A 576,716-nucleotide genomic window follows, 5' to 3' on the forward strand; every position below is an offset into this window, starting at 1 on the left:
TCATCTTTCTCCTCCCGAAGCTGCAGCAGTTTTTTAGTAAAACACGCAGCTCCCAATTGTGTGAATGGGCGACTTCACCACTAATTAAGCTTCAAACTTTATGGTGGGAAATCATCCATTCACACAATTTTTATGTTGCGCTAGCTGTTTGTTTTTGGTGCAGCTAGCTTCTGTGTGATTTTGTAGCCCGTGTGCATGAGCCCGTACACACATGCAGCTGACCAAGCATTTCTATGCCGACATCAAGCGGATTAGTTGAACGAGCACTTGCTCATGTGTCTGCTGATCTTTTGCACAATCTGACGGGGTAATTCTATTGGAGAGGCGGCTGGCTGTGCCTTATTGGACCATTTAGATCCACCTTAAACCAATACTACTGGATGGAGTGCAAAGCAGAGGGCAGCCAGCAATAAAAGGGAATAGTAAAAGGAAAACCAAAAATGAGCTTTGTTAAGAGTGCAAAACTAAACACTTAGTGACCCTCTGTGCCCGGACAAACAAGGATGGCTGCATCCCTTCCGTGATCTGCACTGTATGTTCGTATGCATCGGTAGTCTAATACACTACACAGTGCTCTGAGTGGCCAACACTGGCTAACCAAATCAGGTGTGGTGTCTTGTATATTAGGTAGTGAAGCTGGTGTGGCCATCATTATCCAGGACTGGAGGGTCGCGATAAATATTCTTTAGGCTTCATTCACACAAGCGTTTCTAAGCGGTTGGTTTAGCCACGATAAAAAATCGCAACCATCTGAAGCGTTGGATTCCAATGCATTCATTCAGATGACAGATTTTTAGCAGTGCAAAAACGTCTCGCCAGAAAAGAGAATATTGGTAACCGAATACGCTGGTCGAACAAAAAAAAAAAATCTTGCCATATCTTTCGGCCCATAGACTCCTATGGGAGCTGCCCAAAAAGGGAGGGCGTTTAGCAGCATCCAATGCTGCAAAAACATGACAAGTGTCTCTATTTAACTATTACAAGTAATTCCCAGGGTTTTCGGGGCTGCGGCATATATACACTCCCCAGTGGCTTGTGTAAATGGATGAGAAAGTGTGAATTTCGGACACGACTTGATCGCAGCTATTCTTCATTCATGTGTGAATGAGGCCTAGTGGTGTGTTTATAAAAATAGGAGACCCCCTCATTGTTGCTGATCAATGCATCAGATACATGACTAACGTCCTCTATACAACCAATGTAATATAGTGCATTTGTGCCAATGAAGTCACTGGGGGAAAAATGTATATTACAGGGAGGCCAATTAATATAAACCACATGCAGCTAGAATGCCTCACATATGGGGACAATAGAGGACAGGCATGACTTGTAGAGTGCATATCCTCAGGAAGCCACTTGTTCACATGGGAATGCCCAGCATATTAATATGGATACAGCGCTGGTGTATATTAGGATCCAATCACATCTCATTTTTGGCTCCCATTGGTGGCCATTTATAATTCTGAAAGTGACTTCCCGCGACGGAACAGATTGTGGCCATGTTTTATAACTGCTGAAATGGAGACCAATTAGTTCTCTGTTTTGGCAGGTTTTTTTTTTCTTCGTTTCTAGCATTTTGTGCCAGAAAGAATAGCACAGTGGAAGCCCAAAATGCTGGAAACCTGCCAAAATCTATTGGTATCAGTTCCAGCAGTTCTCAATAATGGCTAAGCTGTGTTCTGTTTTGGGGATTTTAAACAGACACCATAACAGGAGCTGCAAATGAGATGTGAACGCTGTATGCACATGTGACCATGTAGAGTGAACCAAGGCATCACACTATGTCATAAGTGCCAAGCACTGATCCACTGACTTACAAAGTGAGAAATATACATAGCATGCACAACAGTAGGAATACATGTGATGCAGAACACTATCCCAATTAAATGAGTGATCCCATCTCATAACAATACAGTATCAGAGCCGGAGAATCACTTACACAAAGGAAGATCACAAACATACCAACGAGAAATGTCTATCAACAGTGCAATACCACAATATACCACCAGAGGGAGATATACGGTACAGAACACCAGAGCCATAACTTTATCAATGGAAAGCACACATACTTAGTGTCCACTAGGTGGCAGTCATACAGTAAATGTGATGTATGTATATTTTCAAAATGCCTAATGATGAAATAACTCATTAACTAAACAAGATGTTAGATATATAGCAGATATAAAATGATATAACAATGGTCCCTAGACTGAAATATCACTCATAAAAATAATAGATGTATATGCTAGACCTTGATGGCTAAACCCAGAGAAGCAAAATAGAATTATGAGCCCTTAAGGTATTAACCTTTTATGCTAATATATATTTTATGTCTTTAGGCTCCAGGTCCCAGGAAGTCCATTATATCAATGGAAAAAATACATTTAAGGAGTTGGGGGGAAAAGTGACTAATAGCATCATGTTCTTGCCTGCATGAGGAGTCACACATCAGTACTCAGAATCCCACATAGGATCCTATGAAAACTGGAGGCAAGGTGTAAGGTAAATGTGAGACTCTTCATCCTAAGCGTGCTGCAAGCAGTCGGATGGGAGGAATAACACAATGTGAGAAGTTTATAGAATTCAGATTTAAAAACAATGGGGAAGAGTCAGTAAATCTGCACGGCAACTTATATCAAGAGGGCAATCCTGTAGTACTCAGAACAGCCACTACAAATAATACGGCGTCCTGAGTACGGACACCATTGTGCTCAGATGTAAACACAGAAGAGGCTGCGGCACTCCCAGGAGTATTGAAGCCCCTGCAATCAGTTGATCGGTGAGGATCCCGAGTGGCGCATCCCCAATGATCAAGTATTGATGGCTTATCCTAAGGATAGGGCATCAATTTTTAAAGGCTGGATAACCCCCTTAAAGAGACACTGCCACCTACTTTTAGCCCTATAAACTAAATTACTCACCCTGTCATGTTGCCTCAACGAAGCTGCATTCATCGTTCACAACCACTGCAACTACAGTGGCTCTGGGAAGTCTTCAGACCCTTTCACTTTTTTTTACATTTTGTTATTTTGTGGCCTTGTGAAAATTAATTTAAAAAACTATTTTTACCCCAAAGTGAAGACAGAATGTTAGCAATCCTTGTACATTTTTAAAAAATAAAAAAACTAACATTTTGCATTGACATAAGTATTCACACCCTGTAACCAGTGCTTAGTATTCACCTGGCAGCGATCACAGCTTCCAGTCTTCTTGGGTATGATGCTACAAGGCTTGTGCACCTGGATTTAGGGATTTTCTGCCATTCTTCTCTCCAGCTCTGTCAAGTTGGATGGGGACTGTCTGTGAATGTCATTTTCAGGTCTCTCCAGAGATGTTCAACAGGGTTCTACTCAGGGCTCTGGCTGGCTTGAGGACATTCACAGAGTTGTCCCTAAACCACTCCTGTATTGTCTTGGTTGCGTGCTTAAAGGGGTTGTCCCGCGGTAGCAAGTGGGGTTAAGCCCTGTGCGGCGCGAGCTCGCCGGAGCGGCCCCTTCAGCGCAAGCGCGTCTAATCCAGGGAGAAGGTGGCTTTGGTCGGCGCCATGGAGACGGGGACGCCAGCACCGGAGCAGGTAAGTGTATAACTTCTGTATGGCCAATATTTAATGCACGATGTATATTACAAAGTGCATTAATATGGCCATACAGAAGTGCTGAACCCCACTTGCTACTGCGGGACAACCCCTTTAAGGTCACTGTCTTCTGTCCAGTGTGAGGTCCCTTGTACTCTGGATCAGGTTCTTATTAAGAAAATCTCTGCTTTGCTCCACTCAGCTTTCCATCAACCCTGACCAGTCACCCTGTCCCAGCTGCTGAAAAACACCCCCACAGCATGATGCTGCCACCTCCATGCTTCACTGTAGGGATGGTATTGGGCAGGTGATGAGAAGTGCCTCCAGGTTAGGTTTCCAACAGGCACAACACTTAGAATTGGGGCAAAAATTCAATCTTGGTTTCACCAGATCAGATAATCTTGTTTCTTACAGTCCTTTAGGTGCTTTTTGGCAAAGTCCCAGAGGGTTTTCATGTATGGTCTGGGCAGCACCCCTGTTAATTGTAGTCAGATGAACCTGTAGCAGTTTACAGCGTAAACAACAGGAGTGTGTGGAGCAATAAGGGTGTTCTAGGGGAGGAAAACCCTGTCCCAAGAAAGGGACATCAGAAGAGAGCATGCATGGGGCAAGGCTGGGGTGCAGGCAGCCCCCAGAAGTAAAGTACAATATGTAAAGAAAAATAAAACTCCTGCGCTCAGGGATACCTCTGATGACACCAAACGATAGATGAGGCCACAAAGGTCAAAACTAGAGATGAGCGAACGTACTCGGTAAGGGCGATTTCGCAATCGAGCACCGCGATTTTCGAGTACTTCACTACTCGGGTGAAAAGTACTCGGTTGCGCTGTGGGGCGGGGGGTTGCAGAGGGGAGTGGGGGGTAGCAGCGGGGAACAGGGGGAGCCCTCTCTCTCTCCCCCCCACTCCCCGCTGCAACCCCCCGCTCACCCACAGCGCCCCCGAGTACTTTTCACCCGAGTAGTGAAGTACTCGAAAATCGCGGTGCTCGATTGCGAAATCGCCCTTACCGAGTATGTTCACTCATCTCTAGTCAAAACTCTTGTGGTCAATGTATCACAGTTTAGGTAAACAACACCTAAAAAGAAGAATTTTTATTTATTGATCTGTTGATCTGTTGGAAGTTTCTCCCATCTGCACACAGGATCTTTGGAGTGCAGTCAAAGTGACCACTGGATGACCAAGTGACCACTTTGTTCCTCTCCTACCGAGATCCTTCTCCCCTAAATACTTAGTTTGCAGCTCTAGGAAGAGTCCAAACTTCTGCCATTTAAAAATTATGGAGGCTGCTGTCCTCTTGGGAACTGTCAGTGCAGCAGAAATGTCTTTGCATCCTTTTCCAGATCTGTGCCTTCACATAATCCTATCTCTGAGTTCTACCAGTGGTTCTTTCCTCCTCATGGCTTGGTTTTGGCTCTGATATGCATTGTAAGCTGTAAGCCCTTATAAAGACAGAGTGTATGTTTTATAATTATGTCCAATCAACTGAATTTACCCCAGGTGGACTCTGAGGTGTAGAAACATCTCAAAGATGATCAAGAAAAGGAGGCTCCAGAGCTACATTTCATGTCTCATACCGAAGGGTCTGAATACTTATGCCAATGCAAAATGTATGTACATTTTTAAAAAATAAAAAATTAGCATTTCTAATGTTCGGCTTTCTTTTCGCCGTTATATGGTACTGAGTGCAGAATAATGGGAAAAACTTGATTATTTTTAATTTGCCACAACATAACAAAATGTAAGAGAGTGAAAGGGTCTGAAGACTTTCCGAAACCACTATAATCACTATTATCTTCAGTGGTCGTGTGCGCATGAATGCACATGATTGCTACAGTTGTCATTGCTTCCTGAATCAACGGGGGCACGTTGGTGGCATTGGACCGAGAGACAGTGTAAGAGGGTAATGGTGCTTTTATTTTCCTGGGGTACATTAGTGGTCAGAAAACCACTTTAATATCAGCAGTGTGAATACTGTCCAGGTTACTAAAGGTGTAAAATATCCAGAAACAACTGGTAAGCTAAAGATCAGAAACCACTGGTGTAACTATAGGGGATGCACTTGCACCCGGGTCCAGGACCCTTAGGGGACCCATAAGGCCTCTCTTCTCCATATAGGGAGCCCAGTACTATGAATAAAGCAATAGAGTTGGGGCCCTGTTACAGGTTTTGTATTGGGGCCCAAGAGCTTCAAGTTACGCCTCTGGTCAGAAACCATTCAGTTTGACTAATGTGTGATAAGAGACGACATCAGATATCACTGTAGTGTGTTCCTTAAACATATATAAAATTTTATTATTAATCATATAGCTTCCAATCTCAGTAAATGTCTAAAGAAGGTAACACCACACGGTAGTAGATCTTTACTCGTTCTAACAATATCGGGTTAGAAAAGCAGAAGCATTTACAAGGAACAATAGAATGTCTACAAATAACCTAGAAAGTAAAAAAAGGATATACAGTATGCATTCAAATGAACATGCATTCCAGTCCAATGTAATGGAAAAGAAATGTGGACGTTGTTGCTTCTATGGATCCATAGAAAATGAATTTCTTCAGTATTGAAAAATGTTTCAAATGTCAGGACAATACATTTCTGTGGTTTGTATTATTTCCCAAGGTGAAAATATGTTATATTGTTCTTCTCCATAACAAAGATTGTTCTTGGCGTTACATAACGTTCTCAAACAGTTGCAACGACCTCATAATATTATCATCCTGAAACAAAGACAACACAAGCCGAGTTAAGATGCAAAGCGTGTTATATATTCTATAACCTGCTTTATGTGATACATCATCCTAAACAATATTCTAATTCCGCACTCTAACAAAGCAGTTCTACCATTTTTACCTGTTTTGTTTCTTTCTGGAGCTCCAATGCCTGCATATTAGCCCTGAGACATGAAAGATGCAGCATATTTCGCTTATTCACGTTTAGTATTTTTTATCAGTATTTTCCACAACCAGGAGTGGAGCGTACCCAGGAAGTATAATGGAAAGATTTGCTTTTCTTCTGTATTTTGATCCCACTCCTGGCTTTGGCTTACTGATGAAAAATACTGACGTGCGAATAAGCCCTAAAGGCAGCTTCACATGAGCATATGCGCAAAAAAAGCTTGCCCCAGTGCAACGAAAATACTAGATATTAGGAAGGCCAAGTTGGATCAGCTTAGTGATGCCCTTAACTTTATTGACTGGCATAATGTTCTCAAAAATAGGAGTACAAACAATAAATGGGAAACGTTTAAAAACATCCTAATTACTTACTGCGAGCAGTTCATACCGTACCCGAATAAAAGACTTAGCAATAGGAGAAAACCAGTGTGGCTTAATAAAGATCAAAAGGGGGTAGTAAAGAGCAAAAAGAAAGCGTTTACTATTAAGGCCCTTTTTCAGACGAGCATGGTTTACAATCTGCTACAGCAGTGTGTAAGCCACACTTCTATAGCAACCAATAGGATGCTATGGAAGCGCCGACACTGAGCTTTTTTACTAGCGCAGAATCTGCGCTGGTAAAAAAAAGCTAAGACAGCGAGTGCCAACTTGCCTGTCAGCTCTGTACTGAGGCGCTGTCCATGGTGCTGACCACAGGCTTCTATGGGAGCAGTGGCAGCACTCTGCTTGCAGCCCAGACATGTGAACAGGCTGCTCCATGGAGCAGCTTGTTCACAGCAGAATTCCTGCATGTCAGCAGCGTGGTTTACATGCTACTGTAGCAGCGTGTAAACCACGCTCATGTGAACGAGGCCTCAGACAAGAAGGCAGCGAGGAAGCACTAAAAACCTATAGGAAAAAATTAAATTATGAAAAAATGTGAAAAAAGCAGCAACGATGGAGACAGAAACTTATTGCCAAAGAGAGTAAAACTAACCCTAAACTGTTCTTAAACTATATTAAAAGTAAAAAGATTAAGTGTTGTCCCTTTAATAAATAATGTAGAAAAATCTATTAAACAGTTTTTTCCACAGTGTATTCACAGAGGAAAATAAAATGAAGTGACTACTATGTGTGGGAAAGATCGAGCAGCCCCTGTCTTCCCGTATTTTTTTCAAACTCCTGCGCTATGGTGTGGAGTTTGAACATATGGAGGAGGGAAAGAAATCCCTCTCATTCATGTGCAACTGGCAAGCGTAGTTGGGCATATAGCTGTCTGTTTTCACCCTTAAACAGATGACTGTGATGCAAGCAAACTTTAACAAAGCGAAGCCGTTGATTTCAATGGTTTCATTTTCACAGGCGTGTTTATCATGTGATATTCCTATCCCTGCCCTAACTTTAAGATTTTTTGGTTTTTGCGTGCAACAGCGCGATGTTTGAATGGTAAAAAAAAAAAGACATTTGACTGGTTTATGCGCAAATACGCTCTGTAGCAGCGAGCGTTTTTGTCCATACGCACATCTGTCAAAGCCCTAAGGAAGCATTCACACAGCGTTATTGTACACACTATATGACTATGCCTGGGGGTTCTGTGACAGCTGCTGAAAACAGAAACATGTGTCCATTCTTTTTTATTGTGAAACGAACACCTCTTTTGCGTCTGTTTTACAAGGTTTCCATTTGTTTCTGTTATATTTGCAGTACAGCATAACATAGACGACTGAGGTGTCCATTTCACAATAGAAGTCAATGGCCCCATCTGCTTTCATCTCGGAATTCCATCACAGCTATTTTTTCAGTAGCTTTCACGGTACCCCTGAGCATAGATGTACAGCGTGTGTCTATGCTCAGGGGTACCGGCCTGCTTTACCTCCATGCTGGCAGCACTGTGGGTGATGCCAACGATACTTCTATAAAACAGCGCAGGAGTGAGCATCACTGGGATGAGCTGCCAGGTATTGTTTGCCCAACAGTTCGTCTTGCCTAAATGGGGCTTAAGTCTCATGGGACCACTGCTATGACTGAAGTAAGCAAAGTGCACTCAAAGTGGCCGGCTTCTGCTATGATAGGGTCAGGTCACCGTCTGTCATCAACAGGAGATGCAGATACCAATCTGTGTTGATAGTCCCTGGAATGAACACCAGTCCAACGATGGTTCCCTGCATGTATCGTAGCAGATGGAGCCCACTTGAGGATGCTTTGCTTGTGGTATTTCGAGTTAACCTGTTCCTTCCCATGACATCCAAGTACATCATAGGGTGGGAAGGGATTACTCCTCTGCTCTGTGGTCCACTGGGCGGTCCTTCAGTGACTGACACCTACCTCTGTCCCCGCAGTCATTCACAGAGAGCTGTGATAGGACCGCCCACTGGACCTCTAAGTGCAGAAGGAGCAGAGATGTAAATGAATACAACAAGTTCTACTGACTCTCTCCCCATAAAACTATATATCATTCTGCTCGGCTCCACCTGCTCTATAACATGATGCCTGCAGTTTACACAGCATGCTCAGGCCGACATGTTCTACTGTACATCTTTATAGTGGTCACAGCTCTATTCTTCAGATACCCAAACTCCAAATTCCCTGCATGGGTGTAACTTCAAAGCATAACCTGCTGGCTAACTGCAGCTACCACCAGGGGGCAGTTTAATAGCTGATTACATACTCTTACAGTGTATTGTTGTACAGTGATGAGTCAGTATGCTATAAACTTCTATGCTCCTTAAGGCTGGCTGTCCAAGAGCGGGGTGTCATAGCGAGATCCGCGGCGATAAATCGCACGTGGAGCTCACATGACACTCTTTCCATAGGACAACTATGGAAAGCGCAGCCTACTGCACACGATTTTCCGCTCGCAGGATTAAAATCTCCACGGTGAGCCTATCATTAATATAGGCTCATTGCGGAGACCTTTCAGTGCTCCCCAGCAGCAGAATATCGCTAGCGATATTTCGACACGGCTGTGTACTGGCAGCCTTATGGTGACCGTAATCAATCAACACATTATCTTTGTTTTTTGCTATTTTTCAAGCCAACAACCATTATTCACTTGTTACAGCAGGTGGCGCCGTTTGAACCTTGTTTATTTTTCTGGATTGATGACGTGCCATATACACACATAATGGGTGCAGCCACTCATACCTCAGCGGCCATGTGCTATACCGTAGCTGAAGCCAGGCGTTGTATGCAGGGGTCACATGGATGTATAGCACGTCATCGCTCCAGAAATACATGCAAAAGCAGTCAGGAACCACCACACCATCAGTGCCGCAGCAGCAAGAAATGTAAAAAATGACACTTTTTCTCTTTTTTTTGTAACCCTTTTCCTGAAGCATATTCAATTTCCCAAACTCTCGGACATCCCACTTAAAAATTCTGAAACCTTTAGTTTGGCAAAATTATTCCTTCATTTAATGCAATTATGGACATATAAGGGAATTCTAAGGTGTGTAAAAGTCACATTTGTTTTAGCAAATAAACATAAATATCACTTCACATGATTGAAGTTGTGGAAAACATTTTCAGACTAAAGGGAACTTATCATCACCTATGAGCACCGTATGGTGCTCGTAGGAAGGTCCTGAGGCGTTTAGGGATGTGCGGTGCATGCTTATATGGCCCCCCATTCCATACAAGTCGGTACGTTGACAGCGCAGCAGAGTTATCCCTGCCTGCTGTGACTGCACCCATAGAGAACAATGTATTTGCACGTACATAGTCTGCAGAGATGAGTCCGCTGCATTGTCTGCAAGCCACAGTGTGAGAACAAGGAACTGTTCAAGTAGACAAAGCACATCCCTGGACTCCTCGGGACCCGTCCTATGAGCACCGTAACTTAAAATGACAGGTTCCCTTAAAGTGAAATATTACAGGACACATAGATAGGTTGAGAAAGTTATACTGGTGGATGACAAGCGACAGAATGTCAACGGCTGACATCTTTAAAACTCTGCGGAAATGAAGACACATGTTCATTTCTGTCGACATTTCCTAGACCTAGAGTATATGGATTGTGACTTACAGCTAGTGAGAGTATTTGTTAAGAAATGTAATTTTTTTGATCCTGTTTCTTGTACAAAAGCATCAGAAAAGAAATCCTTTCATGAAGTTGCTATGTTCATAGATAAAATGGAGACAGGAAAAGAAGAACATTCCTGAAGTCCAAATGGCTAGCTTGGAAAAGAAAAGGAGTTAATTTGCTCAAGAACAAAAAAAAGGAATTTCTTCCTTTAAATATTTTTTTTTTTTTACAAAAGATATACTGCATAACAGCAGCAGCAGAAGAATGAGTAGATGACACATAACACGCATTACATATCTCTAAAGCCACGTCAGCATACAAATCAAGTATGAATCAAAATGTACCCTGTAGAGGCTCATAGAAATAAATAGAGCGGTCTCACTGGACTCAGATGGGTAAGAATACTAAAAATAATGGAGCCTGATAATTAACCCTATAACTCCCTACACCCAGCCATCTACTATAGCCCTAGCACAAGGCCCAAGAGCAACCACCCTGAGAAGGGCGATTCTTTCAGGATCCTGTCACCTCAAGATAACTAAATGCATCCTGTCCAATTTTAAACTTATCCTCATTAATTAATTTAACTCATCCCTATGTTCCACCCACAGTTTCATTAATAAATCCTAGTTCTCTATCTACACCGTCTTGCCTACTACTGTATTTGTGTTGTTGCCCTCCTCCAATCCCCAGTTCAAACACTCTTCAAGCCACCTTGCCATCTTCTCTCCAAGTACAGCTGCCCAATTAATGTGCCGTCCATCCATACTATAGAGCTTGTAGGCAACAGAGAAGTCCAAGGACCCAAATCTCTCCTTCCTTCCTACACCAGTTCTTGGGCACTTGTTAACTTCTCTTCTCTCCCAATACATCTTTAGTGTGGCCCATGGTACAAGTAGTGTTTAAGAAAATACTACATTAGAGGTTTTTGCCCAAAACCTATGACCTAAATCCCTGAAATCATTGTTAAGGTACTTTCTTCTGTCTCTAACTTTGTTTTTGGACGGATGTGCGCCATGGCTGCTGGATCCTTGCCAGCCTCTCCCTGTCTATTGGCAATCTGTAAATGTTAAAATTAAGCAACCTGTAGGCAATACAGTGACAATCCCTGACTTTTTTCTCCTATCTGTTCCTCTAATAACGGAATCCCCCATTACCAGAACTGGTCTAGCCTGCCCTGTACTCCTCTTCCTCTCCTTCCTGAAGTGGACAATCTCATGGATATCAGAAATGGGTTCTTTTTAGCAGCACACCCACCCCTGAACAGACATCCCCCTCATCTGCCAACTTGGGAAACTTGCTGAAATGTGCTACTTCAGGACTAGCTTCCCTGATACTCTTGGCTCTACTCCACCTTTTAACTGTCACTCAACTAGCTGGTTTATTTTTTTTTGGCATTTCCATGTTTTCATTCATGCTACCTCCACATCCACATACCCCCTGATAAGTGCCCGATGAGTGAGCAGCAAAACCCCTTTCCATGAAGTGGATGTATTGCAATGTTGAAATTTACTGGTTCAGACCCAGGGGTTGTACAACACTATGCACCCTAAAACGGTGCACAAGATGCACATTGGATGGCATTGCTAATCATGGACCACATTGTTAATAGTGGGGACGGCATCATTTATGCAAGTGACTTCACAAGAGTGTAGAAAAGACGTAGCCCCCTTCTTAACCCACTGAATCTAAAGTCACCAAGTGTTATCACATACTTAAGACAGAACACATTTAGACCAAGACACACTAGCAAGACCCACATTTACTTTCTCACTATGCTTTTTAAACTGTTCTTTCCACATTACTCTGATTTCCAGATACCCCCACTATATAGCTTAGATCCTGACATCCCCCATACTCTCTGTGGTGGTCTGCATCCAGGGTGTCAGCACTATGCCAGTCCTGTCCTGTTAAATATTCCATGAATGGGCGTTTTTCCACAATAAAATTTTCCTGAGAATAATTGAAGGTGGATTCATTTAGACTCCCGTCCTGCTGTTAAGGGCTGTGTTAGCACTGTGTTTGAATCAACTACTGCTCCCTGTGTGTCTGTACCTAAGGAAATATGTTCTTTCTGAAGTTCCAACCCACTCTTCAGTATTTCACTTCACTCAATTCTCTTAAAACCAAAGGCATTTCATAGAGATTCCAAAAGTTTGCAGACTAGCATTGTTCATCATAAACTTACTTATCTGAGCTCCAGAGACGCGACCCCCCCCCCCCCCCCTCCCTCCCAACCTCACTAGACTGAATCTCACAGCAGGCAGAGCAGAACCATTTTTTAAAATGATGAATAACCATAGACATCATTATACACCAACCAGAAGCAGTGAAGAACTGCTGCCAACAGCCATTTATCACTTAAAAAAAGTTCCTGTGTATATATTATTATGGCACTCTCGTGGGACTTTTTGATTCTTTTTCAGAAGGTCCACCTAATGTGTCCTGCGCTGGTCACACATGTTCATCAGTCCCACGGTTTGGATCCTCTTATACATGATCAGTGATGCCTACTATTGTGCAGGCCAAAAAATGAAGAATCAGTGCAGGATTAGCTGCTTGTTCTCCCCAGCACTGGACAGCACTGGTGGATGTTCCGAGAGGGAATCAGAAGAACTCCGGGGGTGATATAGCAATATGCAACTGTGATATCTACATAAGATATTTATTTATGATTTTAATCAAATAGTTATGTATTGTGTGATCTAATAGAAAAAAACATAATAATTAATAGTTGAACTGTAACACTGTAAGGCTTAATATAACCACAAACAAAATAAAGCAATTGCTATAATTTCCTACCTCTTGACATGACTCAATGAATTCATCCAAGGTTACAACTCCATCTTTATTTTTGTCCATTTTCTAAAAAAAAAACAAAAACAAAAAACAACAATAAAGAAGTAGTTGTTGTAAAAGTAATGCTTAATCCATTAAAAGAAAGAATCATACACTCACTGTCAAAAAACCAAGCACTTAGAAGGAGTTGATGGAATCAAATGAAAGTTTCTCTGAGTGATTGTAACGTTTATATAAGTGATTATAATATCAGGCAAAAGGATAATTTATTGCGGAAAACTGAACCCTTGAAGGGAGGCTCTAGTATCCTGTTGGGCTGCCTCTAGTGTTGCAGCATCCCATAGGGCAGTGATGGCGAACCTTTTAGAGACCGAGTGCCCAAACTGCAACCTAAAACCCACTTATTTATCGCAAAGTGCCAACACGTCGGGGGCGGGGCTTATCACGACGTATGATTTTACCCCCGTCGTTCTAAAAAGGACAGGGCCGCTTCAAAATAGACAGGGAGCACATTTTGACTGCTTTTAGGATGCGGAAATACTGCAGAATGTCCTCAGCGGAAATTTCTGTGGAAAATTCTGCAGCATTTCCGCATCCAAAAAGTAGTCAAAATCTGCGCACTGTCTATTTTGAAACAGCCCCGCCCATTTCTGCCACCTGTAAACATACCCCAGCGGTAATAGTGACACCCCCCAGCAGCCCCAGCGGTAATAGTGACCCCCACATCACAGCGGCCCAAGCGGTAATAGTGACCCCCACCCCACAGCGGCCCCAGCGGTAATAGTGACCCCCACCCCACAGCGGCCCCAGCGGTAATAGTGACCCCCCACCCCACAGCGGCCCCAGATGTAATAGCACCCCCCACCCCACAGCGGCCCCAAAGATAATAGTGACCCCCCCACCCCACAGCGGCCCCCAGTGCATTAGGGACATTCCACAGCTGCCCCAGCGGTAATAGTGACCCCCACCCCACTGCGGCCCCAGCGATAATAGTGACCCCCCCACCCCCCCTCAGTGCATTAGGGACACCCCCAGCGGCCCCCAGTGCAGTAGTGACACCCCCCCAGCGCAGTAGTGACACCCCCCAGCGGCCCCCAGTGCAGTAGTGACACCCTCCAGCGGCCCCCAGTGCAGTAGTGACACCCCCACTGCGGCCCCCAGTGCAGTAGTGACACCCCACAGTGCCCCTCCCGAGACCCACATACTTACCTCCTCCTCCTCCTGTAAGCTCTGCTCCTCTTCTGGTCAGCGATGGTCCCGGCATGCATATTAACTTTTTCTTACCCACTTCTGCCTCAATAGGTAATTCCTAGCAACCTGATTGGTTGTTTGGTGAATCAGCCAACGCAAACAACCAACCAGGTCGCTGGGAATTGCTGATTGCGGCAGACGTGGGGAAGAAAGAGTTAATATGCTTCCGGCACACACTCTGACTTCAGTGTGCTGCCGGACGCCTCCCCCCTCCCGGCGGAACCAAGTAGTAGGAGACGTCAGGGTAGGGGGGAGGAGGATTCCAGCTGCACACTGAAGTCATTGTGTGCCGGGATCAGCGCGGCTAGCAGTGCCGTTTGTGAATGCCGGCAGGGGAGCCGCCGCCCCTGCTGGTATTCACAATTGGTGAGCGGCCGATTGGGCGCGTGCCAGTAGGGAGGGCTCTGCGTGCCGCCTCTGGCACGCATGCCATAGGTTCGCCACCACTGCCATAGGGTGACCCTGGACGGCACACGTGGAGGAGCTGGGAAGGTAGAGTCGCGGTGGCACTTACCAGGCTTCCTCCAGGAGGTACACACGCTGCCTCAGCCAGAGAGGGATGGCAAATAAACATGGAAACAGGATTTAAGGTTGTCACGAGTGACGCCACCGTTTCGTTACCCACCGGAATGACCCTCGGCGGTAAATAAATAAATGAGCCACAGACAGTATTAAAGTACCTCATGTCTCTGGGAATGGTCAGGGCCTGGCAAAACTTTATTTGTAGAAAACTTGGTACAAGGGGAAGGGGAAGTCTCCAGAGGAGGATAGGGGTAGGTCAGTACCTCTGCATGGTGGTCTCGGCCTTTTCTGGACACGCTCACTCTAAAACTGTCTCTCTCTCTTTCTTTTCTTGCACTCTCTCTTCCACGGTTCCTGGTATAGGACCCTCAGGATACCTTTCCTCTTCCTCTATCACCTCACCACATGAGGGTTGAATGTACCCCCATGTGACTCTGAACACTCTGTGATGGACTCCTAACTCCAGACTGATTACCACACCAAAAACACTTATACTTATAATCTCACACATACAATGTGACAGGACATAAATTGATACTTTGCAAGCATCTCCCAGTCTCATGCAAACATTAACCACTAGCTTGCCGCGGCTGTGCAATACACGTAACAAAATGACAACTTTGCACAGCACATCTACAAAAGACATGACACGTATGGAGCAACATAGACTTCTGGCCACTACAGTGTAGATGGAAGATGTGATATAGGCAGGCATGGAGGCTCTAGTAGCCTGTTGGGCCGCCTCTAGCTTGGATCCAAGATGTGATACAGATGGGCATGAAGGCTCTACTACCTTGTTGTACCACCTCTAGCATGGATACAAGATGGTGGTCTCATACATGCTCTATTGGCGATAAATCTGGCAACTGGGCAGGCCATGGAAGTGTGGCAAAAATTTGGAGGCATTATTGTGTACAGCCAAGCATTATCCTGCTGGAAAAATGCCTCTTGGAAGCCATGAGAGGATCACATGTGGCTGCAGGATGTCCTGAACATATCGCTGAGCTGTCATTATCCCTCGTACCAGTACTAGGGGTGACCGACTGTCATATCCGATGGCCCCTCCAGACCATCATACCAACAGTGAGGGCAATGTGCCCCTCCACAGCAAAAGCAGGAAACCTGGATTTGTTGCTGAAGACAACCCGGTTCCACTCCATAGTGGTCCAGTTTTGTCACTCACGACACCACTGCAAATAGATGTGATAATAGGTGGGTGTCAAATGCAGTACATGTAATGGATGCCGTGAGACCAAATATATTTTAGCCAAGCGCCTTCAAATGGTTCTGATAGACACATGGGCCTGTAAAATTGTGCAATTTGTCTTTGGATGTCGGGCAACGAAACAGTTGGAGCTGCTCATGCTTGTCGGACAATCAGACGATCCTCTCTACTGGTGGTCTGTCGAGGGCATCCTGAGCCTGATCGCCTTGCGTGTGTGCTCTCATGCATCCACTGGTCCCAACACTTCTCAGAACGGCAAAGGGGGCAGGCTATTTGTCAATATGACTATCCAACTTCTCGCATTCCAATAATGCGCCCCCTCTCAAACTCTGGAATCATAGAGACGTCTAGTGGTCAACAAACTCTACAGAAGTAAAAAAAAGTGGTTCACTACACAAAAGTAGCCTCTGAGAACCTTTATATAGGCCAGGGCTAGAATCACCTTTATGGTCTCAGGTGGCAAGACCATTCATCTAATGATGCCAAAACTCTAATCACGTGCCTGACAACTGTATGACGAGTTTTGCAGAAAAATGACAACTCCTTCTAGATGCTTGATTTTTTTTTTGCAAACAGTGTACACTTAATTTGAGACTAATCACATTGTTAACTATAATTCCTAATAGAGGCGATGGTGAGTATCAAAGGTAGTACACGTAATGGGCGCTGTGAGACCAAATGTCCTTCAGCCAAGCTGGCCCACATGGAAGACAATTCATCGATTCAGCCATCCAGTTTCTTGAATTCCAATAATGCGCTCCCTCTCAAACTGTTAACTGAGCAAAATCTCTTTGATTGTGTTGTAGAAAAAGAGGTCCACTACACAAACGGAGCCTTTTTTATAGGCCAAGCGTGGAACCACTTTTAGGGCCTCAGGTATCAAGACTGTTCATCTAATCATGCCACAACTCTAATCTTTTACATATCTGCCTGAGATGCAACTGCTTGCCGAGTTTTGCAGCAAAACTATAACTTCTTTTAGGTGCTTGATTTTTTCTAAACAAAGTGTATACTTAAAGCTGTTTGAAGAATGGAACAAACGTTTGACTCATTGGCAAGTCTAGACCTCCTTCAGCAGTCCGCATCCTTCAAGAACCTGATTGGAGAGGGTATTTCTCTGCCCTTTGCAATAGACTTTCGATGAGTGTCTGCATCTCTCCTATATGCTCAACTCTTTTTCTTTCTTCCATTCTATCTTCCTTCTTTTTCCATTCTTCTTTCTTGCTCTTTGCACTATCTCTACTGTATTTCTTCTTCCAGTGGTATCTGTGGGTTTGTTATGTCGGGGCTTAAGACCCCTTTTTGTTCTGGATCATATGCTTAACACCGGCCGGCTTCTTCATCCTTTGGAATTTAGTCATGTTTTTTCTGGTGATTGGAACCACTTCATGTGAAGTGAAGTACAATTACTGTGTAAAGAAGAAATAAATACTAACCTGAAAAAATAAATCCACATGTTGCTTGGGGGCATCTTCTTTGAGTATAGGGTAGGTATATTTTCCCATCATGTCATATATGGCTTTAACTATATCCATCATTTCCTGTTAAGAACAAATGAGTATGTGAATGGAATTTAGACAGGTAGCTAGATTATATATTTCAGAAGACAATGTAAATTACAGCGTGCGATCTATAATATGGTTACTATTTTGACTAAATACATAGAAAGTAGTCAATGAAGAAGTTACAGTATTTATATGGAGGCAGAATGTTTTATATGAACAATATGTGACATTTTATTTATTTAGTATGTGTGCTAGAATTATGCACATCTTTCCTGGTACTACTGTGTATTAGTTTTCCTCACTCTCCTTCATTTGAATGTATTTGCGCTGCGCATTGTGCGTGCGGAATTAGCGCTCGCTATACGCAGAGAATAGAACACACTGATGTCAATGGGTTTGTTTCACATTAACCCTTTCCAATCCAATTTGTATCCTGGTTTTCCTAGGGGGCTTACTCTTTTCCTGCCGTTATACAACAGCGCTATCTGCTGGCTAAAGCCAGTACTGCGTCAGGTGACATGTTGGACAGGCTCTGACAGCAGAGAGGCTGGCAATATACAGTAAGAAAACCCTGACGGATGTCTTCCAACATCGAAGCTGTACAGCTTTAAATCATAATGTCTTCAGAGGTTAGTGAATTGGTTAATGACTTTTTTGCGCACATAAAAAATAGGACCTGCTCTATTTTCCTGCGCAATAGCGAACCTAGCTAAACTCCCAACCAGCCCCCTTCCCTTGCCAGCAGCCTGCAAGGGGCGGAGAGGGGGAGGGAGTTTAGCAGAGTTGCACTCTCTTTCCCTGGCGGACAGTATTCCGGGCTGCGGCGCACCTGACCGTCTAAATGCGCGAGAAAAAGGGTAATGCAGTCACAACTTGGTTGCGGCTACCTCTCGTTCATGTGAAAATCGTAGTGCCTGTGTGAAAGACCCCTTACAGGTACATGTGGGGAGATTCTCAGACAAATCTCCTGCATGGCGGCTGAGAAGATATGCATATCAGATCTAGCTCTACGGGCATAGACTTTGATCAGCTGCTATTCAAACCAAGATGGTCCAAATTTTTTACAGAAATACATACACTAATCACCAGGAAATGGAAAGGCTCAACAAGGTGAAAAGCACCGTAAACACTTTTTTATATTAATTTTGATTCCTGGCATGGTTTTAGTCATTTTGACAAGAAGGACAGTGGTTCATGCAGTACTATTCTGCTTTTTGAATCCACCAAGTCCATGGAGGAGCCACATCAGAAATTACAGAACGTGAAGGATCTCCTGATAGAGGACACCTACTGGGGTCTTATGGAGCCTCTCGTAGAATATATATGGATTGTTTAGCAATTGCAATTAAGTGAAAATATCTTGACAGGTCTATTGTAAATTCCTGACAACCCCATCAATAATATTTAGTGTACTATGTACCTCTTTGTTGATGTACCCATCTTTGTTTAGGTCATAGAGATTGAAAGTCCACCTCAGCTTTTCATGAATTGATCCTCTTAACAAAATTGACAAGGCTGCTACAAAATCCTACAAGAAAAGTAGAGTACATTAGTGAAGCCATAATCATCATGAAGGCTACCAATTCTAAAGCATGTGCTGATATAATAATAGATTTCTTTTTTTCACGTTTTGACTGCTGTATTTGGAGTATAGAATAATGCAGTTGACTTCAGTATTCTATACTACACATATAACGGGAATGAACAGAAATCCTCTCAAATGGATGCCAAAGTGGTGTCTGTTTCATTAATGGCAGCAAATTATTCAGTTCATATCAGTTTGGTGGTTCGGTCACAGCACTGCTTTTGGTGCCTGCGATGGAGACCACAGACAGAATCCCACAGTGCAGTGAAAAACAAACATGCAGTTTTTGATGTGGGTTTTTTGACCCAAGACCACAAGTGCAGATAAGAGATGAAGGTTCTGTCAGTTCAGCACTCTGGATGATCTCCTATTAAGCCTTGGGAGCGGTTCACATTAGGACTTTACCATCTGTCAAGTTTATACGTTTCAATACAAAAAAGTTCTAGAACATATTGCTTGACGGACTCTTTGACTATATTCGTTGAAACATGGTTGAAAAGTGCATACTTCTGACTATGTTGACCAACCTTCAATTTCTATATATTGTGGGATCGAAAAGTGTAGCATACAATGGTTTTCTGTCCCACAAAAAAAGTATGGAAACATTTATGGGTTTTTTTTTTTAAGATTATCATCAATGGAAAACGGATGAAAATGTATGGCCGTATGTTTCCACTTGTATATTATCAAATACCTTAAAGATTAAAAAAAAAAAAGTGTTTGACTTCAAAACTTTATTAAGAAAATACGAATTTACATTGAAAGACGTTCTTTTTTAATGTAAAAACAGGCACAAACGTAAGGCTGACGTACATGAAAGTCCCAATGTGTGCAGCCCCTTAGACTGCAGTGTCTACATACATTGATAAGTAGAAGCTTCAGAAATACAAACAGTGCAAAATTAAACCCTATTGCAAAAATTCTTGTTAGCCCAAAATACATGCATTTAAATGAAAAAAAAAAAAAATTTCCCCCATAAGGTGTTCATAGCCATAGTTTTCCAAGTATAGCATGTAATTCGCAATCCGTAGTCTATCAGCCAGTGCTAGACCGGGGTTCCTTGGGCCAACCAGTGAAGTTCATCCTGAGCGATCCTCAATCAACAAAGAGCATCTACACATCCACTTTCAATGACAAGTAATTTTTGTTCTTATCATTCTGTAGACAGGACAGATCATAAATAAAGCTTAATAGATTACCTATTTATGAATGAGACTGTAAGAAATACACCTTAGAGACAACTGCTTGATTCCAAAAAAAAAGCTTCAAGTGAGGTTATCTTCTGCTGGATCACTGGGGACATTATCGTTGCAGAGACCGTTCCCTCATGGGAGATCCACTGTTGCCCTAGTGGGGCAGTCGGACCGTGACGTCAGCACTGATTTTACACATTTGCATGTTATTTAATTAAAAAACAAGCAAACAGTGATTTACCTCAAATTTTACTGATCCAGACTGAGCAGCATCAAACGCGTTGAACAGATAATGTGCATACATGCTTGCATCTGTTGAGTGGAAATAAAAAAAATATATAGGTTATTAGAAAAATGTGAAAAAAAATATTTATGACAAATTATACACAATACATATAGGAAAACAATTAATAATTACAACAATTCTGGCCTTATAGAGTTATACATTATACACATAGGGTGATTTCCTAAAAGGGGTTTTCTGAGAACTCCAAACATTGGTAGCAGTGAGGGGATGGAGTATGTAATAAAATAAAAAAGGTACATACTCCTCTCCCACCGTGCCCTGCTCTACCGCCGTCGCTGCTCTGATCTTCCACTTACATCAGCTGCAGTGATGTGGGCTGTTGAACCACGTGACCATTGTAACCAATGGGAGATTTTCAGTGACGTCATCAGTGACATCAGGCATCTACATTAGAAACCCATGTGACAGATTGACGGGACATCACCTGTAAGTTGTTGTGGCGGCGGTCCAGCGCCACTGTGAGTATGTTACTTTTTTATAGGTTTGGGTAGAAACTATATAAAAGTAATGACTCGGTAACACCTTTAGGGTGACTACACACTAGCGTTTGCGAATTTGCTGTTTTTTTTCTCCCCAGGTGTCTATGGGACTTTCTAATGTTAAAAACGCATCACGGCAAAATCGCAAATTGCGCGATGCGATTTTAACATTACCAAGTCCCATAGACCCCTGGAGAAAAAAAAATGCTGCGAATTTCACAGTGAAAAAGAACTGTAGTGGTTAGTCACCCATAAAAAGTGTAAATGTACTTCGAAAAAACTTGACGTGTCATAAGGCCAACTAAAGGTACATTTCTGTATCATTTTTCCATTTTTTTACAAGCGATCAGGCAATCTAGTATATGACTATGTGCTAATACTGCAGGTAATTATGTCGCCTGGTTCCATCATACAATGATTTGTATCATATAAAGTACTCACCTCCATGAGGAAAGAATTGTGAATAGATTTGCTTAAATGTATCTTCATTAACAACTCCACTAGGACATTCCTACAGGCATGTAAAACATATGTTAGTAGATGTAATAGCCTAACAGTCAAATAATGAGTTAATACACAATGAGACCCTGCAACCGTCATCACAGATCATCTTATAAAGTACCTTGCTCCCTCGGACTAGTATTACTACTCTTGGTTGTCTCACAGATCAGAGGGGATATCCATGTAGCACCAGCGTCATAAAGGAAAAGCCCTATACAGTAAGACAAAGTTCACACGATTTGGACGTGTATCTCACGCACGCCGTCTCGCACGGGCTTCCTGGTTTCATTTTTTTGTTTAATTTCCTGACAAACGTAGTGTACCGTGTTTTTTACGCAGTTATAGAGAACAACAGGGCTGTATTACGCATAATACGCGGTAAAATAGAACATGCTGTGTTCCTTTACACTCACATATTATATGCAATGAATAAAATGCTAGTGTCAGTGTAACTGCGAAAATCGATGTATTTGAATTGCTGCGATGTACCGCGCATTATATGTGTGTACACCGCGCGCCTAATACGCAATTCTAATACGCTTGTGTGAAGCTGGCTTTAGGACGCTTTCACATGGACAAGAAAATCACGTGAGATGTACAAATCTCGCACGAATATGAACCCCATTCTTATGAATGTGGTCATATACATGAGCGATTTTTTTTCCCCACATCACATCGCAGTGCGAGGAGAAAAAAACGCAGCATGTCCTATCTTTGGGCGTTCCCTCTGTTTTCAATGGGGCTGGAAAACACATGGCGTGCAATGCAACGTTTCAGCCCCGCCAGAGGGTCGCTACCTTAGACACATGCGATAATACGTATTAGCGCATGAACTGTGTTTTGTTTATTTTTTCAGACAATTTAAACTCCACACTTGTGCGTGGGAGTTTGAAAAAAATAGCAGGAAGTTAAGTCCTACCCTATCTTTCTCGCATGTAGTATTATCTACAGTCGAAAAAGATAGAGCAAGTCCTATCTTTTCTCGTGTAGTAATAATGTGCGGGAATCCAGATTGAAATGAATGGTTTGAAATTCAAGGACTTGAAATATAAGCCCTACCCCGAAAATAAGCCGTATCTGAAGAAACAAAAAATATATACATCACCTAGAAGCGCTGTCCGTGGCTCCCTTGCAGCTTCTCCCTGGGTCCCCGACACTGGTAGTCTTCTTCTCTTCTGGCAGGGGATTGAAAAAAATCCACCCTTCTGGAAGCGCTTAGCCAATCAGAGCCAGCATTCGATGAATGGCTGTGATCGCTAAGCGTCAGCCAATCACAGCCAGAGCTTTCAGGAGGTGGGAATTTTTCAATCCCCGGCCAGAAGAGATAAAGACAAACAATGGCGGGACCCAGGGAGAAACTGCTGCAGGGTCGGAGAGCGCTTCTAAGGTGACGTATACTGTTTTCTTTCATTTTTTCCCGCAGTTAGGGCTTACATTAGGGCTTTGATAGTAGGATAGATAGAACGCCAACAGCACTCCCAAAAAAAAACACTTTAGTGGGCAAGACTTCAATCACGGTGCAAGCTCCTGTAAAAAGGCTTTGACCCTTAGGCCTCCAATCGCATATCCCCAAGTAGAAAAGATACGGGCAGCACTCAGGAACTCGGTAGCAGATCCATACGTATAAAAAGTATCAATTTTTTTTCCTCTGTTTAAAAAGCACAGACGACGTTTCGACCATATACTGGTCTTTGTCGAGCAAAGTATATGGTTGAAACATCATCTCTACTTTTTAAACAGAAGAAATAAAATTGATACTTTTTACACGTATGGATCAACTACAGAGCTCCTGAGTACGGCATCCATCTTTTCAACTTGTGGAAGTAGGATTTCCTACTGTCAAAGTTGAATCCCACCGCAGGAAAATCGCGTTTTTGTCCGATGCGATGCAACAGAGAAGAAGACTCCATAGGAAAACATGGGTTACAAAACCTTGCGAGTCGCGGGCATATCGCCGGACCCGGAAGGTTTTTGTGTTGGGATGTCGCATTCTACAAAACATCGCATGTGTGAAGGAACCCATAGGAAAGCATGGGCTTCACATACATGCGATTTGTAGCATTGCAGCAACGCAACAAAATCGTGCGACTTTGTCACCCGTGTGAACAAGGCCTTAAACAGATAGATGATGTCAGCCCTCAACTAAGAGCAGAAAGGAGCAGCACCTCAGCCAGCTATATAAAGGCGGTGCACAGAACCTACACCACAGCCACAACATGGTAGGAAATCTCTAATGAGGACTATTTAGAATATTGATTTATATTCCATTTAGAAAGTAAATGAACAATAAAAATTAGTGCCAAAGTGTAATGTCAATAAGAATGCACATCCCTGCCAGTAACCATAAAGCATTATTCATGCTGTGTTTGCAGTGTACCTGCATACTGTTGCATATCTTGCACATTAATCCCAAGAACTGCATATCGGAAAGTCTATTATGCTTTTTATCACTGATAAATAGTCACTGCACTTGTATTAATATGATAGTCAACGTGACAACAAGCAAAAGTGCAAATCACTTTTTACTACCTAAAATGATGCTTTTGTGCTGAAAAAGCCCTCTAAGGTGACAGTCACTAGGGGTCTCCCTTCTAATTTACTGTTCAATGCCTGTTGTCAGTTGAAGTCCATCTCTAGTAACAGAGATAACAGCATGGATCACAAAATTAAAGTGGGTGATGACTCATGCTACCTACAGAAGACTATGGAGGTCAAATGGAAGGAGAGAAACAGAACTCACACACATGCTACAGCAGATAACTGGTCTTTTACAGCTAGTGAAATTACATCTACACTGCTCGGTATTTCTCTAGTATCCTCCACTTCTCTGTACGTACAGAATCTTCTGTTTTCTCCATGTGCAGTGTATAGAAAAGTTTATAACAGCAGTATCCTACCAACTGAAAATTAAAGGTGCAGCCTGCTTCAGAGTGCTTCAGAGTGTCGGGCATTTCTTCTACCTGCCACCTGAGTTACTGTAGTGAATGCACTGATTAGCTATCTAGTAGCGCCTATCTACAGAGCAGTAGGGTACAGTACTACATGTTCTGTTCTACTCTTTACCAGAATGAGCTGTTCCTCCAGACACCAAGCAGTATTTCATATATCTGGTACATTGTATGCACAATGATACAGAGTCCATCAACTATTTCTCATTTTATATGTAACTTGTGTTATCTGCATCACTTTCTTGTTTATTCGTTTTTAATCTTTTTATAAATTTTGGGTCGACATTTTAGTGGCTTTGGAGCCAATTACTACGGTAGTTTACCATAGACCTAGGGGCTCACGCTATATACGATAATGTAATGTTACATTATGTAATGAAAGAGCATACTCCCAAATAATAAAACAGCAAGAACCCCCAAATAATAAAAAGGTACTTCCAACCCAACAAAGTTAGAGTACTAAGCCTAACATGTTTCTCCATAAATCAGTAGTACCAGCAAAGGCAAAAAACTTTGCATTCTATTACAGACAAATGCCTCTTTCTCCTTGGCCGATCACTCTCCGAAATTACTGTTAAAATCCATATGCAAAATCCATACTGTGAAAGATGCTGTAGGCTGAGGAACGATTAATAAGAAAGGCTATGATCAGTCTGGCTGGTGTCAATGCATGTACTGAATGGATGAGGGACAGTTATGTGGTTTCATCACAGCCAGTGGTATGTCTTCATTCCAGATATTCATGCATCACTAGTGGGGGGGAGATGCTCCAAGAAAAGCAAAGACTACAAAATGGACGATTGGTAGCGTTTGAGCTAAGGATGGATTCAGTATAGTGAGCCACGTTCTGAAACCTAGAACTTTTTCCTTTTTTATAACATAGCTGACACCCGCAAAGGGATGCGTGTACATAGCTCCTGAATCCCTGCACGATAATGTTAATCTGATCTGCGGGAGCGACCTACTCACCACAATGTGCAGTACCATTATGGCTCAGGGCCGGAAAGGGGGTAATAAAATAAATGGGAAGAAAAAATTTAGTACTAGATCTGCAGATTGGGGAATCTCCTCCATGGTTCACCTTCTCCATGGTTCATCTTCTTGTTGGCTCACCTTCTTCATGGCACACCTTCTCTATGGCACACCTTCTCTATGGCTCACCATCTCCATGGCTCACCATCTCCATGGCTCACCTTCTTCAGGGCTTACCTTCTCCATGGCTCACCTTCTCTATGGCTCACCTTCTCTATGGCTCACTACCAACTAGAACCTTTTTTATTTACAAAACTGGAGCCATCCAGAACGTGTAACATGGATGTAACCTGTATGCATGTCTCTGAGGTCGACATAAATGGGGTTAGTATGTGTTTCTCAAAGAATGCAGCTAGAAAAGGGATATGACAACTCCTCATATGTCTTGGCTTGCTATGCAGTAGAGTAATTCCCAGGATCACAGAGTATTTTCCTACAGTATGTAAAAAGTACTGAAACAAAGTAAAATCAGAGTACCAGTCATAAATCTTAAAGAACATCCATGAGGTGCTACAGTCCTTTGAGAAGGTCCAATCCCACAACACTAAGGCTCATCTCATTATGTGAACACCTTTGATGTATACACCAAATATTTTGAGCACATCCAAAGTCCCCATTCAGTCGAAAGAGACCAAGAGTGCTCTTTTGGCCTCCATTGGGCTGTTATGTGTCGGCATCCCTTTTTTAGCTCTATATGAAAGCACAACAGACTTACACTTTCCTATGCGGTGAGCCAAAGCAAAGAAACATATACTGTGCAGCATACATGTTTTTTTAAATTGCTGCCAATGGGAGACATACCACTGTATGGCTATGTGGAATCTTTTGTCATAGGTATATATTAGGGTACACTCCCAATTATGTCTCCAAAATAAGGCTCTGACAAGCTGTGAATGAACAAAGCTTATAAAATCCCACACTCAGATTGTGTTTACTGAAGAAGTAGAAGCTTCATAGGGTTTTCAGAAAAGATTCTCTGTAAGACACTATTGCACTCCCACGTTGTTATGAGTAACAGACAACTTTACTACTCATGTACAGTACATTTAATTTCTTAAGCTTGCACGTCACTCCTTCTTCCACTTTACTCTACTCTTTACTGTAGAAATTTCCACATTTGTTTTGCAAACAAAACCATTTAAAGGTTTTTATCAAGTATGGTCTACTGGGAGATGACGCACGTGAGCTGGAATTGGCCTAACTTTGCTCCCTTGTTGTGCACAATACAGCCATGCTCTCTGGGGGAAAAGGGGGAATGTAACTATGGAAGGGCTAGGCTTTGTGGCTGTACCCCAAACAAATAGACTCTCCGTCACCTTCGAAAACAACCTGAAAAGCTACCTCTTCAGAAAAGCCTACAATAATCCCTATTGCCATCATACTAACTATACAGACTCTACCCTCACCTATTGTCTTATTCCCTCTTCTCTAATAGATTGCCAGTCCTCGCGGGCAGGGTCCTTTCTCCCTCTGCATCAGTTTGTAACTCAATTAATTCATGTTTATTGTTCTTGTTTTGATCTTATATAGTATACTGGCTTTCTGCATGCTACTAGGGGGTATGGTGATTGAGCTTTCTTGCACTTCTTCAGGTCATGCATATTTGGCTTCTTTTTTGTGAGTTATGTCTTTGTACATTTTTTCTCTCACCTCTGTGATTTTATTTAGCTATTACTGAGATAGCATAGGTTCTGACGTATGCGTGGTAGCCTTGCTGTGGCCCGTCAGCTTACGTGTTTTGTCCAAAATGCAAACTAACACCCACATGTATCAGTGGGGGGTTTTCTGCATGCAGTATGCTATAGATGCTGGGGGAGTCCAGAATGCACTGCTAGTGTGGTGCACGGTGGTGATACAGGGCAATCCACATCTTGCCCGTAGGGGTTGTATTCCTGTATAGTGTCTTGCATTTATCTATGGCTGGCATCCTTAATATCAGTTCACATGTGCAGACTATATTGTCTGCAGTCACCCCTCCCCTGATCTGCCCTGAACATTTAGCTCCCTCATATTGCAATCTAGCTTTCTGCATGGGAAATGGTGATTGAGCCTGCCCTGCAGTATCAGGTGATGCATATTTGGCTTCTTTTTTTTGTGAGTTATGTCTTTGTACATTTTCTCTCTCACCTCTGCGTTTTGTTTTTTTGTAGTTGAAATGAAAACCATACTCAGGAAGTTGTGGAAGAGTTATGTATGGGTGAAAAAATCAGTTGAAAGAGTATGCTCTGGATTAATGTGGTTTTGAGAATGGGAAGGGAAGGAATCAGGGAGAAGTTTATTCTTTTCCTCTTTGTAAATGTTTACTACAGTATTGTCCTGAAATGTCAGAGGATTGCAGATAAATTAAAATATCTTGCTACTAAATTTTGACTCATTTATTTATTCCGAAGCTGAGCCATTGATTAAATAAGGAAAACACTTTGAATATTTACATTCCTCCCTCTGATAATCAGGAAGTTTTGATTAAATTCCATTAATTCTATTTGGACATGTGTAATTGCCCCATTTTCGCATTAAGAAATTTGAATCTGGTGTTGGAGCCAACAATGGAGTAAGCTGGTAATCCTTCCTTTGCTAAATTGTTATCAGAATTCAGATGGACTGATTATGGAGGGCTTTAAATGTTATTCTAAAACACATAATACCTTCTCCCATGTACTTATGATCTTGGTAGATCAAACTTGCATTTGCGTAGTTAAAAGGATTGATTAAGCTACAAAAGGTATTTCTGATCATATTCCCTTAATTGTGGAGTTGAGAACTTCTACAAGCTCTTTATTCAAGTGATAGAACATTATCAAGGCCTGGTTGAGTATTCTTGATTATAGAGATGCTATGGGATTCAACTTAGTTTCTTTTTCCAGACTAATATTAGATCACTAAAGGTACTAATTGTGTGGGATACTGCTGGCGCCTTAAGGTGCTTTTACACGGAATGAATATCAGTCAGATTCCCGTCATCCAGTAAGAATCTGAACGATTACCGTTCAGTGTAAATGCATGCACTGACTGAACGATGAATGAGAAGTCTTTCACTTCTTGTTCGGCATTCTGTTTCTGCATGCAGAGAACTGAACGACGTATCGTACTGCTTAAACAGGTAGTCATTGTGTTATGAATGACTGCATGCTTACTTGTGGATGGAGACGGATGGGCCGGAACGATCACCGAACCCACTCCGCCACTATTCACTAGTGATGCTTTTTCAACGATTATCACTGGAAGGAGCTGACCGACTCTGTTGCCCAACAGATCTTCCCACGTAAAAGCATCCTAACCATGGGATGATGGTTGAGGCCAGGAATAAATAGAAAGATTCTAAATTTGAATAAAAAATAAACTTCAATCTCCTACCAAGATCTCGAGGAACAGGCTTCAGGCAGCATAAGTAACTTGGTCTGGGAAAATGTTTAGAATGTAAGTAAAATATAAGGGTGTACCACATGTATAAAGGAGGGACATTCAGGTAAATGGCTGTATAATGTGGTAAAGAATTAGACTAAATCATCCTTCATGTCCAGTATTCGGACTCCTGATGGGAAGGTATTAAGAGATAATGCAGCTATTCTGGATGATTTTGTTATGTATTATAAATCCCTGTACACCTCCAGGGCATCTTATACTGACTTGGAGGTTGATAACGTATTTGAATATGATTCACTTTCCTTCTCTACAGTTTGAGCAAAGGGAATTATTAGTGCAGCCAATTTCATTACAAGAACTGAATATGACGCTTAAGGCTTTGCCTATAAATAAAACACCAGGTCTGGACAGGATCCCTCTGGCGATGTACAGGGAATATCAGGATGTCTTCTTCTTCGTATTTCTTACTGCTGTGTAATACTTGAGAGGGGACTTTGTCAGACTAAGAAGTAGGACTTAATTGTTTTTATTTTGAAGTCTGATAAAAATGCTCAATTTGTAGATTCTTTCAGACCTATTTCGTTATTGAACCTGCTGGCAAAGACTGACATCCGCCTTGGTCCATAATGACCAATGTGGTTTTATGCTGAGTAAATCAGCCAACGAAATCTGATTCTGAACCTGCGAGTCAACCCCTGCAATAAAGGCGGCCATTTAATTATCTCACTTGATGTGTTAAAAGCATCGATTTCGTTGAGTGGATGTATTTGTGGGCTGAATTTAAAACATTTGACTTTGATCACAATTTCATCTCCTGATACAGTTACTATAGACTGATTAATGCAGAAATCTCCGATCCCTTTTATTTAATGAGACAGACCCATCAGGACTGCCTCTTGTGTCTTTGTTATTTTCTTTAGCCATTGAACCAGGGGAAATTATCCCTTTGTGCTGATCATCTTTCATTATAAGTTGGAAATACCACTACAACTATTTCTATGATAATTAGTTGTTTTTTTAAATATGGCTTTTTTCTGGCTTATAAATTAATTTTGTAGAAATTATTACCATCAAATGCATTTTTCAAACATGTGGAGGCAATGAAGGGTTCAGGAATGTACTAACTTAAATTTAATTTCCCTTATGAATAGATTAGGACGCTAGTTAAAACTTGGAAAAAGCTTCCTCCAGTATATCAATGGCCTCAAAGGCTGCTTTTATGAAAATTGCAATCTCTATTGTCCTGGATCCCACTCGAGTTTTTAAATCCTTGATGCCCTGATTACTGAATTAATTTGGAAGAAATTGGGTCACCCTTTCCTCTTCAGCATTCTAAGAAAAATTGGGTGTCTTTTGGTCCCCGACATGTTTACTATTATTTGACTTAAAAAATTACATATTTTGTACAATGGGATTTAAACATGGTTAACTAGTTTGTATTACAATTGAAGAAGAACTCTGCTTTTCTTTCGTGGGGAAAATCTATCACAATATAATAATAATCTTTATTTATATAGCACCAACATATTCCGCAGCGCTTACATAGACAGGGGGAATACAGAAAAACAAAAGTACAAAAATTACAGAACCAGGGTTACATAGTAATCAGTTGATGGAAACAATAGGGGTGAGGGTCCTGCTCCAACGAGCTTACATACTACAAGTAATGGGGTGATACAGAGGGTAAAGAGGCTGGAGATGTGCACAGTATAGCAAGGTGGAGTGTGAGGGATGCTATACACATAGACAATGGTCAGACATTTAGTCGTGTGACGGCAGAATCGGTATGAATGCAGGAGCGGTTTATGATGGCTAGCAGGGACTGACGTCAGTAGGTCAGGGAGCATGTTATCATGCAGCATACAGAGGGTTTTGGTTTAGGAGATATGGTATGTCTCCCTGAAGAGGTATGTTTTTAGAGCACGCCTGAAGTTTTGTGAGTCCTGGATTGCCTGTATATCACTTTTTTGTAAATCTGAAAAGGATGGTAACCTAAATACATTGGTACAATACCGTAGTAGCCTATGGATATATTTGGGTACATACTCCGTAATTTTTTGTTTTGGGGAAATCCATGACAATATCACTGAACTCTGTAGTAAAGAATCCAGTTCTATATTTTTGCCCCTCCAAACTGTGTATTCTGCACTTTTCTCCCGGCTTCCAGGTCACTTGACTAGCACTTTGACAACACTTTGTGTCCTGCAGTTAATGGGGCAGATTTATGAGATCGAAAGTAAGGTGCAGTACTCAATGTGCGGGGGACGAGCTACAAAACTGGAATCTTCACGACAGAGGTCAGTGATATTGTAACGGATCCGACCTCCACACCCACCAAAGTAAAAAAAAACATAGTGCTTCTATATGTAAAGTAGGTGTTTATTTAATTCTGTTTCAATCACTAAAGGAGAGCCTGTTTTATCAGAGTATGGTAAGGCAGTAGGCCAAAAAACCTACAGAGGGTAAAGTTTAGGGATCATTTTTATAGGATTCTGTCCTTAAAAGTTCCATCTGTCCTATCAGCCTGCAGGGTGGAGAATTCCCCATCACTGTTCTGCTGTAAGGGGGGTAAGAGAATTATAGATGCCCTTGAAAGAACAGATCATATGTGAACTCAAGGTCCCTCCAAACTCAGCCATGATAAACTCATTTTCTCTTCATTCATTAAAATGAAGAATCTGATTATGGAACAAAACAAGGTTAAGTTATTTATGAATATGAATCTGGTAGGTGAGACTGAGGAATATCATAAACATACAAAGTTGAAAATTTTACTTTTTTATTTTACAAAACAATGCACAAAATTGGTTTATTGATTGGATGATAAAGATGCCTTGAAATTGAAGTCATCTTGCACTGTGCGTGGGAATAAAATAGACAATCCACTCAAAAAAGGGGCTTTCAAGGAAAATACTATTAATGACCTATCCTGTTATTCACACCCCTATGTAGTGGCCAGCACTTGTAACTGCAGGCTCAGCTCTCAATAAAATCTATGGGAGCTACGCCTGCAGTTACACGCACTAGCCACTATACTGAGGTCAGTGCAGCAACTTCACCCTGTGTATTGTGGCGCTAATAGCTGATCGGCCAGAGTCCAGAGCGATGGACCCCAGCCAATCAACTATTGATGACTAATCCTGAGGATATTTTCCTGGTAAATTCCTTTAAGTAATGAAACAGGCAGGTATCGGGGTTGTTAAAAAAGATCATTATGTGGCAAAGATGCAAAAATTGTCAGTTGGTGAACAAACATAAAATTAAAAAAAGAACTGTGACTATAAATTGGATAAGGGAAGAACTTAGGTATCCTAAATAAATAAGAATATACTAATTTGAAAATTAAATATCTCAGAACAGCATATGCTGTGACCATGTAAACACACAAGACCTAATAAAGCAGCTATTAAAAATCAATCCGATTAGAATTATGCTGCTTCACCCACAGCAAACTGGAGACATACATAATGCCTATAACATAAAGGTAGCCGGTTAGGAGAGGCAAACATTGTGTACACACTGAATGCAGACCTGAGAGCAGTGTAAGTGCAAGAAAGCTGAGTCTATAAAGACAACCCCTTCCCACAGCTAAGAAAATCTCCTTTGTCTGAGTTGCTAGATAAGCTGAATGCCTAACAACAAGCAGTAGATTGCAGAGAAACTGCGCCTCAGCCAAAATTTATGAAAGTATATTGCAAGATTTATGAGGTACACAGGCTATTAGATGAGCATACGTTGTCTGCAAAGTTAGGTACGATTTAAAGGCGTCCAGTTGTAAACTATTGATCACCTATTCTTAGTATAGGCCACCAATAGTAGATCGGCAAGGGTCTGCTGCCTGGGATTTCTGCCAATCAGTTGTCAGCTTGGCCTTTGATATCATCTTTGCAGGAAGCAGACAGTTCAGTTCTCACTGCAGTGGTCAGACTTAGTATTGAGAGCCAAGATCCCACTGAAAAAAGCCCACGTTACAGCTGATTGGCGGGGATCTAATGCGGCAGACCCTCGCCAATCTACTATCGATGGCTTATTATCCTATCATATTTTTCTGCTGCAGCTTCTGTTATGGATGCGCACCTAAATCTGCTTTTACTACCCTGTCAGCGCCTTCATACAAGGGATATTTCCTGTGAACTTTCTGTTGCAGAAAATGTGAATGCTGCGAATACACAGCATAACTGCAATGGCCAAACCTGCAACTAAATAGTGCGGAGCTTGCAGTGGATTTTGGTGTGGATTAGTCTTTATATCTCAAAAGTTAAAATCCACTGTCAGAATCCAATGCAGAGTATTTCAATAAAGCTGCAGATTCTATGTGGAGATTTTCCGCTCCTCGTGGGGAAGACTTTTTAACTCTTTCACATGTCTGCACTGTAAATCTGCAGATTTTTTGCTACTGAATTGGTTGTGAAGAATATGCTGACTATTGCACTTCCAGCAATGTATATAAAATCCGCAGTGGAAATTCACCAGTGATGCAGAGTTTAAATCTACGTGTCACCTGGTGCTGCGGACTGCCTGCAAGTTCGTAGCACATTTTATACATTGATTTCAGAGGGGATGTCAAAATCTGCAGTGAATCTGAATTGTTGATCCGCAGCAAAATATGCAGGTAGGAGCACATTAAAAAGGGAATGTCAAATATATGATGTTTTTTATGGATGTCTTTTTACCATGGTACGGTGCATATATTTTTTTTATGACAGAAGCAAATGTACTTCTGAACCATATCTATGCAGTAAGGTTGGTTCTAGCATCCTATCTATGTAGTAAGCTTGGTTCTCGGGTCATATCTACATACTAATCTTGGTTCTGTCACCTACCATATCTATGCAGTAAGCTTAGTTCTGGAACCATATATATGTGGTACTCCTGATTCTGGTACTATATGTATACAGAAAGCTTAGTTCTGGTACCGAATCAATGAAGTGAGCTTGATTCTAGTACCATATCTATGTAGGTTGGTTCTGTTATTTCATTTATGCAGTAAGAATCAGATCATCATCAAAACTTTAGACCGCTGGGAGGCTCATAGTCTTCATAGAGCCCAGGGTCCATGGTAGACTTCATCTGCCCCTGGTCAGGATGCACACAATGTGAATATCACGATTGCAGTCTGAGGAAGATACTGGTCAGTGGCAGCAGAGTGGGAGAAGCTATATGTGCAGAACAGTTCAGACTGGGATGAAACATGATCATTTTTGTTTTAATTTAGTGAATCGACTGAGCATCGCTGTGTTGACATTTCGGAATTTATGGCTTCACTTTTAAATTTGCCCAGGGCCACACTTTGTCAAAAACCGGACCTGGCTTCCATATCTAACAGTAACTTTCTCTAACCCCACCTCTGATGGGATGCTTTATCCTAACGATGCCTTGAAAAGAAAAACTACTTACATTGCCTCGATGGACATCTTATTAAAATGCCGGGAAGTATTTGAGGGATATGTAGTGCTTGCATGATGTACATCATATAGATGTCTCCTAATCCTGTTTTTTAGGGGGGGCCGTGGTACAGCCCACATATTGTAGGCTGCAACTCTGACAAGTGATTAAATATACTACATTCATGGTGTTACAATTATTATAATTTATAATATATATTTCTTATACAAGTTTTCAATATTTTACTAGCAAAATCACATGGCTTACAAATATTATGACCATAATGGAACAAACCCTCAGGTGGCAACCACGTTTTTTGTGAAGTGATACTGCTTAAGAATGAACTCTGCGATATTCCTATTGTACGCGCTCTCCTCACTGCAAACCCTATTTCATCTATGTTAAAAAACTCTTGTAATTTCATATCCAAGTATAATAAATGTGAATGTCTTTAAACCGAACCCACTATTCTATTATATTGTTTACTGTAGCTAGTAAATATTTGTTCATCTTTTCTTGATTTCCGTATCCTATCTTTAATTAAATCCTTACTGTCAATGTTAGTATCTGTTCAGCCCTTTCCAATGACCATTTAAATGTATTAAGTTTATCCATCATTTTCATAGTTAAGGCTGCCAGATCTTCATTATGGGAACCATTTTTTAATCGCCCTAATAAATTCCTCTACTGGAATATTTTTCACCACTCTACATTGATGACAGGAATCCACCATTAATGTAGAATTTACCAAAAGGGGCTTATTGTATGGTCCAATATCAACTTTTATACCAGAATTAATGAGGGTGACGTCCAGAAAGTTAATATAGGTATTCTGTATAATATATGAAAATTTAAAATTACATTCATTCCCACTAATATATTGCACAAACCTTTTGGCCTCGCTCACTGAGCCCTCCCACACCAGGAGCAGGTCCATAAAAATGAAAACCTCCTCCCAATAAGTATTATCTGACTTTGGAATATTGAAGAACTTGGATACATTATTATCACAGCACCCAGCATTAAATTGGTGTTGTTGCACTAATCCCAAAAAATTGTTTGAAAATGTCTATTTATTACTGGAATTGGATGTTTTTGATTTTAGGTTAAATGTAAAACCAGATGCAACAAGTTATTCTCAAATCTGTTCTGTCATAATCAAGAACACAATGATCCAGGGAATATTTTCTACAGAATGGAGTATTTAGTGATGAAGAGAATGCTCTGCTACGGGATGTGTTCTTGTTGGAGGGGTATTTTGCTGAATATAGGATACCAGAGGGCTTGAGATGCCAGTTGGCTTGGCATGTCGATGAAGATGATCATGATTGATTTAAAAGAATGACAACAGCTCTTGTGGTTATATTGTAATGCTCTAATTTCACAGAGAAGAAAAAAATTAATTACGTTTAATGATAATATAGAGGAGTTAAAGGTGAAACTTTAGCCATTTAAAGGGCTGGATGATTACCAGGACCTTTCCGGTAAATGCGGTAAAGCGTTAAAACAGATGATGATACTAAAAATAACAAAAAAAATTGAAAATTAAAGATGGTAATTAGAATGATACAGGCACGGAGAGGAAATGGGAGTGGAGGTTCCCAGAAATAGTTTTTTCCCCAATGAGGGACATGACAGCACTAACGACTGTTATGGTGGGAACTATAAAGAATATCATAAGCAAAATTACAACTTGAAGTATGGATATTATGGGAAAAATTATCTCCAACGCATTTTTCAGAAAGTAGGGAGGAAAAGGGTTCTTCCGATTCACATCATAGGAGTTTTAAGTGGGTCTATACACTTCTGTATGGCCATATTAATGCACTTTGTAATGTACATTGTGCATTAATTATGAGCCATACAGAAGTTATCAGAAGTTATTCACTTACCTGTTCCGTTGCTAGCGTCCTCGTCTCCATGGTGCCGTCTAATTTTCAGCGTCTAATCGCTAGATTAGACGCGCTTGCGCAGTCCGGGTCTTCTTCTTTTCTCAATGGGGCCGCTCGTGCCTGAGAGCGGCTCCTGGTGGCTCCGCCCCGTCACGTGCCGATTCCAGCCAATCAGGAGGCTGGAATCGGCAATGGACCGCACAGAAGCCCTGCGGTCCTCCGAGGGAGAAGATCCCGGCGGCCATCTTCAAGCGGTAAGTAAGAAGTCACCGGAGCGCGGGGATTCAGGTAAGCGCTGTGTGGATTTTTTTTTAGGTCCCTGCATCGGGTTTGTCTCGCGCCGAACGGGGGGGCTGTTGAAAAAAAAAAAAACCCATTTCGGCGCGGGACAACCCCTTTAAAACTATCCTTCTAGAAATGTTGGGAATATAAGACCGCATTATGAACAAATGAATTCTCCCAGGATCTGGAGAACACTATTCCAGTTGCTAATACTCACCATGACATCACTTCCAGGGAGGAAGGAAAATTTTTCTCACCGGGAGGTACGAAACAAACAACAATGTATGTACCCAAACCCAAAGGTGTCTGAGAATCAGATCCTAAAACCCCAGTCAGATCCAATGATGATGATGGTATTTTAACCCCTTAAAGGGGTTGTCCCGTGACAAAACATAAAAATTTTAAAGTAGCCCATTCCCCCTGTCACCCCCCTGGCATAAAACAGCACTTTAAAGTGGTTTTTAAACCGCTTCCTACTCACCGATGTGAAGAATTATCAACTTATAAAATTCTTCTCTCTAAGATGGCGCCTGTGAAGTCCCATGGTGCACCGCGGGAATTTTCCCACGGTGCACCGCGCTTACAGGAGCCCTTCATGCGCGCTCCCGAGACGCCGGTCACGTGATCAGGTGACTGACGTCATCGGTGGAGGCATGCAATTTTAATGAATGAAACGCCGACCCAGCCACCCCATTGGCTGGTCGGCAGAACACATCACAGCGGGAGGTGGAGTCTGTGGGGGAATTCAGCAAACAGCTGTTTCTCCCTTCTTTACCCAGGCGGCTGCACGGCTTTGCTTGTGTTCGTTCCGGCTGGCTGGCTGCTGTTCATCCCGGCTGGCTGGCTGCTGTTCGTCCCGGCTGGCTGCTGGTCCCGGATGGCTGGCGGCTGGCTGCTGGTCCCGGATGGCTGGCGGCTGGCTGCTGGTCCCGGATGGTTGGCGGCTGGCTGCTGGTCCCGGATGGCTGGCGGCTGGCTGCTGGTCCCGGATGGTTGGCGGCTGGCTGCTGGTCCCGGCTGGCTGCTGCTGGTCCTGGGTGATCGGCTTGACTGCGCCTTCACCACTATTTATGGGAGGCCGGGAGCTGAACGGCCGCCCCAGCGCGCTCCCGTGAAGCAATAGCTCGTCTGCGCATGTGTATCGCGCGAGCACGCTGGAGCGGCTCGTTCACAGTGGGAAACTACAGACTGCGCAAGCGCGACTAAAAAGGACTGAAGAGGGAGAAATGAGATGGCTCCATGGCGACGGGGACGCCGAGACAGCGCGAGGACGGCAGACAAGTGAGTATATAACTTCTGTATGGCACATATTTCATGCTCGATATATATTACAAAGTGCATGCATATGGCCATACAGAAGTGTTTAACTTCACTTGTCATCGCGGGACAACCCCTTTAAGGACATGGCCTATTTTGGCGTTGAGGACCAAACGATTTTTGGTATTTTTTCATCTCCATCTTTCGAAAGCCATAACTTTTTTATTTTTCAGTCGACACGGCCGTATAAGTGCTTGTTTTTTGCGTGGCGAACTGTAGTTTTTATTGGTATTATTTTTGGGTACATAGACTATATTGTAAAACTTTTATTATTTTTTTATGATCGTAGGGAGAAAAAACGCATCAATTCTGCCATAGATGTTAATTATGCAGCATAAATGACACACTACATTTTTTTCCGTGGGTCATTAAGGTTACAACGATGCCAAAATTCTTATATTTCTTTTAGAGTTTTCCACTTTTTCACAATAAAACCCCTTTTTTGGAAATTATTTTTTTTTCTAAATCGCTGCATTTAAAGTCCTATAATTTTTTTTATTTTTCCATTGACTGATCTCTAAGGGGGTTTATTTTTTGCGAGATGGGCTGTAGTTTTTATTGGTACCATTTTGGGGTACATACGTTTTTTAAATCACTTTTATTGCGTTTTTTGGGAGGCAAAATGCTAAAAATTTGTTTTTTAGCATTTTTTTAACGCTTTTTGTCACGCAGGATAAAAAGCATGTTCAATTTATTGTACGCATCGTTACGGACGCGTCGATACCAAATATGTGGGTTTTTCTTTATGCTTATATGAGGAAAAAGCATAAAAAAGGGTTTTTTAACATTTTTTTTTACATTTTTATTTTTTGTACTTTATTTTGCTCTTCTTTTTACACCATCTGTGTCCCTCTGAGGAACTTACACTGCAGCACTAATGATCACTACGATAAGGCATGGCATGCCTTATCACTTATTATAGCGATCTCTTCTGCCATGCCTTATAGCTTATTATAGCGATCTTAGGCAATGGCAATACAGGACGCCAGTATCTGACGTCCTGTTGCCATAGCAACCAGCCGGGCTTTCACGATCTTAACGCGAGAGCTGGCTGAAGTCACAAAGGGAGTGCACTTAGATCGCAGCAGGGAAGGGCTTAACAGCGGGTGGGCGCATCTCTGATGCTCCCCGCTGTCGCAGCGGGAGGCCAGCTACTAGTGATCTGTTATGATTTCACGCTATCCCTATGATGTAAGGGTACGTCATTTTGCGGGAAGTACCACGCTCCCATGACGTACCCTTACGTCATGGGGAGGAAAGGGGTTAAGGAAGAATCTGAAATTTCCGCTTGATGTGGAGATACATACATGTGAGGCTTTTACTGATGTCCACAAAGTGAAAAAGTACTTTTTAACAAATAATGCACCAGATAGAAATGTACTAAAAAGTGATTTAGCTCGCTTTGCCCACACTGAGCTTAAAGAAAAATCTTACATTTAAGGAGGAGGAGGTTCTAAATATTTTTTTTCTTTACAACGGTTCCTCCTGCCATAAAATAACAAAAAGAGTTATATACTGAGCTCCTCTAGCTCCCAGGTCTCCCCGCTGATGTCATGTTTACAGGCTGCAGGAGCCTGTTTACGGGACGTCAGAGTGTGCTGCAGCCAATGAAAGACCTCAGCGCTCAATCGCTGAGCCCTGTCATTGCCTGAAACAGCCTGTGACATCTGCACACAGTCTCACTGCAGCCTGTAAACAATCAACAGGCCAGGAGGACCAGGCAACAGCGCAGGAGATGCAGGGAGCCTGGAGAGGAGAGTATGTTAATTTATAGAAGGGGTTTTAGGAAAAAAACATCTTGGACACCCCCTTTAATCCTAAAAATGGGAGTAATGATCATATGAAAGCTTAAAATATGTTTTTAACGAGAGATTGAGACTATGAGTTTGAAGATGTATCAAAGTTAAGCATATAGGAGAATATTTTCAAAACAAAACCTGAAGTTACAATAAAACCAACCAATAAGGCCTCATGTCCACGGCATAAATTGATTTGCAAAATCCACACAGGTCTCTCACGTGTGCGATCCTCGCCCATAGGGAATCATTGGGCACCCGCAGGTAATTAAATACCTGTGATGTCATTTTCCCCCAGCATGCAGATTGCATGTGTGTGAAAGCAACCGCAGCATGCTCCATTTTTATGCGGTTCTCCCGCACAGGCGGCTCCCATTGAAGCCAATGGAAGCCGTCCGGATCAGCGGCACAGACCCGGTGACAGCAGGAAAGCAGAATTTTAGAAAAAAATTAAAGAAGGCATGGCATATGTACGCGTGAGCATCGCTCTTCTCGAGTAACTGCATTCTCGTCCGAGCAGGCTCGGGGGGGGGGGGGGAGGGGGGCGGCGTAGGAAAAGTGGGAGAGATCTCTCCCCCCCCCGCCCCTCGCTCACCCCCGCCGCCCCCCCTGAGCCTGCTCGCACGAGAATGCAGTTACTCGAGAAGAGAGATGCTCGCTCGAGTAACTGCCTTATCCGAGTGTGCTCGCTCATCTCTAACAGGCAGTTCTCATTTATTACCAATAATGGAATAAATACTAATGTTTTAAAAAATGCACTCCACACTTCCGGGTTTTGAAGGGTGATCTCATACAGCATGGTGATATTTTCAATAAATCATCAATTGTTTATATACAAGAGCCAAATTTAAAGAGGACCTGTAATGATGGGTCTCTATTAGTGATGAGCGAGCATACTCACTAAGGGCAATTGCTCGAGCGAGCATTGCCCTTAGCGAGTACCTGCCTGCTCGAGAGAAAAGGTTCGGCTGCCGGCGTGGTTGACAGGTGAGTTGCGGCAGTGAGCAGGGGGAGCGGGGGGGGAAAGAGGGAGAGAGGGATCTCCCCTCCGTTCCTCCCCGCTCTCCCCCACCGCCGGCAGCCGAACCTTTTCTCTCGAGCGGGCAGGTACTCGCTCATCACTAGTCTCTATGCCTCTGTTTATCTGTTTGTTTTTTTATATTTACCATCCTTCACTTGTATCTTCTCTTTGTAGCTCCAAGCACTCGATGTATCAAGTGAGCAGTCCCTTCTGTTCACTCTCAGGCTACATTCAGATGGGTGACCACAATATCAGGCTGAGAAAGTCATTTCATTCAAACACTCCTTGCATCACTTCTATGAAATTGCGATTCTCAGGCGCCTGTATCACCCGTGTCAGAGGATCGCAAGTGTTCCCCACTGTTTTTAATGGGAAATGTTGCACCGCACTCACATGCACATCACATGGCATGCAAGTGCCATGTGATGTCTTTTATGGTCCCAATGAAACCAATGAGCTGTGATTTTTATCCTTGCAGCATCGCTGAGAGGGAAAATAATCTCTCATATGAATAACTCTATTCAAAGAATGGAGTTCATATTTGTGCAATTCTTGTGCGTCTCGCAATGCACAAAACTCCCACGAGATTCTCTCCTGCGTGAACAAGTCCTCCCTCTCAATGAGTGACGTAGGACAGCCTACTTGACACAGAAGATGCAGCTATGTAGAGTCCTTCTGGGTGAAGGAGGGTAAGTATAAGAAAAAACTTTAGAAAAGCCCCGCAGCTTCTATCTCATGACAGGTGCTGTTAAAGGACACTGGGCTCAGAAGAAGAAATGTGCTCCATGTTGTTTCTATAAAGGATGCCACAATTTAGGGGACAAGAGCCTGAGAAGCTTGGTCACCTTTACCCCACACTCTGCAGTAGCTGGGTTTAAAGTAAAAGGCAACATAACCTGTGAGAGTACTGATGTACATACCTGCTGGAATGCCCTCGCAGCCACTAGTATGTGGGCAGGATTATGCATAAACTCAAAACCTGCATGGAAGACCATTACACAATATTCAGGTAAGTCTTGAGTATGAACCAAGAAATATAGTTGATCCATGAAGGGATTAAGATTTGGGGGTATAGAATTGATGCTATATCATTGGTAGGGTGCTGATAAAAAAGGGAGATTAGTAAGGAGTAGATGAATAGGTCTTCATTGTGCGAACACTCCACCACAGAGATTTGAAGGGGTTTTCTGGTTACTGTACAACACCTTATCAATAGGACTCCCTGTGTGGAAATAACAAACAGAATTATACTTACTTACCCTCCCACAGCCGCTGGGATCCAGCGCTGCAGCCCGCTGTGGTCCTGGTGATTCCTATGACAGATGACATCACAGGAAATCAGGTGACTGCCAATGAGAGACTGCAGCATCATTGCCCGTTCTCCTGGCATTATAGTGCTCAGGATTTGAGTGCCAATACCAGGTCATGTGATTTCCTGTAACCTCATTCATCACAACAAACCCTAAAACCGCAGCGGACTGCAGCGCTGGATCCCATCTGTCACGGATGGTAAAGTATATTTTTGTTTATTATTTTCACACAAGGAATCCTATTGCAAAGGTCTTGTACAGTAACTGGACAACCCCTTTATATTTAGACTCGGGCTACTCTCACACATGCCGTGGCAAATCGTCGTGATTGCGATCTCGGTGTTTAGCCGCGATCTTACTGCTGTTTTTGGATGTAAGTTACTGCCTCCGACAGCGGGTTTTAGCGCACCCCATCTTTGTGATGGGCGATGAGGTGCATTAACTGCAGCAAAACAGAGCAGACAGCGTTCGAAAATTGCAGCGCTAAAAAATGCCGCGATTGAGTGTTACACTGTAATTACCATGGTGTTCAAAACACCACAGTAATCGTGGTAAAAAACAGATGTGTGAGAGTGGCCTTAGAGCGAAAAACATTTTTAAACAAATAATATAGTCCCCTTTATGTGTTGAAGGTGAATTTCGCTTACGTACTCACAACATGGGCGTGAATATGATTTATAGAGTCATGTGCTTTGCATTAAACCGGCTGAATTTATCAGTGGAGGGATGTGTGCGACCACGTCCTGGGAGATATACTAATTAGTAAATGAAGTGGCATCATATTTAATATATTCTCTTTTCTCGATGAGTATGTAGAAGGTGAGGTTCACATTGACATGTGTGAAGACTCATTTTATTTTAGCTCTGGTGATTAGAGATGAGCAAGCATACTCGCTAAGGACAATTACTCGAGCGAGCATTGTCCTTAGCGAGTACCTGCCCGCTCGGAAGAAAAGATTTGGGTGCCGGCACGGGTGAGCGGTGAGTTGCGGCAGTCAGCAGGAGGAAGCGGGGGGGGGAGAGAGAGATCTCCCCTCCATTCCCCCCTGCTCTCCCCCGCCGCTCCCAGCCCCCTGCCGGCACCCGAATCTTTTCTTCCGAGCGGGCAGGTACTCGCTAAGGACAATGCTCGCTCGAGTGATTGCCCTTAGCGAGTGTGCTCGCTCATCTCTACTGGTGATGTTTTATATGTATCAATTGAAATAGAACTATATATATATATATATATATATATATATATATATATATATATATATATATACCCTTCCATGACCGGTGGGAACATGCTGCAGAAGAAGCAATTTGATGGAGAAACTTGAGTCAGACTGCGAGGAGTTAGCCAAGTGGAGTTTATGTTTTATATACCTGTATAATGTTTATACAAAATCCTTCTTTGAGTATAAATAAAAAGAAACGTTTAATAGGACTGTTGTTGCACCCCAGACTGTCATGAACTGCGTCGCTTTATTGGTTCTTAAAACACTGCTGACAAAGAGAATGAAAGGTCGGATGGAATTCTTGGTCTGTCAGCTATTCCCGAGAATTAAAGAATTATCGTAACCTACAAAACAAGTGGAACATAATAAGTATTATCTTGTTACATCCAAGCTGGACGCAAAACATCTTGTCCTGATCCGATGTAATATATTGTCCTAAAGGAATGGATATATACACACAATATACTAGCATGGATAGAAAAATATGAATATAACAAAACCAAAACGAGGGGAGAAAGTAAAATCTAACCCTAACCTACCAATGCAAGGAGACCCCACCTAAAAACGGTATACTCACTCTGATGAGTGCGACCCCCACATCAGGAACCTCGGGCAACCATGACTCTCCCTAGTTGGTCGGGAGGGGTAACATCACTCCTTAGGGAGAGCACCAAGAAGGTGAGTAAGAAGACTTATAAGGCCATCCATGCTCCTCTGGGTAATATGCAAATAAGGGAAATAGAAGAATACCTCTGCAGCACCACCTATTGGATGGCAGCATTCATTCAAATCAATGCTTGACCCTTTATACAGGTCTGTAGAGCAATGATTGGGAAATGAGAACCAAGCCAAAATCAAAATACAGACAGCTGTTTCAGGGTTTTTGCGCCTTATCAGTTTGAGGTAGGATCCTGGCTTGGCTAGTGACAGGCCTATGATGTGGGTTGGGAGGGGTAACATCACTCCTTAGGGAGAGCACCAAAAAGGTGAGTGAGAAGACTTATAAGGCCATTCATGCTCCTCTGGGTAATATGCAAATAAGTGAGATGGAACAATACCTCTGCAGCGCCACCTATTGGATGGCAGTAGAGATGAGCGAGTATACTCGCTAAGGCACATTACTGACAGGTGAGTTGCGGTGGGGAGCAGGGGGAAGCGGGGGGGGGGGGGGGGAGATCTCCGTTCCTCCTCACTCTCCCCCGCTGCTCCCCGCCGGCCCCCGTATCTTTAGAGACGAGCGGGGAGATACTCGGCTAAGGCACTACTCGCTCAAGTAATGTGCCTTAGCGAGTATACTCGCTCATCTCTAGATGGCAGCATTCATTCAAATCAATGCTTGGACTGCGTGAGATATGCTGTTATGTGCAGTACAGTTTTGCCACCATATGTGACCCATGCAGCGTTTTACCCTTACTGCCGTGTTAACAGGGGTTGTAGTAGATTTTACATAAGAATCTGCAACATCAACTGGCATGCAGCCCATTTGAAGGGCCACTCTGGTGTTTTTGTTCACGTATTATGTAACTAGCCCCCCACTATATATAAGTGGACTAGTATTACCTTATTTAGTTATTTCTTTATGGATCCTACCATGGAAGCGCTTTAGAAAGGGACACATAAACTTCTATCACAGTTACTCATGATGATTAGAGGCTCCTGTCACACAGTCATACTAAAGGATATTACAGTTCATCCTCCTGACTGTATACTTATGGCTTGTAGCTTATTTAGGTGAATATACAGAGTAGTGATAATCACACTGTCCTCCCAGAATGCAGAGATGGTGCAGGCCCAAACTGCTCATGTGATGTTGTGCTGATGCATCATGGAACTGATGGCACAGAATGGGAAAGAGAAAGCAGGGGCAAATTTCAGCATCAAGATAGTGCTTGCTTGATAAGCATCAGACAGCAGGCTGCCGTGCATGGAAGTGATTACTTTGAAGGCATCCAGAGTGTGAGACACAATCAGGTAAGGGATACAGAAAAGGAAAATGTGTTTTCACCAGAATGGGCCTTTAAGATTTGCACAGGTCAAATCTGCTCTGGATTTTTTCTGTGGTGTTTTAGATGAGAATTGTACAAATCTAATCTCTTTCACTGTTGCTGTAAATGCTGCAGATTTTCATTAGACTTTGGTATCCTACATTTATCCCCTCTGCAGGCTGTATCTGTAATTCTCAGTTGTTTCTGACCTGATATGCTGTCTCTATACACTCCACACAGCAGCACGCGGGCTAAATAGTGGATTCTGCTTGCTTACTCTTTGTAACACATACACAAAAATGACACAATCATGGATACATTGGAGAAGTACTGAACAGTGTAGAAGTGATTTCAGTAGTTGTAAATCACTCGACCATTAGCTACAGTCACATCTGTTTGTGAATGTCTATCTCTCTTCCTCTCCTCTCTGTATTCCTTCTATGGGTAGCATGAGTCATTACCCTCCTTCACATTTTTATTATCAGTCTTTATTTCTTACTAAAGAGTGGCACCACTTGACAACAGGCAGTGAACAGCAAATTAAAGAGGCAGTGACCCCTCCCACAGGCTGATTGACAGCTTTCATAGTATAATTACACCAAAACAAGGAAAGCTGTTAGTCTGTGTGGGTGGGGTGAGCAGGACTCTCATTGTACTTCCTAGGTACTTTGCAAAACCTTGCTTAGAAACCTACATGTCACAGAGCTCAACATATCTTCCTCTATGATATTCTGTTCTCAGATCGGGCAGCAGAAATCAGCTGACAGGTAAATAGGAATGTGCTGAGCGAAGACTATGACCAATTAAGAGGAGGGGATGTTATACATGATAATGATGGATTAGGTCACCTTATCCCCTATGAAGTTGTGATGAAGAAATGCGTGGGTATAAAGAGAACAGCACCAGTATCATGGTGGATGCAATACTGGCTGGATCAGACCCAAGCACAAGAAAAATGATATGGATGTCAGCATTCCAAAAATGGCAAAATTTATTCCAGGCAGTAAATTACACCAATCAGCAACAGCAACATTTGGTCTCAACATTAGAGTGAATACGTGGAAAAGGATCTAATGTAGAGCCAAAACTTTGCTGCTGCTGGTTGGTGTATTTTTCTGCCTGCATTGGAAGTGCCATGTAACATCTCTCTTTATATTTCCATTTTTACTGTTTTAAACAAACTGTGCTATCCTATGGGAGATGCTCTGTTCTATTTATTGTAACTCTTGGCCCTCTCTTGGGAAGAGCAGATTCAGCAGGTCAAGCATCATATCAGCAACATTACATCTTTTTCTTCTTTTTTATTATATATATATATATATATATTAACTTTTTATTTTTTCTCCATTCCTTTGTGTTTGAGTGCTGGTTAACTATAGAATTAGCATAGCAAGGATGCCCTATAATTGGAAAGGGTATGAAGAAGAGTAACTAAACAGATAAGGAATGTGGAGAATATTAAGGCCCATTTAGACACAACGATTATCGCTCAAAAGCCATCTTATGAGCGATAACTGTTGTGTCTAAATGCATGGACATCGTGCTCTTTTCGTGTACTCATCCCTGATTCCTAGCAAGCTAGAAATCACCAATGACTGTTATCAGAACACTGATTTTCTTAGTGGGTGGCGCTGATAGTATTCTTTCAGCTGGTATCCCGCTGGCAGTTCTCAGCGGGGACACCAGCTGAAAGCTCCGAGAACAATGCAGCTGTTCAATAGCAACAATAGCCAACATATTCCACAGCGCTTTACAAATTGGGAAAAATATACACAAAATAGATCATAACATCCAATAATAAACCAGTGCACATCTTGAACAATAGGAGTGAGGTCGCTGCTCGTAAAAGCTTACTGACTACAAGTAAGTATACAGATAGGTTTCTATGCATATACACATACATAAGCAGCTGTGTTTGTAAATAAAATGATAAGAGGTATGGTGGATTGTGGGGGATGCAGTGGAAAGAAGGGGCTCAGGTTTTCAAGAAAGAGTGTAGGGGCAGGCTAGACAGGAAAGAGTTTTGATTAGGGAATATGGTAGGTCTCCCCAAAAAGATGTGTTTTTAAGGCACGCTTAAAGCTGTGAGTGTTGGAAATTACCCTAGTTGTCGGTATTAGTGTATCTTGAGGCCACCAGGAAGCTAGGGGTTTGACAGGAGGAATGCCCCTCTCACACCCCTAGCTCCTGATTGTCTCAAGAACCTAAGGTTGTGGATGGAGGTAAAGTGGATGGAGAAGCGGCTTTGCAACTCACATAGGAGGGCTCCGTGTGTTAGGTGCTGATCACCTGCAGGCAACAGTTAAGCGGATGTCCCAAGGCCTCCCAGCTGTCCTCCTTGTTGTGCTGTTTGCGGGCTGGTGCCTGTAACGCAGACTGCCCCGCCACTGTTGCCTGCCTGCTCTCCTAAAGCAGTGTGCGCCAGATGTCAGGAACTGTTGGCTCCGCTGCTGCCTCCCTGCTCTTCCAATGCTGTGCAGATACGGCGTCTATGACTTCATGCAGGCCCTCCATTGTGTTCTTCCACATGCCGACCAGCCCGAAGGAAGGTGAGAGGGGAGGGTACTAAGTGGCGCCGCAGCCATACATGCTGGACGCACCTGTGGCCTATTTAATGCAGAGGGCGCTGTGCGATGTGACACTCAGCGGGCCGCCTTGTTCTGCCCGCGGAGCGGACAGCTGGTTTGAACACAGCAAATGCGAGCCTCCAGTGGTGGCGGCGAAGGAAGGCAGATGCAGGCCTCCGTTGATTGGTGCGGGTGGATTTTTCTTGTGGCTGGCCGGCGGGGAGGGTGTTTCAGCAGCCCCAATTCGATGGCGAGGAAGGGGGTTTCACCAGGCCCTCCAGCCGGGGCTGGCAAGGAATACAGGTGCACAGCTCCCTAGATTGCAGCTGCAGCATCACTTTAGTGGGCTGCCAGGACCTGCAGCCCATCCACGTTTGCAACCAATTAGGTACAGGGGGCGTCACCCCCTGTCAATCTTGACTCCACCAGTTCTTCCTGGTGGCATCAAGATACACTAATACCCTAGTTGTCCAGGGTAGCGCATTTCAGAGAACCAGTGCAGCTTGGGAAAAATCTTGTAGGCGGGAGTGAGGGATCTCTCTCACTCTCCCCCCCCCCCCCCCCCGCCGCCCCCCTGAATTTTCTCGGAAGAGTATGCAGTTACTCGAAAAGACCGATGCTCGCTCGAGTAATTGCCTTAACCGAGTGTGCTCGCTCATCTCTAATGGTCATAAATGGCTGCACAGCCAAGTGGAAGAATGTATCAAGTAGGGTACCACAAGGCTCTGTCCTAGGCCCAGTGTTGTTCAACAATTCTATAAATGATCTAGAAGAGGGAATTGAGGGGACACTGATCAAATTTGCCAACAACACAAAGCTAGGAAGGATAGCTCACATTAGAGAAGATAGAGAGAGTATTCAAAAAGATCTAGAAAAGCTTGAACAGTGGGCGGCAACTAAAAGAATGGTAGCTAACAAGGGGAAATGCACAGTCATACATCTGAGCAAGAAAAATTATCTTCTCTGCTCTTCCTTAGTCAGACCTCATCTGGAATACAGTGTCCACAAAAATGCCTTGCATTGCCGTGAAAACGCACGTTGGTGAGCATGATATCAGGCCAAGGTTCTCGGCCCAATATTGCACTTGCCCTGTAGGTAGCCTAAGGGAGAACATCATTAATCTATATAAGTATATAAATGGCCCATAAAAAATATGGTTAAAAGCTGTTGCATGTAAAGTCCTATCGTAAGACAAGGGAGCACTGCCTGAAGAATAAAAAGATTCATTCTCCAGAGGTGATAACCCTCCCCTTTTCCTTTCCTTCCTACTCTTACTTAGGTGGAATTCTCAGAATATAGTTTGCCAAGGCCTCCGCTAATGGCCCTTCACATAGAAGGTGAAGCGCTGAGTGAGAAGCCAACAATCTAGTGGTGAAGTATGTACGTCTAAATGCTCTGTACCAGCTCTAATGACCTTAGCGATGTCAGCGCTTGTGTAGTTGTTTAGAAGGGCCATAAACCTCCTCTGTTTACTCTAGATCGCGCACTCAGTTTATTTAATTATAAAATCACCCATTTGTTTGATTGAGTGTACGCTTAGGGTGTTTTCTCACTCAGACGAAAAGTCTGAGTATAAAAACAAAATCGCAGCATTTCCTATTCTTGTCTGATTTCTGAACAGGAATAGCACTTATTGTGTGATCTCCTGGACATTAGACAGCACTTGGACGGGATGTCTGTGGTGCTGTTCGGTGCAAGTTCTTCACCTCAGAATGTGTAGAGATATAATTAAATAAAATACAAGTTAGGGCTTAGACAGACGGGCGCATGCGCTAATATGCTCACCGCTACGGAACGTATTGGAGCATGAACCAGTGTCTATATTTGACTATCCAAATCAGGACTATTGAGTTTTAAAATATAGTGTGAAGAAGCGTGCTCCCTATCTTTTCTTGCTTGTAGTATTAACACCTGAGAATCCCGCCAGTCAGATCTAAGCCATTGAAATCAATGGTTTTGTTTTGTCCCAGAACAAAATCACGGTCATCTGATTAGGCTTCTATACTGAATCTTTCCCCACAAAACAATCTATCCATCTGCTCAGCGCCTGCTCTACAACATGATGCCTGCAGCTTGGACAGCAGGGTCAAGCCAACAGGTTCTCTTTTAAAAAAAAGACATGGGAGTATTGCCTGAAAAGTAAAATTCCATCTCCAGAGGTGACAAGCCTTCCTTACCATGACAGAATCTGTGGAACATAGTTACGTCAGGAAGTGTTTGCAGCATACGTGGAATGGCATATTACGTACACTGTGAGTTGGTTTACACCAGATGCTCCTGTTTCATAAAAACCGCAAACACAACACAGGTAATGGTGGTTTCACACTTGCTCCTGGATTCCGCTTTCCAACGCCGTTCAGGAAGTAGGAAAAGGGAATCCTTGTGGCTGAACGGTTCCATCTATGGATGGAACCAGTGCTGGGCGCACCCATTGACAATAATGAGGTCTGCCTGCTTTCCGCCCAGCTGCCTGGTTACTGGCTGGAAGAAAAAGCACTGCTGTATTTGAAACCGGATCTGTGAAAGAACCTCAAGTCGGAGGTTCCGATGCAGATATGAACCCTGCTTCAATCAGCCCTACTGTGTTAGGGAGTATAATACAAGTCCCCGCTGCTCCAGTCACGGAAGCTCCTGCAATGGTCTTGTATTGTTCGTCGTTCACATGACTGTTGCAGCAGATCACTGGCATCATGCACAACATGTGAACACTGAGGCCACTGATTGGCTGCAATGGCCACACGAATGATCAACTGCACATGATCACCGTATAGATTTCCAGGACTACAGCAGTGGGGACCATAGTATTGGCTGTGAAGAACAGAAGTCATTTGGATTGCATTACAACTTTTGATTAACTATGTCCCCTTTCTAGACACCTTTCAAAACTGTCTAGTGAAGCATAAAATGTATCTGAAATGTAAAAATCTGGCACACAACATGTTCATCAGGTTTTGTTTTATAGAATTTGAGCAAAAATGTGGGCACTTTTTTAGGGAAGATTTCCTAAAAAACTGAGTTGTCATGATTGCACTATGTGAGACCTTTAAACAGGTAGGGTAAGAGACGGAATGGTGGTCAACACAGATATATACAGCCCTACAACCCACATGGGATCAAGGTACATTCTCTTTAGGCACATAGTAGCCCTGGCATGGTTGTGGGATCACATAAGAATTTGCATTCACAGTCTTCTGCTCACAAGGCTCCTAGCAATACAACAGGTAACTGGCCGGACTCACTCTGCTTCCACGGAAGGAAGGCTCCAAGGCTCTCTGCAGCTTACACTTATTGGCTGCACCCAATCTCTGAGACTCCAGAGCTTTACTCAGCTTATATTCATCAGGTGCACCAAACCTGTTTGACAGACCTCTTGTACTTGCTACCCCACTAAACAACAGCAGCTTACGGAACCTCGCTAGCGTACCATATCCCGCCATTTGTACGACCAACGGTCATCTCTCTGCAAGGTGAGCGGAGCCTACCATTCATCCACTGGACTCCCCACCCCATTATGTTGACCATTTATGCAAACCTAAAATGGCCCGCATTGGGGCTCAAGACAATAAACACAATGTCTCTTGACAGGGTTTATAACATAAACAGGATACAAACAGTTGCACATAAAACACTAATGACCACACATATCCCCTAACTAGATAGGACTGATACTTCTAGCCCCTAAAACTACTATCAAATCCGTCCTACATAAAATCCGTGCATCAGAGGACTGCTGCTTTGGTAGGTTAATAATATCCATTTTAAACATCCCTTAGTGCGGTTTTATTGCGCCACGACAACGTTCTATATTTTATAACACATGAAACACAAACTTACATTTTTAAACCCCCTGTACAGAACTTGGAGCTCTCGTTTTGAAAAATTTGTCTGTGCTTCAAGTTGTTCAAGTCCTTCGGGGCGATAACAAACTGTTGCCATTTCCATCTCATCTTCTATTTTGTCTACAAAAAATAAGAAAACGCATTAATGTAAAATTTTTAAATAAAGACTTTCAAAATCTAATAGATTAACCCCTTAGTGATCAGCCGATTTTGTGCCTTAACGACTAAGCGATTTTCATTGTTGCATTGCAAGGCCTAAACCTATCTCACACAGCCGTATGAGGGCTTGTTTTTTCTGGATGAGTTATAGTTTTTAATGGCCGTACTCTGGGGTACATATAATGTGTTGTAAAACTTTTATTACATTTTTGGGTATTGGAAGAAAAAAAAGGTCCAGTAATTCCACCGTTTTTGGGTTTGTTTTTTTTACAACATTCACTATTCCGTAAAAAAGATAACTTTCTTAATTAGGTCAGCATAATTACTGCAATAAGTTTTTATATATTTTTTTTCTTAATTTCATACTTTTTCACATTAAAAAAAAACCAAAACAATTGAATCTGCATTGCTGCATTCAAGATCCTTGCTATTTTTTTTTCTGCAACAGAACTAAGAGAGGTCTTGTTTTTTCTGGGAGGACTTGTAGTTTTTATTGCTACCATAATGAGGTCCGTGTGACGTTTGTGTTGCTTTTTATTACCTTTTTGTAAGGCGAACATTTTTCAAATTACTTTTACAGCGTTCATCATGTGCGATAAATAACAAAATCTTTCATGGTTCAGGTCATTATAAACACGGTAAGACCTATTATGTGTTACTTTTCAAAAACATTTTTTGCATCTTATCCATTTTAAACAGAATTTTATGGGAAAATGTGATTTTTTCTTTAAACTGAATTTTTTTCCTTAAATTAAACTTTATTGAACTTTGTTTTATGATATTTCTTAGTCCCCCAAGGGTACTTGCAGATGCAATCTTTCGATCACTAAGATAGTATACTGCATCACATATGTAGTGCATTCTACTGAGCTTATGACAGCAGCTTAATAGACTTTGCCAGAGGTGGAATGTAATAGGCTGAGTTACATGGCAAGCATAGAGGCCTTTGTCAGGCTGTCATGGGAACCCATTGGTACCTTGAGATAGGTGACAGAAGTAGCCTCTCCCTATCATCTGCTTGCATGTTGCAGTTGCTATTGTTTATGGCATGTAAGAAGTTAAACTGGCAAGATGTGAGGTTTTTCCTTCCCTGGCGGTTAGAGACGGTGCCTGGCTGTCATTAGTGAGTGAAGCTTCAGCCTTAGGTCTCCTGCACACGAAGAATTTCCACATTAGATAATGCAATCCTATGCAGACAGCCGCAATTTGACTGCGTGAAAACTTGCGCGGTAAACAAATCACAGCATGTCCTATTCCTGTGCAAGCCTCGCAGAGGCTCACACAGAAACATTACCGCTGATGCGCCAGCTCTGCACTGCGCATGTATGGCTGTGCGCCAGCCGGCACATTGCTGTACAGAGAAAGAAGATGCCGGACAGGTGGGGCACGGATCCAACACGGCCTTGTGCAGGCGGCCTTAGGAAACTTTATGTGCAGATTTAAAGCCCATTAGTGAGGTCAGTAGAAAGGCATATTGGCTGTCAATAAGGGGTTAATGTTCAATGTTATTGTATTCATTCCAGAAATTTAGACCAAAATTATATCAAGTGTTGGAGGAGTAAAAATACATTTCTTAAAGGGGTAATCCGAAAGTTTCAAATTTTTTTCTAATAGATGATCGCTGGGGATCGGCTCCTCAGATGCCCGCTGATCAGCTGATACTCGGGGTCACTATCACTGAGTACAGCGCAGGAAGCAGAAACACTGACCATAGTGCATTGGCCCGGGTTAGCACTGCAGGTGCAGCTCCCATTGAATTCAACAGGCGCTGCCTACAATACCAACCTGGGCTGCTGCTGCGCTATGGTCAGTGTTTCTGCTTCCTGCACTGTACTCAGTGACCTCGAGTATCAGCTGATCAGTGGGGATTTAGGCAGCAGGTCCCCGACAATCATCTATTAGTAACCTGTCGGTTATCAATAGAAAAGATGAAAAAGAAAAAAGTTGTTGAATACCCCTTTAACATGCAATGATCAGGCATCAGATCAACAAATATAAACATACAAGGACACATTTATAAAAACTGACACAAACATTTTGGGGTTCGATCTGGAGTACAGATGGCATAAACACATGATCTAAATCTATAGAGCACCAGCTCGCCTCCGCGTTATGCATTTTTCCTGATGGTTTCAGCCTGAAAGTGTTCCTCTGGCCTCCGGCACACAATCGTATTTGAGGGCATGTCCTGTCTCTGTTACTTCACAGCCAGCACACTGCCCCATTATAGTACATTAGGCTATGCACATGGACGTTTTCACACGGAAAGAACTCATCACCTCATCACATATCCTATTTATGTTGGATGAGAAATAGAACATGCCAATGCATATCAATGTGCTGTGTCCGTGTAAATTGGGCAGCACATGGTAGAACCATCTGTAGGAGGCTATAAAGAGGAATGCTGGTATATGATTTTCCATGTGGCTCCAGATATTGCAGGTATTCTCCCCTAAAATAGCCTCCTACATATGGTATGTAAGATGCAAGATGCCACAATATATCTTCTAATACATTCATATCTGAAAGTGATAGTCGTTGTGTTTAAAAGGGGCTTAACCCCGGTCACGTGTCTTTACTAGATGAAGACTATCTTTACTAGATGAGTTCTATTTTGTTACATTGTATCCATCTCCCAAGCTGTTCTTCTCCTCACTGTGCTCAGCTCATTTCTTTCTGGTTATTGGAAATCAGCAGTATTGTAACACCGCTGCTTCTCAGGCCAGCAGGATACGGCCAGGTACTAATAAAAGCATGGAGGCACAAGGCAGAAAAATTATATTACGGCTTTACAAAGCATTAGTACAACATCATCTAGAATATTTGGTTCATTTCTGGGCACGGCTCAATATAAAGGATGTGCTGAAGTCAGGAAAGGTACAACAAAGAGCAGCAAGACTGATTTAGGGCTTGGAGCATCTTAGTTATGAGAAAAAGTAAAATAATTACATTTGTTTAGTATAGAGAAGAGTGAAGGCAGTATTATTGTTTTTTATATACAAACATAATAAAAGACACACCCTGCTAAGTCACGCTATTTCCTGTTAAATAAATATATATATATAGATTTTTATTAAAAAAATCCCTAATCATCTCATGATTGGGGATTTTTCGAGGCCGGTTGAGAATAAAAACCTCAATGCATTTCAAAATCTGAAATATTTTTTGTCTTTTTAGGGCTGAGTATTGGGGGTTTTGTGTGTTTTTAGTTCTGTTTATCCAAAACAATTTCTTTATTTCTTTGGCCTATCGTGTTAAACACAATACTGGATCATAATGGAATAAAGAAATTGTTTTGGATTAACATAACTAAAACACACAAGAATCTTAGAAATTATTATTATTACTGACATTTCCAGCTATTCCATGACTTTCATCAAATTCTCGGTATTACAGGTTTTCCGTGACGCATATGAACCCTAAATTTCCATGTCCAAGAGAAGAGAAGTGGCACACAAGTCATGAGCAGGGATGGATAAGTACCAATGGTCACTATGTGGCCACCTCTGCTTCCCCCATGCAGTACTGTATATTAGGAGAATGCGGTCCTTTAATCCATTTATCACTAAAGGAGTATCTGAGATAGATGTGCCATCTATGCATGTGGTTCTCTCCATTGTAGTTTATGGAAGTTGTGTAATGCTAGGCTGTTAGCACAGAACCCATAATCTACAATGCAAAAAAGCCACACACTTGCATGGAGTGTGGCTTTTTCTATTGTAGTGTTGATTGGTGGGGAGAATTGGACTTCATTCTCCCAACAGGTGGGAGTCCTGGAAGTGGAACCTGCACCTATCAGACATTTATGACATATACTTTTGATTTGTCATTAATGTCACAGATGGTAATACCCCTTTGAGTTTCATTGGGTGGCTATGGAAATGGTTCTGTATGACAATATGACGAAAAGGGTTGTGCCCCCTGCTCTGGCCGAAGTGGATGTCCTCTTGCTATAGCCGACATGCAGATATTATTATTATTAAATATTAATATTAAATATGGTAATCTTTCTGCATAATAAAGTTCAGTCATCCCATTCATCACTTTGACTGTCTTGCCTCTTAAATAACTCCAACTCTATTACACTCTTTGTTAAAAAAAATCCCAAGCCCCTAGAAGGAGTTGTCGTTTTGCTGCAAAACTCGGCCTGAAGTTACATCTCAGACAGATATACAAATGATTAGTGTTATGGTGTGATTAGATAAACAGTCTACACCACCTGAGGCCCTAAAATTGGTTCCACCCATGGCCTTTTAAAAGCTCTCACAGGCTACTTTTGTGTAGTGGACCTCTTATTCCGCTTGTGTAGAGCTTGTTGACTACCAGACGCCTCTACGATGCAATCAAAGAAATTTCGCCCAGTTAACAGAGTTTGAGAGAAGGCATATTATTGGAATGTGATAAGATGGATGCTTGTATCAACGAACTTTCCGCCACTTGGGCCATTCTGACCAGACTGTTAGGAGGAGTTGGGACTAGTAGATGTGTGAGGGCAGACATATAAGTCAACTGGGCTCAAGACACCTTCGACAGACCACCAGTAGAGGAGATCTTCTGATTGTCTGACAAGTACAAGCAGCTCCAAATGTTTCATTGTCCACAATCCAGAGAAAGGTGGCACCATCGTTACAAGTCTCTATGTCTGTCAGAACCATTCCCAGGCGCTTAGCTGAAGTATATTTAGTCTTGCAGTGCCCTTTACTTATATTGCCTTTGACACCCCCTATCATTTCCTCCATTTGCAGTGGTGTCGTGAACAATGAAACTGGACTGCTATGTAGTGGAACTGGGTTGTCTTCAGCAACTATTCCAAGCTTAATTTGGGCCCTGATAATAGCCATATTTGTGTCTGAAGACCTAGCGGTGAGCACCTCAATCCTGTCTTTGCTGTGGATCAGCACACTTCCCCCTACTGGTGTGATGGTCGGCGGGGCCATCCATATGACAATCAGTCACCACTAGTAGTGATACGAGGGACAATGACAGCTCAGCAATATGTTCAGGACATCCTGCAGCCACATGTGTTCCTCTCATGGCAGGGCATCGAAGAGGCATTTTCCATCAGGGCACTGCTTGGCCGCACACACAGGATGTCACAGAAATACCTCCACAAAATTGTGACACTTCCGTGGCCTGCCCGGTCTCCAAAGTCATCGCTAATAGAGCATTTATGCGACCATCTGGGACGCCGATTTCGACAGTCTTTGAGTTTTTATGATCTGCAGGCTCAGTTACAGCAAATGTGGACCGATATGCAGCAGGATACCATACAGAACTTGTATGCCTCCATGGCTGCGAGTATCATATCTTGCAGCCAAGCTAAAGACGACCCAACAGGGTAACCACAAGGTACTAGAGCTTCCCTTCAAGTGTTCAGTTTTCTGCAATAAATTATCCTTTGGCTCCACTATTGTAATCACTTACTTATATCCACATTACAATGACACATAGAAAATATAATTTTTTGTTTGTACACCACAAACAGTGCTAAACAGTGTATGCAGTAAGCGCCCAATTGTAATCGAAGAGTTGTGGCGCCAAGAAGACAAGGACATTTTTTTTGGGTTTCCAGCATTGCAATTTGATAATAACCATGGGCATCAACCTACTCATGGAACAAAATATAAAGTGAAAAGTTTTTTCACATGTGAGAGCAAAGATGTTCTCTACCTAGTAAAGCGTCCCTGTAGGGAAGCATATGTAGGTCAAACTTCTCGTACTATTAGAGCCCGACTGAATGAACAGTCAGTGATTAGGAACTTTGAAAAACAGGAGAATGAAAAAGCAAAAATAAGAGTTCTGGTGATCACATGACGACCTAAAACGTACGTTTGGGGAAACACTGGTTGCATTATGAAAAGAGAAAAGACACAAGAGGGAATTTACTAACTCTCATGCTTCGTGTGTAAAACTGATAAAGTTGCATATTCTTGCACAAAAAAGACAGGCACCAAAATTGACTTCTTCATACCAGAAAACTGTTGCAAATAGCACAATAAATTCCTACCACAAAGTGTCGAGGGGGGCGAAATGTGCATGCAAATAAAGAACAGTGAGAGGGAACCCACTGAAGACAATATAGTAACATAGTATGCTAGGCTGAATAAAGACAATGTCCATCTAGTTCAGCCCGTTTCAGCCCCCTTGTTGATACAGAGGAAGGCAAAAACCCCAAGAGGCAGAAGCCAATTAGCCCATTTGGGGGAAATTTCCTTCCCGACTCTGTAATAGCAATCAGAATAATCCCTGGATAAACATTTCATAGTTCCTACCTAAATATAAGACTGGGATCAACAACCCGCTGGTCACCTAATGTCTATATCCTGTAATATCCTTCCGCTCGAGACAGATGTCTAGTCCCCTCTTAAACTCCTCTATGGATTTTGCCATCACCACGTCCTCAGGCAGAGAGTTCCACAGTCTCACTGCTCTTACAGTAAAGAACCCCTTTCTGTGTTGGTGATGAAACCTGCCTTCTTCTAGACGTAGCGGATGCCCTCTCGTTACCGACGCAGTCCTTGGTATAAACAGATCATGGGAGAGATCCTTGTATTGTCCCCTCATGTATTTATACATAGTTATTTAATTGCCCCTTAGTCGTCTTTTTTCCAGGGTGAAAAGTCCTAATTTTGATAGCCACTCTGGGTATTCCAGTCCTCTCAATGGGTTCTATTCTCTGCGTAATGATAGGCCCATGTGAATAAGCCATAAGTCTTAGGGCGGATTCAGACAAACCTATTTACCGAGGCATTTCCACACGTAAAAAAAATGTGCGAGTATAACGCGACCAAGCGATGCCTTCGATTTGAATAGAGTTGGTCTATTGTTTTTTTCTGTACAAAATCTTCGTCCGCGGAAAGATAGGACCTGCTCTATCTTTGTCTGTGTTACACAGAAAGCTGCCATTGACCTCTATGGCAGGTGAAAAAAAGAGGGGGAAGGAGTTACCCTGCGTACAACGGGGAAAAAAGAAGACAGCGTGGCCTACTTAGGAATTTAATTGCCCTTCTAATCCACATGAAGGGTGTAACATGCAAATGTCTGAATGGGCATTTCGATCGCCAAAAAAAACGATCGATCTGCTAGGACGGACGTATCCATGCGAAAATCTGTTCCGTACCAGTGAACATATTAACACCGACGCTCGTCTGAATTAACCCTTATCCACAAATCAGATCAGAGCAGTGCAGGCTACTTTTTTTTCACGTGATCCGTGTGAAAAAACTAATGTGTGAACTGGTGCACTAGCATGGATCTATGTGCTGTCAGTCTAGTCTGTTGCAGCACATGAACTGAAGGTACGCTTGTGTGCATTAGTGCTAAGACTGCATAGTGAAAAGATTGAGCAGCATTGTTCTCAGGGCTTCGACAGATGAACGTAAGTGCAAATACGCTCCCCGCAACGCAGCATATTTGCGCATGAACAAGGTTTAGAGATAGCAATAATCAGGCTGTTGCACACGTTTCTGGGCCAGCGCTCACGCACATGTGATATTCCCTTTCCATGGACTGAAATGGCTAGTAAAGCATAATAAGGGCCAGCTGCCTCCTGTTCCATCCATCCCTTTGCTTTTTTTGAACCTGCCATAGACTTCTATTGCAGGTTAGCTGCGTAAACTGCAGAAAGATAGAGCAGATCCTATCTTTTCACACGTGCAGGAATCGCGCAATAAAAACATGCTCATGAGAACAAACCCATTGAAATCAATGGGTTCTAGTTGTTGCGTTTCGCGGGTGTGATATTCACAAGCGCAAAATCGCGTGCAAACACAATTGTGTGTTTAAGCCCTCAGTTAATACAATACTACACAGGAGAACTGAAGAATACCTCTTATTTAGGCAACTATTTTCTTGGTGGCTGAAACAGAATGACTTGGGACTTATCGCTCATCACCTTGCCGGTGGCCAAGTTTACACTGAACAACTATTGTTTGAATGCACTCTTCGAGCAATATTCAGCCGATACTTGTCCTATGTAAGGGCTCATTCACGTGGGCGTGGAATTCATGCAGCCATTACCTGTACAAAAAATGACAACTATAGCTGCAGAAAATCATATGAACGGACAATTTTTCATGCTGAGGTCCTGAGTTTCAGCCGCACTTTTTTCACACCGAATGGGGGTACTGAAAATATGCGGTGTTGGAGAAAGAGATGGGGAGAAGCCCCCGGGCTTCCCTTCATCTCCCCAAGGCTTCCCTTCATCTCCCCCGGGCTTCCCTTCATCTCCCCAAGGCTTCCCTTCATCTCCCCCGGGCTTCCCTTCATCTCCCCAGGGCTTCCCTTCATCTTTCTGGGCTTCCCTTCTTCCCCGCGTTGAAGGGAACCCCCAGGCTGATGAAGAAATGCCCTGGGGAGATGAAAAGAAGCCCCGCCACGGGGATGAAAGGAGTCCCCCACCGCAGGGCTTCCCTGTATCCCCACGGGGACACAGTACGTCTGAGTTTAGCGGCGTGGCAGAATTCCCTCCCCCTTTCCTTTTTTCCAGCTCCCACTCCCATAAGAGTCTATGGACACTCCTGTGCTTTGCGCACCAAAGATAGGTCAGGACTTATATTTTTGCGCAGCAGGGATTTCTGTTGTTGAATTTAAGTCGCTGATGTCCTATTTATTTAGGTGCGATTTGTTTTGCACAGCTAAAAATTGTTAATCTGAACGTTTCCATAGGAAACCATTGGCTCTAATTGCGGCAATTTTTTTGTGCATGTAATTTAGCTGCGCAAATTCCTTCATGGGAACAAGCCCTTATACTGCAGTACATTTACTGCAGTTCTGTTTAATACTATCCCTCATTGAGGCTAACAGTTACATGGGCGAGTGCGATATCGGTCGGAGAAGCATGGACCAATATTGTACTCTTGAGGGCTTAAACACATGAGTATGTTTTTCTCCCCTTATACAGCTGTGATCATCAGGGCTGTATAACAGGATAAAATGCAAGCACGGATTTCAATAGGATTTCGTTTTCACTGCTGGGATTTCTCGGCCGTGAATACTATGGCCGAGAAAAGATCAGACATGCCCTACCTTCCCCGCACGTGGTGAATACATAGTACAGGGAAGACCAGCTGCTATCTTCCCGCCTCTTTTTTCGAACTCCTGCGCTCTGGCGTGGAGTTTCAAATGCCGGTGAGGAAAAAGAAATCTCCCTCATTCAGGCGCAGCTGCGCTCCATACTGCCGAGTGTAGTTGCGCCAACAGCAGTTTTGGCCCTAAACCCGCAAATTTTCCTGCAAAAAAAACGCGTAGCATCACCAAACATGCAAAGTATAGAAGGAAAAGATATATTCCACAATGTATCACCTGTGCAAACATGATTGCCTTATGAGGAGGAAAATTAAATCATGATTACTGCTTAAATCAGATTAAAAAATAAATCACCCAGAATGATCGTAGAGCTGTTATACCATGCCAAGGACCTGAGAACATAGTGGTGCCAAAAGACGGATTTTCTTTTTACACAATTGAGGTAGTTGTCAAGAATAAAGAGAAAAAGAACAGACCTTACTGGGGCCATCGTTCCGGTTAAGAGACATGCAGATAATATTTGGATGGTTTTACAGAGATGTTTAACTTTTGGCGACGAGGGTATATAAAACCTTAACAGGATTTTCCCATTAAGTTAAAAACTGCTGAAGTGATGCATGATGTAAAGCAAACTTTTAAGATACGTCTATTTTTTTATACAGTAAAGTGTTTCTACCTTCAGCTGCTATTCAGCTGTGAGAAGTTTTCACAACGCTGCAGAATACAGACCTTTACAACACAGCAAGAAATATAGTGGGCAGTTGTGAGGGTTATAGATCGTCAGACAGGGCTGACCCAACACAAAGGTCTAATGAGTTGGCCCTGCCACCCACCTGAACATTCTTCATTCATCTCCCGATCCCTTCACGATCAACTAGTGCCTAGATAGTCCCCCACACAGTAATAACACCCTTGTTTGTGCTCTACACAGTAGTGTCACCCACTTTAGGGCCCTATATACTACTGATGCCCATTTTTAGACCCAGCACTGTAATAATGCTACTTTCAGTGTTCCCCAAGGCAGTAGTATTGCCCCTTTTGAGTCCTATATAGTAGTAATACCCCTACAGAGTTTATAAGCCCATTTGTGTCCCCCACAATGATAATGTGACTTTCTCAGGGACTTATACTCACATAACCTCACACACAGGAACGCTCACCTCTTGCTGTTTTCTACTGGTTGGACCCATCACTGATGCTCAGTATCTCTGGATACAGTTGCCTATCTTGTTTCCCCCGTCTTATTTTAGGGAAGCTGCTCTGCTCCTCACTTGACTCCCTTTCTTCTTTGTCTACTCCCTTTTGTTCTTTGTCCTCTCACCAATAAGACTCTGCCACCTGTGCCTTCCTCTTGTTCCTGATGTCCTGCTGTCACTTCCCACTGCACCTGACTCGTCTTTATGGGAAAAAGATGGGGATTGACTTCTGACATCTTCGGTCCCTCGCCATTACCAGCTCTGCCTCCAGTTTACAATCAGGGTTAACCCTTTCCAATCCACTGTCTGACGTCTGAAGACATTATGATTTAAGGTTGTACAGCTCCGATGTTTGAAGACGTGCGTCAGGGTTCTCTTACTGTATAATGCCAGCCTCTCTGCTGTCGGAGCCTATCCAACGTGTTACCTCATGCAGTACTGGCTTTAGCCAGCATATAGCGCCGTTGTATAACAGCAGGAAAAAAAATAAACCCCCTAGGAAAACCAGGATACAAATTGGATTGGAAAGGGTTAAGGTCAGTTTACATCTGCGTTGGATCTTCCGGTTGGAGGTTCCATCACAGGTTTGCGACAAAAATACGGAAGGAAAAGCACTGCATGCAGCGCTTTTTCCTCCAGCTAAAGACAGATGGGCAGAAAGCGTACTTCATTATAGTCAATGTTCGATTCCTTCCTAGGACAAAGCCGTTCGGCCATGGGGATTCCCCTTTCCTGCACCCCGAACAGAACAGATAAACAGAACCCCCGAGTGCAGATGTGAAACCACCCTAAGTGATGCTCCCCTGCTTAATTTTCAACTGTATTCACATCCGTCCATAGAATGCAACCAGTTAAAAAATGGTGCTGCCAATAAGGGACACCCTGTGTGCATCAATTGCCCTATGGTTAAAGTGGCCTTGTTTGTAGCATTCAAACAATGGAAACTATTGGAAAAACAGCAATTGCCCAATTTTTTGGAATGTTTTTCAGCTTTATTTTAAAGGCATGCACTTTGTTGTAAAAATAACTCTTATCCTACAGGTCAGTACGATTAGAGCAATAACAACTTTACAAAATAAAATACCTTTTAAGGGTTTGTTCTCACACTGCAGATTTGTAGTGAAACTTCCCCAGAGGAAAATCTTAAAGGAGATGTCCCGAGGCAGCAAGTGGGTCTATACACTTCTGTATGGCCATAATAATGCACTTTGTAATGTACATTGTGCATTAATTATGAGCCATACAGAAGTTATAAAAAGTTTTATACTTACCTGCTCCGTTGCTGGCGTCCTCGTCTCCATGGTGCCGACTAATTTTTGGCCTCCGATGGCCAAATTAGCCGCGCTTGCGCAGTCCGGGTCTTCAGCAGTCTTCTATGGAGCCGCTCGTGCCAGAGAGCGGCTCCGTGTAGCTCCGCCCCGTCACGTGCCGATTCCAGCCAATCAGGAGGCTGGAATCGGCAGTGGACCGCACAGAAGAGCTGCGGTCCACGAAGACAGAGGATCCCGGCGGCCATCTTCAGCAGGTGAGTATGAAGACGCCGGACCGCCGGGATTCAGGTAAGCGCTGTGCGGGTGGTTTTTTTAACCCCTGCATCGGGGTTGTCTCGCGCCGAACGGGGGGGGGGTTTAAAAAAAAAAAAACCCGTTTCGGCGCGGGACATCTCCTTTAAGTAGTAAATGCACACCAAATGGTGCAGATTTTTGTACAGATTTGCTGCAGCCTTCACCCCCTGATTGAATAGGAGTGAAAATGCGCACCATTTACAAACATGCCAAAAGTAATGGGATAGGAACAAATATCATGTATGACCTCCTTCAGTCCAGCGAAGTGCAGCAGTTTGATAAGGTATTGATTCCACAATTGGACGGATATTAAGCCATGGCATCTGGATAGCCACCCAGAGTTTCGGGGTATTTGTAGGTGCAGGATCTTGTATGCGGATAAACCTCTCCACCAAATCTCATAAATGCTTGATTGGGCTCACGTTGTGCATATGTGCAGGTCACACAATTTGTAGGAACTCTCCAGAATGCTCCTCGAATGAGTTGTAGTGAACTTTGGCCTCATAGCAATGTGCATTATCCTGCTGGAATATCCCCTCATTGTGGGAATACATGAAGTCCAGGAAGGGCTTCAAATGATTACCAAGCAGTGAAAAGAAGCAGGCCCAACCCATGTCATGAGAACACACACCACACCAGTATGTAGCTACCACCAGCCTTGTTGACAACTGGGATACATGACATTTTGGGATACATGACACACACATGAACCTTGCTATGAGCCCCAACCAATTGGTGTCTTGACTTATTGGACCATGATACATGTTGCCAATTTTCTAGGGTCCACTTAGCAATATTACAAGCCCAGATGAGGCTTGCCGTGGACACGTTTATAGAGGTACTCTGGTGAGTCTTCTGCTTCCATATCTCATAGAAGCAAAAGAATGCTGCACCTGCCTGCAAGGTATGCGTTTGGGACCTCCTGCATTGAAAGTGGATGTGATTTGTACTGGAGCTACTTGTCTGTTCACATGGAAAATTCTAGCCAGACATCTCAATCATTACGCACCCGTGGGTGGCCACATCGATGTTCATTGTGGGTGGTAATGCCTTTTATGAGCTTTTCCAGGTACACACACAACACTGTAGATCAAGGAATGTTAAATGCCGGCACAACTTGGAAATGGAATGTCCCATCCGTCTCGCACCCACTATCATGCCTTGTATAAACACCTGATAATTCACATTGCCTCGCCATGAGCACATTGGCCAGTGTTCAACCTCACTCATAAGATAACACCTCACAGCTAGAGATAGGCGAGCATACTCGCTAAGGCAAACTACTCGAGCGAGTAGTGCCTTATTCGAGTACCTGCCCGCTCATCTCTAAAGATTCAGATGCCGGCGGGGGGTGGGGGCGGCGGGGGAGAGCGGCGAGGAACGGGGGGGGGGGGGGAGATCTCTCTCTCTCCCCCCCCCCCTGCTCACTCCCGCAACTCACTGCTCACCCGCGTCGGCAGCCGAATCTTTAGAGACGAGCGGGCAGGTACTCGAATAAGGCACTACTCGCTCGAGTAGTTTGCCTTAGCGAGTATGCTCACTCATCTCTACTCACAACTTATACAGGTGTGGGCATTCCTAAGCCATCACCTGAGGCAAAGCCACTTCATAATCAATTTACACACTGCTATCCCATGACTTCTGGCATGCATAATTTGACATGATATGGATTGCAATTTAGATTTAAGATCCATAGCAGAAGTTATTTACACTGAAGATTTTCCCTGCAATGAAATTCCGAAAATCCCATCCACATCCCATCTACTGTGTAAAATTTGAAGCATTTGGGACCCATGTGAACATACCCTAAAAATGAAAAAAAAAATATCTTCTGTCTCAATGTTGTAGTATCTGTAACTTTATTTTTCTGTCAGTGCAGCCATATGAAGGCTTATTTTAATTGTTACCATTTTAAGTTACAGTGCCTTGAAAAAACATTCACTCCCTGGTATTTTTTCTGTTTTGTAACATTATAACCTCCAAGTATGGATTAATGTTTGTTGTGGGTTTGTACCATTTGATTTATGCGTACCACTTTGAAGATGCAAAATAATTTTTACTGCGACACAAGCAATAATTAAGACAAATGCCGAGAACTTTAATGTGCATTAGTATTCACCCTCTGAAAGTCAATGCTGTGTGGAGCTTATCCTTGCAATTGCAGATGCAAGTCTGGAGTACGCCTCTATTAGCTTAGCGCCAGGGATGTCAGCTTGAAATTTTCTTTTTTTCTGGACAAATTATCCAAATATCACAGCAAACCACATTGGAAAACCACAATGAATAATAGATTATACGTGATACAGGTCTATAAGCCAGGAAATGATATGAACTTATTACCAGCAGTTACTATGAGCTGTAAAATGACAATAACAGTCATAATAACCTGCTGAAGTACAAAAGACACCTGAGAACAGGTGGCTGGCAGCGGGCACTGGGTGCACCTGAAGCTACAGCCTGCTGTACCACAGTACACTCTTGGGCGCCCCTATTATTAGATCCGTCAGCAGCTCGCTTTCCTGACTCCTGACCCTGAAGCAACCGTAAGCAGGTGGGGCAGCCGTACAAGAGGCTGAGTGATTGATTTTAAAGTGCCCTGTAGTCTACTAAGTGTTTTGAAATCAATCACTCAGCCTGTTGTGCAGTGGCCCCACCTGGTTACTGTTGCCTCAGGGTCAGGAGTCAGGAAAGTGATCCGCTGCCAGATCTAATTATACGGCTGCCCAACCTGTTCCATCCCTCCAAAATATTTTTTTTAATAAAAATTAAACAATACATTATATGTGCCTCAAAGTGGTGCCATTAAAAAATACAACCCGATCCACAAGCTTCTTGGAACACGTGACGATGCAAAAGAAAAAAAAATCAATGGGTCATTAAAATGCAAAATAAGCTGCTCACTAAGGAGTTAATATTGTAGGAAATGATTTAAAAACCTGATCTGTCTGAATTATGGCTAGAATGCTAACCCATTACAATGTGTTTTGAAATAATCCTTCCACACTCAGGGTTGTCTTGATGCCGGTATGTTCCCGGTAAGCATAAAGTCAGTTCAAAAAGTTATGATATGTCTAAAAAAAAAAAATGAAGGATGTATTTATTTATTTATTTCACAGACACTAAATTGCTCTAATTTTTAAGGATAGTTCAGTCATTTCTGGATGGTTGGCAACCTTGTTTAGGATTTTTGGCCATTTTTTCAGGTACAACTACGCCAACTAATTTAAGTTAAATAGGATGCTTTGGTGTACAGCTGTCTTCAAGTAATGGCTCAGATTCTCAATAGGATTGTGGTCCGGGCTTTTGGTTAGACTACTCTAAGACATTGAATTATTCAATAGTTAAAACACTCTGGTATACCTTTAGCAGTATGTTTAGGGTTATTGTCCTGATTCTGGTTTTCGGCAAGAATTGTCTGTGTTTACTGCCATCCATCTTTCATTCGATCCTGACCAGTTTTCCTGCTGATGTAAAGTATTCCCGCAACATGATGTTGCCACCACCGCACTTCACTGAGGGAATGGAGTTCATGGGGTGATGGGAAGTATTGAGTTTGAACCACACATATTGTTTGACATGATGGACAAAAAGTTTGATTTTAGTCTCATCTGACCAGAAAAGCTTCTTCCATGGGTCTTCTACATGCTATTGTTTTCTTGTGTTTCTTTCAGCGGTAACTTTTTTTGCCCACTCTATTGCATAAAGCCCCACTCTGTGAAGTCTGCAGCTTTAAGTGGTTCTATCAACAGATAGTTTCATCTCTGCTGTGGATCTTTGAAGCTTCTTCAGCGTTATCATTGGTGTCTTCCTTGCCCGGTTTCAACTTTGGTGGTTGGTCTTCACTTGTCAGCTTTGTAGATGTGCCATGCTCTTTCCATTGTGTTCTAATGGATGTAATGGCGCTGTAATGGATGTTCAAAGTTTGAGATATTTCTTTATAACTCAACCCTGATCTATACTTCTCCACAGCTTTCTCACTGACCTGTTTGGAGAGCTCCTCAGTCTTCATGTTGCTTGTTGCAGACTAAGTAACAGTTGTATTGATACTGGCCTCATACGACAGATCATGTGACACTTTGCTCATGTACAAAGGGGCCTTATTCAACAAATAATATGACTTTGGAAGTTAATTGGTTGGATAAGACTAAATAAGTAGGAGGTTCGTAGCAAAGGGGATGAATACATATGCACTCATAATTTATCAGCTTTGATTTATTTATTAAACAAGGAATCTTTTCATTTCACTGTAACAGTTTTTAATATTTCGTATGGTCCACGACAATAGATCTCAATTAAAATCTTTATTTATCTCAAATTTTAATGCCAAAAAAACAGGAAAAACATAATAGGGACTGAGTATATTTGCAAGGCACTGTATTTAAGAATTTTTGCTTACTCTAAAGCTGACAAAAAATAGCAATTCCGGCATGATTTTCATTTACAATGTTTCCCATGCAGGATGACTCACAATATATTGTAAGGCTGGGGTCACACAGGACGAAAATCCAGCGGAAATATTGCATAATGACCGCACAGAAATTACGTGACATTTCGACCAGAGAAATGCAGCTTCAAAACCTGTGGCCTTTCGCTGCGGATTTTGGAGCGGCTTTGCCGTCGGCATTCCGCTGTAGGTATTTTTCACATAGAGAGGAGAGAGGCCGCCGTGGAAACGGGGAAAGAATTGACATACCGTGGATTTGAATTCTGTTCCGCATGTCAATCTCAGTGCGGTTAGGCTGCAATGGATTGGCTGCAGCGTGTGGACGAGATTTTTGCAAATCTCGTCCACTTTGCTGGCTAATCCCGGGATTAAAAACACGGGCAGAATTTCCATGCAGAAAGTCCTCACAGACATTCCGCAGCACATCCGCCCTGTGTGACCCCAGCCTAATAGTTCAGATATTAAATAAGGGGTTTTCAGGACTATTTTTAATGATGACCTATCATCAGGATAGGTCATCAATAGTTGATGGCTGAGATCCGCAATTTTGGATCAATTAGCTGGCTCGGATGTGCTGTCACTGGCAAAATAAACAGAGTATGGAGTGGAAGCTGATGATCCGGCCCCGGGGAAATGGATGGTGCTAGTAACTGCAGATGCAGCTCTCAATAACATCCAGCTGTGCCTACAATTACCATCACTGCCTGCTACAAAAGGGTCGGAGCATCAGCTTTTGCTCCGTACCCTGTGTATTTTGCTGGTGATAACGAGTGCTGGAACAGCTTATTGGTTGGGGCCCTAAGTGTTGAACGCTAGCCAATCAACTATTGATGGGTACGAAAGGTCATCAGTAAAAAGTAGCCCTGAAAACGCCTTTTTAGTGTACATATTTTTTTGCATAATAAACTGTAAAATGCTTTTTTAATAGAGATGAGCGAACGTACTCGTCCGAGCTTGATGCTCGGGCGAATATTAGGGTGTTCGGGATGTTCGTTATTCGTAACGAACACCACACGATGTTCGGATGTTCGGGTTACTTTAACTTTCTTCCCTGAGAAATCATTTCTATATGCGCTCAATGGGGCCGGCGGCAGCAGCGCCAACCCCATTGAGAACATATAGAAGACAAATCCTTCTTCTCTGCCACAGCTGTAACAGCTGTGACAGAGAAGAACGATGTTTGCCCATTGAATTCAATGGAACCGGCAATACAGCCGACTCCACTGAATGCAATGGGCTGCCGGCGATCGCGGGATGAATTGTCGGAAAGGGGTTAAATATATAAGCCCTTTCCTGCAATTCATCCAGAAATGTGTAAAAATAAAAAATATATATATACTCACCTGGTGCCGACAGACGGAGTTCAGCGCGGCAGGCTGCAGTTCTCCTGAACTGCTCTGAACAGCTGTTAGTAGTATTCAGCAGCCGGGGATTTAAAATCCCCGCCTGCTGAATAAGATGCCTCTGAATGGTCACAGCCTGACCAATCAGAGGCCAGCCCTCACTCACACCCATGGGTGTGAGTGAGGGCTGGCCTCTGATTGGTCAGGCTGTGACCATTCAGAGGCATCTTATTCAGCAGGCGGGGATTTTAAATCCCCGGCTGCTGAATACTACTAACAGCTGTTCAGAGCAGTTCAGGAGAACTGCAGCCTGCCGCGCTGAACTCCGTCTGTCGGCACCAGGTGAGTATATATATATTTTTTATTTTTACACATTTCTGGATGAATTGCAGGAAAGGGCTTATATATTTAACCCCTTTCCGACAATTCATCCCGCGATCGCCGGCAGCCCATTGCATTCAGTGGAGTCGGCTGTATTGACGGCTCCATTGAATTCAATGGGCTAACATCGTTCTTCTCTGCCACAGCTGTTACAGCTGTGGCAGAGGAGAACTTGCTGTGTCGTTCCCATCATTTTCTTGAATTGCCAAGATTTTCACACATGAAAACCTTAGCGAGCATCGGCGAAATACAAAAATGTTCCGGTCGCCCATTGACTTCAATGGGGTTCGTTATTCGAAACGAACACCCGAACATCGCGGGAAGTTCGTTTCGAATAACGCGAACCCGAACATTTTGGTGTTCGCTCATCTTTATTTTTTAAGCTTTTAATATTAAGGGTTTTTTTTTTACATTTTTGAAAATGTTATCAAACTTTTGTTGCCTTTTTTCTTTTCTCTCACTAGGGAACTTAATCATCTTACTTATTAGGCCCTGACATAGGCCTAATGCTGAGAGGAATAATAAATTGTAAACCAGAAGTGTTGCAGTGTATTATTCAAGCGATAGCATTGTAAAGTCCTGATGCCCTGTATAATAGACTGCAATACTTCTGTACTGCAGTTTCGTATACCTCTCACATCAGGCCTCTGGCAGGGCCTAATAAGTGTACTGAGATGGCAGCCAAGCCATAGTAACCTATCACCCCTAAATGATCACATTATCAAACTCCCGCTGCCACATCCTCCTCCCCAGAAAGCTACTGTGGCCAATCAGAGGCCCAGTGAACTCCTGACATCATGGTGCTCAGGATGTGAGTGCTGATGTCAGAAGTTTAGATAATGACAATGCAGCCACTGATTGGCCGCAGCAGTTACCTGTAGAGATGAGCGAACGTACTCGTCCGAGCTTGATAATCGTTCGAGTATTAGCGTGTTCGAGATGCTCGTTACTCGAGATGAGTACCACACGATGTTCGAGTTACTTTCACGTTCATCTCTGAGACGTTAGCGCGCTTTTCTGGCCAATAGAAAGACAGGGAAGGCATTACAACTTCCCCCTGCGACGTTCAAGCCCTATACCACCCCCCTGCAGTGAGTGGCTGGTAAGATCAGGTGTCACCCGAGTATATAAATCGGCCCCTCCTGCGGCTCGCCACAGATGCATTCTGACAGAGATCAGGGACAGTGCTGCTGGTGCCGGAGCTGCTATAGGGAGAGCGTTAGGAGTTATTTTAGGCTTCAAGAACCCCAACGGTCCTTCTTAGGGCTACATCTAACCGTGTGGAGGCTGCTTTTTGCAGTGTTGCACTTTTTTTTTTTTTTGTATATCGACCGTGCAGAGCATTGCGTCCTGCAGTAATTTTACATTGTCCAGGGCCAGTAGTGGTGAGGCAGGGACAGAAGACATATTTAGTGTATATGGGCAGTGGGCCTTTCCAAAAACATTTGGGAAAAAAAATCTATTTGGGCTGCCTGTGACCGTCCTCAGTGTACTGGGTCTCTGCTGGGGGTAGTTGTCCTAATTCATACGCAGCCAGCTAAGTGTTACAGCAGGCTTGCGCAAAATTCTTTTCTGCCTCTGTGTTGCCTCTTACATCACCGCTGTATTCCTGTCCACAAGTGTACTGGGTCTCTGCTGGGGGTAGTTGTCCTAATTCATTCGCAGCCAGCTAAGTGTTACAGCAGGCTTGCGCAAAATTCTTTTCTGCCTCTGTGTTGCCTCTTACATCACCGCTGTATTCCTGTCTACAAGTGTACTGGATCTCTGCTGGGGGTAGTTGTCCTAATTCATACGCCGCCAGCTAAGTGTTACAGCAGGCTTGCGCAAAATTCTTTTCTGCCTCTGTGTTGCCTCTTACATCACCGCTGTATTCCTGTCCACAAGTGTACTGGGTCTCTGCTGGGGGTAGTTGTCCTAATTCATACGCAGCCAGCTAAGTGTTACAGCAGGCTTGCGCAAAATTCTTTTCTGCCTCTGTGTTGCCTCTTACATCACCGCTGTATTCCTGTCCACAAGTGTACTGGGTCTCTGCTGGGGGTAGTTGTCCTAATTCATACACAGCCAGCTAAGTGTTACAGCAGGCTTGCGCAAAATTCTTTTCTGCCTCTGTGTTGCCTCTTACATCACCGCTGTATTCCTGTCCACAAGTGTACTGGGTCTCTGCTGGGGGTAGTTGTCCTAATTCATACGCAGCCAGCTAAGTGTTACAGCAGGCGTGCGCAAAATTCTTTCCTGCCTCTGCTGTGCATTCCGTAAGCGAAGTCAGCCTCCAACCACAGGCCAATAAGCGGCACATTTAATTACAGCGTTCTGTTTCTGCACTACTGGTAATACAGCATGCTGAGGGGTAGGGGTAGGCCTAGAGGACGTGGACGCGGGCGAGGACGCGGAGACGCCTGACGAACAGTGGTGTGCAACCTTTGTCGCGCCAAGATCAGCTGGGGAGCCACCACCACCAGCATGCGCAGGCATATGATGGCCAAGCACCCCACAAGGTGGGACGAAGGCCGTTCACCGCCTCCGGTTTGCACCACTGCCTCTCCCCCTGTGCCCCAACCTGCCACTGAGATCCAACCCCCCTCTGAGGACACAGGCACGAGTGCCTACCGGCCTGCAACCACACCCTCACCTCCGCTGTCCTCGGCCCCATCCAGCAATGTCTCTCAGCGCAGCGTCCAGACGTCGCTAGCGCAACTGTTTGAGTGCGAGCACAAGTACGCCGCCACGCACCCGCACGCTCAAGCGTTAAACATGCACATAGCCAAATTGATCAGCCTGGAGATGCTGCCGTATAGGCTTGTGGAAACAGAGGCTTTCAAAAGCATGATGGCGGCGGCGGACCCGCGCTACTCGGTTCCCAGTCGCCACTACTTTTCCCGATGTGCCGTCCCAGCCCTGCACGACCACGTCTCCCGCAACATTGTACGCGCCCTCACCAACGCGGTTACTGGCAAGGTCCACTTAACAACGGACACGTGGACAAGCACAGGCGGGCAGGGCCACTATATCTCCTTGACGGCACATTGGGTGAATTTAGTGGAGGCTGGGACAGAGTCAGAGCCTGGGACCGCTCACGTCCTACACGTCCTACCCACCCCCAGAATTGCGGGCCCCAGCTCGGTGCTGGTATCTGCGGCAGTGTATGCTTCCTCCACTAAACCACCCTCCTCCTCCTCCTCCAACGCAACCTCTGTCTCGCAATCAAGATGTGTCAGCAGCAGCAGCACGTCGCCAGCAGTCGGTGTCACGCGGCGTGGCAGCACAGCGGTGGGCAAGCGTCAGCAGGCCGTGCTGAAACTACTCAGCTTAGGAGAGAAGAGGCACACGGCCCATGAACTGCTGCAGGGTCTGACAGAGCAGACCGACCGCTGGCTTTCGCCGCTGAGCCTCCAACCGGGCATGGTCGTGTGTGACAACGGCCGTAACCTGGTGGCGGCTCTGCAGCCTCACGCATGTGCCATGCCTGGCCCATGTCTTTAATTTGGTGGTTCAGCGCTTTCTGAAAAGCTACCCACACTTGTCATACCTGCTCGGAAAGGTGCGCCGGGTCAGCGCACATTTCCGCAAGTCCAAGACGGACGCTGCCACCCTGCGTACCCTGCAACATCGGTTTAATCTGCCAGTGCACCGACTGCTGTGCGACGTGCCCACACAGTGGAACTCTACGCTCCACATGTTGGCCAGACTCTATGAGCAGCGTAGAGCTATAGTGGAATACCAACTCCAACATGGGCGGCGTAGTGGGAGTCAGCCTCCTCAATTCTTTACAGAAGAGTGGGCCTGGTTGGCAGCCATCTGCCAGGTCCTTGGAAACTTTGAGGAGTCTACCCAGATGGTGAGCGGGGATGCTGCAATCATTAGCGTCACCATTCCTCTGCTATGCCTCTTGAGAAGTTCCCTGCAAAGCATAAACGCAGACGCTTTGCGCTTGGAAACGGAGACGGCGGAAGACAGTATGTCGCTGGATAGTCAGAGCACCCTCATGTCTATATCTCAGCGCGTTGAGGAGGAGGGGGAAGAGACAGCTTGGCCCACTGCTGAGAGTACCCATGCTGCTTGCCTGTCATCCTTTCAGCGTGTATGGCCGGAGGAGGAGGATCCTGAAAGTGATCTTCCTAGTGCGGACAGCCATGTGTTGCGTACAGGTACCCTGGCACACATGGCTGACTTCATGTTAGGATGCCTTTCTCGAGACCCTCGCGTTACACACATTCTGGCCACTACGGATTACTGGGTGTACACACTGCTCGACCCACGGTATAAGGAGAACCTTTCCACTCTCATACCCGAAGAGGAAAGGGGTTCGAGAGTGATGCTATACCACAGGACCCTGGCGCACAAACTGATGGTAACATTCCCATCCGACAGCGCTAGTGGCAGAAGGTGCAGTTCCGAGGGCCAGGTAGCAGGGGAGGCGCAGAGATTAGGCAGCATGTACAGTGCAGGCAGGGGAACATTCTCCAAGGCCTTTGCCAGCTTTATGGCTCCCCAGCAAGACTGTGTCACCGCTCCCCAGTCAAGGCTGAGTTGGCGGGAGCACTGTAAAAGGATGGTGAGGGAGTACGTAGCCGATCGCACGACCGTCCTCGGTGACGCCTCTGCCCCCTACAACTACTGGCTGTCGAAGCTGGACACGTGGCCTGAACTCGCGCTGTATGCCCTGGAGGTGCTTGCTTGTCCTGCGGCTAGCGTGTTGTCAGAGAGGGTGTTTAGTGCGGCTGGGGGAATCATCACGGACAAGCGTACCCGCCTGTCAACCGACAGTGCCGACAGGCTTACACTCATCAAGATGAACAAAGCCTGGATTTCCCCAGACTTCTCTTCTCCACCAGCGGACAGCAGCGATACCTAAGCAATACGTAGGCTGCACCCGCGGATGGAAACATCGTTCTCTATCACCACCATCAAAAAGGGGACCTTTTTGCTTCATCAATCTGTGTATTCTATTCATCCTCCTCCTCCTGCTCCTCCTCCTGAAACCTCACGTAATCACGCCGAACGGGCAATTTTTCTTAGGCCCACAAGGCTCAGTCATATAATTTTTGTAAACAATTTTTATACGTTTCAATGCTCATTAAAGCGTTGAAACTTTCACCTGAACCAATTTTTATTTTAACTGGGCTGCCTCCAGGCCTAGTTACAAATTAAGCCACATTAACCAAAGCGATTAATGGGTTTCACTTGCCCTCTTGGTTGGGCATGGGCAATTTTTCTGAGGTACATTAGTACTGTTGGTACACCAATTTTTTGGGGACCTCGCCTACAGTGTAATCCAATTAATTTTTTGCCCACCTGCATTAAAGCTGACGTTACATCAGCTGTGATGGGCAATGCAATGGGATATATTTATGTACCGCCGGTGGCTTCCTGGCACCCACCCATGCTGTCGGTCCACACGGAGTTGTAACTCCATGTGTACACTTCTAAAGAACCCCAGTCTGACTGGGGCATGCAGTGTGGGCCGAAGCCCACCTGCATTTAATCGGACGTTACCTCAGCTGTGATGGGCACTGCAATGGGATACATTTATGTACAGCCGGTGGGTTCCAGGGAGCCACCCATGCTGTGGGTGCACACGGAATTCCCATTGCGGAGTTGTACCTGCCTGTGACTATTTATAAAAAAACGCGGTCTGACTGGGGCATGCAGACACCTTGACAGAATGAATAGTGTGTGTCACATAGGTTCCCCATTGCTATGCCCACGTGTGCAGCTCCTGATGGCGGTGGCACAGGATTATATTTCTCATTGCTTCTGTACAGCATTGTGGGCTATCGCCCCGCCCCTTTTAAAGAGGGTCGCTGCCTAGCCGTGCCAACCCTCTGCAGTGTGTGCCCGCGGTTCCTCTGGCAGACGCACTTATAAATAGACATGAGGGTGGTGTGGCATGAGTGCAGCTGAAGGCTGCGCAGGGACACTTTGGTGTGCGCTGTGGACACTGCATCGTGCGGGAAGGGGGGGGGGGGTTGGGCAGCATGTAACCCAGGAGAAGTGGCAGCGGAGTGTCATGCAGGCAGTGATTGTGCTTTGTTGGAGGTAGTGTGGTGCTTAGCTAAGGTATGCATTGCTAATGAGGGCTTTTCAGAAGTAAAAGTTGTTGGGAGGCCCACTCTTGCCGCTATTGTGGCTTAATAGTGGGACCTGGGAACTTGAGATGCAGCCCAACATGTAGCCCCTCGCCTGCCCTATCCGTTGCTGTGTCGTTCCCATCACTTTCTTGAATTGCCCCGATTTTCACAAATGGAAACCTTAGCGAGCATCGGCGATATACAAAAATGCTCGAGTCGCCCATTGACTTCAATGGGGTTCGTTACTCGAAACGAACCCTCGAGCATCGCGAAAATTTCCTCCCGAGTAACGAGCACCCGAGCATTTTGGTGCTCGCTCATCTCTAGTTACCTGGCTTCTGGTGGCTTCCATGAATGGGGATGAGGATGAGCAGTGGAAGCAGCTCATATGGATCCCGGGAAACCAAAAATGGGTGAATATATTGTCTTTTAAGTGATAGCCCTTATAAAAAAAAATCTTATAATCACACAACTCTGTTAAGTCCTTAGGCACCTTAAAGCAAGGTAAAGTGGAAGTAGAATATTGTTGATATCAGTGGATACAGATGGTGCAAAATTCACTGTATATATCTAACTCACTGGCTTTAAGATAGGAAAGGACTTGCTGAATCATGTATTTCCTAAGATGTAGACAAGATTCTGCATCTTTTTTTGGTTCTGACCTAAATTATTTAAATACTGGGCAGAGGTTCTCATTTCTAACAAGATACATGCAGTGATTCTTTTCCTGCTGATCTGGTTGTTTATATTCTGGAGTTTGAAGAACTGTTTCAAATTGGTACTTTCTGAAGTTTAATACTTTTCCCAGAAACGAATAGCAAACCAATGGAAACAGGGTTTTATATGAGTGAAAAAAGTAAACCCCTTACTATGCAGTATTAATAATGTGATATTTTAATAATTCGATTTTAATATTTTTTTTATAAAACAACTGAGAAAATGTGTGTTTTTTACACTTTTACTACCTTTTTAGCTATTTTTTAATATGTAATGATTTTTTTCACTTATTTTTAGTCCCCAGGGGAACTTGAACTTGTGATTACCATAGTATGGCATTGTAACACGTTCTGACAGGCAGTTTGTCAAGATGTGCCATAGGCATGCCTTAATAGGCAATCAATTTATGGAAGCCTTGGGGATATTTTAAAGGTCCCAGACTGCCATGGCAACAAAACAGCATACTCTGATGGCATTGTGGGCAATCATTCGGGATCCCCAAACACCCATTAGGGCATTTACAGGTTAAGAAGCTGTGATCATTGTTGTTGCCAGCAGGTGTCAACTGTCAAAGATGGCTGACATCCGAAGTATATGTAACAGGCTCGACTTGGCGGGAAAGGGTTAATAATGTCTGATATGAAAATGGATGTCATTAAACTTATGAAGACAGATCTGCTGAGCCTTGTCCTCTGCAAAAAGTGCCTTCAATGGACAGTTGAACATAAGAATTGAACCATGGAGCAATGCAGAAAGAGGGCCTGATCTGATGAATCACGTTTTTTGTTCATCATGTGGAAACTGTGTGTGTGTGTCACTTACCTTTGGGTAGACATGAGACCTAGATGCACTATGGGAAGTAGACAAACTGGTAGAGGCAGTGTAATGCTCTGGGCAAGGTTCTACTGAGCAAACCTGGCATTCACGTGGATGTTTCTTTGATGCACATCATCTACCTAAACATAATTGCAGCCCAACTACATCAATTCATGGAATTGGCCTCTTTCAACAAGGGTCAAGGAATGGTTTGAGGAACATGATGATGAGTTCAAGGTGTTAACGTGGTCTCCAAATTCACCAGATCTTAATCTAATTGAGCTCCTTTAGCAGCCCAAGAGGCATCTACATAATAATATGCAAGGGGTTTAATATTATGGTTGATCAGTGTGTGTGTTTACAAAATAAGGAAGATGGAACAAGCCCTCTGCAGCGCCACCTACTGGATGGCAGCATTCCTGCAAATCAAGGTACAACTCTTTAACAAGTCTGTAAAACAATGATTGGGAATAAGAAACCGAGCCAGAAAACCATACACAACAATTTTGAGGTGTTTGCCCCTCATCAGTGTGCAGTAGGTTTCTGGATTGGCTGTTGAGATGCTGTGACGTGGGTCAAGAAGGGTGTCGTCTTTCCAATCATTGTTTTACAGACTTGTCAAAGAGTCGTACATTAATTTGCAGGAATGCAGCCATCCAATAGGTGGTGCTGCAGAGGTATTGTCCCATCTTCCTTATTTGCATAAACTACCCAGAGGAGCATGTATTGCATGGCCTTATAAGCCTCCTCACTCACCTCTCAGGTGTCTTCTCACACCTTTCTGAGTGCTCTTCTTGGAGAGAGATGATTCCCTTCCCCCCCTCCATCCCCTACCCACTCACCCCCTAGGTGTCTCCACACACTCTTTGGGTGCTCTACGTAAAGAGAAACGAAACCCCTGGGAAACTATTCAGACCCTATCTCTTGCGCAAAAAAAAAAAAAGTGTTTTCCCATCATTCTGCACTCAATGCCCCATAATGAAAAAGTGAAAAAAAAATTGTTATAAATCTTTGTAATTTTGAAAAACATGAAAAAATAACATTTTTCATTGACATAAATATACAGACCCTTTGGTACAACACTTGAAATATAGCTCTAAAGCCTCACATTTCTCTTGATCATCTTTGAGATGTTTCTACACCTTAAACGTCGTCCACCTGTAGTAAATTCAGTTGATTAGACATCATTTTATAAGACACACCCCTGTTTATGTAAGGTTTTGCAGCTCACAATGCATATCAGAGCCAAAACTAAGCCATGAGGAGGAAAGAACTGCCTGTAGAGCTCCGAGACAGGATTGTGTGGAGGTACAGATCAAGAGAAGGCTGCAAAAGCATTTCTGCTGCACTGAAAGATCCAAAGAGCAAAGTGGCCTTCATAATCCTTAAATGGAAGGCTTTTGGAAAAACCATGACTCTTCCTAGAGCTGGCTCACCCACCAAACTAAGTAAAGGCCTTGGTAAGAGAGGTAGCTAATGAACGATAAGAGGAAAAAAGAAGGAGTGGAGCATGTACTTGAGAGTTTCAAACTCTATAAAGCAGTGTCTCGGTTTGGGAATTTTATTCTCTCCTCCCTTTATTCTATATATGGGCGTGAGATGAGAGGGTGCAGCCAGTCCACAAAATATCACACCTTCCCAGGTGGCAAGGGACATATTTTTAAGCCCCACACCTCTGTTTTTATTAAGAGTAAATCCAGCATACAATATTGTTAGAAGTTTTCAAAGATTTCTAACATTCTATCTACACTTTGTTATTATGGGGTATTGAGTGCAGAATGTTCGGCAAAATGTTAGATTTTTTTTCACAAGGCCACAACCAAGAAAATGTTAAACAAAGGGTAAATGTTCGGAAGACTTTCCGAATGCACTGCAAATTCTTTAAACTTCCCTATGCTATGCCTATCCTATGAGCCCTACATTCCCTCTACTGTAAATTGACACATACCCTCTGATAGCCTAATCCTGTTCCCAAGAATAAGGGACAGTTAAATAAACAGGATAGGACATGTATGCATATATGGGCATGTGCGGTTCACAGGGGAATTTCTTATGGTATTTATCTAAAAAGGAAAGTACATTATACAGATTATTTGTAATTTATTTGTTGTCCCAGGCTTTGGAGATTTCTCCAATTGATGATGTATCCTCAAGATAGGTCATAACTAGAAGATCGTCATGGGTCCACCACTTGGGAAACCCACTGGTCAGCTGACTCCCGGGACCGCTGTCAGTACAAACAGCACAGAAAGTAGATCACACCATCCATACTGCATTGGCTCAGGTTAGTAGTACAGGCGCAGCTGCTATTGAATTCAATGGGAACTGCGCCTGCACTGCCAAACCAAGCTGCCCCAAAACGCATCTGCTTCCTATGCTGCTCATACTAACAGCAGTGTCAGGAATCAGCTGATCAACGGCAGACCGCGACCGATGAACTATGCTGAGGATTATTAATCGATATAATCAATAGAAAAAAAATCCCAAAGTCCCAGACAACCCCTTTAATGGTACTGATATTCAATGGTGCTTGATATGCAATTGTACTATACAGTGGATAGAGTATTAGTACTGGTCCTAAACTTATCTACCAACATACAGAAAGTGAAAAAAGAAAGTTAGTGGTACATAGGAAAGAAATGCAGAAACCTATGAAAAGAAATAAGACACCCTAAAACCAATAATTAAAAAATTAAGAATTAAAGAGCTTCCCGTATGGAGTGTCCTCAGTCTATACTACAAGCTGTAGGGGCTATGTGTGCCACCATAAGGCTCCGCACTGTGTCGTAGTTGATCAAAGCTTTACAAACACAACACCCTCTGGGCTTAAACAGATGAATGTGTTTGCAGGGGTCTTCGTGCGAGAAAATGTTTTTTTGCGGGTGTAACTTGTTCATATGCAAAAACGCTGCATTTTGGTAAGCGTATTTGCGAATACGTTAGTCTGTTTAAGTCCTTTATTAGTGCTTCCCTCTAAGCTGTGTTCCTCTGTAGTTGAAAGAACAGAGCTTCGTGGAACTTCCTTTTCTCTGCATTTGCAATGGGCGTAGGAGGGGCCGGGAGAAGGACAAAGGAGGCAAGGAGTAGTTTCACACCAGTGCAGTTTAGGCCACGTGTGAAGCAGGTGTGATGCATGCCTGGCCAGCCGTGTCTCTGCTCCATCCTCATCCTCCTCCATGGATGTGTTTAGATTAAACGAGAACGAAGCAGACCGCAGCTATTGGCGCAGCCAGGCTGGCATGACATTTCACCCCACATTGCAGCTGGTACAGGAACAGAAACACTTTTCCTTGGAATGAGAAGTGCAAGGGTTAATAAGGAAAGAGGTCCAATGCAACCAATTTCTTGTGTGCTTTACTTCCGTAGAACAAGCAGTTTTGGTCCTTCCTAGAGTCAAAAAGTGATGGTGCCAACCATGTATATGCAGGGTGAGAGAACAAACAGATGAGAGAGGGTAACATGTGAGGTCCGGGCCACGACCCGTCACACTCATCACAGTGACGACAAGGCGTTAGACGTTATATGGCTCACACCACTTTATTTCTGCACCAGGTCAGTATCAGGCCGTGTTGTCATGGTGGTTTGGTGTGGAAATAAAAGCGTTAGGAGCGACAATGTTTCATGTTCTGCATCATCTGAGGTATGTAAGGCCGGCTGCACACGGACAGATGCCTATTGCGGAATCCGCCATCCCTATTGCAGCAGCCACAATGTATTGTATGAAGTTCTGCCAGTCAGCCAATGATATTTTGGACAGCACCTTTTTTGTGTGTCTGTTGATCCAGTATACATCTGGGGAGCTTGTATTAGTAGGCGCTGTTATCATTACACTACCTGGATCATTGTTATGATGCAATGAATGAAAGTGCTGGGATTGTTATAAAGAAGAGTTGGGTATATACAGTATATCTCCAAAGGTCCATTGGGGCCCCATAGGCGCTCTCCGGCATTGGAAACTGCTTCCAAACATGAGCTGCAGGATTGGGCGAACTTACTTTTCCTTAGTTTTTTTGAGCTTTTCTAATGTTTGTCCTGATAGCCAAATTTCCTAGAAACTGCGTTGCTACCCCAATTCTTGTCTCTTTCTCACCAGATACCAAGATTATTTTTTTTAGCAGGTAGAACAGTGGCAAATACAAAATAATACTGTATATTACATGTTGAGTTTTCAGATTGCTCACCTATCATGGAACATAGCCCAGCAACCTAATCTCTCGGCTTGGCACCTCCCAAGGCTGTGTGAGAAAGATAGGGCAAGTCCACTGAAATCAATGTCCCATAATGTCTCGTTTTGTCTCGTTATGCGGCCATGATAATCATGATCGCATTATGGGACAAAATCACGCCCATGTGAAGAAAACCAAAGTCTTCATGCCTGATGGAATTCTGGGCTTCTTATATAGGCGTGACTTAGTCCCATTATGCGGTCGTGATAATCAGATAATCACGCCCACATAATGGGACGAAATGAAACCACTGATTTCAATGTTTTCGTTTTCACTAGCGGGACTCAAGCAGCCACTATCTTCCCGCTGCTTTCTTCAAACTTCTGCACTATGGCAAGGGGTTTGAACTGCCTGAGAAAGGAAATAAACCCCGTTCATGCGCAACTACGCTCCATAGCAGCGAGCGTGGTTGCGTATACGGGCAAGTGTTTGCAAATCATTGTCAAAATCCACATGTTACAGGAGTGAATTGTGATGCATATTCTTCTAGTACGTGCAAAAGCATGCTTAGGGCTCTTTCAGACGGTTGTGTTTTAGCATAACTTACATGTAAGAACTTCGGAGGTTTTTGAAAATCACACCCGCAAATGTGATGAAGCAAAGCCATTGATTTCAATGGTTTCATTCTCACAAGCGTGTTTCTTGCGAGCAATTCCTACATGCAAGAAAAGAGAGGCCTTGCCCTATCTTTCTGCTTTTACTTTTTGTGCCCGCCATATCGCGGAGTTTGAACTGTAAAAGAAAAGACTTTTGACTTGTTCATGCGCAAATAGGCTCCATAGCGGCGAGCGTATTTGCGTATGCATTAGTCTGTTGAAGCCCTAAAAATGTGTGTGGTGTGAGTGCTGGACACAACTACTATAGTTCTCTGGTTCAGGATCTACAATGTATTCAGAAAGTCTTCAGACCCTTTCACTTTTTGACATTTTGTTATATGGTGGCCTTGTGCAAATTAAAAAAAAGTATCTAGTTCTTTCGTATCACTCTGCACTCAATACCCAAAAAGGAAAAACTGAATGTTAGAAATCAAAAACGAACATTTTGCAATGCCATAAGTATTCACACTCTTTGGAATGACAACTGAAATTTAGTTCTGGAGGCTCCCATTTCTCTTGATCACCTTTGAGATGTTTATACACCTTGATTCGAGGCCACTTATGGTAAATTCAGTTGATTGGACATAATTATAAAAGACACACCCCTGTCTATTTAAGTTTTCACAACTCACAATGCATAGAATCATAGAATGGTAGAGTTGGAAGGGACGTCTAGGGTCATCGGGTTCAACCCCCTGCTCAGTGCAGGATTTACTAAATCATCCCAGACAGATATTGGTCCAGCCTTTGTTTGAAGACTTCCATTGAAGGAGAACTCAACGCCTCATGTGGTAACCTGTTCCACTCATTGATCACCCTCACTGTCAGAAAGTTTTTCCTTGTGCAAATGAGAATAGGGCTGATCCCTCTGCACGGTGACAGCCCTTCAGATATTTGTAGACAGCTATTAAGTCTCCTCTCAGCCTTCTTTTTTGCAAGCTAAACATTCCCAGATCCTTTAACCATTCTTTATAGGACATGATTTGCAGACTGCTCAACATCTTGGTAACTCTTTTCTGAACTTGCTCCAGTTTGTCTATGTCTTTTTTAAAGTGGGGTGCCCAGAATTGGACACAGTATTCCAGGTGAGGTCTGACTAAGAAAGAGTAGAGGGGGATAATGACCTCACATGATCTAGACTTTATGCTTCTCTCAATATATCCCAAAATTGTGTTTACTTTTTGGCTGCTGCATCACATTGTTAACTCATGTTCAGTCTGATCTATCAATATACCCAAGACTTTTTCACATGTGCTGCTTAGCTCAATTCCTCCCATTGTGTATGTTCTTTTTTATTTTTTCTTACCCAGATGTAGGACTTTGCATTTCTCTTTGTTAAATACCATTCTGTTAGTCACCGTCCACTGTTCAAGCTTTTCTAGATCTTTTTGAATTCTCTCTCTCTCTTCCCTAGTTCTAGCTATCCCTCCTAGCTTTGTGTCGTCGGCAAGTTTGATCAGCTTCCCATCAATTCCCTCCTCCAGATCATTTATGAAAATGTTTAACAACACTGGGCCTAGGACAGAGCCTTGTGGTACCCCACTTGATACATTCTTACACTTGGATGTGCAGCCATTTATTACCACTCTTGAGTACGATCACTCAGCCAGTTGTGAATCCACCAAACAGTTGCCTTGTCAATCCCATATTTGGTCATTTTTTCAATAAGTATAGTATAAGATACTTTGTCAAATGCTTTACTAAGGTCAAGATAAACTATATCCACCACATTTCTCTGATCAACCCTGTCGGTGATACTGTCATAAAAGGAAATTAGATTATTCTGGCATGACTTGTTTGTTACAAACCCATGCTTGCTCTGGTTAATTACTCCATTTTCATCCAAGTACTTGCATACAAGCTGTTTAATAATGTGTTCAAAGAGCTTTCCTGATATAGAAGTCTGCCTCACAGGCCTGTAGTTTCCTGGATCTACCTTCTTCCCTTTTTTGAAGATAGGGACAACATTTGCCCTTTCCAATCTTCTGGGACTTTTCCTGTTCTCCAGGAATTTTCAAAGATTATGACGAGTGGTTCAGCAATTACCTTTACTGTTTTCCTTAGTATCCTAGGATGTAATACATCTGGACCTTGAGACTTGAATTCATTTAAGTTAGCTAAGTGTTCCCTTACCATCTCTCTGCTTACAGATAGTCTGCATTCTTTTATTACCCCAATAGCACCCTGGTGATCAGTTGATGTTCCATCTACTTTCTGAGAGAAAACAGATACAAAATAGGTATTTAAAAGTTTGGCCCTTCAACATTCTTAACCAATTTGCAATTTTCATCTTGTTATCATCCAATAGCATCTTTGACTTTTCTTTTGCTTTTGACATACCCCCAAAATTCTTTTTTATTCCTTTTATTGTCTATGTTGCAAGCCTCAATTCATTATTAGCTTTAGCTTTTCTGACACTTGCCCTACAGTTTCTGCAGAGCACATTATATTCTTTAGCTATTCCCCCTCTTTTCCATTTGATAAACATATTTTTTTTTCGTTTTTAACACGTGTGCAAGTTCTGTGTTCATCTATCCTGTTTTTTTTAAATGCTTCACATTCTTCCTTCTTTTAGGGATTGTTAACGATTGTGCTTTGGGAATCTCATTTCGCAATATTTCCCAACCTTCTTGGACATTTCTGTCCTTAAGAACTTCCAGCCATTGGATTCTCCCTACCCTCTTTCTGAATTCATCGAAATCTGCCTTTCTAAAATCCAACCTTGAGGTCTGAGTTTTCTCAGTTCTTCCTCCCCTTTTTATCCAAAATTCAAGGATAGCATGATCTTGGCCTCCTAAGGTCCCAGCCACCTTTACTTCCTCAACCATTTCCTCCCTGTTCGAAAGGATTAGGTCCAAGATAGCAGATCCCCTTGTTTTCTCTTCGACTTTTTGAAAGATAAAGTTGTCAGCAAGAGCGGATAAGAATTTGCTAGATCCATTACTTTAAACTGAGAGAGATTCCCAACAAATGTCTGGATAGTTAAAATCTCCCATGATCACTATGTCATGCTTTTTTGATGTAGAAAGAGTTCATCCATATCTTCTACTTGTCCAGGCGGCCTATAGTAAATGCCTACAATAGTGTCCTTTCTGTTGTTCTCTCCTTGTATTCTTACCCAAACAGTTTCTACAGAACTCCCATGCTCTGAAGCTTGAATCTCAGTGGAGACGAATGTTTTCCTAACATACAATGCAATACTTCTTCCCTTTTTTTGGTCTGTTTATTATAAATAAGTTGTATCCTTCAAGCCTTGTATTCCAATTATGTGTATCACTCCACCAAGCTTTCGTGATGCCTATGACATCATATTTCTCTTCCTGTGTTAGGACTTCCATTCTCCTTGTTTGTTTCCCATGCTCTGTGCATTTGTCTTAGTTTCTGATCTGTGTTTCTTGCTCCTTTACTTGCCTTCTGAATTTTTTGTCTGTGTTCTTTCTGAGCCAAAAGCAAGCCATGAGAAGGAAAGAACCGCCTGTACAACTCAGAGACAGGATTGTGTGGAGGCACAGATCTGGAGAAAACTAAAAAAAATTCTGTTGCACTAAAAGTTCCCAAGAACATGGAATCCATAATTCTTAGATGGAAGAGGTTTTAAACTACCAGGACTCTTCCTAGAGCTGGCCGACCCACCCAACTAAGTAATTGGGGGAGAAGGGCCTTGGTAAGAACCCAATGGTCACTCTGTCTGAGTTCCCAAGATCCTGTGTGCAGATGGGAGAAACTTCCAGAAGGTCAACCATGACTGCAGAACTCTACTAATCTGAGTTTTATGGTGGAGTGGCTAGAAAGAAGACTCTTCTTAGTTAAAGATACATTAAAGCCTGCTTGGAGATTGCGAGAAAGCACCTACTCTTAGGCTTTGAGAAACAAGATTCTCTGGTCTGATGAAATCAAGATTGAACTTTTTGGCCTCACTTCCAAGCATTGTATTTGGAGGAAATCAGGCACTGCTCATCACTTCCCCAATACCATCCCTACAGCGAAGCATGGCGGTGGCAGCATCATGCTGTGGGGGTGTTTTTCAGTCGCTGGCTGAAGACGGGTCAGGGTTGATGGAAACCTCATTGGAGAACCTGATCTAGAGTGCAAGGAACCTTAGATTGGACAGAAGGTTCACCTTCCACAAAAACAATGACCCTAAGCATGCAGCCAAGACAACACAGGAGTGGCTTAGGGACAACTCTGTGAACGTCCTAGAGTGGCCCAGCCATAGTCCTGACTAGTACCCAATTGAACATCTCCCAGGAGAGTCCTGAAATTGGCTGTCCACAGACAGCCACCATCCAACCTGTCAGAGCTTCAGAGGATCTGTGGAGAATAATAGCAGAAAATCTCTAAATCCAGGTGCACAAACCTTGTAGCATCATATTCAAGAAGACTGGAGCCTGTGATCGTTGCCAGGTGAATACTAAGTATTGAGTACAGGGTGTAAATACTTACGTCAATGCAAAATTATAGTTTTTCATTTATAAAAAGATATCACTTTGTCACTATGGGGTATTGAGTGCAAAATGATGGTAGAAAACTAGATTTTTTTTCAATTTGTACAAGGCCATAATTTAGGAAAATGTAAAAAAAAAGTTAAAAGCGTCTGAGGACTTTCCGAATGCACTGTACCTCTGAGGAAACAATGACAGGCAGAGAAGGAGCAGAACTTGTGTATGATCATGATTACTGACCACAATAATAGCATTTTTTAGTAGAACCCAAAAGTTACACATTAAAGGGGTTGTCCCGCGAAAGCAAGTGGGGTTAAGCACTTCTGTATGGCCATATAAATGCACTTTGTAATATACATCGTGCATTAAATATTGGCCATACAGAAGTTCTATACTTACCCCCTCCGGTGTTGGCGTCCCCGTCTCCATGGCGCCAACCGAAGCCTTCTTCTGCCTGGATTAGACGCGCTTGCGCTGTCTGCTTCTTCTGTCCCGCTGAAGGGGCCGCTCCGGCGTGCTCGCGCCGAACAGGTCTTCTGCGCATGCGGGACAGAAGAGGGCAGAAGAGGGCAGACAGCGCAAGTGCGTCTAATCCAGGCAGAAGAAGGCTTCGGTTGGCGCCATGGAGACGGGGACGCCAACACCGGAGGGGGTAAGTATGTAACTTCTGTATGGCCAATATTTAATGCACGATGTATATTACAAAGTGCATTTATATGGCCATACAGAAGTGCTTAACCCCACTTGCTTTCGTGGGAGTTTAAGACTAGACACACACACAGCGTTCTCTTGCATTTTTTGTGACGTTTTCACTTCTATTTTCAACTGTGTTTTGTTTTTGCAGCCAGAAGTTACTGTAATTTCATAGTGAAGACTAAAAGGTACTATATATATAATGTGTTTTGATTTCTGGCATTTTTGGACGTTTCTTGAAATCCTATCCCCTTTGCTGGTACTCTAACATGTTGCGGATTTTCCACAGCCAGTTCTGCAGCGGAAAATTTTCAACATTTCTGCTATGTGTGAACATACTCTAAGGGTTTGTCCACATGGCAGGATTTACTGTGGAATATCTTTGCGCAGTGAAGAAGTGTATTTTGCGCCCATGCCTGCACAAATACTGAGCTCATTTATGCAGGCACCGCTCGTTCACATGGGCGGGGGAATCACCCGCCCTGATTTAAAAGGCTGATTAGCCTAACATGATGCCGGAAATCGCTGGTATACGCTGCGTTTAGCGCATACATGCACGTGCAGATGTGCTTGTTTGCGAAAATGTGAGTAAGAACAAGTCCTATTTTTTTGCACCTGCGAAAACGGGCGCAAAAAAAAGTGAGGTTCTATTTTCCCCATTCCCATGCGCAAAATCTCGTCGTAATACATTCGTCTGTTTAAGCCCTTATTGTTGAACCATACAGTGGTGTGCTAAGGCATTATACCATCTTCAATTTGCATACAAACTGCATGATCTACAAGGAGAAACCATGCCCATTATGTGTCTTTTAATGAGCACATTACATAATCACCCACAGTGCAAGGAGATAGGGTAAGCTGAACCCTTGAATTTAGTAACCTGTAGATCACCCTTAAGCAGTAATTACCTCTGACAAACATTTAATGTAGCTGCAACTAAGATTTGTGCAATGTTTATGAAGAATTCTGGACCATTCCTTCTTGCCAATGTGTTTCATCAATATTTCTTGGATACCTTGCGTGTACAACCCTTTTCAGGTCATGCCATAGAATTTCAATAGGGTTTAGTACAAGGCTCTGTCTTGATATTCCAAAGCACAAATCATCATTTTGAGCCATTCCTTGTGCTTCGGGTCATTAGAAAAGAGTTTGGAACTGTGTGAAGGCCCATTTAGACGAGACGAATGTTGGGCAAACGATGCCCGACACTCGTGCCTGCATACACTCGCTTCATGCTTTTGCATCGGAGCTAGTATTGCTGGCTCTATGACACAGCAGCCAGCAGGGGGTGGGGAGGCTGCAGGAGATTTCACTCCTTGAGCTCCCCCGCCCCTCTCCATTGACTTAACATAGGGGCTGTTCAATACCGGACGGCTGGTATTCACACTGAGCAATCAGCTCATCGCTTATGTAATATAAATGATGGACGTTGAGCTGAACGATCATTGTTCTGTGTAAATAGCAGCTGTCCAGTATTGAACGGCCGCTATGTTAAGTCAATGGAGAGGGGCGGGGGAGCCCGAAGAGTGAAATCTCCTCTAGCCGCCCTGCTGTGAGCCAGCGATACTAGCTGCTGTACAGCAGCACAGGAGCTAGTATGTGCGGGGACAAGTGTCGGGCATCGTTTGCCCGACATTCGTCCCATCTAAATGGGCCATTAGCTAGTAGAGCAAAATGTGATTGTTCTCAGTAAATGCTCATTTACATGCAAAGGTAATCTTTCAAATGATTGAAAGATTGACAGTTTTAGTGATTGTTTTGCATAAACTGCTAATGGACACTAATGTCCATTAGCAGTTTATTACCTTCATTTGCATGTAAATGAGTCTCCAGCAGCTGTTTGCAAATCCCAGCATGTGGTTTGGACTTTGCACTCAGCTGCATTGTCTTCCCATGGGCTGCCAAGGGCTGTCAGCTGAATACAATGTAATCAGCTGCTCCCATGGAGAACACAGTGTGTGGTCCCTACTATCTCTCTCTGGCTGAATGATGGATTTTAAGCTCATCGCTCAGCCGAAGAGTAAAAGATGGAAGCGTTTACACGCAACGATTATCGCTTAAAAGCCATTGTTTGAACAAATTGTGAGTAATAATCGTTGCATGTAAAAGGACCTTAAGAGAAACAAAGTGATCTTGTAGATATGACACCTATTATGGCTAACAAAAAGATAATGTTACAGCAAGTTTTCAAACCTACTTAGACTGCCTGAGGAAGAACCCAAAGTAGGTTCGAAAGCTTGCTGTAACATCATCTCTTTATGTTAACCATTAAAGGCATCATATCTACAAGAATAATTTGTTTCTCCTACTGAGAACAATCACACTTTGGGCCATTGTCTTGTTGCATCACCCAGCTTCTCTTCAGTTTGAGACCATGGGCTGCTGCCCTTACATTCGCCTGTAAAATGTTTTTATGGAATTCATAGCTCCATCAATGATCACAAGGCCTCCAGGGCAGCAATACAGTTCCAAACCATGATGCGCCCTCCACCATGCTTCCCATTTGGGATGAGGTTCTGTTGTAAGTCTGTAGTATTTTTTTTTTATCTCAAACATAGTGTTGTGCTAAAAGGTTCAACTTTTGTCTCATCTGTAACAGAATATGTTCACAGAAGCATTGTAGAACATCCAGGCGGTCTCAGGCAAACTTGGGATGGGCTGAAATGTATGTTTTTTACATCAGTCATTTCCTCATTGATCTCTAATCCTAAACACAATCCTTGTTCAGTGTTATTCTAATAGTAAATACATGAACAGATACAGTTGGTAGTCTTCTGTATGTTTTTGCTGTTATCCTTTGGTTCTTTTTCTTCTCTTTGAAGATTGCTTGTTGTACTGTTGAAGTATACCAACTCATAGAGACAGTAGCAACAGTCTCGAATTTTCTCCATTGGTATATAATTTATCTAACCATGGGTTTATCTATACAGGTCTTCAGCGATTGTTTTGCAGCCTTTTCCACCTTTGTGTGTCTCTATAACACATAGGTCAGGAAATGTATTGCTTCTCCTTAAGGAGAGGATCTAGATGGTGTGAGGAAACTGAGGCTGCGGTCATACCGGGCGTAAATCCCGCGAAAATCTTGCGGTATGTCCACAGCAGGACTGCATGGAAATTCTGCAAGATTTCTGTGGCAGAAAGGCAGCTTCAAAACCCACACTGTTCAGCGTGGGTTTTGAAGCGGATTTGCCGCCTATATTCCGCTACTGCCATCTCCTCCCATAGCCCGCAGTGGAAACAGCAATACAATTGACATGCTGCGGCTTTGAATTCCGCACCGCATTGTCAGTTTCATCGCGGCTTAGCCACAACAGCTTGTCCACAGTGTGTGGATGAGATTTTTGCAAATCATCCACTTTCCTGTTTTGGCTCAGGTTTAAGATTGCTGGCGGGATTTCCATGTGGAAAGTCCTCACGAATATCCCATGGCAATTCCGCCCATGTGAACCCAGCTTTATAAGGCCACCCATGCTCCTCTGGAAATATGCAAATGGCAAATGGAATACTGCCTCTACAATGCTTCTCTAAGGAGAAACAATACTGTTCTTGACCCATGATCTATAGGCTTGTCAGAAAAAAAAACTTACTGTGCATTGATGAGGAGCAATCATCCCAAAACAGTCTGTCTGTGCATGGTGATCTTTATCTTCTGAAGAAGATTCTTCTGGCTTTGGCTCATAATTCTCAATTATTGTCACAAGGCTTGTTAAAGGATCTGACATTGACTTGCAGGAATGGTGTTTTGTTCTATGACACATCTCCTGAAAGTTTTTTACATCAAAGCATAGTTCACACTAACCAATATTTCTTCTTCAGAAGAAATTTGTCAGTAACCAGGATTTGTGTGCTTTTATTTGATGGGCAAATATCCGTGAAACCCACACTTACAATCTCATCTCCTTAAGTGAAATACAACTTAGTTTTTTGGATGTTACTGAAGGAGTTTTGTCGCTATAACAAAACCCCGACCACCAACTGGGCCTGGCCTAAAATAAGAAAAGAGGGCATATTCACCTCTCCTAGAGCCACGAGACACAGTTGAAAGCCATTGCTGGGATCAGCGGCAACTTCCAGGTAAACAGCCCAGTGGAAGTTATGTGTTCGTTGTGGCCAAGAAGAGGCTGCAGCATCACTGTACATACTCCTGGTAAGAATGTATGGTGATGCTGAGGCCTCTACTTGGCTGCAGCAGACACAGGACTTCCGCCAGATCAACTATCCGGAAGTTGCCGCTGATACCATTGTTGGCTCTCAATCACATGTCCCAGGACTCCAAGAGAGGTGAGTATGCCCTCCTTTCTTATTTTAGGCTGGGCCCAGCCGGTGGAGAGGATTTTGTTGTAACGAAAAAAAAACCTTTAACACAAAGTTTCCCTAACTTTTCTCCATGCACTGTGAATGCTTAGTGATCATGTTCAATAAAAGACACTAGCGGTACAACAGTTTGTGTGATATAAGTTAAGTTACATTGTGTTTGTCTATAATTGTGACTTGGATAACAATAAAACCACATTTTATAAGTAATCAATGCAGAAATCCAGGGAATCACAAAATGTTCCCTTATATTTTTATGTGGTGTGATGCAACTTTGACAGTAGGAGATCCTACTGTCAAAGCCCTAAACTAAGCCCTAGCTGCATAAAAAAAAATAAAAAAATACACATACATCGCCTGGCCGCGTCTTCTTCCCGGTCCCAGACACTTGCATTCTTCTTCTCTTCTGGCTGGGGATTGAAAAATCCACGACTCTTGGAAGCGCTACCTCTGACTGGCTGACGCTTAGCCAATCACAACCAGTGCTCGATGAACCAATCACAGCCATTCATCAAGTGCTGGCTCTGATTGGCTAAGCGTTAGCCAATCACAGCCAGCGCTTCCAGGAGGCGGGAATTTATCAATCCCTGGCCAGAAGAGAAAAAGAAGACCAGTATCGGGGACCAGGAAGAAGCTGCAGTGGAGCCACGGACAGTGCGTCTAGGTGATGTATACTTTTTAAATTTTTTTAGCTGTGGCTGTTTTTCGGGTAAGACTTATATTTCAAGGTCGTCCCCCACCGCCGAAAATCCTCACATGTGGTGCTGCAAAGTCACGCGACTTTGTAGCAAGAAACCACAGCGATATTGCGCGTTAGAATCTCTCTCTACACAGACACAGACAGCTTGTAATGCTGTTTGTGTAAAGCTGCATTCACACCAGGGGTCTGACTTTCAGTCATAATTCCGTCTCTCTGCGCCATTTTTGAAGCAGAGAAACAAAATTAAATAAAACGTTTCCATCTTTTCCCAATTGATTTTAATGGGTTTTCAAAAAAACCCTGAAAACTCAAAGCTTTTAATTTGCTTCTGTTCAATTAGGTTTCCGTTTTTAGCAAACTGAAAGCTTCCCGTCTCCTTTTCTGTTTTTTTGAAAATCTATTGAATTGAATGGTGAAGGAACGGAAAGATTTATTTTCATTTTAATTCCGTTTTTCTGCTCCAAAAACAGAACCGAGAGACGGAATTATTACAGAAAGTCAAACCGCTGGTGTGAACCCACACTAAGGGCTCCTTCACACTGACGAAAAAATCGCGCAATTTTCTCGGGATGCGAGAGTGAGTAAAAACACATGATTATGAAACCAATCGTTTTCAAAGGTTTCATTTTCATTTGCGAAGTTTTCACTCCTGTGATGCGTGGAAAAAAAAATCGCAGCATGCTCTTTCTTTTTGCGATATTGGCCAATGTCTTCAATTGAGCCGTGGGCAGAGGCCGCACCGGTTCCATTAAAAACAATGGGAGAACATTGCGATCCCCTGCTACGACTGTGATCCCCTCCTGCGGGACCGAAGGAATCCCCTGGTGCAGCTGTCACAGCAACAGCAGGGGATCGCAATGTTCTCCTATTGTTTTCAATGGGGCCGGTGCTGCTGCAGATGAATACGCCTAGCATTTAGGGGTTTAACAGAAGGGTTTTGAGGGCGATATCTCTCTCGCCAGTGTGAAGGAGCCCTAAGATATTCAAGTTTGTTAAGCTGCACTTTTCTATCTGGGTCATTCCATGCCAAGTGGACCAGTGGTCCCCACTCGGCCATCTCCGATTTTGCTGAAAATTTATAAGGATGTACATGTATGTTTGAAACGAGGTTCTGTAAAGTTCTAGGGCCAGATATCAAATACCTGGGACACTGTTGCCCTTTCACTGGAGGTCCCAATGAGCGCGCGGCTTCAGCTACGAGGATTTTGCAAACTTAAGCCATACTTTGGTTAAATATATCTCAAAACCAAAAACCATTGGTAATTTGTGCTTTGACCAGTACACCAAACAGCTATATGGCTTTGCACTGCTGCAATATCACGGTCAAAGCATATGTATTTGTGAAGATATTCACATCCACATATGATGAAAAATGTTAAATGATCAAATCTGACCTATTTTTAAGGTCAAATATCTAAAAAAGGGTACCCCTCAAATCTATTTATTTTGATATCAGTCGAAAGAGCAAATTTTTCTCTACAAGGATCATCATTTTATTTTTTGGAGTCTTTCAGTTTAAGAAAAGAAAAATGCCACTGAACATGGCGTTTTTAAACATACGCAATGAATGATAAATGCACTATTCAAACCCTTGCGTTGGTCCATGGTGGTTATACCACTACCAATTCCCTAAGAATTGGTATTATAATCCTATTAAGAATTGTAATAATGCCAAATCTTTTGAGAATTGGCAGCCCCATCGCCTAGGGGCCACGCCCGATAGCCGTGTAAGGCCAGCCACGGGCGGTCTCTTTATCACAGGTTCCGAAGCCTGAGGGTGGGTGTCTTAGCCTAGGATCCCAAGCCTAATATTGGGTCTCTTTTGTTGGTTCCCAAGCCATAATGTTCAGTCTAAGTGGTCTGGAACTGTTGCTGAATTTGCAACATAATTGGCTCCAAGAAGCTGTATTGTCGTCCCATTGCTGTTGCAGCTGGTGCTGGCAGTATTGCAATGATTGACTGCTCAGGAATCCAGCAGGTATCATTTCTCACAGGCCAGTGAAAGAAGCTAGCTGGTCCATGAGGATGCATGAAATTTATTAATGCATCATGGTCGTCGACTGAAATTTCAGATTTGGCATTATTACAATTCTTAATAGGATTATAATACCAATTCTTAGGGAATTGGTAGTGGTATAACCACCATGGACCAACGCAAGGGTTTGAATAGTGCATTTATCATTCATTGCGTATGTTTAAAAACGCCATGTTCAGTGGCATTTTTCTTTTCTTAAACTGAAAGACTCCAAAAAATAAAATGATGATCCTTGTAGAGAAAAATTTGCTCTTTCGACTGATATCAAAATAAATAGATTTGAGGGGTACCCTTTTTTAGATATTTGACCTTAAAAATAGGTCAGATTTGATCATTTAACATTTTTCATCATATGTGGGTGTGAATATCTTCACAAATACATATGCTTTGACCGTGATATTGCAGCAGTGCAACGCCATGTAGCTGTTTGGTGTACAGAGCAAAGCACCGGTTACAAGTCGTTTTTGGTCTTGAGCTATACTTGGCCAAAGTTTGGTGTAAATGTCATGCGGCGTGATTTTCAAGCTACTTTGACACAAAATTGTGGCCGATATATTCTTTTGTGATAGCCGGTACTAATTTTTTTGTGTTCACCAGCAAAAGTTGAGCTAGTATGTCCAATTTCAGCATCATAGCCAGTATATTTCTATAATGCCTATGTGCCAAAGTTTGCAAAATCCTTGTAGCTGAAGCCGCGAGCTCAGTGGGACCTCCAGTGTAAAGGCGACAGTGCCACAGGTATTTAAGATCTGGAGCTAAAACTTCACAGAACCTCGTTTCAAACATATACATATATCTGAGTAAATTTTCAGCAAAATCGGAGACGGTCGAGTGGGGACGATTTTGAAAATTGGTCCAATTGATGTGGAATGACCCATCTGTCTTTGCTGGGAGGAATTGAAGGGCTACAATGCTTTGGTCTGGTAATACTCTGTCCAATTCGAAGTACATGGAATGTGCAGCCTGTAGGTGAATAAAGCTGATAAACAACCTAGAACAGTCCGGATTTAACACACAGAGGTGCATATGCTAAAAGGGTTTTAGTAGGAAATCGAGCTCCGAGTCACGAAGGCGGGCAGTGCTGGATTCTCCTTACCCACAGCATGTAGACTGGCAGCTCTCTCCCCTTTTGTGCTGTGGGAGGGGAGAGACCGGAATGGCCTACCTCTGTGAATCGGAGGTCCATTGCCAAGTCAAACTTCAAAGTATATATTTTTTAGAAATGCCACACTGTTTTCAGAATAATACATAATGGTGGGAATCGGCATACCTGTTCTGGGTTCATGCTGCCCGTAATTCAGGTAGCATAAACCTGATGGCAAAATGCCTAAAGTGGATCATAGGAGGCACAACTTAAGTCTATGACTACACATAACGTTTGGATACCCATGTGATAAAATTGTGACAATACTGTTAATGCAATGCAACCACAATGTTTCCCTGTGGGAAAGAAAGTTGTTGGCGACATCAAGACCGTTGCAGATATTCCAACCTGGACATACATTTGCAAGAATATGTATTTCTGTCTTGGATACACAGAACAAAATGTGGTTTTATTGGTATCAAAGTCACAATTATTGACAAACACAATCTAACCAATAACAAACAGCGTTACTGTTTATGTCTTTTATGCTGTGTTAACATGGGGGCTGATTTGCGGTGGAATGTCCGCAATAGGCATTCCGCTGCAGAAATGGAAAGCCCGCCTCCAAACACGAGCCACTGGGTGTGGATTTTATGAAGCATAAAATTGATATGCTGCAGAACTGAAATCGGCACCGCATATCAATTATCAATTGTGCGGATTATTTCCGTAGCTTGTGAACGAGATTTACCAAATCTCATCCACTTTGCTGCTACTGTAAATGCTGTGGGATTTCCTTGCGCGAATCTGTAAAGAGAACACACCAATGCTGGCTATGTGTTCCCATATAAAATGCTGAGGAATGGGCGCAACGGCCCCAAAACTCGTCTATTGTGTTTTGGATTAATTCTTCATAACAACAGAAGAGTGGAGCTTAGAAATACATCTCGTGCCTCTGTAAGAAAAGGGATTGCGCCTACAACTACTTTTTTCCTACATTTATTCCATATATTTGCACGTCCTCCTGGGAAGGTGTGAGGTTTTATGGACTGGCTGCATCCTGTTAGACTTGTCAGGAATCGATCAATCTCGCTCCCATATATAGAATAGAGGGAGAAGAAAATAAAATCAAATCCGCAAACCAAAACATCAGTTTATAGACTTTAGAACTCTCAAGCACATGCTCCACTCCCTCTTTTTCCCTCTCATCTTTCGTTCCTTCTACATAGTTTTGGACTCCCCATGCCCAAGACTATATAAAAGAAATATACTCACCGCAGCACTGGACATTTATTTCGGCAGTCTGGCGCTGCGTCATCTGACAGGTGACATTGCTCAGCCAGCAGGTCTGGTGACATCCTGTAAACCTGTCACGTGGACTTCTAATGTGCAATCCCTGAATGGGATGTCACTGATCACATCCCTGTTGGCCGCCCATTGGCTGCAGTGGTCATGTGGGTTAATGGGGGAGCAGCCTGGCAAGCAAGAGGTGAGTATAGAGTTTTGTTGTAATAGGTTTCCATCAATGTTTGGGGTTCTTTTAACTAGAATGTGCTACAATGCGGTAAATCAATTTGATGTGTGTCATATTATCTGCCGCTGCATCTGTAGCTCACACCTCTCTATCATTTGTCAATTTCTGGGGTCTTTTACACCAAAAAATCACAATGAAATGTATGTACAAGAGGGACCTTATTTCTGTTATTGGAGTCTGCTTCAAAAGAGACCAGAATTGTAACTTTATGTCCACCATAAATATAAACCATAGACTGCTGCAATGCGTACAGTGTTTTCTGTCTTGCCGGGGTGTTGGCCCTTGATTTCAATGGAGTGCTTATAAGGAGTGATCTGCAAACTTCATACCAAACTGATCAGGTTAAAGGTGAAGGGGACTGATTCCACCTCTTGGAAGGTGTGAAGTTACACCTTAAATACTATGCTACATCTACAAAATATAAAGCGTGCATCCAATTAAGACATCTAACAATGCATACAAATATATAGGCTTGCATGCAACAAAACACAAATAAAAGCAATGAGCACAGCCAACATCATCAGACTGGATCCCTTTATATGATCTATATTTGAACTCAACAAGCCATGGTTCCATGCTATTTAGAGGGTTGTGGCATGGGAAGTTGTGGACATGAATAAATCGGTTTAGTATTATTTGGTCAATAGTTGTTATATGTTATGTATGAATGTTGAAATGTGCGGTATATGTGAATATGTATCAAACTCTAACAAATCATTTAGCACCCCCTTCTCACCCCCCCCCCTTTCCTTCCAAAAAAATAATTTCTCAGCCTATGCCCCCGAAATTAGGGATCTAGCTTTTGTTTTTACAGGATCCATGATGGATCTGATTTGTCATTATCTGCTATGATCCATCATGATCAGTTCCTCTTTCCCCATAGGTTTGGTCAGTCAGGTTTCAAATTTGGGGTGGGATAGTGCACTATTCTGAGAGTCAAAAAGTAATGGGAACCTGAAGGAAAAGAACTAATGGAAGTGGTTTTAGAGTATCTAACCATCAGCTATTTATCCTGCATTATGTGGCTAGGGAATAACTTAATGTCATGGAAAATAAAATCATCTAGTATATAGGATACCTTTTAATGGCCAACAAAAGGAAATAATATGACAGCAAGCTTTTGAGACTACTTAGGCCTCTTCATCGGGCTTGATGAAGGGGCTTAAATAGCTTGAAAGCTTGCTGTAAAAATGTATTTTTCTTCACCATTAAAAAGTATCCCATCTACAAGATGATTTTGTTTCTCTTACTGAGGGCAGTAACATGTTATTCCACTGGCTAACATGGTAGCAACTTTTTTCTCTCTCTTTTTACTTTTCGTGGGGGAAACCCCCTATTAAAGCTATCCCAATGTAACAAGAACATGAAAAGCTGACATAAAGCTATGAATTAATGCAAATGGTTTCCATGGACTATGTTGTGAGTCTGATGCTAATGAATGAGCCAGCAAGTCAGAAATACAAAAATCCAATACCTGACTTGTTTTGGCGAGGGGCGTAGTCCATAACATACAGTTGACCTGTAAAAGAAATAATGCACAGTAGAAGACTTACTCTTGGTAAAATACTGGAAGGCCCCGTATAGCGAAATTTCCACCTTGAGCATAAACTGTGCAGTCTTCTAAACTGAATAGCTAATACCAGAAACCTGTATCCCGTGCATTATGTGCCACTGCTGCATTACCTTTGTCTATGCCAATACATAGTGAGTTTATTGGGAATTCCACACCGACAATATGTAACAAAGTTTAATGCATGGATATTAGATTTTACAAAGCCAGATTCACATGCTGTAGAAGAAAACTCCATGCCGATACAAATCTAATCTGTGGAAATGTCATAGGCTACACCTACTGCATAGAAATGAGTTGGATCAGTAAATCACTGCCTTAGGTTCAGCTTAACGGCACATTTTCTGCATTTTGTCCGCAATGTCTGAAGGTCCTATAAAAAATTAATTCACTAATACATTGACTAATGCTGGGCTACGCTAGGGCGATGGTATGGAGCATGTTACATAAAAACAGACTGGAATGTATTAACGAGGAAGAATACATTCCCCAACATTGAGACCGCAACACCAAGAAGGAAAAGTTGTAAGGTTATGCAACTCGAGGAAGTTAAAGGTGTTAATGTTATGCACAGTATATGGTGGCAGTATATTGTATGCAATATAGGTGATATATGTGCATAAAGTATATGGTGAAATTATGTGTACAGTATATGGTGGTATTGTGTGTGACGTACATGGCAGCATTACTTGTGTGTACAGTGTATAGTGATATTGTGTGTAAAATACATGGTAGTATTACTTGTGTACAGTATATGGTGGGATTGTGTTTAATGTACATGGTAGCATTACTTGTGTGTATGGTATATGGTGGAATTGTGTGTGACGAACATGGTAGCATTACTTGTATGTGCAGTATATGGTGGTATTGTGTGTAACGTACATGGTAGCATTACTTGTGTGTACAGTATATGGTGGTATTGTGTGTAACATATATGGATACATGGTAGCATTACTTGTGTGTACAGTATATGGTGGGATTGTGTGTAACATACATGGTAGCATTACTTGTGTGTACGGTATATGGTAGCATTGTGTGTAACGTACATGGTAGCATTACTTGTATGTGCAGTATATGGTGGTATTATGTGTAACATATATGGTAGCAGTACTTGTGTGTACAGTATATGGTGGGATTGTGTGTAACATATATGGATACATGGTAGCATTACTTGTGTGTATAGTATATGGTGGTATTGTGTGTAATGTACATGGTAGCATTACTTGTGTGTACAGTATATGGTGGGATTGTGTGTGACGAACATGGTAGCATTACTTGTATGTGCAGTATATGGTGGTATTGTGTGTAACGTACATGGTAGCATTACTTGTGTGTACAGTATATGGTGGTATTGTGTGGAACATATATGGATACATAGTAGCATTGCTTGTGTGTACACGATGCGGTAGGATTTGTACTTACAGTAGTGGTAGTCATCATACATGCATAATAGAGGCAGTATATGTTTTTTATTGATGTAAGGTGAGCCATAAGAATCAGTTCCTCCGGTGGCTCCAGTATACCCAGTCCGACACTATAGTACACTATAATAATAGTTATAATAAAAGTTGCTATTAGCACCGGTATTTGTTTATTGCTGAAATACGTTTTCTCTAATGGAGGCTGAAGATTGCTCATGTCTGGCTTATTTCATCCTACAGACCCAAGGTTTTCATACTTTGGAATATGCCAAAGCATCCTCCTCACAGACGTTCACATTGAAGATCTACTTCACTTTCACTGCACGGAAAAATAGAAAATATTGCAGGCTGGAGATTTTATGTTGTAAACATCGTAATGAGGAAATTGTTCTAATTATACTGTACCGTAACTGGAAAGAACAATGCTTTTATTGCTGGATTTGAACCTGTAGCATCATGTAAGGCTCTACAGGGCTTGTGGGAGTAGCAGTGCCATGCCAAATTTGTGCCCCTGTCAAATTCCCTCCCCACCTGTTTAAGCTAATTTTATGATCATTTTGTTCCTGCAGTGATTTACCATTTTAAACGTGTTTTTTTTAACGCTATTTTTATTTTTCTACATTTGTATGTCCTTGTAGGGGATTTGAACCGGATTTGAACCGGAGAAGAATCACAGACTATGGTAGGCCCCAACACCGGTATCTGGCGTCTGGTTGCCACGACAATCTATCTGCCCTCTGCAATTACACAGCACGCTCCCTCCGTGAGTCTTTTACATGCTGTGATCTACACTGATCGTGGCATTTAAGGGGTTAACACCAGGAGGTGGTCTGTAAGTCACAGCTGCCTCCCGCTGCAGGATGGCGCAGGCTCACTTCTAAGCCCATGCCATTTACAGGACGTAAGTTTACGTCCTGCTGCGTTAACTACCACCCTGCCAGGACGTAAACTTACATCCTGTGGCATTAAGGGGTTAAAAGAAGTAAGTTAAATATTATCTGTAAATCAATAGGAAGATATAAAATAGTACGTGTTTGTGGCATTTCCTCTCCTTTTTGTGGTTCCATTCCTTTTTTTTTCAAAATGTAGAATGCTTGAGGTGTGGGATTTCTTGAGGCATTTTCCCATAGGCTTACCTAAGGCTACATTCACACGGGAGAGCTTAATATCAGACGCTTGCCAATGTGTGTTTTTCACGCCAATGCGAGACTTATTTTATTCACTCCTGTGAAATAGCGATCCTCAGGCACGGGTTTCACGAGCATCGAAGGATTGATATTGTTTCCCATTGATTTTGATGGGAAACGTCGCATCGCACTTGCGATATATTATGGCCCCATTGGAAACAATCGCTCATGTGAAAAAGTACATACAAAAGAATGGATTTCATATTCATGCGAGATTCTCACCTGTGTGAATAAGCGCTAAAAAAAAAAAAATATATATATATATATATATATGTTTGGTAAAATGATATTGGTAAAGAAACGCTATCTTTTCTCCTTAGGAAGAGCGCCTAGACGGTGAGCGAGGAGACTCAAATATTGGTAAAGTGTCACCCGGCTTCCCATGTCAACTTGCCATCGAGAGAAAGCTGCGTTGAACTCCTTCATAGTCATTTTCCCTCACATCTGCAGAGGTCTGTGATGTACATTTGGCCTCAGGAAGTCTTTGATCATCATGGCAATAAAGTTAGCCAGTGACCAGTGGATGTTAATTACCCACTGCCAGCTATTTGACACCTCTGGTATTTCTCATAGCTGTTTTGGCTCTGTGCCTGGCTAGTGTCCTTATCAAAGGAGAAAGGTCCCAGATCAATGTCAGTAACATTTTCAGAACAGGGAGGATATTGCAGTTACTCTGTGCGACCTCCCAGAACTTCCAAAATAGCTGATAATCGATCGCGTATCATGTTTAGTATCTATGGGTAGATAAATTCCTGATTTCAAACATGACGGACATATCTTCCCCATTGGAGCGCCTCCCGGGGAAATATGGCCAGAAATATTAAAGGGGTTGTCCCGCGGCAGCAAGTGGGTCTATACACTTCTGTATGGCCATATTAATGCACTTTGTCATATACATCGTGCATTAAATATGAGCCATACAGAAGTTATCAAAAGTTTTTCACTTACCTGTTCCGTTGCTGGCGTCCTCGTCTCCATGGTTGCCGTCTAATTTTCGCCGTCTAATGGCCAAATTAGACGTGCTTGCGCAGTCCGGGTCTTCTGCTTTTCTCAATGGGGCTCCGTGTAGCTCCGCCCCGTCACGTGCCGATTCCAGCCAATCAGGAGGCTGGAATCGGCAATGGACCGCACAGAAGCCCTGCGGTCCACCGAGGGAGAAGATGCCGGCGGCCATCTTCACCGGGTAAGTAAGAAGTCACCGGAGCGCGGGGATTAAGGTAAGCGCTGTCCGGTGTTCTTTTTTAACCCCTGCATCGGGTTTGTCTCGCGCCGAACGGGGGGGGGGTTGAAAAAAAAACAAAACCGTTTCGGCGCGGGACAACCCCTTTAAATCGGGGTTTCCTACAGATGATCCACGCATATATTCAACCCGCCCATGATGATGTCAGAAGAAGGTTGATCGGGTGTGGTTCTGTGGAGGCTTAAAACTAAGTGGGTTCTGTCACGGATGGGAGAGGGGAGACCCGACAGATCTCGCCTCTATCACTGATTTGTCACAGACCACCTATTCCAAGCGCTCTTGCAGCTGCAAACACTGGTCACAGCAGAGCCCCGATCGATCACTCTAGCCAGTTTATGTCGCCAAACTACAGGTGGATTTATAACCAGCTTTTAAGGGGGTCTTGCCATATGCAGACCAAAAGCACAAATCCCCCCTAATCCGGCCTCACGCTCTCCAGCACACAACAATGCTGCTCGCATACATACGCTGTCACCACCAGCTGTTAAGGGAAACTGGGACCCAGACTATTAATTATGACCACAATCTTTGGAGTTTATGGTTTGTTTTAAAACGAACAAGGCTTAACTAATAAACTATAGATTGCAAATATATATATTATATATATATATATATATATATATATATATATATATATATACACACAAAGGATATACAAAAGGGTTGTTACACAGGAGTATAAAGGTATACAGGTATACACAACAAGACAGTATAATAAAACAAGGAGAAAAGTAAAAGAAAGATACCATATTTGGGATGTCTAGCCCAAGATTCTGATCCATGCAGAGTCACTAAAGCAATGGGAGCAGCCTAATGCCAAGGCATATCTCTGAAGTCTGACAATACACCTTCCCCACCCCCTCTCCTGTCATTCAGGAGGGTTGGGGTGGGGCCATGCATCCCTTGTGGAAAAATCATAATTCCCCATTTTTCCCATATCTTCGCATAAGGTCCTCCAATCAAATATTTGTGCCTGGCATACTTCCGGTCATGATTTTAGCTATTTAGCGATACTAAGCATGACACGTAAATTATGCCCAGGTATGCAGATACGCCATTCAGGGTGTTCTGGGCTTTGGACCTCAATGTGTTTAGGTGAGTTTAGTTCAGCTGGCCTACACGATTTGGAAAATATAATTCATATCACGCTGGGACCTTCACACAACCAAGAATCTTTATTAACAAATTTTCCTTTAATTTGACTGTCGGTGCCTTAACGTCTAGGAGAACTCTGATCTGAGATGAATGAGCCTCCTGATACTTCATTAAGGCCTCATGTCCACGGGGAAAATCAGGCCCGCCGCGGATTCTTCATAGAGTATCCGTAGCGGGTCCCTCCTGCCCCGCGGACATGAGGCCAAAAAATAAGAATAAACTCACCTCTCCGGACGCTGCGGTTCTTCCTTCCTTCCCGGCTGGATCTTCTTTCTTCGGCCCGGTGGATGTGCTCGGCATGCATGCGCCAGGCACATCCGCCGTGCCGAAGAAAGAAGATCCGGCCAGGAAGGAAGGAAGACCTGCAGCGTCCAGGACAGGTGAGTTTTAATTATGGTACGGGTGTTCCGCGGATCCGGAAGGCTTCCATAGGCATCAATAGAAGCCTGCGGGAGCCGTACCGCGGCAGACCCGCACTAAAATGGAGCATGTCCGGATTTTTTTCCCGCACGTGGGTCTGCGCCTAAAGGGAAAAATGACATCTGCAGGTATTTAACTACCTGCGGGTGTCCAATGCATCCCTATGGGACGCGGATCCGCGTGCGGGAAAAACGCTGTGGATTTTAACCCCGTGGACATGAGGTAAGCCATCAAACCATGCAGTGTCCTCATGCTAATTCTAACTAAGCAGACATTTGGAGCCAGGAGTCTTAAGGAGAATGGAGGGGCCTATTTACATCACAACTAAGATGAGGTAATACAATAACCTTTCTAAATGCAAATATCCAGTAGGCAGGGGGAGGAAATAGGTGAGGGGCCTAAAAAATACTAATGCTGTCTAACTGCACACAAAATAGATGCCATACAGCCAGGATTGAATGAGCTGATATAAAATGGACGCTGAGACAGGCTTACCCAAGTGGTCAGATCCACGGAGTGACATTGCATATCGGCTGATCATCTCTGCGGTACTCCCCGCCTATCAGGACTACTGGAAACAATGTAGACTGGTATTTCCTCTTATATTGTCCCTTTTGTTTTATGCTGTTTGTACGTACTTTTATGCTCCTTAGCTTTTACGTAAATCATCTTTAGTATATTTTTATCTAAGCACTGCTACCTCTTTTTGTAGAAGAAAGACTTAAAGGGGTTGTCCCGCGGCAGCAAGTGGGTCTATACACTTCTGTATGGCCATATTAATGCACTTTGTAATGTACATTGTGCATTAATTATGAGCCATACAGAAGTTATCAAAAGTTTTATACTTACCTGCTCCGTTGCTGGCGTCCTCGTCTCCATGGTGCCGACTAATTTTCGGCCTCTAATGGCCAAATTAGCCGCGCTTGCGCAGTCCGGGTCTTCTGCTGTCTTCAATGGGGCCGCTCGTGCAGAATGCCGGCTCCGTGTAGCTCCGCCCCGTCACGTGCCGATTCCAGCCAATCAGGAGGCTGGAATCGGCACTGGACCGCACAGAAGCCCTGCGGTCCACAGAGAGAGAGGATCCCAGCGGCCATCTTCAGCAGGTGAGTATGAAGACGCCGGACCGCCGGGATTCGGGTAAGTACTACCCGGTTTGTTTTTTTAACCCCTGCATCGGGGTTGTCTCGCGCCGAACGGCGCGGGACAACCCCTTTAAACTTTACTAGCCTACCTTGAACGCTTTAAGAGAACCATAACCATCCGAAAGTTGTGGTAATAATTCATAGACCAGGTTCCAGCTTATCTGGGAAACAAAAGTTGGTGGTGGCAGCAAGTGTGTGTGGGTATAGTAGAGTGCTGCAGCAGTGCATCGGGTCATGGAGTGATTTGAACTTACGTTCTGCACACGTGCTGAAGCCTGGGAAAGCTGAGTACAAATCCACCTGTATTCTAACGAGTCTACGTTTTCAACCCCGCGTAAGTGATTGATAGATGCTCTGCCGTGACAAGAGGTCATAGCGGTGAGAGCACTCAAATTAGACGATCCGTGACAATATGTATGAAATGTGTGTCAAAAATATAGAAATAAAAAAACCAAGAAAAGTGTTTTTTAAAAATGCATGAAATTCATGCAAAAAAGGGCACAAATAGTGCGTGAAGGAAGCTTTACACTTGTAAGCTAATTGATGCAACAGTCTGATGTAAAAGCTCTAAGTTTGAGCTACAATATTTCCATTTCTTTCATGCTGAAGTAGTAAGTGGAGTCTCAGTGGTCATCTAGTTTCGTTGTAGCATCCAATACAATGACAATAAATATATAGTGCCAAAATATTCTGCAGCTCTGTACAAATCAGAGAGTACATATAGAGATGAACTTAGACATTACACACGGTATAAGACCAATACCCCAACAGGGTACTGGTGCATTATGTCTACACCGATAGCTAGGGGTTGATCAGCCTTAGCTGAAGGTAACACCCCCATCACGCCCCTAGCTGGTGATTGGCTCCATTGGAGTCCGGCAGAGAACAGAGCGACAGCGCAATGGGGAGCACAGTGCGGAGGCCGGCAGGGAGACTGGCGGTATGGCCGTGAAAACCACCTTTGGCAACATTCAGGCTCCTATAAAGTATGCTGGCATAACTTTTTCTTTAACTTTTAGAAATAGTGCAGTCTGCTTGGGGATTCCATACAGAGGAATCCAGTAAAAGCACATATAGTGAGGTGTACGATTTTTTAGCATGGGAGTCTAATGGTGACATACAATGCTGTATACTTATATAGTATGTTGGAAATTCTTCCTGTGTATCTCTAATGTACACTACAAATGCAGAGTGAATAGTAGACGCTAATCTACGCCCTAAACTACTGGATAGCAATGGCCACAATTTCTACAATGGCTTTTGACTTCAGTTTTTCATACTTTGTGTTCTTTTCTATGGTAATATTAATAAGACATGAGACCGCTCTAAATTTCATCTCATGTGTGACTACCATCTATATCATCCATACTGTGTATAGACATTAAGTTATATTCCAAGATGTTGACTCCTAATTCGCAGTCTTATCTGCACTGAACAAGTCGGACGTCTTCCAGGCTGTAAAGCTGGCATTATAAAGTCTTTGACCTTGATTTCTCTTGCCTGAAGCCGGGGACGGTACTCTGCACGCTATCTACACTGCAGAAATCACCTTTGATTGGGTGAGCGGAGAATTCCTGGAGACGACATAAAATATAATATAAAATAGAACGTTGCCCAAGGCTTCGTCCTGCCTGCAATTGTTTGCCTTCTCTCCATAATGTATCTTGATGCCATCTCTTCCCAGGTAAGCACATGCACCCGGCTGTCCACATAATGTACAAGAGAAGTTGGCATCAGTGCACTGTGTGTTCTTTCACCTTCCTATTTACAGCCAAGATGAACTTTTTCAGCAATGTGTGCTTCAGTAAGGCCGGTTTCACATCTGCGTTGGGCCCTCCGGTTGGAGGTTCCTTCATGAATGCTACAGAGAAGCCCACATGGATTGTGGTATAGATATGTTAGGGATTTTGCACTGCATAGTTTCCTGTGGATTACGCAAAGAAGGCAAAAAACAATTCTTTTGGAATCCACACTTGCAGATTTTGTCACAGAGCCACAGCAAAATCTGAAAGCAATGATTTTTTTGGTGAGTGAGTCTAGCTCTATGCTGCGTCAGATGGGTGTAGTCTTTTTGTTTGAGTCTAGAGTGAATGTTCTGTTGGTGTTTGCCTAGATCCAGATTGGAATTCATATTTGGTGTTGTTTGTGCCCTTCCCATCCGTAGGTGTGCGGATGCCTTCAATGCCCTCCTGTCTGCAGCTATGCGGACGCCTGAATCCATGTCTTGTTTGGTGTGTGACATCTTTGTGTTGAGTACCTCTAGGGTTTATCTTACATCTGTCTAGTTCTGTCCTCTTTCCTAGTTTTCATCTAAAAACAGACTAGGTCCTTGGGTACGAGATGTAGGGCCGTCCTTGTCAGGACAATCGCCCTACTTGTAGGCAGGGTCCTCTCTGCCATAAGTTGCAAGGGATAACTTTCCTTTTTATGTTGTTTGGTGTGGTCTATCTTGCACCATTATGTCGTGGTGTGAACCCCTTTCTTTGTTCGCTCGTGCAGGCAAGGTGAATGAGCCCTGCATGAATGTAACACTTTCTGTTTTACAGCGCTATTATTTATTCCCAGTTTATTCATGAAATATTTAATTTGAGTGTTAGATTCTTTATCCATTAAGATTTTCTGCCAGTAAAAGCAACAAAAAATATTTTTAAATAAAAGACTATAAAGCGAGCCTTTTGTTTTAAATCCCTTATTTCAGCCGAATGGCCTAAAATATAGTCATTGGGAACAGTTCACTGGTTTTATTCCCACTCAGCATTTTATAAAAATCCAGCATCAGCACAATATGGAAACAGCACAGGGTAAAAAAATTAAAAAGTTCACACAGAACAAACCAGAGACACAGAACTTCCTCTAGACCACGGGCCACACAGTCACTGCTGAAGTCCATGTGCCGGATGAAAAGCTGACTCTTTTTAGAGCCCTGTGAGTGTGTTCTCCCATAGGTTGAGGGTGATCAATGAGTGGAACTGGTTACCATGGGAGGTGGTGAGTTCTCCTTCAATGAAAGTCTTCAAACAAAGGCTGAACAGACGTCTGTCTGGGATGATTTAGTGAATTCTGCATTGAGCAAGTGGTTGGACCCGATGACCCTGGAGATCCCTTCCAACTCTACCATTCTATAGTTTGTACAGGAAAGTGTCCAAACGGGACTATGAAAAGAGTGAGTTTTTCGTCTTGAGTGTGGACTTAAGCGGTGGGAACCAAGAAGTGGATCAATATTAAAAATACAGCATCCGGCTTCCTGCCACTGTGACATGTTCCCTTTAAACTTAAGAGGGTCTTCCACTCTGAGACATTAATGGCATATTGACAGGACTCCCACCAATCGTGAGAATGAGGGTTCCCTTCTCCTGTTCATGCTCCCAAAGGGAAGAAGACCTTAGATGCCTGCAGCTATCTCCATTGTAGTTTGTGAGTTGCAGAACCCCGTGTGCATCACTTCTCCCATGAACCACTATGAAGCTGCCCACCGTGCACCAGCGGTATTTACCTGTCCTACTCCTCTTACATGACAAATACATGTGAACAGACAGCAATCACACATGTCTGTGACGTGATTGTTGGAGGCCATAAAGAATGACCCTGCATGTGGCATGTGCTGTATAGAAAGGTTGCTGTACTTGTTTGCCCAAACACCTATATAGCTTTCAGCTCACACAAACGACAGCTGTTCATCATGACTCCCTCATATACATGCAGGCTGCTGGGAATAAGCCAATGCCATGCTGCTTCTGAACTAACAGACTAGAAAGGTAAAAAAAGCTCATAATAATACAGGTAAAGCACATTCTTTATCTGAAAGAGCTTGTAGAAGCAGTAATGTAGAGGACAAGTCCGGTATAACACACACTGTGTACTGCCAAACTCATTGTCACCGAGGGCCACTATCAGCCTTATAATTGCCTTCAAAGGGCCGATTGTAATTGTAAGATTGTATAGTCATAGTGACCCTAGTAGTAGTAATAAGGTCCACTATAGCAGCCCCAGTAGCAACAGTATTCTCCATAGTGGCCCCAGTAGTAACAGGATCCCTTATAGCGGCCCCAGTAGTAATAGTGCCCCCATAGTGACCCCAGTAGTAATACTGTTCTCCATAGTGGCTCCAGTAGTAACAGGATCCCCTATAGTGGCCCCAGTAGTAATAGTGGCCCCAGTAGTAATAGCGTTCTCCATAGTGGTCCCTATTAGTAACAGGATCCCCTATAGTGGCGTCAGCAGTAATAGTGCCCCCATAGTGGCCCCAGTAGTAATAGCGTTCTCCATAGTGGTCCCTATTAGTAACAGGATCCTCTATTGTGGCGTCAGTAGTAATAGTGCACCCAGTAGTAATACTGCCCCTCATAGTGGCCCCAGTAGTAATAGCGTTCTCCATAGTGGTCCCTATTAGTAACAGGATCCTCTATTGTGGCGTCAGTAGTAATAGTGCACCCAGTAGTAATACTGCCCCTCATAGTGGCCCCAGTAGTAACAGGATCCCCTATAGTGGCCCCAAAAGTAATAGTGGCGCCATAGCGACCCCAGTAGTAATAGTGTCCGATAAATTGGCCCCTTACCCCCATAATAGTCACAGTAGTAATAATATCCCATACATTCTCCCATGACCTCCATTGTAGTCCTAGTAGTAATAGCAGCCCCTCTGGCCGGGCAACATCCCTAAAGGCATTTCACTCACCCCAAGGCCTCATGTCCACTAGAAAAATACATTCCACGCAGATTTCTGCTGCAGATTCTGCGCGGATTATCTTTAAATGGTATTTTTTTTCATGCAGATATCCGCACCTATTGATAGCAGTGTGATAGCAATGTGGCCGATCCGCGCAGAATCCGCACTAAAATGGAGCATGCTGCACTTTTTTTCCACGCGTGAAAAATCGATTATGCTCAATTTTAGTGCGGATTCCGCGCGGATCAGCCACTTTGCTATCTATAGGTGGGGATATCCGCATGCAAGAAAAAATACCATTTAAAGCAAATCCGCGTGGAATCTGCTGCAGAAATCTGCAGGTATTGTATTTTTCTAGTGGACATGAGCCCTAAGTCTGTGACTGCCCTCTGGAATCTGCGCTGCGTATAAGTTGGCACATACAGACACCATGGGTGAGAAGTCAGCAGTTACAGACGCTGCCACTGCCGGACTGGAGCTACCGGCTGTGTGATTGGAATGCCTGTTAAATTGCTGCATGGTCGGCAGGTCACATAAAACGAGATGGTGGGCCAGATCCATCCTTAAGTTTGACATGTGGTGTTCATATATTACTATCATGAATTACACTAATTGCATTAGATCAAATGGACCTTACTTAGGGTGCGTTCCCATATGACTGACACTGTGCACGGCTGAGATTCTGGTCTTGCACATTGCTTTGTTATTGATGTTGATATAAGAATACTTCTGTAATTGAGACTTGAGACTTTCGGATACCGTATGTAAACGCAATGGGTGGAATCCCAACCACTGGAGGTTGCAGTATAACGAGGGTATTCTCATCTCAGCGGTGATAAGTTGAGATGGAAATGCTGCTTTAACCCATCATTTTATATAACAAATCCGTTCTTCACTGTCAGGGTTATATTATTCATATTCTGGAACTTTCATTCATCTTCCTAAATATCAGCTTCTTCAGGATATGGAGGATTTTGCCAAAAATCTGCCACAGTTGTCGCTGCAAATTCCTGCACTAAATCGCTGTAGATTTTTTCTGCTGAAAATTACTTTTCATGTAGACAATCCCTTAAGGACTGATAAATCAGAGGGAACTTGTTGCCAGGATGAAGCTCCGCCATCTGCGGGCAGCAGAACTCTGTGACAGGGCTGATGATCACAATCAGCTATGTTTAACTCTCAAGCGCTGCTACGTTTTAGAGCAAGCTGTAACACGGGGTCATGGCAACTGTTACGTGACAGATTTGGAGAGAGGTGTCCGCTGAGCAATTTCCCGCTAGCTCATGTTGATCGACGTGACTCTGACGATTTGTACATACAGTACATTAGTGAGAAAAATAATGAGCTGGGCATGGGAAGCCGAAGGGTAGCTGCCAGGCAGATACTTTTTAATGCATATATGCCCATGGTCGTGTTCTCTCCATATATCTATATTTTGCCACACTAAGAACAGATCCCATAGCAGTCGCTGAATAAGCTGTACTTTGTCCCCCTTTAATGGCATTAAGGGCCACCTTAGAGACCCCAATGATATGTTGAGTTAGCCACCATCACTGATTGAAGAGTAACTAATATTATTCAGTTCAATGAAGTCCATTCATATCAATTCATTTTTGAGACATTTTTATAGTTTTGTTATAGCAAGTAATTCCTTCCACTAATGAATCAGTAAATACATTTATGGATTCCAACAAATGTTCAGCAGATTAATGAAAGACAACCAACACTTGCCGTGGGGTAACAAAACAAGGAGCAATTGGTCTTATTGCTTCACCCGTCCCGTTCAATCATTCTTCACAGGGCTCTTTAAGAAATTGGACTTTTGGTATTTCACTGATAACACTACCGATGCCCTGTAAAATGACTCAGAATAGTCAAAATGGAATAACCCCCACCCCAACTTGGGAATGGGATTGGTGGCTGTGGCGGTTATCCACCTCCATTGCACTTGGCTAGAGGAGGAATAGATACTGTGATGTATAGCAACAGAGCAGTGGACATCTGATTGGCCAAGATTTTGGAATTCCAATGAGAACAATCAGTGTCCCCTTACATAATTCCAAATTGTAGACGTCCAACCCTCTAACTCAGAGGGAGAGGCACCAATGGGGTTGGTATCTGTGGAGTGTTTTTGGTTCATCCTTCACTCTCCCACTTGTGTTGCAGAGGAAGAGTGAATAGTAGTTGTTGGAAGATATAGCAACAGAGCAATGGTAAGCTGATTTGTCGATACGTGCTATGATCTTTAAGATGTAGTATTGGCACAGAAGTACTTAAAGTGTTAAATGAATCACACAGAAATAAGAGTGTTGCCTTCTACTCCAGAGCAGCAGCCAATAGAAGGGAATTGAAGAAGATTTAAAGGGGTTGTCCCGCGAAACAAAGTTGGGGTATACACTTCTGTATGGCCATATTAATGCACTTTGTAATGTACATTGTGCATTAATTATGAGCCATACAGAAGTTATTCACTTACCTGTTCCATTGCTAGCGTCCTCGTCTCCATGGTGCCGTCTAATTTTCAGCGTCTAATCGCCCGATTAGACGCGCTTGCGCAGTCCGGTCTTCTCCCTTCTAAATGGGGCCGCTCGTGCCAGAGAGCTGCTCCTCGTAGCTCCGCCCCGTCACGTGTGCCGATTCCAGCCAATCAGGAGGCTGGAATCGGCAATGGACCGCACAGAAGACCTGCGGTCCACCGAGGGTGAAGATCCCGGCGGCCATCTTCGCAAGGTAAGTAAGAAGTCACCGGAGCGCGGGGATTCGGGTAAGTTCTATCCGTTTTTTTCTTTAAACCCCTGCATCGGGTTTGTCTCGCGCCGAATGGGGGGGCTATTGAAAAAAACAAAAAAACGTTTCGGCGCGGGACAACCCCTTTAAGTTGGAATGAAGGCTAGAGAACAAGACTGGCTGAGACAAGGCCTGTAGCAGATTCAAGAACTCTGTTCTATGCAGAGCAGCATGGGGAGGGACTCGGGACAGAGGTCTCTGATTTACCTTGGGGTGAAGCCAGAGTAGAGCACAAGAGTCTCATTGAGGAGAAGGAGGATTAGGAAAAGAAAAGCCTACTAGTGCAACTAGATCCAGAAGAAGTCAGAAGAAAGTGGGGGCCAACGAGAGGATGTGACCAACTAATACTATTATTGCCTTAGAGGCTCTGTGATACCTATGGATCACCTGGAGGTGACTAAATCATCCTATTCGTCTATGTTAACTCATTAGAAAGCTCAATAAGTAATTATTTTTAAATCCAACATTTAGGTTCATTCAGATACTGTAGTACTGGATGTCAGGTATTATATGAATGCATAAGTCTACCTGTTAATATTTATCTCTCTTTTTACAATGAATGGAACAATGCTCTTGGTCGTAGTAATTCTAGATCGGCGCTACGGACCAGCGTCGTCCAAGAGTGATAACTGAACTGATAACGTTTAATGGAGGTATTCCCATCTTGGCAAATAAAGACCACAATGGAAATATTCCTGTGTACGAACTGGATGAACTTGCATCCACTTCTGTGGGAGTTAGGGAAAAAGCGCAGATCAACAGATGTTTCTATAACACCAACCATGCCCGAGGTGGCACTCTTTGTCTAGGGCATATCCTGTAGACTGTGGATATGCCATAAAAGTCCTAGATGGGAATAACCTTTCATCCAAACCTTAAAGGGGTTGTCTAGTTGTAAACTATTAATGGCCTATGTGTAGGACAGGTCATAAACAGAAGATCAGTGGGAGTCGGCTGCCCAGGACCCCTGCCGATCAGATGTTTGCCAGGCCAGTAGTCCACTATTTAGGCACAATGATTTCTTTCATAGGAGGTAGCGCCATTGTGTGGTCAGCTTCATATTAATATAGTAGAGAATATACAGAATGGTGATTATACAGGTATTATGACAATGTTACCCACTAGTATTAAATGTATGGTTTAGTATTCAAATTCAGAATTTCATCATTATTTTCATCTGAGAGGAAGTATAAATCTTTCCACTATATTTTATTACTAGATTTGGTTGGAAAAAAAAGATGAAAAATACTAATCAAATACTGAACTGTGAATAAAGCCCATGTCCAATCTCATGACCTAGATACTCTGTCTCTAGAGTCAATTTTTAAATGGTTACAGACTTATTGTGTCTTACAAATCCGCTTTGTGTTTTTATGTTTTGTTGCATTAAAACCTGGAAACAAAATAGATTTTAGTTTAGATTTTACGTAATGGACCTGAAAAAATAGTCCAAATTGTTACAGTGGAATGAAATAAAGTACCTAGTTCAAAAAGTAAATGAATGAATAAATAAAACCTGATACGTTGTGGGTGTATATGTAATCACCCCATTTGCTATGAAGCCCCTAAATAAATTTGGATCCAACCAACTAACTTCAGAAGTTACATACCATAATTAGTTGGCTAAGATCCCCCTGTGTGCAATCAATGTGTCCCATGATGTCAGAATGAATATATGTGTTCTGAAAGTTCTGACTCTGCAACCCCCCCGAGCAAGCAACAAGAAGACTGAGAAGCTCTCAAAACCGGTCAGAGTTGTGGAGAAGTAGAAATAAAAACTATCCCAAACTTTGAACATCCCCATTAAATCCATTACAATAAAATGGAAAGAACTACAACTATACAACTACAAACCTGACAAGAGAACGCTGCCGACTAGAGGTGAGCGCGCATACTCACTAAGGGCAATTACTCGATCGAGCATTGCCTTTAGCGAGTACCTGCCGGCTCGGAAGAAAAGGTTCGGCTGCCGGCAGTGGGCGGGGAGCGCCTGGGGAGAGCGGGGAGGAACGGAGGGGAGATCTCGCTCTCCCTCTCTCCCCTCCGCTCCCCCCTGCTCACTGCCGCAACTCACTTCTCACCCGTGCCGGCAGCCGAACCTTTTCTTCCGAGCGGGCAGGTACTCGCTAAGCACAATGCTCGATCGAGTAATTGTCCTTAGCAAGTATGCTCGCTCATCTCTACTGCCGACCGGGCAAGGAGGGCATTAATCAGAGATTCAACGAAGACACTGATGAAGCTGAAGGACTTCAAAGATCTACAGCAGCAATTGAAGTATCTGTCCACTATAAGCTGTACACTCCACACAGTGGGGCTTCATGGGAGAGTGGCTAGAAAAACAGCCATTGCTCAATCCTTTAGCGACCAGTTATACGTGCCTTTACAGGGTCACTAAGAGGCCTTAGACTAGGCCTCCTTGTTTTTATGGTGGTCGAATATAAGGTCGGCACAAGAGTCTTGTGTTGGGAAGAGCCAGGACTCAGCTACTGACAGCTAAGTTCCTGCACTAATGGCCTGGTGCAGCGAGACCTCCAGTCCCGATCAATTAACCTCTTACATGCAGCAATCAATAGCGATTGTGACATGTAAGTGGGTGACAGGTGGAGGGGGCTCCCTTTATCATCCATCATCACCTTGCAATGCGATTGCAGAGTTTCAATGGGTTCTCATGGCAGTTGGAGGTCCAATCAAGGCCTTTAGATTTACCAGGAATGCTAGCCTATTAGTCCCTACCTCCAGCATGCTCTGATTGCTGAACCATCAAAAGTACACTGTACTGCACAACACAAGTAGTGCAGTGCAGTGTACCACCGATCAAATGATCACATCTTCAAGTCCCTTAGAAGGACAAAAAATAAAGTTTCAATGAAGTTAAATAAAGTTGTTTTTTTTTTTTATAAGGGGAGAAAAACGCTTTCTTCCTACAAACCCGCTTTACTATGGGAAAAAAATAAAATAAATAAACATATTATGCATTGCTATATTAGTAATGACCTGTACTATAAAATATTATAACCGTTATCCCATGAGGTGAATGGCGTAAGAAAAATTACAAATAATGCAAAATTTGCTATTTTTTATTATCTGCCTCCCAAAAAACGCAATAAAAACATTGCATGCCCTCCAAAATGGCGTGAATGGAAACTACAGCTTGTCTTAACAGTACTGTATGTAAGGCCAAAAAAGACATATGGCCTTGCCAAAAAATAAGGCCTCCCACAGCCCATTTGGCAAAAAAAAAATGTTATGGATTGTGGAAAGCAGCTATGCAAATACAATTACTTTTTATATTAAAAAGGGTTTTTTATTGTGCCAAAGTAATAAAAAATATATATAAATTTGGTATTGCCATAATTGTATCAACCCAAATAATAAAGTTAACACATATAACTTTTTTATTGAGCCAAAACTTTGATTGTCACACTGCTGACTAAGATCATATGTAGAGTGCAGGTTCATGATTATACATGTGCAGTAATTATTTTGTATGCTAATATAATGCTGTTATTTTTTGTTTTTTTACATCTGTAGGTGAATTGGTGATTATTTGAACAAGTATGGCATCAAGAGGTTGTAAATATCCTGTAGATGCTTTCTGTTATGTATGCGGAGAGTTCATGAAAACAAGGGCAAAGAAGCAGGCTTGCCAACAACGACAAAAATGAATGTAGCCTGCAAAGCATATTTTGGGATGGCTGTGGGTGATCAAGATAAGTCATGCGCACCTCACTTCAACTGCAATCTTTACCAAAAAAACACTTGATAGTCGGTTCAGAGGCGAAAATAGAGCCATGAAGTTTGCGACAGCAAGAATTTGGCGGGAGCCAACTCATCATTCCACCAACTGCTATTTCTGCACAGTAGACCCCTCCAAACATCGAAGTGGAAAAGATGCAGTTGCAGTGACCTATCCAAACATTCCTTCGTCTATGGCCCCGGTACCACATGACTCTGATCTCCCCATTCCGACTCCTCCACAGAGCATGTATAGCATGCAGATGTGTTCAGAAAACATCAGCTCAGACAGTGAAGATGCAACGGGTCCTTTCCATGCAACGAAGATGACATAAGACCATACTTCCCAAACCAGAAGGATGTTAATAATTTGGTAAGAGATCTTAGTCTTACAAAAGCTAAAGCAGAAATTCTGATATCCAGGCTGAAACAGTGAAACTTGCTGGATGATAGCGTGCAAATTACAAGTCAAAGAAAACATCATCAAATGTTTTCTACCTTCTTCACCCTTCAAGATGGACTCTGTTACTACCATGACATGACAGGTCTATTCAGTGAAATTGGGATACCTTGTAAAGCACAGCATTGGTGCCTTTTCATCGACAGTTCTTCCAAGAGACTGAAAGCAGTCCTGCTCTACAATGAAAATCAATGTCCATCCCTTCCAGTGGCTCACTCTGCACATCTCAAGTGGGAGTACAGTATTGTCAAATTCCTGTTTCAAGAAGTACAATCAGTATGGTTGTGAGGTAATTGGAGACTTCAAGATGGTTGCTTTCCTAATGGGTCTTCAAGGTGGTTTCACAAAGTTTCCTTGCTATCTTTGTCTTTGGGATAGCAGAGCCAAAACTGAATACTACCATCAACAAGACTGGCCTGAACGTATTGACTTCACTGTCAGACGAAGCAATGTCAAGTGGGAACCCCTAATAGTTCCTAGGATGATTTTGATGCCACCTCTTCACATAAAACTCGGGCTTATAAAACAGTTTGTTACAGCTCTAGATAAAGAATGTACAGTGATGAAACATCTACTAAATGTCTTCCCGAAGCTGACTGAGGCCAAGGTAAAAGCTGCATCTTTGTGGGACCACAAATCAAGAGGATCACAGAATGTCCAAAATTTCCTGACATGCTCACAGAAGTACAGAAAGCAGCTTGGAACAGATTTGTTGCCACAGTTCAGGGGTTCTTGGAAAATCACAAAGCAGACAACTATGTGGAGTTGGTGGAAATGATGGTGAAGAGATACCACGCTATGGGCTGCGGGATGCCACTCAAGGTTCATATTCTGGATTCACATCTGCATAGGAGCATACTCCGAGAAACAAGGAGAAAGGTTCCACCAAGATATGCAGAAGTTTGAGCGTCGCTATCAAGGACAATAGAACGAGAATATGATGAGCGACTACATCTGGGGGCTCGTACGTGAAAGTGACCAAGTACACAATCGTCAATCGAAAAGAACCAGAAATTTTCATTAGTTTTGAGCTATATGGACATACTCTGCATTGTATAATGACTTTGGCTCATGATTGTAAGTAATTTCTTTTCTCACTGTGTATGTCCTTGAAACTTTCGAAATTCAAAATCATATATTTTTAATTATCGATGTCCTGACCACAAAGCAAACGTTTTTCTAAATGAAAGTCATTTTCCATTATATTTTACAATAAGCTAACAGGAACAAATAAACTTTTCTTAGAAAATTGCGTTGCCTAATTATATATACCACTCAATAAGCCTCAAAATTGCTGTTTGCTCGAAAAAAAATTCAATAAAATGCAATAAAAAACTATCAAAAATTCACATTTAATTCAAAACAATACCAATGTAAACCAGGATTCATCCTACAAAAATCAATACCTCACACAGCTCCGTTGGAAGAACAATAAAAATGTTAGGGACTTTGGAATGTAGCGATGCAGATAAAAAAATAACTGGGTTTTGATTGTATATAAAGAGTAAAACACGAAAAAACTATAAAATTTGCTACTGTTATAATCGTATTGACCTAATATTGGCCTTGAGTATTAGCCTTGGTAGCCCTCACCCAAAGGATCTGGCTTTCCCTGTAACTCCTATGAATCCCCTGTTACAGAATAAATACATTTTGGGGATTACAATCAGTTCCCCTTCCTCAGGAAAAATATAAATTACCGGCAGGTTACTTAAATTTATAGTTAGTACAAGTTCTCGATATAAAAGTGTAGCTGCGGCTGTGAACCACGTCCCATGTGTGCCCAGCATCAGAGTTATTATTTATTTAATGATTATTTTTGTGCCAGCACAGCGCTTAGTGGTTAGCTCTGTTGTCCTGTGGCGCTTGGGTCCTGGGTTCAAATCCCACCAAAGACAACATCTGCATGGAGATTGTATGTTCTCGCCATGTTTGTGTGTGTTTCCTCTGAGTACTCCGTTTTCCTCCCACACTCCAAAAACATACAGATGAATGTAGATTGTGAGCTCAATGGGGACAGAACCCAAGTGCTACGTGATATGCATGCGCTATATAAATAAAGGTGGTTATTATTATTTGTGTATATATCCATTCAGTGGGCTTTTTTCTTTACCTTTGAATCCATCGTATGTATATTATGAATTATGCATGGTAATACTTTTCTCTTTGGATCTATTTACTGAATGTATTTTATTTTTACTATTTCTGATGATTTGTATATTATTATATGTATGATTTTTTTTCAATGTAAGTCTCCTCTGAAATGACCCCCTTCCTCCTGTAGAGGATGGAGACTATTGAAATTTGCAGTTTAGCCAGATACAGGTACCCTGCATATAGTTGGCTGGTTAGATCTTTTATTATCCTTGGTGGATGGAGAGGAGTGTTCCATGTTGTAGTGCATCACACAGGCAGGTGGTGTGCCTTGCATTCCAAGTCTGTGGAGTGCATGACTACTTCCAAAGAAGCCAACTTCTGATTTTTTGGCTCTGACACCAGACATGCACAGGACGTGGCTCACTAGACTTCTAGCACTATATATGTAAGTAACCTGATATTAATTGTTACCCTGCAGAGGAAGGAGAACTGATTGTAATCCCCCAAAAGCATTGAGGTTGTGGTTACAGATTTGTTAATAGAGGTTCCGAGTAATAAAGATTTGTCTTTTGTCCAGTGACTTTCAGGAGTGGAGGGGGTAAGCCATCTTTAATCTACCTGTTGACTGTCTCTCCTACAGAAGTGAGTATGAACCCCTCTTTACAATACTTATTGTTTTATTGGTCTATATCCTCTGGTTTGATTTCTTTTATATGATATTTGCTGAACTTTCAGGTGGGGCATCTGACCCAAGTGGCTACTCACGCTCCTGAAGAGGATGAAGATGCCGTGATTGCACCTAGGAATACATGGTTTTGTCCTCTGTGAATCTTAGTTGGCATCAATGGATACCAAACTCCAGGCGAGTCCTTGTTTGATTCATTCCTCCTTACCCAGCGGTAGTTTTTCTTGGCTCCATTTGGTGCCTTTGAGGAATTTTTCCTACTTACAAATTTCCTTGTTAACTTATTTGTCTTCCTTCATTGCAATTGATTGATTTATGGCAGATGAATAAATGTTTGCTACAATTAACATTTTTGCAACACGTGGGTTTTCTACCAGTGTGTCAATCAATGTGACATTTTTAGTGACAGTTACTATTAATTATTAATCTCCAGTTTAGTTCAGTGATGCAGCATATACTTATAAGCCCGCTGTTTCATACGCCGCTCTTAATATTATCCCAGTCGGTTGCACAATGCGTCTACTATATAAAGAGGCACCTGTTTGTGTCAGGCAGTATTTACACGGGCGATATTCATGCATCAGTTCTGTGTGACTCCGAAACACACAGAAGTCACACGTGGTAAGAACACATTATTTTTAATAGGTTAATTTACATGAACAATTTTTCGCATGCACCAACAGTGCGAAATCGAAAAATCGCAACATGTCCTATTTTTGGGCAATTGCGCTTCGTGAGTTGCCCATTATTATTGCCTATGGGTGCGTGAAAAAAACGCATCACACTAGCGCACCATGCAATTTGCATGTAACTGCGAAACATTTTTTTACCATTTCAACTATTGTAAGGACATGCAATGTTATTCATACGTGTGAAAAACAGCAATGCGAATCGCGAGCTCTTAACACTGAAATATAACGCAAATGCTTGAAAATCACAGACGAAACAAGCGCCATATAGATTTTCCTACACCTATATCGTACACAGCCCTGTAAATATAGCCTAAAGGCTTATTTACACAGACGTCAAAACTGCGCAAGTTCAGTGCGTTGCACAATCTATTAACCCCTTCTTTTCAATGGGTTAATTTAGATAGGTGTTTTTCCTCTTGCACCAATGGTACGAGATAGAGAAACTGAAGCATGTCCTATTTTTGAGCGATTTCAAGCCCAAGAATAGGACATATAATATGCGGTGTGTCTTGTATTATGCGTCACTTATTTTATACCGCAGAAAGAACACCCTAAAAACAAAACCCAAGAAGCAATGGCAGAACGGCAGTTATTTTCACCAGGAAATAAAAAAAGTTATTCAATAAATTATCTTGTACCCTCAAAATGGTACCATTAAAAATATATATCCACAATCCACAAAGATTAAGCCCACATAAGTCCTCGTACCGCAGTTTGAAGAATATGCTGATAAAAAAATGAAAAAGCGAAAAAAACAATTACTGCGTCCTTAAGACCTTAAGGGGTTAAAGTGTTGGCAGCTTCCACAGTTCCAAAAGTAAATATTAAAAGCATTTCTGCTAAAGGGGACTGTTAACGAACGAGATTCTTTGTAAGCAGATGCAGCGCGTTGGCCTGAGAGATACGATATAGGAACTGACAGAATCTAAATGAGACAGATGACTGCTGACATTTCCGAGCTGCCGCTGACCTTCTCTGCTATTTTCAGCAGATAGGCATACATATTTTGCACTGCGTACATTGCCAAAAAATCATACACACAAAATGGCAATACATGTACTGCATGCGGCCGAAATCTGGACACCCCCTCTAAAATTCCTAAGAAATTTGTTGTTTAGGAACGGCTACCACCTGACCACTGCAGCCAATCAGAGGCCGCCACGGTCATGTGCCATTCTCCTGGCATCACTGCTCAAATGCTGGCACCTGATGGCCGTTCCTAAAGCAGGACCTAGGAGACTGTGGAACTGCAGCGCAGCATCGTCGGGGGGAGGGCCGTCTCTGCTTTTTGTTATTTTAAAGCTATAGTTAAAAAATCATTCAACAACCGGACAACACCATTAAAGTTATTAAATTAGTAAATAATTCTGTTAAAAAAGTTGTTTTTTCAAAATAAATTTTTTTCAAAAAAAAAAAATAGGAGTGAAGCTCATTGCCCCTTCTCCCCCTCCATTCCAATTCATTTGTTGCCCGACCCCACTGATCTTCATTACTGGCTGCAGCAGCGATGGCGTCATGACAACAGGACATGTGACCAATGTATCTAATGACTGGCTGAAGTGACCGGTGATTGGCTACAGCGGTGACATGTCCCTTCAGTTGCTGATGTCATCACTGTTCAATGTAGCTGGAAGCAGGAACTGGTGACAAGAAAATGAGAGCGGTGAGTATGGCTTCCTTTATTTTTTTGACAGCATGCTGAGCAGGTTTGCTGAATGTTGTCCGCTGATAGCCCTTCTTTAACAAAGAACAAGGTAAAGGTGTAGTGGCCAAGTATCCCACTCGACGTCAACCTTCTTGAGCACCTGTAGGACTCCCCATGAAGTACTCAAGGAGGTCATCCTTTCAGAAGTGGAACTGGATAGATTTGACAATATGTTGTGACTAGAGATGAGCGAGCATACTCGGCCACGCCCCTTTTTTGCCCGAGCACCGCGATTTTCGAGTACTTCCGTACTCAGGCGAAAAGATTCGGGGGTGCTGTGGGTGAGTGGGGGGTTGCAGCGGGGAGTGGGGGGGGGGGAGAGGGAGAGAGGGCTCCCCCCTGTTCCCCGCTGCTACCCCCCATGCCGCCACGCCTCCCCCCGCCCCCCGGCGCACCCCGAATCTTTTCACCCGAGTACTGAAGTACTCGAAAATCGCGGTGCTCAATCGAGTAAATACTCGAAACGAGTAGATTCGCTCATCTCTAGTTGTGACCTTGTGCAACCATGCCAAGAAGGGTCAACGTGCTACCCTGGCCTTCCGAAATTCAATAAATGTATGTAAATAGTCTAAGTATAGTGTTATTTATCAATTACTTATGTAATGTCTGTAGCTGAAATGCCTCTGTACGCCAGTGTCACATCCCGTTACATGACCATGCTCATTGTGTTTGTCTCCAGATGGTATGACGTCCCAAGCCCTGAAGGCATTCTTCACTCCCTGTCGTAGGAGACCTCATACATCCTCTCTGCCTGCTATCTCCACTGCTGTGATCAAGAAAGAAATGTCTCTTGAAACACGTCTGACGTAGTCATGGTGTTACACGGTACCGACCGTTTGTAATTTATGGATTTTTCTGGAATAAAAGAAGTGTTTTCTGCTTTGCTCTCTCCACTGCTCCTTGGCTCTTCTTGCTCCAACTCTATGTTCATTCCGTTTGGATACATAGTATCGAGCACTTTATATATCTGCTAGATGCTATGTATCATAGACTACGAGTTAAAGTCTTTTATTCATAAATGATTAATTTTTAGCTGTGTATTTGTTTTGGACCCCTTCTATATGGGAGCGGGGTGAACTATTTTTAATGGATGTTTGGAATAACAAGACAATTGATTCTTGAGGAAGCTGGAAGGCAAAACTGGCCGGGCATCGTCTGTGATAAATTTTACATGCCATGTTAGAAGATGTAGAGTATATCCTGTGAGTACAATAAAGAAGCGGGAAGGTTCCTTTTGATCTGATACCACGCAGTGTTGTTCCTTGTTTTCTCTATGAACATAGCAATTGGAAGCCGAAGATGCTCTGAAAGAACACAGTCTTTTGAATTGGAGGTTTGATCCTGAATGGCAACTGTAGTCTCATGTTGGAGGAGAGTGAGTGTCTTGAAGGAGCACGCCAAAGCAGAGTGGATTTGGAAAGAGACTGGATATGGGCTGATGGTAGTATTGCGTAACAGCGTATGGTGCAATCTATGGTGCTCTAATTAATGACTGACTACTCATCCACTTATCTAATCTAATTTGCTGTTGCTAGACATATTTTGCTACAATATTATTCATGCTTATTCTCAAAAGTGCGTAATGATATGTTGCTCCGAGATGCATCTGTTCTGTTCCCCAGAAACAGTATATCGACTACCACAGTGTTTCGAAATATACTGATAGCCATAGTGGCTCAAAATAAGTGCAACTTGATATAGTGACAGCGACAGAGCCAACAAAATGCAGTCACAGTCACCATGCCCCCAGATATAGTGACAGCTCAATGTCCCCAAATACAGTGACAGCCAGAGTGCTCCCAAACACAATATTGGCCACAAGTGCCTCCATATATAGCTACAGCCTCAGACTCCCAAATATTGTGACTGCCACCACCTTAGCAATTTTCACCTCCGTGTCCTTCAGAATTAAAGGCTAGGGAAACCTCTGTGCATGAAAAATCAATACACACATATCATACTAAGTACCTACATAAAAAAAAGATACACTTAACTTGTTTTTTGTTTTTTTTTGCATTGAGTTTTCATTCTCATGCATTTAGAAATCCTCCTACTTGGTTTAAAGGCTCTACTACATTCAAGTTTCTGGCTTTGGGGACATTCCCAGCACTAATTAGCTGGTCTCCCTCATGAATATGCACAAGCTCAGCTTCCCCTTGAAAGTGTTGGCCCTTTAATAAATAATGTAGAGAAAAATGTAGAGGATTAGAAGGAAAAAGCGAATCTAATAAATAGTTTATTCCCCAGTGTATTCATGGAGGAAAATGAAATGAAAGGTGAAATACAGAGTTAGGGTCAATGTCCACGGCCAGATTTACGCCGTGTTAAACGCGGTGGAAATCCACGGCATTACACAGCAGCTATTAGGTTCTATTGAACCTAATAGCTCAATGTTCACACTGCCGAATTCCACCGCGGTGGAATTCCGCAGCATGAGATAAACCGTGGGATGTTCTATTTGCCGAGGGAAATACGCGCAGCCGGCTTCCATTGATATCAATGAAAGCCGGCCGTCACGCTATACTTATGCTGTCAGTACAGCGGAAGTATCGCGTGAATATGCGACCCTGCCTACTGCCGGTGGCATCATGCGCTGTACTGCACATGCGCATCGGCACGTCAGGCAGGACACGCACAGCGGATCCGGGAGGTGAGTATGGGGTCATTGAGGGAGGAGGGCGCCGTGACGGAGCCTGCTGCGATATTCCACTGGCGGAGTCCGTCACGGCTGTAGGCATGAGCCCTTATAAAGTAAACTCTCCACTAAAGGTCACCAGTCTAATTCAGGCAAAAACTCTGTATCAGCATGGGTTCATTAGTAATGAAGTATGTTTTTTCTATATATACTTTTGTCTTGTGTCTTAGACAAAGTGGGTGTGTTGTATGTTTATTTTGCAACAAAATATGGCATACGTTATTGACGCATTTTACAACTACTCTTCGGCCGGGCTCACACGAGCAGGTCGGATTCCGCATGCAGATATCCACAGCAGAAGACCTGCGAAAGATCGTGGAAATGAATTGCGTATGCGTACGGTTTTCCACGCACATGTACGCATATGGACAGCGTATCGTCCGCGTAGCAGAAAGATCACAAGCAGGAAATGACATCAGAAAGTAGCCCAACCCCCTGGGGAACACCTTCCACCGCCCACGTGAGATTCTCTTGTGCCGTCGTGGTGAGCACTGCTCTGAGAGCCTTTAGTACGGCATACTGCTCCCCAGGCTTGGCTGCTTTTATACTACTTGTACCTTTTTTGGAAATTGTACAAACCATAAAAAAAAACCACTTATCCTTCTGGAGGAGGTCGCAGACAGCAGTCTGGATGTGTACTGCTCCCCAGACTCCTTCCTGCATTGTCTGCCCACAAAGTCCTGCTTTCTTTATTCTATTTGTTATCTGGTCTCCTAACAACTTGCGTACGAATCTGCCTCCATATGGTATATTAATTGCATTTACACTGTGGATCAAACACATTCATAGAGCTCAATGGAGCCCCTACGCGCGGAATCCGCGGTAAAATAGAGTGCGCTGCGATTTTTCTTCCGCTTATGGAATCTGCAACTCCTATCTGCAAGTGTGAGCGAACCGGCGAAAGTCCATGCATTTCAATGCCCATGTATGAATAAATTTGGAGCAGACCACATATCCTACTTTGGCACTACATTGCTGGCAGTATGTTTGTGCAGATGAAGGCAGACTTTCCATAAGATGCCTAATGATTCCGTGAGGACAAGAGATTTCTGAAGCCACTGTAAGGTCTACTGCATCCAGCAATAATCTGCCAACACAAGGGCACCTCTAATATGTATGAGCAGCTCTTAATGCTCAGCCCCTTCTGTTCACATCCATGGCTTTTACAAGCTTTTACTTTGGCTAGTTTTGTTTCCAGTGTTATGCAACATGTTATCAGTATGTTACATTGTGGATACAAATGCTGAGCATTGCGCTACATGGTGTCTTTACCAACAACACACAGACCTCATAGTGTTTCATCTCACTACCTACAAGGCACCACGACAGGCACAAGAAATCTGCTGGCACCCTGCGGGTGACGACGTAACTGCACTCACTGTCACTGTGCTGCGATGTGCTGCGTGATACTTAGATCTTTATAGTCCTATCTCTAAATGAATGGCACATTACATCATCATTTCTCTACTTTTCCCAATCTGTTGTGGCTTCTCATCCCATTTTTCACACAGTCTTTGTTTTTGCTGCCAGAGATTAATAATACCGTACATGACTGTGACTTTCCTGTCTATGTCTGCTAGCATGTCATTCTTCTTGCTTCCATTATCTGTAGCTGCCAGAAAACAACCAGGTAGACATCTACAGAATCCTTAAACGTACCTGTATGTCAGAATTGTACAACCTTCCCTAAGTGCCAGGAGGCATCTGATCATTTTGGCACATTCTGCACTAGTTGGCAATAAGCCTTTTCTGCAGATACATGTGCCAGGTGGCGATACCTATCTTTATGCTTGCTTGCCATGGTTAGCATTGAACACTGATGAAACACACAACCTGTATACTCATTAGGTAAGGGACAAGTTATGGAGTTTGGGGTAATATCCTGCATCACTAGCGCTTCTCTATCAGATGATTCCCTCTACAGTGCTCCCACAAGACGATTATGGGATGCTGATGGCTTGCCCAGGGAACATAACAGAGATCACCATATCTGTCGTAGATGAGAACCTATTAGACCCTGCCAGTTGGCATGCTCAAGCCTCATTGTTAGAAAAATTTTTAAAAAATTGAAATTGTAAAAAAAAATTGCAAAAAATAGTTTGGAAATATAAAATAATAAATGCATTGGTCAGCGATGGTTGGGACTTACAGCCGAGCAGGCTTGGTTATGCTGTTTCCATAATTCCCATAGAAATCAACTGGAATTAAAGGTGTTGTCCCACTTCTAGCTGTTTTGCTGCAGGAAGCAGACAGCTCCATACTTTGTGCAGTGGCCCGGGTTGGTACTGCAGGCTGAGTCCTATTGAATTGAACAGAACTCAGCCTGCATTACCAATTAGGGCCACTGCACAATGTAAGCACTGTCTGCTTCCTGCAGCAAAACAGCTAAAGATGGGGCAACCCCTGTAAACAGACAGCTGAGAGGGTTTTGCTACAGTATTTCCACAGCTACCCAGTTACAGAAACAGAATAGCTTGCTGTGCAAAATATGGCAAACACATAGCAAAATCTCCTTATCTCTTAAAGCGAGGATTCACATGTGGCATAAAAATAAGAACACTTGGAACTAAACAGGTCTGAAATGGTTTATGGCTGTACTTAGAGAAGTTGACCAACTTCTGAGACCTTTTGGCTGTGCTCAGGATTTAGGCTCTGTTCACATCTGCTTCCATGGAATCCCTGCAGGGAATGACTCTATCCTACAGAAGTGAACGGCACTGGACAGGCCCCATTGACTAAAACTGGGTCTGTGTTGCTCCTGTCATGCCCTGTGGCATTTTCCTGGACCAACTAGCTTGAGATGGCTGTGGGTCCCAGCTGTCAGACCCCCAGCGATCAGACACTTATCCCCATCCTGCAGAAGAGGATAAATGTCATTAGTGAGAAAACCTTTCTGAATTAAACATAGATGACCATAGAAAATTATCTGAAACTGACGTGCAAAACAGGCCCTATAATGTATTTATATTATGGCCACGTGAAACAGTCCTTAAGGGGAACTTGGCACCTGCCTAAAGCACCATAGACTAACTTAGAAGAGATGACATGAAGCCAGGTGATGTATTTTTCATAATCACCTGCTTCCTGGTTTACGTAGTGCCCACTGCTAAAGTCTGAGTGACGTCTGAAAATCTGACTCCTTACAGAGTCCCATGCGTGCACTCTCCCATAGACTTGTATAGAAGAGTGCCCACATGGGACTCTGAAAATAGTCAGATTTTCAGATGGCACACAGACTTTACAGATAGGCAGCACAGGAACCAGGAAGCTGGTGGGTATGAAAAATACAGCACCCGGCTCCCTGCCCGCCTCATCTAACAGCACTACAAGTTAGCTTATAGTACCTTTGGCAGGCGCCAGGTTCCCTTTAAATAATTTTTCTTCATTGAGTCTAAGGCCAGTTTCACACAAACATATTACGCAGTGTAATAAGGCCGTATTGCAGATGCAGAAAAAAATTATATATCCAAGCGCTCAAAGGTGTAGGAGGAATAAACACGAAACTGAGGAGAATTAAAACCCAAACTTACTCCACAGGAAGGTGGTGAAACTCACTCAGCCCCCTACATTCGGAATGCCTCATTAGATATCAATATCTATCTGTTCATGGAGAAGCTGTCGGGGCCAGTCCGGAAAACCCAAATTTATGCCAAAAGTTAGGTAAAGAAAAAGCTGGAACACATTTCAGTGCCAAGCTTGCACCTTCTTCAGGCCAAATGATCGATAACTGATGAGCCATCTAGGATGTAAGGAGCTTAAGTGAGTTCCGCACACCCCACTAGAGTTGGACTGGATTATAATAATTTCATCCACATCAGTTTTGTATTTAACCCGTTAATGCTCCAGGATGTACATTTACACCATGGAGGTTCGAGGTTTGTAAGGAGGGGGAACCAGGGGTCAATCCCGCTCGATCTTACAGCCAATCCCCGCCCACAACAGCTTGAATCAGCACGTCGCTGATTGGATCTGTTAACCTTTTAGATGCCCTGATTGAATGTTCAGGGGTCCCAAACCACACCCTGCCATGGCCACTGGGAGCCTGTGGCATGGCTTGATAGATTGCCTGTCAGATCGCGTCATAATCTAATACCATGGTATTACATTATATTGCAGGAGAGATCAAACCACTGCAATTTTCTTGCTTCCTATGGAGATTTAAAAAAAAGTAAAAATCAGTTTAAAAATCTACCAAAAGGCAATCAAAAAGTCATATGTATTCCAAAATTGTCATGTTTGACCTGAGTGTAATGCACATCTCGCCCAGGACGAAGGCAAATAGAAGGCTGGTCATTATGTTACGTTTGTGCAGACCATGGAAGCAACAACTTACACTGACCCAAACCAAACAAGGGCTGGCTGGCAAGGATTGGGACAGGGGGACGTGTATACACGCTGAACACCATAATAAAGTGAACTGCAAACAGGACTAGCCGGCACACATCCAACAACGACTGACAAACACCAAAACACTCACCTAGAATACCAACACGCTTAGGCTGCCTGTCCACGGGCGATGATCCGCGGGCGATTCACGCTCTGTAAAACTTTCCATAGCATTGCTGTGCTGGCGTGCTGGCGTTCACGAGAGGAGAATCATAGCGATTCTCCGCTCGTGGGATTTAAATCGTGGCATGCTGATTGCCCCGATGCTCTGCGGTGAGCCTATCTGTTAGATAGGCTCACAGAGGAGACCTGTCAGTGCTCCCCCCTCCTCCCCCACGGTGGAATATCGCTAGCTAGCAGCGCCAGTCTTCTGGAATGTTCTACCCAAAACTATCCGGGCAATCCCCAACACACAACTTCAGGCGTGCTCTAAAAACGCACCTCTTCAGGGAGGCATACCATATCTCCTAAACTAAACCCCTCTGTACTCTGCCTGACAACATGCTCCCTGACCTACTGACTGCAATCCCTGCCAGCTGCAATCAGCGGCCCCTGCAATCACACTGATTCAGCCACTATATGGCTGACCATTGTCTGTGTATAGCATCCCTCGCTCTCCACCTCGCCATACCGTGCACATCTCCAGCCTCTTTACCTTTTGTACCCCCCCACTATTTGTAGTATGTAAGCTTGTTGGAGCAGGACCCTCACCCCTACTGTCTCCATCAACTGATTACTACATGTAACAGTGCTTTTTGTATTTTTTTGTAACTGTTCTCTCCCTGTTTTTGCAAGCGCTGTGTAATATGTTGTCGCTATATGAATAAAAATTATATATATATATTTGCAAGCAGCGCTTTTTCTTCCGTCAAAAAGCAGGGCGGCTGGGGAAAAAACGGACGGACCCCATTATAGACAATGGAGTCTGTCCAGTGCTGTTTGGTTGTGTCCAGAAATGGAACTATTCCGCTGTGGTGATTCCCCTATCCTGCTTCTCAAACAGAGAAGGAAAGCGGCATCCCCATGGACCCTAACACAGACATGTATGCACAGTATTTACTGTAAATCGCCCATACAGTACAAGAAACACATTTGCCTTGCAGACCCTTTTTCCAGTGACTACCAATGTTGTGGAATAAGTTGTACAGTCTACATAGACACCTTTCATAAATGTCACCTGTATTGCTCGTTTACCCACTATTATACCTTTGGTCTATGAATAAAACATGAGCTGCTATCTATGAATAGATAACTTTCTACAGCCCAACCCATGGCAGCCATCAGAGCAGTAACAGCTATAAGGAGAAGGCAAAGGTGCCGACAATTCAGCATCAAAATCCGCATTGAGTCGTGGGGACTTCCACCGTGGCAAATCCTGCAGCGTCCGTGTGAAAGAAACCTAAGATGTCCTGTTCAATCTACGTCTGGTTCAAAAAACTGCATGAAAGCTGCCAGAAAAGCCCGTGTTGTATCACCTTAGGGCTTTTACCCACTAGCGGGTTTTTTTTCGCTGCGTTCCCCCCCCCCCCCCCCCCAAAAGTCAACGGGACTTTTTAATGTTAAAATCACATCGCACGAAAATCACAAGTTTGCGTTGCTGCGATTTTTGCGCGATGCGATTTTAACATTAGAAAGTCCCATTGACATTTGAAAAAAAAATGCTGTGAAATCGCAGCTAAAAAAAAGGGCTAGTAGGTAAAAGCCCTTACATGTGTCATCTGTACATGTTCTAGCAGAAAAACAGATCTGAGCAGATAAGAAGAAGCCAGAAAAACCGTCACCAAAGTTTGAGAACCCTGCCTACTTCAGATGGGTCTCCAATCTGCTTTGGTATAAGGTATGCAGCACTCATGCGGATCAACAATATTAGAGTATGGAATCCAGCGGTAATGAGATTTCATACAACATGATCCACACTACCGCTGTGCTCAAGGCTGGATGTAGGTAATGTAAATGTCCAAACTTTGGAAACTTTGATAGATTTTCTTTCAAAACAGGAAACTGGGCTCTTTTCAACTGATGCACCGTCCTCTGGATAGGCCATCAGTAGTTGATGGACGGTAGTCCTCCACTCAGGCCCCTCATCGATCAGCTGATCATCCAGTCCGCAGTCCAGTGCATTGTCATTAGCGGATAGGTGAGGAAGTGGGAGCGCTGGCTTCACTCCCACTGAAATCAATGGGAGCTCCGCACTGCTATTCCACTTCCTGACCATACTTCCTGCCATGCTCTCACTTAGGCAGCCTGCACACGGGTGGATTTGCATTGTGGAATCCGGAGTGGCCTTCAAAAAGCCACTTCAAAAAGTCGACCAAAAATCACAACCACCGGAAGAATTGAATTCCAGTGTATTCATTCAGATGAACGATTTTTCAGTTCATAAAAAAATTGTGTTTTTTTTTTTTATGCCGCATCAAAAGTTAGGTCTTGAGATACGCAGGAAGCTCTATGGAAGCAAAAAAAAGGGGGGGGGGGGGAGTTTAGCTGCGACCAACGTTGGGAAAAGCAGACAGCTGGCTCTATTTAAGCATTAACAGTCATTCCGATGATTTCTGCCGATCGATGGATTTCTGCGCTGCAACATTTTTTTTTCCGAAACGCAGCCGCCCGTATGAACGGCAGAAAATACACCGCTAAAGTTCGGGACTCAATCCTGGCAATCCTTCATTTATGTGATTTTACAACGCGTACGGGCGAACAGAGAAACACATACGGTCGTGTGAAAGAGGCCTAACACACTAGATGCCACACACGCCACGCACAATGCCAACATAGACCTCACCAACACATCATACACAGGGCACATTATAAAGCCACAGCGTGGCAATTGTGGATTTTTACTGTACGTTTCACTCCTACAAAAGAAGAGGTGAAATCTGCACCTAATCCGCATCGGAATTCACACCATTTGGTCTGGATCTGCTGTGGAAAATCCCCAGTATATCTGTAACATATGAATGTATCGAAATATTATTAATTAGTTGGCTAGATTAGGACTATATTCTGGTGCACACAGTACACCCGGTGTATACGCCGTATATACCGCTGCTATATCTATGGAAACAAAGGAGAGTATGTGATATTTGCAGGATTGCGGCAGTGCCTCCATTGCGCTGAATGGCTGGGGTACTGGGTGCTTAACCCCCACAAATTTAATCTATCCTAAAACCTCCTTCACAAAGTGTTTGCATATTTGTACACACATGATTGTAGCATTTCTCTGGAATGAACTATGCTTTTTTGTGTATTTTACCTGTACATTTTGTGCCCGCAAGGCAAGTTCATTTGTGCGCGGCAAACAAAGACGCACCGATTGAAATGGCTAATTAGTCTTAATGAGTTCCAGATGTGTTCTTTTTTTGGCGGAATTCCGCAGTGTTTCACCTATCTCCTTGCGTATTGCGAGAACATTTGTGCACTCCCCATTGACTTCTACGGGGCCCTTTGGTGTGCAAATACGTATCAAAAAAGCGCATACTCTTTTTTTTGTGTGTAACTTAAAAGCACACTCAAAATCTGAAAATGTGAACGAACCCATTGAATCATTGGGTTCTATTCTCTGCATATTGCGTGAATAAGCCCACATAAAGCCGGCCTAAGGATTGACCATTAGTGTAAGTCCCAGTCATCTCATTTATAAGTGCTGCTTGGATGGCAATGACCAATTACCAACATTAGGTTGCCCATGGTTTAGGACAGTGTTTCCCAAACTGTGAGGCACCACCCAAATTGTGGGTGAGAAGAAGCAGGGAGGACAGTTTAGAAGGACGCACAGTCCTTTATAGGGTTGCACCAGTCTGGTTTAGCACCATAACTAACACTTTTTCTCCTTACTTTAAAGGGGTTTTCAAGGCACAAATACTGTTGATGACCGATCCTCAGGATCGGTCATCAATAAATGATCAGCCAGCGTCCATCGCTTGGGAACCCGGCCAATCAGCTGAATGGGTGCATGCTGTCAGAGCCACTACACACATGGGTTGGAGTGGAAGCAGCTGCCCCACCCGTGTAGCGGCCGGCACTTGTAAATGCAGGCCGAGGTCTCATTGCAATCAATGTGAACTATGCTTGCGATACAAGCACCGGCCGCTACACAGGGGTTGGAGGAGTTGCTTCCGCTCCAACCCTTGTGTGTAGCGGCACTGACGGCATGTGCCCACTCAGCTGGGTTCGCGAGCGGCAGACATCGGCCATTCAATTATTGATTACCGATCCTGAGCGTTGGTTGTCAATAGTATTTTGAGCAGGAAAATCCCTTTATTAACTGCTTTGAGGAGACAAATGGAGGTCATTTTCAATCATTTTGTCACGGACTGTGGTCCATGGCGAGAACCAAACGTCTCTATATTCCAACTGGTGAGGGCCTAGTAGAAGAAGACTGAGGAGATGAAGTTCAGAGTAGAGATTCTCCATGTTCCTAAGCCAAGACATGTATCTCCAAGGCCATGATGGTGTACTGTGCTGCTTCAAAGAAGCAGTGTGAGTAGCCCGAAAGTCATGACATGTGCCAAGGGTAGAATTGCCACAGTTTGAGAACTTAGGGTTGGGGGGGGGGGGGGTGCGCTCAATTTATAAAGACTGTATGTAACCTAATGTAAGTGTTTTTATTTACAGCACGTGGCCTTCGTTTTTACCTTCTTCTTACTTCACTGTTTTCCCCATACAGTAGTATTATACACAAATAATTCTCCTTTCCATTATTGTTAATTATATTATTCTGCTACTATTATTATTGTATCGTTCTGATTTGTTTAACTATTTTGTTGTATCATTGAATGAAATCTAAATAATTACGGTACTAACAAAAACCTCATGTACCACAAACATTGTAATTATGATCGGCAGAGGAACATTATAGAACAAGTAGACTTGAAGCTACATTCACACAGGCGGGCACGATATTGGGCCGAGAAACGCGGCCCGATAATACGCTTGCCAACACACGATCTTCACGACGATGTGATGCGTTCTTAATTAACAATCACATTGCTTCTGTGACATTGAGCGTGAAAAGATCGCAATAGACTTCAATGGGAAAAATTGCATTACACTCGCATGGGATATAATTTTTTTTCCAAGGTCCCTTAGGAAATAACAGGGGATTCCTCCCATGGGGACGCCCAAAAATAGAACATTCAGCTCAGAAAAAATGGCTCATGTGAATAAATCCATTCCAAATAATGGAGTTCAAATTTGTGCGAATTTTTCGTTCGTGTGAATAAGGCTGATTTCATACCTGCGTCCGGGGCTCTGTTCAAAAAAGGTGAATCCCTGTTGAAAGGGGAATCCCCGTGGCCAAACGGCACCAAACAGCGCAGAATAGACGCCATTGACTATAATGGAGTCCGTTCTGCTTTTGCTCAACTGCCCGACTTTCATCCGTTAGTGAAATTGCTGCATGTGGCGCTTTTCTTCCGGTATTTTGTGCCAGATCTGCGCCGGAATCTTCGACCGGAGATTCCAAAGCAGACGTGAAACCTCCCCAAGCCCTTATCAGATTTTATAGAGCTGAACTCAATCACTTTGCAACAGACGAAACAAAGATGTGTCACATTACGGCAAAAAGTCTAGAACGTGTCAGGAAAAAAAACTATGAGGAGAGAAAAAACGGGTAAGAAAACACAGACGCAAACGAGAATCAACAGGTGTTTGAGGGACCCTATCTACTGCTGCGTACCGGCGGTGGATATGGACAATGACAGATATCCATTTATTATAGCCTACACATCCTAGATTTCCAGGCTTCCTTCCCCCCGGTGTGAACATGACACAGGAAGCAACAGTTTTCCACGGCAATCCTCCATATTAGAGACACAATTCCCTCTTTATAGTTGGATCCGGCCAGATTTCAGTCCAGGTGGAAGGGGCATCTGCCCCGGGCAATAAACGCTTGTTGCATCCTCATCCTTGTAGTGCTGCCACACACAGAGCAGCGGGCACAGGGGATGGCATGCAGATCCACACACACTGGTGACCCTCACACAGCTACACTGACCCCTCTAATCACACATGGCACCCTGTCAGCATCTGTCACCTCAGTCTGAGGGATTATGGCGGAGGCTGGCACTGATACATGCACCAGCACCTGAACATGCAGGCTGCCTACAGACTGCACAGTGTGAGCGCCCACCACAGCCTCTTACCTTTAGAGGGTCTTCTCTGCTTGGTCTGCAGGGAGGAGAAGGTGCCCATGACTGCGCCCATCCTGGAGACACTTGTGCCACTTGTCGGGCTCCTCGTTGGGGTGTAGATCGTCTTGTGTAGAGAGCGGCGGTGACGGCTCCAGCTCTCCCAGCTCTCTCCCAGCTCTCTCCCCCTCTCCTCACTGACTCACACTGGAGCCTCGCCGTTATTATTCACAGCAGCTCCCAGCAACATGCAATGCTAGTGGATTCCCATAGACCTCAGCAGAGAGCCGCCACACTGATGCTAGCAGGCTATGGCTGCCTCTGACAGGCGGACATATATGTATATACAGCACCTATGTGCGCAGGCTGCTGCTAGCATGTAAACAACAGACGGGGGCAGGAGCGGCGCCGAGACGGCAAGGGTTAATGTTATGCAAGACACACTGCATGGAGATGGAGACAAGTGGCTGGCAGAGCAGATTGCGCCGTCCCTGGCTTGTCTCTCACACATAGCACTTGTTCCGTGTTTACAATATCGTGCACCGTGTAATACTGCGTTATATACATCTATATACTGGCACTCACCTGGCTGTCTTTTATCTACATCTCACCTCATATGTATCTCTATGATTATATCTAAAATCTATCTCTCATATCTATCTATTTAGCTCTCTATCTCATATCTATCTACCTGTCTATCTATCTACCTCATATCTATGCATATTTATCTATCTATCTATCTATCTATCTATCCATTTTCTATCTATTATTTCTCTCTTATACCTCTTCATATCTATCTATCTATCTCCTACCTATCTATCTATCTATCTATCTATCTATCTATCTATCTCATATCTATCTATCCATCCATCTCATATCTAGCTTTCCATCTCATATATATCTATCCATCTCATATCTATCTATCTATCTATCTATCTCATATCTATCTATCTCCTATCTATCTATCTATCTATCTCATATCTATCTATCTATCTACCTCATATCTATTCATATTTATCTATCTATCTATCCATTTTCTATCTATTATTTCTCTCTTATAACTCTTCAGATCTATCTATCTCAGTATCTATCTATCTCCTATCTATCTATCTATCTATCTATCTATCTATCTATCTATCTATCTCATATCTATTCATATCTATCTATCCATCCATCTCATATCTAGCTTTCCATCTCATATCTATCTATCTATCTATCTATCTATCTATCTATTTCATATCTATCTATCTATCTATTTCATATCTATCTATCTATCTATTTCCTATCTATCTATCTATCTATCTATCTATCTATCTATCTATCATCTATCTATCATCTATCTCATATCTATCTATCACTCTCCTATCTATATATCTATCTTTATCTATCTATCTATTTCATATCTATCAATCTCTCATATTTATCTATCTCTCTCTCTCATATTTATCTATCCATCTATATCTATCTATCTATCTATCTATCTATTTCAATCTCATATCTATCTATCTATCTATCTCATATCTATCTATCCATCTCATATCTATCTATCTATCTATCTATCTATCTATCTATCTATCTATCTATCTATCTCATATCTATCTATCTATCTATCTCATATATATATCTTTCTATCTATCTCCTATCTATCTATCTATCTATCTCATATCTATCTATCTATCTATCTCATATATATATCTTTCTATCTATCTCCTATCTATCTATCTATCTATCTCATATCTATCTATCTATGTATTCCAACTATTAGAGGGTGGGCTTAGCTCCGCCCCTTTCCAGCGCCCTCTCAGTGCAAACAGCAAGAGAGGAGGAGGAAAGAGGGTGGGAGTTTAGCAGTCACGCTGCTAAACTTCCGCCCACCTCCCTTCTTCAGCAGCTATCATAGGAGCCCATGCAGCCGGCGGCGGCGTAAAAGCGCTTGGTCAAAATGCACAAAATGTGTATGTCGGCTGGGCGTGAAAACCCAGCCGATATACTCCCCTGTAAATCCAGCCTATATTTCATATTTCTCTCTCACACATCTATCTATCTATCTCTATCTATCATATCTCTCTCTCTCTCATATCTATCTATCTATCTATCTATCTCGATCACATCTATCTGTCTCATATCTCTTTCACTTATATCTCTCTTACTCATATCTATCTATCTCATATCTATCTATCTATCTATCTATCTATCTATCTATCTATCTATCTATCTATCTATCTATCTATCATTTCTCTCTTACATCTATTCATATCTATCTATCTATTTCATATTTATATATCTAATCTATCTCTCTCATATTTATCTATCCATCTATCTATCTCAAATCTATCTATTTATCTATCTATCCATCTATCTCAGGATCTATCTATCTCATATCTATGTATCTATCTCATATCTAACCCATATCTTTATCTATCTTTCTATCTATCTCATATCTATCTATCTATTTCTATCTCATATCTATCTATCAATCAATCTCCTGTCTATCTATCTATCTATCTATCTATCTATCTATCTATCTATCTATCTATCTATCTATCTATCTATCTCATATCTATCTATCTCAGTATCTATCTATCTATCTATCTATCTATCTATCTCAGTATCTATCTATCTATCTATCTATGCATGGAATTACTTACACTGCCGTAGGCTTTTTTACATCCGCCCGCCAGCGCCGTAAAAATGTGTGAATGGTCGCACAAATCTAGACGGTAGGAGCCGGGCACATATACGCCAAGGCCGCAATGCCGTTTGAAGGGGGGAGACAGTTCAGTTCTGCTAAGCTTTCTTCTACCCCCCCCCTCGCCAGCTCCCTGCAAGGGGAGGGATGGGGAGGAGCTAAGTGTGATAGGCCCCGCCCCTTGCCATCAGCTAATGACTGGAGGGACGGGGTAAGCTCTGACCCTTTCCCGCCCCCTCTCAGTGCAAACAGCAAGAGAGGGGAGGGAAGAGAGTGGGAGTTTAGCAGTCACCCTGCTAAACTTCTGCCCACCTCCCTTCTCCAGCAGCTGTCATGGGCTCCCATAGGAGCCCATGCAGCCGGCGGCGGCATAAAAGCACTCGTCCAAAATGCACAAAATGCGTATATCGGACGGGCGTGAAAACCCGGCCGATATGCTCCTGTGTAAATCCAGCCTATATTTCATATTTCTCTCTCTCATATCTATCTATCTATCTATCTATCTATCTATCTATCTATCGCTATTATATCTATCTATCTCATATCTATCTATCTCTATCACATCTATCTATCTCATATCTCTCTCACTTATATCTGTCTATCTCATATCTCTCTCACTCGTATCTATCTATATATATATATATATCTATCTCATATCTATCTATCTATCTCCTATCTATCTATCTATCTATCTATCTATCTATCTATCTATCTATCTATCTATCGATCTATCTATCTCTATCACATCTATCTATCTCATATCTCTCTCACTTATATCTATCTGTCTATCTCATATCTCTCTAACTCATATCTATCTATATATATATATCTATCTCATATCTATCTATCTCCTATCTATCTATCTATCTATCTATCTATCTATCTATCTATCTATCTATCTATCTATCTATCTATCTCATATCTATCTATCTATATCCTATCTCATATCTATCTATCCATCTATCTATCTATCTATCTATCTATCTATCTCATATCTCTCACTCATATGTATCTATCTATCTCATATATATCTATTTCATATCTCTCACTCACATCTATCTATCTATTTCAATCTCATATCTATCTATGGGCTCTTGTACACTTGCGATTTCTGTGCGATGTGTTTTTAACATTAGAAAGTCTCATTGTCATTCACGCTAAAAAAATGCAGCGATATCGTGTGAAATAAAGAGCAACAAAAACACTAGCGTGCAAGACCCATATCTATCTATCTATCTATCTATCTATCTATCTATCTATCTATCTATCTATCTATCTATCTATCTATTTCATATCTATCTATAACTCTCTCTCCTATCTATCTATGCTTGGAATTACTTACACTGCTGTAGGCTTTTTTACATCCGCCCGCCAGCGCCGTAAAAATGTGTGAATGGTCGCACAAATCTAGACGGTAAGAGCCGGGCGCATATACGCCAAGGCCACAATGCCGTTTGACGGGGGGAGACAGTTGAGTTCTGCTAAGCCTTCTTCTACCCCCCCCCCCCCTCGCCAGCTCCCTGCAAGGGGAGGGATGGGGAGGAGCTAAGTGTGATAGGTCCCGCTCCTTGCCATCAGCTAACGACTGGAGGGATGGGGTTAGCTCTGACCCTTTCCCGCCCCCTCTTAGTGCAAACAGCAAGAGAGGGGAGGGAAGAGAGTGGAAGTTTAGCAGTCATGCTGCTAAACTTCCGCCCACCTCCCTTCTCCAGCAGCTGTCATAGGCTCCCATAGGAGCCCATACAGCCGGCGGCGGCGTAAAAGCACACGTCCAAAATGCACAAAATGCGTATATCGGACGGGCGTGAAAACCCGGCCGATATACTCCTGTGTAAATCCAGCCTATATTTCATATTTCTCTCTCTCATATCTATCTATCTATCTATCTATCTATCTCATATCTATCTATCTATCTATCTATCTATCTATCTATCTATCTATCTATCTATCTATCTATCTATCGCTATTATATCTATCTCTCTCTCATATCTATCTATCTCTATCACATCTATCTATCTCATATCTCTCTCACTTATATCTATCTGTCTATCTCATATTTCTCTCACTCATATCTATCTATATATATATATATATATATATATATCATATCTATCTATCTCCTATCTATCTATCTATCTATCTCATATCTCTCTCACTCATATCTATCTATCTATCTATCTATCTATCTATCTATCTATCTATCTATCTATCTATCTATCTCATATCTCTCACTCATATGTATCTATCTATCTCATATCTATCTATTTCATATCTCTCACTCACATCTATCTATCTATATCAATCTCATATCTATCTATGGGCTCTTCTACACTTGCGATTTTTGTGCGATGTGTTATTAACATTAGAAAGTCTCATTGACATTCACGTTAAAAAAATGCAGCGATATCGTGTGAAATAAAGAGCAACAAAAACACTAGTGTGCAAGACCCATACCTATCTATCTCCTATCTATCTATCTCATATCTATCTATCTATCTATCTATTTCATATCTATCTATAACTCTCTCTCCTATCTATCTATCTCCTAGTGTAGTTGGCACACATTTGCGCATTCCCATTGATCTCCATGGAGCATGCTGTTTTTTTTCACATGTGTAGGAAAAATAGGCGCATGTGATCGAATCCAATGGGGTCTATTACTGCGTATTGCACATGCAAATTTAAGTGTGTAAATACACATACAAATACGAGAGAGAAAGAGGCAGGCTAATATGTCAGTGCTAGTCGAACAATTGGTTTATTTTGGCAATCAAAATGCCCATTCACCTACTTGCGTGTTACACACTTCCCGTGGTTTAGAATGGCAATCAAATGTCTAATTAGGGCAGCTGTCTTCCTTTCCCAGCGTTATACGCAGGGTAACTCCCTCCCCCTCCCTTTTTTTCAGCTTCCATTGAAGTCTATAGGAGCTTGCTGCGTATTTCGGCAAAAGACAGGCAAGACCTATCTTTTCACGCACCGTATGAAAAAGACGACCGAAGACTTTTGCGTATGTTCTTTTTTTACTCGCGCGATTATTTTACGAGCCAAAAAATCGTTCATATGAATGAACCCATTGGAATCCAGTGTTTTGCATGATCGCGTTTTATGTGCCATTTTTTAACACAACGAAATGCCTGCATAAATACGGTCGTCTGAATCAGCCCTTAGGGCAAAAACACATGGGAGCATGTGCAACTACGCTCGCCGCTGCAGAGCTTAGTAGCGCATGAATAGTTTTTTTTTTTAATGTTTCTTTGACTATTCAACCTCTGTGCTATTGCGCACAAGTTTGAGAAAAAAAGTGGGAAGATAGGTCCTACATGCAAGAGATATGGCACGTCCTATCTTGATGGATGAGAATCCTGATAGTGAGAACAAATGGTTTTGCTTCATCCAGTTATGCGGTCATGATTCTCACGGTCACATAACGGGACTTAAACATGCCCATGTGTTGAAGCCCTTATGCCTTAGGCCTTATTCACACAAGTATTTTGATGCAGCTAATTTAGCCATGTAAAAAAATTGCAACCATCTGAAGCATTTCAATTCCAATATATTAATTCAGATGAGCGATTTTCAACACCCTAAGGGCTTATTTAGACGACCGTATATCAGCTCGATTTTCACGCCGAGCCGATATACGGTGTCCTTGTCTGCAGGGGGGGGGGGGATGGAAGAGCCAGGAGCAGGAACTGAGCTCCCGCCCCCTCTCTGCCCCTTGCCACTATTTGCAATAGGAGGGGGCGAGACATGGGCAGAGCTAAGTCCCATCGCTTAGCTCCACCCCCATCCTGCCCTCCCATTGCAAATAGTGGCGAGGGGCGGGGAAGGGGCGGGAGCTCAGTTCCTGCTCCTGGCTCTTCCATCCCCCCTCCTGCAGACAAGGACACTGTATATCGGCCCGGCGTGAAAACAGAGCCGATATATGGTCATCTAAATAAGCCCTAAAAATGTCACTCTGGGATTAATAGGAAATCGGCGACCGATTGTATACGCTGCGTGAAAAGATAGGTCTTGCTCTATCTTTTGCTTAGATACACTGGAGGCTCCCATAGGCTTCTATGAGTGCTGCAAAAAAAGGGGAAGGAGTTTAGCAACGACCAGCGCTTGGAAAAGATTACAGCTGGCTCTATCTAACTATTTGAAGTCATTCCGAGAATTTATGCCAACCGAGGGATTTCCTCACTGCAGCGTATTTTTTCGCTAATGCACAACAGCTGCCCCTTGGGAATGAACGAAGAAATGCCAATTTTGGCCTCGACTTGATTGCAGCTTTTTCCTTTTCATGCGCTTTTCGCGTGAAAGAACTTTGAATTTTTATTATTATGGATGGGTGGAAGTTAAAATATTTGCATAAACAGACATATATTCCATAGATATAATGTGGAACTATGCACACATGTAAAAATTTCAGTTTTTTACAAACCCAACACAGACGAATTTTTAAATACTTGTGTAAATTGTGGAGACTGAATCTTTTATACTTACACAAATTAATATGGTCCTGTCGTTTTCCAATTTCAATGAACTGGTACCCAGAAGTGACCTGCATATTGCAGATAAACTCACACTGCTAATTTGTAAAATGGTAATATTACCTTCCTGTATGCTGAATCCTCGCCTCTTCTAATACAAGACAGTATCCTGCTGCTCTTAGAAGCAGCTGGTTGACATTGCAGCTGTTATTTAGTCTATGACCTAAAAGTACAGCCAGATCCTTCTCTTTAAGTGACTGTCCCAGTTTTACTCCCCCTAGGGCAGATGATCTGTGAAGATTATAAGTACTCAGATGCATAACTTTGAATTTGTTCACATTAAAGGGGTATTGCAGCAATATTAAGTTATCCCTCATCCGCAGCATAGGGAATACCATCTGATCGGTGGGGAACCAGTTGCTCGGTTATCTATTGTACACCAAAACAGCTGTCCCTGGTATCCCCAAATGAAAGGAGTGGTGGCGGTGCATGTGTGCAATTGTTGTATTCATTTCAATGCGACTGCCAGAGATAGCTGAGTTCAATAGGAACTCGTTTTGGCGGTTGGAGGGGATCCCAGTGGTTGGACCCCACCAATCATTTGATTATCGTCTATCTTTTGGATAGGGAATAACTTCATATTATTGAAACACCCCTTCAAGTCTCATGTGGTAAATTACTTGTAATTTATAAATATCTTCTACAGTCTATACTGCATAGATTGGTGTTGTCTACAAAAATAAAACCTTCTTATCGTTTATGTCATTAATCTCTTAAGGACGTGGCCTATTTGGCCTCCACAACGCTTTTTTTCATGCTTTCCGATAGCCATAATTGTTTTGACGTAGGACTCGTATGAGGTCTTTTTTTTAATAGCTTTATTCTGAGGCATATATATAAAACTTAAGAATGGAAAACATTTAATATTAATTTTATATTGTTGAGGGCCTAGGCCATCAATATCTGATTGGCGGGTTCACCCATGCCAGCACTTCAATCTCTTCAATGTTTACATCTGAGCACAATAGTGCCCATACACAGAATGCCATATTATTTATAGTGGCTGTTCTGAGTACCACAGGATTGTCCCATTTAGTTCATGAGACAAGCCTGCAGTACTCAGAATAGCCACTATAAATAATACAGCATTCTAAGTACGAGCATAATTGTGCTCAGATTTAAACATTGCAGAAGCTGCAGTGCTGGCACAAGCACTGCGCCCTCTTCAGTTTGCTGATCGGCAGGGGCCCAGAGCAGTGGACTACTACTGATAAGATATTTTTAAACTTTGGAATACTCCTTTAAGAAAACTGAGACCCCAAATAATGCCACCGAATTGAGAGCTATGCCACTGACCCCACCAGATGTAAAAAATGTCCCCTCAAGGTAACAGAATCCTTGGGGCCCAGTCCTTTCACCTAACACCTGTGCTTCCAGACCTGGAAGCCAGTAGATTCCGGAGGCCCCCTGCAATATTCTGTCGCTGCAGCTCCCTAACCCCCAGCATTCCCACACTTTCATCCAGCAGAAGTCATGTCAATCACTTCAATATACTGGCACACCTTCATCTAGCGGAAGTCATTTCAATATTCTCTCCCTCCAGTTCCCCCAACTCCCGCAGTGCCTGAGCACCTCCATCCAGAATGAGCCACTGTGTCATATCACTAAGTCTGTCATGCAGCTGGTTGCCTGTCTCTTTTTCTGCAAGGAGCAAGACTGAGGTCCGGATATGGCTTTAAAGAGAGTAAGACAATATGGAAGATTTAACAATAATAGTTTATTCAAATTAAGTGATAACCAAGCAAATTGATTAATAATTCTCGTTCTTTCTTAAATTATCTATAAACAAAGGTTGATAAAAGTTGCAACTTACATCACATCACAAAGTATAAAAATTACAAATTACATTACATCATTATCTATATATAAAGGTTACAAGTTACATCTCACCACTGGAGGCAGCAACATCTGATTTGTATAACAGCAGCCGGGAAGCCCACTTTCAAACAGTGCAAAGACAGAGAACCTTCCCCAGGAACTGGACCAACAAGTAGGGTGTCCCCTTACTTATTTGAAGAGCTTCTTTATTAAAGTTTATAAAAGGGGTTAAAGGGGTTGTCCGAGTTAAGGAAACCCCTGTCAATGGGTCCACCATGCATTAAAATAAAAAAATCTGCAGTCACTTACCTCTCCCTGCTACCCCATACATCCTCCATCATTAGCTCTGGTCTCCCTGTCACTTTTTATTCTGAGCCCATCTACAAACAAGCTAAAGTAGCCAATGACAGCTCTCAGCAATCATGGCTGAGTGCTGTCATTGGCTGCTATAGAAGATTTATGGAACGTCGCAGCTGCTTGTAAACTGCTCAAGAAAGGCATATCTGAGTTTTTAGTGTGTTCAGAGATGGGTAGCTAAGTAGTTGTAAATAGAATGGGGGGACTACAATACCCAGAGAGATTGTCAAATGCAGAAGGGGGTTCTTGAGGGAATGTCCACATGAGGAAAATTTGATGTGGAGTGTCTGTAGCACACATTCCGCACCAGATCTGCAGTGCAAAATCTGCATCTAACACTTCTCCATTTGGTGTGGATTTTGACATGGTATTTGACTTAGAATTTAATGCGAAGCCAAGTACCATGGCAGGAAAAGGGTTTAAAAGATTCCCTTTAGGTGTCATGCTTGTGAAGCCCACCCAGAAAAATAGGCCATTGATAGAGCAGTGTAGGAAACGTTCTGCTTCCCACCTCTGGAACAAGGCAGAATGCTCAAGAAAGTTCTGGGTGCAGGAAAGTGCCCTGTATTGAAAAATTGTGAACTGCTGTCCTTATAAGAGTGAGTGAGCAGCAGTGACACAGAAACAAAGAGCCTGCCAGAGTGACAGCTGCACGAGGACTGAGTGTGTGAGAAGCAGCAGTGGTAGGGAGAATGCTGCGGAGAGACCCCACAAGTGTTAAGGGCAACAAAACAACACAGCTGACATGGCAGTGGCTTTGTCCCCAGACTGGAGAGCAGCCTCTAGGCTAGGCTGCAGTGAACTTCAAGCGGCACAAGCTGTGGCTATGGCCGGATGTAAGAGATGGCCTGATGACATTGCTGCAGTGTTGGAAAGTAAGTGAGACTCGGCCTCAATTCGGTGTGCACACCATGTAATCTTAAATTATGTACAGGCCTGCAACAGGTAAAATGTGTTTATTTGTGATTATATGTTAATGTGTGTACGTTGAAAATGTGATGTAGTCAAGCTAGACCTCTGGAGTATTGATATACCGTGTTTCCCTGAAAATAAGGCACCCCTGAAAGTAAGACACATTAAGAAATTTGCAGAAGTCACAAATATAAAGCACACCCAGATAGTAAGGCATACTAAAGTGTGCAGGCAAGTCGAGAGGCCTGTCCCCTGCTGTCATCCCCGTTGTCTCCTACCTCCTGCTGTGCTGTACGAGTGTGCTGTTGTGAGCTCCCCTTGCTGGCTGGAAAAGTCCATACTGTATGTTCTGTTCCTGCTGTACATGTCTGCTGTGATGAGCTACCCCTGGTGGCCGGAAGCTGCAATACCATCCCTGCTTACAAGTGGTACAGGAACTTCTGTCTGCAGCCAGGTACGTTACTTTACAGCCCTTATTTTTTTATGGCTCTGTGTGTGAGTCAGGCAACCTGTTTGTAATTCTTAAGGCTGGGTTCTCACAGAGCGTATTTCCAGCGGAAATCTCGCGGTTTGGCCACAGCGATGAACAGCGAGATTTCCGCCGGGAAAGCGCTGCTTCAAAACCCACGGCACTCAGCTGCTTGTTTTGAAGCGACCTGGCTGCACGCTTTTCCGTTTCTGTGGCCGGTGAATCCGCACCACAACACCGGCTTCTCCCAGCTTTGCCGTGACAGATTTGCTGACCCATGTGGACAAGATTTCTGAGAAATTTCATCCACAAAGCTGGCCAATTGAGGGATTAGCGGCCACAGACGGATTTGCCGCGGCAAAATAAGACACCCCCTGAAAATAAGACATAGCGCATATTTGGGAGCAAAAATTAATATAAGACGCGTTTTATTTTCGGGGAAACAGGGCAGTTGAATTTTACGACGTTGTGTGTCCCAGTAGGAGAGACGCTGCCCCTATGGGGCGAAAAGTTCAAATGTACACAATGCAGTGTTTATTCAATTTACAGCCATCTGTGATGAACACGTGAATTGCTGTGGCCCAGATTGGGACACAATGTAAGATTATGTGCCCATATGTTTAATCTTGTTCTGAAGGTTATACCATATTACATTAAAATATGAAAGTGATGCTAATGGCAAACTCTGTTTTACGTTAATGCAATGTTCAAGTATAGTGTGCCCTCCTATGCAGTGATAATCTACAAACCATTTATTGTAAGTAAAGTTTGTAAAAACGTGTGCCACCTCTGTCTGTCACCGCTACCTACCTGTTATAATTGCTTCATACCACGGCTCCGTAGCTTCCTTCTTGGACCTTAATGACTTTTATTTCAGCAGCATTTATTCTGCGTTTCATTTAGCTGTTTAGTCTTTTTATGTCATTTCAGTAATGAACAAGATTGTTGAATTTGTATTTCTTCTTCTCAATTTGAGCATGCTTGTTTAATAAAGGAACCCTCACCCCCTCCTCCATTTGCCTAATACTTATTTCCGTTAGGTTATTTTCACATGGCAGCATTTTGCTATTATCCTACTCCACTATTTGTCAGACAAAACCAAGAAAGAAATCTACATAGAAAAAGTATTCCCCCCTTGGTGCTTTTCCTATTTTGGTGCATTGCAACCTAGAGTTTAAATGGATTTTAATTAAGATTTAATGTAATCCACCTGATAAAATAGTCAACATTGTTAAAGTGGAATGAAAAAAATCATAGCTTTAAAAATAAGGAAAAAAACTAAAACTTAAAGGTTGTGCATATCTATTTATTCACCCTCTATGCTATGAAATCTCAAAATAAGGTCTGGTCCAACCAATTAACCAACTACCGTATTTTGCGTTCTATAAGATGCACCGGACTATAGGACGCACCCCCATTTTAGAGCGGGAAAATAGGTACAAAATATTTCAAACTCACCCAGGACAGCGCAGGGTTAGTGCCGGGCGACTGGGCAGAAGAAGCAACAGGGGCCAGGAAAAACAGCTCTCTATGTCACAGCGGCAATTGCAGGAGGAAGGGAAGAAGCCGTTTGGTGGAGACGGGGAGCAGCAGCTGCTGAACACCAATCAGCGGTACGTATGGGCGGCAGTGGGGAGGAGAGAAATTCCGACTGATCGCACATTTGTTCGTGCGACTGCGAGTTGAACGCGCGGTCGCGCATTAAATTTGCGCTAAAAATGGCAATCACAAGGAATTTTTGGCACATTCGCTTTATAAGGCGCAGCAACTTTTTCCCCCGCTTTGGAGGGGAAAAAAGTGCGTCTTATAAAGCGAAAAATTTGGTAATCTCAGCAGTCACATAATTAGTTGAATATGGTCCCCCTGTGTGCAATCAAAGCATCACATGATCTGCAACATGATGTCAGTATCAATAAACCTGTTCTGAAGGGTCCCATGATCTCCAACACTACTATGCAATATTGTTTCTGCGTGACTGACACCCTACAAAAGCCTTATCTATGTGCAAACATAATGCTAAGCAGCACTTCCCATCACCCGAAGAGCACCATTCCAATAGTGAAGTACTATGGTGGCAACATTCTGCTGTGGGGATGCTTTCATCTGAAGGGACTGGAAAACTGGTCATGATTGAAGGAAAGGTGGATGGCAATCAATGGCAATTCTTGAGAAAAACTTGGTTTTAGAGACTGGGATTGAGGTTCACCTTCCAGCAGGACAATGTCCCTAAACATACTGCTAAGGTTACACTGAAGTGGTTTATGAGGAAACATATAAATGTCTAAGATTGGTCTAGTCAAAGTCCAGACCTCAATGCAAATGAGAATCTGTGGCATAAACTAAAGACTGCTGTACTCCAACGCACTTCATCTAACGTGACAGCCTTAGGGCAGTTTTGCCTGGAACAATGGGTTAGGATATCAGTGTCTAGATGTGCTAAACTAAAAGAGAGCTACCCCAGACTAGCAAAGACTAGTTGCACAAAGCATTGACTTTCAGGGGGTGAATATTTACGCACATTCACGGTCTGTGTTTTTTGTCTTAAAATTATTATTAAAACACCAAGGGGGTGAATACTTGATATGGGCGCATTTCAGGGCCTCTCTTTGTTTTACTGAACTAGACTTAAAGGGGTCCTCCGGTACAATAGCATTAATGACACATCATCAGGATAGGTCTATAGTAGCAGGCACAACTCATGCACTACATGTTACTCTGACTGGCCAGCACTGCTCACTACTCAGCATGCAAAGTCTTTGACTACTGATGCTCCACCAGTGCCCACTGTGTATCAGGTAGTCTAAAAGGGTGATAGCCATCTTGGAAGAATGAAGAGGGCCCTTGAGAACCAGACAATCTAGAGAACAACAGCACAAAGGAAAAGTGCCAGGTAATTTTATTCCAGTCCTGAAACAAATTCTATTACCTGACCAGACAATCCCTTTAATGTAGTCAGCAAATATGTACAGTACACAAATAACACACGAAATGATGAAAAACTTTAAAGTGATCAATTGTACAGTTTTACATACAGCATGCATTGCTATTTTCTGAAATTCCCTATTAAAGTTATTGTCCATTGAATACAACCCCTGTCCATATGCTCTGTTTGGGCATTTGGATGTCATATAGGGTGGTCCCTGTTTGGGTTCCACTTCTCTGACCCAAAACAGAGAATCACTCTATGTGGGCAGCTCCCATTCTGCGGAACTCTAGCTTCCCTTCTATTGCATGGACAGCAATTCATATGAATGGCTGCCATGTCATTCGTCATGATGGCTAAGAGTGCCTTATCTGGAAACAGTGGCATTTTGAAAGGGATTGTCGATTATGAGACAATCCCTTTAATTCTCTACATGTGGAAAGCTTGCCCAATATCTAGTCTTCTAACTAAGTATCCAAACTATATATTCTATAATGGTCTTCTACTTACAGCTTCCCAGTTTTTCCTAGCAGACTTGTAGCTGGTGGGAGTTTTAATTTCACATTAGCTGGAAAGTCACAGGTTTAAGAACGCTGCAGTAAAACATAGTTTTTCATGACTCCATTCTCCTTCTCAGTCTCCAGTGTCATGATATGCTTTTACTGCAGCTCACCCGTCATTGGAGCCACGGCTGGACGCCACCGTTCTCTGCAGCCTTCACGCTGCTCCTCTGCCCCCTCCCGGAGGTCTGTCCAAAGGGCTCAACCATGCTCTTGTCCCCTTTCTTAAACGGTTGGTGCATGTTCCCTAATCTGTCCCCCTCCAATCACGACTCACCCCTGGTTATATTAGGCATCTTCTCTTTATTGAGGATTCCTAAGTGATCAGTCCACTTTAACCACTGTGATAAAGCCCAAGTCTGTGTACATACTGGTTTTGACTCCTGCCTAACTTTCAACTATCCTGACTTCCATGCTTCCTGACCACAGCTCTGATTCCTGAACTTTGCTACTGCTCACTAACTCTTTACTGCTCTGCCGCATGCCCGATCGCCTGCCTGTCTACTGCACTCCGGTACACAGCACCAGGTAACCCGCCTCAGCCTTGTGCAGCATCAGTAGCCATGCCACTGGAACTATCTACATGAATAATGACTTTAGGATCTCACAGCAAAGACCGTATTCCTCTTGAAGGAGTCAAGGGTGAAAACCTGTCTTCCTCAGTTGCCTTTTTTACAGCATACTAGAATAAAATTCGGGAGGTGGCGAGTTCTCCTTCAATGTAAACGTTCAAACAAAGCTTGGACAGACATCTGTCTGGGATGATATAGTGAATATTGCACTAAGCAGGGGGTTGGACCAGATGACCCTGGGGGTCCCTTCCAACTCTACCATTCTATGATTCTATAAAAACACGGGTCCCATGCCTGCTTAAACTTTAATGGCAAAGATCAGAGTTAGCTCCAATCCTGACCGTTAAATCCCATAGATGCCAAGGTCAATGTGACAATCCATGAGGCTGACAGATGGAGGGTTCTTCCCCTGTGACCCATCAGATCCCCAACAACGTGATCATTATTTGGCCACGTTTGGATGCTTGAATGCTGACAATAATCTGTGTGAACAAATCAACTACACTTGATTTTACTGAAACTTCCTTTAAGCACTTTTGGATGCTTGCATGCTAATAATAACTAGTGCAGTTGAAATAGCCATACTGTGTTCTGGTGCTGTTGCTCATTTCTTGACTATTTTTGGATACATACATGCTAATAATAACTGTCTGTAATAACCTGCGTTACATCAAACTCACTGTTTAATATTCCACTCGTGCTGCTGGTTGTACCATAGTTTACTATCTGAGCTAAGGATTTTGTCTTTCACTCTCAGACTCAGGATAGTTTCAGAAAAGCATACTGCAGGCACATTTCTGCAAGTGTATTATGGATCTACTGACACAAACTCATAGCATCATAGGCTCTGGCGTAACTATATGAGATGCAGGGGATGCGGTTGCCCCCGGGCTCAGGAGCCTTAGGGGGCCCATAAGGCCTCTCTTCTCCATATAGGCAGCCTAGTACATATGAATAAAGCATCATATTTAGGGGCCCTGTTACATGTTTTGCACTGGGGCCCAGGAGCTTCTAGTTACACCTTTGATAATAGGGATTTGTGTCGCTGTAAGTTTTGGGTTAGAAGACCTGCGGTCATGCTGGGAGAGTTGTTAATAGTAGTAATACGAGGACACAAAGATGCTCGTCTGCAAGTGGCCATGACCTTACATCACTTACATCAGTATAATTTTAGTACTGTGATATAAGTAAATGATGGAAATAAGAGTTTAAAATAAATGCAGAACAATCTTTAAGCCCCATGTTATATGTCGGCAGCATGGTGGCTTAGTGGTTAGCACTATTACTTTGCTGTGCTGGTGTCCTGGGTTCATATCCCACCAAGGACAACATATGCATTGAGCTTCTATGTTCCCAGTGTTTGCATTGGTTTCTTCCCACACTCCTAAAACATCCAGATAAGTGAATATAGTTTGTATGCCCCTATTAGGACAGAAAATATAAAGTGATGTAATATGAATAATGGTGATTACTATTATACATGAGGAGCTGAACAGAATAATTTCACGTAAAGGACTTTACACACATGATGGAATAGGTAGCAATCTGCAGGCTACCTGCGTATTTTGATGCGGAATTGAAAATGGCTTAAAACCTGCCTGCAATTCTGCATTGAAATCCGCAGTTAGACCTACGGATTTTCCTGTGGAATTCCACCACTGCTGATTTGGTTGCCTCCTGTGGTCTAGTTCCATCCCGTGTGAAATGTCCCTTAGAAAAGTTTCAGTATAACTGATCATATAATTAGTGAACCCCTTCATGCCCCCGGTGGTAAATCTATGTCCAGAGCACAGGGGCTTTGCATGAAGCATGATCAGTAGCTGCTCCATACAAAGCAGGTGCCAGCTATTTCTGATGGCTCACACCCGCCTGCAAAAGCCACGATCAGCAATACTGATAGCAGCACTTAAAGACCCCAATTGGTAAGGAGATCGCAAGGTGCTGTATGGTTGCCACGGCAGCCTGGGGCAATCTAGAGCCCACCAAGGCTGCCATGAATGGCTACCTATCAAGACATGTCTCTTATGTTATTAAAAAACAAAAGGTTACGGCGATCAGGAGATGGCGGCAAAAAAAAATATTTTAATTTTTCTCCAAAGATATTTTATTTTTTTTAAATAGTACAGCAAAAAGAAAAAACATATAAATATGAGTGTGTATCTCATAAAAACAAGACTGCAAAGAAATGTCAGAATTGCTTTCTTCTCCCACTTCACTCCACTGTGTTTTTCAGCACATTAAATGGTATACTAAATAGACAATTGAAAACTACAATCTGTCCCCCAAAAAACAAGCCCTCAGACAGCTACACTGATGGATAAATAAAAGAGTTAGGATTTTTTGAAATTGGGGAGGAGAAACCGAAAATGAAAAAAAAAGAAAGGCCACGTTAAAGCTCTGCTCCTTCTATGCCTAGTGGTCCCATGAGTAGTCCTAATCGGATGCTGATGGTTATCTCTGTATGCACAGCCACACAGGGCAGGCTGCCAATCACTGAATGGGATGAAATACAATATGAATAAATGACAAGTTATCCTCCTGGAACTTTCTAACAAAACTTTATGCTAACCTTCTCATCTCCTCCGGCCGTATAACCTGCTGCCAGCAGACTCAAACGCATTTACAGTATGACAGGTTCACTTTAGTAAAGATTATTTTTATTACGGGCATTTCGGCTTCTGTGATATATTTTGACTCTCTGAGTCACAGGTGTTTCTATAGAAAGTTAGCTAAAATCATCTAATGTATTTCTCTGTAGTTTTCACACACTGGATTTTGGATCCTTTGTTCATACAACGGGGTAAGAGGAGTGCGGTGGGTCACTATTATGGTAAGAACTTGATGAACAATTGGTCTCTGGGGTCTACTGGCACCTCTCCTTTTTTTCTGTAATTATGGATGCCATTTGTGTTTTGGTTCTTTTTCCAAATTTCTAGAAGTATGTTAATCCTGTGAAGGGGGACTCTTCCGTTCTTCCAGTTGTTGGGCATGGGAGTTTTCAGTTTCAGTGATTCACCTCATATTAGGAATTCATTGCAGTAGATTGTTGAGGGTATGGTCCTGAAGAGCAGACTTGGGTTCCAGCCAGTGATGTCAATGCTGACTGTCTTATTAAGAGTGAATCCTACTAGGTCGTGTCCTAAGGTTCCCGAGGCCCCTCCTCAGAGGGGATGTACCGTCATTGATTGATAGAACATCAATAAGGCCATTGTATACTAGCCACAAAGTGGAAATGGACTGGCAGTACTAGATCAGACCAAGCCATGTTATGACCTTTTTGGTTGTATGTTTGTTATCCTCTTGGGTTCCCCAATCATTGATAAAGGGTCATTGGAGTCGTATGTTGAAATTCCTCTATGTCGTTTGTCTTTTCCTTTGCTGGCCAATCTCTTTAAGAGGGAGTTTATATATTTCAACCCCCGCTCTCACTAGTGAAAATAGCCTTGTGAGAGTGAGCCCTAAGAGTTATATATTAGATTAAAATATATACTCATAGGTGGACCAGCTTTACTGATAGCTTTTAAAACGTAAGTTCTTGTGTTAGGGCTCCCACCCACTAGCGTTTTTTTACTGCGAAATTCGCAGCGTTTTTTTTCTTCTGCAGGGGTCTTTGGGCTATGGAAGTTGTAAAGCTAAAATCGCGATTGCGCAAAATCGCGATTTCGCGGTAAATCCCGATTTTGCACGATCGCGATTTTAACATTACAAGTTCCATAGACCTCCTGTAGAAAAAAAAAACCTGCGAATTTCGCAGTGAAAAAAAAACGCTAGTGGGTGGGAGCCCTTAGTCTTAATTCGGTTAACAGCTTTAGGATAACTTGATCACTGTGAATATCAATACAGAAATCTGTCTAACGATCTACTTATACCCAGGACCATAGCTATAACTAGGAGGCATGTACTTTAAAGAAGGTGTGCACATCTTTTTCTGGTCTGGGGGCCACATTGCCATACTGAACCGCTTTCAAGTGTATTCCCATCTAAGACATTTATGGTATATTTTAAGCATATGAATGTATATGAAATGATAAATTAGGAAAATAGGGTCACCTTTCTGCCAATCAGCACTCCAGAGAGGAGGACATAATGTATAAGGCTCCCTCTATTGTAGACGATGGATGTTGAGGTAATGGCCTGGCATTTCATAAGTCTTATAAACTGCAATGCAAAGAGCTGCATGTATGTACAATGCTTCTAATACATATATTCATTTCTGGAGTGCCCAACAGGTTAAGAGACTGTATTCTTCTATTATATAGGCAACCCAGACAGGACTACACAGAGCACCCTTAGTACTTGTCCATTCTGGTTGTCCTACTATGTGCCACTCCTCTTCACCCTAACATGAAAACTACATGTGAGCAGCCACACATAGATATTTCTGTGCCCAGATGATGGGATCTGCACAGAATGGCATTGTGGGCCGCATGTGACCCCGGACCGCATGTTGATCACCCCTGATTTAGAGGAAAGGACTCACCATCAGAATAGAAGAGATTTCTTTACTGTAAGGGCTCACTCACACGGGCCCCTTTTCACGCATGAAAACGTTCGCACTGCGCGTTAAAAAAACGCGTGACCACATCCATTGCCACCGATATGTTCTATCTTTGGTGGTCTAACTTTTTTTAAATGCACGCAGTGCAAACATTTTTACGCGCGAAGAAATGCCCGTGTGACTGAGTCCTTAGTACATTCTGCCCTGCATTATTTTTACCTACTTATTTTTTTCTATGTAAACCGTAAATGCATTAATAACTGACAACAATCTTGATTTTTTTTTCGTGTTATTTAATTGTGTGGTTAAAAAATACTTTTTTTTTTTTTTTTTTTAAGGAAGACCAGTAAATTGTCTTTGAGCGTATCATGTTTTACAATGCACAATAAATAGTGCCGCTTTTAACATTTAAATTGTGTGTTATATTAAACGTGATATTAATATAAAATATTAAAACTACCTTCCCATTTTTAAAATATAACATAGTAACATAGTAACATAGTTCGTAAGGCTGAATGAAGACAATGTCCATCTTGTCCAGCCTGTTAGCCTCCTGTTTTGTTGATCCAGAGGAAGGCAAAAAACCCCAAGAACAGAAGCCAATTAGCCCTTTTGGGGAAAAAATTCCTTCCCGACTCCCTAATGGCAATCAGACTGTTCCCTGGATCAACCCCTAATATTTCCTACCTGCCTGTATACCTGGATTAACAATTAAACTAGGATCTATAACCTATAATATCCTTCCTCTCCAGAAAGACATCAAGTCCCCATTTAAACTCCTCTATGGATTTTGCCATCACTACGTCCCCAGGCAGAGAGTTACACAGTCTCACTGCTCTAACAGTAAAGAAACCTTTTCTATGTTGGTGATGAAACCTGCATTCTTCTAAGCGTAGCGCATGCCCTCTTGTTACCGTTGCAGTCCTGGGTATAAACAGATCCTGGGAGAGATCCTTGTATTGTCCCCTAATGTACTTAATTTATACATGGTTATTTGGTCACCCCTTAACCTTCTTTTTTCTAGAGTAAATAGTCCCAATTTGGATAGCCTCTCTGGGTATTCTAGTCCCATCATTTCATGTACTAGCTTAGTCGCTCTTCTTTGAACCCCCTCCAGCACTGTAACATCTTTCCTGAGCACCGGTGACCAGAACTGTACACAGTATTCCATGTGGGCCTGACAAGTACCTTATATAATGGGAGGATAATGTTCTCCTCCTTCGCCCCTATACCTCTTTTAATGCATCCCAAAACTTTATTTGCCTTTGCAGCAGCTGATTGGCATTGGTTACTCCAGTTTAGTCTACAATCCACTAGTACCCCCAGGTCTTTTTCCATATTACTTTTCCCTAGCAGTGCCCCATTAAGTGTATATTGGTAACATCCATTTTTGTTGCCCATGTGCATAACCTTACATTTATCAACATTGAACTACATTTGCCATTTTTCTGCCCAAGCCCCCAGCTTATCCAGGTCCGTTTGTAGCCGCACATTGTCCTCCATTGCATTAATTATATTGTATAATTTTGTGTCATCTGCAAATATTGAAATTTTGCTGTGCAGCCCCTCTATCAGGTCGTTGATAAATATATTGAACAGAATGGGGCCTAATACTGAACCCTGTGGCACCCCACTAGTGACGGGGTCCCAATCAGAGTACGAACCATTTATTACCACCCTCTGCTTTCCATCATTGAGCCAATTCTTTACCCACTTACACACGCTTTCACCCAATCCGAGCTGTCTCATTTTGTATATTAGCCTATTATGCGGCACGGTGTCAAAGGCCTTAGAGAAGTCCAGATATATGGGATAAATAGATTCTCCCAGCTCCAGCTTAGAGCTTACTTCATCGTAGAAACTGATCAGATTTGTCTGACATGAGCGACCCTTCATGAATTCATGCTGGTCAGGAGTTATTCCCTTGTTCTCCTTGAGGTGCTCATCGATGGCGTCTCTCAGAATCCCCTCGAAAATTTTTCCCGTTACTGAAGTGAAACTTACTGGCCTGTAGTTACCAGGCTCACTTTTGGTCCCCTTTTTGTAAATTGGAACCATGTTGGCAATGTGCCAATCCAATGGTGCCAATCTAGTGTCTAGAAATATTAGGTATAGTGGCCTAGCTAACTCATCACTTAGTTCCCTTAGTACCCTTGGGTGTATTCCATCTGGGCCTGGCGATTTATCGATTTTAATCTTCTTCAATCGGTTCCGCACTTCCCCTTGCGTTAGGTATGACATATTTTGCAAGGGGTTTATTTTATTCCCCTGTATCTCGTGTGGCATTTCCTTTTCGTTTGTGAATACGCTTGAAAAGAAACTATTTAATAGATTTGCCTTCCCTCCATCATCATCAATGATTTCCCCTGCATTATTTGTTAAAGGGCCAGTGCTCTTCCTACAAATCCTTTTGCTGTTAATATAGTTGAAAAATAGTTTCGGGTTGTTTTTGCTCTCTTTGGTGATCCGTCTTTCCACCTCCTCCTTGGCAATTTTGATCCTATCTTTGCATATTTTGTTTTTTTCCCTGTACGATTTTAGCGCTTCTTCGCTGCCTTCTTGCTTTAGTAGTTTGAACGCTTTCTTTTTTCGTTTATTGCCCCTCTTACCATCTTGTCAAGCCACATTGGTTTCCTTTTAGCTGAGTTTCTTTTATTTTTAAAGCGAATGAACTACTCACATGAGGCGATTAGGATTCTTTTGAACTTTTCCCATTTCTCCTCCGTACTGATATTTTTGAGGATGTTGTCCCAATTAATGTTACCGATAGTAGTTCTAAGCTCATCAAATTTTGCTTTACTAAAGTTTAGTTTATTTGTCGCTCCCTGATAAGGCTTCCTATTGAATGACAGCTGAAAGTTGATTATATTGTGGTCACTGTTCCCCAAGTGCCCCTCAACCTGTACCCCCTTTATTCGGTCCGGTTTGCTAGTTAGTACTAAGTCCAGAGTGGTCCTCCCTCTCGTTGGTTCCTGCACAAGTTGGTTCAGATAATTATCTTTAATTACTCTCAAGAACTTATCACCCCTGTGAGATTTGCAGGTCTCATTTTCCCATATTATATCTGGATAATTAAAGTCCCCCATGATAATTACTTCGTTGTGGTTTGACACTTCTTCTATCTGCCTTAATAGTAAGTTTTCTATTTCTTCTGCTACTTTTGGTGGTCTATAGAAGACACCTATCAAGATTTTGTTATTTTTTTTCTCCCTTTATTTCTACCCACAGAGATTCCACCTGTTCGTCTCCTACCCCTATATCCTCCCGTAGTCTCGGATTTAAGTTCGATTTGACGTACAGACATACCCCTCCCCCTTTCTGGTTCCTTCGGTCTCTTCTGAAGAGATTGTACCCCTGCAAATTCGCTGCCCAATCGCACTTATCATCAAGCCATGTTTCCGTTATTCCAACTATACCATAACTTTCATCAGTCATTCTTGCTTCAAGCTCACCCACTTTACCAATCAGACTTCGTGCATTTGTGATCATACAATTGATATCGTTATTTTTGTTTTGTTGCTATACGTGCTAATGGCTGACCTCACAGTTCTAACTGTACTAACCCCCCCCCCCCCCTGCTCGACCCCCATTCCCATTTCTTTGACCCAGATCGCTAGCTACACTGGCTACCCCACTATTTCTCATTTTACCCTCCCCCCAGTCCCTAGTTTAAACACTCCTCCAGACTTCTAGCCATCTTCTCCCCCAGCACAGCTGCACCCTCGCCATTAAGATGCAGCCCGTCCCTACAGTAGAGCCTGTAGCCGACAGCAAAGTCAGCCCAGTTCTCCAGGAACCCGAATCCCTCCTTCTTACACCAACTCCGGAGCCACTTGTTTACCTCCCTAAGATCCTGCTGCCTTTCTATTGTAGCCTTAGGTGCAGGTAGTATTTCCGAGAAAACTACCCTGGAGGACCGTGCCCTAAGCTTGGATCCTAAGTCCCTGAAATCATTTTTGAGGGCCCTCCATTGACCTCTAATTTGTTCATTGGTGCCAACGTGCACCATGACCGCTGGATCCTCACCAGCCCCTCCCAGTAATCTGTCAATCTGATCCGCGATGTGTCGAACTCGAGGGCCAGGAAGACAACACACCGTTCGACGATCCCGGTCTTTATGGCAGATTGCCCTCTCTGTCCCCCTTATAATTGAGTCCCCCACCACTAGGACCTGTCTAGCCTGCCCTACGCTCCCTGTCCCCTTCTCACTGGAGCAGTCATTCCCCTGGCGTTCAGAGGGCATATCGTGCTGCAGCGGTGCTGGCTCTGTAATGGCATCCCCCTCATCTGCCAACTTTGCAAACTTGTTGGGTTGTGCCAGTTCAGGACTAGCCTCCCTGGTTCTCTTCCCTCTATCCCTCCTTCTTTCTGTCACCCAGCTTCTTGACTGCTCCACCTGCTCTTCCGTACTACCATCCGCTCCCGCCTCTACCTCAGCGAGTACCTGCTCAGTGAGCACCAAACTCCTTTCCATGATGTCAACGGCTCTCAGTGTTGCCAGTTGCCCATTTAGATCCAGGATTTGGGCTTCTAAATGTGCGACGTGCACGCATCTTGCGCAACAGTATGCACCCTCGATCGGCTGATCAAGGACCGCATACATTGCACAAGTAGCACACTGGATGACATTGCCAGGCATGGAGCTCATCCTAATGGGGATCTACAATTTACTTGTGGAAGTAGTTAAGATCTACAATTTACTCACTCACTCACGCGCTGCCGCCTCTGCGCAACCACTCACACACTGACGCTCGCGCGCAACTGCTCACACACTGACTCGCACGCAACCGTTCACACACTGACTCGCACGCAACCGCTCACACACTGACTCACACGCAACTGCTCACACACTGACTCACACGCTCAACCGCTCACACGCTGCCCCCTCTGCGCAACCGCTCACACACTGACTCTCGGGCTCAACCGCTCACACGCTGCCCCCTCTGCGCAACCGCTCACACGCTGCCCCCTCTGCGCAACCGCTCACACGTTAAAAGGGTACAACTTAAATGGAACCTGGCCCGTCCCCACAGCACTAAGTTATGGTACTGTTAGGGGTCATGACAGGGAGTCGGGTGAGGTATTTACAGATATGGTAAGAAAATCAGACTCTTTCAGGACAAAAGTCAGATTTTCGTGCCAAACATGAACTTCAGGCGGGGGCTCTGCTGGATCGCGGAACAGATGAGTATAAAAAACAGATTATCCGGCTCGCTGTCACGTCCCCTAATAGCACTGTAACTTAGTTTATAGTGCTGTGGGGACATGACAGGTTTCCTTTAAAGAGGTTTCCTAGGACTCAGAAACAATTGTAGTTATTCATATGAACCTACTTTCACACAGGTCGTGCTTCTTTCACAAATCTGCAGTTACCGGTGTGGATTTAGGTGCTGAATTCTTGGACCACATATTCCACAATGCTGTTGAGGATTATTCCTTCCCGCGTGAAAGGTCCCATACAGCTCGAAATAACCTTGATTTCATTCATTCTGACACTACTGTAGCATGCATGCCTGACCAAGGAGAATGTAACAAGACAGAATTCATGGTAGCTGTTTAACGCCCTTGTTCACGTCATGTTTATGCATCCTGCTGAGACATTTTGTATATTTTCTATTAAAAAATGCACATAATCAAAAGCTGCATCAAGACGGATAAGAATGTGTCAGACACAATTTTCTTTTATGCAATGCAAAAAAATCTGTATATTACCATATATTATGTATCATAGTCTGCATGACCCCTCTGAAGAGCATTTACAATGTATTCAGGATCTTCATTACACTACATTACTAGTGTCCATCAATATTAGATCTGCTTCTTGGAAGAGAGGGAAAACGTTTCATCCAGTTAATGTTAGAAACTGCCAGAGGTTGTTTCTACCAAATAGAATGTATTCCACAGAATATAGTACACCCAGTATGGGATTTGTTTGGTCGTGTGCATAATTTTTGTATTGTATGTATAGCAAGAAGTACCTGTGCAAAAGACACGTATGGTAGCTTTACTAACAGGGCCTCATAGGCTGAGCATGTCACGTTGTCATAATCAACCTTTGTAATGTTCTACTTAGATAGAAGTATCACACAGGCCATAAACTTTGAATTGTGACTTATTCACTTTTTGGAGGTTGTTCCGTTATATAAACCTCTTTCATTGCAACAATAAAACATGAGAGCTTGGAAACGTCACCTGAGTGTTTCTCATTTTCTTCTCCGATGCATCGTCTAATTATAACTAGGCATACCTGATTGAGAAGACTATCATACACTTTGAGTATCACCTAAATTAAGTGATTACTTTAACACCTTCATCTTTATATACCTTTTGAATGGAGATGAAGCAACTATTGATATGCCACATGGTAAAAATATAAGCCTTTACTTTATATGGGGTGTCCATACCTTTCCACATGATTGTATGATTGTTTTCACCGAAGACTCGATTGCCACTTTTGGTAGATTTTACAACATATCCTAACACAATGATTTATAATGGGTCCTTCAGTTTTTTTCTATTGGACAAAATAGCGCAGCATGGTATGCTACTTGGCGTTTCAAAGAACAATGGAATCCTGATAGAAATAATTAATGTTAGTGTGAACAAAGCCTTGTGCTCATGGTGTTAGAGCAAATATTTGTACTGCTTGCATGTTCTTTTTCCTGACTCACTCATCAAAACCTTTTAAAACAAGGTCATTTTGTGACATGCATGAAATATTTATCAGCATTTTCAAGTGCGAGAAATTTTAAGCCCTCATGAGTGAAATATGCCTTATAATACTGTTAGGCTTATGCTGCTCAGCTAGGACTCTCTCAGGCAAACAAAAGTGAGGTACAGAAGTAATTTTTAATGTAAGACCCTTACTGTGTCTTATGAAATGGTAGAAACTAGATATTAATATGTTTTGTTTCACCACCTTTAGCTTCTGAGAAAGCACATATGCTATGGCAGCATGCAATGACAAAAGGTTCTGTAGTAATTCATGGTATTCCCAGGATGTTTTCTTGCTTTTTTTGTTATTTGATATCATACTTCAAATGAGCATTCTAGATTTAGGAGATAAAAATGTAAAACTTTTCACATTCCTACTAAGCATTTCCTTACCCTTTTCCCTATAGCAATTGGCTGGGTCCCCCCAGAGTGCAGTGTTCCAGAGTAGGGACCCTCCAGCATTTTAATATCTACCTTCTGTAGTGTGTATGTGTTTGTACTGTTAAATGTGGTAGACTGTGTATTGTTATGTGTATTGCCTTGTCTGGGTCAATGTAAGTGCATTTGTCTGGTGTTTGTGTAACCAAATCTTTAGTGACTGTGCAGAACTCACCCTAACCTTGTGTGTAAGCGGCCTTGGGATTGGCTGAGAAAACCACCCTATAGTTGTGGGTATAACTGTAGAAGTTAGTTCTTGGGGAGCAGTTGGCGAGGTAGTAGTTAGTAAGTAAGGTGGTTGGCAGTAGAATGGAGGAGAGTGAAGAGGCTGAAAGTGGAGTTTATGCCAGTCGGGCTTAAGCCAGAATACGTCAGGACTAATGGATTGGTCAAGCTCAGTGCTGGAGTTTGGAGTGGAAGGATTCTCTTTCATCCCTGCTAGAGAGAGGAAGTCTAGACAGGGCAGACCCTTCGGAACCAAGAAGAGAGGGGCCATTATCAAGCGTGAGTCTAACTAAGCTAAAGAAGTCAGCCTGATTCTCTTCATTCGTCCACAAATACCCATCTGAAAGAATCCCCCAGTTAACTTAGACTGGTGGGTCCATCTTCCTGTGCAGAGGAAAAGCTAAGAAATATGTGCGTGTATTTTCTGCTCAAGTAGAACTGCTGAATTGAATACTAACTACAAATTCTTCAAAGTGTGAACTGTTGTTAACTTTTCAAGCGTGGAGTAAACTTTGTACCTCTGGTTTACTTTCTCAAGTCTGGTTTGGACTCTTCATTTCATCGTTACCTGAACGCTTCATTTAAGAGGTACTGGTGTCACGAGAACATTTCAACTATTTAGCGTTGCTATCATTATTGTTTCCACTGTGCTCAGCCAGGCTAGGCTGCATCTGGACATTCCAGAGAGTGACAGTAGAGCCACCATGGACAGCCATCTTGTTCCCCGCTGTCACCCTGCTAAGATCTGTGCCTGGCCGCCACACTAGCGCATTTGACTCCCCAGTTAAACAAGTGTAAAGGGACCAAACTATCGCATTGATAATTTTGTCCCATTAGGGTGCATGCCCACGTACATTTAAAAAGTTACACCTGAGATTCTTGGGCAACTTGGATCGGACAATACATAGACATCAGGACCGTGTGCTGCCCGATGTGTTGAACACTGTACATTTATGCCTGGCTGACACAGCAATATGCGTAAAAAGCTGCGTGAGTCAAGCAGGGTTTTACCGCTTTGGAGTCGGCGGTGACTGGCCTATTGCCGCGTATGGCAGCGATATTGTACTGCACATGACAGCGTTTCTCATGCACACTGTCATGCACAGTCTTCCTGTTTTGTTTTTTTCGTTTAAATTTCCTGCGCTGTCGCTTTGCAATGGCACCTACATACGCCACCTATATGCAATGTAATTGTGTATGGGTGGCATTGGTTACACACCCATAGAGAACAATGGGCTCTCCTGCTTGTACTAGGCAGCAATATAGAACATACTGCATTCTTTTCTTGTGCTTGCCTATGACACAATGCATACACACAAATGTGAGCAAAACAGCATACAGCAATGTATTTGATTACCTGTGAATTACCACATATCATACACACATACATTGCATGTTTTTTAAGCGGTAAACTTACGCCTGACATGTACAATTTTCTTCCAAAAATTGCACAAGAATACAACATGCTGCAATTTTTTGGGCAGCTTCACATGAGCATATGCGCAGATATGTTCGTTGCAGTGCAGAGGACCATAATCAGCGTGTTGCGAGCATGTCTCCGCATATTACCGCAATATATCCGCGTATTGTAACTTTTGCACATGCAGGGCCAGTTCACACGCACTCATGACACACCATTTCTGTGGGATGTAATGGCTATTTAAGGCTAAGGGCTTAGTCACACGGGCGTTTTGATGTGCAAATTTTGGTGCGCATAACTGATGCATTCAAAATCTACGAAACCGAAGCGGGCGGCACGCAGGAAAAAACGCACCTAGCAGCGTTTTTCCGCTCAAAAAGTGCGCTGCCCGCTATCCCTTGCTGCAGCTGTGACAGCTGCAGCAGGGAATTCCTTGGATGTGAAACCCCTGGATGCTGTCACATCCAGGGGTTTCACTTGTGGCCAATGGGGCCGGTGGCAGCCCAATTGAGATACAGAGAGGATTTCTTCATCTTCACAGGGAGTCCCCTTGTCACCGAACACTGTGACAGCTTTCATGAATTCATGAATGGATGAGTGCTGCCTCTGATTGGGTGAGCACAAGGACCAATCCCAAGCAGCTCTCAGCTGTCATTCAATAGCTGAGAGCTGCCTCTGATTGGTCACAGTGCTCAGCCAATCAGAGCCAGCCCTTTCAGCAGGCGAGGATTTTAAATTCCTGCCTGCTAAAAGCTCTTCAATAGCAGTGCAGGAGAAGAGCCGGCTGGACACAACTGAGTCCCGGCAGCTGCAGAGAGCAGAGTACAGATTTTGTTTTGTTTTTTACACATTTTTGGGATGCTTTTCAGGGAAGGGCTCATAACTTAAGCCCTTCCCCGAAAATCACTGCAGGGCTTGCCGGCAGCCCATTGCTTTCAATGGAGCTGGCTGTAATGCGCTCCTCTGTGACAGCTGTCACAGGTGTTGCAGAGGATTGCGATCTTCAGTATATGTTCTTAATTGGGTCGGCGCTGCTGCCGCCAGCTCCATTGAACGCAAGGTGAAACCCCTGGATGCCACAGCATCCAGGCGTTACACATACAAAAAACACCAGCTGCCACAGTTACATGCGTTTTGCGAACCGGTGTCCTAGAATTTTCACTGCAAGCATTTGTCCACATGTAAAACTCGCACATGTGACCGTTGCCATTGAAAAACATTGGTTCTATCTAGCGCGATTTTTTTAACGCGCGAAAAAAGGCACGTTAAAATGCCCATGTGACTGAGCCCTAATAAGGTCCAGCTGTCTTCTTTTTCATGTATTTTGCGCACTGGCACACTGTTCCCCTAACGTATTTTCGAAACCTGCCATAGACGTCTATGGCACTTTTGTTGCACAAAAGGCAGGAAAATAGAACAGGTCCTGTTTCTTTGCACGCGCACACAAATGCGCTTGTGAGAGTGAGCTCATTAAAATCAATGGGTTATATTCCGTGTTTAGTGCACAAATGTCTCTGCAAATACACCCGTGTGAAGACGCCCTGACTATTCGTCTGAGTAAAAAAAAAGCCCATGAATGGTACCCAAATGAATTGGTACTATTTCTGTCCGATTTTCGGATCAGAAGTCAGACAGAAAAAACGTCTATGTGCATGCACCTTTCTGCTGGCCATCAATTCAGCTTCAAAAGGACACCTATGGGCTTATTCACGCGAACGTATGCATTAATATGTTCACCCGTATATTCGCATGAATGAAGAGAGGAGTTGGCAAGAAGAAGGTTGATCTGTCCGTTCTAGCCGATCGTTCGTTTTTTATCGCGATCAAAATGCCCATTCACACGCCTGCGTATAATGTACTTTCCGTGGAATAGAATGACTACTAAGTGCCTAATTAGGGCCAGCAGTCTTCTTTTCCCAGCGCTGTATGCGGGGTGACTCCCCCCCCCCCTTTTTTCAGCTGCCATAGAAGTCTATGTAAGCTTTTTGCATAACACGGACAAAGAGAGGGCAAGACATATCTTTTCGCAGACGAAGATTTTGCGTGAAAAAAACATATTTGTCTGAATCTATTGTAATTGAAGGCAGTCCTTGGTTGTGTTATACTGGCGAGTTTTTCCCACAAGTACATTTCTGTGATATTAGCCTATATCTGAAATATCCCTACTGGTGACATTGGAGTTGCAATAAGGCTGTTTTCATACAGCTAAAGAAATTGTGCGAGATTTGTGTGTTACGAGAAAAATTTTGCCCGAATATGTACCCCATTCAAAACAATGGGGTCCTACACATGAGCATTTTTTTCCTGCGTTGCATCACACAACATGGCGGGAAATAAATTCAATGGGGCCAATGGCAGCATCGCACCACGTGCTAGGTGTACACAGTGCGGTGCAAAGTTTTTCCATTGAAAACAAAGACAGCCGTGACTAAGGATTGCTGTCTCTCCGACGTGTTGCAAGGCGGTTTTGCATGGTGGCAAGCGCAATATCAGGGGTTGATTCATGGTCTGATATCGCACTCATCCATGTGAAGTAAGCCCAAGCCATAGGCCTCATTCCCATGATCGTTTTTACACGGCTAAATTTGGCCTTGATAAAGTGTCGGCCAAAAATCACGACCGTGTGAAGCACTGGATTCCAATGCATTCATTCACATGAGTGATTTTCGGGCTCATGAAAAATTGCACCGTCAAAACATTTTCGGTCACCGATTTTTCACACTGCGTCAAAAGATAGGTCTTGACCTATCTTTTGACAAAAAATGCGGCAAGCTCCCATAGACTCCTATGGGAGCTTAAAAAAAAGGGAGGGGGGAGGGAGTTTACCTACGTGTGGCGCTCGGAAAAGACAGCTGCCACTATTGGAACTATTAGAAGACATTACCAGGATACCGGTCAATGGAATTCCACGCTGTTGCGTTTTTTCCCCGCGATGCGCCTGTGTGAATGGACGAAGAAACACTAATTAAGCTTGGGACTTGATCGCTGCTATTCTTCATTGATGCGATTTTTGGCCGGCATAAAAACGCAATGCCCGTGTGTTAATGAAGTTTTATACTTATTGCATTTACATGGTGGGCTCTTGACTCCTTATGCCTTAGTGGACATATGGTGATCCTTGAAGTAGATACCCCTAAGATGTGCTTGTAAAGAAAGAAAGGTTATCTCAAGCACACAAAGATCAAAAGATAAAGTCAAAAACTTTCTTAGGTCATGTAAAAGCACAAAAACGTTCTGGGAAGACACGTTACAAGCCACGCAGCTGCTTCTGATGCTGTGACTAAGTACCAGCTGCATGGCTCAAAACACGGAAGCTGTAGAGCTAATAAGCTTTTTATGTTTGATCCATTAGAGCTGGAAAACCTCTCTTACTTTTTTCGGAGTCTATTTGTATAGTGATTATCTTCCTACACTATCACATTTTCTGGGAATTTGGCTGAAGGCTGTCCAGGTGAGCTGCACGACCATTGTTTCTTGTCCTACAGCCTAATTGTCCTCCAGCAAAAGTGCTGTGATCACATCGGTGTTAAGGCTGGTTTAAGCACAATGATACTCGCTCAAAAATCGCTCAAAGCCATCTTTCGAGCAAGAATCGTTGGGTCTAACTGTACTGACATGGTGCAGTTTTCATTAATAAGTCGCGCATTTGCAGAAGACCTGTGCAGCGCGAGCACGCTGGAGCGGCTCCTTCAGCGGGACAGAAGAAGCAGACTGCGCAAGCGCGTCTAATCCAGGCAGAAGAAGGCTTCGGTCGGCGCCATGGAGACGGGGACGCCAACACTGGAGGGGGTAAGTATATAACTTCTGTATGGCCAATATTTAATGCACGATGTATATTACAAAGTGCATTTATATGGCCATACAGAAGTGCTTAACCCCACTTGCTTTCGCGGGACAACCCCTTTAATTGTGGTTTGACACCCTTTTCTTTTTGCCTTAATAGTAAGATTTCAGTTTCTTCTGTTGCTTTTGGTGGCCTATAGAAAACCCCTATCAATATTTTGTTATTTTTTTTTCTCCCTGTATTTCTACCCACAGAGATTCCACGCGTTCATCTCCTGCACCTATATCTTCTTGTAGCTTCGGCATTAAGTACGATTTAACACACAAACATACCCTTCCTCCTTTCTGGTTTCCACAGTCTTTTCTGAAGAGATAGTAACCCTGTAAATTCACCGCCCAATCGCACTTATCATCAATCCATGTTTCCGTTATTCCTACTATATCGTAATTTTCATCAGACATTCTTACTTTAAGCTCACTCACTTTACCGATGAGACTTCGTGCATTCAATGCCATACAATTTATAGGATGGTTGTTCTTTAAATTCATTGTGCTACTGATGCTACAGAAGATCACTTACTAGTTGCGGGATTCATAAATCTTGCCTCCAGGAAGCGATGGCACTGATTGGTTTATCCAGCGCTGCTCAGCCAGTTAATGCAGCGCTCGATGAACCAATGCGATTGTATTGTGGAGGTGAAATTTATAAATTGCCCAATCAATGCTGCTGCTCAGCCAATTCATAAATCCACAACACGCTAACTGTTGATTGGTTCTTCTTTTTTATCCTCGCAACATATCATCAGAGAAATCATCGCTAATGTGAAAGAACCCATTGGAAAGCATGAGCTTCACATACATGCGTTTTCTCACGCTATCGCATCGTGGCAAGATCATGCGATTTTGTCGCCCGTGTGAAAGCAGCCCAATACTACGCCTGAGATAACATTTCTTTTCTTTAAATATATAGCGGGGTGTTTGAAAGGCAAAAAAAAGATTTTTACCTTGTTCATGCTCAACTATGCTCCGTAGCGGCAAGCATTTGCGCATCCCCATTCACTTCTATGTGGAGTTTTGCTGCGCAAATGCACAGGAAAATAGAGCATGCTGCATTTTTTTGTGCAACCAAAATGCGCAGGAAAATACGCTCATGTGAACAAACCCATTAAAATGAACAGGCTCTATTCTCTGCATATTGCGCAAGGAAAATTTGTGCGCACAAATATACCCATGTGAAGCCGGCCTCAGAGCTCCCTTACATGAGCGTATACGCAATTGCGCTTGCCTCAGTGCAACGTACTTGTGCTATGGATGGGGCTTTTTTGCATGTGTGTCAGCGTATTTTACTGTACTTTCTGTGCACATAAGGTATGTGTTTGGCCAGTGTAATGAGTTCCAGATGTGTTCCTCTTTAGACAGAGTTTCACGCATTCCTCTTGCATATTGTGCATATTGCGCACGCATTTGCTTGCATCCCATAGACTTCCATGTGGACCTGTGGTGTGCAAATGAAGGATAGAGGAGAACAGGGGCATAACTATAGGGGATGCAGGGGATGCTGATGCACCCGGGCCCAAGACCCTTAGGGGGCCAATAAGGCCTCTCTTCTCTATATAGTAAGCCTAGTAGTATAAATAAAGCATTATAGTTGGGGGTCCCATTACAGATTTTGCACTAGGGCCCAAGGTACACCTCTGGAGGAGGTCTTATTTTTTGTGCGCACTAAAATCGAAAATGTGTATGAATCCATTGATATCAACCTGTTCTATTCTCTGCATATAATACATGTGCGCACAGATACATCCCTGTAAAGTTTTTCCCCTTCTCTCAAAACATTTCCATATAACTTTGGGTATCTTGTGTTATCTCCCTATTTGATATTTTTACATTATATTCTACAATTTCCACACAACTGGAGTCACCTAATGTCACAGCAGACTTTCACTGTCTTCCGTTCTGCTCTAGAAATGTCTTTATCCAACAAGTTTGAATGAAATCGCACTTTTTCCTGTTTTTTGCTGCTGTAATTTAACAGCTTAATATTTGGTGACAGCATTGCTTGGGGAAAATACAGTGAGTCACGCAGTGAGCGGGGCCGGTCACCATCTGCTATTAGGGCTATGTAGTTTAAAACGTTCTAGAGACTCTACATGACAGGCGTAGAAAGAAAATCGAACTCTGATAGGATGTTGCTTTGTGCTAATTATACTAATTAAAATTGCCTAATTAACACTTTTCATGCAGTTGACATACATACAAGAAGAAACAAAACCTTTTGAAAGCAAAACGCTGAGTTCATTTGTAATTTTGACAGCATTTCATAACTGGAAATATCATAAAATTTGCTTCTTTTGTGAATTTTAGTTATTTTTTTTCACTTATAGATTACAAAAAAATGCTTAACAATAATTTAGGGTTATTTAAGCAAAACAGAATTATGAGAAGCAGTCTTCATTATTTCAAAACATTTCATAGTTTATGGTAGTTATTTTCAGAGCAGACATGAATATGCTTTTATGTAATACACATTTGTATATTACGCCACCAGGGTCTTTGATGTCTCATTTCCTTTCTGTGCTGTTTCCATACTGAAAATCCTTGTTGGACCTGACAGCAACCTGAGGGCCCATTCCTATGAGGGAATTTGCACAGCTAACTTACATGTACAAAAAAACGTGACTATTAGAACCAATGGTTTCGTATGGAAACATTCAGATAAAAGTTTTAGCCTCGCAAAAAAAAAAAATCACACCTAAAAAAAAGAACATTGGTGAGTCAGCAACTGAAATTCCCTGCTGCACAGAAATATAGGTCTTGACCTATCTTTGGTGTGCAAAGTGCAGAAAACTCCATAGACTCCTATGGGAGACTATGCAAGCCAGCTGGCAAAGGGAGCTGAAGGAATTCCCCAGCAGTGCGGATGAAGGGGTTCACCTGCAGGGAAGATGGAGAGATTCCACTGCAGCAGGGGAATCCCTCCATCTCTCCTACAGGGGAACCCCTTCTTCTGCACTGATGTGGAATCCATCCATCTTACCTGTAGGGGAACCCCTCCAGCCGTGCTGAGATGAAGGGAGTCCCCAATGATGATGGGATGCCCCGGGGTACCCCCTTCATTTCTCTCTAGAGCAGTGTATATTTTCAGTCTCTCCTGTTGAGCGTGAAAGGATTGTGGCTGAAGCTCGGGACTTCATCACGAAAAAAATTCATGTGTTCAGGCGTTTTTTCTGCAGCTAGAGTTGCGATTTTTTTCGCAGATAACATCTGCGTGAATTCCAGCCCTTATACTGTAACACTTTGCAGATTGTTTAACGTTTAACTAAACTTTTTATAAACTTCTGACATGGCATGGTAAAATGTTAAAAGTTTTGATCAATGAGGTCTGGGTGCTGAGACCCCCACCAATTGGATGGAAGGTCTCATCTAAGCATGTGCCTATTCTGCTGTTTCTGTTATTGCTTGGACCAGTGTACGGGCTCCATAGAAAGTTTATGGACATGTTACTCTTTAACACTACATCACAATAGTTTCTGTACCCATTTGGAAAGAGACTGTCTATTAAGCTACCACAATGAATTTCTGCAAGTCACTGTATTTTATGTATTATTTTATACAGCATATGCATAATTTTAACATGGCTTTTAGCTTATGGGCCTTGAATGGAATGGGTCAGGGACATCTGTCTGCCATCCAGCAGATAAACATATACATTTTTTTTTAACATGGGAGCCAATAGCGATGGATCGCTAACAGATATTATCCATCTGTCAGAACTAGGCCCCTTCTTCATCTTGAATCACTCATCTCGGGAAATGTTGAGTTAAAACAAAAGTTAAGAGAGGACACATCTGTACATAAGAATAATAATAGGCCACTGGCTTCTGTGCACAGCTGTGTGGCCAATGTGCCTTTCCTTCCTCCCTTTAGGGACAGACCTATGTCAGCTGGTAAATGCTCCGTCTCTTTTAATATAATCCGCTTGTATTTTCTATGATGACTATTAGCACATTTGCTTCATTTTTCATTTTGGATATAATAAAGAAATGCAAAAGGTGCTTGCAAAGATGATTGACCTTAAGGCCTCTGGCATTGCTACAGGCTATCTTCTTACAAATAAAGCGCTTATTTGTTAAAGGTCACTCAGCAATTTCATAGCCTGAAATCATTTCTAATAATTGCTAAAAATAAAATCTGCTTTTACCATTTCTGAGGCACAATTCGTGTCACTCTTATTTTAATCCCTCTGCAATCATTGAGTTGTTACTGACCCAAAAATGCCATGCCATGAGTTACAAGCGTCTGTGAAGATGCAATAAGAATATGTGGCCCAGTTCTGATATTTGCCATGTCAGATTAGTCATAACCGAAGGCAAAGCAAGAACACGTCAGATGAAAATCCACAGTGTCAAATACAGACAATGAAGACTATTCAAGACTATAACTATATTTAGCTTTATAGGACTAACTACAAATAGAGAATATTAAATATTATTTGGTCAAAGAAAAGGATCCCATAATTTAAAATATAGATTCAACCAATCAGCATGGGCATATAAAACACATGTGGTACTGAAACGCACCCCTGATTGGCTGTCTAGTAGCGCCTCTCTACAGAACAGTGCGGTACAACTTGTACTGCTCTGTTTCTGTGCCAGGATGAGCTGCTCCTTTAAGGGCAACTCCATTTTATTTTCCTGGTACTCTGTGTGTATTGTACAGGACCCGGAAGAACAAGATAGCTTTTGTAAGAAGATGGTTACCTGCTAGGACCTTCAATCCCTTCGGTAACCTCCCTTGGTGGCAACAACTAGATTGAAGGCTGCTCATGGTTTGACATGGCAGCCATCGCCCTAATAAAGGCAATACACTAACAGGCACTGCTCCCGGGCCCAGGAGCCTTAGGGGGCCCATAAGGCCTCTCTTCTCCATATAGAGAGCCCAATACTATGAATAAAGCATTATAGTTGGGGGCCCTGTTACAAGTTTTGCATTGGGGCCCAGGATCTTCAGGTTATGCCTCAGCTAACAGGCACAATGCACTGAAATGCAGGAGTATTGCAATGTATTATAAAGGCAATCAAATTTTTACATTCAAGTCCCATAGTGAGAATTATTTGTAATGCACAGTGACTGATGTAAATGAAAAAAATAAATAAATAAAAGGAAATGAGAAAATGTCAATATGTTGTAGATACCCCAATGTAGCGCCAATGAAAACTTCAAAGTGTAAAGCAAAGAACTCAACCTCGGTCTTCAAATTTGTATGAAAAAATAATATCATGCAGTAGCACTTGAACTAATGACGTCCCTACATAATTATGCTAATTATACACAAATTTATTGTACTTTACACAAATAATAAAGCGTCCAGTGATAGTGATTTTTTAAATGATATGTCCTTTTTCTGTGATCTGTTTCACTGAAGTAATAGTACCATACAGTGCCCATACCTGTGAAGGGCATACAGTGCCCATATATCACTGCCAGTGTCCCAAGAACAGTTCCAAACACGGTCCAGATATTACTCTTCTGCATCAGTTTCAGTGCTATATAGTTTGAGTGCCATAATAATAAAAAAGATCCATAGATTAAGTTCTAGTAGTGCACCTAGAACACAGTTTAAGGCCAGTTTCACAAAAGTGTAAATGTACCTGTAATATGGACAAGTGACCTGGTTAGAATGCGGGTCTACTGACCTAAATTTCAAGACTCATGCTGTTGGTTGACCTGCTGTTGGGCAAGGACACTTGTCTATATCACAGGGGCATAAATGCACCTGTTATATTATGCACATATCATGTGCTGTGTCTCACCGTGCTTAGACTGATGGCATTGCCTTCTATCTCTGCTGACTTGCCCGGTTGTGTGTTTCTACTTGTTGAATCCGATGCCACTCCAGCAGGCAGCAAACGTTTGGCCAGTCCTTCTCTATTTTGAACCGGCTTTCTTGGAGTGACATGTCCCTACATAGTGAATGAGTGAGTAAGCCAGTGAGAAACTTCCCACACCACCTAGGCAGCTGTTGTCTGAGCCAGGGAATGATACATTAGGGGCTGGAACTGGCCAGGGTTGATTACTTCTGTATGGGGCTGGGCCGGCATGTGGCACAGAGACAGGACCAGCAGGGAGCAGCTATAACAGGGCCATGGTGTTACTCAAGTGTTCAGGATACAACACAGAACATGGAGGCACAGTATTTACTATTGAATAATAAATAGATTCAAAACAATTGAGTATGACAAAGAAACAATTAACAGGGTTATATAACACTAGCTGATATACCCGCCTTCGCCCGAGTTAATTTGGTACTGGTGTTTATCTGGTGTTCACACGGAAAGTCTTATGAAGTCGTGGTTACTTTAGAGATACTGAGGAAAAACATATGTTCACCATTTTGCATAATTCTCTGCGTTACCCAGGAAACACCAGTGGAGGTAACCATGCGACGTTTCCTTCATATAAAATGACATCAGGAAGTGAGAGAATTAGATTACGTACATAAAATTTGGACACTAATTCTTTTGCGCTTAGAATTGAATAATCGAGTTGGGACCTAATAACTTTTCATATTTATGACACAATCAATGCTTGTGCCAAATTTCATGTTTCTATGACATTGGGAAGTGAGAGATTTGGATTATGTACGTAAAATTTGGACGCTAATTCTTTTGCGCATAGAATTGAATAATGGAGTTGGGACCCATTAGCTTTCCCTATTTATGACTTAATCAATGCTCGTGCCAAATTTCCCGTTTCTATGACACCGGAAAGTGAGAAAATTACATTCCGCACGTAAAATTTGGACGCTAATTCTTTTGCGCATAGAATTGAATAATGGATTTGGGACCCATTAGCTTTTACTATTTATGACATAATCAATGCTCGTGCCAAATTTCCTGTTTCTATGACACCGGAAAGTGAAAAAATTACATTCCGCACGTAAAATTTCGACGCCAATTCTTTTGCGCTAGAATTGAATAATGGAGTTGGGACCTATTAACTTTTCCTATTTATGACATAATCAATGATCGAGCCAAATTTCCTGTTTCTATGACACCGGAAAGTGAGAAAATTAGATTCCGTACGTAAAATTTGGACGCTAATTCTTTTGCGCATAGAATTGAATAATGGATTTGGGACCCATTAGCTTTTACTATTTATGACATAATCAATGCTCGTGCCAAATTTCCTGTTTCTATGACACCGGAAAGTGAAAAAATTACATTCCGCACGTAAAATTTGGACGCTAATTCTTTTGTGCATAGAATTGAATAATCGAGTTGGGACCCATTAGCTTTTCCTATTTATGACATAATCAATGCTCGTGGCAAATTTCCTGTTTCTATGACACCGGAAAGTGAAAAAATTACATTCCGCACGTAAAATTTCGACGCCAATTCTTTTGCGCTAGAGTTGAATAATGGAGTTGGGACCTATTAACTTTTCCTATTTATGACACAATCAATGCTCGTGCCAAATTTCCTGTTTCTATGACACCGGAAAGTGAGAAAATTACATTCCGCACGTAAAATTTGGACGCTAATTCTTTTGCGCATAGAATTGAATAATCGAGTTGGGACCCATTAGCTTTTCCTATTTATGTCATAATCAATGCTTGTGCCAAATTTACCGTTTCTATGACATTGGGAAGTGAGTGATTTAGATTATGTACGTAAAATTTCGACGCCAATTCTTTTGCGCTAGAATTGAATAATCGAGTTGGGACCCAATTTCTTTTCCTATTTTGGAGATAATCTATACTTGCGCCAAATTTCATGTTTCTACGACATTGGGAAGTTGGAGAACTTTTGGCGAGTCAGTCAGTGAGTCAGTGAGTCAGTGAGTCAGTGAGGGCTTTCAGCTTTATGTATATATAGATTATGTTATTGAATCTGAAATTCTATCACAACTAGAACCCACCCTAGGCAGAAGCAAACGCTACACTCTATTGGTTATAACAACTTAATATTGCACTGTATAGCCAAGAATAGTCCTTCTAAGGCCCAATGCCCATGGCCATATTTGCATTGCGGAATCCAGAGCGGGCATCCGCCTCCGGAATCTGCAACAAATACTGCCCATTAACATGCTATGCAAAATCACTTTTCCATGTCCACGAGGGGAATACCACTTGTCTGCCACCGTACACTACATTGCCCACCCACCCTATTACTTGCCTCAGAATCAGGTGTCCACTGAAACTAGCAAGTAAGGAAATGTAATTATAGTCTGAAGTTTTCTATCAAGCCGCTCTTACATTGCATCCAATGTTTGTAATCAGAAAACTGCAGCCGACTAGCAGAAACTTATAGGTAGTAAAACATATTACTCAAGCAGCTAAATATCTCCTTGATGAGGCTGCAAGGACCTAATCAGACTTCCAATAGTCCCAGTGGTGTCTACTGCTAAACAAAAGAGCTCACCGATAGGTAGGTCAACCCATCACACACAAGCTGCTCAATCTACTTTAACAACTACCCCATACTTAGTATTTTACATAGTGCCCAGTAATTTTAATGTGGTAAATCCATGTACGCATGTCTTGGACATCTCTGCCCCTGACGAACAGGTATAAAATGCTCCATTCTTGCGGTTAGCGTTGGTTAGTGGAGTGGACCCAAGAATTCTAGTCTCATTGGCTTACTCACTGATGATTAGGAAAGAAAACAATTTGGAGGAGTTGGCCTTCCGGACCTATCGGAATATTATAAGACAATTTAGATAAATAGATGGCGGGATCTAATGTACCCATTGAAAAGCCATAAACTAAAAAGTATAGTACAAATATCACAAGGAGATAGTTTCTTGGGAGATATGTGGTTCTCCAGTCCCAGGATCTATAGATCCAAAGACTTTAACACCTTGCTGAAGGGTATCTGCAAGACCTGGGACTCTCTTAGCCCTCAATTGGCGCCCACACCATCACCCTCTACACCTCTAAACTTGCTTCCGCTTACAATTAAACAGCCTACTCTCTCAACAGTAACAAGAACATTGGAAAAAACCTGAAATGCCTTCAAGACTTGACAATCAAAGATATTCAGGTGGTTATACATAAGGATTCTCTAACCATAATAGATACTCTTGTGCCTCTCAGAAAGAAAGAGGGCCTTCACTCGATGCGTCTCTCTGCTGTCATATCTAATATTAAAGCTCAACACTTATCCTCGAGACCGTTAAATGATTTTGAGAAATTAATTAGCAATCAGAACATAAACTCTAGGAAGATCTCGCTTCTAACAAACAATTTTAGCACTTCTCGAGCTACAGGCAAACAAACGTTTATCTCCTCATGGGGAAGGGAGTTGGGTATCAAGATAACGGGCGCCGAAATCAGGACAATGTTTAAAATCACATATGGAATTTCCCCATGTGTCCGTCTTCAGGAACCCTTACAAATTATTAACTAGATGGTACAAAACCCCAGCGTGGTTATACACATGCAAATACTCGGAGACGGATAAATCTTGGCGGTGCCATGAGCATATGGGCTCATATTTACATATTTAGTGGAACTGCCCGAAAATTAAAATGTTTTGGGCAGAGCTCGCAAGTGAAATGAGCTGAATTCTCAAGAAAAATATCTGACTAACCCCTGACATAATTATATTGAGCAGACCAAGTGCTTCTGTTAACCCTCTAATAGATAGGCTAGCCTCTTATATGATTGCAGCAGCTAAAGCATTGATTCACTTTCTCTCGGGAAAAATAAACCCACCATCATTAGATATGTGGAGGGAAAAGATAAAGCAAATATAAACCTTTGAGGAATTGCCTAGTTGGTCAAACTTATCACACCCAACTTTTCTTAAAATATGGTCGCCATGGAAACAGCAATCATCACACTCTCATTTGGATGCCTAGGACTAGAAGCAAAGTTTGCTTAACGAGTCGTTAGAAGCCATATTCAAAGGTGAATCTGAGATGGATAGGAAGGATCTGATGCTCTTTTTCTGAAAATGCACTTCATGTAGTATCTGAAACAAACATAAGTTACTTTCTCTTTTTTCGACCTCTTTCTGTTTGAGACTCCCCCCTCCCTCTTCCCCCTTCCCCCTCCTTTAAAAAAAAAATAAAAAAATTCTATCTTTTTCTTATTCCCTCCCTTATTCCTTTCTTATTTGCTTGATGTTAGCTGCCCTCTTGTTTTCAACTAAGAGGGCTTTAGTATCTATAAATCTTGTGAGTTATCTTCTTTTGGTAATGTCGATTTCCTATGAACAAAATAGGATTGTATTAAAGACTCTACCACAACTCAGTCAGAAAACAGTTTAAAACCAATTTTTTTGGCATTTCAATAAAACCAAATGTTTTGAAAATGTTGACATGTGAAACCGAAAACGCAAGCTTCCGATTTTAGTGATGTATGTTATGAAAATGCTTGATAAATGTAAAATCTTGAATAAAACGTGATTTAATTAAAAAAAAAACCCACAAGGCCCGTCGCCTCATTTTTTGCAGCTTGCACTCACTCAGCCGTCCTATACACAACAAAGACGCCGAGGGGAGAGGTCAGTGGTCACAGACAGCACTGCCGGCCCAGACCGGACCTGCAGGATAGGTAAGTAGAATGCATGTAGGGTTTCTGACCGGCCTAAGGCCAATAGGTCAATTCCGTATTGTTACTGGGAATACTATGCATGTCACGTATTACTACTGGGGCCAATATAGGAGATACAATTACTACTGGAGCAATTATGGAAGAACTATTACTACTGGTGACACCATAAGGGGCACTGCTACCGCTGTGGTAATTATAGGGGTCACTATAACTACTGAGGCCACTATGGTGGACACTATTACTATTAGAGCAACTATGGAGGCCACTAGGGGGGTCCCTATTACTATTGGGGCCACTATGGGATACATTATTTCAACTGCAGCTACTAAGGGGGTCACTATTAGGGCTCGTTCACAACCAAAAATCGCTTACAACCATGTTTTTCGGCCACTCTGGCTTTTTTTGTGTGCCCAAATACACTGAACGCAGATGGACCCATGGAAATGACGCACAAATATGAAGATAATTCGGAGGTTTCCTGTGTATTTACTGAGCATGTGAGCCAACCCATTCACTGCAATGCCCTATTGTGGTGCGATCGTACATTTCGTGAAAATCTACGCTCTCGTGAACAAACCCATTGAAATCAATGGGTTCTATTCACTGCATATTACACACGCAAAAATTGTATGCATAATACACTGCGCAAATATTTTCGTGAGAACAAGCCCTTACTATATAGTCTTACAATTACAATGGCTCTTTAAAGGTACCCATAAGGGCTAAAACACATTGGCGTGATTATCATGGCCACATCACGGGACACAACAAAAATGTTGATTTCAATGGTTTCATTTTCACTAGCTCTTTTTTTGCCTGTTAGGGCACCTACCCACTTGCGTTGCCGATTTTCGCGCGTGAAAAACGTGGCGTTTTCGCGTGTTTTTGGCGCGTTTTTCGTGGCGTTTTTTGCAGCCCTCCATTGACAATCATGGGTGCATTAAGAGAAAAATAAGGAGATATATGCAACTGACAGTTCCTATGTGAAAAAACCCCACGAAACGGAAAAAAAAACCCAGATGGACAAGAACACATTCTATACTAATTGCTCTTGAGAAAAAACGAAAACATCACAGGAAAAAAAATCGCAAGTAGGTAGGCACCCTTAATAGTATGCACAAGAAAAGATAGGACTTGCCCTATCTTTTCCGCATGTAGTTAATACCATGTGCAGGAAAGATAAGGCAGGACCTATCTTCACGCTGTTTTTTTTTCAAACTTGTATGCTATAGCGCTGAATTTGAATGGCCTTAAAAGGAAACAAAAAACCTGTTCATGCGCAACTATGCTCCGTAGCGGCTAGCATAGTTGCGCATATGGCTGCTTGAAGTCGCCATAAGGCTAGATGCAGCTGCGGTGAAAATGAGTTTGATGCCCCTGATCTAGAACAACAAATATGAGGAGTGCGTTTATACAACAGCCCTGTTTATATAATGATGTTCTGTAATATTGTTACTATTTGGTGTTTATATTTGTATTACAAATGAAGAAAAGAATTATGGTCGCCTGCAGACAGCCGGGTCGCATCCCGCTGCGAGAATTCTCGCAGTGGAATGCAGAACCGTGCTGCTACAGAGGCCTGTGGCTCACCCGCTCCCGGCGTTTCCTGCCATGCGCCGGCATAGGATTGCTTTATAATGCAATCCTTTGCGGGTGGGCAGTGGCGGAAATTCTGCGGGAAATCCCGCCATGGAATTTCTGCCCGTGTGCAGGGGGCCTGTATGTGGCAAAAGGATATTCTGTGAACTCTTCTGTTTTCTCTAAAAGCTTCCCACAGTACATAATTACTTTGTATGGAGGATTTATCAAGCTACATTACTTTGATTTGTACCTGTTTTACCTCTAGCAGAGCTCTATTTTAGCTTCCAGCTTCCAACCCATTTACATTTCTACATAAAATCCCTAAAGAACTGTCCTTCTCCTTCAGCAATATCAACTGTGCCAATTTTAGATATGAAGCCGCTGATATTTAAGCTTTGCTGCCCTCTGCTGCTAAAACTACCAACACTTTGTATCTGAATGTGGATGTCATGCAGCATATCCTGCAGATATTATATGACTCATTGCGGTATGCATAGTACATCTAGATGGAAAATACATATATATCACATACCTGTCCAAATAAATAAGTCTTTAGAGCTTCTATACTAATGGCAGCTCAAAGAATACAGTAAAATGCGGAAATACACATGCGATAGCGCGACCTTCACTGCGCAAAAAGTCATACTGTCGTGTGTATTTTTGCACTTACTCTCGTGTGGTTCCGCACGTAGGCTGCTTACACACTTGTGTTAGGGCTTAGTTTCAATTTTCCATCTTCCTGCTCCAAATTTACAATTTAGGAGGCGGAGTACTGAAATAAAACTGAAAAAATGATCCATTTCTGTCCCTATTGATTTCAATGGGGTTTCAAAAAAAAAATAAAAATGGAAAGGCTTCCATTTTCTTCCATTCCATCATATTCTATTTTTCAGCGTATTTTTGCACCAAAAGCTCTTACCCTTAGGCCTTATTCAGACGACTGCATATATGCGGCTAAATTAGCCATGTTAAAAAATCGCGACCGTCTGAAGCATGGTATAGTTAATGGAGAGCACACTAACCCATAAGAGCCTTTGAGGCTATACACACACAAGCACTTTTGCATATGAACCAATTGTGAAAACAATTGTTGTATGTCCCATTCTTGTTGAGTTCATGGGCATGAATTGGAAATTTAATGTGCACTGTGCCCCCAGATTGGGCAGCATGCGGATGGGTGCCGTTCGATGTGAGTTGCTCCTGAGATTCTTGGGAGCAATTAGCATACTGCCGTCAGCCTGAGGGCTTCTCCAGATGGGCGTGATTGAGTCCAATTATGCAGCTGTGATAATCACGGCCACATAACGGGACAAAACCAAACCACTGATTTAAATGGTTTTGTTTTCATTAGAGGTATTCTCGCTCATTAATAGAACGGGTGAGAAAAGTTAGGGCAGGATGTTCCTATGTTCCCACTGTTTTATTTAAACTTTGTGCAGAATGGTAATGTCCCTCCCAGAAAAATAGATTCATGCACAGCTAAGCTCCGTAGTGGCGAGCATAGTTGTGCATATGCCCACGTGTTTTTGCCCTTAGGGCTTACACACATGTGCGTGTTTTTGTCCTGCTATGCAGCCGTGATAATCACGGGATAAAATGAAACCATTGATTTCACTGTCGGCATTCTTGCCTGTACAATTAATGGTAAGGGCTCGGTCACACAAGCGGAGATCCATGCGTTTTTCCACGCGGAAAGAAAAACGCACCGGGTGCGGGAAAAATCCGCATGACTGCGTCCATTGCCACCTGTATGTTTTATTTTTGGTAGGTGCCGATTTTTGTTCGCACCTTTGGTGCGGTTTTTTTTCTGCGTGGAGGAACGCTCGGATCTCCGCTCGTGTGACCGAGCCCTAATACTACTCGCAGGAAAGATAGGGCAGGACCTATCTTGCCACCTTTTTTTTTTTTAATCCCGCACTTTCACGCGGAGTTTGAACAGCCATGTAGAAAAAAAAAATTCTTGCACATTTATGTTCAGTAGTGGCGAGGGTAGTTGCGCATACGACCATGTGAAACCGCCCTTAGTGCTTGTGGCAGATGCCATTGTAGTGTTTGTGATAAAGCTTGACAGGAGATGAACACATAAGGGATACCTAGTGGGAGGAGTCTGAGATTCTGAATGTCGCTTTATCAATGAACCATCGAGGACTGTGCTGTTACACAAGGGCCACAGAGAAACAGAAGAGTGGAGAGTCCAGAGCTTCTATACTTCAGAGTCATACTGTGGCCCATTAGAAAATAATAGTTTCTGCCTTCCAGTCTGATCCTGTAATCACTGTGCCTTTAGTAATATCTGCAACCATTAAGCGTCGGAGCCACCGTGGTGAAGAAAATAAAGTTCTTCTGTTTTCCTGCAACTGCATCATCTGTGTTAGTCTTCAGAAATGGAAACCCATTGTAGACTGATGGTTAAACTCTTGGGCTACCGTCTCCATGTCATACCCTACAGTAAGGGCTTATTCACACAAACAATATTCTCAGGCAGGTTTTGTGTGATGAGCATGAAAATCACACGGATATGGAATCCATTCTATTGAATGGATTCATTTACACAAGCAATTTTTTCCTTGCAAGAGAAAAAAAAATCACAGCACGATCTATCTTTTGGCGTTCCATTAGAAAGCCATGCCCATTGTTTTCAAAGGTCACCAAAAGTAAGGGTAATTGAGACGACCCTGTCCCACCTCCCCTCTTCTAATTTACTAGATTTCCTCTAGAGAGAAGGATCAGTGAGCAGAAAGTAAAGGGGTATGAAAAGCTGAGCTGGGAAAAGCCTAAAGCTGACCGCTTGCCTAGCCAAAAGCGTAGCGCAGTGGCAGTGCTGTTTCTATGGCATTCTTTGAAGTGAATGAGAGGTATGGAAACAGCACTGCGCTAAATGCTTGGCTTTTTCCATAGGCTCCAGCGAGGTGGCCAGTAGCCATGGCAGTGGTTTCCCATCACAGCTATGAAAACCCGAGATGGGAATAACCCTTTAACCAGAATCACAGTTCTCATCAACGTTTGATTGTGCTTTGCTCCACTTCCACTAAAGTTATACAACTACTAAACTTCTCTTACATAAGGGGGACACATTTAAAGGGGTTGTCTCGTGAAATCAAGTGGGGTTATACACTTCTGTATGGCCATATTAATGCACTTTGTAATATACATCGTGCATTAAATATGAGCCATACAGAAGTTATTCACTTACCTGCTCCGTTGCTAGCGTCCCCGTCGCCATGGATCCGTCTAAATTCGCTGTCTATTGGCGTTTTTAGACGCGCTTGCGCAGTCCAGTCTTCTCCCTGGTGAATGGGGCCGCTCGTGCCGGAGAGCTGGTCCTCGTAGCTCCGCCCCGTCACGTGTGCCGATTCCAGCCAATCAGGAGGCTGGAATCGGCAATGGACCGCACAGAGCCCACGGTGCACCATGGGAGAAGACCCGCGGTGCATCGTGGGTGAAGATCCCGGCGGCCATCTTGGTAAAGGAAGAAAGAAGTCGCCGCAGCGCGGGGATTCGGGTAAGTAATAAACTTTTTTTTTTAACCCATCCCTTGGGTTTGTCTTGCGCCGAACGGGGGGCCTATTGAATAAAAAAACAAAAACGTTTCGGCGTGAGACAACCCCTTTAACATTACTAAAGGTGGGAGCCACGATCTATACCCTTCATTTTAATCCTCCCATTCCACACCTGTGGTATGTCGACAATTGCTCCTGCGTGCTTCGAGCGTGGCTCAGTGTGCACCCTTGCAAAGCAACAGAGACAATGTGAGTTGGAGGGGAGAGAGGTTCTCTATCTGCTCTTACATTGCTAAGCACTAAGTGCTCACTTGCAGCCACCACTGACATCAATGATATCCATGCAGACAAGACACAAGACAGGATGGAGGTATACACCAGACTGGACACACTGACCACAACCACTCAGCACCAGAGAGGGGAAACACAGGGATCATGGAAGACATGCAAACTTGCTACTATACACAAGGTGAAAAATAACAAGCCATGTATGTTCCAATTTATAGAGGCCGCATTACCCCCTTACATCTGTTACCTAAATCTTGTGAAATGTGGCATCTTTCTTTCTAGAATAGGGTTAGAATAATAGAACGGATACAGTCTGATACAAACCGATATACACATCTTCCAACCCACTATATCTGGCGAACACCCAAGAAGTTCTGTAATGACTTTGGCATCAAGGAATGGACATTCATGATTGGTACTCTGTTCTCGAGAGGAAACTTGAAAAGAGCAGTCATTCACCAAAACTAATACCTCAAGGTGTTGTTACAGTAAGGATCTTACCTAAAATCTTCATGTCTACTTTCAGAAGGGAGTTGGGGTGCTACAGGACAAATAGTGTAGGATTCTTCCCTAGTGTAGCATATCAACCATCCTAACCTCTGGCATACAAGAAGGCTGATGACACTTCTTGATATAACTCCAAGAGCTGGGGCACCATGCTTTTACTATAGGTCTTGCATGGAGTTCAGCTGAAGATTAGTGATCCTGAAAAGAAGTCAGTGCAGTAAATACTTCTTCTGCAGTGATTAGGTCACCATGAAATTCCCGCTGTTTCTACGTGAGAGATGGCATGCTAATCGTGCTGAAGTATGTCTGTGGCAAGTGTAATGAGTGGAGGAGGTGCATAAGGAGGAATAAAAGTCTCTAAATGTCTGCAATATCTTCAAGGAATTTTACAATATTGTGGCATGCTAGCAAAACCCTTGGCCGACTGCAACTCACACCACAGCCACTAGGTGGCCACAGTAGACACATGCGGGAATAGATATTTTCTGACAGAGTATTGCAAAATCATGTTTTGACAAAATGGTCATCTCACACCACACAAATCAGGACATATCCAGCTAAGATCAACAAGAAAAATTTAGGGACGGCGCTCCAAATACCAAATGAACAAACAGAAATTGATCTGGTGATATTAATGAGAGCAAATGGCTCACCTTAGAGTCTATTGCCAAGCAAACTTGACCATACATGAATACAGCACAGTCTTGGTGCAGCTGATGTTCCAGATGTCCTTATATCCACAGGAGTGGAGAGCAAACGGCCCAAATACCCGAGAACTTATGTAGCAAGCCAGGAGAAATATAGGGATGGCTTATGCTCATTAGGTCATCTGGAATAGTTCACATATAATATGTGAAGAATGTTTAAGGATGGTGACACTTACTGATTTAGGGGGGGAACTCTCCATGAGTTCCCCCTACAGCATATTAGAATCAAGAAGAAAATGTCTTTTGAGCCCCAAGGTATTGATTAAAGGGGTTGTCCCGCGAAACAAAGTTGGGGTATACACTTCTGTATGGCCATATTAATGCACTTTGTAATGTACATTGTGCATTAATTATGAGCCATACAGAAGTTATTCACTTACCTGTTCCGTTGCTGGCGTCCCCGTCTCCATGGTGCCGTCTAATTTTCAGCGTCTAATCGCCCGATTAGACGCGCTTGCGCAGTCCAGTCTTCTTCTTTTCTGAATGGGGCCGCTCGTGCCGGAGAGCGGCTTCTCGTAGCTCCGCCCCGTCACGTGCCGATTCCAGCCAATCAGGAGGCTGGAATCGGCAATGGACCGCACAGAAGACCTGCGGTCCACCGAGGGTGAAGATCCCGGCGGCCATCTTCGCAAGGTAAGTAAGAAGTCACCGGAGCGCGGGGATTCAGGTAAGCACTATCCGTTTTTTTTTTTTAACCCCTGCATCGGGTTTGTCTCGCGCCAAACGGGGGGGCTATTGAAAAAAAAAAAACCCGTTTCGGCGCAGGACAACCCCTTTAAGTATTTAATCAGATCACAGCGGATCAAATAGCAGGAATGCAGCAACGCGTTTCGGCCCTCCAACAGGCCTTTGTGAAGCATAATAACACATCCACAATACAGGATATATATATATATATATATATAAATAGGATATATACATTAATTAGACATATCAGTTGAAAGCCGCGATGCCAGGACACTGCGGCTTTCAACTGACATGTCTAATTAGTGTAAGTTCCTATAGTCACCACCCATTCTCCTGGCATCAGCGCTCACACTCTGGAAACCATGAGTTCCGATTGCTAACATTGACATCTTTGATTGGCTGCAGTGGACACATGACTCCCAATGTCAGCAGTCGGATTGTCGCGGGAGGCGATACATGCTTTCCTTGAGGGAGAAGAGAGATGCGCATCCTTTTTTTGTTATTTTATACTATGGGCTGCTGTTTCTTTTTTTGTAAGCTTACATAACCCCTTTAAGGAGTTTGACTCAAAAACTGCATGTGTGATTCTAGCCAAATACCAATATCTTCTCACACTTCTCATGTTTCATATTTAGAAGAACATTTTGAGCTAAAAATATTTTAAGGCCACTAGATGTCACCACTGAGCTACCTTTTTACACTTTTATGTGTTTTGACCAAAACCATTTTTAATAATTAAGGAAGACAAACTTTCTGAGCAGCGAGGGTCCCATCCGCACAGATTCTGCCACAAATCCAACTGCATTACACTTTGCAAAGAGTGAAATCCACACAGGAAAATCACAATAAGAAGGCCGCGGTCGTGTTTTTTTGTGCGCCTATGTGCGCAAAAAAAATGCCCTCCAGGGATGTGTAAAATGCGCGTGAACGGGTGCATTGGCACTCGCATGTCCTATCTTTTGCAGGTGCGAGTATTTTGCGCCTCTTAAAAATAGACATGTGAACACTTCATAGGGAACCAATGGTTCTAATAGACGCACTTTGTTTTGTACGCAAAAAAATACTCTTGTCTAACCGCAGCCTAATTCTGCAAGGCTATGTGCGTGCTTTGGACTGAAAAGACTATTTCTACTAGACATGGATAAGGTTTTGGAAAAATGTGCTGTATCTTCTTGCAGAATTTGCTGTGCGGAAACTGCGCTGAAAATCCATAACAGAGCTGTATCCATATAAGAACTTGAAGAAAGCAAACTCAGCACCGTGTTACAGAGCAATAAAACTTCAGGACTGTTAGAAAATACAATAAATCAAGGTCAGAAAAAAGAGTGGAAAAAAGTGTGCAGCTACGCATTACGGAAGACATCCTTTATCACAGTACACAGATATGCCTCACCTAGCTTACATATATATATACTAGCTGATATACCCGGCTTCGCCCGAGTTAATTTGGTACTGGTGTTTATCTGGTGTTCACACGGAAAATCTTATGAAGTTGTGGTTACTTTAGAGATACTGAGGAAAAAAATATGTTCACCATTTTGCATAGTTCTCTGTGTTACCCAGGAAACACCACGTGGAGGTAACCATGCGACGTTTCCTTTATATAAAATAACAACAGGAAGTGAGAGAATTAGATTCCATACGTAAAATTTGGACGCTAATTCTTTTGCGCTTAGAATTGAATAATCGAGTTGGGACCCATTAGCTTTTCCTATTTATGACATAATCAATGCTCGTGCCAAATTTCCCGTTTCTATGACACCGGAAAGTGAAAAAGTTACATTCCGCACGTAAAATTTTGACACCAATTCTTTTGCGCTAGAATTGAATAATGGAGTTGGGACCCATTAGCTTTTCCTATGTATGACATAATCAATGCTCGTGCCAAATTTCCTGTTTCTATGACACCGGAAAGTGAGAAAATTAGATTCCGTATGTAAAATTTGGACGCTAATTCTTTTGCGCATAGAATTGAATAATGGAGTTGGGACCCATTAGCGTTTCCTATTTATGACATAATCAATGCTTGTGCCAAATTTCACGTTTCTATGACACCAGAAAGTGAAAAAATTACATTCCGCACGTAAAATTTTGACGCCAATTCTTTTGCGCATAGAATTGAATAATCAAGTTGGGACCCATTAGCTTTTCCTATGTATGACATAATCAATGCTCGTGCCAAATTTCCTGTTTCTATGACACCGGAAAGTGAGAAAATTAGATTCCGTATGTAAAATTTGGACGCTAATTCTTTTGCGCATAGAATTGAATAATGGAGTTGGGACCCATTAGCTTTTCCTATTTATGTCATAATCAATGCTCGTGCCAAATTTCCCGTTTCTATGACACCGGAAAGTGAAAAAATTACATTCCGCACGTAAAATTTTGACGCCAATTCTTTTGCGCATAGAATTGAAGAATCGAGTTGGGACCTATGAACTTTTCCTATTTATGACATTTTCAATGCCCGTGCCAAATTTTAAGTTTCTAAGGCATTGGGAAGTGACAGATTTAGATTATGTACGTAAAATTTCGACGCCAATTCTTTTGCGCTAGAATTGAATAATCGAGTTGGGACCCAATTACTTTTCCTATTTTGGAGATAATCTATGCTCGTGCCAAAATTCATGTTTCTACGATATCGGGAAGTTGGAGAACTTTTGGCGAGTCAGTCAGTCAGTCAGTGAGTCAGTGAGTCAGTCAGTCAGTGAGTCAGTCAGTCAGTCAGTGAGTCAGTGAGTCAGTCAGTCAGTGAGTCAGTCAGTCAGTGAGTCAGTCAGTCAGTGAGTCAGTGAGTCAGTCAGTCAGTGAGTCAGTCAGTCAGTCAGTGAGTCAGTCAGTCAGTCAGTCAGTCAGTGAGTGAGTCAGTGAGTCAGTGAGGGCTTTCGTCTTTATATATATATAAAACTATGTAATAAGAAACGACAAAACAACAAAGCCTGAAGAATAACAAAATTAATGTGGCATAATTATAAAGACATTAGCAAACAGCCGTGTGGGCAACAGGCAATAAATATGTAAAGACGTATCCTGACATATGTTCAAATCAGGGGAGAAACGGCTTTGCGGCAAAATAAATCCACTTCGCCTCACAGCTCCAAAGTAGTCATTTTGAATCCCTTCCCCGTTGAGGTTAATGGACCTTTTCAATACTTAAAAAGTTAAAGATGACATATTACCACCGTGCACAAATGCTAAAACTTTGGCAGCAGCAGAGACATTAATAGTTGCAGTATTGTGAACAACAGATAGGTGGTGCCGGATTCGAACTTTGAGTTGAGAAGAAGTAGTTAGAAAATATTATTTATGTAATTGCCAACTAAAGTTAAATCTATAGCAGCTCTTTAGCTCGTATCCTGGTTCAAAAAAGTAGAGAATACAATCGAGGACAGCTGTTTCACGTCAGATGACGCTTTCTCTAACCTTCTAGGTGTGACAGATAGTAGAAGCGTCATCTGACGTGAAACAGCTGTGGTCCGCGTGTACCGTCTCCTCAACTGCATTGCTATACTTCTTTGAACCAGGATAGGAGGTAAAGAACTGCTACAGACTTTACCTCGGTGAGGGCCGCCTATTCATTCTACAATGGGGATACTTGAAAAACCCTATTACTGTGGCTGAGCAGCATCGTTTATCACACGGAGCTGCGGTCAGAAGTTGCTCATCCATTGGTGAGTGCCATCTGCTTTTCTTTTGTCTGGATTCATTTATGGGATTACAGTTAGTATAAGAGGATATTTTATACTCTATATTGGACTTGAAGACACTGGACTTACAAGCAAATCCACAAGCTTTACAGATACGGTGTCCACAAGTTAAAAACAAACACTTGTTGACAACCATCTACACTGCTCTAGACAAAAGGAGACTAGGAGAATGTATACAACCAGGGGTTGGTGTGTATTTAGTACATACCTGATATTATTATGCAGAATACTATATATCTGAGGGTCTTCACACAAAAGAGGTGAACATTTCTTAATGATACTAACAAACTGTTTGAATTCTAAGCTAAACTTTGTGGAGAATGTAGGAACTTGTTGCAACACATTTATTTATGGTTCAATAAATCTGCCCTTTGTATACTATCTACTATGTGTCTGGCCGTGGTCAAAGACCACTCAGGATAACCTATACGACTCAAATTTATGCACACCCTTTAGCTTCCAGTTGATTCCTGGTGTCCTCAGAACAACTGCGCTTACTTCTAATAAGCTCACCTACAGGAATGTTTTTTATTGAGCCTCGTCCTTATGTCCCCCACATCTAGTGGTATGGTTATTATATAGGCGACTTCCTTTTGCATGCATCAATTCTAATTCCATGAACTCACGGTTTACTGACCCCTATATTAAATTACTTTGTCAGGTTGTTTAGTAACAAATAAAGTACAGGTATCTCCTATTTAAAACCTTTGGCAACTAATGCTATACTTACTATTACTTAATATTACCAAAAGTGCAAGACATGAAGAGGACATAAGAATAGAATTAGTTGCCAGAGACTAAAGAAGACAGACCTGTACTTTAGTTGTAACTAAACAACCTGACATAGTAATTTAACATAGGGAGCACTAAAATGTAAGTTTATGGAGTTAGAATTGATGTACTCAACAAACTTTATTCTTTTCCAATCCACTGCCTGACATCTTCCTACATTCTAATTGAAGCCTGTGCAGCTCTGATGTCGAAAGATGTCTGGCAGGTTATTCTTACTGTAAATTACTGGCCGCTCTGCTGTCGGGAGCCTCTCTGGTATGTCACATAGTGCAGTACTGGCTCTAGCCAGCAGATGGCTCCATTGTATAATGGCAGAAAGAGAAAGCCCCCTATGAAACTCTGAATCCAAAATTGGATTGCAAAGGGTTAAAGCCTGTTCACTTATGCCCTCCCACACCAACTGTGGTGCATGCACGTTCTGGGCGGGAACCCATGTACAGTCCTCAGGGCCCAAACCCCTCCAGTGTACCAGGTATTGTAGAATGCCTCTAACACGCCGAGCATCCATCAAGCATTCTACCTCGTACTCCAGTTCCCCCTGTGCAAGTGTAGGAGAGGGCAGGCTCTGGGCGGGCAGAACTGGGGTTACATATTTCTTTAGCAGCCCCTTGTGGAAGACATCATGAATTTTCCATGACTGCGGAAGAGACAGTCTGTACGCTACAGGATTCACCACCTGAGAGATGGTGAACGGACCAACCGGGGAGCCAGATTTAAGGATGGGACTGTAAGTTTCAAATTTTTTGAGGCAAGTAACACCTGTTTCCCAACCATGAAGGGTGCAGAGATCGTGCGTCTTTTATTAACCTGACCAAGAAGTCTTCCCTGGGAACCTTGAAGGTTCTTACGAACCTGCGCCCAAACTGTGCACAGTTCATCGATAGCAGGATCCGCAGACGGCGTGTTAGAAACTGGGGGAGCAGAGAAAGAAAATCGAGGATGGAAACCATAATTACAAAAGAACGGCGAGACCTGAGAAGACGAATTTACATGATTGTTTATGGCAAATTCGGGGAGAAGTTAACTCACTGATATTGATTATCTGAAGCAAACAGTCGTAGGTACTGAATTAATTCTTGATTCATCCTCTCAGTTTGCCCGTTTGACTCGGGATGAAAAGCCGACGAAAAGGATAAATCAATATTCAAGTTCCTGCAGAAAGTTTGCCAGAAGCGTGCGACAAACTGTACTCCTCTTTCAGAGACCACATCCTCAGGAATCCCATGCAACCGCACCACTTCTTTGATAAACATCTCAGATAATAATCTAGTGTTAGGTAGCTTGCCCAGAGGAACGAAATGTGCCATCTTAAAAAACTGATCAACGATGACCCAAATTACCGTATTCCCCTGCGACAGCTATGAAGTCCATGGACAGATGTGACCAGGGCCTGGACGGAATGGACAAGGGAAGAAGAGGGCCCTTAGGATGTCTCTAGAGATGAGCGAGCACCAAAATGCTCGGGTGCTTGTTGCCCGAGTCGAACTTTCCGCAATGCTCGAGGGTTCGTTTCGAGTAACGAACCCCATTGAAGTCAATGGGCGACCAGAGCATTTTTGTATATCGCCGATGGTCTCTAAGGTTTTCATTTGTCAAAATCTACAAAACCCAAGAAAGTGATGGAAACGGCAGAGAAACGGATAGGGCAGGCGAGGGGCAACATGCTGGGCCGCATTTCAGGTTCCCAGATCCCACTATTAAGCCACAATAGCGGCAAGAGTGGGCCCCCCCCACCCTAACAATTTTTACTTCGGACAAACCCTCATTAGTAAGCCACACCTTAGCTAAGCACCACACTACCTCCAACTAAGCACAAGCACTGCCTGCGGGACACACCCCTGCCTCTTCTTCTGGGTTACATGCTGCCCAACCCCCCCCCCCCCCCCGCACGACCCAGTGTCCACAGTGCACACCAAAGTGTCCCTGCGCAGCCTTCAGCTGCCATCATGCCACACGCTGGCCCCATAGCCACACCACCCTCATGTCTATTTATAAGTGCGCCTGCCATGAGGAGGAACCGGAGGCACACACTGCAGAGGGTTGGAAGGGCCAGGCAGCGACCCTCTTTAAAAGGGGCGGGGCGATAGCCCACAATGCTGTACAGAAGAAATGAGAAATCCAATCCTGTGCCACCTCCGTCAGGAGCTGCAAACGTGGGCATAGCAATGGGGAATCCATGTGCCACACAGTATTCATTCTGTCAAGGTGTCGCATAGCTCAATCCACACTGCAAGGGGAAAGCCGTCTGCGCTCTGCCCCCTACCCAAGTCAGTCAGTGTCTTTGTGCCAGACAGGTCAAACACCGCGATGGGAACTAAGTTTGCACCAACAGCATAGGTGGGTCTTGGAAACCCAAGACATGAACAAAAAATTGATCTGAGCGGCCAAACATGGCAGACTTGCACCGCGCCCATGGCATAGGCCTCGGCCCACAGATTCAGCAATCCTAGGCAGGAAGCGGACTTTCACTGCACACAGGACATAGGCCTCTGCACAAACCCTCAGGAATCGCGGGCCTACAGCAGACTCCAATGCTATCGTAGCTGTGCACGTCTCATTAGCGTTGTATTACTCCTGTAGTTTGTCCCAATGCAGTACCCCGGATAGTAGAGCTAACGTCAGATTAAATACAGGTGGACTTCGGCCCACACTGCATGCCCCAGTCAGACTGGGTTTTTTTATAAGTATACACAGGCAGGTACAACTGCCTAATGGGAAGTCCGTGTCGACCGACAGCATGGGTGCGTCCCAGGAAGCCACCGGCGGTACATAAATAAATCCCATTGCATTGCCCAGCACAGCTGAGGTAACGTCAGATTAAATGCAGGTGGGCTTCGGCCCACACTGCATGCCCCAGTCAGACTGGGGTTCTTTATAAGTAGACACATGCAGTTACAACTCTGTGTGGTCCGACAGCATGGGTGGGTCCCAGGAAGCCACCAGCGGTACATAAACAAATCCCATTGCATTGCCCAGCACAGCTGAGGTAACGTCACAATAAATGCAGGTGGGCTTCGGCCCACACTGCATGCCCCAGTCTGACCGGGGTTTTTAATACATAGACACAGGCAGGTACAACTCAATAATGTGAAGTCCGTGTGGACCAACAGCATGGGTGGCTCCTTGGAACCCACCGGCGGTACATAAATAAATCCCATTGCAGTGCCCTGGACAGCAGAGCTAACGTCAGATTAAATACAGGTGGGCTTCGGCCAAGAATGTTTTCATTGTTGGAGGAGGAGAACGGGGATGTTTTTGAGGCAGTACGTGTCCTATCCCCATGTCCGCAGTTATATGCACCTTACCAGTAACCGCATTGGTTGGATAGTGGTCGCGACTGTGGACCTATTAGCGCGGTTTTATTCCATTGGTTTTCGGAATGTGGCCAGGATTAAGATGGCCGTGGTGGGGGGCTTTCTTATTGTGTCGTTTAAGGTGAAATTCTTGGACTGCTGCCAGACGGACCACTGCGAAAGCATTTGCCAAGAATGTTTTCATTGTTGGAGGAGGAGGACGGGGAAGTTTTTGAGGCAGTATGTGTCCTGTCCCCGTGTCCGTGGTTATATGCACCTTCCCAGTGACCGCGTCGCTGAAAAGTTGTTGCGCCTGGGCAACCTAGCAGCATGGCCTCGCCACCATCATGTCTTTGGAAAGCCTCCTATTCTACTACCCTGTAACATTGCAGTAGCAGCAGTATAGGCAGAGCCGAGAATTAGTAACATTTCAGCGGTAAGAGTATGCACAAACCCCTGTAACATTTCATTGGCAGCAGTGACAACAGACCCCACTAACATTTCATTTGCAGCAGTATACACAGACCCCAGTAACATTTCAGTAGTATCTGTATAGACATACCCCAGTAACAGTTCAGTAGTATAAGTCTAGACAGACCCCAGTAACATTTCAGTTCCAGCAGTACTGACAGACCCCAGTAACATTTCAGTAGTATCAGTTGCGACATGCCCCAGTCACATTTCAGTTCCAGCAGTGCAGACAGACCCCAGTAACAGTAACATAGAAGCAGTATGGGCAAAGCAGCAGATAAACATTTCCCTGGCAGCAGTGTAGGGAGAGCAAAGTATTTGTAACATTTCAGTAGTAGCAGTATAGTCAGACCCCAGTAACAGTAACGTAGAAGCAGTATGGGCAAAGCAGCAGATAAACATTTCCCTGGCAGCAGTGTAGGGAGACCAAAGTATTTGTAACATTTCAGTAGTAGCAGTATAGTCAGACCCCAGTAACATTAATGTAGAATCAGTATGGGCAGAGCCCACTATTAGTTACATTTCTGTTATAGCAGTATAGACCTGCCCCAGTAACATTTCCGTTGAAGCATTATGGGCAGAGCCCAGTATTAATAAAATTACAGTAGTAACAGTATACACCAACCAAGGTAACATTTCAGGAGCAGAAGTATCGGCAGACCGAAGTAACATTTCTGTTGCTGAAGTATAGTCAGACCCCTGTAGCATTACTGTGGCAGAAGTATAGGTAGGCAGAACAGAGTTACATTTCTGTAGCAAAAGTGTAGGCCAACCCCAGACACAGTGGTGTACCATGAGTGCAGGCGAAGCCCATAAAAATTACTTGGATTACATTGGCGGCGAGGGCCCGAAAAATTGGTGTACCAACAGTACAAATGTACCCCAGAAAAATTGCCCATGCCCAACCCAGAGGGCAGGTGAAACCCATTAATCGCTTAGCGTACTGTGGCTTAATTTTTAACTAGACCTGGAGGCAGCCCAGTCTAAAAGACAATTGGTTCAGGTGGAAGTTTCAATGCTTTAATGAGAATTGAAACAGTTAAATATTATTTAGAAAAGTTATATGAGCCTTTTGGCCCACAGAAAAATTGCCCATTCACGGTGATTACGAGACATTTCAGGAGGAGGAGCCGGAGGAGGAGGACGAATATCATACACAGATTGACAAAGCTCTTCAGGTACCGCTGCTGTCCGCTGGTGGTGAACAGAAGTCTGGGGAAATCCAGGCTTTGTTCATCTTTATGAGTGTAAGCCTGTCGGCGCTGTCAGTTGACAGGCGGGTACGCTTGTCCATGATGATTCCCCCAGCTGCACTAAACACCCTCTCTGACAAGACGCTAGCCGCAGGGCAAGCCAACACCTCCAGGGCATACAGCGCGAGTTCGGGCCACGTGTCCAGCTTTGACACCCAGTAGTTGTACGGAGCAGAGGCATCACGGAGGACGGTGGTACGATCGGCTGCGTACTCCCTCAGCATCTTCTTACAGTGCTCCCTCCGACTCAGCCTGGACTGGGGAGGTGTGAGACAGTCTTGCTGGGGAGCCATAAAGCTGGCAAAGGCCTTGTTCCCCTGCCTGCGCTGAACATGCTGCCTGATCTCCGCGCCTCCCCTTCTTCTTGGCCCTCGGAACTGTGCCTTCTGCCACTAGCGCTGTCAGATGGGAAGTTTACCATCAGTTTGTCCACCAGGGCCCTGTGGTATTGCATCACTCTCAAACCCCTTTCCTCTTCGGGAATGAGAGTGGAAAGGTTCTCTTTATACCGTGGGTCAAGCAGTGTGTACACCCAGTAATCCGTAGTGGCCAGAATGCGTCTAACGCATAAACACAAAGTCAGCCATGTGTGCCAGGGTACCTGTACGCAACATATGGCTGTCTTCACTAGGAAGATCACTTTGAGTATCCTCCTCCTCCTTCTCCTCAGGCCATACACGCTGAATGGATGAGAGGCAAGCAGCATGGGCACCCTCTGCAGTCGGCCCAGCTGTCTCTTCCTCCTCAGGCTCCTCCCCCCCTCCTCCTCCACGCGCTGAGATATAGACATGAGGGTGCTCTGACTATCCAGCGACATACTGTCTTCCCCCGCCTCCGTTTCCGCCCGCAAAGCATCAGCCTTTATGCTTTGCAGGGAACTTCTCAACAGGCATAGCAGGGGAATGGTGATGCTAATGATTGCAGCATCGCCGCTCAGCATCAGGGTGGACTCCTCAAAGTTTCCAAGGACCTGGCAGATATCTGCCATCCAGGCCCACTCCTCTGTAAAGAATTGAGGAGGCTGACTCCCACTACGCCGCCCATGTGGGAGTTGGTATTCCACTATAGCTCTACGCTGCTCATATAGCCGGGACAACATGTGAAGCGTAGAGTTCCACCGTGTGGGCACGTCGCAAAGCAGTCGGTGCACTGGCAGATTAAACCGATGTTGCAGGGTGGCAGCATCCGTGTTGGACTTGCGGAAATGTGCGCTGACCCGGAGTACCTTGCCGAGGAGGTCTGACAAGTGTGGGTAGCCTTTCAGAAACTGTTGAACCACCAAATTAAAGACGTGGGCCAGGCATGGGAAGTGCCTGGGGCTGCCGAGCTGCAGAGCCGCCACCAGGTTACGGTCGTTGTCACACACGACCATGCCCGGTTGGAGGCTCAGTGGCGAAAGCCAGCGGTCGGTCTGCTCTGTCAGACCGTGCAACAGTTCGTGGGCCGTGTGCCTCTTCTCTCCTAAGCTGAGTAGTTTCAGCATGGCCTGCTGACGCTTGCTCACCGCTGTGCTGCCGCGCGACACCGACTGCTGGCGACGTGCTGCTGGTGACAAGTCTTGATTGCGAGGTAGAGGTTGCGTTGGAGGAGGAGGAGGAAGGTTTAGTGGAGGTGGCATACACCGCCGCAGATACCAGCACCAATCTGGGGCCCGCAATTCTGGGGGTGTGTAGTACATGAGTAGTCCCAGTCTCTGACTCGGTCCCAGCCTCCACTAAATTCACCCAATGTGCCGTCAGGGAGATATAGTGGCCCTGCCCGCCTGTGCTTGTCCACGTGTCTGTTGTTAAGTGGACCTTGGCAGTAACCAAGTAGGTGAGGGCACGTACGATGTTGCGTGAGACGTGGTCGTGCATGGTTGGGACGGCACACCGTGAAAAATAGTGGCGACTGGGGACAGAGTAGCGCAGGGCTGCCGCTGCCATCATGTTTTTGAACGCCTCAGTTTCCACCAGCCTGTAGGGGAACATCTCCAGGCTGATCAATTTGGGTATGTGGACATTTAAAGCTTGAGCGTGCGGGTGCGTGGCGGCGTATTTGCGCTTTCGCTCCAACCATTCTCTTAGCGACAGCTGGACGCTGCGTTGAGAGACATTGCTGGATGGGGCCGAGGACAGCGGAGGTGAGGCTGTGTCCTGAGAGGGGGGTTGGATCTCAGTGGCAGGTTGGGGCCCAGGGGAAGAGGCTGTGGCGCAAGCTGGAGGCGGTGAACAGGCTTCGTCCCACCTTGTGGGGTGCTTGGCCATCATAAGCCTGCGCATGCTGGTGGTGGTGAGGCTGGTGGTGGTGGCTCCCCGGCTGATCTTGGTGCGACAAAGGTTGCACACCACTGTTCGTCGGTCGTCCGCCGTCTCAGTGAAAAACTGCCACACCTTAGAGCACCTTGGCCTCTGCACGGTGGCTTGGCGCGAGGGGGTGCTTTGGGAAACAGCTGGTGGATTATTCGCTCTTGCCCTGACTCTACCCCTGGGTACCCCACTGCCTCTTCCAACCTGTCCTGTGGCTGCAATTGCCTCCCTCTCTGAAGACCTGTCCTCAATTGGCTTATCACACCAGGTGGGGTCAGTCACCTCATCGTCCAGCGGCCCTTCCACCGAATCCTCTGTGCGCTCCTCCCTCGGGGACTTACTGTCCTCACTACTACCTCACTGATAGACAACTGTGTCTCATCGTCATCGTCCTCCTCACCCACTGAAAGCTCTTGAGACAGTTGCCGGAAGTCCCCAGCCTCATCACTCGGACCCCGGGAACTTTCCAAAGGTTGGGCATCGGTCACGATAAACTCCTCCGGTGGGAGAGGAACCATTGCTGCCCAGTCTGCCTGCTCTTCAGAATGTGTCATTTTCATGGAGTGAGGAGGCTGGGAGGAAGGAGGAGCAGCAGCCAGAGGATTCAGAGCTGCAGCAGTGGACGGCGTAAAAGACTCGGTGGTCGATAGATTGCTGGATGCACTTTCTGCCATCCACGACAGGACCTGCTCACACTGCTTATTTTTTAATAAAGGTCTACGACGTGGACCCAAGAATTGCGATATGAAGCTGGGGACCCCAGAAACTGTCCTCTCTCCTACTCCCGCAGCAGCCGGCTGCGATTCACCTGGACCAGAAACTCGTCCTTTGCCCACACCCTCATTTGGGACTCCGCGTCCTCGACCGCGACCGCGTCCACGTCCTCTGCCCCTACCCCTCAGCATGCTGGATTAAGAATCGAGCAGAGACAGAGTGGTGTAAAAATGTTTGTGAATTATTGCCACGCACTTGGTGGCTGCCAGCGGTAATATAACGCTAAATGAAGCCAGAGATAAATTATAAGGAAGGCTGCACGCAGGCTAGGCTGTGAACTATGCAGTTTGGATGGGCGTGAGGTCCCACAGGCCACGCAGGCAAATGCACTGGGTAAGCGTTAGCCGTAAAAAGGAATTAAAAAAAAAATCTCCTTATTTTACTCTGCAATGCAGGCTATGGCTAGGCAGTGTGTATTGCACTTTCAATCTATGGGCGTCGGGCAGACCGTGAACTTCTGAGACAGCACACGTATAACAGAGCGTTGTAGAAAATGTGTGGTTTCTTGGCGTACACTTAGAGGCAGAGTGAACTGAGGTGACGCAAAGTGTGGACAGAAAAATGTTTATATGAAGGCTGCACGCAGGCTAGGCTGTGCAATACAGAGGTACTACAACTCCCAGCAACCATGGAGTTAAATGCACACGGTCGCAGGTTGCCCTAAGAAGAACCGTTGGGGTACTTGTAGACTACCACTGTCCCTGCCTGACCAATACTGCCCCTATACTCAAGTACAGACTGCAGCCTGAGAATGCTACAGCCTGCCCGATATACATAAAAAAAAAAATTGTGCAAAACTATTCACAGCAGCCACAACAGTAATGCACTAGGTGAGCTGTAGCCCTAAGAAGGGCCGTTGTGGTTCTTGAAGATGCTAACACTGTCCCTATAGCAGCAAAAGCATCAGCAGCACATTCCCTGATCTCTCTTAGCGTGTGTCTGTGGCGAGCCGCGGGCGGGGCAGATTTAAATACTCAGGGGTCACGCCAGCCACTCACTGCAGGGTGGTGGGATAGGGCTGGAACATCACAGGAGGAAGTTGTAATGGCTTCCCTGTGTTTCTATTGGCCAGAAATGGGCGCAAATTTCTCAGGGAAGGAAATGTAATGGAGTCGAGTGCCGCGTGGTGCTCGCCTCGAGTAACGAGCATCTCGAACACCCTAATGCTCGAACGAGTATCAAGCTCGGACGAGTGTGCTCGCTCATCTCTAGATGTCTCCTGACACTCTTTCCCCAGGCGCACACCAGAAAAGCAGTGACAAACGCCCAAACGTCCCTACTCATATGAGGCCACCAATAGTTTCTGGAAAGTAATTCCTGAGTTCCCCGGATACTGGGGTGACCAGCCAGGACCGAGGCATGCGTCTCCTCTAACACCTGCAACCTCAATGGTAAAGAAACAAACAGTTTGCCTTCCAGAAGGGCATCAGGGGCAGACTGCTGCGCAGCCTGAATCAGAGGTGAGAGGTCAGAGGAGACAGTGGCGAGAACCACCCCAGGGGAGAGAATAGTCTCAGGCTCAGACTCAGAAGGTTCTGGAGTACCAAAGCTCCTAGATAAGGCATCAGCCTTAACATTCTTTGAACCGGGTCAGTAGGTAACCAGAAAGTTAAAACGTGAAAAGAATAGAGCCCAACGGGCTTGTTGAGCATTCAACCTCTTAGCTGAATCTAAATAGATAAGGTTCTTATGGTCTGTGAGTACCGTGATCTGATGACGTGCTCCTTCCAAAAAATGCCTCCACTATTGAAATGCCCATTTAATATCAAGTAACTCCCGATTGCCTATATCGTAGTTCCGTTCTGTAGAGGAAAACTTTCTAGAAAAATAAACACACTAAGATTTTTTTTTCCAACAATATTTTTTATTGATATTGTGCAAGTTTTCATACAAAATATTTGTGTAAATTTACATTTCCAGTAGACATTTATTGTCCAAACTTTATGTTATTATGATAAAATACACGGTCTTAGATTTGTGAGTGTGGACGGCCCTTGAGAAAGTACCGCCCCTACTCCAAACTCGCAGGCATCCACTTCCACCACAAACAGGCAGGAAAGGTCTGGTTGGACAAGGATGGGCGCAGAAGAGAAGGCAGCCTTCAGGGTAGCAAAGGCCGCTATCGCATCGGAGGACCAGGTACTCACATCCGCCCCCTTCCTGGTGAGATCCATTAAAGGCTTAGCCACCACAAAGAAGTTCTTAATGAACTTATGATAGTAATTAGCGAACCCCAGGAAGCATTTCAGGGCCTTCAGAGTGACTGGTTGGGCCCATTCCGTGATGGCTTTCACCTTTCCAGGATCCATCTGGATATCCCATGTTGTAATGACAAAAACGATATTTTCAGCACACCAAAAACACATTTTTCAATCTTCACAAATAACTTGTTAGCCCTGAGTCGAGTCAGCACAGTTTGAACATGTTCACGGTGTGTCTCCCAGTCGGAGGAAAAATTCTGAATATTGACCAGGTACACTACAACGAACCCATCAATGATATCCTGAAAGACGGAATTCATGTACCCTTGAAAAATGGCAGGCGCATTACACAACCAAGAGGGCATGACAGGGTACTCGAAGTGAGTAAGACGCGTATTAAATGCTGTCTTCCACTCATCCCTCTCCCGAATACGAATGAGATTGTAAGCTCCACTTAAGTCGAGCTTAGAGAACCACTGGGCCCCAGCAACCTGGTTAAGGAGTTCGGGGATGAGCGGAAGAGCATATTGGTTTCTGACCGTGATCTTATTTAGCTCCCTATAGTGAATACAGGGTCTGAAACCCCCGTCCTTCTTCTCCACAAAGAAAAACCCCGCACCCACTTGGGACTCTGAGTGTCGGATGTGCCCCCTGGTCAAACTATCTTGGATATACTCCTTCATGGACTCTCTCTCCGGAACCGGAATGTTGTAGATGCGGCCTTTAGGAAGCTTGGCCCCAGGAATCAACTCAATCTTGCAGTCCAATTCCCTATGAGGAGGCAAGGCTTCAGATAACTTTTTCTAAAAGACGTCCGAGAACCCCTGAGAGGTAATTAGGTAGCTCAATCCCCTCACAGGTGGAGATATCCACCTCCACTAGGCGCACATGATTGGCACAGCATGAACCCCACTTGACCAGCTCCAACGTGTCCCAGTTAACTATGGGGTTGTGTTCCCTTAACCAGGGTAACTCTAATACTATGTTCACAGACAAGTCTCTCATCACCAGAAAAGTACAGGACTCAGTATGTAAGGCTCCTACTGTAAACCGTAACTCTGGGGTAACCACACTACAGTAGAGACAGTAGTTCCTCCTTAGACGATATTCCCGTCACTGCTTAGGGGTCATGGTTCCCAGCTCCATGGGTTCTGTGGTGGGAGGTGATAAGGACGGAACAATCAAAGAAGTGGACATATGGACAGGACTGGTCTGAGTGGAACGTCTGGCCCTCAAGCGTCGGCCGGCCTGAATAGCCAGTAACATGGCTTGCTCCAAGGTCTTAGGCTCAGGGTGCGCCACCAATAGGTCCTTGAGACCCTCCAACAGGCCGGACAGAAATAAATCCTTCCATGCGGCATCGTTCCACCTGGATTCCATGCAGTGTTGTTGGAATTGAGAACAATAGTCCTCAGCCACCCTCCAAACCTGGCTCATGGCTAGGAGTTTAGAAACTGCGAAGGCAGCATGGTCAGGTTCGTCATATAGTTAGCCTAAGGAAGTGAAAAAGGCGTCAAGAGACTGTCAGTTGGTAGAGTCAGCAGGTAAGGAGAAGGCCCAATTTTGGGGTTCTCCCCTCAGGCGGTTAATAACGATACCCACTTTCTGGTATTCTGTGCCAGAGGAGTGGGGTCGGAGGTCAAAGTAGAGCTTGCAGCCTTCCCTGAACGCAAAAAACTGGCTTCTCTCCCCGGAAAAGAAATCTGGAAGCGTAGCCCGTGGTTCCGATACTGTACCAGGAACTGGAGGGGGCTGCACTGAAGCTGTAGCCACCCGCTGTTCCTGATGCTGCAGGCGGGAAGTTAGGTCCTGATCCAGGTTTGTCAGAACCTGGACCTGGTTAGCTAAGGCTGCCACAGCCTCCATTGAGGGGTTCAAGGTTGCGGGTCTGATGCAGGGATCTGACTTCCTTTCGACCAGTGTTACTGTCAGGACTGGGGTCCGGGATACTGGAAGTCATTGAGAAACCCACAACTCCTGTCCCTACCTACTTGCCCCCTTGGGCTAAGCCTCAGGGCGACAACTGGACGATGGTCCCTACACTCTCTAGGGAAGTGGGACATGTGGACAGACAGACAGACAGACAGATACTGGAAATTAATAACACAAAGGCAAAGTTAGACTATCCTGGTTGGCAGGAGAGTATGCAGTGCAGAAGGGTCAGGCAAATGCAAGTTGGGTCCAAAAAGCAGGGAGTCAAAACGGGAATCAAATATATGAAGACGCGGATGCAGCTGGAAGACCAAACTAACACTGGCAAAGATATGCAGGCACAAGCCTCTTAATACATTTTTCACATCTATGGGGACGCCATTTGCCAAACATCAAATGTACGCTAGCTACAAGCCGGCGTACAATTAAGATATTTACTCCACTTTATGCTGTTAATTATAGAAAATGAGACAGGAAGCGTTAGGGGGAAGGGGGGGGGGGGGGCACATGGAACGTTAAGCCTTATATGCTTTTTGAAAAAACAGCAGGGTCCATCATAAACTTTCAAAACAATCACAATTTTGGCACTAGCAGCCACATACATTGTGACTTATGAACACAATGAGAGAACACTGTGAGCCAGTCATTCGTAGAATCATGGGATCAGAATGCCACAACAATGAAGGAATGGTATATTCTCCCAGGGACTGCTTCTAGTGATATGCCATCAGTTTACTAGATGGGGGGATGCTTTAAGGCTTAGACTGCATGGCGACGCAAAGCGGCATGCAAATTATGCTAAAATGTGATTGTGACTTTAATTGTTTGTTATAGGGAAATATGGCAATCAGCCTTGCAAGTACTGCAAAAATTTCAACGGTATTGAAAATTATGCAGTAGTAGCAAAGTACTTATCATTTTTCTCCCTAAGGAAACCAAGTGAAGTCACGTTGTAACTCCAAATTATACATTTTGTACAGTACATTTTATTTATTAGGCTGGGTTCACATAGCATTTTCATTCTCCGCCAAACTTTCCAGCAGGGGGTTACATTTCAATAGCCGAAAACTGCATTCAAACATACCCCCTAGAGGAACCATTCACTTTAGTGATTCATACAGAGTACAAACGTGCATATTTTGGACTCTATTTGCCCTGGTTTCTATTTGTTTTCACCTTTCTTTGGAGGACACAAAAGTGTAGTAGTCTTTGAAAAGTTTTAATATACAACATCCAAATCCTTAGCCTGGTCCAGTCTGGAATTTGCCTTTCATATAAGCGACATAGTAAAAACAGTATGCTCTTCATAATAAATAGCTCTGTGTCAATAACCTATATTGATGAGCAGAAATTAAAGTCCTGTCACGTTGCTGAATACAGGGACTATCCTGTGCAGCAACAGCACATCTAGTCAGGCTTTGTGCTGGCTACCCTGGTTAGCAGATCTCAGGGACTGCAGATTTTCACCCCTTAATGCCTTATTGAGGGATCTGGACTTTGCTTCTACATACCACAGGTCGCATCTTCAGAGTTGCGTCTCTACTGATTGGTGGATCAAGCAAGAGATTGATTAAAAAAAAACAAACACTACACGGGTGTCAGAACCAGGAGTGTCAGAGTACAGTATGTAAAAGGATAGTACAATATATCAGAGTCAAGGGCAAAGCAGCCAGACTTAAAGAGACTTTGTAACCTACTATTACCGTAGAAGCTAATTTTATGAGCTAAAAGTAGGTGACCGGCTGAGTCCGGGGATGTAAGTGTTATACTTGCCTTCCCCATCATTCCCCTGGTCAGAGCACTAGAAGCCTCCACTACAGTGCATTGAGCGGTGCTGTTAAGTAGTCTGCCCATTATAAATATAGAATGCGTGGGCTAGTTAGCAGCGCTGCTTAATATATTCAGTGGCGGCTTCCAGTGAGGAAACGATTGGGAGGTTTATATAACATGTTCCCGGACTCAGTGGGTAACCTACTTTTAGCCAATAAGTTTAGTTTATGGGCTAAAAGTAAGTGAGAAATTCCCTTTAACCCCTTGAGTGGCGGGTTTCCTACCACCCTGTCGTGCCCACCAGGGCAGGTTTTTTAAAATGGTCTAATCATTGAATTTCAACTAATTTTGCAGTTGCGTCTCAAGAGCCATAACTTTTTCATTTTTCCATTGACATGGCCATATAAGGGCTTGTTTTTTGCGGGACAAGTTGTGATTTTTTAAACAGGGGGGAGGAAAAAAAGAAATGGGGAAAAAAGAAAAAAAGGGGACATGTCATTAAGGGGTTAAATAATGTATTAACTTCCTTCTCTGGGTCATTACGACGCATGGATACCACGTGTGATTATATTTTTGATTTTTTACAAAGTAAAGGGAGACAAGTGTTTTTATTATTTTTTTTATTATTTTTTTTCCATTTTTTATTTTTTTTAATTTTTTTTGTCCCTTTAGGGGACTTCCATAGGGACCCATCAGGACCCCTGATCACATTCCGGGGGTCCGATGGTGACAGCCCTTTACATGCTGCAGTGACAGCCCTTTACATGCTGCAGTCACATAGACTGCAGCATGTAAAGGGTTAACACAGCAGAGATCGGAGGTTTTCTCTGATCTCTGCTGTAAGAGCTAGTACCTAGCTGTCCTCTGACAGCTAACAACCAGCTCTCCCTGCCACAGAGACCATCGGCTTGCTTCTGACAAGCCGATGGTCTCTATGGCAACCTGTAAACAAACCAGGAGATTGCCGGCACATCGGCAATATCTTCTACTGGTTTTTCAAAGCCCTTGCACTGCTCTGTGTGGGTCTGTGCAGGCAGAGCACACTGTCACAGCTTGTGGCATTGTGCTCTGCAGCTCCCATAGTGATACATAGCCCGGAAATCTTCCGGGCTATGTCACTATGAGCAGTGGAGCTCGTCACGGAAAATTTCCGGGCGTGCCACTCAAGGGGTTAAAGGAATATACACATAGTGAAATACATTTTCTGTATAGCCTGGAAGGCTGTGCACTCTCCCCACATACCACCCATTAAGTTTCCTGCTGCTACTACAGGAGTCAAAGTGGCAGCGCCCAACAATAAGGACTGCTGTGTAAGGATGAACCCAGAAGTACATTAAATAACCAGTATATTACCCAAACAACTAAGATTCTATCTGTCCACTGTGTCAAAATACCACGTGCTAAACAACCGTATACTAGTACATGTATGCTAAAGTCCAAAAAACACAAAAGTCTAAAAAAAAGTCTCGGACAACGCATTTAAGTAACACCTGTTTTTTGCTAACTAGGGAGAGTCAGGGTCACACCCAGGTCCCTGATGTGGGGTCACCCTGATCAGTGCGACTGCTCCGCTTTTGGGTAGGGTTTCCTTGCATTAGTAGGCTGAGGTCAGATTACCCATTTTCTCACTTTTTGGTTTCCCTATATACTATTTTATGCTTCTTGCGTTTGTACCTTGAGTGTATATTTATCCTTTAGGGACAGCAAATTTATGTTTGATTCAGAAGTAAGTATTGTGTCCAATTTGGACATAACAATATGGTCGTCATAGCTTTCTGCTAAGAAGGTACAGGTTTAATACCATTTAATTAAATAAATGGAACTATACTTTTGAGGAAAAAATGCAAACTGTACATTCATGTGTTAGTCTCTATAAAAACAGCCATAAACTAAGTACTTGGATAGCCTCACAAGAAAATGTTACAGCTGTTCTGGCAAAATTAGCAGATTGTCTCTTTCACACTACAGTATTTTTGAGCCAAAACCAAGACCAGACCCTACTTAGAAAAAGTATAAAGGAAAGATTTACCCCTTTTCTTACACCTGCCGACTTACAAATGTTGAACCAATTTACTGACCAAAATACAAATTTGTGAAATAAGCTTAAATGAGAACAAAATAAGAATCAGCCATTAAACGGTTACACCGAGCCATTTAGGAGTGTGTAAATATGAGCAAACTGAACATGACTTTCACATTAAATGCATCAGTTCTAAATCTTACTTAACGTTATGCTGTCACCTTCCTGTTTACTGTCTTATGTAAAGCATGCTAAATTTTTAATCTGGATAGTTCAATCAGACTGTTTAATCGGAATAGCTAATACTCTCATTATAATTTAATACTGCGACTACTGTGACAAACTCAGCACTGTATCCAGACGTAGTAAAAGCTGCAGATAAAGGAAAGCTATAAGAGGCTGCAATTAATAAGAGCCGCACACTATGAGCGCAGGCGGATGCAGCGGCGTGAGATGCTGATCTTCATCGAGACCGTTATAACGTATAAAAGTCATGTTTATTACAACTTAGCTTGTATGCCTATGGATCGGAATACTAATAAACGATAATAAGCACAGTTTACAATAAACTGCACAGAAACTCAGGAATGATCCTACTAAGGTTCTGTTCACATGGTTCGAAGCACCAAAATCCAAATTGTGAGGGTCTTAAATAGATTGGCGCATGCGTTAATACGCTCAATGCTATGGGTGAAACGGGTTGAAAAGTCCAGCCTTTCTCTTGTGTAGTATTAACACGTGAGAATCCCTATAGTGAAAACAACTGCCAGTCTCACACTTTAATACTACGCAGAGAAAAGATAGGACTTGTCCTATCCTTCTCACAGGTAGTTTTTTTGGGTGCATGATAGGGCAGGAACTATTTTCCAGCTTCTTTTTCAAACTCGCGCACAATAACGTGGAGTTTGAATAGTAAAAAAAATATGGTTCATGCACTAACATTCTATGTAGCGGTGAGCGTATTAGTGCTGTCTACGCCTTTAGGGCTCCTTTAAAGAGCGTATTTGCATGTACAAAAATTTGCAAAGAATAGATCCCATTGACTTCAATAGCTTAATTTGCACTCACTCTTTTTTTGCACACATTTCACACACATGAAAAAAAGCATCATTCTCTACTATGGGGGTGCGCAAATGCCTGCACAATGTCCAAGGAGATGCACAATACACTGTGCAATTCTGTGAGAAAAAGAACACATTTGGCACTAATTAGGCGAAGTAGCCAACTAAATAGAGCTGCAGTTCTTTCATCAGTGCAGTAAAATACGTGTGCAAAAAAGGCTCATTTGTGGTGCAAATATGTGCATGGAGTCACGCACAATTGCGCATACGCTCATGTGAAGGAGCCCTTAGCCTCTGATTTTTGACACAGATAAGGAGGAAGATCTGCAACAGATTTTTTCTGATGTGGATTTTGGATTGTGTGAATGAGGCCTTAAGATTCCCTCACATACAGTTTTTCTGTGGTGTTGTTTAGTTTTGAAAAAGCAAACGCCATTTCACCTGATTGTACACATTTTGTGGGTGATATTGTTTTTACACTGTGTGCTTTTTTAAGGCATTTTTTCCTCTAATGCTTAAAAAAACTGACATCATCGAAAGTGAGAAAAACACCACAAAGTGCATTTCATAACTACTTATTGTGTACAACGAACCACTAACTTTTGGTCAGAGGTTTTTTTTGCTGGAAAACTGCTGCATAAATGGCTTTGTGTTTCCCTATGATGCCCTGACACCAGGTCAGTAGACCCGCAGTTGGGCGGGGGCACTGGTCCATATTACAGGGGCATAAATGTGCTTATTATACGTTTGTGTGGAACTTACCTAATGCTGGAATCACACTTGGAGTTTTTGTGGCAATTTTTTGAGCCAAAGCAAGGAGTGAATTTACCAAGAGGGAAAAGTATAAAGGAAAGCCTGACACTTCGCTGCTTTGTACTCCGTCTTTGGCTTCAAACACAAAATTAAAAACTGCCATAAAAACAGCATGTCTGGTTCCAGCCTGAGGCCGCTGTCATACTGCAGTATTTTAGTCAGCATTTTGCTTCAGCGTTTGATAAAGGGAAAACAAAAATGGAACCGATAGAGAAACAGTATAAAGCAGGAGTGTAAAACATTTTCACTGAGGGTCACATTAGCATTATGGTTGCTTTCAAAGACCTGTTTGTAATTATAAGAGATATATTAAAATGGGAAGGGAGATGGCGAAGGAGAATAGACTGACCAGAGCAAGATTCTAGTTCAGAAAAATTGGGGCACAAATTCCCCAACACAGACACTGGACTTTAAACTGCCCGGTAGTTTGAGAAAATGAATAATTATGGGAGAACCCAGTGAAAGGTTGCCAAAAAATTCCTTAGGGCAGAGTCCTTATTCACTGGATTAAGCAGCTGTATAACACAAAATCCTCTCTCATCTGTCCAGCAGACTCATAGGATATGGACAGGCAGTGTAGAACAGACTGTCCCCTGCAGGATGGTAGCGAGGACCAGCCAGGATGTAGAAGCGACTTCAAGGTCTGAGCCCTGACCAGCAGTACCATACTGCAGGATAGGCTCACCGGGATAAACATACAGGGGAGTGCACACCAAAAACTTCGGAGGTGCAGTGACAGCCACAACGCTCAGTCCACATGCACCGTGTAGACAAAGATGGCGTCCGGTACCCAGCAGGAGGCTGCAAATGAGTCCACGTTGTGCCAGAGTGTCTTCTGGTTACAGCTCAGGACTCTCTGATCTGGAGAAGGCTCTTCTGTATCTGGATCTCACGGCCAAATAAAATGGCATGGTGGACCTCATTTGGCCTATGGGCTTTGCATTGACACATGTGGTATAAAGGAAAGATTTGTACCTCTTATTTATGAGGAACTCACTTCTGGTTTTGGCTTAAAAATACTGATAAGTAAGGAGTTTGTGGACTAAGGTAGAGTTTACAATTGACGGTCATTTCTATCTGACCTTTGGCAACCTACAGACTGTGGAAAAGAGGCATCTGGAAAGGATTACTGCAGCTTTGTGTGTAGTCTGTTAGCATCGGGACACATAGGTTGAAAGAAGACCTCTAGACAAAAGTCAAAAGTCAAAAAGGATGTTTTATTTTAGACACATTGGAGCAATACAATACCACAATTGGATTTGAGTACTGTATCCATACACACAGCCCCTTGATCCTAGAAATTGGTGGACATGCGTACCATAGAGGCAGACCATGAAACTGCTATGAGGTTTCTGGAGAGAGGGGCCCCAGCTTTAGCTACAACATCCTTTTTGCTACTGGGTACTGATAACATGTAGGACCTTTTTTCCAAAGAGGGACTGCATTGTTAGCAAAGAAGAAGCTGGAAAATTGCCCCAAGGGTTGGGGCTGGCTGGCAAATTTTAGCCTGGGGCCAGTACCCTTGTAAGGGTGCAGGACTTCCTGACGTTCTGAGTTCCCATAGTATCTATAACTTGTCAGAAGATTATTGTAGCTTGATAATTACTTAAATGGTCCCTTCACTTTGAGACAACTTGTGATAATGTGGTAACTAGCAAAAGTGTGCAGAAAAATCCCCCTAAAGTGCTGGCCACTATTGGCTTCTCTTCCTTCTAGTTTGTCAACCACTGCTGTCAAGTAAAGCCTATCTCTAGCAGAAGAGATGATGAGAAGAACAGAGTAACCAAAGGTGGGGAGTGAAGCAGAGATTCACAGATGAGCTGCTGTTGCTAATGGTGAGCGATTTTGTTCGGCCGGTTACCCGGGTCAGCCGCCCTCTTGCTATTCTGGGCATCACTCTGCTCTTCCTGTATGAATAGTCTTCATTGCACATATGTTTTTAATGCGCGTGAAAATCGCATGTTGTTACAAAAGTAAAAACTAAAAATCGCATTTATATGCAAGTTTAACGCGAGATTTTTTGGCTCCCATATGAAATAATGGGTGATTCTTGAACAGAATTGCCTAAAATTGGACATGGTGTGATTTTTTTGTTCTTGTAATATCAGTGTTAACAAAAGATCGCTCATGTAAATTAACCCATTAAAGACACTGGGGTTTTTTTGCATGTGATTTCTGTGCAATCGTGAGTGTGAATACACCCTTAGGGCTTCTTCAGATGGCCGTGTTTTTCTCATGTTTTGAGGCCGTGATTTTTATGACAAAACAAAGCAATTGATTTCAAGCTTTTCTATGCGTGAGAAAGATAGGGCAGGACCCATGTTACTGCTTTTTTTTTTCATCGGTGCACAGTAGTGCAAAATTTGGATGGTAATAAGAATTTTTTTTTTACCTGGTTCATGTGCTAATACCCTCTGCAGCGCCGAGCGTATTTGCGCATGCGCCAGTCTGTTTTAGCCTTTAATCAAATTTAATTGATTTAATTTTTACACAATTTGGAAGCTTGGAAATTGTGTATACATGTAGTACACATTATATACATGTGTATTTATATCTACCTTTTTAATGTTTTCTCTTATATTCTTTTTAAAAAAAATGTATTTATTTTTCTCCTTTCTGTCTGTTCCTCGCTGCATTCGCTTGATGATAGGGATTTAAGGGTGGGAGGTGGATAACTTGTAGTAATGATGTTCGTTATACTCGGCTGTTTTTCTTCCTTTGGTTTGGACTTTTTAGTGGTAACCGCATCTCCTACATCCCCTATAGTTACGCCCCTGCCTATGGGACTATGAAGTAAGTATCCTTTACCTTAAGTATAGGGTCAGACGCTGAGTGAAGCATTGTTGGTGATGTTAAGGTTTTGTTTCTTGTTAAAAACAAATATTATCTCTTATATGTTCCTCAGTTATGATGTAGAGGTCTCAATTGTACCTCTAGAATATTTGAGTTGCCTCTAGACAGATGTCTACATACTTTATTCAGTCCCCACTCAGCGGCCCAACTTGTAACTCATGTTCTTTATGTTCTTCTGGCTTTTTGTTGATATGCACTAAAAATTACTACACTAAAAAACACAACGTTTAATGTTTCATGTCACTTTAGCAAGATACTGTGGCAGGAAGACATGACTACTGCCCCCTCAAATAAGTTGGTCTGCAGTATGTTAAGCTACCCTCATCTCTGCTTCCAACAGTTTTTTGGTTCTTGGACTAATGTTCTGAAATATTAGATTTTTGTTATAAGTGTTATCCCATTAACCCTTTCTTTTACACTGCTGCACCCAGTTATACAGGTGGCCGATTATGCAATTGGAAAATATAGTTTAAAATCTTTAATACCTTTTATGGGTAGAATTAAACTATGCTTTAGCAATCCCAAATATGGTCAAAATGATGCTTTTTCTATCCCATGATTAAAGGGCCTTTTTGACATACATAAAACATTAGCGGGATATTCTGTGTCTACAAAAATCCCACTTTTCCTCAACTTCTTATCCCAGATACTTTCACCTACAGTGAACATTTTTAATTAGCAACTGTTCCTAAAAAGCACAGAGGGGTGATAATACTATTATGTAACATTCTTTCAATTCAAGTGGACTCAGTAGACATTGATACACGGGGTAGCTACATAATTCTAAAGGGCAATTTATATGATAAACTTCACGAATTCTTATATGCCCCATGAAAACCCTATTCCTACAATATATGATATTCATTGCAAAAATACAAGACTCTATATCTCAGATTTTATGGCTAGGGAATTTTAACATTGTCCTCAACCCTACACTTGACCGTACACATGTTGGTCCTTATAGACTGTTTAAAGCTCAACCCTTATTGGTAGAGAAGAACTTAAACACTAATCTTCTGGCTGATCCCTGGTGGAAACTGAATTTCTCTACTCTTAATTATTCATACTATTCAATTGCATGCCATACTTATTTGAGAAATGATTATGCACTTACAGCCTTTACTCATATCACTTGCTCCTGGTCAGATCATGATATGCTTTTAACCTCTCCAATCATGGGGCCCTCAAAACTAGCGTCTTACCCCTGGTGACTAAACAAATCCCTTCTTTTGGACCCTATTATTAAAAAAGAAATAATTAATCTACTATCTGATTTCTCTAATGAAAAAAAATCAGCTGTCAGTACTGGAACCCAGAACCTTTTGCTCTCCAGCCAGTGGCTCTCACTACTGAGCTATCCAGCTTGTGGACACTTCCCTGCATACCTCTCAGCCATGTTCCTGATCACAGTTATCTAGTCCCTGCATCCTGGTCCTGAGCCTGCCATTCCCTCAGTGCGAGATTATTCTGCTCCACAGTTATTGATCCAGCTCCTCTTTTGCTTGCTATTGCTACAAGACTCCACGATAATGATTTCTGACTTCCCTCCTGACCACGTTACCCGCCTCATCAATTGTACTGCAAACCAAGACTGCTGGCTTTCCACCTGACTACTCTGCAGACCTGTGACTGCTACACCTGAGGCTCGACCCTAGTGCCTGAGCCGTAATATCAGTGATACTAGCCCTATGTCACTTTGGTTAGCCTATAAGGCTTTTGATATGGGGCACCTAATACATATAGAATCAGAAAAGACGAAAGAATGATGCTAGGCACAGCAGGCTTTGGAAAGACGTCTTTTGATGCTGGAAATCTCGAATAAACAACACCACAAAAGACACAACTGAATGCACTTCTGGCCCATAAAGTAGATTTTGTTCTACGTTGGACTACAGCCACCTACTTTAAATTTGCCAATAAGGCTGACAGGTTACTGCAGACAAATTAAGTTTATAAGAGAGAATCAACTCTGTCTATAATTTATCCACCCCTATTGGCACTACTACTTTTAACCTTGATACCATTTATAATATCTTCCAGGGTTATCAGTCACTTTACTCCCAGACAGTCCAAGATCTATCTCACATTGCTTCTTTTTTAAATTCAATAGCCATTCCTGGTCTTTCTTCATCACAAGTTACTAAATTGAACACCCCAGTTATATTGTAGAAAATGAAGCAAGTCATAAAAGTAGTAGTAGAAGTAATAAAATTAGTAATAAAATTAGGGAAAGCTCCCAAACCCAATGGATTTTCATTTCTTCACTATGAAATAATTTGACCACACCCTTGCACCACACCTTCTTCCAGTCTATAATACAAATTTAACTAGTCAATCATTACCCCTATATTTTTAGTGGCCCGAACTACTGTAATCCCTGAACTTGACAAAAATCTCCATTTCTCCCAAGACTTACACCCTAAAATGAATACCCCTGTTTGTCCTGAGTTCAGAAACATTTTCGTTGTGGCCCTAATCTTACGTCTGGCTGCACAATGGGACCCAAAATGAAAGGAGCCGGTGGCTTTCAGAACAGACATTTTGGTTGAAGGTGTTTTAGGCCCCATAGCACACTTGTAGAGCCCTTGAGCGGCCAAAACAATATAGAACCCCCACAAATTACTTTATCTTGAAAACTAGACCCCTTAACGAATTCATCTAGGGGTGTAATGCATATTTTGTCCTCAAAGTTTTGAATGAATCTTAGCAAAGCAGAGTGAAAAAATTGTGATTTTCATTTTTTTGGCAATTGTGTCATTTTAAAAACAGTTTTTTTTTTGTACAGTACATGTAGGAATGAAGAATTGCACCCCAAAATGGATACCCCTGTTTGTCCTGTATTCAGAAACATACCCATTATAGCCCGAGTCTGCTTATAGGACACATGGCTAGGCCTGAAATGGAGGAAACGCCCACTGGATTTCAGGGCACAACTGAATAAATTCCAGGTCCCATTGCTCAGAGTCAGCTGGCTAGTCAATTGGAACCTGATTAGACACTCCCAGCTGTTTCCTAGTTGTACCTTTAACTTTCACTATAATATCAGTGTAGGCATGTACTATGCAACGCGAATATGTGCTGGATGAAGTGTGATGCAGTTTGACCATGGCAGTTTGACAGGGTAGGAGACAGGTAGGCTACAAACTCTGCCTTAATGCTTTACACTTCAAAGCTATCGCTAATGCTGTCACCTCTTTTCTCATCCTTGCTCTCAGTTTCAGAACTTTTTTCAAGTGCCAACCTCTGGAACACTCTATTCACATTAGCCCCTCTCTCCTTTCCTCACCTATGCACAGCTCGTATTCACTCTTTACCTTCTTTCTTAGCCTCAAACCCCCTAATGCCACTAACAAACATAATAGTCGCCCTCATAAATCTCCTAACCATCTGCTCCCCCCTGCTATCTTGCTGCTACTAGCAGCTGGGAATATTTCTCCCAATCCTGGCCTACCCTTCACTGCTCCTAACTATCATCCCCTACCTGATTCACTAATAAAATCCCAAAGCCCAACTGCTAGCCCATGCATACCCTCCCCTGACTCCTTCTTTTGCTCACCTCCTCCCTTGGTCTCTCTCAACTCACAGCCTCTCCCACTCACAGGGATGGAAACACTCTTGATCTAGTCTTCTTCCGTCTCTGCTTCCAACTTCACTAACTCCCCTCTCCTGCTCTCAGATCATAACCTCCTCTCTTTCTCTGTCATGCTCCCTAACATCTCTCCAGACCCACCTACCTACCGTACCTATAGGAACCTTAAAGAGGTTGTCCCACCGTGCGGTTTGGATCTATATACTTCTGTATGGCCATTACAAAGCACTTTGCAATATAATGTGTGCTTTGTAAATATGCCAAACAGAAGATTTATAAATACCTGATCAGGTGCACCCCTCCCCCCCACCCCCATAGTTACCTCTCTGTTGTACTTGGATCCGACTATTCCAGCGATGTCTCTTCATCCAATAGTTGTACATGTGCAGTAGCTCTTGCCGGCTGGTTGGGTCCTTGTGAACGTGCCTGGTGCAGGCGGATGCACTGTCTTCTCACTCCATGGCAATGGCTTTACGACCTGGCTCCCGCAGAAGAAGAGGAGTAGCTCCCCCCGGCGGACCGTCCTCAGCTGCTGGGTATGTTACTGGTTTTGGGAAGGGGGGGGGGGTGCAGGCATAGGCGTGTCACTGGTCGTGGGGGTGGGGGGGGTGAGTGTCGTGCTGTCACCAGTCTCGGAGGGGATGGGGGGCCGGGGCTTGCGGGTGCCGGCATTTCACTGGTCTGGGAAGTGGGGGGGGGGGGGGGGTTTGTGCTGTCACTGGTCTGGGGGGAGGGTGGGAGGGTGTTGGCACATGTCACTGGTCTGGGAAGGGGTGGGTGCCGCGCTGTCACTGGTCGGGGGGAGCGGGGGGTGCAGGTGTCGCCACATGTCACTAGTCTGGGAAGGAGGAGGGGAGTGTCGCACTGTCACTGGTCTGGAGGGAGGGTGGGTGCGGCTGCCGCTCACTACAACACTGCTCTCAAACATGCCCTCGATGAAGGGGCGCCCCCCCATGACCCAAGCTATCCGATGTAGAACGTGGCAACCCTGTCGCAAACCTACGCCTCACCCTCCACTATGCCAAACAAGTCTACTTCGACTCTTGACGTGACTGATGCTGCTAACTACCGACCCATCTCTAATCTCCTCTTCATCTCCAAACTACTAGAACGCCTAGTTTACTCCCGCCTTGTAAGCTATTTATCAGAGAACTCTCTCCTCAACACCCTACCGTCTGGCTTCCAACCCCAACACTCGACAGAAACTGCCCTAAGGCCGCCTGCAAACGAGCGGGTCGGATCCGGCGGCGAGAATTCTCGCCGCAAGACCCGACCCGAGCGCCTGCAGAGACGAGCACGTACTCAGCCGCGCCCGGCGGCCCCGGCTCTTTCATGCGCAGACCGCAGCCGGCGGACGGGTGAGTGACGTTTCTGTGCGAGGCTCTGCGAGCCCCACACAAAAATAGGACATGCCGCGGTTTATTTGCCGCGCGACATTTCGCGTGGCCAAACCGCGTCCGTCTGCATAGGAGTGCGTATTGTAATGCACTACTATGCAGGCTTTGAGCAGCGGAAATCCCGCCGCTGGATTTCCACCTGTGTGCAGGCGGCCTTACAAGGGTATCCAATGATCTACTGACAGCCAAATCGAGGGGCGATTACTCGCTACTGATTCTCCTTGACCTCTCCACAGCATTTGACACTGTTGACCACAAACTCCTCCTCAGTATGCTACGCTCCATTGGCCTAAAAGACACTGCGCTCTCCTGGTTCTACTCCTACCTGTCTGACCACTCTTTCAGCGTCTCCTTTGCTGGCTCTACCTCTCCTCGTCTTCCCCTTGCTGTTGGGGTCCCCCAGGGCTCAGTCCTCGGCCCCCTCCTTTTCTCTATCTACACAGCCCCTATTGGACAAACCATCAGGAGATTTGGCCTCCAATACCACCTCTACGCTGACGACACCCAGCTATACACCTCTTCGCGTGACATCTCTGCACCTTTCCTCCAAAACATCACCGACTGTCTGTCCGCTGTCTCAAACACTATGTCCTCTCTCTACCTAAAACTAAACCTCTCTAAAACAGACTTATTGGTATTTCCACCCTCCACTAACTGACCTCATCCTGACATCTCAATCTCAGTGTGTGGCGCCACCATAACTCCCAGACAGCATGCCTGCTGCCTTGGGGTCATATTCGACTCTGATCTATCATTTACCCCCTACATCCAATCTCTTGCCTGAACATGTCAGCTGCACCTCAAGAACATCTCAAGAATGTGTTCTTTTTCACTGTAGACACGCTAAAAACGCTTATTGTTGCTCTCATCCACTCACGGCTCGATTATTGCAACTCGTTCCTGATCGGCCTCCCCTGCACCAGACTCTAGCCTCTCCAATCCATCCTGAATGCGGCAGCCAGGCTCATCTTCCTGTCCAGACGCTACTCGGACGCCTCTGCCCTGTGCCAGTCACTGCACTGGCTGCCCGTTAAATACAGAATTTAATTTAAACTTACTACCTTCATCCACAAATCCCTCCACAGCACAGCACCCCCCTATATTGCCTCCCTCATCTCAATCCATCACCCAGCCCGGGCTCTGCTAACGAAACTAGACTGCGCACCCCTCTAATTCGAACTTCTCACCGCCTCCAAGACTTCTCCAGAGCAGCACTGGGCCTCTGGAACGCACTACCAAAGGCTACCCGGGCAATCCAGGACTCGCAGAATTTCAGGCGTGCTCTAAAAACTTACCTCTTCAGGGAGGTATACTGCATACCCTAAACAAACCCCTCTATACTCCGCCTGATAACATTGCTCTCTGACCTATTGACTGCAATCTCTGCTAGCCATCATAAATCACTCCTGCAGTCATAACGATTCTGTCGTCACACAGCTAAATGTCTGATCATTGTCTATGTGTATAGCATCACTCACTCTCCACCTTTCCATACCAGGCATATCTCCAGCCCTTTACCTTCTGTATCACCCTATTACTTGTAGTATGCAAGCTCTATACAATAGGGACCCTCACCCCTATTGTTTCCATCAACTGATTACTATGTAACCCTGGTTCTGTAATTTTTGTATTTTTTGTCTTTCTGTATTCCCCCTGTCTATGTAAGCGCTACGGAATATGTTGGCGCTATACAAATAAAAATTATTATTATTATTATTAGAGATGAGCGAGCACCAAAATGCTCGGGTGCTCGTTACTCGAGACAAAATTTTCGCGATGCTCGAGGGCTCGTTTCGAGTAACAAACCCCATTGAAGTCAATGGGCGACTCAAGCATTTTTGTATATCGCCGATGCTCGCTAAGGTTTTCATTTGTAAAAATCTGGGCAATTCAAGAAAGTGATGGGAACGACACAGCAACGGATAGGGCAGGCAAGGGGCTACATGTTGGGCTGCATCTCAAGTTCCCAGGTCCCACTATTAAGCCACAATAGTGGCAAGAGTGCGCCCCCCCAACAATTTTTACTTCTGAAAAACCCTCATTAGCAAGGCATGCCTTAGCTAAGCACCACACTACCTCCAACAAAGCACAATCACTGCCTGTGATAGGGGCTAAAAGAAATTAATATATGTTGCTTAACAAATCCATTTGAAGATAAAGTATGAACTGCAATATTTTATGTGTGAAAGAGAACTCATGACTGTTTTGAGGAACAGACCTGTGGTTTCCTGTCTTCTTCAGCTCTACGTCTGACCTAAATGGAATCAGGAAGGTCACCAGAGCAGATGTTCATAAGTTTAGCAAGAAATGGCTTGACCACAGAGAGTCATCAGTTCTTTAAAGAAAAATATGTTTGTCTAAGTCATATATCACAAGTCTAAGTCAAATGTTAAGTCATAAGTTTATTGTCAAATGTGAAATCACGAGTTTTTCCCTGTTTAACCACAAGTCCCATCCTGCGAGAGGGGCTGGCTATAAAAGCCAAGACGATGCAAATAATAAACTCAGAGTTCATTGCTTTAACCATATACTGTGTATGGCTCAATGCTTTGCCTCTCAAAGGAGCGCTCCTACCTAGGTCAATTTGGAACCGGACAACATCACTGACCAGTCTGTTTGAACAGGCTAACCCCCGACAGTTTTTGGCGCCCAACTAGGGGGCGGGGCTTATCTTTACGGGACATCGCAACCAGTAGACTGAAACAAACTCCTGGCCCGTTGACGTGGATACTGGATCCTGAGACCCCAGACTGAAAACACCGGTGTAAAGGTAAGAGCTTGTCTTACTATTATACAGTCTGGATTCTTTAGATCTGTGTGTCTCTAACGGACTAGAGGTTAGTTGTTGCCTGTTTCCTATATTTTCTGCCCCGTCCATATTTTAGAGTGAATAAGTTCATTTAACTGTCCTAGACGGAAGAACTCACTCATTGGGACTTAAAGAGTCATGTTGTCTGTATTGGAGATTGAAATAATTGTTATTGTTATAGTCTCATTTCTGGCAGTCATATTGTTACTCTGAATCTGTTATAATATTACTAAAAGTTCCCTAAGAGGCGAAGTCTGGTCTCCCCTGAATCCTAGTGTTTGAAGTTGACCACGTTTTAGTTCTGTAAATCTATTCCGGGACAGGGAACTGTGTGTTCCCAGATAATCTCAGTGATTATCTTAGTTTACTGTGTGAAATATACGTCCTGTATACTTAGTGAAGAATAGTTGGAAGTGGTCAAACATGGGGTCTGAACAATCTAAGACATATCAGACTCCTATTGAAATAATTAAAGATAGAGAAGGGGAGGACATTTGCAGACAAGCCTATAAAGTTTACAAACGTATAGGCCTCAAGAAGGCGGGAACATTCAATTATGAATTTTGGTCACAATATGAGGATAAGCATAGAAAGGAAATAAGAAATAAGGGTTTGGAAAAGGGCATGAAGGCCATCCTGGACTGCTCTAAAACAGCAGAAGACGAACACTGGGACTCCGAGTCCCGAAGCGAGGGCATTTTAGTTTATTGTCCTATGGCCCGGCCACCAATAGACGTTCCCATGGAAACCCCTACGGTTCCATTAGCCCCTCCTGTCATCCCGGCCGCTCCACCAATGTCTCCAAATAATCCCTTTAATTCTCTGTATCCCAATTTACCGCCCCTGCCTCCTACGTATCCAGAGGCTACTGCCCAGATGGATACACCTCCCTACAGCCCTCAATCAGGATCCCCAGGCCCTGAAGTAAATAGAGGTCCGGCTTGGGATTGTCCACGTTGTGGTCAACAGAATGCCTGTTTTAGAGAACTCTGTACGGTATGTGGGACTCCACATCCCAGGGACCAGTGTAGACAACCGGTTCCCTTGTTCCCCGTTACAACCTCCACTACCCATTATAGAGAAACAAACAGACCGAGTCAACCATTGGGCACGGTCAGACAAGAGGACACCGGCGGACCATCGTCTTCTAATGACAGACCCACGGACGCACATAGACCAACTCCCGGGTCTACAGTCACTACATGGCGACCCTGGAGCGCCAAAGACCAGATGGCACTGTGTCAGCAACTGCCCGATCCCCAGACAGAGCCAGCAGCTTTCCATAGAAAGTTGGAAGTCATACAGAAAAACTACTCTGCCACTTGGACAGACATGGAATGTCTTATGAATGTAAAATGTCCTCTGGACCTTTACAATAGTATTACTCAATTTTGTGGTCTTGAAGAACGCCCAGATGACCCCCAGACATTACTTAGTGGTACTCAATATGTGGACAAGGTTAAGGCCTGGTTTAAGGATAAAGCCCAAGAGAGACGTACAGCCCTAACCCAGTGTAGACAGAACAAGGGCGAATCTATTGAATGTTACTTTGGCCGTTTAGAGGAAGTAGGCAGAGATCTGGGTTTGTATGATTGTCCAAAAGCCATACGTAATGCTGCTTTTTGTGAAGCCTTTATGCAAGGAATAGATAAGCGCCTGTCCGACCGCGTTAAAGCATGTACCCCCGATTGGCGACAGGCCAAACCGCGTGATCTATATAAGAAAGCTGTAAGATTTGTCATGGACACAGAAGACCACGCAAAGGGTGTTCTGGTTAAACATTACACCATGGAGGGGGACGCAGCCGGACTTACAGACCCCAGGCGGGAGACCCGTAAGTGTTATAACTGCGGGAAGACTGAACACTTGGCCCGTAATTGTAGGGCCCCTAAACGCCCTAGACAGAACATGTCAGACGAAAGGGGGCAACAGGGAAGTACGGCCAATACCACATCATCCCGCCCACAGGGAAACAACGGGTATACCAATTACCAATGAAGGTCTGGCACTCCTTCCCCCGTGTCCCTTATAGTTATTGACACATGTGGACCACAAATTTTTCAGCCTCTAAAAATCCAGGGGAAGGAGGTGCCCTTTTTAATTGACACAGGGGCCACTAAATCATGTGTCAGTACCTCACAAGTCAATGACCTTAGTATTCCCCTCTCAGACTCCATAGCCATAGCCGTTGGAGTGTCCGGTGAACCAACACCCATGCGTGAGACCGAACCCATAGAAGTCTCCTTTCAAGGGTCACGAGTCCTCACTCGCTTCCTGGTGTCACCCGCTGGGGATTGCATCATGGGAACCGATGTGATGGGACCCCTGGGGTGCTGCATTCAGCTCCATCCTTCCGGTGAGGCTCATGTCAGTACCTCCGCGGCCGACCACCAGGTATTCTGTCTCATGGCAGCAGACTTGGTCACTCCGCCTCCTTCTTGTACTGTATATGTGTTGACCCCAGAAGATACACAGGTTCTCTCAGCAGTACCAGAGACCCTATGGGCAAAAGGGAAGACAGACTTGGGGCATCTCCACGTACCCCCAGTCATGGTATATCTCAAAGATGGGGAAAAAGCCCCCATGATCCGCCAGTATCCCCTAGCCATGGCACAGGAAGATGCAATAGCCTCCACTATTACAGAGTTATGTGCCTTGAATGCTTTAAAACCTTGCGTCTCACCCGCTAACACGCCACTCTTCCCGGTTAAAAAGAAAGGCAAGAAAGGCGAACCTGATACCTACCGGATGGTTCACGATCTAAGAGAAATCAATAAGGTGACCATCCTAGAGACACCTCTGGTTCCCAATCCCTACACTCTGTTGTCCACCATACCCTCCGGAACCTGTTGGTACACTCTGGTCGATCTTGCCAATGCATTCATGTCAGTCCCCCTACACCCCGATTGCCAGTACCTGTTTGCCTTCACGTTCCGAGGAAAACAGTACTGCTGGACTGTCCTACCACAAGGGGCACAAAACAGCCCAAATCAATTCACCCGATGTATGATGCTTGTACTTGATGCATGGACGGTCCCAACGGGTGTGGCCCTGCTTCAGTATGTTGATGATCTCCTACTCTGTGCACCGGACAGACCTGCCTGCGTTGCGACCTCACTCAGCCTCCTTTGTTTTCTTGCAGACGGCGGGTGTAAAGCCAGTAAAGACAAATTACAGTTTTGCAAATCTCATGTTGTGTTCCTTGGTCACTGCCTAGGTCCTGGTACGAAACACCTCACGCCAGAACGTACCAAGGTGGTGGAGGACATGGCACTCCCTACCTCCCATGCTCAGTTGCGGACATTTCTGGGGTTAGTTTCATATTGACGGCCGTGGATTCGCTCTGCCTCCATGACCATGCAGCCTCTGTACGACTGCCTAAGTTCGAAGCAATTTGCTTTGACCCCGGAAGCCGAGTCAGCTTTCCATCAGCTGAAAATACAGATTACCAGTGCTCCAGCACTGGGTCTGCCAGACTATGATAAACCCTTCCAGATGTTCGTGACTGAGATGGCGGGACATGCTACTGCCGTCCTCACACAAGAGCATGGTGACAAAAAGCGCCCTGTAGCATACTACAGTGCACATCTTGACGCAGTAGCCAGGGGTTCACTCTCCTGTGTAAGAGCAGTTCTGGCCGTACAAGCACTACTTGAGAAAGCTTCTGAGGTGGTCCTAGACTACCCTCTTGTGGTCCTCACGCCCCATGACGTACATGGAATTCTGACACAGGTGAGCCGTAGACATCTGTCTCTTGCTAGACAGATCAAAATGGAACTTGCAGTACACTCTTCATCCAATGTCTCATTTCAACGTTGCACAACTTTGAATCCGGCCACCTTACTGCCATTAAGTGACACTGATTCAAATGGGGGAGTAAGTACAGGGGACCAGCTTTTCGCGAATTACCTGACTGATGAGGAGGAGGCCTTTGACGCAGAACACCAGCACGACTGTGCAGCACTCATGGAGCAGGAGACAGCTGGGTTCGCACATGTCACTGATAAACCTCTCCTAAACCCCCACCTTGAAATGTTTGTGGATGGATCACGATACCAGAATGAGATGGGCAGATTTGTGACAGGGTTTGCTGTAGTATCAATGAATGAAGTACTGATAGGCCGCGCCTTGCCCCCACATATGTCAGCACAGGAAGCGGAGCTGTGCGCTCTGACCGAGGCCTGCAAATTAGCCCGGGGAGTCACTGCTAATATCTATACGGACTCCAGGTATGCGTTTGGCGTTGCGCATGACTATGGGCCGATTTGGCGCGCGCGGAGCTTCCTAACAGCTCAAGGCAGACCGATAAAGAATGGTGAGGCAGTAAGTAGTTTAATGTCAGCTATCATGCTCCCAAAGCAGGTAGCCATAATAAAGGTAAAAGCACACACCCAAGGGGACTCCTTGGAAAGCAGAGGCAATGAGAAGGCAGACGGAGCAGCTAAGGCTGCAGCCCTGCTGGACTGGAGGACACCCGTGTGCAGAGTTCAGACCAGGTCCTGCCCAGCGGAGGAGGATCCTGATCCCCCTGCCAAGGACCAGACTCCCTCTGTCCCACCACAGAAGGAGGTGGACCTACTCCCCTCAGGGCAAGAGCAGGAGCGCTGGGCAAGTGCAGGGGCAGTAAAAGGAAATGAAGGTTGGATAATGGGTTCCCGTATGTGTTTACCTGCGGCTGCCTATCCTAGTATGGCCCTTTTGGCTCATGGAAAGGTGCACGCTTCTCGTAATGCCATGGTAGCCCTGGTGGAGAAAATGTGGTACGCTCTGGGATTTGACAGGATGGCAAAGGCATATGTCAAGGCTTGTGAAATCTGTGCACTACACAACCCCGGTCAAGTAGTAAAGACCCCTCGGAAGTGCACTCCGCGACCTTTGTACCCCTTCCAGAGACTGCAGATAGATTACATCCAGCTGCCCAGGTCAGGAAGGTACGAGTATGTCCTGGTATGCGTTGACCTCTTTTCCGGGTGGGCTGAGGCCTACGCGGTCCCGAAGGCCACTGCCCAGGCCACTGCAAAAAAACTTGTGTCAGAGTTAGTGTGCAGATTTGGGGTACCAGAGACCATTGAGAGCGACCGTGGTACTCACTTCACTGGTGAGGTAATGAAGGAAGTCATGTCCGCCTTAGGAGTAGAGCAGGCGTTTCACACCCCCTATCATCCACAAAGCTCCGGAAAAGTGGAAAGACTCAATGGCACCCTCAAACTTAAGATACAGAAAGCCATGGTTGAAACAGGAAAACCTTGGCCCGAGTGCCTACCTCTGGCCCTCTACTCAGTACGGACCACGCCAAATAGGAAAACAGGACTGTCTCCTTATGAGATTCTCTTTGGCTCCGTGCCCAGGCTAGGACTGTATCACCCACAAGCTCTATCCCTGGGTCATGATAAAGTTACTTCCTTTGTGCAGGACTTATGCCAAAAGCTAAAAATAACACACGACCTAGTTTTCTCTTCTATTCCAGACCCTGATAGTTTGGAAGGATCCCACTCTCTGCAACCTGGAGATTGGGTGGTGGTAAAAAGACACGTCAGAAAGACTTTGGAACCTCGCTTTGACGGACCATACCAAGTACTGTTAACCACTCCCACCTCGGTCAAGCTAGAAGGCAAACCCACTTGGATCCATGCCTCACACTGCAAGAAAGTTCCAACGCCTCAGCACCACGAGGGGGGTGGAGAGTAAGCCCAACCCAGGGTGGGGGAGGGGGATGGCAACCTGGACACCAGCACTTTGTCTTCTTGGACTACTCTCTTTTCGGGACAATTCCTCACCAACTGTCGACGTAAGAAGAAGATGGACTGTTTGGGCGGAAGGACACCCCAACATGTGGGAATACCTTGCAAAAGACGTACTGAATATCTCCCACATGTGCATGCCCAACCTTCGGAGTGGGGAAGATATTTTACGGACTTGCTTACTGTCTATCCCCACTCCAATAAAGACACTTCGCGATATATATTCAATAGTGCATAACGATAGTGATGTGGAGGAGAGCAATGTTGTTCAGGAAAATACCTTTCTTAATGTATATGAATATTGTCCCCATTGTGATGCGGTCGAACATACACTTTGGTCAAATATGACTCGTTTCCGGGTCAGGAATGTCGCTCCGGCTGAGGTATGCTATAACTTCACGTGTAATAAAGAACATATGGGAGGTTGTGCGCAGAGAACCAGGGTGACTAGTGATTCCCAGAGACTCTGTAATCGCACAGTCGAGCAATGTAGAAAGGTACAGACTCCTATGCTTTGTAACCACACAGTCCGAAGCCCCAGCTATTTTAGGCACGTCAAATTACCATTAGGCTGGGTCCTGTCCTGCGGTAACCTGACTTACACATATATTCCAGCTAACCTGACCGGAGGTCCCTGCTCCCTAGCTAGATTAAGTATACTAATGAACCAAAAACCTAACAGCCCACAACTCACCAAAAGACAAAAGAGGGAGGTAGAAGGACTGGATAGCAACTGTGAAGGACCACCCACTCTACTTAGCTACGCAGAACATACGGCAGTTCCTTCCAGTCTTGTCACTAGGTAGTGTAGGGTCAGGGTGAGGCGACCTGGACGTGTTCACCATTAGGACTATCTCCAGGAGGGACATTGGTGTGGGTGAAGATTAGGGAGTCCCACGCCGTGCGTACCTGTGCACGCTACTAGTATTGTAACATCATACTAGAGCGAGAAGAGAGACCCCTGGTGGTAGTTTTGATCTACACGTGTACATTGACGTCATAGGATAGCCAAGGGGGGTACCTGACGAGTTTAAAAAAAAAATAGAGACCAAGTTAAACCTAGATTCGAGTCCATTTTCCTGGTCATTATGGTAAATAAACGTTGATTGGATTAATTATGTTTATTATAATTAGCAGCGGTTTATAAATTATACTAGAGACGCCTTATAGGGACTAGTCGACCAATAGGACCTACCTCGACTATGACTTTTCAAAATAGAACTGGACCCTGCGTGTGTCTTCCTGATGTCCAAAATGGGGGAATGATAGGGGCTAAAAGAAATTAATATATGTTGCTTAACAAATCCATTTGAAGATAAAGTATGAACTGCGATATTTTATGTGTGAAAGAGAACTCATGACTGTTTTGAGGAACAGACCTGTGGTTTCCTGTCTTCTTCAGCTCTACATCTGACCTAAATGGAATCAGGAAGGTCACCAGAGCAGATGTTCATAAGTTTAGCAAGAAATGGCTTGACCACAGAGTCATCAGTTCTTTAAAGAAAAATTTGTTTGTCTAAGTCATATATCACAAGTCTAAGTCAAATGTTAAGTCATAAGTTTATTGTCAAATGTGAAATCACGAGTTTTTCCCTGTTTAACCATAAGTCCCATCCTGCGAGAGGGGCTGGCTATAAAAACCAAGACGATGCAAATAATAAACTCAGAGTTCATTGCTTTAACCATATACTGTGTATGGCTCAATGCTTTGCCTCTCAAAGGAGCACTCCTACCTAGGTCAATTTGGAACCGGACAACATCACTGACCAGTCTGTTTGAACAGGCTAACCCCCGACACCTGCATGACACTCCGCAGCCACTTCTCCTGGGTTACATGCTGCCCAACCCCCCCGCACGACCCAGTGTCCACAGCGCACACCAAAGTGTCCCTGCGCAGCCTTCAGCTGCCCTCATGCCACACGCTGGCCTCATAGCCACACCACCCTCATGTCTATTTATAAGTGTGTCTGCCATGAGGAGGAACCGCAGGCACACACTGCAGAGGGTTGGCACGGCCAGGCAGCGACCCTCTTTAAAAGGGGCGATAGCCCATAATGCTGTACAGAAGCAAGGAGAAATCCAATCCTGTGCCACCTCCATCAGGAGCTGCAAACGTGGGCATAGCAATGGGGAACCCATGTGCCACACACTATTCATTCTGTCAAGGTGTCTGCATGCCCCAGTCTGACCGGGGTTTTTAATACATAGACACTGGCAGGTACAAATCCCTAATGTGAAGTCCCTGTGGACCCACAGCATGGGTGGCTCCCTGGAACCCACCGGCGGTACATAAATATATCCCATTGCAGTGCCCATCACAGCTGAGGTAACGTCAGGTTTAATGCAGGTGGGCTTCGGCCCACACTGCATGCCCCAGTCAGACTGGGGTTCTTTAGAAGTGGACACATGGAGTTACAACTCCGTGTGGACCGACAGCATGGGTGGGTGCCAGGAAGCCACCGGCGGTACATAAATACATCCCATTGCAGTGCCCAGCACAGCTAAGGTACGTCCGATTAAATGCAGGTGGTCTTCGGCCCACACTGCATTCCCCAGTCATACCGGGGTTTTTAATACATAGACACTGGCAGGTACAAATCCCTAATGTGAAGTCCCTGTGGACCCACAGCATGGGTGGCTCCCTGGAACCCACCGGCGGTACATAAATATATCCCATTGCAGTTCCCATCACAGCTGAGGTAACGTCAGGTTTAATGCAGGTGGGCTTCGGCCCACACTGCATGCCCCAGTCAGACTGGGGTTCTTTAGAAGTGGACACATGGAGTTACAACTCCGTGTGGACCGACAGCATCGGTGGGTCCCAGGAAGCCACCGGCGGTACATAAATATATCCCATTGCATTGACCATCACAGCTGAGGTAATGTCCGATTAAATGCAGGTGGTCTTCGGCCCACACTGCATGCCCCAGTCTGACTGGGGTTCTTTAGAAGTGGACACATGGAGTTACAACTCCGTGTGGACCGACAGCATGGGTGGGTCCCAGGAAGACACCGGTGGTACATAAATATATCCCATTGAATTGCCCATCACAGCTGAGGTAACGTCAGGTTTAATGCAGGTGGGCTTCGGCCCACACTGCATGCCCCAGTCAGACTGGGGTTCTTTAGAAGTGGACACATGGAGTTATAACTCCGTGTGGACCGACAGCATGGGTGGGTTCCAGGAAGACACCGGCGGTACATAAATATATCCCATTGCATTGCCCATCACAGCTGAGGTAACGTCCGATTAAATGCAGGTGGTCTTCGGCCCACACTGCATGCCCCAGTCTGACTGGGGTTCTTTAGAAGTGGACACATGGAGTTACAACTCCGTGTGGACCAACAGCATGGGTGGGTCCCAGGAAGCCACCGGCGGTACATAAATATATCCCATTGCATTGCCCAGCACAGCTGAGGTACGTCCGATTAAATGCAGGTGGTCTTCGGCCCACACTGCATTCCCCAGTCAGACCGGGGTTTTTAATACATAGACACTGGCAGGTACAAATTCCTAATGTGAAGTCCCTGTGGACCCACAGCATGGGTGGCTCCCTGGAACCCACCGGCGGTACATAAATATATCCCATTGCAGTTCCCATCACAGCTGAGGTAACGTCAGGTTTAATGCAGGTGGGCTTCGGCCCACACTGCATGCCCCAGTCAGACTGGGGTTCTTTAGAAGTGGACACATGGAGTTATAACTCCGTGTGGACCGACAGCATGGGTGGGTTCCAGGAAGACACCGGCGGTACATAAATATATCCCATTGCATTGCCCATCACAGCTGAGGTAACGTCCGATTAAATGCAGGTGGTCTTCGGCCCACACTGCATGCCCCAGTCTGACTGGGGTTCTTTAGAAGTGGACACATGGAGTTACAACTCCGTGTGGACCAACAGCATGGGTGGGTCCCAGGAAGCCACCGGCGGTACATAAATATATCCCATTGCATTGCCCAGCACAGCTGAGGTACGTCCGATTAAATGCAGGTGGTCTTCGGCCCACACTGCATTCCCCAGTCAGACCGGGGTTTTTAATACATAGACACTGGCAGGTACAAATTCCTAATGTGAAGTCCCTGTGGACCCACAGCATGGGTGGCTCCCTGGAACCCACCGGCGGTACATAAATATATCCCATTGCAGTTCCCATCACAGCTGAGGTAACGTCAGGTTTAATGCAGGTGGGCTTCGGCCCACACTGCATGCCCCAGTCAGACTGGGGTTCTTTAGAAGTGTACACATGCAGTTACAACTCCGTGTGGACCGACAGCATGGGTGGCTCCCTGGAACCCACCGGCGGTACATAAATATATCCCATTGCAGTGCCCAGCACAGCTGAGGTAACGTCAGCTTTAATGCAGGTGGGCTAAAAATTACTAGGATTACAATGTAGGCGAGGGCCAAAAAAATTGGTGTACCAACAGTACAAATGTACTTCAGAAAAATTGCCCATGCCCAACCAAGAGGGCGGGTGAAACCCATTAATCGCTTTGGTTAATGTGGCTTAATTTGTAACTAGGCCTGTAGGCAGCCCAGTTAAAATAAAAAGTGGTTCAGGTGCAAGTTTCAACACTTTATTGAATTGAGAATTGAAACGTATAAGCATTGTTTACAAAAGTTATATGACCGAGCCTTGTGGGCCTAAGAAAAATTGCCCGTTCGGCGTGATTACGTGAGGTTTCAGGAGGAGGAGCAGGAGGAGGAGGATGAATATAATACATAGATTGATGAAGCTAAAAGGTCCCCATTTTTTATGGTGATAGAGAACGATGCTTCCATCCGCGGGTGCAGCCTACGTATAGTTTAGGTATCGCTGCTGTCCGCTGGTGGAGAAGAGAACTCTGGGGAAATCCAGGCTTTGTTTATCTTGATGAGTGTAAGCCTGTCGGCACTGTCGGTTGACAGGCGGGTACGCTTATCCGTAATGATTCCCCCAGCCGCACTAAACACCCTCTCTGAGAAGACGCTAGCCGCAGGACAAGCAAGCACCTCCAGGGCATACAGCGCGAGTTCAGGCCACGAATCCAGCTTCGACACCCAGTAGTTGTAGGGGGCAGAGGCGTCACGGAGGATGGTCGTGCGATCGGCTACGTACTCCCTCACCATCCTTTTACAGTGCTCCTGCCGACTCAGCCTTGACTGGGGAGCAGTGACACAGTCTTGCTGGGGAGCCATAAAGCTGTCAAAGGCCTTGGATAGTGTTCCCCTGCCTGTGCATGTACATGCTGCCTGATCTCCGCACCTCCCCTGCTACCTGGCCCTCGGAACTGCGCCTTCTGCCACTAGCGCTGTCGGATGGGAATTTTACCATCAGTTTGTCCGCCAGGGTCCTGTGGTATAGCATCACTCTCGAACCCCTTTCCTTTTCGGGTATGAGAGTGGAAAGGTTCTCCTTATACCGTGGGTCGAGTAGTGTGTACACCCAGTAATCCGTAGTGGCCAGAATGCGTGTAACGCGAGGGTCACGAGAAAGGCATCCTAACATGAAGTCAGCCATGTGTGCCAGGGTACCTGTACGCAACACATGGCTGTCCTCACTAGGAAGATCACTTTCAGGATCCTCCTCCTCCTCCTCCTCAGGCCATACACGCTGAAAGGATGACAGGCAAGCAGCATGGGTACCCTCAGCAGTGGGCCAAGCTGTCTCTTCCCCCTCCTCCTCATGCTCCTCCCCCTCCTCCTCATGCTCCTCCCCCTCCTCCTCCTCCTCAACGCGCTGAGATATAGACATGAGGGTGCTCTGACTATCCAGCAACATACTGTTTTCCCCCGCCTCCGTATCCGAGCGCAAAGCGTCTGCCTTTATGCTTTGCAGGGAACTTCTCAAGAGGCATAGCAGAGGAATGGTGACGCTAATGATTGCAGCATCGCCGCTCACCACCTGGGTAGACTCCTCAAAGTTTCCAAGGACCTGGCAGATGTCTGCCAACCAGGCCCACTCTTCTGTAAAGAATTGAGGAGGCTGACTCCCACTACGCCGCCCATGTTGGAGTTGGTTTTCCACTATAGCTCTACGCTGCTCATAGAGCCTGGCCAACATGTGGAGCATAGAGTTCCACCGTGTGGGCACGTCGTACAGCAGTCGGTGCACTGGCAGATTAAACCGATGTTGCAGGGTGCGCAGGGTGGCAGCGTCCGTCTTGGACTTGCGGAAATGTGCGCTGAGCCGGCACACCTTTCCGAGCAGGTCTGACAAGCGTGGGTAGCTTTTCAGAAAGCACTGAACCACCAAATTAAAGACGTGGGCCAGGCATGGCACATGCGTGAGGCTGCCGAGCTGCAGAGCCGCCACCAGGTTACGGCCGTTGTCACACACGACCATGCCCGGTTGGAGGCTCAGCGGCGAAAGCCAGCGGTCGGTCTGCTCTGTCAGACCCTGCAGCAGTTCGTGGGCCATGTGCCTCTTCTCTCCTAAGCTGAGTAGTTTCAGCACGGCCTGCTGACGCTTGGCCACCGCTGTGCTGCCACGCCACGTGACACCGACTGCTGGCGACGTGCTGCTGCTGACACATCTTGATTGCGAGACAGAGATTGCGTAGGAGGAGGAGGAGGGTGGTTTAGTGGAGGAAGCATACACCGCCGCAGATACCAGCACCGAGCTGGGGCCCGCAATTCTGGGGGTGGGTAGGACGTGAGCGGTCCCAGGCTCTGACTCTGTCCAAGCCTCCACTAAATTCACCCAATGTGCCGTCAGGGAGATATAGTGGCCCTGCCCGCCTGTGCTTGTCCACGTGTCCGTTGTTAAGTGGACCTTGGCAGTAACCGCATTGGTGAGGGCATGTACAATGTTGCGGGAGACGTGGTCGTGCAGGGCTGGGACGGCACATCGGGAAAAGTAGTGGCGACTGGGAACCGAGTAGCGCGGGGCCGCCGCCATCATGTTTTTTCAAGCCTCCGTTTCCACAAGCCTATACGGCAGCATCTCCAGGCTGATCAATTTGGCTATGTGCACGTTTAACGCTTGAGCGTGCGGGTGCGTGGCTGCGTACTTGCGCTTGCGCTCAAACACTTGCGCTAGCAACGGCTGGATGGTGCGCTGAGAGACATTGCTGAATGGGGCCGAGGACAGCGGAGGTGAGGGTGTGGGTGCAGGCCGGGAGACGGTAGTGCCTGTGTCCTGAGAGGGGGGTTGGATCTCAGTGGCAGGTTGGGGCACAGGGGGAGAGGCAGTGGTGCAAACCGGAGGCGATGAACAGCCTTCGTCCCACCTTGTGGGGTGCTTGGCCATCATATGTCTGCGCATGCTGGTGGTGGAGGCTCCACGGCTGATCTTTGCGCGACAAAGGTTGCACACCACAGTTCGTCGGTCGTCTGCACTCTCAGTGAAAAACTGCCACACCTTTGAGCACCTCGGCCTCTGCAGGGTGACATGGCGCGAGGGGGCGCTTTGGGAAACAGTTGGTGGATTATTCGGTCTGGCCCTGCCTCTACCCCTGGCCACCGCACTTCCTCTTCCAACCTGTCCTGCTGCTGCACTTGCCTCCCCCTCTGAAGACCTGTCCTCAGTAGGCTTAGCAAACCAGGTAGGGTCAGTCACCTCATCGTCCTGCTGCTCTTCCTCTGAATCCTCTGTGCGCTCATCCCTCGGACTTACTGCAATTACTACTACCTGAGTGATAGACAACTGTGTCTCATCGTCGTCCTCCTCCTCACCCACTGTAAGCTCTTGAGACAGTTGCCGGAAGTCCCCAGCCTCATCCCCCGGACCCCGGGAACTTTCCAAAGGTTGGGCATCGGTCACGACAAACTCCTCCGGTGGGAGAGGAACCATTGCTGCCCATTCTGGGCAGGGGCCCGAGAACAGTTCCTGGGAGTCTGCCTGCTCCTCAGAATGTGTCATTGTAATGGAGTGAGGAGACTTGTAGGAAGGAGGAGCAGCAGCCAGAAGATTCAGAGTTGCAGCAGTGGACGGCGTAGAACTCTGGGTGGTCGATAGATTGCTGGATGCACTTTCTGCCATCCACGACAGGACCTGCTCACACTGCTCATTTTCTAATAAAGGTCTACCGCGTGGACCCATTAATTGTGAGATTAAACTGGGGACGCCAGAAACGTGCCTCTCTCCTAATCCCGCAGCAGTCGGCTGCGATACACCTGGATCAGGAGCTCGGCCTGTGCCCACACCCTGATTTGGGCCTCCGCGTCCTCGCCTGCGTCCACGTCCTCTAGACCTACCCCTACCCCTCAGCATGGTGTATTACCAGTAGTGAGGAAACAGAACGCTGTAATTAAATGGTTGGAGGCTGACTTCGCTTACGGAACGCACAGCAGAGCCAGGAAAGAATTTTGCGCAAGCCTGTAGTGAGACGTAGGTGCGTATGACTGAGCTAGTGGAATTCACAGCACAGAAGCAGTCAAGTGTCCAAAGGCCACTAGTAGGCCTTAAGTATTTTGCTTCTATTTTTTTAAAGGCTGAGCTGAGACAGCAGACAGATACTGTAGGCCGCGTATATATATATACTGTTTCGCTCTGGACGGGATGACGGCGGTGATGTAACGGGCAACGCAGAGCCAGGAAACAATTTTGCGCAAGCCTGCTGTAACACTTAGCTGCGTAATAATTAGGACTACTACCCCCAGCAGAGACGCAGTACACTCAAGATGGTCACAGGCAGCCCAAAGATAGTATTTTTCCCAAATTTGTTTGAAAAAGCCCACTGCCTATATAGACAGTATATCTCTTTCACCTTTCCCACTGTCCCTGCCTCACCAGTACTGGCCCTATACTATGTAAAATTACTGCAGACTGTTTCCCTCTGGACGGGATGACGGCGGTGATGTAATGGGCAACGCAGAGCCAGGAAACAATTTTGCGCAAGCCTGCTGTAACACTTAGCCGCATATTAATTAGGACTTCTACCCCCAGCAGAGACGCAGTACACTCAAGACGGTCACAGGCAGCCCAAAGATAGTATTTTTCCCAAATTTGTTTGAAAAAGCCCACTGCCTATATAGACAGTATATCTCTTTCACCTTTCCCACTGTCCCTGCCTCACCAGTACTGGCCCTATACTATGTAAAATTACAGCAGACTGTTTCCCTCTGGATGGGATGACGGCGGTGATGTAACGGGCAACGCAGAGCCAGGAAACAATTTTGCGCAAGCCTGCTGTAACACTTAGCTGCGTGATAATTAGGACTACTACCCCCAGCAGAGACGCAGTACACTCAAGACGGTCACAGGCAGCCCAAAGATAGTATTATTCCCAAATTTGTTTGAAAAAGCCCACTGCCTATATAGACAGTATATCTCTTTCACCTTTCCCACTGTCCCTGCCTCACCAGTACTGGCCCTATACTCTGTACAATGACTGCAGACTGAGGACACAATGCTCTGCACGCCCGATATACAAAAAAAAAAAAAAAAGTGCAACACTGCTCGCAGCAGCCTCAACAGTACTGCACACGGTCAGATGTGGCCCTAAGAAGGACCGTTGGGGTTCTTCAAGCCTAAAATAACTCCTAACGCTCTCCCTATAGCAGCAGCAGCATCAGCAGCACTGTCCCTGATCTATGTCAGAATGCATCTGTGGCGAGCCGCGGGAGGGGCAGATTTTAATACTCGGGTGTCACCTGATCTCCCCAGCCACTCACTGCAGGGGGGTGGTATAGGGCTGGAACGTCGCAGGAGGAAGTTGTAATGCCTTCCATGTCTTTCTATTGGCCAGAAAAGCACGCTAATGTCTCAGAGATGAAAGTGAAAGTAACCGGAACATCGCGTGGTGCTCGTCTCGAGTAACAAGCATCTCAAACACCCTAATACTCAAATGAGCATCAAGCTCGGACGAGTACGTTTGCTCATCTCTAATTATTATCCATTGCATAATCAGTAACCGCATACCGCAGCCCCCCGTGACTTCTCCATGCTCTTGGCTACCTTTGGAAGCAAGGAGCAGGAAGATTTTAAATTTCGTGGGCAATCCTTGACTTTTGCTGACGGGCGCATGCACCAAAGCTGGGGTAAGGTCCACAGATAAAGATCCCATCAGGGGACCAATCCGGGATACGATCCTTAAGGAGAGATGAAATCCAATAGATAACAGTGATCATGTGATTGAGAACTGCATACAGCTCGGTGCAGGGGAATTTTAAATTTACTGGTGTATGTGCAGAAGCCCGCAGCAGGTGCAAATCAGTGCGGGACATCATGGAGGATAGGGGGGAATATTTTGACCTCCCCTCATGGATTGGATCCATGAGGGGAGGTGAAACTTAAACTTTATTAAACTTTTTTTTTCACTTTTCCATGATCGCCGTGATCCCCGGTGACACCTACTGCCTCCTGGCTACCTTCATTAGCCAGGGGATTTCAAATTTGCCAGGGCTCCCAGCCTTCTGAGCATCCATTGGATAGCGACAATTGTATTGCCGGATGCTGGTGGGGGGGCTCCCTGTGGCACCCCCATGACAGTTCCAGGTTGTCAGTTGCCTCCAGGAACTGACAGCATGGAGCTGTCATATCTACAGCCCATGTGGCTTTAATCCCCAGAGGATTAAAGGATTAAAGCCCATTTAGCTAGGATGTAAAAAGGCAATGGGGTGGTCATTGAGGGGTTAAGCACATTTTCTTGCTATGATTTACGTAAAACTGCACTAAAACACAGGTGTGAACACACCCAAAGAATTGAAGCAGGTGGAGACTATGGGCGACATTAATGAAAGCTTTTGTACCAGATACTTATGTTAAAAAATAGCAGTTTTGTGCAAAAATGTATGTAAAAATTAGTGCCTTTAACTTTTTTTCTGCCCTCGACACTTTTTTAAGTGGGTGGGACTTGTTGGAAAGGGGCATGCCTGCTCTTGACCTATACTTTTATTTATAATTTATGCCAGAAATTGACATAAATGATAGCAGAAATGTTCGCCAGGTTGAAACTGTCGTACATTTCAGTGCAGGCGCATGGAGGTGGCAAGATACACCTAATATATGAAGAGACGTGTGCCTCTTCATGTATTATGTGCATTCACCACTGGGGGAAATTCTATTAAGACTAATAAAATATCAAATACTAATTGTATTAAAATTACAGTCCTATTAAATTTCCCCCTTTGCCTACAGCTTCATTGTACCAGATTTGAGATACATAGATGTAGTAAACATTACCTTAACATTTAAGTCTTATGATAACGTCAATGTGCTACAATGCTGTAAATCGAGTTATCACAATGCTGCAGTCATGTTAACAATTGCTACATCTGTACATATTAGACTCCGTTCACACCATCTTCCCTTATATGCCAAAACAATGTCCTCTGGCATATACAGTATCTGGCCAGCAATGGTCAGCATTTTTTTTTACTGCATTTCAATACAATGTCATCCTGCAAAAAAACATCAAAAGTATGAAGTTCAGAAACAAAGTAATGGTTACTAAATAAAACTGCTCAATTTGAAGCAGGATTAAGAAAGACAATACAGTGGAAATCTCAGTGGATATTTTATTAATGAACAAGCAAATAAATCTTGGTAAATGATTGTATCCCAGCTACACGTACAAGATAGAAAACTGTTGTGATGTGATCTACGTTGTTCCATTTCTACTCGGTAGCACCAGTAGCATCTCGATTACCAGTGAAATCAATACTCCTGGCTACAGCGTATATATGTCTTGGGAGACCGTAGCGCTCTTGTCAACACCTGTTCTAATAGTGACAGTCAGTGGCGTCTCCTTCTAATTATCAGCTAGCTTTCTCCCTTCGTCTTCCTTCCTCTGCACTTTATTTCCATACATCATCCCATGACTGGTGCATGACTTTCCTCATTATCATCAAGATTTGAACATTTCCTCAGCTCAGTCTCAGCTTCATACCTTCACGTAGGAGTATTGAAGGATTACAAAGTTTTAACAATTTGCTAGAAGTTTACAGAACTTTAAAAGATACAAAATAATATAAATTGTGGAAACTGTAGATGTCATAGCTGCACGATGACATATACAATGTATCCAGTAAGTGACTGTTGATAGTTATGTTGTGTAGTAAGTGCACCAGAGACCATAAAGGTTCTGCATTTTACTATATAAACATTTTTTTTTAGTCTTTAATGGCAGTTTAGCTGCTTAACATTAATTCTTGGGAGCGGAGGTTGAGGCATAAGAGAGATTCATTCCTTACCATTTATGGCCAAAAGATGAGTTTAATTGTTGTGATTAATGGAAGCAGAGTAAAGCCAGCCAAGAATAGCCATCCTGTGTATGGAGCTGTGTTTCTTCTCTGGACACTAATTCACTATTTCTTTACTGGAATATGGAAAAGTGAGGAGAATCGCAAGAAACTACAGAACGAAGCATTACTACACATTGTAAGTATCATTTATGGAGTGATGCCTTACAATGATATAAGGGAAACACATCTTTAGGCAGTTTAAGTTATTGTATGTTTGCTAAAATCATGTTTTCATTTGTTGTATCCATTAATGTTTGTATATTTATCGTGTTTTGTTTATGTATTCAGCTGTTTTATATCACATTTTACAGTGTCAAGGTACATATGACACTAGTAAATAAGTTATGATAATAATATAACTTGTCACTAGTTAAAATCTAGTTATTGTATACGTAACTATAAAGAAAACTGTCCCATTATACAGATATAATAGGGTTGAGTTTGTAAGAGTAGTAAATAACTAAACAACTACAGAACAACTTGTGGTGTGTTCACAGAATGCTGGCTGTCCTTAAATAACATCAGGAGTAGACTTGTTATCCTCTGCAAGTGCCTATATATATATATATATATATATATATATATATATATATATATATATACTCTCTCTCTCTCTTTCTATATAGATAGATAGATAGATCTTATATATATATATATATATATATATATATATATATATATATATATTCTAAATTGTCCAGTATGATATGATGCTTGTAGTTCACTTTTATTGCAGTGATGCAAACAGTTTCAGAATGTGTAAAGTAAATGACACTCTGTAAATAATCTTAGAACATTAAGATGAATAGTATTATATATCCCACTCCGAAATTATGTTCTGCAAGGACAGATAAAAAAATAACTGAATTTCAACAGCGAATGCTATTGGTGCATGTACAGTACAGTATATTGGGTGTGTGAAACATATTGGGCATAAGGGTAGCCACTTTGATTCTATTCAAAGGCAATAGAGGAGGCCCAGATATACTATATATATATATAGAAGGTAGCGTTGAATGAAATCAGTCAAATACAGTACTGTGCTATTTACATATTGAATATCCTAAGGCCAAGTGTTGCAATGATATGAGAAGATGATGAAAGTCCAGCACTTCTTCATATAATTAAAACCTCCAGCTTTATTGACTTCAATATAAAATAAAGTTACAATAAAATGTAAGTAGCAGCTTACATGTTCCGGACAGTTCCGTCTTTACTCAAAACTCTGCTGCATGTAGTATCACAAGGCTACGTAAAGTGGTTTCCCAGTCCTATAATATTGATCTATAGGATCAATATCAGATCAGCAGGGGTCCACCACCCAGGATCCCTATAGATCATGTGATGTAAATATATACACACCAAACATGTTATACACCAGCCACGATGCTAGCAACTAGCGCCAAGAGCACTTGCCCTGAGTTTTGTACCAGTTGCCCAGGTTTCTTGGTGCTAGAACTCTTCCCTTCTGCCAGTGTCCCATAGCTCCTTAGCTATCTATAGAGCCTATTATGAGATGTATACATCCCCCTTCCCTTTATTTGGAAATTATATACCCGCTAGGCTAAACATGTTACAGCATAATAATGGTGATCGTTGTCGGCTCAATGGCCATGTGGCTCATAGCTATAAGATATCTATGTTTACAAAATACATTACAGTAATAAAGTTAACGGTAAGAATCGACCCAACTGCATTAGCAAATTACAGCAATTTATTAAAAAATTCCAACAAAAGATTTCAATGGGAAAACATTTATCAGTTCATGTTATTTTTACTGTGTGGTATAGTGGCAACTAATGGGATACTTGTTAATGTGATTTGTTTCGCTCATAATCCATCATTTAATATCTGCAGGTCTTGCTGTCTGCTGTGCGGTTACTGTAGTTTTTATTGGGCCTGTTACAAAGGCAATCAATAAAGTGAAACATTTTATATATTAAGGGACATTGCCAGCTCAACTAAAAGGATCATGGCTGAACCATGGGCTATTACCCAGATACTATCATATACAATTTCTATAGCATGCTGACACTTTTTCAAAAAGGCCATGAATTTTACAAGTCGGGGTGAAGACTCCAGCTCCACCATGGAGAATCATAAAGCAATAAACAAAGTGACATTCTATTGCTAAGGAATGCTGTTCAGGACTATAAACTCTAAGGCTGGGCTCACGCAAGGCTGTGAGATATACGTGTGCGGCACACAGTCAGTACCGCTCATCATCATGTACTAGTTCCTGGCATGCATACTCGTGTAATACGTGCTAAGATAGGGCATGCTGTAATTTTTCTAAATAAAAATTTTTCTTGCACGCAGGTTTAGCTCGAGTCATGTGAGCAGAAACATGTCTGCCTATGGCAGATTAGTAAAGCATATTAAGCATGCAAGAGCCGCCTGCAGAATATGCAGTACCGACACGATCTTGTGAGCCATGCCTTATATGCGTTTTATGCATTTTTCCAATTATCATCATACCATGTTTCCCCTGAAAATAAGACCCTGTCTTTTATATTAATTTTTGCCCCGTAAGAGGCACTAGGTGTTATTTTTGGTGAATGTCTTATTTTGCTTACCCAGCAACCATGGTCTATGTCTCTCCCGCTGCTCTACGAAGTTCCATAGCTCCACCACATGTCCTGCACTCCTCAGCCACCGACAGAACATCACTTTCTGGCCGACACATTCATAAATCCTGCCTCCAGGTAGCAATGGCTCTGATTGGTTCAGCGAGTACTGCTCTCAGCCAATCACTGCAGCACTCACTGAACCAATGCGAAGACTCTGAATGGTTTACTAAGCGCTCCTGTGAGCTAACTACAGCTATCGCGTTGGTTCACGGAGCGCTTGATTGATTGGCTGAGAGCAATGCTCGCTAAAACAATAAGAGCCATCGCTTCCTGGAGGAGGGATTTATGAACCCCGCAACCAGGAAGTGATCATCTGTCAGCGGCTGAGGAGTGTAGGATGCACGACAGAGCTACGGAACTTCATAGAGCAGTGGGAGGGACCCAGACCGCGGCTGCTAGGTAGTGTTTTCATATACATATATTTTTTTAATGTAGTCTAGCTAGGGCTTATTTTCGAGATAGGGCTTAGATTGCAAGCCTCCCTAAAATAGCCAAAAATCTGGGTATGTCTTATTTACAGGGAAGCACGTTATTAAATCCTTGCCTCATTGCAAAGATAATAACTAGAGATGAGCGAACACCAAAATGTTCGGGTGTTCGTTATTCGGAACGAACTTCCCGTGATGCTCGAGGGTTCGTTTCGAACAACGAACCCCATTGAAGTCAATGGGCGACCAGAACATTTTTGTATTTCGCCGATGCTCGCTAAGGTTTTCATGTGTGAAAATCTGGGCAATTCAGGAAAGTGATGGGAATGACACAGTGACGGATAGGGCAGGCGAGGGGCTACATGGTGGGCTGCATCTCAAGTTCACAGGTCCCACTATTAAGCCACAATAGCGGCAAGAGTGCCCCCCCCCCACTGTCAGCATAAAGATCGTCCTCCTCTGGCACAGCTGTAACAGCTGTAGCAGAGAAGAACGATGTTTGCCCATTGAATTCAATGGAGCGGCAATACAGCATGTTCCACTGAATGCAATGGGCTGCCGGCGATCGCAGGATGAATGGTCGGAAAGGGGTTAAATATATAACCCCTTTCCTGCAATTCATCCAGAAATGTGTTACACTAAAAATATATACCGGCGTATAAGGCGACCGGGCGTATAAGACGACCCCCCAACTGTCACCTTATACGCCGGCAATACAGTGGAGCAAAGAATAAAAAGCATTACTTACGTTTTTAGATGATCTGCGGCGCTCCTGCAGGCTGTCACTCCCTCCTAATCCACGGCAGACAAGCTTTCTCTATGAAAGACTTTAAATCCCTGCCTCCAGGAAGACACGTGCCTTCAGCCAATCACAGCCAATGACAATGATGTCATTGAATGGCTGTGATAGGCTGTGTTTCTGGAGGCGGGGATTTCAAGCCTTGAAATCCCCGCCTCCAGAAACACAGCCAATCACAGCCATTCAATGACATCATTGTCATTGGCTGTGATTGGCTGAAGGCACGTGTGCTTCTGGAGGCAGGGATTTAAAGTCTTTCGTGGAGAAAGCAATACTCTGCCGTGGACCAGGAGGGAGTGACAGCCTGCAGGAGCGCCGCAGATCATCTAAAAACGTAAGTAATGATTTTTATTCTTTGCTCCACTGTATTACCGGCGTATAAGGTGACAGTTGGGGGGTCGTCTTATACGCCCTGTCGCCTTATACGCCGGTATATATTTTTAGTGTAACACATTTCTGGATGAATTGCAGGAAAGGGGTTATATATTTAACCCCTTTCCGACCATTCATCCTGCGATCGCCGGCAGCCCATTGCATTCAGTGGAACATGCTGTATTGCCGCTCCATTGAATTCAATGGGCAAACATCGTTCTTCTCTGCTACAGCTGTTACAGCTGTGCCAGAGAAGAAGGATTTGTCTTCTATATGTTCTCAATGGGGTCAGCGCTGCTGCCGCTGGCCCCATTGAGCGCATATAGAATGCATCCATAGCGAGCAGCGGGAGGGGCAGATTTCAATACTCGGGTGACACCTTATCTCCCCAGCCACTCACAGCAGGGGGGTGGTATAGGGCTTAAACGTTGCAGGGGGAAGTTGTAATGCCTTCCCTGTCTTTATATTGGCCAAAAAAAAGCGCTAACGTCTCAGGGAAGAAAGTTTAATTTACCAGAACACCGCATGGTGTTCGTTACGAATAACGAACATCCCGAACACCCTAATATTCGCACGAATATCAAGCTCGGACGAACGCGTTCGCTCATCTCTAATAATAACCTTTCATTAACAGTCTGGCGCCTCCTAGTATTGCTGCTGCTACCTGCTTTGTTGTCCATCTGTGTGATGCCGTTCCGGTAGTCAAACATGCGCGGTCATTCCTGTAGTTTTTGCCTTATGAACATAGTGATGCTCCTCTTGTGAATACACCGTGGTAAGATCAGATTAATCCTTCTTAGGCAAGCAATTTTCAAGTACAATGGATATTGAGCAAGCACAGGAGACATCTGAAGCTATCACGTGTAGACGTTCCCTCATCCCCAGTGAGGTTTACTTCAGAACTGGCTGAAATGGAGGGATATCATTTTCACACAGCGCATGCTGCTGCATTCGTAGGAGAAAGACTACAGCAGTGACCACACATGCTCGACCATCAGACTGGGATCAAATACATGGATGGGCAAAGCGGGCAGCACCAGTAATACCAGGGAGCCTCAGGCTTATGATAAAAGATTTGCAATGGTTTTAATCAGTGTTAAATGCTACAATGTCTAAAATACTATTTTCTACTTAAAGGAGATGTCCCGCGCCGAAACGGGTTTTTTTTTTTTTAAACCCCCCCCCCGTTCGGCGCGAGACAACCCCGATGCAGGGGTTAAAAAACCCACCCGCACAGCGCTTACCTGAATCCCGGCGGTCCGGCGTCTTCATACTCACCTGCTGAAGATGGCCGCCGGGATCCTCTGCCTTCGTGGACCGCAGCTCTTCTGTGCGGTCCACTGCCGATTCCAGCCTCCTGATTGGCTGGAATCGGCACGTGACGGGGCGGAGCTACACGGAGCCGCTCTCTGGCACGAGCGGCTCCATAGAAGACTACAGAAGACCCGGACTGCGCAAGCGCGGCTAATTTGGCCATCGGAGGCCGAAAATTAGTCGGCACCATGGGAACGAGGACGCTAGCAACGGAGCAGGTAAGTATAAAACTTTTTATAACTTCTGTATGGCTCATAATTAATGCACAATGTACATTACAAAGTGCATTATTATGGCCATACAGAAGTGTATAACCCCACTTGCTGCCTCGGGACATCTCCTTTAATACAAGGGGTTGTCCTACTTCTAGCTATTGCTGACCTATACTTAGGAGAAGTCATCAATAGCAGAATGAGCTGTGGTTCGCCTCCCAGGACCTCTGGTGAGTGGCTGTTTCCCTCGGCCTCTGTCTTTGTGTTCAGAGCTGTTTTGCTGCCGGCAGCAGACAGTGGATCAGATTGGTACAGCAGTTCAATAGAAGTGAATGGAACTTTTTGCAATATCCAACCAGGCCACTGCACAATCTATGGAGCTGTCTGTATATTGCTTGCATCACTTGCCATATCCTTCGATTTCTTGGACCCCTGCCCACCAAGGTAAAATTCTGGCTGTGCCCTTAGCTATCCTCTCTTACTTTGGCTTCCAGCAGTACAATAGAGCTGCTAATAATTCCCTTGTCCTCTAATGATAATGAGTCTACACAGTAAAGCTGTCAAGTGAGCTGCAGAAAAGCAAGCAATGTCAGCCTCCTGTGTGTGCTCCAGCGACTAATGGGAAATAATAATAATAATCTTTATTTATATAGCACCAACATATTTTGCAGCACATTACAATTCAGAGGAAACATAGTCAAAATCAGACATTACAGACAGTAATAAATGAATAAACACTGTGAACAATAGGGGTGAGGGCCATGCTCACAAAAGACTTCAATCCATAATTACACTAAATGGGAAACACTGACATGGAAAAGGATTTGGGGATTTTAGTCAACTGTAAGTTTACCTGTAGCAACCAGTATCAGGCAGCTGCTGCCAAGCCAAATAGGATCATGGGGTGCATCAGAAGAGGTCTAGGGGCACATGACTAGAACATTGTTCTTCCTCTTTACAAGTCACTGGTCAGACGACACATGGAATATTGTGGACAGTTTTGGGCATCGGTACTCAAGTAGGACATATCAGAGCTTGAGCGAGCACAAAGTGGGGCAACTAAAGATATAAATGAAATGGGCGGACTACAATACCCAGAGAGATTATCAAAATTGGGGTTTGGTTTAGAAAAAAAGACGGCCGAGGGGCAACCTAATAACTATGCATAAATATATCAGGGGACAATACAGAGATCTCTCCCATCATCTATTTATACCCAGGACTGTGACTGTAACAAGGGGGCGCCCTCTACGTTTAGGGAAGAGAAGGTTTCTACACCAACATAGAAGGAGGTTCTTTACTGTAAGAGCAGTGAGACTATAGAACTCTCCTGTCTGAGAACCTGGTGATGGTGAACGTCTTGTTAGTGTTACAATATTACAGGTTATAGTTACTAATTAATTATGAAGAGTTGTTGATCCAGGAATTATTCTGATTGCCAGATTGGAGTTGGGAAGGAATTTTTGTATCCCTTACATGGGGAAAATTGACTTATACTTCCTTTCTTTTTCTTTTTTTTTTTTTTTTCCTTTCTCTGGATCAACATTGGGGGAGTAATAGGCTGAACTGGATGGACATATATTTTTTAGGGCTAACATATTATGTTACTAAGCATATGCGAGATAGATTGCAAAAGTTAACCCGCACTACAGAGGACTGTAAACTTCCGTCGTATAAAAAATGTATTTAAAGCTATGCGTTTCAGCACCTCCATGTGCCTTTTATAAGCTTAAAATAGCTTTAAATAAATTGTTTTATATGATGGAAGTTTACAGTCCTCCGTAGCACGGGTTAACTTTTGCAATCTCGGATATTCTACAACGAGCTTCTAGTGACCCAGGTCAGCTTGCTAATCCTGGACACCTTTTCACTACCAAGTGGACAGCAGATTGAAGGAAACTTCTATACGCCAACATGGACATTGGGTGCTGGAGGGTTTTCGCGTTACAGGGTTAACTCTTCAAGCACCAGGTGAGATTGCATTCACCTTCCATATTCTCTTTATGAAGATTCTATCTATATATATAAAGATGAAAGCCCTCACTGACTGACTGACTCACTCACTGACTCACTCACTCACTGACTGACTTGCTACTAATTCTCCAACTTCCCGATGTCGTAGAAACATGACATTTGGCACAAGCATAGATTATGTCATAAATAGGAAAAGCTAATGAGTCCCAACTCGATTATTCAATTCTAAGTGCAAAAGAATTAGCGTCCAAATTTTACGTAGAGAATCTAATTCTCCAGCTTCCTGATGTCATAGAAACTTGAAATTTCGCACAGGCATTGATTATGTCATGAATAGGAAAAATTTATGGGTCCCAACTCGATTATTTAATTCTAAGCGCAAAAGAATTAGCGTCCAAATTTTATGTACGGAATCTAATTCTTTCACTTCCCGATGTCATAGAAACTTGAAATTTGCTACGAGCATTGATTATGTCATAAATAGGAAAAGTTAATGGGTCCCAACTCGATTATTCAATTCTAGCGCAAAAGACCTAGCGTCCAAATTTACGTACGCAATCTAATTCTCTCACTTCCCGATGTCAAAGAAACATAAAATTTGGCACGAGAATTGATTATGCCATAAATAGGAAAAGTTAATGGGTCCCAACTCGATTATTCAATTCTAGCGCAAAAGACCTAGCGTCCAAATTTACGTACGTAATCTAATTCTCTCACTTCCCGATGTCAAAGAAACATAAAATTTGGCACGAGAATTGATTATGCCATAAATAGGAAAAGTTAATGGGTCCCAACTCGATTATTCAATTCTGAGTGCAAAAGAATTAGCGTCCAAATTTTACGTACGTAATCTAATCCTCTCACTTGAAATTTGGCACGGGCATTGATTATGTCATAAATAGGAAAAGTTAATGGGTCCCAACTCGATTATTCAATTCTAAGCGCAAAAGAATTAGCTTCCAAATTTTATGTACAGAATCTAATTCTCTCACTTCCCGATGTCATTTTGTATAAAGGAAACGTCGCATGGTTACCTCCACGTGGTGTTTCATGGGTAACGCAAAGAACCATGCAAAATGGTGAACATATTTTTTTCCTCAGTATCTCTAAAGTAACCGCGACTTCATAAGAGTTTCCGTGTGAACACCAGATAAACACCAGTACCAAATTAACTCGGGTGAAGCCGGGTATATCAGCTAGTAATTATATAAGGCTCATTCTGATTTGATTCATTTTTGACATGTTACTAAGCAGTGACGCAAAAGGTACAAGTGCTTGCTCTGTACAATGGTCCAGATATCTTATATATAATTAGGGTAGTATATTTAAAGCTGTATGACCCGATCATCAGCCAATATCTGGTGCATTATGAAGTGTATTAGGGTGTATGAAGGGGGTAATGTTGGATAAAGGAGATCAGGTTCTGAAGAAGAGTGTAGAGGTGGGGTAATTGAAGAATGTCATCTTAGTTACTTCATCAATCGGACATCTCATTCATCTCCAAGATGTTTCTATTATTTTAAATTTATTTTAATATTATATATAATGTTTACCTTTGTCCTCTGATTTGTAAAAACTTATAAAATCAAAAGGCAGAGCGCTTCCATGGATAGTAAACCCAAACCATGAGAAAATTTTGGAACAAGAAGCTTGCTCACCTTAATAAGTTGTGTTGTGTGCAAAAGAACTGGAATCCATATTCTTGGGTATGCAGCAATCATCATGAAAAAACACAACTGCTGTGTCAGCCAGAGATGAGATGTATGCACAGATAAGCAGTGATGCAAACCCCTAGGATGGAGAATTAGAGTTCCGATATCCACATGAAATCCAATAATAATAAGTCCGATTTTATTGACATCAAAGTAGATGTATTTTGGAGCGAATTGCCCCTTTCTCCATTGTAGACCATGTCTATGATTAAGAAATGAGCATTTCAGTCTAATTTTCCATCCAGGGGGGAGCGCAACACTGCTTATTTATGTGTAATAAAAACCAGACTTTTTTGCGTAGACTCCTATTTATTAGTTTTCATCATTATAACAGAATGGCAGCAGCAATGCAGTCCTAAGTTCTTGCTCACGACCTGAAGGTTGTGGTTTCAGTCCCTGCTTGGTTCAGGTAGCTGGCTCAGGGTTGACTCAGCCTTCCATGCTTCCGAGGTTGGTAAAATGAGTAGTGCTGCAGAATAAGTTGGCGCTATACAAATAAAGATTATTATTATAAATATACTGTCTACAGGAAAGAGATCTAACGTGTATACAGATGACTTGTTGTCAAAATCCAGTTTTATTCGGGGAGGTGTTATGCATTTATTAGGGGCTGTTGACATCTTGTTTCTGTGTATGTCCCTGGATTCTGTCCTGTGGTTATTTCTGAGTCCATGAAAACTGGATTCAGAAGCAGAGCTAGGACAGAACCATGTCCTTCCATTGCTCGAACCCTGGTTAAACGGAGACCTTACTAGTCTCTATTTGAGCTGTTGAAAACTATGGTTCCATTCTGTGGTTCCGTCTGAATCCGTAACCCTGGGATGGAATCTGGTGATATACACAGAAGTGAGATGTGAACGGCCTCTTAGTATGTACTATGGTTCTTCCCTAGAGTAATCAATACATTCTGAAATCCACAGCTCCAAGGAGAAGGAGTACATCATTTTGTCCTAGGACTACTGAAAGAGTCACTGACGTAGGACATAAAAGCATGAACGATGGGAAAGAAGCTTTTCATGGCCCAAAAAAGAGGGGAAACACGGGCAGTATGTTTGGGCATTGGAATGATTATCTGCTCCGTGTTGATCTTTTTTCTACTGGGAGTTACTGTGCTGCCTAAATATATAAGAAGGTATGGTATCTGTAATCTATTTGTTTAACATTAAGACTTAAAATCTTATTTTCATTATTAATATACAATAAATACTTAACAAGATTATGATGGTCATATATTAACACATACTGTATTTCAATGATCTGCAGTTCTAAGCTTGCATTATTATGTACACCAGAGTACATACTATTGCCATCTTTGAAACATTTCACAATTTAATACATAAATCAATGGGAAAAATACTTACTCTAATGACATCTCTGCTACATCTGGATAAATGAAGCAGTAGTGTATTGCTCATTTTGAGTAAGGTCGGTGACACGCAAGCATATTCCATCCACATTTCTGCTTCTGCAGTTAGGACAAGTGTTCTGGACTGACAGCGGATATCCTGACCCGAACTCCAAGGAGTCTATGATGCTCGGAGTTCACATCAGGAGACCAGAGGTCAGTCCAGGACACTCATTCACATTATAGACGCATAAATGTAGCCTTTATAAACTTATGTGTTACTGGCCTTAAAGGTTTCTTCACACGGGTGTATGCGCAACTACACTCGCTGTGAACACTATTAATGACCTATCCTCAGGATAGGTCATCAATAGTTGTTTGGCTGGGGTCTGTTGCTAGGGATCCTGACCGATCAGCTGTGCGGGAGCATGCTGTCAGCGCCGCAATAACAGAGGTCGGAGCAGAAGTCTTCAGGCCGACCTCCCATGTAGTGGCCGGCACTTGTCATTGCAGGCATGGCTCCCGTTGATTTCAATGGGAGTCGTGCCTACACTTATATGCGCTGGCCACTACAGGGGAGGTCAGCAGGGAGGTTTTCGCTCCGACCTCTGTTATTGCCGCGCTGATAACATGGGCCCGCCTAGCTGATTGGTTGGGGTCCCAAGTGGTGGACCCCAGCCGATCAACTACTGATGACCTATCCTGATGATAGGTCATCGATAGTATTTATGCCTGGAAAACCCCTTTAACTACTTGCGAGAAAGATAGGGCAAGTCCTGTCTTTTCTCGGGCATAGTATTAATGCCCTTGAATCCTGATAGTGAAAACGAAGCCATGAAATCAAGCATTGTTTCTTCCCGTTACGCGGCTGTGATTTTCACAGCCGCATAATGCGACAAAATCACATCCCTCTGTTTAAGCCCTAAACAAAAATAAAAGTAGTCGTATGCGTATTAAGAGCAAGTTCACACAGTGTGTGTATTGGAAAATTCCCCAGATGTACAAAATGGGGCAGATTTGCTAGTAGGCAGGTTTCACACGGGCAACAAAATCGTGCAATTTATCAGTGCTACAAATCGCATGTATGTGCAGCCCATGCTTTCTAATGGGTTCTTTCACATTAGAGATGTTTTGAAGGCTGCTACATTGCGAAAACATAAAATTGTAGCATGCTCTATACAGCTGCGATATGCAATGTTTTGCAGCCCATGTTTCCCTATGGAGCCTTCCTTTGTGCTGCATCGCATCACACAAAAATGCGTTTTTCCTGCAATGCGATGCAACTTTTACAGTAGGAAATCCTCCTGCAAAAAGCCCTAAAATAAAAAACTCTTCTGCATAAAAAAAACAAAACAATACATCACCTAACAGGCCCTGTCCTCTCCGCCATGCGTCTCCTTCTGCAGCTCTGGCAGACTTGCTTGTAATTTTCAGTCAGCGCTTTCTAGTTTGGAGGTTCAAAATCCCTGCCTCCAGGAAGCTCGTTATGATTGGTTCTCGAGCACCATGGCTCAGCCAATCACAGCCAGTGCTCGATGAACCAATCACAGCCATTCAATGTGATGGCGGTGATTGGTTCATCAAGTGCTATAGTCATTGGCTGAGCTGTTGCGCTGGAGAACCAATGACAACCAGCACTTCCTAGAGGCAGGGATTTTGAACCTCCAAACCAGAAAGCGCTGACTGAAAACTACAAACATGTCTGCCAGAGCTGTAGAGGAGACGCGCAGCGGAGAGGACAGCAAGACCTTCTTATACAACATCAGTGAATGCCACCATCTCTCTTGGCTGAATCTGCTGAAATCCCCAGATACACCAAAATTTTGTGCAAAGCATTTCCAGAAGAGTGGAGGCAACAGTAGTTGCAAAAACTGTGCCCAACTCTGTATTACTGCTCATAGTTTTGGAATGGATCAGAGGCGTAACTTGAAGCTCCCGGGCTCCAATGCAAAACTTATAACAGGCCCCCCAACTATAATGCGTTATGCATAGTACTGGGTTCCTTATATGGAGAAGAGAGGCCTTATGGGCCCCCTAAGGGTCCTGGGCCCGGGTGCAACCACATCCCCTGCATGCATAGTTACGCCCCTGAATGGGATGTTCAACAAGCTCAAAAACAGTAGTTGTGATGCTCAGAAATCCACATAGTACTTTTGGATCCATTACTCATTATACTAATCATCCCAAGAACTCAACACGTAGAACTATTTCATGGAGTCCTTTTCTCATGCAGTTACCAATTCTAGTTTGCATTTAGAGTTTTTTTAATCGATTACACAACACCAATAAACTAATGCAGTCAATAGCTCTAAAAAAATATATAAGACATAGATATTAGAAAAAGACCCTCTGGTCCATCTAGTTTGCTGCTATATTAATTCCTTTTCTGTTTTGTTTGGATAGATACATGCATTCTCAATTTACTTTTAATTTTCCAGAGTTTTTTCTCACCATCTACTACTTTTTTAGTAAAATAACATTGTCTGTCATTGCTTCTGACAGTCTTCCTGACTATTCTCAGTTTCCCCCTCCTTGTTCTAGTGTTTTATTTCTTAATAAAAAAAACCTTCCCTCCTGAACCCTATTTACCATTATTCCAGTGAAATTATGTTATTCCCTATTTATGGAAGTGTTGGAACCCCCATGGTACCATAAGTGGGGGTCTGGCCAGTCACCGAATGAATAGAGCTGAGATCGCGCATATGCCCTGCCTCTCCATTCACTTCATTGACAGTGAGAGAAATTTTTGAGTTCAAGCACTCGGCAATCTCTGGTGCTGTCATTGTAATGAATGGCGCAGTCAGGGGAATAGAGCAGTTGTGAGTATGTGCGGCCTTCGCTCTATTCATTTAGGAACTGTCACATTCGCCCTGAACTTAAGACATACCACGTCCAGGACTAATGTAGTGTTCACACAGGGAGCAGACTGCGGAACAGAGTGAAGTACAATATAATTGTGCCTCAGCCACTGACTCTAGCAACTAATAGTAAGAAAACACCAACAGACAACAAAATCACCACTTTGCATTACAGCAGAATAAAACAGCAAAAACACCGCTTAGCTTAGCAGCAGAACTCTAATGAACTGGACATCACTCTACCAAAACTTAGACAATATTCAGCAACAACCACACCCAAAAGCAGCCTTATATAATGGCCAAGATAATGCAACAGGACAGACAAAGTTCCACAAACACCAGGGTAAAATCAACATTGAACACAAGGGAACAAAATCAGTGACGGGTAGAGATGAGCGAGCACCAAAATGCTCGGGTGCTCGTTACTCGGGATGAAATTATCACGATGCTCGAGGGTTCGTTTCGAGTAACGAACCCCATTGAAGTCAATGGGCGACCCGAGCATTTTTGTATATCGCCGATGCTCGCTAGGGTTTTCATTTGTGAAAATCTGGGCAATTCAAGAAAGTGATGGGAACGACACAGCAACGGATAGGGCAGGCGAGGGGCTACATGTTGGGCTGCATCTCAAGTTCCCAGGTCCCACTATTAAGCCACAATAGCGGCAAGAGTGCCCCCCCCCCCCCAACAACTTTTACTTCTGAAAAGCCCTCATTAGCAATGCATACCTTAGCTAAGCACCACACTACCTCCAACAAAGCACAATCACTGCCTGCATGACACTCCGCTGCCACTTCTCCTGGGTTACATGCTGCCCAACCCCCCCCCCCCCACGACCCAATGCCCACAGCGCACACCAAAGTGTCCCTGTGCAGCCTTCAGCTGCACTCATGCCACAGCACCGTCATGTCTATTTATAAGTGTGTCTGTCATGAGGAGGAACCGCAGGCACGCACTGCAGAGGGTGGGCACAGCTAGGCAGCGACCCTCTTTAAAAGGGGCGGGGCGATAGCCCACAATGCTGTACAGAAGCAATGAGAAATATAATCCTGTGCCACCGCCATCAGGAGCTGCACACGTGGGCATAGCAATGGGGAACCTATGTGCCACACACTATTCATTCTGTCAAGGTGTCTGCATGCCCCAGTCAGACCGCGTTTTTTTATAAATAGTCACAGACAGGTACAACTCCGCAATGGGAATTCCGTGTGCACCCACAGCATGGGTGGCTCCCTGGAACCCACCGGCTGTACATAAATGTATCCCATTGCAGTGCCAATCACAGCTGAGGTAACGTCCGATTAAATGCAGGTGGGCTTCGGCCCACACTGCATGCCCCAGTCAGACTGGGGTAATTTAGAAGTGGACACATGCAGTTACAACTACCTGTGGACCCACAGAATGGGTGGGTGCCAGGAAGCCACCGACGGTACATAAATATATCCCATTGCATTGCCCATCACAGCTGATGTAACGTCAGCTTTAATGCAGGTGGGCAAAAAATTAATTGGATTACACTGTAGGCAAGGGCCCCAAAAAATTGGTGTACCAACAGTACTAATGTACCTCAGAAAAATTGCCCATGCCCAACCAATAGGGCAGGTGAAACCCATTAATCGCTTTGGTTAATGTGGATAATTGGTAACTAGGCCTGGAGGCAGCCCAGTTAAAATAAAAATTGGTTCAGGTGAAAGTTTCAACGCTTTAATGAGCATTGAAACGTATAAAAATTGTTTACAAAAATTATATGACTGAGCCTTGTGGGCCTAAGAAAAATTGCCCGTTCGGTGTGATTACGTCAGGTTTCAGGAGGAGGAGCAGGAGGAGGAGGATGAATAGAATACACAGATTGATGAAGCAAAAAGGTCCCCGTTTTTCATGGTGATAGAGAACGATGCTTCCATCCGCGGGTGCAGCCTACGTATTGCTTAGGTATCGCTGCTGTCCGCTGGTGGAGAAGAGAAGTCTGGGGAAATCCAGGCTTTGTTCATCTTGATGAGTGTAAGCCTGTCGGCACTGTCGGTTGACAGGCGGGTACGCTTATCCGTGTTGATTCCCCCAGCCGCACTAAACACCCTCTCTGACAAGACGCTAGCCGCAGGACAAGCAAGCACCTCCAGGGCATACAGTGCGAGTTCAGGCCACGTGTCCAGCTTCGACACCCAGTAGTTGTAGGGGGCAGAGGCGTCACCGAGGACGGTCGTGCGATCGGCTACGTACTCCCTCACCATCCTTTTACAGTGCTCCCGCCAACTCAGCCTTGACTGGGGAGCGGTGACACAGTCTTGCTGGGGAGCCATAAAGCTGGCAAAGGCCTTGGAGAATGTTCCCCTGCCTGCGCTGTACATGCTGCCTGATTTCTGCGCCTCCCCTGCTACCTGGCCCTCGGAACTGCACCTTCTGCCACTAGCGCTGTCGGATGGGAATGTTACCATCAGTTTGTCCGCCAGGGTCCTGTGGTATAGCATCACTCTCGAACCCCTTTCCTCTTCGGGTATGAGTGGAAAGGTTCTCCTTATACCGTGGGTCGAGCAGTGTGTACACCCAGTAATCCGTAGTGGCCAGAATGCATGTAACGCGAGGGTCTCGAGAAAGGCATCCTAACATGAAGTCAGCCATGTGTGCCAGGGTATCTGTATGCAACACATGGCTGTCCTCACTAGGAAGATCACTTTCAGGATCCTCCTCCTCCTCCTCCGGCCATACACGCTGAAAGGATGACAGGCAAGCAGCATGGGTACCCTCAGCAGTGGGCCAAGCTGTCTCTTCCCCCTCCTCCTCATGCTCCTCCCCCTCCTCCTCAACGCGCTGAGATATAGACATGAGGGTGCTCTGACTATCCAATGACATACTGTCTTCCCCCGCCTCCGTTTCCAAGCGCAAAGCATCTGCCTTTATGCTTTGCAGGGAACTTCTCAAGAGGCATAGCAGAGGAATGGTGATGCTAATGATTGCAGAATCCCTGCTCACCATCTGGGTAGACTCCTCAAAGTTTCCAAGGACCTGGCAGATGGCTGCCAACCAGGCCCACTCTTCTGTAAAGAACTGAGGAGGCTGACTCCCACTACGTCGCCCATGTTGGAGTTGGTATTCCACTATAGCTCTACGCTGCTCATAGAGTCTGACCAACATGTGGAGCGTAGAGTTCCACCGTGTGGGCACGTCGCACAGCAGTCGGTGCACTGGCAGATTAAACCGATGTTGCAGGGTCCGCAGGGTGGCAGCGTCCGTCTTGGACTTGCAGAAATGTGCGCTGACCCAGCGCACCTTTCCGAGCAGGTATGACAAGTGTGGGTAGCTTTTCAGAAAGCGCTGAACCACCAAATTAAAGACGTGGGCCAGGCATGGCACGTGCGTGAGGCTGCCGAGCTGCAGAGCCGCCACCAGGTTACGGCCATTGTCACACACGACCATGCCCGGTTGGAGGCTCAGCGGCGAAAGCCAGCGGTCGGTCTGCTCTATCAGACCCTGCAGCAGTTCGTGGGCCATGTGCCTCTTCTCTCCTAAGCTGAGTAGTTTCAGCACGGCCTGCTGACGCTTGCCCACCGCTGTGCTGCCACGCCGCGCGACACCGACTGCTGGCGACGTGCTGCTGCTGCTGACACATCTTGATTGCGAGACAGAGGTTGCGTTGGAGGAGGAGGAGGAGGAGGAGAAGGGTGGTTTAGTGGGGGAAGCATACACCGCCGCAGATACCAGCACCGAGCTGGGGCCCGCAATTCTGGGGGTGGGTAGGACGTGAGCAGTGCCAGGCTCTGACTCTGTCCCAGCCTCCACTAAATTCACCCAATGTGCCGTCAGGGAGATATAGTGGCCCTGCCCACCTGTGCTTGTCCACGTGTTCGTTGTTAAGTGGACCTTGGCAGTAACCGCGTTGGTGAGGGCGCGTACAATGTTGCGGGAGACGTGGTCGTGCAGGGCTGGGACGGCACATCGGGAAAAGTAGTGGCGACTGGGAACCGAGTAGCGTGGGGCCGCCGCCGCCATCATGCTTTTGAAAGCCTCCGTTTCCACAAGCCTATACGGCAGCATCTCCAGGCTGATCAATTTGGCTATGTGCACGTTTAACGCTTGAGCGTGCGGGTGCGTAGCGGCGTACTTGCGCTTGCGCTCAAACAGTTGCGCTAGCGCCGTCTGGACGCTGCGCTGAGAGACATTGCTGGATGGGGCCGAGGACAGCGGAGGTGAGGGTGTGGGTGCAGGCCCGTAGGCACTCGTGCCTGTGTCCTCAGAGGGGGGTTGAATCTCAGTGGCAGGTTGGGGCACAGGGGGAGAGGCAGTGGTGCAAACCGGAGGCGGTGAACGGCCTTCGTCCCACCTTGTGGGGTGCTTGGCCATCATATGCCTGCGCATGCTGGTGGTGGTGGCTCCCCAGCTGATCTTGGCGCGACAAAGGTTGCACACCACTGTTCGTCGGTCGTCAGGCGTCTCTGTGAAAAACTGCCACACCTTAGAGCACCTTGGCCTCTGCAGGGTGGCATGGCACGAGGGGGCGCTTTGGGAAACAGTTGGTGGATTATTCGGTCTGGCCCTGCCTCTACCCCTGGCCACCGCACTGGTTTGGCCTGTGCCCACACCCTGACTTGGGCCTCCGCGTCCACGTCCACGTCCTCTATGCCTACCCCTACCCCTCAGCATGCTGTATTACCAGTAGTGCAGAAACAGAACGCCGTAATTAAATGTGCCGCTTATTGGCCTGTGGTTGGAGGCTGACTTCGCTTACGGAACGCACAGCAGAGGCAGGAAAGAATTTTGTGCAAGCCTGCTGTAACACTTAGCTGGCTGCATATGAATTAGGACAACTACCCCCAGCAGAGACCCAGTACACTGAGGACGGTCACAGGTAGCCCAAATAGATTTTTTTTCCCAAATGTTTTTGGAAAGGCCCACTGCCTATATACACTAAATATGTCTTCTGTCCCTGCCTCACCACTACTGGCCCTGGACAATGTAAAATTACTGCAGGACGCAATGCTCTGCACGGCCGGTATACAAAAAAAAAAAATGTGCAACACTGCAAAAAGCAGCCTCCACACTACTGCACACGGTTAGATGTGGCCCTAAGAAGGACCGTTGGGGTTCTTGAAGCCTTAAATAACTCCTAACGCTCTCCCTATAGCAGCTCCGGCACCAGCAGCACTGTCCCTGATCTCTGTCAGAATGCATCTGTGGCGAGCCGCGGGAGGGGCCGATTTTTGTACTCGGGTGACACCTGATCTCGCCAGCCACTCACTGCAGGGGGGTGGTATAGGGCTTGAACGTCGCTGGGGGAAGTTGTAATGCCTTCCCTGTCTTTCTATTGGCCAGAAAAGCGCGCTAACGTCTCAGAGATGAAAATGAAAGTAACTCGAACATCGTGTGGTACTCGTCTCGAGTAACGAGCATCTCGAACACGCTAATACTCGAACGAGTATCAAGCTCGGACGAGTACGTTCGCTCATCTCTAGTGACGGGGTAAGGGTAAGCACTAAGGGAATACAGACCAACGACCCAAGTAATACCTAAAGAATTGATTTCCACACCGCATGTCAATTTCCATACAGGTTTTGTGCAGATTATTTCCGGAGCTAGTGCACAGGATTTTCAAAATCTCATCCACCTTGCTGCTTACTGTAAATGCTGCGGGATTTCCATGCATGGAAATTCTGCGGCAAATGCACCCCCTCTGGACCCCCCCAAAATCCTTCTCCTCCAAAGTCTTGGCTAACCCTGAACTACCTATACAACACTCAGACTGAGGATTTCTTCACCTGAAGTACATTATTTTGCATTTGGAAACCCTGAACTGCGTTTCCCACGTGTGTTGCTTTACAGCTACAGAAAATGCAAACTGTGCCAAATGTGTTTGCCAGAGGTCCTCAATCTATGTGGAGTCTTGCGGGGGTAATGCGATGATTGATATTATTTCTTGTTCTATAATGTGTTTATTTTTTAATCAATTTCATATAAAACAAATACTTTTATATTCTCCTGCTGCTACTAGAAAATGTCACATTGACAATTGATTCAATCCCATGGGTTTGACCTATATCCAACATCTTCTAATATACAAATCTCTTTAAATGATTATATAGGACACAATTCTATTGTACTATATGTTTTCTGAGCAGATTTACCTCCAGTTAATATTGCTATTTTAATACTGGAATCGCTAGCATGCACCACTGTCTTAATTCCCCTGACTGCACACATGCCTCTGAGTATTATTGTATGTTTGCTGTTATAGTTGAGTGAGAAGATTAGATGGATAGACAGACACTAATATTTGGTATTTCAGTACCATACTTGCCTATAATCCTTGTGTTGTCAGGGTAACTGCACAAACTTGCCACAAAAGGGGCAGATTTTCCATAAACTCAACCCATTTCTTGGTCTAGTTTATGGCACTGTCCCAACTAAACTAGAACTGTTCGGAGAATGGGGTGATCTTGGGCTTTGGAAACATTCTTAATTTGGAGTTCTAATTATTCATAAGTATGCATTATGATTCATGGCTGCTAGAGATGAGCGAACTTACTTGGTTCGGGTGTTTTTGGACCCGAGCATCGCTTTTTCCGAGTAACTGACTACTCGGACGAAAAGATTCGGCGGGCGCCGGGGGGGTGCGGGGGGTTGCAGAGGGGAGTGGGGGGGGGGGGGGAGAGAGAGCTTCCCCCTGTTCCCCACTGTTACCCCCCGCTCCACCAAGCCGTCCCCCGCCCCCCGGCGCCCCCCGAATCTTTTCGTCCTAGTAGTCAGTTACTCGGAAAAAGCGGTGCTCGGGTCCAAAAACACCCGAACTGAGTAAGTTCGCTCATCTCTAACGGCTGCAGTTCACAGTGGATCATATAATATGCTTGTTGTTTGCTGAATACTTTTAAAGGTATGGTATGCTTGAAAGTTGCAGATAGTGCTTGAAGGTACAGCCCACTTGGCCATTGCAATCCAGTCTAAGGCCTTGGTCAGACGAGCTGACTTTTTTTGTGCACAAAAAAATGCACTGCACGGGTGTACAAAATGCGTGTGACTGAAGCTCCGTGCTACTGGCATAGCTGCTCCATGAAGGTCCATTAAAATCGCCTCCTCCTGGAAGCGCTGCCTCTTAATTTGGCTGAGTGCTGTGACCAATCAGAGACAGTACTCAGCTGTCATTCAATGAATGGCTGAGCTGTGACAGGGAATTCTTTCGTCCCTGCTGCAGTCCCCTCATCACTGAACACTTTGACAGTGCTGTCACATTGTTCAGTGATGAGGGGACTCCTTGTAACATCACACGATGTTACGCGCAGCATGGCCCTTACCAGTCTACGCATGTGCTACCTTTTGCCAGTGCAAGTATTTTGTGCCTGTAAAAAATGGACATGTGAACGCTACGAAGAAAACCAGTGGTTCTAATAGACACGCTTCTTTTGCGCACATAGGTGCACAAACCCCCCCCCCACTTGTCTGACTGAGCCCTAAGGAGCGCAATAAACTTAATGATTACTAAATACTCTAGGTCAGTGGTGGCGAACCTATGGCACGCATGCCAGAGGTGGCACGCAGAGCCCTCCCTGCTGGCACGTGCTGCCATGTGCAGCTGAAATCCCCCTCCCCCGACGTCTCCTACTACTTGGTTCCGCCGGGAGGGGGGGAGGGCTATGGGGGGGGGGAGGCGTCCGGCAGCACACTGAAGTCACAGTGTGTGCCGGGAGCACATTAACTCTTTCTTCCCACTTCTGCCGCAATCAGCGATTCCCAGCAACCTGATTGGTTGTTTGGGTTGGCTGATTCACCAAACAACCAATCAGGTTGATGGGTAAGAAAAAATTAATATGCATGCCGGGACCATCGCTGACCAGAAGAGGAGCTGAGCTTCCAGGAGGAGGAGGAAGAGGAAGAGGAGGAGGAGGTAAGTATGTGGGTCTTGGGAGGGGCACTGTGGGGGTGTCACTACTGCATTGGGGCCGCTGTGGGGTGTCACTATTGCACTGGGGGCTGCTGTGGGGTGCCACTACTGCACTGGGGGCCGCTGTGGGGTGTCACTACTGCACTGGGGGCCGCTGTGGGGTGTCCCTAATGCACTGGGGGCCGCTGTGGTGTGTAGGGGGTCGTGATTACCGCTGGGGCCGCTGTGGGGTGGGGGTCACTATTACCGCTGGGGCCGCTGTGGGGGGTCACTATTATCCCTAGGGCCGCTGTGGGGTAGGGGTCACTATTACCGCTGGGGCCGCTGTGGGGGGTGTCACTATTACCGCTGAGGCTGCTGTGGGGGTCAATATCACCGTTGGGGCCGCTGTGGGGTGGGGGTCACGATTACCGCTGGGGCTGCTGTGGGGTGGGGGTCACTATTACTGCTGGGGCTGCTGTGGGGTGGGGATCATTATTATCCCTAGGGCCACTGTGGGGTAGGGGTCACTATTACCGCTGGGGCCGCTGTGGGGGGTGTCACTATTACCGCTGGGGCCGCTGTGGGGGTCACTATCACCGTTGGGGCCGATGTGGGGTGGGGGGTCACTATTACCGCTGGGGCTGCTGTGGGGTGGGGGTTACTATTACTGCTGGGGCTGCTGTGGGGTGGGGGTCACTATTATCCCTAGGGCCGATGTGGGGTAGGGGTCACTATTACCGCTGGGGCTGCTGTGGGGGGCGTCACTATAACCGCTGGGGCCGCTGTGGCGTGGGGGTCACTATCACCGTTGGGGCCATTGTGGGGTGGGGGTCACTATTACCGCTGAGGCTGCTGTGGGGGTCACTATTACCGCTGGGGCCGCTGTGATGTGGGGGTCACTATTATCGCTGGGGGTCACTATTACTGCTTGGTGGGGGTCACTATCATCGCTGGGGGGGTCACTATTACTGCTGGGGCCGCTGTGGGGTGGGGGTCACTATTACCACTGGGGCCGCTGTGATGTGGGGGTCACTATTACCGCTGGGGCTGCTGGGGGGTGTCACTATTACCGCTGGGGCTGCTGTGGGGTGGGGATCACTATTATCGCTGTGGAGGGTCACTATTACCGCTGGGGCCGCTGTGGGGTAGGGGTCACTATTACCACTGGGGCCGCTGTGATGTGGGGGTCACTATTACCGCTGGGGCTGCTGGGGGGTGTCACTATTACCGCTGGGGTATGTTTACAGGTGGCGGAAATTGGCAGGGCTGTTTAAAAATAGACAGGGTGCAGATTTTGACTACTTTTTGCAATAAAGAAGTGGGTTTTAGGTTGTAGTTTGGGCACTCACTCTCTAAAAGGTTCGCCATCACTGCTCTAGGTTGTACTGAACACTTCAACACTCTAAAATTTAGTTTCTATATGTTTTCACACATATCTACTTTCACTATTCACACAGGAAAACTCCAACTTTTGTTTGTTTAGTGTTAACTTTTTCAGAGATCATAGGTCAGTATTATCTTCACATTTCCCACTACAACATCTCACAGATAGATTGGATGTCATCCAACAGTTAAAGGGGTTGTCCCGCACCGAAACGGGTTTTTTTTTTTCAACCCCCCCCCCCCGTTTGGCGCGAGACAACCCCGATGCAGGGACTTAAAAAAAAAACAGCACAGCGCTTACCTGAATCCCCGCGCTCCGGTGACTTCTATACTTACCGGTGAAGATGGCCGCCGGGATCTTCTTCCTCCGTGGACCGCAGCTCTTCTGTGCGGTCCATTGCCGATTCCAGCCTCCTGATTGGCTGGAATCGGCACGTGACGGGGCGGAGCTACACGGAGCCGGCATCCTGCACGAGAGGCTCCATTGAAGAAAGCAGAAGACCCGGACTGCGCAAGCGCGGCTAATTTGGCCATCGGAGGCCGAAAATTAGTCGGCACCATGGAGACGAGGACGCTAGCAACAGAACAGGTAAGTGAATAACTTCTGATAACTTCTGTATGGCTCATAATTAATGCACAATGTACATTACAAAGTGCATTAATATGGCCATACAGAAGTGTACAGACCCACTTGCTGCTGCGGGACAACCCCTTTAACCTCACATACTTCCCAGGAGAAGGCACATTTTCCACACATTTTGTAACAAGACTGAATCTTCCAGGACACATCACAGGTCTCCGGGCAGCCAATCTCCCACTACACTCTGCTCACCAGTCCTCCCCAGGCTGAAGTCCCCCTCAGCTCCTCTTAGACTTACTGATAGCTTCCCTGAGTGTTGAGATCTCCCACAATCCAAAGCAATTTGACCCTCTGGATGACATCTCTAACAGCCCCCTGCAGACTTCTCAGAGCTACCTCCTCTTAGGGCTGACAATACACTCATTCCAAAAAGTCTGAGTGACAGTACACACAGAGAACCGCAAACTGTCTCTTGTCATAGTTGAAACAATTTCAACCCACTATTCTAATAGAACAAGAGTAAAATGTGGAGGACTACACTCACATAGTAGATGCAAAGATGCATTCATTTCAGATGCGGTGTTTTGGATAAACAAAGCCTTGATCTAGCACTCCGGCTACTGTAAGGAAGCAACGATTCCCTCCATCAGCTAAATGTTTGCTTTCTGTTGACTTACCCCAGGCTTTGCTAGGTGAAACTGCAATAGCACCTCTCACCGATGGGTCCCCTGAAAGTATGCTAAGTCTCCCACCACACAACATTTCCACAGGCTCCTCTTCAGCCTCCAGCCCCTCATGATGGACAAGCTCACTCCAAGGTTCAGCACGATGACATTGCCATAATGGTCAAGCTCACTCCAGTACCCAGCTCATCAACACTCAGTTTATGGATAAACCTAGGCTTAACAGTTACATAGGCCAAGAACAGGTTCTACAGGCACTATACATGGTCCAACCACACTCTCCCGTCAATGACAATAAAACACTACTCCATGAAGACTTCCCTTTGCCCCTCACAACAATACTATGGCACAGTGCTTTATTGCCACAAAATTCTCACCTACTCTTTCTGGTTTGGAGTAGGCATCGAACTTCTCACAGGACCTCACTTGAAACCTTCACCTACAACCATGGCATGGCAGCACCACCAAGTATTATGGCTTGTTAGAGCACTATAAACTTGGGACACAAGGCGATAGGCACCATACCTCAGAGTACAAAACAACATACATACATCACAGGCATGATGCACAAGTGTAATGCAGTGACATCACAACACCAAGGAACATGTTCCCACAGTGACATGCATACACAATCCATGAGTCTGCCTAACACACTGCAGCCCATGGTCCTCACAGTTGTTATCATTCTATGTCAGAGCCACCTATCTTCTCATGCATATCTCATAGGGACTGAGCTGGAGTCTACTGCAAATACCCCTTTAAGTACATGGTTCAAGCACTACACCTAAGATGTAGTGGAATTGTAGTAATCCAAATTAGGTGAAGAAAAGCACTGCGCTTTATTGTTCCCTGTGACCCCAGGGTCACTCTATCTTTATCTTTTTTTTGACTGACATGCCAACTAGCTGTTTGCAAGATATCTTATTTGGTTTTAGGCTATATTCATGCTTGTGTATGTTCTTTTCCACCAGGTTTTCCTTGATATTTTACAGAATTCTGTAGCCTTCTGCTATATTCTATCCAGTCAAAACGGAAACTTGACAGACATATCAAGCAGTGGGATCCAACATATCTTTTATGGATGGAAAAACAGAATCCATAATTCCAATGCAAACAAAGCTTTACTTTTATTCTAATTATATCTTCTTTTTGTCACTTTTGCCTTGGATGTAGGATGCACCATGCCCAGGACGAACATAAGGTTGTGTTCACACAGGGGACAGACTTGAGAACAGAGTGAAATATCATATCTATATATATAAAATTGAATATATGCGTGTCTGTCTGCGTGTCTGTCTGCGTGTCTGTCTGCGTGTCTGTCTGCGTGTCTGTGTGTGTGTTTGTCCTTTATGCGCTACTACACCATTCATCCGATCGCCATGAAACTTTGGGAAGTTGTTGAGTACACTCCTGGGAAGATTATAGGCATAGTACATTTATGCTACAATAAATGGCACGCATGCGTGCGTCGTCGACAGTTACACCCCCCCCCCCCCCACGTAGATCGTTCAATTTCCATCATTGCCACTAATTCTCTCACTTCCCGATGTTGTAGAAACATGAAATTTGGCAGGAGCATTGATTATGTCAGAAATAGGAAAAGCTAATGGGTCCCAACTCGATTATTCAATTCTAAGCACCAAAGAATTAGCATCCAAATTTTACGTACGGAATCTAATTTTCTCGCTTCCCAGTGTCATAGAAACTTGAAATTTGGCAAGAGCATTGATTATGTCATAAATAGGAAAAGCTAATGGGTCCCAACTCGATTATTTAATTCTAAGCGCAAAAGAGTTAGCATCCAAATTTTACGTACGGAATGTAATTTTCTCACATAGAAACTTGAAATTTGGCACGGGCATTGAATATGTCATAAATAGGAAAAGCTAATGGGTCCCAACTCGATTATTCAATTCTATGCGCAAAAGAATTAGCGTCCAAATTTTACGTACGGAATGTAATTTTCTCACATAGAAACTTGAAATTTGGCACGGGCATTGAATATGTCATAAATAGGAAAAGCTAATGGGTCCCAACTCCATTATTCAATTCTATGCGCAAAAGAATTAGCGTCCAAATTTTACGTACGGAATGTAATTTTCTCACATAGAAACTTGAAATTTGGCACGGGCATTGAATATGTCATAAATAGGAAAAGCTAATGGGTCCCAACTCCATTATTCAATTCTATGCGCAAAAGAATTAGCGTCCAAATTTTACGTACGGAATGTAATTTTGTCACATAGAAACTTGAAATTTGGCACGGGCATTGAATATGTCATAAATAGGAAAAGCTAATGGGTCCCAACTCGATTATTCAATTCTAAGCGCAAATCAATTAGCGTCCAAATTTTACGTACAGAATCTAATTCTCTCACTTCCTGATATATATAAATGAATGTATGTCTGTCTGTCTGTCCTTTATGCATTACTACACCATTCATTCAATTGCCATGAGACTTTGGGAAGTTGTTGAGTATACTCCTGGGAAGATTACTGGCATAGTACATCTATCCTACGATAGGTGGTGCGCGTGCGAGCATCGTCGAGAATTGTGCCCCCCAGACAAAGATCGTTTGATTTCCATCTCAAGCACGAAACCAAAAGGCATTACGAGCAACGGGATGCTTGTTCTACTACAAAATGATGCATCCGCCGAACGTTTCGCAAGACAATTGCTGGATATTGAGAATGCTGAGGTAAAATGAAAGCTGTGCTGTGATTGGTTGCTATTTCTTATACTGCTGAGGTAACATGAAAGCTGTGCTGTGATTGGTGGCTACTTCTTATACTACTGAGGTTGCATGAAAGCTGCGCTGCGATTTGTTGTTATATATTATACCACTAAGGTAACATGAAAGCTGCGCTGTGATTGGTTGCTATATATAATACCGCAGAGGTAACATGAAAGCTGCGCTGTGATTGGTTGCTATTTTTTATATTGCTGAGGCAGAATAAAAGTTGCGCTGTGATTGGTTGTTATTTCTCTTACTGCTGAGGTAACATGAAAGCTGTGCTGTGATTGTTTGTTATATTTTATACTGCTAAGGTAACATGAAAGCTGCGCTGTGATTGGTTGTTATATATTATACCACTGAGGTAACTTGAAAGCTGCGCTGTGATTGGTTGTTATCTAGATATATAAAAACGAATGAATGTATGTCTGTCTGTTCTATCCAGTCAAAACGGAAACTTGACAGACATATCAAGCAGTGGGATCCAACATATCTTTTATGGATGGAAAAACAGAATCCATAATTCCAATGCAAACAAAGCTTTACTTTTATTCTAATTATATCTTCTTTTTGTCACTTTTGCCTTGGATGTAGGATGCACCATGCCCAGGACGAACATAAGGTTGTGTTCACACAGGGGACAGACTTGAGAACAGAGTGAAATATCATATCTATATATATAAAATTGAATATATGCGTGTCTGTCTGCGTGTCTGTCTGCGTGTCTGTCTGTGTGTGTGTGTGTTTGTCCTTTATGCGCTACTACACCATTCATCCGATCGCCATGAAACTTTGGGAAGTTGTTGAGTACACGCCTGGGAAGATTATAGGCATAGTACATTTATGCTACAATAAATGGCGCGCATGCGTGCGTCGTCGACAGTTACACACCCCCCCCCCCCCACGTAGATCGTTCAATTTCCATCATTGCCACTAATTCTCTCACTTCCCGATGTTGTAGAAACATGAAATTTGGCAGGAGCATTGATTATGTCATAAATAGGAAAAGCTAATGGGTCCCAGCTCGATTATTCAATTCTAAGCGCCAAAGAATTAGTGTCCAAATTTTACATACGGAATCTAATTTTCTCGCTTCCCAGTGTCATAGAAACTTGAAATTTGGCACGAGCATTGATTATGTCAGAAATAGGAAAAGCTAATGGGTCCCAACTCGATTATTCAATTCTAAGCGCCAAAGAATTAGCATCCAAATTTTACGTACGGAATCTAATTTTCTCGCTTCCCAATGTCATAGAAACTTGAAATTTGGCACGAGCATTGATTATGTCATAAATAGGAAAAGTTAATGGGTCCCAACTCGATTATTCAATTCTAAGCGCAAAAGAGTTAGCATCCAAATTTTACGTACGGAATGTAATTTTCTCACATAGAAACTTGAAATTTGGCACGGGCATTGAATATGTCATAAATAGGAAAAGCTAATGGGTCCCAACTCGATTATTCAATTCTATGCGCAAAAGAATTAGCGTCCAAATTTTACGTACGGAATGTAATTTTCTCACATAGAAACTTGAAATTTGGCACAGGCATTGAATATGTCATAAATAGGAAAAGCTAATGGGTCCCAACTCGATTATTCAATTCTATGCGCAAAAGAATTAGCGTCCAAATTTTACGTACGGAATGTAATTTTCTCACTTCCCAATGTCATAGAAACTTGAAATTTGGCACGAGCATTGATTATGTCATAAATAGGAAAAGCTAATGGGTCCCAGCTCGATTATTCAATTCTAAGCGCCAAAGAATTAGCGTCCAAATTTTACGTACGGAATCTAATTTTCTCACCTCCCAATATCATAGAAACTTGAAGTTTGGCACGAGCATTGATTATGTCATAAATAGGAAAAGATAATGGGTCCCAACTCGATTATTCAATTCTAAGTGCAAAAGAATTAGCGTTCAAATTTTACGTACGGAATCTAATTCTCTCACTTCCCAATGTAATAGAAACTTGAAATTTGGCACGAGCATTGATTATGTCATAAATAGGAAAAGTTAATGGGTCCCAACTCGATTATTCAATTCTAAGCGCAAAAGAGTTAGCATCCAAATTTTACGTACGGAATGTAATTTTCTCACATAGAAACTTGAAATTTGGCACGGGCATTGAATATGTCATAAATAGGAAAAGCTAATGGGTCCCAACTCGATTATTCAATTCTATGCGCAAAAGAATTAGCGTCCAAATTTTACGTACGGAATGTAATTTTCTCACATAGAAACTTGAAATTTGGCACGGGCATTGAATATGTCATAAATAGGAAACGCTAATGGGTCCCAACTCGATTATTCAATTCTATGCGCAAAATAATTAGCATCCAAATTTTACGTACGGAATGTAATTTTCTCACATAGAAACTTGAAATTTGGCACGGGCATTGAATATGTCATAAATAGGAAAAGCTAATGGGTCCCAACTCCATTATTCAATTCTATGCGCAAAATAATTAGCGTCCAAATTTTACGTACGGAATGTAATTTTCTCACATAGAAACTTGAAATTTGGCACGGGCATTGAATATGTCATAAATAGGAAAAGCTAATGGATCCCAACTCCGTTATTCAATTCTATGCGCAAAAGAATTAGCGTCCAAATTTTACGTACGGAATGTAATTTTCTCACATAGAAACTTGAAATTTGGCACGGGCATTGAATATGTCATAAATAGGAAAAGCTAATGGGTCCCAACTCCATTATTCAATTCTATGCGCAAAAGAATTAGCGTCCAAATTTTACGTACGGAATGTAATTTTCTCACATAGAAACTTGAAATTTGGCACGAGCATTGAATATGTCATAAATAGGAAAAGCTAATGGGTCCCAACTCGATTATTCAATTCTAAGCGCAAATAAATTAGCGTCCAAATTTTACGTACAGAATCTAATTCTCTCACTTCCTGATATATATAAATGAATGTATGTCTGTCTGTCTGTCCTTTATGCATTACTACACCATTCATTCAATTGCCATGAGACTTTGGGAAGTTGTTGAGTATACTCCTGGGAAGATTATAGGCATAGTACAACTATCCTACGATAGGTGGTGCGCGTGCGAGCATCGTCGAGAATTGTGCCCCCCAGACAAAGATCGTTTGATTTCCATCTCAAGCACGAAACCAAAAGGCATTACGAGCAACGGGATGCGTGTTCTACTACAAAATGATGCATCCGCCGAACGTTTCGCAAGACAATTGCTGGATATTGAGAATGCTGAGGTAAAATGAAAGCTGTGCTGTGATTGGTTGCTATTTCTTATACTGCTGAGGTAACATGAAAGCTGTGCTGTGATTGGTGGCTACTTCTTATACTACTGAGGTTGCATGAAAGCTGCGCTGCGATTTGTTGTTATATATTATACCACTGAGGTAACATGAAAGCTGCGCTGTGATTGGTTGCTATATATAATACCGCAGAGGTAACATGAAAGCTGCGCTGTGATTGGTTGCTATTTTTTATATTGCTGAGGCAGAATAAAAGTTGCGCTGTGATTGGTTGTTATTTCTCTTACTGCTGAGGTAACATGAAAGCTGTGCTGTGATTGGTTGTTATATTTTATACTGCTAAGGTAACATGAAAGCTGCGCTGTGATTGGTTGTTATATATTATACCACTGAGGTAACTTGAAAGCTGCGCTGTGATTTGTTGTTATCTAGATATATAAAAACGAATGAATGTATGTCTGTCTGTCTTCGCAGCAACGCGCGACGGGTAAGCTAGTAAGCTAAATAAAAGGAAGAAGGGACAACCTCACCCTGACTACTAGGACAAGCACCGCTGAGCCTAAAAGGGAGGTTATCGCCTTGATAAAGGTGGTCCCACCTCTCGTGCCTCAGCTACTAACTCTAGCAACTAAAAGAAGGAAAACACAAATGAAAAACAAAAACACCACTTAGCTTTACAGAAGAACTACTAACACCGCAAACACATCCTCCCTCCCTCAAAATCAGAACCTGACCCAGAAGCAGACTTAAATAATGACCGCGGCAATACAATTGCACAGACAGAGTCCCACGAACACCAGGGTAAAATCTCCATACAAAACAAGAGAACAAAATCAATGACAGGGAAACGCTGAGGAAATACAGACCAACGAGCAAAGTAACACCTAAAGAAATGACAAACAACAAAAACATAAACCACAACCTGTCAGACAGACTGGAACAGTGCAGCCAGTCCAAGACATTTTTTTTAATAACCATGTAGTCATTCTTGTCCATAATCCTTGCACTTAAAGTGACCCTGTGGTCCTCTGGACATAATTTTGTCTGGTGGAGAAAGTGTATTACTGGGTGCCATTCTTTATTCCTCTGCAATCTCGCTGGTCCTGGGCCCCGCTAAGATGATCCAAGATGACCGCTAATTTGTGTAATGCCTCAGATTACTGATGCACAATGTACGTTGGGTAGTCTAAGAAGCAGCCCATCTATCTTGAATCATCGAGGCTTGTAGATCTTTCAATGACCAAACTTCACACAACTGTCCAAGAGGTTTTGTTTTACCTTCCCTAGGACTAAATAGCTAGATCTGTGCATGGGATATGTCTTTTTTTAACAAATTAAACTGCAGTATGTAACTGTAAGGGTACACCATATGTTACCTGAACTCTCTTCCATAAGTCAATGCCCAACTTCATAGTCAATAAAACTGATTTAGTGTTTATTTTCACAGTGTATGGACTGAAGAAACTAAGTGTACCCTTGTTCAAGCTATTTTTAAAGAAAGAGCCAATTGTATTCATAAATCCAACACAAAGCCTGAAAGTATCATAAAATACCCCTGTCTGGAGGTATTGGTGATCTCAAATTTTTCAGAAGATGTGTTTATGCTGTATCACACAGAGGAGTCTTCAGAAGGAAATAGCAAGGTAATGTGAACTAAAGTTCTATTTGTCTGTCTACTGATTCATTGTAAAGTTCTTAAACTCATGACATTCGAGTTATTTGCACTTAAAAAAAAAATTGATCTTTCATACAATGAACTAAAGTGTTCCTCTTTGACCATTAAAAAGTTTGGGAAGTACGGTTATATCAATAGCAGTGCCTTTTCTGTAGCTCAGAAGATACACTGATCAGCCATAGAAGCAATCTGTACTACAGTAGCTCTTCCATGACATTGGACCAGAAGGTCTAGCTTTTGTTCCCCACACACATCCGTGAGCTTTGGGCATCCAGGACCCAGTCGCTGTTTCATCAGTTGTCTTTCCTTGGTAGGTACTAACCACTGCATAGCCAGAACACCCCTCAATATCTTCCGTTCTAGAGATGCTCTAACCCAGTCATCTAGCCATTACAATTTCGCCGTTGTCAAAGTTACTCAAATCCTTAGACTGGCCCATGCTGTTTGTTGCCTTACATAATTAAAGTTGTAGACAAGTGTCATTGTAATGAGGTAATCAAATATTCTTAACGTCTCCTTTTAGCGGACTTGCTATGGCTGATCGATACACGATATTATGGATGTTCCATATATAATGTTATGGCTGATTTTGGTATCACAGGCGATACCAAAAAATATGACATACATATTTTTTGGTATCGCCTGTGAGGGAATCAGTAAAAACGCGATTTTATGCATTTTCCTCATAAAATAAATTGAATGCTACATATTGAACATTTTCCTTGAAAATAGTCATTAAAAATCTTCAACTTGTCCTGCAAAATAAGACTTACATGACTACATTCATGAAAAAATAAAAATGTTTTGTTTAACCATATACAATGTTAGTGCTTTTTAGGGTCAAAATCAGTGACATCATTTAGGGTTCAGCATTAGAGATGAGCGAGCACCAAAATGCTCGGGTGCTCGTTACTCGAGTCGAACTTTTCGCGATGCTCGAGGGTTCGTTTCGAATAACGAACCCCATTGAAGTCAATGGGCGACCCGAGCATTTTTGTATATCGCCGATGCTCGCTAAGGTTTACATTTGTGAAAATCTGCAAAACCCAAGAAAGTGCTGGAAACGACACAGAAACGGATAGGGCAGGCGAGGGGCAACATGCTGGGCTGCATTTCAGGTTCCCAGGTCCCATTATTCAGCCACAATAGCGGCAAGAGTGCTCCCCCCCCCCCCTACCAATTTTTACTTCGGACAAACCCTCATTAGCAAGGCATACCTTAGCTAAGCACCACACTACCTCCAACAAAGCACAAGCACTGCCTGCGGGACACACCCCTGCCTCTTCTCTTGTGTTACATGCTGCCCAACCCCCCCGCACGACCAAGTGTCCACAGCGCACACCAAAGTGTCCCTGCGCAGCCTTCAGCTGCCCTCATGCCACACGCTGGTCTCACAGCCACACCACCCTCATGTCTATTTATAAGTGCGTCTGCCATGAGGAGGAACCGCAGGCACACACTGCAGAGGGTTGGCAGGGCCAGGCAGCGACCCTCTTTAAAAGGGGTGGGGCGATAGCCCACAATGCTGTACAGAAGCAATGAGAACTCCAATCCTGTGCCACCTCCATCAGGAGCTGCAAACGTGGGCATAGCAATGGGGAATCCATGTGCCACACAGTATTCATTCTGTCAAGGTGTTGCATAGCTCAATCCACACTGCAAGGGGACAGCCGTCAGCGCTCTGCCCTCTACCTAAGTCAGTCAGTATCTTTGTGCCAGACAGGTCAAACACCGCAATGGGAACTAAGTTTGCACCAACAGCATATGGGGGTCCTAGGAAGCCCAAGACATGAACCAAAAATTGATCTGAGCGGCCAAACATGGCAGAGTTGCACCGCGCCCACGACATAGGCCTCGGCCCACAGCTTCAGCAATCCTAGGCAGGAAGCAGACTTTCACTGCACCAAGGACATAGGCCTCTACACAAACCCTCAGCAATCGCGTGCCTACAGCGGACTCCTATGCTAGAGTAGCTGTGCACGTCTCATTAGCACTGTATTGCTCCTGTAGTTTGTCCCAATGCAGTGCCCCAGATAGTAGAGCTAACGTCAGATTAAATACAGGTGGGCTTCGGCCCACACTGCATGCCCCAGTCAGACTGGGGTCTTTATAAGTAGACACATGCAGTTACAACTCCGTGTGGACCGACAGCATAGGTGGGTCCCAGGAAGCCACCGGCGGTACATAAATATATCCCATTGCATTGCCCAACACAGCTGAGGTTACGTCCGATGAAATGCAGGTGGGCTTCGGCCCACACTGCATGCCCCAGTCTGACCGGGGTTTTTAATACATAGACACTGGCAGGTACAAATCCCTAATGTGAAGTCCCTGTTGACCTACAGCATGGGTGGCTCCCTGGAACCCACCGGCGGTACATAAATAAATCCCATTGCAGTGCCCTGCTCAGCAGAGCTAACGTCACATACAATACAGGTGTGCTTTGGCCCACAGTGCATGCCCCAGTCAGACTGGTAATATGTACCTTAACAGTAACCGCGTTGGTGGGAATGTGGTGGCGACTGCGGACCTAGTAGCGCGGTTTTATTTATTTGGTTTTCGGAATGTGGCCAGGATTAAGTGGGCCGTGGCGGGGGGATGGTGGGGGGGCTCTCTTGTTGTGTCGGTAAAGGTCAAATTCTTGGACTGCCACCAGACGGACAAATGCAAAGGTATTTGCCAAGAACATTTTCATTGTTGGAGGAGGAGGGGGATGTTTTGAGGCACTACGTGTCCTCTCCACGTGTCCGTGGTTATATGCACCTTAACAGTAACCGCGTTGGTGGGAAATGGCCTCGCCACTATCATGTCTTTGGGAAGCCTCCGTTTCCACACCCCAGTGACATAGCATTAGCAGCGGTATAGGCAGAGCCCAGAATTAGTAACATTTCAGTGGTAGCATTAGGGACTGGCCCCAGTAACATATCACTAGCAGCATTATAGGGGGAGCACAGTATTAGTTCCATTTCAGTAGTAGTAGCAGTCCAGACAGGCCCCAGTAACAATTCCGAAGCAGCAGTATACGGGGAGCACAGTCTTAGTTCCATTTCAGTAGTAGTAGCAGTCAAGACAGGCCCCAGTAACAATTCCGAAGCAGCAGTATAGGGGTAGCACAGTCTTTGTTCCATTTCAGTAATAGTAGCAGTCAAGACCAGCCCCAGTAACAATTCCGAAGCAGCAGTATAGGGAGAGCACAGTATTAGTTCCATTTCAGTAGTAGTAGCAGTCAAGACAGGCCACAGTAACAATTCCGAAGCAGCAGTATAGGGGGAGCACAGTATTAGTTCCATTTCAGTAGTAGTAGCAGTCAAGACAGGCCACAGTAACATTCCCGTTACAGCAGTTTAGGGAGATAACAGTCTCTTTCACATTTCAGGAGTTGCAGTATAGAAAAGGCCCCAGTTACATTTATGTAGCAAAAGTGTAGGCCAACCCCACAAACCTTGCTGTAGCATGAGTGCAGGTGAAAGCCATAAAAATTACGAGGATTACACTGTAGGCGATGGCCCAAAAAAATTGGTGTACCAACAGTACTAATGTACCTCAGAAAAATTGCCCATGCCCAACCAAGAGGGCAGGTGAAACCCATTAATCGCTTTGGTTAATGTGGCTTAATTGGTAACTAGGCCTGGAGGCAGCCCAGTTAAAATAAAAATTGGTTCAGGCGCAAGTTTCAGCGCTTTAATGAGAATTGAAACGTATAAACATTGTTTACAAAAGTCATATGACTGAGCCTTGTGGGCCTAAGAAAAATTGCCCGTTCGGCGTGATTATGTGAGGTTTCAGGAGGAGGAGCAGGAGGATGAATATAATACACAGATTGATGAAGCTAAAAGGTCCCTGTTTTTTATGGTGATAGAGAACGATGCTTCCATCCGCGGGTGCAGCCTACGTATTGTTTAGGTACCGCTGCTGTCCGCTGGTGGAGAAGAGAAGTCTTGGGAAATCCAGGCTTTGTTCATCTTTATGAGTGTAAGCCTATCGGCACTGTCAGTTGACAGGCGGGTACGCTTATCTGTGATGATTCCCCCAGCCGCACTAAACACCCTCTCTGACAAGACGCTAGCCGCAGGACAAGCAAGCACCTCCAGGGCATACAGCGCGAGTTCAGGCCACGTGTCCAGCTTCGACACCCAGTAGTTGTAGGGAGCAGAGGCATCACGGAGGATGGTCGTGCGATCGGCTACGTACTCCCTCACCATCCTTTTACAGTGCTCCCGCCGACTCAGCCTTGACTGGGGAGCAGTGACACAGTCTTGCTGGGGAGCCATAAAGCTGGCAAAGGCCTTGGAGAGTGTTCCCCTGCCTGCGCTGTACATGCTGCCTGATCTCCGCGCCTCCCCTGCTACCTGGCCCTCGGAACTGCACCTTCTGCCACTAGCGCTGTCGGATGGGAATTTTACCACTAGTTTGTCCGCCAGGGTCCTGTGGTATAACATCACTCTCGAACCCCTTTCCTCTTCGGGTATGAGAGTGGAAAGGTTCTCCTTATACCGTGGGTCGAGCAGTGTGTACACCAGGTAATCCGTAGTGGCCAGAATGTGTGTAACGCGAGGGTCACGAGAAAGGCATCCTAACATGAAGTCCGCCATGTGTGCCAGGGTACCTGTACGCAACACATGGCTGTCCTCACTAGGCAGATCACTGTCAGGATCCCACTCCTCCGGCCATACACGCTGAAAGGATGACAGGCAAGCAGCAGGGGTACCCTCAGCAGTGGGCCAAGCTGTCTCTTCCCTCTCCTCCTCATGCTCCTCCCCCTCCTCCTCCTCCTCAACGCGCTGAGATATAGACATGAGGGTGCTCTGACTATCCAACGACATTCTGTCTTCCCCCGCCTCCGTTTCCGAGCGCAAAGCGTCTGCCTTTATGCTTTGCAGGGAACTTCTCAAAAGGCATAGCAGAGGAATGGTGACGCTAATGATTGCAGCATCGCCGCTCACCATCTGGGTAGACTCCTCAAAGTTTCCAAGGACCTGGCAGATGTCTGCCAACTAGGCCCACTCTTCTGTAAAGAATTGAGGAGGCTGACTCCCACTACGCTGCCCATGTTGGAGTTGGTATTCGCCTATAGCTCTACGCTGCTCATAGAGCCTGGCCAACATGTGGAGCGTAGAGTTCCACCGCGTGGGCACGTCGCACAGCAGTCGGTGCACTGACAGATTAAACCGATGTTGCAGGGTCTGCAGGGTGGCAGCGTCCATGTTGGACTTGCGGGAATGTGCACTGAGATGAATCTGGGGACCCCTGAAACTTGCCTCTCTCCTAATCTCGCAGCAGTCGGCTGCGATACACCTGGACCAGGAGCTCGGCCTGTGCCCACACCCTGACTTGGGCCTCCACGTCCTCGCCCCCGTCCACGTCCTCTAGGCCTACCCCTACCCCTCAGGATGGTGTATTACGAGATTAGCAGAAACAGAACGCTGTAATTAAATGTGCCGCTTATTGGCCTGTGGTTGGAGGCTGACTTCGCGTACGTAACGCACTGCAGAGGCAGGCAACAATTATGCGCAAGGCTGGGTATTAATTCAACAACTACTACCCCCAGCAGAGACGCAGTAAACTGAAGGCAGTGACAGGCAGGCCTAATATTGTATTTTTTGAACTTTTTGGGAAAAAGCCCACTGCCTGTGATATACACTGTATTTCGATTTCCCTGTTGGAGGCTGACTTCGCGTACGTAACGCACTGCAGAGGCAGGCAACAATTATGCGCAAGGCTGGGTATTAATTCAACAACTACTACCCCCAGCAGAGACGCAGTAAACTGAAGGCAGTGACAGGCAGGCCTAATATTGTATTTTTTTGAACTTTTTGGGAAAAAACCCACTGCCTGTGATATACACTGTATTTCGATTTCCCTGTTGGAGGCTGACTTCGTGTACGTAACGCACTGCAGAGGCAGGCAACAATTATGCGCAAGGCTGGGTATTAATTCAACAACTACTACCCCCAGCAGAGACGCAGTAAACTGAAGGCAGTGACAGGCAGGCCTAATATTGTATTTTTGTAGAAGTTTTTGTGAACAACCACACTGCCTGTGATATAGTCTGTATTTCAATTTCCCTGTTGGAGGCTGACTTCGCGTACGTAACGCACTGCAGAGGCAGACAACAATTATGCGCAAGGCTGGGTATTAATTCAGCAACTACTACCCCCAGCAGAGACGCAGTAAACTGAAGGCAGTGACAGGCTGGCCTAATATTGTATTTTTGTGGAAGTTTTGGGGAAAAAGCCCACTGCCTATATAAACAGTATATCTCTTTCACCTTTCCCACTGTCCCTGCCTCACCAGTACTGGCCCTATACTCTGTAAAATGACTGCAGACTGAGCTATGGTCTGCACGGCCGATATACAAAAAAAAAAAAATTGTGCAACACTGCTAAAAGCAGCCTCAACAGTACTGCACACGGTCACATGTGGCCCCAAGAAGGACCGTTGGGGTTCTTGAAGACTAAAATAACACCTAACACTCTCCCTATAGCAGCAGCAGCATCACCAGCAGCACTGTCCCTGATCTCTGTCAGCATGCATCTGTGGCGGGCCGCGGGCGGGGCAGATTTTAATACTCAGGTGACACCTGATCTCGCCAGCCACTCACTGCAGGGGGGTGGTATAGGGCTGGAACATCACAGGTGGAAGTTGTAATGCCTTCCATGTCTTTCTATTGGCCAGAAAAGCGCGCAAATTTGTCAGAGATGAAAGTGAAAGTAACTCGAACATCGCGTGGTGTTCGTCTCGAGTAACGAGCATCTCGAACACGCTAATACTCGAACGAGCATCAAGCTCGGACGAGTACGCTCGCTCATCTCTATTCAGCATGTATAAAAGGCATTTACGTGCCAAATAATTTATTTGAAGCATTAATTGAAGGGAATATAACACCTACTGTATGTTTTTTGTACTAACTGAAACCAGAAAATGAAACATTTTCCATTTCTCTAACCTATTTTTAGATTGTAGATTTTTTATGCCATTGTCTGTACATGATAATGGAGGTGGCCATCTTGCCTGAGCTGCAGTTAAAGGGGTTGTCCAAGGTTAGAAAAACATGGCTGCTTTCTTCCAAACACAGTGCCACCCTTGTCTGTTGGTTGTGTCTGGTATTGCAGCTCAGCTCCCATTCATGTCAATGGAGCTGAGCTGCAGAAACCCATAAAACCCTATGGACAAGAGGAGCGCTGTGTTTGGAAGAAAGCAGTCTTGTTTCTCATATCTATCTATCTATTTATCTCATATCTAGCTATTTATCTATCTATCTCATAGAAAACTAATAAAAAAAAGTTTAAATATGTAAAATAAAGATTTTTTAACAAAAAAACTAATTTAAAAAAATTGGGTATCGCTTAGAGATGAGCGAGCACCCAAATGCTCGGGTCCACGTTATTCAAGTTGAGCTTTTCATAAAATTCGTAAAGACCAGTTATTTTGGTCGAAATATTGCATGCATTTTATGGAGGAGGAATAAAAATTTACAATTTTTACTTTAAGAATTCCGCTGAACTATCACCGGTACCCAAATTAAACCTGAATTCATTGCTGAAGACAAACTGGTTCTACTCCATAGCAGTCCAGTTTCATCATTCATGACACTGCAAATGGAGATGACGGTAGATGGGTGTCAAAAACAGTACACGTAATGGGTACTGTGAGACCAGATGTCCTTCAGCCAAACACTTGGAAATGGTTCAGACAGATGCAAAGGCCACTTATGATGGTGTAATCTGTCTCTGAATGGCGGACAACAAAAAACTTAGAGCCATTGCTGCTTGTCAGACGATCAGACGATCCTGTCTACCGGTGATCTATTGAGGGAATGCTGAGCCTAGTTGCCTTGTGTACATGCCCTCACATGTCCACAGGTCGCAACACATCGTAACAGTCTGGTCTGAATGGCTCAAGCGGCGGGCAATTTGTTGATACAACTATCTAGCTAGTTGTCCACATTCCAATAATGCACCCCTCTCAAACTCTGCTAACTGGGAGAAATCTCTTTGATTGCATTGTAGAGCCATGTCTAGTGGTCAACAAGCTCTACACAAGTGGAAAGAGAGGTCCACTACACACAAGTAGCCTCTGAGAGCCTTTTTATAGGCCAAGGGAGGAACCACTTGTAGGATCTCAAGTGGCAAGACCATTCATCTAATTGCGCCACAACTCTAATAATTTCCATATCTGCCTGAAATGTAACTGCATGCTGAGTTTTGTAGCAAAACCACAACCCCTTCTAGGTTCTTGATTGTTTTTTACAAAGAGTCTATATAGTTGATTAGGTTTAAAATAGTTACAGATCTATTACATTCAGACAACAGTTTTTGGGTCAGTATTGTGCATCAGCAGTTTAGTCTACCCAGAGAAAAGTATAATGTCAAGATTTGTACCTCTTCTGAACCCACTTATGTTTTTGGCTTACAAATACTATGCAATATAATGACTACCATGTGAAAATGGCCTAAGGCAATTGCTAGTTGTACTGGGGAAAATTTCTTCCCAACGTCATATATAATAGAATATTCCTGGATGAATTATGCATCTCCAGCACTCAAATACTCATAACTTGTAATATTATATATTTTGATATAAACTCGATGCTTCACAGTGTCACTGCTCTTACAGTAAAGAATCCTTCTTCACTCAGAGCGTACTGAATGCCCCCTGGCTACAGGCCTAGGTATAAAAGAGATCTCTCTCCTATCGATTCATATATCTATCCATGTACATAGCATTAGATTATCCCTGCAGATTTAGTTTTGTTACATGGCCCTCATGGGAGGATATTCTGATGTGCCTGGCTTATAATATGATATTAATATTAAAGACTACTGATTCTCTTCTTTCTTTACAGTGCACCTACATTCCTGAATGTAAAGAAAACTACACAGAAGTGGAAATGCACCTACAAGAAATTCAGGGAAACTTTAATAAGTCTTCTTCATTTACTTGCTATTTTGATCCTAAGGGGAGACAAAAGAGCATTATTTTAGTAAGGAAGTTTGGACCTCTAAAGATGGTTTCTTACTTTTTCTGGCCAACATCAATGTTTACAGTTGGACTTTCTGTTGTTATAATTGTAAAAATCAGTCAATATTTTGCCATGGCCTCTGTGCAAGCAAACAGGGCCAGCAATTGAAGTTTTTTCTATATGCAGTCCACACACACATGCTTATAGTATTACTAACTCAATTCTAATAAAATGTTTAAAAAACTGTACCAGTGATGGGAATAGCACTCTTTACAAGTTGACCGGGAGGACGGAAACAGATAAGTGCAACTCCCAATGACTACCTATAGAAGTCAATGGGAGTTGCACAAAGAGTGCGGCACAAAACATTATTCTGTTTTTGTAACTCTGAAGTTATGGAAAGTTATGAAAAGTTAGGGAACCACTGGCATAACTATAGGGGATGCAGGGGATGCGGTTGCACTCGGGCCCAGGAGCCTTAGTGGCCCATAAGGCCTCTCTTCTTCTTATAGGGAGCCCAGTACTATGAATAAAGCATTTTAGTTGGGGGCCCTGTTACAGGTTTTGCATTGGGGCCCAGGAGCTTCAAGTTATGCCTCTGTATTAAGGGGTTAAGAGTTGTTGGGGGGCCCCAAGATAAACTTTTGCACCCAGGCCCATGAGCCTTTAGCTATGCCACTGGTGGGAACCACAACTAGAGACAGGTGCAGCAGAGGTGGAACCCGCGCCTAACAGACTTTTACAGCTTGTCCTGTGGATATGCCATAAACGTCTGAGATGGGAATACCATTTATATGTTATTACATAATACACCTGTTTATGATGCTGTAGTTTAGGTTGTTTTTGTTTATACTATCCATTTTCTTTACCTATAACTGATTTAGTACACATATTTGTCTGTGTGTGAGTGTATGATTTGGCTTTGATATGGCTTTTGGCAATGCATACTGAGTTCATGATCTGAAAGACACCCAATGAAATGACATTATATGGAGCCTCTGCTGCATAGCTCTTCGGGTAGATTCACACCAGCATTTAAAGCCTCCATCCAAAGTTCCATTTTAGAGGAGGAAAATGGGATCCATGCTCAAATGGGTCCATTCTATATTGAAACTGAACTGAGCTAAATGGACCCCATTGATTATAATGGGGTCCAACAGGTTTCCATAATGCTGTTTGGCAATTTTCTAAACAAAATAGCACAACATGCTGCGCTATTTCATCTGGAGAATTTGGACACATCCATTTCAGACTCTGATAAAGATGTGAACAGAGCCTTAGCAATTATAATAGCCCAGGTATTACAAAGAGTTGTGGGACTGCACAGCTTGGAAGCCTATCTTCCTGTAGAGCAGGGTTCCCCAACTCCGGTCCTCAGGGACCGCCCACAGGTCATGTGTTCAGGATTTCCTCAGTATTGTACAGGTGATGTAATTATTGTCAGTGGCTCAGGCATTGCCACAGGTGTTCTTACTATAGGATATCCTGAAAACATGACCTGTTGGTGGTCCCTGAGGACCAGAGTTGGGGACCTCTGCTGTAGAGGAGTCATTTTTTAATGGCTTTTTATTGGCTAATCTGATGACTACAGTAAATGCAGAAGCATACAGCTGCGATAAAAAGTAAGTGAACCCTTAGGAATACCCTGGATTTCTGCATAGTTTAGCAATAAAATCTGGTCTGATTGTAATTTTACAATACTCACAAAGTCAAAATTATAGACAAACACAATCTAACTAAACTAATCTGCAGCAATTCTGTGGAACTCCAAATCAAAATTGCATATAAGACAAGCAGATTTTGTGACAGATTTTTCTGCCACGTTTCACAGCACCCTTAGGGCGCCCACCCACTGGCGTTTGCGATTTTCGTGCGTGAAAAACGCAGCATTTTCGGCGCGTTTTTCGCGGCTTTTTCGCGGCATTTTCGCGGCTTTTTCCGTTAATTTCCATTGACATTCATGGGTGCATTAAGAGAAAAATAAGGACACATATGCAACTGACAGTTCCTATGTTAAAAATTGCAACGGACTGAAAAACAAAACGCCAGTGGAAAGGAGTACATTCAAAACTAATTGCTCTTGAGAAAAAACGCAAAACGCAAAGGAAAAAAAATCGCCAGTGGGTGGGCGCCCTAAACCTGCACCGTGGGGCTCATTTACATTAAGCTTTTTTTTACAAGGTTTAAAATACTTTGCAGAAATTCACACATCAGATAGTCAAACATCTTTTATAACTGTGCTATGTTTCACACAAGGTTTTCATTAATTCATGTTATACATGAATTTTCCTAGATGGCTTTAATTTTATACAGTTTGTTTTCTACCAGTAATAACAGTTTTACCACAAAATATATATTCTTGATTGATATAGCTTTGTATAAGAAAAATTGGCAAATAAAGTACTTAAACAGGAGCTTTGCTGGAATTGGTTTCTCTTGCAACAGAAAATATACCCTTCGTCAGAAAAAATCCCTCACCTAGACGGAGTGAATGAAAATTTCTATGTGCGATTGAAACATTGATATAAGCAAGTGATTATAATAAGAGCAGAAGGAGAATTTAATCTCGAAAACTGAACACTCTAGTACTCTGTTGTACCTCTAGCTTGGATACAAGATGTGATCCAGGCTGGCATGGAAGCTCTAGTACCCTGTTGGGCCACCTGTAGCTTACATGCAAGATATGATCCGAGTGGGCATGGAAGCATACAGGTTCTCTATGGTATCCTGCAGCATATCGGTCCACATTTGCTGTAACTGAACCTCATAGATCGTGCAAATTCTTAGACTGTCACAGTTAGCATTGCAAATAGTTCCATACATGTTCTATTGGCAATTAATCTGGCAATTCTCCTCACTGCGCCCGCAGCCCGCAGCCAGTAAGGATTATTGGGAGAAGCTCTGAATGAGGAAATAAAGTAATAATAGAAATATAAGCATTAATTATTTCAAAACAATATCTACAGTGCTATGTCTGTAATACAGCTGAGACAGCAGGCACGGGGTAGCAGACATCACCCATGTTCAATATCTCTATTCAGCCAAGCAGCTAGCACAATATGGATTTTCCTTATCAGTGCTGTTCTGCTGCATAGTTGAACCAAAGAATTAGAGCAATATTTTCCACTAAAAGTGTACTGATTAGGCTAATTAATACATTGTGAAAATGCTTAGAATCACCAGTTCTGTAAATGAAGAGAAAAAAACTAAGTAACAATTACACTTTAAGGTCTTTAGTAGAGATGAGCGAACATACTCGGTAAGGCCGATTTCGCAATCGAGCACCACGATTTTCGAGTACTTCACTACTCGGGTGAAAAGATTCGGGGGGTGCCGTGGGTGAGCGGGGGGTTGCAGAGGGGAGTGGGGGGGGAGAGGGAGAGAGAGAGCTCCCACCTGTTCCGCGCTGCTACCCCCCGCTCCACCACGCCCCACCCCCGGCGACCCCCGAATCTTTTCACCCGAGAGGTGAAGTACTCGAAAATCGCGGTGCTCGATTGCGAAATCGGCCTTACCGAGTACGTTCGCTCATCTCTAGTCTTTAGTAAAATATTGTAAAGTCTACATACTTTACACAGAATTTTGTTTTTTGATGCTTGTTTGTAGCAGTTTTGAGGTCAGTTTGTAACCATGATGTTATTTGTTATTTCAGCATGTTGTGACATTTGGGTTAGTGGGCATTTAATATAAATAATAGAGCTTGGAGTACTCAAACATATAGTAATGGTCTCTTGCATATAGTAAGTGTGTCTGTAGTGGCCCAGAGTTAGGGTGTCTCTGGTTTATGCCTGTCTACCTCAGTGAGATTGTCTTTGTGTCTTGGTGTGTGTATGTTAATCTATGTAGTGTGTTGGTGTTACCATTCTTGGTGGTGTCGGCATGTCTGTCTTCCTAATCTGCTCATTGTGATGTGATTGCTCTGTAGGGAGGTTGGGGGCGGAGTTAGTAAAGTCGATGAAAGACGAGAGATGTATTCGGCGGAAGAAGATGTATGAGCAGGTGGCTCAGCTCCTTCGGCTAGGAGAAGAGCCCCGGGCCATTTCCCAATCTCTACAGGAAGCATCCCTTCTGGGGACTGGAGCGCAGAGGATGGAACCTGTTTATGGAGTTGGCGGATGGAATCAGACACTCCCCTGCTTAACTGCATGTTGCAGAGAAGTAAGTTCAAGGATGTAGCAAGTAATGGATGGAGAATGAGTATTTCTTTCCCTCCGTATCTAGAATGTTTGGTCAAGAACTCCACCATCAGATAACTGAGACTGATGAGGACTGTACTAAGGAGAAGAGTAACTCCGAATCGCTAAAGTGTTGTACTTAAGACTGCCTATTGTATGTTGTACTTGGAAAATCAAAGTTGAAAATATGAGTACAGAAAACCGTATGCCTCTGGTTTTGCAACCACATCTTTGACTGTGGACTCATTTATTCATCACGGGTGAATAATCACTCAGAAGAGGCACTGGCGTCACCTGAACAGATAAGTACTGAAAGTTCTATAGTATCCTTGCCAAGTTTATCCCTTGTGTGCAGCCGGGACAGATCGTGTGCTTATGGTGCTATCAGGAGAAGACAGTAGCGCCACCATGACTGAGCACCATCTAGTATTCCTGCTGTCTTCCCCAGCCAAAGAGTTGGACTACCCAGCCGCTGCATGTCCGCTCAACCTCTAATTTCATGTAAACTCTGGTCAGCTTTCTGGGCAGAAAGCAGATTGAGCAGGCTTTAATGAGAGAAGGAAGCAAGTGCAGGAGCTCCGTTACAGAATGCGGTCTGGACCCAATGGGTGATTAGCATTAAATCACCCTATGGGCATAAAAGAAGAGACAATGCCCCTAGTGCATTTTCTCTTAGAATGGTTGCATCCAGAAGGTCCTCTGTATATCAGCTTGTGGAGGCTGGTACCTAGCTTGAATCTGTCAGTTACTAAATGACACTAGTGAACTTGGACTATGAGTATCCAGATCGCAAAATACAGTAATGAAAGCAGTTGCACTAAAGGACTTCGGTTGCACTTGCTCATCAAGAGGACTGTTTTTTCTTTTTAACTGCAGCCGGAAACAGCCTTCCTGTCACTTTTGCTGACATATAATCAGTGCATAGACTAAGGCTGCCTTCACATCTGTGTTGAAACTTTGGAGGTTCCATCACAAATCCGGCACAAAATTCCAAAAGAAATAGCACTGTATGCAACACTTTTCTTCCGGTAAAATGCCAGACAGTTTAGTGGTAACTGAACGGACCCCATTATAGTCAATTGAGTCCATTCAGTGCTGTTTGGTTTAGAGATGAGCGAGCACCAAAATGCTCGGGTGCTCGTTACTCGAGACGAACTTTTCGCGATGCTCGAGGGTTCGTTTCGAATAACGAACCCCATTGAAGTCAATGGGCGACCCGAGCATTTTTGTATATCGCCGATGCTCGCTAAGGTTTTCATTTGTGAAAATCGGGGCAATTCAAGAAAGTGATGGGAACGACACAGAAACGGATAGGGCAGGCGAGGGGCTACATGTTGGGCTGCATTTCAAGTTCCCAGGTCCCACTATTAAGCCACAATAGCGGCAAGAGTGGCCCCCCCCCCCAACAATTTTTACTTCTGAAAAGCCCTCATTAGCAATGCATACCTTAGCTAAGCACCACACTACCTCCAACAAAGCACAATCACTGCCTGCATGACACTCCGCTGCCACTTCTCCTGGGTTACATGCTGCCAATTCCCTCCCCCCCCCACGACCCAGTGTCCACAGCGCACACCAAACTGTCCCTGCCCAGCCTTCAGCTGCCCTCATGCTACGCCACAGTCATGTCTATTTATAAGTGCGTCTGCCACAGGAAAAGCAGGCACACACTGCAGAGGGTTGGCACGGCTAGGCAGCGACCCTCTTTAAAAGGGGTGGGGAGATAGCCCACAATGCTGTACAGAAGCAATGAGAAATCCAATCCTGTGCCACCTCCATCTGGAGCTGCACACGTGGGCATAGCAATGGGGAACCTATGTGCCACACACTATTCATTCTGTCAAGGTGTCTGCACGCCCCAGTCAGACCGCGGTTTTTTATAAATAGTCACAGGCAGGTACAACTCTGCAATGGGAATTCCGTGTGCACCCACAGCATGGGTGGGTGCCAGGAAGCCACCGGCGGTACATAAATATATCCCATTGCATTGCCCAACACAGCTGAGGTAGTAATGTCATGTTTAATGCAGGTGGGCTTCGGCCCACACTGCATGCCCCAGTCAGACTGGGGTTCTTTAGAAGTGGAAACAGATGCATTTACAACTCCCTGTGGACCCACAGCATGGGTGGCTCCCTGGAACCCACCGGCGGTACATAAAAATATCCCATTGCATTGCCCAACACAGCGGATGTAACGTCAGCTGTAATGCAGGTGGGCTAAAAATTCATTTGATTACACTGTAGGCGAGGGCCCACAAAAATTGCTGTATCAACAGTACTAATGTACATCAGAAAAATTGGCCATGGCCAACCAAGAGGGCAGGTGAAACTCATTAATCGCTTTGGTTAATGTGGCTTAATTGGTAACTAGGCCAGGAGGCAGCCCAGTTAAAATAAAAATTGGTGGAGGTGAAAGTTTCAACGCTTTAATGAGCATTGAAACGTATAAAAATTGTTTAGAATAATTATATGACTGAGCCTTGTGGGCCTAAGAAAAATTGCCCGTTCAGCGTGATTATGTGAGGTTTCAGGAGGAGGAGCAGGAGGAGGAGGAGGAATATTATACACAGATTGATGAAGCGAAAAGGTCCCCGTTTTTGATGGGGATACAGAACGATGCTTCCATCCGCGGGTGCAGGCTACCTATTGCTTAGGTATCGCTGCTGTCCGCTGGTGGAGAAGAGAAGTCTGGGGAAATCCAGGCTTTGTTCATCTTGATGAGTGGTAGCCTGTCGGCACTGTCGGTTGACAGGCGGGTACGCTTATCTGTGATGATTCCCCCAGCCGCACTAAACACCCTCTCTGACAAGACGCTAGCCGCAGGACAAGCAAGCACCTCCAGGGCATACAGCGCGAGTTCAGGCCACGTGTCCAGCTTCGACACCCAGTAGTTGTAGGGGGCAGAGGCGTCACGGAGGACGGTCGTGCGATCGGCTACGTACTCCCTCACCATCCTTTTACAGTGCTCCCGCCGACTCAGCCGTGACTGGGGAGCGGTGACACAGTCTTGCTGGGGAGCCATAAAGCTGTCAAGGGCCTTAAAGAGTGTTGGCCTGCCTGTGCTGTACATGCTGCCTAATCTCCACGCCTCCCCTGCTACCTGGCCCTCGGAACTGCGCCTTCGGCCACTAGCGCTGTCGTATGGGAATTTTACCATCAGTTTGTCCGCCAGGGTCCTGTGGTATAGCAACACTCTGGAACCCCTTTCCTCTTCGGGTATGAGAGTGGAAAGGTTCTCCTTATACTGTGGGTCGAGCAGTGTGTACACCCAGTAATCCGTAGTGGCCAGAATGCATGTAACGCGAGGGTCACGAGAAAGGCATCCTAACATGAAGTCAGCCATGTGTGCCAGGGTACCTGTACGCAACACATGACTGTCCTCACTAGGAAGATCACTTTCAGGATCCTCCTCCTCCTCCTCAGGCCATACACGCTGAAAGGATGACAGGCCAGCAGCATGTGTACCCTCACCAGTGGGCCAAGCTGTGTCTTCCCCCTCCTCCTCATCTTCCTCCTCCTCCTCACCGCGCTGAGATATAGACAGGAGGGTGCTCTGATTATCCAGCGACATACTGTCTTCCCCCGCCTCCGTTTCCAAGTGCAAAGCGTCTGCCTTTATGCTTTGCAGGGAACTTCTTAAGAGGCATAGCAGAGGAATGGTGATGCTAATGATTGCAGCATCGCCACTCACCACCTGGGTAGACTCCTCAAACTTTCCAAGGACCTGGCAGATGTCTGCCAACCAGGCCCACTCTTCTGAAAAGAATTGAGGAGGCTGACTCCCACTGCGCCGCCCATGTTGGAGTTGGTATTCCACTATAGCTCTACGCTGCTCATAGAGCCTGGCCAACATGTAGAGCGTAGAGTTCCACCGTGTGGGCACGTCGCACAGCAGTCGGTGCACTGGCAGATTAAACCGATGTTGCAGGGTGCGCAGGGTGGCAGCGTCCGTGTGGGACTTGCGGAAATGTGCGCTGAGCCGGCGCACCTTTCCGAGCAGGTCTGACAAGCGAGGGTAGCTTTTCAGAAAGCGCTGAACCACCAAATTAAAGACGTGGGCCAGGCATGGCACGTGCATGAGGCTGCCGAGCTGCAGAGCCGCCACCAGGTTACGGCCATTGTCACACACGACCATGCCCGGTTGGAGGCTCAGCGGCGCAAGCCAGCGGTCGGTCTGCTCTGTCAGACCCTGCAGCAGTTCGTGGGCCGTGTGCCTCTTATCTCCTAAGCTGAGTAGTTTCAGCACGGCCTGCTGACGATTGCCCACCGCTGTGCTGCCACGCCGCGCGACACCGACTGCTGGCGACGTGCTGCTGCTGACACATCTTGATTGCGAGACAGAGGTTGCGGAGGAGGAGGAGGAGGAGGAGGGTGGTTTAGTGGAGGAAGCATACACCACCGCAGATACCACTACCGAGCTGTGGCCCGCAATTCTGGGGGTGGGAAGGACGTGACAGTCCCAGGCTCTGACTCTGTCCCAGCCTCCACTAAATTCACCCAATGTGCCGTCAGGGAGATATAGTGGCCCTGCCCGCTTGTGCTTGTCCACGTGTCCATTGTTAAGTGGACCTTGGCAGTAACCGCGTTGGTGAGGGCGCGTATAATGTTGCGGGAGACGTGGTCGTGCAGGGCTGGGACGGCACATCGGGAAAAGTAGTGGCGACTGGGAACTGAGTAGCGCGGGGCCGCCGCCGCCATCATACTTTTGAAGGACTCCGTTTCCACAACCCTATACGGCAGCATCTCCAGGCTGATAAATTTGGTTACCTGCACGTTTAACGCTTGAGCGTGCGGGTGCGTGGCGGCGTACTTGCGCTTGCGCTCCAACACTTGCGCTAGCGACGGCTGGACGCTGCGCTGACAGACATTGCTGGATGGGGCCGAGGACAGCGGAGGTGAGGGTGTGGGTGCAGGCCAGGAGACGGTAGTGCCTGTGTCCTCAGAGCGGGGTTGGTTCTCAGTGGCAGGTTGGGGCACAGGGGGAGAGGCAGCGGTGCAAACCGGAGGCGGTGAACGGCCTTCGTCCCACCTTGTGGGGTGCTTGGCCATCATATGTCTGCGCATGCTGGTGGTGGTGAGGCTGCTGGTGGTGGCTCCCCGGCTGATCTTGGCGCGACAAAGGTTGCACACCACTGTTCGTCGGTCGTCTGCACTCTCAGTGAAAAACTGCCAGACCTTTGAGCACCTCGGCCTCTGCAGGGTGGCATGGCGCGAGGTTGCGCCTTGGGAAACAGTTGGTGGATTATTCTGTCTGGCCCTGCCTCTACCACTGGCCACTGCACTGCCTCTTGCAACCTGCCCTGCTGCTGCCCTTGCCTCCCCCTCTGAAGACCTGTCCTCAGTAGGCTTAGCAAACCAGGTGGGGTCAGTCACCTCATTGTCCTGCTGCTCTTCCTCAGAATCCTCGGTGCGATCCTCCCTCGGACTTAATGCCCTTACTACTACCTCACTGATAGACAACTGTGTCTCATCGTCATCGTCCTCCTCACCCACTGAAAGGTCTTGAGACAGTTGCCGGAAGTCCCCAGCATCATCCCCCGGACCCCGGGAACTTTGCAATGGTTGGGCATCAGTCACGATAAACTCCTCTGGTGGGAGAGGAACCACTGCTGCCCAATCTGAGCAGGGGCCCGAGAACAGTTCCTGGGAGTCTGCCCGCTACTCAGAATGTCTCATTTTCATGGAGTGAGGAGGCTGGGAGGAAGGAGGAGCAGCAGCCAGAGGATTCTGAGTTGCAGCAGTGGACGGCGCAGAACTCTGGGTGGACGATAGGTTGCTGGAAGCACTTTCTGCCATCCACGACAGGACCTGCTCACACTGCTCATTTTCTAATAAGGGTCTACCGCGTGGACCCATTAAATGTGCTATGAATGTGGGGACGCCAGAAACGTGTCTCTCTCCTAATCCCGCAGCAGTCGCCTGCGATACACCTAGATCAGGAGCTCGGCCTGTGCCCACACCTGAACTAGGGCCTCCGCGTCCTCGGCCGCGCCCACGTCCTCTAGGCCTACCCCTACCCCTCAGCATGCTGTATTACCAGGAATGCAGAAACACAACACTGTAATTAAATGTGCCGCTTATTGGCCTGTGGTTGGAGGCTGAGTTTGCTTACGGAACGCCAGGAAATAATTTGCCGCAAGCCTGCTGTAACACTTAGCTGGCTGCGTATTTATTTGGAGAAATACTACCCCCAGCACTCACGGACCCAGAACACTTAGCAGAGTGACAGGCAGGCCAAATAGATTTTTTTCAAATATTTTTTTCAAAAGGACCACTGCGTATATTCAATCTATATATGTCTTCTGGCCCTGCCTACACAATTCTGTCCCTGATGTGTGTGTGTGACGGAACTGCAGTGTCGCACTGTTATTAACTGCAACAGACCAGTGATTTCAGAGCCAGGAAATAATTTGGCGCAAGCCTGCTGTAACACTTAGCTGGCTGCGTATTTATTTGGAGAACTACTACCCCCAGCACACACGGACCCAGAACACTGAGCAGAGTGACAGGCAGGCCAAATAGATTTTTTTCAAATATTTTTTTCTAAAGGACCACTGCGTATATTCAATCTATAATATATGTCTTCTGGCCCTGGACTGTGTGACGGAACTGCAGAGTTGCACTGTTATTAACTGCAACAGACCGGTGATTTCAGAGCCAGGAAATAATTTGGCGCAAGCCTGCTGTAACACTTAGCTGGCTGCGTATTTATTTGGAGAAATACTACCCCCAGCACTCACGGACCCAGAACACTTAGCAGAGTGACAGGCAGGCCAAATAGATTTTTTTCAAATATTTTTTTCAAAAGGACCACTGCGTATATTCAATCTATATATGTCTTCTGGCCCTGCCTACACAATTCTGTCCCTGATGTGTGTGTGTGACGGAACTGCAGTGTTGCACTGTTATTAACTGCAACAGACCGGTGATTTCAGAGCCAGGAAATAATTTGGCGTAAGCCTGCTGTAACACTTAGCTGGCTGCGTATTTATTTGGAGAACTACTACCCCCAGCAGACACAGACCCAGAACACTGAGCAGAGTGACAGGCAGGCCAAATAGTTTTTTTTCAAATATTTTTTTCTAAAGGACCACTGCGTATATTCAAGCTATAATATATGTCTTCTGGCCCTGCCTACACAATTCTCTCCCTGGAGTATTACTGCAGGGAGCAATGCTCTGCACAGCCGATATACCACAAAAAAAAAATGTGCAACACTGCTAAAAGCAGCCTCCACACTACTGCACACGGTTAGATGTGGCCCTAAGAAGGACCGTTGGGGTTCTTGAAGCCTACAATCACTCCTAACACTCTCCCTGCCTAACCACCACTTCTGTCCCTGTAGTATTACTGCAGGGCGCAATGCTCTGCACGGCCGATATACCAAAAAAAAAAAATGTGCAACACTGCTAAAAGCAGCCTCCACACTACTGCACACTGTTAGATGTGGCCCTAAGAAGGACCGTTGGGGTTCTTGAAGCCTACACTAACTCCTAACACTCTCCCTACAGCAGCTCCAACACGATACCACTGTCCCTCAGCTATCTCACAACGCATCTGAGGCGAGCCGCGGGAGGGGCCGATTTTTATACTCGGGTGACACCTGATCTCCCCAGCCACTCACTGCAGGGGGGTGGTATAGGGCTTGAACGTCGCAGGGGGAAGTTGTAATGCCTTCCCTGTCTTTCAATTGGCCAGAAAAGCGCGCTAACGTCTCAGAGATGAAAGTGAAAGTAACCCGAACATCGCGTGGTACTCGTTACGAGTAACGAGCATCTCGAACACGCTAATACTCGAACGAGTATCAAGCTCGGACGAGTACGTTCGCTCATCTCTAGTTTGGTTCCATCATAAGACAAACCAATTTGGCCACTTTCCTGCTCTCCGAATGGTGCAGGAAATGGAATCCGCACCGCAGATAAAGGCAGCCTAAGAAATTGTTGTATGGCTGAACCGTCCAGACAGTTAAAGTTGTTAATAAACCATTTAAGTTGACACAGCAAGGATGTCTGATGACTATTCCTACACAGAGAACATACCCACAGTCCTTGGCCTCCCATAATGTCCCAGGCACAGTTTAGTACACTAGCCCCATCATACCGGAATGCAAGCGGACAGCGGTCATGTGAATGAGATTTTTAAAAAACGCTGTTTACATGGTGCAGAAATTCTACACAGAATCTTCAGTGGAATTGATATTTTCTGTGGATTTTAAATTAGCAGCCTGTCAATTGTTGATGTGTCAAGCTGTGGATTTAAGCATGTATTTCACCTTGCACTGCAAGCATGAAATCCACAGCAAATCTGCGCCAAATTCTGTACCAGTAGGTGCAGATATGCTGGAGATTTTCCACTACAGAGAATCTGCAGTAAATACAGCCTGTGTGCACATACCCCAATAGTGTACACTTTTTCTGTATATTGTTGATATACTATTGTGTGTGTCTTTAGATTTTAGTTTTACCTTACATGTCAATATATGTATCTTTGGTTAATATATTTTGATATTCCGTATGCCTTTGTATTTTTGTATATCCTTTGTATGTATTTGTCTTTTATATAAACTAAATTATTTAAGGAATTGTTCACATATGCGTTAGCGTCAGTTCAGGGATTTCTGTCTTTCTGTTCTGTTTTTAGAGAAGAGAAACTGAAATAAAACTCAAATGAATGTAATGTACAGAAGTTGTACACTCCATAATAATGTGAAAGCTCCAGTTAGGTATGTTTGAATTTGAATTTTTACATTCACTCTATGCTTAGGAAACCATAGCCTAGCCCTTTGGTCAGTTGGCCATATGGAAGTTAGCTGCCCTGGGATTGGTGTGTAGGTTTCCCTGCACGAGTTGGTCAAGAGAACCTGGTATAAAATAAAGGGAAGGAGTTGTAGATAGAGGTTCTCCAGAGAGTACAGACTAGGAGAAGTAGAGAGGTGATCAGCCTTGAAGAATTAAGGAAGCCTGTGCGGTGGGAAGGAGTGAAGTGTGAGTACAAAAGCTGTATAGGATTTGAGGAAGAGAGAAATAGAGCTATAGAAAGTGACTAGTAATTATTAGGAAATTACAGTACCAGTGATTCTGGTGGTGCAACGTGCCACACAACTGTGCTACATGCGCGTCACACACAACACTGCTACATACATTGTTTATCCCGTAAAACAGGGATCAGAAGCAGCTCAGCACTGGAGATAAAGGCCTGTGATGACATCACCATCATGCTCCACCCATAATCACTTCATGCTCCACCCCTGATCACATGATGGTGATGTTATGAAAGGTCCAGCATCCTTGTGCAGATTACAAGCGGACTACAAACCCCCTGCAGCCTCAGTTGCTATGGAACACTAATGAATACCAAGCTGGACAGTAGCCGTGTGTGAGCAGGACCTGTAACAATGTCACTGTCTTGTGATCACAGGCAGAGAATGTACCTCACTCACAAACCCACTCACTCACGCACAGATGGATGGACAAGTTGTCTTTAGTAGTTTGACGGTTATGCTAAATAGAGAAGAATAGAGGAAAAAGTAACAGACAAGGGGAGTAAAGCAACAGAATAAAGTAACAGTAACTAGCTACTGGAAAGCTTCATACCTAAAAAAATAGAACAGAAGAAAGTGAGATAAGCCGGAGGGCAAATCCTAGAGGGCAGAAATGATTCCCGTGCTTATTTACTACTAAAGAGCCCATCAGTGTTCAGATTGGATCTCTGCACTTCCTGCCTGCACTTGCTGAAATCATTGTACTAGAACTATCTAAAAAGTATACCTCAAAGTAAAGTAATTCTGATTGTATTGAATAAGCTAGAGAGTTCTTTTCTTTAAGGGTGACTACCCACAACAGTTTTTTTTTCACTGCGAAATTCACAGCGTTTTTTTTTCTGCAGGGGTCTATGGGACTTGTAATGTTAAAATCGTGATTTACCACGACATCGTGATTTTGCGCGATCGCGATTTTAACATTACAAGTCTCATAGAGCCATGGAGAAAAAAAATGCTGCAGTGAAAAAAAAAACAGTAGTGGGTAGTCACCCTTAAAGGGGTTGTCTCGCGGCAGCAAGTGGAGTCATACACTTCTGTATGGCCATAATAATGCACTTTGTAATATACATCGTGCATTAAATATGAGCCATACAGAAGTTATTCACTTACCTGCTCCGTTGCTGGCGTCCCCGTCGCCATGGATCCGTCTAAATTCGCTGTCTTCTGGCATTTTTAGACGCGCTTGCGCAGTCCGGTCTTCTGCCTGGTGAATGGGGCTGCTCGTGCCGGAGAGCTGGTCCCGCGTCGTCATCGTAGCTCCGCCCCGTCACGTGTGCCGATTCCAGCCAATTAGGAGGCTGGAATCAGCAATGGACCACACAGAGCCCACGGTGCACCATGGGAGAAGACCCGCGGTGCATCGTGGGTGAAGATTCCGGCGGCCATCTTGGAGAAGGAAGAAAGAAGTCGTCGCAGAGCGGGGATTCGGGTAAGTAATATATATATATATATATTTTTTTTAACCCATCCCTTGGGTTTGTTTCGCGCCGAACGGGGGGCCTATTGAAAAAAAAAAAACCGTTTTGGCGCGAGACAACCCCTTTAAGCAATATATTGTTTCATGTTTTCACCTCTAATTCTGCCTCGTAGAGTCCATTTCCACTATTTAACATCTGCACTGAGGTACCACACTACACTTCAGTAGAAAGAAATGTTTTATTTTATTTCTCCCATTTTTGTATTATTTTGTCCAGCACAGGTCTCCGCCTGTATACGGACTGGCGTCACGAACTAACAACTAACATCTTACTCTGCCTGACTCCGCAGGTAAAACAGAAGCCAAAGAAGCCCAAATTATTATTTTTAAGGCTGCATACCGCCATCTATTTGCGAGGTAAGCACCTAGACCACTGTGACTACCACCACAGCTACCCAACCCCACAGTGGTTGGAACAGAGAGACAGAAATCCCTAACACAAATGTGAACAAGCCATAGCATCGTTATTGTACGTGCATCTATTTATTCTCTTCTCACATCCTGGATTCTACTGTAAAACAAAAGGTCATGGTTTTACACACTGTTTTTAGATGCATTTACATTATATAATATTATTATATATAATTATAAAAGTGTAATATACTGTTAAAGAATATCATAATGCAAATACATACAGCAAAAATATGTTACAGAAAAAATTTGCCCTTCTTCAACTGTGTTGGTAGGTGGTCAGCACAGTTTTCAAAGTAACTGTCATTGGCTGCATGAGTTTGCAGGTAACCAGCCGTTTTACCTGTAGAGCCACGCTGTCTTTTACTGATTGTTAATGGCTGTTATTTTCAGCTTTTTACTGCAGACCTCATATTCCCTTCATTGTTTATGCTGGCAAAGTGTCAAGCTGTGTCTGTGATCCCTATCAGAGGAACTAAGTAATCTTGTTGCTAATCGGGTGGTTTCACATCTGTATTGGAGATTCCAGTTTCTTGTTCTGCTCGTGGCCGAACAGCTCCGTCTCTTTGGTTTCCACTCAGTTTCCCAGCTTATAGCCCGAAGAAAAAGCACTGTATGCAACGCTTTTTCAGGTATTTAGTGCCGAATCTGCGATGGAACTTCAGAATAGAGGTTGCAACGCAGATGTGAAACCACCTTATATGTTTTAATGAGTAACAAAAATACGTGATGTTATAGTGAGCTTTCAAACCTACTTAAGGCTCATTTACACTGGACGTATGTTGGGCAAACGATGCTTGACACTCGTCCACGCATGTCCTCGCTCCCGTGCTATTACACAGTACTGAATGGCCGCTGCTAAAAGTGAATAGAGAGGGGCGGGGGAGAGCAAGGAGAGAAATCTCCTCCAGCCACCCCACCACCCTGCTGGCCGCTCTTTGAGTGAGCCAGCGATACTCGCTCCTGTGTAACAGGATAGGAGAGTGTATGTGGGGGGATGAGTGTTGGGCCTATAGGGTTCTTCCTCAGGCTTAATAGAATAGATCCGAAGAAATATATATATATATATATATATATATATATATATATATATATATATATATATACATATATATAAAAAGAAACAGACACAGTGTGATTAATTTGCACTTAATACCAGAATAGGATGACTAGAGGAGTAAATACTTAATTAGTCCACTGATAAGGGATGTGAAAGTTTTATGGTCTCTAAATTGGTGTTAGAGGGTCACCAGGCCTGTGTGTTATTTCTGCTCCACATTTGTCATATTCTCCACTCTACCATGAAGCTTTTTGAAATACTTAGGTCTATGTTGAGAGTGTGAAAGATGGATATAAACTTGTACTCCCAAATTCTTCTGTAACATTGAGATTTGAAATCACCATACCCATATAACACGGTCCTTTATGGGGAGGTATTCCCCAGTCCATGTTAATCACACTGTTATTGTCCGTCAACTGTGAGCACACTTAGTTGCCAGAAACTGGCCTCAAATATCTGGCAGCTGTGACTTTCTCCTGGCTTGGGTCCATGGTGCCACCAGCTTCTTCTGAGACTTAGTCCTGTGTGGGAGCGAGACTCTATCTCCTCCCACACACAGATAGTCTCACTGACCGGTACACATCTTACCTTGCATCTTCAGCCCCCCTGGTCCTCAGGGTCTTATCAGAAGCTTTTTCTTCTTTGTTGCTGCTTTACCAGCATAGAGATAGTGCTTGGATCCCCACCAGCACTAGCCGCCCGCATGAACTCTGCTGCATTTGCTAGGCCTCTCTTATATAATATTACACTACTGCTGCTGTATTCACCCATCTCTGCTACTTTCTTCTCTTTATGATGCAGTTACAAATAAATTTGCTTAGTCCTTTATTATTTCCTATGGAGAGGGCATTCTTGTTGGTGATGACGTGCTAACCACGTTACCGCCTGCATCATTATTAAGGCAGGACCCCCCATAGAGGCTTCAACTAAATGGCGCTGTTCCTCCTAACCTCTCGTGACTCTCTGATCAGCGAAAGGGTCTTCTCATATAGTGCTGTCCAGACTGGCACTAGCAGTGCCAATATCCTTTCAATACTCCACCTCCAGGTTGGGCACTGAACCAGAGAGGGCAGGCCTTCAAACGTGTCTCCCATGCTACAGATAGAGCGGCTGTAAGCCACTGTCTGCCGTAAGGGGGAGCATTGCAACGCTGCCCCCTTGCAAAGCTATGGTCAGAAAAACAATTAATGGGCCCCGTCATTCAGCTGACTGGCAGGGGCTCTGATTGTCATATCTTTACTGATCAAATATTTATAATCTATTCTATGAACAGGCTTCCAATATTAAAGTCCTTTAGAGCAGCAGATCTTTTAATATCTGCAGGTTCACATTATGTTCCTCTTTGTCCTCCTTTGTCTGTGGATTCAGGTAGATATGGAACAGTAAGTACACTTCAAGAACTATTCTACCCAAGTGAAAGTAGAAAAATAACATCTTAACGATAGTATGTACTACACTAACTTGAAAACAACTATTAACAAGCTGGCTTAATTAACCAAATAGTGTTAATTAAACTGCTAATAAAACAAGTCTCCTCCAGCTTAAAATCTAAATTCAGCAACTTGCATCATTTTACACTGGGCACTAAAATGACCTCTTCATGCTTTGTAAAGCTGTTGCTCGGGTGATTCTCACATTTACTGGCTATTAGGGATTTGTCAACTGAAAAATAAAGTAGTCATTACCTAAAGTCATTACCCAAAGCACTAAACGTTAGCAGTGAGCAACTCCAATCCGGCTTACGAAACCTTCTACTATCTTTATTTCATAGACAATTTCATGAATAAAAAAGAGCCGTCTTATGGAAAATGTAAGCCACAAAACTAAACCAAAAGCCCAGCACTGTCTCTAAGATATAATGTGGCAAATCTGATGCAAAATAGCTACAACATGTCTTTTTTAAAGGGGTTCTTCAGGACTTTTACTATTAATGATAATGACTAGAGATGAGCGAGCGTACTCGTCCGAGCTTGATACTCGTTCGAGTATTAGCGTGTTCGAGATGCTCGTTACTCGTAACGAGTACCACGCGGTGTTCGAGTTACTTTCACTTTCATCTCTGAGACGTTAGCGCGCTTTTCTGGCCAATAGAAAGACAGGGAAGGCATTACAACTTCCCCCTGCAACGTTCAAGCCCTATACCACCCCCCTGCAGTGAGTGGCTGGCGAGATTAGGTGTCACCCGAGTATTAAAATCGGCCCCTCCCGCGGCTCGCCACAGATGCGTTCTGACATAGTTCAGGGAAAGTGCTGTTGATGCCGGAGCTGCTATAGTGAGAGCGTTAGGAGTGATTTTAGGCTTCAAGAACCCCAACGGTCCTTCTTAAGGCTATAGAAATCGCAGTTCGCACCTATCTGCGATCTGCGATTCCTGTTGTCTTCTCTATATGTGCTTAATGGGGCCGGCGGCAGCAGCGCCGACCCCATTGAGAACATATAGAAGACAAATCATTCTTCTCTGCCACAGCTGTAACAGCTGTGGCAGAGAAGAACGATGTTTGCCCATTGAATTCAATGGAGCCGGCAATACAGCAGGTTCCACTGAAAGCAATGGGCTGCCGGCGATCGCGGGATGAATTGTCGGGAAGGGCTTAAATATATAAGCCCTTCCCTGCAATTCATCCAGAAATGTGTTAAAATAAAAATATACATATATATATATACTATTACTTACCTTGTCCCGGCAGACGGAGTTCAGCCGCGGCGGCCGGCAGTGGGTGTGAAGGGGGTGTGAGTCAGACTCAGCGCTGAGCTGATCAGGGGGCAGGTCTGACTCACACCCCCTTCACACCCACTGTAGGCTGGCCGCGCTGAACTCTGTCTGCCAGGAAAAGGTAAGTATATACCGTATATACTGGCGTATAAGACGACTTTTGAACCCCGAAAAATCTGCTCTGAAGTCGGGGGTCGTCTTATACGCCGGTAATACAAAAAAAAAGAAAGTGTCAAAAAAAAAAATCATTACTCACCTCCCCCGGCGATCTGCGGCGCTGCTGCAGGCTGTCGCTCCCTCCTGGTCCCTGGCAGAGCATTGCTTTCTGGACGCAGGGCTTGAAATCCCCGCCTCCAGAAAGCTACAGTGATTAGCTAACACACGCCGTCAGCCAATCACAGCCATTCAATGACATCATTGTCATTGGCTGTGATTGCCTGAAGGCACGTGTGTTTTCTGGAGGCGGGGATTTCAAGCCCTGCGTCCAGAAAGCAATGCTCTGCTGGGGACCAGGAGGGAGCGACATCCTGCAGCAGCGCCGCAGAACGCCGGGGGAAGTGAGTAATGACTTTTATTTTTTGCTCCGCTGTATTCCCGGCGTATAAGGTGACAGTTGGGGGGTCGTCTTATACGCCCCGTCGCCTTATACGCCGGTATATACGGTATATTTTTTTAATTTTTACACATTTCTGGATGAATTGCAGGGAAGGGCTTCTATATTTAAGCCCTTCCCGACAATTCATCCCGCGCACGCCGGCAGCCCATTGCTTTCAGTAGAACCTGCTGTATTGCCGGCTCCATTGAATTCAATGGGCTAACATCGTTCTTCTCTGCCACAGCTGTTACTGCTGTGGCAGAGGAGAACGATCTTTATGCTGACAGTGCGGGGGGGGGGGGGGGGGCACTCTTGCCGCTATTGTGGCTTAATAGTGGGACCTGGGAACTTGAGATGCAGCCCAACATGTAGCCCCTCGCCTGCCCTATCCGTTGCTGTGTCGTTCCCATCACTTTCTTGAATTGCCCCGATTTTCACAAATGAAAACCTTAGCGAGCATCGGCGATATACAAAAATGCTCGGGTCGCCCATTGACTTCAATGGGGTTCGTTACTCGAAACGAACCCTCGAGCATCGCGAAAATTTCGTCCCGAGTAACGAGCACCCGAGCATTTTGGTGCTCGCTCATCTCTAATAATGACCTATCCCCAGGATAGATCATCAATAGTTGATCAGCAGGGGTTCACCGCTTGATCCCAAGGCCCGCTCTTAGTGAGGATAGAGCTGGAAGCAGATAGCGCTGTCAGCATTACAGTGGCCCTGTTTAGTACTACAATCAAAGCTCCCATTGAATTCAATTCATAAAGTAGTCTTCAAAACACTATTGAATCTAGCCTAAGATCACTTTCATATGGCAATATTTTGGTCATTATTTTGCATCACCAGGAGTGATGCAAAACAATGCAAAAATGCTATAATAGAAATATTTACTCCTCTTTTATGTTCTGAACCCTCTCTTAGTTTTGGCTGTCAAATGCTGATGCAAAATACTGACCCAAAATACTGTTACATGAAAGTGGCCTTAGAGGTACCTGAAGATCAGGGATAATCATTAAGTAGGTTGGAAAGCTCACTATAACATCATGTATTTTTGTTACCCATTAAAAGGTATAGGGTGGTTATTTTTACACAGACCCCATCAGTTGTCAAAGTCCAAATAATGAGGCAAGTAAAACATTAAAATAAGAGAAATCTTATTTTTCTTAGGCCACTTTCACGCGGAAGCATTTTGGTCAGCATTTTGCATATAATCATAGAATGGTAAATAAAGAAAAGTTGTGGAGTAACCCCGGTGGAGAAATGAAGAAAGAAGTTGATTTCAAAGATATGTTTAAAGATATGATGAAAAAGTCTTATAGATTTAGAAGGTGCAGGTCACCCTAATGTAATACCCAAATGGGTGACGGTTTTGGATGACAGGCAAGGCAAGAACACATTTTCTTGGAGGGATAACTATGGCGCGAGCTTCAGATGCGATATAATTCCCAAAAATCTAATGGCTGAAAAAACTCTGCCAGATACACTGTCAGTGCTTGAGATGTGTATCTCCAGAGAGTACTGAGGAAGAGGTTAACCAATCTTGAAACACATATACAAGCTGGTTTTAATAATCAACTGAGAGTTTTTGGCAATCATATCACGTCTGAAGTTAGTGCCAGAATGGTAGAGTTGGAAGGAACCTTCAGGGTCATCGGGTCCAACCCCCTGCTCACTGCAGGATAACTAAATCATCCCTTGCATCAGTATTTGTAAGACAAAAGCAGGAGTGGGCCCAAAATACAGAAGAGATGCAAACCTTTCCATTATACTTTGTATTTGTAGGTTCAACTCCTGGTTTTGGCTTCCAAATACTGATACAAAACACTGCCCTGTAGAAGTCGGCTAAAGCCGTCTGCACACGGACATATTTGTATTGCGGAATCCGCGGTTGGCGTCTGGCCCCAGATTTCGCAGCAAATACCGTCCATAGCATGCAATGGAAAAGCGCTTTTTTGTGTACATGTGCGGAAATCAATCGGGATTTTCCACTTCCGAAGGAAAAATCGCAGCATGCTGTATTTTTGTGCAGTGTCCGCACGGACAACTTCCATTGAAGCCAATGGAAGCCATCTGATCCGCGCAACCCCCTAGCGACAGAGTGGAAAAATCTGTACTGTGCATGTCTGCTGGCTCACCAGCCGGACCATCTGCAGTACAGAAGGCTTAAAGAAAAGATAGTTACACATGGTCACTGGCCAGGCACAGAGGTGGATCCTGGTGCGGGATCCCGCATTCGGAATCTGACCTAGTTGCGTGCAGCCGGCCTAAGGTTGAAATCATACATACTGTTTAGCAGCATGTTCTGTGGTGTTTGTGTTTATTTTAGGTTAAAAAAAATCTGTTGCCCCAACTTTGCCTCACCAACAAGTAGGGGGGTGCCTGACATTTTGAGAAGCGCTGCCCTAGATATTCTGCCAAAAAGGAGAACAAAAAATGCTTACATTAAAAAGTTTGTTTTGTTCTCTCTTAATTACATTTGAAGATGAGCTCAAAAGTGGAGCTACAGTCTAATTACCTTGCGGAAGAAATATTACACCTAGTGCAGCGTATACAAGCCTGGTTCTGGGGCAGAACTGGAACATAACAAAGCAGGTCAAACATAAATCATTCTTTGCATTAACCATAAAACATTAATGGACTGTGTTCACCTGAACTGCAAATAGGCCACTTGGAGGGCAGATTTGTTTCTTGTCAAAGCATTAATAACTTTTTCTATGATTGCAAAACTAACATGTAAGTACATAAATTTTATACACATAGCAATGTCCTAGGAAATTCTGCAGTGACTGTGATGACAAAACCCCCAGCAATAAACCAATACAAGCAGCAAAACGTCCTTGAAGATATTTCATGTAAATGTTCAAAATCATACAAGTTGAAGAGAATCTGTGCCAATCCTGGTCTAATTAATCTTAGGCCGGACTCACATGGGCGGAACAGATTCTGCCTGTGGGAGGCCCCCAGTAGATTCAGACTTTGAGCCCAGCCAGTGACCATGTGTATGGCAAATAACCGTATAGCGTATGACTGTGTACACACGCACACATTCATGCACAGTACAGCTTTTTTATTTTTCTGTATTTTCCATGCTGTTACTTAGCAAATGTCAATTGTGTATGGGCTGTGGGTCAGACACCTCCGTTGACTTCAATGGAGGACGTCCACAGCAAAATAGAGCATGCTGACATTTTTCTTCTGCTTACGGAATATGCAATTCGTATCTGTGAGTATGAAGGAAAAATCAAAACTGCATGGTTTTGCCGCAGAAAGTCCACACAAATGGCGATCGCGGATCTCGCAATTGGAATCTGTTCTTGTGAGAACCCCTTTATACTGAAACACAAACTCTTGTGACTATTCTGATAAATTATGTTTTCTTTTATATGTCTGAGTATTCCATTTACTGATTTTCCAGCCTCACAAATGGTACTGGTTCTTCTTGAGGTGATCCTGCTGCTCCCGGGGAAAAAAATATGCAGCTTCTTCTAATGCCATGTATACAGATGGCTAACCTGTAAGCCAAAGTACAGCTAAAGAGCCTTTAAACATGACATGGTCTGTAAATTAAACCCAGGACTAGCCTTAGGGGTGTGTGGTACTGTTGTATCTTGTCTCCACCGGAACTGTGGGTGGAGACAAGGCTTTGTCCTGCTGGAGTAATGTGCAACAACCACAGCTGATGATTGGCTCCCGATTTCCAGGTAACTTTCCCTGGTCCTCATTTCACCTCCCCGCTCCTCTCACTGTTCCTGGCTACCGCTTGGACTTCTCGGCTCCTCGCTCTGTTGCTCTCTATCTCCTGTACTGACTGTCCCCGGCGGCCTCCCTGGAGAGCCGCTATACTTTTTGCCACACAAGCTCATATGTCAGCGCTGATCTGAGGTCGGCGCAGGGGAACTGGACAACGGAGGAGTAGAGAAGGAAGAAGCCAAATCGCCATGGACAGTGACAGGTCATGGGAGGGAAGGCTAACAGCGGCAGAGATATTGCAGCGCTGCTGGCCGGTGGAGCAGAGAGGGGAGAAGCCAGACTGCCACGGAAACTCACAGGTCACGGCAAAGTAGGCTGACAGCGGCAAACATAGTGCTCGGCCGCTGCACAGTGACATTTCTGGTACTTGAAAAGCTATGTGCGAATTATTATGGGGACATTCCCCAGAACAGAGCATGAATATTTAGAGACACCATTAGTAGAGTTCATGCAGACTGGTTTAGAATCCCACAAGGCATGGAGGGGTTTTTCTTTGTCAAGGGACTGTGTGCATCAATCTGCCGTTTGCTGTTTCATTGACCTGTGTCAAAGAATTCGAGTTGAATTATTAATACTGTATGTGGACAGCAAAATGATTATTCCCTACGAAGTCTGAGATAATATTATTCCTTAGTGCGCATAACTTTGTACATAAGAGTTAGCTAGCGAGGAACGGCAACCTAACAATAACTTTGTACATAAGAGTTAGCTAGCGAGGAACGGCAACCTAACAATAACTTTGTACATAAGAGTTAGCTAGCGAGGAACGGTATCGTAACAATAACTTTCTTTTCTTGGCATTATAATACTGCTCGTTTATAGTTCTTTGTCCGACAAACAAAATCACATATTTTTGTAACTCCGTCTGCTGGATCTTGTCCTGAAACCGCAACAGCATAATGTAAAATGAAACAAGTAAGCTCACCCTACTGCAGACACACTTTCAGAACCCTTGCCATGTATACGCATACACTATACATTGAGCTGGAGCTTGATGTAGCTAAGGGGGCATTTGGCCAATTCAGCCCAGTTCTCCTCATCAATCAATCCATTCAAAATTGACAAAAATTCTGTAAATTCAGACTAACCAGATTTATCTGTAAATCTAACTTCAGTAAAGGGAGGCTTTGCCATCATGTTGCAATTTTTCCTCAAACCACAGTTCATGGGTTGGTTGTAGAGGTGTTTCTATGGAAAACTAAATATTTCTTTCAGTTGTTTTTAATGTTATGTTTTAACACATTGTTGCACAACTGAAAAAGCACAACAAACTGAGCGTCTTAATAAGATATTTTCCAAATACAAAATGTCAATAATATTACACATCTCATTTATGTCCCACCTGGATGTTGCAGATTTTAAACTGTGCAAATGGTCACTTAAAATTAACTTCAAGACACATATTAGACCTAATCTACATCAGAAGATGCAGCTTTGCAGCTGAGGCATTGAGGGCTTCTTCACATGGGAGTATACGCAACTATGCTCGCCACTACGGAGTGTAGTTGCACATGAACAAGGTAAAAAATTTTTTTTGTATACCTTTCAAACTTCGAGCTATTCCACACAAATTTGAAAAAAAAAGCTATCTCACACGTAGTCTTAACTACACATGGGAAAGATAGGACAAGTTTTATCTTTTCTCGCCCCCTACTATTAACAGGCAAGAATACTGCTAGTGAAAACGAAACCATTAAAATCAAAAGGTTAAGTTTTGTCCCATTATGCGGCCGTGGGACAAAATCCTGCCCATCTGCTTAAGTTATATCATTTCTTGCACACATTGTTAGGGACCTATCATACAGCATGGGGTATTCCACAACAGCCCACCTGCGGAATATTCAGCACCACAATATGTAATGCTAATGTGCAGATTTGGATTCAAAATTGAAAATGGCAGAATTCTGCTGGAAATTCCGCATCAAAATCTGCAGTCAGCAGTGCGCTTTTTTCTGTGGAATTCTGGGACGGCATATTCCGCAATGCTGTTGCAGAGTATTCCATCCCGTGTGAAAGGTCCCTCATGCAGGTAAATCACACAGACCGTAACATTCTCTTTTTTTTATTACAGACTGCCAACAATATTTTCCCTTAATGCTCTCCTGAACTAATCTCATTTATATTTCTACGCTTCAGAATCATTGCAGCGATTTCTGAAAGTTTGCTTTAGTGAAAAATGTCTTGTCAGTTCCTTATATCACAATAATAATGCCTGAATTATTTATTTAGCATCAGATTCAGATATTTTATGCACATTTGGCTTTCTTCAAGCCTTGCCAATCCACAATACAGATTGTTTCGGAAATGCTTTCTTTTGCAATATTTTGCAAAAACACTATTTAAATTTTTGTATTTTCACAAGAACATAAACATATTAATAAAAAATCTACATTAGGACTGGCTTACACGACCTTGTCGGTACAACATATTCCACACACGGGTATGACCTGTACCAATCGCCCATAAGCGGCCATGTTGCTCCTCATACAAATTGAGCAAAAAATGTATGCAAGAAAAATTGCAGCATGTACTATCTTAGTGCATACTACACACACATACACACCAAGATAGTACATGGGGATGGGCAACCCACAGCAAGTAAGAAATGTCATTGCCCACTTACTGTGTGCCGCACACGTGCCTCATGCGGGAGGCACGCTGCAAATTACAGTCATATGAGCCCGGCCTTCACCAGGGTTCACAAACGGTGCTTTTTAGTTTGTGTAAAACTGAATAAAAGAAACACCTACAAAACTGTCTACAGTTTCCTAAGAGCTCACTCACATGAGTGTATGCGGCACATGTTTTAGCGTGGCCTTTAACAAGTGTTTGCGCGAATACGCTCGCATCAGCGCAATGTATTTGCACACTAAACGAGGTTGATTTGTGTGCATATCAGCACATAATGCTGTACTTTTTTGCACACTCAGGGTTTGTTCATATGCGCGTACAATGTCCCCATCATGATTTTAAAGGCTATTTTAACCTAATGAGGTTCAGATGTGTTCTATAGTTCACTAAATTGCACAGTGTATTGTCCATTTGCGCACCTTACATAAAGTTCTTCCAAGCCCAATGGTTTCCCTTTACACTTATAAGCTATCTGTAGCTTAGGCCACACAGGAAAAACTATAAGATCTTGGCAAGATGGTATAGATATTCAAGTCACCTGTATGTCTTGTTCCCCTCAGTCTCGGAATTGTGTTGGCACTGTACAGCTGTTGGAGGCATCATGTTACACGTTTGCTGGGGTTGTGAAATGATTAAACCTTTTTGGGACAAAGTGTTCTCCACCTATTTAATCAGTCGGAAGAGGTCAGAACATATCATTCAAATTGCCTTTCTCTCCATCCTACCCAGTTCTATTTGCTCGCAGCTAAAGCTGTTATTCCATGCCACTGGCGTACTGCTCATGTCCCTTCTATGGCGGCATGGCAGCAGGAGATGGCCCATCTACGCTGCATGGAGGGTTTGTGTGCTGAGCATTCCAGAGATGATGATGAATTCCTAACAGTGTGGAGGCTCTGGATAGAGTATTTAGATCCCCCTTCCCTATTTTTTTCTCTCTTCTTTCTTTCTTGCTTCCCTACTATTTCCAACTCTTTCTTTCTCTCTTGCAGTGACCTTGTTTGTATATTTCTCTCCTCCTTACTTTGCCATGGGGAAACATATAAGGTCTTCTATTTCTCTTGGTGCAACCGGGTTCCTGGGGCTTTTAGGCTTGCTCTTTTATCCTGACTATAAGATCCCCTGCCAGTACTTATCACTTTTAATGTTCTATAAGGGTAATGGTTTGTAGTTAAGGTTTTATCTGGTGACTTGGTTGTTACTTCATTCTTCTTATACTTCTGCAAGACGTGTTTTGCTTTTGATAAATTTTCAAAATATTTAATAAATGTGATTAAACTTACTTTTATATGGTTAAATGTTATTTTGTTGTAAGACATCATCTGAACCTTTCTGAAGCCATCAACTGTTACCACCGTGACTGGCAGAAGGCTATTCTACAGATTCATAGTTTTTATGGTAAAGAAGCCTTGATGCTTCTGGAGAATTTTTTTATCTCAAGACAGAGGCAGTGCCCCTTGTTTTCTGAGGAGGTATTACATGGAACAGATTTTCACCATATTTTTTGGATGGGCCATTCATATACAGTACTGCTATAAATTAAGCATGTTGCTCCTTAGAAGTCTTGTTTCTCAAGACTAAGTAAGGTAATTATATGAATTTCTCTACATAACTAAGATTTTCCATGCCTCTTATCAGTTTGCTATCAGTATTGTTGCTTGTGTTTATCTCAAAAATAGCATATTTTATGGGGTGTTCCCAGCATGCAGCGGTTAGAATCTACCAAAAGTGGGCCAAGAAAGAATAATGGCAAACAGGGTCATGGGTGCTCCAGGCGTCTTGATGTGTGGGTGGTGCAAAGGCTAGTCCGACTGATCCAATCTCACAGAAGAACTACTGAAGGGCAAATTGCTGAAAATGCCAATGCTGTACACTTTAAGAGCTCTTGTGGAGTCCATACCTCAACAGGTCAGAGATGTTTCGTGGCACAAAGAGGACCTGAACAATATTAGATAGGTGATGTCAATGTTATGACTAATTGATGTATTACACTACTGTATATTTCTGACTGTGCATATAAAATAAACAGGTATCTGTCTACAAAACCTTAGTTATGCCGTATCTTGCCTTATTACTAGACAGTCTTGGAGGACTTTGTTGGGCTTTGGGCTGTCCATATAAATCCATTAGACCAGACAATAAGTGTTGCTCATTGTGATCACCCGGATGATAAAATTGTACAGATTTTTGCAAAAACTATTCAGGTCAAACTGATTTATAACAAAGACTGAAAGAAACTAGGTTGGGGCGTGGCCTAGCCGAGCTTGATGATGGCCGCATAGTCTGTGCGCTCCGTGCCGACACCACCGAGAAACCTACTTGAAAAGCAGCTCTCCGCTCATCTGATACAGCGCAGTGCAGCCTCCGGCTCCCCCTGTCACGGCAATGACCCGACGGCGTCCTTCCCGGTCTCAGCCGAGACGCTTGGACGAATTCTTCCTCCCGACGGAGGTCCCGTGCCTGAGAGCCGACCGTCTCCCGGCTTCTCCCATCTCACAAACGGCGTGCAGAGAAGAGGAGAGCGCTGACACCGATTCGGACCAAACAGGTGGCCTTCCCCTGGACCGGGAACTGCAAGATCTGGTGAGTGAGACTCCAACACCCACTCCACACAGCCAGAACAGTAAGGAAAGACAGAGCCCCCCATTACACACCCATACTAAAATGGCGGCGGCCGTCTCCACAAAGCATGGCCACCTGCATCAGGCTGAAATAGCCTCAGTTAACCCACTCAAACAGCAGCCCTGGTCAGAGCATGCTAAGACCACCCGGCCAGACAGTGATTTCGGTGACCTGTTGCCTGATTGCCCACGCAGCTCACCTCACACACTGACAGGAGGGAAAAGACAAAAAGCCCCCCCGCAGGCTCACAACAAGATGGCTGCAGCCATACCTGATCCTACAAAACAGAGATCTCATCTCACAATGTACTCCCCATCGGACAGCCCATTGAAACAGCGCCCTAGAACAGAAGAGGGGAGCCCCTCTGACAACCAACCAGAATCTCTGCATACATTCATAACGTTCCTACCATCGTCATCCCAGCCAGCCTCAGAAGCTTTTATCAAAAACATGGTAGTGGCCCTCAGCGATTCCTTCCAAGCCAGCTTCAAATCTCTCAACTCATCCATAAGAAACACAATTGATTCTATTGGAGAGAGAGTGTCGCATACCAAAAACAAAATGGGAGAAATAACACAATCCCATAATGCCTTAATCGACGCGCACTATGAATTGGTAGAAGAAGTAACTCAACTCAAAACCAAGCCCGCCGATATTGAGGACAGGAATAGACGGAATAATATAAAATTTCGAGGTATTCCTGAGTCTATTGCACCATCCGAACTGTCCAACTATCTAAAAAAATTCATGTCAACCCTTCTCCCGGAGGCCACGCCACATGATCTAACTATCGACAGAGCCCATAGGCTCCCCAGGCCAAAATTTGTACCTGATTCTAACCCGAGAGACACTATAGCCAGAATCCACTTTTACCATATAAAGGAAGCTCTGATGGCCTCGGCCCGCAAAAAGAATCAGCTTCCAGCTCCCTTCACGAACATCCGACTCTTCACGGACCTTTCACAAGTTACTATGAACGAGAGGAAAAAATTCCAACTAATTACCGCAGCCCTACGCCAAGCCAATGTCCTATATCGCTGGAGTTTCCCAGCAAAAATAATAATATGAAAGGACAACGTCACGCATGTCCTTCAAAATCCAGAGGAGGCCCAGCATCTACCAAAATCCTGGGGAGTAAAGATACCATCTCTGCAGAAATCCCAACCTCCTCCGAGGAAACAAAGAAAGCAACCCCAAGAATGGTCCCAGACCTAAATCCTCAAGCGGCTCTGCCATTTATCCACAACAACCATTTAGGTGGTTACGCCATTGGAAAGCTCCTCAACAGGCGCACTTTCTCGTCCCCCCCATTTATTCAGCGTGCACACGCACTTAGCTGAATCGACGTGCTTCATGTTTACTACCCCATCCACAACCAAGAGTACTAAATCTAAAATTGTTTGTTGTTCAAGATTTTTCTACTTCTATTTTGCATTGCTAAGGAATCTATACAGAGATGTAAATGCTATTGTGATTTTCCACAAATGCAAAACAAATGTTATATCTTTATATGTTTCTGCTCCTTCCCTCTTCCATTTTTCACCGAAATGTACAAGGCCTCCACAGACCCTCAAATCAATGCCACATAAACAAAAATGTCCATAAAAATACTATCCTTAAATGTAAATGGGCTAAACTCGCCTTTTAAAAGATCTTCCTTTTGGAAGGAGGCGGTCAATTCAAAAGCTGAAATAATATGCGCACAAGAGACGCACTTTGCCTCTGATGCATGCCCAACCATAATGCATAAAAAATTTCCTAAAATATTTAAAGCATGTTCCTCCAAAAAACAGGCAGGAGTCCTGATAGCCTTTAAAGACTCACTACAATTTGATGTAACCCACCAAGAAGCGGATACCAAAGGCAGATACCTGATTCTGGCAGGCCACGTCAATGGCAAGCCTTTTACAATTGCCAACATCTACACCCCAAATTCTGCCCAATTTAGTTTCCTAAACAAGATAATAAAAAAAATAAGAAAATGCGAGAAGGGCACCCTTTTGATATGTGGGGATTTCAATTCTGTTCCGGATAACTTACTTGACTCGACTAAGGGTTTGGGGAGATCCACCCCTCCGCTACTTCCCTGGCTCCACAACAACGCCTTATTCGACACCTTCAGATGCCTTAATACATCATCAAAAGAATACACATTCTATTCCTCAAGACACAAGTCATTCTCCAGGATAGACCTAATCCTAGCAGATAGACACGCTCTACCCCTCGTCAAATCAGCAAATATAGGTACGGCCACGTGGTCCGACCACGCACCCGTCTCAGTATCAATTTCCCTGGGTCAAACAAACGAGAGACCAAGATCATGGAGAAACAATGTGTTCCTCATGAATTACCCAAAAACCAAGCGGATATCTCTTCCGCTATAGAAGAATACTTCAAAATCAACACAACCCCAGATATTTCCCCCACTACCATCTGGAACGCCCATAAAGCCTACATTAGAGGAACTTTAATAAAAATTAGCACAAGATATAAAAAAGAGAAAACCCGCCAACTAAACAAACTCTTATCACAAATCACTGAAAAAGAAAGCCAGTTGTCTAGACCCCCCTCTGACTCCCTACACAATGAACTATTCAAACTAAGACAAAACCTTAGAAATCTTCTTATAGACAACTATGAAAAAGAAATGAGATCCTCAAAAGCAACTTATTACTCATCAAATAATAGACCCACACGCATGATGGCAAACATGGTCAAAAAAAAGATCTCCAGAACTAAAATCCCATACCTTTATGACACACACAACCATAATAATAAAATTTACCACCCCAACCACATAATAGAAGCTTTCCGTCAATACTACAAAGACCTGTACAACTTAAAAGACGACCCCTCAACCCCCCAACCCCACGCATCCAGCAACGAACAATTTCTCAAAGAAACTAGGTTGATTGCTGTGTGTGTGTCAGCACTGCTGCCTTTTAGTGCTGGGGTCCTGGGTTCAAATCTCATCAAGGGTAACAGCTGCATGGCCTTTGAAAAACCCTATCCAGGTGTTACTTTCATTCATATTTTAACCTACAACTCCAGCAATGAAAAGAAGAAGCACTAAGAACTGAGACTGCACACCCATCTGTCCTATGCCAGAGAAGTAGAAGAACAACCGCAACAATAAGCATAAAGAATGCAAAAAAAATCCCATCCAGATGTTGCTCTTGGTCAGATTTGAACCTACAACTCCAGCACTGCAAAGCAGAAGCACTACCAACTGGGACCCCAAACTCATCTGTCCTATGCCAGAGAAGTAGAAGAACAACTGTAAGAATAAGCACAAGGCCGGCTGCACACGGGCGGATTTGAATTGCAACTACCACCCATAGCATGTTATGGAAAAGCATTTTTTCCTCTACACGAGCGGCAAACAACTGCAATTTTCCACTTGTGGAGGAAAAATCGCATCATGCTCTATTTCTATTGAAGTCAATAGAAGCCGTTCGACCTGCGGCCCTGCCAGCAATGATGTTGTGGAAAAGTCGCAGGTAGCGGCGTTATCGTCTGGCAAGGACATGGGAAAAACCTGGGATTTAAAAAAAAAAGAAAACTGTACAATGCATGTTCGATGGCTTGCCATGCAGACCATCCGCAGTACAGGCAAAGAAGAAAAACAGGTAAGGGTGGATGCCGGCTGGGCACAGGGTCGGATTCCACTGCGGGCTGCCTCATATGGAATCCGACCCAGTCATGTGCAGCCAGCCTAAAGGCAACAACAAAAAATCCCATAGAGATTTGAATCTACAACTCCAGCACTACAAAGCAACGGCACTAACAACTGAACCACCAAACGCGACTGTTCTACTCCAGAGGAGGAGGAGGAGAACAACAGCAAGAATAAACACAAAGAGAACATAAAAAGGTGCAGTTGTTGCCTTTGAATAGATTTGAACCTAGAACTCCAGCAGTTAAAGGCAGCAATGCTAACAACTGAGCCAGCATAACTAGAGGAGGAGAGGAATAGGAAGAAGAAACACAAATAGACCATAAAAGCACCACCCAGATGTTGCTCTTGTAGGGCCCCATAGAAGTCTACCCACATAATTGTGCAATAAAGGGAAGCTGGTTACTCAAGTCCTTGTGGACAGTGGCATTGTTTACTAGGATGCATCTAGGGTAAGTGTGATATTGGTTCGAGAAAGTGGTAACAATATTGCACTTGCAAATATGGGATTTTTGATGCGACTGCAATGCATTTTTGCTTAAAAAGGCATCGCATCTATGTAATTATGATTTTTGTCTATATCGCAATTGGAAGTAACTCGGGTGCGAAAATTCCCTGTGTGAATCCATCCTCGGGCTACCTTCACATAGGCGAGTGCGATATCGGGCAGAGAAGCCCAGCTCCATATCGCGCTTGTCAACATGCGTTTTACCCCTAGATGCAAGACATCTTTCATGCAAAAACACCTCACATCACTTCTGTGAAGTTGTGATCCTCCAGGACTGGTTTCACACTGGATCAGCAAGTGTTTTCCATTGATCTCAATGGGAAACAACACATCGCACTTGCATGCACATCACACGGCCTGCGATGTGGTTAACTGTCCCATTGAAAACAATAAGCGATGCGTTCTGAGGAATGCAAAAAATTAGGATGTGCACCGGACTTTTACCTTGCAGCATCGCTGTTAGGGGAAATATTGCTGATGTATATCACACCATTCAAAAGAATAGAGTTCATATTCATGTAAGTTTTGTGGGGCTTTTGTGTGAATGTAGCCTCATGCTGTGACACAAAGTTAGAACTACATACATACATCAATGCCTGTCAATGAGCTAGGCTGCGTTTGTTATCAACACATTAAAGGGGTTGTACTGAAATCAGAAGTGATCCCCTATCCACAGGAAACTGAATTACTTGCTGATCTCTGAGGGATGCATTGTAAGAACCCCACTGATCTCAAGCACAGGAGTCCCAAGTCCTTGTCCTTCTCACTGCGGGGTTACAGCACCCCCTGCAGTAAGGAGGAGACTGAATGAAGTTCTGGTCACACAAGCACACCAGCACTCCATTCACTTTCAGTGGGACTGCGGAGATACCTGAGCAGCACCCGCTCAGGTATTTCCGTCAGCCCCATTGAAATGACTGGAGTGCTAATCACGTATGCTCGGCCAGTGCTCTATTCATTCTGATGTCACTGCGGGGGTGCAAGCTGCCCCGCAGTGACAGGCAGAGTGGGACACGGGAGTCCTGTTCTCAAGATCAGCGGGGTTTCAGCAGTGAGACCTCCACAATCAGCAAGTTATCTCCTATCCTGCAACTGCCTTAATTTTTCTAAACAAGTAAATGCAAGAACAGGATATAAGTGAGAAAAAGTTGGAAAAAGGGATGTTGAATGCAAATAAGGATACAGTAGGTAGCAAGAGCTGCAAATGACTGAGCAATTGTCTTCTCGCATATGATGAAGCTCTCTTAGTGCCGTAATAAGATGAAAGCCATTAGTTGGTGCCTTTAACAATGGAAAGCAGTTATTTAAATTCACTCTCATGAAGAAGGCACATGTTAATGACATAGTTTCTACAAATCCTACAACAATTTAAATAAAAGAATTACTTTACTATTGCTTGAACTTTTTCTATAAGTAAATACTGCTTGCAGAGTTTGTAAATGTTAACCCCTTAAGGACCAGGCTGTTTTGTAACTCAAGGACCAGACACTTTTTAGGGATTTTACCCATGTGTCCTCCATGACGTCGTATAAGACCTCTGGGGGGCATTCACATGTTTTTTTTTATTTTTTATTTTACTCTTTCCCACTGTAGCCGGGTCATCCATAGGAGCCCCAGTTACAGGGAGAAACATCTCCTGTGGGGACATTAGTCACTAGCAGAGCTGGTCAGGGTCTACATGACCCTGCAGCTCTGCTATAGCAGGGAATCCCAGCGGTCACATGATCCCCCCTCCCCCCGGCTACTGTAATGGAAGTTACACTTCCACTTTCACTTTTCAGTTCACAGTGCTCTTTGAGCGCTGTGTACTCAGGGGATAAAAAGACAGTAAGGGTTAAATACCCCTCCTGCCTTCTCCTCCGGGTTATCAGCTGTCACTAAAAGCTGACAACCCGTCCTGCCTCTCTGATTGATTGCAGAGCAGGAGGCTTAAATCCCTGCCGTAATTTTACATACAGCTGGGCTTTATGCACGGGATCAGGCGCCATATATTTACTGCGCTTGGTCCTAAATGGGTTAAAAGTAGACTGTGAAGCAATATACCTTGCTAATGATTTGAGTTGAGCGAACGTACTCTGCCGAGCTTAATGCTCGTTCGAGTATTAGCGTACTCGATGGTGCTCGTTACTCGAACGAGCATCACGCCGTGTTCGACCCCGCCCCAGTTTTTGGCTCCTCCCTGCTGTGGCTTGCCAGTTTTGGCCCTTCCCACCGCGATGCAGCGTGCGCGTCAATGGCAAATTTTTTGGCAGGCAGGCAGGGGGGGGGAGAGAGAGAGAGAGAGAGAGAGAGAAAACGAACATGAACACGAACCAAGAAAAAAAAAAAAGCTCGGCATCCGGCTTCCCACATATAAAAATGCTTGAGTATCCCATTGTAGTCTATGGGGTTCATTACTCGACTAGAACTCTCGAATTTTACGAAAAGCTCGACTCGAATAACGCGGACCCGAGCATTTGGGTGCTCGCTCATCTCTACTAATGATACATACTTCTCTCGAAACTTAGCATAATATAGCACTGTCTGCAACTGCTCAGAAATTCTGCACTCTCTAATAAGCATCAACTACTACAAATGGCATTTCACTGAGAGATAATTTCACACAGAGCAGTTTTGGAGCAGTGTGTATGTGAGAATGGGGGGGGGGGGGCACATGCAAAACACTTTCCAACTTCTAGAAGGTTAGAATATCTAACCAGGTTTGCCAGCCATCCAGAAATTTGTGGACAGTCCATAAAAATAGGGTACTTTTTCTAGTGCCCATGATTTTCTGACTCTGGTGCTTGAGCAGGTTGTTATGGTTGTAGTTATCATTCTCCAGCTACAAGTAAGTGCTGGTAATGAGCTCACATCACTCTCTGACCTATAGACATCCATCACTTCTAATCTTTATCAGTCATTATGGTTTTCCAATGTGTCTATAAAATGTTGGCTGCCTGTGATTTTTAGATAAATCGTCCAGAAAATGAAAAATTCAGGATGGCAAAGAGCTTGACTGTCTCTTCAGCATAAAATCTTATTTAGAATGTCCTAAACACTTTGCTGCTGTGAATATCTGCTGCATGCCTTAAGATCAATGCAGATTATTTTCTCCATCACTTGTGAATACAGTTTATGTATGGTACTGTACTTTACCTGAATATGGCTGTAGAGATGGAGTATGCAAAGGCGAAAACTGGCTGAAAATGCATGGCATACCACTGTGGTTAGAAATTCTGATATTACACACATAATGGACCAGATTTATGAAAACTGTTGAAAAGAAAAACTGTTTTTGTTTCCCATAGTAGCCAATCAGGGAGTAGCTTTTTTTTTTTCAAGAGCACAACGAGGAATAAAGGGCTATGCTGTAATTGGTAGCAAGCAGTTTTAGTTTTAGACAGTTTTATAAGTCCCCCTGAATGTCTTACATGCACTTTAAAGGGGTATTTTGGGCTTTTACAACTGATAGGTCACCACTAGTTGATCGACAAGCATCCACGATTCAGGATCCCCGATGATCAGCTGACTGTTCGACCCGCTGTTAGTGAAGTCATTGCTGGTCCAGGCCAGAATTGACACAGTAAAAACAGAATATGCAGCTGCACCCCTCAAAAGCCCGTAGTCCGGGGTGGGAGAGAGAAAAAAAGCAGCAACAATAATAATGTCATGCACGCTGGGTTTGAGCCCAGACTTTTCAATGGGTCCAATGGATATCAAATATGCAAACAACAGAGGGGCCAGCAGAACGTACAAAAGGTGCTTGATGTAAGGAGGAGATCCACCGCGTAGTAGAGAGGTAGAAAAAAACGTACCTTTATTAGATATCCCAGATAAAACAATCTATTAAACTTCCTGTTCCTAATTACAGATGACACCGTATGCCCAATCCTGTCCATAATGAGAAACAGGTGCAGCGCTACCATTGATTTCATTGGGAGTGAAGTCACGATGACATTTCCAGCTCAGACCAGTCATGATTACGTCTGACCCTGCTGCACTAAAGCGGGTTTAAGGATCAGCTCATAGGCGGATTACTGCCGATCAACTAGTGATGACCTATCTAGAGTATAGGTCGTGACTTGTAAAAGTCTGAAATACCCCTTTAACAGTTTACTAAAACATGTACTTTCTATATATTAAATACTTAATTGCTTAATATGACCTTTCCAGTTACCACATCAATAAAAGGCCAGAGGACTTGCTTTTTCTTCCCCAAGGAAACCTTTCCCTAATTACTTTCATTCAGTTAAATATGTTAAGGAAAGAACATGTTGGCTGTTTTTGCAAAGCAATTAACCATATATCATATATTCTTCACTGTGGTTATGCCTAGAATACAAAATGAGGTATAAAAAAGAATCTCATATTGAAAATGAGCCAGGCTCCACCATGGGTCACAGTCCCATATACTTAGATCTCACATAGGGTTGTAATTTACAACAGGGCTGTATTTCCCATACCGGCAAACTCACTAGGCTTATACAGTTTAGAGAGCAATATGGGAACTATGTTGTAATGTTTCCAACCATTCCAAACCTATCTCCCCTCAAAGCTACATTCTTTCACAATCGTAAAGGGGTTTTCTGGGACTAAAATGCTGATGACCTATTCTCATATTGGTAGGGGTCTGCCACTCAGGATCCTCGCCAATCAACTGTCTGAAGTGGCCACTTAACTACATACGACATACAGCACCGTAAATGTCATAGTGGCTCTGCCTGGTATAGCAGCTCAATCATATTCTCTTGAATATGATTGAACTGCTCTTAAACCATGTGACCAATTAATGTGACATCAAAGACTCAAGAAGAGGTCATGGCTCTCAAGCAGCAGGTCAACGTGGGCCTCAAGCTGCGAACCAATACCAATTTGATATTAACCAATCCTGTGGATAGGTCAGCAATATCTTAGTGTCAGAAAACTCCTTTGGAAAACACTAGGAAGTTGTCATGAGAATTCACTAAAAGAGTTCAAAATGGGTCTGATGCCTCTGTTCAGTTTAATAATATTACAAATTATAATCACTAGATTATTGGATATGAGTTACTGATACAAAGATTTATTCTGAGTCAGGAAGGAACTTTTTCCAGGGTCTGTAAAAAAAATTTGAGGTGTCCATGATTTTTTTGAAGGTGGACGGGTCAGTGCAGGTTGTTGTGATCGTGGCATACCATGATCTACTTCAATAAAACTTTGTTTTCAATGGGGCCGGCAGCAGCATCGCACCATGTGCAAAGTGCACACGAGGTCTCCCATTGAAAATCTCTTACATCCTAGGGGCTTTCACATAGATGGCAAGGGCAATATCAGGCCATGATTCACGGCCTGATATTGCCCTCACCCGTGTAAAGTTAGTATGGGTGCATCTTGTTTTCTCTTCTTAAAAAGTTTTAATGCAGAACACATGCTGATCCACTGTGAGTGAATAGTGTTTCCTAAGACCCTATTCACTAACATTGTACTGCACTTAGTTGTGGAATTAAAGTGCAAACTCTGCAACTAGTAGCTGATAACTGAAACTAGCCAGGCATTCATGTAGGTGTTCTTTGACATGTACCACCTACCTTAACATTGTTGCAGACCACGTTCGCCACTTCATGGCAATGGTATCTCACTTTGTCTGGTCTTATGCAGACTGTGCTTGACCACTGCATACTATGAATATCCCACAAGTCCCGCTGTTTTGGAAATACTCAGAACTTTATGCTTGCCAATTTTTTTTTCTTCCAGCACATCAACTTCAAGAGCTTACTGTTTACTTGCTTATATTTTCCACCCCTTGACATATGTCATGGTAATAAGAGAATCAATATTATTCATTGTGTCTGTAAGTGCTTTTAATGTGATGGCTGATCAGTGTGAGATAGCAGGGGGTTTGAACTCAAGCAACAAGAGAAAAGACAAAAAGTCATGCAATGCTGTAAACCTTTAACCCCTTGAGTGGCACGCCCAGAAAATCTCCAGGGCTTGCTGCACTGACCATGCAGTTAAACCCCAGAAGGTTTCCGTGGACAGCTCTAGTGCTGAATTGTGCAGCACTGAGCTGTCAGCTGAATTTTCCGGGGATTTTTACTGCATGGGGAGTAAAGGGGACTCTCTGCGGGGAATAAAGAATCCCCTTCCACAGCTGTCACAGCGGTGACAGCTGTGGGAGGGGACCGCGAAGCCCTCTTTTTGATTTCAATGGAGCCGCATTGAAGGCAATAGGATGCCGACACCCCCAGAGTGATTTTCGGGGAAGGGCTTGAAATATAAGCCCTTCCCTGAAAATGATTTCTATCTGGCGTGAAAAAAAAATACCTCTCCAGCGCTGCCAGGGCTCAGGCACGTCTAGCCACTCGAGTCCCGGTACTGTAATTATGTTCTTTCAGCAGGCGGGGATTTAAAATCCCTGCCTGCTGAAAGGGCTGCGTCTGATTGGCTGAGCGCTCAACCAATCACAGGCAGCCCTCGGTCCATTCATAGAATTCAATAGGAGGGCTTTGCAGTAGCAGGGGTTAACTGCATGGTCAGTGCAGCACGCCCCGGAGATTTTCCAGGTGGGCCACTCAAGGAGTTAATAAATACCTGCGTGATAAAATTGCATTGTTGACTCATTTAAAAAACCTGCCCTTTGAGGCACAACATGGTAAAAATAACCCTGCCACTCAAGGGGTTAATACTATGCACTAACATGTCAAAAGTCATGGGACAATAACTATTATTGTGTAGGCCCTCTCTAGCCCAGCAAAGTGCAGCAACTTAATGTGGCATCGATTCCACAAGGCACAGGGATGTTGAGCCATGAAGTATGGATAGCCATCCATAGCTCTGCAGGTTTTTCTAGGTGCAGGAGCTCAAGTGTGAATAGACCTCTCCAATACACCCTAAAAATGCTTGACTGGGCTCATGTAAAGCGAACATGCAGGCCACACCATTTGTAGGAACTCTCCAAAATACTCTTTTAACCAATGTCTAACAGATGTGAGCTTTCCCAAGCTGTCACCAGAGGCAATACCACTTCATAATCAGTTTACATACTGCTATGACTTCTGGCACATCCGTCAGCTTTCACTGTGCAGGGAGAAGTTGATTTGAAGCAGCTCTTTCTGCACTACCCAAGCTATTGTATACTAAGGCAGAAAAGTATCTTATCTTTCCTCCTGCCTAAGTACAGCTCTGGATAATCAGTAAAACAAGAAGAAAATCGAAAACAAATATTTAATATAAAAACAGTATACATCAAGATATCTGTCAGGGAGCTGGGGTCCGGGTAACTGGAAGTCCCTGAAACTACCCGCAACCCCTGTCCCTACCTACTTGCCCCCCTGGGCTAGGCCCCAGGGCGACAACTGGGCGACAGTCCCTAGGCTCACTTGGGAAGCGGGCCAGGGAGTCAGACTAACAGACAAATATAGAGAAACAAACAAACACAGCAGCAGGTCAGGCAATCCGGGTCGGCAACAGAAGAGAGCACAGCACAAGGGGTTAGGTCAAGGCAAAGTCAGGGTCCAAGCAAGCAAGTCAAAGCAGAGCATCAAATCAGGGATACACAAGTGTAGCTGGAGACCAAACATACACTGGCAAAGACAGAAGGGAACTGAGCAGTTTAATGCTATCAGAACTCCCGCCCCAGCAGCTGATTGGGGCGAGGAGCCTGACAGCAGCAGGAACCAATAAGAGGACGCGAGGAGAAACAACTCCCGGCGCCTGCTAAGGACAGGAGGACAGAGCAAACAGGCCTGGGGTCATGGGAACGCGGTGCGGAACGGCACTCGCTGCGTCCCCAGCAACCTAGCTACCTAAGTGCCCGCCCCCTGGGCACGGGAGCGCGTGCCCAAAGCCAGCATCCTGGATTGCGGCGGCCAGGGGAAGTCACCAGGATCGGGGCTCCCCTACGCCGCACCCCAGCAGTCCAGGTGATAGGACCGGCAGTGCGGGTGCGGAGACCCCGAGACGCTGGTCCTGACAATATCATTATGCACTATGGTGGTAGGCAAACTCTTTTCATTTACGCCGTATGCTTTTTTATGTTGGAGTGCAAGTATTGAAGGTCTTGAAGGAGAATCCGTACAAGGATGCTTTGTGAAGAAGAAAGGCTTTCATTGAACTATATGAACCGTATTTCCCATAAAAGTTCACTGGCGATTAGCTTTGCTGACTGGAGAGCTCATTAAAAACTTTATACCATCCTCTTGTGTATAAAACGGCTCTTCAATTTGTCAAGCAAAATGTATTAGGTTGTATGATTATCGTCTAGGGATACCATAAAATCAAAAGGAAACATTGTTTGCACATCCAGTTATGTAAAATGCATTTACATTCTTACCTATTATGAGATAATGAAGAACAATAATTACCCCTAATGACTCATGCAATCTATTTGACCACACAGGCAGACATGACACGAGCAGCCCAAAAGACATAAAGCAAGAATCTACTGTTCTTCATGAAAAACGTATTTTAGGCCATCTTGATAGATCTCTAGCATTATCAGCTATCTTGATGTTAGGCAGCTCATGATTTATATCTAGTAGATCTTTAACCCCTTAAGGATGTGTTCCTTTTTTTTCATTTTCGGATTTTCCTTCCCACTTTTGAAAAATCATAACTTTTATTTATCCATCAACGTAGTTGTCTGAGGGCTTGTTTTTTGGCGGGACTATCTAACATATTATATATGGAACTAAAAAACGTTTAAAAAATTCTAAGTGGAGTGCAATGGAAAAAAGCACAATTTTGTCAGCTTTAGGGGGTCTCGTTTCTACGGTGTATGCACTACAAAAAAATGACATGATAACTTTAGTTTATGGGTCAGTACAAGTAATATGATACCAAATTTATTGTTTTTTTGCAGTACTACTTTTAAGGAATAAAATATCTTTAAAAAAAACTAAAATTATTTTCTGCCACCATCTTCTGACAGCCATAAATGTTTTGTTTTTCCGTTCACATAATTGCGCGAGGGCCTATTTTAGTAGGACGTCCTGTAGTTTCTATTGGTACCATTTTGGGGTACATATGACTTTTTGATTGCTTTTTATTACATTTTTCTTGGAGATGGGGTGACAAAAAATGTGCAGTTCTGACGTTGTGTAATTTTTTTCTGATGATGTTCACCATGCGGGGTAAATAATGCGTTACCTTGATAGATTGGACTTTTTTGGACACAGCGATACCAAATATGTTTCTGTTTTTTTTTCATTTAGACATTTTTATTATAAATATTGGAAAAGGGGAAAGGGGTGGGTGGGGGGGGTTAAACTTTTATTGCTTTAATAATTAATACATTTTTAAAAACTGTTTTGTTACATTTTTTTAGACCCCATTCGGGACATGGACTTGCGATAGTTTGATCAATCCTGCAGTATGAGATAATACCACAGTATTAGATTATACCCTGATCTGACAGGCAATTTATCAAGCCAAACAACACGCATGGCTTGTTAGGCAATCTGCAATGACAGCCCTGGGGGCTTTCAGTCCTCAGCTGCCACGGCAACTAGACTGCACCCCACAATCTCATCACAGGGGGCCTTTTGGGACCCTTAAACGCCCATCAGGGAATTCAAATGTCAGAAATGATGACGGTATTTGATGACGGGTAAAGGGTTAATAAACGCGATCAGTGGGAGTGCTGATTGCAGCTGGTGCTGGTGGGTGTCATCTGTAAGAAAGAGCTGGCACCCGCATTGTATGGTTTCCTTAACTACTCAGAAGGGTGCACGGGTACGTAGAAAGTCTATAAAGTCTGAACACTGCTTGCAATGACAGCAGAGCTCAGCTGAGTGCTTTAGCCTGTTCATTTTTGCGATTGGGGGAGGACTCAGCACCGGACCCCACTAATCAAAACTTTTGACATGTCACTGTGACATGTCAAAACTTGTTAAAAAGTTTAATTGTACTTTAAGCCTGAAAACTAGAGATGAGCGAGCACCAAAATGCTCGTGTGCTCGTTACTCGAGATGAACTTTTCGCGATGCTCGAGGGTTCGTTTCGAGTAACGAACCCCATTGAAGTCAATGGGCAACCCGAGCATTTTTGTATATCGCCGATGCTCGCTAAGGTTTTCATTTGTGAAAATCTGCAAAACCCAAGAAAGTGCTGGAAACGACATAGAAACGGATAGGGCAGGCGAGGGGCTACATGTTGGGCTGCATTTCAGGTTCCCAGGTCCCACCATTAAGCCACAATAGCGGCAAGAGTGCCCCCCCCCCTCAACAATTTTTACTTCTGAAAAACCCTAATTAGCAATGCATACCTTAGCTAAGCACCACACTACCTCCAACAAAGCACAATCACTGCCTGCATGACACTCCGCTGCCACTTCTCCTGGGTTACATGCTGCCCAACCCCCCCCCCCCCCTCATGACCCAGTGTCCACAGCGCACACCAAAGTGTCCCTGCGCAGCCTTCAGCTGCCATAATGCCACACGCTGGCCTCATAGCCACACCACCCTCATGTCTATTTATAAGTGCGTCTGCCATGAGGAGGAACCGGAGGCATACACTGCAGAGGGTTGGCAGGGCCAGGCAGCGACCCTCTTTAAAAGGTGCGGGGCAATAGCACACAATGCTGTACAGAAGCAATGAGAAATCCAATCCTGTGCCACCTCCCTCAGGAGCTGCACACGTGGGCATAGCAATGGGGAACCCATGTGTCACACACTATTCATTCTGTCAAGGGGTCTGCATGCCCCAGTCAGACAGGGTTTTTTTTATAAATAGTCACAGGCAAGTACAACTCCACAATGGGAATTCCGTGTGCACCCACAGCATGGGTGGCTCCCTGGAACCCACCGGCTGTACATAAATGTATCCCATTGCAGTGCCCTGGACAGCAGAGCTAACGTCAGATTTAATGCAGGTGGGCTTCGGCCCACACTGCATGCCCCAGTCAGACTGGGGTTCTTTATAAGTAGACACATGCAGTTACAACTCCGTGTGGACCGACAGCATGGGTGGGTCCCAGGAAGCCACCGGCGGTACATAAATATATCCCATTGCATTGCCCATCACAGCTGAGGTAACGTCCAATTAAATGCAGGTGGTCTTCGGCCCACACTGCATGCCCCAGTCTGACCGGGGTTTTTAATACATAGACACTGGCAGGTACAAATCCCTAATGTGAAGTCCCTGTGGACTCACAGCATGGGTGGCTCCCTGGAACCCATCGGCGGTACATAAACGTATCCCATTGCAGTGCCCTGCTCAGCAGAGCTATACAGGTGTGCTTCGGTCCACAGTGAATGCCCCAGTCAGAGTGGTAATATGTACCTTAACAGTAACTGCGTTGGTGGGAATGTGGTGGCGACTGCGGACCAAGTAGAGCGGTTTTATTTAGTTCGTTTTCGCTATGTGGCCAGGATTAAGTGGGCCGTGGCGGGGGGATGGTGGGGGGGCTCTCTTGTTGTGTCGGTAAAGGTGAAATTCTTGGACTGCCACCAGGCGGACCAATGCAAAGGTATTTGCTAAGAATGTTTTCATTGTTGTAGGAGGAGGGGGATGTTTTTGAGGCACTACGTGTCCTCTCTACGTGTCCGTGGTTATATGCACCTTAACAGTAACTGCGTTGGTGGGAAATGGCCTCGCCACCATCATGTCTTTGGGAAGCCTCCGTTTCCACACCCCAGTGACATTGCATTAGCAGCGGTATAGGTAGAGCCCAGAATTAGTAACATTTCAGCGGTAGCATTAGGGACAGGCCCCAGTAACATATCACTAGCAGCAGTATAGGGGAGCACAGTCTTAGTTCCATTTCAGTAATAGTAGCAGTCAAGACAGGCCCCAGTAACAATTCCGAAGCAGCAGTATAGGGGGAGCACAGTATTAGTTCCATTTCAGTAGTAGTAGCAGTCAAGACAGGCCACAGTAACATTCCCGTTGCAGCAGGCCTACCCCTATCCCTCAGCATGGTGTATTACGAGTAGAGCAGAAACAGAACGCTGTAATTAAATGTGCCGCATATTGGCCTGTGGTTGAAGGCTGACATCACTTACAGAACGCACAGCAGAGCCAGGAAACAATTTTGCTCACGCCTGTAGTGAGACGTAGGTGTGTATGACTGAGCTAGTGGAATTCACAGCGCAGAAGCAGTCAAGTGGCCAAAGGCCAGTGGTAGGCCTTAAGTATTTTGCTTCAATTTTTTAAAATGGTGAGCTGAAACACCAGACAGATACTGTATGCAGCGTATAATATGTATGCTGTTTCCCTCTGGCGCTATGACGGCGGTGATGTAACGGGCACAGCAGAGCCAGGAAACAATTTTGCGCACGCCTGTAGTGAGACGTAGGTGCGTAGGACTGAGCTAGTGGAATTCACAGCGAAGAAGCAGTCAAGTGGCCAAAGGGCAGTGGTAGGCCTTAAGTATTTTGCTTCAATTTGCTTAAATGGTGATCTGAAACACCAGACAGATACTGTATGCAGATTATGTATTGTATACTGTTTCCCTCTGGCGCTATGACGGCGGTGATGTAACGGGCACAGCAGAGCTAGGAAACAATTTTGCGCACGCCTGCTGTAACGCTTTGCTGCGTATTAATTAGGACTACTACCCCCAGCAGACACGCAGTACACTGAAGACGGTCACAGGCAGCCCAAAGATAGTATTTTTCCCCAATTTATTTGAAAAAGCCCACTGCCTATATAGACAGTATATCTCTTTCACCTTTCCCACTGTCCCTGCCTCACCAGTACTGCCCCTATACTCTGTACAATGACTGCAGACTGAGGACGCAATGGTCTGCACGCCCGATATACAAAAAAAAAAAAAATTGTGCAACACTGCTAAAAGCAGCCTCAACAGTACTGCACACGGTCAGATGTGGACCTAAAAAGGACTGTTGGGGTTCTTGAAGCCTAATATATCTCCTAACACTCTCCCTATTGCAGCAGCAGCATCAGCAGCACTTTCCCTGATCTCTGTCAGAATGCATGTGTGGCGAGCCGCGGGCGGGGCAGATTTAAATACTCGGGTGACACCTGATCTCCCCAGCCACTCACTGCAGAGGGGTGGTATAGGGCTGGAACGTCACAGGAGGAAGTTGTAATGCCTTCCATGTCTTCCTATTGGCCAGAAAAGCGCGCAAATGTCTCAGAGATGAAAGTGAAAGTATCTCGAACATCGCGTGGTGCTCATCTCAAGTAACGAGCATCTCGAACACCCTAATACTCGAACGAGCATCAAGCTCGGACGAGTACACTCGCTCATCTCTACTGAAAACATAATTTTAGGTAAATAAAGTGAAAGGTACCTTTGCTAGTTATTACACTGGTGATTGCATAAGCACAAGCTGTTTGAAAAGTCAATGGCCATTTAAAGGAAACTATGAAGGAAGAGATTAATCCAGAGACATAGCCAAGCTTTCCGTCACCCGGGGCAAAGAATCAGTTTGACGCTTCCCCCCCACCCATCCTTACCTTGGAAACTTCAGTCTTCACTTCTAGGTGCAGGGAGCCCCCCATCCCCACTCTGCACCAGAATGACAGTTATAAATTCAATATTCCTGACCCCTGTAAACGGCTGTAGCTCTGATTCTGTAAGTGCTATAGACATGTTTTAGAAGCCATTATAAAGCCAATAGTTCTTGCATGTTGGTAGCCCTGATGGAAACTGAGCTACGGCTATTTGAAGTAGAATGAGCTCCATTTGTCCAAAACTGTAAGGAACTTTTCCAGCAGAACCAGCACTGTTCCAGGTAAACAGTAGGTGGTTAAATTGCAGAACATCAGAGAGGAGGAATCAGGGGCAGCGAGGAGGATTTATTGAGATACTGTACATGCATTACCACATCATGGAAAACATCCAATAGGGCATCTAGCACCAAATAAATCTTCTCTATTGAAAAATAGGTTAATAACACATCGGAGTGCCCCTATATTGATGCCAATCGCATGCGTTTTTAACCTATTTTTCAATAAAAAAGAGTTTTCCTCGGTGCTGGGTGTCCTTTTGGATTTTTCCATGCGTTTTCCAGGGGGTCGGCCTGGTGTTTTCCTTCCGTGCACCAATTCATTTATCCAGTTATGTCTGCTGCATGCTATGAGGACTATACGGTGAGTTGATTGCCTTTATTTTGGACTTTTTGCTGCATGCCATGCTGAGGTAGTATGTCATAGGCCTGTGGGACACCCGACTCAGTGGCCCGCTTACATCTGTGACCACTACAAGCCGTTTAGCTTCGCCACTAATCCCAGTCTGCTTTCAAATGTCTTAAATAAGGCTGGAAACTGTTTGGTTTCAGCCATTAATTTTTACAGCTAACTATATTATACATTGTAGTTTACATAAGACATTATATTCCCAAACACCTCAATGTTTGTATGACTACAAATCAATACTCCTTCTAGTTAAGAAGAGAAATGGATCTATAATGAAGATACGTGGTAACAAATTGAGCTGAAGTTCTAAAGGTTAATACAATAGCAATATTTATGCAGAATTAATGGGATGTGAAATCCGTCCAACTAGAAACATCATTTGGTTTTCAGATCTAAAATTCAATGTTAATTAAAAAATATATCTTTATGGGGTAATTCATATCAGTCTACCGTATATACTCGGGTATAAGCCTACCATAGTATAAGCGGAGGCACCTAATTTTACCACAAAAAACTGGGAAAACTAGGTGCCTCAAGTACAAGCCTAACTAGACTAGGAAAAAAAAAACAAGCAAAAGCGCAATCCTTACCTCCCAGCCGGCATCTGTGTCACCGGCACGATGCTCTCCTCAGGGGTGCGGCAAGCTGCTCTGTAATCCTCCCCACTGTCATTTCTCTGCTCGGCTTTGAATTCCACCGCCATCAGCAAGTAAGCGCTTTGATTGGATCGAGCGCCAGCCAATCACAGCAGGCGCTCGATGAACCAATCACAACCATTCAGTGATGTCATTCACTAAATGGCTGTAAAAGATCAAGCGCCGGCTGCGATTGGCTGGCACTCAATCCAATCACAGCGCTTACTTGCTGACGGTGGGGGAATTCAAAGCCGAGCAGAGAAATGACAGTGGGGAGAATTACTGAGCAGCTTGTCGCACCGCTGGGGAGACCATTGTGCCGAGGACACAGACGCCGGCTAGGAGGTGAGTATTGCATTTTTTTTTTTAACCTAGTCCCTCACTTTAGTAATGAATGGTGTTCGGGTGCCACTATTCACTTTAATGGGTGATTCTCATCTGCAAATGGGGCCAGAGTAGTGCATACTGCGATTCCTCATACGGAATATGTGTCCATGTGAGGAATCTGATATGTATTTGGGTCCATATGCTGTCCAATTCTAGTCTGCTGTAGATTCGAACAGCACATTGACAAAATATGTAAATTAGCCCAAAATTTATCAGCACGCCATATGCTCACCCCTCAGCGGTAAGTGCAGGATTTTTAAAGGGTGGTTCTAAAGAGCAAAACATTAAGAGGTTAATACTGATGTTCAAGGTTGTGCATCAATATCCACTATTCCAGCATGTCTGCAGTAATTGGTTAACGCTTGATATTATATATTAATATAGTTACAGTATATAGTGTAGTTATTATTAGAGATGAGCGAACGTACTCGTCCGAGCTTGATATTTGTGCGAATATTAGGGTGTTCGGGATGCTCATTACTCGTAACGAGTACCACGTGGTGTTCCGGTTACTTTCAGTTTCCTCTCTGAGACGTTAGCGCGCTTTTCTGGCCAATTGAAAGACAGGGAAGGCATTACAACTTCCCCCTGTGACGTTCAAGCCCTATACCACCCCCCTGCTGTGAGTGGCTGGGGAGATCTGATGTCACCCGAGTATAAAAGTCGGCCCCTCCCGCGGCTCGCCTCAGATGTCTTGTGAGTTAGCTGAGGGAAAGTGCTGTTGGTGCCGGAGCTGCTATAGGGAGAGTGTTAGGAGTTAGTGTAGGCTTCAAGAACCCCAACGGTCCTTCTCAGGGCCACATCTATCCGTGTGCAGTACTGTGGAGGGTGCTGTTAGCAGTGTTGCACAAATTTTTTTTTTTTTCAAAATCGGCAGTCTGCAGAGCATTGCACCTTGCAGTAATAGTCCAGGGATAGAAGTGGTGGTTAGGCAGGGAGAGTGTTAGTGAGTGTAGGCTTCAAGAACCCCAACAGTCCTTCTTAGGGCCACATCTATCCGTGTGCAGTACTGTGCAGGCTGCTGTTAGCAGTGTTGCATATTTTTTTCTTTTCAAAATCGGCTGTCTGCAGAGCATTGCGCCTTGCAGTAATACTACAAGGAGAGAATTGTGTAGGCAGGGCCAGAAGACATATATTATTGATTGAATATAGTCAGTGGGCCCTCCGTTTCCAAAAAAGGGAAAAATTGTATTTGTCCTGCAGTCTTGCGCCAATTTATTTCCTGCTGGGAAAAGTAACCGCTGTGCTGCACTTCATATAACTGCATTTCTGTGCAACTCATATCTTATCTGATTGAATATAGTCAGTGGGCCCTCCGTTTCCCAAAAAGGGAAACATTCAATTTGTCCTGCAGGCTTGCGCCAATTTATTTGCTGCCTGGGAAAAGTAACCGCTGTGCTGCACTTCATATAACTGCATTTCTGTGCAACACATATCTTATCTGATTGAATATAGTCAGTGGGCCCTCCGTTTCCCAAAAAGGGAAACATTCTATTTGTCCTGCAGGCTTGCGCCAATTTATTTGCTGCCTGGGAAAAGTAACCGCTGTGCTGCACTTCATATAACTGCATTTCTGTGCAACACATATCTTATCTGATTGAATATAGTCAGTGGGCCCTCCGTTTCCCAAAAAGGGAAACATTCTATTTGTCCTGCAGGCTTGCGCCAATTTATTTGCTGCCTGGGAAAAGTAACCGCTGTGCTGCACTTCATATAACTGCATTTCTGTGCAACACATATCTTATCTGATTGAATATAGTCAGTGGGCCCTCCGTTTCCCAAAAAGGGAAACATTCTATTTGTCCTGCAGGCTTGCGCCAATTTATTTGCTGCCTGGGAAAAGTAACCGCTGTGCTGCACTTCATATAACTGCATTTCTGTGCAACACATATCTTATCTGATTGAATATAGTCAGTGGGCCTTTTCTTTTTAAAAAAAGGGAAACATTCTATGTGCCCTGCCTCTGTCAGTGCTCAGCGTTCTGTGTACGTGTGTGGTGGGTGGAGATAGTAAACAAATCATACGCAGCCAGCTACGTTTAACAGCAGGCTTGCGCCAATTTATTTCCTGCCTGGGAAATCAAATCACTGGTAATACACCATGCTGAGGGGTAGGGGTAGGCCTATAGGACGTGGACGCGGGCGAGGACGCGGAGGCCCAAGTCAGGGTGTGGGCACAGGCCGAGCCAGTGCGGTGGCCAGGGGTAGAGGCAGGGCCAGACCGAATAATCCACCAACTGTTTCCCAAAGCGCCCCCTCGCGCCATGCCACCCTGCACAGGTCAAGGTGCTCTACGGTGTGGCAGTTTTTCACAGAGACGCCTGACGACCGACGAACAGTGGTGTGCAACCTTTGTCGCGCCAAGATCAGCAGGGGAGGCACCACCAACAGCATGCGCAGGCATATGATGGCCAGGCACCCCACAAGGTGGGACGATGCCCGTTCACCGCCTCCGGTTTGCACCACTGCCTCTCCCCCTGTGCCCCAACCTGCCACTGAGATCCAACCCCCCTCTGAGGACACAGGCACTACCGTCTCCTGGCCTGCACCCACACCCTCACCTCCGCTGTCCTCGGCCCCATCCAGCAATGTCTCTCAGCGTAGCGTCCAGACGTCGCTAGCGCCACAGTTTGAGCGCAAGCGCAAGTACGATGCCACGCACCCGCACGCTCAAGCGTTAAACGTGCACATTGCAAAATTGATCAGCCTGGAGATGCTGCCATATAGGCTTGTGGAAACGGAGGCTTTCAAAAGCATGATGGCGGCGGCGGCCCCGCGCTACTCGGTTCCCAGTCGCCACTACTTTTCCCGATGTGCCGTCCCAGGCCTGCACGACCACGTCTCCCGCAACATTGTACGCGCCCTCACCAACGCGGTTACTGCCAAGGTCCACTTAACAACAGACACGTGGACAAGCACAGGCGGGCAGGGCCACTATATCTCCCTGACGGCACATTGGGTGAATTTAGTGGAAGCTGGGACAGAGTCAGAGCCTGGGACCGCTCACGTCCTACCCACCCCCCGAATTGCGTGCCCCAGCTCGGTGGTGGTATCTGCGGGGGTGTATGCTTCCTCCACTAAACCACCCTCCTCCTCCTCCTACGCAACCTCTGTCTCGCAATCAAGATGTGTCAGCAGCAGCACGTCGCCAGCAGTCGGTGTCACGCGGCGTGGCAGCACAGCGGTGGGCAAGCGTCAGCAGGCCGTGCTGAAACTACTCAGCTTAGGAGAGAAGAGGCACACGGCCCACGAACTGCTGCAGGGTCTGACAGAGCAGACCGACCGCTGGCTTGCGCCGCTGAGCCTCCAACCGGGCATGGTCGTGTGTGACAACGGCCTTAAGCTGGTGGCGGCTCTGCAGCTCGGCAGCCTCACGCACGTGCCATGCCTGGCCCATGTGTTTAATTTGGTGGTTCAGCGCTTTGTGAAAAGCTACCCCCACTTGTCATACCTGCTCCGAAAGGTGCGCCAGATCTGCGCACATTTCCGCAAATCACACACGCACGCTGCCACCCTGCGGACCCTGCAACATCGGTTTAATCTGCCAGTGCACCGACTGCTGTGCGACGTGCCCACACAGTGGAACTCTACGCTCCACATGTTGGCCAGACTCTATGAGCAGCGTAGAGCTATAGTGAAATACCAACTCCAACTTGCGCGGCGCAGTGGGAGTCAGCCTCCTCAATTATTTACAGAAGAGTGGGCCTGGTTGGCAGCCATCTGCCAGGTCCTTGGAAAATTTGAGGAGTCTACCCAGGTGGTGAGCGGCGATGCTGCAATCATTAGCGTCACCATTCCTCTGCTATGCATCTTGAGAAGTTCCCTGCAAAGCATAAAGGCAGACACTTTGCACTCGGAAACAGAGCCGGGGGAAGACAGTATATCACTGGATAGTCAGAGCACCCTCCTGTCTATATCTCAGCGCGTTCAGGAGGAGGAGGAGGAGCATGAGGAGGATGAGGAGGAGGAGGAGGAGGAGGAAGAGACAGTTTGGCCCACTGCTGACGGTACCCATGCTGCTTGCCTGTCATCCTTTCAGCGTGTATGGCCTGAGGAGGAGGAAGAGGAGGAGGAGGAGGATCCTGAAAGTGATCTTCCTAGTGAAGACAGCCATGTGTTGCGTACAGGTACCCTGGCACACATGGCTGACTTCATGTTAGGATGCCTTTCTCGTGACCCTCGCGTTACACGCATTCTGGCCACTACGGATTACTGGGTGTACACACTGCTCGATCCACGGTATAAGGAGAGCCTTTGCACTCTCATTCCCGAAGAGGAAAGGGGTTCGAGAATGATGCTATACCACAGGGCGCTGGTGGACAAACTGTTGGTAAACTTCCCATCCGACAGCGCTAGTGACAGAAGGCGCAGTTCCGAGGGCCAGGTAGCAGGGGAGGCGCAGAGATCAGGCAGCATGTACAGCGCAGGCAGGGAGACATTCTCCAAGGCCTTTGCCAGCTTTATGGCTCCCCAGCAAGACTGTGTCACCGCTCCCCAGTCAAGGCTGAGTCGGCGGGAGCACTGTAAAAGGATGGTGAGGGAGTACGTAGCCGATCGCACGACCGTCCTCCGTGACGCCTCTGCCACCTACAACTACTGGGTGTCGAAGCTGGACACGTGGCCTGAACTCGCGCTGTATGCCCTGGAGGTGCTTGCTTGTCCTGCGGCTAGCGTCTTGTCAGAGAGTGTGTTTAGTGTGGCTGGGGGAATCATCACGGATAAGCGTACCCACCTGTCAACCGACAGTGCCGACAGGCTTACACTCATCAAGATGAACAAAGCCTGGATTTCCCCAGACTTCTCTTCTCCACCAGCGGACAGCAGCGATACCTAAGCAATACGTAGGCTGCACCCGCGGATGGAAGCATCGTTCTCTATCACCATCCAAAACGGGGACATTTCTGCTTCATCAATCTGTGTATAATATTTCTCCTCCTCCTCCTGCTCCTCCTCCTGAAACCTCACGTAATCACGCCGAACGGGCAATTTTTCTTAGGGCCACAAGGCTCACTCATATAATTTTTCTAAACAATTTTTATACGTTTCAATGCTCTTAAAAGCGTTGAAACTTTAACTTGAACCAATTTTTCGTTAAACTGGGCTGCCTCCAGGCCTAGTTACCACTTAAGCCACATTAACCAAAGCGATTAATGGGTTTCACCTGCCCTCTTGGTTGGCCATGGCCAATTTTTTGGATGTACATTAGTACTGTTGATACAGCAATTTTTGTGGGCCCTCGCCTACAGTGTAATCAAATGAATTTTTAGCTCACCTGCATTACAGCTGACGTTACATCCGCTGTGTTGGGCAATGCAATGAGATATATTTATGTACCGCCGGTGGCTTCCTGGCACCCACCCATGCTGTGGGTCCACAGAGAATTATAAATGCATTTGTTTTCACATCTAAAGAACCCCAGTCAGACTGGGGCATGCAGTGTGGGCCGAAGCCCACCTGCATTAAGCACGACATTACTACCTCAGCTGTGTTGGGCAATGCAATGGGATATTTTTATGTACCGCCGGTGGGTTCCAGGGAGCCACCCATGCTGTCGGTCCACAGGGACTTCACAATAGGGAGTTGTACCTGCCTGTGTCTATGAATTAAAAACCGCGGTCTGACTGGGGCATGCAGACACCTTGACAGAATGAATAGTGTGTGACACATAGGTTCCCCATTGCTATGCCCACGTGTGCAGCTCCTGATGGCGGTGGCACAGGATTATATTTCTCATTGCTTCTGTACAGCATTGTGGGCTATCGCCCCGCCCCTTTTAAAGAGGGTCGCTGCCTAGCCATGCCAACCCTCTGCAGTGTGTGCCTGCAGTTCCTCGTCATGGCAGACGCACTTATAAATAGACATGAGGGTGGCGTGGCATGAGGGCAGCTGAAGGCTGGGCAGGGACAGTTTGGTGTGCGCTGTGGACACTGGGTCGTGGGGGGGGTGGTTGGTCAGCATGTAACCCAGGAGAAGTGGCAGCGGAGTGTCATGCAGGCAGTGATTGTGCTTTGTTGGAGGTAGTGTGGTGCTTAGCTAAGGTATGCATTGCTAATGAGGGCTTTTCAGAAGTAAAAGTTGTTGGGGGGGGCCCACTCTTGCCGGTATTGTGGCTTAATAGTGGGACCTGTGAACTTGAGATGCAGCCCAACATGTAGCCCCTCGCCTGCCCTATCCGTTGCTGTGTCGTTCCCATCACTTTCTTGAATTGCCCAGATTTTCACACATGAAAACCTTAGCGAGTATCGGCGAAATACAAAAATGCTCGGGTCGCCCATTGACTTCAATGGGGTTCGTTACTCGAAACGAACCCTCGAGCATCGCGAAAATTTCGTCCCGAGTAACGAGCACCCGAGCATTTTGGTGCTCGCTCATCTCTAGTTATTATACAGCTTAGGATGGTGAGGCGGGTAATGATGGAAGTCTAGCAGGAAATTATTTTTACAACTTAATTTTATTTTAATAGGTCTAGAACTCTTTATATGCCTTGGAGCTTTGGCTCCAGTTCCATTGCTTCTCTTTGCACAACTATGAAAAATCCCCTATGCAGTGAGCTCTCTTTGACAGCTACTGCAGGCAGACAAAATGTTGTATTGTACATTTCCAAAAGTTCTCTGTGCCTGCGCCAATCTCTAGAGGGCACTCACTGTGTAGAGATTCATACAAAACTCAATGATAAATTTAGATGCACAGAGCTCCCTCTAGTGGGAGCATTCTTCTAGCAAAATAAAATTATCATTTAATTCATTTTCTGAAACCTCCATTAAGGTCCCAGTCCCATATATGAAAACATTTGATTTAGCTACAGTCACAACTGTTTCATCGTCTGCTCCTTGGTGAAGTTGAGTTCAAGGCCTAAGGGTCATATGGTAGCTGCGAATGACATAGGCCAATACTAAATGAGCTTCAGAATTTGGTGTTGCATAAGAATTAGCTTAGAAAATGGAAAATGTAGTTGTTAAATGCTAGACGTAAGATGAATGCCATTATAGCCTAATGCAAATCAAACCTACAGTTCTGTTGTAACTACAGTTAGTGCAAAATATACCACTCCACCCAGGCCACACACACAGAGGTCCGTGAGATGAGATAAAAGGAGATATTTAAAAAATTCCACCCACTGTTAGCATTGCCTCAAAGGACGTCTGTCAGGTCTTTATAGCACTATACACCCTACAAGACTGTAACATGTGGCACTGCATAACTAATACAATTATACCTTTATTTCCTCCACCAGAGGCTCCTATCTGGAGATATAATGTTGTATGCTAATTAATGGAGGACTGTCCGATGGTCCTGAATCTCTTCCTCTTCTTCTAAAAAAATGCCCCTTTCATTGCTGATTGACGTCTTCAACAATGGCCACTAGAGATGTCATGAGTTTCATCTATGTTGCTGTTGAGCTGCACTAAGGACAGCGCATGCGCGTGAAGTTGATAACTAGATAAGTGGAAGTCACAGCGCATGTACACAGAGCGACTCAGGTGCACCGTAGATGAAACACATGGCGTCTCTAGAGACGTCAATCAGCTATGAGGAGGGAATTTTTAGGAGAAACAGGGATAGAGTTCAGTGTGAATTGATCAGTCCACTAATTAGCATACATTGTGGGAAATGCTTAGAGAACTATATCTGCAGATGGGAGCCTCCGAGGGAGGAAATAAAGGTATTGCTTTACTCATTATGCAGTGCCATATATTACAGTCTATAGAGTTTATAGTGCTATAAAGAATGGACAGACTTCCTATAACAAATACACAAATATACTGTATGTATATATACTGTGTTACATCCATTCGGTGCACTAACGTGCCATGCTTAAGCACGGACGCAAGATGGTGTCCTAATAAAACTGAAACATTCTCACAGCAATTGCAAGGGCTAATAACACCTCTCCAGGTGAAGATAGAAGGACACATGTCCCTTACTAATCAGGGAAAGTGGGAAACCCTTGTCTAAAAGCAGGGTGATTGTCCCGATAAGGACAGCGCCATTGTCTTCATCTGGGATCTGGCTATCCCTGATTAGGAACCTAGAGGTATGTACAAAACACAGGACATGGCACTGTTCACACACACTGAACATAGAACTCGACTGTTCACACCTCATGTCTAACCACCTGCACAAACATACGGAACAAGACACTGTTCACACCAACACACAAGGTCATGCACACAACACAGAACAGGACTGCACATACACCACATGTCTGGCCACCTGCACAGACTTACAAGACAAGTCTCTGTTCACACCTACACACACCGTCATGCATACCACATAGAAAACAGAACTGCACATAGAGCACATATCTGGCCACCTGCACAGGGTCATGCATACCACATAGTAAAGGAACTCCATCCAGAGCTCACATGCAAACAGATAGTAAACCATATCCAGTCCAAGTGTCCTCATATGAAGAGGAAAGAGAGTCAGTCACCATGCTGGCATAAAGGGAACCGTGTCAGAAATCACCCATCTGACCATACATGACATCAGATGTCTGGAGGCCGCACCTGTCAAAGGGGAAGGGAGAAGGGGGTCTGCATAAGATGCAGATTTGGACTACAGGTGTCCAGAGAGGTGTCCTCAGGGAAGGTGAGTGAGACAATATAGACAAGCATGCATAACACCAGCTCTGAGTGAGTATAACACAGACTGAGTAAAACTGAATAAAATGACCAAGAGATGCTGGTATTTATGTGCAGCAGACCACAGGGGATTGGCTGCCTGGAGAATACCACAGCCAGCGAGCTCAATTAACCCTCACCTAAGATACTGGTTCTTATATATAAATATATTAGAACCACACTACTAATAGTGCTGAACGGTTGCATGACTCTCCAAACTTTTTACTAAAAAACCCCCAAAAAAGACAGCACTCCAAAATATCAATTACGCTATAGATCACATTATTCATTCATCTGACAAGATACTGTATGTTGGTCTGAGTATAGTGACCAGATCGTGAAATCTATGACAGCCATGAACTGGCCCAGATTTCAGCTATGATTTACACCAATTTCTGGCATAAATTATAGGAAATCTAATGCGCTATGGGTGGCCCCACCCCTACTATTAAGCCTTGCCCACCTTTAAAAAGTGGCAGAACCAATGTAAAAGTTAAAAAAACATCACAAATATTTGTGCAAAATAGACATGCACAAATTGCGCATCCTTTAAGTTACAGAAATCTGGAGTGAGTCAACATGTTGGATGGGTGAATAAAATGTTCAATGGCAAATTTGAAATTTAGGAGTGCTGTTTCTATCTGTTATATCTACACACACACACACATATATATATATATATATATATATATATATATATATATATATATATATATTGTGAGACGGTGACCGGCAAGGTGCTGGAGGGCAGGTATGTGTCACCGATGATGCTCTCCTATGCTGCCTTGGGGAGCGCTTGGTCAGATGCGTGCCACCGAGCAGCCTGGGCTCGGTGGAGGAAGCCGGCAGTTTAGTGTTAGTGGCATTAAGCCACTAACACGTTGTAGTGAGTAAGTGGCTCCAAGCCGCATAATCCGGGCCGGATTTTCCTGGAGTGACCAAAGTGAAGGGTGGGATGGTCACTCCCACGTACCAGGTGGGGCTGGTACCAGGCCATATAAAGCCTGGGCCTACAGGGCCAGCAGGAGAGCTGAGACCTTTGCAGGTCTGAGAGTCCTGGCTGGCTGTGTGCAGGAGCTATTTGTTACCAGTGTGTAGACAGGGACGCTACATGTATAGTAAGTGCTCAGACGAGCAGGATTTATGTTATGTTTGCCTGATGTTAAGGCTGTATTTTGCTTTTGTTTGCTTGGAAATAAACCCAGGCAAAGCCTGGACTAAAGACTTTATCCTATGTGTCACTGTCTCTGACTGCTTATGCCCAGGTTGCTACCGATCCTAAATGCTAATCCCTCACAATATATGTATATACTGTTTATGAGCCATATGAACATCTTACAGTTCTTGGAGAGTTTTTTTTACATTAGAGGTCAACCTGAGTAAGCACTCTGGTTGCAAACCTGAATTTTCCCTGCAAGCTTTGGTTAAAATCATTGTTACATTAAAGTTGCATGAGGTGAACATACCCGAAGTGTTCAGCTACTGGGTTCACTTTTTACAATGTTCATAGAATTTGTTTAAAAAATGTGGGCTAAGGTTGTAGCATAGCTTTGAGTTGTGTAGTTCATGTTTTCACCATATCTTTAAGAAAATTAAAACCCTAATTTTAGATTCCACGGATTTGTGGAGAAACACACATAGAAACACACATGTTTGATTCCTGAATATGCAAAAGTGCAAGACCTTGTCCTGGAACCACATCATGTACTCACATACTTGGAGAACATCACATTGTGTTCTTCTCTGTTGTAAGAGTAACCTGTTATAGTGTTTTACACATTATTTTATTTCAGGGTCATGACTGACTTGTAACACCAAAGAAAAAGCTAAAGTCATCAGTGGAAGAGGCGCAAGCCGAATATGTGCTCACTGTGCAAGCCTTAGATAAGATTTAAATAATTGCCAATTTCAGCAAATGTTAATTGTCAAGATAACATTTACTACTTCTGTATTTATGTCTTAAATTGTGAAAGAGATTATGTAACAGACACATTTTTTGTATCAGTTGTACAATCTTTTCTCTATTGCATATGCTTTTCCTGACATTTTTCTGCACATTGAGGTCAATGGAATATGAATTGGACAATTAATGTAAAAAATGCATCAGTTGTGTAACCTCTACAGCACATAAAGACCGAAAGACGCTATAGGATAGCTGTGTGCAAATAGAGTCAAGATCCACCTTCACAATGTACTCATTTAAAGACTTTCACTGGGCTACCTCTTGGTCTTGGGCTACAAGGTCTGAGAATGAGGAAGATTCATTATGTCTTCTTTAATGAGAGGTGCCTGAAGGAAACGGCATACAGAACTTGCAAGACTATAATAGACCCTTCACTTGTGCTGGATTATGATTAGCCTCTGCCATGTAAGTGATCCGGGAGCAGTTGGAGGGAGGGAAGATGACATAAAAATGGTTTGTACAGTGCTTGGGACACAAAGGGGGGAGAAGGGCCTGTATACCAGGAGAAGAGCTGGGGGAATAATCTAGTAATGGACAAATGGAGACACAGTATACAAGCCAATATTATTGGCATGGCTCTACAATGAAGAAGAAAGAATGATATACGACTTTCTACAAGTAGAACCAATGCCATCTTCCCTATTTTAGTTTTCGTAAGCCTGTACCAATGATTGAGTAAGCGTAGATGTTAGTTCATATATTAAACCAGGTTTACTCCATGTTTCCACTCTATATCTCTTCTACAACAAAAAGATGTGGACAAAAATTCATGGCAAAATGGGATGTAATTGTAGCCTTCTTTAGATGGATTGTTCATTACTTGACTTGAACAGTCATTGTCAGCGCTGAGCTATTTTGACTTTAACAAGTAAGGACAGGGCTATTAAGGATGAAAACAAGTCTTCTCTCATGTTTGATAGAAAACAGAAATCTTCAAACAATCTTCAGAAACATATGTATTTGCTGTCAGCACGGGTTTGAAAAACAGTTCAATCCTCATATTGGTTTTTTGTTAGTAGCCAGGGGTTATGTTCAGTGTGATAAGGGTAAATGGTTCATTGAAATCAGCAGCAGGGTTTCTCCATTAACTGCTACATGGTGCTGTGTAGAATACAAACGATTACCGCTGGTCTGCTCTGCTAAGAAATCCTATCATCAGTGCTGACTCCTATGTATCATAGAGCCCTATCATCTCTGCTGACTCCGGCGTACAATGAGACTATTTTAGTAAACTCCTAACTTGCCATATTGATTGTCCTACAGATATTCTGTGCAAGAAGAATACTTCACTTATACAATGCTTACAGGAATATTTCTCTTCTTGAAATAAAGACAGATTGAAGCAAGAAAGGATACAATGTCAAATATATTTAAGATAAGCACTATAGGCGGAGGCAGGAAAAATGAACTAAGTAGTGAATATGTGACGAGGTGGCGCACATCTGACCTCTACAGGTGGACTACATGTAACTGATGGTATGCTGCTGATGTTTAAAGCATACAGTACCTAACTTTTCAGAATTGGCTGCTGTATGTGTACATGAGGAATGACCTTGGCTATTATATGACTTGTATCCTGCATTTCCCCCATTTTACCCCTCCTTAGCGTGTACATCCCATTCTCACTTCTCCCAAAACTGGTATGAGGAGACAGTGTGCTGTGTTCTATAGACTGTACATAGAGAGCTACGAATTCTGCCCTCTAACGGCCTGTAAAACACAGAGATAGTAACATAATCATTTAGGTCAGTTTACAGTGGTACTGACCAGTGTAGATGTGAATAAATAGCAACAGATAACTCACCATTAGCTCCAGCAGGATTTATATGTGCCAATGTCTTTCCCTCCTCCTCCTTACTACTATCTGCTTTAGTGATTGGCAGGACTCATCGCTCTCCTCCACTTCCTGTTCTGCTCTGCTGCTGTCTTCAGTAACACACTTGACTTAGGAGGAAAGAAGACCCTAAGTGGCTAGCACCTTAAGCTGTATTTACACATACCAGTGTGATGTAGGTCAGGGAAAAATGACTGTTTCATCTGCAATTTTACTGCGATTTGCCTACATGTACATCGCTGGCAATCAGTCTGAGAGAAAGATCACTCATGTGTATTAACCCATTGGAAGTTCTGTCCATCTTGCAATCGGACAGAACTCGTATGAAAAAATTGCCTGTTTAAATACACCCTCAGGACAGACGAACATATGCGCAATCCCCTTGCCGCAACGGAGCGTAGCACATAGTAATGTAATTTTTGCGCTCAGAATTCCAGTTCACACACGCACGCATGATACTCCCCTTCCATGGACTTGAATGGCTATTTAAAGCCTAGTAAAGGCCATCTGTCTTCTTTTCCCTGTGTTGTCTGCAGTGTCACACCCCTGCCCTTACTTTTCTTAACCTACCATAGACGTCTATGCGATTCTCACGCGCAGGAATTGTTTGAGAGGAACACTCTCATGAGAACGAACCCATTGAGATCAATGGGGTCGATTCATCATGGTTTACGAGCATGAGCTTGGGCTCTTTAAACTCTGAGGCTACCAACAGACTTGCCACGTGTCCAAGTTGCGCCCGAGAGATTCAGGTGCAAATCAGCTTGGACCGAGCTGAGTTGCACCATTTGGTTTTTGACATACGGACAGTCAGCACATTGACAAGTATTTGCTTGCTCATTCTCATCCATGGTATGGACGAGCAATACGTGTTTTTTCGCATAGTTTATGTCTGCGTATAAAAACTCGGTAATGTGTGCTGCCTCATTGAATAATAAGGAGTCACATGCTTTCTGTGTCAGGCTTTTTTTCACGTTTGACACACGGATAAAAAAATTGTGTACTGGAGGCTTTAGAGGGATTTTGCAGTACAAAAACATAATCTTAAGTAAATAAAGTAAATTGCAATTTTGTTAGTGGTCACACTGACTATCATATAGGCAGGAGTTGTATGGAAAGTTAGGCCAACTTTAGACATATTTGTGCACATTTTTGTTGATAATGGGATCGTTCTAATTTCCCCATTTTGTGCGCACCTCTTGTTCGCCGTGCGCTAATGAACTTGTTGTGTGGATCAAAACAGCACATTGAAATACGCCGATACGCATGCAAACAAGGCGTGTGCCAATGTGCATACGCTTATTTAAAGAGCCCTTATGGTTGATGTTTTGTCTATCTTTGAGTAACCTGTCCAAATAACACTGGACAACCAAAATGCACTTTGAAATGTTTTCCTTTCTCAAAATAGGTAAACTACCCTAATTTAATTTTGGGTCGAGAAACACGAATATGACATACCGTATATACCGGCGTATAAGACGACTTTTGAGCCCCGAAAAATCTGCTCTGAAGTCGGGGGTCGTCTTATACGCCGGTAATAAAAAAAAAAAAGTGTAAAAAAAAAAAATCAGTACTCACCTCCCCCGGCGTTCTGTCGCGCTCCGGCAGGATGTCGCTCGCTCCTCGTCCCCGGCGCAGCATTGCTTTCTGAATGCGGGGCTTGAAATCCCCGCCTCCAGAAAGCTAATACACACGCCATCAGCCAGTTACAGCCATTCAATGACAGCATTGAATGGCTGTGATTGGCTGAAGGCGCACGTGTGTTAGCAATCACACCCTTTCAATGATGTAATTGAATAGTGTGATTGGCTGAAGCCACGTGTGTTTTAGCCAATCACAGCCATTCAATGATGTCATTGAATGGCTGTAACTGGCTGACGGCGTGTGTATTAGCTTTCTGGAGGCGGCGATTTCAAGCCCCGCATTCAGAAAGCAATGCTGCGCCGGGGACGAGGAGCGAGCGACATCCTGCCGGAGCGCGACAGAACGCCGGGGGAGGTGAGTACTGATTTTTTTTTTCTCCACTGTATTACCGGCGTATAAGGTGAAAGTTGGGGGGTCGTCTTATACGCCGGTATATACGGTAAAATTTTGTTTATTAGCTCTGGTTTTTAAGATATACTAATCTCAAATCAAAATACTAAAAATACGCTTTGAAGTTCTTTCTATAAAATTACTAAACTAGCCTAATTTTGAGTCGAGGAAAATGAATGTGACATTATATTTTGTTTAGTCGGCCCAACTTTCTGGGCAGAAATTGCCACCTCACCACATGTGAAAAAAAAATGTCAGAAGAGTTTTTACAATTACGTGGCCTCCTGGATTCTAACCTGAAATTAGGAAAAGAAACAAGTTGGAGAACACTTAATTGCATTTTTTAAACTGTAATACATATATATCAGTTCGAAGACTTAAGCGTTACGGTATCTGATTTACATTTTAGTTATTTAACGATTTTACTATATATACTTTAGTTTATGTAATGATTTCTCTTATCTAACCTTGTGGATCTGAATAAAGGGACATATATTTAAAGGGGTTCTGACATGAATAATGTTTTTATGCTTTAGCAGCCATTGTTCCCTGGTGTGCCTAATGGACCCAGGGAACCCATGGTTTAATGGCTGCTAAAGCATAAAAAGATAATACTTACCTTGTCTTCTGTTGTTGTTGACATCGGGGGGTCATCTCCCGGCAGGCGCTGCTCCTCCTCTTCTGTCTGCACGAGCCGCACCGCTCTGGGATCGCGCGCATGCGCAGTGGAGAGGTGCCCTCTGACAGGAGTCAGGACGGGCTGCGTCTCCACTGCGCATGCGCAGCACTCCGGAATTCAGCCGGACGGACGGGCCGCCCACAGCAAGCACTGCTTGTGACATGCTTGCTGTGGCGGTCCGTCCGTTGACCTCGGAAGTGCCTGACGGACGGCCCAGAGCAGGAAGCGGTCTTTTTGACCGCTCCTGCTCTGCTTTAAAGGCACAGAAGAAGATGCCGGCTGGAGGGGACATGCCTGGCGATCGGGCCAGGCCAGGCAAGGTGAGTACAATTTTTTTTTTTGATGTCAGAACCCCTTTAACTTAAATGGGCCACATCTCAGAGCCAAGAGCTAAGTTAAAGTTTCCAATGTCATTTTCATTTCTTCCATGATGAAATGATTAAGAAATACTTATTTTCAAGTTGGAAAAATGTTTAATCTTGACCAGTGTTATCAGCAAATAGAGACTTCCATTTGTAGTCCTTACTGCATTGTTCTGTATTCTCTCTTGCTGACCGTATTTGACATATACTATGTTGGTTTTTCTATTCTCATCCTTCGCTCTGCGTTGAGTGATTTTAATTTTGTTTGCAATACCTGTAGTATTAATAGAAATAGTCAGTTGAAAGCTATAAAGATCCCAACTACATGAAGAAAGAAATAAGATTCGAGAGGACATGAAGAAATGAAATTTTGGCTGAAGTCATTGTATTGAGGATATCAGCTACTTTCAGAAAGTGTAAAGCCGAGGACTCAAACCTGATTGCTGGATTGCAATGTTCTGGGATGAGGGAGGGAGGAGGCGTCGGAAGAGATTAGCTGTTCATAATGATTTGTTACTTGGAGATTTCCACTTCACTTTCTAAGAGAATCTATGAGGTTTTATTGATAGAGAGGTTGGATAATTTAGGCTATCATTCAACAATTGACTGTACCCTTGCTGTCTAATACATCCGACACCGTGACAGGTGCCATGAGATAATCAATGTTACGCACTTCAACTGTCAGTGATATTAATGTAATGGTTGATCTGTATGCAGATGTACCAAGCGCTATGGTAATCACAATGGTGCCTATACCAATAGCATCACGTGCCTATATATACGGTAGATGGTATGTATTTTTTTTCTATATAACCTGACAAATGGTAGCAAATTAAATATCCTATCCAACTGCAGACAAAATGAATGAATCACACATGAATTTTATCCATTGTCGCTGGGCAAAAGTTTGTAAAATGAAAGGCTCTTAGTACACATTTTGATCAAAGTTTATAAGCCTGAGAACAAATAAGTAGAAATCTTTAGTGTAAAATTACACAGAACTGGGTATAGTCATAATGCGACCAAAACTTGTGGAAACAGCACAGTGTTGGAATTAATTGTTAATGGCCGTACAGTTTTGTCGGCTTTGTTTTTTATATTGTTTTAAATTGTTCATTAATTTTTGGAAAAACCATTCTTTAATGGATGGAGGATTCTGCAGGCAAACAATAGTTGTATGGCCATGTCTCCACTACCCAGTGATGGCAACATTTGGCCATACCTTTGTGACTTCACTTGCTAATTAAAAACACCTGAACCAAATAGTCGAAGAGCTACCAACACAAAACAAAAAGCACGAGGACAGAATATGCCAATACAACAAAAGTATAGAAAAAAAGACATGGCCTGCACATTCACCTGTTAGACACTGATCCATTTTAGCTATCAATGTTTAAAAATATGAACATTAGATCCAATTCATGATGACCAATTTTCAGTAGCCCCCCCCCCCCCCCCCTCCTTACAGCGGCTACTCTATGGCACAATAATAGGCTGCTGCAACACAACAACTACAGGCAGAGTGTGCATTTCAACAAACCAAAGAAGGTCCACAGTTGGAATGATCCAAGGGTTTTATTGTGAGAAGGAGAACAGGTACATGGAATAGACTGCGATGTGTTTTGCGGGTAAGCTTCATTACAGGCACTACCACCTTTCTCAAGCAGATGTACGGAATAAGCACAATACTTACACAAATGAGATGGAGGTAAAAAGTGAAGTAAAATCAAGTGTGGTGAGAGAGAAACTAAATGTGTTCAAGAGCCTTATTCCAACCATATGGCGTTAAAGTATTCAAACCGTAGATCCAGTACAACTCCTTTACGTAAACTTCTCCCAATGGGGTGACTAACATCTTAGAAGGGGCTTTATTGTGTTGTGTTAAAAAGTGTCTAGACTCACTATTCTTTTCGGACCCATTCATGATGTTAGATTTATATTTGTTTATCCTTTCTCTCGAAGTATTCACGGTCCAACCCGCGTATTTACATTTTCGTGTACCTTCCAATAAATAGATAATTACTTAGAATTGCAGTCAAGATGTTGTTTAATCTCATAAGGGGGTTAATTCATGCCAACATCAATATATTTCCTTTTATGGCTAATCTCATTACAACACTTACATCTCCAACACTTAAATACCCCCGCTCTATTGCTGAGAATGGATGCAGGAAGAATACCACGTTTAATGTTCTTTTTGGGACGAGCTACTTCTTCGAAAGATAGTTTTAGATCCAAGTAGCTCTTAAAATAGTTTCTAAAATGTTCCAGTGTTTCTTCGGGATACCTCTAATCCTACTGTTTTACATTGTAAGAGGGTAGCATTGCTATGCTTCCCCTTATACAATAGAGAGGTATGTTGCTGCTTACAGCGTTAGCCAGTAGTCATACTTGTCATCAGTCCCTTTTGGTCTGAGATACGGCTGGAAGAGGGGATGGAGAGAACAACTGTCCCTCGCTTGCCAGTGGGGTCATTCCAGGACAAATCACCCAAGGGGTAACATCTGGTCATCTCTGATTTTTACAAACTTTGCACATTTGTTCATTACTAGAATGTATCTACAAATCTCAATTTTCAGACCCATCAGGTCATGGGGTCGAGAAATGTAGAAAAGTCAATGTTCCGGAGGTCACCGAGAACCATAATCCTTGATATAATTCATATCTCGGAAAGTATTGGGCATAGGAAAATGTGTGAGGTGTCATTTTCTTTATAATAATATGTAGATTTATTAGATTTTTCTAACACTGCATTTTTATTACAAGTTGAAGTAAAATTGGAACAACACTTTCAATTATTTTTTTGGAACTGAGCCACTTCAGAGAGAACACTGAAAACAAGTATATGTATGCCCCATACATTGGAGTTTCTTACCACAAAATTTCAGGAAGGCATTCTTTGTAATTTGTGCAGAAAAAAAATTATTAACCTCTTATTGACAAGAAAATAATGCATAGTTAATGCTAATGGCAGGTGATAGATACATATGGTGCTGTGGGAAATGTAACATTTATGTAATGTCTGTATTTATATATATATATATATATATATATATATATAAATAACATATTTTTTGGACCATGACACATTTTTTTTAGCAAGAATACATTTTGCTAAAGTGCCCCTTTGCCTTATGGTCTGAATGGTCTCCGCCCTTCCCTGTCTGTTCTGTATAACTTGTCCTGGAATGACCCAGCGCTGCTGCAGGCTCAACCTCCACCTGCCACAGTCGTGGTCAGAGAGAGTATGAGGAGGCACAGCAGAGCAATGGTGAAGATCCCCTGCCAATAGTAGCTGCAAGGAGTGTGGGATAAAAGGCTCAATGTGCCATTGTACTAAAGCGTCCAGGAGGCTGTGAAAGGGGCTACACCCCCATACTGACACAGTGCTGATGTGGCTAGCCCATCAGCGCTGTGAAGATCTGGGCTACTGATGGGGAATAGCATGGGCTGAATGATGTTTTGACACTGGAGGCGCATGATATAAAAGCCCATGAGCTGTGTCACGGCGCAGAGAGAGAAGAAGCTGTGTTCTGCTCAGCAGTAGATGCATCAGAGCTGGGCCATTTGTAGCCGAGATAACACCAGCCAGCAGAAGCCCATACAAGAAGTCGCGGCAGCGATTGGAGTGTGACATGATCGCTGTCTGCAGGCTGAGGAGCAGTATAAAGGAATAGGGTCATTGAAACAGTCCGATGACTGGCCATGTGAAAGGAAAGGACAAATGTTTTGGGTAACCTTTCTCTAAAAATCTATTCATTAAAATCTTGGATTTTTTTTGTACATTTCCTCTGAATCCTTTTGCATTAGGTTAATCTGGAAGAACTAAATGCAAATAACCGAGGCCTAAAATTTACTGTCTAGATTAACTCATATGAGATTTTTTCTAGGTCTTCGGACTTTTAGTGATAAGAACAAGTTTTTACTGGAACCTTTTTAAAAAAAGTTGATTCTAAAATCTATCTCAATTTTGGTAACTGCTACCTCATAAGTTGGAAAACCAACATACCCTCTAACCAATTCACAAGATCTAGAGGAACTGTACAAAAAATGGTAGTTATATTTCCCAAGATTTTAATGAATAGACTTTTAGAGAAAGGTTACCCAAAACATTGGTGTTATCAGTATATGAGAAGGTGGGTACCTTTAGCCATTCTGATTGTCTTCATAAAACAATGCTGGAAAGGGCCCAAATAGGCATGAAAACCCCTTTTATCACTCAATATAACATGCAACATACTGGGATCAGGGGTATCCTGAAGAAACACTGGGACATTTTAGATAGTTAGAACTACTCTCCAAAAAATAGACCTAAAACTATTTTTCAAAGAAGTAGAACTTTGAAAAACACTTTAGCTCCATATTTTGCCAAAAAGTAAATTAAACATGGTATTCTTTCTTTCGCCTAGACTTCTATAGGCAGCACCTGTAACCTGATCTCTCAGTGAAGTATCTTCTGTGTAAAGAATTTACCAGTTAATTCAGAGTGAGGGATCAGTGTAGAAAGCAAAGGGTGGAGAGAAGCCTGATAAACAGAGAAAGAAGCATTTTTAGTTTATTATCTTTGTTTGTACTATTCATTTATGGAACGTTGTTAATTGGAGGAGCACTTTTTACATATTCAGCTTAGCAGCAGTAGATCTCTACAAAAAATGAATATGTCATCCATGTCTTTTTTTTCTACAACGTAGATGTAAATGTTCTCTGTATTTGCAAACTTGATTTATCACATGGTGTCAAAATACAGTGGGTACAACAAAACATTCTGTATAAATGTAGGCGTATAAATCACAGCCTGTCCAATGTCTGACACCATGCTATAGAAATGTATCTGAATGATACAGCGCTGCAAATATCAAAGACTAACATTCACTGTTCTATGTGCACAACTGTACAGGTGAAAATATATCAAATGCAGCTTTCAAAGCTTCTTTTTGTTAAAGTGACTCTGGGGAAAAAGCTGCTAAAAAGGCCTTTTTCAGATGAGCGTATTTTAGCTCCATATTTGGTCTGCATTTTGCAGACCATAATACGGAGCTAATATGAATCCATGTGTTCTAATCATCAATAACTTTAGAAGGGTTATTGGTCCAGGGATTATTCCAATTGCCACAATGGAGTCACTCAGGAAGGATTTTTTTTCCTTAAATGGGGAAAATTAGCTTCTACCTCATTGGGGTTTTTTGCCTTCCTCTGGATCAACATTGGGGAGTAATAGGCTGAACTAGATGGACATAAGCCTTCCTTTGGCCTTACATACTATGTTACATGGCCATATTTGGAAAATGCAGAATTATCTATTTTTGTCTGTTTTTGCCTCCATATTTGCTTAATTGGTATATTTTTCTATTGCATAAAAATAAATCCAATGACAGCCAATAAGGGGGCAAGTACAGATCAGATACTGACGAAACACTGATGATATACAGGTGCAATGCCATCTGTAACACATCCATATTACGATGTGTGACAATACGCTGGTCTAGATCTGGCCTTATTCTGGAGGGTGACTTTAAAGTGCTTCAATGCCAGTCACATTGATTGATAGTCATGATACTGTAGGAACAGAAGTGGAAATGACTGAGCATGATAGATAATACGAAACAGATTTTAGGTCACAATGAGTAAAATTAGGCTCATTGCTCTTATGATGTATTCATTGGCAGATTATTTATGAAAGTGACAATATTTGTTGGAAAGTTCACCTGGAACTCACAAAAAAAACTATGATGGCAAACGCTCTGGCAACATCTCCGTTTCATTTATGACTATTCAGCAAGCGCTCTTTCTGTTCTACAAGCCCACTGTCTAGACTGAAATCTGAAGCCAAAAAAGCATATACATTGATTACCTATTGCATGGATACAAAACTGCTGGGGTAGTTTTCTTGAAAGTGAAATGTTGATTGCAATTTTCAGTTGCATAGAAATCTGATGAGTACGGTACAGAACATAATTATCGAAGGCAAAGTTTAATATATACATTATACCGCAGAGCGAGCTTTAGTATTTTGTGCACAACCAGTTGAGTATAGTCTTGCTCATGTTATACATCTGCCATCAATTTCGTGCTTCACATGTATTTCAGATACATTAAATAGTATTTCCACAGTAAATATCAATCAAAGATTCAGATTTTTCTAATTTATATATGATTCCGCGAAAGTTGAGTTACAAACAATATGAGTCCCATCACAGCTGCTCTGAGCATTGTTACTCAAAGTACCAAATAGGAAAAAGATACTTGAGGACATTTTAAGTTCCATACTCTTTAGCACTTCCTTTGATTAAAGCCGTTGTGCCACAATTGACTTTTATCACCTATCCACAGGATAAGTGATAAAAGTCTGATTGGTGGGGTTTCACTGTGGGAGATTGAATGGAGTGGCAGTCATGCATGTGCCAATGGGACTGCTAGAGATAGTTAAGTGATTGTACTTGGCGCCTACGTCACGGTGGGTGGGAGCAGTGAGCCCACAGTGACAAGAAGAAGGGAAGCCCTATTCTCAGCATCAGTGGAGTTCACAGCACCGATCAGACTTTTATCACTTATCCTATGGATAGGTGATTAAAGTCAATTGTGGTATAATTCCTTTGAGGTCCTGTGCCCATGTCAATTCCGGATCCCTACTGCACTTCATGTAGTGTCTCTGTGAGTCACTGTATTCATATGTAGAAGCATTACTGTTCCCATAAAAACATTTATGCTATTTTAAGAAGGATTTGTTTTTGGAGGAGGTTGTAGAATACTACAGCGTTGCATGTACATTGCCAATGCCACTTGTCTTTAAAACAAATACTGATACAAGAGTGCAAGAGATACTATTGCATAACTCATCACTCATAGAAAAGCTGGGTGACGATCTCTGCTCATGGTCCTACCAGTTGTCACCTAACAGATGTAAATTAAAACAACTGAATAAAACTATTAACTTGAAGAAGGAAAACAATTCAAAGACTTACTGTGCTGTGCAAAAGTTTTAGACAGGTGTTAAGAAATTGCTGCAAATAAGAATTTAAAAAAAATAGAAGTTGTCTAATCGACTCAGAGGTTTTTTTGCAGCAGGACAACAACCACAAACATTCAGCCAAAGTCATTAAGAACTATCTTCAGAATAAAGAAGAACAAGGAGTCCTGGAAGTGATGATATTGCCCCCACAGAGCCCTGATCTCAACATCATCGAGTCAGTCTGGGATTACATGGAGAAATTGAACAAGGCTAAATCCACAGATCTGTGGTTAGTCCTCCAAGATGTTTGGAGAAACTGTCATGCAGAGTTCATTCAACAACTGTGTGCAAGTGTGCTTAGAAGAAATGATGCTGTTTTGAAGACAACGGGCAGTCACACCAAATACTGATTTCATTTACATTTCTCTTTTGTTCATTCTGTTAGATGACAAAGATAAACTATTAACTCCTCTTTTTTTGAAAGCATTCTTACTTTGTAGCCTTCTTCACACTTACCTAAAACTTTTGCACAGTACTGTATATTTACAAGTGACTTTTGTTAAGTATTATTTAATAAGCACATCACAGTTACGTCTTAAATTACAAACATATTTTCATAATATAGATTCAGAGTTACAGCCACCAGCTAATGTGACTCAGGCTATAAAGTAGTAAATCACTTTCACATGAAATCAACACCACTAAAGTGCAAGAAAGACATATGCAATCAATCTTTGTGCCGGCACTAAGGTCTGAGCTGATCATAAAATCCCCAAACAGCAGGAAAATACCACGGAATGTCATAACTAATCCAGGACCAGTCATTGTATTCACCAGTACCTGTCAGCCATTGATAAAAAGCCTTCTCAATGCCCCCAACAACACCTGAGCTGATGCGTTCCATCACACACATAACAGAGCTCTATGTTAGACTGAAAAGCACTATGCCTCTGCTGTGTTGTACATAACGGTGCTTTCACACGGGACGGAATAGGCCACAGGACGCAGCGCCGATGCGGATTTTGTCAACTTGTATGGATTTTGTTGTGTCTTTAATTACAGAATGCGTTCTGCAGAACATCTTGTGGAATTTCTTGCATTCTTTCTGCAGACTTTTGGTGCGGAGTTACATCTCCTGCATGTTAGAAATCCAGATAACAATTCCGCAAGACGTCCTTAATTCCACAGCAGAAAACTTTTTTGTGGCGAAATTTAATTTGCGGTTTTGAAGTGCAGATTTTAACAGGTGTGGAATTTAAGCCCCATAGGGATAACATTACGATGCAGAAATGTCTGCATCGACTACTTCTGTGCCATATGAAAGCACCCTAAACGTTTCCTCAATTATGAAGGGGTATTGAATAGCCTCAAAAACTTACCTGTATTATATCTTTCTGGTTAGCCAATAGAGGTATCAGTTCTAAAAGACTTTTGTCTTTTTTATACAAGAATATTTAAGATTACTGAGAAGGAAAAGCAAGACAGCAAAAGATAGCAACAGAGTATCGAAGCAATGCAATATGTTACCAGATCCTACCCAGCCTGAACAGAACACAATTCTCAGTCTGTTCCCAGGCACATTAGCAGGACTGCAGCACTTTCTACACTCCAGATCAGAACCAGAAATAAGTGTCCCCTGCAACCATACAATACCTGTGTTGTATATAGCTCCAGAAGCAGCCAGCAACAATGCTTGACACCTTGTCTTACCTTTGTGGAGAGTACCTGTCAGCAGCTTATAAAGGGTCTGGAAACAACGGAAGAGCCCGTGCTTACATCTCCTGGAGCAGCTACTCATGATCCTTGCAGGGCAGGTTGCAAACAGAAGATGCTTTCCAGAAGTTTTATGCAGAGAAGAAACTATAGAGATCACCCAGGCAGAGTCTTCCTCCAGGACTGAGAAGGTCCCCAATAATAATAGTATTTGATGCCCCTTTATGGTGCAGCTCTGGGTACCTGGATGATGGGTATCCTTGCATAGACCATATAGAGCATCTCCTATCCTGGGATCTTCTGGTCCTGGATAGAAGTTAATAAATGCAGGCACTCCGGAGCATCAGTGGAGAGCAGGAGGGAGAGGAGGAGGAGGAAGAGTCTTCAGTGGGCAGTAGGAATGCAGCAATTAATGCAGGAGTCGTAAGGAAGCTGCTGAGGACCGCAGCACACAGACACCATACATTATATGACTATTACTGTACATGAATGGAGGTCTAGCCAGCTCTGAAGTGACATGTGCAGCAGGCACAGCTCCCAGCCACCACTGCTGCATCTACAGGACAGGGAGATGAGAACTGCAGTCATATATTCTACTGTGCATAATAATGGATGGGATATAATACAGTACATAATGGGGGTTTTGTCTTATGATTCAGTCATATTTACAAGCCTTGCTGCATAAAAACTAATCATAATACTAGTATAATCATTTTTTCTATTTATGCTTTATTTTTTGTGTCAATAATCTATATTTATTAATTTTTTTCATTTTCAGAACAAAATACAGCAGCAGATTAACAAGTACGAAATAAGTAACAATTATAGCAATGCAAATACCTCATAACAGATATGATGCATTATCTGTTATAAAGAGAAACAATTTTGTATATGAACCAATATTAAAGGTACAAGAGTTGATAGATAGGTGAATAAGTCAATAATGACCAGGTAAAGAAAAGATATTACAGCTTCCAATACGTGCTGACTAAATAATGATATTGCAAGAACCTACAAAGGAAAGTTATATGATGGTTACAGGACGACCATGCTTTCCAGATATAATGAAATTTCAAGAGTGTAAAGGTATTGCCAGTAAGCATTTTTTCATATATACACGTCTGTTTGATTAATGTGGTAGTTTCTGCTATCCTGGGGATATCAACACATTTCCAATGTTTCATTATGATTAAGTTTGATAACGCAAGCACTTTACCTCCCAAAATTCAGTATTTCAGTAGGTTTAGATGTGAGCCAATGTTCAGCGATGCTAAAACTGGAGATTTCTGGACTGTATAACCTACCAGAGGTGGCAATAACCTAAACACAGAATCCCAGTACTGCGGGAGAGAAGGGCAGCTCCACAATATATGTAGAAACATTCCCCTTTTGACACAATTCCTGCAGCAGTCAGCAGGGCAATTAGGGTGCACTTGTAATACCATTGGAGTGTGATCTTCATTGATGTCCTGACATGCGTGCTACATTTAAGGCCTCATGTCCACGGTAAAAAGATTATTTAAAATCCACAGCGTTTTTCCCGCACACGGATCCGCACCCCATAGGGATGCATTGGACACCCGCAGGTAGTTAAATATCTGTGGATGTCATTTTACCCTTGAGGCGCGGATTGCGTGTGTGGGAAAAAAAACGCACCATGCTCCATTTTACTGCGGGTCTCCCGTGGGGACAGCTCCCGCAGGCTGCTACACCCACGCCTGAATTTCTGCTCTCCGCGTGGTGGAGCGCGGGAGAGCAGGAGTTTAAAAAAATGGAGTGCCCGGCGCATGCGCGCGGCATGCTGCCGGCGTGCCGAGCACATCCGCCGGGCCGAAGAAAGAAGATCCGGCCGCGACAGAGGGCAGGTCTGCAGCGTCCAGACAGGTGAGTAAATTCTTTTTTTTAGCCTCATGTCCCCGGGAAAGGAGAGACCCGCTGCGAGATTCTCCTGATTTTCCCCGTGGACATGAGGCGTAAGTGCTCTGTGGGTCAGAGGTAGAGCTTGATTCCACTCTTTCTGACTACATTTTTGAGCCAACTTTCCTTAACTCTCTTAACAGATACATTTTTTAAAAGTTAACTTGATCATGTAACAAAGTATATAGAGGCTTTAACCCTTTATTTCTTTTGGAGAATATGTTATATATAGTTGGGCTGCTCTTAATTAGAGATGAGCGAGCGTATTCGCTAAGGCAAACTACTAGAGCGAATAGTGCCTTATGCGAGTACCTGCCCGCTCATTTCAAAAGATTCGGGTGCCGGCGGGGGGCGGGGAGCGGTGGGGGAGAGCGGGGAGGAACGGGGGGAAGATTTCTCTCTTCCTTCCTTCCCCCCGTCTCCTGCCTGCTTGCTCCCGCAACTCACCGCTCTCCCCCGCCGGCACCTGAATCTTTTGAGACGAGCGGGCAGGTACTCGCATAGGGCACTACTCGCTTGAGTAGTTTGCCTTAGTGAGTACGCTCGCTCATCTCTACTCTTAATAAATAATATAAATTTATGCATATGTAGAAAATGTTGTACTTGTAGTCTCCTGGAGTCAAAGTATATTGAGATCTTAGCTGTTTGAATGGGATAAGAGAGTTCTCTTGGGGTAAATATGCAAAGTTAGAGATACCCATCCAGTTCTACTTTTATATACAAGTACTGTATAGCATATTGCAGCAAATCCAAAGAAATGTAATCCTTCGGAATTACACCCTGGGGTTTTGCATAATCATGAAATTTTCCCATGTCTTTATGGATATTTGAGTCAACAGGGAAAGGTGGGGTGGGGGTAAAGTCAAATTCCATAATGGGATTACAAGCAAAGTCTTGTTTGAGACAGCTTCTATGTATACCTTAACGACTATGAACACCTTTGCAACTAATGTTTTTTTTACTGTCGATGTATCTAAAGTGAAAAATGAAGTAAGTGCAATATGGTTAGGTCTTTGTTAAGAAGTTTTTGTTGCTTTGGCTCTATAGTTACTGTGAAGAGTTATGTGTCTGTGGTAACAGGCAACAAAACACCCATGTATAATCTGGTCCTGCAGTCATCATTTTTTCCATTTGTTGACAATCCAAGCTATATGCTAATGTACATTCAGTGGATTACTGTTAGGGCCTGAAAGAAGAAGGTATGATTGCATGATCAGACTAGATGTAGAAGATGTTAACCTGATAGTTAACGCATTAAAAACTTTAGCTCAACTTTTTCAATGGCTCTTCTGGTGTAAAGTGTCAATTTAAAGTTAGCCCTACTATGGCTACACACAATAGAGCATCCATAGAAACATATAGGGCTTTACTATACCTCCATATATCTCTAATATTATACAGTTATTCATTTCTTTGAAACAGACAGCAATAAATCATATCATGATCCATTGGATTCCATTGGATTACAAAGCTATACTTTCAGGTAACAATAGCCTTGTAATGCATTGAGGCAAGAACCATAGAGTAGCACATGCAGTGCCTATGGCTTTAAAGCATAAAGTCGCAGTGTTTCCATGGATTTTTTGCCTAATCTGTGCTGGAGACTCTGAACAGATCCTCCAACTCAGATGTGAATGTAGCCAAATTACTAGACAGGATTAATAAATCTATCCCATAATGTTTGGCAGCACTTTCCTCTGCCTGGTAGTTTTTCATCCTTTTTGCTCAGCTTAGAGGTCATTCACACTAGTGCTGAGCAATGCTATCTTTTTCCATTGTTTGGCTCCTTCCTATGAGCCAAAAAAACCCAACAAAACCAGAAGGGTCCATGCTGGACCTATATGGGGCCAGATGGTACCCATTGACTACTGCACCGCTGGGTGCATGCAAGTGCGGCTATGATAGCACATAGCAGGGGAACAACGGGGAATGTAAAAAGAATACCTAAATTACCAGACTCAATGGGTCAGCTAGTAGCCCATAAGTTTAGGGACTATCGAACTTGTAGGGATAGATTCGTTAGGGACAATGGCATTCTTGCTCTATACTGGTAGACATGTATACACAATGCAACCATTGGTTTTCTAGTCCCTGGTCTACGCATGTATAGTAACTGATCCACTGACAGGTTGGTACTTAGAAAGCACAGAAGCCTAGAGCAATACTGATGCTATAGAACTCACCTTTCCTAAGTACTAACGGTGTTTCCCCCTAATCAGGACTTACAGTAGAGCAGAATAGTGTAACAACTGGATATCACAAGAAAGTTAGATATGAAGTGCATATCAACATAATGCAACTAGAGACTCACCATTAGATGACAGGTACAGAAGACAATGGTAAGCAAATGATGAGAATAATAATAATGAGTATGGTGGGACAGGAAAAAATGGTATTAAATAAATAAACAACCAAAAAAATGCTGATTCTAACACTAGTTTTCCCTATGTCTCTCCATAATCACTCCGTAAGAGAATAGGACTGAAAACTGGCAGTGGAGAAGATGCAACACTCCGGGTTAAAGCAAGTAGGAAGTGACCAAAGGTGTGGAAAACGTCTCCTTTTATTTAATAAAGTACGTGATCAGCTTATGAAAACGCGTTTCGGGGATAACCCCTTCATCAGTTTGGCTGGTGTTTAAAATATACAAACAATTGGTGGGTCCCAAAAGGGTTAATAATGAGATCCTGTTTGCCTGTATAGTGAGGGTCAGCCAGGGCAGGAGCAGGAGAATCACTTCCTACTTGCTTTATCCGGGAGTGTTGCACCTCCTCCACTGCCAGTTTTTAGTCCTATTCTCTTGCTCTGTCAGGCCCACCCAGGTGGTGCGTCATCTGGTCAGGCAGCACCTCCACTATTGATGTTACCACTCCACTCTCTTCACCACGTATGTAGTTTCATTGTTCACAACAAACACGACTGTACGGGTTTTGCTCCACCCCCTCTCTTTCCTCATCATCCACATAATCACTCTGTGACACTGTTCTGGAACACCACACATCACTGTCCCTAAACAGCTCTAAATTGTCCCTATGGTTGACCCTGTCTAAAACACCAGCTCTCTCTCTCTCTTTTTATTTTATTTGCTTTCTCTCTTTTCTTTTCCCCCCCAGATTACTTAGCATGAGGAAATGGCATTGATTGATAAAAAAAATTATATGCGTTTATAGTGTTCAGTGGGGACTCGACAAGTACCGTTTTGGTTTTCCTTGGTGAACCAGAGTGACTGACCGGAGTCAAACTGAACACCAAAAGAAGCAAGCAATGGTTCTGATTGATACACACCTATATATATATATATATATATATATATATATATATATATATAAAATGGCAATGACATATATTATTTAGAATTGGGTTCTTGTGGGTTAATGATTATGAGGGCTCCTGCACACTTGCATTTTTCTTGCGTGTTTTTTTTTCGCGCAATATCGCTGCGTTTTTTTCACGTAAGTGTCAATGGGACTTTCTAATGTTAAAAATGCATGGTAAGTTTGTGCTTTTGAATTTTTGCACGATGTGTTTTTAACATTAGAAAGTCCTATTGACAATCGCGTGAAAAAAATGCAGCGATATCGCAGCGTTAAAGAAACGAGCAAGAAAAACGCAAGTGTGCAGGAGCCCTTAGGCCGGCTTCACACGGCCGTGATGGGCTTCACACGACCGTGACGAGCTCCGCCGCGGAATTCATGGCACCTCCCAGGAACCCAATACTTACCTCCGGATCCCACATGACGCTTTGGCGTGACGCGCCGGCCATGTCACATGACACGCCCACAGCGTCACATGACGCGCTGGCCGCGTCATATGACGTGGCGGCGGTAGGCGGGGAAGCGGTTTTACGCTATCTTCTGCTGTGCTACAGCGGAAGATAGCGTGACGGACGGCTTCCATTGACTGCAATGGAAGCCGTTGGCGCGTACACCCGCGGCAAATAGAACATGCCGCGGGTGAGGTCGGGTGATTTCACAGTGCAGAATTCCGCTGTGGAATTCCGCACTGTGAGCATTGAGCTATTAGGTTCAATAGAATCTAATAGCTGCGGGTAACGCAGCAGATTTCTGCCGCGTAATCCATCCGTGGGAAGGAGCCATTAATGGGTTGTTTCTGGATGTTTACTTAATTTCTTTTAATGCTAGTATTGTCATTGTACACTTACTCTGTAAGTTTGTCAAATGTTAAGTGTAAAAATTCTCTGAGAACAAGAGGGCATACTGCAGAATATTCTGGTCTGTGTGGAAGAGCCCTAAGAAACCTTTCACACAGGATGGAGTTACACCTCAAGACTCAGCGAAATCCCCAGCTGCAGAATTTCACACAAAATCTGCAGGTCTCATTATGGATTCTGAGGCAGAATTGCAGGCAGGTTTTCAGCCATTTTCAATTTCACATTTGTCTTTTTTTTTCATTTCCAACTTTTTGGGTCTATAACTTTTTATTCTTCCAAACTGTATGTACTATTTAATATAGTATTTATATATATTGCATACCTCTTAAAAAATGTTAAGTGAGCGGAAATAAAAAAAAACATAATTGTGCCATTGCTGTTAGGCCTCGTTCAAATCCGTGCGTCCACAGATGTGCCAAAACACAGGTGAATGCAGGTCCGTGCCCATGGAAAGCAATGGGCTGCTGGCAAGCCCTGCAGGGGTTTTCATGGAAGGGCTTTAAATATAAGCCCTTCCCTGAAAATCATCCCTGGCTTGTGTAAAAACTAAAAAAAAAAAAATACTTATCTCTCTGCCACTGTTGGGGGTCACGCGTGTCTAGCCGTTTTATCTCCCGACAGTGTAGTGAAGTTCTTTAAGCATGCGGGGATTTAAAATTCCAGCCTGCTTAAAGGGCTGTATCTGATTGGCTGAACGCTCAGCCAATCACAGGCAGCGCTCAACCACTCATTGAATGACAGCTGAGCGCTGCCTGTGATTGGTCACAGCGCTCAGCCAATCAAAGGCAGAGCTCAGCCATTCATTGAGTTCATTCATTCATTCAAAGAATGGCTGAGCACTGCCTTTGATTGGTTGAGCACTCAGCCAATCAGATACAGCCCTTTCAGCAGGCGGGGATTTTAAATTCCCACCTGCTGAAATAACTTCACTACACTGCCGGGGACCAAGCAAAGAAGACTCACCTGAGCCCCAACAGTGGCCAAGAGGTAAGTATATGTTTTTTTAATTTTTTTACACAAGCCAGGGATGATTTTCAGGGAAGGGTTTTTTTTTAAAGCCCTTCCTTGAAAATCACTGTAATGGTTGCTTGCATCCCATTGAAAGCAATGTGAGAACATTGTGATCCTGTGCCACAGCTGTCACAGCTCTGACAAGGAATTCTTTACAGTGTTCAGTGACAAGGGGACTCCCTGCGGGGAATATTGATGCACAGCATGGACCGATGCGTGCATGCATGTCCTATGTTTTGCAGGTACACACATTTGCATGCCTGTAAAACACGGACTTGTGAACACAGCATAGGGAACTAATGGTTCTAATAGACGCGTGGTTATGTGCGCACAATTGTACGCACATAAACACGCACGTCTGCATGATGAATTTTAACAGCATGCTTGTTGCAGTAAAACACATGTTCACTTTATCGTTCAGGTCAGCACAATTACAGTGATACCAATTTTATTTGTAAACAATAGAGATGAGCGAACGTACTCGGTAAAGCACTACTCGTCCGAGTAATGTGCTTTATCCGAGTACCTCCCCGCTCGTCCTGAAAGATTCGGGGAGCGCCGCTGCTGACAGGTGAGTTGCGGCGGGGAGCAGGGGAGAGCGGGCGGGAGAGAAGGAGAGAGAGATCTCCCCTCCGTTCCTCCCCGCTCTCCCCTGCAGCTCCCCGCTCCGCGGCGCTCCCCGAATCTTTCAGGACAAGCGGGGAGGTACTCGGATATAGCACATTACTCGGACGAGTAGTGCTTTACCGAGTACGTTCGCTCATCTCTAGTAAACAAGAATAAAAACCCTCTTACTTAAAAAAAAGATTTTTGTCGACATATTCTGAAACTCATAATTCTTTTTTATTACTAGAGTTGAGCGAACATACTCTGCTGAGCTTGATGGTCGTTCGAGTATTAGCATACTCGATGGTGCTCATTACTTAAACGAGCATCAAGCCATGTTTGACCCCGCCCCAGATGTTGGCTCCTCCCTGCTGTGACGTGCCTGTTTTGGCCCCTCCTCGCCGCAACGCGCGTCAATGGCAAATTTTTTGTCTGACAGGCAGGGGGGAGAGAGAGAGAGAGAAAACACACGAACCAAGGGGGAAAAAAACGCTCGGGACCCGGCGTCCCACATACAAAAATGCTTGAGTCTCCCATTGTAGTCAATGGGGTTCGTTACTCGAGTAGAGCTCTCGAATTTAACGAAAAGCTCGACTCGAATAACGAGCACTTGGGTGCTTACTCATCTCTATTCCTTTTTTGTCAATGTGGCTGTGTGAGGACTTGTTTTTGTGGAAGAAGTTGTAATTTTTAATTTTACCATTTTTGGGTACAGAAGACTTTGATCACTTTTTATTCATTTTTTGGGCAATGGGTCTCTCCAAAATATGCAATTCTGGCATTGTGTATGTTTAGCACAACATTCTCTGTACAGGATATGTAATGCAATAATATTATAGTTTGAACTTTTATGGAGACAATGATACTAGGTTTTTTTTTTCTTTGATATTTTTATGTGTGTACTGGAACAGTTTGTTTATTTATTTAATTAAACTTTTTTATTTTTTTAGTGAAGACTAGAACTTTCTAACTTCTGATTGATTGTACAATATACTGCAATACTTCTATATTGAAGTATATTGTACTTTTAACAGTAGCCTATTAACCTTGTAATCCCTGCCACAGGTAGCACCAAAGGCGCTTTTAGACGGGACGTATGTTGGGCAAACGATGCCTGACACACGTCCCCGCACATACTAGCTCCCCTGCACTAGCACGGGAGCTAGTATCGTTAGCTTTCAGTGGGGAGGCTGCAGGAGATTTCTCTCTTCGCACTCTCCCGGCTTCATTGACATAACATAGCGGCAGTTCAACACTGAACAGCTGCTATTTACACTGAACGTTGAGTTATCAGCTCATCAGCCATCATTTGTGCAGCATAAACGATAGACGATGATCTGACCACTCATCGTTCAGTGTAAATAGCAGCAGTTCAGCATTAAATGGCCGCTATGCTATGTCAATGGAGAGGGTTGGGGGAGCGAGAGGAGAGAAATCTCCGGCAGCCGCCCCGCCCCTCTGCTGGCTGCTCTGTAAGTGAGCCAGCACTTTTAGCTCCCATGCAGGAGCACGGGAGCGAGGACACACAGGGATGAGTGTCAGGCATCGTTTGCCCAACATTTAACCCATGTAAATGAACCCTTAGAGACTGAAAGACATGGAAAGCCTGGGAGCCTACTATTGGCCCGAGCCTGTCATGGAAACCCATTGTTATCCCACAATAAAAGCTTATAGCTTTTAAAAAGAAGAGGGTAAAATAAAAAAGAAGAAAGAAAGTGAAAAACAAAAAGGGAGGAAGAAGAATGAAAAAAAAGTAGAAGAATACAAAGGATGGAAAAAGTAGAAGAAAAAGGAAAAATAAGAAAGAAAAAGGATGGAAAAGAAGAAAAAATAAGCAATCTGTTTCCTTTTGCTTTTAGTCTTCTTTTTTCCTTCTTTTCCCTTTTTGCTTTTTCTGCCTTTTCTTTTTTAAGGGACCTTTCATATATGCTGAATGTTTCTGCAAGATGCACCCAAAGACGCACAAACATCTGCTCTAATATCTGCGTGTAGACATGTGGGATATGGAGCAGAAATCCGCAGCAGCCAAGTTGGAGCTTCTATGCCTGAAATAATTTATTTTAAATGAAAATGAAGAACTAAAAGTTTTTATCCACTTTTCTCTTAGTGCCAGAATTGCCTTCCTGCAGTGGCTCTGAGCACTCTGGTGGCCATGGTCAGCTATTAGAGTTTCTCCATGGGTTATTCTACTGCTGCTATAACAGATACAGATCTATCTTCACAGTTGACAATCTGAGCATGTTTATTATAATTGATGGCAGTCAGAATTTCTACATCAGTATGTAAGTACTGGAGGAATTTTAGTGGGTTTTCAAAAAGATGCAAATAAAAAAGTTCTGCCCAGTTTTCTAGACAGTTTTGAAAAGTGCCTAGGGAGACTTAACATCTGATCTTTTTAGCACAAATCAATAGTAAATTTCTTTACATTCATTGTCTGAAAAAAAGAATCCACTTAAATCAGAATTCTGGCACAATTCCAATAGTAAATATACCCTTTTCTTTCTTCTTTGGTGCTGGCCTTTCACTCTAGTGAGGGCCAACACTTCTGTTCATCTTCTACTAAAAATGTTAAAGGATGCATTAGCCGAAATAATTAAAGACGTCAATCTGATCACATAACATTATGGTAGTACATATACAGTGATTTGTTTTATCTTCATCTGGCATCCTCTTTACATAACATCCTAATGTAAGCAGATGTGGTTAAATTACAACTCACATTTGACCCAACAATCAAAATAAATCCAAACCTGTTTGCTGGCTTATTGCGATCTGACTTACTAATTGCTAATATTTGACCTAAAGGGATTCTTTTAGCAATTTTGCATAGTGCTAAGTAGGGGCAGAGTAATGGAGTGTAAATGTTCATCTATCAATGTTTTTAGAGTCGTCAGTGGTCGGAAAATAAACTTTGCTGCCACTTTTATAAATGATTTTAAAGGAATATGTTCTCTTTGAAGGGCTCTCCTCCCCGTCCATTGAGCTTCTCTGCAGCTATCATTAACAGCTGTAGGGGTGCCCTGATCAAATGCTGCAGCTATCAATCAGAGTTGTGGAAAAGTTCTATACATTGGCAGAATTGCTAACAGACCTAAAGGCCCTTTGACATGCAAAGATAATCTTTCAAACGACTGAAAGATTAAAAGATTTAGCGATCTATTTGCATAAAGTATTAATGGCCATTAACACTTTATCATATTCATTTGCATGTAAAAGGGCTGCACAGGTTGATTGCAGAGCCCAGCATGTGTTTAAACACCTGCCCAGATGTGTAAACAGCTGGCAGCACATTCCTTTGCGGCTGCCCTCAGATTGCATTGTTCTCTCCCAGCTAATGTAAACACGCCGTGGGGAGAACAGCATGCAGTCTATTAAAAGATAAATGTCTTTGCTTTGTCTTTCTGTGGCTGAAGGATGGATTTTAAATTCACCTTAAAATCATCATTCAAATAAAAAGTGCACGATGGCGCATTTACATGTAACGACTCATTTTCGGACGTTTGAACGAATTTCGAGCTATAATTGTTGTGTGTAAAAGGGCCTTAAGACTTTTATTCTTTCAAACTTTTTATCTTGATGGTCCCTTCATCAGTACAGAACCTTTGTTTCTGACAGGGACAACAGAATCATGAACACAAGTGACATTTTTACACCATACAACAAGCAGTAAGAAAGGATTAATATAAGTTAATGCGGTTCCATTATACCGTGGCCTCATTATTATCCAGTCTCCCTGCTCTTGGTCCATGTGACTCGCGTTCAGACAAGTTTGACGCCTCACTGTTAGGAATTATGGTGCGTTCTCTTTTTAGTGATGTGCTCAGGTACCTGCATGCAAGTTACCTGCAACCTAACCTCTCTTAATTGTTCTTCCCTCTGATTGAGGATTATGTCCAATGAGCAGCAAAAAAGTTTGAAGGGTTTGTCCAAAACAAAAAGTTTTTTTCCTCCAGTCTGTAAACATACAGTTAGGGCCAGAAATATTTGGACAGTGACACAAGTTTTGTTATTTTAGCTGTTTACAGAAACATGTTCAGAAATACAATTATATATATAATATGGGCTGAAAGTGCACACTCCCAGCTGCAATATGAGAGTTTCCACATCCAAATCGGAGAAAGGGTTTAGGAATCATAGCTCTGTAATGCATAGCCTCCTCTTTTTCAAGGGACCAAAAGTAATTGGACAATGGACTCTAAGGGCTGCAATTAACTCAGAAGGCATCTCCCTCGTTAACCTGTAATCAATTAAGTAGTTAAAAGGTCTGGGGTTGATTCCAGGTGTGTGGTTTTGGATTGGGAAGCTGTTGCTGTGACCAGACAACATGCGGTCAAAGGAACTCTCAATTGAGGTGAAGCAGAACATCCTGAGGCTGAAAAAAAAGAAAAAATCCATCAGAGAGATAGCAGACATGCTTGGAGTAGCAAAATCAACAGTCGGGTACATTCTGAGAAAAAAGGAATTCACTGGTGAGCTTGGGAACTCAAAAAGGCCTGGGCGTCCACGGAAGACAACGGTGGTGGATGATCGCCGCATACTTTCTTTGGTGAAGAAGAACCCGTTCACAACATCAACTGAAGTCCAGAACACTCTCAGGGAAGTAGGTGTATCTGTCTCTAAGTCAACAGTAAAGAGAAGACTCCATGAAAGTAAATACAAAGGGTTCACATCTAGATGCAAACCATTCATCAATTCCAAAAATAGACAGGCCAGAGTTAAATTTGCCGAAAAACACCTCAAGAAGCCAGCCCAGTTCTGGAAAAGTATTCTATGGACAGATGAGACAAAGATCAACCTGTACCAGAATGATGGGAAGAAAAAAGTTTGGAGAAGAAAGGGAACGGCACATGATCCAAGGCACACCACATCCTCTGTAAAACATGGTGGAGGCAACGTGATGGCATGGGCATGCATGGCTTTCAATGGCACTGGGTCACTTGTGTTTATTGATGACATAACAGCAGACAAGAGTAGCCGGATGAATTCTGAAGTGTACCGGGATATACTTTCAGCCCAGATTCAGCCAAATGCTGCAAAGTTGATCGGACGGCGCTTCACAGTACAGATGGACAATGACCCCAAGCATACAGCCAAAGCTACCCAGGAGTTCATGAGTGCAAAAAAGTGGAACATTCTGCAATGGCCAAGTCAATCACCAGATCTTAACCCAATTGAGCATGCATTTCACTTGCTCAAATCCAGACTTTAGACGGAAAGACCCACAAACAAGCAAGACCTGAAGGCTGCGTCTGTAAAGGCCTGGCAAAGCATTAAGAAGGAGGAAACCCAGCGTTTGGTGATGTCCATGGGTTCCAGACTTAAAGGGGTTGTCCCGCGCCGAAACGGGTTGTTTTTTTTTTAACCCCCCCCCCCCCCCCCCGTTCGGCGCGAGACAACCCCGATGCAGGGGTTAAAAAAACACACCGGGTAGTACTTACCCGAATCCCGGCGGTCCGGCGTCTTCATACTCACCTGCTGAAGATGGCCGCCGGGATCCTGTCTCTCTGTGGACCGCAGGGCTTCTGTGCGGTCCATTGCCGATTCCAGCCTCCTGATTGGCTGGAATCGGCACGTGACGGGGCGGAGCTACACGGAGTCGGCATTCTGCACGAGCGGCCCCATTGAAGACAGCAGAAGACCCGGACTGCGCAAGCGCGGCTAATTTGGCCATTAGAGGCCGAAAATTAGTCGGCACCATGGAGACGAGGACGCTAGCAACGGAGCAGGTAAGTATAAAACTTTTGATAACTTCTGTATGGCTCATAATTAATGCACAATGTACATTACAAAGTGCATTAATATGGTCATACAGAAGTGTATAGACCCACTTGCTGCCGCGGGACAACCCCTTTAAGGCAGTGATTGCCTCCAAAGGATTCGCAACAAAATATTGAAAAAAAAATATTTTGTTTGGGTTATGTTTATTTGTCCAATTACTTTTGAGCTCCTAAAATGTGGAGTGTTTGTAAAGAAATGTGTTCAATTCCTACTTTTCTATCAGATATTTTTGTTCAACCCTTTAAATTAAACGTTACAATCTGCACTTGAATTCTGTTGTAGAGGCTTCATTTCAAATCCAATGCGGTGGCATGCAGAGCCCAACTCGCGAAAATTGTGTTACTGTCCAAATATTTCTGGCCCTAACTGTAATACACAATTCTCCCCACTTCTAACTGGCCTCCCGCTGGTGTCTACCAGTTTCCGCTGTGTTGTTTGTTTACAGGCTGCAGTCATCCTGTGACGTCTTGTAAACTTGCTGCTGCAGCCAATGATACAGCTCAGCCATGATCACTCAGCTCTGTCATTGGCTGCAGTACTTTGTTTGAAGATGGCTTATTCTGATTGCAGCCTATAAGGATAATATCAGCTAGGAGACCATAGCTGTAGGCACGGCACCAGCATGGAGAGATGAGTATGAGCTCCATGTGCTCTTTATTATGACTATATATAGGCGGACCCCGTTGGAAAAACATTGCTCTGATTGTTTGATTGTTTATACAGATATAGTTCCTTTTCCTTTTTACCCTGCTGGTTCCAGAGTCAACTTTGTCCCTCTGGTCCTCCCAATTTCTTTGTTAAAGGTGGAATTTAGTGTTTTTGTATTCATGCATTTATTGAGTATCCATACTGTTTTATATTGCAGTTGGTTTGATTATCAGCTTTTTTCATCTTTGTCAAGGCAGAATTGGCAGTTAGCCCTACTAAAATGAGGATATTGCAACTTGGAAAATGGACTTGTCTGTTGGGAGTCCAGCTGCTAACATACCGCTTCCAAGTTAGTGTCCAAGTCTTAAGGTGCCTTACAAAATCTGTGACTAAGATTAAGTTTAAAAAAGCTGTGACCAACATTCACTCAACTAAAAGTTTTGATTACTGTTGCAAGTTATCTCAGATTCCAGGGTTTCATGGTACAAATGCTAAGTGTAAATCTGCAAGAGTTATATTACCTCTCATAGTTTCTCCCCGCCCCGCCACTGATTCACTTCTTTCTGGGGCCCTTCTTTCTTATAACATGGGCAGGGCAATCTGGTCACTACTCAATGCACACTGCATTCAGATTGACCAGTGCTGCTCGCGTGATCAATGCTGGCCAGTCAGAGCAGCCTGTAATGTCTTAGACAATGCCACCAATACTCAATGTGAATCTAATAACCTAAGAATTGCCACGGCCATGTTGGAAGAATGAAGAGGCCCCAGAAAGAAGCAGATTGTTGGCAGAATGGGGAGAAATCACGGCAGAGGGTAATACTGCCCCCTCTAGTCCCTGGATAAGTTTTTTTTCCTGTGACTGGGGGGTTGCGTTAAGAGATCAGATACAGGTCTGTTTTGCATTTTGTATTTTCTAATAAGCATATAGCATAAATGTTAGTAACAATCACTCGACGCCGTGGTGCGTTTCTTATAGAAGGGCAACTTTAGTGATATAAAGTAATATTTTACTGGTTTAAAAACAAAACATGATTTAGTAATATACAAATAAATGAAGGATTCAGGAATAGTAACAATCTTCATAATACTGTAATTCTCATAATTCTTTGAATAAGCTATGCAGATGCCTCAAGTACAAGCTTTATCAAGTTAGAATAATTTCATAAGGCGTAGCAAAGGCATCTACACTTGCATTCAAAACTATTCAACCCCCATTGCAAATTAGGTTTATTTGGCAAACTGAACATCTTCCAGCTGTTTACAAAATAGAAAAAAACAGTCAAACTGGAACAATTTAACCCTTTGCAATCCAATTTTGGATTCAGGGTTTCCTATGGGGCTTTCTCTTTCTTACATGCTGGAGAGGCCCCCCGACAACAGAGCGGCCAGTAATATACAGTAAGAATACCCTGCTGGACGTCTTCCGACATCAGAGCTGTACAGCCTTCAATCAGAATGTCTTCAGACGTCAGACAGTGGATTGGAAAGGGTTAAATAACTCAATAAAACTAATGGGTTCACTAAATGTAACAGAAAATGCTACTTCAAATTTAACAAAATGTGCAACTTTTATTGACTGCTATAGTTTCAAAATTATTCAACTGCCTGAATAGATTCCTCATGACAGCATATGTTAAATACCTGGACTGCCTAGCGGTTTGTTGACTGTGATACTTGATTGCATTTTAGAAATATATAAGAGGGGTTCAAAAAATTAAGAGATTTTTGACTTGCAAAAACAAGGAAAATAATACAAAAGATAGCAAAGGCATTCAAAGTTCCTAGAGATACACGGTAACCCAAGAATATTGGTGAACTGGAGGCGATGGCCCATAAAGAATGGGCAAAGATTCCCCAGGGACGCTGTCAGAAGCTGGTGCCTGGCTATGCTTCACATTTACTGCAGGCCATAACAAACTAAAGTATACTCTACCAAGTACTAAAGACGCTTTTCATGAAGGGGTTGAATAATTCAGAGACTGCAGTAGTCATTAAAAGTGACATTTTATGTTGAATTTCAAAAAATCACTTGTTATATTAGTTGTGTTGAATTATTTATATTAATTAACTGTTTTTTGTAAACAACTCAAAGTTTGTACATTTTCCAAATGCACCTAATTTTCAGTGGCGCTTAATTGTTTTGATTGCATGACTTTCTTTTCTAAGGGCTGGTTCAGCATAAATACGCTGCGTACCTGAATTTTCCTGTATTGCGGATGACCGCCACGGCTCGCCATCGATCATGCATAGTACAGTTTCTTTTTTTAATGTTTGTATTTTCCGCACTGCTGCTAAGCGATAACGTGAGTTTTTCTTTTATATTCTCAAGATGGAAACCTGCACAGCAAAGATACAGGTTTAAAGCAGTTTTTGCAATGGCTGGAGACAGATAGTGATGGACCTTATTGACTTTATTCACGTCAAGATTTCAATATTTTTGATGGCTATGAAACACAAAGTATTGAGGGGAAGGAGATAGCAGAATACAAGGAGGTTGCCTGCCAATCCATACACACCTTACACTGCAATATGCACAGATATTTGTATTACTAGATTGACCTGATGTTTGCTATGCGAACATAAAATGTTTCAAAAGCGGTGGCTGTGAAATTCTAAATCTGCTTGGTTAGGTGATTATTTAGAGGGTCACTTTGTATTTAGAGCAGATATCTAATATAAAAAAGCCTACAGGTCTCTCTCTCTCTGTCTGTCTGTCTTTCTCTCCTGTTTGCCTCTCTTTCTCTATGTTTGTCTGTCTCTCTCTATCTGTCTGTCTCTCTGTCTCTCACACTGTCTATCTCTTTCTCTCTGTTTGTTCCTCTTTCTGTTTGTCTCTCTGTCTGTCTGCCTCTCTCTCTGTCTCTTTTGTTGTCTGTCTCTCACTCTCTGTCTGTTTCTCTCTGTCTCCCTCTTTCTGTCTCGGTATCGCTTTATCTCTCAGTCTGTCTGTCTCTTTCGTTCTCTTTCTGTCTGTCCCTCTCTGTCTGTCTCTTGCTTTCTCTATCACTCTCTCTTTCTGTCTCTATTGCTCTCTCTCTGTCTCTTTATCGCTCTCTCTATGTCTCTCTATTGCTCTCTCTATGTCTCTCTATCGCTTTCTCTGGGTCTCTCTATCACTCTCTCTCTTTCTGTCTTTCTATTGCTCTCTCTGTCTGCCTATCGCTCTCATTCTGTCTGTCTATTGCCCTCATTCTGTCTGTCTATCGCTCTCTCTGTCTTTATATGGCTCTTTCTCTGTCTGTTTCTGTCTGTATCTCTATTGCTATCTCTCTCTGTTTCTCCCTAATTTGCTTTTAATGTCTGTCTATCGCCCTCTGTCTCTATCTCTGTCTCTTTATTCCTCTCCATTGCTCTCTCTTTTTGTCTGTCTCTCTACTGCTCTCTCTTTCTCTCTACCGCTCTCTTTCTGTTTCTCTGTCACTTTTCCTCTGTCTGTTTCTCTATCGCTCTCCCTGTGTCTTTCTTTATTGCTCTCTCTCTCTCTGTCTCTCTAACACTCTTGGTTGGGCAGTGTATGGTGCAGCTTAACAGTGTATGCTGCATTGCTTAGCAGCACTTCACTCATTCCAGTGCATGCCTGAAGCACAGCAGCGCTGTCCATAGACTTAATATGGTAACTTTCAACCCGCCGGACAGCTCCCTGAATGTATTAAACTCACATTTGATGCCATCCTTGGATACAGAAGGGGCCATCTGTGGGAGAGACCCTGTGTATCTCCCGTGTGCTCTGAGCAATGAACTCATCCCTGATGTCAGCTGGCTCATCATTGGCTGACAGTCAGGTTTAATATTACTGGTGCAGAGCCCAAGGGCAAGGAAGCAGCTCTATTAGTCCCTATGCAGGAGAAGTAGTTCAGAAAGTGCAGGAAGGAAAGAGAGAGGTGATAAATAGAAGGGAGTGAGAGCAGTTAGTCAGTCATTGTCAGAGTCAGGAAGGAGGAGGACATCAGACAGTGAGAGCAAGGAGTGCAGCTTGTTTTGCCCCAAGGTCAAACGCAGTTAACACCCATTCCCTTGGCATCCCACAGCAGAGGAAGAGAAGCATCTCTCCGAAATCAACTTCTACAAAAATAGTGAGTCATAACTTTCCAGTGAAATCAAAGCTGTGATCAGTCTTCTAGCTATTTATGCTTCTGCTTCAGTTATTCTTTAGTTTATCTAAACCATTTCTTCAGTCAAGTCTTATAGTGGGGAAATTGTCTAGTTCTTCCATCCACAGTAAATATAATAGAGAGAGGGTTGAAGTTCAAGCATCATCATTGCAACTGTACTTTGCCTGCTTGCTGCACCTGTATTCGTCTTCAACTGCATTTTCACCAAGTACCATAATCCACTCTGTTGATTGCAAATTATTCCAGTTAGTAAATCTGCTCACTCTCGGATTACTAAATTACTGGACTCGCCCCCGTTATTTCTGCGGCATATCATTCGGAAAGTCTAATTAGAGTGTGGCGTCACCGTGACAAGGACTAGGCCTCCAGCCATACGCACAATAAGTGTACTGGGGTATTGCATGAGTACTTAATTTGCAACAGTAAAGTATATTATTTTTCTATTACTATCATAAATATCAGCTGTGTTAAATCTTTGAATAGCTTATCTCCAACTGCTGAGAAATATGAACACAAATATATAATTACATTTTAAGTTCTGTAAACTAGGCTTGTTTTTTTTCTAGCCTGTGGTTGAAAAATACCATAAATGACAGAATCAATTAAACTACCAGCTATTTTGGTTTTCCTCTATAGCAATAAAAAAGCAATCAGACTACACTATTCACTCCTGTATACAAAAATCTGGGAAAGCAATCGATGAAAGCTCACACGTGCGTGCAAACTTGGACATCACTGCAGAATAAAGGTAGAGATTGATCAATGCCATGACAATGACCATCTCCATGGTGTCTCTATTAAAAAACAATGAGTTGAGACCTGAAGATACAGTATATCATAGGGTATGTCATTTACCATAGCTTCATTTATAATGCTTTTATCATGCACAAATAATAGCAAGGGAATATATGTGGCGAAGGAACCCATTAGGCTAGAGCTATACATCAGCCTTAGTATCGCAGCAGTCACTCAGCATTATAATGACTGTCACATGATAAAAGCATCCATGTAAACGAAAAGAAATAATTTATCTGCAAGGTTAAATTACAAATTTCCAGTTGTTTTATTTTGTAGCTGCAATGCAGAACTATATGCTTCCATGGTGACAGACAGAACAAACATTGTGTAGTCTGACCCTGCAGCCAGACTCTCTCCCATATGTACACTACTTATTGCTAACATACATTTGGTAGATTGGAACCGATTCACTGAAAAATAATTTTATTTAATTTACTCATTTCTATAACACATGCATATTCTGCAGCGCTGTACACAGATTTTCCTGACTTGATATTGGGCTCCATCCTCATTGGTCCTCATATTCGAGAATCAGCTACAATCACCAGAGAACTAGAATCAGACTACATAGAATTTGTTTGTTGTCTGTTACCATGAAAACTCAGAGGAACTATAGAACAAAACAATTAGAAATTTGTAGTGAAGATTATTTGCAAAGCTGCTTTATTTTGGATGCAAATTGCGATGTGGGACCAGTCTTTAACATTTTTTTAAGAGTTGCAAGTTGCAAACTTTGGCAGAACACACACACAAGCACACACACTAAGTCATACAGAGCTGGCATTAGGTTGGATGGCACCTTGTATGGGAATCTCTACTTATGCCCTAACCGCACCTTTAATATCAGTTAATATAGGTTTTAGGTGTGGTATTATGACTGGGCATGTAAAATTGCATCTAGAGATTGTCATGGGTTTCTTAAAAATTACTTCAATTTTTTATCAATACACGTTGGTTATATAAAGAGTAATTCAACAATTGAATGATAAGTATTTTCATGGTCTAGTTTGGCCGGTTACCTTATTATTTCATAAAAAATTTAGATGATAAAAGATCCAGAGTTGATTTCAAGTGTTGAATTTACATTTGGTAGCTGTTCAATATACAATCTAAAGAAGTGTCAATGCAACTGAAGAAGGACATCATTAGGCTGGAAACAATCTGTCAGAGACATAGTAGAAACTTTAGAAGTGGCCAAAACAACAATGTAGTACATTCTTAAAAAGCGGGAAAGCATGGATGAGCTCAGGAACATCAATAGACCTGGAAAAGAACAGAAGATAAATAAAGAGGATGATTGCTCAGTTCTTTCTTTTGTAAAGAAAAGCCCCTTCACAACATATAGGCAAGCCAAGAACACTCTGAAGGAAGTGACACCTTCATTAATGTAAATAGGTAAAGGTAAAGTCCCCTGGTGCAAGCCCGATTCATTACTGACTCCTAGTGTGACATCACATTGTGACATTTTCTTGGCAGACAGTTTTTGCAGGGTGGTTTGCCATTGCCTTCCCCAGTCATCTTTACCTGCAAGCAAGATGGGTACTCATTTTACCGACCTCAGAAGGTTGGAAGGCTGAGTCAGCCTTGAGCCGGATACCTGACATAAGCGGGCATTGAATCCACAACCTTCAGGTCATGAGCAAGAGTTTAGGACTGCATTTCTGCTGCCTTAACACTCTATACCAAATACAAAGGGTTTATCTCAAGATTCAAGCCACTGGTAACATTCAAGAACAGAAAGACCTAAAGAAAAGAACTAAATAAGTTGCCCAGCTCTGGAACAATATTCCATGGACAGATGAAACTAAGATGAACTTCCACCAGAATGATGGGAAGAGAACAGCATGAAGAAGGAAGGGCTCATGATTGGAATCATATTACGTCATCTGTGCCTTGGCCAGATCTCTGCTGTCATATTGACAGAAAACCAGTGAGTGGTAGACTAGATAGAATGATATCACTGTAGGTCTATTGCCATGGAGATTGACCCTGGTATAGTGGGGATCATTGATTGTTTCCAAAAACGGAGATCCTAAACTGAGCCCTAGAGCAGATGTGAACGCAGTCTAACACAGTGTGTGATTTGACTCTAAATCAACACATAGCCCCTTGTACAGTACTCCAAAATACATATGTAACTTACATCTCAGCTGATAAACTTTGCATTGTTTTATCTGTTTATACTGCAGAGTTTTTACTGGCACTGAGCATCCAGTGAAAATACCAGACAGGGCTGTATTTTACCAGCCAGGTGACAACACTAGCTGAAGACCAAATGTATGTTGGGCCAGCAAGGACTTTGATGAGACTTTCCATTAAGCTGGACTCCTCCTTGGAGACTCTTTTAGATGTACTTAAAGGGGTTGTCCCGCGCCGAACCGTTTTTTTTAAATTTTTTTTGCATAGGCCCCCCGTTCAGTGCAGGACAAACCCAAGGGATGTGTTGAAATTAAAAAAAAAATTTTACTTACCCGAATCCCCTCTCTGCAACTTCTTCCTTCTTTTCCTCCAAGATGGCCGCCAGGATCTTCACCCACGATGCACCGCGGGTCTTCTCCCATGGTGCACCGTGGGCTCTGTGAGGTCCATTGCCGATTCCAGCCTCCTGATTGGCTGGAATCGGCACACGTAACGGGGCGGAGCTACGTGATGACGCGTAGAAGGGGGCGGAGCCAAAATGCAGCTCGTGCCCGGACCGACCAGAAGGGAGAAGACCCTTCTGCGCAAGCGCGTCTAATCCGGTGATTAGACGCTGAAATTAGACGAAGCCATGGAGACGGGGACACCAGCAACGGAGTGGGTAAGTGAATAACTTCTGTATGGCTCATATTTAATGCACGATGTATATTACAAAGTGCATTAATATGGGCATTCAGAAGTGCTGAACCCCACTTGCTTTCGCGAGACAACCAATTTAAGCTAGTTAGTACATCACCAAACTGAGAGTTGTTTCACTGCAATGTTTATGCTGTCACAAGAGTAAGACAGTTGAGTTACCTGAGTTGTCCATGTGGTGATATTCTGCCTGTCCATCTATTTGTACTTTAGGTCTCAGCCTAGACCACCAGGCTGTGGCTTACATTTAGATGCATATAAACACAAGCAGGCCCTGTTTTCGGACTTTCCGCTCAGTGACTTTCTCTAAATGTTCTGCACCCATTATTCCTGTCTCCATGATGCTAAATGCTAATTGAGTCAAATTGTGATTGCTAGATAACCGAGGCAGAACATCTCTAACATGATTTCATTTTTTACTGTCGCTGCTCACTTCCCTGCCTGTGTGCATGGAGCAGGGGATATACAATAAGCACAGTTTGATATAAGAAATCTGGAATCCCTTATGGACTGAATCAGGGGACAATCCAGTCTGGGGCCCTAAAAGGAAAAAGAAAACATGTTGCAAACATGTTGAATAGCAGTGTCAGTCAAGAGAAACAGTAACGGCCCCTTCATGTAGGGCCCTATGGGTGTCTGTGAGGTCATGCATAGCATAGCTATTGTAAAAACCCATGAGGAACTCCAGCTTCATCTATCTTGGGAAGTGAGGAGATCACTGAAAACACCACTCAGAGGGAAACGAAATAAGTCGGATATATCTACGTATTAAAGGGGTTTTGAGGGTCTATCCTCAGGATAGATCATCAATAGGTTATCACTGGGATCTGCCAAGAGAGTCCCTTGCTGATCAGCTGTTCGTTGGGCTACTGCAGTGTGGATGGAGCTATCTACTTCCCGTTCCATATACTTTGACAGCAGTCCACAGAACAGGTGATCGTTAAGGGTCCCGAGTTGCAACGTTTTAGAGCTGGAAACCCCCTTTAATGAAGATAAGTTTTTTTTTTTACATTCTCAGGAACGGATACATAAATAATTCAGCGTAGAAATCATCATGCTCTAATTTTGTATACAGATATTGTATTTTAGAATCGATACTATTTTTCCCATTCTGACTCCACTGTGTTTACTGTAAGAAACTATTGACTGAATAATTGAATCATGCATTTTATCCGGCTAAATTGTTGCTCTGGCGGGTGTGAACCTTCTGAGCAGATTAATAAGGAATGCCTTGCTTGCTTTTAAAAGGAACAGCATAGTCAGCAATATAAGTAATCAGGGAAGGCTTTATGTCCGTATTTAGATTCTATTTATTGTGTATACAGTATATATCAATATATATGATACAAGATACATATGGTCATAGCTATCAGCCTACTTCACTGCCTTATTGCCATGTAAATCTTGCTTTGTGTCACCATAAACTGAGTAATCTTGGATAAACCCACATAATTGTATGGTTAACTGCCCAGAACTGCATTAGAGTGGATACATTTTTTAGGGCAGTGTGTAAATGTCTATTTTATAGGTAAACATAAAAGCTTGTATTCCGTACTAATTGACTTTTCTTGTTCAGTTGGTCAGAAGCATAGGAAATCCATTCATGGTTCTGTATTCTTACTGTCGTAAAATACATTCCGCCTTACACATTTAATTTGTTTATCGCAACACATTAAAAAGTGCACTTAGATTATTCAATGTAGTATAATACTACAATCACACCACTGGACATATATCATACGGTGGTTAGGAATTGACCCAGGAGTTACACTTCCTCTAACCTTGTCCGAAGGCAAAGATTTCCATGAGATGAGCCAATGATCTGATGAGCAGAACTCATCCGTCCTCTGATGTCTGCTATTACGGAGAAGTGTTCTTGGATATGTTGAATTTTAGTTTTTCCTCTAGATGAGTTATTTGGCAGCAACTTATTCCCCTAAAATACTCTAATGCAGATAATCCGAGAGCGCACGTTCATGTGGAATTCGAAAAAGATATCGGGAGTTTGTGTATGTGGTGTGATTGACACTTATTTGACTACATAACAGGAATGCTATTATATTTCCAGGTCATGGAGTGGCCAGATAAGGCATAAAAAGTTGTAAATTGAGCTATTATACATCCTCTCACCCCCTCCAAGAATCACATTGTAATATGTAGTTATGGGACAAGCCCTTTAAGAAAGAAGTAAATATCAAAATAATCACAGGGCTCCAAGGCAAAGGTTAGAAACTCCGTCCCCCTAACCATGGGGACAAAACAAGTGTGTTACTGCAAGTGTAATTACCCCATTACTGTGCATCTTGAGTTTTATATGTAGTAAATGTTGGAATGAAGCAGATGTTTGTCTTATATACAGCAACACAGCAGTCCACATTAAGGAAGTTTTCCAGCTCTGAACTACTGATGACTTATGCTGGGGTCATCCATAGTAGATCAGCAGGGGTCCGGATCCTGTGCCCCCTCGATCGGTTATTCATCAGAGCTGCATGGAGCTGCCATATACTTAAAAAGTACAGTTCTGTACACTCTGTAGCAGTCAACAATGGTCCTGCAGATAGTTTACATTCAAATGAGTTGGAACTTTGCCTGCATTACCATTCTGGGCAGCTGCACAGTATGCAGAGCTGTGTATCCTCAGTTGTTAAAACCATTTAATAGCTAACTGAAAAAAAACAGGACAAATACTTTGGCAAATTTTTGAGACTTCTTAGGTCTCTTCATCAGCCCCGGTTTAATCCATTACCGTTAAAACTACTTTTGGCTTCCTTGACAAAACCCCATTTCAAAAATCTGACATGTTACTTTATGTTGTAATAGCTTTGGATTGCTTTTACATGTCCAAGTATTTATGGGATTTTTTTGTGACATATTGCACTTTATATTAGTATTACAGTTTAGTCAGTACGTTTCCTATTTATTTATTTTAAAAAATCCTAAATTTAAATTTTTCGACCTGCAAAATAGATACTCATACAACACAAAATAGTTAATAAATAGCATTTACCATATGTGAACTTTATGTTGGCATCATTTTGTAAGTGTCCTTTTATTATTATTATTATTAACCCCTTAGTGACCAAGCCTGTTTGCGCCTTAATGACCAGGCCAAATTTTGCAAATCTGACATGTGTCACTTTAACATGGAAAAACACCAGAAAGGTTTTGCATATCCAAGCGATTCTGACATTGTTTTTTCGCCACATGTTGTGCTTCATTTAGGCGGAAAAAATAGACCGCTAGAAATTGTGTTTATTTATTAAAAGCGCCAAAATTGGGAAAATTTTGAAAAAATCGTCATTTTTTCACATTTCCAACTGCAATATCTTAAATATGTGCAAACATAATATAGAAATTTTTGCTAAGATTTATATTTCCACCCGTTTACTTTATTTTGGGCGCACATTGGAAAAACTTTCGTTTTTTTTTAACTATTTAGGAGACGTACAAATTTAACATTACTTTTTAGCATTTTGAGGAACACTTTGTTTTCCTATACCAAGCCGAGATTGGAAAGGCTCATGAGTGTCAGAATAATAGATACCCCCCCAAATGACCTCATTTTAAAAACTACACCCCTTAATGTATTCACTGAGGGGTGTCATGAGTATTTTGACCCCACAGTTTTTTTTCAGGAATTAATTCAATTTAGAGGAGAAAAAGTAAAATTTCATATTTTTGCAAATCTGTCATTTTAAAGACATATTTTTTTCCTATAGTTTACATGAAAATCAGGATTTACACCCCAAAATGGATACCCCTATTTCTCCCGTGTTCAGAAATATACCCATTGTGGCCCTATTGTTATATCTGAGTCCACAACGGGGCCCAAAATGAAAGGAGTAGTCAGTGTCTTTCAAAACAGAAATTTTGCTTGAAGTCCTTTTAGGCCCCATAGCACACATGTAGAGTTCTTGAGCGCCCAAAACCATAGAAAACCCCCACAAATGACCCCATTTTGAAAACTAGACCCCTTAAGGAATTTATCTAGGGGTGTACTGCATATTTTGACCCCACAGTTTTTGAATGAATTCAAACCAAGCAAAAGGAAAAAATTGTGATTTTCGTTTTTTCGGCAATTCTGTCATTTTAAAAACAGCTTTTTTTGTACAGCACACATATGAAGGAAGACTTACACCCAAAAATGGATACCCCTGTTTGTCCCGTGTTCAGAGACATACCCATTGTGGCCCTAATCTTATGTCTGGATACACAACGGAGTTCAAAATGAAAGGAGCGACCGGTGGCTTTCGGAACACAAATTTTGCTTGAAGTCCTTTTAGGCCCCATTGCCCACTTGTAGAGTTCTTGAGTGCCCAAAACCATAGAGAACCCCCACAAATGACCCCATTTTGAAAACTAGACTCCTTAACGAATTTATCTAGGGGTGTACTGCGCATTTTGACCCCACAGTTTTTGAATAAATTCAAGCAAAGCAAAAGGAAAACATTTGGATTTTTGTTTTTTTGGCAATTCTGTCATTTTAAAAACAGCTTTTTTTGTACAGCACACATATGAAGGAAGACTTACACCCCAAAATGGATACCCCTGTTTGTGCTGTTTTCAGAAATATACCCATTGTGGCCCTAATCTTATGTCCGCATGCACAACGGGGCCCAAAATAAAAGGAGTAATTGGTGGCTTTCAGAACATAGATTTTGCTTGAAGTCCTTTTAGGCCCCATTGCCCACTTGTAGAGTTCTTGAGCGCCCAAAACCATATAGAACCCCCACAAATGACCCCATTTTGAAAACTAGACCCCTTAACGAATTTATCTAGGGATGTACTGCATATTTTGACCCCACAGTTTTTGAATAAATTTAAGCAAAGCAAAAGGAAAAAAATAGGATTTTCATTTTTTGGGCTATTGTGTCAATTTAAAAACAGTTTTTTTTGTACAGCACACATATAAATGAAGGCTTTCACCCCAAAATGGATACCCCTGTTTGTCCCGTGTTCAGAAACATACCCATTGTGGCCCTAATAGACTTACAGGACCCATGGCTAGGCCTACAATGAAAGGAATACCCGTTGGATTTCAGGGTACCACTGAATAAATTTCAGGCCCCATTGCCCACTTATAGAGCCATTGAGCGGCCAAAACTATAAAGAACCCCCTCAAATGACCCCATTTTGAAAACTAGACCCCTTAACGAATTCATCTAGGGGTGTACTGCGTATTTTGACCCCACAGTATTTGAATGAATCTAAGCAAAGCAGAAGGAAAAAGTTACGATTTTCAATTTTTTTGGCAATTTTTTCAATTTAAAAACAGTTTTTTTGTACAGTGCACATAGGAATGAAGACGTTCACCCCAAAATGGATACCCCCGTTTGTCCCGAGTTCAGAAACATACCCATTGTGGCCCTAATCTACTTACAGGACGCATGGCAAGACCTATAAAGGACGGAACACCTGTTGGATTTTAGGGCACAACTGAATAAATTCCAGGCCCCATTGCTTATTTGTACAGAATAAAGATTGACTCCCTAAAAATTCCCCCCCTCCCCCTCCGCGCCCTTTTTGGCGTTCGCAAATCTTAGATAAAAGTAAAAATGTGAACTGTGTAGTATTTCCGAAGACAGGGGTAATTACGGAGGCTGGTTGGAATGGGCCCATGGGGCAATAAAACCGGGTATCCCCCCCCCCCCCTCCTCTAATGCTTTTTGGGGGTATTTCATGACCTCAGTGGCGGGTATGGGGTGTAAAAAGTGGCGTTCCGTGAGTCTCCGTAAGCCCGCTGAGGTGCGGCGGTCTCACACAGAAGGCGCTCAACAAGGTGCTCCTGGAACTGCAGGAAAGCGAGCGTTCCCGGGGCTTCTTGTAAAATACGTATCACAGGTAGCGGTCTGAATAACGCCGGGCTCATGCGGGTGCAGGCGGAATCCGCTTGCGGAGGCCCACAGCGGATCCCATCTGTGAGCCCGGCTGTGACCCTGCGTACGGCTGCGTAGTGTACTGCGCATAACTGCCTACTCACACAGGCGGTCATGCACAGTACACCTTTGTTTGTATTTCCCGCACCATCGCTTAGCGATGACATGGGTACCCGCAGCCCGTATACAATGTAGTTGCGTATGGACTGCGGGTATATCCATGACCATGGAGCACAATGGGCTCTATGTTGCCGATATCCGCAGTAAAATAGAACCTGCTGCGTTCTCTTTTCTGCGAGTGGATTACGCAATTCTGACCCGCTAATGTGAGCGGAATTGTGTAATCCAATGCGATTGATCTGCGTATTACCGCGGATCAGACGCATGCGGAATCCGTGAACAGGAACCGCTCACCGCGGACCCCCATTAAATCTCCATGCTCTTGGCTACGTTTTGTAGCCAGGAGCAGGGAGAATTTAAATTATCCTGGCAATCCACAGCTTTTGCGCATGCGCCCGCCATTTTGGCGACGGGCGCGTGTGCAGAAGCTGTGGTAAGGTCCGCGGATAAATCTGGGGGCCTTAGGTACGTACTTTCATCCTCCCTCATGGATATGATCCATGAGGGGAGATGAAACGTACGCTTTTTAAACTTTTAAAAACTTTTTTTTACTTTTTTTTTTTTTACTTTTTTACACTTTTTTCTCACTTTACATGATCACTGTCATCCATTGGATGACAGTGATCATGTCCCCGGTATAATCTCTCTGCTCCTAGCTACACATGGCAGCCAGAAGCAGAGGGATTTTAAATTTCCCGGGGCTCGAGCCCGTCTGTTCACGCGCCCGATGTCAATCATCGGGCGCGCATGCGCAGACGGGGATTCGGGTCCCGGGACATCGGGACACCGCTGAGGACTGGGGGTGAGTATTTTCACCTCCCCTCATGGATCCGATCCATGAGGGGAGGTGAAACTGACTTTTTTAAAACTTTTTTTTAACTTTTTCGCGATCGCCGCTAACCATTGGATAACGGCGATCGCGGTACCGGGGACCGCTCACCGCAGTCCCCGCTGACATCTCCTGCCTCCCGGCTACCTGCAGGAGCCGGGAGCCAGGAGATTTTAAATCTCCCGCGCCGCCGGGCCTTCCGCGCATGCGGCTGACGTAATGCCGCCTGGCGCGCATGCGCAGAAGACCGGCTTCGGGCCCCGGAGCGGCAGGAGAGCGGGGAGCAGCGTGCCAGACCTCGGTGAGTAATTTCAGCTGCTCCGATGGATCCGATCCATCAGAGCAGCTGAATCTTTAACTTTTATGTACTTTTATTTACTTTTTTTGCGATCGGCGCTATCCATTGCATAGCGCCGATCGCAATGCCGGGGGGGGCTCCGAACAGCCCGGGATGACAGCTCCATGCTGTCAGCTACCTGCGGACACCGACAGCATGGAGCTGTCACGTCCACAGCCCGAGGGGCATTATTCTCTGCAGGAAGCATGTTTTTACGTCCTCAGAGAATAGAGCCCACTTCGGGAGGACGTAAAAACACTATGGGCTGGTCGTTAAGGGGTTAATATATAATTTTTTTTTTTTAAACAACCAATTTAATTCTAAAGTGACTTTGAGGAGCCTATATATTAGAAACTAGCATACATCACCCCAATTTAAAAATGTCCCCCACCCCTCAAAGTTTTCAAAATAGCATTTACATTTTCTTCTGACTCTTCAGGTGTTTACCAACAATTAAGGAATTAAAAAAACACAATTGTTTTTCAAAAAGGGGCCATATGATAAATACAACCATAAAATTTGCTAACCAATTTCTCCTGGGTACGGAAAGGGCTCAGAAAGGAAGGAGGGCAGATTTTTCTGGAATCATTCTTGGATGCCATGTTGCAGAGCCCTCTGAGGAACCAATCTAGTGGGAACCTCCCCAAAGTGACTCCATTTTGGAAACCATGCCCCTGAGGGATATCAGCAGGTGGTGTAGTGAGTGTATTGAGCCCTCAAATGTTTAGAGGATTTTGTTAACTTTCGGCCATGAAAATGAATGTCTCCTGAATCTAAAAACGCCCCATATGTGGATGTAAACAGCTTCTTGGGCACTTGGCAGAGCTCAGAAAGCAAGGTGTGCAGATTTTGCTAGAATAACTTTTGGATGCCATGTCACATTTGTAGTACAGTGGAACCTACCAAACATGACTTAATTTTGGAAACTACATTTTATAGGGTATTCATGTAAATTGTGAAAAGTACATCAGGGCTTAATATTCTTTTGAGCGGGGAGTGGGAAAAAGCATTGGTTCCGTCATTGCTGTACTGGCTTAGTTTTTACAGCATTTACCATGCAGTATAAACAAGATGTTAACATTATTCTGAGAGTTAGTACTACTATGATGATACCAAATTTATAAAGCTTTTGGGCGGCGACTAATAGAATCATATTTAACAAGGAGAAATGCAAGGTCCTACATCTGGGCAAAAAAAATGTAAAAAGCACATACAGAATGGGAGGAATTGAGCTGAGCAGCAGCACATGTGAAAAAGACTTGAGTATACTAAAAGGTCACAGACTGCACATGAATCAACAGTGTGATGCAGCAGCAAAAAAGGCAAACACAATTCTGGGATGTATTAAGAGAAGCATAGAGTCTAGATCACGTGACATCATTATCCCCCTCTACTCTTCCTTAGTTAGACCTCATCTGAAATACTGTGTTCAGTTTTGGGCACCCACTTTAAAAAAGACATAGACAAACTGGAGCAAGTTCAGAGAAGAGTTACCTGGATAGTGAGTGGTCTGCAAACATGACCTATGAGGAACGGTTAAAGGATCTGGGAATGTTTAGCTTTAGCTAGGAGTTGGTGAGTTGTCCTTCAATTGAAGTCTTCAGACAGAGGTTGGTCAGATATCTGCCTGGGAGGATTTAGCGAATCTTGCACTGAGCAGGGGGTTGGCCCCGATGACCCTGGAGGTCCCTTCCAACTTTACCCTTCTATGATTCTGTGATTCTATTTCTGCTGAATAAAAGTATTTATGATCGCCATATTCAGAAAGTCCCAACCTTTATATTTTCCATCTACTGAGCTGTGTGAGGATTTGTTTTTGTGGGATGAACTGACATTTTCATTTATACCATTTTGGGGTACAGACAACTTTTTGATCTCTTTTTATTGTGCTTTTAGGAGTCATTTTACAATTTCAAGTGTTTCTATTGACCTATTTTTCAGCACCACAATTAACAACACGTCTATTACAAATTACAGAGCAAACAAAGTAGATAAGCGTGTACTATTCATCTCTGTGTGATTTTTGCTTAGGTCCAACAAATCTGTAAAAGAAAATGTTTGTACATAATGGAATTAAAAGTCAAGTGGCAATTAAAAAATAGATGCAATTAAAAAGCTGAGGCATTATGTAATGCAAAATGGAAGGCAAAACTTTAATAATGCATGAAAAGGACAGCAGGGATATCAAGATCCCAGCATGATGTAACATCTATTTCCATATCACAGTTGAACATAAGCCTTAATTGCGTTTTTTTGTATGAGGCTTTAGTTGGTTTGATTTGTAAATTTCAATGATTAAGGGCTCCTTCACATGAGAGTATTAGTACCAACATTTCCGCACGCAAAATTTGCGCTTGCCATATGCAAAGAATTCAACCCATTGATATAAATAGGTTCATTTTCATTTCCTGATTTGTGCATGAAAAAAATAGGACATGTTTTAATTTCCAGTGCACAGCAAAAGTCCCCATAGAAGTCTATGGGAGATGCGTAATGTTCGCTCAGTGAGCACGCAAATGCGCAATTCCACTGGAAAAGAAAACATCTGAACTTTATTAGGCTAAATAGCCATTTAAATCTGCTGTACGCAAATAAACATGCCCTGCGTGCACAAAAAGTACGTTACAATATGCTTGCAAATCTTATTCATAGCGCATATATGTTGCGCTAAAGTATGTGTATTTGCGTGAAGAAGCCCTTGGGGTGAATTTTGACAACACTATCGTAGTGAATGAACAAAGACTGAAAAAAAAAAGACTTCATCAGCAATTGGACCCAATAGTCATTCAGTAAAGAACTTGCAGTTTGGATCGTGAAGACGCGTGCTGGAGCCTCAGTTCATCAGTGACATATCATGCCTTTCATCAGCATCATGTGCAGGTCGATAAGAGTTAGTTACTATAAGGCTGAATTCGCACATCATGGATTTACTGTGGATTCTGCAGCAAAATTATGCAACAATTTAGAGTGCAACATATGTGGATGGTGTTAGCTAACTGTGCGAAACTCAGGCATATGGCAAAGCATGCAGCTGCTTCTCTCCAGTTCTCCCAAACTAGCTGTTAATTAGCAGCTGGTTTGCTAAGCCTTGGAACTGATGCAAAAATTGCATTGGAACAATTTTGTTCAGCTTTTACGTGCTTATATGTGCTGAAACCAAAATAACGAATTTATCTTCCTAAAATAACATTTGAATTGTAAAAAAACGTTCTGAAAATGTCACTTTTTAATTGTAGAATTTGAAATTATGTCTAGCAATGTCTAGAAAGTATAGTTAGAGCATAACATGCCCTAAGGCCTGTTTCACAGGGGCAATGCGATATCGCCACGAGAAAATTGCAGCAATATCGCATCCGTGGTCTGTGCGATATCGCTGAATTTTCTCGCGGCGATACTGCAATTTTGTGGCGCTACAAGGTCGTGCGACTTTGTAGCACCACATGTGAGGATTTTCGGGGAGAGGGCTTGAAATATAAGTGTTACCATGCGGTGGTTGCTGTTCTTCCAGGGGCGGTGGTGTGCGGGGTCCCGCGGTCGGGGCGCGTCCCCCCGGCTTGTTGTCCGGCTGCCAGGGGCATGGGTGCCTGGCCGGCCTGGGCGGCATGGTGCTGGTGGGGCGCGGCACTGTGAGTGCAGCTGCTGTGCACAAGTTCCCTTTTATTTTGTTCGATTGGCTGTTGGCTGCCTCCCTCTCGCCGTCCCTGGGCGGAGGCTTTTGGTAAAATGTCGGGCAGAGACTTGCAATCACTGCCAGTTATTGGTTTCCCTCAGTGTGCTAGCTAGTCTGCCTGTGTTGGTCTCCTGCCTCTGTCATCTTGTCTGCTATTCTTTGCTATTGTCGGCCAGATTTTTCCATCTGCCTCAGTTCTGCTTAGTATTGTTCATGTTGGTTAATTACATCTGCTTTTTCTGTCGGTATTCTACCCTTTCCATCCAGATACGCCAGTGTCCCTTTTTGGTCTCTAATGAGAGTAGGGACCGCCGCCCAGTTGCCCACTTGGGATTAGCCAGGAGTGGAGGCAAGCAGGCAGGGACAGGAGTTGTGGGTAAGATCTAGGGCACCCGGGCTGGCATATAAAGGGCAGTATACCGTAACAATAAGCGCTACCCCAAAAATAAGCCCTAGCTGCAGAAAAAAAATAATACATCACCTAAGAGGCGCTGTCCAGTTGTTTTCAGGCAAGTCTTCTAGATGGGGATTGGCTCAGATTGGCTGAGTGCCAAGGCGCTCAACCTATAAGGGGTAGCACTTCCTGGAGGCGGGGAATTTCCAATCCCCAGGCAGAAGACATGCCTGAAGATAGCTGCCAGGGACCGGGGGAAGACAGTGCTTCTTAGGTGATATATTATTTATTTTTTTTCTGCAACCATTGTTAGTTTAGGGCTTTGACAGTAGGATTTCCTACTGTCAAAGTTGCATTGCACGGCACAAAAATCGCGTTTTCATGGGATGCAACAGAGAGGAGGCTCCATAGGGAAACATGGGCTACAAAACATCACAAGATATGGGCATATTGTGAAACCCATGACGTTTTTGACTCGCAATGTCATATGCTACAAAACACCACAAATGTGAAGGAACCCATAGGAAAGCATGGACTTCACATACATGCGATTTGTAGCATTGTCGCAACGCAAAAAAATCATGCGACTTTGTTGCCTGTGTGAAATAGGCCTAAAGCGTATTTGAGTTTTCGAAAAATTTTCAAAAGCAGCCCAGGTGTTCATTGGCTGCTGTGCCGCAGTTTTCACCTAGTTTGAGCTTTATCGGTTTTCAATATTCCTTTTCCTATTTTTCTGCTGCTCTTCTGTTTGCAATCCACTTACCGGCTATCCAACACTTCCCATGCTATCTTGTATAGCTCTGCTCCAATTAGCTGCAAGGCAGCATATGAATACCCGCCCATCTGTTTCATGTAACTAGCAGTATCCCCATGTCCCTATTACTAGAAAAGCTGAATGCCTAACTACAGACAGTGCATTGCAAAAGTGCAGGAAGGGAGGCCCCTAGTGGCAGGCACTTCCAACTGGATTTTCAGTGCTAAAATAAAAACAATTTAATGCAAGTATGTTACACAATTGATAATACATACGTAAGCTGTTGGATGAGCATAGGTTCATTTTCACCCCCGATTAATATAACTAATCATAGCCTTAAGGAGTCCCCAAAAGTTTTCTGAAACTTGCTCAAGGAGGTAGAACAATATAACAATCTAACATTTGCCTCACTCAATCCCCTTGAGTTATCCCCTATTCTGTGGGTGGAGGATCTCTTTCAAACATGGCACTACCCCTTTAAAACATTCGTCTTGGCTATCTGAAAGCTGCTTGACACCCAGCCAGTATTTGATATATTTCCCATAGAGGTATGGATCATCACACAGGGCAACTTCAGGTCCTACTTCACTGAATAGTGTCCAATAGCAACTCACAGGAAGCAGAAGCACAAAACCGGATCAGATATATAGTCTTAGTAAATAAAACAGGTGTTCTAGGTTAGTTGTGTTCGATCACACAATGGCGGATAGGCAGAGTTTGAGACAGGTTGATAGCAATATAATATATGATGAATCATGAATATACAGAGAGGTGCAATAGTTCATTCATGATGTTATAATTGACTTCCTGTGCATTTCAATCCCAAACATCTAGACCCCTTACATATTTAATCTACCTGGGAATGCCCCAAAATGGACCAGAAAAATCCCTCTTGTTGCAAACTAGCATAAAGTTCACCCTTTTGTAATGGAAATTAGGATTATTAGCAAGTATTGCCTGTCTACTGTCCCTTTAAGACTAGAAATGCAATACGGCAGACACCAGAGCAGCATATGGCAGCATATTGCCAAACAATTCCCTTATTTGAGCTTTCCACGGAGTAATCCACAGGCGACTTTTTTTTGTGAATTTTATAAGAAAAGTTTACTGAGTAATTCCTTAAAAGGTTTTTCAACTTTAATGATAAAAGGATCTGATTGCTCTAAATTTGCATTGCGTCAGCATAAGCTATCTAGAATATAATTTTTCAACATAAACCTTAATGTATTTGAAGTTTGAAATACTATACAGTACAAAGTGATCTTACATCACAAATATGCTGACATCTCTGCAGATTTCCATAGACTTGCTTACTAAGGGCAGAAAACTAGAGACAGCAGAAAAAAGATAGATTGTAGCATATGTTATTTATATATCCATTTGCAATTAGAAAGATAACACTCTGTTCATATTACATTTGTGCCCGTAGGCCAATCTACTGCTTTACCTGTATTTAAAAATGCAGCCAACCATGCTTTTCAATACAAAAGCCATATGGCAAAAAACTTTCACGGCACGGCCCCTTTTTTTTTCAATGGGAGCTACTAGCAGACATATATAGGCATATGGGGCATACGTGAGCAATAATTCTTTAGACATGCACACTGAACAAAGTTCCTGAACATGTCATGAATAGAAAGTGATTAAGAAAAATGAAAATATTATAGACAATCGGGGTTTGGATAATATAGTAACATAGGGACATAGTATGTAAGGCTGAATGAAGACAATGTCCATCTAGTTCAGCCTGTTCAACCTCCTTGTTGATCCAGAGGAAGGCAAAAAAAACTACGAGGCAGAAGCCAATTAGCCCTTTCCGGGGGAAATTTCTTTCCGACTCCCTAATGGCAGTCAGACTAATCCCTGGATCAATCTCTAATAGTTCCTACTAGAGATGAGCGAACGTGTTCGTCCGAACTTGATATCCGTGCGGATATTAGGGTGTTCGGGATGTTCGTTATTCGTAACGAACACCATGCGGTGTTCGGGTTACTTTCACTTCCTTCCCTGAGACGTTAGCGCGCTTTTCTGGCCAATTGAAAGACAGGGAAGGCATTACAACTTCCCCCTGTGTTGTTCCAGCCCTATACCACCCCCCTGCTGTGAGTGGCTGGCGAGATCAGGTGTCCGCCTAATATAAAAGTCGGCCCCTCCCGCGGTTCGCCTCAGATGCCTTGTGAGTTAGATGAGGGACAGTGCTGTTTGTACCGGAGCTGCTGTAGGGAAAGAATTGGTAGTTAGTGTAGGCTTCAAGACCCCCAAAGGTCCTTATTAGGGCCACTGATAGCTGTGTGTTGGCTGCTGTTAGCAGTGGCAATTTTTTTTTCTTCTCAAAATCGCCTCTGCAGAGCGTTGCACCCGGCATTAGGGACAAAAGTGTTGCATTGGCAGGGAGAGTGTTAGGAGTGAGTGTAGCCTTCAAGAACCTCAACGGTCCTTTCTAGGGCCATATTTAACCGTGTGCAGTACTGTGCTGGCTGCTGTTAGCTGTGCTGCATATTTTTTTTCTTCTCAAAATCGCCTCTGCAGAGCATTGCACCCTCCATTGATACTGCAGGGAAAGAATTGTGTAGGCAGGGCCACAACACAGTTATTATTCATTGAATATACGCAGTGCGGCCTTTTGCTTGTAAAACAAGTGAAAAAAATTCTATTTGACCTGCCTCTGTCCGTCCTAAGGGCTGTGGACACGTGTCGGCTGCGTGTGCAACGTTTAAAAATCAGACGCACCCAGCTACGTTTTACTGCTGGCTTCGCCATTTGCTTTCCTTAATTGGAAAAAAAAATACCTGCTCTGCCAGAGTTATAATAACTCTGCTACCCTCAAGTTCTGTGCCACATTAGCAGGGCCACAGCACAGTTATTAAACTTCTCATGTTCATTGAATATACGCAGTGCTGCCTTTTGGTGGAAAAAAACTGAAAAAAAATCTATTTGTCCTGCCTCTGTCCGTCCTAAGGGCTGTGTGTACGTGTCGGCTGCGTGTGCAACGTTTAAAAATCAGACGCACCCAGCTACGGTTTACTGCTGGCTTCGCCATTTGCTTTCCTTAATTGGGAAAAAAATACCTGCTCTGCCAGAGTTATAATAACTCTGCTACCCTCAAGTTCTGTGCCACATTAGCAGGGCCACAGCACAGTTATTAAACTTCTCATGTTCATTGAATATACGCAGTGCTGCCTTTTGGTGGAAAAAAATTGAAAAAAATTCTATTTGTCCTGCCTCTGTCCGTCCTACGGGCGGTGGACACGTGTCGGCTGCGTGTGCAACGTTTAAAAATCAGACGCACCCAGCTACGTTTTACTGCTGGCTTCGCCATTTGCTTTCCTTAATTGGGAAAAAAAATACCTGCTCTGCCAGAGTTATAAGAACTCTGCTACCCTCAAGTTCTGTGCCACATTAGCAGGGCCACAGCACAGTTATTAAACTTCTCATGTTCATTGAATATACGCAGTGCTGCCTTTTGGTGGAAAAAAAATCTATTTGTCCTGCCTCTGTCCGTCCTAAGGGCGGTGGACACGTGTCGGCTGCGTGTGCAACGTTTAAAAATCAGACGCACCCAGCTACGTTTTACTGCTGGCTTCGCCATTTGCTTTCCTTAATTGGGAAAAAAAATACCTGCTCTGCCAGAGTTATAATAACTCTGCTACCCTCACGTTCTGTGACACATTAGCAGGGCCACAGCACAGTTATTAAACTTAGATTATTCATTCACTAGAGGCAGTGGGGCCTTTCGTTTTCAAAAAAGGGAAAAAATTATATTTGGCCTGCAGTCTTGCGCCAATTTATTTCCTGCCTGTGAAATCAAATCACTGGTAATACAGCATGCTGAGGGGTAGGGGTAGGCCTAGAGGACATGGACGCGGCCGAGGACGCGGAGGGCCAAGTCAGGGTGTGGGCACAGGCCGAGCTCCTGATCCAGGTGTGTCGCAGCCGACTGCTGCGCGAATAGGAGAGAGGCACGTTTCTGGCGTCCCCACATTCATCGCCCAATTAATGGGTCCACGCGGGAGACGGTTATTAGAAAATGAGCAGTGTGAGCAGGTCCTGTCCTGGATGGCAGAAAGTGCTTCGAGCAACCTATCGTCAACCCGCAGTTCTGCGCCGTCCACTGCTGCAACTCCGAATCCTCTGTCTGCTGCTCCTTCTTCCTCCCAGCCTCCTCACTCCACTACAATGACACCTGCTCAGGAGCGGGAACACTCCCAGGAACTGTTCTCGGGCCCCTGCTTAGATTGGGCAGCAGCGGTTCCTCTCCCACCAGAGGAGTTTATCGTCACTGATGCCCAACCATTCGAAAGTTCCCGGGGTCCGGGGGAAGAGGCTGGGGACTTCCGCCAACTGTCTCAACAACTTTCTGTGGGTGAGGAGGACGATGACGATCAGACACAGTTGTCTTGCAGTGAGGTAGTAGTAAGGGCAGTAAGTCCAAGGGAGCAGCGCACAGAGGATTCGGAGGAAGAGCAGCAGGACGATGAGGTGACTGACCCCACCTGGTGTGCAACGCCTACACAGGACAGGTCTTCAGGGGGGAGGCACGGGCAGCAGCAGGGCAGGTTGCAAGAGGCAGTGCGGTGGCCAGGGGTAGAGGCAGGGCCAGACCGAATAATCCACCAACTGTTTCCCAAAGCGCCCCCTCGCGCCATGCCACCCTGCAGAGGCCGAGGTGCTCTAAGGTGTGGCAGTTTTTCACAGAGACGCCTGACGACCGACGAACAGTGGTGTGCAACCTTTGTCGCGCAAAGCTCAGCCGGGGAGCCAACACCAACAGCCTCACCACCACCACCATGCGCAGACATATGATGGCCAAGCACCCCACAAGGTGGGACGAAGGCCGTTCACCGCCTCTGGTTTGCACCCCTGCCTCTCCCCCTGTGCCCCAACCTGCCACTGAGATGCATCCCCCCTCTCAGGACACAGGCACTACCGCCTCATGGCCTGCACCCACACCCTCATCTCCGCTGTCCTCGGCCCCATCCAGCAGTGTAGTTCAGCGCACCGTCCAGCCGTCGCTTGCGCAACTGTTGGAGCGCAAGCGCAAGTACGCCGCCACGCACCCGCACGCTCAAACGTTAACCGTCCGCATAGCAAAATTCATCAGCCTTGAGATGCTGCCGTATAGGGTTGTGGAAACGGAGTCCTTCAAAAGTATCATGGAGGTGGCGGCCCCGCGCTACTCAGTTCCCAGTCGCCACTACTTTTCCCGATGTGCCGTCCCAGCCCTGCACGACCACGTCTCCCGCAACATTGTACGCGCCCTCACCAACGCGGTTACTGCCACGATCCACTTAACAACGGACACGTGGACAAGCACAGGCAGGCAGGGCCACTACATCTCCCTGACGGCACATTGGGTGAATTTAGTGGAGGCTGGGACAGAGTCAGAGCCTGGGACCGCTCACGTCCTACCCACCCCCAGAATTGCGGGCCCCAGCTCGGTGGTGGTATCTGCGGAGGTGTATGCTTCCTCCACTAAAGCACCCTCCTCTTCCTCCTCCTCCTCTGTCTCGCAATCAAGATGTGTTAGCAGCAGCATGTCGCCAGCAGTCGGTGTCGCGCAGCGTGGCAGCACAGCGGTGGGCAAGCGTCAGCAGGCCATGCTGAAACTACTCAGCTTAGGCGATAAGAGGCACACGGCCCACGAACTGCTGCAGGGTCTGACACAGCAGACCGACCGCTGGCTTGCGCCGCTGAGCCTCCAACCGGGCATGGTCGTGTGTGACAACGGCCGTAACCTGGTGGCTGCTCTGCAGCTCGGCAGCCTCACGCACGTGCCATGCCTGGCCCACGTCTTTAATTTGGTGGTTCAGCGCTTTCTGAAAAGCTACCCACGCTTGTCAGACCTGCTCGTAAAGGCGCGCCGGCTCTGCGCACATTTCCGCAAGTCCCACACGGACGCTGCCACCCTGCGCACCCTGCAACATCACTTTAAGCTGCCAGTGCACCGACTGCTGTGCGACGTGCCCACACGGTGGAACTCTACGCTCCACATGTTGGCCAGGCTCTATGAACAGCGTAGAGCTATAGTGGAATACCAACTCCAACATGGGCGGCGCAGTGGGAGTCAGCCTCCTCAATTCCTTTCAGAAGAGTGGGCCTGGTTGTCAGACATCTGCCATGTCCTTGGTAATTTTGAGGAGTCTACCCAGGTGGTGAGCGGCGATGCTACAATCATTAGCGTCACCATTCCTCTGCTATGCATCTTGAGAAATTCCCTGCAAACCATAAAGGCAGCTGCTTTGCGCTCGGAAACGGGGGCGGTGGAAGACAGTATGCCGCTGGATAGTCAGGGCACCCTCCTGTCTATTTCTCAGCGCGTACAGGAGGAGGAGGAGGAGCATGAGGAGGATGAGGAGGAGGGGGAAGAGACAGCTTGGCCCGCTGCTGACGGTACACCGGCTGATTGCCTGTCATCCTTTCAGCGTGTATGGCCTGAGGAGGAGGAGGAGGAGGAGGAGGATCCTGGCAGTGATCTTCCTAGTGAAGACAGCCATGTGTTGCGTACAGGTACCCTGGCACACATGGCTGACTTCATGTTAGGATGCCTTTCTCGTGACCCTCGCGTTGCACGCATTCTGGCCACGACGGATTACTGGGTGTACACACTGCTCGACCCACGCTATAAGGAGAACCTGCCCACTCTCATTCCCGAAGAGGAAAGGGGTTCGAGAGTGTTGCTATACCACAGGACCCTTGCGGACCAGCTGATGGTAAAATTCCCAGCCGACAGCGCTAGTGGCAGAAGGCGCAGTACCGAGGGCAAGGTAGCAGGGGAGGTGCGGAGATCGAGCAGCATGTACATCCCAGGCAGTGCAACAGTCTTTAAGGGCCTGGCCAGCTTTATGGCTCCCCACCAAGACTGTGTCACCGCTCCCCAGTCAAGGCTGAGTCGGCGGGAGCACTGTAAAAGGATGGTGAGGGAGTACGTAGCCGATCGCACGACCATCCTCGGTGACGCCTCTGCCCCCTACAACTACTGGGTGTCGAAGCTGGACACGTGGCCTGAACTAGCGCTGTATGCCCTGGAGGTGCTTGCTTGTCCTGCGGCTAGCGTCTTGTCGGAGAGGGTGTTTAGTGCGGCTGGGGGAATCATCACAGATAAGCGTAGCCGCTTGTCAACCGACAGTGCCGACAGGCTAACACTCATCAAGATGAACAAAGGCTGGATTTCCCCAGACTTCTCTTCTCCACCAGCGGACAGCAGCGATACGTAAGCAATACGTAGGCTGCACCCGCGGATGGAAGCTACATTCTCTCTCACCATCCAAAACGGGGACATTTCTGCTTCATCAATCTGTGTCTAATATTCCTCCTCCTCCTCCTGCTCCTCCTCCTGAAACCTCACGTAATCACGCTGAACGGGCAATTTTTCTTAGGGCCACAAGGCTCACTCAAATAATTTTTCTGAACAATTTTTATAAGTTTCAATGCGCTTAAAAGCGTTGGAACTTTAACTTGAACCAATTTTTCGTTACACTGGGCTGCCTCCAGGCCTAGTTACCACTTAAGCCACATTAACCAAAGCGATTCACCTGCCATCTTGGTTGGGCATGGCCAATTTTTACTGAGGTACATTAGTCTTGTTGGTACACCAATTTTTTGGGGCCCTCACCTACAGTGTAATCATAGCAATTTGTATGTTCTTCGCCTGCACTCATGGTACAGAAAGGTGTGTGCGGTTGGCCTACACTTTAGCTACATAAATGTAACTTGGGCCTTGGCTATACTAAGGCTACTGAAATGGAACTAAGACTGCGCTCCCACTATACTGCTGCTTCAGAATTGTTACTGGGGCCTGTCTTGAGTGCTACTATTGCTGACATGGAACGAAGACTGCGCTCCCGCTATACTGCTGCTTCGGAATTGTTACTGGGGCCTGTCTTGAGTGCTACTATTGCTGACATGGAACGAAGACTGCGCTCCCGCTATACTGCTGCTTCGGAATTGTTACTGGGGCCTGTCTTGAGTGCTACTATTGCTGACATGGAACGAAGACTGCGCTCCTCCTATAATGCTGCTACTGATATGTTAGTGGGGCCTGTCCTAATGCTACGGCTGAAATGTTATGAATTCTGGGCTCTGCCTATACCGCTGCTAATGGTATGTCTCTGGGGTGTGGAAACAGAGGCTTCCCAAAGACATGATGGCGGCGAGGCCATTTCCCACCAACGCGGTTACTGTTAAGGTGCATATAACCACGGAAACGTGGAGAGGACACGTAGTGCCTCAAAAACATCCCCCTCCTCCTCCAACAGGGAAAATATTCTTGGCAAATGCCTTTGCATTGGTTCGTCTGGTGGCAGTCCAAGAATTTCACCTTTACCGACACAACAAGAGAGCCCCCACACCATCCCCCCGCCACGGCCCACTTAATCCTGGCCGCATTCCGAAAACCAACAAAATACAACCGTGCTACTAGGTCCGCAGTCACCACCACATTACCACCAACGCAGTTACTGTTAAGGTGCATATAACCACGGACACGTGGAGAGGACACGTAATGCCTCAAAAACATCCCCCTCCTCCTCCAACAGGGAAAACATTCTTGGCAAATGCCTTTGCATTGGTTCGTCTGGTGGCAGTCCAAGAATTTCACCTTTACCGACACAACAAGAGAGCCCCCACACCATCCCCCCGCCACGGCCCACTTAATCCTGGCCGCATTCCGAAAACCAACAAAATACAACCGTGCTACTAGGTCCGCAGTCACCACCACATTACCACCAACGCGGTTACTGTTAAGGTGCATATAACCACGGACACGTGGAGAGGACACGTAGTGCCTCAAAAACATCCCCTTCCTCCTCCAACAGGGAAAACATTCTTGGCAAATGCCTTTGCATTGGTTCGTCTGGTGGCAGTCCAAGAATTTCACCTTTACCGACACAACAAGAGAGCCCCCACACCATCCCCCCGCCACGGCCCACTTAATCCTGGCCGCATTCCGAAAACCAACAAAATACAACCGTGCTACTAGGTCCGCAGTCACCACCACATTACCACCAACGCGGTTACTGTTAAGGTGCATATAACCACGGACACGTGGAGAGGACACGTAGTGCCTCAAAAACATCCCCTTCCTCCTCCAACAGGGAAAACATTCTTGGCAAATGCCTTTGCATTGGTTCGTCTGGTGGCAGTCCAAGAATTTCACCTTTACCGACACAACAAGAGAGCCCCCACACCATCCCCCCGCCACGGCCCACTTAATCCTGGCCGCATTCCGAAAACCAACAAAATACAACCGTGCTACTAGGTCCGCAGTCACCACCACATTACCACCAACGCGGTTACTGTTAAGGTGCATATAACCACGGACACGTGGAGAGGACACGTAGTGCCTCAAAAACATCCCCCTCCTCCTCCAACAGGGAAAACATTCTTGGCAAATGTCTTTGCATTGGTTCGTCTGGTGGCAGTCCAAGAATTTCACCTTTACCGACACAACAAGAGAGCCCCCACACCATCCCCCCGCCACGGCCCACTTAATCCTGGCCGCATTCCGAAAACCAACAAAATACAACCGTGCTACTAGGTCCGCAGTCACCACCACATTACCACCAACGCGGTTACTGTTAAGGTGCATATTACCAGTCTGACTGGGGCATGCAGACACCTTGACAGAATGAATAGTGTGTGGCACATAGGTTCCCCATTGCTATGCCCACGTGTGCAGCTCCTGATGGCGGTGGCACAGGATTACATTTCTCATTGCTTCTGTACAGCATTGTGGGCTATCGCCCCGCCCCTTTTAAAGAGGGTCGCTGCCTAGCCGTGCCAACCCTCTGCAGTGTGTGCCTGCGGTTCCTCCTCATGGCAGACGCACTTCTAAATAGACATGAGGGTGGTGTGGCATGAGGGCAGCTGAAGGCTGCGCAGGGACACTTTGGTGTGCGCTGTGGGGGGGAGGGGGGGGGGGCGGTTGGGCAGCATGTAACCCAGGAGAAGTGGCAGCGGAGTGTCATCCAGGCAGTGATTGTGCTTTGTTGTAGCTAGTGTGGTGCTTAGCAAAGGTATGCCATGCTAATGAGGGCTTTTCAGAAGTAAAAGTTGTTGGGAGGGGGGGGGGGGGGGCACTCTTGCCGGTATTGTGGCTTAATAGTGGGACCTGTGAACTTGAGATGCAGCCCAACATGTAGCCCCTCGCCTGCCCTATCCGTTTCTGTGTCATTCCCATCACTTTCTTGAATTGCCCAGATTTTCACACATGAAAACCTTAGCGAGCATCGGCGAAATACAAAAATGCTCTGGTCGCCCATTGACTTCAATGGGGTTCGTTATTCGAAACGAACCCTCGAACATCGCGGGAAGTTTGTTTCGAATAACGAACACCCGAACATTTTGGTGTTCGCTCATCTCTAGTTCCTACCTGTTTGTAGACCCGGATCAACAACCTGCTGGTCACCTAATGTCTATATCCTGTAATATCGTAGCGCTCTAGAAAGACATCTGGTTCCCTCTTAAACTTCTCTATGGATTTTACCATCACTACATCCTCAGGCAGAGAGTTCCACAGTTTCACTGCTCTTACAGTAAAGAACCCTTTTCTGTGTTGGCGATGAAACCTGCTTTCTTCTAGACATAGTGGATGCCCTCTTGTTATATAGATGTATAGTATGATGATTCAAAAAGAGCAATGCAAAGGTAAAGCTGATTAGGGCTGCTTTCACATCTGCAGTGGGGGATCCCCTTTCCTGCTTCATTTAAGGAACAGGAAAGGGGAAGCCCCTGGCCAAACAGATCCGTCTTGTGATGGAACCAAACATGACCCCAGTGACTACAATGGGGTCCATTCTGTTTCCGCTCAGCTTCCCGGCATTTTACCGGAAGAATAAGTGCTGCATGCAGCGCTATTTCTTCCAGTATTTTGTGCCGGATCTGTGACGGAATATCCGAACGGAGGTTCCAAAAAATATGTGAATCCGGCCTTATTCATATGTGAAGACGAGACATAAAACAGCCAGAATGGCATGGAGAAATAGAAGAACTCTTCAAGTTTTCAATGCACCTTACAGATGTGGGTTCGATTGGTGACCCGGCAGATTTCAAGTTGGTAGTCCAGTTCTGCTCCGACGTATCCCAACATATCCTCTGTTATCGGTTCCACTGCAGCAGTGATGAGTTGTTTCAGGTCGTCTAGTGTCACCATTGGTGCTCACATCAAACATTTGTAAGGAGCATTAAAAACTTGAAGAGTTCTTCTATTTTTTCATGTCATCATTACTTAAAGACATGAGATTGTACAATATGGCCAGATGCATCATGAGATCCTCCTTCTCATATTTTTAGAGCAAGTCCCATCAAGCTAGAAGCCAACACACACAATGGAGTCATACGCCATCTATTAAAGAGTAAATATCTTTATTATTGCAAAATATATAAAAATATTTTTCCAAAAAAGACATTTAAGTAAATTACAAAAAGACACATAAACATATACATCACGCCAGTTCACCAATGGATAGATGAAATTGATGTTTAAATACACATTAGCATATACAGTAGCTATCATAAGTGTGTCTGTTGTATACATAGAAGACGCATCATTGGGTATCCCAAAATTTGTTATAATAAAATGCACAAAAATGTTCCTTTTTTGTGGTGGCATCAGTAGCGGTATTGCACAGGTCCCGGATCTGGTGACATCTCGGATCTCTAACGTGCATGTCATGTGGTTGCTGTTATCAGCATCGTGTGCTCCTGGTCTCCACGGTGTATGTGCTATTTAATATACAGCAGATGGACTCTACTATTGCTTACCATATAAGGCATCTCAGGATATTCAGGTACCCTTCCGTTGAGGAATAAGCTCAGAGTGACACTGCTGTTGTGCACTACTATACAGGAGAGAACTTATTAAGGGCTGTTTGATAGTTTTCTGTTGTCAAAAAGTTGCACATGTTTGCTCAAGTGGGGTCTTGCTCAAAAACGTGCAACTTTTTGCTGTTCTATGCTTCTCACTCCAGTTTTTCTAAAGGCAGGCTTTTTGTGATGTTAGGTTTTCAGACAGATTTAAAGGGATTGTTGTGTTACTTTTTAAATGCAATGGCAGGTGTAGATGTGTGAAAATAAGAAATACAGCAGTACTTACCTATCCTTGGCCCTAGTGATGCAGCGATGCAGCCTCATGATTGTCCCAGTCTCTGTTGACAGCAGAAGTCAGGGACCACTGCCCATTCTCCTGGCATCAGCGCTAACATCCTGGGCAAGGTTATTTAGTCCTGCTACTGTTAGCTGAAGTAGTGGCTGGTGATTGACAGCTATGTCAACCAATCAACTTCTCCCCTTTTCCTATATAATCCAGCTCTTCCTGTTTGGAAGTGCCAGTTATATTTTAGTATTTCTGGTCAAGTCAGCTTGCTTAGTCTACCTGTCTGTTGTCTGCCTCCTGTCTTCTGGTTAGTTCCCTGTGTTCCTGGTAGTTTTGTGTTCTGTGTATTCTCATCTTTAATTTGTTGTCAGGTATTGTTTGTCCCTGGTTTCTGTACTCTGTTTCACCTCTGACTCTGGACATGGTCTTGTGCAAGTAGTGGGGTCGTCCTTTTCAGGACGGGTGCTCCGCTTCAAAGTCGGTCTGTCAGAGGGGTTCAGAGTGCCCTGCTCTGATTCTTACCCCCTTGATTCTGTCTACTCCTGCATCTAGCCACCTTAGTAGAAAGCATACACGCCTATCCTGACTGCTCCGGCACCAAATCATCCCATGGCTTTGTCAAAAGTCCAGGACAAACGTGACAGGCTGGCTAATCACCACAAGTGTTCATTGATACTCAGGATGATGCTGGTAGGATTTTACAAGGCCTTTGTGGAGATGTTGCCTTCTTGATTGCACTCATGCCTGGGACCATTAAAAGAAAATGGTAGTCTGATTTAAAAAGTTGATTTTTTAATTGGAGGCACACTTATCCGCTCTCGGAGAATTCTTTAAATGTCAGCATATTCCATATGGAAGGAGGTCTAATTTAATACCAAGATTGTACTTAATTATCCTGCCTTCAAGGAGAATTTGAACATATATCTAACAGATATTCATTGGACATTATGCTATCGAAAACAGAATTTAAGCAGAAGGAACTTGATGCTGTTAAACATTAGATCACATGAGACAGATGGTCTATTGTTGGAGATGCTAACAATTACGGATCATTAAGTTACTTGAATATATTCTGTGGCTCTATGACAAATTCTGTCCATTGTAATAACTAATGAACTACAGCACTGGTGAGCTAATATGAATATGAACTGTAGATCCATTTCCCTAAAAGCACTGGTCACTTTATGATGTGCATGGACATTAGTAAATATTGATTGCACTGGACAGTTTGTCAGCATAGAATAAAGTAATAGACTAAGATATACAACAGTATATAGTAAAAAATGTATTATGTGATATATGTGTTTTTACAATTGGATTGTATTAGCTACATATCTCACTATTTGCCTCTATAGTGGGATGTCTCGCAGCTTTCCATCAGAGGTATGTTGGAGCTCCTGACATACTGTATACCTCCAATTAGGCTGGAGACGTCTTGTTAGGAAACTTGTAAATCCTTGTTTATTAAACCAAAAGTTATTAATTATTTGTCAATTTAGTAAAAAAATTCTAATATATAGCAGACATATACAAGCACCCCAATAAGAGTGTAAATACGCTGCATATTATATGCAAAATTTTTGTGCGCATAATACGCAACAAATAGAACCCACTGATTTCAATGGGCTAGTTCACCAATATAGCGCCAGGTGTTTTTACTTTGAACCCAAAAAATAGCCCTGGAACTATCTTTTGGTCCGGAATACGTCGACTACTACATGGGTTCCTATGCGTGACTGCTAAACTCCCTTCCTCTTCTCTCCTCCCCTCCGGATGATTACAATGGCTAAGTGCCGCCCCATCCTGCCTCCTCTTATTGCTGGCTACAGACAAGGGGCGGGGCGGAGCTAAGCTCCCACCCCTTGCCCGCAGCCAGTAATGGGAGGAGGCGGGATGGGGCGGTGCTTAATTCCACCCCTGTCCCTCCCCCTACCATTGGAGAGGAGGAGAGAAGAGGTGAGCCGCTGAGGGGGAGGGAAGGGGAAGGTTCAACGGCATGGCAGCCTCGGCGTATATGCGCTGGGGCCCATGCCGTTTGAATGGACACACAAACGTTAGCTTTAACGCCGAAGATTTCGCGACCGGCCTATATACGCTCGTGGGAATAAAGCCTTAGTGTGTATTAGCTCATTTAAATTAATTGGCATGCGTAAATAAATACGCATGAAACACTCATATTTATGAACTAAATCAATGCGATTTTGTGTGTGCTTCTTTTTATGTACCTAAATATCTTGCATATAAATGCTGTCTATTCATGGACTGAATTATGCGCCTATACTCGTGTGAATGTTCGCTATCAGTTTATATATTTGGTGAATAAATGATGGGTAATTGTAGAATTTTGTGCTCTATTCTCCAATTGTAATTTTACAATACATGGTTAAAAAGAAACTCCACTTGCAAATGCCTACTTTTTATGTGACTGAATGTAGAGAGATCTGTCCTTTGTCTAATCTCTGTTGATGGCACCATTTATTGCAGTGATTGCTAAGAAACTACAGTCTGAGGTTAATTTGCTCAGCTCCAGAAGTAGGACAATGTCATTATGATGAATTGGGTATATGAATCATTCATGCTCCCAGTGAAAGCTATTGTTCAACTTATTATAATATATGTATTTCTAGGATTGCTATAGTGGATACACTGGTTGTTAAAATTTATTGAAAAAGTTAATTTAAACCTAACATGAATAATAAGAAGATAGTAAACAATAACTTCCTATGTTATTGATCAAACGTTATAGCTACAGTGTAGCTAGTTGTGATACGCTGTTTGTGTAACTCCCATTCTCTTCCATGGAAAACATCATAAGGCCGCTGGCACACTAGTGTATTTTGGGGCCGTGTGCTGTCCGTGTAATTTGACAGCACATGGCCCAATTATAGTCGATGGGCCATACACAAGGACATTTTTTTCGCATGGACCCATGGAGCTATAAACATGGATGTTTTTTCACATGCACCAATGGTCCGTATGAAAATACTCATAGCATGTCCTATTCCTGTCCATTTCATGTTCAAGAAATAGGACGTGCCAATGCATGTCAATGTGCTGTGTTCAGGTATACCACATAGCACACAGATTATTTCAAAATTGCGTCTGAGCCTCCTGGATGCAACTCATAGACATGGCTAGTTTGCAGATGCTCCATTTTTTCTGTCTTCCCAACCACTTCCATCCACTATAATATAAGAAAAAATGATCCAGTGCTCACATGTTATGTACAAAAGGGTAAATCAACATAGACACTTATTCTTTGTAGGAGGTCTCTCTGCAGCAGATCTCCCTGGTAGCGTCTTTCAGGCAGAAATGGAGAGTCTACCTAGTTCTGCTCTATAGAAGTTCCCCAGCCACTATACAGAGGATCCCATCATGTGTGTCCGGGGGGCCAGCTGCCTTTCTTGAGGTCTAAAGTCTCAATTGCTTCAACTTTCCTACGTCCGGATTTCTATGGAGCAGAACTAAGCAGACTCTCTATTTCTGTCTGAAAGTCGCTACCTGATAGACCTCCTACAAAGAGTAAGTGTCTGTATTAATTTACCCTTTTGCACATATCCTGTGAGCACTGGATCATTTGTTAATCATATTATTGTTGTTTTTCCTGGATTGTTATTCTTCTTGCAAACTGGTGTGAATTGATCCACTGTTGCTCTCCACCTTTTTGTTGGATTTGGGAAGCATTAGGTTTTGGGGCATTATCCCAGTTTAAGGTTGACCATTATACATTGGGTCCCCAAAACGCTGGATATTCTTAGCCCCCAAATATTATCTCTTTACACATTTTCTATTCAGAGTGCTGTCCTGTAACCTCTCCTACTTCCATCCACTACAAACAGCAAGGTCAGGGCCATGGAGGCCAGAACAGGATAGGTGCGAGTCTCATAGTTGAGAGGTGCATCTTTCACTTTCATGGCATATCCTGTGGAGGGTTCTCTGCGCAGGAGCCAAATATTTAGAGACAAAACCAGATTCCGTCTTTAAGGGAAAAGCTTTCTTAATTACACAATACAGGATCGTGTTATGAAACTGTACTAATGTTAAAGGGGTTTCTGGATAAGGTAGGCCATCAATGTATGATTAGAGGTGGTCTGATCACACTATGCTAAGTTCGGCTGCTAATCTTTGTGCCTTAAGGAGTTTTTCCATCAACTAAATTTTAAAAAAAGGCTCAGAATAGTATGAAAAACGAAAGCAGTAATATTAACCTTACCGATACACTGATGGTCAAGTTCTGAGGCTACTTCAGTTCCCCTTTGGTCTCTGTACTTTGGATGGACATGTGATCACAGCAGCCAATGACTGGCCTCAGTGATGTTGCGTTGGTCAACATTGTGGCCAATGATTGGCTGCAGCAGTTACATGTCTGTCTACCGGCCACCCTATGAGTTGCCATGAAGTCAGTCTCTGTCTGCTTACAAGAGGGTCAGTTCTGTGGGTGATCCTTGATCCTTTTTTGGGGTACTGCTTTAGGATGGCAGATTAAGAGTTTAGTGAAGGGAAGACTGATTAGTAGTGAGTTGCAGTAATCAAGACAGGAAAGGATGAGAGCCACGATAAGAGTTTTTGGTATATCCATAGTAAGAAAAGGACAGATTCTGGATATTTTTTGCAGGCGCAAGTGATTGAGTATAGGGGGTGAAGGGAAGGTCTGAGACAAATATAGCAGTGGGCGTGCTGCCTAGGAATTATGATTGCAAAACTGTAGCAAACAATACAATAATCAGTAAGAATGAGTAATGGGATATCTAGCTTGTGGCCTAAGAGGGATCTGAAAACTGTTGCAGGAGTATTTTTCTAAACTACTTAAAACACCAGAATCATTTGAATAATTGTGCCCTGTTGATGGATCTGGCAGATATTGTCTTGGGGAAGAGACTAATGCATCATTCACATGAAACTAGCTGTAGATCCACATAAAGCATTATTACTAGAGATGAGCGAATGTACTCGTCCGAGCTTGATACTTGTTCGAGTATTAGCGTGTTCGAGATGCTCGTTACTCGTAACGAGTACCACGCGATGTTCGGGTTACTTTCACTTTCATCTCTGAGACGTTAGTGCGCTTTTCTGGCCAATAGAAAGAAGGGAAGGCATTACAACTTCCCCCTGCGACGTTCAAGCCCTATACCACCCCCCTGCAGTGAGTGGCTGGCGAGAACAGGTGTCACCCGAGTATATAAATCTGCCCCTCCCACGGCTCGCCACAGATGCATTCTGACATAGAGGAGGGAAAGTGCTGTCTTGGTGGAGCTGCTATAGGGAGAGTGTTAGGAGTATTTTAGGCTTCAAGAACCCCAACGGTCCTTCTTAGGGCCACATCTAACCGTGTGCAGTACTGTGGAGGCTGCTTTTTGCAGTGTTGCACTTTTTTTTTTTTTGGTATATCGGCCGTGCAGAGCATTGCGCCCTGCAGTAATACTCCAGGGCCAGAAGTGGTTAGGCAGGGACAGAAGACATATTGATTGAATATAGGCAGTGGGCCTTTGCAAAAACATTTGGGGAAAAAAATCTATTTGGGCTGCCTGTGACTGTCCTCAGTGTTTTGGGTCTCTGCTGGGTGTAGTAGTTCTCCAAATTCATACGCAGCCAGCTAAGTGTTACAGCAGGCTTGCGCAAAATTATGTCCTGGCTCTGTCTGGGCTGTTAAATCACCGCTGTATTGCAGTCCACAGTGCAACACTCTGCAGTTCTTTGACATACTCCAGGGCCAGTAGCGGTGAGGCAGGGACAGAAGACATATTGATTGAATATAGGCAGTGGGCCTTTGCAAAAACATTTGGGGAAAAAAAATCTATTTGGGCTGCCTGTGACTGTCCTCAGTGTTCTGGGTCTCTGCTGGGTGTAGTAGTTCTCCAAATTCATACGCAGCCAGCTAAGTGTTACAGCAGGCTTGCGCAAAATTATTTCCTGGCTCTGTCTGGGCTGTTAAATCACTGCTGTATTGCAGTCCACAGTGCAACACTCTGCAGTTCTTTGACATACTCCAGGGCCAGTAGCGGTGAGGCAGGGACAGAAGACATATTGATTGAATATAGGCAGTGGGCCTTTGCAAAAACATTTGGGGAAAAAAATCTATTTGGGCTGCCTGTGACAGTCCTCAGTGTTCTGGGTCTCTGCTGGGTGTAGTAGTTCTCCAAATTCATACGCAGCCAGCTAAGTGTTACAGCAGGCTTGCGCAAAATTATTTCCTGGCGTTCCGTAAGCGAAGTCAGCCTCCAACCACAGGCCAATAAGCGACACATTTAATTACAGCCTTCTGTTTCTGCATTACTGGTAATACAGCATGCTGAGGGGTAGGGGTAGGCCTAGAGGACGTGGACGCGGCCGAGGACGCGGAGGCCCAAGTCAGGGTGTGGGCACAGGCCGAGCTCCTGATCCAGGTGTATCGCAGCCGACTGCTGCGGGATTAGGAGAGAGGCACGTTTCTGGCGTCCCCACATTCATCGCACAATTAATGGGTCCACGCGGTAGACCTTTATTAGAAAATGAGCAGTGTGAGCAGGTTCTGTCGTGGATGGCAGAAAGTGCATCCAGCAATCTATCGTCCACCCACAGTTCTGCGCCGTCCACTGCTGCAACTCAGAATCCTCTGGCTGCTGCTCCTCCTTCCTCCCAGCCTCCTCACTCCATTACAATGACACATTCTGAGGAGCGGGCAGACTCCCAGGAACTGTTCCCGGGCCCCTGCTCAGATTGGGCAGCAGTGGTTCCTCTCTCACCAGAGGAGTTTATCGTGACTAATGCCCAACCATTGGAAAGTTCCCGGGGTCCGGGGGATGAGGCTGGGGACTTCCGGCAACTGTCTCAAGACCTTTCAGTGGGTGAGGAGGACGATGACGTTGAGACACAGTTGTCTATCAGTGAGGTAGTAGTAAGGGCAGTAAGTCCGAGGGAGGAGCGCACAGAGGATTCGGAGGAAGAGCAGCAGGACAATGAGGTGACTGACCCCACCTGGTTTGCTACGCCTACTGAGGACAGGTCTTCAGAGGGGGAGGCAAGGGCAGCAGCAGGGCAGGTTGCAAGAGGCAGTGCGGTGTCCAGGGGTAGAGGCAGGGCCAGACCGAATAATCCACCAACTGTTTCCCAAAGCGCCCCCTCGCGCCATGCCACCCTGCAGAGGCCGAGGTGCTCAAAGGTCTGGCAGTTTTTCACTGAGAGTGCAGACGACCGACGAACAGTGGTGTGCAACCTTTGTCGCGCCATGATCAGCCGGGGAGCCACCACCACCAGCATCACCACCACCAGCATGCGCAGACATATGATGGCCAAGCACCCCACAAGGTGGGACGAAGGCCGTTCACCGCCTCCGGTTTGCACCGCTGTCTCTCCCCCTGTGCCCCAACCTGCCACTGAGATCCAACCCCCCTCTCAGGGCACAGGCACTACCGTCTCCTGGCCTGCACCCACACCCTCACCTCCGCTGTCCTTGGCCCCATCCACCAATGTCTGTCAGCGCACCGTCCAGCCGTCGCTAGCGCAAGTGTTTGAGTGCAAGCGCAAGTACGCCGCCACGCACCCGCACGCTCAAGCGTTAAACGTGCACATAGCCAAATTTATCAGCCTTGAGATGCTGCCGTATAGGGTTGTGGAAACGGAGTCTTTCAAAAGTATGATGGTGGCGGCGGCCCCGCACTACTCGCACGTCTCCCGCAACATTGTGCGCGCCCTCACCAACGCGGTTACTGCCAAGGTCCACTTAACAACGGACACGTGGACAAGCACAGGTGGGCACGGCCACTATATCTCCCTGACGGCACATTGGGTGAATTTAGTGGAGGCTGGGACAGAGTCAGAGCCTGGGACCGCTCACGTCCTACCCACCCCCAGAATTGCGGGCCCCAGCTCGGTGGTGGTATCTGCGGCGGTGTATGCTTCCTCCACTAAACCACCCTCCTCCTCCTCCTCCAACGCAACCTCTGTCTCGCAATCTAGATGTGTCAGCAGCAGCAGCACGTCGCCAGCAGTCGGTGTCGCGCGGCGTGGCAGCACAGCGGTGGGCAAGCGTCAGCAGGCCGTGCTGAAACTACTCAGCTTAGGAGAGAAGAGGCACATGGCCCACGAACTGCTGCAGGGTCTGACAGAGCAGACCGACCGCTGGCTTGCGCCGCTGAGCCTCCAACCGGGCATGGTCGTGTGTGACAACGGCCGTAACCTGGTGGCGGCTCTGCAGCTCGGCAGCCTCACGCACGTGCCATGCCTGGCCCACGTCTTTAATTTGGTGGTTCAGCGCTTTCTGAAAAGCTACCCACGCTTGTCAGGCCTGCTCGGAAAGGTGCGCCGGCTCTGCGCACATTTCCGCAAGTCCCACACGGACGCTGCCACCCTGCGCACCCTGCAACATCGGTTTCATCTGCCAGTGCACCGACTGCTGTGCGACGTGCCCACACGGTGGAACTCTACGCTCCACATGTTGGCCAGGCTCTATGAGCAGCGTAGAGCTATAGTGGAATACCAACTCCAACATGGGCGGCGCAGTGGGAGTCAGCCTCCTCAATTCTTTACAGAAGAGTGGGCCTGGTTGGCAGATATCTGCCAGGTCCTTGGAAACTTTGAGGAGTCTACCCAGATGGTGAGCGGCGATGCTGCAATCATTAGCGTCACCATTCCTCTGCTATGCCTCTTGAGAAGTTCCCTGCAATGCATAAAGGCAGACGCTTTGCGCTCGGAAACAGAGCCGGGGGAAGACAGTATGTCGCTGGATAGTCAGAGCACCCTCCTGTCTATATCTCAGCGCGTTGAGGAGGAGGAGCATGAGGAGGATGAGGAGGAGGGGGAAGAGACAGCTTGGCCCACTGCTGAGGGTACACATGCTGCTTGCCTGTCATCCTTTCAGCGTGTATGGCCTGAGGAGGAGGAGGAGGAGGAGGATCCTGAAAGTGATCTTCCTAGTGAGGATAGCCATGTGTTGCGTACAGGTACCCTGGCACACATGGCTGACTTCATGTTAGGATGCCTTTCTCGTGACCCTCGCGTTACACGCATTCTGGCCACTACGGATTACTGGGTGTACACACTGCTCGACCCACGGTATAAGGAGAACCTTTCCACTCTCATACCCGAAGAGGAAAGGGGTTCGGGAGTGATGCTATACCACAGGACCCTGGCGGACAAACTGATGGTAAAATTCCCATCCGACAGTGCTAGTGGCCGAAGGCGCAGTTCCGAGGGCCAGGTAGCAGGGGAGGCGCGAAGATCAGGCAGCATGTACAGCACAGGCAGGGGAACACTCTCTAAGGCCCTTGACAGCTTTATGGCTCCCCAGCAAGACTGTGTCACCGCTCCCCAGTCAAGGCTGAGTCGGCGGGAGCACTGTAAAAGGATGGTGAGGGAGTACGTAGCCGATCGCATGACCGTCCTCCGTGACGCCTCTGCCCCCTACAACTACTGGGTGTCGAAGCTGGACACGTGGCCTGAACTCACACTGTATGCCCTGGAGGTGCTTGCTTGTCCTGCGGCTAGCGTCTTGTCAAAAAGGGTGTTTAGTGCGGCTGGGGGAATCATCACAGATAAGCGTACCCGCCTGTCAACCGACAGTGCTGACAGGCTTACACTCATCAAGATGAACAAAGCCTGGATTTCCCCAGACTTCTCTTCTCCACCAGCGGACAGCAGCGATACCTAAGCAATACGTAGGCTGCACCCGCGGATGGAAGCATCGTTCTCTATCCCCATCCAAAACGGGGACCTTTTTGCTTCATCAATCTGTGTATAATATTCCTCCTCCTCCTCCTGCTCCTCCTCCTGAAACCTCACATAATCACGCCGAACGGGCAATTTTTCTTAGGCCCACAAGGCTCAGTCATATAATTTTTGTAAACAATTTTTATACGTTTCAATGCTCATTAAAGCGTTGAAACTTTCACCTCAACCAATTTTTATTTTAACTGGGCTGCCTCCAGGCCTAGTTACCAATTAAGCCACATTAACCAAAGCGATTAATGGATTTCACCTGCCCTCTTGGTGGGGCATGGGCAATTATTCTCAGGTACATTAGTACTGTTGGTACACCAATTTTTGGGGGCCCTCGCCTACAGTGTAATCAAATTAATTTTTAGCCCACCTGCATTACAGCTGACGTTACATCAGCTGTGATGGGCACTGCAATGGGATACATTTATGTACCGCCGGTGGGTTCTAGGGAGCCTCCCATGCTGTGGGTGCACATGGAATTCCCATTGCGGAGTTGTACCTGCCTGTGACTATTTATAAAAAACAGCGGTCTGACTGGGGCATGCAGACACCTTGACAGAATGAATAGTGTGTGGCACATAGGTTCCCCTTTGCTATGCCCAAGTGTGCAGCTCCAGATGGAGGTGGCACAGGATTGGATTTCTCATTGCTTCTGTACAGCATTGTGGACTATCGCCCCGCCCATTTTAAAGAGGGTCGCTGCCTAGCCGTGCCAACCCTCTGCAGTGTGTGCCTGCTTTTCCTCTGGCAGACGCACTTATAAATAGACATGAGGGTGGCGTGGCATGAGGGCAGTTGAAGGCTGGGCAGGGACACTTTGGTGTGCGCTGTGGACACTGGGTCGTGGGGGGGTTGGGCAGCATGTAACCCAGGAGAAGTGGCAGCGGAGTGTCATGCAGGCAGTGATTGTGCTTTGTTGGAGGTAGTGTGGTGCTTAGCTAAGGTATGCATTGCTAATGAGGGCTTTTCAGAAGTAAAAGTTGTTGGGAGGGGGGGGCACTCTTGCCGCTATTGTGGCTTAATAGTGGGACCTGGGAACTTGAGATGCAGCCCAACATGTAGCCCCTCGCCTGCCCTATCCGTTTCTGTGTCGTTCCCATTACTTTCTTGAATTGCCCAGATTTTCACAAATGAAAACCTTAGCGAGCATCGGCGATATACAAAAATGCTCGGGTCGCCCATTGACTTCAATGGGGTTCGTTACTCGAAACGAACCCTCGAGCATCGCGATAATTTCGTCCCGAGTAACGAGCACCCGAGCATTTTGGTGCTCGCTCATCTCTAATTATTACGCTGGAAGCCAAGGGAAAATCTTTACAAAATGTATGTTACAGTATATTGACACAAACAGGATTTCTTATATGGTGCGGGCGGCAGACAGAACAGAACAAGCAGTTTATTTTCCTTACTCCCAACTTAAGGACTCATGTCCCAGTTTCTTTCTTTTACTTAGTAGTATAAGTTGATGACTACACCATTCTGGTGGGCTAGATAAATATTTCTACAGCTCAGGATGGTTTCACACCTGCATTGGAACCTCTAGTCGGAGGTTCAGCCACAGATCTGGCAGAAAATACCAGAAGAAAAAGTGCTACATGCACTAGTCAATGGGGTTTATTCTACGCTATTTGGGTCCATCCTGAGATGGAGCCATTTGGCCGCAGGGATTCCCCTTTCCTGCTCCCCGAATGGAGCCCCGAGTGCAGATGTGAAACCACCCTCAGCATGAGCTTTGTCAGTGGTCCTGCAGGTACAGTGTTCTTTGAAGGCTTCATACACTCGGCATGCAGCTAGAATATGTGGTACCCTGACTTATATCTGCAGAATATTGTGTGGGGTGCGGTGTGTATTGTGATCTTGCTCTTCAATAACCAAAGACTTCCAGTTTATTTATTGTCTTTGTATTGTACATACAGCTTCAGCAGAGTTACTATTGATCTTCGCTTCAGTGGAATGTCTAATCTACTATTAAACAATGAAACTGTGAGGGATAACATACTGGATGAATGTAGCTGAATTAGGGTATGGCAGATCATTTATATTATACATTAGAAAATTATATTGGCAGCAATTCATAAATATATTGTAAGCAACTGAAAAAAAGCTGTATTGTGATTACAGAAATGCTAAATTCTCAACATTTACTGTAAGATTCCATTGATAAATAAGCATTCAGTATTGGCTATCTTATAAATAAAACTCAAAATCAGTTTTTTTTCGTATACAAATCCACAGTTCTGGTCCGATTTTAGCACCAGGCGACGAATACTGGTGGAAATAAAAATCGTTAAGGGAAAGCTATATGGAATATCATAGGAAAATATAGGAATGCAGTATTTCTAATAAAGGTAAGGACGCACCTGGTGTTGATGGCCAAACCCGAACGTGTCAGGCTGACCGCAACACCTAGAAAATGTCCCAGTAATCAATGAAATGTTCTTAATCCTTATGTACATCCACCAGGAATGGAGAGCAGCCGAAACAACCCCATATGTCATGTGAGGAAATCCAGGATAGGCAGTGTAAATACAGGAAAGAGGTTTTGTACTGCGCTAGAGATGACCAAGCACCAAAATGCTCGGGTGCTCGTTACTCGGGACGAAATTATCGCGATGCTCGAGGGTTCGTTTCGAGTAACGAACCCCATTAAAGTCAATGGGCGACCCGAGCATTTTTGTATATCGCCGATGCTCGCTAAGGTTTCCATTTGTGAAAATCTGGGCAATTCAAGAAAGTGATGGGAATGACACAGCAACGGATAGGGCAGGCGAGGGGCTACATGTTGGGCTGCATCTCAAGTTCACAGGTCCCACTATTAAGCCACAATAGCGGCAAGAGTGCCCCCCCTCCCAACAACTTTTACTTCTGAAAAGCCCTCATTAGCAATGCATACCTTAGCTAAGCACCACACTACCTCCAACAAAGCACAATCACTTCCTGCATGACACTCCGCTGCCACTTCTCCTGGGTTACATGCTGCCCAACCCCCCCCCCCCCGCACAACGCAGTGTCCACAGCGCACACCAAAGTGTCCCTGCGCAGCCTTCAGCTGCACTCATGCCACACCACCCTCATGTCTATTTATAAGTTCGTCTGCCATGAGGAGGAACCGCAGGCACACACTGCAGAGGGTTGGCACGGCTAGGCAGCGATCCTCTTTCAAATGGGCTTGGCGATAGCCCACAATGCTGTACAGAAGCAATGAGAAATCCAATCCTGTGCCACCTCCATCAGGAGCTGCACACGTGGGCATAGCAATGGGGAACCTATGTGCCACACACTATTCATTCTGTCAAGGTGTCTGCATGCCCCAGTCAGACCGCGTTTTTTTATAAATAGTCACAGGCAGGTACAACTCCGCAATGGGAATTCCGTGTGCACCCACAGCATGGGTGGCTCCCTGGAACCCACCGGCTGTACATAAATGTATCCCATTGCAGTGCCCATCACAGTTGAGGTAACGTCCGATTAAATGCAGGTGGGCTTCGGCCCACACTGCATGCCCCAGTCAGACTGGGTTTTTAGAAGTAGACACATGCAGTTACAACTCCGTGTGGACCGACAGCATGGGTGGGAGCCAGGAAGCCACAGGCGGTACATAAATATTTCCCATTGCATTGCCCAGCACAGCTGAGGTAATGTCATGTTTAATGCAGGTGGGCTTCGGCCCACACTGTATGCCCCAGTCAGACTGGGGTTCTTTAGAAGTAGACACATGCAGTTACAACTCCCTGTGGACCCACAGCATGAGTGGCTCCCTGGAACCCACCGGCGGTACATAAATATATCCCATTGCAGTGCCCAACACAGCTGATGTAACGTCAGCTTTAATGCAGGTGGGCAAAAAATTAATTGGATTACACTGTAGGCGAGGGCCCCAAAAAATTGGTGTACCAACAGTACTAATGTACGTCAGAAAAATTGCCCATGCCTAACCAAGAGGGCAGGTGAAACCCATTAATCGCTTTGGTTAATGTGGCTTAATTTGTAACTAGGCCTGGAGGCAGCCCAGTTAAAATAAAAATTGGTTGAGGTGAAAGTTTCAACGCTTTAATGAGCATTGAAACGTATAAAAATTGTTTACAAAAATTATATGACTGAGCCTTGTGGGCCTAAGAAAAATTGCCCGTTCGGCGTGATTACGTCAGGTTTCAGGAGGAGGAGGATGAATATTATACACAGATTGATGAAGCTAAAAGGTCCACGTTTTTGATGGTGATAGAGAACAATGCTTCCATCCGCGGGTGCAGCCTACGTATTGTTTAGGTATCGCTGCTGTCCGCTGGTGGAGAAGAGAAGTCTGGGGAAATCCAGGCTTTGTTCATCTTGATGAGCGTAAGCCTGTCGGCACTGTCGGTTGACAGGCGGGTACGCTTATCCGTGATGATTCCCCCAGCCGCACTAAACACCCTCTCTGACAAGACGCTAGCCGCAGGACAAGCAAGCACCTCCAGGGCATACAGCGCGAGTTCAGGCCACGTGTCCAGCTTCGACACCCAGTAGTTGTAGGGGGCAGAGGCGTCACGAACGACGGTCGTGCGATCTGCTACGTACTCCCTCACCATCCTTTTACAGTGCTCCCGCCGACTCAGCCTTGACTGGGGAGCGGTGACACAGTCTTGCTGGGGAGCCAGAAAGCTGTCAAAGGCCTTAGAGAGTGTTCCCCTGCCTGTGCTGTACATGCTGCCTGATCTCTGCGCCTCCCCTGCTACCTGGCCCTCGGAACTGCGCCTTCGGCCACTAGCGCTGTCGGATGGGAATTTTACCATCAGTTTGTCCGCCAGGGTCCTGTGGTATAGCAACACTCTCGAACCCCTTTCCTCTTCGGGTATGAGAGTGGAAACGTTCTCCTTATACCGTGGGTCGAGCAGTGTGTACACCCAGTAATCCGTAGTGGCCAGAATGCGTGTAACGCGAGGGTCACGAGAAAGGCATCCTAACATGAAGTCAGCCATGTGTGCCAGGGTACCTGTACGCAACACATGGCTGTCCTCACTGTGAGGGTATATATATATATTGCCATATGTGTTTTTCATGCTTTTATACCTATATGCAAGTTTTATTCAATTCCAAATGAAAAAAACTTAATACGTCGCCTTAAATCAGATATCCCAAGGTTTTGCAAGGCTTTGCAAGAAGATGTTCTAGAAATTCAGAGAAGATACCGAACCAGACGCAAGGACGCATGTACTTGGCCGATTTCCCAGAAGCCCAGAAACAAGATATCAAGATGTTCAAATGTACATAATTTTCACTGTCTTAGGCCGGACTTCTTAGAATTGTGTGGGTAATTCTTTGCACTGGAGTTAATTAAATACGTGATTTTCTGTATAAGCCAGAGGCGCCTCACTGTCTAAGGCGGAAATCCGGACTGCCCATATATGGTTATGAGCCCATCACCCCCTAGTGGTGAGAGGGCAGAGGGTATAAGATCTCATGTAATCTGTAATAAAGTGCGCAGTTTTTTCTCCCGTGTGAGGAGCTAGACCAGACTCCTGTGTGTGGTGTCTCTTCTTACGGCCGGCAACGGGGCAAGTGGGGTGGGCCGGATTGGTGCTGCACTTAGAAATTTAACCCTCATAAATGGCGCCCGAACGTGCGGCGGTAAAATCGGAGCTTACAGCGCAATTCACCCGGATCCACGCTACTGAGAAACCGTCCTACTGCAAACCGAGCCTGATCAACTCACTTAGAACTCCAGGTAAGACAAACATATATTTATGTTGTGTTTTACACTGCGAGTCTTGCAGCAGGACTGACTATCTGTGGTTTGTGACCGGACGGGTTGGGTTAAGAGTTCTACACGGTAACTCGTGTGGGCTCCGGGTTTGCCGTCATGGACCACTGACCGTGATATGCGCACCAATGGCTCACCCAGAAACTAGTCTGTAGTTTATTTGTACTTTGAAGTCCGTAGCGTTTTAGCGATAGTGGAGATTGTTTGTTGTATCTGCAGAATTTTTTTTCTCTTACTTTTCATTTGATCTCACAAGAGAAGGGACCCTCAGGTTAGTTTAGTTAGTTGTTAATGGTTTAGCAGAGAGGGATGCATTTTGTGAGATGTCTCATAGAAAGAAGGGACTTTCGGTCGGTTTGCCTTATATATGGGGCTAGCGATTTGATTTCAGAGAGATGCATTTTTATGGGACTGGTTCCATAAGGAGAAGGGACCCTCGGTTGTTCTGCCGGTATATAAGGGGCTGACAATTTGAAAATTAAGAGGGATGCATTCTATGGAGCGTGTTATTATTGTTATTGTTGTTGTAATATGCGTAAGATCTTATTAAAGAAGATAGAGCCCCTCAAGGGCTGCCGCCGTGTGGATGAATTTGTAGAATATAAGAAAACTCTAATGAAAATGTGTGACACCGACCGCATGGCAGATTACAAAATGGTGTCTGGGAGGGAGGTCTTTAGGACCGAGAGGTGCCTTGGAAGACCAAGGTTTGCTAGAAGGAGAGAGAGAGATAGTCAGAGAAAGTTACGTATGTACACATTATTTGTTTAAGAAAGTATCCGTAAGTGAAATGTTGAAAAGTACAGTAAGTGATCAAGAGGGCGTCAGGAGAGTGTCTATTGAAGGTTATATTGGCAGTTAGGTAAGGGAGAGAAGTATGAGTAACAAGCAAGTCGATAAGGAAGTTACAATGCACGTGATTTGTTGGTAAAGAGAGATGAAAATGTGTATAATACAAGATAGATAATAGATAATGTATAATCCATACTAGGTGGATATATATGTGTATATATATATACTGTAAGTGCAAATAGTTAGCTGAAGGGGAGAAGAGTCTGTTGACATATAGCTGTGAGCTTGTGTTCAGTCTCCAAGGTCAGGAAGATAACAGCGAGAGAGAAAATGTAATAACATCCTTGGTTAATATCTTGGCTTGCTTGCAATGAATTGAAATGAATTTAATTAGTTATACTGTCTTAGTAGGCAGGGAAATATAGTAATTTCTAATGTATATTCTTACTTATACAGGGGTTGAAAATGAATGTTGCAAGGTCCCAGCATATGTGTTAATTATGATTTCAAATGTTTTTTCAATAGTTTAAGCTAAAACAAATCAGTTTGTGTTTCATAGTCGCGGAGAGATAAGAGGTTTGTTTTAAAAAAGGGTGGGGGCTTTCAGAATTCACTCCAAATTCAGGGTCACAGAAACTAAATACTTTAGCGTTTAATACAGCATATAATAGCTTCAGTAGATAAGAAATATAGAATATTTCAGTCACTCAGCAAACTTTTTTTTCACATAATTTGTCAAAGATAGCGCTCATTCACAATCTCATCTCAATAGAATTATGTACTTTATAAAAATAATAGCACTCACCTCGGTGTTTTTCAACTGATGTATGTTTGTCAAACTTTTTTTGTCCGTGCATCTGTATGGACTGGTACACCTTTAAAGGGGGGTGACGGAGCAGACTTGAGCGAATGGATGGATGTGAGTTAGTGACCCGTGTTTGAGCTGTGGTGGAATGTGTGATGTGGAAATTGACTGGGGGTAAAAGTCCTCCCCATGCATGGGACTTTGCTTGGTTGAGATGTGGACGTGTGGACGGTTAAGCTGAAATTAAGTTGAGAAGACGGACGCAATGTGCCAATATCGAAGGGGTGGAGCTAGATGATGTAATAGTACGTAGTAATGTTTCATCCCTCCTGCACAAGGGAGGGGGGAGAATTTTGAGCAGCTAGTTTTTTTTTCCTGTTTTGTTTTTTTTCTCCTGTCTCAGATTTGATAAGAAATTGCAGGCAGGAACAGACTAATAATGAATTCACTTAAAGGGATATCACATTTCCAATATTAGTAGATGTTTTGTAGATTATTCTGCCCCGATGTAACTCATGTTTCTGTTATAGGTGCTAACATCTTACAGGCCTTATCTGCATCCATCAAATCTTTTTACAATGTGGTACTAACTTAAACCCGGCTACTATTGTTCCAATTGCGTACCCTGGTTTAAAGGGGGGGAGGAGAAGGCATAGGTGATCTAGGTATTGCAAGTCAGCCATTTTAGGTATGGCAAGTCAGCCATTTTAGGTATTGCAAATCAGCCATTTTTAAATTTTTTGCAAGTCATTTTTAAATTTTTAAATTTTTTGCAACAAGATTCTGATCTTTTTCAAATAGAATACCAGCCTGATTGTCTAGCAGTGATGCAACAAGAAAATTTAAGTTTAAAAAAAGTTACTGAAAGCCCTTGTTAATAATGCATATTTTGAGTTGTTTTTTATAGATGGTACCCAGGGTGATTGACGACTCCACACTGGATATACGGTGGTTACACAACAAGATGTCCTAAAAAGCAGAATGTCTCCGCATGTCGCAGTACAAGAAGCGGAATTAAAAGCACTCGCTGAGGCGTGTGGAGTGACAGAAGGTAAGACGGCAAACATTTACACTGACTCCCGGTATGCATTTGGCATAGCTCATGATTAAGGCCCAAAATGGAAGGCCAGACAGTTTTTTACCACAGCAGGACAGCCAATTAAGAATGATGCAATGGTGCAGTCTCATGGAGACCCTATTTCTACCTGACAAGGTGGAAAGCTCATACCAATTCCTACACCGGAGAAGCGAGAGGCAACGCCATCACAGACCACACAGCAAAAGCAGCGGCCCTCAAGCCGTGGAAGAAAGAAGAAAAGAAGAATTTGATACTAATTTTGGACTTTGATATGAACTTGGACTTTGATTATAGCTTTGAACTTTGACTAAAACTACAAATGGACTAAAAAGGGACGGCGTATGGTGAACAGTCAACAGCACTTGCTTACCATAGTCCCTGTGCCTCATAATGGCCCAGCTGATGCACGAAAAGACGCACCTCTTAAAGCAGTAATGATGTCGACGCTTGAACAAGGACGGGTGGCTCCTTGGTTTTCTGTAGCTGCTGCATCATTTGTCCAATTTTGCATGATCTTTGCCGTAAAGCAACAGGGCAGAAGTAAAATTTGCCACATCACACTTGCCTGGGCCACTCTACCCATTTCAGGGATTGCAAATTGGCTACACTCAGCTCCCACTTGTTGGGAAGCATGAATATGTGCTTGTTGTTGTTAATGTTTTTCAGGTTGGAGACCTACCCTGTAACCAAAGTAAATAAGCAGGTAACCGCACAGAAGCTCATGAATGAGGTAATCCGCAGATATGGGGTACCGGAAGTGATTGAGTCAAACAAAGGTACACACTTCACTGGTGAAATAATGCAACACATCATGTCTGTTTTGGGTATTTTCCAGGCTTTTCACACACCCTACCATCCGCAGAGTAGGGGGAAAGTAGATATAAAAGGCAATGAAGAAAATGGGTAAATTTTGAATTGAGTGTTTTCCATTACTTTTTCTTTTTCTTAGGAGGATACATGCCACAGTAGCAGAGTTTGGGGAATGATTTTCTTGTTAATGTTGTCATAAGCCTCTCCAAGGAATTGTTAATAATGTATTCTGCAGTCTCTGCTTTTCTCCCAGGTCCTACAGATGAGTGTCACAATCTAAAACCAGGTGACAGGGTCTATGTGGAAAAAGTTGAGAGAGAAACCCGGTTTAAAGGTCCTTACCAGATGTTGCTCACCACCCCAACTGCAGTCAAGCTCGAAGGAAAGCCCACTTGGATCCACACTTCGCACTGAAAAAACTAATGATCCTGCATATCCTTTAAATGCTATAATGTGGTACAATTCCTCTAACACACACCTTTGACTACTGTACACTAGCCCCCTGTTTCAGAACAAATTAATACAATTAAATGTGCAATATGAAGACTACACAATCCAACACCGCATCGTGCTAAGAGAGACGTTGACGCTCCAGGTGGTAACTTTGATCCACATGTATGCATAGATGCAATAGGAGTGCCAAGGGGGGTGCGAGATGAATTTAATTCTAGAGATCAGGTTAAAGCAGGTTTTGAGTCCTTATTTGCTTTTGTCACTGTTAATAATAATGTAGATTAGATGAATTATATCTATTACAATCAGCAGAGGTTTGTAAACTACACCAGAGATGCTTTACAAGGGTTAGCTGACCAGTTAGGGCCCACTGCATCCATGGCGTTCCAAAATAGAGTGGCCGTGGATATGATTTTAGCAGAAAGAGGTTGGGTATGTAATTTTCTGTATGTGTATTTTCCCTTTGATCAAAGAGTATGAGTAAGGGACTGGATAATGTGACCAAAATTTCCCTTGTTTGAAAAAAAATGAAGAGCCAGTTCCGATAATGCCAACCAGGTACGTTACCAGAAGAATGGAGAGATGGACTAGTACTGTGTCTGCCTCAGTCTCATAAGATGGACTGTCAGTGGACTTCCCATTTGCCTAGGGAAAGTGCAGAAGACCTTAGGTTCCGGCGAGGGCACACCCTGTGGGGTGTTAACTTGTACAGATAGAGGGTATGGAGGCCCGGAAATAAGCCCAGGGAATCCATGGCCTCCTTCTGAGGTTAGGTAGGGATTCCTTCCCTTTTAGGAGTAGGGACTTACGGGCAGTGGAGAAACCCTGACGCAAGGGAGAGACGACCGAGGAAGAGTGCAAGGTCTGATGCTTGATCTCCATATTAAGTTTTTTAGGGGGGTTTGTGAGGGTATATATATATATTGCCATATGTGTTTTTCATGCTTTTATACCTATATGCAAGTTTTATTCAATTCCAAATGAAAAAAACTTAATACGTCGCCTTAAATCAGATATCCCAAGGTTTTGCAAGGCTTTGCAAGAAGATGTTCTAGAAATTCAGAGAAGATACCGAACCAGACGCAAGGACGCATGTACTTGGCCGATTTCCCAGAAGCCCAGAAACAAGATATCAAGATGTTCAAATGTACATAATTTTCACTGTCTTAGGCCGGACTTCTTAGAATTGTGTGGGTAATTCTTTGCACTGGAGTTAATTAAATACGTGATTTTCTGTATAAGCCAGAGGCGCCTCACTGTCTAAGGCGGAAATCCGGACTGCCCATATATGGTTATGAGCCCATCACCCCCTAGTGGTGAGAGGGCAGAGGGTATAAGATCTCATGTAATCTGTAATAAAGTGCGCAGTTTTTTCTCCCGTGTGAGGAGCTAGACCAGACTCCTGTGTGTGGTGTCTCTTCTTACGGCCGGCAACGGGGCAAGTGGGGTGGGCCGGATTGGTGCTGCACTTAGAAATTTAACCCTCATATCACTAGGAAGATCACTTTCAGGATCCTCCTCCTCCTCAGGCCATACACGCTGAAAGGATGACAGGCAAGCAGCATGGGTACCCTCAGCAGTGGGCCAAGCTGTCTCTTCCCCCTTCTCCTCATCCTCCTCATGCTCCTCCTCCTCAACGCGCTAAGATATAGACAGGAGGGTGCTCTGACTATCCAGCAACATACTGTCTTCCCCCGCCTCTGTTTCCGAGCGCAAAGCGTCTGCCTTTATGCTTTGCAGGGAACTTCTCAAGAGGCATAGCAGAGGAATGGTGACGCTAATGATTGCAGCATCGCCGCTCACCATCTGGGTAGACTCCTCAAAGTTTCCAAGGACCTGGCAGATGTCTGCCAACCAGGCCCACTCTTCTGTAAAGAATTGAGGAGGCTGACTCCCACTGCGCCGCCCATGTTGGAGTTGGTATTCCACTATAGCTCTACGCTGCTCATAGAGCCTGGCCAACATGTGGAGCGTAGAGTTCCACCGTGTGGGCACGTCGCACAGCAGTCGGTGCACTGGCAGATGAAACCGATGTTGCAGGGTGCGCAGGGTGGCAGCGTCCGTGTGGGACTTGCGGAAATGTGCACAGAGCCGGCGCACCTTTCCGAGCAGGTCTGACAAGCGTGGGTAGCTTTTCAGAAAGCGCTGAACCACCAAATTAAAGACATGCGCCAGGCATGGCACGTGCGTGAGGCTGCCGAGCTACAGAGCCGCCACCAGGTTACGGCCGTTGTCACACACGACCATGCCCGGTTGGAGGCTCAGCGGCGCAAGCCAGCGGTCGGTCTGCTCTGTCAGACCCTGCAGCAGTTCATGGGCCGTGTGCCTTTTCTCTCCTAAGCTGAGTAGTTTCAGCACGGCCTGCTGACACTTGCCCACCGCTGTGCTGCCACGCCGCACGACACCGACTGCTGGCGACGTGCTGCTGCTGCTGACACATCTTGATTGCGAGACAGAGGTTGCGTAGGAGGAGGAGGAGGGTGGTTTAGTGGAGGAAGCATACACCGCCGCAGATACCACCACCGAGCTGGGGCACGCAATTCTGGGGGTGGGTAGGACGTGAGCGGTCCCAGGCTCTGACTCGGTCCCAGCCTCCACTAAATTCACCCAATGTGCCGTCAGGAAGATATAGTGGCCCTGCCCGCCTGTGCTTGTCCACGTGTCCGTTGTTAAGTGGATCGTGGCAGTAACCGCGTTGGTGAGGGCGCGTACAATGTTGCGGGAGACGTGGCCGTGCAGGGCTGGGACGGCACATCGGGAAAAGTAGTGGCGACTGGGAACTGAGTAGCGCGGGGCCGCCACCGCCATCATGCTTTTGAAAGCCTCCGTTTCCACAACCCTATACGGCAGCATCTCCAGGCTGATAAATTTGGCTATGTGCACATTTAACGCTTGAGCGTGCGGGTGCGTGGCGGCGTACTTGCGCTTGCACTCAAACACTTGCGCTAGCGATGGCTGGACGGTGCGCTGAGAGACATTGGTGGATGGGGCCGAGCACAGCGGAGGTGAGGGTGTGGGTGCAGGCCAGGAGACGGTAGTGCCTGTGTCCTGAGAGGGGGGTTGGATCTCAGTGGCAGGTTGGGGCACAGGGGGAGAGGCAGCGGTGCAAACCGGAGGCGGTGAACGGCCTTCGTCCCACCCTGTGGGGTGCTTGGCCATCATATGTCTGCGCATGCTGGTGGTGGTGGCTCCCCGGCTGATCTTGGCGCGACAAAGGTTGCACACCACTGTTCGTTGGTCGTCTGCACTCTCAGTGAAAAACTGCCAGACCTTTGAGCACCTCGGCCTCTGCAGGGTGGCATGGCGCGAGGGCGCGCTTTGGGAAACAGTTGGTGGATTATTCGGTCTGGCAACACAGAGGCAGGAAAGAATTTTGCGCAAGCCTGCTGTAACACTCAGCTGGCTGCGTATGAATTAGGACAACTACCCCCAGCAGAGACCCAGTACACTTGTGGACAGGAATACAGCGGTGATGTAAGAGGCAACACAGAGGCAGGAAAGAATTTTGCGCAAGCCTGCTGTAACACTTAGCTGGCTGCGTATGAATTAGGACAACTACCCCCAGCAGAGACCCAGTACACTTGTGGACAGGTATACAGCGGTGATGTAAGAGGCAACACAGAGGCAGGAAAGAATTTTGCGCAAGCCTGCTGTAACACTTAGCTGGCTGCGTATGAATTAGGACAACTACCCCCAGCAGAGACCCAGTACACTGAGGACGGTTACAGGCAGCCCAAATAGATTTTTTTTCCCAAATGTTTTTGGAAAGGCCCACTGCCCATATACACTAAATATGTCTTCTGTCCCTGCCTCACCACTACTGGCCCTGGAGAATGTAAAATTACTACAGGACGCAATGCTCTGCACGGCCGATATACAAAAAAAAAAAATGTGCAACACTGCAAAAAGCAGCCTCCACACTACTGCACACGGTTAGATGTGGCCCTAAGAAGGACTGTTGGGGTTCTTGAAGCCTAAAATAACTCCTAACGCTCTCCCTATAGCAGCTCCGGCACCAGCAGCACTGTCCCTGATCTCTGTCAGAATGCATCTGTGGCGAGCCGCGGGAGGGGCCGATTTATATACTCGGGTGACACCTGATCTCGCCAGCCACTCACTGCAGGGGGGTGGTATAGGGCTTGAACGTCACAGGGGGAAGTTGTAATGCCTTCCTTGTCTTTCTATTGGCCAGAAAAGCGCGCTAACGTCTCAGAGATGAAAGTGAAAGTAACTCGAACATCGCGTGGTACTCGTCTCGAGTAACGAGCATCTCGAACACGCTAATACTCGAACGAGTATCAAGGTCGGACGAGTACGTTCGCTCATCTCTATACTGCGCTCATAAGGAATGGTGTAAAAAAGGATTAGAAGAAGAAACTTACCTATGAGGGAGGTCTCATGTCCTCAAGACCACCCTATAATAGGGTACAAGCCAGGCAATTGGATCCAGTCAGAATGGCATCAAAAGTTCAAAGAACATATAGGTACAGAGAACAAAGGCAAATACAGGTGTACCAGAAGGTGTAATGCGGTTCAGGGTGGCAGATACCCCTTTCTTAAGCTTAAAATCTTTTTAACGTTATTACCCATTTATGAGTTTCAAAACACACAGCCACAATCCTTACAGGATATCTCCACATTGTTTCGAATCATCAAGGCTATCGTCTTCTCCCATTCACAATGCACTGAGAGCAACTCCTCAGTAGAAACGCTTGAACAAGTGCCAGGGATCCACTGTTGCATGTACACCACACTCTAGGTTTTCACTGGGTAAAAGGGGTGAGATGCAGGGAGAGTGCAGGTCCCTCTACCAGGCCTCGATGCCCAACCCACTTCCCCAGAAACTGCTGATCCAAAAACTTGCAAACATCATGTCCATAATGTAGGGAGGCACCATCCTGCTGGAAGAATACTGGGATTGTGCCATCTTCATTGCACAGTAATGGGAACACCTTGTCATTTAACAACCGCAAAAACTTGGCGGCAGTATGCTTACTGTCGATGAAAAATGGACCCACTATCTCAATACCCACACATAACACAACACTATGACTTTTTGTTCTCCAATCATCTTGGAGGGAGCTGTCCAGTGTGGGTTTGTTTTGGACCAGTAGCAAAAGTTTTGTTTGTTCACTTCCCTGCTCACGTAGAAGTTTCCTTCATCACTGAACAATACCGTCTCTGGGAAAGAAAAAATATTCAGCAAAGGCAGCGCTCCTGGGATTATTATTGAAGATGGTATAGCACTGTACGCGGGGAAAGTAACTTACCTAGAGTGACCGGGTTCCCCTGCGTTCGGTCAGTCCGTTACACCTCAAGTCCTGGTAGACGATAATATGAGAAAATGAAGTTGTGTTCTCCCTAGTCACATGGGCATTCAAAAAGTGAAGGAAAGCTTTAAAGGGGACTCCAACAATTTGCTCCAACACATACACAATGTTTCAGCTATCGTGACCACGTCTGGGATGACTTAGTGATCCTACACTGAGCAGGGGGTTGGACCACATGACCCTCGAGGTCCCTTCCAACTCTACCATTTTATGATTCTATGGATTCCTATATGCTGCTTTACCATCTTTGATACATTTATCAAGGCTGCCTCAGTCTTCTCACTTATATTTATATTCCATTTATGGTCTTTCATCTGGAACACTGGGGTTTTTATATCTTCTGTCTCTGGGAAATCTAGATCCCCTTGCAATTACTGTAACACCTATTCTGCAAATTCAACATGGTGATCGGAATCATCCTCATGCATGATGCAGCAACTAGATCTTGTACAGGTGCCATTTGTGCATATCCAGTGTGCGCCCGATGGTGGTTCGACTTAGTCTGCTCTGCTCTGATAGACACCAGGTGCTACAATGTGGGCTGTTGCAAAAGGACACCAGGACAGCCATTGTTGTTGCTTCATCTGTAGCAGATTTGTTATGTCCACTTTTTCGCAGGTCCAACACAAAACTTGTTCAGCAAAATTTGGCAAGCAATTTGACAACTGCACAATGGCAGATGGGTGATCTCTATTAGAATACCAAGCGTTGAAATCCACTGCAGTGACTCGAGTACTATGCTCCTTGGAGATCAGCACAATCTCTGTCCTCTCCTTGTGTGATAATCTCGCAGCCATATTTGTATCTGTAACAAAAATTAAATTGTTAGTAACTTTGACAGAAATGAAGGTACCTCATATATAAGATTTGGATTCCTCACCAAATTCTCTATCATATACATATGTCACAAGAACCCCTTCACATTTGAAAATATTGACTTGGTTCCAAGATCTCAGTTTTCAAAATGGCTGTCGTGTTGGACGCTGTCCGTCACAGATTTGCCCACTTCTCCTTAGCTTAGTTCTTAGGCTAAATTGCCACCGAATTTGAGGTATACCTTTGATGTGTACTTCAGTAAAACCACCTGATTGGTGCCTATAAAGTTTGAGTGGCAAATATATGATATAGTTTTGTCATATGTTTATCAGGAAAACATCAGGATTGCCCAGAGTTGACTGTATTTAAATTTGTAGCCAATTGTACTTTTTAGTGCAGTGCAGTGAAAATATATATATATACCAGAAGGTTATATAGCGCTGTGAAAAAGTTTTAGGAAGGTGTGGAGAAAATGCAGCAAAGTAAGAATACTATCAAAAATAGAAACGTTAATAGTTTATTTTTGCCAATTAACAAAATGCTAAGTTAATGAACAAATGAGAAATCTAAATCAAATCAATATTTGATGTGACCGCCCTTGGCTTCAAAACAGCTTCTACTAGGTACACTTGCACACAGTCAGGGATTTTGTAGGATTGTTGTCAGGCATATGATTAACCAATGATACCTAACAGGTGATAATTAGGGTCAGCCTTGAAAACCACTAACATGGGTGGAATTTTCCGCACTCCATACTGCAAGTCATGAGAGATTCTGCACCAAAATCTGCATGACTCTGTCTGAATTCTAATGCACAATGAAAATGGCTTAAATCAGCCTACAATTCCACTCATGTGAAAGGTCCCTTAGGCTGCATGTTGCCCTGTGCAAAACTATCCTGTGATGCCCACAAGAGTGCTGGACCACTTCAATCACTTGATCAGCGGGGGTGCTGGATGACAGACCCCCACCAATTAGATATTATAGGAGATGTAGTAAAAATCTCCTCGCTTCTGGTAATTGGATAGTGAAAATGTAAATGAAGGTGGAACTTACTTCGTAGAGGGGTCCTGTTCCAGATAGGACTCCTGTATGTCCAGTTGGTCCTCAATGAGCCTGGATATACAAGAGGAGGAGTCCTATCTGGATTTTTACTACATCTCCTATTGTGTTTTACAACCGAGGTATTCTCTTTTTTTCCTCATGACGCTCTCCCTATTTATTAGGGATCTGTGTATTGGATACAACTTAAGGCCCCCTTGGACTGGCAGCGTGGATGCCTGTCAGCCAACAGGTGTTTCACGCTAAATGAGTCCCATCCTTTTCTAAGTACCTATTGTCCATTGATTGGAGGATGTATCCGTACATTCATCAATTTGTTGACAAACCAGATATTGATGACCTATACATCAGCTTTTAACCCTATTAACTCCCTAATGACGGGCCCATTTTATGATTTAATGGTCAACCAATTTTTCAGTTTTTTTCATTGTAGCATTTCTAGAACTATAACTTATTTTTTCCATTGACATAGCTTTTCTTTTCTTTGCAGGACAAGTTTTATTTTTTAATGACATAATTTTGGGATGCATATAATGTATTCTATAACTTTTATCAGTTTTTTTTTTTGGAGTGGAAGGTTTGGAAAAAAATTGCATCATTGTTTTTTGGATTTCATTTTTATTGTGTTCAGCATGCAGAGTAAATGATGTGATAAAATTCTGCTTAGAACTGGCAGAAACAAGCGGGATCCAGTTACAACCAGGAGAAGTGTGTCCATAAATGGTCTGCATGGAAGAATAGTGGCCAGACTGTGGATGGGTAGATGCTGAACAAAGGTACATGCATGTCTGATGCTTTGAATGATTTGTTAACCAGCACTTTAGTAGCTCACAGCCAAGAAGTCAAAAGAAGATCCTCTATTTTTGAAGGCTTTCAAGTGGCTGGGAACATGAGAGGAGCAGACACTAGGACCTCTCGGTGGTGCAGATTCAATCTCCAATTCTTTTTAAGTGCAAATGAATCACATCATGTCTGTGCCCTCTCATGTGATCATGTGTATATGTAATTATATAAATGCATCTTCAGATCTGTTGCATTATGCCTGAGGAAGAACCCTAAGTAGATCTGAAAGCTCATTATAACATCATGTATTTTTGTGAGCCATTAAAAGGTATCATATCTACAAGATAACTCAGTTTCTCTTTCTGAGAGCAGTCACACTTTGCTCTACTGGCTAACATGGTACTAAACTTTTTTCATCATACAGGTGCTGATACAAGGAAGTGGCTCACTCCATTTCCTCCTTCAACTCCACCTAGATGACACAAGCAATCTTTGCAGATATTTCATTCAGCAAACAGCAGTATGTCTACAGTCACTGAGCTAGAGTGTTGGAGGTGCAGTCCCCCTTGTCCAACCAGAGGATTCGAAGGCCTTCTAAAAGTCTATAGAATTAGTACAGCCAATGTGGAAGATCAATGGCCATCACTGTTTCTCCATTAGGGTCAGGATTTCTCTACGGCAAAGACTGCCTACCTAATCCTGCCTAACAGTGATACTTATAGTGCTCCCTCATCACCTGCCCTGGGTCTTGACTGGTTAGTGTACAGTACTTTGCCATTTAATAGTAAGAGTCAAACTGGATATCGTTGGGCTTCATTACCGCAACCCTCAAACCTCTAGAATCCATATTGATTGAGGTTAGAAAAAATTGTTTGCTTTTACCAAAAGCAGTGGCACTTATGTCCATGGGCTGTGTTGGATATTGTAGATAATTTGCATATGGCCAAGCTACAATGCAAGACACAAATTATAGACAAGAGTGATGCCGTTTGTTTTTTAACTAATAGACAAACCCTTTAAACTGGTCTTGATGGCGTAGCTCCAAAATGACTCCACACATGATATATAATTTCCATGTTTTTTGTGTATTCCAAACTGTTATTTATTTTTTGTTTTACAATATTCTGATATGTTACAGTATATCTAGACTTTTTTAATAGCTATATTTTCCTAAAGTGGTTTATACTTCAGTAAATCATTGTAAGAAGATGGAGATACTGTAGAGAAAACGCACATGGGAATGAATGTATTATATACTGCTTTGAAATGCACTGTCTACATCTTTTGCATGTCATGCATGATTAACCTGTGTGTTAATTTATCTTCATGCTGAGTGATTATAAGATCTATTTTTATTAAACTGCTGCTTGTGTGCTGTTTTAATCAAATATGTGCAGTAACTCTCGTTTAACAATGAGATTCATAATCTGCGGAAGGACTATGCACAATTGAACGTTGTAAATTAAGTTCTTTGGAGATAATAACTTTTCAATTTAATGAAATTACATAAGTACTGTACTTGAACAGGGATAAAAAAAATGTCCTTCTGGTGAATGAATGCAATCACATTATTGTTTTTAAATATATGTCTGCAAAAAAATCACCCATAAAAGCTGTTATTTTGTGTTTCCCCTGGGACCTTCCTCTACATTTAAATTAAAGGAAATGTGTAACTAAATGGAAGTAGTAAATGGCTTGTCGTAAATGGACGGAATAAGGCAAAGTCTTTTTAATTTGGTTAATGATGTCGTTTTCTTTCTTGAGTACTATGTGGGTGCCTCTATGTGTATCCTGTACTGCAGATATCCACAAAATAAGATATAGACATATGACACAAAATGTGCGGAAGATACTGCGGCGTGGCTTACGCTTAACAAGTGTTCACTTTGTAATGCCGATGTTTTGAACATTGTTTTATTAACTCATATTTCACAAAAATGAAAGTTTTAGTTTTTCTTTTTCTTGGCTCAAAGTGGAGGTAAGTGATAATGTATAGCGCGTCTGAGGAATTGCACAGAATAATGGCAGGGGGGTTCTGAGCATTCCAATGCAGCATAAACTTAAAACTTCAATTGAAAACACAGTTTCAGGCACAATCAAGCAGGGCAGTTATCTCAATAAACAACATATCTACAGATTTTCTAAGCATATGGATGCAGTCTCACTACGAGGGCTCATTACTCATGGTGGTTACTCCAATTAGGCACAGCTCTTCATCGCAGTATGTACATTATGGTACTTAATTTCTAAGCCTTACATAAACCTATGTAAAAAAGAGGTCACTCCTAAAGCTCAGTCCAACATTCACGTGGGCACTAGCAGGAAGTATACTTGCTCCACCCACTCCTTTGCCTTAAAGGAGTTGGCCAGTAGCTGGACAACCCCTTTTCAATAAGTCCCTCTCAGGTAAAATTATAAGCAGAGAGATACTTACCCATCCACAGATGCCAGGATCCAGTGCTGCAGCCTAATTTGGTCCCAGGGTTTGTTGTGACAGATGACGTCACAACAGCCAATGAGAGGTTGCAGCTTCACATTCTTGAACTTCTGACATCATTGCACTCAGGATGTGAGCGACGATCCCAGGAGAATGGGACCTGTTGCTGCAGCGGTCACCTAATTTCTTGTGACCTCATCTGTCTCAGGAATCTCCGGAGCTGCCACAAGTTGCAGTGCTGGATTCAGGCAGCTGTGGAGGGGTAAGTATATCTCTGCTTCATATAGTGTACACAGGGCCAGCTTAGCATGTGTATACAGTACTGTAAGCAATAAAGTCACAGTGAACCCCTTGTCTATCCCACTCTCAGCTTGACAAGTATTGGCCATGTTTACCCAGATTATCAGGTCCCGATTCCCAGTGGAATTCCCTGCCCTGTTAATACTTGCCGTGGTATCAATTAGTCCCATAAAACAGATGGCTCCTGGATATGCCATGTATGAATGGATACCAATACTGGAGTATCTACAGTAGAGGTCGACAATGTCATTGTTATAGGGCTCCTGCTCTTTCCCATCCTACCAAAGTCTATTTACCTGCAGCTGCCCCTTGGGGTGAATGACTGCATAATGATTTTCAGAGCTCTAAATTACTTAAATAGTAGCTGTACAAATCCATATGTAATGAGTAGGCAGCCAAGATTATCTTTTGAAGAGGACTTTTCAGATCTCATCACATCTGTTTTAGTAAATACTTATATTCCCCATAAAATATGTGTAGTTTAACAGATGTTTCTACACTGAATGAACAGGAACAGCTAATGTTGCTATGACACGTTCTTAATCCCTTCTTAATAATTTCATACTAATGTGTCAGGGGAACTTAACAGTTCCTGTGATTTGATGTAGTAGCACTCAATCGTGATCATGTAGGCAATAGAGCTAAGCCCTCATAAGCTGTAACTGACAGCTGGGATCTTGCTACAATGACTAATATTAGAGGTAACTCTGAACCATTAACACCCTAGATGGCACAGTCAATGCTGACCGCAGCATGTGAGTGGTTAACAGACAGAGGGAGACCCTTCTGTCATATGATCAGCCCTCCACTGCAACAAAGGCTGATGGCAACTGCAAGACGTCTCCGCTAAGGACTTACTGCTGGATCGTGGGCTTCTCATTGGCTTCCGCTTAGCGCTTCACCTGCTATGTAAAGTGCTGAGTGGGCAGCATTTACACGGAATGAGGAGCCAGCGATAGTTTTTATGCTGACTGAAAGCTAGCGATAACAACTTGAGAAAGAATAGTGCGTGATTTTTTTTGGCATTAACACTGCACGATTATTGCTCAAATTTGTTCGTTTGAATGAATTTTGAGCAATAATCGTTACGTGTGAATTGCCCATAACAGTGGCTTTTGAACCTGCCATGGCTCAAACAAAGAAGAGAGATAATACACTGCAATACAGAAGTATTGCAGTGTTTTATCTGAGCAGTGATAGGATCCAGGAATGTAGAAAAAGAGTAGAACACATACAAAAGGCCGAACAAAATCTGAGAAAACAAAAAAATATTTCTGTACATTTATTTATTTTTATGTAAAAAAAAGTAGAAAAAAAACCACATATTTTGTATTGCTGCTTCCGTAGAAACCCATACAATAAGTTAAACACAAGTCAAAATACTGCTTTTGTTCATTTTGCTTCCCAAAATATGGAATAAAAGTCCCATACACCCCCAGGTTTTAAGTAATGTAATATACAGACCTTTGTTTCACCAGTCTAACCCAGGAAAAAGTGCAGAGCCATCTTAAAAAGATTAAAATTGACAAATCGCCAGGTCCTGATGGCATACACCCCCGGGTTTTAAAGGAATTAAGTAATGTGATACACAGACCCTTGTTTCTTATATTTAAGGACTCTATAGTGACGGGGTTTGCTCTACTGGATTGGCGCATAGTAAATGGGGTGCCAATATTCAAAAAGGGTTCAAAAAGTTAATCTGGAAAGTACAGGCTGGCAAGTCTTACTTCTACTGTGTGTAAAATGTTTGAAGGGTTTCTAAAAGAATCTATCCTGGAGAACCTGAAGTAAAATAGCTGTATAAGTCTGTATCAGCATGGGTTTATGAGAGATTGCTCCTGTCAAACCAACCTGATCAGCTTCTACGAGCAGGCAAGTTCTAGACTGGTTCCTGGAGTCACTGGATCTTGTGTAGGTTCGACATGTTTTCATATACTAGGGAGGCTGGACCCCTGGTTTATACCATACTTGATACACCTCCTTTATCTTAGGGTATATCAATACCAGTGGCATCCAGCCTTACCTAAGTGTTGTGGATGCTTTCTTGAGAAATGACAATGTTGTCATTATTCTATTCCTCATATCTTTTATCCGTTTCATGTGGTGACAAGCTCTATCACCTCTGTTGCTATATAATTCAGGTTATATTCGTTATGAGTCCCTGAGGAGTTATTCATTTAACGGAAAAGCGTCGGACTTCTCATCAATTATTTACACACCTGAGTTATTTCTCTAAGTGATGAAAATAATCGCTAGCTATTTTGACTACTTATTAGCTATCCATATACCTGAGTTATTTCTTTAAGTGATAATAACATTTCCCATCTTATTATTATTATCATCTCAACTTTGGTAATAATTTTGTTGGGTACTTTACACCTAGCCACCACCTATGTCTGGGTATTGATATACACCCGGAAGGATTGTCTCTAACAAAGAGGAATCCTGCACTTTGTGGGGTGGCGTCTTGGGTGACGCATATTTTTCAGTATCCTTCTGACCAGTCCTGGTCCCACGTTGTTGTGTTTAAGTGTTTCACATTGTGAATGTCCTTTGTCCTACCTGTTGTTCTAAGAGGCTTTCAATTTTAAAAGGCAATAAGGTACTACACAGGGACAGTGAAATACGTGTCATCATTACACGCAAAATAGGAAACACTAACATGGAAAAGTACTTGAAGATTTTAGTTAAGTGTTAGTTTAACTGGAGCAACAAGTGTCAGGCAGCTGCTGCCCAGGCTAATAGAATCATGGGAGGAGGGGGGGGGGGGGGGGCATCAAAAGAGGTCTAGAGGCACATGATAAGAACATTATTTTTCCTCTTTACACGTCACTGGTCAGACCACACATGGAATATTGTGGACAGTTTTGGGCATCGGTACTCAAAAAGGACATATCAGAGCTTGAGATGATACAAAGGTGGGCAACTAAAGTAATAAACAGAATGGGCGGACTACAATACCCCGAGAGGTTATCAAAATTGGGGTTATTTGGTTTAGAAAAAAGACAGCTGAGGGGCGACCTAATAACTATGTATAAATATATCAGGGGACAATGCAGAGATCTCTAACATCATCTATTTATACCCAGGACTGTAAGAAGGAGGCATCCTCTATATCTAGGAGAAAGAAGGTTTCTACACTGATATAACAAGGGGTTCTTTACTGTATGAATACTGAGACTATGGAACTCTCTGCCTGCCTGTCTTTCTTGAGTTTTACAATATTATAATTATTAATAAATTCAGAAGGGTTATTCCGATTGCCAGATTGGAGTCAGGAAGGATTTTTTCCCCTTAAATTGGGAAACTTTGCTTCTACTTCATTGGAGTTTTTTTTTGCCTTCTTCTGGATCAACATTGGGCAGTAATAGGCTAAACTGGATGAAAATATGGCTTTCTTTGGCCTTACATACTATATTACTATGATTCAAAAGTTGTATGTACCTCAAAATGGTACATGCAAAGCAAGTAACCAGCTCACCTGATACTCCGCATTTCAAACACTGGAGTACAGACAGACTCTTGAATAACTGAAGATACAAAAGAAGAAAGGAATCCAGCTCCCAGGAGTGAAGTAAAAATGATGAAACTCTTCATTAATACTTCAGAAACCTGAATAAAACTTCACAAGCACATCCAACTGACATATCAACGTGTTTCAAACGCATATGGTGCTCTTAATCATGGATACCAGTTTTATTCAGGTTTATGGATCATCAATAAGGAGTTTCATCGCATTTACCTCACTCCTGGGAGCTGAAATCCTTTCTTCTGTTACCTGAAACTGGTACCAATAAAAGTTACAGTTCATCATTAAATTCAGCTCAGTCGATGGAAAAATAAAACAGGTATGGGCCTGTTAACATAACCATGCCAAAAATTATTTAAAAAAAAAAGTTTTTATTTAAGTAGAAAAACCTAAAAGAAAATACATAATTTTAATTTCATCATAATTGTACCAACCTGCAGACAACAATGATGTCATTTGTACCTCAGGGTGAACACTGTAAGAACAAAAAGCAGTGGTAGTATGGCTGTATTTTTTCACCCAGTCCCTCAAAAAAATGTTTTAAAAGTTATACAATACATAATTTTTACCCCAAAGTGTACCAGTAAAAACTACAGCTTACTACACAACAAAGAAGCCCTCATATGGTTATGTTGATGGAAAGATAAAGTTATGGCTTTTGAAAACTGAAAATGAAAAAAGCCAAAAAATCACCACATTCTTAACTACTTAAAGGGGTTGTCCCGCGAAAGCAAGTGGGTCTATACACTTCTGTATGGCCATATTAATGCACTTTGTAATGTACATCGTGCATTAATTATGAGCCATACAGAAGTTATTCACTTACCTGTTCCGTTGCTAGCGCCCTCGTCTCTATGGTGCCGTCTAATTTTCAGCGTCTAGATTAGACGCGCTTGCGCAGTCCGGTCTTCTCCTTTTGTGAATGGGGCCGCTCGTGCCGGAGAGCGGCTCCTTGTAGCTCCGCCCCGTCACGTGCCGATTCCAGCCAATCAGGAGGCTGTAATCGGCAATGGACCGCACAGAAGCCCTGCGGTCCACCGAGGGAGAAGATCCCGGCGGCCATCTTCAGCAGGTAAGTAAGAAGTCACCGGAGCGCGGGGATTCAGGTAAGCACTGTGCGGTTTTCTTGTTTAACCCCTGCATCGGGTTTGTCTCGCGCCGAACGGGGGGGCAATTGAAAAAAAAAAAACAGTTTCGGCGTGGGACAACCCTTTTAAGGTCCGCCAATAGATTATAAAGAATGTCCCTAGAGAGATTTCCTCTTGAGCCCCCCACTATGCCCTGGCTGTGTGATCTTGCTGTATAATAACAGCTGAGATTGCAGAGCTTTGCCTGCAGACCAATCAGCATTGTTTTCAGGCATGTGATCGCTTGATAGCCAGCCACATCGATCACATTGAAAGAGCTCGGAGTGCCTGCCCTCTCCAACTTCGAGCTGTGCAGCTCTGATAGCTCTTCTCTTCTAAGTTTGTGTCATAATTATCAATAAGACAACTGAGGTTCTGAGACCCGGAATTCTACAGCTGTTTACACAGCAGGAAATAAATCACGGCATATTCTATTTGCCGTGGATTTACGCTACAGGAGGTCTCCATTAATATAGCAATAATGGAGACTGCGGAATTCCGCAATCACCGGAAGACACTTTTTGTTTCTAAGCGCGGTACTCCCACGGCGTAAATCTGCAGGCGTATCCCGCGACGCTCATGGGCATGAGCCCTTAGATGGGACAACTGTCAGCCAAACGACAATCGTCCCCACATACACTCATCCCCATGCTGTTGCACGGCAGCTAGTAGCGCTGGCTCGCTCACAGAGCGTCCAGCAGGGAGGCGGGGAGGCTGGAGGAGACTCCTCACACTCCCCTGCTTCTCTACGTTGACTTAACATAGCGGTTGTTGAGTACAGAATGGCTGCTATTTACACTGAGCGATCAGCTGATCGTCCATCATTTATGCAGCATAAACAGTGGACGATTAGCTGATCGCTCAGTGTAAATAGCAGCCATCCAGTATTGAATTGGCAACTATGTTAAGGCAATGGAGAGGGACGGGGGAGTGCGAGGAGAGAAATCTCCTGCAGCCACCCCGCTGTGAGCCAGCAATACTAGCTCCCGTGCAGCAGCATGGGTGCTAGTATGTGTGGAGATGAGTGTCGGGCATCGTTTGCCTCACATTCATCCCATCTAAACAGGCCATTAGTGTGGGCTCTGGGCATGTGAATGTTGTGCCAGCAAGTCACAGCAATCACTGAGAACTTTATTTGTAAATAAATCAATAAATTAAAGGTGTTTTCCAGGAAAATACTATTGATGACATATGCTCAGGATAGCTCATTAAAAGTTAATTCGCTGGGATCCACTGCTCAGGACCCCGACTGATCAGGGGCCCGCTGTCAGTGCATAGAGGGGAAGCTGCTGCTCTGACCCCCGTATAGTGGCTGGTGCTTGTAAATACAGGCGCAGCTCCCATTGATTTTAACTAGACCTCAGCCTGCACTTACAACTGCCGGCCACTACACAGGGGTCATAGCTGCGGATTCTGCTCCAATCCATGTGGACTGTGGCGCTGACGGTCTTTTAGCATCAGACTCCAGCCAATCAACTATTGATGACCTGCCCTTGGATATATCATCATAGTATTTTGCCAGAAAAAAACATTTAGTAGTACAGCTAGTGGGGGTAAGGGTACATTCCCATGGCGGATTCCGCTGCAGAATTTGCCTGTAAGACCACAGCCAAAATCTGTGGCTATTCTGCTGCATTTTTTTTGCTGTCGATCAACATGCAGATTTAGGGAAAAATTTGTGTGTGAAATTATTCCCGTATGAAAAATTGAAGGGACCTTCTAGGGTTTTTTTGCGCACGTGAAAAATGCAGTAAATGCGTGTGCAAAAAAACCTGCAAAAACAACCAAATACGCTGTTGCAATACATGAAAATGCTGCTTATTTTATGCACCAAAACTCCGAACGCCTATGTGAATGAGCCCATATTTTGCTTTAATCCCTGTGAAACATTTAAAGAGTTAACAAACTTCTTAAAGGGGTTGTCCCGAGGCAGCAAGTGGGTCTGTACACTTCTGCATGGCCATAATAATGCACTTTGTAATGTACATTGTGCATTAATTATGAGCCATACAGAAGTTATAAAAAGTTTTATACTTACCTGCTCCGTTGCTGGCGTCCTCGTCTCCATGGTGCCGACTAATTTTCGCCCTCCGATGGCCAAATTAGCCGCGCTTGCGCAGTCCGGGTCTTCTCCTCTTCTCTATGGGGCTCCGTGTAGCTCCGTGTAGCTCCGCCCCGTCACGTGCCGATTCCAGCCAATCAGGAGGCTGGAATCGGCAATGGACCGCACAGAAGCCCTGCGGTCCATGAAGACAGAGGATCCCGGCGGCCATCTTCAGCAGGTGAGTATGAAGACGCCGGACCGCCGGGATTCAGGTAAGCGCTGTGCGGGTGGTTTTTTTAACCCCTGCATCGGGGTTGTCTCGCGCCTAACAGGGGGGGGGGGGGGGTTTAAAAAAAAAAAAACCCGTTTCGGCGCGGGACAACCCCTTTAAGTACCGTTTTGAATACCTAATGGGTGCATTTTTTAAAAATAGGGTGATTTATGGGGTGTTTTTAAGGCCGATCAAAGGCACTTCAAAACTGAACTGGTCTCTAAAAAAGTTTGATTTTGGGAATGTTCTACAAAATGTGAAAAATTACTGCTATATTTATAAGCCTCACAATGTCCGGAAGAAGTAAAAAGAAAGCTAAAAAATGATGCCAACATAAAGTGGAAATATGGTAACTGTTAATTTAATAACTCTTTTGTGTGGTATGACTAGCTGCCTTACAAGCAAAAAAAGTGTCTAATTTTTCCAAAGTTTGATATTTTGATAAATAAATGCAAGACATATCAACCAAAATGTACCATAAAGTACAATATGTCACAAGAAAACAATCTCAAAATCACTTGGGTAAGTAATAGCATTCCAAAGGTATTATCACTTAAAGTAATACATGTCTGATTAGGAAAATGGAGCTTGGTCACAGGCCAAAACTAGCTTGGATGGAAAGTTATTAAGGGCTCATTCACACAGACTCGGAATTCATGCAGCCATTAGCTGTGCAGAAAAATTGTCTGAACGGATGACTTTTCTGCGCTGAAGTCCCGGGCTTCAGCCGTGATCTTTCCATGCCCACTGGGAGGAACTGAAAATATGCGCTGCTTCCCTTCATTTCCCTGGGGCTTCCCTTAATTGCAAGGGACTCCCTTCAACTCAGTGTGGATGAGCAAAGAGAGATGAAGGGATTCCCTAGCAGCTCAGATAGAGGGGGTTCCCCTGCAAGGGAGATGGAGGGATTCCTTGCAGCAGGAGAATTCACCCATCTTCCCTGCAGAGGAATCCCTCCATTCTCACTGTTGGAGAATACCTTCATCTCCCTTTGCCAGACGGCTCACATTGTCAGGACCTATATGTTTTGCACAGCAGAGAATTTAAATTAACGGAATTTCAGTTGCTGATGTCTTATATGTTTGGTGTGACCTTTTTATGTGCGGCTAAAACTCCTTTGTCTGAATGTTTCCATAGAAAACCATTGATTCTAGTAGTCACGGGTTTTTTTTGCACATGTAAGTTACTTGCACAAATTCCCCCATGTGAATGAGCCCTAAAGGGTTAAAGTCCATTCCCAATAATTTGATGTCTTTGCTGATAGCTATGATTCAACCACTTTCTCAGTATTGTGACTCCTCCTTGTACCTTTTCCAGCTCCTTTCTATGAGCCGGTGTCCTGAGCTGCATATTCCTGATGATGCCGCACTACTGCGATGTAAAGGCAAATGTGAGTCAGATAGTCGGAATGATTTTTCAAACCACTGATCGTCTATAAATCACTTTTGTTTCTTATACCACTGAGCCAAAGGCAAATTAAGTGCAATATCTACAATATCTGATAAGAAAGAATACATGGATGCGTTGTGACAAAGGAAACACCACAAGGGCATCATGAACAATAAATATTGGCAAGACAACAAGGCGAGAAATAAAACCCTGCCAATGATTAATAGGAGCCCTGTATCATCTCACCTTTCCGCAGAGGCAGCATAGCATAACCTGCACACGCTGCTAAGCTCCTTCTGCAAAGCTCTCTCACACTGCATAAATCGACTGACATTCTATAATGTTTTAGCTGCGTTAGCCGGAGGAAAAGTCTTAGTGTAAAGAATAATGCAAGAGGCAGCCATTTCTAATTGCTCCCCTGGCCCCCAGCAAGCAAGGACCGCATTACACAGCATGCTTTCTGAGACGTTAATCAACTTTCCGTGCTTGAGAAAAGAGCCGTATAAGCACAATTTGCTTTATTTGCAAATAGTCTGTAACATGAAGCCAATGTAAGTTCTTTATACAATAATTTATGCAAGCAAGTCCCCATAGAAATTACTGCTAATCCTTTGGACATCTGGTATCATCAATTACATTCAAGTATCTATAACTTCTGTATGTGTTCACTGTTAATCCTCCGTTTTCCAAGTGACCAAATAGAAATTGCACACTATTCGTACTGTTTGTACTAGTGGCTATCATTGCTATACGGAGCATTTCTCAATCGTTTATTTGTTATTGTATTGTCATTGTACAATGTAAACATGTTGTGCCGTAGTACATGAATACCATAAACAGGAATCATAGCGTTGCATGACACATTATGGTTTCTCTCATTGGCTGTTGTGGTCACAAACCCTATCCTACCAAAAGAAATTGGGACACCTGAACAAAGATTAAATGTAGTATTTATTTCTATATGTTAAGACTTAGGCCTCATGTCCACGGGCAAAAGAAGAATTAAAATCCGCAGCGGATTTTAACTCTTCTCCTGCACGCGGATCCGCATCTCATAGGGATGCATTGACCACCCGCGGGTAGATAAATACCCGCGGATGGTCAATAAAAGTGATTTTAAAAAAAATGGAGCATGAAAAAATCTGGACCATGCTCCATTTCCGTGCGGGTCTCCCACGGGGGCTCTATTGATGCCTATGGAAGCCGTCTGGATCCACGGGAGACCTAAAATAGGAATTTACTTACCCCATCCGGTTCTTCCCTTCGCCGAGGCGCCATCTTCTCTCCGTCGCGGCCGGATCTTTTTTCTTCGGGCCGGCGCATGCGCGGGGCACGTCACCGGCCGCCGCGACGCAGAGAAGATGACGCCACGGCGAATGGAAGAACCGAAGCGGGCGGGAGGTAAGTTTATTCTTATTTATTCTTATTTTCAGCCCTCATGTCCGCGGGGCAGGAGGGACCCGCTACGGATTCTCCATGGAGAATCCGGAGCGGGCCTGATTTTCCCCGTGGACATGAGGCCTTAGGCCTCAATCCCACGGGCGCATCGACATCCGTACACCGGTGCCGGTGCGCCCATGCGACTGATTGTTAGAAGAGGGACGTACCTGCAGACGGCCGTCTCTCTCCAGCGCTGATGAAAGAACCCATGACCGGCAATGGAGCCGGTCACATGTTATACCTCCGCCGCTGCAGAGAGATGGCCATCTTCAGGTAAGTCCGTCTCCTTCCTGCAGTAACACGGGCGCCGATGCGCCCATGTGACTGAGGCCTTAGTGGGGCCATCTTTGTCCCTAATGATATTGGATACTCTCATACTTTCTACTGTTAACGTATTGAATTATAATATGAAAGTATTAAATTATATTTTATGCAGTAGTGTTGTCTGCATAACATATGTGTCGTTTTCATGGCAAGACGTACGTGTATAAAAGACACATATTGTAGTTTTACTAACAGGGTCTCAGATGCTGAGCATGCAGCTTTGTCGTAATTAACCTTTGTAATGTTTTTCTAAGAGAGAAGTATCACACATGCTGTAGACATTGATTTTACGGGGGAAAATATAATAATCTTTATTTGTATAGCTTCTACTTATTCTGCAGCATTTTCAAAGCACAGGTAAACACAGACACCATGACAATTACATGCAGTATTCAAATTACTTGGATACAAACGAGATAGGGGTGATACAGGAGGTACAGTATGTGGTTTTGAGACTTAAGCCCCATTTACACGCAAAGCTGATTGCTCAAAATTCGTTCAAATGATAGGGAGAATGACAGTTTAAGTGATCATTTTGCATAAGCTACTAATGGGCACTAATGCCCATTAGCAGTTTATTAGCTTCATTTGCATGTAAATGAGGCTCCCTTTGCTGTATGCAGAGAACAGCAGGTGGTCTGTTATCTGCATATAGACCCTTTGCTCTGCTGTGGGACTGCAGCTGAAAACAATGTTATCAGCGTTCCCATGAAGAACCCAGCATGCGGTCCCTGCTTTTAGCTGCCCGGCTGAACGGTGGATTTTAAACTTAATATAAAATCATCATTCGGCCGAAAAGTTAACAATGGTAGGATTGTTCCATGTAAATGGGGCTTAAGACGTAGAGCATGACCAATGTAGTTAAATAGGATATGAGATAGCTCCTCACTGCACATGTTCCTGACATCTTGTGTGATAGGTTGATAATCCGGCACTTACAGTGAGATAAGGATGGTGATTGGACTTGCTTTAAGTCAATCAAAGCTGTAGCAGTATTATCACACTGCAGTCCATACAACTGAGCCCAGTACTGATCAGATGCAGTCTTGGAGGTGACGACTTCTCTGCTTGTGGCCATTCACTTACCTTTTTTTTCCAACCGGCCATCCTTACCATGCCATAATTAGTTTTAAAAAAATCTGAATAATAGAGTCGCTTCTAGAGATGAGCGAACGCGTTCGTCCGAGCTTGATATTCGTGCGAATATTAGGGTGTTCGGGATGTTCGTTATTCGTGACGAACACCATGCGGTGTTCTGGTTACTTTCACTTCCTTCCCTGAGACGTTAGCGCGCTTTTCTGGCCAATTGAAAGACAGGGAAGGCATTACAACTTCCCCCTGCAACGTTTAAGCCCTATACCACCCCCCTGCTGTGAGTGGCTGGCGAGATCAGGTGTTCGCCTAATATAAAAGTCGGCCCCTCCCGCGGCTCGCCTCAGATGCGGTGTGAGTTAGATGAGGGACAGTGCTGTTTATACCGGAGCTGCTGTAGGGAAAGAATTGGTAGTTAGTGTAGGCTTCAAGACCCCCCAAAGGTCCTTATTAGGGCCACTGATAGCTGTGTGTTGGCTGCTGTTAGCAGTGGGATTTTTTTTTTCTCAAAATCGCCTCTGCAGACCGTTGCACCTGGCATTAGGGACAGAAGTGCTGCATAGGCAGGGAGAGTGTTAGGAGTGAGTGTAGCCTTCAAGAACCTCAACGGTCCTTTCTAGGGCCATATTTATCCGTGTGCAGTACTGTCCAGGCTGCTGTTGGCTGTGCTGCATTTTTTTTGGGCTTCTCAAAATCGCCTCTGCAGAGCATTCCACCCTCCATTGATACTGCAGGGAAAGAATTGTATAGGCAGGGCCACAACACAGTTATTATTCATAGAATATACGCAGTGCTGCCTGTTGGTGGGAAAAAACTGAAAACAAATCTATTTGTCCAGCCTCTGTCCGTCCTTACGCCTGTGGAGACGTGTGAGCTGCGTGAAAAACATTGCTAAATCATACGCACCCAGCTACGCTTTACTGCTGGCTTCGCCATTTGCTTTCCTTAATTGGGAAAAAAAATACCTGCTCTCCAAGAGTTATAATAACTCTGCTACCCTCACGTTCTGTGACACATAAGCAGGGACACAGCACAGTTATTACACTTCTCAGGTTCATTGAATATACGCAGTGCTGCCTGTTGGTGGGAAAAAACTGAAAACAAATCTATTTGTCCAGCCTGTGTCCGTCCTTACGCCTGTGGAGACGTGTGAGCTGCGTGAAAAACATTGCTAAATCATACGCACCCAGCTACGCTTTACTGCTGGCTTCGCCATTTGCTTTCCTTAATTGGGAAAAAAAATACCTGCTCTCCAAGAGTTATAATAACTCTGCTACCCTCACGTTCTGTGACACATAAGCAGGGACACAGCACAGTTATTACACTTCTCAGGTTCATTGAATATACGCAGTGCTGCCTGTTGGTGGGAAAAAACTGAAAACAAATCTATTTGTCCAGCCTGTGTCCGTCCTTACGCCTGTGGAGACGTGTGAGCTGCGTGAAAAACATTGCTAAATCATACGCACCCAGCTACGCTTTACTGCTGGCTTCGCCATTTGCTTTCCTTAATTGGGAAAAAAAATACCTGCTCTCCAAGAGTTATAATAACTCTGCTACCCTCACGTTCTGTGACACATAAGCAGGGACACAGCACAGTTATTAAACTTCTCAGGTTCATTGAATATACGCAGTGCTGCCTGTTGGTGGGAAAAAACTGAAAACAAATCTATTTGTCCAGCCTCTGTCCGTCCTTACGGGCGGTGGACACGTGTGAGCTGCGTGAAAAACATTGCTAAATCATACGCAGCCAGCTACGCTTTACTGCTGGGTTCGCCATTTGCTTTCCTTAATTGGGAAAAAAAAATACCTGCTCTGCCACAGTTAATAACTCTGCTACCCTCACGTTCTGTGACACATAAGCAGGGACAAAGCACAGTTATTAAACTTAGATAATTCATTCACTAGAGGCAGTGGGGCCTTTCGTTTTCCAAAAAGGGCAAAAATTATATTTGGCCTGCAGTCTTGCGCCAATTTATTTCCTGCCTGGGAAATCTAATCACTGGTAATACAGCATGCTGAGGGGTAGGGGTAAGCCTAGAGGACGTGGACGTGGACGTGGCCGAGGACGCGGAGGGCCAAGTGAGGGTGTGGGCACAGGCCAAGCTCCTGATCCAGGTGTGTCGCAGCTGTCTGCTGCGCGATTAGGAGAGAGGCACGTTTCTGGCGTCCCCACATTCATCGCCCAATTAATGGGTCCACGCGGGAGACGGTTATTAGAAAATGAGCAGTGTGAGCAGGTCCTGTCCTGGATGGCAGAAAGTGCTTCGAGCAACCTATCGTCTACCCGCAGTTCTGCGCCGTCCACTGCTGCCAATCCGAATCCTCTGTCTGCTGCTCCTCCTTCCTCCCAGCCTCCTCACTCCACTACAATGACACCTGCTCAGGAGCGGGAACACTCCCAGGAACTGTTCTCGGGCCCCTGCTTAGATTGGGCAGCAGCGGTTCCTCTCCCACCAGAGGAGTTTATCGTTACTGATGCCCAACCATTCGAAAGTTCCCGGGGTCCGGGGGAAGAGGCTGGGGACTTCCGCCAACTGTCTCAACAACTTTCTGTGGGTGAGGAGGACGATGACGATCAGACACAGTTGTCTTGCAGTGAGGTAGTAGTAAGGGCAGTAAGTCCCAGGGAGCAGCGCACAGAGGATTCGGAGGAAGAGCAGCAGGACGATGAGGTGACTGACCCCACCTGGTGTGCAACGCTTACTCAGGAGGACAGGTCTTCAGAGGGGGAGTCAAGGGCATCAGCAGGGCAGGTTGCAAGAGGCAGTGCGGTGGCCAGGGGTAGAGGCAGGGCCAGACCGAATAATCCACCAAGTGTTTCCCAAAGCGCCCCCTCGCGCCATGCCACCCTGCGGAGGCCGAGGTGCTCTAAGGTCTGGCAGTTTTTCACAGAGACGCCTGACGACCGACGAACAGTGGTGTGCAACCTTTGTCGCGCAAAGCTCAGCCGGGGAGCCAACACCAACAGCCTCACCACCACCACCATGCGCAGACATATGATGGCCAAGCACCCCGCAAGGTGGGACGAAGGCCGTTCACCGCCTCCGGTTTGCACCCCTGCCTCTCCCCCTGTGCCCCAACCTGCCACTGAGATGCAACCCCCCTCTCAGGACACAGGCACTACCGCCTCATGGCCTGCACCCACACCCTCATCTCCGCTGTCCTCGGCCCCATCCAGCAGTGTAGTTCAGCGCACCGTTCAGCCGTCGCTTGCGCAAGTGTTCGAGCGCAAGCGCAAGTACGCCGCCACGCACCCGCACGCTCAAACGTTAACCGTCCGCATCGCAAAATTCATCAGCCTTGAGATGCTGCCGTATAGGGTTGTGGAAACGGAGTCCTTCAAAAGTATCATGGAGGCGGCGGCCCCGCGCTACTCAGTTCCCAGTCGCCACTACTTTTCCCGATGTGCCGTCCCAGCCCTGCACGACCACGTCTCCCGCAACATTGTGCGCGCCCTCACCAACGCGGTTACTGCCACGGTCCACTTAACTACGGACACGTGGACAAGCACAGGCGGGCAGGGCCACTACATCTCCCTGACGGCACATTGGGTGAATTTAGTGGAGGCTGGGACAGAGTCAGAGCCTGGGACCGCTCACGTCCTACCCACCCCCAGAATTGCGGGCCCCAGCTCGGTGCTGGTATCTGCGGAGGTGTATGCTTCCTCCACTAAAGCACCCTCCTCCTCCTCCTCCTCCTCTGTCTCACAATCTAGATGTGTTAGCAGCAGCATGTCGCCAGCAGTCGGTGTCGCGCGGTGTGGCAGCACAGCGGTGGGCAAGCGTCAGCAGGCCGTGCTGAAACTACTCAGCTTAGGCGATAAGAGGCACACGGCCCACGAACTGCTGCAGGGTCTGACACAGCAGACCGACCGCTGGCTTGCGCCGCTGAGCCTCCAACCGGGCATGGTCGTGTGTGACAACGGCCGTAACCTGGTGGCGGCTCTGCAGCTCGGCAGCCTCACGCACGTGCCATGCCTGGCCCACGTCTTTAATTTGGTGGTTCAGCGGTTTCTGAAAAGCTACCCACGCTTGTCAGACCTGCTCGTAAAGGCGCGCCGGCTCTGCGCACATTTCCGCAAGTCCCACACGGACGCTGCCACCCTGCGCACCCTGCAACATCACTTTAAGCTGCCAGTGCACCGACTGCTGTGCGACGTGCCCACACGGTGGAACTCTACGCTCCACATGTTGGCCAGGCTCTATGAACAGCGTAGAGCTATAGTCGAATACCAACTCCAACATGGGCGGCGCAGTGGGAGTCAGCCTCCTCAATTCCTTTCAGAAGAGTGGGCCTGGTTGGCAGACATCTGCCATGTCCTTGGTAATTTTGAGGAGTCTACCCAGGTGGTGAGCGGCGATGCTACAATCATTAGCGTCACCATTCCTCTGCTATGCATCTTGAGAAATTCCCTGCAAACCATAAAGGCAGCTGCTTTGCGCTCGGAAACGGGGGCGGGGGAAGACAGTATGCCGCTGGATAGTCAGGGCACCCTCCTGTCTATTTATCAGCGCGTACAGGAGGAGGAGGAGGAGGAGCATGAGGAGGAGGGGGAAGAGACAGCTTGGGCCGCTGCTGACGGTACACCGGCTGATTGCCTGTCATCCTTTCAGCGTGTATGGCCTGAGGAGGAGGAGGAGGAGGAGGAGGAGGATCCTGAAAGTGATCTTCCTAGTGAAGACAGCCATGTGTTGCGTACAGGTACCCTGGCACACATGGCTGACTTCATGTTAGGATGCCTTTCTCGTGACCCTCGCGTTGCACGCATTCTGGCCACGACGGATTACTGGGTGTACACACTGCTCGATCCACGGTATAAGGAGAACCTGCCCACTCTGATTCCCGAAGAGGAAAGGGGTTCGAGAGTGTTGCTATACCACAGGACCCTTGCGGACAAGCTGATGGTAAAATTCCCAGCCGACAGCGCTAGTGGCAGAAGGCGCAGTTCCGAGGGCCATGTTGCAGGGGATGTGCGTAGATCGAGCAGCATGTACATCCCAGGCAGTGCAACAGTCTTTAAGGGCCTGGCCAGCTTTATGGCTCCCCACCAAGACTGTGTCACCGCTCCCCAGTCACGGCTGAGTCGGCGGGAGCACTGCAAAAGGATGGTGAGGGAGTACGTAGCGGATCGCACGACCATCCTTGGTGACGCCTCTGCCCCCTACAACTACTGGGTGTCGAAGCTGGACACGTGGCCTGAACTAGCCCTGTATGCCCTTGAGGTGCTTGCTTGTCCTGCGGCTAGCGTGTTGTCGGAGAGGGTGTTTAGTGCGGCTGGGGGAATCATCACAGATAAGCGTAGCCGCTTGTCAACCGACAGTGCCGACAGGCTAACACTCATCAAGATGAACAAAGGCTGGATTTCCCCAGACTTCTGTTCTCCACCAGCGGACAGCAGCGATACGTAAGCAATACGTAGGCTGCACCCGCGGATGGAAGCTACGTTCTCTCTCACCATCCAAAACGGGGACATTTCTGCTTCATCAATCTGTGTCTAATATTCCTCCTCCTCCTCCTCCTGCTCCTCCTCGTGAAACCTCACGTAATCACGCTGAACGGGCAATTTTTCTTAGGGCCACAAGGCTCACTCAAATAATTTTTCAGAACAATTTTTATAAGTTTCAATGCGCTTAAAAGCATTGGAACTTTAACTTGAACCAATTTTTCGTTACACTGGGCTGCCTCCAGGCCTAGTTACCACTTAAGCCACATTAACCAAAGCGATTAATGGGTTTCACCTGCCCTCTTGGCTGGCCATGGCCAATTTTTGGGATGTACATTAGTACTGTTGATACAGCAATTTTTGTGGGCCCTCGCCTACAGTGTAATCAAATTAATTTTTAGCCCACCTGCATTACAGCTGACGTTACCTCAGCTGTGTTGGGCAATGCAATGGGATATTTTTATGTACCGCCGGTGGGTTCCAGGGAGCCACCCATGCTGTAGGTGCACACTGAGTTTTTAATACTTCTGTACACTTCTAAAGAACCCGTCTGACTGGGGCATGCAGTGTGGGCCGAAGCCCACCTGTATTACGCACGACATTACTACCTCAGCTGTGTTGGGCAATGCAATGGGATATTTCTATGTACCGGCCGTGGCTTCCTGGCACCCACCCAGGCAGTGGGTCCACAGGGAGTTAAACCTACATGTGTCCACTTGTAAAGAACCCCAGTCTGACTGGGGCATGCAGTGTGGGCCGAAGCCCACCTGCATTACGCACGACATTACTACCTCAGCTGTGTTGGGCAATGCAATGGGATATTTCTATGTACCGCCGGTGGCTTCCTGGCACCCACCCATGCTGTAGGTGCACACGGAGTTTTTACTACATCTGTACACTTATAAAGAACCCCAGTCAGACTGGGGCATGCAGTGTGGGCCGAAGCCCACCTGCATTAAGCACGACATTACTACCTCAGCTGTGTTGGGCAATGCAATGGGATATTTCTGTGTACCGCCGGTGGGTTCCAGGGAGCCACCCATGCTGTGGGTCGACAGGGACTTCACAATAGGGAGTTGTACCTGCCTGTGTCTATGAATTAAAAAGCCCGGTCTGACTGGGGCATGCAGACACCTTGACAGAATGAATAGTGTGTGGCACATAGGTTCCCCATTGCTATGCCCACGTGTGCAGCTCCTGATGGCGGTGGCACAGGATTCTATTTCTCATTGCTTCTGTACAGCATTGTGGGCTATCGCTCCGCCACTTTTAAAGAGGGTCGCTGCCTAGCCGTGCCAACCTCTGCAGTGTGTGCCTGCGGTCCCTCGTCATGGCAGACGCAATTCTAAATAGACATGAGCGTGGTGTGGCATGAGGGCAGCTGAAGGCTGCGCAGGGACACTTTGGTGTGCGCTGTGGGGGGGAGGGGGGGCGGTTGGGCAGCATGTAACCCAGGAGAAGTGTCAGTGGAGTGTCATGCAGGCAGTGATTGTGCTTTGTTGGAGGTAGTGTGGTGCTTAGCAAAGGTATGCCATGCTAATGAGGGCTTTTCAGAAGTAAAAGTTGTTGGGAGGGGGGGGGGGCCCACTCTTGCCGGTATTGTGGCTTAATAGTGGGACCTGTGAACTTGAGATGCAGCCCAACATGTAGCCCCTCGCCTGCCCTATCCGTCACTGTGTCATTCCCATCACTTTCCTGAATTGCCCAGATTTTCACACATGAAAACCTTAGCGAGCATCGGCGAAATACAAAAATGTTCTGGTCGCCCATTGACTTCAATGGGGTTCGTTGTTCGAAACGAACCCTCGAGCATCACGGGAAGTTCGTTACGAATAACGAACACCCGAACATTTTGGTGTTCGCTCATCTCTAGTCGCTTCATATTAGCTGCACAGCTCTTAGCATATAATTGTCCTAGCTGGTATTATTTTAATTTTACTTTTAAATTAGTTTTCATTGTTTTCTTGGGACATATACTCCAAGCAGAAAATAATTGAGTTGGATAAAACAAATTAACCTAACACAATTATTGTGTATCCAGAGAAATACATAAAAACTATTAAAAGGAATTATCCAACATGGACTTGGAAACACTTAGCCTGTAGCAAAACACAACTTCGCCCTCCTCTGGTTCACGATTTCTGTCCTTCAGTACATTTGTAGTCATTAATATCAAATGGCCTTCTTTCATTTTTAGATTTATTTACACTTCCCTTAAAACATTTTGTATCGAGCTATAAAAAAGTAATGAATTTTGTGTAGAAATCATAAAAAGAGCTTTATTAGTGCATCAAATTATTTTTGTTCTGGGCATTCTGGTACATTCACACTGTGATTAGCTTTAACGTTCAGGGGTCTTACTGAAACCCAAAGACTAGCTTGGGAAAGGACTCTTGGATGCAATCTGTTTCGGCTATTGTTTTGCAAGGAAAAATAGCAGATATGAATGCAAATCCTAAGGGCACATTCACATGAGGCGCTTATGGTGCAGCAGAAATCCACATCTTTACATTACTATGGCACAACTACATGTAAACACATGACTTCTACTGCATTGAGTTGTACCCTCTACCACCAGCTTCTATAATGAAGTCAGCTCTAGGCTGGACCTGGGGGAGTCTATTGATCTCGTATATCTGAATTTCTCTAAAGCATTTGACACTGTGTAACGCCCCAAATAAACTAACTGTTGGTATGGCCGGAGGCCTAAACTTTGTCACATTGGCGTCACACGCTAGTTGGACACTCCGGATGATGGAGCAGAAATAAGGGAGACAAGTCCAGTTTAGTTTAGTAATCTGAGTGTGAGCAGATTTACTAACTTTGGTAATTTGCAACAACGGGTTAACTTTACAATTCTCTGAAGACGTATTTAGAGTAGGTATTAAAGAATGCAGTAATATACAAGCAAGATACAGTAATGTAGAATTGATGATATTTTAACTTCAACGCTCTCTCTTATTTTCCTGAAGGTTTGATTTGTTAGACAATGTCCCCACTAGTGAATTTAGATGAAACAATTTAGTTAGATTTAACTGTTGGATTTGATGAAACAGAGAGACAAGTGGCTGTATGGCTAATCCTGGCTTTAACTTCACCGGGTAGCTATAATTCACTGTTAGATGAAATTGGACCTCTGAAAGGATCTTCTGTGTTCTCTGCTGTATGATGCCAAGGGAGCAGGTTGATCACCCCACTCTACCTTGGGAAACGATAACTGCTGAAATACTCCTCCTCACCGATTATGAAACTGCAACCTCTCCTCACTTGCTCCTGGCTGAGTCTGCCTAACTGCTCTGTGTCACTTTCTTTTATAACCTCTCTTCTCCCACACTCTTGCATAGGGACTCGAATCTTTGCTTCCCACCCTTGTGCTCTGCACCAGTAAGATTAAACTTGGTTGTCAGCCAATGAGAGACCAGCTGTCATCAGGGTTGAGCTCTATTGCTCGGAGCAGAAGGGGAGACACATGGTCTCTCCCACAGACTGCACCTTCTGATCCAGGGACAGTATCCAGATAGGTGAGACAGGGTAAGTGTACCGTGAGTGTTCTGTAGGACCTGCTGGGCCACTACAACCATGCCCCATAATAGGTTGATATATAAAATGAGACTGATTAGTCTGAGTGAAAACATGTGTATCTGGGTAAAGAACTGGCTCGCAGATAGAAAGCAGAGGGTGGTAATAAATGGTTCGTAGTCTTATTGGGCCACTGTTGCTAGTGGGGTGCCACAGGGTTTAGTATTAGACCCCATTCTGTTCAATATATTTATCAACGACCTGATAGAGGGGCTGCACAGTAAAATATCAATATTTACAGATGATACAAAATTATACAAGATAAGCAATACAAAGTAGGACAATGTATGGCTACAAAAGGACATAGATAAGCTGGGGGCTTGGACAGAAAAATGGCAAATGAAGTTCAATATTGATAAATGTAAGGTAGGAGGGGAGGATAAATGGATAAATGGATGTCACCAATATACACTAAATGGGGTATTGCTAGGGAAAAGTGATATGGAAAAAGACTTGGGGGTACTAGTGGACAGTAGTTTAACTGGAGCAATCAATGCCAATCAGCTGTTGCAAAAGCTAATAAAGTCTTGAGGTGCATTAAAAGAGGTATAGGGGCGAAGGACGAGAACATTATTCTACCACTATATAAGGCACTTGTTAGGCCCCACATGGAATACTGCATACAGTTCTGGTCACCAGTGCTCAGGAAAGATGTTGCAGCGCTTGAGGGGGTTCAAAGAAGGGCAACTTAACTAATAAACGAATGATAGGACTGGAATACTCAGGGAGGCTATCAAAATTGGAATTATTTAACCTGGAAAAAAGATGGCTAAGGGGTGATAAAATAACTAAGTATAAATACATGAAGGGACGATACAAGGATCTCTCCCATGATCTGTTTATACCCAGGACTGTGACAGTAACAAGAGGGCATCCGCTACGTCTAGAAGAAAGCAGGTTTCATCACCAACACAGAAGGGGGTTATTTACTGTAAGAGCAGTGAGACTGTGGAACTCTCTGCCTGAGGACCTGGTGATGGCAAAATCCATAGAGGAGTTTAAGAGGGGACTAGATGTCTATCTAGAGCGTTATGATATTACAGGATATAGACATTAGGTGGCCAGTGGGGTTGTTGATCCGGGTCTTGGAGTTAGGTAGGAACGCAAACGTTGATCCAGGGATTATTCTGACTGCCATTATGGAGGAAGGAATTTTTTCCTCCAAATGAGCTAAACTGGCTCGATGTTTTGTTCTCTTTTGCCTTCCTCTAGACCAGGGGTGGGCAATTAATTTTCCCATGGGGCCACATGAGAAATTGGAATGGTTTTAGAGGGCCAGACCAACATACGAAGGCTCCATGCACATTGCCTTAATGGGGCTGTATTCCAGCCGCCCGATTTGCGGCCAGAATACGGCCGCCATTGAAAATGAATGGCGCTGTAATATCTAGCAAATCTTCAGATACCCGTGCCCGCTCTGCCTCCGTCAAGTTCTTGTATTTCTCTCCGTGTTTAGTCTCATAATGGCGATGCAAATTGTAATCTTTAAATACAGCTATCTGCTCTCCACAAACTAAACACACAGCTTTACCTTTGGTTTCAGTAAATAGATATTTAGAAGTCCATTCTTTGTTAAAAACTCGGCATTCTGCATCAATTTTTCTTTTTTTAATGTTAGCCGCCATATTTAAGGGTTAACAGTAGAGATGAGCGAACACGTTCGGCCCCGCCCCTTTTTCGCCCGAACACCGAACTTTGCGAACACCTCGGTGTTCGGGCGAAAAAGTTCGGGGGCCGCCGTGGCAGCGCGGGGGGGTGCGGCGGGGAGCGGGGGGGAGAGGGAGAGAGAGAGGGCTCCCCCCTGTTCCCCGCTACTGCCGCCCGCGCCGCCGCGCATCTCCCCGCCCCCCGGCGGCACCCGGACACTTACGCGCGAACACTCCAGTGTTCGCTAAAGCCGGTGTCCGGGTGCGGATGTGTCCGTTACGGACACGTTCGCTCATCTCTAGTTAACAGCTAACCTCGGAAAATAGATTTTTTTAATACACAGTAGTATGCTCCTAGGAGAGGGCACAGAGAGCTGCCCCAAGAAGAGAGATTAAAAAGTGAATATTATTAGTATTATTATTCTAATTACAATGCAAAGGGAAAAGTCCTGACACTTACCAATGACGAGCGTGGAACGATTGTCCTGGCACTCCCCAAGGTCCGCAACGAGCATCCTGGCACTCAGAAGTTACAGTGGCATTCACAGAAGTGAACAAAATGGACAAGGCTTCGGAGTGCATAGTTTCGCTGCTTCCCGTTGCTGACACCGGACTCATTGGTGAGTCACCAGGACACTCTTTGCGGGCCGGTCCGAGCTATTCAGCGGGCCGGATGTGGCCCGCGGGCCGTGCTTTGCCCAGGTCTGCTCTAGACCAACAAGAGGGGGAGGGGACAGGCTGGACTAGATGGACATTGTCTTCATTCAGCCTAACATGCTATAGTACTATGTTACTATGTTATCTTCCTTTCACCACCTTAAAAAAAGGACACAGACCATTGAGATGGATTAAATGTCCACAATAAAATTTTTAAATAGGTTGTCCCACAAAAAATATTGTTTCTAGTAAAATCCAGCCCATGATAAGCATTTTTTCAATTTTCTTTTATTAAATAAATATTTCTAGCCCCAGATATTCCAGGACTAATGTTAGAATAGTGCCACCTGCTGTTTCTGTTCTGTATCCATCTCAGTAATTGTATGTGGAGGGATCTTTGGTGTGGTGAGCCAACTATTTCTGAAACAGCATTATGTTTTTGGGCATTCGGCCTTAGGCCACTTTTACGCCACGATTGCTGCGAATTTACTTTCGTTTTTGGCAGTAGGCTCCTGCAACCAACAGCATGTTTTAGCACACCCTATCATTGTGATGGGTGATGAGGTGCGCTAAACGCAGAAAAATAGAGTAAACAGCACTCAAAAATCGTAGCGTTGGACGGTGCTTTTAATCAAGCACATGTCTGCAAGGCCCCATTGTAATCAATGGGAGCGTTATACCATAATTACCACAGCATTCAAAACCCCACGGTAATCATGGTAAAAAGCGCTTGTGTGAGAGTGGCCTTAGTGCGGGCAGTAGTTCATGACCTGAAGCTGGAGAGCTGTTGAGTTGTAACTAGTCAAAGACCAAATACACAAGAAAATCAACTAAAGAATAGTTGAAACAGGAGATTTGCAGTTTGGAATGACCGAGCCAACGTTCTGACCTATTGAGATGCTGTTGCATGACCTGAAGAATGCTGTGAGTGCAAGGCATCCCATAAATGATGATGAACTGAAACATATTTGCACAGAGGAATGGTCCAAGATTCCTCTTCAGTGTTGTATAAATGCTATTTGCAGCAAAAAAAATGTTTGTTGGAAGTGATTGATGCTAATGGGAGGATCTACAGGTTATTACATTTATGAATTCACTTAAATTTTCTCCCTTCACTGTTTTTTCTTTGCCCAGTGCCCCGGTTCTTCAGAGAGTGCCAGCGTCAATTCAGCAGAGAGAGAGAGGTGGAGAGAAATGAGCAATGCTCCTCCCTAAAGTGTGAAGCGAGCACCAGAGCTTGTAGTCTGCACACAGAGCATGTCACTCAGGAAGAGCTACCTGCTAGCCTTGCCTGACCGTAGAGGGATGTGTGCAATGTAAGAGTCGTGCACTGTGCTTACACTGTTTTCCAAGTGTGATTTGGAAGATTTGGGCAGTCCATGGGCCACACAGCAGCATGCAGGCAAACCCCTCAGCAAGGGAAGGATGGGAGAACAGCAGCTGCACAGACCATTACCTCCTAGCATGAGTGCTAACATTAGAAGACATTCTGTGAGAAGTGCCAGTTGGCTTAAACCCCTAAGTTAAAATTTCTGACTGCTACCATGGGCATCAATAGGCCAACAGTGGGCATGACAAATATGGTTAGCTCATGTAGCAGGTGCCCAGAGTTCCTTCTCTGCACAAAAGCAACACAGTTTTGTACTCCAACTATCAAAGTGGGTAAAAGTAAAGTCACCTGGTGCGAGCACCGAGTTATGACTGACTCCTCGGGTGACGTCACATTGTGACGTTTTCTTGGCAGACTGTTTTGCGGGGTGGTTTGCCATTGCCTTCCCCAGTAAGTATAAAAGTACCAATCACTGAATGACATGAGATGGTTTAAAAGAAAGTTACAAGCAAGTAAGCATCATTGTTTGCATCAACGACATAGAACTTATTTTGTCAAAGAACTGACCCTCATAGGTTTCTCTTATCTTAGTATCTGAACACAGCACTAAAGATCATGGTTCTATAGTCTTATATGTGGTCTTGGGCTTGAATTCATATACAGTACTGCAAAGGTTGGAAATTGCTAGAGAAGTGAGGGTTCAAATATGCCTCAGCGGATGTCAGGAAAACTCATCATGGCAGTCTATGCCGGCTGGAGAAGAAAATGAAAAACAATGTCTGTAATCAGAGAGGATGTCACCTGTGAATCATTGGATGTAATTGTTGCTTATTTTGCCTGTGACTGCATCTGATCACTGCTGGCTTTTCCTGTACACTATTCCAGTGCATATAGCATGTGTGTGTGGTGGACATATGCAATGGGGCTTGTGCTCCTAATCTTTTAAGACCCTTGCAACTTCTCCTCTATTTTGGATTTGCCCCTGTCTTCAAAAACTGTACCAAAGAAAATTTAACAAAACTTGCATGCGTGAACTTTAGGACAGCTTCACACAGGCATATATGCACGCACAATATGCAAAGAATAGAACCCATTGATTACCATGGGTGTATTCTTATCTTCTTTTTTTGTGTACATTTGCACACCAAAGGTCCCCATAGAAGTATATGCAAGGTGTGCAAATGCACGCACAATATGGGAGGGAATGCTTGAAGCACTGCGCAATTCTGTGAAAAAAACATATCTCTCTCTACCTCTGTTCCCCCCGCTCCCTCCTGATAACTGCCGCTACTCATCGCTCCCCCGCGCCGGCACCCGAACCTTTCGTCTCGAGCAGGCAGGTACTTGCTAAAGGCAATGCTCGCTCGAGCAATTGCCTTTACCGAGTATACTCGCTCATCTCTACTAAATAGCCATTAAATTGAGACATGTTCATCTGCTGTGCACAAATGAGCATGCTCTGTATGCGCAAAATGTACAATAAAATACGCTGAGGCATGCACAAAAACATACACGCGAATTTAAAGCGTGGAAAACATTGCCTAAAACCATGTCCCTTACTGATGAGCACACAGCTGCCCCCTACAGGGGTTGTGTCACCACCAAACATTACAAACAGTCCCACTGAAATAAATAGGCAGCGTGCATTCTCACCGGCTCCATTCATGCAGGGACTGTCCAGACTGCTTTTCTTGGGACCAGTGGGTAGACCCCACAATCAGAGAGTTGTCCCTTATCGTGTGGATAGGGGATAACTTTTAATGTTAGCACAACCCCTTTAAGTCATTAGTGAGCCATAGACATCTGGAGCTTTTGACCACATCGAAACCACGTCCCAGCCATGCAACCGCGTGTGTAGGACCCGACCCTAGGTGTTGTGTCGCTGTGGTCACGGCTGACATTACAATATAAAGAAAAGCAGAATACACCTCAGAACTATTATCCAGAATAACCAGCAGGTGTCATTCTAACACAGTACTACAAATAATCTCTTCCAGCCTATTTACTTATAGCTAACCTGTATGTACTCCAGCATGCTGCAGGCTCTAAGAAACACTCAGTGCCTTAAGATTTAGGAGCCAAATTACATTTTTGGCTGCTAAAATAAAAGTGAGCAGCCAGAATGCTATGTTCTAAATCTATGTCTATGCACTGTCCCAATAATTCAGGCACTTTATACTCACAATTTATTAATTCACAGCAGATTATTTAACCTCTTAGTGACGGCCCCATTGCCTTTTTACGTCCTGGCCTGCTGGGCTTAATTCCCAGAGGACGTAAAAACATGCCTTCTCTGCGAATGAAAGCCCTGCAGGCTCAGGACGTGATAACTCGATGCTGCCGATTACCGCAGGTAGCCGACAGCATGGAGCTGTCATCCAGGGCTGTGGGACCTCACCCCCTGTCACGCGATCGCGTTAAAGTCAATGAAAAGTTAACAAAAGTTAAGATTTCAGCTCCCCTTATGTATCGGATCCGTAAGGGGAGCAGAGAGTACTAACCCCACGTTCTCCACGCCGTCATGCGCATTTGCACAGAGCCGGGAGGCCTGGGAAATTTAAAAACTCCCTGCTCCCAGCTAGTATGAGTAGCCGAGAGCAGGGAACTGTCACCGGGAGTCGCTGTATGCGGTTCCCGGTCACACGATCGCTGCTATCCAATGGATAGCAGCGATCATGTAAAAGTTAAAAAAAAGTTGGAAAAGTGTGAAAAAAAAAAGAAAAAAAGTTTGTTTCATCTCCCGCCATGGATCATATCCATGAGAGGAGATGAAATTAGGTACCTAAAGCCCCCAGATTTTTTCACAGACGTTGCCCGACTTCTGTGCACGCGGTCGCCGCCAAAATGGCGGACGCAGGTGCAAATGCCGCAGGTTGGCGGGGTAATTTAAAATCTCCCTGCACCAGGCTACTAAATGTAGCCAAGAGCCTGCAGATTTCATGGGGTGCCACGGTACGCGTTTCCCAGTCACGTGATCGCCGTTATCCAATGGATAACGGCGATCACGTAAAAGTTAAAAAAAAGCTAAATTTTGACCTCCCGTCACAGATCCGATCTGTGAGGGGAGGTGAAATTACTTAAATAAGGCCACCGGCGATGTCCCCTGATGGGATCCTTATCCACGGACCTTTCCCCAGTTTTGGCGCATGCGCCCGTCGCCAAAATGGCTGACGCAAGAGCAGAAGCTGGGGAGGGCAATAGGAAATTTAAAATCTCCTTGCTCCTGGCTACTAAAGCCAAGAGCTTGGAGATGTCACGGGGGGCCGCGGTGAGCGGTCTTTGGTCACGTGATCGCCATTATCCAATGGATAATGGCAATCACGTAAACGTTAAAAGACAGTTAAAGTTTGACGCTCCGTCCAGTTTGGGTCCCGTTGTGCATCCAGACAGAAAATTAGGGCCACAATGGGTATGTTTCTGAACACGGGACAAATGGGGGTATACATTTTGGGGTGAAAGTCTTTATTCCTATGTATGCTGTACAAAAAAACCTATTTTTAAAATGACATAATTGCCAAAAAACCAAAAATCGTAATTTTTTCCTTATGCTTTGCTTCGATTCATTTAAAAACGGTGGAGTCAAAATACGCAGTACACCCCTAGATAAATGAGTTAAGGGGTCTAGTTTTTAAAATGGGGTCATTTGTGGGGGTTCTCTATCGTTTTGGCTGCTCAAGGGCTCTACTAGTGGGGAATGGGGCCTAAATCACCTTCAAGCAAAATGTCTGTTCTAAAAACCACCCGCTGCTCCTTTCGGTTAAGGCCCCATTGTGTATAGGGACAGAAGATTAGGGCAACAATGGTTCTGAACACGGGACAAATGGGGGTATCCATTTTTGGGTGAAAGCCTGCATTTATATGTCTGTTGTCCAAAAAAACTGCTTTTAAAATCACATAATTGATTAAAAAAAACTCTTAATTTTTTACTTCTGCTTTGCTTTGATTCATTCAAAAACTGTTGGGTCAAAATATGCAGTATACCACTAGATTAATGCGCTAAGAGGTTTAGTTTCCAAAATGGGGTCATTTGTGGGCGTCCTCTGCGTTTTGGCCGCTCAAGTGGTCTACAAGTGAGCAATGGGGCCTAAAACGCCTTCAAGCAAAATGTCTGATCTGAAAGCCACCGGCTGCTCCTTTCGGTTTTGGCCCTGTTGTACATACGGACAGAAGATTAGGGCCACAACTGGTATGTTTCTGAACACAAGACAAACGGGGGTATGCATTTTGAGGTGTAAATCCTCATTTCCATGTGCACTATAGAAAAAAACCCTGTGTTTAAAATTACGTATTTGCAAAAATATGAAATTTTATTTTTTCTACTCTAAGGGCGCCCACCCACTGGCGATTTTTTTTTCTTTGCGTTTTGTGTTTTTTCTCAAGAGCAATTAGAATTGAATGTACTCCTGTCCACTGGCGTTTTTTTTTTGCGTTGCGTTGCGTTTTTTAACATAGGAACTGTCAGTTGCATATGTGTCCTTATTTTTCTCCTAATGCACCCATGAAAGTCCATGGAAATTAATGGAAAAGCCGCGAAAACGCAGCAAAAAACGCCGTGAAAAACGCACGGAAAACGCGGCGTTTTTCACGCACGAAAATCGCAAACGCCAGTGGGTGGGCGCCCTAAATTGCATTCATTCCTGAAAAGAAACTGTGGGGTCAAAATACTCCTGACCCCCCTCAGTGAATACACTAAGGGGTGTAGTTTATAAAACGGGGTCATTTGTGGGGGGATTTATAATTCTGACACCTATGAGCCTTTGCAATCTTGGCTTGGTGCCGGAAAATAAAGTGTTCCTTAAAATGTTGATAAGTAATGTTAAATTTGTACGTCTCCTAAATGGTTAAGAAAAACGAAAGTTTACCAAACGTTCATCCAAAATAAAGTGAACATATGGAAATATATATCTTGGCAAAAATTTGTACAGTATGTTTGCAAATATTTCAGATATTACAGTTGAAAATGTAATAAATATACATAAATTCTATGGGTCTATTTTTACCACCTAAATGAAGTGCAATATGTGGCAAAAAACTGTTTCAGAATCACTTGGATATGCAAAACCTTTACGGAGTTATGATATGTTAAGTGACACATGTCAGATTTCCAAAATTTGGCTCCGTCACTAAGGTGCAAACAGGCTTCGTCACTAAGGGGTTAAAATAGCATTACAAATTGAAGAATGATGTTTGGCTGACTAATCAATCCATTCTAGTTCTTACTATAAACTTTCCCTTTAAGGCCTTGTCAGACGGGCGTTTTTTCGCGCGATTTGCGGATCGCATGACGGATCCGCATCCGCAAATCGCGTGACCGGTGCCCGAAAATCGCCCGAAAATCTGCTCCTAGCCGCGTTTCATTAGAAACGGGCCGGAGCTGTCCAGCGCATTGCATTCAATGGAGCCGGCAATACAGCGGCTCCATTGAAAGCAATGCGCTGCGGGCGAGTGTGGGATGAATTGTCGGGAAGGGCTTAAATATATAAGCCCTTTCCTGCAATTCATCCAGAAAATTGTTAAAATATAAAATATATACATACTCACCTGCTCCCGGCAGTCGGAGTTCCCCGCGGCCGGCCTGCAGTGGGTGTGAAGGGGGTGTGAGTTAGACCTGCCCCCTGATTGGCTGAGCGCTGAGCCAATCAGAGGCAAGTCTCACTCAGCGCTGAGCCAATCAGGGGCCAGGTCTGACTCACACCCCCTTCACACCCACTGCAGGCCGGCCGCGCGGAACTCCGGCTGCAGGGGGCCGATGAGTATGTATATTTTTTTTATTTTAACACTTTTCTGGATGAATTGCAGGGAAGGGCTTATATATTTAAGCCCTTCCCGACAATTCATCCCGCGCACGCCGGCAGCCCATTGCTTTCAATGGAGCCGGCTGTATTGCTGGCTCCATTGAATTCAATGGGCAAACATCGTTCTTCTCTGCCACAGCTGTTACAGCTGTGGCAGAGAAGAATGATTTGTCTTCTATATGTTCTCAATGGGGTCGGTGCTGCTGCCGCCGGCCCCATTGAGCACATATAGAGAAGAGAACATGAATCGCAGATCGCAGATAGGTGCGATCTGCGATTTCTGTTCTATAATTTATCGGACGAGCGCATAAAAAGCGCTCATGTGTCCGATACCATTGCAAAGCAATGGTTTTAAAAAATCCCCGGACGCATGCGCATGCGCAAATCGCGCAAAAAAACGCCCGTCTGACTAAGGCCTAAATGGGTAGTCTGGCCTTGGCAAGTGATAGCATATCATCACTGAGGACCCTCTTACATTTGGTCTGCAGATCAACACCCAGGTCAGAGCTTATTCAGACGACTGTATTTATGCAGGTATTTGCATGCGTAAAAAAACGCCCCTAAAACACGACCATACATGAACGTTTCATACTTCTCCTTGCATATTTTTGCACCTCCCATACACTTCTACGGGATTTTTGCTGTGCAGGAGGCAGGAACATAGAGCAGGTCCTACTTTTTCCCATGTGCACAAAATGTGTTTGTGAGAACAAACCCATGGAAACCAATGGGTTCCATTTTCTGTGTTTATAGCTCAGTTTTTGCGTGCGCAAATATAGTTGTGTGAAGAAGCCCTTATTTTAGAAGGAGATGCTGAGCATCATTATTTTTACACATTCCTCTTGGCAGATTGCCCAGATTTGCAATTTACTCACTTTCACAAAAGGTTTCCCAATCAGGACTATGGTCACATGATCCTGCTGTGAAATCCAAATGAGTTCCACTGACGTCACATGCATCAATGTTCTTCAGTCTACATCTGTGTATGTGCAGGACATGAGAAGGAAAGGACCGTTCTGCAGACCGCCATCTTTTTCAGCAAAAAATACTTGCCCAGGTAAAAAGAGGTACAGTTTGTGGGCATGACTTATAGAAATGTATAAATAAACTGACAACTGACTTTGAATATTCTTATATTATGGCACTATGCTCTAAGGCCCCTTGTACTGGCAGGCGGTGACCCCGTAATGAAGTGCTAGCTAAAGACACCCCAATATTGGGGCACTAGTCACTGATGCCTTCATAAAAATTGACGGATGGTTGGAGGCTACTCAAAATCTACTAAAGTCAGGGGCAAACACAGAACTCATGGCTCCCCAAGGAAAGCTCATCAATAGAAAAAAAATCAAAAAAGTCCTAGACAATCCCTTTAAAATGTGTTAACTAGTTTTGGCGTTATAGTCACTTTTTCCAGGCCTCCAGCAAGTGGGACTCCCTGTATTTCCCTGTATAATTGACTAGGTGATATACCCGGCATCGCCCGAGTTAATTTGGTACTGGTGTTTATCTGGTGTTCACACGGAAAATCTTATGAAGTTGGGGTTACTTTAGAGATACCGGGAAAAAAATATGTTCACCATTTTGCATGGTTCTTTGCATTACCCTGGAAACAACACGTAGAGGTAACCATGCGACGTTTCCTTTATATAAAATGACATCGGGAAGTAAGAGAATTAGATTATGTACATAAAATTTGGACGCTAATTCTTTTGTGTTTAGAATTCAATAATTGAGTTGGGACCCATTAGCGTTTCCTATTTATGACATAATCAATGCTCATGCCAAATTTCAAGTTTCTATGACATCGGGAAGTGAGAGAATTAGATTCCGTACGTAAAATTTAGACGCTAGTTCTTTTGCGCTGTGAATGGAATAATCAAGTTAGGACCCATTAACTTTTCCTATTTATGACATAATCAATGCTCGTGCCAAATTTCAAGTTTTTATGACATCGGGAAGTGAGAGAATTAGATTCCATACGTAAAATTTGAACACTAATTCTTTTTCACTTAGAATTGAATATTCGACTTGGGAACCATTAGCTTTTCCCATTTATGACATAATCAATGATCATGCCAAGTTTCATGTTTCTACGACATCTGGAAGGGGGAGAATTACATCTCGTACGTAAAATTTGGATGTTAGTTATTTTGCGCTAGAATTAAATAATTGAATTGGGACCCATTAGATTCTCCTATCTATGACATAATCAATGTCCGTGCCAAATTTCATGTTTCTACGACATCGGGAAGTTGGAGAATTAGATTCCATACGTAATATTTGGACGCTAGTTCTTTTGCGCTTAGAATTGAATAATCGAGTTGGGACCCATTAGCTTTTCCTATGTATGACATAATCAATGCTCGTGCCAAATTTCAAGTTTCTATGACATCGGGAAGTGAGAGAATTAGATTCCGTACGTAAAATTTGGACGCTAGTTCTTTTGCGCTGTGAATGGAATAATCGAGTTAGGACCCAATAACTTTTCCTATTTATGACATAATCAATGCTCGTGCCAAATTTTATGTTTCTACAACATCGGGAAGTGAGAGAATTAGATTACGTACGTAAAATTTGGACGCCAATTCTTTTGTGCTTAGAATTGAATAATCGAGTTGGGACCCATTAGCTTTTCCTATATATGACATAATCAATCTTCGTGCCAAATGTCATGTTTCTACGACATCGGGAAGTGAGAGAATTAGATTACGTACATAAAATTTGGACGCTAGTTCTTTTGTGATAGAATTGTATAATTGATTTGGAACCTATTCAGTTTTCCTATTTATGACATAATCTATGCTTGTGCCAAATTTCATGTTTCTATGACATCGGGAAGTTGGAGAATTAGTGGCGAGTGAGTGAGGGCTTTCATCTTTATATATATAGATTTATGCAAAGTTTGTTGGAAGTTCTTACTGTGAAAAGGAGGCAAACTCGAATTGCTGCTCAGCAAACTCTCCCGTATCCCATCCATTCTGAATGCAGCATCCAGTGCAACACCCCAGAGCGGTGACCCTAGGCACCTGGCTAACGTGAAGAGCTGGGAGAGATAAGTGATGTCTTCTCAAGGTGGTACTTACCAGGCTCTGATCCCTGTGAGATGACACGTAGCTCAGGCCAGAGCAGGATCGCAGACCAGCTTCGACACTCCTTTGACAGAGAGTGCCAATAAAAGGGATGAGTAAAGTTGTAATAGATATCACTCGTGACGCCACCATTCCCACACACCGTTATTCTATGTGGTGAAGCAATAAACACGGAGACTTGTGTATAGTACCTCGGTTCCTTAGGAACAGTTAGGGCCCAGTTAGGGCCCGGTATGACTTTTACTTGCAATAAACTTTGTATAACAGGTAATACAGGTACAATTCACTTTCAGTAAAAACAGGCTAAAGCTCAGCGGTAGGGAGGATACACAGGATAAATACGGCCCTATAGTCCACGTTATCTATATGTCACGGTCCTGGATCGGGAGCACTCCAGAGGAGGAAGCGGGGTAGGGGTCACTCCGCATACACTCTGGCAAGAACAATTATTCAAGGTAGACTTAGCCAATATACACCCCGCACAGCAGATGTGTGGGTGGCTCAATCAAGTACCTCTGTGTGGTGATCCTAATGATTGACAGCCGCACAGGAAAAGCCTGTGGTGTGAACGTGTAACTGTTTTCAGAAAACTGGGTGTTGCTCTCTCTCTCTCTCTCTTTGTTGCTGGGACTCACTCCTTCACATCCACACTCCAAACTCTACGGGATATCCTTCCTCCTCTTCCATCTTCACCTACAAGGAAGCTGAAGGCGCTTCCACGTGGCTCTGTGTTAGCAGTCTCTAGGGTCCTTGAACAAGATCACACTCACAGGTTGAAGATAGAACTCCTTTACCGCTCTCTGACACTCCTATTTATACCTTCACTTATACAACATGACACAATAGAATAGATACATTCAGCACACAGAGCTGGCAGGCAATGATTTTATTAACGTTAAGGGCTCCTGTCCACGGGCAATCTTGCCAGCGATTCTTCCAGTGATAATCTTGCCATGAGTAACGCAGTGCACGGTTTCCAGAGTTGCTATGGAAAGCGCAGCCCCCTGTCCACGAGTGGAGAATCATAGCGATTCTCCGCTCGCGGGACTCAAATCGCAGCATGCTGCAATTTGCCGCAGTTCTCCACAGTGAGCCTATCTCTCTGTCAGATAGGTGCTCACCTCAGAGAACTGAGAGCTCTACCCCTGCTCCCCGGCAGCGGAATATCGCTAGCGATATTCTGCCTCGCCCGTGGACAGGGGGCCTAATCCTTCAGATGCTGCAGCTGTGCAACACACATACAGAAAATGACATGACAGCTTTGCACAGTGCATCCACATAAAACAATACATGTATGACATTTATGGAGGGGACCAGGATGGTGTTCTGGGCCAATAGAGTTTCCCCCGTACTAAAGAATGAAGCCGCCCCCGGCGCCTTTAAAACAGAGTGTATACATCCGGAGACGTGTCATCTTGAGTGTCTGATCTACATTACCTTTAACAACACTGTTCAGTCACAGAGTGTGCAAGGCGAAACCTGTAAACACAACTCCAACCTCTGGTCACCTATATATAAGGATATACCCACCCCCAGTGTACTCTGACTAAAGGAAGTGTCATTTCTATGTGTGGCTTCTATCTATGACAGTGTGTAAGGAAATTGACTTGCAAGTGCAATAAGGAAAAATCTATCAGGGTGGACAGAATCCAAAACCACATGCATTGCTATGGAGCCTCTTACATAACACTTTGCTCCAAAGACTAGTGACGTAAGATCAGTGGAATGAACGTCACAGTTTCTTACTGTAGAGAGAAACGCTGTACCAAGCACAAAAATATGAAAAGGCGACTGGCAGGAAAAAGAACTAAAATATCACTGGAGTAGTCAGTAGCTTAAGTCAATACCACTGTCCGTGATTAGAATGAGGTGAATGAAATGCCCTGCCCACTGTGACAGACAGAACGGGCTGCGTAAACACTTAAGACCGGACTAAGGGGTACACAAGAGATCTCCAGCCATACACATCTAACTATCCCTCCATACATGCAGTCTCAAACATATGGTGACTGCACTGAATTTGCATGAAATTAGCATTAAACTGATTATATTATACTAGACATTAATTAAGCATGAATATGTAATGACTTTAAGCATGAAAAATGACTTTACATAGGAAAAATGACTGATAGAGAGAGAGCATGAGTAAATAAACTTTCAACTGAATACGCCTTTACTGTAACTTTACCATCTCCAGCACATACTTTATAATGTTGTATAACTTTCTGAAAAACTTTTCAATATGAGAAAAATATTGACTTTGTAGTCTCTGGTATTAGAGCAAGAATAAACAAGAAAAACAGGAAAAATGAAGAATTGTCTCTTACATAAAGAGTCTTAGGGAAGATGGGGGTTATTACTCTGGGAAATGAAAATTATTTTGCAGGAATGCCATTTTTGTCAACTCGTACCACCGATTTGTCTGATTATCGGCATCAGCTGCAGCTGCTAAAAGCTAGTCCTCCTCTGTTGGCACACCACTAGTAGAAGGTTGTTCATGAACTTCAGGTGGGGAAGGACTAGTGGATGGGGAAGTGGACGATGTACTTCCTTCAGACATGGACTCAGACAGAGGAGACATGGCCGATCTCCTACGGGGCGGACGTAGGAACATCCCTGGTGTGGCCTGTCTCTCCCCCATACAATTAAAGTTGAAATTTCAGTCACCATAAGACAGTACAAAAGGCCATAACAGCTCCGGTATACATTCCCGGTTGAATCAAAATCCATACCGAGTGGGATGCCTGAGCAGTTACGCCATTCCTCCTGAAGATATGCTGCATTGGGGCAGGCCTTACAGAGCCCTCCAAGTCTTCAGGCGCTGTAAAAGTAGGCAGCCTAGTGATCTGTGGGTTCTCCCCCCAGCATCCAGGCAGCCTCCAAGGAACTGGTTCTATTGCAGCCACTGGAACTCGGCACAACCTACTCGTCCTCACAGCGGGATCCATTTTTTTGCTTGCTTGGCCAATAATGTTCTGGGGTTCTGGGCCCAGGAGTCTGCAGCCGCAGTTAGCTCCTCCCACTTCAAGCACCAGCTAGTCCATGAAGTAGGGATAGCCTACCCCCCCCCCCCCCACTTTATGCCAAGCCAGGACGCTGTCTTTTTGGCGCCAAGCAGCTCTGACGGGAGCTACTTGATGTGAGAGAGTCACAGAGGAGAGCATTAACATATAATGGGTGCCATCTTGGGTGGCCCCATTGGTTTTAAAGTGGCAGTCCATTGATTTGATTAGGCACAGAAGATTAGATCCTGTGCCAAGTGACGCCAGAAAAAGCATATGGCTGCAACACCCCAGAGGGGTGACCCTAGGCACCTGGCTAACGCGAAAAGCTGGGAGGGATAAGTGCTGTCTCATCATGGTGGCACTTATGAGGCTCTGGTCCCTGAGGGATGATATGTAGTCAAGGCCAGAGTAGGATCGCAGGCCAGCTTCGACACTCCTTTGGCAGAGAGTGCCAATAAAGGGGATGAGGAGAGTTGTAATAGATATCACTTGTGACGCCACCATTCCCACAAACTGTTATTCTATGGGGCGGAGTAATAAACACGAAGACTTGTGTATAGTACCTCGGCTCCTTAGGAACAGTTAGGGCCCGGTATGACTTTTACTTGCAATAAACTTTGTATAACAGGTAATACAGGTACAATTCACTTTCAGTAAAAACAAGCTAAAGCTCAGAGGTAGGGAGGATACGGCCCTATAGTCCACGTTATCTATATGTCACCGGTCCTGGATTGGGAGCACTCCAGAGGAGGAAGGGGGGTATGGGTCACTCCGCATATTCTCTGGCAAGAACAATTATTCAAGGCAGGCTTAGTCAATATGCACCCCGCACAGTAGATGCATGGGTGGCTTAATGAAGTATCTCTGTGCGGTGATCCTAATGACGGACAGCCGCACAGGAAAAGCCTGTGGTGTGAACAGTTACCTGTTTCAGAAAACTGGGGGTTGCTCTCTCTCTCTGTTGCTGGGACTCACACTTCACATCCGCACTCCAAACGCTATGGGATATCGTTCCTCCTCTTCCATCTTCATGACACAATAGAATAGATACATTCAGCAGACAGAGCTGACAGGCAATGATTTTATTAACGTTAACCATTCAGACGCTGCAGCTGTGCAACACACATACAGAAAATGACATGACAGCTTTGCACAGTGCATCCACATAAAACAATACATGACATTTATCGAGGGGACCAGGATGGTTTTCTGGGCCACTACACCTGGATTACCTCACTGTCCAACTGCTATACTAATGCATGTACCCTGTGCCAATTAATACACTGGTTTACCATTCCATCTAGAATTTAACTCAAAATTAAAATTCTCATCTACAAAGTGAACATGCAGGGAGCTAAGGATTGTTCATCATACACTAAGGTTGTGCAGCTGCCACTGCCTAAGTAATACTGCACAGCATGGCCTCCTTTTTTTTAAGTGACAGTAGCTCATTGATGTTCGACCCACTTGCACAAGTACTCAGCAGACCGCTCATCTCCCTCTCCTAAGGGTATGTTCACATGTAGAGGAAATGCTGCAGATTTTCCGCAGTAGAAAATTCTGCTGCAAAATCTGCAGCCTTTCCGCTACATGTGAACATAGTCTTGATTTTCGACTTCCTAAAACGTTTATTTGACTGAAGCCTTATGGGAGGGAGATGAACATGTGGAATCTCTATGGGTGGAAATGAATGGAGGGAAAACAACAATAAAATCCTCATAGGGGTTTTCCATAAACCACCAAATATAACAGAAGCTACTGAAAATATATTATTAAAGCCAATAGATGAAGCAGCAAATCACAATGAGGTCTTTATTACGGGGGACTTTAACTATTCGGATATAAACTGGGAAGCTGAAACCTGCAGATCTCATAAAGGTAACAACTTTCTGTCATTTACTAAAGATAATTACCTTACCAAACTTGTACAGGACCCGACTAGAGGGATGGACATTTTGGACTTAATACTAATCAACACACCTAACAGTATAACAGAGGAGCAGGTTGGGGGGCACCTGGGAAATAATGACCATAATATAATACTTTTCAACTTGTCCTTCAAGAGAATTTTATAGGGAAGCTATGAAAATACTAAACTTTAGGAAGGCTCCCACTCCAAATACACAGAGGTCGGCATGGAAGCCTCCGCAGGCACAGCTCTCATTGATTTCAGTGATAGCCGTACTTGCAGTTACAAGCACTGGCTTCCGCTCCGACCTCTGTGTTATTGTGGCGCTGACAGAATGCGCCCACACAGCTGATCGGTCGGGGTCCCAAGCGGCAGACCCCGGCCGATCAAGTATTGATGACATATCCTGATGATAGGTCATCAATTGTTTTTCAATGGAAAACGCCTACTATATAAATTGTAAAAAGATTAATACTGAAAGTGTTGACCATTTAATAAATAATGTTGGAGAAATTGTAAAGAGGGATGAGGAGAAAGCAAATCTATTAAATGTTTTTTTTCCCCTCCAGTGTATTCACAGAAGAAAATGAAATGCCATATGCGATGCACAGTGATAAAGTAAACTCTCCACTAAATGTCACCAGTCTAACCCCGGAAAAAGTGCAGAGCCGCCTTAAAAGATTAAAATTAACAAATTGCCAGGTGCCGATGGCATACACCCTCCAGGTTTTAAAGGAATTAAGTAATGTGATACACAGACCCTTGTTTGTTATATTTAATGACTCTTTAGTGACAGGGTTTGCTCCACTGGATTGGCACATGGCCAATGTGGTGCCAATATTCAAAAAGGTTCAAAAAGTGAACCTGGAAACTACAGGCCGGTAAGTCTTACTTCAATTGTGGGTAAAAGGTTTGAACGTTTTTTAAGAGATGCTATCCTGGAGTACCTCAAGGAAAATAGCTGTATAATTCCGAATCATCATGGGTTTATGAGAGATCGCTCCAGTCAAACCAACCCGATCAGCTACTATGAGGAGGTAATTTCTAGACCGGACCGTGAGAGTCACTGGGTCTTGTGTATCTGGACTTTTCCAAAGTGTTTGATACTGTGCCGCATAAAAGGTTGGTATATAAAATGTGAATGCTTGGTCTGGGTGAGAGTGTGTGTAAGTTGGTAAGTAGAGATGAGCAAGCATACTCGCTAAGGGGAATTACTCGATGGAGCATTGCCCTTAGTGAGTACCTGCCCACTCGGAGGAAAATGTTCGGCTGCCGGCGGCGGTTGGGGAGCAGCGGGGGAGAGCAGGGAGGAACGGAGGGGAGATCTCTCCCTCTCTCCCCCCCGCTCCACCCTGCTCACTGCCGCAACTCACCTCTCACCCGCGCCGGCAGCCGAACCTTTTTTTTCCGAGCGGGCAGGTACTCGCTAAGGACAATGCTCCATCGAGTAATTGTCCTTAGCGAGTATGCTCGCTCATCTCTATTGGTAAGTAACTGGCTCTGTGATAGAAAGCAGAGGGTGGTTATAAATGGTACATACTCTGATTGGATCACCACTACTAGTGGGGTACCACAGGGGTAGGTTTTGGACCCTATTCTTTTTAAAATATTTATTAATCACCTGGTAGAAAGATTGGTCAGTAAAATCGCAATATTTTCAAATGATACAAAACTATGTAAAGAAATTAACACAAGAGAGGACAGTATATGGTTGCAAGAGGATCTCTTGGGGGATCGGTCAAAATAGTGGCAAATGAGGGTTATTTTGTTTTGAAAAAAGACGGCTGAGGGCCGATCTATTAACTATGTATAAATATATCAGGGGACAATACAGAGATCTCTCCCATTATCTATTCATACCCAGGACTGTTACTGTAACAATGGGGCGGGCGCCTTCTACATCTAGAGAAAGGAAGGTTTCTACACCGACATAGAGGGCGGTTCTTTACCTTAAGAGCAGTGAGACTATGAAACTCTCTGACTGAGGATGTGGTGATGGCAAGTTTGATAAAAGAGTTCAAGACGGGTCTGGATGCCTTTCTTGAGCGATACAGTATTACATGTTATAATAATTAATAAATTCAAAAGAGTCGGTGATCCAGGGATTTTTCCGATTGCCAGATTGGAGTCAGGAAAATTAGCTTCTACCTCATTGGTTTTTTTTTTTGCCTTCCTTTGGATCAGCATTTGGGCGTAATAGACTGAACTAGATGGACACGTATCTTTTTTCAGCCTTACATACTATGTTATTATGATAAGGGATTATTTATTTTTAGAAGCCTGTTCCTCATGAGATAACTCTGACTCAATAGTTAGAAAATTTACCCAGAATGTAGAACTGCTAAAGGAGTGTAATGTTTGAAGGGGTCTTCCAGCTTTTTGAAATATGCAAATCAAATTTCTTATTTATTTTACCAAAAATATGTACTTTTTCTGTAGATATTTTTTGTTATTATTGGTTTACATATTTAGCAAAGCTGAAAATCCCTTCAAACATTACACACCTTGTAGCAGTTCTACATTCTTGGTAAAATCTACTAAGGACCCTTTTACACAGGCCAATAAATCGTACAGATTCCTACACCTAGGGAGACTCTACATGTTTATCGCTCAGTGTAAATGCACGCCCCGATCGAGCGATGAAGGAGAATTCCTTCACTTCTCGTTCGTTGTTCAGTTTCTGCATACAGAAAACTCAAGAATGCATAGGCCCGTGTAAGCAGTTCACTTATGAAGGACTGCTTGTTTATTGTGTATGGAGGAGGACAACCGGAATGATCCCCAGCCTGACCCACCTCCATTCAATAGCGATGATCGTTCCTGTATAAAAGAACCAGAACGATTATCGCTGGGATCGGATGTCTCATGTAAAAGGGCCCTTACCTTGTAAATTCAATGCTGTGCCTTCACTGATGGACCACTGGTGACTGTGGCAAGCAATCGCTGAGCACAGCAGTAATGTGTTTTTTAAATAAACTGTATCTGTATTAAAGGGGTTTTCCATTGTGTTAAAACCCCATTCCCCATGCAGTAAAATAACTAACCGGCTTATACTCACCTCTCCTGCTCCTTGCTGTGCTCCATGCCCCTGCTCCAGGTCTTCCCTCTGATGTCCTCTTTATAGGCTGCCCCAGCCTGTTTACTGGACAATACAGGCTACTCCAGTCAATGACAGAGTTCAATGATGGATCGCTGAACTCTATCATTGGTTGCTCATGCCTGTGACATCCCGTAAACAGGTGGGACTGCAGTCTGTAAACGAACAATGGGAGCGGAGGACTGAGAAGTAGCATGGGAGATGCAGAGAGCATGGAGAGGTGAGGATATGCTGGTTAGTTATGTTAATACATGGGGAATGGGGTTTTAACATAAAAAACAACTTAGACAACCCCTTTCGGTTATTAATCCCTTTGATCACTGGCATAACTATAGGGGATGCAGGGAATGCAGTTGCACCTGGGCCCAGGAGCCTTAGGGGGCCCAAAAGGCCTCTCTTCTCCATATAGGGATCCCAGTACTATGAATAAAGCATTATAGTTGGGGGCCCTGTTACAGGTTTTGCATTGGGGCCCAAAGATAAACTTTTGCACCCGGGCCCATGAGCCTTTAGCTACGCCCCTGCCTTTAATGATACAATTTCCAGTACTTAAATGTAAAGCTTTATTCCCATGAGCGTAAATTGGCGGCATTTTCATGGCCGGCCGATATACACTGTCATCTGGGGCGTAGAAGCTCGTGAATAGGCACACAAATCTAACTTTGTGCAGCCGTTCACACGGCAAGGGCCCCAGCGCATATGTGCCGAGGTCACCATGCTATCTCCCCTTTCCCCTCCCTCCCTATTGCAAGCTCACCTCTGCTCTCCTCCCTGCTGGTTCTTTGCAATGTGAGGGGGAGGGGCAGAGCTAAGCGCCGTCCCATCCCGCCTCCTTCCATTGATGGCTATGGACAAGGGGCGGGGAGAGGGCAGGAGCTTAGTTCAACCCACATCCCACCCCTTGTCCGCAGCCAGCAATGGGGGGAGACAGGACGGTACGGCGCTTTGCTCTGCCCCCTCCCATTGCAAAGAACAAGCGGGGAGGAGAGCAGAGGTGAGCCTGCACAGAGGGAGGAGAGCAGAGGGAGGGAGTTTAGCAGCCACACTGCAAAACTGCCTCCCACCTCCGGCCACTGCCAGACAACGTATTCAGGCCCAAAAGATAGTTCCAGGACTATCTTTTGGGCCCGACATGAGAACGTCCGGTGCTATATTGGCGTGGCTGAGCGCTTTTACGTCTCAGGAATACGGCCATGTAATCTGATGCATTGGAATCCAATGCATCAGATCACAGCGTATATTGGCCGGACGTTTTCACGCTCGTGGGAAACAGCCCTAACACACACAGAGCTGTTCTATTATGCTCTTTACCCATTTTGATATAGTATGCTAAACATAATTTTGTTTTTAATACACCTTTAAAAAGAACCATCCAGTACATCAAATTAACTGGAAGATGGAAGTTTTTCTCGTTCAACAAGTTGTACACATAAAGAAACATTTACACTTGCAGCCTATGCTTGCAAATGAGGAAGTGGTAAAGGAAATGAGCTGCTGATGTTTTCTGAGAACCGAGAAGCAGTAATGTGGAGGAAGTTGTCACTTTTCTAAAATATGTGTCAGCCTGCTGATCGCTATCTCCTTAACAAATAGGCAACACATTTTGTACAAGTCATTGTCCTGGGTACCCCTTCATACTTCACTGTCCTACTGGTTAAGCCATTTAGGATTAACGAGGCAATTATAGTATTGGAACTTATTAACTTATCTGTTATGAACTGAACCTCAAAGCTGTTGGGTGAGAGAGAAAAAACAAGCAAATGGATTTTCGAAAAGTGCCGTCATGCACAGAAGTGAGCTCATGGAGTCCGGAGGCCCTCATTGATTATTTTAGAATGGTAAGTACCTAATGACTATTATTACAATGGGTTTAATTAGTTCATTGAGTTTTTTACACTTTACTTTCCAAAGTCTTATTTGGTTATCAAAGGACAGAAGGATACAAACGAATGATATCAGATTCCATACAGTAGATACATGAGGAGCAGCATGTTACAAATATATAGGATTGCTAAAGACCAGGAGATTTTATTTAAAATGAAACAAAATTGGGGATGATGCCACAAGAGGTCGAAAATAGAAATTGGAGAGTGAAAGCATTACTCAACAACAGCCACTACATCTAAGATTTCAGAATCTTAATGTTATTATTTTATTTTATATACTATGAATACCAGACACAATAATATAGCAGGACCACGTTTTTGTCTATGTTTTATTTTTATTTTCGATAGTTTGTTTTTTTTGCAATTACTTAGTATGCATGATACTGAAATAATATACAATTTTTTTTTTTCTAGTGCAACCTTAGAGATTGTGAAAAGTTGGTTAAAAAGCAAGGAATTGATGGAAGAAGATTTTTGGTAAGCTTTTTAGTCCAGTATGCTTCTAATATCTTAAACACAATTGAACTTGACAACTTGATCAAAACTGTTTTTCTTAGTGCTCCTTCACACGACCGTGTTTGCATATGCTTTTGCGCACGCAAAATATGTGCACGATAAACACAGAAAATAGGACCTATTGATTTCAAAGGTTTTGTTCTCATAAGCGTGTTTTGCGTGTGCATTTTGTGCAAAAAAAAATAAGACCTGCTCTATTCTTATGCAGCAAGGGCCCCATAGAAGTCTATGGGAGGTGCGCAAATATGCAAGGGGAAGGGTAAAACACAGTTAAAGAAGTCAACGGGAACTTATTAGCCTTTAATAGCTAATCAATTCCATGGAAAGCCAGGAATTGTAAATATTGCGTGTAAGTATTACAATGATATGTGCTAACATGTGCACAACAGGCTGATTACCTGGTTTTTCAAATATTGTTCATGTGCAAACATGCTGCGCTGCTCGTCTGAAGGAGCTCTTAGGTTCTGCACTTTTTGCATTCAGCATATGTTGATGGAAAGCTTCTGGAACATATAGTAACATAGTATGTAAGGCTGTCCATCTAGTTCAGCCTGTTTATCCTCCTATGTTGTTGATCCAGAGGAAGGCAAAAAAAAACAAGAGCAGCAGCCAATTAGCCCATTTAGGGGACACTTCCTTCCCGACTACCTAATGGCAATCAGACTAATCCCTGGATCAACCCCTAATAGTTCCTACCTGCCTGTATACCCGGATTAACAATTAATCTAAGATTTATATCCTGTAATATCCTTCCACTCTATTAAACTCCTCTATGGATTTTGCCATCACCACATCCTCAGGCAGAGAGTTCCATAGTCTCACTGCTCTTACAGTAAAGAACCCTTTTCTGTATTGGCAATAAAACCTGCTTTCTTCTAGGCATAGCGTATGCCCTCTTGTTACCGTCGCAGTCCTGGGTATAAACAGATCATGGGAGAGATCCTTGTATTGTCCCCTCATGTAGTTATACATAGTTATTTGGTCGCCCTTTAACCGTCTTTTCTCCAGGGTAAATAATTCCAATTTGGATAACCTCTCTGGGTATTCCAGTCCCGTCATTCCATGTATTAGTTTAGTTGCTCTTCTTTGAACCCCCTCCAGCACTGTAACATCTTTCCTGAGCACCAGTGTCCAAAACTGCACACAGTATTCCATGTGGGGCCTGACAAGTGCCTTATATAGCTGAACATATTCACAGTGCCCGACTCTTGCTGTGCATACTAGGAAACTGCATACAATAGCAAGTTAAGGCCCCCTTCACATGAGCGTATGCAGATTTGCGCGCCTGAGAAGTGCGTATTTGCAGAATTAACAAATTGGTGTATTTTATTGTACTTTTTGCACCCACAAGGCATGATTATTTGGCTGCATCAAAAAAATACACACCAATAAAAATGGCTAATTAGTCTAATGAGTTCCAGATGTGTTCTTTTTTTCTGCACTATTATGCAGTTCTTCACATATCTTTTAGAGCATTGCGCTCACATTTGCATATCTCCATTGACTTTTAGAGGGACTTCGGGTGCATAAATGCGTAAGAAAATAGAGCATGCTGCAGGGGGTTTTTTTGCACGAACAAAATGCGCAGGAAAGTACGCTCATGTGAACGAACCCATTGGAATCAATGGGTCCTATTCTCTTCATATTGCGTGTGCAAATTTTACGTGCTTAAATACGCTCAATGTGAAGGAGACCTAAAGGCTGTTATTCTATACAGAGAAAAACAGTAACAGAATGTACACCGCATGGTACGCTTTCTCTTACAATGGGAGATGATTGCTGACAAACGCCATTGTGCCCTGGTATAGGGCCACAAGTCTTGGCTTTCATCAGAGGACTCAAACACTATGTGAACAGAGATTAAAGTGTAAAATATGATTTTTGACCAATCTGCCATAACAGCGGATAAGCTGCTTCTTGATGTCATGATAGAAGAGAATGCTAGTCAGTGGAGAATTTATCACGTTGTTACATAAAATAATTTAACATCACTTTAAAACATTTAGGCCTTCTGCATACGGGAAGATTTACATTCTGAAATCCGTGGGATTCCGTCTCCAGATTCTGCAGCAAATCCAGCCCATAGCATGATATGGCCAAACGCAATTTCCTGCCCACGAGTGGAAATCGATTGCGATCTTCCATTCGCCGGGGAGAAATCGCAGCATGCTGTGATTTTGTGCAGGCTACGCACAGCCGGTTTCCTTTGAAGTCAATGGAAGCTGTCCGTCCCGTGACCATTCTGCAATCATCATTGCAGAATGACACGGCTCACACGACCATCGCCATAGGGATGGAGCGGTGTCCTCTGTACTGCGCATGTGCGCAGGCACATCCGCAGCAGAGAGGAGAAGATGGTGAAGAGGTAAGCTGGGGTCACCGGCCGAGCACCAGGTCGAATTCTGCTGCGGGGTCCGACCCACCCGTGTGAAGGAGGCCTTATTAGTGCCCTTAAAATGTATTTGCCTCATTGTTTGTATTTTGCATATTTTTCACTTATGTTAGATTTTCAAACAAACTTCTATATAAGACAATCTGAGTTAACACAATACTGTTACATCCGTCTCACCACTTTATATCCTGCGTTACCATGGGCCTCATGTGCTTACATCCTGGGAACTTCTGTGTTGGTCTCTGGATTCAGTAGGCTAATGTTCAACTACTGCTATTCTTGGTCTGTCAGAGCATCTCCCTTCCGTTTCTGACATTCCCGACGTCATCTGTTTTTGTCAGGGTTCAAACTCAGAACCTTACTAATGGAAAGCAGCACTAACAGAGAGCCATTAGATTCACTTCTTTCAATAAATGAATGCAAAAATGAAAAAAAAATGTCCTGTTAAAGTTCTGAGTCATGGGAGGCAAAAACAAAATGGAAAAACTTTAAATCTACGCAAGGAAAGACATTAACGAGTGAAAGGGTTCATTTACTATTTCAGTTATTGAAAAACAAATGGTCCTCCAACAACAACTGTCCCTGTTGACATAAGGCCATAAGGCTGTGCCATGATCGCCTGTTATGGTCATGTGGTCTGACGTTTCAACGGACATGACTTTACTGCCAGATTACCGGTGGGGAGCGAACGGAGCACTGCGCTAAAAGACATTGGATTTAAGGGACCAATACAGAGTTCTCCCTGCAAGGGCACTTCTAGAGTCCTAAAGGATCAGGGGCGCAAGCCTACCCCCCAAAAAAGATATATATTGTATAACATAACTGCAGCAATACCAGGGATAAACATTACCTCCATAACGTGATTAACCTTTAACTCCATGCTGTCTACTGAACAAAGTGCAATATAGGAAAGACCAATATTACCAATAATACCACTGTTCATGGCCCAATAACACCGCCACACCATGACCACTAAATATTGTCGGACTAATATTATCATACAGTTACTGAACAAAAAACACTATATAAAGACCAATATCCCCTCCATACCTTGGTTACATAGTTGTAGATATCAACTCTACACAGGTAATCTATAGACCTAATAAGTGACCACATCTGCATTTTCTCAGTTTCGCTGGAGGAGGCTTGTATGTAAGACTTCCACACATTGATTTTTGCTGTGTCCCCGGTTTCCATATCAGGGTTCTGTGGGAATCACCAAAGCATCATTACAACAGAACCCTGGATGGAGCCATAGACTTCAGTGTGACCACTTTGGTCTCTGATACGGTTTCCGTTCCTTTTCAATATTTTGGGAGGACAGAAAAGCATAATCAACTATGCTATTCAGTCCAACAAAATAAACTGCAACCAACAGAAAACTTGTCAAATACAGACCAAGTAGTCACATTTAAGCTAGGGCTACATGGCGATTTTAGACATGATGGGTGTCGTGTGACCAAAACTGCCGTGTGGTGTGGCAACATCACACTGCCATTGAACTCAATGAAGTTGCAGTGCGAATTTCAGGTTGCTGCGGCATCGTACCCGCAGTTTGCACTGCGACTCTATTGAGTTCAATGACAATGTAATATTGCTGTGCTGCACAGAGGTTTTGGTCGCACAGCAAACATTGCAGCCAAAAGTCTTTGGTTCCATGCAGAATGCCATCTTTGGTGATTCCCATGAAACCCTAAGATGGAAACACACTTGGAAATAAAAAGACTGTGTGAAAAAGACCCTAACCTGCATATGTGACTTTGCCTCTTGATATGTTAATACAGTCCATAGAGCAGAGCAGTTCTTGAGGTCAGCAAGATTATATCCACTAGCAAGTGAATGATAAATGAGAACCCTATAGGAGCTGGGCTGCCATATATGCAGTTTTCACCAGACATACATTTATCTCCCTGTAACTGTGATAATTAATAGGACTCACTAAACTGCTGAGCTGACAGCTAACCAAGCAGCACCAAGAGAGGGAGGCAGAAGCAGCACTGAGATGGTCAAGCCCTAGCAGATTTCCTGCAGCCTCTCTGGCTATTTGTTCCGCGCAGAATGTCCTGGACCTGCCTGATGTCATGGAAGGTCCTTAAAGCCTGCAAAGAAAGGTCCTTAAACCCTGCAAAGGAAGGTCCTGAACGTTCTGTGGGGAGCAAAGAAGCAGAGAGGCTGCTGAAATCTGCGAGGACCTAACTGTGTCAGTGAGGAGAAGCAGTAAAGTTTGGTCTCCTATGAAGAAATACTGGTCACAGTTGTGGGGCAGTGAACTTATGATCCAGGCAAGAGGTCCCAGATATAAAGACCTAGAAAAGCCTCTGTCTACCTGTATACAAACTCATACAGGAAAATCTGTGTTCAATGTGTGTGGGCGGGAAGCAGACACAAAGGCTTCCTCTGTGATTCCTGGCAGCATTTAAACAGCTTGAAAATACAGAATAACATTATAGAAAAGTATATATCTCTAACATACCATTTCTCTTGCTATCGTATGCTGTTCTCAGATAGGTTGGCATAGGAGACCCGGGAAACTTGCTTTAATAACGACTACTAAAAATGCAGCAATAGCAAAAATCATAGAAATTATTTTTCACTTTTGTACACTATGTCTGTTGTATCATCATTATGTATAAAGTAGTTTTGTGAATGGCGGAATTAATTTTGAGCTTGCCTTTGCCTTAGAAACCTACAGTGTACTTGTACATTGGTATTCTGCTTTGGCTCACATTCCTAGTGATGTTGCAAATTCTGTTAAAATGTCGGATATTACCTCAGAGAGAACCTTCTATAAGTGGGCACTTTGGAGGCATTATTCATCACTCATTTCCATAGCTGATGTAAGTCCTATTGTCTTTTGGGACTGTCAATGGGACTTCCTAATGTTAAAACCGCTTTGCAAGTTGGTGCGTTTTTAACATTAGAAAGTCCCATTGACAATCGCGTGAAAACAAAACAGTGATATCACATGAAAAAAAAGGCAAGCTATAATGCGTGAAAAAAACGCAAGTTTGCAGGACCACTTACTTTTAGCAAATATCTTGGACCAGGTAGCAGCAAGTCACCTGACCTACTTAATCTGTCCGTTGGCCATTACAACTCCGATACATGTAGCCTGAGATGAGCAATGTCATAAATGTCACAATCCTCTGTGGTCTGCTCTGCAATACGTTTCCTCACTATATGTCAGGTGTCTTGTTGTGCCCTTACATGCATCACACTTTGTTATGCAGTTTAAGAAAGTACTTGAGAAATAAACTAGTGCAGTACCCCCACGTAAACCTGTCTGTAACCAACTAAAGCCTACCATCTAATATGTTAAGAGAGATTAACAATCTTTCACCTTCTGTATAAGTTGTTTACACTATTAGGCCTCATTCACATGAGCGTTGTTTTGCACGCATCCGTGCTGCACAAAAAGGAGAGCTGCACAGATGTGCAGAAAAACACGTGAATGAAGATCCGTGCCAATTGCTTTCAATGGGGCTACCGCTGATATCGGTGACCCCATTGAAAGCAATGGGATACCGGCAACCCCCGCAGTGAATTTCGGGGAAGGGCTTTAAATAAAAGCCCTTCCCTGAAAATCACCCCTAATGTGTAAAAGAATATATACTCACCTCTCTGCCGCTGTCGGGGCTCGGAGCGTCTAGCCGCTTGGTCTCCCTGCACTGCTCTGAAGCTCTCTCAGCAGCAGGGATTTAAAATGACAGCTGAGCGCTGCCTGTGATTGGTCACAGCGCTCAGCCAATCACAGGCAGCACTCAGCCATTCATAATTCAGAGTAGTGCAGGGGGACCAAGCAGCTAGACCAGTGATGGGCAACCTTTTGAGCTCGGTGTGTCAAAATTCGCCAAAAAACCGAGCATAACTCGAGTGGTGTGTCACTTTGAGAAGAAAAAACAACTAAATTTGCGATATTTATAGCTTAAATAACAAAAATGTATAATTGTAATATATAACTGTATTTAATGAGCCCAAAACACCCATAGAACACGCCCTCGCCTCTCGCAGACTCCCCCTCACTTATGTCAGTAATGATGAGCTCCCAGCAGTGATAGTGCCCCCCACAGAGACAGCGCCCCCCACAGCAGCCCCCAGCAGTGACAGCGCCCCACCCCATGGCCCCCCAGCAGTGACAGCACCCCCCACAGCGGCCCCCAGCAGTGACACTGCCTTCCACAGTGGCCCCCAGCAGTAACAGCGCCACCCACAGCGACCCCTAGCAGTGACAGAGCCCCCCACAGCGGCCCCCCAGCAGTGACAGCAACCAACCACAGTGGACCCCAGCAGTGACAGCTCCCCCCTGCAGCGGCCCCCAGCAGTGACAGTGCCCCCCCACAGTGGCCCAAGAACTGACAGTGCCCCCCACAGCCGCCCCCAGCAGTGACATTGCCCCCCCACAGTGGCCCCCAGCATTGACAGTGGCCCCCCACAGTGGCCCCCCCAGCAGTGACAGTGCCCCCCCCACAGTGGCCCCCAGCATTGACAGTGGCCCCACACAGTGCCCCCCAGCAGTGACAGTGCCCCCCGAGACCCATATATTTACCCCCTCCAGCTCATGGAAGTGCCGCACCTCCTCTGCTCTCTGCGCCGCTAGCAGTGATGATCTCCAGCGCAGTAGTAGGAGACGTCAGGGGAGGGGGGGAGGAGGATCCCGGCTGCACACTGACATCACGGTGTGCACACGGATCAGCACTGCTAGTAGCGCTGCTTAGTGAATATGCGGCTCCTGCCGGTATTCACCACTAACAGGGTGAATGGCCACGTGTCAGCGACTATGGTTACGCGTGTCATAGGTTCGCCATCACGGAGCTAGATGCTGTGAGACCCAACAGCGGCGGAGAGGTGAGTATATGTTTTTTTTTTGTTTTTTACACAAGCTAGGGAGATTTTCAGGGAAGGGCTTATATCTAAAGTCCTTCCCCAAAAATCACTGCAGGAGTTGCCTGCATCCCATTTCTGTGACAGCTGTGGCAGGGGATTCTTTACTGCCCGGAGGAAGTGCCATCATTACTGAACACTGTGATAGTGCTGTCACAGTGTTCAGTGATGAGGGGACTCACCGCGGGTAATAATAATAATAATCTTTATTTGTATAGCGCCAACTTATTCCCCAACGCTTTTAGGCATGGATAAATGCAAAACAACACAACAATTACAATGTAAGGTACATTGGGTTTGACACAAATGGGTTGGGGGTGGTACAGGAGGTGCAAGAGGTGGGGAGGGGAGCAAGGCATGCAGAATACAGGCAGTAGGAAATTTCATGTGCAGATCAATTATTAGAGGGCAAATGGGGTGGGGCACCATAGGGAGGGGCGAGGGACTAGGTCAGGAGATTTGGTATGCTTTCCTGAAGAGGTGCGTTTTTAAGGCACGCCTGAAATTTTGTGCATCAGCAATTGTCCGGATGCCTTGGGGTAGAACGTTCCAGAGGATGGGAATATTTACACACACTACGGACCTATGGTGCACGCATGTACTATCTTTTGCAGGTGAGCATGTTTGCACTCCCGTAAAACACGGACATGTGAGAACATCAAAGGGAACCAATGATTCTAATAGACACGCGGTTTTGTGCGCACATATGTGCGCATATAAACATGCATATCTGAAAGAGGCCTTAGCAACATCTGGTAGAGACAATAGGTTGAACTTCAACACATTATATTAAAACAATGACCACAGCGCACTGCACACAAGTGTGGAGACATATTGGAGACAGTGCTGCTCACGATACTTTCCATTATCAGGAGACACTGCCATGTCACAGCTCTCTGCTGAGCTCCTCTCACTGCTGTTCTGCTGATCTCTACTGTGTGCAGATCCCTGCACATAGATACTGCACTGCTGCGCTCTGCTCTCCCCGGCTGCATCCATTCCCCCTGTATGGTGCAGCTGTTATTCTATTTATATGGCGCATGGCTGCACCGAGAAATTTCTTGAACCTTCGGGCTCTTTACCCAGGTGGAAAACAGGCCTTCCCTCCCCCACACACTAGCCCTACCAATGGGCTCTTCCTTCACAGCATTGATGCGCTCGTCACATCAGAGCTGCATCACTGGGGTGCGACTAAGCCCTGTATTATCCCCTATTTGGGGGGCTGTTCCTCAGGTGATGACAAACTATTGATGACACAACATCACCTGGGAACCGAACCCTCATTTTAGATAGCACCTTGCTGTACCTGTCTTAATTCTTTCTCGTCCTTGGCCCTTCCCTTCCTGGCAACATCTCAGATTGGGGGGAAGGGGGGCGGAGCTTAGCACTTGACGCTCAGCCCTCTGTCAGAGTGGCTGTAAGCCAATGTTATGTGTGAGGGGGGTGAAAGGCACCCCTCCCCCTTTATAGGGGAAGGGCAAGATAGTAGTCTGAGGAACACATAATGCTATAATACTCGGGGTGGAGAGATAATACTTTCGAGGTGAGAAACATAATACTTTTATGGGGAAAGATAATACTCTGAAGATATAGATAATACTCTTAGGGAAAAACAACAACACTGGGGTGAAAGAGAGAATACTTTGGGGAGGAGACAATACTCTTTGTAGAGAGATACATAATAATTGGAGGGATACAGAAGATACTAGGGGACGATATAATACTGGTGATCATTTTAGAGGTGTGGAGAGACGACATGGTGGGGGAGAAATGACATTTCGGGAGTCAGTTGATATTGGGGTAGAGATGATACTAGAGGAGAGAGATGATCCCTTAGAGAAGAAATCATACTGAAGGAGGGAATACTGGGGAGTCAAAAGATACTGGAGGAATGGGAGAGATGATACTTAGGTGGGATGCGTATGTCTGTACATGCCGTATATAAAAATATAGAAAATAGAAAGGCTATTTACAAAATTTCTGAATTTTTTATTTTTATTGCATTGAGTCAATTGAAGAAACATTGTTTGCATTAGTGACAAAGCCTTTTATTTTAATTTTTCATTCTATAGCGATTTTGCAGGAGGTGGTGGAGTGCCTAAATAATTTCTGCACAGGATGCCTTCTGACCAATGGCTGTACCTGTCTAGATTTCCCTGTCATCAAAGCAGTTGTCCTGTCGTAAACGTTTGGTGGTCTCTTCTCAGGTTAAATCATCAATAGTAGATCGGGGGCCTTCATCCGTTGCAAGCTAAGTTCCCATTCACTTCAATAGGATCTTGATCTGCAATACCAAGTCGGGCCACTGCAATAGGGCTCTGTGCTTCTTACGAAAATCAGCTAAAGCCCGGCATTTCTATGTTTGGATTGGTAGGGCCCCTGTAGGAAGAGTTTAAGAACTCTAAAAGATGCATTTTGCTATATTTCAGGTTCTAAAGAAAGAAGTTAAGGCTTCTGACTCAGAGTTAGACACAATTTTAGATGCTAAAAAGTTTGCCCGCTGTGACTTTATGTAAACTGTATATAAAAGCGGTTAAGAAACCACTCATTTCCTTCCTTGTGGTAATTATTTGAGCAACAGTTAATTTTCCAGTAAATATAAAAACCTAATGCCACCAGAAAGGATGTCTTGACTTAGGATGTATATATAAATATATGGACACTTGCAACCCCTGAAACACTTGTAACAGACAACACTTACCTGTCCGACTGTGGAAACTTTGTTCCTCTAAGCTAGGTTGACATTAGCCTTGTGCTTGCCATTCTTCTGTTCTATCATAGGAAAAGAACAATGGAAAGTCAGGTCCATTCTATAATATGCTTCGGCCGGCTTCCATTATACCATCTGGCATTTTCCCTTACAAATTCACCTGGGACTTCCAGATAGATCTGTGCCGGAGGCTCCAAAATGAATATTTGCCGCAGATGTGATCATAGTCTAAAACACAACTACCTGTCACTTCATAAAATGTCAGAAGGAAGCACTAGTGACAGTCATCTGCTATCGTAATGCAGGTTGATATAATACCAAAGATAACACATTTATATAGTTTTTTGAATGTTTTTTTCCACTTTTATATTGATTATAAAAGTATAGTTTTTTTGCGATTTTATGGTGTTTAGCAAACGGGATAAATGTGTTTATATTAACATAGAGGTTGTTACAGACGTGGCAAATCATACCAATTGTATATAGTTAGTTTTTTTCCCCAATCATAAAAGACTTTATTAGAGAAAAAGGGGTTTTTTTTAAATTAGCTTTTTACATATTTTTAAAACATTTTTTGAAATTTGAAAAAAATGTGTAGTACCAGCCGTGTACTTGAACATGTCACCTTTACACTGCTTCTATAACACATTGCAATACTTTATATTGCTATTTATTATTCCAGTCATGCTACACTGACAGGCAACCTATTTGGCTATTGTTAACCCCCCATCTGCCATGGCAACCCATTGACAACCTGCAAGTGTTTTACTAATGGTGTGACATAAGGACCCTCTCCCTATATCTAGCCACTTATTTGTCAGGGAAACAATTGATCAGGGAATGTAAAGGTTTAAACTCCCATGAGATATCTCCAATCTCGGCCATTAAAGGGCCTCTGCCAGCACCTTAGAGCAGGATAAACTACATTACAGCTCTCAAAGGTGAGGAAAGGGGTCGTTCAGGGAGGTATGTTTTATACTCACCTGGTCTCCCGCTCCTGTGCTACTGGGCACACACACACACAGATTGCTCTGTGTGTGTTCTCCCATTCATCTCTATATGAATATTACTGCATATATAGATTATTATATAATCTTTGTATAATATATAGAGTATAAGTAATAAGTAGTCTTTACATGATTTAGTCAAAAAGACTGATCCAAAACTATATCTCAATACTGGTGTTCTGTATTGGAATAACAATAGTGTACTGGAATTGGAAGGCATAGATGCGCTACATGATGGTATGGCACACAAGCTCCATGGATTTCATGGCTTCCTTTTGCTATGATAGAGTCAGCTCATCCAGGAAGTCATCTGCTGTCGACTGCAGGAGATTTAAGGATCAATCCATGTTAAGAGTCCCTGGAATGAACACTGGTCCAATGACGCATGAATGTATCCTAGCAGTTGGAGACCACTTCAAGTACGCTTTCCATACTTGAGTCATAACATCGGTCACAGAGGACTTACAGAGATGCAGAAAGCAGATTTTTGCTTCTCACATTGCTATTTCGCAATTGGATTTTACTCTCCATCTCTAACAGGAGCCACAACACGAAACTGAAATTCATGTTTCGGAGTCCCCACAGGCTAATGCGCCATACCGTTGTGCAGCAAATCCATACCTTCCTATTGAATTACGCTATTATTATGGATTGATTCCCAAAAAACCTTTCTGACCATACAGAATATAATCAATACTGTGTATATAATGATAAAGTTTGTCATGTAATTAAAAGTGGTAATGCGCAGGTTATTTGTAGATGGAGAGTAAGTCCTTAAAATCTTTCCCCCTGGTGGGCTCAAGGTCAGCTGTTTTCCCTGTTTGTGTGCTTAGGGAGGTAAGCCATAGCCAAACAGCTCAGGCAGTGGCTTATCTCCTGGGGAACGTTGAAGTTCAACATCTCTGATCCTCCTTCTCACCATTATCTGTCAGAGTAAAGTTGAGCTTCCTCCGTACACATTAGAGAGTCATCCAGCTCTGCTGTTATTGATGGTTCAGTTAACTAAACTAATATGTATGGGGGCCTTTAGTCAAAAGCTGAAAACACGGGAATATTTCATGCACTTAATTTTAGTTTTTATTATCTAGATTTAAGTATGTTGAGAAATATTTAGCTATTTTTCTTGCAGCTACTTATTATTTACACTTAAACAATTTTCTTGACATAGTCATATTGGAGGTAACACATACAGTATTATCTGTATAGACAATTCAGTAGGGTGTGCCTGTGCTCTACTGCATGATAGCTGAAATAAACGGAAGCCAGTTAATAGAGAAATCTCATAGGTTTCTACAATCTCCAGGAAGAAATGCAGTATGGCTCCCTCTCCGAAAGACAAGGTAGTGGAAGCGGAGATGCAGAGAAAGCCTTATCTTATAGTATTACTAGTTTGACTTACAAAAGTATGCAGTAGTACAGCAGAGTGATAAAGTGGTGACTCTGCTCATTATGTCCCAATCTATACAGCAAAACTGCTAAGTGAAATATAGAAAAAAGGAACTGCCAGCTTATTGTGCCTGCTATACGGGCCACTGTGAAAACTGGACTATTCCAATATTATTTAAGTGTCTAGCCACATAAAATAACACAATTTGAAAAGTGCTTGCATTATGACATTTTCTGAAGATGTATTCTTCAGTATCCCAGTCTCCTTCAGATCGCGGCATACAAATGGAAAGATTGAAAGGGTTCCTTTGATCACGTCACATGGAGTACATGTGTGATTAAATAAGAGTCCATACTTTGTATAGGCAGACAGTCAAAGGTCCATTAAAGGGCCGCTGAACTAGCTGTATGGCCATCTATATTGAAAGAGCATATTTAGGTATGCCAGCACATTAGAATAAAAAAAAAATTCTGCTTATGCAAATAAAAAACAAGTGTTAAAATATCAGTGTAAAAAAATTCCATACTCATTTTTTACAAAAAAAAATGGTTTAAATCTCTCCATCATGCTGTCTATCTGTACGTTCCAATATTGGTTTTGGCTTGCAAACACCGATGCAAAAGACTGACCAGAACACTGGCTTGTAAAAGCGGCCAAAGGGTATGTTCACATGGGGTGGAAATGCTGTGAAATTTCCACTGTGGAAAATTCTGCAAAATCTGCTCATAATCATCACCCCGGAGCTTCTAGTGAGCGCTGAGCTGCTGGTCAGGTGATTTGGAAGTGGCATATAACAGTGATAGATAATAGAGTAATGCATTATTTCATATTGGTATGTACTAACTATCTCTCTATTTACAGGAAATGTCTGAAACTGATATGCAGAAATTCCCCAAAACAAGAGTACCGTAAGTATACAGCACTCATAGATTAATACTGAACCACATGTACTCTATGTTATCCTAATCTGAATTTGTGATAATTCAATAATAGAAAAATACATAGGAGAGAAACTGCCCGGCACATTCCAATCGGTCCCTGTCCGATAGAGCAAAGGTGGTGCTCAGATTGCTGAACCTAATGCTGAACCTTCAGTATTAGAAAAAGAAGATTATGGCAATCACCTGTTGACAAAACTCAATGCCTAATTCCATACTTCTTAAAACATAATGTTGCAGACACCCACATCCAGGCCATAGGTACTCAATGCGCCTCATCATGACCTCTATAGGCAGAATGCATGTCAGGCTGAATGCTGTCTCTGCTGCACAATATTGCTCTAAGGTTGCCTTCTTACATGGCGGAATCACTGGGGGGGGGGGGACTCATTAATGGAATACTTACAGCAGTTCCGCAAGAATTCCACTGTGGCCAAATCAGCGCCTAAATGGAGCGGATGTGGGCACATTTTCACTTACGAAACAGCTGTGGAATTCTACCCTTTTATTTCAAGGGTTGAATTCCGCAGTGCGATTCTGCAGCATAAATAGACATGCTGTGGAATCAGAATCCACACCGTTTTTCAAAAATGTTGCAGAATCACCTTGGAAAATATCCGCACCATGTGAAGGAGATTTTTTAAATTCCCCCACATGGCTTGTACTGTAAACGCTGCAGAATGTCCGCTGTGATTATGCACGCTTGAAGTTCTGTCCTATGGAGCCTGTTGGCAATTACACACTTGTGCCCCCTACACTTTTTTTTGTTATGTCCGCGCAGCACACTAAATCACTGCGCCTCAGTATGGATGCAAGTTGGTGTCCTAGTAAAACCGCAAACACACTCACATAGTATTTGCAAGGACAATATACACCACTCCACACAAAGACAAAAGGAAACTTGTCCCTTACTAATCAGGGAAAGTGGGGCACCTCTTCCTAAAAGCAGGGTAGGTGCTCTAATAAGGACGACCCCATCGTCTTCATCTCAAATCTGGTTATCCCTGATTAGGAACCTGAAGAGATGCACCAAACACAGAACACAACTGTTCACACCTATAGACAAGCAGGATGGTTCATACATCACATGCATGGCCACCTGCACAGACTCAACAGAATATGTCACTGTTCACACCAACACACCAGGTAATGCAAACCACACAGAATGGTAACCCCACTCAGAGCTCACATGCATAAGCTAGTAAATAATAGCTAGTCCAAATGTCCTCACATCAAAGTAGAAAGAGAGTCAGCCACCATGCTGACATAAAATGCACAGTGTCAGGAATCACCCATCTGACCATATGTGAAATCAGACATCTGGAGGCCGCAACTGTAAAAGGGGAGTGTATAGTGGGTCTGCATAAGATGGGGAATACAAGTGTCCAGACCGTCCTGAGGGAAGCTGACAGAAACATTTCAGACTAACCAGCATAACACCAAGCTCTGAGTGGGAATAGCACAGAATGAGTAAAATGACTTGCATTCTCTAGCCAGAGGGGCTGGAATTTATGTGCCGCAGACCAGGGCTGTGGAAACTCCACACCAGCCAGTACAATTATCCCACACTTGTGAAGGTGTGCTCCTGGAAACCCACAGTACTACAGATCCCCGCAGCACAACCTAACAGTACCTCCACTTTAAAAAGGGGGCCTCTGGACCCTATGGGCATAAAAAAATGAGCCCCTTATCTAAAAGACACACGTCACAGGACGTATCCTACAGGCCTAATACCAACACATGCACACCATAAACAGGAGGGGGTAACCAATTGTGCACCTCAAAGCAGGATCACTGTGCCTTACACAACCAGCTTCAGTCACAGAACTCTGTAAAGAAACATGCACAAGCCCAGAGGGGAAAAAGATGGCAACCCTCCCTACTGACACAACGTTGCATAGGACCTATCCATAGGGGTCTAGTGCAGGACGCATACGTGTCAGGTAGCAGAGGGAAAATTTTGGTGCGGATCCACACTAAAATCCACAATGTGTCCACACACCCTTCATATTTTAGTTTATTTGTAGAAAATATTATTAAATATGAACCCTACACTTTACAATTATCTATACCTACTAAATAGTAGTAGTAATTGTAATGGAAGTGGTTAATTTGGGGTTAATGTGTATGCGTTTGTGTGGGGTTAATAATTTTAGCTTCTCTCTCCTCTGATCGAACACTGGCAGGAGAGCGGGTGAGAGAGATATTTACAGTGCTGAAATGCGAGCAACGCTAATACATATCAGGCCCCTTAATAACTGTTCATAAATGTTCATAAATGTCATGTCTTTAGTGTGGATGCACTGTGCAAATTGTCTTGTCAGTGATTTATGTGTATTGCATGGCTGCAGCGCGCAAGAGGTTAATGTCTAGGTATGTCTGGAAAATGTAACAGTTTGTGTGTATCTAATGTTGTCAAGGTGTGCAAATGAGGAGAAGTTGTTGGAGTTAGGACAAATGCACACGGGCAGAAATGCCGTGGCTGGATTACCACCTGTGCCCACCGCCATAGGATCGCATTAGATAATGCAATCCTATGCAGACAGACGCGATTTGACCTCATGAAATCTCACATGCTAAACAAATCGCGGCATATCCTATTTCTGCGGGAGCCTCGCACAGAAACGTCACTGGTGACGCCGGGAGCAGGTGAGCCGCAGTGGTCACTGCAGGGGCACGCTCGCATCCCGCTGTGAGAATTCTCGCATCTGGATCTGACAAGGCCATCTGCAGGAGGACATAGGAGAACCTAGACAGTCTCTGAGTAAGCCTGCATGTCCCCATGTGGATTACAATTTGTCTGAGAGAAGTGTGAGGTAAGGAGAAAGTCCCACCTAGGCTTTTCCAAGATGGAGGAAGCGAAGAGGTATCCCTTCTACCTGGAAATGGAGAATACCATTTTACCCCCAGTTGGTCTAGAAGTTGTCAGTCATCATGGAAGAATTGAGAGTGTACCCGAAAGGACAACTAAACAATGAGTGTTGGCCGGTAGTGCAAGTGAGAGAAGTAGTCCGCGAGAAGTGATGCTACAGAGGACTGTATGTATCAAGATGCCCCGAGTTGCCTCCCTGCCTCCTCACTAATAGAAGTTGTCCTAAAGCTAATCCTCCATTGCAAGAACTGTTGTGTGTTACCCATGTTGGATGTTACAGTAAAGATGGACTTCACCGACCGTTCCCGGTTCAGTCTATTTAAAGTACAGCCCTGTGTGTGTGGACTATTTATTGCCCCATCGTCTGAGTTCACTGCAGTGGATGGAACGGTGGCATCACCCGTGACATATACTGAAGTTTCTATGCAGAGATTTATTCGAGTAACCGCACTGCTGGCGTTTCCTGGAGAGGCCTGCCTTAGCCTTGGCAAAGGGTTACACGCATCCCTCAGTGGGGGAGTTGGTAGTGCACCGTGACATCCCTAACAGATACCCCTACATCTCCTCAGCTGTGGGCCCTGTGCCTCGGTCACTGCACTACAACAAACTTTCCGAGCCAGCACTATGAGTGGCTCTCACTCTGATAACGGCAACTGAACTACGGGCTGTGAGTAACAGCTTCTTTGAGATGTTTCATCCGCTCAGTGGGACGCAATCTTCCTTGGAGTTAGGCTACATTCACACGGGTGAGAATTTTGCGTGAGTCGTGTGCATTGCGAGATGCACAAAACTTGTACGAATATGAACTCCATTCTTTTAAATGGTGTTATTCACGTGAGCATTTTTTTCCCTCACAGCGATCCTGCGAGGATAAAAATCGCAGCACGTACTATCTTTTGGCATTCTCTCAGAACGCCTTGCCCATTGTTTTCAATGACCTTAAGAGACATTGCATGGCACTTGCATGCCGTGCAATGTGCATGTGAGTACAACGTGATGTTTCCCATTGAAGTCAATGGGAAACACTTGCCATCCTCTGACACGTGTGAAATATGTGCCTGAGGATCACAATGCCCTAGTTTCTTCGCCCGATATGGCACTCGCCCGTGTGAATGCAGCCTGACGAACATAAACTTCCATTACTGCTACACACAGAGCTCTGCAAGCAGCGATGTAACTTTACAGTGGATGGTCAGGAAGTGGTTAAAATGAATGGACTGTCCATGGAATTCATGGTCAGTGGATGTTTGTAGCCACTCTCCACTGCAGTTAATCAAATGAAAGACTCTTCTCTATTAGCTCAGAATTTCTGAGTAGCACATTTTAAAGTCTGTTTTATGGGGAATTATCATTTTCCGGGTTACACTTGCCTTTGGCATTTTTCCCTTGCAAAGTCAGCTGATTAAGACGGATGCTGACACAGCAAAACCGAAGATGCAACTTCTACAACGCCTATAAAATAGCTGTTTCCTCCAGAGCAGCCTTTTCTGTGTTGCATTGTGAGGCTCTTTTTGCTAAATTACATTACAGCAGAAGTCAATGTGAATGTCAGGTGGCTTTAATGGAAGACTTAGACCTGGGGCTTTCATGACTCCTTTGTGATGGCTGCATTTTGTTTGCCAAGCATTAGCTGAACTAGCACAAAGTTACCAATAAACTAAATGTCACGATGCCTGCAGCACCATTACTTCCGGGTTGTGGGCTCTGGTCCTGAGGGACGTAAAAACATCATCCGAGGGCCATGTGATGCACTGGGAGGTGCATGTGCATTATTGCGCAGTGTCATACAGATCTGGACAACGAGGGAAAAACATCTTCCTTCAGTTCCAGTACTGATAGGCAAGCTGGACTATCAGTCCATTCAGCCTATGAGGCTTAGGGCAGCTTCAGATGATGGTATGCACAATTCTGCGTGCTTTAGGGCAACATATTTGCGCAGTGAACGAGTTTGATTGCTTGTGTATAGTGCATAGTACTGTACTTTTTGCGCACAAAGGACCTGTTCACATGTGTGCACTAATCACCCCCATCCTGATTTAAAAGGCTATTTAGGTCCAAATGTGTTCTTTTTTTCATGGAATGGCGCAGCATATTGTGCAAGTTCCTGCATTTTGCATATTAAACGCAGATTTGCGTTGCACATTTGCGCGATGGGTATTGCGTTTTTGTGTGTGTGTTTTACTGCATGTTCTGTGCACACATGCCCTGAGTATCTGCACACATAAAAAAACACGTCAGCATGCTTCCATTGCTCTAATTAAATGTAATGAAATATGTGCTATTTTCATGTGCAATATGCATGAAAATAGAACATGCTGCATACTGTTTGCATGAGTGTGATGCTCGTGCAAATGTGCACATGTGAACGAACCCATTGAAATCGATGTGTTCTATTCACTGGGTATTGCATGCGCAGATTTTGCAAGCGTAATACGCAGTGCAAATGCATTTGTGAGAATAAGCCCTTACAGTAAGGCTGTTTAAATCGGCTCCTTTTTACTAAAGACGCCGATTATGCTTTTTGGTGACTGGCCATGCTGTGCCAGGGGTTTTTCTAGTGAGCCTCAGTAAAAGATAGATTTTCAGTCTTTTATTTACCAGTATACTTAGTATCGGTGATTTAGGGTTTAGCGTATTTGTTCATCTCAGACTCGTTTCTGGTCTCTCTTGCTTAGTGGGGTCATCCTTTTCAGGGTGGTTGCTCTGCTTGAGGGACCAGTCCAGCTTAGGCAGTTCAGATTAGTTGTTCTGATAATCCATCATATATCACTGCACTTATTCTTATATTATCGCTTCCTCCATAAAGATCTCTTAAACCAGATATCCCTTTAATTCTGCCTCCAAGTCACAACTTTGTACTTCCAGTTCTGCGAACTAGTCATACCATAAGTGACACTGAAACTGGTGTGAAGGTAAAGTGAAGCTATTGCCCATGACAACTAATGAAGTTTATTCTTTAAAGGCGTAGTCCGGTTACTGGACAACCCTTTTTGCAATAGAACCCAATGTGTGAAAATAATGAACAAAACTATACTTACCTCTTGGAGAGCACCAAGATCCAACACTGCACCCTGCTGCGGTCCCGGGGTTTGTTGCGACAGATGATGTCACAGGAAATCATGTGACTGCTGCAGCATCATGGCGCTCAGGATGTGAGCCTCTCATTGGCTGCAGTGGTCACCTAATTTTGTCTGTTACAGGAATCACCAGGAAGAACCACAGCAGGCTGCAGTGCTGGAGAGGTAGGTATATCTCTGGATATTATTTTCACATAGGGGGTCCTATTCAAAAGTGCTTGCCCAATGACCGGACTACGCCTTTCATTTTCAAAAGTGCCTCTAAAAAATGAAAGCACTGAATCAGATGTTCTGCTATGGACAGTTTTAAATGAAGATGATAAATGGGCCTGTTTCCTCTGCATAAGGGCGAGCACCCACTGGCGTTTGCGTTTTCCGTTTCCCGCGATTTTTCCGCGCGTTTTTCGCGGCGTTTTCGCGGCTTTTCCATTCATTTCCATTGACTTTCATGGGTGCATTAGGAGAAAAATAAGGACACATATGCAACTGACAGTTCCTATGTTAAAAACGCAAACGCAACGCAAAAAAAACGCCAGTGGACAGGAACACATGTTATCTCTATGCCTGTGCAGGAAAAACGCAAAACGCAAAACGCAGGTAAAAAAACGCCAGTGGGTGCTCGCCCTCACTGTGTGTCTCCTGCCATGCAGTGCTGGTGTAAAGGGTTGTTGTCTACTACAGATCTGACATTTGAAAATGAACGCCTCTAGAATTATGTTTAAGTTCAAGCGTGGAAATCACATTCTCTGTTCTCAGCTTCTGCATAGGTTGTTCCTTCCACTTTTTCTTCCTACTTTTTACATGTTCCTGAATGTTTTCTGTCTCTGCTGTTTTGGAACCATAAGACTAACCTAGATACTTCCCTACAGTTCCTCCATCGAATTATGTGTTTTTCATTAGGTTACTAATTAGAGATGAGCGAGCATACTCGGTAAGGCGATATACTCGAGAGAGCATTGCCTTTTTCGAGTACCTGCTGGTTCGTCCCTGAAGATTCGGGGGAGCCGCGGGGGTCGGGGGCGGTGCGGGGGAGCGAGGGGCAGCGAGGAGGAGAGTGAGAGAGATCCCTCTCTCTCTCACTCCCGATCCCCTCTGCAACCCCCCGCTCACCCCCGCCCCCCCCCCCCCCGAATCAGCAGGTACTCGAAAAACGTTGCTCTCTTGAGTATATTGCCTTACTGAGTATGCTCGCTCATCTCTATTACTGATGCATGTGTATTAGTATACAGTGTATCCATACTAATATTATAAATGCCAAGACTTGCATCTTGAGGAAGGACATAGGCTACGTTTTATCCCCAAAATTTATAGAGTTGTCTAGGGAACGCGACAAGACAGAATTATTTGGTGATGCGCAGCCGCACCTCCGCTCAGACAGAGGGAAAGCCACAGAGGGGAAGGGGGTGCATTCATAAGCTATGCCTACATAAACGGGCAGACATATGAGGGCAGATGTTATTACTGCATGTATGCAAATACCGGCTTTACCCGTGATTAAAACTAGAACAAAAGACACCATAACATGTATTGAGATTTTAACCCCATAAGGTTGCATCCCTTTTTCTTCTTCTATTTTTGTTTTCTCTTCCCCCCTTTAAAAAAATTGTAACTCCTTTATTTCTCCATCGATGTTACTGTATGAGGGCTTGTTTTTTGCGGGGCGAGTTGTATTTTTCAATGGTGCTATTTAATGTACCATATAATGTACTGAAAAACGTTAAAAAAAATCTAAGTAGAGTAAAATGCAAAAAAAAACAACTGACATTCTGTCATCTTTTAGTGGGTTTTGTTTCTACAGCGCACAAACTGCAACAAAAATGACCTGATAACTTTATTCTATGGGTCGGTACAATTACTACGATACCAAACTTATACAGTACTACTTTTATTTTTTTTTCAAAGACATTTAATTAAAAAAATTATTTTCTGCTGCATCTTCTGCACCTTCTGCACGCAATAACTTTTTTAATTTTTCCATCAACATAGTTGTGCAAGAGCTCATTTTTTTGCGGCACATCCTGTAGTTTGCGTTGGTATCATATTTGGAATACATATGACTCTTTGATCGCTTTTTATTGCATTTTTTCTGGAAGACAGGGTGATCAAAACAGTGTATTTCTGGCGTTCTTTATTTTTTTTTCAGACGGCGTTCACCGTGCGCGGTAAATAATGCATAACTTTTGATAGACCGGACTTTTATGGTTGCAGCAATACCAAATATATATTTTAGTTTTATTATTTAGATTCTTTTATTGTAAATATGGCAAAAGGTTTTTTTTTTTACTTTTATTACCTTTTTAAAATTTTTTGTAAAACTTTATTGTTCTGATTTTTTTTTTTTACTCCCCAGAGGGCACAACAACCAGCAATGCTTTGATCGCTCCTGCAGTATGATGTAATGGCATAGTATTACATCATACTGCTATCGGGGAGGCAGTCTATCAAGCCACCTTACAGGGATAGCTTTCTAGGGATTCTGCTAAAATAGCCCTGGGGCCTTCCAGAAGGCCCCTGGGTGCCATGACGCCTGGGTGTAAAGGTGTAGCTTTAATTAAAGGCATTGTGTGGTTATAAGAAGATTTTTTGAAGGACTGGGCAGGTGATAAAATGAAAAAGACAATATATTCACCTGTCTTCAGCCCCATAACCTAGCTCAGCTGTTATCGCTCCCCCTCCTCATCCCTGTTAACGAATGGCAGTTGGAAGTCAGATGACCACTGCGGCCAATCAGAGGCCGCAGTGAACTCCTGTCACCATGGCACTCAGGAAACTAGCGCTGATGCCAGGAGTTCGATGATTATGCTGCAGCATCACATGATTTGTTTCAGCCATCAGTGGATTGGACAAGGATTGGACAGCGTGAGTGGCTCAGCTGGATTCTGGGGGTGTTGAAGATGGATGAGTATATCATCTTTTATTTTATCACCTGCTCAGCCCTTAAGACCTTCTTCTTATAACTAGAGATGAGCGAACGTACTCGTCCGAGCTTGATACTAGGGCCAATATTAGCGTGTTCGGGATGCTCGCTACTCGTAACGAGTACCACGCGATGTTCTGGTTACTTTCAGTTTCCTCTCTGAGACGTTAGCGCGCTTTTCTGGCCAATTGAAAGACAGGGAAGGCATTACAACTTCCCCCTGTGACGTTCAAGCCCTATACCACCCCCCTGCTGTGAGTGTCTGGGGAGATCTGATGTCACCTGAGTATAAAAATCGGCCCCTCCCGCGGCTCGCCACACATGCCTTGTGAGTTAGCTGAGGGAAAGTGCTATCGTGCTGGAGCTGCTGTAGGGAGAGCGTTAGGAGTTAGTGTAGGCTTCAAGAACCCCAACGGTCCTTCTCAGGGCCACATCTAATAGTGTGCAGTACTGTGTTAGCACTGTATTTTTATTTTTTTTTTCAAAATTGGATCTGCAGAGCATTGCGCCCTGCAATAGGGACAGAAGTGGTGGTTAGGCAGGGAGAGTGTTAGCAGTGAGTGTAGGCTTCAAGAACCCCAACGGTCCTTTCTAGGGCCACATCTATCCGTGTGCAGTACTGTCCAGGCTGCTGTTAGCAGTGTTGCATTTTTTTTTTTCTCAAAACCGGCTGTGCAGACCATTGCACCCGGCATTAATACTACAGGGATAGTATTGTGTAGGCAGGGCCAAAAGACATACATTATTCATTGAATAGACGCAGTGTGGCTTTTCCTTTGAAAAACAAGGGAAAAAATTCTATTTCGTCTGCCTCTGACAGTCCTCAGGGCTCTGGGTACGTGTGTGCTGCGTGCAGAACGTTAAAAAAAATCAGATGCAGCCAGCTACGTTTTACTGGAGGCTTGCGCCAATTTTTTTCCTGCATGGGAAATCCCTGATCTGCTGTAGCGAATAACTTTGCATCACTGCAGTTCTGTGACACATTTACAGGGCCACAACACAGTTATTAAACTTAGTAGTATTCATTGAATACACGCAGTGTGGCTTGTCCTTTGAAAAACAAGGGAAAAAATTCTATTTTGGCTGCAGGCTTGCGCCAATTTTTTTCCTGCATGGAAAATCCCTGATCTGCTGTAGCGAATAACTTTGCATCACTGCAGTTCTGTGACACATTTGCAGGGCCACAACACAGTTATTAAACTTAGTAGTATTCATGGAATACACGCAGTGTGGCTTGTCCTTTGAAAAACAAGGGAAAAAATTCTATTTTGGCTGCAGGCTTGCGTCAATTTTTTCCTGCATGGGAAATCCCTGATCTGCTGTAGCGAATAACTTTGCATCACTGCAGTTCTCTGACACATTTGCAGGGCCACAACACAGTTATTAAACGTAGTAGTATTCATTGAATACACGCAGTGTGGCTTGTCCTTTGAAAAACAAGGGAAAAAATTCTATTTTGGCTGCAGGCTTGCGCCAATTTTTTTCCTGCATGGGAAATCCCTGATCTGCTGTAGCGAATAACTTTGCATCACTGCAGTTCTCTGACACATTTGCAGGGCCACAACACAGTTATTAAACTTAGTAGTATTCATTGAATACACGCAGTGTGGCTTGTCCTTTGAAAAACAAGGGAAAAAATTCTATTTTGGCTGCAGGCTTGCGCCAATTTCTTTCCTGGCTTGGAAATCACTGGTAATACAGCATGCTGAGGGGTAGGGGTAGGCCTAGAGGACGTGGACGCGGCCGAGGACGCGTAGGCCCAAGTGAGGGTGTGGGCACAGGCCGAGCTCCTGATCCAGGTGTGTCGCAGCCGACTGCTGCGCGATTAGGAGAGAGGCACGTTTCTGGCGTCCCCACATTCATCGCCCAATTAATGGGTCCACGCGGGAGACCTTTATTAGAAAATGAGCAGTGTGAGCAGGTCCTGTCGTGGATGGCAGAAAGTGCTTCGAGCAAGCTATCATCCACCCAGAGTTCTGCGCCGTCCAGTGCTGCAAATCCGAATCCTCTGTCTGCTGCTCCTCCTTCCTCCCAGCCTCCTCACTCCACTACAATGACACACGCTCAGGAGCGGGAAGTCTCCCAGGAACTGTTCTCGGGCCCCTGCTCAGATTGGGCAGCAGTGGTTCCTCTCCCACCAAAGGAGTTTATCGTCACTGATGCACAACCATTGGAAAGTTCCCGGGGTCCGGGGGATGAGGCTGGGGACTTCCGGCAACTGTCTCAAGACCTTTCAGTGGGTGAGGAGGACGATGACGATGAGACACAGTTGTCTTGCAGTGAGGTAGTAGTGAGGGCAGTAAGTCCGAGGGAGGAGCGCACAGAGGATTCGGAGGAAGAGCAGCAGGACGATGAGGTGACTGACCCCACCTGGTGTGCAACGCCTACTCAGGACAGGTCTTCAGAGGGGCAGGCAAGGGCAGCAGCAGGGCAGGTTGCAAGAGGCAGTGCGGTGGCCAGGGGTGGAGGCAGGGCCAGACCGAATAATCCACCAACTGTTTCCCAAAGCGCACCCTCGCGCCATGCCACCCTGCAGAGGCCGAGGTGCTCTAAGGTCTGGCAGTTTTTCACAGAGACGCCTGACGACCGACGAACAGTGGTGTGCAACCTTTGTCGCGCCAAGATCAGCCGGGGAGCCACCACCAACAGCCTCACCACCACCAGCATGCGCAGACATATGATGGCCAAGCACCCCACAAGGTGGGACGAAGGCCGTTCACCGCCTCCGGTTTGCACCGCTGCCTCTCCCCCTGTGCCCCAACCTGCCACTGAGATCCAACCCCCCTCTCAGGACACAGGCACTACCGTCTCCTGGCCTGCACCCTGTCCTCGGCTCCATCCACCAATGTCTCGCACCGCACAGTCCAGCCGTCGCTAGCGCAAGTGTTGGAGCGCAAGCGCAAGTACGCCGCCACGCACCCGCACGCTCAATCGTTAACAGTCCACATAGCCAAATTTATCAGCCTTGAGATGCTGCCGTATAGGGTTGTGGAAACGGAGGCTTTCAAAGCTATGATGGCGGCGGCGGCCCCGCGCTACTCAGTTCCCAGTCGCCACTACTTTTCCCGATGTGCCGTCCCAGCCCTGCACGACCACGTCTCCCGCAACATTGTACGCGCCCTCACCAATGCGGTTAGTGGCAAGGTCCACTTAACTACGGACACGTGGACAAGCACAGGCGGGCAGGGCCACTACATCTCCCTGACGGCACATTGGGTGAATTTAGTGGAGGCTGGGACAGAGTCAGAGCCTGGGACCGCCCACGTCCTACCCACCCCCAGAATTGCGGGCCCCAGCTCGGTGGTGGTATGTTCGGCGGTGTATGCTTCCTCCACTAAAGCACCCTCCTCCTCCTCAACTTCTGTCTCGTAATCTAGATGTGTCAGCAGCAGCAGGACATCGCCAGCAGTCGGTGTCGCGCGGCGTGGCAGCACAGCGGTGGGCAAGCGTCAGCAGGCCGTGCTGAAACTACTCAGCTTAGGAGATAGGAGGCACACGGCCCACGAACTGCTGCAGGGTCTGACAGAGCAGACCGACCGTTGGCTTGCGCCGCTGAGCCTCCAACCGGGCATGGTCGTGTGTGACAACGGCCGTAACCTGGTGGCGGCTCTGCAGCTCGGCAGCCTCACGCACGTGCCATGCCTGGCCCACGTCTTTAATTTGGTGGTTCAGCGCTTTCTGAAAAGCTACCCACGCTTGTCAGACCTGCTCGTAAAGGTGCGACGGCTCTGCGCACATTTCCGCAAGTCCCACACGGACGCTGCCACCCTGCGCACCCTGCAACATCGGTTTAATCTGCCAGTGCACCGACTGCTGTGCGACGTGCCCACACGGTGGAACTCTACGCTCCACATGTTGGCTAGGCTCTATGAGCAGCGTAGAGCTATAGTGGAATACCAACTCCAACATGGGCGGCGCAGTGGGAGTCAGCCTCCTCAATTCTTTTCAGAAGAGTGGGCCTGGTTGGCAGACATCTGCCAGGTCCTTCGAAACTTTGAGCAGTCTACCCAGGTGGTGAGCGGCGATGCTGCAATCATTAGCGTCACCATTCCTCTGCTATGCATCTTGAGAAGTTCCCTGCAAACCATAAAGGCAGCCGCTTTGCGCTCGGAAACAGAGCCGAGGGAAGACAGTATGTCGCTGGATAGTCAGAGCACCCTCCTGTCTATATCTCAGCGCATTCAGGAGGAGGAGGAGGAGCATGAGGAGGAGGGGGAAGAGACAGCTTGGCCCACTGCTGACGGTACCCATGCTGCTTGCCTGTCATCATTTCAGCGTGTATGGCCTGAGGAGGAGGAGGAGGATCCTGAAAGTGATCTTCCTAGTGCAGACAGCCATGGGTTGCGTACAGGTACCCTGGCACACATGGCTGACTTCATGTTAGGATGCCTTTCTCGTGACCCTCGCGTTACACGCATTCTGGCCACTACGGATTACTGGGTGTACACACTGCTCGACCCACGCTATAAGGAGAACCTTCCCACTCTCATTCCCGAAGAGGAAAGGGGTTCGAGAGTGTTGCTATACCACAGGACCCTGGCGGACAAGCTGATGGTAAAATTCCCATCCGACAGCGCTAGTGGCAGAAGGCACAGTTCCGAGCGCCAGGTAGCAGGGGAGGTGCGGAGATCGAGCAGCATGTACAGCCCAGGCAGTGCAACAGTCTTTAAGGGCCTGGACAGCTTTATGGCTCCCCAGCAAGACTGTGTCACCGCTCCCCAGTCAAGGCAGAGTCGGCGGGAGCACTGTAAAAGGATGGTGAGGGAGTACATAGCCGATCGCACGACCGTCCTCCGTGACGCCTCTGCCACCTACAACTACTGGGTGTCGAAGCTGGACACGTGGCCTGAACTAGCGCTGTATGCCCTGGAGGTGCTTGCTTGTCCTGCGGCTAGCGTCTTGTCGGAGAGGGTGTTTAGTGCGGCTGGGGGAATCATCACAGATAAGCGTACCCGCCTGTCAACCGACAGTGCCGACAGGCTAACACTCATCAAGATGAACAAAGCCTGGATTTCCCCAGACTTCTCTTCTCCACCAGCGGACTGCAGCGATACCTAAGCAATACGTAGGCTGCACCCGCGGATGGAAGCATAGTTCTCTCTTACCATCCAAAACGGGGACATTTCTGCTTCATCAATCTGTGTATAATATTCCTCCTCCTCCTCCTGCTCCTCCTCCTGAAACCTCACGTAATCACGCTGAACGGGCAATTTTTCTTAGGGCCACAAGGCTCACTCATATAATTTTTCTAAAAATTTTTTATACGTTTCAATGCTCTTAAAAGCGTTGGAACTTTAACTTGAACCAATTTTTCGTTAAACTGGGCTGCCTCGAGGCCTAGTTACCACTTAAGCCACATTAACCAAAGCGATTAATGGGTTTCACCTGCCATCTTGGTTGGGCATGGCCAATTTTTACTGAGGTACATTAGTACTGTTGGTACACCAATTTTTTGGGCCCTCACCTACAGTGTAATCATAGCAATTTCTATGTTCTTCGCCTGCACTCATGGTACAGAAAGGTGTGTGGGGTTGGCCTACACTTTAGCTACATAAATGTAACTTGGGCCTTGGCTATACTGCAGCTACTGAAATGGAACTAAGACAGCGCTCCCACTATACTGCTGCTTCGGAATTGTTCCTGGGGCCTGTGTAGGCTGCTACTATTACTTAAATGGAACTTAGACTATGCTCCTCCTATACTGCTGCTTCGGAATTGTTACTGGGGCCTGTCTTGAGTGCTACTATTACTGAAATGGAACTAATACTGTGCTCCCCCTATAATGCTGCTAGTGATATGTTAGTGGGGCCTGTCCTAATGCTACGGCTGAAATGTTACGAATTCTGGGCTCTGCCTATACCGCTGCTAATGGTATGTCTCTGGGGTGTGGAAACAGAGGCTTCCCAAAGACATGATGGCGGCGAGGCCATTTCCCACCAACGCGGTTACTGTTAAGGTGCATATAACCACGGACACGTGGAGAGGACACGTAGTGCCTCAAAAACATCCCCCTCCTCCTCCAACAATGAAAACATTCTTGGCAAATGCCTTTGCATTGGTTCGTCTGGTGGCAGTCCAAGAATTTCACCTTTACCGACACAACAAGAGAGCCCCCCCACCATCCCCCCGCCACGGCCCACTTAATCCTGGCCACATTCCGAAAACCAACAAAATACAACCGTGCTACTAGGTCCGCAGTCACCACCACATTACCACCAACGCGGTTACTGTTAAGGTACATATTACCAGTCTGACTGGGGCACGCAGACACCTTGACAGAATGAATAGTGTGTGGCACATAGGTTCCCCATTGCTATGCCCACGTGTGCAGCTCCTGATGGAGGTGGCACAGGATTGGATTTCTCATTGCTTCTGTACAGCATTGTGGGCTATCGCCCCACCACTTTTAAAGAGGGTCGCTGCCTAGCCGTGCCAGCCCTCTGCAGTGTGTGCCTGCAGTTCCTCCTCATGGCAGACGTACTTATAAATAGACATGAGTGTGGCGTGGCATGAGGGCAGCTGAAGGCTGTGCAGGGACACTTTGGTGTGCGCTGCGGACACTGCGTCGTGCAGGGGGGAGGGGGATTGGGCAGCATGTAACCCAGGAGAAGTGGCAGCGGAGTGTCATGCAGGCAGTGATTGTGCTTTGTTGTAGCTAGTGTAGTGCTTAGCTAAGGTATGCCATGCTAATGAGGGCTTTTCAGAAGTAAAAGTTGTTGGGAGGGGGGGGGGGGCCCACTCTTGCCGCTATTGTGGCTTAATAGTGGGACCTGTGAACTTGAGATGCAGCCCAACATGTAGCCCCTCGCCTGCCCTATCCGTTTCTGTGTCGTTCCCATCACTTTCTTGAATTGCCTAGATTTTCACACATGAAAACCTTAGCGAGCATCGGCGAAATACAAAAATGCTCCGGTTGCCCATTGACTTCAATGGGGTTCGTTACTGGAAACGAACCCTCGAGCATCGCGATAAATTCGTCCCGAGTAACGAGCACCCGAGCATTTTGGTGCTCGCTCATCTCTACTTATAACCAATTTTCTTAAATGCTCATTATTTCATTACATATTTTTAAGGACCAGTGCTCTCATTTCCTAAGGGCGCGGTCAGACGAGCGTAGGCGTATTTACGTTCGCACGTGCGCAGCGTTTAATCGCCGGAAAGAACGTTTTTCGGCAATCATGACCAGAGCTAGAAAGCGTATTATCGTTTGTTCCTACTTTGCAAACTATCTTTTCGGCCATCGAATATGCGTTGGTGCGTATTTCGGTCGCGTATGTTCCGTCTTTTTTTCGGGGTTGCCGTTTTTACGTGCCGTAAAATCGCCCGTGCGAACGAATACATTGGAAACCAACGCCTCAGATGGTCACGTTTATACGATTGGGCGCAAAAACGCGCCGTTTATGCGCTCATGTGAACTCACCCTTATACAGAGCCTGCTTAGCTTCACACAGCCATAAGGTTTATATGATACAATTCTGGTTTCCTGCAGATACTATTAGCAATGTGTAGTTATGCTCTGCTAAGAACAGCTCTAATTTATGTATAAAACATCACGATTCTGAGATTCAGCAAAAAAAGATCAGATGTTGATATAAAATGCCTTATTCAGAGTTATTAGTAGTTATTATTTATTAGGACGTCTCATTTTACTTCACTTTATCCTTACTGTAACAGCTGCACCACTGCTGCATTGGAGCATGATGCGTACTTTCCTCATTATCTACACCTGACTAGTCTCCCAGCGATCAAGTGATGATGATGCCGCAGTTTCCAATGTAGGCAAACGCTCATTTGAGCAATGTCTATGTAATTACCGTGAAGACTTTCTCTTTTGTGTCTGTCCCTGATAGCTAGGAATCCGATGTAATAGTGATTACCATAAACAGACATATTGGCAGCCAATAAGGGGGTTAACGATTGCACTCTGCCGATGTTTTCAATGGGGCATTGTGCCTGTCATTATATGTGTGTGTACTATATAGGGGCATTTTTTTACTGTATTTGTGCAGTGTATAAGTGTTATTGATGTAAACTATCATGTTTCCCCGAAAATAAGACACTGTATTATATTAATTTTTGCCTCAAAAGAGGCACAGTGTCTTATTTTTGGGAGTGTCTTATATTTACCTCGCCGCCGACGTCTGTGTCCCTTGCGCTGGTCCCCACGCTGATGCAGGCAGCAGTCCTCAGCGCTGACAGGATTCTCTTCTCCTGGTAATGGGGCTTTGAATACTCCAGTAAGCGCTGTGATTGGTACATCGAGCGCCAGCTCTGATTGGCCGGCGCTTGATCCAAAAAAATTATATATATATAGTTTTAGGGCTTATTATTGGGAAACATGGTATACGGTAGCATTATTTTCTGCAGAATGGCATTTCTTTTTCTTTATAATGAAGCCACTGACAGTCCTAACATATCCTTGTAAATATATTTGTATATTGAGCGCATGACACAACATACTGGTAGTGTTGCTCGTCTTGATTTTCAGGATGATCAAACCGTCCCAATTTTTGCCAAATCGAATCAGGTAACACCGAACCAATTATTGGTGAAAAATGCAAGACAATTGAAATTCCTATAATGCCCACCGCAGAGATTAGCAGCCATCAGTTGTGGCAGTAGAAATTATTTGCAGGCCTTACATAGCTAGCAGGGGTTTCCTGCAAACTACAAACTTAGCTGATAAGTTACATAACAGTTACATAAATGACATGAAAAAGTTAACAAAAAACCCTAGATAAACAAATAAAAAGGAAGCATGAAGAAAGCAAGAGGTAGGGGACATGTCGGTAGTTATGGTGGTGGTAGAGGACGGGCCAATTTGGTCACTATAGAGACCGTTTTCCTTCTCCCAGAAGGAGAGCAACTTTTGCCTGCACTGGAGCAACCTATGCTAATGACTGCTGTGCTCATTTTAATCAAATTTACTAAGATTTTGATTTCTTCGATTTAGTTTCCTAGGGTCCAGTATCAAAGTTAATGATAGCTTTTGTTAGAAGGGTCACACAATACTATGTGTGGAGGCATAATTATGTTTTTGAACATGCAGTTTGTAATACAGCAAATCCATAAGGTGAAAACACAGAAGTAGTTTTGCTATATTACTCAAAATATATTCCAGCAAATATTTGTATCTCTTCGGCTGAACATCTGTCCAAAACTTAAAAATGACCTGTCGGATCTGTGGCAAGCGGGATGGGCCCCATGCCTCAGCACTATCCTTACCAATCCTGTTTTTATTGTCCTCCTTGCCACTGCCATCCCCCCAATTTGGCTGCAATGGCTCCCAGTAGTTAAGGAGCCCAACGCCGGTCTACTGTTTCGTGGGCAATTTTCACCGTCCAATGTCCATCAAACATCACATCAACCATTAACTCTGGGCAGAGAAGCCCACCCAATTGACAGTAGATTAGTGTAAGTAAGGGGAGAGATTGTGGTTTAATGGGGTCTAGAAGAAGAAGAAAATTAGTGAAGGAATCAGCAAGGATGCAATTGTTCTTTTTAGCTAGTGCACAAACTGAAATGTCTTTCTAGACGAGGAAGGAAGCACAAACCACAGATAGAAAACGTCAGAAGTGTTTGTGCAACAGCACCAAATGTTTGTTGATATGCATTTCCTTCCATAGAATTGTTTATAGTAATATAATATATAGAAACGAAGAGACATACATTGAAACTCCAGGACTATCTAGGGTCCTGCAGGAAAACACAGCACTCAAAGAGAGCTGTTAACAGGAATAGTCAGTCAATAGAGATGAGCGAACGTACTCGTTTCGAGTATTTACTCGATTGAGCACCGCGATTTTCGAGTACTTCACTACTCGGGTGAAAAGATTCGGGGGGCGGGGGGAGGCGTGGCGGAGCGGGGGGTAGCAGGTGGGAACAGGGGGGGAGCCCTCTCTCTCTCCCTCTCCCCCCACTTCCCGCTGCAACCCCGCACTCACCCACGGCGCCCCCCGAATCTTTTCGCCCGTGTACGGAAGTACTCGAAAATCGCGGCGCTCGGGCGAAAAAGGGGCGTGGCCGAGTAGGTTCGCTCATCTCTATCAGTCAACATACAATATGTACATCTGATACAATTTACAATGCTCCTTCATATATCAACATATACTGTATATGGGACAGGTCAATAAACTGTGCAGTAGTGCATTACTGCTAGTGAGTTTCAAGAGTTTTCTGATTCTTTAGTTTTCTGTAAATTGAGCTTTTCACGTTACTGTGAATAGAAATGCTGTTTTTTTATGGAGATTAAAGGCATGATGCATTGGTCGTTTTTCTCTTCTGAAGAATGCATCAGGTTTGGTATAATTCTCACTGACTAATTCTCTATAATCCTCTATTTCTAGAAGGTTTCAATATCAAGATAGACAGGGATTCTTTGATCCAATAGCGTTGTGACAATGTTATAATGGTTGATTTGGTGAAGGCATTCAAAAAGGGCCTGGATGATATAACAATTTATGGCTACCAAGTTTCTAGAGATTGGTTGTTGATCCAGGAATTTTTTTTGATTGCTATACCTGAAGACGGGAATCAATTTTTGTCCCTAATATGAGGCAATGAGCAACTGCTTCATATGGGTTTTTGCCTTCGTCTGGAAGTATTAACCCCTCAGTGGCACGCCCGGAAATTTTCCGGGACAAGCTCTACTGCCCACAGTGATATAGCCTGGAAGATTTCCAGGCTATGTTTGACTATGGGACCTGCAGAGCACAATGCCATAAGCTGTGGCATTGTGTTCTGCCTGCACAATCCGATACACAATAGTGCAGAATTTTAAAAAAAGAAGCAGGAAGATAGAACCAATCTACTGGCAACTTCCTGCTTCTTTTTTCAGAAGCTGGCCAATGGTCCCTGTGGCAGGGAGAGCTGATGCTTGGCTGGCAGAGGATAACCAGGCACCAGCTCTTACAGCAAAGAATGAAGAAAACCTCAGATTTCTGCTGTTTAACCCTTTACATGCCACAGTCTATGCGACCGCAGCATTTAAAGGGCTGACAGAGGGAGAGGGCTCCCTCTGTCAAAGGATAGCTGGGCACCAGCTCTTACAGTAGAGAATGGAGAAACCCTCCTATCTCTGCTGTTTAACCCTTTACATGCCGTTGTCTATGCGACCGCAGCATGTAACGGGCTGTCACTATTAGACCCCCCACAATGTGATCAGGGGGTCCTGATGGGTCTCTGTGGAAGTCCCCTGAAGGGACAAAAAAATTTTTAAAGTTAGAAAAAAAAAAGTAAATCCACTGTCTCTAACACTATGTCCTCTCTCTACCTAAAACTAACTTACTGGTATTTCCGCCCTCCACTAACCGACCTCATCCTGACATCTCCATCTCAGTGTGTGGCACTACCATAACTCCCAGACAGCACGCCCGCTGCCTTTGGGTCATATTCAACGCCAATCTCTCCTGAGGTGGGAATGGATGAGGGCAACAATAAGCGTTTTTAGCTTATCCACGGTGAGAAAAGAGCGTATTCTTGCAATGTTCTTGAGGTGCAGCTGACATGTTTGGGACAGAGATTGGATGTAGGGGGTAACCAGCTGATAGTCTCTGTGGCAGGGAGAGTTGGTACTTGGCTGTCAGAGGTTAGTCAGGCACCAGCTCTATACAGAAGAGAATGCAGAAAACCTCCGATCTCTGCTGTGTTAACCCTTTTCATGCCGTGGTCTGATGACCACAGCATGTAAAAGGCTGACAGAGGGAGGGGGCTCCCTCTGTCAGAGGATAACCGGGCATCAGCTCTTACACAGCAGAGAATGGAGAAAATCTCTAATCTCTGCTGTGTTAACCCTTTAAATGCTGCGGTCTATGTGACTGTAGCATGTAAAGGGCTGTCACCATCGGACCCCCGGAATGTGATCAGGGGTCATGATGGGTCTCTGTGGAAGTCCCCTAAAGGGACAAAAATAAAACAAAGTTTAAAAAAAAAAGTTTAAAAATTATTTAAAAAATAAAAACACTTGTCTCCCTTTACATTGTAAAAAATTAAAAACAAAATTACACATGTGGTATCCCTGTGTCGTAATGACCCAGAGGAGCAAGTTAGTACATTAGTTATACCCTTAATGACACGGCCCCTTTTTTTATTTTTACCCCTTTTCTTTTTTTCCTCCCCGCATTTAAATAATCATAACTTCTTTATTTATTCATCGACGTCGCTGTAGTGAAAAAGTCTTACAAAATTCAAAGTGGAGTAAAATGCAAAACAAAATGACATTCCGACATCTTTCAGTGCGTTTTGTTTCTACGACACACAAACTGCAACAAAAGTGACATAATAGCTTTATTCTATGGGTCAGTACGATTACTACAATACCAAACTTGCATAGTTTCTTTTTGCTGTAGTACTAGTCTTTTTTTTTCGAAGACATTTAATTTTTTGAAAAATTATTTTCTGCGGTCATCTTCTGCGCGCAATACTTTTCCATTTTTCCATCGACGAAGTTGTGCAAGGGCTCATTTTTTGCGAGATGTCCTGTAGTTTACGTTATTACCAATTTGGAATACATACGACTTTTTGATCACTTTTTTCTGGGGGAGACGGGGTGACTGAAAAAGTGCATTTCTGGTGTTCTTTTTTTTTTTTTCAGGCTACGTTCACTATGTGGGGTAAGTAATGTGCTACTTTGATAGATCGGACTTTTACAGACGTGGTGATACCAAATATGTATTTTTGTTTTATGATTTAGTTTTTTTATTAAAGATATGGCAAAAGGGCGGTGATTTAAACTTTTATTACTTTTTTAAATTTACAAATAAAACTTTATTGATCTGTTTTTTTTAAACTTTTTTTTAAGCCCCCCTTGGGGACCACAACTAGTGATGCTTTGATCGCTCCTGCAGTATGACGTAATGCTGTAAGATTTCAGTTATTGCCTGCGAGTGTCAGCTGTATTAAACAGCTGACGCCCACACTGTATGAAGAGAGGTTGCGTCGCGGTCTCTCTTTATACATTCCCTGGCACTGCAGGACGTAAAAGTATGAAGAGGTTAATCTGCAGGGTGCACAGAATGGAAAAAAAAACTGAAACGTGGCAAAAATAGCTAATTTATCCTATCTCACCATACAAAAAACGGAATAGAAAGTGATCAAAATTCTGCACAGATCAGCAAATGGTACTAATAAAAAGTACAACTCATTCCGCAAAATAAAAAATGATGCCATCAAAAAGTACAACTTGCCCCTCAACAAACAAGCCCTCATATGGCTGTGTCAATGGAAAAATAAAAAAGTTATGGCTCTTGGAATGAGACTGGAAAATTAGTTGAAATTAAGTGATTGGCCCATTTAAAGAACCTGCTCTGGTAGGTCTGACAGGGTGGTAAGAAACCTGCCACTGAAGGAGTTAAAGGGGCGATCAAATAACTATGTGTGTAAATACATTAGAGGAATTCTAGAGTGTTATGATATAACAGGATATAGACATTAGGTGACCAGCAGGGTTGTTGATGTCAAATGTTGATCCAGGGATTACTCTGGCTGCCATTATGGAGTCAGGAAGGAATTTTGTTTGCTCCAAATGAGCTAAATTGGTTCGTTGGTTTTTTTTTTGCCTTCCTCTGGACCAACAAGGGGGGAGGGGGTGGTGAGGGGGACAGGCTGAACTAGATGGACATTGTCTTCATTCAGCCTAATATACTATGTTACTATCTGATGGCCATGTGAATTTTTCAACCTTCAGGCCTTAGTCAGACGGGCGTTTTTTGCCGCGATTTGCGCATGCGCATGCGTCCGGCGATTTTATAAAACTATTGCTTTGCAATGGTATCGGACACATGAGCGCTTTTTATGCGCTCGTCCGATAAATTATAGAACAGAAATCGCAGATCGCACCTATCTGCGATCTGCGATTCCTGTTCTCTTCTCTATATGCGCTCAATGGGGCCGGCGGCAGCAGCGCCGACCCCATTAAGAACATATAGAAGACAAATCCTTCTTCTCTGCCACAGCTGTAACAGCTGTGGAAGAGAAGAACGATGTTTGCCCATTGAATTCAATGGAGCCGGCAATACAGCCGACTCCATTGAAAGCAATGGGCTGCCGGCGTGCGCGGGATGAATTGTCAGGAAGGGCTTAAATATATAAGCCCTTCCCTGCAATTCATCCAGAAATGTGTTAAAATAAAAAATATATATATACTCACCTGCTCCCGGCATCCCACACTCGCCCGCAGCACATTGCTTTCAATGGAGCGGGCTGTATTGCCGGCTCCATTGAATGCAATGCGCTGGACAGCTCCGGCCCGTTTCTAATGAAACGTCACTAGGAGCAGATTTTCGGGCGATTTTCGGGCACCGGTCACGCGATTTGCGGATGCGCATCCGTCATGCGATCCGCAAATCGCGCAAAAAAACGCTCGTCTGACTAAGGCCTCAATGTGTTATGTTATAGGGAACATATTGTATTGTTCACAGCAAACACTGTGATCACAGCGGGGTATTTTAGCACAGTGGGCAATAAAAGGGGATGCTGTCCGGTGATGTGACCACCCCTTTAAATTGGTGTTAGGACTTTAATCTCTTTTTGTGTTTCCAAAGTGTGGAGTGGTCATATTGTATCTGGGACATTTGTATCTTTTGTATTTACATCCTGAATCTCTTTGCCCATTATTTAGCACTTAGAGTACAATAGGGTGAATTTAGGGTGAAGTTCCGATAGGAAGCTGCTCTTATTAGGGCAAACACCATGTCTAGGCGCAGGAGAAGAATAGGGCATTTAAAGGTCATGATAGACTTATGTTTTAATGATGCTCTATATTATGTAGGCCTCCGGCAGATGGCCGGGTCATATCCCACTGTGAGAATTCTCCTCCGCTCCTCCCCTCTGCAATGTGCCGGCTACCACCCAGCCGTGACGTGCGCAGTGCAGAGCCGGCACGTCACTAGTGACGTTTCTGTGCGGGCCTCTGAGAGCCGCGCACAGAAATAGAACATGCCGGGATTTGTTTACCGCACGAGTTTTTGCACGGTCAAATCGCGGCTGTCTGCATAGGATTGCATTATCTAATGCAATCCTATGGCAGCGGGCATGGGCGGAAATTCTGCGGAAAGCCCATGTGCATTTGGCGTGGGTTGATTTTAACCACCACTGTGTCTTCCTGTGCACTGTGGATTATCTATATGTGGGACTTCACTAGAAACCTTTGTATTGTTTGTAATTACCGTGTGGCATATATTTATCACATTTCCGGAGGGTTGTTTTATATGGTGATTTAACTTGTGTAGTAAGGTTAAGTGTTTTTGAAGTTTAGGTAGGGATTTTTTATCCCATGGCAGTGATAGCGGCCTGTTTTCTCTTCTTTACTATAATGGAAAATGTTTCTCATGAGTTTTGTTGAGAAACCCACAGTTGCTGTATTAAAGGTCAAATAATCTGAGTGTTATAACAGGCAAAATTTGTCTATTTTTACTATGCAAATTTTAACAATAAAACAGCTAAATCCGGAGGATAGAGCATCCTACAGGAAGTTTAATCCTTATAGGTTTTATTTTCTGCAATCTTTTCACGCAGTTTCATTAAACATCATTCACTTACAGTGTACAGTTGTTTTATTATAGTGTTCCAAAATCCAGAACTTCTGTTTGTGGTCTGATGGATCCAATCTAATTTTTTGGAAAATACATACGCTTTTCAGCATTCATGCAGTGCACTGTGGGAAATTTTCCTTTCTCTACGGCAACAGTGAATTCATATGTTCCCAGGGAGCATTGCCTGAAGCCAACAGTATTGCATCCAGCTTGCAAGAATCATATTCTGTACTAATAGGATCCCAGCGACTGAACTAGATTCTGAAATTTGTACCGGATCTGTGCCAAAGGCTTTAAATGGAGCCTCCAGCATCAATGTGATTGTGGTCTAATATCAGTGAACTATTTTCTACAAATAATAAAAGTTTAACTGTCATTTAAAATGTTTTTTAAAAATGTACAGAACAGGCAATTCTAAGCATTTTTCCAATAGGTTTTATTAGCCTATTTTGTACCTTTTTTCCTTCAAAACCCCTCTTCAGCTATGCAGCTAGGAGAAGCTGTTGCTAAGGAAATCCATATTTGCTTAACTGCATAGCAGAAGAGCTTCAGCTGTGTCGGCACTGTGCAGCTACAGCTGTTCCCATTTACTAGAGTATTAATAAATGTCTCCATTATATTACATTTTTTACAGTGTTCCTGTGCCCCATATCTATTTGCTCTGTCCCACAGTCTGCTTTTATTAATAACCTGCCCCGCTCATGTCTCAAATGCTCCATTTGTGGGCACTGTATAAGGAGAAGCTGTTCTGTGCTGCAGACTGCTTCTCCCCTGCACAGTGCACACTCCTCGCCAGACCCAATGCACTGTCAGGGTCTCAGTGCATCAGGAGCTGACATACAGTATTGTACACCTGATGCACTGGAGACCTTTATTAATGCCCTCGTCTATGGGAACATCTGTGCCTGCTCTAGTGAAATCAGTGCAGACACAGCTGGAGCTTCTCTTCTGCTATACAGTTAGATGAATATGGAGTTCCTTAGCAACAGAATTGTCTAATAAAACCTATAGCAAAACTGCTTAAAAGCGCTTATTCTGTACTTTTTGTAAAAAAAAAATAAAAATGCCACCATGCATGCATAGTCAGCTGTACACTGAACGCAAACTAGTTTAAGTTAGATCGGGTAGGAGCTACAGCCCTCCAGTGAACAGAAGTGGGGCAAACGGGACTCCCACATTCTTGGAAACAGTGGGGTCCCAATAGTAAGATCACCATCGATCCATCAGTTTTCACCTATTCATTGGATGGGTGAAAACTCAAAATAACATTTAGTAATCAGAATATCACTTTAAATATTTAATGAAACCCTTATTAATTCCTTCCGGATCGGGTAAACATTGACCTATGTTCATTTGATACTGAATGCTATGTTCTAAATTCTGTGCTGATTAATTTCTTAATGTGTCTTTATTAGAGATGAGCGAGCACCTAAATGCTCGGGTGCTCGTTACTCGAGACGAACTTTTCACGATGCTCGAGGGTTCGTTTCAACTAACGAACCCCATTGAAGTCAATGGGCGACCCGAGCATTTTTGTATATCGCCGATGCTCGCTAAGGTTTTCATTTGTGAAAATCTGGGCATTCCAAGAAAGTGATGGGAACGACACAGAAACGGATAGGGCAGGCGAGGGGCTACATGTTGGGCTGCATCTCAAGTTCCCAGGTCCCACTATTAAGCCACAATAGCGGCAAGAGTGGGCCCCCCCTCCCAACAATTTTTACTTCTGAAAAACCCTCATTAGCAAGGCATACCTTAGCTAAGCACCACACTACCTCCAACAAAGCACAATCACTGCCTGCATGACACTCCGCTGCCACTTCTCCTGGGTAACATGCTGCCCAACCCCCCCGCATGACCCATTGTCCACAGCGCATACCAAAGTGTCCCTGCGCAGCCTTCAGCTGCACTCATGCCACACGCTGGCCTCATAGCCACACCACCCTCATGTCTATTTATAAGTGCGTCTGCCATGAGGAGGAACCGCAGGCACACACTGCAGAGGGTTGGCACGGCCAGGCAGCGACCCTCTTTAAAAGGAGCAGGGCGATAGCCCACAATGCTGTACAGAAGCAATGAGAAATCCAATCCTGTGCCACCTCCATCAGGAGCTGCACACGTGGGCATAGCAATGGGGAACCCATGGGCCACACACTATTCAATCTGTCAAGGTGTCTGTATGCCCCAGTCAGACCGGGGTTTTTTTAATAAATAGTCACAGGCAGGTACAACTCCGCAATGGGAATTCCGTGTGCACCCACAGCATGGGTGGCTCCCTGGAACCCACCAGCTGTACATAAATGTATCCTATTGCAGTGCCTTGGACAGCAGAGCTAACGTCAGATTAAATGCAGGTGGGCTTCGGCCCACACTGCATGCACCAGTCACACTGGTTTTTTTTATAAATAGACACAGGCAGGTACAAATCCCTAATGTGAAGTCCCTGTGGACACACAGCATGGGTGGCTCCCTGGAACCCACCGGCGGTACATAAATATATCCCATTGCATTGCCCATCACAGCTGAGGTAACGTCAGGTTTAATGCAGGTGGACTTTGGCCCACACTGCATGCCCCAGTCAGACTGGGGTTCTTTAGAAGTGGACACATGCAGTTACAACTCCGTGTGGACCGACAGCATGGGTGGGTCCTAGAAAGCCACCAGCGGTACATAAATATATCCCATTGCATTGCCCATCACAGCTGAGGTAACGTCCGATTAAATGCAGGTGGTCTTCGGCCCACACTGCATGCCCCAGTCTGACCGGGGTTTTTAATACATAGACACTGGCAGGTACAAATCCCTAATGTGAAGTCCCTGTGGACCCACAGCATGGGTGGCTCCCTGGAACCCATCGGCAGTACATAAATGTATCCCATTGCAGTGCCCTGCTCAGCAGAGCTAACGTCACATACAATATAGGTGTGCTTCGGCCCACAGACTGGTAATATGTACCTTAACAGTAAACGCGTTGGTGGGAATGTGGTGGCGACTGTGGACCTAGTGGCGCGGTTTTATTTAGTTGGTTTTCAGAATGTGGCCAGGATTAAGTGGACCGTGGCGGGGGGATGGTGGGGGGGCTCTCTTGTTGTGTCGGTAAAGGTGAAATTCTTGGACTGCCATCAGACGGACCAATGCAAAGGTATTTGCCAAGAATGTTTTCATTGTTGGAGGAGGAGGGGATGTTTTTGAGGCACTACGTGTCCTCTCCACGTTTCCGTGGTTATATGCACCTTAACAGTAACCGCGTTGGTGGGAAATGGCCTCGCCACCATCATGTCTTTGGGAAGCCTCCGTTTCCACACCCCAGTGACATAGCATTAGCAGCGGTATAGGTAGAGCCCAGAATTAGTAACATTTCAGCGGTAGCATTAGGGACAGGCCCCAGTAATATATCACTAGCAGCATTATAGGGGGAGCACAGTATTAGTTCCATTTCAGTAGTAGTAGCAGTCCAGACAGGCCCCAGTAACAATTCCAAAGCAGCAGTATAGGGGGAGCACAGTATTAGTTCCATTCCAGTAGTAGTAGCAGTCCAGACAGGCCACAGTAACATTCCCGTTGCAGCAGTTTAGGGAGATAACAGTCTCTTTCACATTTTAGTAGTTGCAGTATAGACAAGGCCCCAGTTACATTTATGTTTATGTAGCAAAAGTGTAGGCCAACCCCACACACCTTGCTGTACCATGAGTGCAGGCGCAGCCCATAAAAATTACTAGGATTACACTGTAGGCGAGGGCCCAAAAAAATTGGTGTACCAACAGTACTAATGTACCTCAGAAAAATTGCCCATGCCCAACCAAGAGGGCAGGTGAAACCCATTAATCGCTTTGGTTAATGTGGCTTAATTTGTAACTAGGCCTAGAGGCAGCCCAGTTAAAATAAAAATTGGTTCAGGTGCAAGTTTCAACGCTTTAATGAGAATTGAAACGTATAAACATTGTTTACTAAAGTAATATGACTGAGCCTTGTGGGCCTAAGAAAAATTGCCCGTTCGGCGTGATTACGTGAGGTTTCATGAGGAGTAGCAGGAGGAGGAGGATGAATATAATACACAGATTGATGAAGCTAAAAGGTCCCCGTTTTTTATGGTGATAGAGAACGATGCTTCCATCCGCGGGTGCAGCCTACGTATTGCTTAGGTATCGCTGCTGTCCGCTGGTGGAGAAGAGAAGTCTGGGGAAATCCAGGCTTTGTTCATCTTTATGAGTGTAAGCCTGTCGGCACTGTCGGTTGACAGGCGGGTACGCTTATCCGTGATGATTCCCCCAGCCGCACTAAACACCCTCTCTGACAAGACGCTAGCCGCAGGACAAGCAAGCACCTCCAGGGCATACAGCGCGAGTTCAGGCCACGTGTCCAGCTTCGACACCCAGTAGCTGTAGGGGGCAGAGGCGTCACGGAGGACGGTCGTGCGATCGGCTACGTACTCCCTCACCATCCTTTTACAGTGCTCCCGCCGACTCAGCCTTGACTGGGGAGCGGTGACACAGTCTTGCTGGGGAGCCATAAAGCTGGCAAAGGCCTTGGAGAGTGTTCCCCTGCCTGCGCTGTACATGCTGCCTGATCTCCATGCCTCCCCTGCTACCTGGCCCTCGGAACTGCGCCTTCTGCCACTAGCGCTGTCGGATGGCAATTTTACCATCAGTTTGTCCGCCAGGGTCCTGTAGTATAGCATCACTCTCGAACCTCTTTCCTCTTCAGGTATGAGAGTGGAAAGGTTCTCCTTATACCGTGGGTCGAGCAGTGTGTACACCCAGTAATCCGTAGTGGCCAGAATGCCTGTAAGGCGAGGGTCACGAGAAAGGCATCCTAACATGAAGGGTACCTGTACGCAACACATGGCTGTCCTCAATAGGAAGATCACTTTCCGGATCCTCCTCCTCCTCCTCAGGCCATACACGCTGAAAAGATGACAGGCAAGCAGCATGGGTACCCTCAGCAGTGGGCCAAGCTGTCTCTTCCCCCTCTCCCTCATGCTCCTCCTCCTCCTCCTCCTCAACGCGCTGAGATATAGACATGAGGGTGCTCTGACTATCCAGCGACATACTGTCTTCCCCCGCCTCCGTTTCCGAGCGCAAAGCGTCTGCCTTTATGCTTTGCAGGGAACTTCTCAAGAGGCATAGCAGAGGAATGGTGATGCTAATGATTGCAGCATCGCCGCTCACCATCTGGGAAGACTCCTCAAAGTTTCCAAGGACCTGGCAGATGTCTGCCAACCAGGCCCACTCTTCTGTAAAGAATTGAGGAGGCTGACTCCCACTGCGCCGCCCATGTTGGAGTTGGTATTCCACTATAGCTCTACGCTGCTCATAGAGCCTGGCCAACATGTGGAGCGTAGAGTTCCACCGTGTGGGCACGTCGCACAGCAGTCGGTACAGTGGCAGATTAAACCGATGTTGCAGGGTCCGCAGGGTGGCAGCGTCCGTCTTGGACTTGCGGAAATGTGCGCTGAGCCGGCGCACCTTTCCGAGCAGGTCTGACAAGCGTGGGTAGCTTTTCAGAAAGCGTTGAACCACAAAATTAAAAACGTGGGCCAGGCATGGCACGTGCGTGAGGCTGCCGAGCTGCAGAGCCGCCACCAGGTTACGGCCGTTGTCACACACGACCATGACCAGTTGGAGGCTGAGCGGTGAAAGCCAGCGGTCGGTCTGCTCTGTCAGACCCTGCAGCAGTTCGTGGGCCGTGTGCCTCTTCTCTCCTAAGCTGAATAGTTTCAGCACGGCCTGCTGGCGCTTGCCCACTGCTGTACTGCCACCCCGCGCGACACCGACTGGTGGCGACGTGCTGCTGCTGACACATCTTGATTGTGAGACAGAGGTTGTGTAGGAGGAAGAGGAGGAGGAGGGTGGTTTAGTGGAGGAAGCATACACCGCCGCAGATACCAGCACCGAGCTGGGGCCCGCAATTCTGGGGGTGGGTAGGACGTGAGCAGTCCCAGGCTCTGACTCGGTCCCAGCCTCCACTAAATTCACCCAATGTGCCGTCAGGGAGATATAGTGGCCCTGCCCGCCTGTGCTTGTCCACGTGTCCGTTGTTAAGTGGACCTAGGCAGTAACCGCGTTGGTGAGGGCGCGTACAATGTTGCGGGAGACGTGGTCGTGCAGGGCTGGGACGGCACATCAGGAAAAGTAGTGGCGACTGGGAACCGAGTAGCGCGGGGCCGCCGCCACCATTATGTTTTTGAAAGCCTCCGTTTCCACAAGCCTATACGGCAGTACTCCAGGCAGATCAATGTGCACGTTTAACGCTTGAGCGTGCGGGTGCGTGGTGGCGTACTTGCACTTGCGATAAAACGGTTGCGCTAGCGATGGCTGGACGCTGCGCTGAGAGACACTGCTGGATGGGGCCGAGGACAGCGGAGGTGAGGGTGTGGGTGCAGGCCGGGAGACGGTCGTGCCTGTGTCCTGAGAGGGGGGTTGGATCTCAGTGGCAGGTTGGGCCACAGGGGGAGAGGCAGTGGTGCAAACCGGAGGCGGTGAACGGCCTTCGTCCCACCTTGTGGGGTGCTTGGCCATCATATGCCTGCGCATGCTGGTGGTGGTGAGGCTGGTGGTGGTGGCTCCCCGGCTGATCTTGGCGCGACAAAGGTTGCACACCACTGTTCGTCGGTCGTCTGCACTCTCAGTGAAAAACTGCCAGACCTTTGAGCACCTCGGCCTCTGCAGGGTGGCATGGCGCGAGGGGGCGCTTTGGGAAACAGTTGGTGGATTATTCGGTCTGGCTCTGCCTCTACCCCTGGCCACCGCACTGCCTCTTCCAACCTGCCCTGCTGCTGCACTTGCCTCCCCCTCTGAAGACCTGTCCTCAGTAGGCTTAGCAAACCAGGTGGGGTCAGTCACCTCATCATCCAGCTGCTCTTCCTCCGAATCCTCTGTGCGCTCCTCCCTCGGACTTACTGCAATTACTACTACCTGAGTGATAGACAACTGTGTCTCATCGTCATCGTCCTCCTCACCCACTGAAAGCTCTTGAGACAGTTGCCGGAAGTCCCCAGCCTCATCCCCCGGACCCGGGAACTTTCCAAAGGTTGGGCATCGGTCACGACAAACTCCTCCGGTGGGAGAGGAACCATTGCTGCCCATTCTGGGCAGGGGTCCGAGAACAGTTCCTGGGAGTCTGCCTGCTCCTCAGAATGTGTCATTGTAATGGAGTGAGGAGGCTGGGAGGAAGGAGGAGCAGCAGCCAGAGGATTCAGAGTTGCAGCAGTGGACGGCGTAGACGTCTGGGTGGTTGATAGACTGCTAGATGCACTTTCTGCCATCCACGACAGGACCTGCTCACACTGCTCATTTTCTAATGAAGGTCTACTGCGTGGACCCATTAATTGTGAGATGAATCTGGAGACCCTTGAAACTTGCCTCTCTCCTAATCCCGCAGCAGTCGGCTGCGATACACCTGGATCAGGAGCTCGGCCTGTGCCCACACCCTGACTTGGGCCTCTGCGTCCTCGCCCGCGTCCACGTCCTCTAGGCCTACCCCTACCCCTCAGCATGGTGTATTACGAGTAGAGCAGAAACAGAACGCTGTAATTAAATGTGCCGCTTATTGGCCTGTGGTTGGAGACTGACTTCGCTTACGGAATGCACAGCAGAGCCAGGAAACAATTTTGCGCACGCCTGCAGTGAGACGTAGGTGCGTAAGACTGAGCTAGTGGAATTCACAGTGCAGAAGCAGTCAAGTCGCCCAAGGGCAGTGATACGCCTTAAGTATTTGGCTTCCCTTTTTTTAAATGGTGAGCTGAAACAGCAGACAGATACTGTATGCAGCGTATATTATGTTTACTGTTTCCCTCTGGCGCTATCACGGCGGTGATGTAACGGAGACAGCAGAGCCAGGAAACAATTTTGCGCACGCCTGTAGTGAGACGTAGGTGCGTAGGACTGAGCTAGTGGAATTCACAGCGCAGAAGCAGTCAAGTCGCCAAAGGGCAGTGGTACGCCTTAAGTATTTGGCTTCCCTTTTCTTAAATGATGAGCTGAAACAGCAGATAGATACTGTATGCAGCGTATATTATATTTACTGTTTCCCTCTGGCGCTATGACGCGGTGATGTAACGGGCACAGCAGAGCCAGGAAACAATTTTGCGCAAGCCTGCTGTAATGCTTAGCTGCGTATTAATTAGGACTACTACCCCCAGCAGACACGCAGTACACGGAAGACGGTCACAGGCAGCCCAAATATAGTATTTTTCCCCAATTTTTTTGAAAAAGCCCACGGCCTATATAGACAGTATATCTCTTTCACCTTTCCCACTGTCCCTGCCTCACCAGTACTGCCCCTATACTGAGTAAAATGACTGCAGACTGAGGACGCAATGGTCTGCACGCCCGATATACAAAAAAAAAAATAATTGTGCAACACTGCTAAAAGCAGCCTCAACAGTACTGCACACGGTCAGATGTGGCCCTAAGAAGGACCGTTGGGCTTCTTCAAGCCTAAAATAACACCTAATGCTCTCCCTATAGCAGCAGCAGCATCAGCAGCACTTTCCCTGATCTCTGTCAGAATGCATGTGTGGTGAGCCGCGGGAGGGGCAGATTTTAATGCTCGGGTGTCACCTGATCTCCCCAGCCACTCACTGCAGGGGGGTGGTATAGGGCTGGAACGTCGCAGGAGGAAGTTGTAATGCCTTCCATGTCTTTCTATTGGCCAGAAAAGCGCGCTAACGTCTCAGAGATGAAAGTGAAAGTAACTCGAACATCACGTGGTGCTCGCCTCGAGTAACGAGCATCTCGAACACGCTAATACTCGAACGAGTATCTAGCTCGGACGAGTACGCTCGCTCATCTCTAGTCTTTATACATTAAAAATATACTCCCAACTTGGACATTTAGGCCGGCTTCACATGAGCTCAAGCACATTTACGTGCACTTGAGCGCTGTATTTTTGCAGAAGGAACGATGCTTTTGTTTTGCCCACATCGCCGCATTTTATTCTTTTAGTTCCAGATCTGTTCTTTTTCCAGTGGAATTATGCAGTGTTTTAAAGATCTCCTTGCGCATTGCACGCACATTTGCGCACCCCCATCGACTTCTTTGGGGACCTTTTGTGCGCCAATATGCGGCAAAATGGAATATGTTTTATTTTATTGTGCGCCACTGAAATGCGTGTAAATGTGAACAAACCTATTGAAATCAATTGGTTCTATTCTTTACATATTGCGCGTGCCAATGTGCACGCAAATACGCCAGAGTGAACCCAGCCTTATAGTATCTCGATAGCATATGCCATAAATGTTTAATAGATGTGATGTGTATAATGTCTGATTTTCTGCATGCAGCTCTCCCTGTTTTTTCAACGGGACCGGCACTGCTACCGCTGGCTCGATTGACAACAAAGTGAATCCCCTGGATGTGAATCCCCTGGAGCTTTGGTCATGCGCATTTGGCAGATTAGTGGACCGCATTTTTTTGCGCAAAAAAATGGTCGTCTGACCGAGCCCTAAAAATCATGTTCCTCTTTTTTTAGAATGCTAATAAGAATTCAACAAGAGATCAATAAAAAAGAAGAAAAGAAAGGATTCTTCCAAACAAGGTAAATCTTTGCTTGTGTTTTTATTCTTTCTACAAAAGCATAATCATACACATATGCATACTGATGTAGCTCTGGGCTGCTTCTGGACATTTTGATAGAAATACCCTTTAACTCTTAAATGACCAGCAATTTTTTCCCCCTTTTTCCTTTTTTTTATTTTTAAGAACCGTACTTCTTTTATTTTTCTTTAACCATAGCAAAATAAGGGCTTACTTTATGTGGGACAAGTTGTATTTTTTGAAAGTATCATTTAATGTACCGAATAATGTATTGAAAAAATTTAAGTGAGTATGAAAAAAACACAATTGCGCCATTGTTTTTTGTGCTTTGTTTCTATTGCGTTCACAGTGTCAAGTTATACTTTCAAGGTGTAACTTTTGTTGATACTGTATTGGGGTACATTGTATTCAAATTTTTGGGGGTAAACTGTGTGCCCTCAAAACTGCAATTCTGGAATTATGTATTTTCATTTTTTACGACATGCAACATAAATAATGGTATATTTTATTAGTGTGGACTTGTATGGACATCACAATACCAAATATGCTTATCTTTTTAGATACAGTTTTCATTTGTATTATTTAATACATTTGCATACACATTTTTTTAAGTTGTTATTAAACTTTTTTTTTAAGTCCCATAGGACTTGAACTTGGGATCACATTTGTATTGCAGTATATTGTACACTTTGATGTTAGTCTATTAAGCCCTGTAATACGTTGGAACATATGGCTGCCTCGGGAGCCTTCACTATGCAAAGCCATTCCATCTGCACCCTGAGATCATGTTAGAGGGCCCCTATTATGCTCTGAATATCAGTTTATTACTGTGGTTAGTGTTGACCACAGCATCCAATAGTTAAACAGTTGCAATCAGAACTAGCTCTGATCGTGGCCAATGGAAGTAGCTGTCAGCTGTTTGAAACACCCGCAACCTACCAGATATAGAGCAGGCTTTGACTCCAAGCCCATTGGATACCCCACCCGCCACCACCAGTTATTCCCCTTGTCAATTGAATATATACAATTTGACTGTGTCCCATCATTACTCTTAGTACCAGTGACTGAGGACACACTCAATTGACAGCTAGAATTGTAATGTTGGTTTATTCATACATTTCCAAGAAGAATAACAGGATCTGCACCAAATAGAGTTGTAAGAAAAGTTGCTCTAGAATTGTCGAGCATTAGCCTGCTTGATGTACTCGTGACTCGAGCTGAGCACCACGCGGTGCTTGGGTGCTTGAAAAAATTTCACCCTCTCCTCCCCACATGTTTTTAATAGAGCTGCGGCTACTGCCTGTGGCACCATTGAAAACAATGGTCTGCCGACACCCCTGAATTGCTTTTCATGGAAGGGCTTTAAACATAAGCCCTTCCTTGAAAAACAATCATTTTAGTGTAAAAAATAAATAAATAAACTTACCTCTCTGCCGATGCCGCATCCCCCGCAGGGATGAAGAAGACATCTGCGGCATGCGACAGATGTTTCCTTCATCCCTGCTAGGGACAGCTGCGGTAGAGGATCCTGCTGCCAGCACCCCTAAATTGTTTTTCAAGGAAGGGCTTTAAACATAAGCCCTTCCCTGAAAAACAATAATTTTTAGTGTAAAAAGAAAACTTACCTGCCCGCTGCTGCCATGTCCCTTCGGGTGAATTCATGAATTCACGAATGGGTGAGAGATGCCTCTGATTGGCTGAGCGTAGGGACCAATCAGAGGCAGCTCTCAGCTGTCATTCAATAGCTGAGAACTGCCTCTGATTGGTCACAGTGCTCAGCCAATCAGAGACAGCCCATTAAAATACTGAAAACAACTGAGAGCAGTGCAGGGAGAAGAGCCGGCTGGACGCGTCTGAGGCTCGGCAGCTGAAGAAAGGTGAGTATTCTTTTTTTTTTTTTATTCCCCATTTTTTCTTGTTTTTCAGGGAAGGGCTTATGTTTAAAGCCCTTCCCTGAAAAACAATTACTGGGTGCCGGCAGCTGGATCCCCTACCGCAGCTGTCATCTGTGACAGCTGTGGTAGGGAATTCTTTATTCCCTGCAGGGATGAAGAATTCCTTTGCTGCATCTGTCACAGATGTGGCAGGTGCGGCAGGGAATTATTTTTCCTCACGGGGATAAAGGAAACATCTGCATGCGGCAGATGTGTTCTTCATCCCCGCAGGGACACTAAAATTATTGACAGGGTGCCAGCAGCAGGATCCTCTACCGCAGCTGTTATGTGTGACAGCTGTGGTAGGGAATTGAAAAAATCCTCTGTTGCATCTGTCACAGATGTGGCAGGTGCAGCGGCAGGGAATTCTTTTTGCTAGCGGGGATGAAGGAAACATCTGCCGCATGCGGCAGATGTGTTCTTCATCCCCATGGGGGGCACAGCAGCAGCAGAGAGATAAGTTTATTTATTTATTTATTTTTACACTAAAATTATTGTTTTTCAGGGAAGGGCTTATATGTAAAGCCCTTCCCTGAAAAACAATTCAGGGGTGCCGGCAGACCATTGTTTTCAATGGAGCCGCCGGCAACAGACGCGGCTCCATTGAAAACAATTCTGAGCATGGGTCACCTTGAAAAATGCTCGAGTCTCCCATTGACTTCAGTGGGGTTCGTTACTCGAAATGAACTCTCAAGCATTACAAAAAGCTCGGCTCGAGTAACGAGCACCCAAGCATTTTGGCGCTCGCTTATCTCTAGTCCTTAAGATTAGCAAATGATCACATTTTCAAGAACCTAGTTCCAATCTGTGGCATGTAGGAGGAGCTTCAATTATATAAAAGACAGATCGAAAGCAAGTTTTTTTAGCTACATGAAACCCCAGAAATCAGCTAAAGTCTTGTGGTATGATTGTTCAATGCCTCCTGTTCATCAATGTGCCATTTGTTGCAAACTGAGAGGGACAGAATCCTTGAACTGAAAAACCTTGGTTTATCACTCTGGCAGATCACTGCACACATAGGCCGAGATGTCAGCACTGTTCAACGATGCATGTCTCTGCACAGATGGATCATCAGATTAGAAGAATGGTGCACAGTGATCCATTCTGCATTGCAAGGGAAAGTGGACGTCACATCCCAAGCCTAGGACATCGAACAGTTTCAACACAAACCATCAGAAGGCGCTTGCATGACACCCTGCTGCGAGCCAGACGTCCATTGATAGGTGTTCCATTGACATCATGCCACCGCTCTCAAAGGCTAGCATGGTGCAGAACAATATGCAATGGAGGGTGGAATGAAGGTCTTACCTTTTCAGTGATGAGTCAACAAGGGGAGTGGGCGAGAAACAGGCAGAACTGGATGGACATTTCTCTTTTTTCAGCGTAGCATACTATGTTACTATGTACTATGTTACTATGAGTAACACTTTAGCCTCAGATGCAATGATAGCTGGAGATTGGTCTGAAGTGGGTATACCATGTACGCAACACCATAAAGAGGCCTTCACAAGGGAATGTCACACTGGTTGTACTCGACATGTTGGTGCAGGGTGGCATAATTTATGGTAGCTGGAGACCTTTAGTTTTCATACTATTTACACTAACAGCTGAGTTTTAAGTTGATTTGTTTGTGAAACCAGTGGTATGGCCATTTCTCGAAAGTGTCCCAGGAGCTGTTTTTTAACTGTGAGCAGCCTACATGGCCTAAACATGCTATCATGACCTGCAGCATCTCTATACTTGTCTTTCATCGAGCACATCTGGAAAATCATTGGTCAGCAATTAGAAAGGGAACTGCCAGCAGAGTGTCTTGATGATTTACGTGCCCAAGTACATTCACCATGGCAGAAAATTCCTCAGACAACCATTAATATCCTCGTTAATAATATGCCAAGGCATGTACGTGTGTGGACTGCAGCGCCTGGCACTCATACTCGATACTGAATAAATCTAGATATTTTGAATCTTTTGTTTTCATAATTTTCATATCGATATTATGCCTATAGATCCTGCGATTTCCATAATACAATCATTTTTCCTTCTAGGTGCTGCAATTTCAATGTTGAGAAGTGTACAGAGGTGTACACTCTGTTGAGGTGGTGCACAGATAGCAGTCGCTACTGGGCCCAATAGCCTAATGGGGCCTAAAGGCCCCTCTATCATATAAAAGAACAACAGTATTATAAATGGCACATCGATGGTTGGGGGCCATGTTACAGATTTTGCATTGTGGCCCCCTACATTTAGCCTCACACCTAATCATTTTAGGTTTGTGCTTCTTAAGAGACCCAATGATGTTGAGAAAAGTAGCGCTGAACCTTTGCATCCAGCCCATTAGCCTTCAGCAATATCCCTGGGAGTGTATTTACTAAATATACTGTACATATCAGGAGAGCTGTCAGATCCAATTTCAATCACCCACAAAGAAATGCATTATCTTACAGATCAGACCCACAAAAAGGTTACTCAGCAGGAAAATTGCATGTGCCTTATACACCATCAAATCATGATGCAAGTAAGTGAGTTTAACAGCTATAACTGGTTTGGGATATTTCTTTTCCTGCTATTTGAATAACTTTGTCCTTTTTTCATATATGTGTATGATGTTTAAAGGGGTTTTCCAGTGAAATACTATTGATGCCCTATCCTCAGGATAGATCATCAATAGTTGATCTGCTGGGGTTCATTGCCCGGTACACCAACCGATCAGCTGAGCGGGTGTATGCTATCAGTGCTGCAAATACACAGAGGCCGGAGCGGAAGCAGTGGAAGTCTCCGCGCCTACCTCCATATACTGACCACTGCTTGTAACTGCAGGCACAGCTCGTGTTGATTCCAATGAGAGCCCTGCCTGCAATTACAAGCGCTGATCTGTGTATTTGCAGTGCTGACAGCAAGCATCTGCCCAGCTGATCGAGCGGGGTCCCAAGTGTCAGACCCCAGCCGACCAATTATTGATGCCCTATCCTGAGAATAGGGCATCAATAGTATTTCACTGGAAAACCCCTTTAAATAAATTTGTATTCTTTTTTGGGAATTGCCACTTTTGCACTACTTATAGTTTGGACCAAAAAAGTCGAAAGCTTCCTGTTTCATAATTAAGATTTTATTATCTGTTCCTTCCTCAATTCTAGTAGAGTTTAATAAATATACCACATTTATACCCTATGTCATAAAAAATGTATGCTGCTAAAAGACGAGTCACAGAAGAAACATATGAAAATGATAGTGAATATACTTTGTGCGTATGCGATTGCTACTGTAGATATATATCAACAGTAGGATATACTGTACATATAGTATATAGATGTTTTCTGAGCTTCTTAATTTCCTAGTATGAGTTTTATATGGGTTGCCATTCAACATTTTTCACCCAGAGCTGTAAATCCCCTGATTGCCATCAGGGATAGGACTAAATAATAAAATTCCTGCATCTGCTCACTATGGAAAGCATGCCAGATATGAAGTTATATAGCTCCTATTGAACGCATGGGAGCTATATAAAGCAATATTCATTAAGCTCCTCCTAGCAGCAGCTATACTGAAGGTGACCAGAATTTCCAAGAACCACTAATTACTGCCGTGTGAGAAATGGATTTAGAAAAAAAGCTCATTATAATTGAATGTTTTCAACTATATTTTACGACCTGCAGCAAAATGAAGGTGCAGTAGTGGAACTACCACCTTATATCTGGTCAAGTTTAACATTGAGGCCATCTCATAGAGGAAAGGTTGGTACAGTTGGAAAGAGGAACATACAAAAGTTTGTAAAAGGAATACATATGATATCAGCACAAAACATGAGTTGCGGAAGTCTCAATGTAAGATATGCTCACACTTTAGGCTCTATTTACACAGACGGGTGCCATGTAGGTCAGTGAAAAATAGTTTTTTTAACTTGTGACTTCACTGCGATTTTTTTAGATAAAATTGCTCTTTTCATGCATTTTTCACATGCATGAAAAAAAAATCAAATCTGGTTCCAATAGTAAAATGCTTGAAAAATGCATTGCACTTGCATACAAATAGCTTGCGATGCTAATGCATATTTCATGCTACCATAGAAAATAATGGGCAATTCTTGGTGCATAATGGCAGAAAAAGAGGACATGCTGCAATTTTCCAATCTTGGACTACCATTCCGAGAGAAAAATTGCTCATGTGCATTAAGCCATTGAAATCAATAGATTCTTTCCCCATTCAAGTTCTGTCCTTCTCGCAATCTTGCAGAACGCACGTGGGAAAATTGCCGATGTAATTACAGCCGGAGGGCTTAAACACACAGGCACATGCGCAAATATGCTCGCTGCTACAGAATGTATTAGCCCATGAATCAGTGATTTATTTATTTTATTTAGATTATTCAAGCTCTGCGCAATTGCATGTGAGTAAAAGAAAAGTAGAAAGATAGCTCCTGCCCTATTTTTGCTTGCACAGTCGTTTAAGCCCTGAGGGCTTCTTCAGACAAATGTATTTGTGCGCATTTTTGCATGCGTAAAATATATGTGCGCAATATGCAAAGAATAGCGTGCATCTTATGCGTGTGGAAAAAAATAGGACCTGCTCTACCTGTCTACGTATTTACGCAGCAAAGGTCCCCATAAAAGTCTATGGGAGGCATGCAAATGTGCGTGTAAATCCACAATATGCTACACAATTCTGTGAGAAACAGAACACATCAAGACCTCATTAGACAAAGTCGCCTTTTAAATTAGTGTCACGCATGCATATGAATATACCCTGCATGCACAAAAAAGTACAGTTCCATGCACAGACACGTGTGCAAACAAGCCTCATTCGCTGCATAAATACGTTGTGCTGAGGCGAACGTATTTGCGCATACACTCATCTGAGTAAATCACCTATGTAAATCAGTAGAACTCCATGATATATAGTATATGTACATGTATACTATAGGCATATACAGTATTGTGCAAAAATTTTAGGCAGTTGTGGGGAAAAAGTGCTGCAAAGTAAAAGTGCTTTCAGAAATAAAAGTGTTAATAGTTTTTTGATCAATTAAGGAAATGCAAAGTGAATGATTAAATGAGAAATCTAAATCCAATCAATATTTGGTGTGACTGTCCTTTACCTTCAAAACAGCATCAGTTCTTCTAGGTACACTTGCACACAGTTTTTGAAGGAGGTTGTTCCAAACATCTTGGAAAACGAACCACTATTCTTCTGTAAATGTAGACTTGCTCAGATCCTTCTGTCTCTTCATGTAATCCTAGACAGACTGAACGATGAGATCAGGGCTCTGTGGAGGCATATCATCACTTTCAGGACCCCCTGTTCTTTTTTACTTTGAAGATAGTTCTTAATGACATTGGCTGTATATTTGGGGTTGTTGTCCTGCAGCAGAAAAATTTTGAAGTCAATCAGACGCCTTCTATTTTTGAAAAAAAATCTAACTTTGCAGCAGTTTTTCCACACCTGTCTAAAACTTTTAGGCAGGGTTCCATGGGGGTGCAGATTTTCCACCCGCGGCTCATAATCCCGGGATAAGCCAGCAAAGTGAACGAGATTTAGAAGAAATCTCACCCACACGCTGCGGCCAAGCCGTATGAAAACTGACATGCGACGCGGATTCAATTCCGCAGCATGTTAACTCTTTTCTCACTTCTGCAATGGCCTCTCTCCTCTCTATGGGGTGAGAAAGCCGTAGTGAAACCGCTTCAAAACCTGTGGCTAAAGGCAGCGGGCTTTGAAGCTGCGCTTATCCAGTGGAAATCTCACAGTTTTTCAGTACGGCAATTCCGTGAGAATTCCGCTAAAATTCCGTCCCATGTGACCCCAGCCTCACACTGTACTGCAGGGTTTCATATCTGAGGCGTGCATTCAGCAGCACTCCTCAAACATGTGTCTCTTATATATGTTGTATTCTACAAAATCCTTCTCAATTTCTCTATTTTAAAGACCAGTTTGAAAGTTGGGATGAAGCAGACTCCGACTCCTTTGTAAGTATTTATCTTATTTTATATTACACAATTTTATAAAAGAAAGTACGTAGTGAATATGCAGCAGATAAAAGAAATAGAATTATCCAGGATCCTATGTGCTAAAGAGATAACCTGCATAATGTTGCAATTGTTGTTTCACCTCTTACTTACAACAAAAATAAAAAAAGCTCAAAATATAATAACACTATAAGCCAGAGATCAGAAAGCTGTCCATGTACACTTCTGTATAAATATGTTGCAGCTTCATCCCAGTGTCTAATTAGGCTCCCATTTTCATTATAATTGGACATATTTACTAAACCTGTCTAAAATCATGAATACTTTTTCAGAAAAACAGTAAAAAATAATAAAAAATTCCTGCGCTCCTTTCTGGATCCAATTCACCAGGGAATAGAGTTACCAATAACAATATAAAAGTCCTCCTTTATTCCATATTGACAAGTGCAACGCGTTTCATCGCATATATCGACTTTCTCAAGCACAGCATTAAAATGAATTTTTTATTGTTTGTCTGAAAAAGTGTTCAAGTGGGTCACACCTTCAGTGTGACAATACTCCTGGCTGCTCTCCTGATATAGCCCATTGGGATTACGTGGATACGCAGGGAGACGCTTGGCATCATATATATCAAAGCAAACCTGGACTTGGAGGTGTTAGTGGGGCTCAGGACCGGGCTCCACTATACACCGGGTGCGTCCATTTTGATTTATTGCCCATTTGGGCTGCTTTCCATTTCAAGGGGCGCTGTCCTGATTCTTATATAAAATCATGAATAGATCAGACAGTCTAAAAACACACCAACTTTATCACAGTTACTCATGCTGCATGATAAATTTGGTGCATCCTCAGACATTTTTGTCTAATTTTACACCACCTATTATTTGGCTTACTTTGACTGCTCAATTAGGCTGCCAGGATCAAATGGTGTCTGGCTGCCATGGTGGTTGACTGTCCTTGGCAGGAACGTTATCTGCATATGCTGCTTGCCTAGTAACATAGCATGACAACCAAAAGGCGGAGGAGGACGCCGATGGAGCAGGGAGCGGTACAGCCCTGTTGGTGATGGTCAACTAATTTCAAAAGCTTAGTTGAGCGTCTTTAGTACATTGAGAGAGCTACTTACGTTGGTGCCTGGGTTGGTTCCAGCATCCATTTACACATTAGTTCATTTTCTGCTGTCTTTATCTGTTTCATTTAGGATGATGATGACTATGAGGACCCGGATGAGCCAGTTGCAGCAGACTATGAATCCCCAACCGCAGAAGATAATGATAGTGGCAACAGTGATGATTATGAACCCCCTCCTTCTAATAATGATATTCCAATCAGCCTTCCAAAAACAAATTCTTACAACACAGATTACATTGGTAAAACATTTTAATAAGTATGCATATGTTATGTGATAATTTCATTGCATTTTATATGTAAAAGGTGAAGAAAACAGCTAAAGATCAGTTCAACATAAATAAACTTATTTTTTGTAGAATTTTACTGTGGAATATTGTCAGTTTTCCTTTAGGGCTCATTCAGATGAGCATGTTAATGTGTGTACATACGTGTGCAAAAAACTGTGTGTCTATTAGAACCATTGGCTCCCTATGGTGTGTTCACATGTCTGTATTTTACAGGCATGCAAATGAGCATACCTGCAAAACATAGAACAGAGGATTGCGATGTTCTTCCATTGCTTTCAACGGGGCCATGGCTGTTGCCGGCTGCCCAAGTGAAAACAATGGTCTGCCGGCAACCTCTGCAGTGATTTTTGGGGATGGGCTTTAAATATAAGCCCTTCCCTGAAAATCATTCCTATATGGTGTAAAAAAATTTAAAAAATATATATACTCACCTCTCCGCCGCTGCTGGGGCTCAGGTGCATCTAGCCGCTTGGGTCCTGGTACTGTAATAAAGTTCTTTCAGCAGGCAGGGATTTAAAATCCCCACCTGCTGAAAGGACTGCATCTGATTGGCTGAGCACTTAGCCAATCACAGGCAGTGCTCAGCCATTCATTGAATGACAGCTGAGTGCTGATGTGATTAGATGAACACAGGGACAAATTACAGGCAGCGCTCAGTGCTGCCTGTGATTGGTTGAGCGCTCAGCCAATCAGACGTAGCCCTTTCAGTGGTGGGAATTTTAAATCCCCGCCTGCTACAAGAACTTCATTACAGTACGGGGACCCAAGCGGCTAGACATGCCTGAGCCGCAGCAGCGGCGGAGAGGTGAGTATATATATATATATATATATATATATATATATATATATATATACATTTTATTTTATTTTTTTGCACCAGAAAGGAATGATTTTCAGGGAAGGGATAATATTTAAAGCCCTTTCCGGAAAATCACTGCAGGGGTTGCCAGCAGACCATTGCTTTCAATGGGGCTGCCGGCAGCAGCCGTGGCCCCATTGAAATCAATGCTGCACGGACCTGCATTCACGCGTGTTTGTGCACATACGTGGGTGCGCCAGTTTTGTGTGCACTTATGTACACACCAGCACACGCTCGTCTGAATGCACCCTTAAAGGGAATTTCCACTAAAAACACAAGATTGGCCATATATCAGTAAACTAGACATTAGCACAATTGCCAAATCATGGTAATTATATCTTGATTACTGACAGAAATCTTATCATTTTTTGAAGTGCAGCCATATAGGGTGATACTTTTGAATTAGTTTCAGAGAGTCTAAAAGTAAAACTGTCAGAATGTCATTGACTCAACTTGCTGACAAAATTAAGGTTTATCATCAAATGCTAATTTAAAGTGAGAAAGTATAGCTGAGTCATACTGTACTAATGTTTACTAATTTGGAAGCCAATGACATACTTCTGAGTTCTTGAGTGAGTTCTTCATTTTCTGTCATGAATGCCAAGGAACATTAGGATATTTTTACATGCAGAGCATCTTCATAGTATGTGTTACATGTCAAATTTGCATTGGATTCTTAGGGAATTAAGTTTATCTTTGAGAGAGTGCGGAGTTGGTAGAAAGAGTCACCTTGCATGCAGTCGCCTCGCATGGAAGCAGGTTTCTTGGGGTTAGTTGTCTCATTAGAATAGAGACCAGCGAGACAACAAGGACCCTTGAAGTGGACTCGCGGGCTTAAGTATCTTGGCCAAAATACAAACTAATACCTCGTACATTCTATAGTTATTCCATCTGGCTATGTGTGCTGGATGCAGGTGAGTGTTTTGAGCATTTGTCAGTCGTTGGTTTATGTTTGTCCGCAAGTATCGAGTCCAGTTTGCAGTTCTGCAGTTCACAGACTAAGATGACATAACAGAATGTACACGTTTCAGGTGGGAGGATTGCTTGTCGTTTGGGCCCCTCCTCTGTGTGTGTTATGTCTGTCCATGAGTTCAGTTCGCAGTTTCTGTGTTCCGTCTGAGTTCTTGTGTGAACTAGATGTAACAGTCTTCTCCAGAAGGAAAAAGGCACTCATCTGCAGACATCCTGTTTCAGAGTGTTTGCCCCTCGCTAGTGCAGAGCAGGGTACTGCATGACCTATATTAGACTCAGCGACTTGATATTCTCCTCAAGGAGACACTTAATCCTACTAGACCCAGATTAAAGGCCTCTTGCGCAGCCAACTAGTACACTGCTCTGCACAGGGAGGAGGGGGCGTAAGGAGACATACCCCGAAGAGGCTGTCTACAGATGAGTGTCTTTGCCTTTTGGAGAAGACTCTGGTTTGGCTTATATCCTTAGTCATGTTGTCAAGGCCTCTTGAAAGGTCGAACATTGACCTATAGGAAATTTTCCTTCCAATAGGTGGCACTGTGGAGACACTTTTCCATCCCTAATTTACATAGAATTTTGAATAGGCATTTCACAGATTTGTAAATAGGCCTCATGCCCTCAAGCCCATGATATCCCTGATCTTTAAGACTCAGAGTATACTCCCAGTTACCTTTTCTCAAGTTTCTTCAAATTTTCTACATAACAAAAGTTCAGCTTTAATTGGCGGGATGCCTTATAGATGCTTCATATAAAGTAATAACAGAATCGATACACTACCATATCTGCAGCTTCTACCCAGTGTCCACAACTACTGGCTTGGGAGCCGCATATGGCTGATGACCCCTTACTGTTTGACTTACTATGGGAGTGCTAAGTTGTAACCAAGCCAATTGGCCTTCTTGCAAACATATTAGACATAGTGATTTTGTGATTTTATTCTCCAGGTAAACAAATTATGGCTGCTGCAGGGTCTATTTTTTCACAACCAGTAGAATCCAGTAGATTTCAGCTTCCTACGCCCCTTTTAGTATAACATAGGAGAAAAGTGTGTAATGGCAAGGAGAATAATTTGTGATGATAACAAAACTGACTGTTTTTTAATGAAGTGTTATTTTGGTATCATTCGCCTTTGCTTCATCCTGTTTTAACAATGGGTTATCTTATATTTCAGACAGACCAATCCCAAGTAATCCTGTTAGAGATGCTCCAAATCCTCCCATAAGAACTGGGCTTTCTGGCTTCTCAAAAGGCAACACTGTATGTATATTTGGATAATATATAAACATGACATGTTGCTCAAACCTGCCAAATGTATGTTCTTTAAAGGGGTTGTTCAGTTGTAAGGCCTCATGCCCATGGCCAGGTTGGAATTCGCCTGCGAAATATCACAGCGGAATTAGACCCAGCATGCCCCAGAGACCCTATACTCACCTCTCTGGATCCGCCGCAAGTGTCTCGTCCCGCGAGCTGGCGCGCATTCGCAGTGCAGTGCATGACGCACCGGTGCGGGCTGTGACGCGGCTTCCTGCGATACTTCCGCTGTGCTCACAGCGGAAGTACCGCGGGATGGCCGTCTTCCATTGACTGCAATGGAAGCCGTCCATGCGGGAACTGCACAAAATTTGAGCATGCTGCGATTTGCTTTCTAGATCGAAAGGTCAGCAAAACAAATCTGAATGCTTTCATTATTTTGCGTATACCCATGCTTCCCTATGGGCTGCTTGATTTGCTAATTTCCCACTCTGGTGTCCCGCATGGATTCCACAAATCAAACTAGCCCATGGACATTGGGCCTTAGAAATTCACTAGTTTCAGACAACATAACCCCAAGTAGATCTGAGCTGGTCAAAATTGAAATCACAAGATCATCTGAGGAAAAAGTGGCTAGGAGTCTCAGACAGAAAGGAATAACTAACCAAGGTAAAACTAGCTCATTTATATACAGTGGGGCGGGTGGGTATATCTATATAATGAATGAGAAAAAAATCAACAGAATGCCCCTTTAAAAAAGTTCAATGCTGTGTTCACCTTCATGTTCTGAATAAAGGCTGTATAGGCCTGAAATGTGTAGTCTGGTTATCTTTTTGTCAATGATGTGGATTTTAGCTAGTAGCCAATAAATCTTCCATTACCTTTATGTAACACAAAGTTAATGGAAGATTCACTGGCTTGCTAAAAGTTAGATCAATGTTCTTGATTTAGGGAGATAAAATCATTACTCTGCTTTTTCTATACTGCTCAGTTTAGTATAAATGGTTACATTTCTAACATGCACATCAAAAGCATGAATTTGTGAACAGCATGAACAAAAAGACTACATGTGAAAAACTAATACTATTGTTTTTATACAGTTCCCAGGAATCCAGCCTACTTCTAATCAAGATAGCCCTAGACTACCAAAGCCGACAAAATGTATGTGGTGGTGCATTTACATCAAGTATTTTACTTTTCAGTAGCACCAGAAGACATATTCATCCCAAAATCAGATGTATTGGTATTTGACAAAATATGTATTGTAAATGAAAAGAAGACTAGCAGAGTGATAAAAATATTGACTAACAAAGTCTTATACTTAGTACCACCATCTTCAACAAAATGTTAAACAGTTTTTGGGTGATTTTTTAAAAAATATTTGTTCACAATCAATATTTTTTTTAAATCCTAAAACCCAGCGTTTTTAACACTGACCACAGAGACTAATACTAGTATGTCACTTCCTAATCTGTAGAGAAAACTACAGAAGTCATCGCACTAACATCACAGGCAGGATTACACTGGGAGGTAACACCTCTATGTAGATAACACAGGATCCACCATTCACAATAGGTGATCAGCTGTGACTATCTACTCCCCTCCCTGCAAAATGACCTCTGTAGCGGTCACAGATCATGTCTAGAACAGTCACCTAAACAAGTCAATGTGTTCCCTCCTGTTCACTGTGTGAACGGCCCACTCAGTAAAGCATGTGTCTTAATGCTGATAAAGATGGCAGGCTCCATTGTCTTATGTAGACAATAGAATTAAAAAAATCTGTAATCATAAAATAAAAATGTATTAGAAAAATATATTATGTTTCTCTATCTGATTTTAATTAGTAAAACAATATAGGTGATGTATTTCCTTTAAAGTAGCAATTGATCAAGTTAGATTATAAAATACTATAGTGTATCTGGTAGTACAGAGATTCCTTTATTATATGTAAGAGCCATCTCTACTGTGATCAGTGTTGATTGCTATGCTGACAAAAGCCCTTTGCGGCTATTCAGGAAAAATGCCTGTTAGATCATTGGTATTTCTCATGTGTAGTTGTATTTTGACAGCAAAAACAGCAGTCTGTCGTAGCCTGCAGAGTTATTCTTGCCTTCAAATATACCAGAATGCCCAAAGAAACCTGGCTCTTAAAGAAAAGCATAGCAACAATCTTTACAATAGAGTAATCTACATTGTACGGGCAAATAAACCACGTTACTCCTTCACTTTTGGGGTGCTGCTTGTATTTGTTTATATAAATTTCATTGGGAATCATCAGAGTTGGTTTGCATCTGTTTGAAAATAGCTCCAACACAGCTCCATTTATGATGCGAGTGTGAACAGGGTTTAATGCTCATAAAAATAAGAGTCTAAAATAAAAAAATACAATAACCACATTTTATCAAATATATGTCAGAATAGCTTTATTACATAGTCCGCTACTACCGTATAAAAAATGAATAGGGATTAAGCATTTGCTACAATTTATTATGCAAAAGACAAGATAACAAACATGAGACATCATAGATGTAAAAATAAACAAGCTATGTCTGGTGAGATGTGAGCAGGCAAAAATGAAAGAAAAAAATTCTCATTCATCGAGGCCTCAGTTGGCTTCATTCTTAAGTGGTTAAGTACAAAATGTCATAAAAATATAATTATGGTTGTTACATATTTTAATTAAGGTGTCGTTATGTCTTTATATACTAATAAGAATAAAGGATCAGTAGAATAATTGGCTCATGTCACCATCATGACTCAGGAGGGTCGATTTGAACTCACGTTAAAAACAATGGGAGTAAAAATCTGTTTCACTGATTTGCCCTCCAGAAGGTCCTCAATGTAGCCAAAGCCCAACAAATTGCATGGAAATACAGCCACACATCTAGGGAGCACTGTGCTCCTCCCAAAAATGTGTAAAAATAGTGAACAGTGGTGTAGGGGTCAATCATAGCATACAAGTATAGCTGAAAACAAAAGAAGACCCACATAGGGTCTCCAAGATCAAAAATTGCATCAATGAAGACGGTAAGAGTGCTGCTTGTTTTAAAAGCAATGTCATAAATTCTGCTAGGAGAAATTTTGCTAGGTGATGACAACACTCAAGCATAGGCCTTCTCCAAGGAACTGCTGAAGCGCTACAAAACATTCTGCTATGTAAATCATCAATTGTGCTGCTTGTTTTTCTTAAAGTTTCCAAAGAATTGTACAAATTCGACCTGGTAAACAGAACAGCCAAGCACGGGCCTTCTCCAAGGAAAAGTGGTAGAGCTACAGCTGTTTTTTGTGCTTTAGAAAATTTTTGTTTTGAGAGTAGGAGGAGGAAATATGGCGGAAGCAGAAGCAGGAGAGCAGTAGCAGTTCCACCACCAGCAGCAGCAACAGCACAGTGAGGGCAGTGTGCTCCACATGAAAGCATGAGTGCTGTAACTCCATATTCCCATATTGACATATTCTTCATTTGGGGAAAATGTGGAGGAGAAAACATTGTGGAAGCAGCAGAAGAAGAGCAGCAGTAGCACCATCAGCAATAGTACTTTAAGGGTACAGTGTGGCCTTTGATGTAATTATATGCTCAGTCATATGTGAGTAAAAAATGCCAGCGTGATAACTAATCAGTGGAATGAGGGTGCAGAAGTCAAGTTAAATCCTTACCTAGTTCATCTTTATAAATATCAGGCGATCCACATGTGGACAGGCAGATGCATATGTTAGTTATCATGCCCCCAGCTGTGCTGAACACCCTTTCTGATAGCATGCTGGCAGCTGGGCAGGCAAGCACCTCTAAAGCATGTTGTACTCATCCAGCTTAGACACCCGGAAGTCAAAGGGGCCAACGCCATATCTGAGTATATCCACAAGGGAGCTGACATAGTTTGGACTATGGATAAGTGCTGCCTGTGATTGGCAGTCCTACACTGGGCTTTTGCTGTAGGTTGTAACAAGATTAAACAACTATGTCACACCTCTGTTAGATTTCCCTTGTCACCGGTGGTGGTGCTACTGAAGTGGCTTCCTGCTCATCCACTATGAGCCACAGATCTGTGATCTATTGTGGATGCATCCCTGCAGTCATGGCGAAATATTGTGCTCAAGCTACTTAACAGTCTTATGGCCTTATAGTGGGGATCAAGAAGGGTGGCCACCCAATAATGATCTGATGTTTTGATGTGGGCTGTGTGATGGTCCTTCTGCAAATAATGTAGCACTCATTTGCCTTGAAGTGCCTAAGGGTAATGGCCTACATTCCTTGGGGTCAGACCTAAGAGTCTCCTCTGGCTGGTTTCACTCTGCATGTAGAATAGCTGAGGTTAGTGATAGATGGTAGGAACATTGAATATCCTCTGCCCCTGCCTGTGGTCCTTTATTTTCCACTCCTCCTCTTCCTTCTCTATATTTCTCCCAGGGATAGAGAAATATATTGAAGACCACCCACCTTTATTGCCCAAAGCGACCCTGCCTATGGTGTTAAATAATGAAAAACTGGCCGGACAGTTGGGGGATTGGTATCCATTCCTCTTCCTGTGAAAACCCATCATTGTCCTTGAGGCCCTGTAGAACCTGTTCTATCATGTAGACAACATAGATACTGATCAGTGTGTCTTTAAGACTGACCATTTTGGTTGCTTCCTCAAAGCAGGCTAAAATGGTACACATGTCTTTGATCTGCAGCCACTGCAGGGACGTCAAGTGATTGACCTCAATACAGCGTCTGCTAATGGCATACACCTTCTTGTACTCTGTGATTACTTTTAGGCTCTGGCTTAGCCTCTGCAACATATGTAATGTGGAATTCCACTGTGTGCACCACCAATGTCACAGATGAGATGGTTGGCTGGTAGTCCAAACTGTAGCTGCAGCTCTTGCCAGATAAGAGGTGGCTGGCTGTGAACACAGAGAGTATGAGCATAGTTTTCTGTCTTTTTCCAGCACTGGATGTAAACCTAGGTAGTTATTTAGGAAGCGCTGGCTGCACTACCAGGTGCTTCACATAGGCTAGACAAGTACTTATATGAGATTGCCAAGGTGAAGGGCTGCTAGACCTTGCCTGGCTTCAGATTATGCAAGGTCAGTCACATGTCAGCCTTAGCCTGCAAAGCCATCAACAGCTATTTGGCCTTGTTGCTGCACTCCCCTTTACATATGAGCTTTAGGACAGAAATTTGGCATACACCACATGTGATCCTATATGGAAGTTGGATTTTGTCACATACAGATATCTGTGCCAAAGTCGAAAGGTGGTATGAAGAGGTGGAGGAAGAAAAGTAGTGTGTGTGTATGTGTGTGTGTGTGGGGGGGGGGGGGGGGTGATGAGGAGGGGACAGACAAGAATGAATGTCTAACAACTCATTGGGTTACCATGAAACATGGACTACCACTTTCGGCTTCATGCCCCACCTGCAGGAGATTGACCTAGTGTGCTAATATGGATATGTAACACTCCTAGCCATGTTTATTGGATTATGTGTCCATGGTTAAGGTGCAACACTAGTAGGAATAATACAATAATTAAATCTACTTATTGCCATCCCACACTTCTTGCCAGCATGACATATGTTTTGGGTTCTGACTAACTATGTATTTGGGGAAACTTACGATTGCCCAATTAGAAAAAAAAATGTAGTTTATTTCACTGAATATTAGATAGCTCTCTCCCAAAGACAGAAGATACATTTTCTACTTTTGTCCTAATGTGCACATACATCTGTTTACTTTTCTATTATAGCACCAGCTCCAAGTGTAGACAGAACAACCAAGCCAAGTATTCAAGCAAATGCTGGAAAACTGCCTCCCACTTCAGGTCAGTGAACACAAATGTGCTCTCCTGCTATTAGTAGTGTAACAGCTCATTTCTGATTTGGAATATCATCTTGAGAAGAGTTAAAATTGCCCCAACAGTCTATTCTCACATGGTGATGCTTTAGTAACTACCCTGAAACATACTCTATACCAGAGGTTCCCAACCTTTTATACCATGTGAGGCACATTCAACTTTGAGTGATGGTCAGGAGGCACATTCAACTCCAAGATGGAAAGAATTTTTTTAGGCTAGGGCTTCATGGCATTTTTGAGTGCAACGCTTGTCATGCAGCCAAAGATTGCACCATGGCCCTGCTACATCGCAACCGAATGTAAGTGAATATGATCATCTCATGACTAGCAGGTTGCCATGGCCTAACAATTGCAAGAAATCCAAACCTGATGGCCAAATTCACTTGCATTTAGATGCAATGTAGCAGGGCTGTAGTGCAATCTTTGGCTACACAATTCATGCCAATGTTGAAAGCAGCTATGTAGACCTAACACATATGGAGAAAGGATTATGATTATTATGCCATCTGAAATAGCACTGTTTGATGATTAGGATACGTCTGCAATAATGTCAAATGCCAGTGCATATGGTTACAACTTAGGACTCCCATGGTGAGTCCCACAACAATGAGTCCTGAGCCACTGGTTGGTGACCTCTGCTCTATACTGCATATGGGAGCCAGTGATAAACATTGAGTGGCTATTTTATTAGAGCTCCTGGTCCTTTCAAGATTCGAGCTTCCCTGTATGGAATTTAGACACGTGTCCCCCGGAGTGCAGCCTAAAATCAAGTGTATGTAAAAAGCAGAGCATGAGGACAGTGCCCCCTAGTGGCATTGTGTGTACTAAACAGGACAAAGATACCACAGGTTGAGAACTTAGGCACTAGATCAGTGATCCCTAAACTTCTGTAGATCATGTGTAACTTCCAAATATAATAGCTGAGAGTGTTAGGCCATATGGAACAGCAGATTGAAAATTCTATTTAAGGAGTTTTCCACTATACACATTTATCATCCAGAGGATAGATGATAACTGTATGATTGCTGGGGGGGGGGGGGTGTAACCACTGGGGCCCCAGAGATAGTGAGAACAGCAGTCCCTATAACCTCCTAGTGAATGTAATGGTGGTGTGAATATGGGACTACTGCTCTCCTTACTGTCTATGGAGGTAGCTGGGCTATGCTGTTGGTTATCTCCATCAGTCTTATAGAAATTAATGGAGTGGCGGTCATGCATGGGCACTACTAGTCCATTCACTAGGGTGACTCTGAGACTACCCTTCTCGTGATCCCTGAGAAGCAGCAATTGGACCCCCAGTCATCAAGAAATATAACCCTCGGGATAACCATTGAAAATGACTATCCAGTCAGGAACTCAAAAATGACATATGTCAGTAATTGCAATGGATGATTTTCCATCAGTACTTGTTGGCTGTGCTTGGTTGACTCCTAGCTTAGTTCTATTAGGGCAGAGCTGTGATCTATGACTATAGTCGCTAGTCTGTGACACACCCTCTGTCTCAACATTGGTTCAGGTGGCTGCTCTCTCCCTATGTCCTGTAGTTCTGTCTTCTCTGATTGGCTGCTGAGCATGAACACAAGTATTTACCAGGCTCCACAGGAAGTCAGTGGAAACAAATATTTTATTTTTTTCTCTATTGATTTGAATGGTTTTCAAAAAAATGGAAAGCAAACAAAGTTTCAGTTTGCTTCCATTGCATTAGGTTTCTATTTTGTTTACAGACTGCATTATTTGTTCCTATACGTAAAAACCGGAAACCTAACGGAATGGAATTACATCGAAAGCTTTCTGTTTGCTTTCATTTAAAAAAAAAAAAAAAAAAAACCTCAGTAAGTCAATGAGGAAAAAAAATAAAACTTCTATTTCACTTTTAACTGTGTTTCTCTGCTTTACAAAGGAACACAGATGGTAGCCCTAAAATGCGAATGTGAACTGGCTCAAACCTGTGTTTTGGGCTTTTCATCATCTTCTTCAACTCTTTTGATGTACATTTTCCCTCTCCATGACCAGATATGATATAAGAGCTGTGCTCTATGTTCTGCTTTTCTATTACAGTACTTTTACACTGGCTAATAATCGCCCGAGTGTTCACTCAAAAGAGCGATTACAGCAACTGTCGTCCCATGTACAAATGGGACCCAGCAGAGCAAGTGAGTGAGAATTGCTCACTTGTTCAAGTTGCCTGGCTTTTAGTTCATCTAAAAACCAAGTGACTGTTGGCCCTTTAAAAAGGCAGTCGTTTACTCTGACTGGAGATGGGCGGCCAAAAGAGACCCCCGGCGCACTCCATCTCTATTCAATGAGAGATCATCGCTCCTGTGGATAAGCAGATGAGCGCTAATCGTTAGTACAGCTGTTGGGCACTTAAGTGCCCAATAGATGTCCCATGTAAAAACACCCTTAGCGTTCATGCATTGTTATAATATGGCCACACGTTTGTGGTTTGTGATGGTTGGTTTTGTGAATATTGTTTTTGTCATTAAAAAATATTTTGCTGTCATTTGTTCCTTCAGGGAAAAATCTATACAGCCAAGAAAAGGTAAATATGAAGAAACGCACTCCAAAACAAGCAAAGCAAATATATCAAAGCATATAAATCAGTTGTGTAAAAATAGTGGAAGTGTTTCTTCACCTGAAAACAAATATCACTTTGTACAACTGAAACTAGAAATTGGCTCAGACCTTATAATATCAGGGAACCTATTTTGTTTTTAGTTTCAGTGTGTTTTCTTTTATTCCTACTAGAAAATTGGCAGCTGTTAAAGAAATAGTGACATGCATAGAAGAAAGTGGGCCCCGTAGCAAGGATCAAAATGCTAAGTCTTGTCACCTGGGATAGAGGGGCTCGGGGTTTATTTCATCCCTCCATGCTCTCTCCGTGATCCTGGGGACTGTTTCCCATTCCCTTGTTTGCTACAAAAGCTTGGAGTTCTGCACATTCTCTTCATCCTGTAGGAAAGGGAATGTAGCTAATATATACTTTTTCTGTATTGTAACGAGATATACCTTTAAATGTTATCACAAAGTATCTAGTCCTATCCAATCAGAATACATCAAGAGGACACACTTTCAGCACGTTTGGCCCATACAAATTTTACATCTGTATAGTTTCTTTTTATGCACTTGATGTAGTCCAAAACCCAATTTACTGTTATTCCCCCCAAGGATTGATTATTGGAAGCTGTTAAAGGGATTCTGTCACCAGGTTCATGAAGTTTGACTTTGAGCTGAACTCTGAGTCATGGAGGCGGGCCATGCCATGCTCTACCTGCCCGCAGTATGCAGACTGACAACTCTCGCCCCTCTTGTCTATAGGGAGATAGTCACTGCGGGTGGGGCGAGGCCAACGCAGCTTAGCTCCAAGTCAAACTTCAGGAACATAGTGACAGTTTTCAGATGCAAACATGGCTATGGGGAAAACAATGGTTAGCACTATCCTTCGTTTAGTTGCGATTCAGCTATCCCGAATTTTCCAGATTTTGTCCATGTTTAGTATCGCGGTTCAGTCCAATGCCATCCTACATCTTATCTCTGGCATAGGTTTTCCATCCTGGTCAAATTTTGTGAACCAAGTCTCATGCGCCTTCTATGGCCTCATTGTCGATTTTGATTTGAATTTGGCCATTTTTTGCTGTTGTCATAATTAAAAATGTAAAAAATTAGGACAACTGCGAAAAGGAGCCTTTAAGATTCAGCAGTCAGGAATGGCCAAGAGTTTAACATCAGGGTTGCTGACTGTCTGTAAATTTCGATACAGCCCGTGTTTTTAGGACACTTTCTTTCCAGTTTCCTTTAAAATATTAACATATCTGTGATGCTTTTGTATATATTACACAGAATTATTATAATTTTACAGTTTGCAGCAATACTACTGATGTCTTCATATCACTATTCTAAGTTATAGACAGTTCATTATGGTTTTTCAATATGTCTGTAAAAAGTGTTGGCTATTTGTGATTTTCAGAAAAATTGCCCAAAAACAAATTTCAATCCGGTTGGCAACCCTGGTTATTGCCTTCCTTCTCCTTGGCTTCTTCATTGTTTTCACTGAAGCTTTGGTAACCCGGTATCTGAATTAACTTCTGTAAACAAAACAAATGTAGCCAGACAATCCAATACAAATCACTGTCCATAAGAGGGCACTCCATCCTAAGACATTAACTCCAGTTTCAGAATTGTCAGGAGGTTTCTTTACTTTTTTTCTTTATTTTTACAAAACATTTGAAACGTTTTCCATATTGCTATTTTTTTGAATAATAGAATGTCCCAACCACACTCACATGCAGAAACTGGAGGGGGAAAATAAATTAATTCACACTTCTAACTTCATCTCCTTAAGGGGGTTTTCTGGGACTTCGCTAATGATGACCTATCCCCAGGATAGGTATTTAGTAGTTTATCAGCAGGTTCCGAGTTTCCCTCCAGACAGCTGTCATTGTGGAAAGAGTAGGAAGCAGATAGCTCTGTCCATAGTGTAGTAGCCCAGTTTGGTAATGCAACTCAGTTCCCATTGAATTCAGTAGGAGCTGAGCCTGCAGTACCAACCTAAGTACTGTACTATGGACAGAGCTAGCTGCTTTAGCTATATGCTCAGTGATAGTGGGCCTGATATCAGCTGATCAGTGGGGATCCCGAGTGTTGGACCCTGCCGATCAACTAATGATGACTTGTCCTGTTAAAGTCCCGAACAACCCCTTTAATTGAAACACCTTTTCCCAACTAGCTCTTGAAGAAATCATTAACCCAGAGGTTCACTTACTTTTACTCCCTGCACTACGGATATTAACTCAATGAGTTTAATATAAGGCATGAACAGTACAACGGTTTGTCTAGTAATTCCAAAGGGTTCACTTACTCTTTCTTACAACTGTACATACAACTTACAGCCATAAATGGTGAGGTGTTGCCCATAGTAATCAATCAGATGTCCATTGTCAGTTTTGTAAGGGTCTTTGGAAAATTAAACGTGATCGGTTACTATAGGAAACTTCTTCAGTTTTCCTTTGCATTCATTTTGACTCACTCTCCCATTTGATGCTGTTTGCCTGTATTCAGAAAATCTACTTCTTGTATGGCAAGGTAGGGAACCACAGAAAATTAGAATAAAATATAACTTTTATTAATTAAGATAAAAAAGCAAAAGAAAAACAATATAGTGCGATATAAGGTGATGAGATAAAACTATGCTCGAATAGTAATAAAGAAGAAGTCTCTTTGATTTTATCAATTATTTTCATAGGCCAAGATAATTCCTTGAGGGGAAAAATCTTTATACCCTCTTGCAATATCCGTAAGGTACTGAGTAGTTAGAATTAGTTGTTATTTTCTATTACTCGTTCTCCCCCCTCTATAAAGTAGAGGATATCAGTATATTCCCCTATCGGAGGTTCTTATGTATTCTCACATAGAGAGAAAGGGAATAGTAACATATATCTATGATGTTCTAGTCACAGAGGAGATTATTAACCAGAACCCTGTATTCCCGCCATACACAGGGCTACGTATTTCTCTAGATATATAATAGAGTGCTGGAATCTTATCTCGGACTTGAGCACGGTGAGTATATCACCAAGCTCAGAAGTATATCGAAGTCATACGCAGATTGCTTATATATGTCCACAATCGTCAAGGGGTAGATGTACATCCCAAGTACAAGTGTTGTGTTTAACTTAAGGATAGTGGATAAAGTGAGTCATGCAAGGTATGCCCCACACATTGGGGAATAACCTATTGCAGGATTTTCATCAACTACCACAGTGTGAATCGATATAAAATAATTAGAGAACTTCTAAAAAGTCCAAAGACAGATACATAGTGATCTCGGATGAAGATATAGATCAAAAATATTCGTCTGGACTAATGCTGCAGATCAATAGGCTATGAGTATAAATAGCTTCTCTTAGATAGCTGTAAAGGACACTTAGGTTTCTGTGTCCAACAGTATAAGTCCTAGGTGGTTGATTTGGTGCAAGGCCAAACTATTGATATCAATCACCTAGGTAGTCACTCTTTATGTTAAATTGCTGTTAAGGGACACTAAGATTGTTGGTCCCGGTAGTTATGTGCCTAAATGATAGCTCTGGCATAAAAGCCAGGTATAGATGTCTATCACTTTAGTCAGAAATTCTATCCATCTACGCGTTTCTGCTGTCAGAGAACTTCTGGCAGCGTCATCAGGATGGATTCTATCCTAACAGCACAGTTTTTAAGCCACAAAGAGCAGTGGCTGATAGTTGATCTGAACAGCACAGTGGCTGTTAACAAAATGAGCATAGTTTTATCTCATCACCTTATATCGCACTATATTGTTTTTCTTTTGCTTTTTTATCTTAATTAATAAAAGTTATATTTTATTCTATTTTTCTGTGGTTCCCTACAGTGAAATACACTTGATTAACGGGAATTTAACTGCCTCGGTGATATTGTATGGCAAGGTGGAGCTCGATTCTAATTGAAGAACTCACAATTAAAGGTTCCTTTTAAAACGATGCAATTAATTAACTATAATGTTTATTCTTACTAGGCTATCACACTACCTCCAACTATAAGGTAAATGGTTTTGTTATAATTATGTATATTGGCATTCTAAGATAATAGGAGTTTAAAGAAAACCTGTCATGTCCCAACAGTACCATAAACTAAGCTATAGTGCGATATTGATGAACGTGACACGGAGCGGGTAATGTATTTTTTAAATACTCACCCACTCCATGGTTTCTGTGATGCCAACGTTGAAGATTGCACACAGAACTGAATTTGTTTTTCATAATGCCATGCACATGATTTGACATAGACTTCTATAGTGCTGGGAAAAGAGTTGGGTTTCCAGAGGGCAATACCGCAAGAACAAGAAATATGCCTCACCCGGCTTCTTGTCGCCTCCCTAGTAGTATCATAACTTAGTTCCCCTTAAATATTTGTATAAATTGGCACCTAAGGCTACTTTTAAACAAGCGTATCAGGAGGGGAACCTTTCTGCCAGTGCATGTCTACTGACCTGAACTCACAGCATCATAAGGATCTATGATGCTGTGAGTTCAGGTCAACAGACCTGTGGTAAGACCGCAATGCTCATCCGCAACACTGGCGCAATAATGCTCCTGTTATATACACGTCTAAAAGCGGCCTAAATACAATCACTATTGGTATGTTATAAATACAGTCACTATTTGGTATGTATCACCAACTCTACGGCCGCTTTACTATATAGATACTGCATTGATTGCCCCAATTACACACAAAAAGGAAAATCACAGTCTATGGGCTAATGCCCACGAACTGATTTGTGCCGCGGTAACCACGGCAGAATAATGCAGCTATAAGATTCTATTGAACCTAATAGCTTAATGCCCACATGGGTTATTTTACCACGGATTTACGTTACAAAAACGCAACATGTTCTATTTCCCGCTGATTTACGCTGAGGGAGGTCTCCATCAATGTAGCCTTGATGGAGACTGCTGAAAAGCGCATGATATGCCACGATCAGCCGCGATTTGTTTACAATTGCTGCACTCCTGTGGCGTAAAACCGCGGGCATATCCCGCTCCGTTTGTGGGCATAAGCCCTAAGTCTTAACATGCAGTATATAACACATTGCTGTGAGTTACATAATATCAGCAATTTGTTTCATTGGCCTACAGTCTTTCTTCTTTCAAGCACTGCCTGTTGATCCGGTCTGGCATGTTACGGTATACTGTGCTTAAATCCATATACAGGACATCCTAGTTTGCCTTGCAAACTAATTATTTTAATGCAGCAATGTAAATGGAAAAGTAAGACATTACATAGTAGCCATCCAAGTCAGAGTCATTTGACTCCAGTGGATGAATGAGAAATCAGCAGCGCTAGAAATTGAATTGAATGGTGCATGCCTCATAGGATTGTTTCCAAAATCCCTGTACAATCCAAATGAACAATGGTCCAGGTAGCAATGCAATCCGAGATCTAAAGCTTAAAAAATGTCTCTGTGAAGAACTGAAACATTGTATGGGTTAAGAAAGGATCTTGCTTTGGAGTGTTGCCTGCATCTCTGTACAAGTGGATTCCAGGCGATGATGGTCCTCACTGGACAAAGCTCTGTCCTTTAAGCTACAGAGCTATTTCTGAGAATATGATATGATTATGATTCCTCTCTACCAGTCTAACTTTCCATAATCCAGGTGTCCTCTTATACGGCATAACAATATATATCTATCTCATATTATCTATCTAATTATCTATTTATCTATCTATCTATCTTATCTATCTAATATCTATCTCATTATCTATCTATCTGACTATCTATCTATCTGACTATCTATCTCATATCTAGCTATATCCTATTTCATATCTATCTATCTATCTCATTATCTATCTATCTATATCCTATTTCACATCTATCTATCTATCTATCTATCTATCTATCTATCTATCTATCTATCTACTGTATCTATCTATCTAATATCTATTTCATATCTATCTCTCTCATATCTATCTATATCCTATTTCATATCTATCTATCTCAGCTATCTATATCCTATTTCATATCTATCTATCTTATCTATCTAATATCTATCTTATTATCTATCTGACTATCTATCTATCTCATATCTATCTATCTATCTGACTATATCTGATATCTATCTATATCCTATTTCATATCTATCTATCTATCTCATATCTATTTATCTATCTATCTATCTACCTTATCTATCTAATATGTATCTCATTATCTATCTATGACATATCTATCTCATATCTATCTATCTGACTATCTATCTATCTCATATCTATCTATATATCTATCTATCTATCTCATATATATCTATATCCTATTTCATATCTATCTATCTATCTATCTATCTATCTATCTATCTCATATCTATCTCATTATCTATCTATCTATCTATCTATCTATCTATCTATCTCATATCTATCTATATCCTATTTCATATCTATCTATCTATCTATCTATCTATCTATCTATCTATCTATCTCATATCTATCTATATCCTATTTCATATCTATCTCCTATCTATCTATCTATCTATCTACTGTATCTATCTATCTAATATCTATCTCATATCTATCTATATCCTATTTCATATCTATCTATCTATCTATCTATCTCATATCTATCTATCTATCTATCTACTGTATCTATCCATCTAATATATATCTCATATCTATCTATATCCTATTTCATATCTATCTATCTATCTATCTATCTCATATCTATCTATATATCTATCTATCTATCTCATATCTATCTATCTATCTATCTATCTATCTATCTCATATCTATCTCATTATTCATCTATCTATCTATATCCTATCTCATATCTATCTATCTATCTATCTATCTATCTATCTATCTATCTATCTATCTATCTATCTATCTATCGATCTATCTATCTATCTATTGCATATGTATATATGTGTAGATAATAGTAACAAATATATGTTTAGGCCTCCTGGAAAGCCAGAACATTTGAGGAAACCTGTAATGTCAAGTCCGGCTTCAGCAATAAAGTCAAGCTATCCAAGGTAATAATGATACTGAAAGAATCATCATTAAGAAATTCCATTGAATTTATGGCGCATGGATATTTTTACCTTTCCTTGGATCAATAAGGGATGACTAAGCTCTCAAGTATACCCATACTCTTTTCTTTCATCCACATCCACTCTTATCCCTTGGTCTTTCTATGTCCTTTTTCAACAGTACTATGTGACTTTTCTTGTTAGATACTTATCAGTCTATGTGCCATACTTTGTCCATAAAATACATTGAGAATATTAATGTAAAAGAGACACAGGTCTATCAAGTCCAACAGGATTGATCTAATACGAAGCAAAAGTCTATTTGATGCAGTTGCCAATTACCACATACTAATTGAAATAAAAGGGGACAAATGTGGCTGAGTTGGGAGCACCACTGCTATAAGGTGAATGAGTAGCTGGGAGGACAGAAATGGTGTTAGAGTACCGAACACGATATTCAAAAAATAATCATAAATTGGGACAGCCGATTCCAACTCCCATTGAAATCAATGGGGATTAAATTAGCCTCACCAATGTACGTTCTTTCATTCTTTTCAATTATTTGCAATGTTGGGAACCTAGGTTCTAATCCAATCTAGGATAACACCTGCTTGAAATGCTCCATCTTGATGTTGCAGTTGGACATATTTGGACCTACAACTCCAGCACTGCCAAGCAGTTGTGCTAACAAGTGAGCCACCACACTTGTTTGTTTTTGCTCCTGAAGAGAAGAGCAACAAGAATAAACACCAATAGAACATAAAAACCCCATCCTGATGTTGCCCATTATTTGAACATAGAACTCCAGTGCTGTAAGGCAGCAACACTAACAACTGAGCCACCATGCTTGGCCTTTCTTTTCTGGAGGAAGAGACAAAGAAAGTGAGAAGTTCTTGCAGATGTTGTCCTTGGACAGATTTAAACTTAGAAATCCATCACTGCAAGACAACAGTGCTGATGACTTAGTCACCATACCTATTCGTCCTTCTTCTCTTTCTTTCTTTATCTTCTTCCTCCTACTCCAGAGCAGAAGGAGAAAAGAGGGAAGTGAATGAAAAGGAGAAGGACAAGAAAAAGAGGAAAATGTAGGAGAAGGAGGAGAAAGGGAAGAAGGAGATGGAGAATAAGAAAATGGTTGTTCTCATCGTAATTCTCTCCTTCTTCTCCTTCAAAAAAGAAAAAGCAGGATGGAAGATGCTTGGTGGCTCAGTGGCTAGCATTGTTGCCTTGTAGTGCTGGGGTTCTAGGTTCATTGATGATTACGGACAACATCAACATGGATGTTCTCTTCATGTTGGTTACTCTTGTTCTTCTCCTTCTTCTTGAGAAGGGAGGTGTCTCGGTTGTCAGTGCTGAAATTCTAGCTTCAAATCTGTCCAAGTGCAACATCTGGATGGAGCATTTGATGGGATTTGAACCTAGGGCCCCAGCACTGAAAGGCAACAGTGCTAACAACTGAGCCATGTGCATAATATTTAAGATTAATATTTACATGTATATATATATATATATATATATATATATATATATATATATATATATATATATATATATATAATTAGCATATAACACTATTACCTCTATGCCTGGTCCACATTTTACCTCCATACAGTAATTAAATATTATCTTCACACTATTACCGAACAAGCTGCACTGTTTCTATAACTTGGGAGCAGGGCACACAGTGTAACTCTCTATGCTAGACTGTTTCTGTAACATCTATTGACTTCTATAAGAGTTACATAAACAGCCTATTGCAATGTGCCAGATTGTTTGTGTAATTTTCAACCACTCCCGACCACAGCGCACAGCCATTCCAGAAGTGATCGTGGCCACAGTTTGAGATAGGCGCGGGTCTCAGAGGTGGAACTCACACCTATCAGACTTTTATGGTGAATGGCAGACACATACAAGTCCTATATTCAGTGTACTTTTATTGATATGTTAGTGTACAATCCCCGTATAAAGTCATTAATAAATAGACTAAAAAGAAGGGGGCCCCAAATTGACCCCTGTTGTACTTCAAAGCTGTGTCCCATCTGCGTATGTTCTATAATATTAACCATGTATCTCCCTTCCTTTCTTGTAGTCTTATTTCAGATGTGGAAGACACTCTTTCTGTGAGTATACACTGTAGCCGTTAACCATTAGTTTATGTAGACTTTATATCTTTCAGTGGATAACGGATTATATTGCCTTTGGTATTTTGCATGTTATAACCTGTGCTAGATGGGTAGAAACATTTCTGCAAACTCTTTTTTTTTAAGTGAATGCGACAAACTTGCAGCCTGTGAAGATACCCGTACTATGATGATTGTTGTTCATGAGAGCCTATATTAATGTGGCTACTACATGCATTAATCACTATGTAGCTATTATAATATGGACAGCTTTGTAACAATTAAATATACAGACTTTGATGGTAGAAAGAGTACCAAAACAATAATTCTGCCTATGGCTCCATTTTTATTAGCCATAATAATGCAAAAATGTGGCAACCATAGCTGTAAAAGCTCTATTACTAAGTAGACATAAAAGATCTGTGCCTTGGATAGTGCTACTGTTTATGTTCACTGCTCATAATCTCCTATTTACCATCCAAGTCCCGTATTCAGCCTAATATTAAAATTAGTTTCATGGCTTTTACTTTCAAGATGTAGCCGCCTTTACTGCAGATTACTGGGCTGGCAGCAGCATTTGTCACAACTAGAACTTCTCTTCCTGACATCAATGCTCTGCAGCTACTGAATGACAATGCCCCAGCCTGCCATGTCTTCTGCATCCTCAGGACCTGGACGGGCAGAGAACAAGTGTATTTTGTGTGCGTGCCTGTGCAAATATTTGCACAGGCACTGCTCGTTCACATGGGCGGGGGAATCACCCCGCCCTGATTTAAATGGCTATTTAGCCAAATGAGGTAATGGTGCACGCGGGTATGCGCGGTGTTTTGTGCGTACCTGCACGTATATATGTGTGTGTTTGTGCACCTTCCATGAACCTCTATCGGCCTCTTTTGAGCGTACATACGCACAAAATAGAGCAGGTCTTTTTTGTGGCGCAAAAAAAAAATAAATGAGAATGAAGCCACTGAAATCAATGGGTTCTATTCTCCACGTCTTTGTGCTGGATTTTCCTGCATGCAAGAACGCTCTAAAACACGCTCATCTGAAGGAACCTCAGGCAGGAAAGCTTCTTTTTGGAATGAGATGTTTATAAGGCACATATGTATGCGATCTTTGGCTACAAGTGCTGCAGAGGTATTGGTCTATCTTCCTTATTTGCATATTTTAAATTATACATTGTTCTATGCTTGTTTGCAGCTCGAGGAAAATGGTACGGGTAAGTGCAGACCTTTTTCTAAGTATATCCATGTGTGTGTTGAGGAACATTGCATATTTTTTAAGTCTCTCACCCAGCCAGCCAGAATCCTACAATAGATTGATAAGGGGCAAAAGCCACAGAGCCGCTGTCTGTACATGGTGATCTGTTCCTTCTGGAGAAGACTCTGGCTATGGCCTATATTCCCAGTAATTGTTACAAGGACTGTTAAAGGCCAAACATTAACTGATTGGGAAGCTGACTTCCTATAGGTTACATTGTAAAATCATTATACTATCTCCCATTTGCACAGTAAGGGCTAATGCCCACGGATGGATTATCGCAGCGGAATTCACGGTTAGACACCCGCCACAAATTCTGCAGCAATATGCATCTATAGACATGCTATGGTCAACGATTCTCCCATGCCCATGAGTGGAAATCAACTGTGATTTTCTGCTCGTGGGGGAGAATTGCAGTCAATGGAAGCCGTCCATGCCACAATACTTTTGCTGTTATAATGCCTTCTTAGTGGACTTTAAAAATGGTACCTACTTAATGCCCCCAGTTGAATATAGTGTCCGTTTCATGTCCTTGAATCAGTAATGGTGACCCTTCCTGCCCTTGGTTAGTTATGTTGCCCACTTAGTACCCACTCACTCAGTAATAGTGCTACCAATCAGTATTTCTGCCCCCAGTTAGTGCCCTTATTCAGTGATAATGCCTATTAGTGCCCTTATTAACTATTGCTCCTTCAGTAGTGCCCCTTATTTCCTACTAGTACCACATTATAGTAATGCTATGACGTCACTCACGCACAATAATATGTGTAGCTGCCAACGGCTAGAGGGCCACATTCTGGAGGCCCAATAGCCACATGCAGCTCTCAAACCACTGATTGGGGAACACTACTCTAAACTACTGATATCATCAAGCTGCTTACTTCTGTTTTTTTTTGCTTTGCTTTAATTATTTTAGGTTCCCGAAGATTGTTTCCTCACCACTCCAACACATTTCCTTCAACATCTCCAAAACTGTTCACCAGAAATATGGTTTCAGGGTCCAACACTCTGCCGACTCCAGATATGTATGTGTACACTGTACAGATATGTTTCTACAGTGCATTGTGTGTATTTTGCATTCTATTCAATAGTTTTATATCTTTTCTTCAGAATTAGTTTTTGATGGGTGGGGATTATGTATATTATCATCATGTATCAAGTCTTTATTTCTAGAGATGAGTGAGCACCCAAATGCTCGGGTCCGCGTTATTCGAGTCGAGCTTTTCGTAAAATTTGAGAGCTCTACTCGAGTAACGAACCCCATTGACTACAATGGGAGACTTGAGCATTTTTGTATGTGGAACGCTGGGTGCCGAGCTTTTTTTTTTTTTTTCTCTAGGTTCGTCCTCTCTGTGTGTTTGTGTCTCTCTCTCTCTCTCCAGCCAGCCAGCCCAAAAAATTGCTAATGACGCGCGCTGCGTTGCGGTGGGGAGGGGCCAAAACAGGCACGTCACAGCGGGAAGGAGCCAAAAACTGGGGCGGGGTCGAACACGGCTTGATGCTCGTTCGAGTAACGAGCACCATCGAGTACGCTAATACTTGAATGAGCATCAAGCTCGGCAGAGTATGTTCGGTCAACTCTATTTCTTTTGTTTGAGAGCTTTGCTTGCACTCATTCAATGGGAACCTTTCATGTTCACTTCTAATGGTTGACAATATGTCCTGGTCATGCGATGGTCATACCGATACACTTCTACACCCCGATGTGACTAACACAAGAGAAAGACAGATCTTGATCCTCTGGAAGTAAATATAGAAGATCCCAACTTGTTGACTGCAAACACAAATCGTGTAAGGAATTAGTGAAGAAAGTAGAGATGAGCGAGCGTACTCGCTAAGGACAAATACTCGAGCAAGTACTGCCTTTTGCGAGTACCTGCCAGCTCGTCTCAAAAAATTTGGGTGCCAGCGGAGGGCGGGGAGCGGCGGGGGAAAGCTGGGAGGAACGGGGGGGGGGGGAGATCTCTCTGTCTCTCTCCCCCAACCCCCCCCCCCCCCCGCCCCCCCTGCTCACTCCCGCAACTCACCGCTCACCCCCGCCGGCACCTGAATCTTTTGAGACGAGCGGGCAGGTACTCGCAAAAGGCAATACTCTCTCGAGTATTTGCCCTTAGCGAGTATGCTCGCTCATCTCTAGAAGAAAGCCTTATAATTTTTTATTATCAAAAGTATAATCTGTATTACGTCAACTGTAAGGGCTCATTCACACGGGCGTATTTGCACCACGTATTACATATGCGTATATTGCACGTGTAATACGTGGTGAATAGAGTCAATGAAAGTAAATGGATTTTCATTGATCCATTCACACTTGAGTGTAGTCATTACGTATGTCATGCGCATGAGAAAAATCACAGCATGCTCTATTTTATCACGTATTACACGGGCAAGAGCCCTATTCTCTATGGGCACGTATAATACGCAATGCATACGCAATGCCAACGCAAGTACTATTGTAGCAGTTGCATGTTTCATGCATGTTGCTAGGAAACATGTTAATGAATTAAAAAAAAAAAACTGGAAGAACAACATTGTAGGTTATTTTCCCTGCTTGGGCATGCACAATCATACACTGGGAAATTGAATTAATACACAATTGCAACGCTCCTGGTTAAGCCCCACTCTCCTAATTGTCTGCCATCCATTTCCTAAACATCCAGAACTCTCCTTAAAAAGATCTCTACCCCATAAGGCAGAGACCATTTTCCTTGTGTTAGGGAAATTTTTTTCCTTCCCAGTTTCAAATCTGGCAGTGAGGATAACTCCGTGGCTCAACACATCCCTGGTGGTTTAGTTTCTTGCAGTTCCTCATGCCCTGATTTGTTAGTGAACAGGAGCCCATCTGAAAAGTTGATGTGATGTACAGTCTAAGGCATATAGGAAAGACAGAACAGTAGCCTACTTCACACTGCATTTTACAATTCTGTATGTGGCATCTGTACAAAAGGTGTCACATAGCAAATATACATGTATACAGTATATATCTCATAGGATGTTAAAGTCTTAAATGGGTAGTAAGGAACTCAACTGGTTTTTAATACTGTGACCATGTGTCTTATAGGTCCCACAGTGCCAGTCCACTGCAAGGGCTTGGAGGCCTCCCATACCCCCCTTATAAACCAGGTACGCTTCATAATAATGAAAATCTTATGTTATAAGGCTCCACATCTCCGGTTTTTATATATTGTCCACTTCCTGAAGTACAACAATAAAATTGATCAGCACAACAACAAACGTTCATAAGACTAATAACATGAGATGTACCGTATGTATTATGATAACTTGCCATATTTCATTTGCTTTGTATAGTCCTTTGTACCCCCATAAGGTCTGTGTTTACATAAATATTACTGTATGCTTGTTCGCTGATTTTGAGTTCTATAATTGGTTTTCAGACGGAGTACCCAATGGTAGACCGCCAGCACCAATTCCTGTCACAAATATCCCATATAATGCAACACCTACAAATGATGTAAGAGATTTATATTATTCTTATTGAATACACAGATTGCTTCCAACAAAGCTTTGACTCTAATTACATTAAATTTGCTTAAATTAAAGGGGTTTTGTCATTAAAAAAAATTCTATACTCCCCTATTCCTCCCCAGGCAGACTCCTTATGGCATTTTCTCATCACTGATCTTTTCCAGTGCCCCCGGTCACCTCACCTCACCAGTCAGCTTGTTATAGAGCTTACATTCCTTACATCCTCCTTCCGGCAGGTCAGTGAAGGTCACATCCCTGGGACATAGCGTTCACTGGCTAGGAAGGAATGCTGATCTATTGCAGAGACAGCGGGCATGGGCAGTCTCTCCAATAGCTCGGCACTCCCTGCTAGGCTGTGAACTAGTGACGTAGCATACATTGCCGAGCAGGAAGATGACTGCCTGGGGATGAACGTAATGTCACAGGAAGCAGAAGAATCAGCCAGCTGGAGGTGATGTGACCCTTCCCCCAGGGACTGCAGGAGACAGGAAAAGACCAGCGAGCAGAAAATGCTGTAAGTAGACTGACAGGGAAGGAATAGGTGAGTATAGAATTTTTTTTTTAATGAAAGAACCCCTTTAAATTGGCTAGAAAATGTTTGCAACTAAATTTGTTGATAACAATGAAAAAAGTTACTTAAAAGGATTATATCGCCAAATCGTTTTTTACTAATTAAAACCAGGTAGAGAAACATTTTCCAATTTCTAATCTGTTTTTTTTGATTGTATCATTTTTTATTTTTTTCTCTAAACATGACTATGGGGGTGGACATCTTTCCTGAGCTAAATTTAGCAGCAATTATAGATATGCTTAGAGCAGCTTCACAGGCCATGGACACAATGGACTGGAGCTGGCCCACTGACGTGTATGGGAGACAATTCTATACATGACATAGGTAATTTTGCAGGGAGGGGGAGTAGATAGTAGATAGTTATAGCTTATTACCAATTGTGAATGGAAGATCCTGTGTTATCTACAAAGAGGTGTTGCCTGTGATGTTAGTGAGATAACTGCTGCAAAGTATAGGAAGTGACAGACAAATATTAGTCTCCGTGGTCAGTGTGACAAATGTAGGAGTTTAGGATGTTTTTAAACTATAGATTGTGACCAAACTTTTTAAAAAATCCCCCAAAATTCTTTAAAAATATGGTAGCACAAAAATGTAATTTATATAATAGGTCAATAGGTAACTTAGAATTACATACTTCTGCACTTATTATATTATCTCGAAGGGCAGTATACATTGAAGTTTACATTGTGAGATTCTACTTCCATATTTGTAGTAGTGCACCTTATATGTGGTGTGAATTTAGATGTAGAATCATTTTTGTGCCAGTTTTTTGATGCTATGTCTGAATATAGAGTAACAGTGAATACCAAAGCTTACGATGTCATCATAAATTGGGTCCACACAGAGAAATATGCAATTTTGTTTTGCATACTAATTATGTAAAATCCCCGTAATGATGTACAGTGTGTGTTAGGAAAGCAGATACATCAAAAGGACAAAAGAGAACATATGACAATTTATTATATGTATTGGAGAGGAAACAGCAGCACAGACTAAGGAGGGCATTATGGAAAACTGCGATGAGACTTTGAGCATAGCATGTGTTGATCATTTCATCATTCTTTGTTTTCATGATGATACATTGTAGAATATAGAGTACATCACCCTAAATAATGGCTTACCGTGATCAGAAAATCCTTTGATTCCAATGTGATTTTAATCTCTGTTTTTTCAGGGTTTTTTTATTTTGCTTAAAGGGGCTGTACAAGTTGTAGGTCTAGTGTAAAACCAGTTCCCCAAGCAGTAACATAACAAATAGGCTCGTACTCACGTCTCCCTACTCCTGCTGTGCCCCACGATCGATCACTGAGCTTTATCATTAACTCAGGAACCAATGACATCCTGTAAACTGGAGTGGCAGCCTGTAAGTGTGACGTCAGAGGGGAGACCAGGAGGAGTTGCGTATGATTCAGCAGGAGCTGGGAGAGGTGAGTAAAAACCTTATTTGTTATGTTACTGCTTGGGGATCTGGTTTTACATTGGATCTAGAACTTGGACAACCCTTTAAATAAAGTATAGTATTTATCTGAATGTTGTCCTTTTTGTACTTTATACATTAATCAGTATGTATTTTAGGGTATTTGTTCAGAACAGTGGTATCTGGGTAATATGTCAAGAAGGGATGCAGAGAATGCTTTGAGATCTATCAACAAGGTAGGACAATGGATGCGTTTTCTATCATTTCATTCTACTAATTTCATTATTTCACAATTGGCTACATTACAAGAAGATTTGGTAATAATTAGAGATGAGCGATCGTACTCGGATAAGCGGTACTCGCTCGAGTAATTGGCTTTATCCGAGTATCACTGTGCTCGGGGCTAAAGATTCGGTTGCCGCTGCGGCTGACAGGTGAGTCGCAGCGGGGAGCAGGGGAGAGCGGGCGGGAGAGAAAGATCTTACCTCCGTTCCTCCCCGCTCTCCCCTGCAGCTCCCCGCTCCGTGCCGGCACCCGAATCTTTAGCCCCGAGCACAGCGGTACTCGGATAAAGCCAATTACTCGAGCGAGTAGTGCTTATCCGAGTACGCTCGCTCATCTCTAGTAATAATATACTTTATATTTAAACTTATATTAAACTTTTTAACCTAAAACAAATTCAAAAATACATTTCACAAGTACTTTTACGTGTCACTTAAAGAGGACATACCAGCTCTACTGACATTTTTTTTCAGTAAATACTTACATTCACCATAGTAAAACAATTCGAGGGCATCTGTTCCAAGGGAATGTTTACATGTAGTGAATACACTCTGCTTTCTTCACTGTGGAATTGCGCATAGAAAATCTAATCATGTTATAGCACCAGCAAAGAGGATGAGACTTTATCAAATCTCATCCACACATTGCAAAAAAATCTGTAGCATAAATTGACCCGTGGTGCGGATTTTAAGTCCACAGCATGTCAGTTTTCGTTGAGGTCTTTCAGTATAAATGTCATCACTTTCAATGGACAGGGTGAAAACCATGGTGAATCCACAGCAAGATTTGTGACAAAGCCACATTTAAATGATATGTATCAACTACAACACCAGTCAAATGTTTTACAACATCTCAATTTTTTCAGTATTTTTGATGTTAACACAGTTCAAGTCAAGCAAAACATAAAATGGTTCAAAGGTTCATAAGTAAGTTAAAAACCTAAAATTATTATAAAAATTTTAACCTGGAATGCAACAATAGTCTGAATTTATGATTTTTACTAAAGGGCTCTTTTCAGGGAACATATCAGGGACAGCTACTCTGCATCAAAAAAACCAAATTATGGTTTGAAATTGGATGCAAACTATTCCTACAGATGTCTCAACTTTTGTAGATTACTTTAAAATCCTCTGATTCTATATAAACAATGTTGGGACAGGCTACATTACAGCATCCTCTAGAGCAGGATGTAGACAGTGTTGCTCTTCATAATGGCATGAAATGGGCAATTAACCAAAGGAAACAAACAATTATAACCCTTAGAAGTGTAGATTTGGCCTACAGAGAAATTGCCAAGAAAGTCAAGATGGCAGTCAGTACAGTTTCATATACCATTAAAAGACACTTGGAAACTGGAGGAAACTGACAGGAAGACGTCTGGCAGACCAAAGGCCACTGCAAAATCAGGTGGCAAGTTTTTAATAGTCAACAGTTTGCATGATCAGCGCCTTATGGCGCAAAATATTCAAGCACGGCTTATTGCAGCTTATTTCACCTGTGAAGAGAAGACTTCTATCTGCAGGTTTGACAGGTAGAGTATGAGTATTAAAGCCACTGCTAAGATTGCAAAATAAAAAAAGACTTGCAAAATAAAAAAAGAAGAAGCACCTCCAGTGGACTACTGAAGAGTGGAAGATGGTCTTATGGACTGATGAATCAAAATTTGACATCATTGGTACATCATGCAGGGTTTTTACAAGTCATCAAGTAGGTGAAAGGATGGTTTCTGTGTGACTACAACTGTCAAACATGAGGCTCTTTTGTTGGATCCAGAGCTGGCAACTTCCACACATGACTGGCACACTGGACAAAAAGGACAACCACAGAATTTTGATATGCCATGCAATACCCTCTGCTGTACACCTAGTTGGTCAGGGGTTCATATTACAGCAAAACAATGGTCCAAAACATACTTCTAGGATATGTCAGGATTACTTAAGAAGACAAGAAGAAGCCAGTAGGCTTAAAAGAATGGAATGGCCTGCACAATCTCCAGACTTTAACCCGATTGAGCTTGTTTAGGATGAACTGGGCAGAAGGGTGAAAGCAAAGCAACCTACAAGGGCAGCACATTTGTGGGAACTTCTGCAACAAAGTTGAGAAGAAATTTCTGAACAATATCTGAATGCATTTGTAGAAAAAATGCTTGAATTTTGTAAAGGTGTTATATCCGTTAAAGGTGACTACTTTGAAGGCCAGCTGCACATGGGGAGATTTGCATTGCGCCCCCGTATTCCACAGCAAGTACCACATATAGCATGCAATGGAAAAGCGCTTTTTCCTGCACACAAGTGAAAATCAATTGCGATTTTCTGCTCACCAAGGAAAAACTGCAGCATGCTCTATATTTGTGCGGTAAAGTCGCGGGACACGCGTCATTGCCTAACGGGGCGTGGGAAAATCTGTACTGTGCATGTCCGACGGCTGACTAGCCAGACCATCCACAGTACAGAAGAGTTCAAGAAAAAACAGGTACATGGGGTCACCGGCCAGGCACAGGGTTGGATTCCGCTGCAGGCTCCCGTATGTGGAGTCCAATCCGGTCATATGCAGGCGGCCAAAGAGTCAAAAATCTAGATTTGATTTGGTGAAACAAAACTAATCCATTCTTTTATTCATCTTGTTTATTTGATTCATGTTTTCAATTCCAAGTACAGTAAAGTTTGAGAGATTAAACTGTGGAAATATCAAAAAAACTGGAAATTTACGTGTTCTAAAAGTTTTGACCTTTAGTGTGCATTTTTTACTAATTAAAACCAGAAAGGGAAACATTTTCTCTTTTTCTAATCTGTTTTTATTTTCTGATAGTAGATTTTTTTATTCTGTTGTCTATACTTATGGGGCTGCTGTTTTTCCCGACCTATATTTAACAGCATGTAGAGCATGGGGATTATGCTTTATAGCAACTTCATAGGCCATTCACACAATGGACAGGAGCCGACTCATTGACTTGTTTATAATAGAAAGAGGTTGTCCCCAGGAGCACATATAAGTTCCCAATCAGGGCAGGACAACAAAAATGCAATAGCCGTGGCGGACCATGAACAAAGTCAATTCAAAATGAAATAACACAGCAGTACTTTTACGTGCAAAAAGTTAACAAGAAAATTTATTCTCCCATAGCAAAAAATTGGCAGCTACATTTCGACCTGTTGGTCTTTCTCAAGCTTTCTCAACATGTCAAAACATAGTTGCTATTTTTGGTATGGGAGAATAAAAATTCTTGTTAACTTTTTGCACCTACTAATGCTGCCGTGTTACTTCCTTTTTCATTGACTTGTTTGGGAGACTGTGCTAGACATGTTTGGTGATCTGTCATTTTGCAGGGGAGGGACTAGATAGTCACAGCTGATCACCTTGTGAATGGTGGATTATCTGTTATCTACATGTTGATATTACCTTTTGGCTAGTTTCACACAGGTGAGGGCAACATTGGGCCGGGATTCACGGCCCAATATTGCACTTTCCACCATGTGAAAGCCCCGTGGATGCAAGGCATTTTCATGTGAAAACAGCCTCGCATTACTGCGGGGAATCTCATCATCACATTGCTTCCAATGGGGCGGCAGCAGCGCGGCCCCATTAAAAGCAGTGTGAGAACTTCACAATCCTCTGTGACAGCAGCGGCAGGTAATTCCTTTATCTCTGCGGGGAATCCCTTCACCCCCGCTGCATTTGAAGGGATTCCCCATGGGGATAAAGGAATCCCCTGCAACTGCTGTCACAGAGGTTCACAAAGTTCTTCCATTGCTTACAATGGGGCCGGCGCTACCGATGCCAGGAAAATGGGTGGTGACCCTGTGGTCTCTGATTGGCAGGCAGCAGTCACCTGACTTCCACTGTCAACAGAGACCAAGAGAATTTGGGAGCTACAGCACGGGGCTGAGGAGAAATTTGTATTATTATTTTACCCAAATAATTTTGGGGGGATTTTTACATAATACATGCATTATCATACGGTAGCTTGAAGAATAATTAATGACATGTGGAGACAAACGATAGGTCGTCTGACCTCGAGCCAGAGTCTCCTGTATATAGTTCTTTCAACCAATATAAAATTGCAGGCAAAATTTAACAGATATCTTGACTTATAGAGAGTCTAATAAGAAAAGAATATATATAAGAATAAAAGAAAAAGAACAAAACATAATTCCAACAAATAACGCAGCCAGGGATTCCACATGACATTAAAATTGGGAAGGTTGTCATTAGCCCTAGCATAGATCTTCTCATAAGAGCTGTGATCCCCTACCATATCATGCAGTTCTTTGATATTGGAGGGTATGATGGACTTCCACTTCCTAGTTAATGTAAGCTTAGCAGACAGCAAAACGTGACAGGAGCACTGAATAGGTATACTATTGCAACCCAAGAGTAGCAAGGCACGTTTTGGGTTTTTACGTCCTACCGTATCCATTACGTCCTTGAGGGTCTGAAATACATCTTTCCAGTAGACTTGTATCAATGGGCAGTTCCAGAGAATGTGAAAAATCATAACCTCTTGTCCACACCCTCTCCAGCACATGTTGCTAGTATTAGAAAAACTATTTGCCAGTTTGGCCAGAGTGTAGTAGCATCTCCTCAGGACCTTGTCATGGGTTTGTAAGAGATTACATATGGTAGACCTGTTTGCCCATTCGAAGGGCAGGATCCATTGTTCTGGGGAAAAACATTCTCCCAAGTCCCTTTCACAATTCAACAAGTGACCTTTCTTTGTTAACTCCATATCTCCAGAAAATATTTTGTAACATCTCCTTGTAAAAGAGCTTTGTGTTGTCTGGAACTCAGAGAAGAGAAGTAGTAGAGTGTTTGGGAAAGTGTATTCCTCTATGTGGGTGTTATTTAAAAACAATTGTATTTGATAGTACGGATAAAATTCGCTAGTGGAGAGGTTAAATTTCTCCCTAAGAGTATGGAACGGAATCATCTTTTTACCATCTAGGAGATCAGAAACAAATTCAATACCCTCTCGAACCCACAACCCCATCGATAGGTTAGGAATGAAGTATGTAAGTATCACTATGAGCAGTTTGAGAGGTTTTCTTTCTGGGGCATGTTTAAGCTTGCGGCTGGGTTTGGGATATTCTCCGCTTTGTCATCTTGCAGGTCAATGAGTTTGACAGATCTTTCGGGCTTCTCTCTCACTGCTGGAATGCTTTTTTGTAACTTTACAAGACTGTAGCCATGCGGAGCTCAAGGAGATGCGTCGTCCTCGGTCTGGAGTCAGGTCCTACTCAACCGTTTTATTATTCTTACTCATTTGGATCTAATTTTAAAAATAACTTTGCAACCAGACAACCCCATAAGCACCTGGGTGGTTCCCGTGTATACAATTAATTTGGAAAGGGACCTAAAATTGACATTTATATTTGTTGATGCACCTTCTCAGCAATTAGATAGAGAGTTAGTAAGTGACTTTTTATGAACAGCATGGAAGATGGGAGTAGAAATGTATTTTTACCCACTATATCCATTCAATAAAGTACTGTCTTCATGTATTTTTATGTCTAAAATACTGATTTTTGTTTTTAATTTGTCATAGGACGGTACATTTCTGGTGAGAAATTGCTCTCAATCAACATTGTCCCAGCCGTATGTTCTCATGGTGTTGTATAGAAATAAAGTCTATAATATACGGATACGCTATAACCAGAATGATCAAGTCTACCTTTTAGGATCAGGAGGGCATGAGGTATAGCATTCCTTACTTTTTCTGTTTACACTGTCTTTAAGATGACTCTCCCCCTCCAGTTTTCACACCAAACTCTATACCAGGACCATGAGGGAAGGGGGTATATTACCTGTAGTTGTTCTTCTCCTCAACCATTGCGATTTATTGGTTCCAGGTCCTGTTTTCAGCCATCCAAGATGGCCAACATAATCTTCAGACTACCTAATCCCCACAGCACATTGGTAGTGTTAGACTATCAATGCACTACAACTGCTCTCTGATTGGCCAGAGCTGGTCAAATAATTAGCCCTGGCCAATGGGAGCAGTGCACAGTGTGTATTAGGTAGTTAGAAAATTGTTCTTGTTATTTTGGACAGATGAAAATGGGTATAAAATTACTGCACTGGGAAGCTAATGAATTTATGATGCAATGATAGTAGAAGAATTTGTTTTAAAATTAATTTATTGCTTAATGGAAGCTCTTTAGTTATACAAATCAGTTTTTAATATTGTTCTATGATTCTCTGAAAATCTAGAATATCTCTTAAATTAGCACCTTGCATTTTTAATTTTTTGACTTTATTGAATTTTCACAATCTAGCATCACCAACATTGTTACCTATTTTCTCTTTCATTTTTCCTCAACAGACTTTTGATTCTGTGTCTGACATCATTGACTACTTCCGTAAAATCCCTCTTCTTCTTATTGATGGCAAAGACCGAGGTTCAAGACAACACTGCAAACTTTCATGTATCGCTGACAGGACCTTTATTTAGTGATTTACTGTAATGCTTTAAGTCGTATTGTTTTACTTCTGTCAACCTTGTTGTAAAAGTGTATTAGACATACTGTTTTACGCAGAGCGGACTATTCCGCAACAGCGTTATGGAATATGCGTCCTTTAATTCAACATTTAATCCACACCGCTAACTGCAGATTTTGATGCAGATTTACTAGAAAATTTAGCTATTTTCAATTCTGCACCAAAATCCACATGTTGGCAGTGCAAATTTTGGTGCTGAATATTCAGCAGGACAGCATATTTTGCAGCGCTTTTGCTGAATATTCCATTCTGTGTGAAAGGCCCCTAAGGCCGCCTGCACACGAGCAGAAATTCTGCGGCTGGGTTTTTCCGCGAAATTTCCGCCGCTGGAAGCCTGCATAGGATTGCGTTAACAAACGCAATCCTATGCAGACGGCCGTGATTTGGCCGCGCGAAATATCGCGCGTCAAACAAATTGCGGCAAGCTCTATCTCTGCGAGCCCCGCACAGAAATGTCACTCACCCACCGACGGCTCTGGTCTGCGCATGCGCCGGCTGCTGGGCAAGCCGGCACTTCAAACAGCCGGGGCCAGCGGGCGCGGGGGAGTACGCACTGGTCCCTGCAAGCGCTCAGGTCGGGTCCCGCAGCGAGAATCCTCGCCGCCGGATCCGACCTGCCCGTCTGCAGGCAGCCTAAGTCTATTGAAATTTTTAAGTTTTTCAGACTTGACCAATTCTAATATTCTGTTCTTTGTAGACTAGAGACCAGCTTACACTAAACATCATTAATTGCATTCACCAATTAGCAGTATCAGTTTGTTCATTCAGACTTCTCTTTCCACCTGATGAACACATTGGAGATCATTCCTATTTTTATAGATATCACAGTTCCTAAAAAATCATTTTGTATTTGTTTGGTGTTTTACCATATTTATGTGCAATGACGCCGCTGAAATCAATGCTCAGGAAACCTAGCTCTCTCCATTGAAGATTGTTGGAGTTATGTAAGGAGCTGAGCACATTTCTGTTCTCTTTCTATAACTCCCATAGACTTTCCCTTTTATAGAAAACACTTATACCTGCCGAAGTAGAGAAACTATCTAAAAAAGAGTCTTTTCCACATTGGGGTAGATTCCCTCTACTTTTTGGCTTTCTGTTTCTGTTCCTTTGTGTCTCTGAGAGATGGAATTAAATGGAATAAAATTGACTGTTTTACCACCATTGATTTCAATGGGGTATTTAAAAATAGAAAGAAGATGGAAAGTTTTCGGTTTGCTTCTGTTCTGTTAGGTTTCTGTTTTTTAATCCCAACAAATATCCTCTGCAGACTTCATTATGTGTTTCATTTAAACAAAAAAAGGGTGGAAGAAAATGTAAAGCTTTCCATTTGGTTACCATTTTTTTTTAAAAACCCATTGAAATCAATGGTAGTAAAAACAGATCTGTTTCATTCCATTTTAATTGGGTCTCTCTGCTACAAAAACAAAAAGCCAAAACAGATTAAATGCTAGTGTGAATCCAGTCCGGAAGTTTGGAGAACAAAGCTTCCTGTCGCCTACTAACGGATTAATATCTAACGGCATAATGTAGTATTTATTGCTATACACAGTAATCGTTAAATATTCCTGCTTGTAAGGTACTGCTCATTTGATCACCGTTGATATTAAATCACTTGTGAAAATTAACATTACATCCAAATATTTTCAATGATTATGATACTTATAGTAATAATATAATTCCTTCTGATGGAAAGTACTGCTGTGGTCACAGACCTGGGTTGACAATCAGACCCATAGGTTTCTGGTGAGTTACACAGTCGGCGGCCCTTGTTAAATTCTATATTTTTACTCTGCAAACTGAGGGCATCTTCAGATGATCGTATTTGCGCACGTTTGTGTGCGCGTATATTTTAATGCGCAGAAAATAGAACTCATTGATGTCAATGCACAGGAAAACAGAGAAGGTCCAGCGTTGGGTAAAAAGCTTTTAGTCTTTATTAAACGATCCAGACAGACATGAAAGTATAGAGAGCATATGTAAGGAAATTACCACAAGAGAGGACGCAAGAAGATTCCTAGAGGATCTGGATAAGTTGGTGGCTTGGGCAGAAAAGTAGTAAGTGAGGTTTAACACTGATAAATGTAAAGTTACACACATGGACAGGGAAATACATGTCACCATTACACACTTATATGGGAAACCACTGGGAAACGCTCACATGGAAAAGGACTTGGGGGTTTTAGTTAACAGTAAGCTTAACTGGAGCAACCAGTGTCAGGCAGCTGCTGCCAAAGCAAATAGGATGATGGGGTGCATAAAAAGAGATCTAGGGGCACATGACAAGAACATTGTTCTTCCTCTTTACAAGTCACTGGTCAGATCACACATGGAATATTGTATGAAGTTTTGGGCACCGTTACTCAAGAAGGACATATCAGAGCTTGAGCGGGTTTAAAGGGGGACAACTAAAGTTATAAATGAAATCGGTGGACTACAATACCCAGAGGGGTTATCAAAATTGGGATTATTTAGTTTAGAAAGAAAACAAGTGAGGGTCAACCCAAGAACTATGTATAAATATATGAGTACACAATACAGAGATCTCTCCCATCATCAAACTATTAATGACCACTTGTCTGTTTGTAGATAACTATGTGTGTGAGTGAGTCTCATAGCTCGGCTCCCTGGCGACGTCATAGCAACTTGGAAGGTGTTTAGTTGTATGTACCTGCAATCTGACATCTTTGTAGGAAAAGCAGCTACATACTGTACAGCTGGCAGGATTCTAACCACAGGGGTGTCCGCCGATCACAGAACAGGTCTATTAAACATCTGTACCTTGTCTACAATTGTTAACAAATTGCTGGAGATCCCTATCACTTTTGCCATGCGCCTATTCAATTAATAGAAGCTAACAGATAGAGCCAGGACTTTATAGGTTAGGGTAAGGATAAGCGTTCATGGCGCATCTTATGAATATTTCATGGTGATAATACTTTTGGTGGAAATACTTTTTCAGGGCGCTGAATTTAAGAGTCAAAGACAGAAGCAGATCCTCTATAGAGACCAGTGGTAACACTGCAGGATCTGGAGTGGGAGGCAGCATGGGGCCTAGAGACTGTTAGGATTAGTACCCTGCACTTTCCCCACCCGATGGGAGAGAGTCTTTATAAAACCTGGTGCTCTTACTCAGCAATCATTCCTTTTGCCAGGACCTGCCCCCTCGTCCATTTTGCAGTCCGGGTTAACAAAAGCAAAGAAATGTAAACTGTAGGAAAGTCTGCATTAAAATGTAAATTGAGATACTTTGGCTTTAAATATGGGAACAGAAGTGAAGACCAATCTGCTGATGGATGACAGTTTTGTTTATAACTTTTTTACTTTTATTGAACAAAAAAAGTGATAAAAATACTGAGACAAGAAATACTCAGTACACATAACGTTCAACTAATATTTTGTTATTCTGTAGCAAAATGATGGAAGTACATAAACATGTTCACAGGCTGCCAATAACAGACAGCTCTATAGTCTATTCTTCTTAACAACAGATTTCTCTTCAAGCTTCAATAACGTTGTTTCTTCAGGTTGACTGCATTCTAAATTCAACTCACATAGCAGCAGGTTTGATTCCTCTGCAAAACAAAGTATTAACCAGTGAGATGGAGTTACGCATTGCATTAATGTCAGATGAGCCCACAGATTCTCACTCAAAAAACAGCTATGCATGAAGAGGCACATATTTAAACGTAAGCTCTGAATCTCAGATTAGGTTGGTATGCTTCTCATTGGGGGCATTGCTTGAAGCACGGATGGATGAGTCAGGGTGCCTTGCAATGTCATGTGGCCAGGCAGTGCCAGGCCTGTCTCTGGAATGGGGAGGGATAACTGGCACAAGGATTTACACTTCTCTTGTCACTTTTGAAAAGTGATGAAAAAAGTGAACAGAGGTTTAGCGGGAGAGGTAGGGTCTCCTGCGAAACACCACATATACTAAAATTCCTGACAGATTTTTGGGCCAATTACACAGAAAGCAAAGATTTCAATTGTGTGAAGCTAGAGGGTGATGGACAGCAACCCATCCAGGGTTGAAAAGGACCTCAACTACATATATCTCTGGCCAACTCCAAAGGAGAGCTCACAACAAGGAAAGTGCAGGAAGCAATTGAATTGTGGACTAATTGGAGGCAGGTGGTCTGCCCAAATAGGAGTGGTGTCTAGAACAGCTATGTGTGTCCTCCAGGAAGCAGGGGAACTGTGTACACAGCGCTTGGCCAATCAGAGGCAGCGATTTCTGGAGGTGGGGATTTTTCAATTTCTGGCCACCAGAAGACAGATGAAGATTGCGGGGGAGAAGTGATGGACAGCGCTTCTAGGTGAGTTCATTAACAGCTAGGGATGATTTTCGGGGTAGGGCTTATATTACAAGCCCCCCAACCCCTCCCACACACATGAAAATCATCACTGCAGGGGTCACCTTCATCCCATTGCTTTCAATGGGGCCGCAGCAACGCCGGCCCCATAGAATGCAATGGGATAGTATCACACTCCTCTGTGACAGCTGTGACAGGGGATTATTTTTAGTCCCTGCTGCAGACCCCTCATTACTGAACACTGACAGTGCTCTCACAGTGTTCAGTGATGAGGGGACTCTCCACAGGGATTAACAGAACCCTCCAGGAGTCCACTCATCCCCTGTCGCCTCTGTTATTTACGCGCAGCATGGACCCTAGCGGCGTGCATTCAAGGCATGCATGTCCTATCTTTTGCAGGTGTGAGTATTTTGCGCCTGTAAAAAACAGACATGTGAACACACCATAGGGAACCATTGGTTCTAATAAAAGCTATTTTTTTTGTACACAAAAAAAAACGCTCGTCTGATCGTGGCCTTAGGCATGGTTGATGCACTATATTATAGTGCCAAGTGTAATGAATAGTAACCAATATTGCTCATTTTAACTACCTTACAGAAGTGGACTACACAGGGCTCTCTGAGGGACCTTTCACACAGCATTGTGGTATATACCCTCCTGTGGAATATTCAGCACCAAAATCCGCACTGCTAATATGTGGATTTTGATGTGAAATTGAAAATAGAATTCTCCCAGTAAATCCGCATCAAAATCCACAATTAGGGTGACTACCCACTACATTTTTTTTAATTGCGAAATTCGCAGCGTTTTTTTTCCTGCAGGGGTCTATGGGACTTGTAATGTTAAAATCGCAATCGTGCAAAATCGCAATTTACCGTGAAATCACGATTTTGCGCGATCACGATTTTAACAAGTCCCATAGACCCCTGCAGAAAAAAAAAATGCTGCGAATTTCGCTGTGGAAAAAAACTGTAGTGGCTAGTAGTCACCCTTAGCCGTGTGGATTTTGATGCGGAATTCTGGGCCAGCATATTCCGCAACACTTTTGTGGAATTTTCCATGCTGTGGTAGAGGTGGCTTAGATTTCTACTCACCAGTGAGTTTTTTCAGATCAAGAGAAATTCTGTCCAAGGTCTTAATAATTTCTTTAAGGGGAAATTGTTTGATATCCGATTCTGAATTGTCTTCAAACATCTGAAAAAAAAACAACATTTTACTAAATTTTAACAACAGCAAAACCATGTTGTAATAACACTTGGTTAAGACTGCTTGCACACCAGTGTTTGGGTCATTTCAGGGTTTCTGTCCCTCTGCTCCATTTTTAGAGAAGAGAAACGGAAATAAAATGAAAAAAAAGCAACTCATTTTTTTCTCCAGTTGCAGCATCCAAGCGGGGCGTGCCAATGTGAGGGAGACTACGGGGAAGCCAGATGAATGTCATGGGTGGCTCTGCGATCTCTCCCGGCAACGGCCGCAAAGGTGCCTGACTCGGTTGTCTCTAAATACTAAAAGGTGCTTTGTCACGTGACGCCAGCACCTCATCCGGGACACCAAGAATTAATGGAGAAATAACTGACATGAGTCCTGGTAGCTTTGAGTTGTAAACTGGAGGTGCACAGTTTTACTTAAGCTTGAATTGCAAATTAACATCAGAACAAACGACAGTCTTGCAGTAATCGGCAGAGATATTACTTTAGAACACACAATAAACGTTGGTGCACAGTTGAATTCAGTATAGCACACTTTAACCTCCAACGCCCTCTCTCTATTTGACTCTAGAGGTTACTCAGTAGAATTCACACAGTCCTAGTTATCTGATGGGCTTACTGGATTACTTTAAGACAGTTAATAAAGTGGATTTTAAGATGGGCCTCTTTACTCTCCCTGGCTTTGACGTCGCCGGGTTTTATGTAACTCACCGTTTAGTGGACCGGTCCCAAACTTTCTCCTCCACACTGCTGTTGATTAGGAAGCTTGTAAACACTGGTTTCCCACTTCCAAACACATTATCTATGCCCAGACTGCGGAACATCTCCTGTATGTCCTCTTCCTCCAACTGCTTTCTCCCGACTCCCTTAACCTACTGACTAACTCCTCCTTCGCTTTTTCTCTTCACTTCACCTAACATCCTGCCTCATCCTGATATTTTCCTGCTCTGGATTATCACACCACCCCACTCCACCAATCAGTGGTAGCATGACAAGCGGCCAATAAGCAGCCAGCTGTTGCCCAACAGTTAGCTTTAGCTTTGAGAAGAAATGGGAAAATAGGGTTTTTCCGACGTATAGCTCCTTCTATATCTCCTAGGAGCACATAGTTAGGTGTTACAGGACAAATGATTGTGCGGCTAAACGGGTGCCTGCTTGCTTTTTTTTTTTTTTTAAACCCCATTGAAACCAATGGGGAAAAAAACATCAGTTTTTTCCATTTTATATCAGTTTCTCTCCTCCAAAAATGGACCAGAGAGAAGGAAACCTTGAACTAAGCCCTAACGCAGGTGTGAAAGCAGCCTAATATATGTGGATCGAGTGCAGATCCAAAACAGGCAGGAATATATGTTTAACTGATTCCAGCAAATGCAGCCCATAGCATGCATTGGGAAATCGATTCTTCCTGCACAGTTGCGAAAACCAATTGTGCTTTCCGCGAGCAGAGGAAAAAAAATACAGGAAAATACGCAGATATGTGCGATTTTGTGCTCATGCTCCTGTAAGTCTGCCCTAAGGCCGGATTTACACCAGCGTATTTGTGATGCATATTTCGCATATAACGGGTGTGGCGTATGTACGCTGGCATCAGCGGACTTTGCTGTAGTTTTTGTGCGTGCAAGTTGTACACAAAAAAACTTTTACTTACGCTCTAAGGCCTCAGTCACACGAGCGCATCGGCACCTGTACACCGGCGCCGATGCACCCGTGTGACTGCAGGAAGGAGACGGACGTACCTGCAGACGGCCGTCTCTCTGCAGCGCCGGAGGAAAGAACACATGACCGGCAATGAAGCCGGTCATATGTTCTTTCCTCCTGCGCTGCAGAGAGACGGCAGCCTGCAGGTACGCCCGTCTGCTGGTGTCAGTCACACGGGCGCATCGGCGCCGGTGTACGGGTGCCGATGCGCTCGTGTGACTGAGGCCTTAGCCATTAGTTTAATGAGTTCCAAATGTCCTCTTTCCCTGCGTAATTGTGCATAAAAATACAGCATGCTGCGCAGTTTCTTTGAGCGACTGAATGGCGCATGTTAAATACACGCATGTGAATGAACCCATTGTAATCAAATACACAAGTACGCTCGTGTGAATACAGCTTTATATTGCGAATGGCGAAGAAAATCACCACAAACGCGTCATTCCTGAAGGGTTCCGTCATCTACAAAATACCACAAAATAAGCTACTGAGGATTCGGATTCCGTTGTCCAAAGAGAAAGCTTAGAAGAAAACGGTGAGGTAAATGTGGCAGTAAGAAGCGCTGGGCAGCTGTAAGCAGAACCTTCGGGCCTGACTGAACACTTTGACTATCAGCTGCTGTATCTGGTGTCCTCATGCGGCGCGGCGGCCATTACTCCTCCTCAGGCAGAAGCCTCCTGGCTCAGCTGCCATCTGCTCCTCCTACGACTGCCCTCCGGCTGCCCAGTAAAACTGTTTTTATAGTCTAATCTTCCTGTTATGTAGTACAATACACAAGGCTTACAGCAGCTGTGGCGTACCATGCTCTCTGGCCTCACAGCCCGGCCGACTCTAACCTCATGCTAGAGAATGCTTGTAGAGAGTCGTAATGGGTTCCAGTAGGCCAAACACTGCCCTCCATTCTAAGTGACAGCCAGGAAGCCGCCATGTTCTCTCTCACTAAACTGTTCATCTCACAAACCTTTTCACTTTCCTAAAGAGCTGCAGTGACCACAGAGACAGGCAGAGGCTTCAGCTGCGCGGTTAGGCCTCATCGCTCCACGGATTGGCTCTGAATGCGAGTCAGGGCTTATTCACAGGAGCGATAGTCTCATGCCAGTTTTGTGAGATGCGCACAAAATTTAAATGAATATGAAATCCATTCTTTTGACTGGATTCATTCACACTCACAACTTTGTTCCTCACAGCAAAAAAAAAAAAATCATAGCATGCTGTATCTTTTAGCGTTCTTACAGAAATCCTCCGCCATTTTTTTCAATGGGAGCTTAAAAGACAACACATGGCGCTCGCATACCGTGCGATGTGATGTTTACCATCAATGGGAAACACTTGTGATCATTTGATGTGTGAACTACGAGCCTGAGGATCGCAACTCCACAGAAGCGATGCAAGACGTTTTTGAATCACCTTGGCAATCGAGCTCGCCTGTGTGAGTGTAGCCTTAGCCTTAGTCTACAAGGCAATATACACATATGTGCCAACTGTCCCAGATCTGACAGGGCAATCCAGTTTTAGGCCTATTTCACACAGGCGACAGCGATTTCGCCACCAGAAAATCGCAGCTATGTTCTGTGCAATATCACTGCATTTTTTCATCGCGTCTTTGTAGCGCTCTTTTGCCAGGATTTTCTGGGTGCTTTAAATATAAACTCTACCCTGAAAATAAGCCCTGGCTACATTAACAAAAAATACATTACCTAGCAGGTGCACATCTCCTCCGGCAGATCTGCGGCACTTTTCCGTATCCTTCAGCCAGCGCTTACTGATAAGGAGGTTCAAAAATCCTGCCCCGATGGTGGTGATTTGTGCATCGAGCGCTGCCGTGATTGGCTGAGCCGCGTCGCTCGAGAACCAATCAGAGCTAACGCATACTGGAGGCGAGATTTTTGAGAAGTGCGGTGAAGCAGACAGGGCCTGTTAGGTAATGTATTGTTTTGTTTTTTCTTTATGCATCTAGGGCTTATTTTAGGGACAAACAGTAGGATTTCCTACTGTAAAAGTTGCATCACACCGCACGAAAACCACATTTCCATGTGATGAGATGCAACAGAGAGGAAGACTTCATAGGGAAGCATGGGCTACAAAAATAAAATAGCAAATCGTTGCTGTATAGAGTATGACACAACTTTTTTCCCTGTGGTATTGCGGCTTAGCACAATTTATTTCTAATTTGATACAACCACTGTAAGTGTCCTTCACACAGGCGTGTGCATAATTATGCACGCCTCAGCACAATATTTTACTGCACTTTCTGCGCCCGCATGGCATGTTCATTTGCGCGTGGCAGACAAACACACCCCTATTTAAATGGCTATTTAGCCCAATGAGTTCCATATGTGTTCTTTTTCCAGCAGAATTGCGCACCTCCTTGTGTATTGCGCTCACATTTGGGGATCCTTGGTGCACAAAAGTAGGGTATGCTGTATTTTATATGCGCAATCAAAATATGCTCGCAAAAAAACGTAAATGTGAACAAACCCATGAAAATCAATGGGTTCTGTTCCCTGCAAATACTCCAGAAAGAAGGAGCCTAAGGCCTCATGTCCACGGGGAAATTATATTTAGCCAATCCACGTGTAAAAAACCCACAAATCCGCATCCCAAAGGAAAGCATCGACCATCTGCAGCTAATTAAATAGCCGCGGATGGTATTTTAAATGATTTGTGGATTTCACGTGCGGGAAAAAGAAACGCGGCGGGCTCCCTTTTTTACGCTGATCATGCGTGCGGTAGCTCATAGAGCTCATATCTCAATTAATCTCCCGCATGACAAAAAAGACACTCATAGTGCATCCGCAGCAGAAATCTGCAGCAGAAATCCGCGCGGGCCTGATTTCCCCGTGGACATGAGTCCTTAAGGCACCAACATGGCATGAGGCTTTTAATAGCACAGTAACTAGATACGCCCATGATGTGTTTGCACAGGCACTAGCCATAAAAAAAAATCATTAAAATTCACAAAACTGTAAAAATATGTGTAATGCATGATATATAATAAAATTGTTTCCTCAACATTGCGCAGAAGAAGAATCAATATCAAGGTTGAACATGTCCAAAGATCAAAGTAATAAAAATGCCATACAGACATATCAGCAGAAAATGTTAGATTATGCACCAATTACTATTAGGCCTCCTTCACATGGCCGTATGCATTTTTATGTTGGCCTGCATGCACCGTAAAATCGCATGAATGAAGATTTGCTGCAAATCCCGATCTTTATTCACATATTTCAAGCCATTTACACGGGGCGCTGCTACGTATAGGCAAAAAGATACACAGAGGTAATGAAAATGAGCGATTGCTGTAAAATGATCGGAATGACCAATAACGATTAATTAGGGCCAGCAGTCTTCTTTTTCTCAGCGTTGTACACAGGGTAACTTCCCCCCTCCCCCTTTTTTTCCCCAGCTGCCATAGAAGTCTATGGGAGCTTGCTGCATATTACGTCAAAAGATAGGGCAAGACCTGTCTCTTCATGCCGTGTATAAAATCGGTGACTGAAAATGCGGCCAAAAATTGTGCATCTGAAGCATTGGAAGCAGTTAGCATTGGATTTTTGTAAATTAAATGCCTGCGTAAATATGGTGTATCTTTAGATACCTGCGTAAATATGCTGTACCATGTAGACTACCTATGATACAACCGTCAGTCCACCATCAGGGCTGATGTTGCAACTAGAGATGAGCGAGCACGCTCGTTTACGGCTGATGCTCGAGCGAGCATCGGTCTTTTCGAGCAACTGATTACTCGTCTGAGCACCATGCGGGGGGGGGGGGGTGGCGGGGAGAGAGAGAGAGATCTCTCTAACTCTCCACCCTGCTATCCCCCACTGCCCCTCTTCCACCCCGCATGGACGAGTAATCAGGTACTCGAAAATACCGATGCTCACACGAGTACCAGCCTTAAACGAGCGCGCTCGCTCATGTCTAGTTACTACCATTTGTTTATTTTGATTTATTTTGTTTTCTTAGCTTGGGAGGATTGGGCTCTGAGCCGTAGATAGTGACCTGGGGTGATTGTGCCTTGGTTCCTCCAGAATAGCTTCTGAGGGATGCAATACATCTGGGGGCCCTATTAGTGGATCCATCTTTCTTTTAGTTGTTTGTTCGAATCAGTATAGAGACCTACATAGTTCCTGATGAAGTTAGATGTCTAATTGAAATGCGTCAAACCTTTAATGACATTCATCAAATTCCAACAAGAGTCTTTTCTTTTAGTCGTATCGAAGCTCTGAAGTATTGCTCTCTTTCTCTAGTTATGGCATCTACTCTGTTGTTATGGCTCAACTAGAGACTCATCCAACAGGCAGAAATATGGTTGTGTGAACGATTGGCTTCTGTCTTTGATCCCCACCAACCATTTTATTGGGTGTAGTAAGCATCATAAAGAGGTATATCTCTTTCTTCTAGTCATACCAAAGCCTTTAAGTATTACTCACATTTTCTAGCTAGTGCATCTATTTGCCATACAGACTCAACTAGGTCCTCGTGCAACAGGCAGTATCAGGGTGGTGAGTTGTTCCATACCAGCCACTATATTGGATGCATCAGGCACTCCATAGAGGCAAATCTTACTTTATGAGAGTATAGTGGACTAGGAGAATTGTGAACTCCTGTGTGCACACTTACCTCTTGTCCTCTTTTTGTGGGTCATTACCAACTCAATTCTTGCTGCTGCCCGTTGGGTAGTGATTATAGGGTTGTTTGTTCTTTTTGTTGATATATATGTCCCTTTGGTTTTATGTAATAATTATTAAAAGTTAGGTTTTAAGGGTTATTTTCTGTGGAAGGATAAGACTACCTATGAAGTGCAATCTAAAACTACATTAACCCTTTCCAATCTAATTTGTATCCTGGTTTTCCTAGAGGGCTTACTCTTTTTCTGCTGTTATACAACGGCGCTATATGCTGGGTAAAGCCAGTACTGCATGAGGTGACACATTGGATAGGCTCCGACAGCAGAGAGGCTGGCAATATACAGTAAGAGAACCCCAACGGACGTCTTCCAACATTGGAGCTGTAAAGCCTTAAATCATAATGTCTTAAGACGTCAGACAGTGGATTGAAAAGGGTTATGGGTGGCCTCACATGAGCTATTGTGTATGTTTTTTTTTACTATGGATGTCTTGCTATTGCACATATCTGTGAATTTTACTTTTTGCACTGCTGGGTACCTTTCACATTGGCTCTGGGCACACCGGCGCTATGACTTAAAAGTCTGTTAAGACAAATGAATACCAGAAGTGTTTGATTTCTCGTGAAATTGTACAGCATATTGTGCAATTACGCAGTATTAAGTGTTGATTTGCGCACCCCCCCCTCCCCATAGACTCCTATGCGCACAAAAGTAGAGCATGATGCAGTTTTTTCCTGCGGAATGTGCGCAAAAATGTCCGTGTGAGTCCGTCCTAAGAAGTTTAATATAATGCAATTCTGTAATATTCTGTATGTATGAATGTGCGGATTTCTCTTTTTACAGCATATTTCATTGCAGGGCAGGTAAGGCGTTATGTAACCTGCAGATGAAGTAAAGAATAAACTTTGTTGCGGCTGGTGACAAACTCTTTTTAAGGTAACTTTGGGTGAGACTTTATTTATACCGTGACAAAATAGAAAAAACCTTAATGATTAACAGATGAATGCTCTTCTAGGAGCCTCTGACCTTGTCTAGGAAACGGCAGGTTTGTTTGTCAGGACACAAAGCAGAAGTGGGCACAAACACTTTCAGCTTTTACAACTGGTGATGGCATATTTTGCAAAGAAACAAGTCATGTTAGTTGTTGAAACTTTTATGGATCTCCCGAAACAAATGACACTATTCCGAATATTTTCATTTCTTAGCAGTAAATAGGAGCTCAGTGTTGACAATGATAATATTATATTTTAAAATATATTTGTATTTCTGTATTTTGTGGCCCTCATTACACTTATATACAGCTTTGTAGCAGAGCTTGCTCATTTCTCTTCAACCAGGGAAGGACTGATCTGAAAATGGGATTTCTATGATTTCATGGTATCTGGATTATACATTGTATCTACATGGGCTTAGAAATATTCTTTTTTATTGGAACCATGATTTCTTGGAGCTCTCTAATGGAAGCGCTGGCCACAAAGGACAATCTGTAAGGATATAGTATTTTCTACATGTTCTGAATATTTATCTGCAGTTCATCTTGTATTCCCCTGGACATCATCATCGTGTTTTGTAATACTGAAGACTTTACCGGATTAACCATGCCCCAGTATTATAACGCAGCCATCAGCCAGCCTGATGAAGTATCTAGATACAATGTTTCTAGCAATGTTACCAATGGAATTCTGAAGCTACAGCAAAGTCCCCCTTTCATTCAAGACGTATGATAAGGCTTATACGTAACTAATGGAACTAATATCTGATATCAAGCTGCTATGCCTGGAACATGCAGACGTTGGGGTTTGGGTAACAAATAACATTTTGATATTTGGTAGTAGGGCTTAAAAAACTTTTTAGCTATGGCCAGCTTCACACGGACGTAAGCGTATTTATAGACGCATCTGCACGATGGGCATTGTGTTTTTGCACACGTCTGTGCGTATTTTACTGCATTTTTTGCACACACATGCCTAGCATATTTGCATGCAAAAAACCCCCACACAAGCATGCTCCCTTTGATTTCAATGGACAATTGAGTTTAATCAGTTTAAGTGTGGCTTCACACAGGCGCATGCGCAAAAACGTTTTTGCGAATCTTACTGTACTTTCTGCTCTCATACGGATCGTTCGCATCGGCGCAGGACACACCCATGGCTGTGCAAATTAATTTCCCAGGAAAATTGCACAGTTCATGTGCAAAGTAATTTCCCAAGGAATAGGTGCATTTTTCTGTACCTTCATAGACTCCTATAGAGCGCAAAAATTAACCATGTTGTGGGGTTTTCTTGCGTTTATGTGAATAATTCCTAAGTTGTTGTAAATATCCAGACATATTTTCATGCATTATTTTAAAATGCAGATTTTATTTTATTTTTGCATCTTGTTGAAATTCTAAAACGTATTATACAGTGATTGGGATGACTCCTGTTCCAAGCAGGAGAAATCTGATAATGGCTATGTTGGTCTGAAAAGAATTCCAAAGTTCTTGGCATAAACTTGTGATGACTTTTATGTAACCAAACTTCTCCGTCAGCTGCTCCCACCGGCTGTCACAAAGTACTGGCAAGGATATGGGCAGCCTCTCTGAGAGGGTGTCTGCTGTGTGCTAATTACAGGGATTCTCTATGAGCCACTCTCAGCCAGAAACGTTCTGCAACTTTTTTGTGTTTCAGTTTCTTTACCATTTTAATCTATCTGCTTGCGGTCGATGAGTGGAAACATTGTCATTTAGAGCAAAAAACTGGAAATCCATCGTGATCATGAGAGAGCTGTGTATATAGCATTATGTCCATCAGAGCTCTCTCCTGTAATGATCTGCACAGTAGGGGTGATTGCAGAACATGGCAGGTTATTAGCTTCTAGACAGCAATGTGTTCTTGCTCCAATGGTTACCGAAAAATGATAAGGCAATGAAACACAAAGTACATGTGAAAGTTGTAGAACTTTTTATTTAATTTATTTTTCATCAACTAATACCCTGGCTATTCGCAACCAGAGGAATACTAAGACCTCTTCAATAAAGCAAACGGACCTATATGGTGGTGTATGGAGTGCCCTCCTGGACTGTGATACAGACCCCTAGGCACTCTGTGTGCTGCTATATGGTGCCTCTGTTGGGCACCCTATTCTCCTCTAGGGGAGAATACATCTGTACATTACTATGACATGTTACAAGATTCCATGAGAGGGAGAATTGGCATTGTATTATGAATCTTTTCAACATGGATCCTGAATGGGGTTTTCTGTAAAGAGTGAATGCTACTGAAAGCCCTAAATCCCATTCAGGTGAATAGAACTGATTTTCAGTCACAGGAAATCCCGCAAAAATAATCTGCCCCATGTGAATATAAACTTGGCTATAAGTGGTAACTGCGAACTATATTACAGTGCTTTCACATGAATCGGAATATGGCATAACACACAGCCACAGAATCAGCACCAAAAGCCACAGTCTGACATGCAGATATTGATGACGACTTGTAGCGCAATTTAGCCATTTTCAATCCGTATCAAAATAAGCAAGTTAGACCGGCAGATTCTGGTGTGGATTTCACTGCGTGGTGGAATATTTAGCTGCGTATTGCGGAATATTCTGGTATGTGCGAAAGCACCCTTAGGGTGCCTGTCCACAGGCGTGATTTTGCCGGCGGTAAACCACTGGCGAATCACGCCCTCTAAAGCTTTCCATAGCATTGCTATGGAAAGCGTCGGCCTGTGTCCACGAGCAGAGAATCATTGCGATTCTCCGCTCGCGGCGGGCAATTCGCAGGATGCTGCGAATTGCCCTGATTCTCCGCGGTCAGCCTATCTATCAGATAGGGCTGACCGGCGGAGATTTGGTGGCGGCTCCCGCCGCGGGATACCTCAACGCCCGTGGACAGGGGGCTTTAGTGGACTAGAAGATTGTCAATCCCTACTAACAGAGCACTGATCCATAATGTAGCAAAGTTTAATTCAATACTTAAACATGTTTGCTTACCCTTTCGGGCTGCTCTTAGACAAGCACACAATAATACAGAGCTGATGTAAATTTGCATATCTGTTTACAGGGGCATATTTGTCAGACATGTTTTAACCCCTTAGTAATGAAGCCTGTTTGCGCCTTAATGACCAACTAATTTTTCATTTTTTTTTCATTGTCGTATTCCAGGAGCCATAACTTTTTAATTTTCCCACCCACCTACTCATGTGAGGTCTTGGTTTTTTGCGGGACAAGTTGTACTCTTTAATTGTATCGTTTTGGGTACATATAAAGTGCTGTATAACTTTTATTATTTTTTATGAGGATTGGGGATAGAAAAGAAATTCTGCCAATGTTTGTTGTATTCAATTTTTACGGTACTCTGCGTACAAAAGAGAAATTATTATAGAGTTATTCTCTTAGCACAATTTCGGTAATAGCAAGTTTATACAGTTTTTTCTGTTTTTCTGTTTCTCTAAACCTTTTTTTAAAGCCGTTCTTCTGTGTTGCCACATTCCAAGAACTATAAAAATGTTATTTCTCCATCAACAGAGCTCTATGGGGGCTTGTTATTTGGGGGTGAGCTCTGGTCTTCATTGACCCCATTTTTGGAAGCATATAACATTCTGATCAATTTTTATTCCATTTTTTTTCTAGAGGGAAGATAAACAATACCTGTGAGGTATAAATAATATATTTAATTAATTCTGCAGTCAGTACGTCGATATAAAATTTATGGAGCCATTTTTTTGTAACTTTTCCACCATTTCTTTTTTACTGTATTTTTTTATCACCATAATTATAGACCCTTACATTTTTTTCTTTTTTTGTTATCATGTGATTTTTTTTTTGCAGGACAAAGCCTGTTTGTGCCGTAATACCCAACCAATTTTTCCATCATCGCATTCCTAGAGCCATAACTTTTTAATTTTTCTGTAGACCTGTCCATATGAGGGCTTGTTTTTTGCAGGACAAGTTGTATTTTTTAATGGCATAATTTTTGGGTACATACAAAGTATCATATAATTTTTATACATTTTTCTTAGGGGGATGGGAGGGGGAAAAAAAGAAATTCTGCCATTTGTTTTTTGGATTTCATTTTTACGGCATTCAGAGCTTAGTCACACGGGCGCTCGTGTTACTGCAGGAAGAAGATGGCCGCACTTGAGGACGGACGTCTCTCTGCAGCGCCGGAAGAAAGAACATATGACCGGCTTCATTGCCGGTCATGTGTTCTTTCTTCGGCGCTGTGGGGAGTCGTCCGTCCTGCAGTAAGGGCTCAGTCACACGGGCGCACCGACCCCTGTGAACGGGCTCCGATGCTCCCGTGTGACTAAGCCCTAAGGGTGTGTAAAATAAATAGCATGATGACATTATTCTCTGGGTCAGCCCGATTTTGGTTTATACAGTTTATGTTTTGATACTTTTTTGCCCCACCAAAAAATTTTTCTTTTAAAGATTTGCTTTTGTCTCACCACATTCCAAGAGCCGTACCATTTTTATTATTTTTATTTCTTCATCGATGGATTAACAAAATTGTAATTCTGGCATGTATTTTTTTAATTTTTAATGGCGTTGAACGTGCAGTATAAATAATATGTTAAATGAATTCTGCAGGCCAGTACGATTATGCCAATACCAAATTTATATAGATTTTTCTTTTTTGCAACTTTTTTACAATTTTAAAAAGAAATGTAGTTTTTGTTTATCGCTGCATTCAAAGACCCCTAATCTTTTTCTTCTTTTGTCAACAGTAATGTAAAAGAGTTTTCTTGTGGGATGAGTTGTACTTTTTAATAGTAACATTTGCTGATCCATGCGACGTTTTAATCATTTTCTATTCCGTTTTTATAACGGAGGATAGGTTAGCTATTTTTGCCATGTTTTTTGCATTTTCCCTCATGATGGGCATTATTAAATAGTAATGTACTTTTTTATCTGTATCATTACAAACATGGCGATTAGAGAAGAGCAAGCATACTCAAGAGCATCTCCTTTTTCGAGTACCTGCTGGCTCATCCCTAAAGATTTGGGGGGCGGGGGGAGGGGGCGGCGCAGGGCAGTGAGGGGGAGCGGGGAGGAGAGTAAGAGAGAGATCCCTTTCTCTCTCCCTCCCGATCCCCTCTGCAACCCCCCACTAACCCCGCAGCCCCCCCGAATCTTCAGGGCCGAGCCAGCAGGTACTCGAAAAAGGCGATACTCTCTCGAGTATATCGCCTTACCGAGTATGCTCGCTCATCTCTAATGGCGATACCACATGTTTGGTTTTTTTTTAGTTAAGGGGAAAGGTAGGGTTTTGGCGTTTTTATTTTTATTGTTGGCTTACTATTTCTTTCAAACTCGTCATCCAACAGCTGAGCACTCACTTTCCCTAGCATGGGAGAAAAGTACCAGGCTTCTGATGAAGCTGCTGTCAAAAAAACGGTGCATCA

The 576,716-nt window shown here is 44.0% G+C and overlaps 3 protein-coding genes across 6 annotated transcripts; 2 read left to right on the plus strand and 1 right to left on the minus strand.

Annotated features, from left to right (window-relative positions):
• Positions 1 to 5,850: 5,850 nt before the first annotated feature.
• Positions 5,851 to 348,676, minus strand: KCNIP1 (potassium voltage-gated channel interacting protein 1). 3 transcript variants are annotated; one of them, XM_066591091.1, is made up of 9 exons: positions 135,318 to 135,684; positions 98,606 to 98,650; positions 51,787 to 51,911; positions 21,778 to 21,847; positions 20,792 to 20,862; positions 19,193 to 19,300; positions 17,704 to 17,808; positions 13,273 to 13,335; positions 5,851 to 6,290 (listed from the first exon to the last, which is right to left on the minus strand). In XM_066591091.1, exons 1-9 carry the CDS (start codon positions 135,376 to 135,378, stop codon positions 6,243 to 6,245), a joined length of 696 nt encoding a protein of 231 aa, XP_066447188.1. In that variant the 5' UTR covers positions 135,379 to 135,684; the 3' UTR covers positions 5,851 to 6,242. The 3 variants fall into 3 exon arrangements, with proteins under 3 accessions (XP_066447188.1, XP_066447190.1, XP_066447189.1); XM_066591093.1 differs by lacking the exons at positions 98,606 to 98,650; positions 135,318 to 135,684 and adding an exon at positions 348,629 to 348,676; XM_066591092.1 differs by lacking the exon at positions 98,606 to 98,650.
• KCNMB1 (potassium calcium-activated channel subfamily M regulatory beta subunit 1) lies at positions 235,984 to 279,145 on the plus strand. The gene is made up of 4 exons (XM_066591090.1): positions 235,984 to 236,119; positions 246,345 to 246,556; positions 267,548 to 267,743; positions 276,621 to 279,145. Exons 2-4 carry the CDS (start codon positions 246,423 to 246,425, stop codon positions 276,903 to 276,905), a joined length of 615 nt encoding a protein of 204 aa, XP_066447187.1. The 5' UTR covers positions 235,984 to 236,119; positions 246,345 to 246,422; the 3' UTR covers positions 276,906 to 279,145.
• Positions 348,677 to 467,005: 118,329 nt separating the features above from the next.
• On the plus strand, positions 467,006 to 560,104 carry LCP2 (lymphocyte cytosolic protein 2). 2 transcript variants are annotated; one of them, XM_066591094.1, is made up of 21 exons: positions 467,006 to 467,281; positions 467,744 to 467,806; positions 481,084 to 481,130; positions 515,028 to 515,093; positions 519,471 to 519,541; positions 522,946 to 522,986; positions 524,188 to 524,356; positions 527,407 to 527,492; positions 528,587 to 528,647; positions 533,212 to 533,286; positions 535,835 to 535,860; positions 539,845 to 539,870; positions 542,772 to 542,849; positions 544,936 to 544,966; positions 546,167 to 546,185; positions 547,143 to 547,251; positions 549,288 to 549,349; positions 549,622 to 549,698; positions 551,859 to 551,936; positions 557,525 to 557,674; positions 558,302 to 560,104. In XM_066591094.1, exons 1-21 carry the CDS (start codon positions 467,204 to 467,206, stop codon positions 558,428 to 558,430), a joined length of 1,542 nt encoding a protein of 513 aa, XP_066447191.1. In that variant the 5' UTR covers positions 467,006 to 467,203; the 3' UTR covers positions 558,431 to 560,104. The 2 variants fall into 2 exon arrangements, with proteins under 2 accessions (XP_066447191.1, XP_066447192.1); XM_066591095.1 differs by lacking the exon at positions 515,028 to 515,093.
• Positions 560,105 to 576,716: the final 16,612 nt, after the last annotated feature.

This window comes from Eleutherodactylus coqui, chromosome 2 (assembly GCF_035609145.1).
Source record: "Eleutherodactylus coqui strain aEleCoq1 chromosome 2, aEleCoq1.hap1, whole genome shotgun sequence".
Taxonomy (NCBI): Eukaryota; Metazoa; Chordata; class Amphibia; order Anura; family Eleutherodactylidae; genus Eleutherodactylus; species Eleutherodactylus coqui.

Coding starts and splice junctions, on each gene's coding strand:
- KCNIP1 (XM_066591091.1), bottom strand. CDS start 135,378: ATGGGCGCAGTCATGGGCACCTTCTCCTCCCTGCAGACCAAGCAGAGA. Junction 51,912..98,605: donor CCCTCGCCAAAACAAGTCAG/GTATTGGATTTT, acceptor TATTTTTTGTAG/ACAAAATAGAAGATGAGATG. Junction 19,301..20,791: donor CTGGATCAGTAAAATTTGAG/GTAAATCACTGT, acceptor CTTTTCTTGTAG/GATTTTGTAGCAGCCTTGTC.
- KCNMB1 (XM_066591090.1), top strand. CDS start 246,423: ATGGGAAAGAAGCTTTTCATGGCCCAAAAAAGAGGGGAAACACGGGCA. Junction 246,557..267,547: donor CTGCCTAAATATATAAGAAG/GTATGGTATCTG, acceptor TTATTTTCACAG/TGTATGGACTGAAGAAACTA. Junction 267,744..276,620: donor CTTCAGAAGGAAATAGCAAG/GTAATGTGAACT, acceptor CTTTCTTTACAG/TGCACCTACATTCCTGAATG.
- LCP2 (XM_066591094.1), top strand. CDS start 467,204: ATGGATTTTCGAAAAGTGCCGTCATGCACAGAAGTGAGCTCATGGAGT. Junction 467,807..481,083: donor TTGATGGAAGAAGATTTTTG/GTAAGCTTTTTA, acceptor CTCTATTTACAG/GAAATGTCTGAAACTGATAT. Junction 539,871..542,771: donor ACACTACCTCCAACTATAAG/GTAAATGGTTTT, acceptor ATATATGTTTAG/GCCTCCTGGAAAGCCAGAAC.